Genomic DNA, 533991 nt, shown 5'->3' with positions numbered 1-533991 from the left:
AAGTTGATGGTGTAGGTCAGGAGAACAACCCTCTCTGATACATGGCGACAAGGCTTTCCCAGCTGTGTCTACTCAGGTGATGTCATTCAAAATGGATAATGGTGGAAGAGCAGAGTAGCTGGCCCTATGCAGCACCAGTAACTGCTGAATGATTTGAAATACACCGCATTGCCAAAAATATTTGCTCATCCATCTCACATGCACATGAACTAGGGTGACATTAGATTATTAATCTAGTATTTACCATGATGTAGGCCCACTCTTTGCTGTTACAATAGCTTTAACTCCTCTACGGTAGGAAGTCTTCCCACAGGGTTTAGGACTGTACAGGCCAACTAATTCTTTCACACTAAAACTGCCAGATTTCATATTCATAAACAGATTAATCCTGAAACAGCATTTCCTCTTAGAACAAAACTAAGAATTCACACCTAAATTAAACAAACAAAAAGCTAAACCTCAAAATCGGCTCCGTAGTAGAAATTACATTTCAAAAAGAAAAACAAGTTTCCTACAAGTTTTCCATTTTTTTGATTTAACTCCGATCTTCAAACAAACCAAGGACACAAACTTGGGCCTAATTAGTGTAAAAGACCTTTATTATTGAATAAAGTCATTTTTCATCTTAGAGGTTTCTCCTTTACTGTGATTGGTCCAACAGCCATTTCCTGTTCCCACTTTGTACCTTCAACAGATAAACAGTGTGACATCAACCTTAATATTTGTATAGATTTTCATATTTGAACTGAGAAAAATATTTATTCGTGTAAATTTTATGTGAGTGAGTGTGTTGCTGCTTACCCTTTACAGTCAGGCTGCTCTTTGTGCCTGCCCTGCAGTCTGTGTCACAGCAGGAGCAGGCATGATGGATACCACTGGCCTCCCTCCACCTGTCATTCAAAAAGGTTTCTCTTACTTACTCCTCGTACTTGTTAGTTAGCTGAGTGCACCAAATACAATGAGTATACTATTATTATTTATATCTTTCTAATCAAGAAATTGGTACTAGTCCTAAAATACTACAGAGTTAAAATTAAAATCCTTTTAAGCAACTGAAGATGAAATTTGAGGATGGGAGTTTTGTAGTAACACTGCTAGTGTCTTACCCACTGGAGAATGAACAGGCTTTGTTGGTGGCATTGACATTTGCAGCAGCTTCCGTGGCCCTCAGGCTGCAGGTAATGTATATCTAACGAGACACATACAAAGAAGCAAAATCTACATTTCTGAGCAATGATGTGAAACCAGCATCTGCCTGGCAGGAAAGCTGTTGCATATCTTACCACACCACTGTTTCCGTGCTGGAACCTGAAGGCCTCCAACTCAAATTGTAGTTTGTCTTTGTGAGACTGAGGCAGGAAGTGAGAGCTGGATCCTGCCAGCTGACTGTCAAACATACACCTGTACACAACACAGAACTCTCATATTAAACTCACATTTAGAAGAGCAAGGCTAAAACATACAAGTAACAACATAAACATATTTTTGGGTTACAGAGTACAGTAAACTGACCCATTATTTCCCAAGAATGCGTATCGAGGGACAGTGTCCACGTTTGGGACCACAGTTGCCACACAGCTGTCTACAGTTACTCTGAGAGGGATGTGGTGAAACTGTTCAACTGAAGCTTCAAACTTCATCATGTCTCCCAGAAAAAACTGAGTACTTGAACGAGGGAACTGCCAGTTATCTGAAAGATACAGCACAAAAAGAAGAGAACGTACGCAATCAGAGGACCTGAAAAGTTACTGTAATATGTGAACAACAAAGAGACCCACCAGTCATTAATCTGAGGGAGAAGTAGAGACTTTCCTCTGATGCTTTGGTCTCACTGAAAGGAGCCCAATTTGGCTTCAGCACATCACTGCTCACATCATTCTTCCTAAAACACAAAACAAAACCCAACTGCAAACACCTGAAAAAGAAAAACTTTGACAGAGTCTGACTTCAGGGTCCAGCTTTATCAAAAAGACATCCTTTTGGTTGAGTTAGAAAAATAAAAAAGCCTGACCTCCGGTAGTGACACTCGATGCTGACGGAGACATCTATAGTTCGGACGATGGGACTGCCCCCCAGAGGGCTGGGCGTGTAGAGCAGTGTGAACACATAAATGAATGACTCCTCAGACATCTGAAGTATAGTTGTAAGAACATTTCAAGTTCCATTAATGTGAACTTTCACACAAACACTAGTATGAACACATATTCCTACTGATTGGTCTGCAGTTTGTCTTGACTAGTTCCTAAGTCAAACACAATTAAAACCCAAACACCACTATTGATTTATGCCAACATAATTATTTTATTGACTGAATACCAGAGATGGTGAAGAATCTAACAAAGAAACAGGAAAAGGAAATGTCAGACCTTGGTGAAAGTGCATATTAATTTGAACATTTAAGCCTCACCAGTAACTGACTGCCACAGCCATGAAGCTCTGACTCAAAGATTAGAATCTGAGCCTTAGGATCTTCCTCTGTAGCAGCACATCCTCCCAGTGTGACATCTGTAGTCTGAACCAGAACACCAGACCCCAACAGGTCTCTCTTGGCTTCCACTCTGATCGAGTTTTCCCCACAGATGACTTTGATGCTTTCAGGTGCCATTGGAGTTCTCAACTCAAAGTTTGGAGGGAAACGAGGTTCATCTTTAGTTGGTTCCGCTGGAAATCTCCAAGACAATGGTTCAAGGAAAGGTGGTTCCTTCTGTTGGACAGCTTACAAAGAAATATGGCTTCTCTCAGTTTGTTTTGTTCTTTTAGTGCTGAACAGTTGTGCAGTTCAACAACAGCCAGCCCAGTCTCAAAAAGGTTTTTTGTCTGCAAAACCCAAAGATAGCTTTAATAAACAAAACTTGCAAATATTTTAGTAGAGACTGTCCAAGGATTGTTTCCTTACCAGTGTAGCACCAATGAAAGTCATTTGGTATTAAGCCACAGTGAGCAGTAGTGAGAAAATTACAGCTTCTCACTACTAAACTGAGAAATTGTGTACGACACCATACACCATAACACCTATACTGTACTATGCATACAACACAATGAAATTCATAAGATTCATCAGAATTAGAAATGATGCAGTAAGCATAAATGTTATTGCTCTGATGATTGATTTGACATCATTTTAGATAAAATTAAGATTATATTTATTTGTAATATACAAAAATACATATTTAACTTCTAGAGAAATGAAAAATCATCACTTCGTGTGTTGTGTACCTGCTGGTCTCTGGACTTGCTGGTTTGCTCTGTGGTTTCCAAACCTGTTGGCTGCAGGATGGAGGATCTGGTTGGACTCCCGAGCTGCTGCTAAAGCACCACAAACGAGACAAAAAAAGATTCGGATCATTTTGTCAGGCATGTGTTTGCTGTGTTTCATCTGTTTGAAACAGGTTCACCTGTGCAAAAGGTGGCTTTGTAGAGCTGACTCTTGGCCCTGCCCACTATGTGATTGACCTGATGATTCTGCAGCTGAGTCATGTTTACCTGTTTGGAGACCAGATAAATAAGATCCCCAACTACACTGACTGAAATGCAGCCCCATAGAGTCCACACTGTTGATCCTCCTGACCTTCTTTATTTGTTTTGTCATCAATTTTCTTTTTAAACACATCAGCTTTTCATCACCACTGCTCACAACTGTAACGAAATGCTCCCAGGCAGGAAGGAGGCAGATCAAAGCCATGGCACCGGCACCACCTCCAGACTTGGATTAGCTTGGCTCAGTGCAGATCAACACCCCCAAACCCAGAAAGTATTATTTCTGAGACCTGTACTTATTGCCAGTCCAAATCCAAGTCCAAATCTGATGTTGTTCCCCTTTTCCTTTGGGTTCTGTGTGTATGTTTACTCAGTCATGTATTATTGCTGCTGGTTGGTATTTGAGTGAAATTAAGGTTGTCTTTTACAACGTTTTGTTCACCTGTGGTTGAACCAGCTTTACAACAATGAAGTCAGTATCATATACCGCAAATTCTGTTTACCTCTCTCAAAGGTAACCCTGGTTGCGCGGGTTTCTCCGCCTTCCTGTCAAAGTTTCACCTACCATTTCTGGTCATCAAGATGGTTTCTTAAGACTGAAGCAGCCATTGCACTTTTGGAAATAACCTCTGTTTCTGTGCAGACCTCTAAGCATTTTGGATACCCTCAAGTATGTGTGATAGCGAGTGTCTGCCCACTCTGGGAACCAGCAGCATTACAGACAGTGTTTTTTTTTTCTTGCCTTTTTGCCACATCCTGTCAATAAACCTGTGCTAACCTCTTTCAGAGTCCATCATTCTGAATGTTCATGCATATCTATCTACCAACACAAAAATAACACATTTAAAATATTTAGCAGTAATTTAAAATCATTTAATGCAATATTTTATAAACAATAAGGCTTTTTGGAAGCCCACAGATATACAGAACATTATAAAAATCCTATTTGAATCTATATGAATCAATGCTTATGAATGAATACTGCTTACAAAAATGTGTATGTCACAGATATTGACATACACATAATTAAATATTATGTGTATTTAATTATACTGATCATCCATGCTAATGTTTAGGCTGGCTCATCTTAAAATAAAGTCTAACAAGACAGACAGTTTGGTCTTAATTTGAATAATTTGCTATAGGACTCCATTCTACTACATCTACAGGACATGCTGGCCACCTGGTCTTGTTGACAGGGCATCAAAAAAGAAAAAAGAGGAACAGAACAGTCTGATTAAACACTAAGTTGTCCAACTATTTGAATTATTAAAGAGTTTCCAGTTTAGGGAGCAAAAAAAATCTTTACAGGTAAAGAAACATTTTTGCATTGTCTTCATAGTGTATTATACAATCACTCAGCTTTTTTATATGCTAAATAAAACTGCTGCATCACAGAGGTTCAGTTGTTACTTTGAGAAAAGAGAGAAATCACAGAGAGAAAGCACACTCTCTTGCTCTACTTTTAGTAAAGGGCAAAAAAGACATGTTTCAGCAATAAGCTGTCATCAGTTGCTTCTCGTTACAGTTGTTATTTCATCATTGAGAAATAGAATAGAATAGAATAGAATTCAACTTTATTGTTATTGCACATGTCACAGGTACAAGGCAACGAAATGCAGTTTGCATCCATCCAGAAGTGCTTTAGCCATGATATAGATATATTACAAATGAGTTCAGACCCAGCTCTGTGCGCACGTAGTATAAATATATTTAACGTAAGAAACAACATCTGTTCTATTTTTGCCATATCAAAATGAATAATACACATTTTTATATATATATATATATATATATATATATAATTTATTTAATATATTAAAAATTAGACAGAAAATGTTCGATATGACTCTGTTTGTGTGTCAAAGACGAATTAATTGCTAGAGTCCATCCTCGTAAAACTGTTTATGAGTCGCTGCTGTACCTCTGTGTTCTGCATAGAAATAATTAGTCCAGCCAAGGTCACAGTAACACCCAGGCCAAAACAAATGCTGAAACACATTCATGCACAAGGACAAAAACACAATGAGCTCTGTTCTTTTTGTAACTGAGAACCTTGAGAGACAGAGGGGAGACTACAGTGAGAGGACCAGAAACCAGAACCAGATCTCAGCTATCGAGTATAAACCTGTGGCAGCTCGTCAGGGGTATCACAGCTGATCACACTCACATTCAGAATTATCCAAAGTCAAACCCAGGACCTCCAGGCTATGACGTGAAAGTGCTGCACATAGTGATGTAATGGAAATATCTCAGGAATGGAAAAAAGGAAATATTTGGAACTCTCTTCATACACGGTGGAGCAATGTCAATGCGGTGCCTATGTGCTAATAATGCATGTGTGTGTAAAAGAAGAGAAACTGACAGGCTTTGTGGTGCCGGCCTCGAATGACCATTCAAGGAGTGGCATTGTTGTTTTATTTTTTAGCTCTGGAGAACACCCTCACCACCCACCACCACCCCTCTCTCCCTCTCCCTCTCATGTATAAACAGTAGCAGTCTCCTGGGGCTGTTAGCAGCTCACCTTCACTGATATTAATGAGCTCTTTCTGCTCATTTCCCTTATTTATTAACTGCTGATAGCCAGAGGAAAGGTAGGTGTGTGTGTCTCTGTCTCTGTGTGTGTGTGTTTGTGTGTGTAGTGTTGTTTGAGTTTAATGTTAAATGTTATTTTTTTGCACATGTGGCTGTTTTTTTAATGTTTTTCAAAAAGGAGCAGTTTGTTAATGATGATGTCAGTGAGTGTTAGGAATGACCTTAATGGAGGAGAATGTTTTTTTTTTCTTTTTTTTTTCTTTTAGAAAATAAAAAAGCTTTAATGGGGCACAGTCACTCACAGCCAAAGGGACAAACAGGGACCACATCCTCATTTTAGTTTTGACACCACTTCTAGTAGATAATGGCTTGAGCATGAATCAAGGCTGCAGTTTGGGAACGGCTTCAGGCAGATCCCCAAAGAAGTCATGCACTGGAACCAGTGATGACTGTATGTTACAAAGGTCAAAGATTGTTGCAAATATGTAACTGGTAGGCAAGCTTGGGACTGGGAGTTAAGGGAAGGTGCCAGCAAAAAGGAATGCCAGGAGAAGAAATCAGAAGAAATTCTGGATAATGAGAGAGCTTGATAGAAGAGTGAGGGGAACCTGAATCAGGTAGCGACGTGGCTGGACACTGAACAGAGGCTCTGATAGTGAAGCTTGCTGGGATCTTTGAGGCCGGAATGGCCCAGCAGCTCATAAAGGCTTAAGGGTGAGTTGTTGTTTGGCTGGTTAGTTTACATTATTTGAGTAAAGTAGCGATGAATACTGTACAGATTTTGTAAATGAACAAAGGTGACGGTAAGCAGTTTTGGACACACAATGTGATTTTGGCCATGAAAGCCTGACGGTTCCGTCCATCCCGCAAACTCTCAGCTTTAGTTCTTTCCATATATTTTCAATTGGATTCAGGTCAGGTGATTGGCTGAGCCATCTTTTTTTTTTTCTTTTTCGAAAGCCAATTGAGAGTTTCCTTGTGTGTTTGCGATCATTGTCTTGGTGAAAACATCCACCTCCGTTTCATCTTCATCATCCTGGAAGATGGCAGGATGTCTCGGTACATGTTCACATTTATCCTTCCCTCAGTCATATGAAGCGTGTCAGCGCCATTGGTTGAAAAACAGCCCCACACCATGATGTTCCCACCTCCAAACTTCACTGTTGGTGTGGTGTTGTTGGGGTAATATGCATATGTTTAGCACCAATAAGGCTGTGACCATCTTGAAAGGGCCTACTGGTTTTTACCAATCATGAGCTGGTTCTTGTGTGACACGTTGGGAATTACACACCTTTTTACAGGCCTTCAGTTGGACTGAACCGGCTGATATTAATTTGCACTAAGTGGCAGGCTTGCTCTCTAATTACTGATAGATTTCAGCTGTTGTCATGACTTTTTGCACCTCTCTATCCCTGTGTCATTTCTCATTATTACACAATTTGTTGGTTTGATTTTGCTGGTTTGATTGCAAAGAAATGATTTGATTTCTTTGCATTTGTGGATTGGATGGGCTGTTAGGAATATCTGGGGTTAGTTAGATTTGGAGACGGGGTTATTTAAATAATGCTGTAGATAGATTTCATGCCAGTAGCACCTTTAGAAATATATTTACCTAGAAAGTTGATGACGTGTTCAACACTGTTTTTACACGGTGTGTGTGTGTGTGTGTGTGTGTGTGTGTGTGTGTGTGTGTGTGTGTGCGTACACACTTTCTGCTGTGTGTTTGTGCTTTGTCAGTGTATGTCCACCACGTTTTAGGGAGGTGGCGGACACACTTGCTTGGACAGATTGGGTTTGAGGTCATCAGAAGACAAGCGAGTGCTGTTGTAGAATCTGCTGAGCAGCACATTTCTTGTTTGACCTTTGACCTTGGGTGTCCGTTCCAGTCACCTTGCTGCACTCTGTCTTCTGTCTCTGTTGTGTGACTCCTGCAGTTACAAAGAATCAGAAATAAACCAGTCGCCACTTGTTTTATGGGGAGAAAAACAAAATTAAAACAGACCAACAGATGTTTCCACTATTAATCTGTATCATCCAAAATAAACTGCAGCACATTTTTGTATATGAAATCTAGAAAGGTCACAATATACAGAGAAGCTGATGAAAAGTAAACACTTGATTCTTTCTGAAATTTTAACTATCAATAAAATGATCTGCTTATTTCATGGAAATACTTGGCACAAAGAATTTGTCACATCCTCAGTTCAGTACAATTAGAATTATATTGACTGAGGTTGATTTGGTGCCAACAACTAAATCTTTGCTCAGGAACTCATCTTTCCTACACCTTTTACTATAACCTGGTTTCAGTTTGCCTCTGAAGTGTGTGTTTTATTTCCCGTCCTACCCTCATCCCACATGGCTTAGACAATGTCCCACACTTTGATTGGTTCTTGTTTGCAAAACTAAGGACAGTCTCACAAGAAACTTGGCTAAAAATGTGCTGGTCTGTGCATCCATATTGAAACCTAAAGATGATGCAGAGAGCATCTGAGATAACAGCTGGGTTTATTTATGGAATTAAAATTTTGCAATGTATCAAAGTGTGCTTTGAGGTAATTTGGGAAAATCTGACCGCAAGTTGTTGAACCAAAAGTGGACTTTTTAAAAAAATGACAAGATAATCACACTACCAACCAAGAACTGCTTAAGACAAATGAGTTTAATGAAAGTCTAGAATTTAATGCCAATGAAATGTTGTGCAGGAATTAGATCAAAGAAAACTTTTGAACATCATACAACTAAAGGAATTTTACATTGAAGACTGGCAAAACATTTAAGCAAATTGAGGTCAGATACTATTGAGCAGTAACAAACTGTACAGAACTTCTGAGTTCAGGGTTATACTGTAATAAAACAGTACATCTATTGACATGTTTAACAAATGATTGAAGAAGTGGTTTCAAGTGTATCACCTTTAACTGTAGGCACTGTGGGAAGATGATAAAACTAAAGCAATCAATATTTTTCTTACTTATTGAGATAACTGAATTTTAAAATGAAACTTAATTTGTTGTGTAAGAAAGAGGGCTTCCTTACTAGTATGATGGTAACTTGTACAGCACCTCAGGAACACCTTTAACCAGCTGCACACAAGAAGTTTACTATTTGAGTATTTTAATAATTAGCAGGTAGCTTTTTGTTCCAGGTCCTGCACATGGAATTGCTTTTGTTTTTGCTTTTGTGTTTCACTGTTCTTTGAAAACTTCAAGTAAACTTTGAACGTGATAGAGTTTGAGTGAGATCAGTGGGTAGATAAAAATGTATTCTAAAATCGGATCCTATGCTGGTCTGTAGGTGAATCTGTTAACTGCAATGAGATCATTTTACCAGCAGTGATGCATGCACCTACTGTTTGTCTATCCCGACAACACACACAGTGAGCTTCAGATCAGTGTGATGTTCAAAAGAAAGCCTTGTTACATGTTGCCTGGTGAGTCGTTCACTGAGCATCTACGGTATATAACTCCCTTCAAAGTGAAACCAGAAACCCCACGAGTTCCTTTGCCAAAACTTTTGCTGTCAGAGAGAAAGACGTACATGTAACTAAAAGCTTTCTAACATCATAATCTCGCTGTCAGATCCTTTCTCCACCAGCACTGCAGAGGGTGGAGCAGAGCGCATACAGGTCTAACATCAGTGGCACAAACTGGAGAGCAGCTCAGGGCAAGCAGATGGACATAGGAAGTCCAGGAGGTGCCCAAGAAGAATAAGAGTGTGATGTTTATCTTCTCATAGCCCTCAGCTCAGCATTATTATTTTCTAGAACAGATGATAACGTCGAGGGGAGAAAGTAAAGCAATTCAATGTTTAAAGGACAGAAAATGTTTAACCATAAAATAAATAATTGAATAAAATATAATTTTAGAGGTAATTTATGTTATAATATTAAATGTGTTAATTAACAAGACGATATTAATCCTGTTTATTATTGCAGAAACAACAGTATGAAAAAATGTAATAAAGGTATCTGTACTTATCTGTGCTTGAGTATTTATTTTTCTGACAACTTTTCCCTTTTTCCTCCCTACATTTTAACACAAATATCTATACTTTCTACTCCTTTTATACATTTTCAAAAGAGTCTTGTTGCTTTATGTTCAGCTGTATCATTTATAGCATTTATCCTCAGGGGTTAAAGTGGGTGAGTGCAGGTGTCCTTATGTTGTAGTCAGCATCTAGCTAGTGCTACAGAAGAAGAAGGTTTCAACATTTCTAGCTCAAAAACCATCAGCAAACACATAGACTGTCTGTGAGCAGTGTTATTGGCTAAAATAAGAGAGGTTAGGTTTAATGGTAAGGACTGCTTAGTGACACTAAGCTAAACTGCAGACTTAAAGATATATAATAATAAATAATGTCCTTTTTAATCACATAATGGACTTGTATATTATATATTGTGAATCTATACTAACTATATACTAACTTTGTGTTATTCAAATGTTCCATGAAAATACTGGGTAGTTTTGTGCAGGATAAAGAGGTTAGCTTGCATTAATGTGGTGAATTCACAGTAAAGCACTGTGCTGGACTGGAACACAGTGGCTGTGGTGGCCATTGTTGGGTTACATTGTGCAGTAGTGTAGCAGAGATTAATTTACATTTAAGATGATGGCGCTTAGATTCATTCACTGAACTCAGTTCACAATCCACAAAGTGCAACAGGTCAGCTGATCACAGCCTGTACACTAAGAAAACTTGGTGTGGAGGCTGTAGCTCATTAGAAATGATTGTGAACCGTTAGTATTTTCCCCATGCTAAGCCACAGCAGATCATACTGCTGTATCTCACTTTCACCCCTGACAGACAATATTTTTCTTTATTCTCTTACTGCTTGTGTCTGAAAAAACGGATTCTGGCTGAGTACATTCATTAGAATTAGATTTTAGTTTGGAATACCATTTATATTCTTGTGTACTAGGTTCAAGGTTCAAGGTTCTTTATTATTTGTCACATGCATAGTTATACAAGTATAACACACAGTGAAATGTAGCCTGACACGCTCCTCGACATATGCAAAAATTGGGGGGGGGGGTGTAGAGGAAGAACATTATATATAGTATATACACTGGGTGAATGTGCAGTAGTAGCAGCAAGCAGGTGAATTCTGTACATTAATATGAATAGACATCTGACTATTTTACAGGATAGACAATATAAACATATTTAAAATTAAAGGAATTGAAATGTACATTGTGCCTTGGTTTAGTGTCTGGAAGAGTCCTGTCTCAGTCAATTATAGATGATGTGAGAGGGCGGGTGTGTGTGTTTAGGGCACGGATGGCTTGGGGATAGAAGCTCCTCTTGAGTCTCTCTGTCCTTGCCCGGAAGATGCGGAACCTTCTACCAGATTGCAGAAGTTGGAACAGTTTGTTGCCTGGATGGGACGGGTCCTTCAGTATCTGCGCTGCTCTAGTCCGGCATCTCCTGGTGTAGGTGTCCTGAAGCGGGGGGAGAGCAATCCTGCAGCAGCGTTCTGCTGTACGGATCACTCTCTGGAGAGCTTTTTGGTCCTTCACACAGCTGTTCCCAAACCACGATGTCATGTTCTGTGTGAGGATGCTCTCCACAGCGCCTGTGTAGAAAATCCTGAGGATCTTTTAGGATGTTAGGATACTAATGTTAGGATACTAACATTATTTTTGTATTATATTAATATGGCAGAAATTCCAGTCACCTGTGCATAAAATAGATGGTAGAATTGTCCTTGAAGAAGCTACTTTTTAGTTCGAGTACATTGCAGCATGTACTTTTTCACTTTTACTTGAATAAAGAAGTTGAATCAGTACTCCAACTTTCAATTGAGTGTTTTTTAATACAAGTGTCTGTACTTCTACTTAAATACAGAATGTATGGAGTGGAGCGGACAGCAGACACGCTCGCTCTGCTCTATCATAAAACCAGCTTGAGACAAGGAAGAGCCTGCAGACAGAACGCAGCTCTTCCCCTGTCTCTGCCTTTTCTGTATAAAACAGGTTAGTAGCGTGCTAACTAATTGCAATGCACATAAAAGGCCTAAAACCTTTTCTTGTGTGTTAGTCTGATGGACTGAACAAGAACTTTCCTGCCAGTTGTAGTGAGAGTTGTTTTCCACTTGCAGTACTGCGTATGTTTTATTTTGTGGCAAATGTAGCTCCTGGACACACCTTTAATCCTGAAGTCACTAAAAGTTTTATAAGTGCGTGACTGCGTCCCGGTTAGCTCGCCGTGATCGTATAGTGGTTAGTACTCTGCGTTGTGGCCGCAGCAACCCCGGTTCGAATCCGGGTCACGGCAGAGAGGTGCACCGTCATTGGGACATTTCATTTTACTGAATTTCTCGGAGAAACAAACCCAAGGGATTAATATAGTTCTATTTATCTATCTATCTGATTAACATGAGTTCTACGTAACCTAGATCTCACTCAGTATGCTTCTACATGTAAACAGAGTCTCGTATATTTGGAATTTTGGGAGATTGTGGAATATATTTCTTTATTATTTCCTGTTGTGATGTATTGTTGCACGTGTTACGATATAAAGAAAGGTTACAACGGTAATGCTTAGCAGGTTAATCGCAGTGTTAACGCTACTGCACAGACACATTTTTGAAGCTAGACAGCAGCAGAATTTAGTTACAGATTTGTTATAAATAAGAGGACCTATAAGGGATTTTTATTTTGTAGACTTATACATAAAAAACACAAGGCAACCAAGGGGATTTAAAATGTGAACCTTACTGAATGTGATCCTTTTGTTAGAAGAGGAATGTGTGGAGAAAAGATGAACGCATGTGTAAATGAACAGAAACCAAAGATGTAAACTTCTGTGTAGTAAACAGGCGAGGGAGAGCCTGCAGTCGAGCGCAACTCACGTCCTCTGTCTCTGCTTTTTATTGGAGCAAAATAGTCATTAGAGCCACTACTGAATCCCAGCTGCAATATTTAATGCAGCCACAGATGTTAGGCAGTGTTCTGCTGACTAACATGCAGCAGAACACTGCAGTATGTGTTCTGCGCCCGTTCCACCTGTCGGTCTGCAGGCACATCGCTATATATTTAGTTAATTCATGTTTTTCATTTAATTTTGCTGTTTTTTTTTTTTGGGGGGGGGGGGGGGGGGGGGGGGTTAACAATCACTCTCCATTTATACCATTTTAATCATGATGCGTATCTTTGAATAGCACGGCAAAGTGTAAATAGGGGAAATTACACAAAATACACTCAAATGAAGCATTCGTTCACTTTTGAAAATTTTAATATACTGTATCATTAGTGACACAGTGCGCACGGTTTTTCCTATTTTTTTTTAAAAAAAGTAATTGACTGTACATACACCACATATTTTACTAGGTTTCAGTGATACACTCATGATTTTTGCATGGTCATATCAACATTAGATCTTTTATTGTGAGTCATCAGAACTTCTGAGTGAAACATGGAGTATCCCTCTGTAACCATGGTTATTCACTGTCAGGCTTGACATTACTCTGAGCAGCATACTTGATTTTATGAATCAACATTTGTGGGTTTGTGGTTATACTCACTCTCTCCCTTGTAGAATAACTTTGTTACAAGTAATACATTTGTTTTGCGATTAGGCTGACATGAGAAAACCGATGTGATGGAGTGTGAGAAGTGTGTCAGAGAAAGCAGCCCTAACTTCTAACAACTTAAAGTCAGTGTGGAAAAATAAAACAGTTACTTGTGTGGGACTGTAGCCTATAGGTTTATATTATTAACTGATAATTATAAGACAGGTAATGCAACAAGTATTATAGTGAATTAGTTTCTCCTGGGAGTAATTCATTAACATACTGCATTATTTTAAGAAAAGTATTCTGTGTAATATGTGCAATACATTATTTTTTGAGTAATGACCCAACACTGATCACAACAAAGAGGGGAAATACCTCCAACAGGCACAAACATTCCTAACACAGAGAGCTTGACCCTCTGCTCGGCCTCACCACCTCTAACAAGGTCTTTCTTTCACAAACACCACTCAAGATGGGTAGTTTTGTTTCCCCTGCGTCTAAATACCCAATGTTTTTTCTAAAAAGTTCACCAGGGCAACTTGAAAGTATGTGAAATTATGTGTACATGGCTGGTGTCTGCTCCTCTAAAGTGACAAAAAGAAAAAAAAAAGAAAAAAAAAAAAGAAGCTTTTTCTGAACCAAAGTCTTCATTTGAGGCTCTTAATAAATTTCAGTTTTGTTTTCTGTGAATCTTCTGGACCTGAACTCAGACCTGCATCTCTGATCTTCTTGGCGTCTTCACTATCAGCTACGACAATGTGGAAGAGCTGATCCTGTTCTGCTAAGTTTAGCCCAGGTGGAAATGCTGCTGTGGGTGGAGTAGGCCAGCTCGTCAGTGAAGAGCTATATGTTCACTGGAGCCTGTATCTCTTCCTGCATTTATAGTTAGCTCTGTCTGTACAAACGTTTGTATCTGAATAAATCTTGCTCCTTCTTCCTAAATCAGACTGCTATAACCTCTATTACTGTACAGAGTGTGCTACTTGACTGCAAACATTTAGTTCTGTTTTAAGCTGGCATTTTGATGAAGTGGTCCAAAGATAAAATTGTTAGTTATTCACATACAGAACTGTATATGAATGACCTAGAGTAACTAGAGTTTGAATTTCTGTGTTTGTATTGCCGTGAAACTTTGACTTATGCTAGTAATTCTTAAACTTCCAGTGATTTATCCCACAGGCTGAACTCTCCTCCCTGAGTCTCTGAATCCAATGAAATGAAAATGAACATTCAGTTATATAATGAAACATGCTGTAATTGAGGGGTTAGCTCATTATGCCACATTAGTCTGATATAAATAGTGAGCTATTAGGCTTAATTTATTAGCCAGCTTCATTTTATTAAAGAGCTTGGGGCCACGTATGCTGTGGCTCCTCATTTACAAAACTGCTGCTTAAAATCTGATGGGGACACCTGTGTGTTAGAAATTCTGACCATTGGTAATTTATCTTCACTGGTTGTGGACAATGGAAGCTACTGTGGTATCGGTTATATTTAAATTGCTTTTATCTTCAGTCTAGATTCAATTAAAATATATATAATTAAATGAAAACATGTTCATACAGTACTAAAGTTTGATACCACTCTAACACTTAAATCTCTTTAATGCAGAACTTTGTAGAAACCCATTTGGCAGCAGACATCTCTAATTTTTCTTTGTGAAGTCTGTGTACACCAGGTCATTGTTATATTGACAAGTTAACCATTGCTCCAGTTTCCTAATTAAAGCAAATAGGACTCACTGGGTATTAATCTGGAGCCACACAAACTTTTGTGAAATATAATAGGAGTCAGGTTTTCAAGACACTGTCTAATGCTTTATTTTGCTTTTTTTTTTAAAAAAAAGAGCAAATTAAGACATGCTGTACAGAATTTGTATAATCTTACCTTTTTATCTTATAATTTTTGTTTTCCCCCCTTTTCACTACAGACATTAAATAAGATAGAGAATCTGTATCATCAGTGAAGACGTTAATAAAATAATACTGTTATAAAACAGCTTATAATTTTTTCAAAATCCTTTAAAATTTTCTGTAGTTTCTCATCAGACATTACTTTTGGGCGTTGAAAAGTGCCTGACAGCAGGCAGACAGCATTTTATCTCTGATGTCCACACTTTCATTTCTCCAGAGCATTGCTTTCTTCTGTTTCCACTGGTCCTGTCTGATCGGGAAGGCTCATCAGTCATCAGAACGACTTGGCTTTACTTGGGTCAGAACAATAATATCCCTGCCAAGCGTGATGGACAGCTGAGGCGAGGTTGCGAACAGCGGCATGGTGTCAGGACACCGACTGAAGGTAGAGAGAAGACAAATGTTGACGTTTCCATCAGAAATCTGCTCAAGGTGATGTTTGGGGTGGCTGCACCCTCCACCTGCAATAAAACATCCTCCAAACATTTCTTCAAGGCCTCGGCTGTGATTGCACTGCAGTGTTGCTCACTGAAAAAGCAGTCTCAAGAAACACTTCAGGTTCATCCACACAGGGGTTTATTGGATCAGAGAGGCTTTTTTGTCCATTTAAAAATTTTTCTTCACACTCGAAGTGTGACAGCTGGAGTGGGTTGTTGGGAGTAAACTCATAGAAAGCATGTTGCTGCTTTCAATTCCCTCATGACATGACAGGATTTCATCATTGTAAGATGTGGTTGTGCCCTGCAGTGCTAAAAAGTCAAATTAATTTTGTTCCTAGAAAGGCGGCGACGACTATATTGGTTTTAGCCTGGACTTTTCCGCAAATACTTTTTGACTGCTTGATAGTTCCCAACTATATACCCAGATTTGAAATGAATCAATTGGTGCCACCCCCAACCTTTTTAAACAAATGTGCACAAAGCCAGATTGTGAACGACTGAGTTGATTTCCCAAGGTGATCCCTTGCTGTTCAGCCACTTAACATGACTCCAGTGGTTAGATCTACTGAAGCCCGGTATCGAAAACATGCTGGGAATTTGTGTCATAGTCCACTCGCGTAAAGCCCCACTGTATAAACCGGCATTTGTTTGAACAGTTAGATGAGGATCCTGGAGATGTTGCTGCATTTTACAGGCTGCAGTATCTCTAACCATCTGTCAGAGTTCATTATTTAAACCGACATTTGTCATGGTGCTCCTGTGTGATCGTTGATATGCATCGTGTGTTCAGAGACTTCAAACATGCACACTTACACAAAACCTGCAAATACCAATTGCTGAGATGAACAAATTAAGAAGACAGGAGGTGTGCGCCGTATTTGACAGTGATGTTTATACAGTTCAAACTTTAATAAACTCTGAATCAGAAATAGTTTGTGCGTAAACTCAGTCATCAGTGAAGTGATTATAATTCAGATCACTGGTTGATTTTTTTATTTTCTCAGTAAGGCGTGGTGTACTGTAGAGAGCCAAGAGAGTAGCTTCAGATGCTTTTCTATTGAACAGCACGCTGATCTGAAACTCACCGTGTGTGTTGTCGGGTTAGACAAACAGGGAGTGTGTGCATCACTGCTGGGGAAATGATCTCATTGCAGTTAACAGACTCACTTACAGACCATCATAGGATCAGATTTTAGAATAAATTTTCATCTACCCACTGATCTCACTCAAACTCTATCGTGTTCAAAGTTTACTTGAACTTTTTAAAAAACACTGAAACACAAAAGCAGAAAAAAAATGAATTAAGATTTTATATAACACCGACTTAATAGCAATAACTACAAAAGACAGCCTGGAGAGATTCTGTTAAAACTCTTGCCTAAACCCTGTCAAATGTGACTTGCGTTCTGATTTGATGTTTGGTTTTCATCATTGTTATCACTATTAGTCATTTAAGCTTCTTTCTTTATATTTCTAGTGCTCTAGTTCTTTGTTATGGGATTTCTAGTTCTTAGGTTTTCCATGTGTCCCTTTTAGTTCAGTGTCAAGTCTGCGTTTTTGTGAATTGTCTCTTGTTTTCTGTTTTATTTTGATAGTCCCAGTTCTACGTTAGTGTTTCTAGTCCCGTTATGTCCGATTAATCCCAGCCATGTCTCCCTCCTGTTTCCCATTCCCTGATTGCCCTGTGTGTATTTAAGCCCTGTGTTTTCTTGTGTGCTGGTTCATCTGTATTTTTCCTTGCGTCATTTCCCTGCCTCTCTTGTTCAGTTCTGTGTTTTGTTAGTTTTTCCCATTTAGGTTTTGCTTAGTTTCCTTCCACACCTTCCCTGTTTCTGTTTGTATCACCACCTTATGAGTAAACTCACTTGCATCTCAGGTGCCTGCACCTTGGGTCCTAAAACCTCCACCTCCACACGTCTGCTGTGGCAGACATGACACTAATATTGGCGAAATATTAACCCCGTTGAATATCCACTGTCTTCTTGTTTTATTTTGTTCAGCTTTCCTTTTTTCACTGCCTTAAGACATTGTAAAGCTAAGGCTTTCAGCACATTTGAGTAAAATAACAGCTGAGTGTTGTCCAAGATTTTGCTCCTTCTTTACATTCAGATTTTCTGGGAGAACTCATGAAACACATGGTGAGAAAATCTTGTGATTCTATAGTTATTCATATCAATCAGCTCCGTCCTTCACATTGTGACATTTTGATTGGATCCCGCAAGCATCTGTGGTAATAAATGATCTCCAGTAGCTGCGTCACATCGTCTTCACTAGTCAAACCATCAGCTCTCTCACTCTCTGTGAACAGGGCCGAATCACAACAGTAGCTGCCTCAAGGCTGATTCATAGATGGAGAGACGACCCAAAAATGCACATCTTAATCCACACACCAAAAGTCTCCCACATCAAGACTTACTTATATGAGGTCTCATATGTGAGGCTCTTCTTCAGATCTTTTCATGTCCGCTCTAGATCTGCTTTTCTTTTTTAACATCAGTTACAGGAATATCTTACAAACACAGAAAATTCAAACATCAGAAAAAAACTGCAACTGATCCTTATTACTGGAAAGAATAGGTACAAATATCACGTGTATTTTACTTTAGAAGAAAATGGATTTTAAGTGTGCATTGCCTGGATATACACCTGAAAACAACTGAAGCATATGCATTTTGTCAGACACTAACAGTGGATCAAAGACAACCAGTTTATAGTTTTATAGCTTGCTGTTGAACATCTTATATGGATTATTACATTGTGGTGAGTTTTACTACCTGCTGGGACAAACAGTTGCTGCAGGATGAATCCATAAATCCCTGAACAACAGTCGTATTAATTCAGCCCTCCATAAAAGTGACATGTTTGCTGCCGCTAACTTGATGATGTGCCATAAATATCTTCTGCCACCGAGGCTGATCGCTTCATCCGCCACTGATGGAGGTTGAGCAGCGCACACATCCTGCACACATTAACAAAATCCATTCATATGGAAAAACACAGTGTTGTTATTTGTTTCCCTGATTTACCAGTAATAAATGATTTTTTTTAACCGAGTGTCTTTTATTTTTGAAAAAAATAATTTTAATTATTAAAACTTGTTCTTAAGTAGAGCATGAAGCATTTTTAAATCCCAGCTGATTCAGTGTTGTATCACTCTGCCTCAGTTTTACCTGGAACTGTCATTAGTATCATTTTAATAAATGAACACATTAACGTCCAGAGATCATTTGGTTTGAACCCTTATCATGGATTATGGGCCTAAGTAGAAATGAACATATTCTGAATATGATGAGAAAAGATTTGCAGCTGGAAATTTGTTTGTTTCAGAAATCTGATGCATTGCACAATGAATCCCATATGTTACCCTGTTTTTTTTTTTTTTTTATTCAATTTATGGAGTTAACCAGTGTTGGTAAAAGAAGAATTATCAAGAGCAGACATTTTCTGGGTGTTATAGGGTGTGACCAGCTCCCAAGACGTACAATTGCATGGCTGTTGTCAACAGAGACGCTTCTAGTTTACCTGGCCAGCACTCGGTGGCAATTTATATCACAGAGAACAAACTAAGATATTTCTTGACAGTTTCAGGAACCACCTGGACAATTTTTCAGGGTGTTCTTTGTGGAAAACCTGCAACAGTATATATATATTTTGTTGTTGAAGACCGGTTCAGAGTGCCCTCCCCACAACCTGCTCTCAACAATGTAATGCATGCTTTTTTTTGGTGCCATATAGAATGCAGGATAGCTTTTACACAGCTGATTAATATGTGTGGTGGTAATCTTGTTTTTAATAGTCCATGCTTTTTTGTGTTGGTAGGTAAATACAACAAGTTCCATATGTTTCAGATATGCTTGTGACATGAATACTGGTGTTATGCAACATATCACATTTTACTATCTATTTATTAACATGTTTTAGTATAAAAACCATTCATATAAAACATTTCTAATTAACTTTAGCATTAAGAAAAGCATTCACTGTCTTTTTCAGGGATCTGTATGAAACCCATGAGTCAAGTAACCATCTAGTTTGGTCAAATGTAGGCACTTACAGCTGTTAATGTCTGAATACAGCAAAGTTGTATGCAGCGTGGGGTAGAGATGCTCAGACATGGCACCACTGACAGAGTGGGGAGGGAATATAAGTGAGAAGTGCAGGCTGTTGTTGTCATTGTTGGGGTTGTACAAACACTTTCACTCTTGGCGAGAGTGAGCCACACTTACACTACCAACACAAAGAGCAGAATTAGAGAGACCAGAAAAAGAAGACATATTTGGACCTGCAGCACAAGCAGTATCAGCAAATTAAACACACATATCACATAGAGCATCATCATCATCATCATCATCATCATCATCATCATCATCATCAAGACCAGTTACACACACACACACACACACACACACACACACACACACACACACACACACACACACACACACACCACCTGTGCAGAGCATCAAATTGCTCAGTTGTTACATCAGAGCAATGAATAAATGCATACAAAGTCAAAGCAGACATCAGACTTGGCCCTAATCTCTTCGGGATTATTATTGACACCAGGCTGATAGGACTCATCACCATGTTCTAAAGAAAGGTTTTAGTGTTACTATCTCATTGCTGATCATTTGGAACGACCAAGCTGAAGAAACCAAAGTGCTGCAGGGTTCGAAGTCTGAATGCCTGATTAACTCTTTGCATGAGTTTTTATTCTACTCCATATTGGTCTGTGAATGTGAATATAGCACAAAAAATGCAAAATGTAAAAAGCAAAACTGATATTTACTACTAATTAGAGATGGCAAGATACCACTTTTTTATGTCCGATACCGATACCGATATCATAAATTTGGATATCTGCCGATACCGATATGAATCCGATATAGTGTGTTTTTTAATCAATAAAACTGTTTTTTTAATATCTTGCTGCATTTTGTATAAGTTCATACTCAAGTTTAAATAAATAACAACACTAAAGCTATTCTGTTATACCTGTATGTAAAAAATACACTGCGTCCAAAATATGTCATAGTTCAGCAACAGTGATCAATCTAATAAACTTAAACCTGCACCATCCTCCCTATTCTGGTATTTTAAAGAGTACTTAGCAGAAATATTAAGCAACCTAACTAAAAGGGTTGCAAACTCCCAGCAAAAAAAAAAAAAAAAATAGGGAACCACCCCCCACCTCATGATGCTTAATCGATGTAATCAAATTTAATTTGATGAAGGTGGAAACATGCACAGAAATAAATTATTTTTCAAGAATAATTAAATAGATTCAACATCTTTCTTCAACAGAATTGCAGAATTCACAGATGGTACTTTCCCAAAGGAAAAAGTACTAGCTTACTAGGGTATATTAGAGTTTACAGTTACTATATACAGTAATGGACTTCTATATATTTTACATCAGATTAAAACTTTGGGTGTAAGAGTCAGATAATTATTTATTAAAAGCTAGACATTTAAAATGAGAATAAGAAAGAAAAGTATGTCTTTGTGCCCCCTTTTCCCTGTTAATGCCCTATCGGCCCCCTGGCTAAACTTTGCTAGATCCGCCCCTGAACTGTTACAGCCGTCAGCTACGTAGAAAAAGATCCTGGTGTAGAAAGTAATATTACAGTTTTTTCTGAATGCTTAAACCCCAACTGTGATTCCTGTAGCACAATCTCTAAAACTATTCAGACTTATAGCAAAACCACTCACTGAGTTTGCAAAACTAAAAGCACAAAAACTGCTTTGCACTCAGTTTGCAATTTTGTAACACACACTTTGCAAAACTGTAGGCACAATTCACTGCACAACACTCAATTACCAAATTTCCAACACACTCCTAGCAAAAGTATACACATGTATGGCTATCATTAACATTAATTTGCCAACTGTCTGGCACACTTTCACATGTGAAAACTTTTTTAGATAATTAGTTCACTTTGCAATCAGCCTAAGCACTATAATACAGGTAAGCTGTGTGTGCGGAGTACAATGGAGGGAGCAGAAAGAGTGAGAAGTAGAGGAGGCCGAGGAAGAGGACGTGGAGGTGAAGAAGTAGGATGAAGAGGACGACAAGGACAAGGAGGAGCAATCGCCATAATGACTATATGGGTTACTTGGTCTGCAGTGAACATGCTTCCTCTGCCCCCAGCATCTGGTCATCTAGCAATTCTGTAAAGTAACAATTTCAGTATTTTTACATCAATGGTATTGGTGTGTTTCTCATTGGCATATGGCAGTGCTACAAATCTTTGTGCGAAGTGACTATACTCACCGATTCTCATTTCAAGATGTCCTTATGGTACTTGCTACAGTGTAGCGGCTCGAGTTAGGCTGGACCCGTTGGCCAGCTACCCTCAGGGTCATTCCACAGTTGATTACATGGTCCACTATTGTAGCTCTGATGTCATCAGCAATTCTATTTCTTACTCTTCCTACCCTTCCTCTCCCCCCTCCTCATCTTCCTCTCCCTCCTCCTCGTCTTCCTCTTGCTCCTCCTTGTCCTTGTCGTCCTCTTCATCCTACTTCTTCACCTCCACGTCCTCTTCCTCGGCCTCCTCTACTTCTCACTCTTTCTGCTCCCTCCATTGTACTCCGCACACACAGCTTACCTGTATTATAGTGCTTAGGCTGATTGCAAAGTGAACTAATTATCTAAAAAAGTTTTCACATGTGAAAGTGTGCCAGACAGTTGGCAAATTAGTGTTAATGATAGCCATACATGTGTATACTTTTGCTAGGAGTGTGTTGGAAATTTGGTAATTGAGTGTTGTGCAGTGAATTGTGCCTACAGTTTTGCAAAGTGTGTGTTACAAAATTGCAAACTGAGTGCAAAGCAGTTTTTGTGCTTTTAGTTTTGCAAACTCAGTGAGTGGTTTTGCTATAAGTCTGAATAGTTTTAGAGATTGTGCTACAGGAATCACAGTTGGGGTTTAAGCATTCAGAAAAAACTGTAAGTCAAAATACAACAAGACGGACTCTTTAACCTCCGAGGAACTGCCGTCCAAATATGGAGACATCACATTTTGGGTTGTCTAGACAACAATACTAAATTTTGCTCTTACAAATGGCTATCAAATGAGCCGTACTGCTCAAAGGGGCACATTTGTTCTTTCTCATTTTGTTTTTTTACTCAGGAAAAATGCTTCTGTGTTCAGACACCAGATCAAGAGTTTTGCACATCATTACTCAATTGGTACTTTATTGTGTTCTATCGAACTCTATTAAGCCCAAATAGCAGAGAGATAGTAAAAGTGCATGCCATGAAAGAGTTTGGTCTCAGGAGGTTAAAGGAAGCCTGTACTCGGCATCATGTTATAAAATAAATATGGGTTATACTGGCATACTCATACATACTCAGTTGGCTGTCTAGTTTGTTGGCCTGCTTAATCTGTGCAAACTACAGGGTGGGCCATTTATATGGATACACCGTAATAAAATGGGAATGGTTGGTGATATTAAAGTCCTGTTTGTGGCACATTAGTATATGTGAGGGGGAAAACTCCTCAAGATGGGTGGTGACCATGGTGGCCATTTAGAAGTCGGCCATCTTGGATACAACTTTTGTTTTTTCAATAGGAAGAGGGCCATGTGACACATCAAACTTATTGGTAATGTCACAAGAAAAACAATGGTGTGCTTGGTTTCAACGTAACTTTATTCTTTCAAGAGTTATTTACAAGTTTCTGACCACTTATAAAATGTGTTCAGTGTGCTGCCCATTGTGTTGGATTGTCAATGCAACCCTCTTCTCCCACTCTTCACAGACTGATAGCAACACCGCAGGAGAAATGCCAACACAGGGATCCAGTATCCGTAGTTTCAGGTGCTCCACATCTCGTATCTTCACACCATAGACAATTGCCTTCAGATGACCCCAAAGATAAAAGTCTAAGGGGTCAGATCGGGAGACCTTGGGGGACATTCAACTGGTCCACGATGACCAATCCACTTTCCAGGAAACTGTTCATCTAGGAATGCTCGGACCTGGCACCCATAATGTGGTGGTGCACCATCTTGCTGGAAAAACTCAGGGAACGTGCCAGCTTCAGTGCATAAAGAGGGAAACACATCATCATGTAGCAATTTCAAATATCCAGTGGCCTTGAGGTTTCCATTGATGAAGAATGGACCCACTATCGTTGTACCCCATATACCACACCAAACCATCACTTTTGTTGTTCCAACAGTCTTGGAGGGATCCATCCAATGTGGGTTAGTGTCAGACCAATAGCGGTGGTTTTGTTTGTTAACTTCACCATTCACATAAAAGTTTGCCTCATCACTGAACAAAATCTTCTGCGTCAACTGAGGGTCCTGTTCCAATTTTTGTTTTGCCCATTCTGCAAATTTTGTGCGCCAATCTGGGTCATCCTCATTGAGATGCTGCAGTAGCTGGAGTTTGTGGAGTTTCCAAAACCTTGTGAACGATGTGCTTCGAGATTTTCTGAATCTCTTTGTTTTCGTGTACCTGGATGACATTCTTATTTTTTCCAGAACCCCTGAGGAACACCAGGTTCACGTGAGGAGTGTGTTACAGCGTTTGCTGGAGAATAGACTATTTGTCAAGGCGGAAAAATGTGAATTCCACATTTCATCTGTTTCTTTTCTGGGTTATGTATTGGCAGGAGGGCAGGTGAAGACGGACTCAGCGAAAGTCAAAGCAGTTCTGGATTGGCCCGTTCCGGAGTCCCGCAAGAAGCTTCTCCTGGGAGATCCCGACCCAGGTACCGGGCCTCCTGGGCGGCGTTTTGTCCCTGCTGCCGCCCGTGGAGCCGTCATTCACTGGGCTCACACCGCGCGATTTTCTTGCCACCCTGGCGTGAGTAGAACTATTAACCTTCTAAAACGACAGTTCTGGTGGAAATCTTTAATAAAAGATGTAAAAGACTATGTGTCGGCCTGCTCCACCTGTGCCCGTAATAAACTGTCCACCAAACACCCTGCTCCACGCACTCCCAATGCCACACCATCCCTGGTCCCACATTTCTTTGGATTTCATAACCGGCCTCCCCAGCTCCTCAAGGAAGAGTGTAATTCTTACAATCTCAGATGATCTTGACCTCGCTGTCCCCTCTGCACCACATCATCTCCGGCGCTGCCAACGGATTTGGCGCAGGGTCCGCCAGGCTCTCCTGCAGTCCAAGCAACGACAGGCGCCCCTGCATATCACCCTGGCCAAAAGGTGTGGCTGGCTGCTAAACACATCCCGCTGCGAGTGGCGTCCCGCAAGTTGGCTCCGCGCTTCATCGGCCTGTATGAAATCGAGGCTGTCATCAATCCGGCTGCTGTTCGTCTGAAGCTTCCTAACTCCTGGCGCATACATCCCACGTCCCACGTCTCCCAGGTCAAACCGGTTCGACATAGTCCTCTGTGCCCTCTGTCCGAGCCCCCGTCTTGTTGATGGTCATCCCGCTTATACGGTCAGTCGGATCATGGCGGCGCGTCGGCGCGGGCGGGGGTGGCAGTACCTGGTGGACTGGGAGGGGTATGGCCCCGAGGACCATCTGTGGGTTCCGCGGTCGTTTATTCTTGACTCCTCTCTCGTCACTGACTTCCATGCTTCCCTTCGCAGGCAGCGAAGGGAAGCATGTCACGGCCCGTGGCTCGGCATCCAGGGATCCGTGGGAGGCTGCGGTGGCCACACCCTTGGGCTGGGCCGCCTCCAAACCACCTGCATCTCATCTGAGGCAATCACCTGAGGACTACTTCAGCCAGCTCTGACGGCTTCTCCTCACCAGTCCGTAAGTCTCCTCCCAGTGTGACCAGCATTCGGCGTGGAAGCCTGTGGCCTGCCTGTCCTCCTGCCTGACTGCCTCCCTTCCTCCCTAGGATTCCCTTCACGGGCACCTCACCCCTCCAAGCTCCACGGTCCTACTCTACCTATAAGCCTCTGCAACTTATGAAGTCTAGCTGTTCATTTCTTGACAAATTGCATGCTGTTAACTGTGTCCCCCCCTTTCTGTTGCAGTTTCCCCACGGTCCCGATTACGGTGCTCCTGGGCTCCACGCTCCTCGTTTCCCCACGTGGCATGAGCCTTAGTTTTTCGTTTCCTTAGCGTTGTTAAAAGATTCTTCAGTTCAACTTGTACATAGTTCTGAGCTGCGGTGTGCTGAGTCTGCTTTGGGGTCCTGTTACCTGAACACTCCGTGTTCTGTGACAGTTTGTAAGGGTGCCATTTGTGAGTAGCTAATATCTGCCGAAGGGATGTTCGACTGATGCCACTCTCCAGTGACATGCGGCGAGTGCTACGCTGTGGGCTCTTGCTGAATGAAGCTAGGACAGCCACTGATGTTTCTTCATTAGTGACAGTTTTCTTACAGCCACATTTTGGCAAATCCAACACTGAACCAGTTTCACGAAACTTAGCAAGCAGTTTGCTAACTGTAGCATGGGAGATGGGTGGTCTCGTAAGGGGTCTTGCATTGAAATCTGCTGCAATGACCCAGTTACTGCGTTCACCAGATATCAACACAATTTCGATCCGCTCCTCATGTGTTAACCTCTTCGACATGTCAATGGCTGTGAACAAAGAGAAACTTGTAAATAACTCATGAAAGAATAAAGTTACGTTGAAACCAAGCACACCATTGTTTTTCTTGTGACATTACCAATAAGTTTGATGTGTCACATGGCCCTCTTCCTGTTGAAAAAACAAAAGTTATATCCAAGATGGCCGACTTCTAAATGGCCACCATGGTCACCACCCATCTTGAGGAGTTTGCCCCCTCACATATACTAATGTGCCACAAAAAGGACTTTAATATCACCAACCATTCCCATGTTATTACGGTGTATCCATATAAATGGCCCACCCTGTACTTTGCGACTCATCTCCCCGCGTGCAACACCATTTAAAAATTACATGCTATAACCTTCACTAGTGTAACCTAGACACAAAAGTAACTGAGTTTGAACATATTGGGTCTGAAACATATTGATCTAATATCAGAGGAAACCACAGCTGACAGGAGGAAACACTGGGTCCTTTTTAAAAATTCAGTGGTATGTTGGAGATTGTGCACCATGTTCAGAAGGTTGACTTCAGAATTCTGCAGATTACCAAGAAACAGCCTGAATTTATGCATCAGCCAGGAGCTGCTCCAACATCAGTATGTGATAAATGATGAATGACAGTGTGGTTTATTAAACACAGAAAACCTCAGAGCAAAGAAGCAAATCATATGAGCCACAGCGAGTAGAATATTGACTGCAGTGTTACTGCACAAAGTTGCTATTTTCTTATATAGGATCACTTTAAAAAAAAGAAAAAAGTCAGAGTTGTATGACAACTATTTTAAAACAAAACCTAAAAAGATGCACAAAACAACCACAAAGAGATATAAAAATGACTCAAAAGAGGAACAACAACAAGATTCCACAAAGACGTGAAATATTGCCACAGAAGCAGTTAACGGATAAATAAACTGTAGCACTTTCTAGTTACTAGGGAACCCAGCACTACACACACACACACACACACAGGGACTGACAGGTTTGTGATTAAGTGCAATTGTTTTATTTAAAGTGTTCTCTCAGACTGCAGTATCCACTGCGTGTACTTTCTGCCCAGCTTGCTCCATCACTTGCTCATTGCTGATTGACAGACGCTCCTTCTCGACGATATTGTAACACGTCTTGTGCGCTAGCAGTTTACGGATGGCGTAAATAACATATCCTAACTTTAACAAGTTACTAAAATCTGAAGCAAGAAGGATACTATTAAAGACAATCCATAAAGAAAAATAATGGATCAATTAGTAGAAGCTGACAGATATAAAAGCAGATGAAGAGAAGATGCTGCAGAGATGAACCTCAATGCCTCGCATGATATAAAAGGGAAAAAAAAGGATAAAAGGAAAAGCATAATAAAAGCTTGGAGACACATACAATGGATCTGATGAAGGGGGATTTTTTCCAAGCTTGTGTTTTGTTTTTTTCTCCAGTTGTGCGCAAAGAAGAACACAAGTGACACAGTGCATGTGCGTCTCACAAAAACATATGCCTCAAAATAATATCCTGATGTATTCTGTCTGAATAATATTAGCAGTTAAAAATATTAACTGTTACTGAGGTAAAAATCTAAACTGAAAAAATTATTTTAACAAGACAGTGTCAGGGCTCTGTGTGCGGGGAGGCGGAGATGTGGATCCAAGTGCAGGACTCTGAGACGGAAATATAACTGAAAACCACAGCTTTATTGCTGGCACCAACAAAACAGAAACCAAACATGAAACCACTAACTGGAACACACAGGCAGGGTCTGAGGATACGACGCGACACTGGGTTGAGGACAACACAGGGCTAGTATACACAGGGTGGTAATCAGGGAATGGGTAACAGAAGGGAGACACAGCTGGGGGAGATCAGGGCTAACGAGACGGGGGAGCTAAGCTGCACACACTAACATAAGACAAAGACTTTCACAATAAGACAGGAAACAAGAAACCACTAAACAAAGATGCAGACACGACACAGAGACAGACTAGACACTGAACAGAAACTGCAATACACATGAGAACCCAAAACCTAAGAACTGATACCTCACCAAGAATAACTGAAACAGATCTATAATGATAATAATAAACAAAGCACCAGAACATCAGAAAATAATCCATAATGCAAAAATAGACCAAAATATAAGAAACTCAAAATGCTGGGTCAACACTGACCCAGAACCGTGACAGACAGTACAAACAAGAAACAGACAAATGTTAATGTTTCAATACTTGTCATATTTAATTTACTTCTGCTTGGTTTTACTTGTAGGTGGACACCACTGCATGATTTCTAAGAGAAGAAATATCATGTCGTTGTTCATACAGGGTCCAAATGTTAAGGGGGATCTACAAAATAAGTCCACTGGTAACTGGCACAGTGATTGGATTTTTACCTGCCCTTTTTGATAAATCTGGCTCCCAACATTTCTTCTAGTCAAGTTTAAGGGTGGAAGGAAATCACAGACATTCACTCATGTGCAAGTACAAGTGGTTAAAATAGTAGTATGAAAGAACAAGAGCTCCGAAAGCTCTCTTATTATTAGGATCAGGATGACTGAGAACCTTCACAGACTCTTATTATTAGATTATTAGTAGTAGATTTGTTTTAAATTTCCTGATACAGCTCATGTCATTCTCACAGGTTTTCTCATTATTTTCAGCATCTTCCTGCCAGTGTAGTGTTGCCAGGGAAACCGACCTTGCCAAAAGAAATTTACTATGAAGCACTAATGAGGGTAAATCATGAGGGAAGAGAAGAAGGAACTCCATCTGAGATACAAATGTAACGATCAAATGTGAGTGTTACTGACAAGGTTCACTGAAATAACCTTATATCAACAGCAATATAACAGCTAAAATACTTTGGTTAAAATATATTGTCTGTAACTGTAAGATGGGGGTACAGAGTGGAGAGACTCAAAATCTCTGTTTCAGGATATCATTACATTTTTAGGGGGTTCCAGGTTCCAGTAATGGCATGGCAAAATGGCAATCTTGCAAAGATGAAGTACAGAGTCTTCTCTCATTTTAAAATCTAACTTTGACCTGGAATGCACAGATGTATGTTAAGTTGTATTACAGAAGGTAGGAATTAAAGTAGAAATATAACCCCTCCTTCCATTTTAGCCTCAGCAGACTTGTGATACCACTGCACAAATTTCTTTCTGGTACAAGGCTTCTTTGGATGGTTGGAATTACCACACAGGAAAATCAGCTTGGAAAAATCCAAAGGTTAAATCTGACCTGACAGCAATGACCAGGCGAACATGCTTTTGTACTGACAAATGTGTCAATAATGGAAGGCGAACAGCAAACTTAGAGTGACTGTAACATGGTAGACTAATGTGCCTGTGTTAATTCAGCTCCATATTATTGTGTGAAGTTGCACTGGGTTGGGAGTGGTTTTGTGTGTGTGTGTGTGTCACATTTTTGGTGAGCCAATGGCTGGAATGGGGTTGGACTAATTAGAGGCAGGTGTACTTGATTGCACTGATACACTGGTCTACTTATAGCCCACACTACAAACACTGCTGTGTCGTTTTGTCTCTCTGTGCAGGTATGTAATGTGATGAAATCAGATATGTTTGGGATGGATGGATGGATGGATTGATTTTGTGCTATGAATTCTATAGTGAAAGTGTCGTTTTGTCTCTCTGTGCAGGCCAGGGCCTATTATATGCCACAGCCTAAAGGTAGCAGAGTTGCAGAGGCTGGAGTGACCACTGGCTATATGCTTGCAGGGTGGTGGGTCTCCAAGGACAACTTCTAACCCTGTTACAGGCAACACGTGGAGTGCAACTGGCCGTGTGGCATAGCTGGCTCTGGCCTTGGGACTGTGTGTTTTTTTTATATAATTCATAAATGGGACACTGGACTGTTTTATCTTTTCTCTTGATATATTTTTTGTCAATAAATTATCTTTTAGAATTTTATTGACTCATCTTTTTGCCCACGACAGAGACGGTTGGTCAGACCTAGAATCTTTCTTTGGGTGTGTTACATGACCTCTTGCCCAGTGTTTGGCCTCCTGGCAGATAAATGAAGCAGAAACGAGGCTGTGTTCTTAAACAGAAAGATGTGATATATTATGAATGGACACTGCTGTTGTGTGTTCACCAGATCCATTGTCAGACATCCTCTGTGTTGTTCACTGTTAGAAATTTGTCATGTGAAGCAGAAAATGCACTCTGCGTGAGTAAACACGCTCCATATGTTAGAGACACACTATGTGTGTCGATGACAGGTCACATCTCAGAAATAACAAGCTGGGATAACAGACTCGATCACACACCATAGCACATCCACCTGCACTGGAATAGAGTTTAATGGTACTGCCACATTTTGTACATGATTAGTTTATTGGTTAGCCATGGGTAAATCTGCAGATTCAAAATCACATATGAATCAACAACAGAAAAAACCCCTCAAACTTCTAAACCTTCCAGGCCAGCCATACTTGTTTGATGTTTTTCTAAATTTATTGTCATTAACTTTAAGATTTAACATGCTAACTGAGGTCCATAGAGTCTGAGATGTAGTTCGTTTTTTTTTTTTTTTTTTTGGTTTTTTTTGCTCTTTCTCTGAGCATTGCATGATCTCACCATCGAGTGAATTTGCTATGAGGTACACTCCCGGGAAGATTGGGTTACAACACCTTGAAGCTCCAGGTCAGCAAAATACAAAATTACTACAATTATAGAAGTAGTCACACATACTGTTAATCACTTAATCAAGTCTCGCACAAATGTATTATGATCTGGGGTGGATTATCCATTGGGCTTTCTAGGCACATGCCCAGGGGCCCATATACATTTGGGGGCCCATCCAAGAGGCAAATGGAAAAGAAAAGACCAGAATTGTATTATCTTAAATATTATCAAAACACACATATATATATTTTTTATCATAATAAATAAATAATTGGTAGAATCCAGTAGTCTGTGTTTAAAAAACAAAAAACTTTATTGGTTTTCTAAATGGATACATCCTAAAAGTGCTTTTCCTGATAACAGCTCTCTGGGCTTCATTATTGTTTCAACACTCATTTGGGAGTGGGACTGTGGTACTGTCAGGAGCTGCAGGAGGTGCCAGAGGAGGAAAAAGAGGAGGTGATCTGCTGGAAAACAGAGATGTGTGTGTATGAATGTGCTTTAACAGCTTTAAATAATGTACTTCAGAGGTTTTAGTGAAATGTTACTGTTATGGCTACTTTTCTCTCTTTTTAGTTTTTCTCAGTTGCTTTGGTGCATTTCTCACAACAGAATTAAACTTTGCACAAGGCAAATGCCTTTGGACATGAAGCAGTTGAGTAAGTACAAATATCTAAAGAATGGTTACTTTTGACTTGCTATTCATCACTATCTCCTTGCTTTTATCATGAATGTCACAATTATTTATACTTGTACCGGCTTAATAGTCATTGTCCTTACAACTAATAGTCTTCATTTCATTGCTTGTGTCAGTGCACTCAAAATTGTTGAACATCTTGTCAAACAATTTGTACACCCATTTTGAAAACCCTATTTTTAATAGTTTCCATGAAAATCTCCATAAATTACTTTTCTCAGGTGAACCTTATCTCACACTAATGAAAATTGGTGTGTGTTACTCTTACTTGCAACCAATGAAAAGCCTCTTCTACCCAGTCACAGATGAATCGCGTTACAGTATCCCCTACTCTACAAGTATATATATAATGTAAACCAACAGACAGGATTGGCACGAGGTGCATACTGAAGCTACAAAACTGCAGAACATGGAATGTCAGCCTTGTGGAAGAGGGGTGAGAATCGGTGGAGGACGAGGACAAAACCGGGTAAGAAGAGGCCAACCACATGGACACGTTCCTGATGAAATCAGGGCAACACTTGTGGATCATGTGATAAACCATGGCCTCACAATGGCCGAGGCTGGTCGAAGGGTGCAGCCAAATGTTGGGAGAACTACTGTAAGTTCTATTATTCAGACATTTCGTCGGGGAAACAGGTGAGCATACTGTAATGTAATTATTCAGCACAAACTAATTTGCTCTGTACTTTCATAGTCATACAGGAGACTTGCATTAGGACATGACCTTATAGATCTTTACATATAGACGTACTGTAACTGAAGCGCAGACTTGGCCCAGGTGTGGCATAGTGTGCTGTGGTACAATACAGTAATGCTGTAAAGAAAGGAGTTTTGAATGATAGTCCTGTAACAATTACTGTAAGCATGTTTGCGCTTATTTATGTTTGTGTTGTCATCTGCATCTTAAAAAGGACTGCCAGACAACCTAGAAGAGGTGGAAGAGGTCCACTTTTGACTCCGCAGCAAGAGGAAAGAATTTGTGCAATGGTGGCTGCAAACAACGCTTTGAGACTGAGAGAAATGCAAAGAACTGTCGTAGAAGATGACACCATCTTCGGAAATATTCAGTCAATATCAATTTCCACCATAGACAGAGTCCTCAGACGGAATGAAATGTCCATGAAGCAATTGTACAAAGTACCATTTGAACGGAACCGTGATCGAGTGAAGGAGCTCCGTCACCAGTATGTACAGGTAAAACATGTTTGCATATGTACCTCTGTTTACTGTAAAAGTTTAGGCCATGTACTGCACTTACATTTATGCATGTTACTGAAATCCTATTAACAATTCAAACTGTACAATCTGTTGTGCCAAATGCACCATTACAGACTTTTTCATTCTCATCCTTTGTATAGCGTATCCTGGAATTGGAAGCCAGGGAACACCTGCACACGTTTGTATATCTTGATGAAGCGGGATTCAATCTCGCAAAAGGCAGACGGCGTGGACGAAATCACATTGGAGAAAGAGCCACCACTGATGTCCCAGGCCAACGAGGAGGAAATATTACAATGTGTGCAGCAATCTCAGAAAATGGCGTCCACACCCATATTCCTCGTATTGGTGCATACAATAAACAACACCTGTTGGCTTTTCTGGACGCTCTTTATAGGGACCTAATCCCACAAAATGAAAGGGATGATCCTGGTGACAATCGGACAATGTATGTAGCGGTTTGGGATAATGTTAGCTTCCATCACTCTGCTGTAGTCAGGCAGTGGTTTGCAGCACACGACAGGATACTTATGGAATTTCTTCCTCCTTACACTCCATTCCTAAATCCAATTGAGGAGTTTTTCTCTTCCTGGAGGTGGAAGGTATATGACAGGCATCCACATACCCAAATGACCCTGCTAGCAGCTATGGATGCAGCTTGTGATGACATCACAGCAGAGTCCTGCAGAGGGTGGATTCGACACTCCAGAAGATACTTTCCCCGATGCATCGATAGAGCTGTCATTCGCTGTGATGTTGATGCAAATATGTGGGCAGACAGACGGGAGCGTCTAGATATCAATGATTGATATGCAGCAGTGTCTGTTTTTCAGGGTTTTGTTTCATAACTACTGCAGTAAGGTTTACTGTCTAAGTGAGTTTATGTTTGCTGTAAAATGTTTGATTTGCTGTATTTCCCCAGTTGCACAATGCTGTGAACAGTTTCAATTAAATATTATCAAGAGTGCATATGAAGTGTCTTGATTTTCCTTTACAATTTATGGTTTTCAACATGCCATGGATGCTGTCCAGACTTGACATGTCATTGGGGAGCACCTACAAAGAAATCCGTCACAATGAGAACATGTTCAAACCATTTGATTTTGTGACCAAAGGTGCTGGTGTAATGACTTGTAATTGTGACAGCCCTGACACTTTGATATAAGTACTTGCTTTTGATGAATATATTATCTGTTTTGATTAAGGGACTTGCTTTTGAAGCATTGACTACTTATTTTGAACTAATGACTTTTCTTTTTGATGAAGTGACTCACTTTTGCAAGTTATCCACCATGTTTTGCAGTTTGCACTAATTGTTTTGAGAAGAGCCTTAGTAGTGGTGCAGAGATCAATTCTGTTGTGAGAAATGCACCAAAGCAACTGAGAAAAAATGTATTTATTAAGTTATGGTCTGTTCTGTGTAAGTGTATGGATGCATTCCTGTACAATATGTCTGATTACTGAAGAAAGTTTGATCCTTAAAATAAGTTGGCTAAGGTTCATTAAACATTTGTGCCAAGGGGTCTGTTACTTAATAATCCAAGCATGATTATGATCTACAGTCATAACCAACATTCCAAACAACACCAAATCTTCTAGGTTTATTTTCTGAACCCCCACCCCCAAAAAGGTTAACATCATTACATCAATTTAAATAATGATCGATGCAACCAGGAGAGATAATCTATTGAGCTTTTTTTTTTAAAGTTCAACAGAGTTTGCCACTATGTTGTCCCATCTGTGTTTTTACAGCTGATCTAATGTGTAGAGATCAATATTCCCACAGTTCATCTGGAAAAACCAATACTACTGATCAATTTCCACTTCCATTGTAATTTGAGTTAATGAAGATGTTTGACTCCATGAAGAGGTCGGAGGTCAAATGCTGCAAGTGATGAACGGTTAGAGGGGGAAGTACAATGGAGAAGTGTGGAGGATAAAACATATTCAGTAAGTGTCAATATATTTCTATTAGCTGGGGAAAGAAGAAAATAGGGAAAACACTAAAAATAACAGATGACTATATAAATTGTACACATGACCCTAAATCAAACCTTTAAGAATACCGATAAATGTTCAGTAAGTTAAATTAAACTCTACGAATAAAACACATTTTTTCAAACCAGAATTAAAACCACATTATCAGAGAAAACCAGGAGATTCTGGAAAGATCATTAGATTAAAAAATGTATGTGTAAGAAGAGAAAACTAGGAAAAAATTGAGAAATAATAAGGTTATAAGAAAATCAGTAGCAAAGACTGCAGTTTTTGATTTTATCAGTTAGTGAATAAAACGTATCACCTTAGTATAAGGAATAAAAAAAACATAGTGCGACACAAGGACTGATGCACACAATTAGATTCCAAAAACGTTAAAATGAATCTGAGGAAATATAGAAAGAAGTGGAAAAACCTGGGGAACAAATATGTTGCCTTGGAAAATAAAAATAAATTTATTTTTAAAAAGACCACAAGGAAGGTGGGCTCAGGAGAGACAAAAAAGTCCCCCTTCACCCACCAAATCACCCAAGCTTTTTTTCCCCCTATATGCTACATACTCTTTTAAATACCTTTCTCAAGCTGCTGAGATATAGTAAATACTGGAAAAAGAAAAAAAAAAACAAAAAAGCGTTCTCCTCTGTGCTCACTGAACTCTACTGAGTGCTTGTCTCCACACAGCAAACTGGCACAGCATGAATCTGAGGTGAAGGAGAGAAATTCACTGATGTCTTAAAGAGATGAAAACAGCAATTTGAGAGGAGAAGCTCAACGGGAGGCAGAGGAATATTCAGAGACAGAAAAATATCTTCACTTCAGAAAAAAAGAGAAGTAGTCAGCAAAACCCTGCTGTTTAACACAGTGCTGAGACGATGAATACAGATGTCACTTGATCCAGAGCAGGAGGGTCGACAGAGAAAACTGAGCCTCAAAAATATACACAGAGGAGCCAATTATGACCTTTTCTGGTAAGGTTTTGGTGTCTTGGCTTCCTCCTACTGTCAGGGCTCTGTGTGCGGGCAGGCGGAGATGAGGATCTAAATGCAGGACTTGGACACTGAATTGCAACTCAAAAAACCTCAGCATTATTGCTGGTGATGAAACAAAACATGAACTGACAATGAACCACTGGCAACATGCACACACAGGCAAATATGAGGGTACAATGCAACAGAGAGCAAAGGAAAACACAGGGCTTATATACACAGAGGAGTAATCAGGGAAAGGGAAACAGGAGGGAGACAGCTGGGAGAGATTAGGGCTAACGAGACAGGGGGAGTGAAGTTAGACACACTGACATAAGACATAACCCTTCAAAATAAAACAGGAAACAATACACAAAGACGCAGACTAAGAAAACACGGACTTTACACAGGCAGAACTAAAAGAAACTAAAAGATGCTCTAACTCAGTTGTCTGGTCATAATTATCTGATCATTGTCAGAGTTCTTTAACATCTGCTCATTTCTCATGAGTCCAACTTATTACAGCTAGAAATACCTGTTGTCAACATTTCTGTGGATGCATTAGATGCTAATAGTTTCATAGCTTTATTTGAATTTTGCTGATCTCTCATTCAAGTTAATCTTCTCTTGCATTTCACACTTGCACAGATACTGCAGAACCACTGGTAATTTTAGATAGAAAGAGACTTTGAGAGAACTAACCAGTTATGCTGTGCACTGTGCAATTTTAACCTTTTGTGAATGATCGTTGCAGGTGATAAAACCTGGGTCTCTGACTATGGGCAAACAGTTTTCAGTCCAGACTGAAAGGTACTGAGCCAGGTTTTTTGTTTTTTCCTGTTAAGAGGACGTTTGGATAGTTTGGTTCCTGTTATAATGCCATATGACCATGTCTGAGATGACAGTGATTTGCTGGGATAAACATGAAACACATCAGAATTTGAATTTAAATCCTTTGTTTCATAGTTGTCATAGAGCTGTAGCTAATTTTACCTCTCTTAACTTTGGAGATGGGATAGTTCTGTGGATATTAAATTAGGGGCATGGCTGCTCTGACAGATATGCCAGTATAGACGACTCTATCCATCACCTCTCTGTGAAGCTTCATATTCAATAACTGAAGGAAACGCCAACGATGGCATGTCTGCCATTACCTGCCCAAAACCGGAAGTGACATCATTTTCGCGGAAAATGTAGTTTTTTACTTTTAGGCCTTAAAAGCCTAAACTGGTGTCCCAGTCATGTTTGACTTTATGCTTTTCTGAATAGTTGCTGGGATGCTTAGAACTCAAATTGCACTGCTGGAAATAGTTTATTTTGATGCACATGCTGTTTTCTTTGCAAATTTGCATCATAGGATTGTTTTTCGTTTTTCTGCAGTATATAAAAATTGGTGTATCTCAAAAATAAAACTATGAAGACACTCAAAATAAATTTCCTGTGGTTGTAAACTATTTTTTGCAACTTTTTTGTATTTAAAGTTTTGAGGGATAAACCTCTTAAATTTCTCTAATTAGAAATATATGTAAAAAAAACAAAAACGATTTTCAATTTTTCTGTAGTTTATTGCACTTTTTTTGCAATTTATGTGGTTACTATGGATTTAATGCATAAATATTATTAAAATTCGGGCTATAACAGTTGTATTGATGTATAGCAACTTGAAATGCTCCCAAAAATGGCACTACAGCATGTAGAAATATAAAGTAAGCTCTGGCGGACTTGGTTCTATGGTAGGTCTTAAAGGGTTAACTTAACTGTCAAAATATAGAAGCAAATAGGTTGGTCTTAATGAAAGAAGAAGAAGAATCTATTGTGCCATAAGTCGGAGTAATTAAACTAAAGAACAGTCTATACAATGCAAATCTTATTGTGATAAATGTCACAGATTTGTAATGATTATTATTAGCTATTCATTTGAGGTAACCAATATATTTTATAGGTAAACATTCTCCTCACTGCCACCATTGCTAAGCTACTTAAATGGCTGATGACCAAAATTAGAATATGATTAATTTTGGGTTATATTTAGAAATGCAAGACAACAATGTAGCCATTCGGTCACCAGTTTTTAGTTTGTTTGAGTTTTTTTTCCTAAACAGTGGCCTAGTACAATCTTAGCATCACAATACTGATTTTTATAACTGTAAAATACTAGAATCCATAGACGAAGGAGTTTATACTAAAATCACATATCTTGTTATCTTTTCAATAAAATGTTCTACGTGTATTCTCAGTCTTTTGATCTACTGCCAAAGAAGGATTGCACATATGTATCCTGTAGCAGGGTGTTACTCTTGACCTCAAACAAAGATGAAAACTTTTCTTTTTTTAAATCTCTCTGACCTGGAAAATTCTCTCTGAGGTGTTCACCACTGCCTGTCTACCCTTGACGACATAACCTTCCACAACCACTGCTGCCTGGAGAAAAGGCCAGCACTCACCCGCAGAGAGTGCTTAGCACTGGTGGTAATTGGATCCCAGTTTTCCTTTGCCCCCCCATCCCTCCCTAACTTCTCTGTGTCCTCTCCCTGCTGGAGGTGTCATCATCAGTGCTGTAATAAGGCGAAGGCTGAAAATGCCTTCAGCAAGTCATTAGTCACAGTAATGACTTCCCACTCCGCTCTGAACACACTCTGCTCCTAATGTGCAGGACAAGTTGTATCTGCATGTACAGTACAGAGCTGGATGGAAGTTTAAAGACTGAAGCCAAAAGACAGGAAAATGCAAAGTGAAAAGTTGTTAAAATATTTTCCATCCAGCAATGAAACCCAGTGACAGTTTAACCGTTTTTTTAAATTTAGCAGATTTTTTCATATAGATTTTACCAGAGATTGGTCATCAAACATGACAAGTCTGTATGAAAAGCAAGCCAGAGGGTTATTGGCCTCTGTCTGGGACCACTTGTGGCTTTAAATAAATCCTTTCTTAAAGGCAAACTTCTCCCTTCTGCAAAAAAATAAAAAAAATTGCTGTTCTTAAATTCGCTTGGTTACTGCAATACTCATACTTCCTTCATTACTAATGTTACATGTTCAGCAAGCGTGACATCACCAGCTAAGAAATTCTATGTATGTTTATGCCTGCTACATTTATACACTGAAGAACTCGATGTGATTTCTGTTGATCTCATCTACATGTTAGGCAATAGGCAGTGCTTCACAATATGAGCTCAATGTGTCCTGATCCAGTATCAGTGTTTGAGGCTACCCTGTGTTTATACAGACAGACATACATGTTGGTTACAGTTATAATGATCTCTACACATTTATAAGAAAGATTTTTTTGTGTTACTTGTAGACAGGAGTTAGGATTTTTGTAAAGACTTGACTTTTGAATGAAGTCAAATTTTAATGCAAAGAAAAGAAGTAGAAGAAGAGGCCTCTGCTTTGTTGGATGAGTCATTGACCAGTAACCTGGGGTAACACAACTGCTTATGTGTGATTGCTTCATCCTTTGATAATTTATACTTCAGAGTCTCTTTTCTGCTCCATACACAACAAATGCCATAATAGGCAAACATCAGAATTTTGTAATAAAACCATCAAAGTTTTTACTTTACTTTAACCACCCCCTTGGGGGAGTTGTGCTCTCTGGGTGCTCTTGTTACTCCTGGTATTTCTTTTGCCTCTTATTCTTTTATTTTTGCTTTTAATTTTATCATGTAAAGCATCTTAAATGACTGTTATTTCTCTCCCCAACAGGTCGCGGCAGATGGCCGCCCCTCCCTGAGCCTGGTTCTGCCGGAGGTTTCTTCCTGTTAAAAGGGAGTTTTTCCTTCCCACAGTCGCCAAAGTGCTTGCTCATAGGGGGTCATATGATTGTTGGGTTTTTCTCTGTATGTATTATTGTATGGTCTACCTTACAATGTAAAGTGCCTTGATGTAACTGTTGTTGTGATTTGGTGCTGTATAAATAAAATTGATTTGAATTATTGTAATTTACCTCTTGAGCCCCAAGGGTCTTTCTGAGGTTTGATCAGAGGCTTGATCTCTCTGCCAACTGATGCAATTCCTCTTCTTTCCTTAGTATCTAACCTCACATACAACTCAATATAACCTATTCCTTTGCTACGTGTGTGCTGTATGCCTAACCTCCCAGTACTCCTGCCTTCTTTCTTCACCTCCCTGACTATCCCACATTTTCTTTGCTCATCCATTCCTTTGACTATTTCCCTGTACATCCTCACCAGGTCTCCTCATCCTCTTTTCTCTGTCCAGAGGATACACCGAATGCCTTGTGGTAGTTTCCCTCACCACTTCAGTTGTACCGTTGCAGTCATAAATCATCTGGAACTCTACCCTACAGAGCCTTTCTCAAGTCTTTCCTGAACTCTGAGCAGCATTCGTTCTCCTCGAACTTCCACCATTTTATATCTCTTTTCCAATTTCCGAAGTCATCCTACAGACTACTATCCAACGCCAAGCTACATTTTCCTCTTTCACTCATGTATTTCAATACCCACACACTCAACCGTACACACAGATACCAATCATGTACTAAGATAGGAGCACCACGTCCTGTGCTGTATAAATCAAATAAACAAATAAGAATATTGCACCTTATGTATCCAACAGACATGAGAGAATTCAATAATGAAATAAGATATATTATAATGCACATAGTGTTATGAGATTTTTTTTTACACATGAACGGTGTGATGCAAATATAATAGTCCTGAGATTAGGATGATGTAGATGGTGAATTTGAGTGTTTCTGGGAGTTTAGTACAGTAACGGTTCTTGGGAAGAAGCTGTTTTTCAGCTTGGAGGTGTCTGGGCTATGAATGGCCCTGGAGGTGGCAGTAAGAGGAACAAAAGGTGCTGATGAAAGGTCAGTTCCATCTTTCAAAGGCTTTACGGAGGCAGCAAGTCCTGTGTCATTCAGTGTGGGGAGTGGGAGTCAAATGATTTTCTCATCTCTGTGGATGGATTGACTTTCTTAAGTGTCAGGAAGTAATAAAGCTGCTGTTGAGGCTTGTTTTAATCAGAGCAGTGGAGTTGCCTGTCCACGCGAAGTCCTCCTAGACATCCATCACCAGAAATTTAAACGAGGAGACTCTCCCCATTGTTGCTTCTTTGATAATTAGTGGAGGGAGGTCTTCTTTGTGTTTTCCCCAAGTCCATAGTGATTTCTTTTGTCTTTGATACTTCATGTTAGGTTATTTTCTGTTCTGTCTATTGTGTTCTGTCCTTCACTTTACAGATTTTAGTTAGTGTACAAGCAAACACAGACAGACAGACAGAGAGAGGTGGGTCAGCCAGGAGCACATATACAGGTTAAGACAAGGCTTGCATAGCCTAACATTTGGGTAGGAAAGGCGACCTAAAATTCTGATCACTCACCATTTAGACATATGTCTGTGAAGGTTCTCAGTCATCCAGGTCATCGTAGTCTAAGGAGCTTGGAAAGAAAAGCGTCTGGACTTCTTTAAGTTGCTTGAAGACGTTTCACCTCTCATCCGAGACACTCATTAGAGTGTCTGTTTTCTGTGTCTTAATAGTATACTCTGAATTGGTTTGACTGTGTAAAGACTGTGGTATGATTACCAGTAGCCTAACTTTACAGGAAAAATGGTAGTCTTGATACAGGTGCTGTGTCTCTGAGTAGACTTTATCAGGTCAGTAAATCGCCCTACCTAGACTCTAATTACAGGCTACCAATGGCCCAGTTGCCATAGTCATTTAACTTCCTAAGCCCAAGGCTATTTTTTTTTAAAATTTCCACAAGAGAAATCTGGCGCAAAATAAACAACCTTGGGCTTTGTGGATAAGAGGCACAGGGGAGAAGAAGGAGACAATCTAGGAATGGTTCTGTCATTCGTGTTTATCCTGGTAAACACCTTTTAATATTTAGGAGCTTTTATTTTGACAATCTAGCTTGCAACCAAGCTAGCGTCCTAGAATTATGCAACTATTTGCTTTTTTTCTTATGCATGTTGAAATAATTATTTTTATGCCTGTGCCAGCTCTTCTAGGGATCTCTACACAGGATCTTCACAATTTTCTGGAGGAAAGAGAGGCCACCATTTCTATAGAGTAAAGCTAAGTCAGTACATGGTGTGGTATAATGGCTAAGGGTGAACTTAATTTGTGGCGATCTTGTTGTGGAATTTATATGGACAATCTATATATATGTGTGTGTGTGTGTGTGTGTGTGTGTGTGTGTGTGTGTGTGTGTGTGTGTGTGTGTGTGTGTGTGTGTGTGTGTGTGTGTGTGTGAGACCGGACAGTGTGCGCACTGCGGATGACGTCAGTGCGCACACTGTGTCTGAGGAGGATGTGCGGAAGTGCTTCAGGAAGGTGAACGCACGCAAAGCTACAGGTCCGGACGGGATTCCCGGCCGCGTCCTCAAGTCATGTGCGGCTCAGCTGGCTGGAGTGTTCACACACATCTTCAACCTTTCCCTCTCTCTGTCTGTAGTCCCAGCCTGCTTCAAAATGGCCACCATCGTCCCTGTACCCAAATCCTCCACCATCTCCTCATTGAACGACTGGCGACCTGTAGCCCTGACCCCCATCGTAAGCAAATGCTTCGAGAAGCTGGCCAGGGACTTCATCTGCTCTGCACTACCCGACTCACTGGACCCTCTACAGTTCGCATACCGCCACAACAGGTCCACTGATGATGCCATAGCCCTGACACTACATACTGCCCTGTCACACCTGGAGAAGAGAGACACGTATGTGAGAATGCTGTTTGTAGATTACAGCTCAGCATTCAATACCATCGTTCCCTCGAAGCTGGACAGGAAACTGCAGGATCTAGGACTGAGCAGCTCCCTCTGCAGCTGGATCCTTAGCTTCCTGTCTGACAGACGCCAAGTGGTCAGACTGGGCAGCATCACCTCATCCCCCATCACACTGAACACTGGTGCTCCACAGGGGTGTGTACTGAGCCCTCTCCTGTACTCACTCTACACCTACGACTGCACAGCCACTAACAGCTCCAACATCATTGTGAAGTTTGCGGACGACACTACAGTGGTGGGTCTTATCACCAATGGTGATGAGACGGCTTACAGGGAGGAGGTCAGCGCCCTGACCCACTGGTGTCAAGACAACCATCTCACCCTCAACGTCGCAAAGACAAAGGAGTTGATAGTGGACTTCCGGAGGTGCAGAGAAGTACACACCCCCATCACCATCAACGGCGCTGCTGTGGAGAGAGTGAGCAGCTTCCGGTTCCTTGGTGTACATCTGGCTGAGGATCTTACGTGGTCAGTACACACAAACAAAACAGTGAAGAAGGTGCAGCAGCGCCTCTTCTTTCTCAGGAGACTGAAAAGATTCGGCATGAGCCCCCGCATCCTCAGGACCTTCTATCACTGTGCCATTGAGAGCATCCTCACTGGATGCATCACCACCTGGTATGGCAACAGCACCGCCTACAACTGCAAAGCTCTCCAGCGAATAGTGCGGTGCTCTGAACGGATAATTGGAGGTGAGCTTCCCTCCCTCCAAGACATCTACAGGAAGCGCTGCCTGAGGAAAGCGGGGAGGATCATCAAGGACTCCAGTCACCCCAGCCATAAACTGTTCAGACTGCTTCCATCAGGAAGGAGGTTCTGCAGCATCCGGTCCCGTACCAGCAGACTGAGAGACAGCTTCTTCCACCAGGCCATCAGACTGCTGAACACGTCATAGACACCTCAGCTTCACTACTGGAACTTTAACATTATGCACTCCATACTGTACAGTAACGCCACTGTTTTGCACATGTCTCAACTCTCTATATTTTTATATATTTTATTTATTGTTTACTCTATTTAATTTGTAAAATATGTGTACACACACACACACACACACACACACATACACACACACGTAGAAAAATATTTAGTATACACATCCAGAAATGCATATACTATTATATATTGTACATATATTTATTAGTTTCAGATGTAGCCATTCTTGTATTTTGCTTGTTTATATTATTGTATTTTGCACAACTCTGTTGCTTGTGAAGCTCGCACACAAGAATTTCACTCACATGTGCTGTACCAATGTACCTGCACATGTGATGTGACAATAAAAGTGATTTGATTTGATTTGATTTGACAAGCTTGATAGCATTCGCTGATAACTTGCCACACCACCCTTTATCTATATACATGTAATTTTTTTGCTTCTATTAGAATTTCAAACTGATTGTCTGTGATAATTCTTTTCTTTTCTTCACAGTGTTCTGTTTTCACTAAAATCTTGGCCAGGAGGGAAAAGAGAAGGAGGAAGAGTGATGCTTTGGAAGCAAGCATGAAGAATCCGTTTGCTTCAGTGGTGGTGCTGGTGTGAGCAACAGACAGCGGCAGGGGGATATTAGGAGCTGATATCTTGCCTCCTCATTCATCCCTGATAAAACACAGCAGGATGACGGCTCTGCTATTTCTGCTGCTGCTGCTGAGATGATTGCTGTTATTATCTGGCTGCTGGAAGCTTCTGTTTAGAGCTCCTGGATTGTCACAGCAGACCAATCAGTCAATATCAGTGATAGATTTATGGAACTCCTGCTGGGTAACATTAGTGTTTGTTCAACTATAGTCAGCTGATCATACACAAGGACATTTATCATGTTTGCATCAAATGTTTTAAGTAGAAAATAGATAATATTATGGATAAGGCATTGTGTCTTTTATCCCAGCATAAATGGGATGATGGTTTAAAACAAGTTTAAATGTCAAACAGACTGATTTCAAAAGTGGCTAAACAATGTATGGAGTATTAGTTCCTTATAGTATGGTTTAACTTTATGTCAAATGGTTTTTAGGCTCAAGTTTTAGTTTTAGAAGCTATTATTTACCATAAAAGTATTTTGTTTCCCTGCTTTGGGTAGCAAAGCAGTGCATGAACAAACAACTCTGACTGGTTTTAGAGGTCACCAGTGTGGATCATCTACCTCCATCTCACCCTGTCTCTAGCATCCATTTCTTTCACACCATTTCCTCCTTCACTACATCCATAAATCATTTATGTTGTCTTTCACTATTCTCTTTTTTTTCTTTTTCTTTTTTTTCTTTTTGCCTGTCCCATTTGGTTCTTTAGCCATCAGAATTGTTGTCTGAAGACCAACAAGGATACCCAATGGATTTACTTTGCCAAATGGATCATCACGGCCTTGCCGTATTGGTCCATTTGATCAGCCAGGGATAGGAAAGGGAGAAAGAAATACTGTATGAAGGAAAAGAAAAACAGAAGGGAAGAGGGACAGTGAGAAAGGGCAGTTAAAAAGAGAAAGAAAAGGAAAAAAAATCTCCTGGATCACCTGTTGAGAGAAAAAGAAGAGAAAACAAGCAAAAACAACAGAGCAACATACTAACCACAACACCATCACGTTAATCTAGCTAAGTGTAAACAGCAGTAAATACTAAATATTGAATGTTGTTGTGCAGCACATAGGACCGATAGCGCACAATGTGCTTGGAAATAGCAGCCAATAGAGGTGTAGTTTATGTCTACGAACAGTGAACACCCATGTGCACACCTGTGTGGATCAGCGCTCTTGTATTCAAAAGGTTTCCCCCATGTAACGGTCTGCTAGAGGATGTAGAGAGCCATAGCCCTGTCCCCCAGGGCATGAAGCAGGCATGGAGGAGATCCAGGCCCCAGACATCCAGAGGCCCCAGAGTGCGACAGCCAAAGGAGGACCACCGGAGGGGCATCCGTGCCACCCTCCTGGGAAGAGCTGAGGAGAGCCCCAGATGAGGGGTCACCCAGTAGCCACGGAGCAGAAGCCAGAGGGGCTGCAGTGGCGTGCCCACCGGCTCCGCCGGCAGCCAGCTGTACCAGAGTGAACCGAGCCGCAAGCCCAGAGGCTGGAGGCCCGAGGGCCCCCTTTGCCCTGGAAGAGGCCTGACCGAGCAACAGGCACCAGGCCCCGCCAAGTAGTCACCGGGAGTGAGCTGGTACATACCTGGGCTGGGCGCCCGGACACCAAGAACCACCAACACACCGACCCCTGAGGGCATTTCACTTATTTTCTTGCCTGGGAGATTCATCATCCTTTGTGCAGTATATCCAATATCCCGCTTGTCCAAACTATGTCCAAACTATCGCAACCTTGCCTCACTGCCTTGGTCTCCAAATTGCTCAAGCTGTCTCTGTGATGCACTCATTTATAGTTTTTTTTCATCTTGGTCACTCCCATTGAAAATCACCACATCTTCGAATCTACCACCACCACCATCTCATCATAAAAACCAGCACAGAGAGACTTTAAAGTGATTGTTATAGTGATTTGACTTTAGAAACATGAACAGGTAGAAACAGAGGCTGCAGCCTGACTGCTTTTGTTATGTGTTGAAGTTCAGGGTCTGGCTGCTGGGCTGGTCACCATTCACTCAATCTTAACATCATCTGGATTCTTGGCTGTCCTGAATGCAGGACAGAAACAACTTTAACTTCCACTTTACTATTGCGCTTTCATCTATTTGTGCAATAAAAGAAATGTTTACATCCACGTTGTGGACTGAGCCACTATTTTCCTCCCCTGGCACACAAACTGAAATCAGCTGATTGTAGTGCATGTGAAACCAATAAGCAGGACCAATAGACAGGCAGACTAACGATCCCAAGGAACTGAACCAGTGGGACCATTCTCGATTCCCATCCCTAATCATAGTCCATGGAAACTCCCGCCTAACCTCATCTGTCAACCTGTCCATCAGCACTGCAAGCAAAAGGGCCTGGGCTGTCCCCCCACTCTTTCCATGATCTCTTTCACTCCTCATTCAAACCGTCTGTTAGAGTTACTTCTATCCTTTAAGAGTCTTGTCCGGTCGAGGTAGCCCCTCTGTATTGTGCCATTTTTTAATGGAGTGGCTGTTTGGTGTGTCCCAGGCTATTTTTTGCTTGACAAGATCATTGTAAAAATGATCTTTGAACCTGCCAATGTGCGATGTAGGACTACAGTTCTAAAGCCATGACTAAAGATATTACAGCAGATCTTTCAAGTTGGTCATTATTTGTTTGGGACTAGCCAAAAATCCATATTGTAAAGCCAGCTCTAAAAGATATGCTGCTGCACTCTCTATGGTGGAACTGATTTTGCATCAATGTGTAGTTATTGATGCAAATCAGTTCCACCCAAAGAGTCTTAAAAAATATGCAGAACAGATACAATAGACTCCATTTAACTACAAAAAAACCAGCTCATGTCCTTGATGGATGAATGCACAAAAGTAGCAGCTGCTCAACTTAAGAAAAAAACTGTACTATACATGTATCTGCCTTGCCATCTTTAAATGTTGCCTACAAATTTGCAAAACACCCAGAAAGATGCAATGCGATAGGCTTGATGAAACTGAGAAACATTCGGAATAAATTTGTGAATGGTTAATTGTATATTTTCATAAATGTAGGTATGTTTATAAATACAAAAAAATGTAATGTTTACAAATTTTAACATTTGCCCTACTGTCCATATTGCCCATCATATTATTCTAAAGTAATAAGCAATTATAATGTGCCTCATTATAACTAGAGGTTATTATAAATAACATAGAGGTTTGATCGTGTACAGCAGTTTTATGTATGAAGGTTTGTGATATAGTTATAAAATCCTGAGCTATTTAAGTCTTGTGCAGCAGATGTGGACCCATCCTAATATCTGCTCATTACTGTGCTTTCACTCTATTTTTGAAATGCAACATTTTTCACTTGTTTCATATTTTATCTGTAATCTGATTCAGTCAGACTATAATGGATAAATTTGCCTATTTAAGCATGCTGTCATCTTCCTTCAACATCTTTTAACTTCAATGATTTCTGTACATTTATCTTTCCACAAAAACCTTCTCCCTCCTCCAGCCTAAAAACTTTAGTCAAGACCTGCTTTTTAAAAATCATTTTCACTTAACAAAAACCTTCTTTTTTAATATCTCTGAATTTAGTTACTTTCTTGGGTTTTAGGCTTCAACCTCAAACTGTTGCATCTCACCTACACCTATGTAAACACTGAGAATTACTGTCTGTCCCACCCTGGAAAGCATCAAGATTCATCACAGAAAACAGCTCGATGATTTTTCTTTCACCTTTCCATGCTGGCATTTGATCAGTGAACCACCTGCTGCTCGAGGCAGTTCAACCCACACTTACTGAGGTTATATACTTCAACGGAGCAGAGAACACAGATAAGCTTAGCATTTTTTCACTTCCCAAACCAGTTAATCCATGCTGACATTTATCCTGATATCTTATTACAGCAGAAATTTGAACACTTTGACTTCAGAGTGAAACTTTTAAAGAAAGCTTTTTTTATACTGAGTTAAGTTAATCTGCCCTATACACGTTTAGGCAATGAGAAGTCTGTGAATATAAAACAAAGAAGACACCATGCTCCTGCTGTCATAAATAGAAGGACCACTATTGAGTTTTGTTTACTATCTGGGTTTACATAAAGATTATATTTAACCAGGATTGTTTCTAGCTGTAGAGGATTCCCAGTTAGATTCACCATGATATGATTGCTTTCTTCTCTATAAGGCTGTGGGTTGCATTGTGAAAATATTAAACAATATTTTGAAAGGTGTCAGTGCCTGTGTTTCACATTTTGGTTTCACAATATAGAATAACTTATTAAATATTTACAAAGCATGACTCCTCCTTAGTATTTATAAATACAGATATACATATCTTAATTAATAAGCTCATATATAACATGGTCATGGTATCATTTATAAACTTGAAATAAGTTATTAAGAAAGTATTTAGATGCATACACACGTGTGTGTTTGCGAATGTGCTAATAAAGGTTTTGTAAATGCTTATTCAGTAGTGTATTTCATGGTAAATTCATGCAGATATTAGTTGTTACTTAAGTGTTTTGTGTGTCCTCATCTAAACTGTGGGCAATGCTTGCTGATGAAAATTAAAGTACCTTGAGACTCAAACAAGTCTCAGCTCTCTTCACAACAGCACAAAGGACAAAAAACAGCAAATGGCAGAGAACCTTGCAAAGGATTATTATTGTTTAAAGCATATTTTTATTATTAAGAAAAAAAAATTTTCTGGCTCTATTCTGTTGCCCTAATGCACTTCTGATATTCTCTCAGTGTTTTGTTCATTGTTGTTCAGGCACATGTTCGAAGGTCTAAATTATTTTGTAAATTACAAATGCCTTGACACATATATGCAGCTCCGACTGACCCCTTTCCTGTTCATGCCCAACACCAATGCGTGAATTACTCCATAAAATGAAGGCAGGTGATTGAACGAGACTTTACTTAAGTCCAGTTGTCTAATTAAGGTGAATTATTCTTGAACATTTTTTGTTCCTGTTATTGTTTTGAACATTGCCAGATAACATGTGGGTCCATTTCTGTCATTATTATTGTTTCCTTATTGGTGTATCTAAGTTTCTACCCTCACCGCTGGCTACTCAGGTGCTACTGTTACTGTGATAAAAGCAGGATGTGTGTTCAGTGACATTTTAAAAATGAATACTTTTTTTTTATTATTTATTATTTTTGTTTTTATTTTTCTATAGAAGAAACTAGTAAAACACATGCTCAAATTGTGGCATGCAAATGAATGCAGAGGTGCTCCAAGTGTGGAAGTGTGCACAGAGATGAAGAATGTTGAGAGGGCAGAAAGGGTGAGAACAAAATCAGAGGAGGAACTTGGTGTATATTTTGAGTGAAATGTAATTTGGGTTGGGAACTTCAATGCACAAAGCACATTACTGGGTAATTGCAATGAAGGGTAAATATTATAGCAGGTGAAAAATCAACAATTCACACTAGTCTTACATTCATTGGTTCGTGTTTGTTATGAAGGGTACTTAAAAAAGACATCGGTAGGAAGTGACCACTGTCCTTTAAGGGCTGATAAACAGTTAAGTGTAGAGGAGAAGGTTGCACCGAGTGTACAGAAGTGAGCCTTTTGGAGTACCATTGAATCCTGGTACCTCATTCACCCCTTCGTAGTCCTATCTATGTTCCTAACGCACATACACCAACACACATGCACACGTCTTCCTTTACATGCTTAATATTCATTAAGCTATTTAAAGAGCACTTTTGCTCTGTTTCAGGTAAATTGTAAATCTGCACCACCGATTTGTGTGATGAAATTTTCTCTTCATCTTTTTTCTGCTGTAGCAACCAAAGTCAACCAAAGTAAAACAAGGTTCAAGGTTCAAGGTTCAAGGCTCTTTATTTGTCACATGCATAGTTATACAAGTATAACACACAGTGAAATGTAGCCTGACACGCTCCTCGACATGTGCAAAAATTGGGGGGGGGGGGGGGGGGGGTAGAGGAAGAACATTATATATATATATATAGTATATACACTGGGTGAATGTGCAGTAGTAGCAGCAAGCAGGTGAATTCTGTACATTAATATGAATAGACATCTGACTATTTTACAGGATAGACAATATAAACATATTTAAAATTAAAGGAATTGAAATGTACATTGTGCCTTGGTTTAGTGTCTGGAAGAGTCCTGTCTCAGTCAATTATAGATGATGTGAGAGGGCGGGTGTGTGTGTTTAGGGCACGGATGGCTTGGGGATAGAAGCTCCTCTTGAGTCTCTCTGTCCTTGCCCGGAAGATGCGGAACCTTCTACCAGATTGCAGAAGTTGGAACAGTTTGTTGCCTGGATGGGACGGGTCCTTCAGTATCTGCGCTGCTCTAGTCCGGCATCTCCTGGTGTAGGTGTCCTGAAGCGGGGGGAGAGCAATCCTGCAGCAGCGTTCTGCTGTACGGATCACTCTCTGGAGAGCTTTTTGGTCCTTCACACAGCTGTTCCCAAACCACGATGTCATGTTCTGTGTGAGGATGCTCTCCACAGCGCCTGTATAGAAAATCCTGAGGATCTTTGGAGAGACCCTGAACTTCCTCAGTTGTCGTAGGTGATACAGGCGCTGCCTAGCCTTTTTGGTCTGGACCTGAATGTGGGCAGCCCATGTCAGGTCTGAGGAGATGTGGACACCAAGATACTTGAAGGACTGCACCCTCTCCACTGGAGCTCCATTGATGATAATGGGCTTGTAGTCTCTGTGCTGACCCCTTCTGAAGTCCACCACCAGCTCCTTGGTCTTGCTGACGTTCAGCTGGAGGTGGTTGTCCTGGCACCACGATGCCAGATTCTTCACTTCATCCATGTAGGCCGCCTCATCGTTGTTGGAGATGGCACCCAACACCACTGTGTCGTCAGCAAACTTCACAATGGTGTTGGAGCCATGGGTGGCCACACAGTCTGAAGTGTAGAGGGAGTAGAGCAGTGGCGAGAGGACACATCCCTGAGGTGCTCCTGTGTTGATGGTGATGCTGTTGGAGAAGCACCTGCCCACCCTCACCACCTGAGTTCTGCCAGTGAGGAAGTCCAACACCCATGCACACAGACGGCTGTTAAGTCCCAGATCCCTCAGCTTTGTGAACAGTCTGCAGGGCACTATTGTGTTAAACGCTGAACTGTAATCAACAAACAGCATTCGCACATAGTTACCCTGTTTCTTGTCCACGTGGCTGAGAGTGGTGTGTAGGACGTGGGCGATGGCATCCTCTGTGGATCTGTTGGATCTGTAGGCGAACTGCAGCGGATCTGTGGTGTCTGGGATGGAGGAGGAGATGATGTTCTTCAGCAGCCTCTCAAACACCTTCATTACTACTGAGGTAGGTACAACTGGCCGGTAATCGTTCAGGGATGAGGATTTGCTGTTCTTGGGCACAGGGATGATGGTGGATCTTTTGAAGCATGTGGGGACCACAGACTTCGCCAGGGACTCGTTGAAGATGTAAGTGAACACACCTGCTAGCTGGTCAGCACAGCAGCGCAGCAGACGGCCGGTGATGCCGTCTGGCCCCGCCGCTTTCCTTGTGTTCACTCTCCTCAGTGCCGCTCGGACGTCATGCTCCGCGATGCTGGTCACCGGTCTCTCGCTGATGACGTCACTGTCCTCGGTAGTCAGGCGGTAGATAGCATTAGCCGCCTGGCTAACCTCGAAACGGGCGTAGAACCGATTCAGCTCGTTGGTGAATGCAGAGTCGGCGTTGATCGGCACAGTGTCCCTGGCAAAGGTATTGTCACAATTTGTTTGGTGCAGGACTCAATTGCAGGACTCCAAAACTAGTGAAAAAGTGAAGAGATGGGGATTGGGATAATCAACACTGTGGAAATTGTTTGGATTGTTGTTGCACATTACCTTGTATATAAATCCACTGAACTTTTGAGTGCGTCCTGCTTGCCTGGCTGCACCTTGACACTGATGAGTGTCATCCCCACTAACATTAACTATTAACAGGTAACCCCACATTTGCCTGTTAATAGTTTAAATTTTACCGCTATGGGGTTAGCATGCTTTGTTTATCATTTATATAGCACTGCCACCTCCTCAGGTGCTGCCTTAGTACATACTGACTTGTTTACTAAGACTTTTTACTTGAATCATTTGCAGAACATTTGGTTCACCTTGGATGGTCATTGTAAAGACACATGATATTAATTCTGCTATTTACTGTCCTATAGTACATGTAGTATGATTTCTTAATTACTTTGTGAGTGTGTATCCTTTATCCATGTACCTGAACTATACCCTTTTTAATCCTTTTTGTGAGGGGGCACAGGAAGAGGGTCTCCGGGAAGCACAGGCACGGGAAGAAGAGGGCTATGTACAAAATCCACTGAATCTCAGGTCGCTCGGACTCCGGCTTTAGCTCACCAACGGCGGTCCTCAGGCTGGCGAGAATCCTGGCACAGAGAGGAAAGGCAGGTAAGTAGTGGCACGACAGAAACTCAGAAAAAGGCTCAGATAGGTGATGACACTGACGAGTGTTACACAATAATCCAGCGAGGAAGCACTCTCAGCAGCCGCCTTAAGAAGTGAGTGAGATGATTGCTTGCAGGTGTCCGAGCCAGGGGCTGGAGCCGTCATGACTCCGCCCCGGTAGAGCGCAGTGCAGGGGAGAGAGAGAGATGCAGCGCAACAAAAACACTTGTAGCCATACAGAGTCAGCCGAGAAGGCACAGGGTCATGACAGAAACAAACACAATATTTCAGTTGTTCCTAGCCACTTTTTGACAAGAATTTATTTGTGGTCTCTGAGGTAGTTTTTTTTGAACAGTAAGTTTTTTGTTTGCACAATTGGACTTCCAATAAAACATTTTCTTTAAAACAATCCTTTTAAACAGATAAAACTGTGTATCACAAGTAAAGAACTTTGGTGCGACACTCTGGGTAACAAGTTGTAACAGTAAAACTTATTTTCACAAATATTTTAACTTGGAAAAATAAAAACTATGGAATAAGGAATGGCCCCAGCGAGACAATGAAATTAAAGGAATAGTTCACTGATTTTACATAATAAGATATGTTCTTACCTTAGCTTTGACGAGTTGATGTGTACCAGTCTTGTCTTTGTGCGTGCCCTCAGTCATGCAAATGGAGCAAAGCCTCTCCCATATATTCCAAATACCTCCACTTTTTGCTCCTTTTAGAAGCTACCGAGCTCCCCCATGTTTTCCCTATTTATGTAAAATTATATGAAAAGTGACACTCTCCAAGTTTAGTTTAACTAAATTTAACTTGTGGATTTTCTAAGCCGATAAGAAGGGGTACTATATTACAAGGTGTAATAACACTGTAGGAGCACTTCTTCATCCCCCCAGTAACTCAGTCTATGCTCCAGAGTGCACTAGGGTTACTGCGCGCTTGTAATATAGTGCCCCTTTTTATCGCCTTAAAAAATATATACATTAAATTTAGTGAATCTAAACTTAGATAGTGTAACCTTTCATGTAATTTTACATAAATAGGGAAAACGTGGAGGAGCTCGGTAGCTTCTAAAAGGAGCAAAAAGTGGAGGTAGTTGGAATATATGGGAGAGCCTTTCTCTCGCACAAAGACAAGACAGGTATGCATCAACTCTTCAAAGCTAAGGTAAGAACATATCTCAGTATGTAAAATCAGTGAACTACTCCTTTAAGCCCTGGTTTTGCCATCCACTAAAAACAAAAAAAGACAATTACAAACACAATAATGACTTCCTGAACTTGAGAAAAAGCTGCTCAATGAAGAATGAACATTCAATGTATCTATGCACACATTGAAAGCTCATTTTTTAGCCTTTGGAGTTTTGGAGGAGGATCGTTTCGTCCCAGATTCAGCATAATCTGCTGGATAAACAGGAATGTATTCTTCATGCACTTTGGGTACTCCAAGTGGAGTGCATAAGTCAGTCCAAACAGGAGACACATTGCCAAAGGAAGACTGCAGATGGAATCCATTACCACATTGCCCTCTAGAAGGATCCCCAGCTGGGAGGGGTTCAGTTCTTGCTCTGGACTTCCGTTTTCACCATTGAAGATGATTCCTATTGGGATTTCAAGGTCACCATCAGCAGCATTCTACAGAGGGGGGGAAAAACTGTGAGTTAACCTGTTGGTGGAGAGTAACACAAGTATAAAAGGTCAAAGTATTGTATTTCTATAAATGTTGTTTATTATTTAAGTACAAGTTAATTGTTCAAATAAAATAAAAAAAAACAGGAAAATTTGGGGAATCTGTAAGGCTTATTGTCATTATACAACTGTATAATGAAGTTTGTCCTCTGCATTTGACCCATTCTTCAATGTTGATAAGGCAGCAACCCGTAAAGAGAATGGCGCTGCAGCGGCGCACATGTTAATAAAGTAAACTTTATGAGAGGCCGTACAGGTGCAGAGGAGCGGTGTTCAGCCCCTCGAGCCTCAGCGAGGGGCTGAGTGTCAGGGCTCGGCTGTGCAGAGAATAATGACAGGTTTATTTGTCCGTGTGAACGGCTGGAGGTGCCCGGCCGTGCTCTGGTCCTCCTCCTCTGACCGGGGCCGGAGTCCGGACCCGGGCTAACCCTGAACACGGTTTGGATGTGCTCACATCACACAATGGAACCGCGCGGTTTGGATGGACGAGGAAGATGCTAGAACCATTACGCATGAGCAGGGGTTAAGGCTGTGAGGGTTACAGCCTTAAAACATTTATAATAAATACTTTTCACTACTTTGCGGATTTCACTTATTGCGGGTTGTTTTTGGGACGTAACCCCCGCGGTAAACGAGGGTTCACTGTAGATTGAATTAGCGTGCACATTTGCGTAATGTAACATGCAACTATTTTTGCTTAAAGTTGAAATAAAAAGATTTAACTCACCAGTGTGCGTGGAGGTTTGAGGAAAAGTACTCCCTATCGACTGTAGACTGAAACAAACATGTCCAATCCCAGGCAAAACCACCAAAAACGACTTGTCTTAATTTTTCCTGACAAACAAGTCCAGACGTCTCTTCGGTTCCAGTGCCGGGAAAAATATGGGAGGGGCAACAAAAACTTAAAAATAGTGAAAGTGCTTTCAACTAAACATGATCAGTAAACATCAAATTTACTTTTATTATTTGAGTGTTGAGTTTAAAACTTATTCTCTTATAAAAAATTGAACTTAAACTATTTATTAGAATAAACTTAAAATAGAAAGGACCATGTTAAATGTATTCATTTTAGTGCATCACATGCAAAACAATATAGGTTAAGTGCAAAAAGCTTCCACCAATGAGTTCTGTCTGACACAGTTATATGATTTTAGTTTTACAAAGAAAATTAATTACCATCAGTGATTATAGCTAAACCATTTGAATGCAAATAACTTTTGGGATTACAGTGTAGTGCTGTGTCTTGTCCATGTGAGATAATGTGTTGCATTGATACATACTTTCAGGATCAGTCAGTTCTCTACACAGCTGCAGTAATGACTTATTTTCTGAATATGAATCTGAGATGACAGTGAAAAAATGGTCTTTTTGGAAAAATCCATGCCAGATTTGTTTCCTTCATACAAATGAAAACTTAATTCTGCAGCATCTAGGTTCTCTGGTGAGTAGACAGAACCTTTGCGCACAGGTTGAATTTAGACCTCTGGTTGATTTGATTGACCTCATCTCCTCAGTTCCTTTTCTGTCAGACACTTTTCATTTCCTGTGCTGTTACACACACCAGATAGGTCCTGGCAGCATTCTTGTTGATGTCTCTCTCTCTGTAGATTCATCTCATACAACACCTCTGACTGACAGTTCTGTGGAAAGCTAACCGATGGCAGGAAAACATCAGCAATAATCACTGCCGGCAGAAATCCAGAGAGCGTGACCTGATGAAGACGGATCTCCATCAGAGCAGTAGGGCAGCTCTGATGGAGTTTGTCTGACAGGACGCTGAGAGCTTTGATAAGAGTCTTTGAAAGCAACCTGGAGCCTCTGAAGCTGAGCAATCAATCAGCTGGATGGATTCATTCAGAGAGGTTGAAAAACTGATGCACTGCTGTTACTGTCTTCAAATGTTTCCATCATCAACCAACAGTTTTATTAGTCCTCATTCATCTCTAAATACTGAACACAAAGGAGAAACGTTGCTGCGTGATATTTATCAGTTTGGAAGTTTGGAAAAAAAAAATATTGCTGCTTAATATAAGAAAAATTATTTGATAAAATATCTCCCCCAAGATAACTTCAGGCTTTACTCAGTGGAATAGAATCATTCATTCACAAACATTCATATTTGTTTGTTTTTCTTCTTTTCTCCCCAGTTATGAAGACACTTTTGTGATTCATGAGCTCAGCTAAATCAATGAAATTTGGTTGTCTGCACTGTTTCCCATTATAGCTTTCACTAATTATTTACTGTAATAGGTTTGCAGTGTAGCGTTCTTGTGTTGTCTATATAGGTATATGTATATGTGTTCATTACAGATGTTTGTTTTAATAATTTGCTGTTTGTTTTTTTCTGTTTCCTGTCATTTAACTGAAACTAATCACTTAATAAAACCATGATGTGGTACTGACCTCTCCTTAAAAAGAGAAAAAGGAACTTCCTTGGACCTTTTTAGCAAGTTTTAAAATGTAATTGATCAGTAGCGACATTATAGTAGCGACATTATTAGTTCATATGACACAACATGATCAGGGGTGCAACGATGCATCGAGTTAGTTGAAAAATTCAATTATAAAAAAGATTTTATGTATCTTTTAAAGCTATTTTTTGTCTTCTTTTAGGCTATACTTGTTATTTGTAGCTGTCCATCCTAACACAGCAGGCTAAAACAGGCTAAAACAGTGATTTTACGTTAATTTACATTTGAAATGTAAAATCACAGTCTATTTATGTGAATTTAATGATATTCTAGAAGACCAGTACAAAACTGTAAAATACACAGTAAAATACTTTTATATCAGGATTTTTTTACAGTGTACTTAACCCTATATATGCTACTTTTGTATTTATATTTAACTGATTACCTTTTAAATCTGTTTAAAAGTATTTTTCTTGTATACTGATTGCTGATGGATGCTAATATTTGTGAGGTGATTAATAATTAGCAGCAGTGGTATGGACAGTGATTCAGAGTTAGGAGCATGATTCCTCTTTACTGGAGCAGATCGGCGGGGAGGAGCTTGAAGTGTTGCCAGTGACAAGTTATTCACTTGTAAAAAAAAAAAGGGAATAAATAAGATGAAAAATACATTGACCAGCTGCTAAAAACGGCTTGTAAAATACCACGAGTTGTGTGACACTGCATACTTTTAACACAGCAGTGTAACAGCTCGAGCTTGTGGCAGCTACCGGTGCACACTACTAAACATCTCCGGAGCGGCGACAGCTCCGGCTGGAGACTCTGCCGAGGACCGTTAATTTGAGCGGTGGACCTGAAGGCTCGCCGAAACTTCGCAGAACATTCCAACTATAATGTTTACCAAAGCGATTCACACGAGAAGCCTTTCCTATCAGACAGTCCACAGTTGCTCATGTGGCCCCTGGGAAAACATCTCACCCCTGCTCTAAATGAATGTATAATGACTAAATAAATACACGAAAACATATTTCTGACATTTCTGCTATTTTTCATGTGTTTACTGTCGTATATATAACAAAATAAGGACGATACTGTAAACGTACTTTTGTTCTGCAATTTAAAAAATACCAACATGCCAATGTTAACTAAAGTAGGTTTGCAAATAGTTTTACTTGAAATGGAGATTCCTCTTAATTTCTCTGAACACGTGATATTTTTTTTTATTTCAATGAAAATCAAATAAAATAAAATAAATGATGAATAAAAAAATGTTCTGTTTATTATCAAAAAAATACATTATTAAAACAAGTTGAAGCCTTAAGAAGACGCTTTCAGTTTCCAGGTTGTGTTTGCGTCCTGTGGAAACTGAGATACCAAATACCAATAATGGAATAATAGCAGTAATTTAAAATAATCTTTTACAAGTGATGAGACTTTTTATTCATGAATCTGAATTTATTGACCGATAAATTCAATTTAATCCCACCCCACACAAACGTCAGAGTCCTCCCCGGAGGTCAGGGACGCCCTGATTCCGTTCCTGTCCATCATGAAGTAGCCTCACTCAGTCTGGTTGTCTTAAATACTGTGCACGCTTTATTTTCCTCCATAGTGGTCTTTGTAACTGGTAACTGGTGTGACGTCAGCTCGTATGTGACTGAGAGAGAGAGAGAGCGAGAGCGTGTGTGTGTGTGTGTGTGTGTGTGTGTGTGTGTGTGTGTGTGTGGTGGGGGGGGGGGGGGTGTACACAGACCTGCACACATTACCTGCTCTTCATCCTTCTCCGTGCTCATCACTTATCGCCAGGCAAGCACCGAGGCACCGACCAGGATCACAAACCCCGCGGAGAAGCGTAAAGTATGCCCCCCGAGGCGCTTCGGTTTGGACCCGGTGTCTGTTGTTTAATCTTTGGCGGATTTTACGTGGACGAGTTAGTGAATGGATCCAAAGGACACCGAGCCGTAAGTTGCAGGTTAAAGCTGGAAAACTTCTAGTTTGAAGCTTATTGGATTGTGATTCTGCAGCGGAGGACTTCCCACATCAAAAGCTGCTGCTGCCCGCAGAAACCGCCGGGGAGCTCTGTGAGGACCCTGTGATTTCTCGTGTAGTGGATCTCAGATCCCAGATCTCCTCCACTGAAGATCTGTCACTTCAGGCCCGTTTGTGAATACACATCTCGAAGATGAGAGATGTCTCCTCTCTCTGTCCTCCTCTTGGTCGAATGTGGATGGATGTGGCGTCGTGAGGAGGCACTAGCCTGAGGACAGTTTGGAGTTTTTTGCCCACACATTCTTCACCTCATGCAGTTCCTTCGGCCGGCCTGGGCTCTGACTGCCGCCGCGGTCTGCTTCCTGCTCCTATTGCTCCTCCACAGCCAAATCCTGAGGGAAGGTAGTGTTTCTGTTTTCTGGTTACATAGTTACATACATATGTGCTTGTGTATGTTTGTGGTCAAACTTAGGAGCCAGAGTGCTTCAACAGGTCAGATACAATATGGGAAAAAATGCACTGAAAGGTTTCTGTCTCTGTGGTTTCAGTACCCGGAGACACTAACAGGGAAGTGCATTTGTGCATGCAGTCCCGCGGTTTTAGTCGTCTGTGCAGCGCTTGTGCAGCAGTGATATGGTTACGGTATGATGATGATATGGTAAATTAAGGCCAGAGATGCAAAACAAATGAATCAACATCAGTAGAAACGGACCCTGGTCGGGACGTCCGGGCGGGATAAGGCGCTCAGGAAGCAGTCTGAGCTCCAGCAGAGCTTCGATGTTTTTCGCTGTAGGAAACCGAAGCAATCAGAAACAATCTCAGAGATGAAACACTCTACCTGTCTATCCATCGTGCCACACACAGAGCGACTGTACGGTTCTGTACACAGACCGTGCAAGGAAATCTAATGAATGTCATGGCAAGTTATTAAACTTCATTCTTAGCAATTGTGACATTTATTTTGTTGGTCTGGTCGCTCTACTATTGCAGTGTTTCATTTCTAGACTGATGTGCAGGTTTTATCAGTAACAGACACAATAATACAAAGTGTTTATTTTACTAATGTTCTGGACTATTTTTAATCCTTGTTAAAAAGTAGTTTTGATATTTGTATGCTGATCTCTGTTGTGTTAAGAAAATATATGACATAATGTGACCCTGCCGGTACACAGGGTTTAGGCTTGTGCTAAGCTCCACTCTCTCAATGCAGGGGCATTACACTTTTATTACAATTATGATTAGAAATTAAAACTTGACCAAAATTTGATTAGATTCAAGCAGGAACTAGAAAAGTCTCTTTGCAACTCTAAAAGACAACAATCGGGAAAACAAATGTTTTTCTGATGCTTTTTATTATTTGCAATGAAAAGAATGAAGTTATTGATCTTTTCTGAGGGGGGGTGGTACTCACACAATGAGGGTAGAGTTAATTTGCTCCTCTGGAGGACTCAGTAACCTTGTACCGTGTTTCACTGTGTGCTGTCATTCTTTCTCCTGTTAACTTCGTCTTGGATTCATCTGCTCTGTGACTGCATTTAACCTCTAACCATCATATTACCATCATCTATTTTTTTTAGTTTACTTTAAGCATTTGATCTTGTTTCCCCACCTAAGAAGTGGTTTAGATACTGCTACTCATCCTCTGAGACCCCTGCAACTTTCTTATAACAGGGTCATTGCTGGTGGATCCCTTATTTTCTTTACTTATCAAATTCTTCATCTTTGATAATGTTCCTTTTCTATTCTCCTATAGCCTCTGAGATCTTTCACTTTAAACGGATCTTCAGATATTGTAGTCTAGATAGTCGGAAGAATCTATCTCTTATTAGCAGTCACTATATCAGTATATGTCATATATCATATCAGATTATTCGTGATATTATTTGTGATAATATGAAGTATTTACGTGACATAAAAGCGTCATATTACAATGTTATAACAATGCCAAGTGTTTACTTGCATAATACACGTGACAGGAGACAAAGTCAGGAAAACAGGAGTTTCATCAGCAATTGCTAACAAAGCACAAAGCTTTGTAAAATATGCGAGAAAACTGTTCCTGCCAAAGGTGGAAACAGTACAACCAGGCTATGACGGCATGTGAAGAGATGATACAAGCAGCTGATGGTATGTGACCTAAAAGTATATAAATTACTCCATCAAACTCTCTCGTTAGGCTGAATATGACAGGAAGAACAAAATAGTGCATGGAAATTAGTAATGCAGTTACATAGTAGTAAAGGAGGACTTTAAGCAGCTGGTTCAAAAGCCGAACTCAACATACAATGTCTCGTGTAAAAAGAGACATTGAAGAGTTCTGAAGAGTTAAAAGGTTAAGTTACTTTAGTTATTATTACTCGAAATTACAGCGCTCTGTCTTTATTCCATATGTAGTGGCGACAAGAACAAAATTCTGTCACGGATACAGATGTTGGTGATCGTGACATTAAGTGCAGGCGATGTCTGTTGAACGTGACCTGTGGAAAAAAATACAAACAGAGAATAAAACGTTGCATTTGCAGGGGGATGATTTATACAAATATAATATTATAATAAATCTTTTATTTAAATTTTTTTTTATAGATTTGAATAATTGCTGTATGTGTGACAATATTCACGAACAGTTTTGTGGAGATTGGCCTGCACATTGAGGAAGAAATAGTGTACATATATGCAAACATACATAATGATCATTATAGTAAGAAGATAGATAGATAGATAGATAGATAGATAGATAGATAGATAGATAGATAGATAGATAGATAGATAGATAGATAGATAGATAGATAGATAGAGAGGGAGAGAAAGGACAGACAATGGTCTTAATTTTGTTTGCACTAACAAATAAATTGTACTGCTTACAAACTCCAGTCACCAGTAAAACATAATAAATATAATTGTCATTCTTGAAACATTGCATTATTTACATCTTTAGCTGAGTGATTCTTGCCAAAACAAGCAGCACTGCAGTAGTAGAGAAATTCTTTTTGTAACTTCCTTCCGGACTCATCTGGCTGAAATGTCGCCAACACTGTGAAAATTTCAGTGTTCAGGTTTGTTCTGTGGTGGATAGTAAAGAAAAGAAGGAAGTGCAGAGCATTTTTACGAAGCCTTGTCCCTGAAGCACCACACACACAATGCTCCAGCTTAGTGTTGGAGTCCCACTCGTACTTTGCATTCACTAAAAACACTGATATAAAATTGCTCAGTGATCCAAGTGGAAAAGCACCACAGCGTTTACTTTAAAGAGAACAAAAAAAAAAAAATCAACCTGTTCTGCTTCCATCTCTAGCAGCACTGATTTTTCTGTGGTTGTCAGTACTAGTTTGCAAAAAGCACCTCATCAGGGGGTTCTGCAGTGTTGAACATGCCCCTCCTTTGGGATACCAAGAGAGCAGTAACATTAATAAGCTCAAACGTTTCCAATGAAAAGTGAAAATGAGTTAATAAGTTGTGATCAGAAAGGGCCAGTAAAAATTAAACAATGTCTTTTGCCTCTATGGTGTAAGCTGGATCGTGTCCAGTAAGTTGAGCAATTTTAATTTTGGAAAAGTGGACAAAGTTGCAAGGAGCCAGATCTAGTGAACAGGTCAGCTGATGAGCAAACATTTTGTCGATGTAGCCTAAAAAATGCATCTTTAATACAGTTTGTGCCAGCACAGTGTCTTTGCTACAGCCTAGTGCAGCCTCCATGTTGTTGTAGGCTTTCCATAAATATGATTGCAAAAGTCTTCATCAGCAGCTTCTGCAGAGGAAAATCTGCAGGAGAAAGTTTATATTTTAACATACTAACAGTCATGCTGCATCATGTTCACCTGCAGAAAAACAGAGAGAAACATCTGGATGTATTATAATCAGTGTTTTGTTAAGCTGCATTAACACTCAACGACATCATCAGCTGTAATATCAAAAACTGGAACTGATATTATAACAATTTGCATCAGCCAAGAATACAGTGAGAACATATTCAGTTCTCTCATCTTTGGTTAATACTGCACATAAAATCTGCAGTTATTGAAGTGAACTTATTTTTTGTTTACTTGTGGAGTGAACTGAAAAAGATTCCAACGATAATAAAAGTACAGTGAGGGTAGCATTAGTTAGTGTCTTGGTAGGTCTAATGACTTTTCTCAGGGCCTCATCTTTAGCTACTGTAGGTCTTAACATCCATCAGGTCACTTTTCCAGCTAGCCAGTGTTGAAGAACCACTTGCCACTTTTGAGGCATGGAGTAAAAGCTAACAGTCTTTCCTTGGTTTTTGTAATTGTTATTGCCAGGACACAACAAAACTGAGCCCACTTTTTAGACCATACAGTGTGAAAACTGTAATACATTTATGTTTTAAATTATGGACAGTACAAGCATTTCATGCCCACTTTGAGCTCAAGCCCCTTATCCTGTGAAACCAGGCAGACACTCTTTCTACCTTTATGACTTTCTCTTCCAGAGAACTGTTTTGGAATATTTTGTCATTGGCGGTGATAGTGCTGGGATTAGGTTCACAGCTTAAGTTGTTATTATTGTAGGCTCAAGAGACTGGGTGATTTCCCATAATGCACTGGGCTTGACCACTTCCCCCTTTTGTGCTACTATTGCACACCATTAAATTTGATCTACTCTTGCTTGTAATTTGTGTTATGTCCTGTTTGTTATTGTGTTTACCCTATGCAATCCTCTGGTGTCCTCTTCCTCTTACAAGGCAGTTCTTTCTTACCACCATCACCAAGTGCCTTCATAGGAGATTGTTAATTTAGTCTTGTCTCTGTTTAATATTGTTTTTCTACCACAAAGTGTGTTGAGATAACTATTGTTGCTAACTGTTGTCTGCAAAATGATGCCCACCCCACGGACATGCCAGATTAAAACAGACTCGCCTCCAACCCTAAGCTACAAAAAACAGCAAAAACAAAACAAAACAAAAAACAAAGTTAATCATAAAGGCAGATTATAGTGGCAGGTTGTGGTTTTTGCTCAGGGAGTGGTCTGAGGGAGGGCTGATCGGCACAGGTGTTGTACATTCACTAATCCCACCTCTCTCTTGTTATGCGGTAGCCTGCTGGGACCTTGAGGCTCTCTTGCACACAGACTGAAAGGTTACAGCCAGCTTAATAAAGAAGAGCTCAGTTATGATTTGTGTGCAGTTTGGTGTGCTGAGCAGTTATAGCTGAGCACACAGTCTTTATGGTGTGACTGAGGAAATTAACACTGTAGTGTACATCTGAGTGTGTGCTGAGGAGACCTTATGGTTTGTGGGATGACTGTTAAACGGCAAATTTCCCAAGAGAGGTGGGAAACTGAGCACTGTTTTATTGAGTGTAACGAGAGGCCTGTGACTGTAAGAGATTTGGGTTTTGTTTTGAATTCACACACCAGTAAAGACAAAAACTTGAAGAGGGGAAAGAAATGCAAAGAGACTTTATTTTTGAGAAGGGGAAAAGTTTACCAAGGTTTTTATGTTTTCTTGGAACCAATTTCACACCAGAAGTCTAGTCTGTGTGGTATGTAAAAACCACATAAGATTTCAAAGGTTGAGGGTAAAATTTTAACAATTTGTTGTATTGCTTTTACACCCGGATGTATTTTATGTAATAAAATGCAAAGGCCTGAAAAATGTCCTTTTCATGATTTTGCACTAGCTGCATGGTAGTTAGCTTGTTTTGATTAAAGATTTTCTTTTAGTTGTGTGTGATTCAGGGATTTAGGCAGACCTGAGGACTGTACTATGAAGCAGGACTTTTCCTTATGAAGTTAAGTTCAAGCTTAACCCTGGGTTTTCAGTAGAGATGGCACGATACCACTTTTTTATGTCCGATACTGATACCGATATCATAAATTTGGATATCTGCCGATACCGATATGAATCCGATATAGTGTGTTTTTTAATCAATAAAACTGTTTTTTTAATATCGTGCTGCATTTTGTATAAGTTCATACTCAAGTTTAAATAAACAACAACACTAAAGCTATTCTGTTATACCTGTATGTAAAAAACACACTGCACCCAAAGTATTTCATAGTTGAGCAACACTGATCAATCTAATAAACTTAAACCCACTCCATCCTCCCTATTCTGGTATTTTAAAGAGTACTTAGAGAAATATTAAGCAACCTAACTAATAGGGTTGCAAACTCCCAGCAAAAAAAAAATAAAAAATAGGGAGCCACCCCCCACCCTCCACCTCATGATGCTTAATCTATGTAATCAACTTTAATTTGATGCAGGGTGAAAAAAAATGCAGAGAAATAAATTATTTTTCAAGAATAATTAAATAGATTCAACATCTTTCTTCAACAGAATTGCAGAATTTACCGATGGTACTTTCCCAAAGGAAAAAGTACTAACTTGCATAGCTGGACTGGCCATCGGGCATACCGGGCATTTGCCCGGTGGGCTGCTGGCAATTTTTTGTTTTTATGGGCCGATGGATTTTTTTATTTTTTTTTTAGGAAGGGTATAAAAGGTATGAAAGGTGTTGGATTGGCCAATTGGTCATGATTGACTCTGGGCTGGACCAATTACAGCAGAGGAGGCCGGATGCACCCGCCCCCTTGTTTAGCAATCACGTGATTTTCGCGCATTGCATGCCGGGAACTCGTGGCAAAACAATCCAAGTACCGCATCAAATGCAAGCGTTTGCAGCACCGCAAAACGTTCATTCTCCGGTTCCAATACCTTCTTGTTTTTTCTTTGGCGCACAAAAAAGGAATGTACAAAACAAAAGGAAAACAATGCCGGTCCGTACAAAGACAGACTCGACGAAAAGACAAAGAAAAGATACGAGGAAAAATCAAATGAGTGAAAGGGTCAGACCCTTACGAGCACACAGAGTGGACAAAAGACGTCAGCGTGCTGCCCAACTTTCACCACGCTCATATTTATAATTATACGGTTCTTGGAGTGAGTGCATACTGTTCTGAAGGCAGGACTGTGATGCAGTTTTCTGCCTCGCCACTAGAGGGCGCGGCCGTTTTGTGAGTAATGTTTGACTGGGATGGAAAATGGTGTTCATGAAGGCAGTGTGAATCACAAGTTATGCTCGAGAGCAGTTTATGTGGGTTCAATTAGAGTGTGCGTCCATAAGATTGGTGAGTTACAGGATATTTCTTGTGTAAGAAGGATAGCCTGTATGTTTTCTTGCTCTGGACGTCCTCTGTTTGTACATTTTCTATCAGCTAAGTTATCGCTAAGCTAAGCAGGCTAAGCTAAGCTAAGTTCGCCTAGGCCAAACTGAGTTCAGTTTAAGTTGGTGATTTGTTATGTGTATTGCCTTCTTTAGTTGGCATCATAAGTGAGTGGGGCACAAGAGTTAAGTGATGGGAAGATGTTTATTTTCTTTGTTGTCAAATATGGTTCAGACTATAAGTAAAAGCCGCCAGCTTAGTATTAGGGCCTATAAGACAAGTATGTGGCTGTAATATGTTATATGGTGATTATTGTTGTCTATAATTTGATTGTAATTTGTATTCTATTTTCCATTCTGTTTGTAGAACCACACACACACACATACCCACACCCACGCTAAATCTGCCATTAAAGAGCTGAACGATCATCCCCTGTCCTCGTTATTTTCTGGAGGGTCATAGTGGCACTTGACCTGTGCACACCCTGCGATCACCACTGTAGAACTGAACCTCATATCAGAAATCATCACAACACATACACTCATGAAGTTTAGTAACTTCAGGTCACTGCAACAAGCCCAGGTACAGTTTACCGACGGATGGGTACAGGACCTTGAAATGCACCGTGTAGAACGAAAGACCATCGTACGAACAAAGGTTAAGTTTACCAGTCTCACAAATCGTCGTCATAAATACACATTCGTTAACCGTTTATTAATATAACCTTTGAGCTCAACGGTAATTAATTAGTAGTGGAAATAATTTCTGGTAGCATTACAGAAATGTAGCAGTGACAATAATATTGTATGTTGTAATCGTACTGGGCAATTAGTGATACAAAACAACTGTTTTACCCTGTGAATAAAAGTATATGTTTTTGTCAATGTACCATAATAACAGAGGCGAAACGCAATATTGTGTCAGGACAATTCACTATTTATGCACAATAAACAAAGGAGCATAGAGCAACAATTTCTGTTCAGCGCCAGACTTGCTTGTAATCTATGTCACTAATTATGTTATGAAAATGACGTATTAACTACTACAAAACTCTGACCTTTGTGGGAATGCTTGGAGCAGACGAACATGTGAGCTGGAGTGTTCTGAGACGTTTATTATTATTATTAAACGTCTCAGAATTTGGTATATCCAGACCATCCGTCGGCTCTTACTTCGGAAACATGGCTTAAAAAATTTCTCTTCAACGACGTAATCTGATAAAAAAAACGATCTCTTTGCCCGTCGGCTTCCCGTGGCTGTCATGCGACCGGCTATTGCAGTTAATAATACAACAGCTTCTTGCCATTTTTTTGGGTTTCTTTTTATTGCTGTGTAACTGAGTTCAATTGAAAGCCTGCGTGCGCTACAGTACCTCTTGCCACAAGTTCCCAGAATCTTTTGCGGTTTTACCCCTGAATGACGTCACATTTTAAATCTTTATCCTGGTGGGCCGGTCTCTAGTCAAAATGCCCGGGCCGATTTTTTGTCCCAGTCCAGCCTTGTGTGTAGGGTATATTAGACTTAACAGTTACTATATAGAGTAATGGACTTCTATACATTTTACATCAGATTAAAACTTTGGGTGTAAGATTCAGATAATTATTTATTAAAAGCTAGACATTTTAAATGAGAATAAGAAAGAAAAGTATGTCTTTGTGCCCCCTTTTCCCTGTTAATGCCCTATCGGCATTAAATTCTAACAACAGCTTATCAAGCTTAAACGTGCTGCTGTTGTTCAGCAGCTGGTTTCCTCTTTCTGGTGCAAAGTGGGCCAAAAACAAAGAAGAGAGACGGACTCGCAACAGAAAAGCTGATCAGCTGATCATTAAGCAGTTTCCCGATTGAAGTAGCAGCAGGAAGGGGAGGGAGAGAGAGGCAGTCGCTCCATATATCGGTTGTTAAGCTTAACGTGGGAATGCTTTACAAACATTCAGAGATGAATTTACACACTTGCTTTACTTCTCTCTGGGATAACTTCCTCAGATGAAAGCCGCTCTATCACGTGAGGCATACTGCTCCGACGTGCTACGGTTATGAGCAGAGTTATGCCGTGTCACAAGTTTTGTGAGGTGCTTTTTTGATATTTAATGGATCGGATTACATTTTTTATTTCTCCGATCCAGTAATTTAGGTCAGTATCAGACCAATACCGATACGTAATATCGGATCGTCCATCTCTAAGTTTTCAGTATTTCTTTTTACAGGGGTCCATTGCCATGGTAACCTTAACTTGCAGCAAACTTGTTTCAGATTAGAAATCAGCTGATCAGTTCTCTAGAAAGTTGTACCTCCATTCCTGGAAGAACCGTGAGAGTTGGAAGGTTTACATTTTTTAATAGAGTCAAAAGTCTATTTCCCATTCTGTGTGATGTATTGAATATATATTTCTATATGCAACTTTATTCATTTAAAACAGTCTTATGGTTCTACTGCCCTGCGACAGACTGGTGACCTGTCCAGGGTGTACCCTGCCTCACGCCCTAAGACAGCTGGGATAGCCCCCCCCCCCCCCCAACTCCACTCCTCTCCACGACCATGAAAAGGAAAGGTGGAAGAGAATGAACTACTTGTTTATAATCCATTATAATTCTTTGTATATAAATGACAAAGCTGTGAGTAGTAACTCACAGAAGTCAGCATTTTTGCTAGTTTTCCTTTATGACTTAAAATAGGCTAATGTGTATTACTATACTATACTAAATACAGGCCATTTTACTATAGCATCTCATTTCCAGTTTTACTGATCCATGTGTTTAAAGCACACACATTTAATACTACAGTGCTTTTCTTCTCTCACACACTGTTGTGTTGTTTTCAGTTATTGTGCGTTTCATCTAGTTTTATTTTGTGTTGAAAAATCAGCCACTTTGTTGCCAGTACACTTATCAATAATTGTGGTTGGTCAGATACTACAACACCACCTCTTTAATGTGAATGCACAAAGGAAACCCAAGTTGAGCCAGAGTCATGTGATCGCTGCTGTTCACGTAACAGAAAGCTGGCCTCGGTATGTTGAGCTCGATTCATAGTACAAGCCTCGAAAAGAAACTGTCCTTGATGTGACAATTCCACTCTGGCTCTTTGTGAAAGTGATTTTTGACATTTCTGATCTGATACCAGACTTCTTTCACACTGTGGGTGATACCTGGAATTAGTCATGTTTCATAGATGTTACTGTTTTTATTTCAGGTAGAATATGCATTTCTGAGGCAGCCAGATGCAACATAACACTGGCACATTTAAAGTTCTCCTCAGTCTCTGATGTATGACAGGAAAACAATAAAATCCCCTCTGCTCTCCGTGAAGCAGAAACTTGCTTTTTTGTTTTTATTCAGCAGCTGCTTCCGAGTTTCTTCATCATATGCAGATGTTTCAGATAATCAGTGCTGCTGCAAAGAGAGGAAAATCATAAAGTCCAGCAGCTGCTCATTGAAATTCATCAGTCATAGCTCAAACAGAGTCAAGTGAGCAGCTGCACGTTTGCAATGATTCTGCAGAGTCGTTTTTGTAAAACGGTCTGCCAGTTTACATGACATCAAAACACAAGGTAAAAAAAGCACAGTATAAAAGATCAGTTGTAGAACGTTGTTTTGGTTGTCTCTTTTTCATTGATCATCACAGTGTGAAACACTTTAATGAAGACAAACCGCAGATCAAGTTTAATTTCCTTATGCTGTCTGTTTACTTTGTGTTTCCTTCCTTTTATCTGCCTGCTCATAAAGCTCGTTTAGATCCTGGAAACAAACCTGTTATGCAGCAGACACGCTGTTGTGCCTGCGGTGTTGAAAGCTTAACTAAGGAACCTTCAGAGCCCAAATTAATTTTCAATGCTCCATTAAGTTGAGCATATATTCATGGGAATTATGAACACAGCAACTGAATGAAAGAGGGAATCATCAGCTGAGGAAAAAAAACACACAACAAAAATTAAGAAAGCGAAAAGCTCCAGAGAGTGTAATTGGATTTGAATAAATGGGTCTGGAGGAGGCACATCAGCGAGTGATTCAGCGGTAAGCATGGAAGTGTGACAAAAAAAAGCCAAAACCCCCTTGGCTCAGCTAGACAAGATAGGATCTGTTGCCGTGTGTGCACAAAACACTGACAAGCTTTGATTTCCAAAATAAAAGTGTCTTCAGCAGAAACACGAGCTCAACTGAAAACATTCGTTTTAAAAAAGTTAAACTATATGTTCCTGTGCAAAATAGAGGAGTCGGACTCCAGGGTTTAAGAAAGGGTAATATACAATTCAAAACCTTAAAAAAAAATCCTATTTGGAAGCAACACTGAATGTGACTGACGATGGCAGCTTCTTTTGAAGGGTGGGTGGTTAAAGTCTCATCACTCAATCAAAACGAGAGGTTTATTTCTGAAATACCAATGTTCACGATGCCAACGCTATGTGGTACATCACTCTTTTGCACATGCAACACTCTGTCATGTTCTCGCAGGTCATGTAGCTTCTCTGCAGCTGGCTGGTTGTATGTCACATGTGTGCAGCATATGCTAACATGCTTTCTGTGATTGTTGTTACAGCAGACGCTGTCACTATCCATGGGCTTCTATATTTAAAAAAAGCAAATAATAATTTTTAATAATAATATATTGCTGAATATTATATAATAATAATATTATATAATAATATTGTAGTAATATTTTTTGTATTTCAATTATGTAATTATTTCAGTTATGCATTTCATTTTATCTTTTTACATTTCATATTTATAAATCAAAGTTTTCCCTGATATTTAACATTGCACTTTAATAATATACTTACATGGTCTACCTAATAGATGCAACAAAGGTATCAATTAAATGTGTCATTAATTAAAATTGGAAATAATAACAATAATAACAGACATTCCTTCTGTTACCTTGAACACATAAGCAGATTTCTGTGTCTGTGCATTGTTCTGCACAGTTTATGAATGCATTTTGCTAGAAATCTTTATTAGCTTGTGTGGATGGATTAGCTTAATGGATATTTGATGCCACAGTGGCAAATATCAAGCATCAAACATACAATCTACAGTAAAGGCCACAATAAATACACAGAGAGGTCATTGAGTGATAGAACACTGGTGAAACTAATATGGGCAGTGAAAGCAATCATAAATCCAGGAAATAAAAAAAAAACATACAAAATACCCACAATGAAAGTAATTGTAAATTTCCACAGTAATGCTAACCACGCATTACACTGAAGAAAGGGGAAAGAAAAGACAAAGAAAGACAGGAGGCAGGAAAAAGAAGTAAAAAACAAACAAACAAATAGTTAACAGTTTGGTGTCTCTGTAGATTTGTTTTAATACTTCCTCTCCAAAAGTTGCTCTACGTCATGTTAAACACAACCTCTGACTTCTTTGATAGTTTGCTAGTTTGCCGTCTGAGAACAAGCTGCTTTAGAGACTTCCATCTCACCCGTTGCGGGATTCTGAATTTGTTTCCTGGTGCACAATAATAGACTCATTAACTGTCATCAGAGGGCCAGCAGACAGCTGCTTTATCACGTCAAAATCAGTTTCACCCTCATCATTATTCTTCTTTCTTCCCTCTTACGGTAAACAATTCAATTTGCAGGGAAATTGAAAAAAAGACAATAGATAATAAAAGGTCATATCCACTGGGTGTCAGTTTATCTTTTGTCATCTCCATGAATAGATTGTGTGTCAGCTCCCACTGGTAAGGAAACAGCAATACAAGTGGAAAAAACAATGTCCTGTAACTGTTATTATTTTCCTGTAATCTGAGCTTTTCTGCTACAGCCGAGTTTAAAGCGATTCGTTTGGCCAAACAGTGGAGTAAAAATCATACAAGTGTTTCACTGCAGAGAGAAACAGCAGAGATCAGAGGAAGGACCCACTGGCAGGTAGTCTGCACAGAAAGTGTACTGCTGTAAAACAAAGGATGATGCTGAATGTCAGCTTTAGTCCTGTTAAGTTCAGCTACAACTGTGCCTCTTACAGTGAAATGTCTTGACAAAAAGGTTATTTTTCTTGTCCACTTTTAAAGTAAAACTTGAACAGAGTTTTTCCAGTGGAGAAATTAACAAACAGGAACTTAAATTCAAAATCACAATTCACAATCAAAATTCAACTAAAACTAATGATTGCAATGATAATTAAATGAGCAGGATTTTTTAAAAATCAGACCTGAAGTTTAACATGACTGGAATAATATCAAAATTAAAATATCAAATTCAAAAACCAGAGAAATCCCTGAGACCAAGAAAACATAATGAATTAGGTTGATGGAAAAAATTCCTGAGGTCAGAAAGAAAGTCCGGACAGACAGCAGTTTTTCTTACTTTCTAACTGTATTAGTGTCATTTGTTGGTATGAGAGCAAACAAAGCGATGGAGAAATGTCATCTCCCCAAGATTAACTTTGGCCTTTTGGAACCGGAAAGTAAATCAGTGATTTGACAAATCTTACAGACCTGATTTTATACAGAGAGGAGAAAGAGGGAGAAGTGTCATAACTACTATCATGGTAACTCTCAGGCAGTGATCAGTTTCCATGCTGCCTTGAGGTTAACAGAAGCGGGAGGTCACACCAGAGAGATAGCTGGAGTGCTATTAATGCAGGCTGTCATATGTAATTATGAACTTCATTTCCCCCCCCTGGCCTGTCCACCAGTGTAGCAATCAGAATTGTTGTCTGAAGGCCAAAAAACGCCAAACAGATTTACTTTCACAAGTGGAGCATAGTGGCATTGACTATAATGGTCCACTTGATGGTCATATTTTATTAGAACTTTATTAGGAGTTTTTGTTTTGGATTATTACAACCCAGGAAACAGAAAAGGAAATAAATGAAAGAAAGTGAAGTTGGGGGAGAAAGTTAAGAGAAAGACAGTGAGAGAAAAATAGAGGAGAAGAGGAAAAACACAGAGAAACTTTTTTTTTCTCAACACCTGTTGAGGGGAAAAAACAGCAGAGAAACCACGGCAACGACCAGCATAAATAACAATGACAATGTTACTGAGCAGCACAGAGTACTAATAATGCAAGATATTTTTAGAGGCAACAGCAGCCCAATTTAGTGTGTGTGTGTGTGTGAGCACCTGTGTGCACACCTGTGTGAACACTTGTGTGTACACCTGTGTGCACACCTGAACTTCATCAAAAGTGTAGTCTCAGCACAAAGTTGTGTGCAGTGTTAGTGTTAGGAAAGATCATGTTACTGTTAGACTCACTTTTATGAAACTGTTTTCTTTGTATGTGTTTCATCAGCACAGAGCTCAGTTTTAGCATTGCATCTTTTAATTAGTGTCTGTCCTCAAATAATAACCAGCCCCGTATGAACCTCATGTACAGAAAGTCACAACTCCATTTAAAGACAGGCTTGTATTAGAGACACACGGTGTGGGGTTTTTTTTTCTCGAATTTCCTGTTTTATTAGTATATACTGTTGTGTTTTAAGTGCAAGCCCTCAGCTTCACTCTTAATGTCAATATTATTGTATGTGGTGACTCACTCTTGAGTGTGACACTCTGAGTTTGCACTCTGGTAATGAACCATACATTTGGAATAAAAAAACCAAACAAAAAAAAAACAGAAACAAGTGGACTTGTGACTTATATGTAAACTGAGGGGTGAGCTCCTGCCATTAAAAGACTTTAGGAGAAAGCATGTTGTAGTTTTTTTTATCTAACAAAGTTGAAGTAATACAGCAAGCCTTCTCTACACTAGGGGGGTAATTTGTTTGCATACTGACACTTTTTGTTGCTCATTTGATGTTTTCATCTATTGTTTCGATAATGCCATTTTCCTGCACTTAAAGGATCCTGTGTGTTTTGAAGAGGAGAAAGTATGCCTTGTCACAAAGACATTAATCCTCCTGAGTGATTACTTCTGTGACGGACAGCAGCAATGACTCCGAGCTGATAGAAACAACAGCACTGCGCCTTTATTCATGTTTCATCGAGGCGTTGCTGACAGCAAACACTGCATGCTGCTTCAGAACCTCTGAGCTCCCAAGCACTTCTGACACTCTGCCATGTTTCAGTCTGACAGGCTTTTCACCCCAGCAGCCAGTATTTCAAACAGCCCCAACCACAGAATGACAGAATGAATACAAAAGCAGCTGAAGGACAGAGTGGCCTCTGAGAGAGGCTGTGAAGCTGTTCTCGAATTATTTAAACTCAATGAAAAATAGTATTAAAACTGCATAGACCGCTTACAGAAAAGTGATCACCAAAATCTTAAACTGATCCCTAAAATTTATAGAAGGCCAGTGTAAAGAAGCCTTGTGAGAAGGCTTGCAGGGGCATGTGGGATCATTTTTAGGTGATCCAGGGATTTGGTGGGGCAAAGGAATAGTCATTTATAACAACTGAACTGTGAAAGCTGTAAAATGGACACTCTTCAGCAGATGATAGAAACTGGATGGTACAAAACAACCAACATGTTTATAACAACTGAACATCTGATCAGAAGGAACACTAATTCCAGGTGGCTGAGATGTGATGGATCTAAGATTCTCAGTCACCATTCAGAGGAAATTATTAGGTACACACACAAAAAAAGCCCTTTTTGTTTTTTGCATATTTAATGCATGATAATTGGCTGCCATCAAGTTAATCAGATCTAAAGGACAGATCATGTAAATTTAAATATACAAAATGACATGTGCAACTGAATATTATCTCCATAACAACCAGTGTAGGGACTAACGCGTTATTAAGTAACGCGTTACAGTAACTACGTTATTATTGTGGTAACGAGCACGGTAACTAGTTATTATGCAAAAATCAGGAACACGTTAGTCGTTACTGGGATTTAGATAGGCTCGTTATTCGTTACTTCGTGTGGTGGCTATCGCGGAGCTTCCACAGATTCAGTAACATTAGCAAGTGGTGGAGAATGGCAGGTGGATGAGGGAAAGGAGAGGCAGGAGGAGAGACCCGAGGCGGCCGCTGGTCTGAGTGGTTTATCTGGTTTATATTATAAACAGGTTTATCTTTTAGCTGACATGAATGAGTTGAAGGGAAGTTATGAACTGTTTCTGAGAGACAAATAACACCAGGATCTTTTTTTACGTAGCTGACAGCTGGTAATTGTGCAGGGCGGGTCTAGCAAAGCTTTTGCCAGGGGGCCAAGTAGGGCATTAACAGGGAAAGGAGGGCACAAAAAAATACTTTTCTTTCTTATTCTCATTTAAAATGTCTTACTTTTAAAAAATAATTATCTGAATCTTACAACAAACGATTGATAGATTGTTACATATATACCATCAAAACAGGGAACATCACTGTCACAACAGTGTTTATTTTCATTCAAAGGCTTTATGATTTTTCCCATAATGGCGGGCCGGTCTCTAGTCAAAATGCCTGGAACGATTATAGTCCCAGTCCAGCCCTGTATGCAGCTCATCTGCAGTCTGGTGTTGCCTACATCTTCCTATTCGGAAGGCAGAATTTCCGAGTTCTGACTACAATCGAAAGCACCACGACTGCAGTTTTTGTGTTGGATGTAAAAAGCGCACATGACGCTGTGACGTAGGCTAGAATCATGGCAGCAGTCAATGACGGTCCAGGCGTGGGATTTCTCTCGTGGAAATATGCACTTTGTTTTTCTATTGGTAGGTGGCACAGTGCACTTGTGGCAAGTAAGCAAGCTAGAAGACTGGCAAAGTTATGGAAGCAACACATTAACAAGAGAATTCTGACTAAAACCAAAGTTACTTTCCCTAGTAACTAGTTACGTTGAAAGTAACGAGTAACTTGAAGTAACTGAGTTACTTTTGATAGAAGTAACTAGTAATGTAACTAAGTTACTAATTTAAAGTAACTTACTCAACACTGATAACAACTATATGAATGATCAAAGACAACAGAAACAGAAACAGACATTTGAAAGCACTTCATGTAACTAAATAAACAATTAGTACTTGTGATTTCTTAAATATGTTTGTGTTTCTTTTTGATAAAATGGGTATATGTGATGATTGTAATCCATCCATCTATTCTCTTCCACTTATCCTTATCAGGGTCCTTGGGGAGGGTTTGAGCCTATCCCCGATAGGTCGCCAACCTGATGCAGGGCTAACACAGAGAGACAGACAAACAACCATTTTACTCACATTCAAACCTATGGGCAATTTAGAATGACCAATTAACCAAACCCCACTAACTGCCTGTTAGTGGGGTTAGTTGGGAAGAAGCCAGAATACCCAGAGAGAACCCAGGCAAACACAGGGAGAACATGCAAACTTCACCGCTCAGAAAGGACCAGTCTCTATATTACTACAGTTCGTAGAATTCCTTAATGGACATTTTGCAGGCTTACATTTCATCCTCAATTACAGTACTGAAGAAATTAACTTTGTGGACATAAAAGTAACAAAAAAAGACAAATCTCTATCCACCTGTCTCTATTCTAAACCCACTGATTGGAATACATTACTTCAAGCCAATTGATTAGACTCAAACGTATCTGTGAAATTCCAGATGAATATAATGAGAGCAAAGAACAATGTTGAACAAATTTAAAGAAAGAAAATACAAAGAGGAGTGGTTAAGATCTGCAGAAGAGAAGGTGAATTAAGTAAGCAAGGATTTCTATTTAGCAACTAAGAAATCTCCAAAACTTAAATCTAACCTTGTCTTTTGCACAACTTTTACACCAAAAACCAGAACCATTAAAGAAATCATTTTAAAACACTGGCATATACTTCAAAATGACCCAAACCTATTAGGTACCTACAGGGAGTGCAGAATTATTAGGCAAGTTGTATTTTTGAGGAATAATTTTATTATTGAACAACAACAACCATGTTCTCAATGAACCCAAAAAACTCATTAATATCAAAGCTGAATGTTTTTGGAAGTAGTTTTTAGTTTGTTTTTAGTTTTAGCTATTTTAGGGGAATATCTGTGTGTGCAGGTGACTATTACTGTGCATAATTATTAGGCAACTTAACAAAAAACAAATATATACCCATTTCAATCATTTATTTTTACCAGTGAAACCAATATAACATCTCCACATTCACAAATATACATTTCTGACATTCAAAAACAAAACAAAAACAAATCAGCGACCAATATAGCCACCTTTCTTTGCAAGGACACTCAAAAGCCTGCCATCCATGGATTCTGTCAGTGTTTTGATCTGTTCACCATCAACATTGCGTGCAGCAGCAACCACAGCCTCCCAGACACTGTTCAGAGAGGTGTACTGTTTTCCCTCCTTGTAAATCTCACATTTGATGATGGACCACAGGTTCTCAATGGGGTTCAGATCAGGTGAACAAGGTGGCCATGTCATTAGTTTTTCTTCTTTTATACCCTTTCTTGCCAGCCACGCTGTGGAGTACTTGGACGCGTGTGATGGAGCATTGTCCTGCATGAAAATCATGTTTTTCTTGAAGGATGCAGACTTCTTCCTGTACCACTGCTTGAAGAAGGTGTCTTCCAGAAACTGGCAGTAGGACTGGGAGTTGAGCTTGACTCCATCCTCTTTTTTTTTTTTTTTTTTTTTAAATGACATCAGAAACAGCAGTATGCGACATTACGTGATGGCAGAGCTTCAGTTCATCCTTTGTCATTTTTTTTTTTTTTTTTTTTAATAAATAGGACAGGGGGAATGAATGAGAGAGAGAGGGGGAGAGAAAGAAAGAAAACCAAAGGGGAGAAGAGACGGTGAGAAGGGGGGGGAAGAGAGAGAAAAAAAAAACTCCTGGGTCACCTGTATGGAGAAAAAAAAAAAAAAAAACAAACAAAAACAAACAGAGGAGACAACAAACAACAAAGAGCAACATAATAATAGAGAAAACAAAGCACCATCACAATAAACTAGCTAGTCATAGATATCAGTATTTACTAAGTAATAAACGATATTGTGCAGCACGCAAGATAGACAGCGCACAGTGTGCTTTGAGGCAGCAGCCAAGAAAGCTTTAGTCCGTGTCTGTGAATACCCATGTGTGCATACCTGTGTGGATCAGCATGCTTGCATTCCAAAGGTTTCTCCATGTAATGATCTGCTAGGGAGTGTGGGGGGGGCCACAGCCCCGTCCTCCAGGGTGTGAAGCGGGTATGGAGGAGATCAAAACTCCAGACATCCAGAGGCCCCCAGAACACAAGAGACCATGGAAGACCAACAGAGGGGCAGCCGCGCCACTGTCCCAGCAAGAGCTGAGGAGAGTCCCAGATGAGGGCTCGCCCAGCAGCCGCGGAGCAGAAGTCAGGGGGAGTTGCAGTGACGCGCCCGTGAGCTCCGCCGGCCCCCAGCTGCGCCTGAGTGACCGAGCCCTAGGCCGAGAGGCCGGGGGCACCCCACCTCCAAAGGGGCCCGAGCGAGCCCCAGGCCCCAGGCCCCGACAAGCGGCCGCCAAGGAGTGAGCCGGTGTGTACCCGGACGCCCACCCCCAGACACAAAGAACCACCAACACACCGACACCTGAGGGAGTCCGCCACCGGCAGGGGAAGTGGTGGTGGGTGGAGATAGGCCTCCAAACCTTGGAGGGCCTGAGGTGTCCCCAGAGAGGTGGCGTCTGATACCCAACCTGACATATAGACACAGACATACAGGCACACACAGACACAAACATCCATTCCCACCCTCATGCTCTCATATGCACTCACTCCACACTCAACCAACGTGGAGACAGACATAAAGAGACGCTGTACACACAATCACACTCCCCAAGCGTACTCTACAAACCGGGTCTAGGTACCCTTGCCCCTGGAGGGGGGAATTGCACCCAGACCCAGGTGGTGTTACCCTTTTCCCTGCGGTGGGGAGAGGCAGACCACCCCGACTCCGCAGCAGCAGGGAGGCCCCACACCCCAGACCGCAGTCGGACGGCCAACTCCTCCTACTAGCCCTCCCGCTCCAGCAGGCCGCAGAGAATGGGGGTGGGAGAAGACTCCAAACCTCCCTCCACCCGCTCATTGTAGTGTTGATGCATATGTGTTCTAAGGTGCAATTAAAACCCAGGAGGGCATGGAGCTACCTGCCAAGGAGCAGCAGGTAAGCGCATGGTCCCTCCTGCTAACCCTCAATGTCTAAGTGTATTTAAAATTGAGAGGTGGGCAACGACGTCAGGGGTGAGGTATACACCCTGATGGTGATTTGGACTCCGTGATTGTGCCCACCCCCAAGATCCTATATGTATGTGTTATGAGAGTGTGAGTAATGTGAATGTCTAAGTTGTGGGATAAAATTGAGGCAGAGGCAGCCAGAAGGGGACGGGGGGGGGGGGACGGGGGGGGTAGCCTCCTCTGCACCCTGGTGACATACCCCCACTCCAAGGCCCTGCATGTGTGGGTGGTTGTGGAGGAGCGGGAAGAGGGAGGCAGCTGGAGATGGGGAGGGAAGGAAGGGAGGGGCAGGTAACCCCTCCCTGGGGCCAGCTCCCCCGCTGACCCCAGTAGGCACTCCCACCCTCCGCGACCCGCCAGGGAAGGGGGGCCCAGGCCCATCAGACCGGGGCCCAGTGCAGTAGCGCCCCCCGGCTCCACAGAGCCCTGGACAGTCCACCCAACCCCACCACAGAGAAAACTGCACCCACCCCACCAACCACACATCTTCCAGACTACATAAGACGGTAAACGCCCAGGCTGAGATCTTCCTCCACCTCTCCTGTATCTCCCCCTCCTGCAGAGAGTTCCTGAGAGAAGAAAGCTCCTGCAAGATGTGACCATCCCCCCCACCAGTTGAAGAGCCCCCCAGGCGGCTCGATGCACCGGCGGCACCCTGCTCCAGAGCCGGGCCCCCATGCACCCACCCGCCCACAACCCCGGCAACACACCAACCAGGACCCGAGCCCCCGAGGCCCGGCCCGGGCCCCAGCCCAGAGACGGAGCGCCCCCAGAACCTCACGCCCATCCCGGACCCACCCAGGGGCAGCCAGGTTGCCAGGTCAGTAACCCACGTCCGTCAGCACAGACCCTCCCCTAGCCCCGCTGCACGCAGCCGCGAGGAAACAGTCACCTGAGAGCCAACAGAGCCCTCAACCGGACGTGACCGCTACCCCGGGTTGAGCCCCCCAAGGAAGATGCCTCCGGGGAACCCCCCGACGCCCTAAGCCTGTCCCTACCCCCTCACCAATCACAACAGTGAAGGCGGGACCAAACTATGACCCCCCACCCCCACTAGGTGATGGAGCTGATAAAAGGGGCCCAGAGCAATTGATCTAATGTGGTGGCAGAGGCTGTGTCAAGACTAATGTAATCTAATAGATAATTTCTATATTGGTTAGAATTGACTCCATCCTCAACCCGAAAAGGCCCCACAAGCTCATCTTTGATGATGCCAGCCCAAACCAGTACACCACCTCCACCTTGCTGGCATCTGAGTCGGACTGGAGCTCTCTGCCCTTCACCAATCCAGCCACGGGCCCATCCATCTGGCCCATCAAGACTCACTCTCATTTCATCAGTCCATAAAACCTTAGAAAAATCAGTCTTGAGATATTTCTTGGCCCAGTCTTGACGTTTCAGCTTGTGTGTCTTGTTCAGTGGTGGTCGTCTTTCAGCCTTTCTTACCTTGGCCATGTCTCTGAGTATTGCACAGCTTGTGCTTTTGGGCACTCCAGTGATGTTGCAGCTCTGAAATATGGCCAAACTGGTGGCAAGTGGCATCTTGGCAGCTGCACGCTTGACTTTTCTCAGTTCATGGGCAGTTATTTTGCGCCTTGGTTTTTCCACACGCTTCTTGCGACCCTGTTGACTATTTTGAATGAAACGCTTGATTGTTGGATGATCACGCTTCAGAAGCTTTGCAATTTTGAGACTGCTGCATCCCTCTGCAAGATATCTCACTATTTTTGACTTTTCTGAGCCTGTCAAGTCCTTCTTTTGACCCATTTTGCCAAAGGAAAGGACGTTGCCTAATAATTATGCACACCTGATATAGGGTGTTGATGTCATTAGACCACACCCCTTCTCATTACAGAGATGCACATCACCTAATATGCTTAATTGGTAGTAGGCTTTCGAGCCTATACAGCTTGGAGTAAGACAACATGCATGAAGAGGATGATGTGGACAAAATACTCATTTGCCTAATAATTCTGCACTCCCTGTATAAGGAACCACCAATGATAACCTATAGGAGAGGAAGGAATATTAAAGATAGAGCTTGCCAGGACCCTAATACTTCAGATAAAATCCTAATAAGCCATAACGTACAAGGTAATTTCAAGTGTGGGTCATGCATTAATTGTCAATACACCAAAAATGTAAAATCATTCAAAGACCCTATAAGTAACAAAACCATTGCAATAAAGGGCTTTATCACATGCTGAACTAAAAATGTAATCTACATGATACAGTGCCCATGCATTAAAATATATATAAGAGAAACATCCTGCCCTCTAAAAGATCGAATTAATGAACACAGAAGTTCGATCAAGAGGAATGATCTAACCAACCCTGTTGCAAGACGCTTCAATGATAAACATCCAAGTTCACCTTTATTTTTTCTTGGCATTGAAGCAATTAAACTAAACCAAAGAGGTGGTAATACTAATTTTATCCGGAAAAAAAGAGAAGCATTTTGGATATTCCGTTTTAAAAGTCTGCACCTTAGAGGTGTGAATGAGGATTTTTCTATCAATGAGTTTTTGTGAGCTTAAACCTTTTTATATTTTTAATGTTTTTATTATTATTTTTTCCCAGTTACAATATTCTCGCATGGGTAATGTTTATTTATTTATTTATATTTATTTTATCAGCAAAAGAAGGTGTAGCATTCTAGACATCTCGTTTTAAGTCTACATTTGAGAGATTTTACATTGTAGAGACATAAATGAGGACCTTTCCACAAATGTGTTTTCATGTTATGACTTCCTCTTGTTTCTTAACTGCTGCACCAACCTCCTTATTTTTTTATGAAATGCTGTCATTTGTAACCATTTTATGTTTTTTTTTTTTGTTTGTATATTCATAATATTCTTTTTATGTATTTCACACGTGTTATTTTGAGACAGCTGGGGATTATGTCCCTTATTATTGATGATTATCTTCATCATTAATGATCTAGTCCAGTATGTTTACTTGGGTGTGACTTAACCAAATACCAACCTGTTATACATTATCTTATCTATCTATGAAGATGTGATTGGTTATTTTGAATTTTTTTTCTGTTCCCTGTCTTTTATTTAAGCAAACTTCTACAATGTTTTACTATGACCCTGATGAAGGCCACAAGCCGAAAAGCGTTGGTCACATAATAAAGTTGTTCCTCTTCCCTTAAGCGTTGCGGGAGTTCCTGCATTGTGAATTGTTTCATCCTCTCCATGCACCTTGGAAGTAGGTGAAGTTGTGCCAGAAACTTTTTCTGTGATTCACACAAAGGCCCTCGCCAGATGTTAGAATCAAACTCAAGAACATTCTGTGAAGCAACAGTGCTAACTACTGTGCCACCATTCTGCCCATGACGAATATAATGAGTGTATAAATTAAATAAATAGATCACAAAAGAACCATAAAGAACAGGTATAAATGAAGAAGAACATATTACAGATAGTATACAAGAATTAATTATTACGTTTCAGGAGGTCCCTCAAAGGTGCCGTGGATATCTGACCTCCCATTCTATGCCCAGCTGTTAAAAACCTCATAGGGCAGAACAAACATCTCCTTCTCTGTTTTTCTCTTTTGTTCTTTTGGAAAAATTTGTGTCCACAAAGGTGTTTTCCAGACATGCCTGTTGACAAAAATGACCAGCTGCCCAGGGAGTAATGCTGCTGAACCTTTTGAAAATGCCTCATCTTTAATGAACTTTTCCCCTTGTTTTTGTGGCTGTTGCTGTGGGCACTGCTGCTATTCTATTGTCGTTGCTGTTTTTCATATTGTGACCCTGCTGACCCCTCTCTGAACGGAGCCTCTTGTTTTCTCTTTTCTGAGCTCCTGGCTGTTGTGAGTCAGGACCTCTCTGGAAAGGCGATGGTCCATCCATAGCCCTATTGATGACAGTTCATCAGCATGCAGGGGGGACTGCTGCAGTCACCACAGAAACCACATACACCCAACCTCTTCAAATCCCAAGGCTTTAATCTTCTACTGTGATTCGATTCCACTGCTCTCTATTTTTTCCTTTTCATGAGAAATATTTATTTAAATAACAAATTGACAGAATGTGTTATTGTAATAAAGGCACTTTAATTTTGTTTCTGAGGATTAATTATACATCTGCATAGGTGAAGGGGTGAGGGGTTGTATGGGCAAATTGTATGGGTCCCTACAAATGTTTTTCAAAGCCTTCATGTTAAAGTAGGAGCTTGAAAGCTCATTTCTCACATGAAAATCATGACATGATATGATTATTCAATTCAATTCAATTTTATTTATATAGCGCCAAATCACAACAAAAGTCGGCTCAAGGCGCTTCATAGATACAGAGAAAAACCCAACAATCATATGACCCCCTATGAGCAAGCACTTTGGCGACAGTGGGAAGGAAAAACTCCCTTTTAACAGGAAGAAACCTCCGGCAGAACCAGGCTCAGGGAGGGGCGGCCATCTGCTGCGACCGGTTGGGGTAAGAGAAGGAAGACAGGATAAAGACATGCTGTGGAAGAGAGACAGAGGTTAATAACAGATATGATTCAATGCAGAGAGGTCTATTAACACATAGTGAGTGAGAAAGGTGACTGGAAAGGAAAAACTCAGTGCATCATGGGAATCCCCCGGCAGCCTACGTCTATTGCAGCATAACTAAGGGAGGATTCAGGGTCACCTGATCCAGCCCTAACTATATGCTTTGGCAAAAAGGAAAGTTTTAAGCCTAATCTTAAAAGTAGAGATAGTGTCTGTCTCCCGAATCCAAACTGGAAGCTGGTTCCACAGAAGAGGGGCCTGAAAACTGAAGGCTCTGCCTCCCATTCTACTTTTAAATACTCTAGGAACAACAAGTAGGCCTGCAGAGCGAGAGCGAAGTGCTCTAATAGGGTGATATGGTACTACAAGGTCATTAAGATAAGATGGGGCCTGATTATTATACAGCCACCGGTAACTTTCTTTAGGTACACTTGCTCGTACCAGATGGGACTCCTTTTACCTTCAGAACTACCTTAATTCTTTGCGGCATAGATGCAGCAAGGTTCACATTCATCAACTGTACAGCCAAATCTTCTATTCCATCGTATCCCAAAGATGCTTTCTTGGACTTAGAGCTTGTGACTGAGCTTGTGACTGTGCAGATCATTTAAGTACCCTGAAGTCACTGTCATGTTCAGGAAACAAGTTTAGAGATGTTCTTAGCTTTGAAACTTTAAGCTGGAAGCTGAGTGTATTCAGTGAAAATAAAGTGTTAAAGATGTACAATTATCGTTAAAATAAACAGAATGTAAAACATTGTCATCAAAGTTAAATTGACCGATGAAGTTTATGGGATTTTCCTGCTCGCTTCCCTCAGGCCAGCTGGTAGCAGGGACCTGTGAGATTGTGACTCTGGACCGTGACAGCAGCCAGCCCAGGAGGACCATCGCACGGCAGACAGCTCGCTGCGCCTGCAAGAAGGAACAGATTGCTGGTACGACGAGAGCCAGACCAGCCTGTGTGGATGGTAAGATCCTCACTGTCCTCAGACGACTGCTGCTGACTGGTGAATACGATGAATAATATATAAAAATATATTATGTTAAATAAGACAATCAGTGAATCAGGAAAAAAAGTTTACATTTTGAATATCAAACTGTAAAAAGAGGTAGAAAATGCCAGGTTTCATTTAACACCTTTTTGGCTACCACAAATGAACTAAGGAAATCCCAAAAAGTTGGTTATGTTCATCTGGACTCAGCGTTTTTAGTGTCTTCTTCAGTCTCAGCTGACTGCAGGTTTCCCCAACCCTATAATCAGCACAGTTACATGATGACCAAAACTTGCTCCATGACTAACAATGCGCTGTGAGGTCAGTTTTGTGAGTATGAATATGCAAATTTATATGCCCAGTGATCAATGGCAATGAGAACCATTCACAGAGAGTTGAGGAATGGGTCCAATCATAGCATTGTAAGTAAGTAAAAGATGTACCATTAAGTGTAATTTGTGTACACAAATGTGTCCATCTGTGTAGACATTTTTGTTCAGACAGGGGAGAGAGGTTTTTACCTACTCCAATCGACTAACTCCGTGTCACTGGAACTGGGTAACATATGCATTTTTCAGATTGTGGGAACAGAGCTCCGGCAGGAAGACAGCCTTTTCTTCGTCTGCCAGCAGACTCTGAACATGCTCTCCTTGCTGAACCATAAGGCCTCGGCCTCTGGTCCAAGATGGATGTTACCTTTTCACATAAATGGCTTCCATAACTCTTTGCTCAATCAAGCTTTGGAGTTTGAAAGCCACAGAGACTCATTGCTATTGATCAATGGTTACACATATGTCAATGATCGTGAAACCGACCTCATATTAGCAGTGGCATTTGTTTTGGTCATAATACAAATGAATCCAAAAAAAAAAAGCTTTGAGGCTGAATAGCAAACAGTAAAACAAACAGAAACGTTGGCCTGGTTTAATTTGACAACTTTTTAGCTGTTACAAATGAACTTAAAAAAAACTGGTTTCTTGTGTAGAAGTAACATTACATAACAGTGCGCTATACAAAAGTACTGCTTGCTGAAGGCACTTGGATGAGTGATGAAATATGTCTCCCACTGAGCACGCCACATCCAGATGAACAGAATCCGCTTTCTAGGATATAACTTAACTCATGGGAATAACATGTTTCTGTGTTTGGATACAAATTTCTGTACTTTACAGCTATAACATATGAAGGGTTAGCTGGATGACAAGATGAGCGTGCTTTTATAGCAAAGCTCTGACAGTATTGGTGATCTTACTTTTATTTGCTTATCTATAATCTTTGATTTGACTTTTCTATATTTTTTATTATGTTTACATTTGTTTATGTTTGTTTGAGCATTTGCTTTTGTCATTTCCTGTTTTTTGTTTGTTTTGTTTTTTATTGTATTTGTATAATTTATTTTTAGAGCATGCTATGGTAAATCTGTTTGCTATGGCTGGCTGCATCTGTCTAATAGAATACTAGATAATAAAAGTGCAGTTGTGGTCAGAAGTTTATGTAAACTCATTATAGTTATTTGAGACTTTTATTTCTTTGAACTGTTTTTTTTCCAGGATGGAATGATCTTACAGCACGCATCTTTATTTACTTTAAATTTGTATTGCTCATGTTTGGGTTTATTTTGGATTTTCTCCAATCTATACAGGGTCAAAAGTATACATACACGTTTAAAATCTGTATATATGCATTCAGTTAAGTCTTTTAATAAGTGGTGTTGAAGATTCCACAATGATTTTTAATTTGACGATGCCTATTAAATTCTCTTTAGTCATCGCGATTGACTACAACTGGTAGTTTGTCAACATAAAAAGGACTTGTTTGACAGTATTTACTAGCTTAAGAACTTCAGATACAGGGTATCATTTAATTTCAAATTTGTTGGAATAGGTCTCCAATAGATATTTACTAAAATAATATAACATACTGTGAATAATTGTTTTTCTAGGAATATACAAAAAAAAAGACACGTATCGAACTCCAGGCCTCGAGGGCCGATGTCCTGCAGGTTTTGTGTCTTTGATCCAACACAGCTGATTCAAATGGCTAATTTACCTCCTCAGCATGTCTTGAAGTTCTCCAGAGGCCTGCTAATGAACTAATCATTTGATTCAGGTGTGTTGACCAAGGGTGAAATCTAAAACCTGCAGGACACCGGCCCTCGAGGCCTTTAGTTCGACACCCCTGTTCTAAGACAACAGATCAGTCCAGTACTTCTATTTTATGAGAAAACATAAGTGAAGCTTTCACTCTTCCAATTGTCTTCTTGAATGTGGAGTTCAGAAAGTCACTGCCTAGATGGATAAAGCCCAAAGTTTCTTTGCATTTCATCAGTAGCTGTCTCCTCTTTTGTCACGGCGTTTTGTATCCGTTTTAATTTGTATTCCTTGATTATTGTTATTCATGGTTTTGAGTTTGGTAGATGGTTTTCTGTTCATATTAAATTTATTGTGTTTTTTAGCTTCTAGTTACGGTCTCTGTGTCCTCCCTTTGCTCCACATTTCATTTCTTGCCTCCATGTTCCCTCTGTCTCCCCAGTCAGTCATGTCTCTCTGGCTACGTTCACACTGCAGGCGAAAGCGCAAGTTTGTATTTTCTCTTGTAATCTTAGGTTAAAAAAAATATCTGCAGTTCTTGAGGGAAAAAAACTTTATTTAAAAATCAACTTTATTTAAAATTTAGATATTTATCTCATTATTTACTGGTTAACAGGAATAGAACTACAAGTTAAAAATGAAAAAGCATGACATCTTTGAGACCACAAACAAAGATTCTTTACAGTGTTCACACAAAACAACCTCTGAGCACTATATTTTTTAACACCAGACACTGCCCATCACCTGCTAATAGCATCCCTGTAGTGAATAGTGGAATACTTCAAGAAAACCTGCTCCAGAGCAGAGACTCAGGTGATGACATACCTTTCACCACCACAGTATCCTATTAAAACTGGTGTCTGTGTCCACGTAAAAGTTTAGCACAGATTTTTTAATTTCTAGCAAATTAAAAAACAAAACAAAACAAAAAAACCCTTTCTCAGTGTACTGTCGATGTGTCCACTTTAAAGTTTAGCACGGATTTTTTGTTTGCCTCATTTGCACTTCAGTCCTAACGTGTTCTTTCCTGTAGGATTGTCTCATTCTCTAGAGACAAAGGAGCAACCCTCCTTCAGGTCACCCTCTTTGATGAATGAAGTCATTACAAAATGGCCTCCTCACTTTCTGGATAAATGAACTGTGCTTGGCGGTGGTGGATGGATCTGCATTGCAGTCATTAATTTGTCAGAGTAGTGATGCAGCGCTCACAGGTGTTCGGGTACTTACCGATACATGCTATTAATCCACTGATTCTCCATTTCACACTATTGATTCAAAGTCTCTTTCCTGTTTTCTACACTCTGCAACGTAATTCACCTTGAAATGCATTCATCCATCCTGTGTTGTTATTGGTTAGACATTAAGAGACTTTCAGGGGAATGTGGTATACATGAGGAAATAAAAACTACAAATTTAAACAAAAATTTAGTAAGAAATTCAATCATTTTTTTGATCTAAAAATCTAAAGTTTTGAAACCCCCTTTTTTTAAAACAATGCAGACATAATAATAGTAAGCAGATATTTAGAAAGCAATTCATGTTTTAGATTTAAATAACTAGGCTCTAATACAGTGTCTGATTATTATCAAATTACTGAACTTACAAAAAGCAAACCTCTAAGTGAAGCATTCCTATTATGTTCAAATTTTGTGTTGATCACTTTCTGTAAGTCTAGTTGTGGAAATCTTCACGTACAATTTCATCTTGGACGTTAAACTTGTGAGGAGGTCAACTTTGATGTTGAACTGACCCAAATTTCATGTCAAAGACAGATGCTAGTGCTGACAGCTTGGTCTCTGCCCATGATCCTGAGACCAAAAAAGGTTTTTTCAAGAGTAAGAGTCAAAATCCAAAGATGCTGCATTAAGTCAGGAGCACGACTGAGCTCACACTTAGTTTTTCCAAATTCATGGAGCTATGGACCATGAAACTGTCCTCCATCCATCCTCTTCTGATTTTCTTCATTCATCAGCTCCTCAAGGTACTCCTTCCATCTTTTTAACACAGTCTTCTCACTGCTCATCTCAATAGCCACATCGTTAATCACCCTAATCTTCTGCACATCTTTTCCAGCTTGATACAAGTCCTTTACTCCTCAACATCACATACAACTCAATATAAGCCTTTTCCTTTGTCTTTGCTACCTCTCTGTTTCCCATACGCCTAAACTCCCAGTACTCTTGTCTACTTTTTTCATCTCTTTGGCTAATCGACTTTTTCTTTGCTTTTTCCTCTTCCTTCAGATCCTTTCCTTTGTTTGGTCATACCATACCAAGTCTGCTTGTCTTTGTTCCTTTTTCCAGAGGATACATCAAATACCGTGTTTCCCTCAGCACTTCAGGGGTACTTTCCCAGTCATCTGGTAAATGGCCTGTATTTGTATAGCGCTTTACTAGTCCCAAAGGACCCCAAAGTGCTTTACACATCCAGTCATCCACACATTCACACACTGGTGATGGCAAGCTACATTGTAGCCACAGCCACCCTGGGGCGCACTGACAGAGGCGAGGCTGCCGGACACTGGCGCCACCGGGCCCTCTAACCACCACCAGTAGGCAACGGGTGAAGTGTCTTGCCCAAGGACACAACGACCGAGACTGTCCAAGCCGAGGCTTGAACCAGCAACCTTCCAATTACAAGGCGAACTCCCAACTCTTGAGCCACGATCGTGGTAACCACTCAGAGCCCATCTCAACTCCTCAATGAACTCTGTGCAATATTTTTCCTTCCGCTTCCACCAATTTATCCTTAACTTTAGAAATCAAGAAGAAGGCGAAGTCATCCTACACACTACAGATGATATTGCTAGTATACATTCAATATGACAACAAATGATTTTTCATTTATTCCTATTAATGATACCAGGAACAAGAAAATATACTCCATTTCCAACAAAGGCCAGAAATCTTTATAGAGATTTATATTTTAAATTACAACCATACTAATCTTTGTAATTTTTCCTAAACCTAAATTCTAATAATAAGATTTTCAATAAAAATGAGCTGCTGAAGCTGAACTGTTTCCTCCTCCTGAAGGATCTCTCCATCTGGATAGAGGTGTGAGGGGATGTAAGAATGGCTGAGCAATGCTACTGTTGTTCAGTAGGAAATTGGTTTGATAATTGGGGACTCACAGGCTATCACAATCACACCACTGCTCCAATGGGCGAACTGATTACCAGGTTATGTATTACAGGCCTCTACAGTCTTTCATTTTCTTTGTGTTTCCCCAGACATGGCTCAAAGTGTGTGTAATTTAGTGCCAGGAATGAGAGCAAGAACTGAAAGACTGGGTCAGTAAAGAATCACTTCAAACAGCAGGAATATCCCTGCAAGTGAAGTGGTGTGTGTGTGTGTGTGTGTGTGTGTGTGTGTGTGTGTGTGTGTGTGTTTTCCACATAGTGCTGATAACTCAGGTCATTCTATTTTACATAATATATTAGAATATATTATATGGCATGTCATAAGCTTTGTTCATGCTATGTCATGCTACATTAATTATGCACACTGCATTAGATTACCTTTATGTTGCATTTATTGGCCACAACATTAAACCCACTTGCCTGGTAAGTAACCCTCATGCTCCCACAGCTGCTTTCACTTGTCCAGATATGCACTCTGCAAGACCTCTTAAAGATCTACTGTAATAGTATTAGCAGCACATCCTTTAAGACCTTTAGGATATTTAATAAGATTGTGATTGGGGGGATTTTTAGGTTAAACCTCTTATGTTCTTTGTTATGTTTTTGAAGGAGATTTTTATTGTTGTTGTTGTTGTTGTTGTTGTATGCCCAAGAGAGAAAAAAAAATAACCCTCACAATAAAATCTAGAAAAGAATGTCTACAAAAAAAAAAGAACCAAAGTGTTCAAATGGCCCAGGCGATGTGCAGACCTCAACCCAACTGAAATATTGTTGCATTTAAACAGATGATGCAAACCTCAATGAACTGAAACAATTTTGTAAAGAGGAGTGGACCAAAATCCCTCTATCACTCAATGATGACATTGTAAAGAAAATGGTTACTTTGAGTTATTGCTGCTAAAGATGGTTTTACGAGCTGTTGAATTATGAGCAAAGTTTTAAACTGGACTCCAGTTTCTTTGAAAACTTTTTCACATGTCATTAGCTGTAGAGTGTAGAGTGACTGCTTTTGCCTTTCATTCTGATCATCTGGTAAGGCCCAAATTACCATGATATTTATGCACATGATGAGTGCATGTAAATGTCTGACTAATGTTCATCTTTATTTATTTTTACCCTTGACACCTTTTCCTCACATTTCCTTTGCATAATGAGAAACATTAAATTATTTTGTGTTGTCCACTTATAGTGTTTAATTGAAAACACATACAGCTGTTAATAACAGATGTTTGATGGTCTTCTTTCGACATGATCCAGAGTCACACACATCTGACTGAAAATGCTGGACAGAGGTTAACTATCACAGAACCCTTGTTACTCTACATCTGCTGCAACATTGTTTTAAAGGGTTATTTCACCAATGTTTACCATAAAGCCCTTGGTATTTCTTGTTATATTTTGTATGTGTATCTTAATAAAATTGTCAATGTTCTGTAAAGACTGTGCATGAGTAGCTTGGTATGTTCAACAATTATTTACACTCTATGCAAACACTGCAAACTCGGAGTGCCATTGCAGAATATAGATTACAGATTATGTAGAATTTTCAAATACAGTTGTGTATCTGCACTTATTTCTTCATTATTAACAGTAGGAGTAAAAGGAGAAACATCAACAAGAATAAAATCATCATTTATGATAAAGGAGATGGGGGGGTTGTTCAGCCATAAGATGCTGATGAAAAAACACAAATAACGTAAAAACTTAAAATTGAAGCTCAAGCATACTTACCTCTTCTTCCTCTTGTCGTCCTCCTCAGTTCGTATCATCACGAGTCGACAGTGGTGTGAGATGACTCCATGCTTAGAGGATGAAGGCTGTAATCTCCTGGTCAATCAGTCAGGCTGGACCTGTACTCAACCAGGAGGCAGAGTGAAAACCACCACGGTGAGAAAACAAGCTTAGCTGACAAATACAAACACACTTACCACTGAAAAAATGGTGATTTGAACATATTTGCAAAACATACTGGAAATTGATTTCACCACTTTAGCTGCATGTAGTAACAGAAAGTATAGAAGCAAAACCTGTTGTATTGTTCAAGGAGTCATCCTATTTTTACAAAACTGTGAATCACAGAGTTTAAGTAAGCTCCAAACATGGGAACTTAAATTGTAAGAATGAAGAAAGCTGTACACCCTACCTCAGGTGTGCAGTCTTTATTGGTGCAAGTTTACTATGAAGGAGGAGCTATTTTTCCCCCCAGTTGTCAACAGCCTTCCAACAGATGTAATTTGGAGTAATCATTTTATAATTTTTTTCTCTTTTAAATACCTTATGAAAAACAAATTCCCATATTTCATACACAGTTCAGCTTTGTTGTCCATGAAAAATATAATGTCAGGTTCACCGTGAGTCTTGTCAAAAGTAATTTTGAGAATTATATTAACAATCCTTGAGCAGAAACTGGAAAAAAAAAAAACAACCCAACAATAATGAGTTAAAACAGGGAACATTTTTGAATTAATATAACTTCATTCTTCCCATCTGAATGTTCATTGGTCTAATGAAGATCTAAATTTGTGTTGTTCAGGTTTTTTTTGTTTAATTCATTACAATCTTCAGCTACTTTTACCCATGTTTTTGTAACAGAATGAAATTAACCTGGTTCAACAAATTAAGTTTCTGTTTATCGAGTTTTTAACAAGGCTGGTTAAGTAGCAGCACTCAAATGCATGATTCAGAAACACAAAGGGTAAATTAAAGGTAGTTTCATTAAACTAGAAAGTCCAAAACAAGGAAAATCCAAACTTCACAGCAGAGAGCACAAACTGCAAGGGAAGACACAACCACAAGGCACTACATTACAAACAATATATACACATCAGGGAAACACCAGGGAACATAGCTGAATGGAATCTGATTAACGAGACAAGGGGGACCCAAAACTAAACGCAATCCACTCGAGATGAGGGGCTATCAAAATAAAACAGGAAGTAACAAAGACTGAGACCAGTAATAAAACATATGAACGTGATACAGTGACAGGCAATAAATAAACATGAAGACATGATTGACTGACGAGACAGAAAGGGAAAGATGATGATAACAAAAGGCTACATAACCTTATAAAAATACAGACTGGAACCAAAGGGAGACAAACATAATCCATGAACCAGAAATATAGATAACAATCTCAGAGGCACAAGGAGGAACAAACCTCAAAAAAGTTCAAAGAGCTTGAACATAAATCCTCTCTTACTGTAAAAAAATAAATAAATAAAATAAAAGAAGAATGATGCGTCCACAATAAATTTCAAATCAATGGGTCAAAGACTCAGCACCATGATAGTTTTTCGTTGTATGATTGTTGGGTTCATTCAACTTTTCCTGAGGTAATGTCATTCAGTACCATGGAGACAAAATAATTTAAGACCAAAGCCTTCTAGTTTTTGATGCCCCGTAGCTCCTAATTATAGCTCTTGTAATTATTTCCATTTTTAACAGTAATTTCAACAAATGCTGTTCAGTCTTTTTTTCCTTTTCAGACAATTGCAGGCAAAATATTTCAGCTTTCAGTACTCACATGTAATGTTTGCCAGAAAATTCATTCAACACTGATTTTAATCTGTCTCTCTTCTTACTCTTGTCCCATTGCTTTCCACACCTTTGTTGTAGATACACTATTTACACCAATGCTGTCATTTTTTCCAGTAAACCTTTTATGCCTTTAAAAATAAAATAAAAAACCCGGAAAAACCATAAAAGATCCTTAAAATTCCTTCTCCATTCAAGTAAATGAGAAGGCTACAGTAAAGAAAAGTTGAAACAACCTCCTTTTTAATTTCCGCTCCCCTGACCACATTTTTAATGCTAAGCAAACAAAACAATTATTCAGATCTGCACACTTTAAAGCACCTCAATAGAATTTGTGGCAAATCTAGATGAGCATAAACATGTTTTACAGTTAAAGAATATGAAACTGTTAATGCTATGAACCTTTTAAAAAATTAAAGCCCCTTCTTAATTTTAGAAAAATAAAAGTATGCTCAGAATATCTCTGATTTTAAAAATGTTAAATGTTGCCAGTTAGCTATTGGAGTTCATGACCATGTTAAGATAAGCCTCAAATTAAATTTGCTTTTCAACCTTTTACAATAGAAATGTCAATTTCTGTTTCTCTCCAGATGTTTTAAACCAGTTTAAAGGAGAAACATCACAGTTTTAAATATTTAACACAAGAACCAAGACGGAGGTCATTTTGAGGCCATTTTAAAAATAGTGTAACTCTCTGCAATTAAACTCCATGATCTCATGTTTCATTACTTTTTCAAAAATTGAATTATTCATTATATAGTGAATTTGGGGGTAATAGGGATAGAAAGATGACAATGTCATTTTGACCATATAGAAATTGGTATAAAAAGGTAATTTTGCCTAGCCAGACTGCCTAGCCACACCTAGGTTGCTGGTTGCACAGAGCAGCAGGGGAGCCATAGATGAAGTGAGCAGAAGTCGGACAGGTTTCAGTCCCAAACAGGAGAAAAGCTGAGAGGCTCAAAGGCTGCCGACTGAGGTGCAGCACTGTGGATGCTTAATGAAAGAGAAAGGCTGCATATCCAATGAAGCACAGGCAGTTGTAGATGGTGTGAGAAACTTTTACTGTTGTACTTTTACAGTAAATAATGTATTAAAATGTGTCCTAATTTTGAGGTCAGTTTTAAAATGCAGACAATGACCTGTTCAATAAATTTAGCAGTGAGAGTTTTTCTTCATTTATTGTTGTAGTTTTTTTTTTTTTTTTTTTAGTGTAACTAATGCCACCTGTTATCCAAAATTCACTTTTGACTTTTCCATAATTATCTTCTTCTATATCAATTATTTAGATGTAAAATTTGCTTATTGGTGAATTTTACATACATACAATACATATTTACCTTTATGATGTGTAATGAAATAACCATTCGTGAAACCTACGACATTTTCAGAAACTTAATCTTTAATACTTATTTTGTCTAATCTTGCTTATGAATAGAAAAAATATGAAAATTAACAGCTTAACGTCTTCAAGAAATGACCTCTTTGGCATTACAGTTGTTGCTATGGGATGGGATCTCTACATCAAGCATCCCACATCAACCCTCTCCATGTTCTCCTTCACTCCTGCACATCCATAAACCTTCCTCCTCCTTACCAGCTGCATATTCAACATCCAGCCCTCTGCACATGCCCAGACCGTCTCAACCCTGCCTTTCTAAGTTTGAGTCCTAACTGCTCAACCTGAGCTGCCCCTCTAATATTCTCATTTCTAACCTTTTCCATTGAGGAACTTTTACTTTACAGCCATAATTTTACCCTCAGATCACAGAGGAAAAAGTTTTCTTTCTAACAAGGTTTTTTTTTTTTTTAAGCCAACAGATGTAGACTTTTTGAACTGGAGGAATGTGAGTGAGGGGAAAACTACCTAATATATCTTTATTATATCATATTATATTATATTATATTATATTATATTATATTATATTATATTATCATGGACTTTTGGAGAAAGACGGAAAGCTTTTTTTTATCTAATTTATCTCAAACATGCTTACAAAAAACAAACATACCTAGAGAAACTTCTTGGGATCTTCCAAATTTGTAAAACAGACGTCGGGCTAGCGATTTTGCAAGCCCTGTATCTGATTGAGGAATCACTCATCTTTGGAAAAGAGAGTTTATTACAGAGAAATGGCTCTTTCCAAAATAAAAGCTATACTATACGCTTCTTCTGGGCTATATTCTCAGCAGCATATTGTATGTAGCGGGTCAGGGCTGTTCGGGGTTCTGTTTGTACAGTTATGTTTTGTTTATGTTGCCATAGTGACGGGTGACACCCTCTCGCTGCGACGGTGTGTCCTTCCGGGGGCAGAGGGCGCCCTGTGTGTTGTTGTTGTTGCTGTGCGGTTGCTGCGCTGAGTAGTTAGCTAGCTGCAGTGTTCTTCTACAGATGTCAATAAACGGCTGTGCTCCCTGGCTAGCTCACGGGAAGCAATACCAAACGACACCTCCGTCTCCTCCTTGTCTGAGCTCGCCACATTGGTGTCAGAAGTGGGATGATGGTGGCACCCCATGTTCTGACCCTAGTGACTTTTCCCCGCCGGTCGTGACCGGCCGGTGCGCCAGAAGAAGGCACCTGGACATTTGCAGGACTTTGTGTGGGGTAATGGGGTCGTCGGGGACGACTAACCCCTTAGTTGGGGGCTATGTAGCGGGTCAGGGCTGTTCGGGGTTCTGTTTGCACAGTTATGTTTTGTTTATGTTGCCATAGTGACGGGTGATGCCCTCTCGCTGCGACGGTGTGTCCTTCTGGGGTCAGAGGGCGCCCTGTGTATTGTTGTTGCTGTGCGGTTGCCGTGCTGAGCAGTTAGCTAGCGGCAGTGTTCTTCTGCAGATGTCAATAAAGGGCTGTGCTCCCTGGCTAGCTCACGGGAAGCAAGACTAAACGACACCTCCGTCTCCACCTTGTCTGAGCTCGCCACAATATTAAACATATCAGGTCCCCATAAGGAGAATCATGTGCTAACGGCTGTCTAAATGACTCGGGTAAAGTTTGTAGCATGCATGCTTGTTGTTTTTGTCTTCTTCCACTTGTCTTTGCACTAGGATGATGTCGGTGTAAATGTGCAGTCATATTCGTTGTGTTCCCAGTAGCGCTGTCAGCGTTAATCTCGTTGAAATGACGTTAACGCCACAACACGGCAAATCTCAGTGCGTGGGGCTAAACGGCCAACACATTAACGAGCTAACTGCGCTAACACACTAGTGCGTGGCACATCCAACATATGCCATGGTCCTGGGCCATGTGGGCCCAGTATTCTTAGTTTTCATGTATTTTTGTATTTCGTTCCTTATTTAGGCCATGTTTCCTGAGTTGCCCTGTCGTGTTGTTCCCTAAGTGTTTTCCCTTCGTGACTCTTACCCCCTGTGTGCCCCTCTGTGTATTTATGAGCCCTCGTCTCTCTTTGTGTTTTATTCTATGTTTTCCCCAGCCCGGTGTTTTCCCCGTGCTCTCTCTCCTCCTGTCTGAACCTCTGTACTTCCTGTTTTACTTTGCCCGTCTCCCGTTAGTGTTGCGTTCACTCCTGCCGTGTCTTGTTATGATTATCAGTGTCACCTGTGTTCCCCGTGTGCTCCCACTTCCATCGTTAACCCTCTGTGTATTTATGTCTGCGTCTTCCTCAGTTCTGTGTCGCGTTCTCCCTCATGCTGTGTGTGATTCCCCCTGTGTTTCCTGGTGAGCTTTATGTTAGTTTTTCCCAGATTAGTTTTTCCTATTATCTTTTGTCAGCAATAAAGCTGCATTTTGAGTTTATCCCCTGAGTCCGTGAGTTTGCATTTTGGGTCCTCATCCTGCCTGCCACACAGCGACCATGACAACATACTGTTTTACTTTAGTCAATGACGCGCCTACCTTCAGGGTCATACGTCACATGAAAACCAAAATAATTCCAAACGCCAGATCTGAATGAGGGTGGGGGAGGTTCAATTTTCCATGTTGCAAGGAGAGCTTAACTTCTGTCTCGCTAGCTTGCCCTGCGCTCTTCCTTCTGACGATGCTGTCTGTGTTGAGCGCTCAGTGGATCTGCGCTTGACAGTGCAGCCTAGGCAGAGTAGTCGAACGCAGATTCACTGAGCGCTCAACACAGACAGCATCGTCAGAAGGAAAGTTGATAAAATAAATTACAAATTTTGTATTGTTCGATACATATGCGTGCCGAACCGAAAGCACTGTATCGAACGGTTCAATATCCATACGAGTATCGTTGCACCCCTAGTAGAAAAGGAGCCTGGTGTAGAAAGTAATATTAAATATATTCTAACAACAGCTTATCAAGCTTAAACGTGCTGCTGTTGTTCAGCCGCTGGTTTCCTCTTTCTGGTGCAAAGTGGGCCAAAAACAAAGAAGAGAGATGGACTCGCGACAGAAAAGCCGATCAGCTGATCATTAAGCAGTTTCATGATTGGAGAGGGAGAAAGAGAGAAGAGGCAGTAGCTCCATAAATCGGTTGTTAAGCTTAACGTGGGAATGCTGTACAAACATTCAGAGATGGACTTACACACTTGCTTTACTTCTCTCGGGGATAACTTTGTCGGAGATGAAATGCCGGGTTGCTAGCGAAGCTCCAAATGCTCAACCAGACCACTGACAGGTCTGGCAGGCCACAGCCGCTCTATCACGTGATGCATACTGCTCCGAAGTGCTAAGGTTATGAGGCGAGCTACAGCGTGTTGCAAGTTTTGTGAGGTGCTTTCCTGATATTTAATGGATCGGATTACATTTTTTATTTCTCTCTGATAGCCGATCCAGTAATTTAGGTCAGTATCGGACTAATACCGATATGTAATATCGGATCGGTCCATCTCTAGTTAATGCCAGATAAGGTTTTGAACTCTGCAACTATTGAGTCAACAGAATGTGGGTGACTTTTATGCACTTTGGGTCTCAGCACTCTTTGATCCTATTTTGTAAATTTTAATGGTCTGTCACTTCATGGCTGAGATGGTCCAACAGACTTCCACTTTGCAATAATACCACTAATAGGTGATTTCAGAGTATGTAGGAGGAAGGAAACTGACTTGTTGCAAGGGTGGCATTTTATGTGCCAATGGGTCTAAAAAGAGCAGAATTCAAAGATTCAGAGTTGTAGCCCAATACCTGTGTCCATATAGGGTAGCTGGACTGATGTACAGTGGGGCAAAAAAGTATTTAGTCAGCCACCGATTGTGCAAGTTCCCCCACCTAAAATGATGACAGAGGTCAGTAATTTGCACCAGAGGTACACTTCAACTGTGAGAGACAGAATGTGAAAAAAAATCCATGAATCCACATGGTAGGATTTGTAAAGAATTTATTCGTAAATCAGGGTGGAAAATAAGTATTTGGTCAATAATACAACTCAATACTTTGTAACATAACCTTTGTTGGCAATAACAGAGATCAAACGTTTACTATAGGTCTTTACCAGGTTTGCACACACAGTAGCTGGTATTTTGGCCCATTCCTCCATGCAGATCTTCTCGAGAGCAGTGATGTTTTGGGGCTGTCGCCGAGCAACACGGACTTTCAACTCCCGCCACAGATTTTCTATGGGGTTGAGGTCTGGAGACTGGCTAGGCCACTCCAGGACTTTCAAATGCTTCTTACGGAGCCACTCCTTTGTTGCCCGGGCGGTGTGTTTTGGATCATTGTCATGTTGGAAGACCCAGCCTCGTTTCATCTTCAAAGTTCTCACTGATGGAAGGAGGTTTTGGCTCAAAATCTCACGATACATGGCCCCATTCATTCTGTCCTTAACACGGATCAGTCGTCCTGTCCCCTTGGCAGAAAAACAGCCCCATAGCATGATGTTTCCACCCCCATGCTTCACAGTAGGTATGGTGTTCTTGGGATGCAACTCAGTATTCTTCTTCCTCCAAACACGACGAGTTGAGTTTATACCAAAAAGTTCTACTTTGGTTTCATCTGACCACATGACATTCTCCCAATCCTCTGCTGTATCATCCATGTGCTCTCTGGCAAACTTCAGACGGGCCTGGACATGCACTGGCTTCAGAAGCGGAACACGTCTGGCACTGCGGGATTTGATTCCCTGCCGTTGTAGTGTGTTACTGATGGTGACCTTTGTTACTTTGGTCCCAGCTCTCTGCAGGTCATTCACCAGGTCCCCCCGTGTGGTTCTGGGATCTTTGCTCACCGTTCTCATGATCATTTTGACCCCACGGGATGAGATCTTGCGTGGAGCCCCAGATCGAGGGACATTATCAGTGGTCTTGTATGTCTTCCATTTGCTGATGATTGCTCCCACAGTTGATTTTTTCACACCAAGCTGCTTGCCTATTGTAGATTCACTCTTCCCAGTCTGGTGCAGGTCTACAATACTTTTCCTGGTGTCCTTTGAAAGCTCTTTGGTCTTGGCCATGGCGGAGTTTGGAGTCTGACTGTTTGAGGCTGTGGACAGGTGTCTTTTATACAGATGATGAGTTCAAACAGGTGCCATTCATACAGGTAACGAGTGGGGGACAGAAAAGCTTCTTACAGAAGACGTTACAGGTCTGTGAGAGCCAGAGATTTTCCTTGTTTGAGGTGACCAAATACTTATTTTCCACCCTGATTTACGAATAAATTCTTTACAAATCCTACCATGTGAATTCATGGATTTTTTTTTCACATTCTGTCTCTCACAGTTGAAGTGTACCTCTGGTGCAAATTACTGACCTCTGTCATCATTTTAAGTGGGGGAACTTGCACAATCGGTGGCTGACTAAATACTTTTTTGCCCCACTGTATCTCAGCAGGATTTAAACATATGTTGGTTGGGTGAATTAAGATGCTATAAGTTATTCAATATTAATGGGATAAGTTGTGATTTGTGTTTGCTTTAGAGGTGAAATAAATAGAAACAGAGCTCATTATTTGTCATCACCAGCCACAATTCATCATAAAGCAATTATGTTGGGAAAAAAGCTGCCTGCTTTCCAGTTTACTCTCAGCTGTGGTGTTTATCATGGAAATGGCAGATAAAACACACAGACACTAATGACGGGAGCCGGTATATGACATTGTAGAGCAGTAATGTATTTTAAACTAGCGTGTAACACAGTTAAGCTCATATCTGTCATCTCTGTCACTTACAGGTGCAAGCTACAGATGACACTGTTATGTTATTAAGACATGAAGATTGTAGATTTAATCTTGTTTTATTGCATCTTGTAATAAAACAAGTTTAAATTGCAGGGGCACACACAAGAAACAATATACAGATTTCACATTATAGTCGGAGCATTTGAATGTAAGGATATGTGGTTACAGTTTGCTGAAGTAATGTATAAGATAAGATAAGATAAGATAAGATAACCTTTATTAGTCCCACACGTGGGAAATTTGTTTTGTCACAGCAGGAAGTGGACAGTGCAAAAGTTATGACGCAAAAATTAGAATACAATAAGAATAAATACAGTACACAGCTGTACAGAATAGAATAAAATAATATACTATATACAGTAGAATAAAATAGAATAAAAATATACAATAAGATAAAAATAGAATACGAATGCTATATACAACTGAGTAAAAATACAACGATGCCAGAAAAGATTATTGCACTTAGTGTTGTATGTTAGATGACCACTGTAAGTCAATAAGGAATGAAGTATAACTAACCTGCAAGTCTACTAAACAGTACAAGATTGTTTTAATGATTATTTTTAGAGGGTTTTTTTTAGAAAGTTTTATATTTCTGAGAACTCTGCTTTCTAAAATTTGTCTGTATTTGTTTCATTGGATCTAAGAAGCGTAGTAAAGGTCTCCATCTCAGCTTCTACTTATATTATGTCAACTGCCTGGATCACCGTGTTCTCAGTGAATGGCGGATTTTATTTCTTTTCTGTTAATTGTGTATATGTATATATGGTGTATATATATATATATGTATATATATATATGTACCACCGGCAGATAGAGGAGGTGGCTGATATCCAGAAATCCTACCAGTGGCTGGACAAAGCTGGACTGAAAGACAGCACAGAGGCACTAATCATGGCAGCACAAGAACAAGCTCTGAGTACAAGATCCATAGAGGCTGGGGTCTATCACACCAGGCAAGACCCCAGGTGTAGGCTGTGTAAAGATGCCCCAGAGACAATCCAGCACATAACAGCAGGGTGCAAGATGCTAGCAGGCAAGGCATACATGGAACGCCATAACCAAGTGGCCGGCATAGTGTACAGGAACATCTGTGCCGAGTATAACCTAGAAGCCCCGAGGTCAAAATGGGAGATGCCCCCAAGGGTGGTGAAGAATGACCGAGCTAAGATCCTGTGGGACTTCCAGATACAGACGGACAAAATGGTGGTGGCTAACCAACCGGACATAATGGTGGTAGACAAACAGAAGAAGACGGCCGTAGTGATCGATGTAGCGGTTCCGAATGACAGCAATATCAGGAAGAAGGAACACGAGAAGCTGGAGAAATACCAAGGGCTCAGAGAAGAGCTCGAGAGGATGTGGAGGGTGAAGGTAACGGTGGTCCCCGTGGTAATCGGAGCACTAGGTGCGGTGACTCCCAAGCTAGGGGAGTGGCTCCAGCAGATCCCGGGAACAACATCGGAGATCTCTGTCCAGAAGAGCGCAGTCCTGGGAACAGCTAAGATACTGCGCAGGACCCTCAAGCTCCCAGGCCTCTGGTAGAGGACCCGAGCTTGAAGGATAAACCGCCCGCAGGGGCGTGCTGGGTGTTTTTATATATATATATATATATATATATATATATATATATATATATATATATATACCTTTATGTTTCCTTAAGTGTTGTATTGAAGGCAGCCATGTGGTGGCAACCTGCAGGGGGATTTATCTATTTTCAGTCACACAGGGAGAAAATGACAGGAGTAAATCACAGTCTACTCACTCAGAGAAAAATCCAGTTCTCCTTGGAGAGAAGGGAATCCATTTACTTAGGATGTGAAAGTGACACAATGCAATTTAGAAACTGAATATTATGGGGTTTTTCTCCCCTTTTCTCTTTCAAACATAAAATAATACAGCTGCTTGTTTTTAGCTTATCAGCAGTAGACACTTACAGGGATTAACTTACAAAGGTAGATATAGAAAATTCTATATCTCAAGTGCACATTATCCAGTCTGTCCCAAACTTGACATGCTTGACGGAAGTCCAAGTCTGGAGATGTCTATGTGCCAATATTAGGTAACACTTATGGCACCATGTAGTGGTACAGGAAATCAGCAGAAGGCGATAATCATCCCATGTACATCAAATTTTCATTGGTGGTTCCACAGATGATATACTGTGGCATGGCATATAATTAGTAGATATTCTCCAGCAACACCTAGTGTTGGGCTTAAAACACTCACATGACAACATGAAACTCCTCGCCTACAACCCAACCGACCTGTAATATGGATAGAGTGCAGCATGAGTGGATGTGCACAGAGAAGCGAGGGCCTGATAAATGCTGTTTGCAACTTTAATTTGAAATTAATATTTTTATGAGAAGCATATTGAAGTTTATCATCATCATTATGCAAACAAAATGACTGAGATAAAATGATCATTTTGCCACATTCAATTTTGAATTGTGAATTATAACACCCTTTACATTTGATTATTACTTTTGCGATAATCCAGTAGCCCTGTTTGGTTTCAGACAGTGATAAAGAGACAGCATTTAAAGTTTTTACTGCAGCTTTTTTCTCATTGGCCATCAGAAATGATGAATTTCATGGAAAGAGTTGGTTGTAATAAGGGTATTGTGTCAGCAGTGTATTTTGGCCTAACGCAAGAAAATCCAGTTGCTGAGTGCACAAGGACGACTTTCTGAGCTCAGTTGCCTCCTCCACCTACAAGAAATCTGCCATGCTTACTCTGAGTGCAGGCAACAGATGCTCTAAATGCACCTTCACTTGATGGTAATCAACTGTGAGCAGAGCATTTTAAGAGCAGTTTGAATGTTGACGTCATTTCAAAGTTATACATCATTCTCAGTGTAATCTGATTCCTCCAGCTCTTTTAGAATTCCAGCGGCAGTCAAACAAGATGGACATGAATAATTCAGAGAAGAGCTGTTCAGAAGTAGTGCCGCTGCTACTTCATCGTCACTTCGTTGTGAGGCTTCAGCTAGAAGCAATTACAAAAGGGCTTCTTTTCCAAAGTAAATATCTATTTTCACTAAGTTTCATGTTCTCCTTTATTTGGGGGGGGGCATGCCTGCTGTATGAGATTTATTCTGGTAATGTTCAGCATTATAAGCAGTTCATAATTCTAGTGATGCTGCTTTTCTTACTGTCAGAAAATCTACTAAAAGGGCAAAAAGTATCAATGAAATGATCTAACAAAAGTATTGAATTGCATTAAATGTTTAGGAGTTACAGCGATTCTTATACAGGCAATAAGGAATTCAGTTGCTGATTTCATGCTGTATTTGGTTTTATTTTCATTGACTGTTTTGTTAGGTTTAAACACCATAACTGCTTGGTAATAATTAGGTAAGGGTAAGGAAAAGATTGTGATCTGGTTCTCAGTAGGCTCTTTCAATCCAGACATTGAAGAGTTATGATAAAAGGTACCCATGAAAGCTACGCCAAAATTTGGGATTATAGATTACAGAAATAACGTAATGTAATAACATAATATTGGAATCTTGGAATCTTGGAATTCCACCCTCACAGTTCAGTCTTGGGCTCATCAGATCAGATAATGTCTTCCTCATGCTCATAGTTCCTCGTAGTTTTTTAAAAAGCAATTTGACAAGCTGCCATATCGTTTTACTAACAAGTCCTCTCCCTGTGGTGGCAAGAATTGCTGTTGAGATCCTTTAATCAGGTTCTCTCATCTCTTCAGAGAACTTCTGAATGTCTGTTGACTTGGAGACTTGGAATTTCTTTCTTGATCAATGGCCCCTCTTTATGTCTCCTAAAAGAGAAATATTCCTAATGTTGCTTAAATCTGTCCTCTAGGTCTCCTGACACTGACAACTACAACAACTACAACTCACCAGAAAGACAGGTTCCCATCATCCATTACCCATCATCAGCTAGCGGACCATCCTCTCCAGCTTCAGTTGCTGAAGACCGATCACAGAACACCGCAGCCTTCAGAGTCGCAGGTCAAAGCACCAGCACTTCCTGTTTGATGCATCGGTGAACTCTGGAAACTGAAGCTTAAACTTCTTTTGGGGAAAAACAGTGACTGTGTTCATTTTCCAAGAGATTTGAAAAGCAATTTTAGTGCATTGGATGGATATCTTTTTTGTGGCACAAAACTCTGTTTCATTTTTACATACCAAAGATGAACAGAGCCCACGAAGACATGTTTTTGGAGGGGATGAGACATTCAGAATGCCACTATACCTACTATATCTTTGCATAGAAATGAAAATATTGTATAATTATCTACTACATGGCTTAACTAAGAAAAGTTTTTAAAAAAAGTTATAAAGAGTTATTTAAAAAAAAAATGTGTTTCTGGATGAAGAGAGATGAAGCTGTTGTTTCTGTTGAGACACTCTGGCTATGTGCTGGACATCAGTCTGGTAGAGAGGATAAAAAAATCATATCTGACATTTTTATGATAGAAACATCAAGACTTGCACTTTATGTAGACATTTGAAATGTTGTTTTACAGATAGAAATTTCCATCGACCAGGCAGGAACACTTTGAGTGTGGTAACAAGTAGAAAAATATACAGTAACTGTTCAAACTGATGCGCATACTTAAAACAATGGAACTAAGTGAACCTCAGACAGTTTTTATAGTACTTGATTTTGAACCTCTTTGGGTTCACTTTTATGTTATATCAGACATTACAATTGTCAAAGATTTCAGTTTTATTGTGCAGGTAACAACTGAGGCAGTGATGCTGATAAATGCATGGAACTTCAGCAATGTGAACTCACCTAATTTAATTTAGACATAAATTAAATTAGGACATAAATTAAATTAGGCAGCACGGTGGCATGGTGGTTAGCACTGTTGCCGCACAGCAAGAAGGTCCTGAGTTCAATTCCAACATCAGGCCGGGGTCTTTCTGTGTGGAGTTTGCATGTTCTCCCCGTGTTTGCGTGGGTTCCCTCCGGGTACTCCGGCTTCCTCCCACCGTCCAAAGACATGCAGCTTGTGGGGATAGGTTAATTGGATAACCCAAATTGTCACTAGGTGTGAATGTGCAAATGAATGTGAGTGCGAATGGTTGTTTGTCCCTGTGTGTTAGCCCTGCAACAGACTGGCGACCTGTCCAGAGTGTACCCCGCCTCTCGCCCTATGACAGCTGGGATAGGCTCCAGCGCCCCCCGCGACCCTGAAAAAGGATAAGCGGAAGTGAATGGATGGGATGGATAAGTAACATCAGATATTTCAGGAACATAATATTGTCTCTTCAGATAAAACAATGCAGTGTAGTAGCTCCCGATGGTTACAGGTCACTATCCCTCATTAAAAAACCCCATCAAACTACAGATTTATAGAGGATTCCTGGCCATTCCACCAGACTACATTGTATATTCTTCTACATTTTTCTATATTTGGCCAACATGCAATTTGCAATGACGATTTCAGTTAAGCAAGGAATTTCATACCACACACTATTTCTGTTTGAGAGCAGAACACATAAGAACACAATAGATTTTCAAGTTCCAAAGTTAACAGTTTTATACATTGTATGTTAGTAGAAAGCCATGCTTGACTCATGTTTGAAACCTGTTGTTATTCAAAGCTTGGTCTGACAGTTATATTGTTTTTAAGCTGGGACTGAGAAGGTGTTTTCATTTTGACCACTTTCTGATGGGTTACCTTTCAAATACTTACATATCATAAGTAATACTTAAAGTAATAACTGATCATTTGTTTACATCAGTTATGAAATATTACCTACATTTTTCCACGTACTGTCATTAAAAATCAAGTTGTGCATTAAGCCAATAAATCTACAGTAGTAAACAAAAACTGGTTGACACCAGCTCTTTACAGATAGCAGAAGACAAATATGAAGTGTTATGTGAAAGAGATGTTTCAAACCTGGGCAAGCTAATTTATAGGAATTAAAATCAGTTATTATACAACTATACACTAAGTAAAAAAAAGAAAAAAGCAAAAACAAAAAATAAACAAAAAAGTGACATTGATTTATTTTCCCCCTTCAACAGCTAAATGTATACCAACTCTAACAATTCCATGTTTCTGTAGGTCATCGCCTTATCTCACTCTTATTCAGCAATGGGAAATTAAGTTGTTGTTCCCTTGTTCTGTCCTTATGGAACCATTTTTTCACTAAATAGAAAATGCAGTTTAATTGCCTATCTTCCCAAATGTTTTCTTCTGGTGACAAATTAAATACTTTTATATGGAAAATAACAAGTGCAGGGAACAAATCCGCAACTATCTCAATATTCACTATTTTTAGGGTCTTGACCAATGTTCCCTCTAAGCTGCGCACGTGTGCAATTGCGCACTGTTTGCACGATCTCTGCGCAGAGAAAGTCTGTGTTACGCACACAAAAAGAATTCTAACCTGAATTGAAATTAAAGTAAATATGTGCTAGTGTTTTAGCTAGCAAAGCGGCGTGGCTGATGTGGAGTGAAGCCACGTTAATGACAATGTGTACAACCATTGGAGATGTGAGCAGGACAGACGGAACAATTGACGGAGTGTGTGGACTTTATACCAGCTTTTAAATTGTGTTGATAGGCCACGTAAAACCAGAGTTATGATAAAAAAAAAAAATGCAATGTTTGGTTTTCTTCCTGAATACTATCGTTCTTTATATTTATTGCGGGGAGAAACGGTAAAAACGGCGTTTTATAAGGAAAACGCTCGAAAGCGCTCTCCACCTGTGAGCAAAGACGAAACCAAAACACCCCACCCTTTCCCATTGGTCGAAAAATGTACCATGTCGACCAATCAAAACATGGCATTTAGTTGTTAAGAAACGGGAAGTTTTAGGAGTGACAGCGGTGTTTTGAGTTGTGAGAGATTTGCAACGTTTAGCGCAAATCTTGTGTAGTTAGCGTGTAGTGTAGTCAATAGTTTTGTTGTGTGTGTCAGAACAATGAGGCGACTGCTGAATGTTACAGGTGTTACAGGAGTGATACATCTCCTGCTGTCAGGCCTGCAGTGTTGGGAAGGTTACTTTTAAAATGTATTCCATTACAGAATACAGAATACATGCCCCAAAATGTATTCTGTAACGTATTCCGTTACGTTACTGAATGACAGTAACGTATTCTGAATACTTTGGATTACTTAATATATTATCATGCTTTTTACAACAACGTGAATGTACTATTGCTGTGTGATTTATTACTATTACTGAAGGTCCGCGACTCCGAACTGTAGTAAAGGGACCTCTGACTAATACGGCGGGGTCGCTGTCGGCTCGTAGCCGAAAAATAGCTTTACTTTGTTGTGTGGGTCAACTTTTCTTGCAAGAGACAGAGAGAGGCGTTGAAAGACTGCTCCAACGGAACTTATTGTTTTCGGATGAAAACACGAACACGGTGTACAGTCGAGTCTTAATAGCTTACTTACAACTGGGCTCGTCAGGCACTCTTCTTGGCTGAAGTGGTTATTATTATATTTACATGCTTCCAGCTCTCATTTCTGCTCGATGACAGCTTGTACTTTTCCTTTTTCTCCCTCCCTCGCTCACAGACACATAACGCGTATGGCAGTCCATTCTCCCTGCAGCACGGACTACACTGCCCATGATGCTACATTCTTTAGAGCTATGCTTGTAGCATTCTGCCTGTTAGCTTAGCACAACAACAACAACAACGAAAAGGCGCTCTCTCACCCAGGAAACACACAGTCGCAGAGAGAGAGCGAGCGTCGCCCTGTAACCATGGCAACCGTAACGCTGCCGCCTGGAACAACAGAACGTAGCTGTCAAACAAAACCCAAACAGTCCTGACCCACGACAAAATGAAACAGGAAAGTACCGCAGTGTAATCCATTTATTTCAACAAAGTAACTGTATTCTGAATACCACCTTTTTAAACGGTAACTGTAACGGAATACAGTTACTCATATTTTGTATTCTAAATACGTAATGGCGGTACATGTATTCCGTTACTCCCCAACACTGCAGGCCTGCAGGTATCATGTTGTTCTCCTTTATCTCATAGTGGACAGAAATTTTTTGGAGTGGCACAAAGAATTTGTGTGGCATCAAATTTGATGCAGAACAGCTGATTGTTCTGTAAATAGTTCGAAATGTTTATTTTAAAAAAAGAAAAAAAACACCTTGGCTGCATTTTTAGGTAAACAGCTGCAAAAAACTTTGTTTCCAAAACTCAGTAACTTTTTTGAAGAACTATATAATTAATTGCCCAACATTGGTCATTATATACTTTATTTGGCAGACAGGGTTACAGGACTCTCTCCCAGACCACAGACTCATAATACAAGTCAGAGCTCTATTTAAAAAAAAAAAAAAAAAAAAGTTGTGTTTTCAAAATTGGAGTTCAAGTTATTTTTACTTCTAATAATGTTAACATACTACACAGGTCATGAATGTGGCAGCACGAGGTGAGACTAAAGTAAATACTCTTCGCAACGGGAACAGACGGTAAAAGCAAAGCAAAGCAGCAGCACTTCAGTTAGCGTGGCATTGCGTAAAACTAAGGCCCACACTTCCTGCAAAGCATAATAAGTTATTACTATAAAAGAATAAAAGGCAGAGATTGTAACAAAATTGAATTACGTACCGAGTAAACCGCGTCATGAAACATGAGCAGAGTGGCTCATAGGAGGCTTCTACAGCTATGACCTAAAAACAATATCTGTTTACCACCAAGTAAGGTAATGTACACACTACAATGAGTGAACACCTACCAGCCACGATGGAGGCTTCAGAATGATCTCTACAACACCAAAGGGAAGTCAGGTGACCAAAAAGGAGATCACAGGTAAGCGATCCAGGAATGCTCAAATGGCCACTATTTATACTAGCGCCCCCTAATGTGCCAGGCTGAAAGTGGGTTGAACCAAGGAATAATGTTCATCCTGCCACATGAACAAGATTTTTTTTTAATTTTCATTGTAAGTGGGCTAAAGCAGTTAATTAAAAGTAGTCTAACAGAAATGTAAATGCTGTAATTTGATTATTTTAATAAACCATGTAACTTGGATGGATTCGATGCTGGCGTGACCACAGTGCACACGTCTAATGTTGCTCACAGTGGTCCACGGGATCGCTCAGGGAGTTTGTGTGTTCGCTCAGACAAATAAAAAATTAGAGGGAACATTGGTCTTGACATGAGGTGGGAATAATGTTAGCTTCAGGTTTCTCATTTTAAACTTTAATTGCAGATGAAAGAACAAGGGAATTCTGTCTTTGCCTTTCAGTGTTATCAAAATTTACATGGTAATAGGGATAATTGTCACAGGCTGTGGCTTCAGACAGTATTTGCAGAGAGGATCCAAAAGCAGACACTCAAGGCAGGGCAGAGCTTAACTAAAGGCAAGCAGTTTATTAAAGGCAGGACAAACACACACACACACACACACACACACACACACACACACACACACACGAAAAAGGAGGTTAAGACACTAAACTGAACAGAAAGCTAAACACTAAGAACATGGCACATAAGGCATACAACACCAAACAAGAGGCATGGAAAACCTGAAAGATGGTAGGAAGATGGACAGACAATCCAACAAGGTAAAAAAAGATACATGGCACAAACACACACAAGGGTGAATAGGGAAAGGCTGTTCATCTCAGCATGGGAACATAGCTGAGGTGAACGAACATAATGAGACGAGGTAAGCAAAACTGAACACATTGAACACAGGACAGGAGACCGTCAAAATAAAACAGGAAACACACTGAGACTGAGACAGACAGGCTTGACACTGGGGTCAGGGAAGAAACAGACATGGGAACAAGGCGTGCACAGGAGACAAATCACAGCAACACGACTAACACGCACAGAGGGCGAATACTCAGCAAAAGAATCATGATTGCAAAATAAACAAAAATGCTGGGTCAGTGACCCAGCACCCTGACAATAATACCTATGTGGGACAACAAACCAGTGTGCAAAGATGAATGTGGGAAGCTTATGACTATCCTCTGTTTTCTTTGGGTCAAAATAAAATAAAAATGTGTTTTTCTTTTCAGAGATGAGCTTCTGTTTTTCAGTATATACTGTCCAACTCATTTCTCCAAAGAGTAAAAAAAAAAAAAGGAAACTCCTGGCTGAAATAGAATTTATCCTTTAACAGGGTTTACTTGAATTCTCAGGATGATGGTATTGTTTCTAATTGTTTCCAGCATAAGCTCTTGCATTTTTATCTATGTATGTAAGTAGTTATTTATTTAATATACAGAATAACAACAACCAATAAGTTTGCTATTATGTTATTACTGTTTCCATTTTCAAACATATAAAACAGCTGATAAACATCCACTTATGTCCATTAATTAAGGCTTGTTAAATGATTGTATGTATATGAATGAGGTCAGCTGTTATTCAGTTCTCTGGTTTATGTTGTTTTCTCTTCATGCTGGAAATGGGATATAATCTCTCATGTGACTCTCTGTCTCCCTCCTCTCTCCTTCTGTATGAAGAGCTGCACATTACTAGCACTAATGTTCACAATCAGCAACTAGAATTGTAGTGGGTGTATAATGCTGCATGAATCAAATGCAATACTAAATCTGATATTCAAATCAAATTTCTACTGGGACTTGGAGGTGAGACAGGAGCTTCTTTCCAGGTCTTTATTCATTCGTTTACTCTGTGTCATGGCACTTTTATGTTACACTATCACAATATTTCCACGAGTGTCTGTCTGAAAATGGGAGTCATTATCACCATTTTAAACCTATAATTGCAACTGGCCTTCTACTTTGCATTCAAACATACTGTCTTCAGATGTGAAAATTACTTCTGAGAAAAATGAGATCCACATATAAGGGACATTCGTTTTAAATTTTGATAGAACACTGACAGTATAATGTCCTCATAAGTGGATATCAGGCCCTTGAAGAGCAAAAAAATTTAGTATTTTAGAAAAGAAAGAAAGTGTACTTTATTGATCCCCATGGGGAAATTCCTCTCTCCCATTTAACCCATTCACTCAGTGAAGCAGTGGGCAGCTATTGGGCGCCCAGGGAGCAGTGTGTAGGGACGGTACCTTGCTCAGGGGTACCTCAGGGTAGCTGTTCACCCATATTTTGGTCTAGACAACCCAAAATGTGATGTCCACATATGTGGACTCCAATTACATCAATTACAACAATTACAGTTACTGTTACGGTTACTGTAGAAATAGTAGAAGTGGAAGAAACAACCTGAACTTTGCTGCAGAGTGAAGCTGAAGGGAATATATCTCAGAGTTGGGAAGAGGAAAATGGATCGATGGAAGTAAGTTTTTCTCTCCAGATATTGTTCTACTGCATTTTCAGTGTGTTTGGGTCCGTGTCATGCTGAAAAATGAAGCGGTTCCCAATCAGGTGTTTTCCAGATTGATTAAAAATCCAACAGTACTTGTCTGTACCAAACTACTTCTGTTATGACATGACAATAACCACGATATAAGGGCTACAATCATCTCTAAGGATTTTTCTCAAGGACATGATTTTGCCTGCCACTTCTGACTTCTAGTTTCCTCATTTCAAGGAAACACTGTACACTAAGTTTTCAGCTGAAAGGTTTTTGGGTTGGTTTTTTTTTATTCCTATTAAAATCATCAGGTACAAGGGCTAAAAATGAGTGTAAAAGCCACCAATATTCAAAGAAAAACCTTGAAATACCTTCACAAAGCCAGTAACGTATTAGTTTGTATACAGATTTGTATCCACAGATCCCTCCTTCATCCCTCAGACTGACAGGCAAAACACAGCTAAGCTTGTTTTTTGACAGAAACAAGCTTAGCTGTGTTTCTGTCAAAAAGCAGCCTTACTGCTGAATACATGGAGTGAATGCAACTTTCAGAGTTCAGATGAACTAAAAATACTGAGCAGAATGTAGGGTGAGCTCTCCGAGGCCTCACTGCTCTTAGATTATCCTTTATTTATTAACTCTATATTCTGCCCTACTTCAACTCCTCAGCAGTAATAACCCACTTTTATACACAGAACAGAAAATAATCAGAAAGATGATTCTCTTTATTAACTGTTTGGTGAAATAAAGTAAAGGGAGGGCTGGTGGGAAGTTATCACTGGATGGTATTTATGTGGAGCAGCAGCTGGAGAAAACTGTAAACATTAAGCCAGTAAATCTTGGGTTTTATCTCATACAAGAGCTGAATACTGCTGTCTAGACTTTGCTGCCCTTGCAGACTTGTGACCTTCACAGGCACATTTCTAGCAAGTCTGAGTCTGCAAACAACCTCAATTTATTTTCTGAGGACTTTCGCAGGTGTGCAGACTTCAGAACAATGTCAATAGTGAATCCTTATTGCAAGTTTTCTTATAATAATCAGTCAACAAAAAATGAGGGAGAAAAATATTTTGCCATTTGTTATTAATTGAATTATGTGTCATTTAATATTAACTTGTAATAGCTGGTAACAGATTTCCATCCCAGTGTAACGCAAATTTGAAAAGCAAAAAAGCAAAGAAAATATAATTGGTATTAAGGTGCACTGCTTAAAAATTTTAATATGTATTATATACACACACACGTATAAAAGACAGATGTCCATAGAAGCAATCGGTCCATCCAGATTCCTAACTCTGCACCATGGCCAAGACCAAAGAGCTTTCCAAGGATGTCAGGGACAAGACTGTGGGCCTACACAAGGCTGAAATGGGCTACAAGAGCATCGCCAAGCAGCTGGGTGAGAAAGTGGCAACAGTTGGTGCAGTTATTCGCAAATGGAAGAACCATAAAATAACTGCCAGTCTCCTTCGGTCTGGTGTTCCATGCAAGATCTCACCTCGTGGAGTTTTAATGATAATGAGACCAATGTTTGTAGAACCAGCCCAAAACTACTCCAGAGGAACTTGTCAATGATCCCAAAGCAGCTGGAAACATAGTCACCGAGAAAACAGTTGGTAACACACTAAGCTGTGAAGGACCGAAGGTCATACACTCAAGAAAGCACATGTACAGGCCCGTTTGAGGTTTGCCACTGAACATCGCAACGATTCAGAGGAGGACTGGGTGAAAATGTTGTGGTGAGGTGAGACCAAAATCGAGCTATCTGGCATTAACTCAACTTGCTGTGCTTGGAGGAGGAGGAATGTGAACTATGGCTCCAAGAACACCGTCCCCACCGTCAAACATGGAGGTGGAGGCATTATTCTTTGGGGGGGGGGGGGTTTCTGCCAAGGGAACAGGACAGCTGTACTGCATCAAAGGGAAGATGGGAAAATCTTGGCTGAGAACCTTCTTCCCTCAGCAGGCCATTGAAAATGAGTTGTGGGTGGGTATATCCCCCAATGCGACCAACTACAAGACACACCAAGACAACAAGGTTTTTCCACCAAGTACTAAAGCACACTTTGCAAAGGGATCAAATACTTATTTCCTTCATGAAAATGAAAATTAATTTATAACTTTTTTGAAATGCATTTTTCTGGATTTTTTTTGTTATTGTTCTGTCTCTCACTGTTCAAATAAACCTACCACTGAAATTATATGAAATTACAGACTGATCATTTCTTTGTTAGTGTGCAAATTTACTAAATCAGCTGGGGTTCAAATATTTTTTTCCCTTACTATGTGTATGGCAGTGTAAATATATTTCCCATTTGTGGGACACACACCTTCAAAAATGTTAAACTTTTGTCTCATCAGTCCACAGAGTATTTTCCCAAAAGTCTTGAGGCTCATCAAGATGTTTAATGGTCTCTTTCTTATGGTGGAGTCGTGAACACTGACCTTAACTGAGCGACTAAGGCCTGCAGTTCTTCTGATCTTCTTCTGGGGCCTTTTGTGACCTCATCACTGCACTCTTGGTTTGCTGGAGTCCCAGAGCTTTAGAAATATCTTTATAGTCCTTTCCAGACTGAGAGATCTCAATTACTTTATTTCTCATTTGTTCCCGAATTTCCTTGGATTGCGGCATTATGGCCAGACATCATGCCACGATCCAATGAAACTGAGGAGCCATTTGAGGATGTTTTGGTCTCTTCCACTTTGTGAGGTGGGTCCTACTTAAGTGATTTCTTGATTGAGAACAGGTGTGGCAGTAATCAGGTCTGGGTGTGGCTGCAGAAATTGAACTCAGCTTTCCAAAGATGTGATACACCACAGTTAATTTATGTTATAACAGGAGGTGCAATCACTTTTTTACACAGGGCAGTGTAGGTTTGGATTTTTTCCCCGTTAATAATAAACACCCTCATTTATCTTTGTCTAATAGTTACATTTGTTTGATGATCAGAAACATTATAGGATATCAGGAATGGGGCAACCACTTTTTTACACCACTGTATATTGTCTGTGTCTCCCTCTGTTCTCATCCTCCTTCGTGGTGCATGTAGCCTCTGTCCATCTGTCAGTTTGCCTGTCTCGGACTTGCTTAGTTTATGTGTTTCCATCTTGCTTCTTTTTGTCACCGTTTTGCGAGCAATAAAGCTGTGATTTTAAATTATTCATCTGTCAGCTGCATTTTGGGTCCACTCCCTGCCTCCCACATGCTCTGTTTCACATGACATATCCTTTTAATGCCCAATGTCTTCATTTAACTCCCTTTCTCTATAAATGAGTCTGAATGTTTAATCTGGCAAGTTCAAAAGAGCTCTATTAAACTCAGGCAGCCTCACTGCCATGATGAAATTAAAATGTGACCTGTGTTGTGAGAGGCTTTATTTGTGTCACGGCCATCTTTTCCAGATCTTTGCTTTTCATATTCTAATCACAGTTTCTCAGAAACAGAGCCTTACACAGACATTTTGGGGAAAAGATAATTAAGCCCAAACAGAGGTATTAGTATTTATAACAGATAAATTAATTGCACACACTAGCACACCTTTTTCTTGCCTACATCCTTACTTTGCTTATTTGTTTCCACACCCATACACTTCAGAATCAGATCCAAAATCATTAGATTAATAATCATCATATTTCTACAAACTGATCAGCTCACACAATGGACTTTTCATTCACTGGTTCTATATGGGTCGTTTATCATATCATAATACATCTTCATCATACTACTTCCTGCTAGATGATCTGATCTAGGACAGAAGACAGTTGCTACAGTACCCCTTGTGTTTTCTTAATCTGACCTTTCATTGTATTGTACCACAACTGGGAAATGTAAACTCAATATTACATGATTTATGATGAATTATAATAATTAAGGGTTAGGTGTGGTTTATTAACTTCCTAAGTTAACCCACGTTTCACCTGCATGCTCGCATGAAAGACATGGTGTTGGCAATATCTAACAGATCATCATGCGAGATCTCGCAAAAGTCCGTCTTAATTTTTTTTTCTCCCATGTCCCCTGCGGGGCTCCGTAATTTAGCACACAAAGCAGTAAAATATATTTTTTTATTCAAGTAAAATATTTTATGGCAGAGTGAGTGCACAGTGAGGCTATTTATTTCTGAGGCAACAGCGATTGGACCTATTTAAAGAAAGCTCGCTGCTCCACAGCCTAATAAAGGAGAGGTGCTAATCGCTTTAATTTGTCACAGATCAAAGTGAAACTGGAAACAAAACAAATAAAGCCTTAATTTACAACAAACGTAATATGAGGTCAACAGGCAGTATAGGTGACCTGTTTAATTACTGTGCCTTGCGGTGCACATGGCCAAACATGCTCCTCATCCTTCAGCATCAGCAGAGGAATCTTAGCTGTGTCCCAATTCATAGGCTGCATCCTTTAAAGGACCCGGCCCTTTGAAGACGGCAAATACCACGCAGGCCAGGTCTAGCCTTCAGATTTGCGTCACCAGCTGTTCCCGCCCCTACCACTTTTCCCTTTGGTGACAGCGGGAAATGATGGATGCCGAAATTTTAATGGCTCTCTTTCTCATCTTTTTATTAATTGAAGAGCTACGACAAGTAAAGAGTCGCCTCAGTCGTCTGATTTATTTCCGACTGAGCGATAACCTTGTTCAGATGCAGTGAAAAATTCATGTCTTCATTGCTTTTCCCCTTCAGATCTTTGATGTCTGTATTTTCTTGAAATTGTTCAAAAGTTAAAAACCTTTTACTAGCTAATTAAAAATTTTAGATTAGTATTTCCAGTATTTACTGTGATTTTAATATAGGACTATCCGCTCTTTTATCTTTTACAGTGAACGAGTACATTTTACATTTTACTCAAGTGTTTTGTTGTTGTTTTTTTGTTGTTGTTTTTTTTTGTTTCCTGTTCTCATGCTGTCCTACCATGGAAGCACAGCATGAGTAGAGGTCTCTTTTTTTTACTCTTGTACTTTCCCATCGTAGTGTATATTTCAGTGTTTCTTCTGTAAAGCTACCGATCTCTGACTTGTATCCCCATGTAATGTCTGTGTTGTGTGTGTAAAGTCGGGGGGGTCCTATTTCACTGCAGGGCAACCTGCATGTGGCAAATAAAGCTTTGATTGATTGATTGATTAATAATCCAAAAAATATTTTGACATGTAAAATCATTTTTTAAGAACAAGCAAAAACAGTATAAAAAATAAAATTCCTGATTTATATTTTACTGCCAAAAGCTTAGTGGAAGGCCAAAGCCAGCGTCACCTTACTGGATTTGGCCTTTCACACACAGGGCAATATTATTCAGGATTCAGGTCAGGATTTCTACGCTTTATCTGTGGATGCTGTACAATACAACCACATACAGACAGAATGAAGGTAGCCATCACACTTTTGACAAAGAGTCAAGCCTTGTCCATCTTCTTTTAATGGGCATTTCTTTACTGGCATCGCTGGGTGATGGCAGAGAAAATCATTTGAATCTGCGGGAACTGTCAGTGGAGATCATGAAAGTCCTTCTGACACAAGTCTGATGCTCTTGATGTTGCCAAGGTCATCAAAGTGGATCAACAGGACACCTGGAAAAGCTCTTCTTCCAAGGCATTGAAGAAGAAAAGGGATCAGGTTTTTCCAAACCATCCCACCCCAGCCAAACCACTGGACCTGGGCATCCAGACCTAGGTTGGTCCCAATGGTCTCCCTTGCCTGTGCTTCTCCAAGGCGGATGTAGCTGTCCCCAATGATGTAGATTTTGGGTCCTGTCGATTGTGAAATTAATGAACAATTTTATATAAAATGGTGTGATTTTTTTGGTAAGTGTATTATTAGTTGTTTCAATGATGTTTCAATCTAGGTGCAGTTGACAACAGATACAGTCTAAGTTCACTGTAAAACAGTGCACGGGCAGTCTAGCTCTACCAGGACGCCACATCTGTATGTGTGGTTGCAAGAAGGTTTCCTTTATCTCCAAGCACAGTCAAAAGAGTGTGGTAGATATGCCAGAGGACAAGCTATTAAATGAGAAAAGTAGGACATGATGGGACCGTAGAAAGGCATCAACTGAGCCAAGGACCAATGGTCTCAGTGCAATGAGGTACAGAACAGACACTTCCAGTCCTTTAGTGGGACTTGTTCTCACAGAATCAAATCAAAATTCAAATTTTATTTGTCACGTACACAGTCATACACAGTACGATATGTAGTGAAATGCTTGGACAACTGCTCGTGACCTAAAGAAAACAAAAAAGGAAAAGGCTATGAATAAGATAGGAAATAAATATGAAAATTAAAAAGGGTAAATTTAACTAGGAAGGAATAAAATATAAATTAAGGTTAAAAATGAAATAACTGTACAACACAAATTAGAATGAAGGGTAAATTTAACTGGGAAGAATAAGATAAAATATATAAATTAAAGTTGAAAATAAAATAACTGTACAACAAAATACACAATATAGAACTATATAAGAATGTATGAAGAAATCTAAATAAATATATACACAATAACAGCAGCATATACACAATAACAGCAGCGTGATTTAAGTAATGAAGTGAAAACAATGTCCAGAATGTCCAGTGTGTGTAAGAACTGTATGTGTGGGTCAGTACTGTGTGGTGGTGTGATTGAGAGACCGTATCGCCTGCGGGAAGAAGCTCCTCCTCAGTCTCTCTGTGTTGGTCTTCAGGGAGCGGAATCGCTTTCCTGACCTCAACAGAGAGAACAGTCTGTTGTTGGGATGGCTGAGGTCCTTCACGATCTTCCTGGCCTTGGTCCAGCACCGCCTGCTGTAGATTGAGTGCAGGTCAGGGAGCTCGGAGCGGATGGTGCGCTCAGCTGACCGCACAACCCTCTGTAGAGCTCGTCTGTCCTGCATGGTGCTGTTCCCGAACCAGGTTAAGATGTTTCCCGTCAGGATGCTCTCTATGGTGCACGAGTAAAAGTTCCTGAGCACCTTGGAGGGCAGTTGGAAGTCTCTCAAGCGTCTGAGGTGGTAGAGACGCTGACGGGCCTTTTTCACCACGGTGTTGATGTGACAGGACCATGACAGGTCCTGCGTGATGTGAACTCCGAGGTATTTGAAGCTGTCCACTCTCTCCACTGGGCACTCGTTGATGACAGGGGTCTGGTAGTTCCTCTCCTGCTTAGTGTTGAAGTCCACTATCAGCTCCTTTGTCTTACTGACGTTTAGAAGGAGGTTGTTCCTCTGGCACCAGTTCTCCAGATTCCTAATCTCCTTCAGGTAGGCCGTCTCGTTGTTATCAGAGATCAGGCCCACCACGACGGTGTCGTCAGCAAACTTGATGATGTGGTGGAGCTGGTAGTGGCCACACAGTCATATGTGTACAAAGAGTACAGCAGGGGGCTCAGAACACACCCCTGGGGGGCTCCAGTGCTGAGAGTGGTGGAGGCTGAGACATGTCCGCCCATCCTTACTGCCTGTGGTCTGCCAGTTAGGAAGTTGGAGATCCACAGACACATAGATGAGCTGAGTCCCAGATGCTCCAGCTTGGTGGTGAGTGTGGAGGGAATTATGGTGTTAAATGCAGAGCTGTAGTCTATGAAGAGCATTTTAACATAATTCCCCCTTCTAGTGTCCAAGTGAGTGAGTGATGTGTGGAGGAGATGAGAGATGGCATCGTCTGTGGAACGATTTGGACGGTAAGCGAACTGTAGTGGGTCCAGTGTGTCTGGTAGTGAAGAAATGATGAAGTCTCTGACCAGGCGTTCAAAGCACTTCATCACTACTGAGGTGAGGGCTACAGGGCGATAGTCATTGAGAGAAGCAGGGTGGGGTTTCTTCGGGACAGGAACAATGATGGACTCTTTGAAGCATGTGGGGATCACCGACTGAGATAAAGAGATGTTGAATATCTCAGTGAACACAGGAGCTAGCTGGTATGCGCAGTCTCTTAGGATACGACCTGGGATGCCGTCTGGTCCTGCTGCTTTCCTGGTGTTCACTCTCTTGAAGGCTCTCCTTACTTCATGCTCGGAGATGACGAGCACGTTTCCGGTGCTGGCAGTATCTTCCTGTCTGCAGCCGTTAGCGCCGCTAACACTAGCATCGTTGGAGTCCTTAGCTGCAGCCTCGAAGCGAGCATAGAAAGTGTTCAGCTCGTCTGCCAGAGTCACGGCCGCGTTCGTCATACCGGTTGTTGGTGCTTTATAGTCCGTTATTGTCCTTAGTCCCCACCACAGGCTCCTAGAGTCACTCTGTTGGAGTTGTGACTCTAGTTTCCTCCCGTAGCGCTGCTTCGCCTCTTTCACCGCCCTCCGCACGTTATATGACGCGGCTTTGTACGGGTCCATGTCCCCCGTCTTGAGTCCCGTGTTGTAGGCAGCGTCGCGGATGGTTTTATCCACCCACGGCTTCTGGTTGGGAAACGTTGTGATAGTCTTTGTCTCCACGGTATCATCCGCTAGTTTCCCGATGAATCCCACAACCGCTTCCGTAAACACGTTGACATCATCATCGGAGCTGTTTCTGAACATGCCCCAGTCTGCGTCATCGAGTGCGTCCTGTAACGCGGCCACCGATTGATCCGTCCAGCGCGCGACCTTCCTCTGAACCGGAACTTCCTGTTTCAGCCTTTGTTTGTATTTTGGGATGAGGAAGATGGCGGCGTGATCAGATTTGCCAAAGGAGGGATTTTGTGGCTGTTCAACATGCAATGGTATTTTAATTATATGACACTCACAAACATGGACATGGCTGTGGCAGACATTATTGTTATCTAGCGATCACAAACCGATTAACTATGTGACGTTCTTCCTCAGGGCACATGAAAGCCATGTCCAGCTGGCTGTGACAAGAAAAGTCAAAGGAGAGCCAGGAGGTCTGCAGTCTAGAAGAATTAGAAAAAATGCAATTGTTGGGCATTACATCCTGTGAAAAAGTCCTGAGCCAGGTTTTAAATGAAAATATTAAACTCTAAAGTACAAATACATTTTTGAAATAAGCTTGTCAAGTAAGAGGCCAAAATAGATTGAACTTAAAGTATTGCAGAGTAGAGAACTCAAATCCAGATACTTGGAAACATTTTAGTTAATTAACATTTAAACTAGATTTTGGGGACAAAATCAAACTAAGGTAGGTAGGTATGGGTCTTGATTTCTGGTTTGTTTATATTTGTTCACCTTCATGTCCAATCTGTCTCTGTCTAGTCTCTGCATCCTGTTATCACATCCCTTTGTCTGTCTAGTCTCTCTGTGTTCAGTCTTTGTGAATACATTTGTAGTCCTGTACCTGTGTTTTGTCCCTTAGTCTCCCCAGTCTGTCATGTCTCCGTGTCTGTTCTATTACAACTTGTCTAGCTGGGCATTGATGAGCATTTTTATTGAGAACCTGGATGTCTCTTTGACTGAGTCAACTGTTTAAAAAAATCTACGTTTTTCCCGTACTGATTTTCCTAAATCTCCATACAAAACCTCCATACCATAAAGAGTAAAAGACTAAAACTAACAATGAAACTAATAAAACTACCCTAATACTACACATTTTCAAAGAAAAAACTAAACTGAAAGGAGAAACTTCACTCTGGAAACTAACTGAAACTAAACTGAATTAAAAACCAAAAAGAAAAAGTGGCATTAAAAAAATCTACCGGTAATTAGAAAATATAAAATTACAGTAACTCTGTTCAGCCACTCTACTAATATTGAATTAGATGACTGGATGGTATTAAGCAAATGTTGGCATGCTAGCATGAACAAGTTGGTGAGCAGACAGTGAGTTAAAACTCGTGTTCACCCTTTATTTAAGTAAGGCTGAGTTGGGAGTAGATCTCATCAGTTAGCTCGATCCTGCTGCAATGTGACATCACTATGATGCATTTCTCCCCTTTGCTTCTTTGTGATAGTGAACAGCTGCAGCCTCTGACTGTTCATCTGACACCTAAATGAGAAGATTCACCTCCTCTGCCAGGTCCTTCAAAAGCCTATTTCCATCCTGTCAGCTGTGATTAAAGCATAGAGTGCCGCTGCCACCCCTCATTGAATTTGACCCCATCAAAAAAAAAAAAAATCTCAGTGATTCTGTACTATCATCATCTTCAGGAATCTAGTGTTTGTAATCACTTTATTGGTTTAAACACCTCACACTGTGCTGTGTTTTGCCCTTTTTGAGACTTCAGTGGGGTGTTTGGATCTGCTGAAATCTCAGAAAGGACTTGTGCCCTAGTTTATTTTTGTCATAGACATGTAAAAATATACATCCACACACATATTTTTCGAGCACATTTTTACATACCTGCATGGTAGCCTTGTCAAAGATAAAGCTGCAGCAGATAAATGCATTCGATCTGTGTACAGCAAGTACAATGGCATAATTAAATATTGTTTTCCACATTCATTTTGTTTGCTTGAGGGTCCTTTAATTGCATTATATATGTAATACACTATTTTCAGACATATTTGTGGTTTTGCATTTTTCATCCTTTATAAAAATTTGATTTCATATACCCGGTATATATATTTTAAATTTCAGATCATTTTAAAGAATTAAAGAATGTACTTTTGCTTTTTTATATTATTAATGAATGAGTATATACTTTTAGGTTTATTTTCCGTATATCTTTAGTCAGATAAAACATGATTGCCAATGATGAGATCTCGGTCTCCAGTAAACATGTATGCAGAAGTGTGTAGTGGTTTTTGATCACAAATTCGATCAGTTTGGCAAAGACTAAATACATTGTATGCACATTATATTCCTAAGTTAGTTCCAAAGTTTTAAGTTATTTTGTATTTAGTTTCACTTTTCTTTCCTTGTGTGGTTTTTATTTTTTCCTTTTAGTTTAATTTTGGTTTACTAAAATGGTTATTCACATCTACTATTAATTTTTAGTTTAGTGGTCTTGGCGCCATGATTTTCTATGAGTTTTTAATTTTATTAATTAACAAATTAATTAATTAATTCTAACTCTTTTTTTCTTCCCATGCTTTTGACATTCTCCTATTTCTCATCATGTATAGTTTCCATGTCATGGATTTATTTCTTTGGGTTGTTTCATGTTTTGTTTTTTTTAAGGATTTGTTTCTTTCCTATGCTTTGTGATTATTCTTCATTAATTTCCCCTCTGTTTGATTCTTCACTTCTTACATTTTATGATCAGCCCCCTGTGTAAATACAGTCTTGTCTTTCTCTCCATTCTAGTTGTTTACCCTGTGGTCCTTCCAAATGGTTGTCTGAGTTCTTCTACTCCATGTTCCCTTTTTCTTTGTCCTTTTATTTGGACTTTTGCTTATCAACTTTTTGAATAAAGTACATCTTTTTATTTTGATATTTTGCTTCTCATATTTGTATTTGGGTCTCCCTTTACAGATCTCGACATTAAGTTTTATGTAAATATAATATGGTTAATGGATTGTCTCTCTTACAGTGTTTTTCCAATCTACTTGAGCACTCAAAGCATTTTATACAACATTCACACCCATTCATACAAGCACTTTTTTCTGTGCCTAAGTGCTTTCTAGCCATCATTCACACTTTCATAGTTTGATGGATGCATCAGAGAGAAAGTTGGGGCTCAGTATCTTGCCAAAGGATACTTTGGCATACAGACTGGAAGAGCCAGAGAATGAACTACCAACCTTGTAATTGGTGGATGACCTGCTGTATGTCTGCAGCCATACTTGTAACCATTACAAACGTCTGTGTTTATGCAAGAAATTTGAAATCAGATATTAAAATTATACTCATCTATGTATTGTTTTTTAACTTTTTTAACAATAAAAAATGCTTTTGACCGAACGATACCTTTTATGTTTATAACAAAAGCTTTGCACACTTCCTAACGTCTGACACTTGCTAAACTTAGTCATAACAATTATCACTGATTAGTCACACACTTGGGGTTTACTATAAGGTTTTAGTAAAATAATTATTTATATTAAATAATATTATTTCAGCTCTAGAGATGCTCCAAACTACCATAACCCAAAACACTTTAGTCTAACTTACATAAGTCAACTTATTTAAAAAAAAAAAAAAAAAACCTCAGCAGTGTGTGAGGAAGAGGAGGAGGAAGAGCCTGCAGCAGCTGACAGATGGAGAGAATAGACAGACTGTCTTATTAGGTAATGTTCAAATAATTTGATCATCCCAGTGTTTTCAGTGTGGGAGAAAGTACTCAGGGCCTTCAAGTTACACACTATGAAAGGCAGCAACAAGTGTAATGTTTAGAAACCTAAAGTATGTATCAGCAGCAGAATGGAGCTAAAAATAAATGTTTGTTTCAGTTCTATGAAGCTTTGAGTATTTTGGATTAGCAGTACTGCTGTGTTTGTTGCATCATATTGCTGTAATTGTTTATATGCTTTATATATTCTGAGGTAAGTTGATCTATAGTGTTACATCATATTCTATAAGGATGTTATGTGTTTGGATACTTTCTGCCCAGTTTGACCCATTTAGCAGACGTCAGCCTGTTTAATCCTCTGATATCTATTCTGTATGACTTAAAGCAGTTATGACATGGTCTGATTTTCTCACCCAATAAAGGAATATTTAATATATCAGTCTGCTCTTCATTCGATCAGAAACAGTTTTCACAGCTCGTACATTTGCTTTTTACACATATATGTAAGCATTGAGCCAAATTTAGTGCTGCCAACAAATTAAACAAACAATATGTCTCTTATATATGATACACCTATATATACACTGTCAAAGATACTTGTCTTTGAGTGAGGATTTAAGGTGATAGGAAATATAAATAACTGGAACTTGAATCTTCACTGAAGCTCAGTATTTGACACAGAAACGTCTTCAAGAAACTTAAAGATGTCCAGGTGCTTGTCTTTCCAAGCTCCAGAGGTTGGAATGAAGAAAGTGATTCTGTAGACTGCTGTATACATGTAATGAGTTGAGATCAGAAGTATCTTTAACTGACTGTTCCTATCTGTGAAAGTCAGAATTCTGGCTCAGTTGTAAGGGAACAAATTTTCCTTCCTTGAGAGTTCTAGCAATTTACATTTAGCCTAGTGATTACATTCAACTAGAAATTAAAACAAAAGCAGCTACAAATATTGTGGATATACCATATATTTGTTATAATCAGTTACTAAAAAAATATGTCTATCTAATAAATTATTGACCTGACTGAATCAGCAAATTAACTCTGTTTTTCAGCCTATCCTTATGCATTTGAAACTGGATCTGCTGGACACATTCAATCTGCAGATACTAGCCTTAGGTCCCGATTGCTAATAACAGATGGTTACTGTATAGGCCTTAAAGCTGAGGGCTATATGAATGCAAAAGGCATGAAAAATGCAACAGCTTCTCCCAAAACTCTCATCCTCCATGTAGCGCTAACATGATGAAATACATACCTACACACTTTATCAAACATAATGCAGGCTTCTCATTGGAGAATACATATTAACATGAATTGAATTATGCACTAAATTCATGTGGGTCTCTGTGAGGGAGTGTGACATGGTTTTGTAGATGGACTCAGGCGCAGACCAGGAGACCTTTGCAAAAGCTGGCAGTGCATTTATTTACAGTGATTTCACCAGTTGATAATACATACAAAGTGTTCGGGAGAGGGGTCCGGGGCTCCAGGGTCCGAGGGGAAGGGTCCGAAAACACACTCCACTCTCTCAGCAACAATCCCACTCCTTTTCCTCCAACGCTCCTCTAGCTCACTCAATCACTCAAAGATACAGGGACGGGTCCAGTGAAGATCTACACACACAGAAAATCTAATTAGTACAAGATCGCACGAAGACTTACAGGCTCAGACTTGCTGAATACAGAATGACGCTGGTGGCTCAACATTCCAGCGACGAGTAGCATAGGTCTGCCATCTTAAGAAGCTCCTTTGATTGTAGCAATCAGCGATAGGTGTGATGATGAGCACAGGTGCGTGGGCCAGGGGCGGGAGCCCACAATGAGAACCGCCACGGCAGGGGGGAGAGGGAGAGAACAAAAACAAAAACGTGGGGACCATGACAGAGTGTGTGTGAGTTTGTGTGTTTCAGAGGATTTTAATTTTAAATCATTAAGACTTGGGAGCTTCATGTTTGCAGGATATGATGCACAAACATCATATTTTCATATTCCATGCAGACATCGGGAGGACCAATTATAGAGGACCAAAAGAGCCACATGCATCAAAATAAAGAATTGTGCAATAAAACATGCATTACTAAATTCATTTATGGATTTAGTAATGCATTCAAAAATCAATTTTGAACTCCAAATTAAAAAACAGATCTTCAAAATCTTTTTCAAAATACAATTTAACAAAGAGAAATAAGTAAATGAGGGGAACAAATCAAATATTTATTTCCATCCATCCATTCGCTTCCGCTTATCCTTTTCAGGGTCGCGGGGGGTGCTGGAGCCTATCCCAGCTGTCATAGGGCGAGAGGCGGGGTACACCCTGGACAGGTGACCAGTCTGTTGCAGGGCTAACACACAGGGACAGACAACCATTCGCACTCACATTCATTCACACCTAGTGACAATTTGGATTATCCAATCAACCATCCCCACAAGCTGCATGTCTTTGGACAGTGGGAGGAAGCCGGAGTACCCGGAGGGAACCCACGCAAACATGGAGAGAACATGCAAACTCCACACAGAAAGACCCCGGCCTGATGTTGGAATTGAACTCAGGACCTTCTTGCTGTGCGGCAATGGTGCTAACCACCGTGCCGCTTGTTAGAAATATTTATTTCTAACATTTAAAACTGTGATTCCACAACTCATTTGGGGGTGATACAAAAAACCTAGCTATAGGCAAAATACAAATCCAACAGGAAATAAAAACTAACTAAACTAACTCTGCTCAAGGAACCACTAGGGAACAAAAACTGAGGAACTGCACTCTGATAAAGGACAAGGGGAGACTGAGACAATTAGGGGAAGTGGAGACACAAGGGAAACAAAGTGGGAACCATTCATTAATATACATAAAGGGGAAGTTAGACTCAACACAGTGCACACACAATAGACTATCACAATGAAACAGGAAACGTAACTAAACTAAGGCAGAAGATATATACAGAGAAAAAACACAGAACAGACAGACACTGTGGCTTGACTGAGGGAAACAAAGAGATTACAAAACTGTTACATTAAAATGTTACAAAACCCAGAGCCAGAATATAACCTTGGACTACAAAGATATAACAAATTCTAAGACACTCTAAGACCTTCTAAGATGGAAAAAGGTGTCCCTCAGTCTGCTGGTTCGAGACCGGATACTGCAGTAACTCCTGCCTAATGGAAGTAGTTTGAACAGTTTGTGACTGGGGTGACTGGAGTCTTTGATGATCCTCCCTGCTTTCCTCAGGCACCGCTTCCTGTAGATGTCCTGGAGGAAGGGAAGCTCACCTCCAATTATCCTCAGCAGGGCACAGAGACTTGGGTTCTGTTGGCTCTGAAACTCTGCAGGTTCAGGATCTTCCGGCTTATACTGGGCTGGCTCGAATGCACGAATACTGGTGGAGTGGATGGTTGCCGCTGCACATGTTGCCTGGGCATCCCAGGCCACTCAGGTTGCTCAGGATACTCAGGCTGGTGCAATGTAGACTGCATAGTCAACTCTGGAGGGTGGGGCTGCAGTGACGAGGCTTGGGTGTTGAGCTGCTGCAAACACTGACAATGTCAAAAGAGAGGAAGTGGGCTCTGGCAGGTGGCTAGCAGTCACTGCACCAGGTGGGTGGCTAGCTGGCTGTATGTTTAACAAACCCTTTTTGACCTCAGGTGAAAAAAGGGCATGCAATGTGTACACCTCCTGCATGCACTGGCATGCCCTGGGATCACAGCTTCCAGTGGGGGTCCTCATGCACCATGCAAGTCCTCCAAGGATCATGGCATGAGCCTTGTCTTAACTTCAATATTCTTCTGTGAAAGGGAAAGAACATCTTCAAAAACTTGATAGTCTGAGTAGTCTATTTTATTTGCCAGTGCATTATGTTATGAGTTGTGGATGAGAACCCCAAATGCAGACGTAAACATAGGCAGTGCCCTTTTCATATACTTCCATCAACTATCAGAAACAAGTGTTGTTGAATTTGCTCTGTACTGAGTACTGTTTATCCTCAGCTTCCCGAGAAATTTATCCATTTATTAATCTCCAGGATCCATCATGGTCTGCAAGGGGAGGTGGTGAGCTGTTTAGTCCAGAGAGGAAAAGTCCGGTACTGCAGGTTTCAGTTTTAAATCCACACAGAGTCGAAGGATTTGAGCTCCTTCCAATAAATAAACATTTTGTGTGAAATAAATCAGCTGAAAAAGCTTCATCATCCAGCTTCAGAACATGCAGGATCCAAACAGTAAACCTGCTCTTATTCTATCAGCTGGAAAAACACTAAAGCCAGGTTTAATTTAGTGTTATTGATCATTTCAGGGGACAAACAGATCACTTTATTTGCTTATATTTATTTTTACTTGCACTCATGTATATACATAAGAAGGTGCTTTCAGCCAGAACTTGGCCTCAGTGGTTGCAAAAGAAAAAAAATCTTGGTAATGATTGCACAAAGTGTGACTTGAACACAGAAGCATTTACACCTGCAACTGAGACATGGTGGATTTGTTTGAGTCTTTCCCAAAATGATGGGTGATGCAATTCAGAAAAAAAGGAAAAGAAACTGCAGAAGTGCTGGTGTAGGAACAGAAGAAGTTGAAACAGGAAACAAAGCTATCAGAGAGGATTATTTTTTATTAGCTGCAGACTCACTCATGTTTTCCAACCTTTGCATCTTCCTCACTGTCATCTGAGAATATAAAATGCTTCTGCATTCATGCATCTAATCCTGTTTTTTGTTTGTTTTTTGTTTTTGTTTTTCAGTTTTGGACTCTCGGTTTCTGTTTGATATTTTCTGTTTGACTTTGTAGTAGTTTTCAGTTTGAATATCACCTTTGCTCATGTTATGTTTTCATTCTGATTTAGTATTCCTAGTTTTCTTTGTAAGTTATTCTCAAGATTTTTTCCTTTTCTCCCATGTCCCCTGTACCTAGTCTGTGTTTCTATTAGATCTTCCATGTTTAGTCAGTTTTTCTCTTTGTGTTTACTTTGGTATTCCAGCCTATTAATCAACCAAAGACTAATACAGACTTTTCATTCATTTTAAACCCTGATGCTTAGCCTTGTCAACTCTAGCTTGAAAACTCAAAAACCAATGTATTTGTTATCATCTACATCGGTTAGTGTTTCTAAAGACAATTCCTTTGCATTCTTTCCTCACTTAGGAGAGGTTTTAAATAAAAAACTCTTGAACCCTTGATAGAAACAGAGTCAGTATTGCATCTCTGTGCCACTGAGCCAGTGATACTAAGCAGACCTGGCTCCCACAATGCATCAGCTGTCCTGAAATATCAATTTTGCACTTGACTTCACACGGCTCGCTCCCCATTGGCTCAGTCTATCCATTTGTCATTAGCAGACCATCAGCAGAGTCCAACACACACAAATGTACTGTAATAGCACTACAGGCAGCCCTCTCTGATGAGGGGGAGTACTCTCTCCCTTCATCCCAGGGGTCTTCAAAGTGTTTCTCAAAAATCAAAGAAAGAGTCAAAACAGTCTACTCGTATAAAATACCCTTTGTGTGTGTGTGTGTGTGTGTGTGTGTGTGTGTGTGTGCAGTATTATTGTAGGGTCCTTAATTTACAATATAAACCACCTTGAGGTGACTGCTGTTGTGAGATTTATATTTATTCCCGTCTCGTCCCTGCGGGTGGTCCTTCAAGCACAGGTCCTCTACCAGACACCTGGGATGTTGAGGGTCCTGTGCAGTGTCTTTGCTGTTCCTAGGACTGCGCTCTTCTGGACAGAGATCTCGGATGTTGTTGATCTGCTGGAGCCACTCACCTAGCTTGGGAGTCACTGCAATCAATCAATCAATCAATCAATCAATCAATCAATCAATATATCAATCAAGGCTTTATTCGCCACGTGCTGGTAGCCCTGCAGTGAAATGGGAACCCCCCCCGACCTTACACACACAACACAGACATCGCATGGGGATACAGGTCGGAGATCGGTAGTGTTACAGAAAAAACACTGAAATATACAATGGGAAAGTACAAGATGAAAAAAAGAGACCTCTACTCATGCTGGGCTCCTGGGATGCCAGCATCAGAACAGGAAACAAAAAAACTCCTCTGCACAAAAAAGCACATAAATGTCCACAGCACAACATTATGGAACATGTGACAAGCCACAGGGTTGGGTAGGGGGTGAGGAGTAATCCGTAGCAAACACAGCAGCCATCCTGCCCAGCGCTACCATTCCAGCGCGGGCTCAGACCTGCCGTGTTCCCAGGAGGGAACAAGCATCGAAGGCGTTTGGAAAGGGAGGGGGGATGAGGTGTGCATATCAGTGTATATGTATGTGTGTGCGTGTCCAGAGTTCAGCTGAGACAGTGTCCTTCGCCCTGCTAGGCTAAGTAAACAGTCTTCCAGCCAACCCAGGTGGCCTTGCATGGAATGGGAAGGAACAGACTAAACACAGTCGTTATCAGGGAGGTAACAATGGTCCCGATGACCGCTGGGACCATTGTTACCTTCATCATCCACATCTTCTTGAGCTCTACTCTGAGCCCTTGGTACTTTTTCAGCTTCTCGTGTTCCTTCTTCTGCTATTTGGTATCACTACATGCCAACCTTCCCGATTTTTCCGGGAGAATCCCAAATTTCAGTGCCCCTCCCAAAAATCTCCCGGAGCCACCATTCTCCTGAATTTCTCCCAAATTCCACCCGTTAGGGAAGAGTATCCTCAGTTCTCTGTTTATGTATACACTTGTATCTGTTGTTGTATAGCATGCTCCTATTGAACCATCACTACCATCTGTTGCACAGGTACTGGACAGCTAATTAATTTAACTTATTTTGTCTGATAAATAAACACTGTAAAATTCAAGTTTTTTGTCTGTATATGTATATGACGACCAGTGTTGGGTAAGTTACTTTAAAAACGTAATTAATTACTATTACTAATTACTTAATCAATATTGTATTTAAAATACTTATCTAATTACTGTGTCTGAAAAGTAACTTAATTACTCAATAAGTAATTTAACTAAATACTTATTAAAATCCCCATAAACCTTGAGTGGACAAACAATAGAAATTAAACTCTTTAAATAATAAATAAGTAAAAAAAAAAAAATACGAGTCAACATGAAATAGTTTAGCCTTTTTGCTTCCTGAATCATCTTTATTACATTCTATAAAAAAAACATTCTTTAATAATTACATTTTTTAGTAAGGAATGTAACTTTCTTTAGCTAAGAAACACAATTCCAGAATAACAAATATATTTTTCTGCAACATATCTGAATAACAAAAAAGCTTAACTTAAGAAATGTTAAACATGACATATTTCACGCAGTAAACATTAAAATGTTTACATTTTCAAAGCAATGAGTAACATATTCATACATAATGTATGTAATCATGTCATGTGATTCAACAAAGTGAAGTTAACTCTGAACTTTGGTTAACAAACAGAATTCCTCTGAAACTTCCTCAAACCAATGAGCACCATATTTCCTGCATGCTGTATGCACTCATGTTTTCCAAAACATTTTTTGTACTACTTAGCTGTGTTGTTTTTGAAAAAGTTGTTGTATCTCATTAATGTAAGTCTCTCAAAGCGTTCACTTGACAGTCTGTTCCTTCTGGGTGTAAGCACAAGATTGCCGAGGCTAAAAAGCCTTTCGACTGGTGCGCTTGATGGTGTGGCTGTGTTGTACCTCAGTGAAATGGCCTTAATCCTGGGAAACTGGCTAAGAACACCCAGCTCAGACCCCAGCAGATTTCAAATATTCCATCACCTCTGTTTCAGCAGAGTAGGTACAGTCGTCCTCCTCAAATGAAAAAAAGTCATCAGTGGAGTCAGCAGGGTTCTTGTGATCTTGAGCAGGTTGTTGGTCTTCAAGAGACAACCCACGGCACTCTGTAGTAAGCATTGCCCTAACCATGTCTTTTTTCTCTTCTTCTCTGATCCAGCGTAACTTAAATTTAGGCAAAGTGACTGCAGCCAGGAGAGCTTCTTTATTGTCCATCATTGAGGAAAAGCGCACCTTGATCGCCTATGAGAAAAAATACATCAGACACTTCACATAAGAGCATGATAAATAAAACAAAAATTTATTTTAGGGTAAGGCTATATATAGATTACCTTAACAATGATATCAGGGAGGGATGCTGTCAGCTTAAGCTCGTCCTGCAGTGTCAGCGTCCTGGACATTAGAATCTCCAGAGTTGGAAGAAGGATTCCAAAATAGCAGTTCTCTTCTCCTTGCAATATGTCTAGTGCAACAGTGAGTGGCTTCAACACGATACAATACTCCTTTAGGAACAGATACTCCCAATCAGTGAAGCATTTGATTCCAAACTGAGTGCAGACAGTATTTAATTCAGCAAGGGGAATGTCAGTGATCCTGGACAGAGCGTCGTGAAATGAATTCCATCCTGTTGAAACAGCTACTATGAGTTTTTTCTTGAAAAAATTATCTACCAACTCTGAAGCAACAGAAGAACGGTTTGCTTTTGTCCACATTGCAGAACACTTTGAAGTTGCACTTCTGTAGATGAATTTTGCCTCATTTGCTTGAAGCCATTTCTCAACATCATGAAAAAATAAGTTGAGTGTGTGTGATGCACACCTTAAGTGTGGAGGGAGAGAAAACTGTCCTTCAGATTCTGTGGAGAGGGTCTGCTCAACATCAGTAAATGTCACCTCTTCATCTTCTTCCGATTCCTCATCAGAGTCTGATTTTTGGAACATTCTAAAAGCTTTGATAAAATTGGACCCATTGTCTGTCACGGTGGCTGTCACTTTAGAGAGTCCATAAGCCGAATGTACTTGCTCGATTTCATTGCCAATGACATCATATGTGTGTCTCCCTCGAACTCTTTTACATGCTAGCGCTGCATGTCCTCGTACAAAAGTAGAAGGATCAATCCAGTGTGCCGTCATTCCGAGAAAACTTTTGTTATGGCTCGTCCACATGTCAGCAGTCGTGGAAATATATTCCAAACTCTCGAATGTCTCTTTAAGCTCCATTTCCATGTCAGCATAACACTTATCGAAGTAAGTAGAAAACGTTTTTCGATCATGCAGTGCTGCTTTTTTGCCACACATGTATTTTGTTTAATTTGCATCTAAAAGACAGAGACTCTACAGTACGCAGCGGTAGCATCTCTTCCACAACGTAACATTTTCTTCAGCTCACCTTCAGACACTTTCTGTGTTGCTGAAGTGAAATCAAGTTTCGTCTGCTTAGCAGGAGTTGCCGCGGTGTTATCCATGGATGATGAAGATGGCTCACTCAGAAGGCTTTGTCTGTGCTGCCGTGTCAGGTGCTTCAGCAGATTACTCGTGCTATTGACAGCGGCCGATAATTTTTTCTCCCCAGGACACAGCTTACATATTACCGTAATGTTCTTGTCTGCTTGTTTTAGAAAAGTGAAATGACGGGAATATTTCCATTTCATAAAACAGGCCCTCGCTTCAGCCGAGTCCGACATCTTCCGCTGTAGAATACGACTATGTGGCAAACTGGCACGAAATGACATACAGCTGCACTACAGCGATTTTAAAGCGGCAGAGTTTATTTTTACCTTTAGAAGATAAATTATTGAAATTAAATAATGATTTTCAGCGAGTTTAGTTATTTTACAATGTAACGCAAGTACATTGTAAGTAACTGTATTTAAAATACCTAAAAATGAACAGTAATCAGTTACTCTACTTCCTCAGTGGAAAAGTAATTTAAATACAGTAACGTAAAAAGTAAAATACAGTTACTTGGTAACGCGTTACACCCAACACTGATGACGACCCCCCCCCCCCAACAGCCCTTTTGAACGTCTCCCTAATTCTGAGGCATCAAGGTTGGCAAGTATGATCGCTACGACTATCACTATGGCCGGTTTCCTCTGCTTGTCCACCACTACTATGTCTGGTTAGTTAGCCATCACCATTTTGTCCATCTATCTGGATCTGTATCTGGAAGTCCCACGGGATCTTAGTCATTCTCGATCACCCCAGGGGGCGTCTCCCACTTCCAGGCCATACTCAGCACAGATATTTCTTTATACTATGCCGGACACTTGGTTATGGCGTTACATGTATACCCTGCCTGCTAGCATCTTGCACGCTGCTGTTATGTGCTGGATTGTCTCAGTGGCATCTTTACACAGCCTGCACCTGGGGTCTTGCCTGGTGTGATAGACCCCAGCCTCTCTGGATCTTGTGCTCAGAGCTTGTTCTTTGTTGTGATATTTTGATACCATGGTAGCATTTACAGGATATTGTTTTATAGTGATATTATACAGGAAAACTGTTACTCAATAAGGCCCATTTACTAGTTGTTTTTCTCTTTCTCTGTGACCCAAGAATTAATGTGTAAGAATCACAGGATGGTACCTCAAGGTCGAAAACACCACAGAGATCACTTCCTTACTCCCATCCTCCCTTCCTTATCTTTTAGAAAAGAGCTTGTTAAAGGCCAGGTGGTTTGTTTCAGAATTCACTAATGAAAGAACTCTGTATTCTATGTCTAGGAGTGTATTTTGCTGGAATGATCATAAATTGTAGCTGAACTGATAAACTACACAAAGGATACTTCTTTGCTCAGAAGGCAGGAAGACGTTTCCTTATTTGGTCTGTACCGGTTTGAACTGAGAATCTGCTGACACACGAACCTTTTTTTTCCTCTATATAAACTGTTGTATACTGAATAAACCTTTTGAGTTGATTTTGGAAGAGCAACCTGAAGCAGTTTCTGTGTCATTTTGTTCTCCCAAGCTACTCCCGGCGCTGTAACTAACCTGCTGAACGGCATACCTGAGCTTACTTTGAATAATTAATTTTATACAGAACTCTGCTTATCGGTGCTCACGCCTTGGAGGAAACCCAATCCATGGAGAAACCCGGGACGGAGATTTCTTTCATTCTTGTGCTGCCATGATTAGTGCCTCTGTGCTGTCTTTCAGTCCAGCTTTGTCCAGCCACTGGTAGGACTTCTGTTCCTACCAGTTTCCTAGCAGCCTCTTCATGGTTCCCATTTGCATGTGGAATTCCCAGGTACTTGTAGCTGTCCTCATTGCCAGGGACTGCAATGTTGCCTTCTGGAAGTTTGATCCCCTCAGTTCTGAGAACCTTTCCAGTCTTTGTTACCATCCGACTACACTTCTCTAATCCGAATGACATTCCGATATCCTTGTTGTATATCCTGGTGGTGTGGCTCGGTGAATCAATGTATCCATAGCTAGTCTTGTCATTGATCTCACTGAGGGGGTTCAGGCCTATGCAGAATAGCAGTGGGGAAAGCGCATTTCCTTGGTAGATCCCGCACTTGATGGCAGCCTGTGCTATGTCCTTGAAGTTAGCCTCTAGTAAAATACTTATGTGTTTTTTATTTTTATTAAACTTGCAAGAATTTCTAGCAAAATACCCTCATTTTATTACTTTATTACTACTGAGTGTAGAATTTTGATGTGGAAACATTTTATTTAATCTGTTTTGGAATAAGACTGTAATGTGACAACAAATGGAACAAGTGACGTGCTGGAAGCACTGCAGTTACTGTAGTTAAGTGTTGTTCAACATACTGGATTTTACCCTCCAAATCACTCCATGACTGGTGTTCAAAAAACACAACAGGTAAAACATTTCTCAAGAAAAGCAGACTATTTATTTTGGTTACAATAATCAAGACCAAACTGGCTGATTATAAGGTGTTAATACTATGACTTCTAGCTTCTGCATTCTTTCACTCTGCTACCCACACTAAAAAGTCTACTGCCAGTGTCACATAACAGCCAGGGGAGATCACCATACCAGACTCCTCTGCTAGCTAAGCTAACTAATAATGTCAAAGTAAACAAAAAGTAATGGTGTGAGTTATGTTACAGACTAGTAGAATGTAGGTATTTAAACTCTAAATATTTTCTTATTAGCATTTGCTCCACTCACCACTGCCAAGATTTCTCTCATTTTCCGCTTTTTATTTTCCTTTCATTCAAAGAACTCCTTTTCATTTTAATTGACACACTGACTTTCATTAGGTTTGTCATGATTTCCCAATAGTGTTATTGATACCTTTCCAGATGTTTCTACACATTGTAGCGTACCCTCCATTTCTACCTGTGCATGTTTCTACAACTGAATGACAATCGCTTTTTCAGTCCTTTTGGGCTGATGCTCAACTTTGCTCAGTGTTGTCATTTTGTAATCATACATAAATACTGAATGAAATATTGTATGCGTTATCATTAGGATAGGATTTTGTATTGTATTGGTGTGTGGAACTGTAGATTTAAGATTTAAATGCTTTGTGATAATGTCTTTAAGTTATTTTTTGGAGTAATCTAAACAACAGGTAATGAGTGGAGTAAGAAATTATAAGTAATTAAGTAATGCACAACATTGCTTCTAAGAAACAATTAACTAATTTAACTAACTTAATAAAGTAATCTGTAATTTTTGAGTAATGATCCCAACACTGTATATAATATTGCCTTTCACTTTGATGGCGATAATAGTTGGACATACCTATCAGTGAAACCTGACACCAACTGCTATTAATGCTTGTAGTTGTTTGGCTTTTCAATCCACTAAACTATACTTACAAATTAGCTCTGTTGTCAAAATAATCTTTTTTCATCATCTGACATTTAGCTAAGTCAAAGTCAGATTTATTTATATAGCACATTTAAGCAATAACTATTGACTAAGGTGCTATACATTTAAGATAATCAAAAGAGATTAAAAAACATGATAAAAATTAATGATAAAAATTGAGAAATACAAGCATAAAATGAAAAGATTTGAGTAAGAAATAAGACAAATAAAAGTAGTAGTAATCATTCTGATTTAAAAGCCAAAGAATAAAAGTGGCCAAACGCTTGCTTTCTTTCAAAGACTGATTGTAACTTCAAGGCTGGAATATTGCAAATCACTGTCAGAAAAGGTAAGGCCTTAATGCTGGTGGTGCAGAATGCTAGCGCAAGATCCCGAGTGACACATGTAATTTGCAATATTTCCTCTATACTGCCATCTCTGTATTTGCTATCTGTTGAACATATAATCCATTTGGAAATCAGATTGTTTCTTTATACATTTAAAGATTAACTTTCAGACCTGTTGCATTATTAGTTCACTCTGACTCTATGAATTGTTTTGAATCATCAGAATATTAACAGTTTTCTTGTCCCTTCAAAATACTTTCAGATTTGTATTTTGTTTCTTTACTGGATGCACAGGGGTGTAAATAATCTATATTTATCTATTTTTATATCCCTCTTGGAAAAATTGTGCTTGAATTAAAGTGAAAAGTAGAAGTATAACAAAAAATTTAGTGGGCCAACAGTTCTCCTGGAATATTGTGACAACGGTCTCTGTTGTCCTCCAAGATAAATTTAACATAGGAACTGTGTGGTCTTCTTTAAAAACATGGAGATTTTCATCATCAAAAAGTTTTGACAGACTTTCTGCCTTAACAGGCGGCATTTCCTGCGGCGACAAAAATGCGGCATGATATGCAGTACAAAAGAGAGAAACGTGGCGTTTGTTGGTGAAGCCAAAACTCCCGGTCGCTTTCATCGAGTCATCTAATTATTTCTCAGGAGGTCTAATTAGCAAAACGATGGCCGGACATGAAGCGAAACGATGGTCCTGTAAGGAGCAAATGGACTGGATATCTATGCATATGGTACAAAAGATGCTAAAAATACACAGCTTTAAACTGCTCATGAAAATTCCAAGTAAAAGTCAGTGTTTTCCCTGAACTTTAAAAACTTTTTAGCGGTGGCACACGGATGAGACAGTTCTTTTGATGGCTACAAATCTGGAACCTGTCAAAGACAACGCAAGTCTCATTTTAGCAAATGACCAAATGCGGTTCCATCACTGCACACAGAAGTCCAAGTAACAAAGTTGTGTTGATTCCAGAAGGTTTTCGAATATGATTTAGTATAGTTATGTAATACAAGAGTCAAACATCACACAGTGCTTGTTAGATAACTTTACGAAAATAAAATAAAAATACCTTAATAAAGATATCAATTATGTTATGTTGTACACTAAACAAGCTCAGTTATACAGTGTGTGTCCAGCTTTTTATAATATGTAATCAAGGGTAACAAATACTACTTGCTGGATATATTTTAAAAATATGGGTTTATTCTTTAAAACCTCAATAACAGTCTCTACACCTGCTTAATTTCAAGAGTCATGACAAGCTCACTACTTATATGAATGTCCACCTTTGGAAAATAAACAGAACAGCTCGGATTCTCTCCAGAATGCTAGCTTGATCCTCCAGTCCAAAGACATGCATGTTAGGTTGACTGGTGATTGTAAATTGACCACGTAGGCATGTTGAAAAAACACGTTTTTACAGGATGCTATGCTGTCCTGTGAAGAACAAGTATGCTCTTAGTGCTTCCATACAAATTAAAAGGTAGCAAACCAGTGCTGCTAATCAAATGCACTTGATTAATACATCAGCAGCAGTTGTGATTACCTCTAAATACAAATTATTTAGCAGTTGTTTTGTCTGGCCTTCAGGTATCACTATAACACAATTTTCCACAGGAGCGCACATCCCAGCAAATTCCTGCAGATCATACAATGCTCCGAAATTTCAAGACAACAACAACAACAACAACAACCACAACAACAAAAAGCAAGAGCTCCTCATGTTCTACAGGGTTCATTTGGCAACGTTAAACATTAAAATTCATGTAGTAAAATTAGAAAAAGCTTGAACGAGATGGGACAGTGTCTTTTGGACAAATGAGTCCAGGTTAAAGATGTCTAACAGTAATGCTGAGTGACAAAAACCAGATACAGGATATCAACACAAAAACCTTATTCCAACTGTCAAAACAGTAGTGGAGGGGTGATGATTTAGCTTCTTTTACAGCAAAAGGATGTGGCATCTTGTAATCACTGAGTAGACCATGAACTCCTCTGCATAGCAAAGTATCCTAAAGTCAGATGTGAGGCCGTCTGTTTAACAGCTAAACCTTGAAATTGGGTCACACAACCGGACAGTGATCCCAAGCACACTTGCACACTGACACAATGGCTGAAAAAAAAGAGAAAAGATCCAAGGTATTAAAATTACTTAATCAAAATCTAGACTAAAATCTGAAACTTCAATGAACTGAAGCAAATCTATAAAGAGCCAAAATTGCTCCACAGTGATAAAGAGTGATAAAAATATAGAAATGTATTCCTTAAAGTTCTTGCTGCTGAAGGTAGCTATTGAATCAAGGGGTGTACTTAGTTTTTTGCAGGACTGCATAGAGTCACATGAAAATGTATTTATCACAGGTGTGATTGTGAGCATGAATGATTGTATCTCTTTGTTGGCCTTGTGATAGACTGACACTTTCCCCACTGCCGTGCCTTACACCCCACTTCCTGAACCTAGTGAGCATCCATCTTATGTTCTTTCTTTTGTAGTCTCTTCTTCTTTGCTCTACTGTGGCCAGCCAACACTCAGGACTGCATGTTAATCAAAGTTTTCTTAACAATTGATATGGGCAAGCTTAAAGCACAGACAAATGGACTAGGATGTGCCCCATCCATCACACTCGCAGAAGACTCATTGTTTGCAGATTTTAACCTAGAGGAGCTCTTCCCATTCCTCTCCTGTGAGACCCACAAATCACAAACTGACAAGAAAAGCCAGACTGAGTTGGCCAAGGGACAGGAAGCTCTCTGGTTTAACAAGGAGAGACTCTTCTGCTCTGCCTTCTTGGAAGTTTGTTCAGAGGTATGTCCTTTAAACAACCTCAACAGCTTGTTAATAACAGTTAGGTAATAAAGTTTAGCTCAGTTAACAGCTTTGCATTTATTTTTGTTTGCCTGCTAGTTTAAATATGCAGCAATGGTAAGAACAAACACTTTAACATTGCAACAGCAACAATTACTGGAAAAAGGCCCTAAGAACATACTGACAGTAAGATTTACACAACAAGAGAGTCGCACTCAGCATGAAGTCAATGTAATGTGGACATTAATGAAGCAAAATTGTGATGATGTTTGAAATTTGAAAGTTTGACCTTTCTTTTTCTTGGGAGAGCTGGAGAACAGAGAGAGTGAGCCATATTCACTGGTTGTTCCAGGAGGTTCTGTAATCCAGGAATACCCATCTCTCATCTCCCCACACTGACTGACTTCTTTATCAGTTATCAATTTTTTATACGTTTTACTCGACCCAAGCTAACGAAGAGAAGAATGTTTAAATATTTATTAGGATAGCAGTAGAAATAAATGAATGAGGGGGAGAGAAAAAACAAAACAAAAATCAAATGTACAGTCATAACTAAGTTGCTTAACAACACAGCATAAGGGCCTCATGACATGCCATTATTTTGTATACACTATTTTATTACCAAAACAATCAAATATAGAGGTGTCAAACTCATTTTAGGTCAAGGGGCACAAACAGCCCAATTTGATCTCAAGTGGGTCAGACCAGAAGCCTGTGCTATGAAGCAGGATTTGGGATTATCGACATAACTTCAGGGTTAAACCTGGGTTTTCTGTTTTATAAATAAATTGCTTCTTACTGTTATCATAATGTGATATTAGCATCAATAAGTCCTCTGACCTACACATATCTTCTCCAAAAGAAGCAGATAAAAAAAGATTACATGAATCTAAGAATGTTATTGCACATCATTCAGTTATTGCCTCGAAACCTGGATGTGGTGAGAACAAATATTGGAATGTATGTTTCTGGAATGTCTCTTAATGCATAATAAAATATTTATTTCACAAAAAATAATAATTTATTGTTGTTTCATTGTTATTGAACTATATATTCACCACTGTGCATGAGAGAGAGGGAAAGAGGGAGAGAAAAAAAGAAGAGTAATGTTCCTGGGTGGAAACTCTGATCCAGATGGGAGCTACAAACCCAAAGAGAAGCTTTGATTACTGGAACATAAGCAGGTGCATCTATAGAATTTTCTACATGCCAAACACTTGTTGTAAACGTCAACAGTCTGTGAGATTCATGACCATATCTCCACCCTGTAAAACTCTAACCTGTTTAACCTAAACAAAAATGAATATGTAGTGTTTTAGTTACAGCCTTGCATTTTTATGATTGTTTTCTTATAAACAATTAATTTATTTTTTTGCTTAATAATAACACATTTAGGGGTGATACCTGGATGTGAGTCTCCCATGCCTTAATTGCAGAGTTGTGGTAAATGGACTGTTACTTGTGTAGTGCCTGTCTACACAACTCTTTCGATTTGCGAAACTGAAGTTTGTTCACTTCCACGATCAACATTTTTTCCAACTTCAAATGGGCTTAAGTTTATTGATATAGAAGATTTTTCTGACATTAGTTTTATCTTCCTTTGTAAAACCAGCTATTCTACTGACAGTATGCTTATCCATAATTATAACTGGTCAGTTTCTGCTAAATCCACCTTGGTCTTGTCATGTTGAAGGACATTGTAGAACCTTAAGCACCACTTCTCAGCCTATGTGCATTACAGAAAATCCAAAATACATTTCAACTTGTGCACCAAAGTTCTGCTTTTGAAAGACTAAATTTGTATGCTGTACAATCATTCCACCCTGAAAAGGGATATTTCAAAGAAATCAGCTTTTAAAAAGTGCCGTGACATTCATGTATATAATGAACTGTAAAGTGAAATTAATTTTGTAGGTGTTCTTGATGTATTCTGTGCTCTGTAACTGTGTTTGGCAGTGTTAAAGAGACTTTACACAATTTCTGTATCATAAGGTGAATACATGCACATTTTACTGACAATGCACTGTGTAGTTTGCACTGTAACATTTTTTCCTTTGTGTGATAGCAACAGTGCTGGGGACATCTTTTCCAGGGTCTCAGCTTCAAAGGCACTGTGAATTGTAATGTTACGGACAAGCTTGTTAAGACTTAACAAACAGTTGTAATTAGTGTTTGTTAAGATAAATAAAGGTGTGTCCTCATTGGCGTGGTAGTATTTAATAAGCTGCACCACAACAGAAGGCCAATTACTAGGGTAATGATGGGAATAAGAATTAATACCTGCTACCAGTTGGCTGATTGTAATGGTTTACAGACTGACAGATAAACAGGCAGGAGTGTTTACTTTCACTTCCACTTCCTGACATTTAAGAACCGAAGGTTCTGTTTAGGGATCACAGATATAGATAAAATACATTTGTAAAATAAGTCATTTCACTCAAAGATGCAAAAAATCATTTAGTATACAATTCTATTTAGAATGTATCATTTTAATTAAATTATTTAATTGACTGAATATATCCATTTGTACATTTGTTGAGTCTAATCTTCATGACATTTTTTTTAAATGTTCTATTCAGTTCCCTGACTTTCATTCATAGTTTTTATTTATTCACTGAACTTCTAACTCCTCTCTCAATCCTTGGTATTTTTCGAGCTTCTTATGTTTGTTTTTCCTGATGTTGCTGTCAGCCTTAGTGACATTTATCACTACTGTCGTCTTCCTCTGGTTGTTCACCACTACTATGTCCAGTTGGTTAGCCATCACCAGTTACTCCATTTGTATCTGGTTTAGTCTTTCTCAACCACCCTGGGGAGTGTATCTTATTTTGACTTCCGGGGCATAATCGGCACAGATGTTCCTGTATACTATGCCGGCCACTTGGTTATGGCATTCTATTTATGCCCTGCTAGCATCTTGCACCCTGCTGTTATGCTCTGGGTTGTCTACAAACAGTAGATATATTTGCCTCTGGAAAATAAAATGTAAATGTGGCAAAAGATACCAATCAATGAGATAGTCAGGGGCAAGGTTGTTTAGGCATTTGAAAGTAAGCAGCAGAACTTTAAAATCAATACGAAATTTAATAGGCAGCCAATGTAAGTCAGAGAGCACTGGAGTAATAGAGGCAAACTTTCTAGTTCCAGTTAGGAGACAAGCTGCAGCATTCTGAACGAGCTGTAATCAGTGGAGGTGAGCGAGTTGGAGTCCAGAGTAGAGAGAGTTACAGTAATCTAATCTGGAGGTCACAAAGGCACGTATCAGTTTTTCAAGATCTTTGTGCGGTATTGTTTGACCTTTGAAATTTGGTTCAATTGGAAGAAGCCAGATTTAACCACTGAGGAAACCTGTTTATCCAGCTTAAATGAACCATCCAGGCAAACACCTAGATTACTTACAGTATCTGTAAGAAAGCAAGCAAAGGGACCAAATCGGGCAGCTAGCTGGTCATGTGGAGTGTGACTATCAAACACCATAATCTCAGTTTTTTTCTCATTTAAAATGAGAGGATTGGCTGACAGCCACTCTGTAACCTCTTTCAAGCAGTCAGACAAACGATTCAGTGAAGCTGGCAGGTCATCAGACAACTGGAAATAGATTTGAATCAGCATAACAGTGGTAGGAGATCTGATATTTGTCAAAGCTAGAACCCAGGGGTAGCATGTACAAGGCAAACAGTAGAGGGCCCAGCACAGACCCCTGTGGTACTCCACAACAAAGAGGAGCAGTGGCAGACAGAGAAAGTCCTACCCGAGAGGTAGGATTTAAACCAATTAAGGGCATAATCCTTGATGCCTATAACATGTTCCAGTCTCCCTAAAATAATTTTATGGTCTACCATATTAAAAGCAGCAGACAGATCCAATAAAATTAAAATGGCAGGGCAACCTGAGTCGGTGATTAAAAGAAGATCATTAAAAACCCTCAGCAATGCCACTTCAGTGCTGTGGTGAGGTTTAAAACCAGACTGAAATTTGTCACTAATATTATTTGCATTTAAGTAGGCCAGTAGTTGGGAGAGGACGATTCTCTCTAATATTTTAGATAAAAACTGAAGTTTAGAGATTGGCCTATAATTCGCAAGGTCAGTGTGGTCGAGGCTAGTTTTCTTTAGGACAGGTTCCATCGCTGCATGTTTAAATGCAGATGGGACACGGCCCGTGAGTAATGATACGTTTATCCATGATAAGAAATGAGGCCCAATTACATCAACGCATCCTTTAAAATCCGGGATGGGAGGGAATCATGATCCGAGTTCGAACTTCTCGATTGATCAATTATGCTTTTAAAAGTAGAAAGTCAGATTGGTTCAAACTGGTAGAAGTTAAAGACTTCATAGTATCACATCTCCCCAGCACTTTCTGAATGCTGGTTTACTTGTGGTTCCTAGAGTATTAAAAAAGGAGAATGGGAGGCTGAGCCTTCAGCTTCCAGCGCCTTTTCTTTGGAACCAGCTCCCAGTTTGGATTGGGGAGCCAGATGGGTGTCATCACATCTTAAAGATCTCATGGTACATTATTATCCTAAAAGAGTTTAAGTCTGAAGTTTAAAAATGTTCTTAACTATTTGCATATCCACATATAGATAAACTCTGTTTTGGCACTGTGAATTACTTTAGCCATAAAAAGGCTGGATGTTAAATCTTTTTATTCCACTTTTGGATAAACATGAGCCGAGAGATCTCAATCTCTAACTTGGCAGCACAATGGAAACAGAACGTACTGGAAACATTTAAACTGTTGTAGATTAGCACACTAATTAGAATACCATCAAATCCCACAGCAGTCCCACTGCTCCCACTCAGTAACACTACTCTCTGTGGTCTCCTTTTGACCTCTGACCCCTCAGTGCTGTTATGAAGTCACCTATTTCATTAATCCTCAGTATCCTCAGATGTAATTAAAGAGCCAGTAGTGTGACTGGAGGTGAATATCAATCTCTGAAGTGGTAATGATGTTGGCGGCAACTTCTGTCCACCCACATGATCGCACCTGTCTGTCAAATTCAGCACAGCAGTGGAATAAGGAGTGATGTGTATGTGGGTGTGTTAAAGTTGCCATTGACTCAAATGAAAGATTCTTAGCTTATTTCAGTCATGCAAATTATTCATGAGTCATTTCATTAAAGTGCACTAAACTGCACTTTTCAATTTATGATAACAGAAAAGGTGAAAATAATTTTAATGAAGTGGTTTTAATAATTATACTTTTAGAAGGAACTAGTGCTTTCCTGAAATAAGCAGCGCAAATAAAAGTGTGCCTTATAAAAGCACTGTGTATTTCAGGGCAGAGAGCAAGCTATAATCAGTGATAAGGTCTCACATTAAGCATGCATAGAAAAGTGTGAATAATGTGTGAATGTGAGCTAAAAGACGCCTTTGGTAAAACAGAGGGTTTAATAAGTTGGGTGAACCATAGCATTCAAATAATGTTGGACTAAACTAACTAAAGCTGAACATTTTAAATAGTCTTCCTGCATGGTCACAATCATAACCCCTCTCCTAACACTGTGTGGATTCTTCGGTGAATAAAAATGCATCTTTACATTGAATAAAAGGAGAGAAAACAGAAATAAAAATGTTTTTCCTTGTCCAAACAGCTGTAATGAAGTTTAACAGGCAACACTCAAACTTTTTTAGTTAGAAATGCTATTTGAATACACACTAAAGATAAACAAAAACAAAAACATGGTTAGACAGCACAGTCTCACATAGCTTATAATATAGTCATTTAATTTATTCATTGTATTAACATAAATTTTATTTTTTTTACATTTTACATTTTTATATTTTGTGATTGTCATTCTATAAAAAGTGAAGATTCTTCTGTTTTAAAGGGTGAAAAAACGCCACATTTTGAGTTTGGAGGGGTTTGCATTAAAAACAATCATGCCACTGGTCACACCTTAGCTCACAGTTTGAGTGGGATAGATTTTAGGACTTTTTAATTGAGTTATTAATCATTGAAAACAGTTCCTTATAATCAGTTAAGTTAATGACATAAAAAGCAGCCGGTTAAGCCTCTAAAAAAGTCAGGTTTAAAATAAAATTATGGTGTTGGTTAGCAAAGAATAGTTTGCTATAAACTGACAATTTTTTCATGCACACAAATTGTCTTTTCATGACTATTTTACATTTTCCTATGAAATGTGTTGGTGTTATTTTTATACCACACTGCAATTATGAGTGGAACTGATTATTATATTTTTGTTGTGGATTAAAGTCCAGTGTTCGATCCTTTCATCCACCACAACCTGATCTTAATGTGGACTTTGTTGTTATGCACTTCTTTCACTACAAGATGAGCTGCACTTTAGTGTTGTCCAAACGTGTGAGCTATGACATCCCAACTGATTTGTCAGTTGCAATAAAGTTGGAGGAACAACATCAACATAGCAACTTGGTCTCAGCTAACATGCTTTCTATATAAGCTGAGACATGCACGCACTGAGAAGTGCAGGCAGATTCATGAAACTATATGTTTATTATTTCATAGTATAAGATTATGCCAAAGTAATAGGATTTGAGTTTAAAAATTAAAAGTGAATTCAGAGTTTCTGCTTCTGGTTATAGTCCATACATGCTGTCTCACCTTTAATCATCTCTGCGTGAACCTTCACCAACATGAAAGCAATATTTAAAGGTTTGTGGAGTCAGAACGAGTACAGCTTTTACTGATTCCATACATCTCTATGTGTTTAAAAGATGTCACCTTTATCTTTCACTCTGTATTTTCTTCTAATTACCTATTAGCATGTTACTGCTCTCTGTTTCTCTTTGGGCAAGGAGCAGTAGATCCGTTTTTTTTCTGACACCTTTTGGGAAATTAATTCATTTCTTGCTAAAATGTCTTAATAATTACAGCGACATTGAGGTTAATTGCTTAATCTCTATTGAATTGGAACCATCCCGTTGAAATCCCCACACAATTTGTTCTAGAAACAGCAGCCAGAAGATCCTTTGTTACCAGAGGGGACGTTCTGACCCAAATATTTTTTTTTATTCATTGAACATGGAGTAGGTAGCAGACAGGGAGCTCAGGTAAGCTGTCGACTGTTATTAATTCTCTACTTTGATTTCACGTCTGAAACTTGTTGTGTTGCAGAGGGAGAGAGTAGCTGACTGAGGTTTTTAAAGTATGGAGGTTCACTGGAGGAATGTCAGCCAAGGACTCATGCTAGTACCTTAAAAATAAAAGTGCCACAGTTTGTTCTAATCTTAAAGTTCTGAATTATGACCAGAAATCACTTAATGGCAGAGCTTTCACTGAATCATAAAACTTGTCCTTCACATTTTGAGCTTCTTAATAGCCGAATGCCTTTTGTGCACAATGACAAGTAAAGTTTTAAGCGTCTCCATCCCAAACTCATTCAAGAAAAAAGAAAAGTGCAATTTGTTTTGTTTAAGTGTGACTCTATTGTTAGTATTGATCCACAGGTCAGATCTCCATATCTGCACGATGGCTTGCTCTTGTTTCAACACAATAATTCTTGAATTATTGTAGCATAAAAGGCAGCATAAACCTGGACTGCCCCATTAACCCCTTCACTCTATAACACATCACTCATCTGCACAGTGAACTGAATGGTGTGATTGATATGAGTGGTCATTATGTTCAGGTTCAGGCAGTGTAGGACCCAATTCTGAAATCTCTGGTTCAGGCAAAGTGGGACCCACTGGCTCAAGTTCAGGTGGCTGGAGTGGTACTGGAGATAAAGAAGACTCAGAGTTCCCTGGAAGCTCAGGATTCTCAGAGGGTTTGGGCTGTGCAGGGTTCACATTCTCCTCTGATGATTGGGCCTGCTTTGCAGGGTATGCAGTCTTGTCAGAAGGTTGGGGCTGCACAGGACCCACTGCCAATTCTGGAAGCTGAAGGTGAGGCTGGGGACTGGCTGCACTCAACTTTGGAACAGGAATGGGCTGGGCCCTGGCCACACACACCCTAGATGCAATTATAGGTGCAGGGTGTTCAGTCTCTGGAGAGACACTGAAGACTATTGCTCCAGCTGTACAGGCAAAGCTGCACTGCTACAGGTGGAGCAACAGTCTCTCGTCAGGCCTGCACATTAAACTTTCTCTGGGAAGAACCAGTTCAGGAGCATAATATACAGTTCCTGAAGGTTACTAAAAACAGCTTCTGAATCAGCAGGCTGGGAAACAGAATATTCAATATCTGAGTGAAACATCTATGCTCAGCAGTATAAAACTCATGCTGGGCTCTAGAGGATTTACAAGCATGAAACACAGATTTTGAGTGAGGTTCATATGCTTTTGTTCGAAAAGCTTTTGTAAATGTCATTGGGAAGGCACTCAAGAGGTGCTGACTCTGAAGTTAAAAACACGTCGTCTACAGTTTTTACATTAGCTGTTTCAGTTACAGAAAACATAGTGTTCTCTTTTTGTACAATGGATATCTTGGAAAGGTTTGCATTACGTTTAAAAGAAAACTATAAACAAAGGAAAAGAACCAATGTGTTAATGAGCTCTCCATCTTACCTTAAATCAAAGTAAGGACAACATTTAGAAAACAACCATAGAAACCAGCATTTCTTTCTCCTCAGTCTTGTATTCTATGTACAAATATGGTGTGATATTGGCTAAATTTTCTTCAATAATGACATATTTTCCTTATTAAAGATTAGCTGATATAAATTTGAACAGTCCAAATATTGTCTTATTTTATTCATACTTCTAAAAAATGAGACTGTTGGAGCCTTGTTATCTGTTGTAGGACTCCTTCCAAATGAAGAAGCTGCTGAATGAAGTTGGGATGAGTCAAATACTTTGGTGATGGTACTTCATCACTAAATTCATTGATTCTTTGATTCATAAGAATCAAAGAATGTAAAGTGACAAAAACACTACCCTACAAAAATATTAATATTCGAAGCACTCATATCGTCACTCTGTCATGAGGTCACATAAAAATGGCCAGCGCCGACAGCCTCAGCATGATATCACCAGTCAAAGCTCAATTACAGTCAGTGGCATTCAATTTTTTTTTAAAACCAATGACCATGCCCTTCACACGTCAACACTGCGGCAGACTAAGCCGTCCGAGTCACACCGTTTACACCAGCACTGATAGCCCATTTATCACTGTTTCAAACAGCAGCAGCTGGTGGTGGCAGCCACGGCCCCTTCGGCACTCTGACGGCAGGAGAAGGTGAACAAAGATCTTTTCTGAGTGAAAACAGCAAGCAGTCAGTGAAAATGGCTGTTGTCCTCAGGGGCAAACAATGGTTTTCATTTAGCGTTTAATAAGTTGTCATAACATGACAGATGATTTGTGAGATGATTGAATAAACTATTAGCTCAGGGAAGGGGTGGGGGTCTGTTGTATGCTGGTGGACTTGAATGAATATGAAGTTTGTTTTTGAATATTACAGCTTAACATGCAGGACAATATATCAGCAGCCTGCATTAAACTTTATGTCTTTTTTGTTGCTTTTCAAAATAAAACATAAAAAAAGTTATATGCTCCAATGTTTAAGCATACCAAATAGTATCCCCAGTGCATGTTGCCTACTGCCATCTCCAGTGAAGAAACAGATGTTTTCGACACACCTTACAAGTAAATGCAATGACATTGTGTGTAAAATCATGGGATATCTTTTCCTACTTGAACTTACAGGCTTAAGTATTTTCAGATGTGACACAGTCAAAAAGCTACGTAAGACCACAGATGAGTAGTTATTCCTGTTAAGTGCAGCTGTTTCAAAAAAATTATTATTCATATGCATTAAATACACATGATTTTATCTGTAATAACATCCTTTCAATCAGTATGTACTTATTAAGATTTGTAATTACAACAACCATTTATGAACATCTTAAACATAAAAAGGTACATCCATTATTTTTTTATCAGAATACCATTTTAAAAGTAAATATGGACAAGAAAAACATTTTTATGTAGTATCATATAAAAACCCAATCTATAGTTGATATTTAGTACTTTAAAAAAAATATATTTTTAATCAATATGGGTGTCAAGTTCTGTAAGATGTGCAGACTGAGTCCTGAGGTAAAAGACCCAAATACAAAAAGACAGGATTAATCTTAATAAAAGTGAGACATTTATTCCAAAAACAAAAAAAATAATATTAAAATAAAATAAATAAATAAAAGAACTGAGAATTTCAAATTAGTAGAACTAAACTGGGAAAGTGATGAATGGCAAACTGGGAAAATGAGCTGGCAAAGCGAAAGTGATACAATGTATACACTGGAGGGTGATTAGGGGAGTGGAGACAGCGGGGAAACACAGTAGGGACAAATTAGACATAATGAGACGGGGGGAGTAAAACTGAAATAATGCACATGAGACAGGGGACTGTCAAAATAAAACACTAACATACTAAGACACATGAGTTGGACATAGACAAAAACAAACAAACATGGCAGACTTAACATGGAAGAAACTAAAAAATACAAAATACAGAGGTGAGTGTATAAGGACAAGAGGGAACACTAAAGGGTAAACTAATAAACCTGAGACATTTAAAATAGAGATGCATAATAAAGAGGAAAAACAATATTGAATAATAATAACTCATAAACACAAGGAAACCAAGGTATGAAAATAGAAGCAGGGAGCATAAACCATTTCACAAAACGTATAACAATGAAGAGCTATAAGCAGAATTTGTGGCCAATGCAAGTTGCAAGACTGTTATTTGCAGCATACACACAGTAAAAAGAAATCCGTAAAAATACTGTACAATCTACAGTTTTTCCATGAAGGAATTTTCTGTTTTGATATTTCACAGGTTTTTATCTGTATTTCTTTAACCCCCTTAAGACCTGAACTCTTCCATGGCATGCATTTTTAATTTCTCTTTAATATTTGGGCATATTGGGACCTGATGAATGTAAAAACAAAGAATTGCCAGATTTGTTTTCACCTTATTTTTGTTTCAGACAAAAATGAGATGCACATATGAGGATATTCGTTTAAAATTTCAATAGAGCAGTGGCAGCATGATGTCCTCGTACGTGGATATCAGGCCCTTGTAGAGATAAATTTAGTATTTTCATCTAGACAACCCAAAATGTGATGTCTACATATGTGGACACCAGGTCCAAGGAGGTTAATTACGCATTGCATTGTGGAGCAGGAATCCACAAGAAGCGTGAAAATTTATAAGCAAGGCAGCTATCTTCATGGGCAGGGATTTGGAGACAATTTTGCACCTTTCTGAAGTAAATATCAAAAATATATTTTACATTTTAAAATTTATATCTTAAAAGACTTAATTTTATGTGCTTTTGAAAAGGATGTGAAAATTATTGCCTATGCTTCTTGGAACAAAGAAAAAATATATATAATAAAATAATTACAATAATAATTAAATTATAATAAAAAAATAAATATTAATAATGGATTGGATTTATATAGCGCTTTTCAAGGCACCCAAAGCGCTTTACAATGCCACTATTCATTCACTCTCACATTCATACACTGGTGGAGGCAAACTACAGTTGTAGCCACAGCTGCCCTGGGGCAGACTGACAGAAGCGAGGCTGCCATATCGCGCCATCGGCCCCTCTGGCCAACACCAGTAGGCAAGTAGGGTAAAGTGTCCTGCCCAGGGACACAACAACCTGGACAGAGAGCCCAGGGATCGAACCGGCGACCTTCCGGTTACAGATGCCATTCCCAACCCCCTGAGCCACGGTCGCCCGTAGATTGAATGTTGCTATGGCTCAATGTTTCAGAAAGACATTCTGAAACATTTAATGCCTAGTTTAAAAAAATGTGTCAACTTAATTTTCTTCTGTGACTTCCTAATATAACAAAATACTATATTCCCTAAACTTTAGAATATCTTAAACTGTTCTCATATATTGGCACAGTAGTTGCTGATGGGCGAGTCCTGTTATTAACTATTAAGTAAAATGTATTGTGTTAAAAGTAAAAAAAGATTTTAAAAGTTAAAACCCCTAAAATAGGGGTTAGAAAACTGAAATAAAACACTTTGCCTACTTCAAATTTTTCTTTAGAAGGCCAGCCACTGTTTGATTTTTTATTCATTTAAAAAAATAAATCATTCAATGGCTGCAATTCTGTTAGCTCACTTATTAATGGAATCCTAAAACAACTCCAAATTTCCACATTTCCATCTTCTGCATTTGTAAATACGGTGCTTGTCTCCATACTGAACAATGCTAAAAGTGTTCTTTGCTTGCTTCTAGCTACTCCTTACCCAAATCCATCTTTTTTCTTTTTTTTTTTACCTTTGACTGCTGATCTACTCTATGTGCAGCCATTGGTTTGATTTGTTTTGCTGATCTATAACCAATAAATACTGCAGTAAGCAGGAGCAAAAAATCTTTTTTTTAGATGCCTACAGTTAGCTGATCTTAAGCTGCCACTCATTTACTCACTCATTCCAAGTCACCCCCAGTGACCTTGGGGGTGACTGGCAATGTCACCGGCAATGGATTGCTTCCATATTTACTTACATAACCTGATCATAAGCGCTGAAGACAAATTACTCCACAAACTGTTTCAGGCAAGACTATATATATTTATATGCAGTTTTATATTTATAACTCCAGTGAGTTATTACTCAGCAGCAGAAAACATGAGGAGAATTTGAAACTGGAGCAATGTCGGAGGAGGGCATCAGCAAAGAGCTGTTTTACTAGAGAGTTCAGTGTCATCTTCCTCTTTCTTTCTGTTCCTTAGTCAAAAACGTATGATCCTAAAAACTGCTAACAAAAAGTTATGAACTTAATTTTCCAATCCAATCAAGAATTTAGAAACTGAGTTCTTGATTGCAAGCTTTATTTGCAACAGACTTTTTGACTGTAAAAGGATTGCATTGTTTCACTGAGATAGTGTGTACAATGTTTTCTCCTTTTACTTGTTGGCAATTAGACAACAAGTAAAAGGGAAAAAGCAGCGTTTAAGGTTTAAGTAAATGTAAATGTGATTGAAACAAACATTCATGTTTGAAACATACATAAATTTGATAATTGCAGTTGCTTCGTTACACTAGTTATCTGATGATTTCCTTCAGATTTGTTGATGATTCTATCTTGAATTCTATAGCACATCTTCGGTTTGTTAATATCCTTTCAATAAAATATAACAGGGAAACACATTTAACATTATATCAAAATAAAACTCTTTTATGGAACGATCTTTTATTATTTTAAAGTGCTTGCTCTTGAAGCCTGAAGACTGATAAAAACAGCCAGGATCAGCTCTTTTGTTGTGATGGCTACCCCGACTTTAAGATGTGTAGAAGAAAATGGCTAACAGGTGGCATTTTCACCAAAATGTGTGATTTTAAATACATTAGTCATCAACTTTTTTTATATTCTGTTTCTAGCTTTGATTTCAATATGTTGTTTCATCTGTTGAGACTAAATATAGATAATTGCCAATTATAAGCAGAATTTGTGGCTACTGCAAGTTTCAAAACTGTGGCATTGCAAACAATTGAATTTTGCCCCACAAAAGAAAGTAAATGAAAGGGAGAGAGCTCAAACCCTTTAAAAATGGGGGGAAAAAATTAAGCATTCAGTAAAAAAGTCAATCAGGTCATCCCATGGTGCATCAGCGTCTGATGTGAAGTCCGAAGCTGATGCAACCATTTTATTTAAGTAGAAAGTAATTTCTCCAGTCTGACTGGACTTCTATTATGCAAAGAAACAAACCTAGATACACAGTCCATTAAGTTTTATCAGCAATTCAACAAGGACTCAAAACACTGTGAGGAAACACCTTCTGAAACACCTAAAGTGATTTCAAGTGATGTGAAAGACTAAACAAAGCAGTGCTGTCACAGACACACATCTGACGGGTCTACTATGAAGGAAGAGAGTAATGGCTTGAAGTTGGAATTTTTAGTGTCACATAAGTGGCTCTCTTTTTACCTGGCTATGTCACTTTGGTAACTTTTGCTGAATATGGGATTTAGTATGTTCTGAGTTTTTGTTCACAATCATCTGGAAATGCCAATTTTATTGATTCTTTCAATCAATGCTGGATTTGCTGCTGGGCAGTTGTGTTTTATAAGTTGTGTACTGTACTAACACCAGTAAATGAAACAAAAAGTATCTGTCACATTGTCACTGTGGTACAATATCGAGGCAATATGTGTAATAGACATTTTACTTTGTTCTAAACTGAACTAAAGAGATTTCCATGGCTTTGGGACAGCAATATTTTCATTTATTTGAATGAATCCAATGTAAAGTTTTGAAAGCTCTGTGTGCAGCTGTCAATTTAGAAATTAACATCAGCACAAAGAGTACTTATTTGACCATTCTCTGACATGCTTTCTTTGGCGCAAGTGCATCAGAACCATCTCCCCATCACCATTTTACCATATTTCTACTTTGGTTTTTATTGATTCTGGACACCCCCGAACCTACTTTGTAACTATGGAGTATTTTGAGTGCTGAAAGGAAACTGAAATTTATGAATCCTTTAATAAACCTTTAAAGGTTTAAAGAAGATACAAGAGATGTAGTGAAATCAAAGGGCTATCATGTGAATATTATTTCAGTGCCTAAAAAACAGATTTTCAAATTTTTTTTTGTAATTTTTTTCTTTTTTTTTTGCTTCCCCCGTTATTAGTACATAAATACTCCAATGAATGTGATCAGACAGTTATTTTCCCTTTATAGTGTTTATTTCTTGGATTGGAGCTATATTACATTGTAACTGTTACCATAAGAGTAGTAAAACATTTATACTGGTGCAGATTTGTACTGAATGATAGCAGTACTCAGCCATCCATCACCATCATGGTGGAGACATTGGAGTGGTCTCACATCACCTTTACAATCTGCCAGCATTCAGTAGTGATCTAGACACTGCAGTGCTACAGGGAACTAAACTTTAAAGAGCCAATATCAAGCTCCATTAACTCTCCTTCACAGCTTTTCATTACACTTTACTATTTGCTGGTCGACCACCACATAGCATGTTCTTACAATGTAGGGAAATGCATAGTTTAACTGCTCATTTGTCACTGTAGACATGACATGGGTCTGATTTAGTGGCCATGAGCAGGAGGAAATGTCATGTTCAAATTCATTTCCTGACTGCACTTCTATTTCCTGTTAGCTACAGGATTAACTTGTAAATTAGTTAATGTATTAGCTTTGGGATCAGATTAGCCATCCCATTTAGCATTTCTGTGATTCCTTTGGTCCTTGGAGAAAAATCGATGCAAATTAGCCATTCACTGTGATTTAAGGAGCTCTCTGCTTTTTTTTTTTTTTCTTTCCCGCATGTCCCGTTTGGTTTGCTATCAGAATTATTGTCTAAAGGCAAAGAAAGATGCCCAGCAGATTTACTTTACCAAATGGACCACCCCAGCTTTGCTGTATTGGTCTATTTGATTCACCTTTGCTTTTATTGTTTATTTTATTTTATTTTCACTTGCTACACGCGGGACAGACATGCCTGGGGGAAAGAAAAGGGAGAAAGAAAGAGGGAAAGAAAAACAGCGGAGAAGAGGGATGGGGATAAAGGGCAAAAAACAAAAACCAACAAAACAAACAGACAAAAAATGCATATATCAATCACCTGGATCACCTGTTGAGAAAGAAAAAGAGAAAACAAGCAAAAAAGAGAGCAGTATAATAAACAACATCATCACAATAATCTATGTGAATATAACAGTAAATACTAAATACTATTGTGCAGCATGTAAGACCGACAGCGCACAGTGTGCTTTGAGGTAGGAGCCAAAAAGGGTGTAGTTTGTGTCTGTGAGCACCCGTGTGTACACCTGTGAGCATGAGCGTATACCCCAGGTCTAGGTACCCTTGCCCCTAGAGGGGGAAACTGCACCGAGACCCAGGTAGTGTTACCCTCTTCCTGGGGTGGAGACAAGCAGACTGCCCCGACTCCGCAGCAGCAGGGAGGCCCCACATTCCAGACCCCAATCGGACGGTGAACTCCTCCCAGCCCCCCCTCCCCCCCCCCCCCCTATATAAAGACATTTACATCCATGTTTATAAATTACATACTAAAGGGGAATAATGTTTTATAAATTATGAATTAAATATATAAAACAAAAACATGTAAATATTGTTTCATAGTTCCATATGAAGTCTTTTTCCACAGTGGCAATAACTGTGCATGGATTCTGTAGCAATGATTTTCTCCAGAACAAGATGTAGTTCCCACGTCATGTCTCAGTGTTTGTTATATCCTGTTTTATTTTGATAGACGTTCGTCTCGTGTGCCTTGTATTTAGTTCTGCAACCCTTTGTCTCATGAGTCTGCCTCTGTTTGTTTTTTGTTGTGTCCTCCCATGTTTTTCCTGTTGAGTCATAGGTTTGATTTTCCTCGCCTTGTTTTTGCACTTTATTTTGTACAGCTGTTTGGATTTGCCTTTTCCAGAATACTATGCTTTGCTGAATGATGACCTGTTAATGTCCTCAGCTTTTTAGATTACAGACTTGGCATTTTACTCTCACTGCCTTTTTGGTTCCCTGAGTTTGGGTATTATGGTCTTCTGAACTGTCTCTCTTTTTCTTCCTGCTGTTAAGTTATTCTGTCTCTCTGTGCAGGAGTGTGGCTACTCACTTATTCTTTTGCGCCCCATAGCTAGCCAAAAAGCACTATTTTATTTATTTTTGTAATTTTATTATTATTTCATCTGTTTAAAATAATGGGAAAATTCTGTTATATTAAAAGAATAGCAAAAAGAACTTGCTTGATTACCCATCAGCAGATATATGATAAGATACAGTTTAGATCTGGTTAGGTTAATGTATTTTGTCTGTCTGTCTCCTAGACATAATCTGCCCTTGATCATCTCCATAACCATTTTAAAAAAAAGTCACAGTGTCTTCCTCCCCAGCATCACTTGACACCTAGGTCATTACCTCAGGACCTCCTTGGCAGGGTTGTGGCAATAGATGTGTGCCTGCAGCACTCTGCTTTGCAAACTAATATCAAGATTGTCATATTATATTATTGGACTGCAGAATGGGTGAGGTGAATGTCTTAAGAAGCTGTCTTGGCTTTGTTGATCACTCATTTGTTGCTGCTAGGATAAATGTTTTTCTTGTTTCACAACTTAAAAACATTTCAAATTGAAAAACACACTTTCACTATCTGTAATTAACTCTAGCTAGCTCTACTATGTATAACTATGTTTGTCATTTTCTCTTTGAATCAGCAGCTTTGCATATTAGCTGCTTGGACTGCAGTTTGTTACAATGCAGACACACACAGAAGCATTAACCTTGTACAAAGATTTAGTTTTTGCAAGCTCAGTAGCCAATCGTGTCAGAGCTAATTAACAGTCTGAAATATGCTAATAAGTCAGTGTGGAGACTGACAGATATTCAATCTCTATTCCATCACACAGATGTGGTGCAGCTGAATATTGCCCAGCTTTATTTATGAATCAGCAGATTGATCAGTCATTTGACTTGATGATGAATGTGCTTGTGTGTGACTGACATCTCTCTTAAAAGATGACTTTGGCCTCCCCACAGTACAGGAGGTGAACCCTGCCCACAAAACATAATGTTTGAATCATATGAATAACTCAAGAAATTTTAAGGTGTTCTTTAAGTGAAGTTTCAACTTCTGATGATGATTTAGTTATTGTCTGTGAACAAACACCTAGAACGAACCAACGTTCTCACAAAAAAAAAAAACACGAAAAGTCCAAAGACATGCAGATTTGGTTTACTGGTAAATGGTTTCCTGAAAGCACTCAAACCAGTGGACATGTTGTCAGGTTCCAAAACAAAAAAAGCTACAACTGACTCTGCAACCGTACACTTTAGAAATGTTCAGTCTACTCCATAAAGAAGTTGAAGGGAAACAAGTCAGTTTCTGGGAGAAAAGTACAAAATCCAAACAGGATGGGAACCAGTGTCCCCTGGCCAATAAAGCTGGAGGTTATACTATATACTACCACCAGTCTTCCAAGTTTCTCATGTAGACTTGTAGGCTTCTAAAGCAGTGAGGTTATTTCTCAATGGTCAGTATCACTCTGATTGATTAGGGACTATAGTGCAAGACCAGTATAATGGTAAGACATATGCAGCCTCTGACAAAAATGTCAATGTACTGATGATGAAGGCATTGTTTTGGCCATATCTGCTTGAGCTAATTGTAAATAATTACGGAAAAATATGTGTTAAATATTTTAAGATTGAGTAACTGGCATGCAATTTGCTAATTATTGGCCAGCCAATAATGGCCTCCCTGTATTGTGTTGTGGCGCTGCTGCATTGTTTCCGATTCTTTTCATCCTGTGAGGAGTAAAACTGTCTTCCTGCCAAATGTTACACGAATATCTCACGTATCTGAGACATTTCATTAAAAATTTGTAACCTCATCCTAACAGTGGTTCTAAAATAAAAGCAAAAGACCAATCTTTAAAGTCAAGATTAATCCTCTGGCAAGCATCAACACAGTTTTGTGCTACTAAGGATGCATTAGTGAAAAGGCTCTCTGCCCTCTGCAGAGATTTTTCTTTTTTGTCTGTTTTCTTGAATCAATATTTTTCTCTAAAATCTGAAATATGTTTTTAAATTTAGTATTTCCTCTTGAACTTATGTTTTAAAATTGTCTTAATTCTTTATCTGTATATTTTTTTATAATCTATTCTCTTGAAGACATTAAAAATATATCCCATACTTTGACACTTGATGGGCTATTGTACTTATTAAGTCTTTCTGTAGACTAAGCTGCTAGCCTGAAGATAGTAAGGTCATCAAGACTGTACATGCAAAACGCAGCTGAGCATGTAGCTCAGGCGGTAGCACAGGTCATCATCTAATTGGAAGGTTGGTGGTTTGATCCTTGTGTCCTCCAGTCTGCTGCAGACTGAACCAAGATGAAGTGGAATTAAATATGAGCCTACACGTCTTGATCTTTGGTCTTTTTGAAAGATTAAATATTAGATTAATAAGGGTAACAGATAAAAGTTTAAGGAATCATCGGCTATTGTAATGCACCCTTAAGGAAACATGAATGTCTGAATTAAGTGGCATCAACAAATACTTGACTGACAGTAGTGCGCTTTTGTAGGAATATTTCACTATATTAAAGCTTAAAAAACTAAAAAATTGCTTGCGGCCAAAAGGAAAAAAGTAAATAACAAAATTAGCCTCTAAAATTATAGACCTAAAACTATAAGCCTGTCTACTATGTGTGCACAGACATCCAGAGTATCTATGAGGATTGGTGGTACCTGCAAAATAACACTGAAGACCTGGGGTTAAACCTGAAGTTACCCGCTGGAGCCTTAAACCCTTGAAAGCCTTTGAGGATGCCTTGTGATCCAAACAAAACATCCTAATCCTAGGTTATAAGAATTACTTTTTCTTCTCAGGGGTTTTGCAAGTTTAAAGTGTTTCTTCTGTTTTCTAGTATTGTTTAGGGTTTTAGGATTTTTTTTTATAATTACCAATATTTGCAAAAATTGTGCTTTTAACCACTTCTCATGGGCTTTTTTGATTCTTTGGTTACAATCCTTTCTTGGTTGCTCACCATCTGAATCAAACTATTCCTTGAATTCGTGAAAGGAAACACAGAGTCAGTACGCCTTCAGCAAGGGCTAAATTGCCCTCCCCCCGGTTTGTCTCTTGGCTGGCCTGCCTCCTTCTGAAGTTTGTAACCTTACTCCAAGACAAAAATTCAATAAAAGAAAATGTTGAAAAACTATTTTCCAAAAGAAACAGTGGACATTTTGGGTTGAGAATATTTTTTATATAATGCAGACACTTGAAAAAAAATCTGTCCAATAAAAAATCTAATACAGACTAATTTAATTACACTGCTGTGTTTTGTCAGTCTAAATAAGCTGAGAGTTGATTGTTATAGGTACACCTGGTGTTTCTCCAGGAAATAGGTCCCACTGATGATGCAAATCTCCCCTCATAAATCATGGGTTTTGAGGTAATTCAGTTTAAAGATAAAAATATCTTTGCTGACTCTTGGCTTGTCTGGAAACACTTCAGAAAGTTTAAGATCCAAACATCCTGTGATTCAGACATTCAGAATCACCAAATCAAACGATTGAAACAACTAAGGGAATCCATACAAGCCATGAAGGTACTTCTTGGGACTGATATTCTATTTTTGCATCATAACTATGTATCATAAAATCTATCTTTTGGATTCTTGTGTTAGGAAAACACTTTTGATGAGTGGAGAACCTAAGGGGAGGCCAGGAGAAAAGTCAGTGTGAGAGGGGTTGATGTGAGCAGCTTTTCCTTCCCTCAGTAAAATTTATTGCCTCTTTACTTTTAATGTCTTGTCACAGTTAGTATTCACAGTCTGCTGTCATTTAGCAGTGGGTGGGTGTTATTGCTGGAGCATCCCCACTTGCCCAGAAATGACCACCATTTCTTCCTGTTTTGGATCAGTTAACCTATCTGTTCAGTGCATCACAGTGGGGTCCTGCTCCACAGTTTAGCCACTGATGCATTTATCAAGGGGTGACAAATGAGCTGTCCTTCCAGATGCCTGATTACTTGACCTTTATTCCCCAGGAGCTGAGCAGTTAGCAGGGAGCAGCGGGTGGGGTCGGTGCAATGTCCTGATGGAGCTCAGTGATGCCACTCTCATATTCTCCAAGCTGTTGTAAGAGGAAAATGCCTAGATGGAACACCCAAATGCAGACATGAACATGACTTAAGAAAGAAGTTAAGATTAACTGGTGTTGAGTTGGAGTAAGTGAAATTCTCACATTCCCTAGGAACAGCCAGAGACCGTGCACATCAGTTCCATTTGAGGCAGAGAAGCTGATGAGTATAACACATTAAAGCATGGGAGGAAAACTCTTTTTATTGGACTCTGATTCAAGATCATTACATGAATGGAATGGCATTAGCCTGTGAATGTGGCATTTCTTTTCTTTTTTTTTCTTCCATCTTATTTCTAGTTTTGGGCAGCAGATTGCCACTTACAGCCCTATTTATGTGTTTTCTATTGCTACTTCCCAGTTTCTGCACACAGTAAGCAGGCCTGCTGGTTATCATAAGTCCACACCACAGATAGCATTATCATATCATTAGATTAGATTATCATTAAACGCTGCATTAAACACGCAAACTCATACATGTAAACACACGCACGTACAGTACAGGCATTAACACAGTATGCTGCTGTTAATGCTCTCCTCCCGAAATTCCAACTAAATATTTTCATAGTACAACCTTCTGAAGAGGAACTGAATAGTATGTTTTCATCTTCTGCTCTTTAGATCAGAGAGATTTGGAAAACACACATGTAGTCTTACAGCAATGACTCACAATCTATAACAACTATGATTTGATGCTTCATGAATGACATACTTCAATGCTACATTCATTACTCATAGTAAGACACTGCACCTCTGCTCTTAAATAGTAAAACCTTATGCAATTCAGTTAATCGCCGCGTGCAGCTTTCAACAGAGTAGCTTATAATTTTAGATCAACCACTAGTAGTCCTGTTTTACAGGCTTTTGAGGTTTACAGTGAAATCAAAGAACAAATAGAAGTGCTACAAGGAATATTGTCATCATTTCTTTTATTTTTTGGCAGGAGTGTGCACCTTAAATTTGATCCTTAGCATCAGGCTGTCAACAGGGATGTGAGGACCTGGAAGAGCATTCAGTTCAATAAATATTGTGCATCAGATTGTACAAATTAAACACAATGTTTCACAAGATAGACAATCTCTGATCAACAACTGCCATACTCACCAAATGTGGCTCAATCCCTTTTCCCCAATACGAAATTTACATTAAAGATTCACAGGTCCAGCGCATACGGCCAGTGCTGATATGCAAATAGTTGGCAAAACATTTAAAGAGCAATCTAAAAATAGCATCAGCACTGAATGCAGTGCAGAGGTGCAGAGGGAGATGACCTCCAAATTTAATTAGAGTAAGGTTTTTCTGAGTCTGACTGTGCTGGTCTGCTGGGGCCCCCTATATGTTGGTAACATGCTCCAGCAAGAAGTCTGGAAGTACATAATCAAAAAGTTCAGTTCAATTAATTGAAATTCAACCATATTTATATAGCACAAAATTAAAAAAACAGTCACCTCAAGGCACTTTATATTGTATAATAAAGACACTACAACAATAAAGAGAAACCCCAACGTTCAAACAACCCCCTTTGAGGAAGTTCTTGGTGACAGTGGGAAGGAAAAACTCCCTTTTTTCCTGGAAGAAACTTCTAGCAGGACCAGGCTCAGGGGGGTGGCCATCTGCTGTGACCAGTTCAGGGTGATGAAAGTGTTAGTCAAACGAAAGTGTTAATGACTGTTTTTAATGAAGAGCTTAATAAAGCAAGAAATGGGTACTTCTCTATTTCAATTAACACAAATAAGCACAGCCTTGGAGCTCTTTTTAACACACTGGAGTGTTTAAATTCTGTAACCTTTAATCAGATTATGGTGTTGATTGAGAAAAGTCTTCACTTTCTACATTTTTTCAAGTCTAAAGTTAAATGACATAAAATTCTAAATAGCAGCTCCTCATTCTTTTATTGGTGTCCCTGGCTCCCAATCTTATTTAATGACAATCTCTATGGATGAGCTTTTAAATACTGGTACAACTGAGTTGCTCCTCAAGCTGTGTCCATGTGATTCCACAAAATTTCAGTTAACTGTCACTGCACCAAAATGCTCGGAATGAATAAAAAATATATGTAAGGGAAAACAAATAAAGGTGTAGGCTTTAACATCCATCCATCCATTTCTTCTGCTTATCTGGGGCCAGGTCACTGGAGCAGTAGCTGAATCAGAGAAGCCCAGAGCTCCTTCTCCCCAGTCACCTCCTCCAGCTTATCCGCTGAAACACTTATCCGTACACTTTGCTTTTAAGGTCCCGGTATACCCGCCCCAACTATTTTTTAAAAGATTTTTACTCCCGCAGAAACAATTTGGAAATCTGTGCCTTCCTACTTGGACCTTAGACACTGTTATCAGGTTTGCTACAGTAGACTTTTCTTGAATTGGTTGTGCAGGTTTCTCTCTTATCATTTTGTCACCACTTTCTCCACTTGTGAGTCTGTTAGCTGGAGCGGTTTGGAGCAGAGTATGAAGTGGTGAGTACTGGGACCTCCGAGTCTGAGGCCTTTGGTCTCAACCGGGAAAGAGTGGACTGCACACTTTAAGTCAGGGACGAGTTGCTGCTCCAAGGGGGAAAGTTCAGGTATCTTGGAATCTTGTTCATGAGTGAGGGAAGAGGGGAGTGGGAGATCAACAAATGGATTTGGGCTACCACTGCAGTGATACAGATACTGTACCGGTCTGTCGTGATGAAGAGAGAGCTGAGTGTGAAAGTGAAGCTGCTGGTCAATCTTCGTCCTTACCCTCAAATATGGCCACAAACTTTGTATAGTGACTGAATGAAATTGTGAGTACAATTGTCAGAACCCTTAGACATAGAGTTAGGATTTCATCCATTCTATGTGGAGGAGTAAAGCCGTTGCTCCAAAGATTTCCAAAACAAATTAATCTCTAGAACAAAACATAACAACAGCATCATAAAAGATGTACATCCAGTCATCCATCTGTAATACTCATACTCAATGTATCACCTTCAAACTCCCAAAGCTAGTGAAGATGTGCACTATTTGTCCTGTCAGACAATCAATGAGAGAGCCAAGTTCAGCCAAGTTCAGCTCTGGCAGTAAGCTAATTGATTGCACTGGTCTGCTTTTGAACTGCTGCTGGTAGTTCATTTGGGCCACTGTGCAGTAATCACTCACAATAGATTATATTTCATCATCACGTAGTGGCTCAGTTATACCCTTCAACTGAAAAATAAATCAAGTACCTGTAAACAATAAGGATTGGCTGTCTATTGTATTATGCTCACTAAAAACAACATGTGCTGAAGTTACATCATGTGCTAAAAACGTAGTTTTTCCTCTAACATCTTTTGCGGTGACTCAATCAGAAGTTTGTTAAAGTTGTGCTTTTTTAAAAAAATCTGACAAGTTATAAACTTCATAGGTAAACATTTACAATTTACCAAGTTCTTGTAGTCTTGGTACTCCGGAGGCACTTTTCTCATATCAATATAAAACTTTCAGTTGCTTAGCATAAGTGGCCATTTTAACTTTGAACAGGATGACAATTTTTCATTTATTAATTTTTTTTAATCCTGTGAGTTCTTGAGAGTGAGGACAAAACTTCATTTGGGGCCTCTGCACCTTCTACAACCCTCCCACCCCACCCCAATATCTGCTGCAGATGAGGAGATCAGCAGGGTGTGAAATGGCCATGGTGATTGCTCCGAGGCCATAGGGCCTCTAGCCCATTCACAGCCTGTCAACTCTCTAATAGAGCCAGAGGAGATTGGAGACAACCCCACAGTTACCAGTGCTACCCCACCATCATTATTGCCACCATGCTGTTAAAAGTATAATGCGTTTTAGATATGGAACGGATTTTCTACCAGTTTCCTACAGTATTTAAGAATTAAATAGATGTTCCTATTCTATTTTAAGTTTGATCTCAAGGGAGAAGGTGATTTAGTATGGTAGCCCTTCCTTTTAAAGTCGCCTTATTATTACGTACCAACTAAAATATGGTCATTTATAGTGTAGAATAGAACAGATAGAAGTAAAAAATATCAGAGCTATACCAAGACAAGGGATAAGAGAAACCAAATAAAAATTATATTGTTTTAATTTTGGATTGGATGTTGACACAAATTCTAGTGAAGTAGCTGCAATTGTGTGAAAGAAGGGATACGATAATTAAATTAATATGACATTTTTGCTCTGACAGCAGCCCTTAAGAAATTATTTTTATAGTGATGATGAAAACATACAAATTTGAATTGTATTATAAAACAAAAGGAAGTGTATGTGAACTATTCCATCAGATAATTTGGACTAAGTGAACGAAATCTTAAAATGATGACAGATCACTGACATTTTGTATCTACTGTGACTGTGCAAACTTGAGTCTTGAATTAAGAATGAACTGCCGTTAAAATATGTCATAACAGAAATGACTTGATCTAAGAATTAGATTTAGTTTCAGAGTGGCCTTCACAGAGTAAGCTGTGCATAGCGGACAAAAAAGTGGGCCAGGCTTCTTTTTGATGTGTGGAGTGTAAATACAGCCCTTCACCCCCCTTCCTCTAATTGTAACTGTGTTGTTTTCATATTGTTGAGTCTCAGAGATGTATAATTTATCACACAAATAATCTGGAACAAAACAAACTCTCCTCTCAGCTCCCGAGAGCCCGAGCATCTAATGAGTTCACTCCATAAAATATTCATACCTCTGCAAATTATACTATCACTTTCCCTGCAATATACACAAGTGCACACACACACACACACACACACACACACAAAGAGCTGTCCAACATTCCATTGGATATAATGGCAGGTTGTACAACCTTAAAAGCTCATTGATCACTGTCAAACAACAACAATGTATTCTTTATTGCTTTACGTCTGTGACTTGACTTAATAAAGACATCAGTTACTCATATTGATCCAGATCTCATTTAAAGTCTTCTCAAATGTTTGGACCCTCATCTTATTGACCAGGGTCATGCAGACCCCAGTGGTATTTTTGTGTGTTATATTTCATAGGTGTGGGTGTTTTTTTTTTAATAATTTCCTTTTTTTTAAACTTTGCAAATCAGTTTGTATCTCATAAAGCCACATCATTGTTTTCTATTTCTGCTTTGATTAGTGCTTGAAAAAATGTTCTGGCCAGATTAGCGAACCTGAAATTGATAGTTTCCAGGGAAAGGAAAAAACAGGGACTGTACTTTTTCTCAAAAGGTATTCAAACACTTACATTTCTGCAGGTGATTAATCCAAATTTGCACTGATGAGTTTTTAGATAGTGTACAATTAGAAAGATTTAATAGTAGTAATTAGGAATTAGTAGTAATGTTAATACCTCAGACATATTACCTTGAATTAAAACAAAATTTTTAAAAGAACTTAAAAATTCATCTCTCAACTAAGGTTTTATACTTTTTGGCTTTTGTCCTGTAAATCAAAATGTTACACCAATAAACAAATAAGATTTTACAAAAGTACTCTTTTTTTCTCCACCCCGTTCTTTTCACCTGGTTTTAGATTTTCTCATGTTAGAAATATGAGGAAATATTATTTCCAGGCAGCGGGAAGGTTGAAGGTGCCATTTTCATCCAGTCACAGCCAATTATGACCTGGCCATCAAGAGATGAGAAGTGGAAGAGCAGGGAAAGAAATCAGACGAGGTTTTCATGCTGAGAGCCTGCCACCCTCCACCAACACCTTTTTCTCTTCGAGGAGAGAATCCAAAAATCCAAATCAGGAAACCATCTCTCCTCTTTAAAAAAATTCAAATGCCAAGGGGCTACAAAAAGCCCATGTGACAGAAGATTGAGCACTTGCTTCAGCATGTGAGGGAATGACTGAATTTCATTAAGATAGACTCCAACACTTTTGTCTCATTAGCAGATCAGGAATCAGGGGACGAGGCAGAAGGAAACTGCACTCAGAGTGATCACACAGGTAACCACTTGCCCAAGCACTTTTTGATTGGTTAATTAGTGTGTTTTCAATCAGCCAGCTCTTGCAGCGCACTCCCCCATAATTAAAAGGTAAAAAGAAGGCTTCTAATAAAGCCTGCAGCTTCTTCTCTTTTACCCTGTAAAGCTATTATGGTAAAACCTGGACTGAATACAGTGAGGAGTAATGCACACACATAAGTTAAAGTATGTATAACACTATAAGGATATGTGAGAATACTTTATGAAGCTTATACTTGATAAGGTTTGAGCTGGCAAAAAAAAGTCCTATTTAGAGATTTAAAAAGGACAAGCCAAGAAAAAAGACAATTATAAAAGTGTTTGGTTACAGTTCATTTCAAAGTTTATTGCTGGATTTACAATCAGTCATACAGGTGTAGCAGTTGAACAGCCAATCATAAGGGGACTACAAAGGCTTAAATAGGTGATTGCAGCCAGGTGTGGGGACTGCTTCCTGCCATTGTCCTGGACTCTGGTTTGGCTCCCCTGTGGGTTGAACTGATTTACACTTTTGCTTGGTGAGCTGAAATAGTGGACTTTTTAATAGTTTTACCCACTCCAGTGTTTTGTTTTGTACTGGTATATTTCCATTTAGTAATTTGTAGGTGCCATAGCTAACTTATGTTTTGTTTTTTCAGGAGCACTGACTGCTGTTTATTCTGGGATTTATTTATTTATTTTTTAGCTTTCATTTGAAGTATTGTTTATTTAGCTATTTAATAACTGTGTTTTTCATATTTGTTGTTCTGTCCTCTTTGTTTTTAGTGCTGTGGCGGGTGGCTGCCTCCAGCTCTAGGCTTTGTTGATATATTGGGAGCAGTTTGTTCACTAATGGAATACTCCAGGTATCTCAGCAGTGGTTGGTTTTATTTATTTATTTTAACTACATATTTTAGCAAAATTCTTAATAGCCAGTTGGCAAATACAAATGAACTGAATTATATTAACCCAGTTTTCAGCATAATCCCTCACAGCTCAGACTTATGCAAAGTGCACACTAAATAGATTTTACCAGAGTTCTTGATTTAAAAACTTATTTTTTTCAACTAAAGGCATCACTTCAGACTAAAGTTCCTTTCTGTGTTTTAATTTCCTTTTTACCTCGAAGAGGAAGGAATTAAACTTGGCACACTTTGTGACACCATGATTATTTTGTTGTAGCTGCGCTTCTAGGCAATAAATCTTATGCTATTGGCGTTATTTCCCTTGAAATTGTGGCACATTTGTAAGGAAAATGCATTTTGGGGTTGAGCATAAGATGTGTGAGTGTATGCACTATGTCTATGAAAAACGTGCACAATCTTTCTTTACTCTGATATTGACTTATGTTCATCATTTATTGGACTGGATGATTAGTCATATTGGCAATATAACAATTTATTGAGTTAATGGTCCCTCTGCATGTAGAGGAACCACCTCCTGATGGTTACCCACTGTGGGATGGCATCTCATCAACCAGAATAAGATTGTGTTATGTGAACTTGTGGACTCAACATTAGCTGTATTGTCCCTGTAACAAGGAAAATATTGAAAGTGGGTTGTGTTTTTTAACCTTCCAATCCCCCAGAATTTTTAGACTTGAACAGTCCTCCAAATCCTCCTCCATACACATGAATGCACATTCACGTTTATCCTTGCCTCTTGGCTTAAGTGAAAGAAAACAAAACACAAACTTCAACTAAAAACTGTATTCTGACAACGATATTGGTTAGGGCTCGAGTGATGCTGCATCAAACACCATGATTTTTACATAATAAAACAGGAATCCAACTGGTGCTGACAGGAAGGAGATTTCAGCAGAATTTGTCAGAATTTTAGAGAGACTGTTTCAGCTTTTTAGATTTCACTCTGGAGAAAATAAGTTTCATGACCTTCAACACAAACAAACAGATGCAAGCTGGTTGATTCAGCCAGCATCGTATATGCAGCAGTGGCAGCTGCATTGTTGTCAACATGTGTTAGGTTTATTGATTAGCTAGAAATTGTTAATTATCCATCCAAATGGGTAATTAACAATTTCCAACTTCAAAGACATTTAAACCCCTGGACCCTGCTTCTAATTGAAGGATAACGAGTCATCAGAAAAACATTTGAGGGACGGCTGTCAAAACTGAACCAGCAATGATAATAAAAACAAACAGCAGCCGCAGTTTGAAGAATGGAGCAGAATGACTTTTCATTTGTGTAATCATAGTCTTTCAAAGTAGTTTTTTTTTTTTTTTTCTTCTTCTTCTAGTGAATGCATACTCGCAGTGCAAATGAGTGCAATTAAATATTGAATGAAAATATATTTTCTCACTTGAAAAATTAGTGCAGTAATTTGTGGAAATGGTTCTTCCTTCTTTTGTGACATTTCAGTGCTCAGTTAACACTTAAATTGGTCAGACTTCATATTGAAGGCATGTGGAAAATGTAGTGAACCTGACATTAAAATCAAAAACAACATCCACAGCAGAGTTGAGGTCAGGCAGACTTTGGAAGCTCCAGCTCTTAAAGAACAACTTCTATCCACATTATCAGAAGAAGCACGTGTCTCTATAAAGTAGTGCAACTTTGATTTGTGTTGTCAAACAGTGTCATGGTGATGTAGTATATGGAATGAATAGATGACTTATCCCTGTCCCCAAATGGCTACAATGCATTGAGTTCTGCATTTATTATTCTTGTTTGTGTTAATAAGACATATTTCCCTTAATCAGTTAAGGTGCAATGGCTCCATCTAATGGTCACTTGGTGATATACAGGGAAGTTGCTGAACTTGTTTACTCAAAAAAATTTTTTTCAATATAAAAACTTCTCAGTATAACAAGTACTATAAAACCAGGCAAACAGCCTTGATTTTTTTTTTCTTGTAAAGTCTGAATGAAAAATGTGTAAAAACAAAGCCAGAAGACATTCGGATTGATTTAATAACATATTTTAATTTCAGTGTTTTAGTATAAAAATCCCACCAGCCTGCTGTCAGCTGGGTTCTGTTCCCTGTTAACTGTGGTTTTTCCCAGAGAATCAGCTAAAGTACCAAATCTATTTACACACAACATCCACATTCAAAAGGACCAAAGAAAACAGGAAGTCTACCCACTGCTACCCTGCCAAAATAAAACACTGTCACCTCACCCTTCAGATTTAATGCTATCAATATGGGAAAACAAAGACTGACACAGGTAAAAGAGAAGGGGCTTCTATGTGACTCCTAGTGCACCTGTAGTATTTTCTTACTTTCTCTATAAAGTAATGCATATACATTTTTGAATTTACAATAAATTAGTACAGGCACATTCTCTTCTCGCCTACAGCTGACTGTCCACTCCAGGTTGAGAAGGTGATTCTATGACATTTTTACAGAAGACTTTAACTCATCACAGCAAACAAACAGGCCAAAAACCTGAAAAAATCTAATAAAAACCCCATAAAAGATAATTGGGGAACCTGTGGGCAGCTTTTTTTCTCCTTTGTTTTGGTGTGAATGATGCACTTTGGGCATTTTAAACTTTGAGAGTTTTATAGATGTTATATAAATATGTACAAACAGTAAAAAAAAAAAAAAAAAGTAGTCCAGTAAAAACATTCAGAATTTAAAAAAAAAAAAAAAGCACACACAAAAACACATTAATGCCAAAGATGAGAACTTGAAGCTTGAGAACTCAATAACTTACAAAAAAACGTACAAAAGGTGGTGAAATAAAAAGGTTCAATACAGTATGCATGTTTGATTTTTCTCTGTAGAGATAGCACCAGCAGAAATCCCAACACTGTCAGTGCTGTTGACAGCGCGGATCATCACCTCACTGTATAAATATCAGAATGCTGTGTACCAAAACTGACTGAGGGAATGAATAAATTAGTGTCAGGCCTTGTACAGGATATTTACAGGAGCTGCTGCTGTCACACACAATGATGGACAATTTCATGGCAGTGAGATTGCAGCAGTCTTGCAGCACATTTAAGGAGGTCAGAGGCCAAACTCTGCCACATTCAACAGGTTTAGACCTGCTACTTTTCAGTCCTCGCAGCCAAGATTTGATTTGTTTTTTTTTCCCCTGTCAACTTTTTGAATCCACTAACAAAGACGTTTTTCATTGCATAGCTCTTGACAAATAAGAACAACTGTTTCAAGCTACAGTATTTCATAGAGGTGGAACCTGTGTGTGAGGAAGGGTGGAAATGATTTGGTTCCAGTTTGAAGGACATAGTAAACAAGATGTGTTTGTGTTGTGCGTATACAGCAGACACCGTGTTCTCTGCAGTGACAAAAACATGATTAAGAGATGGGAGATGGGAGGATTCTTGAGGTGGCGGGGCTTCAAATCGTGACACCAAGGCCAGTGTTCGGCTTGAGCTCTCTAGCTCGGTCTAGATGGTTCATGGCTCGATCGAAGGCGAGTCGCACAGATTTTCGGACGGAGGACGACCGAGCCTCCATCAGCTTCATTCTGTCGAGCATCTTATTGACGCCAAAGGGAGCCATTTTGGATTTAGGAAGCCATTGCCTGATGAGAGAGAAGACCATTTTGGAAAATGTTTTCACATGTGACGAAGTGGAGTTCCTTTCAAGACCTTTTGTACAAGACACAGAATGCAGTTCAGCATCTCTTTCATAGTCTGATCAGTCTAAATTGGTTTTGTTTTACATATATAGTAATAATTTGACATAGGACAAAAAAAAGGTCTGTATTAAGTGGCTAACGTGTTTTGCTTTTTGTCTCAGAAGTCACTCTTAAACAACATCAGTACAAAAGTAAATTTTTGTTAAAGTGAAGCTTTCCTTTTTTCTTTTTCTTTTTTTTCCCCCTCTTCTCCCAAACTAGGTCTCTGGAAAAACTGTTTGGGGACCACATCACAATAGTTAAGTTTCCTATTATGAACACATTAAAAAGCTGTCATTAAGCAGGCTACAGTGACTCATACATTGGCTAGCCACAGATATGACTGGTGGAGCTCATCGACAACAGCAGGAGTAGATTAGAGTGGATCAAATGTTGCTTTCCAGGTTAAATAGGTTTCAAACGTACAATCTGTCTTGATCACTTGTTTTGTTTAAGCAAGATTAATTCAATCCCAGCTAACAGTGAAAGAAGTTGGCTGCTCACCAGCTGCGCCTGCTGTCGAAGAAGTGGACGAGGAAGAGTTTCTCTGCGGACCTGAACTGCATCCGCTCTCCGGCTCTGAGAACGTCCAACGGTGGCTGGGGAAGCTCCACCCCGCTGTGCCGACACATTGTCCTCCGTGACCTGGGGTCCATGATCTGTGAAGACCAAGAAAATGGAGCGGGACACTGAGGGAGGCAGACTTCTCGCAGGAAAACGTGTGGCCAAAAATTGGCACCTGGAGTTTGGGACTTTTTTGTTTTGTTTTTTTTATTTAAATGGCTGGCTGAAAACTTGCAAAAATACTAATTTGTCTTGATAAGTACATTACTTTTGGTTTGTTTGTGTTATTTGAACAGCCCACTAACATCACCAAGTCAGTGCCATTTCTGTGAAGAGTTAAATATCTGCTTCTGCCATCAACTCCACATCTAAGCTGTAAGTTGTCCACGTCTTGCTTGGGGGAAAATCTTTCTGTAAAAGGTACTGATAACTGAGAAGTCCAAAAAAACTATTAATTCCAAATGGCTCAATTCCTACTGAGCTAGATCAAATAATTCAAAATGCAAAATTAGCTTTGTCTCCACTCGGAAGTAAAGGAAATAGAGAAGATCTAAACAGTTCTATAATTACTATTTCTATTTCATTCTTACAGTAGATGTGATGTTTTAATGAATGTTATTTTTTTTGGATGGGCATATTTGAAAGTGTTTTCTGCATTAGAAAAATCTGACCCTGAGCTTTTTTTTTTTTCTCCTAATTCTCATTTCACTCGTTTCCATTCTAGCTGATCAAGTAAAGCTACTACTCGACTTACATTTTATGTCTAATTGCAGTGACTAAAAACACCCCAGTTTGTTAGACATTCAGACTAAGGAGTTAGCAAATATTATACCAATTAAATACAGAGTACTGTCTTTATTTTTAGACAGTACTGTGTGAGCAGTGTAAGTCTTACATGACACTGACATTGTGCCAGCCAAGTTATTTAGCTAAGGCTTTTGACAATGTAAGAAATAAATTACATGCTTAACTATAAGTGGACTTGATTTTCATGTTGCTAACTTTAAAGTTTGTAACTAAAACTGAAGGATGCTGTTCTATACAAACTAACAGTTCCTGTAAAGTGACTTTCTTTTTAAGTGACACTGATCGAAAGATCTTTGTTTCTGACTTGCAAACTGTATTTTAAAATCATATTAATGAACTTAAGCTCTTTAAAGAGACTATTCTGCCCAGATTTGCAAGGAGCAAATTGTTGTTATACATGATGATGTAATGTATTTGCATTAGACTGCCTCTGACCTTAAACCCTTCAGCGCAGTCTCTTTCCACCCTGTCATTGGTAACAGGGGATAGATTTTAGAATGCATTGTTTCTTTCCATATGTGAAAGTTGGGAGGTAGCTGTTGAAAAGAACTTTACTGGATTTTATTTGTTAATTCCGCCAAAAAGGGGGATTGGTTCAGTGTTTCTATTTGTTAGCAGATTTACACAAAATGTTATGGATGGGGTTAGCATGACGTTTTTTAGCAGAGGTGGGTTCTTGGCCCAACTTAAGTGATTAACTTGTGGTTCAATCAGGAGAAGGATCCAGGCTTTTTGGAACAATTCTTTACCATTGTGACACTTAGCCTTTTTCCTGGTTCTCAATGCATGTTATGGAGGGAAATTTCATCCTTTGCCCAAGTGGGCAAACTTTCAGGGACTATCCTTTAACTAGAGATCAATTTCACATTGCTCTGCAGCTCCATGACTCACTGGTCCTGAAATTCATTATCCTAATACTAAATTTAGGGAGCTGACTTTTATTATGCTGCACACAAGTGAAACAATCTGCAGAAGCCTGTAAAATTAGATAAACTAATCCAATGTAATCCCCCATCTTGAACTGACAGTTGTGTGAATGCGTGAGATTTCTTTCAACTGATGTATCTTAAATTATTGCCCTGTTTGTTGACATATTTAGTCACTTCCATGTCCTTTGTGTTTTCTGTATTCTAATTCAAAGCACTTGATTTCCAGTATTTTTAAGAAAAAAAAAAGAAAAAAAGCTGAAGTGCATAACCTGGTGAAAGAAGGCAGCATTCAGAGAGACAAGCATGCAAGGCCAAGTCAAGCCCAATACACCCAGAGCGAAGCGACCCACACTACACACGACGACAACAACAACCATTCCACTATCAGCCAGCTGGAAGCTCCTGCGTGGCCATGAGCACAAATTACGAGCTACAGGATGGACAATGGCAGAGGGGCAGATGGGTAATGAGATACAGAGGGGACTAACACTCACTCACCAGGGCAGGGAAGGAGGGATATCCACTACATTTAGCCCAAACTAGTTTAAGAGGCTCCAGAACAAATGGAGAAGCAGCAGTGGGTTTCCACACCTCTACAGGAACAACAACAAGCAAGTTATGAAGGATACACTGCAACAGAGAGCACAACCAATCTCAACGCACACACACCGCCAATAATACTTTCTATTAAGTAGACCATGTAAACCATTTTTAGGGTGTATATCGTATGTATGTGTGGGTACTGGCTCTTTTTTTTTTTTTAATATAAATATGTCCGTGTTAATTTATATATTAAGTTCACGTACTGCTGATACTTTTCATGAATGGCATAGGAAATAACTTTCTTTAGATTTGCTTTTACCATTGCAAACACTCACACTCAAAAACAAACTGCACACGCACTCTCACAAACACACACACACACAATCAATCCAACTTCCTAACTTCAAGACTGTCATAATGCAATGTTCATTAACGTCGGCAGTAATGATGAACAATGCAGTTTTAGTAGTTGCACCACATCAGTTCAAGTACAATGTAGCTGACGGGCACGAGTGTATAATTCGCTTTGAATCCACAAAGAAAATACCAGTCTTTAGTTCACTTCCACCTCGTCCATCCGCGGTTTCCCGTTTCTGTTGTTCTCCTGCGTTCACAACTTCCTTTGTAGCTTGAACTCAGTGTGAGCGCAGAATATGCTGACTTAAATCCAGTACCTGATGAACCACTTAACCTCAGTTTCAGAACCAGTGTGGAAGACTCCATTGATGAATCGGTGATTTCATGGTTCTGTAGTAACCCCTTTTCAAGGATTTCTATTTAAAGGATTTTTACATCAAAACCTATGACACTCAACATGACTCATTCAACTTCAATTGCTCTGTATTACACAGGTGTAAAAGTAGAAAAGTGAAGATGTAACATGAAAGCAAGAAATTAATTTAATAAAATGCTGCATGCTTGGACATAAGAAGTATTAGTATCCCAATAAAGAGCCACTCTTTAATTAGTTTAGTAAATGTCTTCAGAAGACAGAAGTAAGAAATGACAAATCAAAGCTTGCCAAGCTGTTTCATGCACACTCATTAGGTCACAATCCAGAGCTGATCGGCTCACCTGAAGAGATCTTTGCAGCTTTGATGAACTCGCCATTTTCAATGCAGGTCATTAGAGTGCTTTTGTCATCCACAGTGCTACGTCGAGCGGTGGCCGGTCGCCCTTTACCACTTTTAGACAGGATAACGGTCCTGAAAGATGCAGGAGCAAAGGTCAATGAGGAAAATGTTTTTTTGTTTTGTTTTGTTTTTTTAAAAAACCCTCATGTATGAGCTGCTGGAATGATTGACTAACAATTATTAATTTTGTCTTCACCAATTCATTTTCAAACTCCAAATCTAGTTAAGCAAGTGAAACCAAAAGAAACCTACTTCATATTATTAAAAATATATTTTTGTCTTATGACATTTTGTTCCAAATTATTAAATATCAAATTTTATACTTCAAAAGAACTTTTAGTTTTACAAAATATAAGCTAATAGATAATACATCAAACTAGGGGTGGGTGATATATCGAATATACTTGATCTATTGCAAGTTTTCCACGTACGATGGTTAAAACAATTATAAATTGCCATGGCAATACTAGGCTGTCTGCATGGGATTTACTAGGAGTTTTTTTTTCTCCCATGCATCCAATGAATCATTAATCCCCCGCTCCCTACCAGAAATGTTTCTACCTGGCACACTGCACTGAGCATGTGTGTTTATATACTACCAGATAAGGAAAAACATATCGCAGCAGGAGTTTCAGACGAGCGAGGGATGGAGACTATCATTTGGATTTCACAGGAAGGATGCCGTAAAACTATTGCCACTAAAGGTAGCAGCACCACAAATGTATTCCACCAGCTAAAGTCATCCACTACAAAATGAAGCTCGTTTTAAACTCCGCATGTCAGCGTCTCCCCACACACCAAAGAAAACGTTAAATAAACCAGCTGTGACACCTGTGACTGTTCTTGGTTAGTTCTTTTTATAGACACTATCAAGACTTTTGTTTCTGTAATTTAAAGTCATCACATTTTTTATTCTACTATTTTTATATGTTATAACCACAAACAAGCACCTTTTTAATTTCAGTCGTTTCATTTTGCCGCGTGAGTTTTTTGTTGCTATGATCTTTTGTTTGTTAAAGGTCTGGTGTTGACCACAGAAGCAGACTTACTGTGACAGTATTGTCATTTGTGGAAAACCTCTGTGTGCAACTGACGGTTAACTAATTTGGTTTGAAAACAGAAAGTGTCTTGGCACCTTTCGCCTTGGAGGCGCATATATTAATTGTTCTGATTATACTATAAACTTGGTCACCACAATGTTAACACTGGAAGAAGTTAAGGACAAAATTATGAAAATAAGCATAGCCACTCAGGATTTGGTTGGTTCTTTTCTCACTCACCTTGTGTCACAAAGGATACTTCCACTTGAAGAGATGCTCGACTCGGAGGCACAGCGTCGGCGTGGCTCAAGCAAACGGGGAGATTGTGAGACCACACCCTCCTCTTCCACCACAAAACCGTTTGCCATTCCTGAGAGGGATAATAATACAAGAATTGTTTTAAACTCACTGAATCTTTTTGTCACCAGCATTGTTTGCAATTGAAACAAAATAATTAATATCTGACTGGCACCTGTACCAAGGCGTTTGATCGGCGACTCCTCGTCGTCCTCACCATCAGCGCTGCTGCTGCGTTTTCTTTTCTTTGGCAGAAGGAGCGTCTCCAATCGAGGTATCACTACTGACAGGAAGGTTTTGGCGCCCAGGGGTGGGGGGGACCCAGAGGAGACCTCTTGGGTCCGGGGTAGTTTCTGTGGGCTAGCACTTTTTGACTTCCGAAAGAGCACATTGGTCCTCCGGTTATAGCGTTCCACGTAGAGGTCACTTTTGGGGAGCAACGACTCTGGGATGTGCCCATTAGGGGTGTCCGATGGCACTGAGGTAGATGTGTTGGTGACGTCCTCAAACTCTGTGGGTGACTGGTCCAAGGGCTTTGTGAGCTTCACGGGGGTCGGGTCCAAGTCCATAGGCAAAATTTGGGATGGTAAGGTTAATGTCTCTAATGGTGGTGGAGGTAAAGACTTGTCTTCCTGTGGTATACTGGGATCTGCCAGCAGTTCTCGTAGTGGTTGGTCTTCAGATTCAGCAGGAGATGGGCTGGGATCTGGAGTAGAGGGTTGTGGTGGCAGGGAATTCTTCAGGCTTATCTCACTGCGGACCTCCGTGATGGTTTTCTTGAGTAGCTTTAGCCTCTTGCTGCGGGACGGGCTGTGCTTCATGGCTATGCTCAGGTCCAGTTTCTCCAGGAGCTCCTTCAGCTGATCCTCCAGAGGAGTCTTTTGGCGGTACGTGGGAGTCAGTAAGCGGTCCACTACGGAGGACAGTGACATATAACCACGTCATTATCCTGATTACATGACTATTTTACTATTGAACTCACACTTTCACTGTTTAAATATTTATTATTATTCAATATACTTAAGAGATAACGATTAAAGATAAGTTACTTATCACTTTCAGATATTACTTCATGAAGCACTATAAGCCTACCATCTTCCCAGGTGAATGGCGGTGTTGGCTGCAGTTTCGGAACTTCAGGAAGATGCAACCCACTGGGGAAGTCGAAGCCAATCCTCTCTGCTTCTCTGCGGGCCCTGCGAAGGATGGCTCCGCCATGGTCTTGCATCCGCTGAGCCGCCTTGTAAAAGAAGGTGTCCTTGGAATTGTATGTCATGCAGTTGGATATTATGAGGTCAAAGTCTGCTTCAAACTCCTCCAGGCTCCTGTAGAAGTGAGCATCGATTCTTTTTCTCATGGTGGAGAAGTCAATAGGGTTCTTGATGATATCCAGGTAGTCAGGTACCTGCAGAGAACAGAGAACAGACATCAGGTGCAGCAGTCTAAGAGGAGGAAGAAATTCTGGTTCACGATATCCCTTTTTCAAAAGGCACGCTGGAAGGTACTGAGCCTTGACCCTCTAAAGCTTGATTTTTATGGATGATCGGTTTGGGCACTAGTTTCAGAACTTGGATGTCAATTTTTAAACCTCAAAATGGTCAACCTTTGCAACACAGGTTGTCCAAATTTAGAAAACAATGCATGCTTTCATTTATATCAAGAAGCTTTGCACTCACATAAACAAATTGCATTTCTTCGATCATTGGCACAAAAGGTGCCATTAGTTTCACTGTTTAGCTGTTCATACAACCCACTTGATACTGAGGTATGGAATCCGTGCTACATGTTTCACTGTCAGGGCAGCACGGTGTTGTGTGGTTAACACTGCTGCCTCACAGCAAGAAGGTCCTGAGTTTGACTTCACCACCTGGCTGGGACCTTTCTGTGTGGCGCTTGCATGGGTTCTCTCTTCCTCCCACACTCCAAAGACATGGAATGAGTGGGGTTAGGTTAACTGGTGATTAAAGTGTGAATGGCTCTGAGTGGTGACCTGTCCAGGGTGTACCCTGCCTCTTGCTCTATGGTATCTGGGATATGACCCTGATATGGATAAGTGGAAGAGGATGGATGGATGTTTCATTGTGGTAAATATCACTTTAAATAAAAAAAATAAATTAAAAAAAGGAAAAAAGAAAACAGAGAGAATACCACAGATGCACAGGAATCGCTGATTTGAATCGCAGGCCCCTATCATACACTCTCTATTTGCACATGGACAAATATTCTTCAATTAGGCTGAAGAGAGTGTGGAGCCAAATACACATTGTGGAAGTACAAGGGCCTGAAACCCTGTCTGTACCAGTTGAGCATGGTGGAACCAGACTTTATACCACACAATCTACTGCTAAACTTGCAAATATGGTGATATGGTGGTGATCCCTGATATCCCTGGTAGTATGTTATTTACACTTTTACCATTAGTCGAAACCAATACTCATTAACAAATTGGTGTCAGTGCATCTCATTATCCTGAAATTTTCATCACGTGAACATGGGACATCGTTCCTGAGTTTCAATGGAAAGTATGCTTTTAAGGAATGCAACTGTTGCTTAAAGCAACTGATAGAGCACTATAATGTAATGAAAAGCCAGTCATCTCAAATGCAATGCGTGAAATGTTTTCTGAAATGAGAATACTTTCACATTAAATTGGGTCTTCTTGAACTGGTGATTTCGGTTCAGTGAACTACTTTTAGTATAATGATGGAGACACACTTGATTTGTTTAATACAGTTATGTAGATGTTAAACAGACTTTATAAATAAACATCTTTGACTAAGACTATGGCAGGAAAAAGAGGTGTTGCTAAATGTCGTTATATATTAGCCATTTCATTTGAACTGGGGAAAAAGACTTGCTTTAAACTGTTTTAAAGTGAATAATGAACAACTGCTGACCTCTTTAATGCTGACAGGCTGAGCGAAGATGCTGTACTGGTCCTTCTCCTGCAGCTGACTGAGCACAGCTCTCAGCAGGATGTTGAAGGGAGTCAGCTGGACCTCCAGCACTGATTGCTGAAGCTTCATCTGTCGAAAGAAGGTAGCCAAACAATGTTAATCCACATGAATGGCATGAGGTGTTATCAAGAGTCCAAGGTCAATGTTTATTAAAACCGAATGTGTGTATACAGTAAATCCCATTTTGGGGTCGATGTTTATGTTTTAGCGCATTGGGTGTTTGAAGCACATAAAAGGTTTTAGACTAACAGTCAAGTAGTCAAATTTGTGAGGAGCTGTCCAACTAATCAGTGGAATTTGGGATGTTGTGGGTAGTAATGAGTTAACTAAACAAGAACAAATATAATTACAATAGTGAGTAGTAAATGAAAAGTAAAATATTTAGCTTTAACTTGAGAATAAACAATGTGTCCTGAAAAGAAATGATGAAAGGAATAAAGCTCTGCACTAGACAATCGTGAAGTAGTAAATGCTGAAAGGGTTTTACCTCCTCCCTCTTCAGTTTTTCTCTCTTCCTGATGAGCTCCAGCAACAGGCGGGCTCGCTCCAGGTCGTGACGGAGGCGGTGCCACTCTTTCAACTGCTCCTTCAGTGCCTGGTTAGACTCCATATGGTCCTGCAGGAAACAAGCATCAGCTCAATAACAAGAACTACATTAAAAAGGACAATACCCTACTGTGTGAGGTTGCTAGATGTCAACAGAACTGACCGTCTTCTTGGCTTTGGGCGGCTGTGGGTTGGCCTGTAACCGGCGGATTAGGGGCACATTGTTCCTTGACTGCCTCTTCAGCACCCAGTAGCTCAGCACCCCCTCAACAAATGAACGCTTCCTCTGAACTGATACCTGGTTGAGGATGGTATCAAAACTAACCCAACATAGAAGAAAAGGGGAATATTAATCAGTGAATAATAATAATAATATTTTTGATAATATTTTCTCCGTAGCTCTAAAATCCTGTCAGATCTCTGGCTTGTCATTTTTGACCAATCAGATATCTTTGTATTCATCTCTTATAAAAATCACTGCTGACACACCCGTGGAAAAAACCTTTAACTCCACTGTATTGGAATAATGCTGGCAAAGTTCTCTTGAAGTACTACTGATAAATATCACTTATCTCAAGTTAAACTTTCAATATTTACTTTTTCCAGATTCATACAGTTTTACTGTTTTCTGTATGTATTAAAAATCCCTACCTTAGATAGCACTCAACTAAAATTAGAAGCAGAAAAAAATTATCATTTCAAATGAAATAAAGGACAAAAGACCAAGGAGAGAGAGTGTTAATTTGGTAAGCTAAGGCTGACTGTTACCTTGAAGCAGTAATGCTAGGTCCAGAGCTGGTCGGAGTTTCAGGTTCCGTTTCTGGTTCAGGGTCTGCTCGTTTATTCTTTTTCTTCTGCCAGCCCTTGGCCTTCCCTTTCTTTTCAGCTCGCTTGTGAAAGGCTCCATTTTTAGGGTGGGGCTCCTCATAGATGTTGAGTGGCCGGCGGTCACAGCCTTCAGGTGTGTGGCTGCAACAGTAAGCAGTCTTTTTCACAGAGAAAGTGGTGGCACCAGATGCAGTCACCTCTTTGACGGGCTCCATCTTCATGCAGAGACCAGCTTTCTGGGCGCAGCTAACGTGGAAGGCGGTGTAACAGTTGATCTTGTCACACTGGATGCACGCGCCGACACCTTTCTCCTTACACAGATAGCAAGTAAGCTTCCAGCGAGCAGGTGGGATGTTGCGGACACCGTCAATGGGCTCGATGAAAACTGTGTCCGAGAAGCCAACTTCGGGCACCCACAGGGCACATGCTACATGGCCCCAGCGGTCATCATCTGTCTTCTTCAGAGCTCCTCCTCGATTCGGGCAGAAAACACACTCAGCCGGTCGTGTCGGACACTGGAGGCAGTGGCGACAAAGCCATTGGCCTTCGGGGATGTATGGCACACCGTAGCACTCCTGGTGCACGGCAATGTTGCAGGAGTCGCAGAAGAGGATGACGTTACTGTCAGCTCCATCTCCATCCATGCATATACAGCACACAGCATCCTCATCCACAAGTGACTGCAAGTCACTCTGACCCTGCGTGGCTAAGAATGACTCTTTCTCAAAGCGATCCATGAGAAACTCAAACAGGTTGTGCGACACTTGACTTATTCCCTCACTTTTTCTTTTCTCATTGATGATCTCCATCCAGGCATAGTCTTCCTCATCCATGTCATACTCCACCTCCTCATCCAGCTCCTCAGGTGTCCTCTCAGTGTATTTGTAGTAGGTTGCTGGCCTTTTCGGTACCACTGGCAGATTGTATTCAACTGTTCTAACCTTCGGCTCCAATAGGCCACTGGCACTGCTGTGGGTGGCACTACCACCATGTGAGGTGGTGAGAGCTGCATTCTTCTTCTGCTGGTTGTTTTTGAGGCGGACAGAGCGCACCAGAACCTGCTGGGGCTTCTCGTTATTCTCCTTGTTGCTGTTACACTCCATGATCTCTTGAGCTGTGGGGTCGTCGTCTGTGATAACATCCAGCTTGTCGTAGATGCTGAGCCGGTGTACACGGCCATCCACCTCCAACTCCACCATTCGCTGAGCTTGTGCATATGTCAGTGTCTCCCGGTTGGGCGATGGCTTGATGGGAGAAGTCTCTCTCTTAATCACTGCTGGTCGTTGGTTTCGACTTTTCTTCTTCATGTTTGAGCTATGAGGACCCTGAAAAAACCCAAGCAATGAAACAAATGTGTAAATATATGTTTTAAAATTTATACTCTTTTGTAAATCATCGTTGGGTTTCTTGAAAAGCGCTACACAAAAAGTTATTATTATTATTATTATTATTATTATTATTATTATTATAAATAACTCGCTGATCTAGCAGCTGCTGAGAAAGCTGTCATGTCATGGATTTCACTGTACATTTCTGCATGTACACAACTGGCTGCTGTCACATCTTCCAACCCTTGTTTACAGATAAGGGAAAAAATGTCCCGAAACAAAGTTTTCACCTCTGTATTTTGTGTCTTCTTCGTCAAGCCTAATTTAAAGTAGTAGTAAGCCTTCTACATTTAAATGACCGACTGCTGTCTTTTGATCCTGATGGTGCAATTGTTTTGACTATATTAAAGGAGTGCTATGTTAAAGTTGCTAAACAAAACCCTGTTCATTACATTAGTTAGGGAATCATATCAAAATACTCCAAAATGCTAATTAGTAAATATTAAATAAAAACCTTAATGTGAGATCCAGAATAAAGTTGTGACGTAAATTTTAATCCTACAGTAAATCTGATCCATTGACAGCTACAGAAAAACAGATCAGGACTGGGGCTACTTGGATTTTAATTTCTTGTGCTCTTTATGAATTTGTTGACACACCATTAAAAAGATCTATCTTTCTGTAACCAAAACGTGAAAGATATAGTTAAATGTCATAGACGAAGAAAACCACCAAAACCTACTTTCCAAGCGTATCTATTATTGGCCAGGTAAACCATTATCAAATGAATTATTCCAGCCATGTTTGCATATGTATATCGATTTCCCTGAAATCCAACTCCCCCCAAATAACGCTATTACTTAGATTTGTACCTTCGCGACACACACACTTTATTTTATTTTTTAAACCAGGGCAAGTGAAGTTAAGCTAGCAGCTTTGAACATAGTGCTCCAACGTGTGCTGGTGCACCTTTAACTCGTGAGATCAATGCGCTTTCAGCCGGCTGCGCTAACAGTACCTTCAACCTTCACTGGACAAATGAAAGAAATGCATCGAGAGCAGGAAGCAGCAATGCCGAAGACAAGGAGCCTCCGATCTGCGCAACCTGTGTGGTTTGTTTCCTGAATAACAGCGGCTCCACGTAGCTGCAGCTTGTTACTAGATCCATGTCCGGTACGGGTAGGTACGGTAAGTCCGTCTAGACAGTGATCCGTGCTATGTTTCGAACCTGCTTTAGAACGACCAATCAAACACTGGCGGGTTACAAGAAAAGACAACCATGTTGTTCCCCTTAATAAACAGGCGGTGGCCTCTCTAGTTGCTAGTCCGTCCAGAAACCGGGCTAACATTAGCCTGCTACTACAGGGACTTGAAGAGGAAGGAAATATGGCGACCAACACAAGAAACTACCTCAATTAAAAAAGTTGTCTTTTTCTATGAGTAGCACTGTTTCGTTTCTAACTTAAAGGTATCCAGGGTACAGGGAAAAACATTAAACGGGTAAAACGAGAGTGAGGTAAAACTTACCTCGCTATTTTCAAGAATTAAGCTTATAAAAACAGCAGCAATGGCGGTGCGGCCTGCGGAGCGAAGCAGCAGTTAAATCCACATTCAGTCTGGTCATCCAAAGGCGACCGCGGCTCGCGCTGAACCGAGTGAACCTTAGAAGTAACCGACAGGTATCCAGGGCGACGGGAGCGGTTTCAAGTGATATACTAGGATATGACGCTTAAAATCGATCGCTGGGACTGTGGAAAAGCAGTAAGAAGTGGCAGGGCTCAGCGGCTGCCTGAGCTTCTCTTCCCCCACAACAATGCGGTTGTGTGAGTCGCTATGCCGCGACGTCACCACGCAAACCAGGAAGTGTATATATATTTATTATTGTTATTATTTCATATTTAAATACGAGCATATGATCTCTAAATACGATACGCAAAGATTATTAAAAACATTAAAGTCGTTCTGGCATCCAACAGATGACCGATCGAAAGGGTATGGACTTTCCGACCGCATCGCTTCCATAGGTACACGCGCTAACCGCTTGTGGGGTCGTCTGAAAGACGTTTTGAACCTACCCACTGCACTTTAGTAAAAGGTAAATTACGATTCAAGGAATATAAAACTATGAGCCGTATGTATTTGTGATTGTAAATTTTCTTTTTCTTTTAAATGATTGCATTAAATATATACATTTAATGTACATTAATATATCTTTTATGACTGAATCTGAATTTATTTTGAATTTTCTCTAATCCATGTGGATTTATAAGTATACATACTGGCCCAAATATATACTCAGGTAGTGATGTTGAAAGTTCCACAATGCTAACCTGAGAAGGCGAAGGCATATTAACTTCTCATTAGTGATCGTGACCGACTACAACTGGTAGTTTCTCTTTGCATAAAATGATTTTTGACAGCCTTTATGTATACTTCTGGCACTGCCAATAATATCAGTCAACCATATATTGATCTATTTTTATGATCCTGAAAAAATGTCTCGTGTTTTTAAAAAATATATATAATAAGTAAAAACTGCACCAGTATAAATGCGGAGCAGTGAGTTAAAAATACCATCCGAGACTTACGGTTTATATTAGGTATATATTTTAAAACTATTACTGTTCCAAGTAGATAATCCTTGGGGTTATTGGCAAGAGTGGCATTATTAAATACTAAACATCACCATAGTGAGTGCTTTTATTTCACTTTTTTTTTTAAATACAATTTTATTATAGTGTGACAACTGAACAATTATTAGTCATGGAAAAAATAACATAACATTGACTGTGCCTGGTTTGGCTTAAAATAATATTTTTCTCAATTTAAAAGTAATGGATAAAAACATTTGTTTCAAAGAATTTTGCATCAAAATACAAACAAATAAAAACATACATCTCTGCTTAGAAAAAACATTCAAAACAGCCTCCTGTGTCTTTGTTGATAGACATGCCACTACAGGCCTCATAGAAATTAAACTGTTAGCCATCTTCTCATCTGTCAGGAAAGAGTTCTTTTAATAGTAACTATCCACCGTATCCGGGTGTTGGCCGATTTTGTTTTTTGTTTGTTTTTTTTCTTCAAACCACCAAGAGCATAACTGATTTGGATCAGGTTGATTCAGCGTTTGGCTCTGGCTCATCTTGGCTCTGGGTGGGACAGACTGATGGAGCATCCTCTCTGGACAGCAGGTTCTTTTTGCGGAGATGGCAGGCCTGCTGGTATGGGGGACGTATGGGTGGCTGAGCAGGGGGCGTATACTGGTACTCTTTACCAGCATCAAGCTGAGGAAAGGCAAGAAACAGCCAGGACACAAAGACAGCAAAGAGAAAAATACATTAATTTCTTTGGACAATTTGTTCAACAGCATTTATGTATGTAGGTAAATAAGGATTATTTTTGAACGGTGAGTCAAGCAAAACTGCACCCCCTATTATATTTCACTCATTTATTACTAAACCATTAAAATTCAGTATTAAGATATTGGAATAATTATGCATTCCATATTAGAGTGAAAAAAATATAAAGCAAGGGATAACCAAGACATCACAAGAAAAACAAAAGTTTAATTAAAAATTACACTCAAACAGAAAATTTTTTCAAAATACATTAATTAAAGTGGACATGAAACACTACACATATAAAGACTAATTTACACCATGGAGCTCTGCTAAAAAAAGTAAGTTTTTAAAACATGTTTAATGTCATCTTCTGTCAGTATACACATTGACCTACTTTCCCTGCAGACGTGCTGATGGGATTCCCGATCGTGCTTCGGTAAGAAACATAGTTACGTTTGTGGTGTGATGTGCATGTAGCGTGCTGCTATGTTGTAAACTGTCTGGGCGTGCTTGAGAAAAGAGATTTTATTGCATAAAATAGAGCTTATTGCATCTGCTGATTTCCCCACTCAGTACACTCGGCCAGAGGAGGAAATATCAACTTCTGACTCCAGCTTGTTGGGCTGGTGAACCACCTGTCACCTGGCTCAAGCACACTCTCTTCCACACAGTTCTCATTTATAAAGTGCTTTACAAACCTGAACATTACAGCTAACAGCTGGATTTCCCCGTGTCACAATTAGCTAGCAAAACAATAACAAACCACTGATTGCTTAAGAAACAGAGTGAAAGTGGACAGTATATCCTCAGTTTTAACATAAAACTCATTGTTGCAGCCAGAGACAGCACAAAAGTGACCCCCCTCCCCCTTTAGACTGATTTTTAGTTTTAGTGTAGTTTAGTGCTTTCCACAGATTTATCAGTTCTGTCACTAGTTAGCTAACACAAACTAATGTGTCTATTAGCCCCAACCAACCAGTGATGACACGTTCCGTACTGGCACAAGATGGCGCTAAACATGTTATAAAATCTGTAAGCACTTCTATCTTAAATACAGCTTCACAGACGGAGTTATATCTGTCAGTTTTTGAGAGCAGGGCTCCATGGTGTAAATTAACCTTTATACACATACGGTTTCATGTCTACTTTAAGTTTGGTTGGCAAGTTTGACTCTGTATCAGGATCAAGAGGATAAAGCAGCTCACCTGCAAAGGGTAGGTTCTGTCAGAGTCAAAGGCACTGAGGTCACCACACGCCAGGAATGGGACAATGACACGGTTTGGACCTTCTAACTGGTTAAAATCCACATCTTAAGCACAGAGACCAGAAGAGAAACTTATAGGTGTGAATTTATGCTGCAGAAAGAGACTATGCAAAAGTTAATTCAACATTCAAAGGAAGAAGCAAAAGATGTGTAATGCAGTGCTGCACAGTCTGAGGTTCTGTTCATGCAATACACCATGGTTTGGTATCTAGCTTGTGTTGGCTTAATGTGCAAGCAAGGAAAAAAGGAAAAAGCAAGGAAAAAGAAACACGTGGCAGGACCTACAGATGCAAAAAATGTAGTATTTAAACTTTAGCTTTGAATAAAACTTACTAAATATAACTTTTGCTTATGTGCAAGAAAACTCCACAGGGTATTTTTTAAAAGAATTACCAAATGTGGCCACAAAATTATTGTTAGCATACACTATTTTGCCAAAAGCATTCACTCACTCATCCAAATAATTTAATTCAAGTGTTCCAACCAACTCCATGGTCACAAGTGTATAAAATCAAGCTCCTAGGCATGCAGACTGCTTCTACAAACATGTTTGAAGGAACGTCTCGCTCTGAGGAGCTCAGTGAATTCCAGCGTGTTACATGATAGGATGGAAGTCCAGTGGTGAAATTTCCTCACTACTAAATATTCCACAGTCAACTGTTAGTGGTGTTATACCAACTAGTGGAAACGATTGGGAAGGACAGCCATGAAGTAGTGGCCATGTAAAATGACAGAGCAGGGTCAGCTGATACTGAGGTGCATAGTACGCAATGGTCGCCAACTTTTGCTACAGACCTCTAAACGTCATGTAGCCTTCAGATTAGTTCATAAACAGTGAATAGTGTTTCATGGAATGGGTTTGCATGTCTGAGCAGCTGCACCCAAGCTTTACATCACCAAGCACAATGCATGTCATCACTGGACTCACTGGATCAGTGCAGAGGTGTCTCTTGAAGTGACAAATCACACTTCTCCATCTGATGGAGAAGTCTGGGTTTGGCGGTTGCCATGGGAACGGTACTTTTCTTACTGCAGAGTGCCAAGTATAAAGTAGAGGGGGGATTATGGTGTGGGGTTGTTTTTCAAGACTTGGGCTCAGCCCATTTGTTTCAATGAGAGAAACTCTTAATGCTTCAGCATACCAAGACATTTTGGACAATTTCATACTCCCAACTTTGTGGAAACAGTTTGGGAATGGTATTTTCCTGTTGCACCATGACTGTACACAAGTGCACAAAACAAGGTCCATAAAGGGATGGATGAAAGAGTTTGGTGTAGAACAATTTGACTGAGTTCTGGCCTCAACCTAATAGAACATCTTTAGGATGAATTAGAGTGGACACTGTGAGCCAGGCCTTTTTCATCCAACATCAGTGTCTGACCTCACAAATGTGCTTCTAAAAATATAAATACACTCCTAAACATTGTAGAAAACTTTCCAAGAAGAGTCAAAAGCTGTGATAGCTGCAAAGGGTTGCCCACCAATATATTAAACACTATGGATTAAGAATAGGATGTCAGTCTAGTTCATATGTGTGTAAAGGCAAATGAACTAATACTTTTGGCAATACAATGTATGTTACACACTTAGTAATTTACGTCTGTAAATTTTAAGACAACTTATTGTCTTGCAACTAAAACTACATGGTTGAAAACATGAGAAAACTATTATTTAGACTTGGTTTACATTTTTTCAATGACTAGTTTGAACACATAGAACAGGGTGATAATTCTGACCCAAGTACAGTTTCCTGATCCAGTTCAGATAGCAAAGTAAAGACTTATGTGGTTAAATGATTGATAATTACCATAGGAGTGATCCAGCAGAGGATTAGACATGTTGGGGATGTAGCCTTTGGGAGGAGAGTAATTCTGACAGACCACGAAGGCCTCTGTACACAGAAAGACAGATCATTCACGCAGTATGTCAACAGAGGTCATTCAAATGTTTGAGATGGGAATGGGTGTGTAAAATCAAACAATGGATACTGGATTAGAAAGTTCCTCAGAGAGAATCTCCAAACGATTTTATAAGACCAGGCAGCCATTCATTATTAGTATAAGATTTTGTGTAGCCCACCGCCTGTGTGTGAGTGCTGCTGAAACATGTAATAAAATCCACAGCAAATATAAATTTCTTTGCTTTGGATTTCATAATAAAATAAATAAATGAAATGGAGATGAGATTTTCCTTCTATTAGATCCATGCGAGTGGGTTATGACTGTGGTGGCTCACCGATGCTGGAGTTCCTGCTGCTGCGAGGCTTGGTGCAGGTCACACCATCGAAGAAGAGCTTCAGCTGGGAGTACAGCAGTGTCACATCTTTACCTCTGAAAATCTGTCAGAGAGAGTAAAAGCCCGGCTGTCATTACAGGCCAATCTGACAAGAGACATGAAACCCAGGACCCACAACAGGGCTAATTCAAATGGTGGAAAAGGAAGGTTTTACGCAGCTGTGTAAGAAAGCCAACCAAACCCAGGTAGAAAATATTTTTCAAATTCAGTTTTAGCGTGCAACATTATTGTGCCGCCTCCTGAAGAGTTCCAAGGTTTGGTTAGTTTAGCTAAGTTTTACTTCTTGTTAAGTAAACCAAAAAGTTATGCACTTATGTTATACTTAAAATTTCATGGGACCTTGGATGCTTTAGTGCTCACATTTGATGTACAATACTTTTGATATATACATTTGACATATAATACTCTGTCACTATTGTTGCATTACAGCACTACTACTGCTGTGGCAATAGCTTGACAGTTCGTCTGTCATAAATGACAGCAGGAAAAGAAGGACGGGAAGTGTCCATGAGACTTTAAGAGAATGGGTGGATGGATTTTAAATGACTGTCACCTCTCTGGCAGACAGGACTCATTTATTTAACATCAAATGTTATAAGTGTACATTTATGAATTACCACAAATCCTGAGCTCACCTTAGCCACAAACGTTCCTCCAGGCTTCAGGACATGTGTGGTAATGTTCAAAGCCTAAGAAACAAACAGCTGTTAGCGTGACATCACAAGAAATCTGACAGTGCAATCAAACACATCTCTGTACTCACAGCTAACAGGAGCTGAGCCTGGATGTATTCATCCACATCGTGGAGTCCAGTTACTAAGAAAAGAACATAAGAAATAGAATAAGAACAACAAGAGGGGGACAGAGGAGACTTAAGAACCAACGACGTCAGACAGAAAGCAAGCCTCTCACCATCTGGAGCTCCGTCACACACTACAAGGTCGGCCGGGTGACCCTCAAAGTGGCGAATTATTTCCTGAGCTGTTGACACCTAGGAGAAAGACATTGACATAGGTCTTCACTCCTCCACGCCTACGAGTTGAGTTACTGTGATTACTGACATCATTGTGCTTATGTCCCTACCTTGGTGATGTCTCCCTGGATTTGAGTAACTCCGGGCAGAGGAGCCATGGCCTGAAGGTCCACTGCCACAATCTTCACTTCCTCACCGCTCTCACCCTTTTCAGCTTTCTCCGCACACCCTCTTTTAATAAAAACAATCAAACAAACAAAATGCACAGAATAGTTTTTTAGTAAGTAGACACATTTTATGAATATATCACATATCATAATCCAAATACTTTATAATAGAAATAAAGCAGCTCCAAAAAATTCATTTAAACACATATTCACACAATTTACATAAAATATCACAGCAACAAACTGTCCTCCATCCACAGTCCCAGAGATTAGGCGTTGAAAGCTTAATAAATGTGTTCAGATTAGATTTAAAGACAACCACAGCTGATGCCAGTCTAGGGGTCACTTGGTGCAGAAACAACAAGAGCAGCATAAGGATGGTGTGTTATTCTTAGCATGATATTCTGGTATTTCCAACACCTTTTTTAATCCTATAGGTGTTTTCATACCTATAGTTTGTTAATTTGATCCAAATCAGTTGATGAGTTTGTAAACTTGTAGCTTTTTCCTGTGGGTTAGTTTGTTTTCATACTGAGGAAGATCTAAAATGCGTCACTATAAACCACATGAGAATGTTCAGTCAGCTCATTAGCCAGATGTGTCTGGGGCAAGTGCAACAAAAGTAAATACAGGAAGAAGGTGCTGTGTTCTGGTTTATTGGAGAACACAGAATTTACTTTCATTTCAGAGCTTGTTGCTAGCCCGTACAGACCTTTGCACATCTATAGTACCTTTCTGCACTGAGAAAACAAGCATACATGGATGGCTATGGGGTGGGGTTTTTTATAGCTCAAACTCGTGACGTAGTTGGATCAGGTTGACACATAAACAAACTGCTCTGGAGTTTATTTGTAATGGTACTGAGACCACCTCCTCCAAATTGTCTTGGTGGGGTTGTTTTGGTTCACATCTCATTACGAATACTGTGTTCACACTTGCACAAATGAACTGCACCAGGTAGGAAAATGAACCGGGAGTTCAATTGAAATGGATTAAACACCGCAGTTGTGAAAACACCATATAAATATGAGAATACACCCCTGCAGCAGTTGCATATGCTATAAAAAGAGGAATAGGATAAGAGTTCAACTCTAAGGCCCATGTTATTTCTTTAATGGTATATTTCTAAAAAAAAAGATTTGTTGTATAAAAGTGTAATATACTGCAGCCATGCAAATCATTTTTGCTCAGCTAGGATATGTTCACTATATGTTGGCATATTAAAATAAGTAACATGTTACCTGAGTTTCCGGCTGAGAACCTGACTCCAACTTCCAGGGGCTGCACAGAGATCCACTGCTCTGTTTACACCTAAAAAAGAAGAAAACAGACATTTATCAACAGACACAATAGTACAAGGGCTGGCAGTGAGTTTTTCATGTCACTGTGGAGAAATTTTGGCCCACTATTCTTTACAGAATTATTTTAATTTAGCCACATTAGAAGGTTTGTAAGAATGTATGCCCTATAAGCTCATGACAAAACATCTCAATACTAAATCATTTTATATCATGAAAAAGTCACATCAGGGTTTTCTAAAGAACCCCTTTTCTACATATTATACATATACTAAACTATTGATAAAAGTCTTTCTCAGGTGACCTATGGGTCTCACCTGTGAACAAGTTGAACTCTTGATCGAGCTGCAGCAGCTTGAAGGCGCTCCTCGCTCTCCAGCCCTCCTCTTTGGCCAGTCGATAGTAAATGTCTCGTTTGTCTTTGGAGGACCGACCCATATTGACCTATGACCCCTCTGAAGGAAAACACACAGTCACAATGGCCCCTATTCTTTTAGAGTTATTATCTCTATAATGGAAGCTGTCTGTATAACACAGGCTGTATTTCTTGAGTATTGTTGCATTTGGATTTCGGTTACTACAGGAGAAGACCCGCTGCATGGCTGTCCGTCCTTGTTGTTTGAAGGTAGGTAAGCGTCTTTGTGTGAATTAAATTCAAGTTCATACTACACAAAACACGTAAAAACACAAAGACTGGTTCATGACATCCAGACTCACTTACTTTCACGTGGGCTTTGCTGTTGTCGACTGTGAAAAGGCTCTTCTTCTTTTCGTCCTTCCGCCTCTTCTTCTTCTTTGGTGTTTAACGGCAATTCGCATCCAGGATAGTGCATTACTGCCTCCTGTAGGATTGTCGAATCATTTAAGGTCACTAGCCAATCATTTTGCTTCTTGATCCTCTTATGTCGCCAGAGGTGGGAAGTAACGAAGTACAAATATTTCGTTAATGTACTTAAGTAAAGTATAGATACCTGAAAATTGTACTTGAGTATTTATTTTTCTGAAAACGTTACTTTTCCTCCTACATTTTCACATAAATATCTGTACTTCCCACTCCTTTCATTTTCAAAATAGACTACTTTCGGTTTAACATATTTGAAGTGATTTTTAATTTCATGCCACAGCGGGCCTTCAAACATTAAACCGATTTGAGCCAACACAGTAAAACATGAAAGATAGTCCTAATGGTGTGTCAATCACCAGGGGTTAGCGTACTTCAGCATCTACCTAGCTCTACAGAAGAGAAGCATGTACAAAGGGGGTAACATTTTGTAAGTGTAAGTATTTTCAAATGTAAGGTTTATGTCAGCTCAACAAAGACACAGACTGTTTGTTTCTCACACAGTGTGTCTGCTAGCTAAAGGTGTATCTGCTGCTACACTTAACTTTACTCAGAGGTGGAAAAAGATAAGAAAGTCAGGACAGGATAGGAAGAAGAGAAGTTGTATTTAAAATTAAGGCCTAGCCAGTGGGATTTGATGAGGGGGAAATTTAAAGCTAACATGTAAATCCTCATTTTTAAAAATAAGATATTTGCTCTGTATATGACATTGTTTTGCAGGATGTTTCATATTGTGAAACATCCTGCAAAACAAACTGAGGTATAGCTTAGTAACTTTGTATTATTGAAAGGTTGCATGAAAATACTGTGCAGTTTAATGCAGGATAAACAGGTTGGTTTGCTGTACTGTGTCGGACTGGTGCACAGAAGCTGTGATGTTCTTGGTCATGGGTAGGTTAAATGAAGGGAATTGGAAATTATTTTACATTTTTGGTGACGACACGTAGATTCATTCACTGAATTCCACCTTCATACCAGTTTTATACTGTTTAGCATAAAGCATATTAGGACTGAAAGTTTATATTCCTTTGTACTAATATAATTTTATCATATTAATACAGGATTCAGTTGGCTTTGCACAGTAATAACTCGTAGCCTGCAAATGGCCTTAAAAGACTACTTTTTACTTTCTTACTTTGAGTACATTTCAGAGGCTGCACTTTTTCACTTTTCATTGAGTAAAGAAGTAAAATCAGTACTTTAACTTTTACAGTATTTATAACATAAGTATCTGTACTTCTACTTAAGTACAGAATGTCTGCACTTTTGCTACCTCTGAGGAAAACTGAATAGTGCTGCCCTTACTAAATCACTGTACGCCACTTCTACGTTGTACATTATGTCCTTGACTCAGTTTCCATCATTTCTTTCCTTATTCTCATGGATTGTCTGCATGACAGAAGAACACACTTAACTGCCTCAGTCTTGTGACCGGAGTTGTTATAGGTTTGTAGTTTCATAACATTTTTCAGACTGAAAGTGAAATATTATAAAATACTGACTCGATTAAATTGCGTTAATATTTAAAAATATTTTTTCTAAAAAAAATTAAAAATCCCAAGCCAATAAAAATGTACATGGGCCAGTAAAACTGAGCCACTGACCTGAGGGATTTGAACTTGGACACTGAATTATTGTTAATATTGATTAACATGTACACCAACATACCCTCAACACAAGAACTTTGCATCAAAGCACAGGGCAAACTTCAGAATGCTAATATACTTGCTTCTCAACATTGCAGCCACCACATTTCACTTTAAAGGCTTGCAGAAACAAACTCACTCATTTACTTGCACACTTAAACACACAGACGCACATGTACAAAAACTCATAAAGCCTTCAAGGAAGAAAACGTAAAGATGAATTTTTACGCTTTACTTTAGATCTTTTTTTAACAAATGAAACAGATGTTCCACAGCCCTCAGCCTCCAAATTACAGCATGTACATCATTTGATGCAGTCCAGTGGCAATCCTAGACTTGCTGGGTCTCTTGTCAGATGGGGGACTGGCCCTTTGCCTTAGCTAGGTAGGTGCATGATGTTGTGGCCAGGTGGCTGCAGCCTGACCCTTCCCCGCGAGAAGTTTTCGTGCTGAACATGGTGGTTCTGGAGCAATCCATGGAGGGGCTCCTGGCTGGGACAGCAAAGTGAATCCGCTGTCACCGGTCCTCGAGCCTTGAGATTGCCGTGACCCTGGCTGAGGACCATCCAGCAGTGCGGCTAGCTCCATCGCGGGAGCAGCCGAGGCCAGCGGCAGGAAGTCAGGCAGACCTGGCCTTAACAAGGTTTCTCAAGGTTCTGCTGAGCAGCAGCCATTTCCTTTGATTAAATGCATTGTCTCTCCACAATTCCCGGCAGCCACAGAAACTGTGCCCAGCTGTTCAGAAGCCGTGCAATTGTCAGGGCAGAAGTGCTGGAGATGCGGGCAGCATGGACACATCCTCATGATGTTCCACGGCACCAGCCCTCCGACAACTTCCCCTGGTTCAGGAGAGACATACTGCAGTCCAGTAACATACTAAGAGGGTATATACCAGGCAATGGTAAACTCCGGCTACATGCAAATCCTGGTTTGCACAGAGTAGGACTGTGTAGGATTTCTTTAAGTTAAAAAAGTGTTTTTAACCTTTACCTATTTGTTATTCAGTCACATAAAAATTAACCATGTGAAGGAGAGATTGGCACCTGTCTGGCAGTTGTCAACTTTTAGCTTTCCAGCACGCAAAGTAAAACAGTTGCCATATTTTTACATGACTACATGTTTCTGCAGAGCCGTACAACATAACCTACATGAGTGGCCAACATTACTGCTGGCCGTCACGCTTGTGTGTAGAGTATTAAACAAACTTATTATATTTGGCTTGCCATAAATGTTCCTGTAGACAGTTCTGCTCTTCAAAGCTGATCATACCTACATTATGAGGGCCTTGACCCTGATTGACAGCTATTAATAGAGAAAGACTGAGTCAGAGTACTGGTGGTGGCAGCTGTGACAGGGAAAAGCTGTGTAGTATAGTGAAAAGAATTGAGACCAATATTATCTGCTTCTATATAAAAATATATATATAAAAAAAAGTTTAATTGGAATAATGTCCATGAAGAAACCTTTCCTGCCAGGATTCTACATTTCAAAATGTCAACAAATAAAATATTTTAAAAAACAATAAAGAAGATAACAAAATACAATAAATGCATACAAAAGTATATACATATAACAAAAATGCATGTTTTCAAAATAAAAAACACAATATTTGCATTGACTGTGCATCTTATACCCTGACAAACAGATGAGGTTGACTGCAGGTATTCCCTGTCAAGCACACTGGATGTGGACACATTTTAAGTAAAATCAGCCCTGCGAGAAAAAAAACCCAATCAACTAAAAAACCGACTGTCCAGATGATTGTTTAACCATAGAAACAAGAAACAAAAAACAAACAAACAAAAAAGTGTTACATTGCAGACTAACTAAATATATCTGGAAGACTTAAAATCCCCTGCAGCCTTACAGACGATTAGATGTTCCATTGCCCTGATGTGGCTGCACACAGCAGAATTTAACCAGATGTTCAAAAATGTTTTCATTTTCAACGTCTAGAGCAGGGGTGCCCAATCCCGGTCCTCGAGAGCTACCGTCCTGCAGCTTTTAGATGCATCCTTGTTCCCACACACCCGAATCAAATGAATGGCTTGTTATAAGGCCTTTACCAAACATGATGGCATGCTGAAGAGGTAATCAAACCATTTGATTCAGCTGTGTTGGAGTAGGGATGCATCTAAAAGCTGCAGGATAGTAGCTCTTGAGGACTGGGATTGGGCAGCCCTGGTCTAGAGATTCTCTCCCTTTGCAGTCTGGTTTTTGCCAATGAATGACACTTTCCCCATAGCAGCTTTAAATAAACAAATTCAAGGCACTTTTAACGCAGCACAAAGCTGCGCCACAGCAGCAAACTTCATCCACAACTGTGAACAACTCCCACCGACATGTCATAGACACTGAAGAACAGCTGTCAGTCAAGTCCAAACCATGCCCACCATGAGATTCTACTGGTTGGGAGGGGAGTAGGAGGAAGATGGATTCAAGAAGGAGCAGGAGGTGTTATCTTTGACAGCATGAAGTGTGATGGCTGCCTCGTCTGTTCGCTGAGCCCTGCTGCCCATCAACCAAGGGTGGAGGAAGATCTGCTCCAGGGTTGGCCGGTCGGACGGCTGCTGGCACAAACACCAGCCAATCAGCTGCTGGCACTCTGCAACAGAAAGATAAACTACTAGTACAAAAGCTTGAGGCACAACACACTGACCAATGACCAATCATTTATATCAGGGGTCTCAAACTCCAGTCCTTGAGAGCCGCTGTCCTGAAACTTTTCCATGTGTCCCTATTGCAGCACACCTGAAGACAATTAGTAGGTCATTAGCAAGACTGTAGAACTTGAGTGCATGCTGAGGTGGCAATTCAGCCATTTGATTCATCTTACAGCAGCTCATGAGTGAATGAACATGGTGCAAAAGTATTTTTAGAAGTACATTTTTCCAAACACTTACATTAACTTAAATTTACTTGAGTAGGGTTAGGGGTTGACACTTCAGCATGCAGTTCTATGCTCTTGCTAATGACCTAATTTTATTCAGGTGTGTTGCAACAGGGTGACCGGCCCTCAAGAACTGAGACCCCTGCAATAGGGTGAGTCACAACAATCTGAGTTTCCAGCTCTTATACACAATCTTGTCATTGCACTGTCTTTGTAAATACTGGCACTTCTTTTTCTGCCATAATCCAGCTTGCACTGGCACAGTGTGTTAGTAAATAGAGTCAATCAACTCAGAGTGGATGAAGTTGTTTCATGAAACAGAGCCCAGGATAGCCTCTTTCATGCTTCATGCTTGTGAGCATTTGTGTGTATGATGTCAGTTCATTGGTCAGTTTTCCCACCCCCTTTGCCACTAAAAATGCCAATGCTGCAAAACAGGAACGGAGACAATAGACAATTTCTATCACTGGGTAGACTGACCCGAGGAGACTTTCCGCCTGAACTAGATCTGTCCCGTTAGGATCTCCTCGTCATGTTCAAAGGGGATGTCGCCACACACCATGTCATACAGCAGCACACCGAGTGACCAGACGGTGGCTGGTCGCCCATAGTATCGATGGAATCGGATCCACTCTGGAGGACTGTATACTCGTGTCCCTGCAGGGAGGACAAATACAGAAAAGCATCAGGCATTTTAAAGCCAAGCAATGGCTCCAGCTGCAACTCCTGGCTGCCTATAGAGTCAGGAACATGTCCTCCTCATCAATGAAGGCAACTTTCTGAGCATAATGATCCATCTCTAAATAGTAATTTTGTGTGTGTGAGTGGGGGATGTGTGGGTGGGAGCACAAAATAGTGACAGACACAAAAACAGTGACAGATAATGGGACATTTGGACTCACCATCAAACTCTGTGTAGACAGTGTCTTTAAGAACAGCCCCTGAGCCAAAGTCAATGAGTTTGACCTGCTCGGTCCTCAGGTCCACCAGCAGGTTCTCGTCCTTAATATCACGGTGGACAACGCCACAGGCATAGCAGTGACGTATGGCCTCCAGTACCTGCAGGAAGAAGCCACGTGCTGCCTCCTCATCAAGAGCGCCACGCTCTGTGATGTAATCAAACAGGTCCTGACATGGCTTGGGATGCTCCATCGCTATAAACCAGCCATCCGCCTGCTCCCACCAATCCAAGAGCTGCACCACGCCAGCAAAGGTCCCACTCACTTTCTTCAGCAGCACAATCTCTAAAGGAATTAAAGCTCCGGACTGAGAGAGCAATTTAAATAATCAGGATGTCGTCCTTTAAATTACATCAAGTTAAATACAGATAAAAGTATGCAAAGAAGAGGAAGACGATCATGTGGGTTTTTATGAAGAATGGCACATGAGGACCAACAGGTTGCTGGAAATCCAAACAAATCCAAAAACAAGGAACTAAGGTGTTTGGGGTGTTTTGCTTGGTAAAAAATTTATGATTATAAAGACAAGATATACTTTATTTGTCCCAACAGTTGTGATGTTCCTTTGTTACAGCAGTTTATAAAGTTAAGGTAAACAAAACCTATATCCTGATTTTTAAATCATTTAATGCATTCATGCAACAAGCACCTCATCCTACAGAAGCACACGCACTCTGACAGTGGCTTTTTTGTCTAATGATAACCAGTCATGCAACTATACCAAAGCATGCAAAGAACACAAGGAAACTGGGGGCACAGTAAGAAGCTTCATGGGCCATACATAGCAGCAGTAGAAAGTTAGACTTAGTTATTGACCAGACATATTCATTAGAGGTGGGAATCACCATACATCTCACGATACGATATTATCGCAATACTTAACGCACGATACGATATTATTGCAATTTTTTAAAATATTTTGCGATATTCAGATTCTGTACATAAAGGTAAACTATCAATATTCATTTTATCTAATATCAAAGTCTCACACTCAGTCTCTCTCTCATTTCAGTCAGTTTTATTGTTGACAAACTGATCGGTTTGTTTTACAGTCTAGTCCAACTTAACTGAATGCAACCATCTGGCACAATTATAGCTATTCTGAACTATGCAATTTGTGAAACCTATGCAGCCTCTTCAGCAACTGAAGAATTTGAAAGTAAATTAAAACAAAATATAATTTTACATTAAATAAAAAAGTTTTAAACTTAATTAAAATAAAACATGTCTTAAATTAAAATAAGTAAACTGTCATGTTTATTGCTGCCAAAAAAAAAGTTAAACACATTTGGACAGTGAAGGAATGTCAGGATTCTTGCTCAGAAAAAGGATCAACATGCTCTGAAGTCGGAGCATGTTCCAGTCCACAAAAACTTTTTTTGTAACAAAATATCGATTTCTGCTGTCCCTGTATCGATACATTATTAGCAAACAAAATATCACGATACTACACAGTATCGATTTTTTCCCCCCACCCCTAATATTCATTTTATTCATCTATTTGTGAACACGAAAGATAATTTCACATAGTAATAGAAGCTGAAGTGGTAAGAAAACAGGTAGTAAGGCAATTAAAACTGTTAAACTGCAAGTAGAAATGCAGGCAGCCCTTACCAGAGAACCCCACTCAGTCACCCGATCCTTGCTCACATGTTTCACTGCCACCTACATGTAAATAAACACCATCAAAATATTATAAACATATCCTCAGAATAAAACTGAATAAATTCTCTTTCTATACTAAAATACAAACCATCATACAGCAGCTTTAGGGTAGATCTGTGCATGCTGATAATATGAATCTTTTGGTCTAACAATGTTGTTCCTGATTTATGAAATAACTTTATTTTCCCACCGTAATTAAAATAACTATTATTGTCAAATTCCTACTTCCAATAAGTAAAGATTTAGCAGAAGGAACAGAGAGTAAAGCACTTTTGTTTAATAACCAGCTTTCTTTGTGACAACAAAGACATGAGCCAGGCATGCCAGCACTGAGTCAAGCTGCACAGCTGATAGCAGTAAAAGAGGAAGTAAGAGTGACAGATGTGGGTTTTAAATAAAAGCAGCATCTGAAAAAGTTTTTTTTTTTTTATTCCGAACTGACAAAAAGAAACGGAATTTTCAATTTTTTGTTAATTACATAATAAAATGATGATAGATAAAATTACAGCTATGGAAAATTGTAATGATAATGTAGGCGAGAAGCCAATACTTTTAACAGACTAAGGAGATGCTGTAATTGAAAACAACAATTAAAAAAACAAAAACAAAGCCTAGATTAATTGAATTCATATGAATGTGACACATTTACTGGAGAAAACAACAAGATTTAAGTTCAGAGCAGACTACAAGTCATGTAGACACTGGTCTTAAATAAAACAATGCCTCTTCATTCTGGCTGTTGAAAGACTGGACCAAATTAACAAAGACTGAAAAATTAATGACTGTCAATTCATTATTTCAATTCAATTAATTCGTATTTGAGATAATTGTTTTCATTTAGTCTCAAATTCAGTCTTCCTTTTTAATGCAAGAACCTTGAGGCCTAATACAAAATATTTAAGTAGGATTGTCAGTTATTGTTTTTAAACTCGAACATTCAAGTACGGCTTGATTTTGAAGGGTCAAACAGGAAACTCAGCTGTCTGCTACAAGGCATCTTGACAATGAGAGTTGGCCATGTGCTGCGACCAAAACAAAGCCGCCCCTCGGTTCTTACCGGCAAACCATCAGCGAGGCGAACAGCTGAGTAAACGGTACCGAATCCCCCACTGCCGAGAACCGGACCCAGCCGGTACAGCTTCTCAAGCGACTGCTTCTCTGCGTTGGCTGCAGAGCACAGGGAAGAAAAGTCAGGGCTAATCAAAGTCATGTCAACTTTGCAAATAAACCCCAACATAGTACGTCCCGCGATTAGAACTGCGTGTAATCGTCGACACAAACGTACACATCACCGAATACACTTGCAACGTTTAAAGCAAAGACAAAAACTCACTTTACGTTATACAAGACACCTAGATGTCAAAATGGTCCCGTCCTTGGCCTGAAAATGTCCTAATTTAAACAATGATCGCCATGTATTCGGCAGATATATGAAACTTTAAGTGGTTTAAGTCCCTCCGATTGGGGTAAAGGTGTCCTAGCTCCATTCAGGCTGAGTTGATTTCAATACTTAAAATAATAATAATAATAATAAATTCATTTTAGTTTAGTCACATGTTAGCTAAATGAATAACTAAGTCCAGAAAAATCTGTATTTTGTATCAGATGACCCAGATTTTCCAACCCGATTCGAAATCCCGGCTTCGAATAATCCATTTCTGATTAAGACTTGAAGCGTGGCGGGTAAAATAAAGTGACGTGAAATGGACACAGCTGCGAAGTCGAGGCTGTTACCTTGCAGGAGCTTCACCGGCAGGTCCATGCTGAACGACATGTGTGAGAGGGTGTCCAGTTTAGAGAGCAGCATGCTGCTCCTGACTTCTCCCGAATAATTCAACCGCACCGAGAAATTATTGGCGCTATACATCCTCAGGAAAAAAAAAAAAAACAGTCCTCGGCTCCTCTCACGGGAGAGATAAACATAACCTAAAATCCATTCCGGATGTGGTCCACAGAGCGCAAACCCCGAAGTCTGAGGTTGCTCCGCTATAACGCTGCTGCCAGTATATACAAGAAAATCCTTCCGCCTGACCCCCGCTGACACACCAAATTGTACCACAAAGCTTGCTGCATTAAAACTACACGAACACACTTAAATGGAATAAAAAACAAAGGGGCCCCATGTTTTAGGTAAATGTGAAGTCATTTTCTTGAAAATGTAGTCGTAATTCAATGAGAAACCCACGGCCTAGTTTATTCTTTACGCGACTAGTGCAGGGATTCGGAGACGGTCACTCGGCAATGCTGCAGCACACCAAAAACGAAAAAGCGCTTCCCCCAACAATAAACGAATAAATAAATAAATAATGTTAAAATGCAATGATTTTAATATTTGAATTAAAATGATATTATTGTTTATGGTAATAAGGTTGGTTGGACAATGTGAGAGAAAGTTAATATGATGTCGTTTTTGTTTTGTTTTTTTCCAAACCATTCGCTAAAGACTGGTAATGGAGATGATTTGCTATTGGAAGCTCCAGTTACTCATATGTTACTTTTTGGGTCAATGTGAAGATTTAATTTTGTTGTACCATTGATTGTCCATGTTATGTGTAGACCATCAAGACCACTGTTGTTAAATACCATAAAGTAGCAATTTTAAGTTATAAAAGTATTGTACTAAAAAAAGATTTCTTAAGGCATATTTGTTTTATATCAAAAAGCAAATGTAAATTTGGGGCAAACTGATTTTTTGATTTTGTATCAGCAACAACCACTAACCCTGTATTCACCCCTTTCAGTCCTGTCCACTACATGAATGTGACCCCGATCATTTGTTCTCTGCTATATTTAGCTGCTTCTATTTTAAAGCCTGTGCAATAACTGATCCACTCTAAAGAGTGAGTCACTGCTCTTGTGCTCTACTCCAAGAGCTTTAACCTGTTGTGTAATTTTTACAGAGGATATTTGTTACTGCCAGCAAGTTATAATGTCAGTGTACAATGGAGAATCAGAGGACAGTGACCGCTTCAATGGTGCAGACTGTGAAAGGTATCTACCATGTGCTGGCTCTGGTCTCGTCTCGGCTAAACTAACTATTGTGGTTGGAGACAGACAGTTCTCTGAGGAGAAAATGTTACTGGTGCAGAGCTGCGACTATTTTCAAGCTCTGTATCGCTCCGGTATGAAGGAATGTCAGCAGGAAGAAATCCACCTCAAGTCTCTGCGAGCTCAAGGATTCCTTTTAGCTTTAGCAGTTTTACATGGAGAGAAGCCAATTCTGGATGAGGACGACATTGTGGAAGCCATTGAATGTGCAGCTTTCTTGCAGGTGCCCCCACTTACTAGGCATCTTATTGACCTTCTTGATGCAGAAAACTGTCTGCTGATGTATCACACCTCTGCAGTCTTTGGACTTATGGATCTGTACCATGCAGCAGCACTGTTCATTCGAGACATGTACACTGACCTTGAAGTAGAGGTCAAGAAAACCTTACCATTAGAGCTTATCTCTTATGTGGAGTCTTTGACCCCCCATGTTTTCATGGCTGTAGGAGCCCATGTGACCTGTGGTTTGGATGAAACTGTACATGCTGCCTCAAGGACCATCTGCTACCTCAATGAAACTGGCAATACTTGGAAAGTGTTAACAGATCTTCCACTAGAGGCCAGCACCTCAATGGCTGGAGTGACTGTTTTAGACAACAAACTGTTCATAATTGGTGGCATTCATGGCATCCATAAACAAGTTGTGGAATCTTGTTTTTGCTACAGTGTTGAAAGCAACAGCTGGAGCAGGATTCCCAGCCCAGCACAGCTGCGTTACAATCTTAGCCTTATGGGTCTCCATGGTCATTTATATGCCATCGGAGGGGAGTATGAGCGAACAGTAATGTCGTCTGTGGAAATATACAATGTAAAAAACAGAACGTGGACATTTGCTGCTAACCTACCTCGGCCGGCAGCAGGAGCAGCTTGCACCAAAACCATGAGCAGGATATTTGTGTGTTTATGGAGGCCAATGGAGACCACTGAGATCTACGAGTATGCATCTGGGGAAAATGAGTGGCATCTAGTTACCACACTGATCAGGCACCAAAGCTATGGTCACTGCATGGTGGGCCACAGGGACAACCTCTTCATCATAAGAAATGGCCCATCTGATGACTTCCTAAGATGCCTCATAGACTGTTATAATCTGAGCTTGGGCCAGTGGTCAACCCTGCCTGGACACTTCGCCAACAGTAAAGGTTCACTATTCACTGCTGTTGTAAGAGGGGACTGTGTGTTTACACTGAACAGAAGCATGACTCTAGAATACGTAGTGGAAGGTAAAACCTGGAAGCCTAGGCGGCAGATGAAGGGTTTCCCAAGAAGTGGATCTGTGTGGACATTTCTGCTTCAGCTGCCAAAAGCTCTCAGCCTGCAGTAGTGACACTGTCTGCTTTTTGGATTATCAGTATTATTTAAATTAAACTCAGATGGGGTTTTGTTAGTTTTTTGTTTATTACAGCAATATTACTATTTTTAATCCTGATGCATGCTCAATCATCCAGGTAAGTGAATAAAAAAGTTGACTGAACCAATAAAATGAACTCAGGTTTGCTCGGTAGTGATTTTATCTCTTTATAAAGTGCTACTGGTAAGAGTACATGTTTAGAAAATGGACATGTGAAACAAGCATAGTAAAAATGATAACATTTTATTATCAGCATTACCCACAACAACTGAACAAAATGTGTATGTTTTTGCAAAATTTCAAACACTTTGAATTTTATACAAGGTGCTCTTGCTACTCTGATTGCAGTTTAATTACTTCAGGTGCAGCTTTTCATTTTTTTTCTTGTTCAGTGAGACAAATCTCTTCTATTTTGGCTCACTGAACAAATGCATTAAATTTAGGTTCAGTTTCTAAAGTTAAAATGTGGAGGGCGCATGACAGAAGATCTGCATTTGCTGTGGATTTCACAGTCCTTGCTCTCTGACTCAGCATTTTGTGTGTGTGTATGTGGGGGGTCCTTTTTAGTTCTTATTATTATTTTTGTTTAATTTAATTCTTAGTTTGTCTGCTGTTTAGGTCTTCTCTATCATGTTTTCCTTTCTGGCTCTTTCTTGTTACTGTTGTATGGTATTTTGAGCTTTGCATCATTTCTCTTGTAACATATTGCTTGGTTATACTCTCAGTTTAGTATTTAGGGTTCTGGTTATAATTTCCATGTGGCTTTTGTTAGTAAGAAAAAAAATGTGGTGCTTGAATGTGAAATATATAGTTTTTAATCCATAGCTAAGATTATTGATTCTATTTTTTTTATTCTTTCTAAATCCAGCCACACATTTTTCTCCTATTCATGTTAATGGGATAATGGTACATGTAAACTCTTATTTCCAAGTGAATGAAGCATCCCCAGGCAGCTCAGCAGACAGCAGCAGACTGTATAAAAGTATAACAAACTGGAAAAAGGACACAAAATACCTGACATGCTATTCATTTTCATAGTTTATTATTTATTATCAATGTATATGTTTAGAAAAACAGAATATAAATATGGAGTAAACCCAGTCACTTATCCAGGCCTGACACTGAACTAGGATGGACACCTGTCCAATAGACTGGCACTGGTAGAAGGCAATGTGCCTTCTACCAGTGCACAAGAGTCTTGGAACAAATGCAATGATTTAACAGAGAAAGTCCCATCAAATATATATGAGGCAATCCAGTCTAATGAAAAATGAGATAAATGATTCAGGCTATCTTCATAAGGGGGGAGACTGAAGGAAAACCTTGACCCTTGTTTTGATCCAGGCGGTCAATGTGGACATTGTGGAGGACTATAAATACCTTGTAGTACACATTGACAATAAACTGGACTGGGTTAAAAACACCACTGCACTCCACAGAAGGGCCAGAGTCGACTCTATTTTCTGATGCGGCTGAGGTCCTTCAACATCTTTTTGACAATGCTCAGGATTTTCTATGAGTCTGTTGTGGCCAATGCCATCCTCTATACTGCAGCGTGCTGGGGGAGCAGGTTGAGGATTGCAGATGCCAACAGACTAAATAAACTGATCCGCAAGGCCAGTAATGTTGTGGAGATGGAGCGAGACTCCCTTAGGATAGTGTCTGAGGGGCAGATGTTGTCAAAGATAAATGGAATGCTGGATAACACCTCCCACCCACTCCATGACATGCTGGCTAGTCACAGGAGCACGTTCAGTGAGAGACTGAGATTTCCAAAAAGCACCACTGAACCACACAGGAAATCATTCCTGCCCATGGCCATCTCCCTGTACAACTCCTCCACCTAATGCGATGTAGACTGAAATAGTTACACCTTTTGCACAGTACCTTTGTACAGTAAAATAGCAAATGACAATGTTCACAGGTTAGAGGTACATGTCAATCATATATATTTCACCTCTGTGATATTCCCACCCGTCTAATATTCTTGATATTTATAATTGAGCGCTTTGTATATATTAGTGCTATTTCTTAAATGTGTTAACTCTGTAACATATTGTATTAATTAAGTAGTTTAGTCTATTACTGTTACTGTCTTGGAGCAACTGTAACCCACATAATTTCCTTAGGGATTAATAAAGTATTCTGATTTTGGATCTCAGGTACACAGCCTTATTTTGAGAAAGACTGAGAACAATAATGTGAGAGAGTAACAGAGCTGAGGTGGGAGAGAAACGACAATGTTAATTGTGTCAAATACAACCCTGGGACTGTTCCTAATACTATCTTCTTATAGATCTTCTGTAATGGTAAATGTGACCAAGAATAAGGGGAAGGCCAATGTCTGGTCTGCACACATGGGAGGACGCTCTATGTGACCCCCGTCAGCTTTAGTCTGGGACAGAAGCCAGGACCCAGCCTAGGTGATGGATGAACGTCTGTCTATAGACATTAATCTTGTCATGAGTGTTGGGGGCATGCTCTGTCTGCTCTGCGTCTCTGCAAACACACATGAACCAATCCTACTACACACTTTAAACAAACAAACAAGAAAAACAAAACCCAAACTACCAAAATAAAAAATATTGATTGTCTTCTTTACTTTAGTATTTCTATTTTATACTCCAGCTGATCTTTGAGGTCAAATACAACAGCTTATTTACTTTTTTATGCAGGTAACAGCAGTTTTTAACCAACTTATGAATTGATTCATTTGATGGAAAGAGAACCATAGTGCTCAGAGAATATTAACTAAACCTAAGCTTAAGAATGTACCTACCATGTTAAAACTACAATGTCCAGAAGATGGACGACAAAAGGAGCATGTTCTTTCATGCCAATTTGTTGTTGATTTGTTTCATGCAAGTTATAATATATTTTAAAATATTAAGTAAAATGTAACATATAGTCAAAAAAAGAAGATAAATCTTAGTATTTATCGTGGTGGATGAGTGGAAGCCAAGAATAAAATAAATAATGATCGATCACACTAGATCTGACCTAATACGCCTACCTATATCTTCACTTAGAGGTGGAAATAGCTGGGGAAACCCCTTAATATACAAGCTGCAGATCTCAAGTTTTTGGACACACACACTTAAGTGAAGGACAACGTCAACAAACCTAAACAAACAAAATGAAGTGTTTTGTTTTGGTAATAAAAGGCTACTGAAAACAAGTCACGTTTCCCAGCTAACACAGGGAAAGAGGCAGGGTAAATCCTGGACAGGTTGCTGTTGCAGGACTAACACAGAAAGACCAACAACCATTTATGCCTATGGTACTTGGTGGTAGAACATGCAAACTGCACACCACAGAAAAGCCATGGCCAGATGGTGGAGTTGAACTCAGGACCACACCATCATGCTGCCCACGATTCCTTCTATGGATTGATTCAGTGCAATGGATTGAGAGTGCCTGGTCGAGATCCAACATTTGGTGCTGAAAACCAGGACAAGTTTTGACATGAGGAACCCATGACATGGGCACGTACTCTCTGGACTCTGTTCCTTTAAGATTCCACTATTCCAGTAAAACCCAAAGATGCTCCATTCCATTAAGATCTGTTGTCTGGGGAAGCATCTAAAATCCATTGACACTAATCGTCATGTTTTGGAAGCCAGACTGAGAAGATTTCACCTTGTTAAAATGATGCATTGTCATGCTAAAAGTAGCTATAAGATCAAACACTATACCCATATCAGGATACACATTAGCATTATGACTCAGACATAGTTTAGAGTTCAGATCATCATGAACTGGCCATAAAGGGCCTGTGGAACACCAAGAAAACACTGTCCACAATCATTACACAACTAGCCTGTACTTTTGATATACGGCAGTTCTAGCCAGTCATTTAGTAACATGTTAAAAAATAATGGCAGTTAAAGCTTATGTAAGCTGGTAGAAATGAAATTAAATCAGTTGTTGTGATCAAAAATAAATGGTATGTTTTCCCAAAGCACTTCACTTACATTTCAGTCTTGTCTCACTTTTCAGAGAAAACAATCAGTCCCCATGATCACAGATGTTCCCTCCTTTGTGTCTTTTGGTTTTCAGACTCCCCACCCATCCCACCCATGTCAGCAGAATAACCTGTGACTCTGGTGAATATAAAATGTATGAGTTGCTGAGCTTTTCTGTCTGTCTGTCTTTAATTAGTCTGTGTTGTCAGGCATTGTGTGCATGTTTCTTTGGACAGAAAAGAGGCGTGGCTGAAGACATTTTTCACCATGTCAGTCTCTGCTGACCTTTGACCTCTTAACTCATCTCAATATGCTTGTTTTTCCTTACGTAGTTGTTACTATGATTAGCTCGATAGCATCCAAGAGAGTGTAGGTTGATAAACAGCTAAAAATAAAGGAAGATAAGACTAAGACAAACTCCTAATGAGATGATGGATGGTGTCCTATGAAAAGCAGAGGGCACCAGTTGTGGACCTGCCAATTCTTGTGTTCTGTGGTAAATCATGATTTACACTGTCCTGGGCAATGAGCACAGGGCCCACAAGAGGACGCCATGCCCTCAGGCCACACTCATGAAGTCCGTTTATAATTGGTCAGAGACATTCACACCAGTGGCCTCCTGGAGGTCCTTGCATAAAGGAACTGATATTGGTCTTGCTGTTGGGTTAAGGACCGTCAGGCACATTGAGATAGCTTTTGGGCAGGTAGTTAGACCATGTATACACACATATGTATATACATATACATATATACATATAAATGTTTGCATGTGTACCCTATCTCCTCTTTAAAAGGTGATCAATGTGAGCGAAAAAACTTTCCCCCCCTTTTTTTTTTTTTTTTTTTTTTTTTGTTTCAAAATTAAAAATGCCAAAGATAACATGGTTCTACAGGCAAACTAGTATTTTTGGACCAACAAGGTGATTTCCAGAGAGCAAGTGGCTGAAAAATTGGAATATCTTGGAATGGTGTGTAGTGTGTTCTTTGAAAAAAAATAAAATAAGAAAAGCCTAACAAAATCTCAACAAGGAGAGGACAAATGATAGACTTGTAGTCAAGACCGCCTAAACTGAGACCAAGACAATACCAACACCAGAGGGTATCGAGACCAAGACCAAGACAGAGACAAAAAAAGTCTTTAATCTGCAGCCAGATGCTGCTTCGTCTACGGGTGTCAGGCATATTTATGTGTTTTTGCGATGCACTCGCACAGCCCTCCTCATCGCTGTCTACTGTCTCACTCACTTACTGAGAGGACAGACACACGCTCCACTTGACTGTCGCGTCTCTCACGCTCTGTTTTTCACATAATGATATTATCCTATATCCTCGCATGTGATTGGCCACAATACGGAAGGATTGGAGCATAGCTGAACCACTGTGTGAGAGCTGAGCAGCGAAAGGAAATTAAGTGAGGAGCTGGCTCTCGCTCAATGGGAGTCCACTATGATTCACTATAAAGCACTCTCTAAGCACGGCTCTTAGAGCTGATGCTTTTGTGCATGACACATTATCGAACGTGATGATGTGTGTCATGGATACTGTTGACTGACTCCAAATCTCCCGACCACTATGTCGATCTGAGAAAGCAAGACCTAGACAGCGAGACCAAGACCAACACCAAAGTCCGTCGAGACCAAGACAAGACCACATAAAAGTGGTCTCGAGACTAAGACCAGTCTCGAGACATCCAACTCTAACAAGTGAAGAAATGGCAGGCCTCCAAATGAGCATCAATATGTAGACTGGAAGTTAGGGGAGAGGTACAACAGTATATCTACAGCCAACTACATTAAAGGAAGTGGTTTGGGGATCTTTCAAAGCAGTCAGCTTCTTGAATGTACATCATTGGCTTCATTTTTCAGCATGACAATGGCTTCACTGTTTTTAAAGCAGCATGGGATCATCATGGCAGTAAAATAGCAAAAACACCTAAAGAAAAAGTTTGCAAATCCCTTCAAGAAGCCTTGAGAACAATTGATGAAAAACTTAAATTTCAAGCAAGCCTGCTCAAGATAATTTTGTGTGTGCGTGACTTTTAAGACAATTAGATTTGTACATGTTCTGTATTTGCCCCACACTGCATTAACCTTTATGTTTTTAGATGTTTCAGTAAATGACTACAGCAGTGTTTCCACTTTATAAAGGTTGACTATTAATATTTTAGTATAATTCTCTATTGATCACATGAAGCCCTGAATGATGACTATTTTTAAGTTTTCCCTTGGGTGCCCTAGATTATGAACGCTTACCACTGTCTGATAACGCCATCTTGTGTCCAGCGGCGTATACATGGTAGTGAGCACTAGTGATGATAAATTTGATTATTTTTACTGAATCGAGTTTTAATGAGTCACTCACCAAAGTGAATCGATATTTGAGTCATTTGATTCACTGAGTCAGTCGCCCAGAGAGTGCAAAAAATGTACATTTTCACTCAAACTCAATTTGTTTCTCTTTTCATGTAAATCCTACTGCTAAGATGAATGATTCTAAAAGAAAACCACTATTTTATAGAAACAAAAAAGAGCAAAAACATTTCTAAAATTAAGCAATTTCCTATCAAAATTGCTTAATAAACATTTTATTTTATTTTAATATATTTTTTATTTTTTATTTTATTAGTATTTTCGTTAAATGTGTTAAATATATATTTTCTCATCTAAATGTCCACTGAGCTGTGAGCCAGGGGGCGGTAATGCGCCTTAACATTGGTTGACAACCAAGAAAAAGAAGAAGCTGTGAGCCAGGAGGGAGGGGGTGAGTGAGTGAGTGATTCGTTCGCTTTATGATTCAGCACAGGAGGGAGAGGGTGAGCGAGTCCTGAGTGATTCGCTTACGCTTACGATTCAGCACAGGAGGGAGGGCGTTAGTGAGTCCTGAGTGATTCGTTCGCTCTATGATTCAGCACAGGAGGGAGGGAGGGAGTAGCTCAAAGTGCTGTTAGCATCTTAGCAGAGCGATGCTACTGTGAACCGAGGAGCTATTTTCTTGATGTGAGCTTCTACTCAGGGTTTTTTCTTCCAGTTCAGAGCAGAAATTTTTTTGTTACGATACTGGATGTTGTCTTTTTCTCCACAATTTTAATTATAAGCTAGATACATTTCTGCTAACAGCAACAGGGATAAGTCAGTGAGTCAGTTGGGCTTGTGAATCATGATTCATGAATCATGATTCGTGAATCATGATTCATGAATCATGATTCATGAATCATGATTCATGAATCATGATTCATGAGTCAGTAAAGTCATTCTCGAGTATTGAACGATTCGTTCATGATTCGCGCATCACTAGTGAGCACGTCTCTGTAGGAGGAGACTGTAGCTCCCTTTCACGCAGCTTGTGTGGAAGCTTTGAGTTCGCAGTTTTGTTGACTCAACTTTTAAAGCTAGATTCTTCGGTAAGTTTAAGACCCTTATAGGGAACTTGCAGACCAAAAATCGACGGAGAAGCAACAAACCCGAAGACACCAGCTCAAAGGTCTGCTGCTAACAGGAAGTTGTTCACGTTATTTAACAAATAAAGGTAAGAAATGTTCCACATTCGCTACAATGTTTATGCAGCTGTCATTGAGACTTAAATGTGTTTTTCCACTGATGTGCTAGACTACTATCAGGGTCTGTTATATCACTTACATTCAGGTCACTATATTTCATTTAGTATTATATTTTTTCCAATACATGTGTAATAAAATTAATATAGGTTCCAGACAGGTCGCCAGCAAAAACTAGTATTTTAATGACTTGCCCAAAAATTTCAAATGTTTTGGCATTTTAAGGTATACAGTGTAGATCAGTGGAGCACAGTAATGACACTGAATAATTGCAAAAAGGAAAAACAAAATGTAACAGTTGTTCTTGTTATTGACCACATTCTACAGTAGAGGTGTCAGTCATGTTAAAGGTCCAGTCCGTTTTTTGGAGGTGTGGTCTTAAACTTTTGATCAGCTGTAAAATAGCTGTTTTAGTTTAAATGTTGTTTTCAATAAATTGCATGCCCCAAAAATGTTTTCTTTCACTCCCATTTCTTCTTGTTTTCATGTTGAAACTTGTTCAGATCCAACCATGCAAAATGTGATTTTTTTTTTTGCCATTTTTCAAGTAGTCTTAAACTTTTGATCGGAACTGTATTTAATACAAATGCATATAATGCTTGAGTGATTCAATTCCAAATCCAAGTCAAGTAATATGTTTGTGTATTTAGTTCAGGATGGACAGGAAGCAGTATTGTGTGAAGCTGTCGGTTCAGCCATCCAGAGGCCTCATGGATGAGAAATTCATTGTCCTCGTCCAGAATGCCCTGCCTGGTTCCCAACTGACCATCCGTGCCCTGCACCAGTGTGAAGATGGACACAGCTGGGAAGCGTTTGGTCACTACACTGCTGATACCACAGGGACCATCAATGGTACATTGTTCAGTACTGAGACCTAGAAAACTAAGAGAAGAAAATGTAGAAAGATGTAGAAAGACATTATATATAATATATACAATAGGTGAATGTGCAGTAGTAGCATGTATGCAGCAAGCAGGTGAATTCTGTACATTAAGTGAATTAAATAAGAATAGACAATCTGACTATTTTACAAAATAGACAATATGAACATATTTAAAATTAAAGGAATTTGAAATGTACATTGTGCCGGTGGGTTTAGAGTATCTAGAAGAGAGTCCTGTCTCAGTCACTTATGGATGATGTGAGAGGGCAGGTGTGTGTGTGTGTGTGTGTGTGTTGGGGGGGAGAGGAAGCAAGAAGAATGAGTTGAGTAAAATTTGACTTATCTGACTGTTATGTTTCACATAATGTGCCTTACAATCCGGTGCGCCTTATTATCAGAAAAAAATGGTAGCCATGAAAGCTACCCCCAAATTTGGGATTATAGATGACAGAAATAACATAATGTAATGAGGTAATTAAAAAGTTAATTACATAACTGTCGTCAACAAAAGGTGCTTTATCTCTTGGCTATTACTGTCGCCCGGCAAAAGTTGCAGATGATATTGCTTGCAGCCGCTGCAATGCTTTCGACCAAGACAGGCGCAGATTGATGATACCATCAACATGCGCTATCGCGGTAGAGCGGTATAAAATGGTAAATGGTCTGTATTTGTATAGCGCTTTTACTAGTCCCCCCTAGGGACCCCAAAGCGCTTTACACACCCAGTCATCCATCCATTCACACACACATTCACACACTGGTGGAGGCAAGCTACAGTTGTAGCCACTGCTGCCCTGGGGCAGACTGACAGAAGAGGCTGCCATATCGCGCCATCGGCCCTTCTGGCCAACACCAGTAGGCGGTAGGTGAGGTGTCTTGCCCAAGGACACAACGACCGAGGTATAGTCAAAATCTCTACCGTTGGCCAAATTCATATCGCTTCTACCATATACCGTTTATACCGCCCACCCCTATGTGCACGTATCTAAAAGATTGTGTTTTATTTGACTTTTTTTAGTTTCAGAGGATCCCAGTATAGGTGGGACATATTCCGGAGTCGAACAGATGGGTCTACTGTGGAGCTTCAGACCAATTCCAGGCAGCAAATCTGGACTGAGGTAGTCTTTTTGTGGAGATGACACCAACGCAGAATCCAGTATTGGCACCATAGATAATTCTCCCATCTCTCCTCAGGATGCGAAAGAAGAACATCCAGACTCCCATGGAGGTCACAATTTCTGTTTACCAGGGTCACCAGACAGAGGGCTTCGCAGATCTGGTGCCACTCTCTGGTGTGGCGGTGGAGCGCTGGTATATGGCACCTGGTGTGCGTAGGATTCCAGTTACAGAAGGTGGACTCACCGCAGCCCTTTTTCTGCCCTCGGGTAAGTCCTGAAGAAGGTCCACAGTGAGATATCCTGTGGGTGTAAATTAAATCAGCACATGTTTGTTAACTTGTCTTAAGGTCCTGGACCTTTTCCTGGCCTGCTGGATCTATGGGGGGGTGGAGGGCAGTTGGTGGAGTACCGTGCAGCGCTCTTGGCCTCTCATGGATTCGCTAGTATGGCCATCGACTACCTGACCGCTAAAATCACCATGGAAACTGGAAAGATGGTGGACAACCAGTATTTTGAGGTACATCTAACAAAGTTAATGTTTTGGTTACAAGGAAACAACGTTTAAAAAAAAAAAAAGGAGATGGGTTCAGCTAGTCTCTTTCACCTCTGGGCTTCCACCTGAGTTATCCTTCTTTTTGACTCCAATGAAGACTGTAGTTTACAAAATCATATTGTCTTCAAAAAGACTTGAAACAAGCAATTAAGCCAAAAGCCAAACAAGAATGTTTACTGATGTCATAGACTGAAGGATTTCAGGTCCATTCCACAGACTTCCATACATGTCTTTTTGCAACCAGATGAATCACCATATGGATCATGGAAAACAAGGTATGTTTTAATACACTTAGACTTCTTGATACTGTTGCGTACATCAGTGAATAAAATCGGTTTTCATAGAGTCTGTGGTAAAAATGAAGTAGTCATGCATTTTGGATCTGATATTAAATGATCTTTAATGCCACTTTCCTCAAACAAAGTCTCTGCAATGTCTGATTACATGCATGCAACAGCATCCTGCCTCCAGCATTTCCTACCCAAGCACTATCTTTGTCCTTGGTTAAATTCTCTTAACCTTTCTGATGTATGAAAACAGCTCAGAAATCTCTGTATAATGTAAACCAGATGAAGTTAGAATGACAGCGAGACAGTTTACAGCCTGAAATACTTTGAATGCTACAAAGCTCTGGGCTTTTAGATGCACCATGATTCATGTCAGGTTGATTAAGACTGAATAAAACATTTGGGTGATGTCACGAGATGCCACAAAGAAATGGGACATCTGATCATCTCAAATCATGTATGCCTTAAAAGATCTTCAGTTTCTTTAATTTCAAATACTGAAATGCAAACTGCCCTTGAAGCTGCTGTCACTATGCTGTGTGTGTGTTTATAGGTAACTAGCCCCATGAAAAACTGTCTCAAAGTGTCATTCTCTTTCACACACGTCTTTAATCAGACCACAGAAACGAGAATGAAAAGTGTTGAAGTTGTTTTAGTTTAAAACGTTTAAAATCAATTAAAATTTGTTGTTCAGGTGTTATGGCATGCATGGTCCCTGCATGATTTTTAAAATATAGATGATATACCATGGACTATGGTTTCTGTCATTCTCAGTTTTAGTTTATATCTTTTGACTTTTGTACAAGATTTTGTGTTTTGCCTAGTAATTATGTTGGTACCTTTATGTTTTGAGGAATTGGGTTTGACACTTCCTGGCCCTAAAAATCCTCTTGAAGAATTTGTTTATCTAACCTCAAAGATCAAAATGAAAGTCCTGGTTTTGGTGTTACCTGTTGTCTGATATATTTTTCCACCTACAGACAGCCTACAGAGTCCTGCAGCAACATCCTCAGGTCTGCGGCAGCAAGATCGCCATGATAGGTCTTTCCTTTGGCACCAGTATCACCCTCAAGATGGCTGTTTACTCTGAAGTTATAAAAGTAAGACATATTTTTATAGTGACACTGGAGCTGGAAAATCAACATCAGTCTATTTTCAGCAACAATGCATGGTCAGGATGAAGAAATAGGTTGACCACTGGCTGTGTTTTTAAAGTCACTGATTTTGGCAAATTGCAACTTCATCATTTCTTAGAATATTCTTGTCTACCCATCTTATTCCTAATCAGGTCTTTTTGTCAGTTGATAACATCTGTGTATTTTATGTGTTTTTTTTTCCAGCTCAGTGCTGCAGTCTGTATCAGTGGGAGTCATGTGCAGCCAGTTGATGGATCTGTGGAAGAAATATTGAGATTCTTTCAGAAGTAAGTTTACGTGTTGTCAGTTACTTTTTAGTTAAAGCCAAATTGGAAATCTAATATATTGAAAGATGTTAGAATAATCCTTTTTAACTTTCCCTTTTAATTTTTTGTCCCATCAGAAATGGTGAAAAGACTCGCTTCAGTGAAAAGAACGAGGTGATCTGGCGAGATCTGCTGTTGCCCATCCCCACCGACCCTTCACTCAAAGTCAATGTGGGTACCACCAGCTAAAGCATATTTCTGTCTTAAAGCCCTTACACACGAGAGACAATAAATCCATGCTTATATTTTGTGCATTAAAAGTCACCTTTGGATTCATCTAATGTAGCCATTCACACCAACCCCGTAATTATTCCTGCTGCTGAGGTAGGATGCAGTAAGATAAACTCATCATCGCTTCACTTTATTTCTTTCACAACTAGGGCTGGGCCATATTATACCGTTCACGGTAATACCGGTACAATGTTAGGCAACGGTAAGAAAATGAAATACCGCGATAGAATATGGATAAAACGCGCATGCGCAGTGCCTTTGTTTTCATACGCACATGGCCGATTGTTGAGTGAAACGGATGAACCAGAATTGGTTTCTCTCTCAGCTCTCAGCGAAGGCGGTCGCACTTTCTCCTCTCCTCCTCACCCTTATCTTCCCTGCTTAGCCTCTATGTCCTTGTCCTGTCTTGCGTGCATTACTTTCCCTGGAACAGCCTCTCACTGTCGTTCTCTAAACCTAAAAGAGAATTATGGATTTGATCAACTGGTCCCTGAGTGCTATTGACACCCTTTTCTCAACGAGAAGTCGGGGCTCGGGAGAGCCTGAGTGCCCTGGAGGGACTTTCCCTGCCGGTTACACGATGGACGGGTGGCAGAACTGGAGGACCGTGTGCCTGGCGGGACTGTCGATCGAGGACGCTGAAGATATCTACCTATTCGGAACCATGATAACAGGGTTCATGCTGATCGGCGTTGGCCTAGCCCTGCTTTATCGGAGAAATAAGAGAGCGGAACCGGCTGTTCAAACCCCCACATGGCTGCCCGCTGGATTCGAAGCGCGGGGACGAGGTGCGACCTCTCACAACGAACGTAATATGGTCAACACCTTGGAGACGCTTACTGCTGCTGTGAAGGCTCAAAACAACACCATTGAGCGTATGAGGGGAAACATCAGAGAAAGGCCTGCTCAAAATGACACCCTTGAGCGACAGTTGGAAAACATCGCGGAACGGATCACTGCAGTTGTGAAGTCTCAGAATCAAAAGACTGACAACACCTTGGAACTGAAGTTTGATACCATCATGGGGAGGCTCGCAGCTCTTCAACGCGAAGTTGAGGGACCTGTCTCAGAGTGCTAAAATTCGAGCTGCTCACAAAACAGAAATTAACAATATTCAACATTCGGACACCACGGCGCCAGCTGCAGGCCCAAGGCTGGAGCCCACCAAAACAACTCCCTGATAACGACTGTGTGATGACTATTCTTCCTGTCCCATGAAGGCCACCTGGGTTGGCTGGCAGACTGTTTACTTAGCCTGATAGAGCGAAGGACACTGTCTCCGCTGAACTCTGGACACGCACACACATACACTTACACTGATAAGCACACACTCATCCCCCCTCCCTTCCAAACGCCTTCGATGCTTGTTTCCTGAAGGGGCAGCACGGCGGGTCTGTGTGCCGCGCTGGAATGGTAGCGCTGTGCAGGGTGGCTGCTGTGTTCGCTTCGGATTACTCCTCAACCCCCACCCACCCCTGTGGCTTGTCATGTCTTCACAATGTTGTGCTGTGGACATTTATGTGCTTCTTGTGCAGAGGAGTTTTTTTGTTTCCTGTTCTCATGCTGTCCTACCATGGAAGCATAGCATGAGTAGGGGTCTCTTTTTTTCCTCTTGTACTTTCCCCAGTGTAGTGTACATTTCAATGTTTTTTTCTGATTCTACCAATCTCTGACCTGTATCCCCATGTAATGTTTGTGCTATATGTGTAAGGTCGGGGGGGGGGTCCTATTTCACTGCAGGGCAACCTGCATGTGACGAATAAAGCTTTGATTGATTGATTGATTGATTGATTGGTTTGTAAAAATGGTGCAAGTTCAGTGATGTGGAACTGGTTTGGTGTTTGTCCATCAGATACACAACAAAGCACATTTTTTTGTAGAACATGCAAGCGGGCCGTCGTTATTGCCGTATTTGTCGGACTAAGGTGCTCGTAAATCTGGGAGTAATCTGGATCCGAAACTCCGTCCCCTTCAGGTCCCAAAGTCAAACGAACACACAGCATCACTGAGAGTTAAAAACTGTCTAAATTCTTTCATCTTTAATAAAACGATCAGCATTGCTGCTTTACCAGGTGTAACTATGAAGTTGAACATCCAGGCATCCATGAAAACAGAATTTATTACATTTAACGGAGTTAGAAGTTAGCAGGAAGCTAGCGGAAGTTAGCTCGCTAGTTTCGCTAGTTACCTAAGCATGATATAGCATGTTCTGACTGAGAGATTTCTGAGAAAATTCAAACGTACTGCTTTGCTATCACTTCCAACATAAATAAAGACGGGAAACTAAACAGCAGTGACGTTTGTAGGGTTACTGAAGTTGGGCTAGCTGGTATATAATGATGTGCTACGTGATCGCTAGCGATACAGCTATGTTAGTGTGAGGGCGCATACATATAACTTGTGGAAAACTGTCAAGTAGGGCCTTTAGCGGCCTATCTGAATAAGCCAAGAGGAAGTGACATATTGAAGAGAGCCTGTGGGCGCGCGAAAAAAAAAAAACAGGGAGGTGCGCTGTTGGGAGCGAGCGGGGTGTGCGGTACTGATCCCGCGCGTGCCATTACAGCGGAAGACACCAGGAAAGCCCCGCGGTCAGAACAAACCTGAACGAAAAGTAACCGGGAGGTTAGTGGGGCAACGGACGGGATCGCAGCGAGTTTATGTGGAGTTTCCCTCCGTGTGTGGAATCCGACTCAGGTTACAGCAGTTTTTTGTTTTTTTGTTTTTTTGTGAACCCGAGTCTGGATATCCTGCTCCGGCTGTGGAATTTCTGGGCAGCCTAACAGACGGGAACTCTGGTTCACGACAGCTACACCTAGAACTGTTTATTGGTTTCACATACCAGGGACAATTCACTGGATCGGACTTTACTGTAAAGACTGGAACTATTTTTTTTTTTTTTTTTTTTTGCTGTTTGGACATTGCAAGTAATGTGATGAAGCTGTGTTAACCATTCTAGATAAGAGAATTTCTGTGTTAACCTGAATTGTTCTGCTGTATTGTGATCTTGGCGCCCTTTTCCGGTGGCTAGTGTGGTGGGAGGGGTCGAGAACTCGAAACATTGGGTTACAACAGCCTGTTTGATTTATTTTATTTTACTCTTGGGGAGTTTCCTTACTGTCGCCTTTTGTCTCCAGGGCACTGTTAACATCTATAATCAATCTTGGTTCACGAGGGCCATCCGAAAAAATAAAAGGGGCCACGTTGTTTAAAAAGTCATTGTATGCTTCTGTCTAACTTAGGTTGCCTTGGAGTAGGGGCACCCGAGTTGTCTGGTTAGGTACAGAAAAACGGAGGTAAGCGAGGCTGTGTTAATATTCAACAGTACAGTGCGCGCCAGGCAGTCGTTGTTTCACAGGTTTGGGCCCCGGAGCCTTCTTCTGTGCCTGTAGCAGCCAGACAGCTAAAACCATTCTTACAGAAGTAAGTATCAGGGTCAACTGTACTGGGGGGGGGGGTCACTGACTCAGATCCGACCACCCTTTAGTCGTTCAGGGCAGCCTGTGCGCCTCTTCACCCCTACATAAAGGGGCTAGTAGCCCCTTACACATTAGCATAACATAAACAGTGAAGCTGGAGGATGAACGCTAACACTTTTCCCCTCGATAAAAGTTAACGTGAGGGTTCCTGGTGGTTAGGGACAAATGCAATCGCATGGCAGGATGCTGTAAACGGACCAAACTTCAGTCAGGAGAACAACTGAGATAATCCTTCCACAATACGAGGTTAGTCATTAATATATTGCAACAACACGGGAATAGAGCAGCTGTGATAGAGTACAGCATTAATGAATCAATGGTACAGAAGTGGAGGAAGCAAGAACAATGAGTTGAATAAAGTTTGATTTCTCTGACTGCTTTGTTTTGCTTAATGTGCCTTATAATCCCGTGCACCTTATGGTCCGAAAAATACGTATTTGACTTTTTTATTTGGCACACTGTAGTTTAATGTTGCAAAGCACCACTTTTTAACTTCAGTGGATATTATACATGGTTATGCTCAGGATATGTCAGCCCATTTCTACTGGAAATGCCTTTTGGTTAAACTTTGAGCAAGGAATTTGCATTTGCACTGTTACATTTTTATAAAGCTTTAATGCATGTAAAAAAACAGCTGCTTGTTTAAGTGAAAATAAATGGATTTGGGGGGGGGTTTGCGCTTGTAAAGTTGTGGAGTTGTATTTTGTCTCGCATCAATTATATCGTCAGTTATATCGTTATCGCAAATTTTCAAATATATATCGTGATAAATATTTTTGGCCATATCGCCCTGCTCTATTCACAACACCCAATTTTCCACAAAAAAGCAGTGCATTCAGTAGGCATACATATATGTGTATATATATATGTATATGTGTATATATATATATGTGTGTATATATATACATATGTATATGTGTATATATATATATATATGTGTGTATATATATACATACACACACACACACACACACACACACACACACACACACACACACACACACACACACACACGTATGTATGTGTATATATGTGTGTGTATATATGTGTGTGTGTGTGTATATGTGTGTGTGTGTGTGTGTGTGTATATATATGTGTGTATATATGTATGTATATGTAGGTAGGTACCTATTTAAAATAGGACAGAGCTGTAGACGCACAGTTAGTTAAAAAGGGTTTAATTTTTAATACAAAATACAAGTAACAGTGTAACAGCGGCACCCAAAAACAATTAAAAACTGTACTTTATTAAAAACAATAAAACTGTATGATTGCCTGTGAGATAGGATAAGCACTGTGGGGAACCGTTTAAGAACAAATCAACATAGCACACACGTTAAAAAGGGACTGCAACTCACACATAACCCCAAATGTGAAAGACACTATAGAAAAAGAGAGCAAACCTTCAGTGCAGTCTTCACTCGGGCCCACCGCGGTGCTTGCAAAACGCGGCAAGAAAAAAAAAAAGGATTCCATGCAGTGCCTCTACCGTCTGCAGCGAGATATATATATATATATATATATATATATATATATAATAAAGATAAAACGCTAAAAACCATCAATATCTGCGGTGCCTCCTGATACAGAAAAATAAAACAGGAAACAAACAAAATCGACAGCCGCACCTGTCACAGTCTGTCGAATTACCATCTTCATCCGCTTTATCCGGGGCCGGGTCGCGGGGGCAGCAGCCTAAGCAGAGAAGCCCAGACCTCCCTCTCCCCAGCCACCTCTTCCAGCTTATCCATTCCCAGGCCAGCCGAGAGATATAATCTCTCCAGTGTGTCCTGGGTCTGCCCCGGGGCCTCTTCCCGGTGGGACATGCCCAGAACACCAACCCCAGAAGGCGCCCAGGAGATGCTCGATGCTCGAACCACCTCAGCTGGCTCCTTTTGATGTGGAGGAGCAGCGGCTCTACTCTGAGCCCCTCCCGGATGGCCGAACTTCTCACCCTATCTCTAAGGGAGAGGCTATCCACCCTTCGGAGGAAGCTCATTTCCGCCGCTTGTATGCACGATCTCGTTCTTTCGGTCACTACCCACAGCTCGTGGCCATAGCTGAGGGTAGGGACGTAGATCGACCGGTAAATTGAGAGCTTTGCTTTTACACTCAGCTCCCTCTTCACCATGACGGACAGGTGCAGCGTCCGCATCACTGCAGCCGCTGCACCAATCCGTCTGTCGATCTCCGGCTTCCTTCTCCGATAACTCGCGAACAAGACCCCGAGGTACTTGAACTCCTCCACTTGGGGCAGGAACTCATCCCCGACCCAGAGTGGGCACTCCACCCTTTTCCGGCTGAGAATCATGGCCTCAGATTTGGAGGTGCTGATCCTCATTCCCACTGCTTCACACTCGGCTGCGAACCGTTCCAGTGTGAGCTGGAGGCCTTCACCCGATGAAGCCAACAGAACCACATCATCCGCGAAAAGCAGAGATGAGATTCTGAGGCCACCGAAGTGAAAGCCCTCCGCCACTTGGCTGCGCCTAGAAATCCTGTCCATAAAAATTATGAACAGAATCGGAACAGAACCAAGCTCTTGCAACGGTTGTATAGTGATCGAATGGCCCGTAGCAATGGGCCAGACACCCCATACTCCCGCAGCACCTCCCACAGGACACCCCGAGGGACACGGTCGAATGCCTTCTCCAAGTCCACAAAACACATGTAGCCTGGTTGGGCAAACTCCCATTCACCCTCAAGTATCCTTGAGAGGATAAAGAGCTGGTCCAGTGTTCCGTGACCAGGACGAAAACCGCATTGTCCCTCCTGTATCTGAGGTTCGACTAGCGGGTGAACTCTCCTTTCCAGCACCCTGGCATAGACTTTCCCAGGGAGGCTGAAGAGTGTGATCCCCTGTAGTTGGAACACACCCTCCGGTCCCCCTTCTTAAAGATGGGGACCATCACCCCGGTCTGCCAGTCCAGGGGTACTCCCCCTGATTTCCACGCAACATTGTAGAGGCGTGTCAACCAGGACAGCCCGACAACGTCCAGAGCCTTCAGGAACTCATGGTGGACCTCATCAACACCAGGGGCTCTGCCACCAAGGAATTGTTTAACTGCTTCAGTGACCTCGCCTCCGGAAATTGACGGGTCATTCCCCTCATCCCCAGACTCTGCTCCCTCCTCGGAAGATGTGTCAGTGGGATTAAGGAGGTCATCAAAGTATTCCTTCCACTGCCTGACAATTTTCTCAGTCGAAGTCAGCAGCGCTCCGCCAGCACGATACACAGTGCAGGTAGAGCACCACTTTCCCCTCCTGAGACGCCTGACGGTTTGCCAGAATCTCTTCGAGGCAGTCTGAAAGTCTTTTTCCATGGCCTCTCCGAACTCCTCCCACACCCGAGTTTTTGCTTCAGCCACTGCCCGAGCTGCATTCCGCTTGGCCTGTCGATACCCTTCGGCTGCCTCCGGAGTCCCACAGGCTAACCAAGCCCGGTTGGTGCCACAGCAGGCACCAACCACCTTGCGGCCACAGCTCAATGCAGCAGCTTCGGCAATGGAGACGCTGAACATGGTCCATTCGGACTCATGGTCCATTCGGACTCAATGTCCCCAGTCTCCCTCGGAATGCTGTTGAAGCTCTGCTGGAGGTGTGCGTTGAAGATATTGTGGACTGGGGCCTCTTAGGTGTACCAGGTCTGTCCAGCGTCCTCCCCCGCCACCTGATCCAACTCACTACCAGGTGGTGATCAGTTGACAGCTCAGCCCCTCTCTTTACCCGAGTGTCCAGAACACATGGTCGCAGGTCTGGTGATACGATTACAAAATCGATCATCGACCTGCAGCCTAGAGCGTCCTGGTGCCACGTGCCCTTATGGACACTCTTATGTTCAAACAGGGTGTTCGTTATGGCCAAACTGTGATTTGCACAGAAGTCCAATAACAAAACACCACTCTGGTTCAGATCAGGGAGGCTGTTCCTCCCAATCACGCCCCTCCAGGTCTCGCTGTCATTACCCACGTGAGCATTGAAGTCTCCCAGCAGGACAACAGAGTCTCCAGGTGGAGCACCTTCCAGCACCCCACCCAGGGACTCTAAGAAAGCTGGGTACTCTGAAATGCCACTCGGCGCATAAGCGCAGATGACAGTCAGGACCCGTTCCCCGACCCTAAGGCGCAGGGAACAAACCCTCTCATCCACCGGGAAAAACCCCAAGCCGAGGGGATATTAGTATACCCACCCCAGCCCGCCGCCTCTCACCAGGGGCAACTCCAGACTGAGACAGAGTCCAGCCCCTCTCCAGGAGACCAGTTCCAGAGCCCAAGCCATGCGTAGAGGTGAGCCCGACTATATCTAGCCGGTACCTCTCAACCTCACGCACTAACTCAGGCTCCTTCCCCACCAGAGAGGTGACATTCCATGTCCCAATTGCCAGTCTTGGCAGCCGGGGATTAGTCCGCCAGGGGCCTCCGCGCCTCCTGCGGGTGGTGGGCCTGTGGGAGGATGGGCCCATGTCCCCTTTTCGGGCTGTGCCCGGCTGGGCCCCATGTCGAATTACACCAGTTTAAAACAAATTAAAACACACTGATGTGGCGGGTCCTCTACCCGCAACCAGAAATCCACTTGGCAAAGCAGCAGCTCGGTACTCTGTCCACAAGTTTGCGTCACACTCTAATAAATGTGGGTCAGTGGCGGTGAAGTTCACTACTCTCACAGGAACGCAATGTTTCCCACCATTCTAACAGAAGTTTAGTGGGACCCGCATCAAGCTTTCATAGAAAGGAATTAAAAACACCAACTTGCCCAGCTTGGACCAAGCACTCACACCTTCAGGTTTGCTAGAGAATAGTTAATTGCCCACACCTGAGCTTATGAAAGGGGCAAAGACCAGGGTTCCCAGACTCAGGTCTCACCTGTCACAAACAGCATTTAGAAAAGTTGATGCTTTGTTTTCATGTAATTAATGCCTTTGAAAGGAGTTGGTGTTCAGATTTATCATGTTCCTTTTTGGTTGTGGTTGTGATAGGATGTGTTGTGACCTCCTAGACTATGAGTGACTTTCATGTTGTGTAGTTGTGCTTGCTTCATTCTACTTTTGTAATTTACATTTCCTACATAGCAACACCCTCTGCACGAGCAAGACTTGCTATATGCATAATTCAGCTCAGCTTTTAGTATTAAAAGATTAAAAGCATCCACTGTCCTGAGTTAACAAGTGGTATGCATTATATTATCTATTGATACAAATCACATTTGTTCAATTCAATTGGCAGCAAATCACAACAACAGTTGCATCCGGGTATTTTATATTGTATTTTAAAGACCTTATAATGCAGAGAATGTTGGGAAAAGAAAACTCCCCTTTTAACAGGAAAAAAAACTCCATAAGAACCAGGCTCAGGGAGGGGTAGCCAACGCAACGGGTTGTGGGTGAGGAGACAGGAAAAAAGACATACTGTGGAAGAGAGCCAGTGATTAATAATAACTAATGGTTAAATGGAGAGCAGTGTATAAACACAGAGTGTGAAAAGATGTGAGTGAAGAAGAATACTCATTGAGTCATGCGAAGGCCCTTGCAGGTCTAGGTCTATTGCAGGGTAACTAAGCGAGGATTCAAGGTCATCAGATTCAACCCTAACTATAATATTTGTCAAAAAAGAATGTTTTACACCTAACCTTAAAAGTAGAGGGAGCGGTCTGTCTCCTGCATCCAAATTGGAAGTGGTTCCAAGCTGATTAAACTAACTCAAGCAGTGAAACACTAGGAAACTAAGACCAGGGACCAGGACAAAAGCATGAACATAACAATACACTCTGACAAAGCACAGTGGAAGACTAGCACAGTATAAACAAAGAGGATGATTAGGAGAATTGGAGACACATGGGAACACAGCTGGAGCAAACTAGTAATAACGAGACAAAAAAACCTGAACACAATGCACACGAGACGATGGCTGTCAAAATAAGACACGAAATAAGTCAAATACAGAGACAAAGACCTAGACTCAAGACACACAAACATGACGCCAGAAGAGAATAACAAACACATGACAAGGCCAAGAGAAAGAGGGGAGAGACAGATACATAGGGAGACAGCGAGAGAGAGAGAGAAACAGAGAGTGGGAGCACCAGATATACAAAGGGCAACATTACGGGCTGGGGAGACTAAAGGTAACTGTGAAATGCACTTCACACATGTACACACACGCACAGTTGTTTGTCGCCAGATGCCACGTTTATTTATCGTTTTCATTTGTTATGACCGACCACAGTCTGACAGCTCCGGTCTCAGCTGATTTCCAGTCTCCCCTCCGCTCCTCTCCCGTCTCACTATAAAAGGGAAGGAAACCATGATCAGTCCAAACGCCATCAGCTGTTCTCACCTGCGTCTCCAGCACCGCCCCGTTGAGCTCACTGCACCACTCCTCCCCTGCAGCTGCGCCCGGGACCACACCTCCGCCACAGTAACCAAGCACAGGCATGCTGAAGACAGAACACAGAGATAAAGACTAGGAACCACAAGTAAGCCAAGACAACAAGACTGAATTAGAAAAGGAGATCCTAAAAAAAGAGAGACTGAAGAACAGGAGGGGAACGCTAAAGAAAGCTAAACAACCTAAAGTCATATGAATTACACAAGAGATAAATAATACTAACAGAGAATTCATAAGAACAAGGAAACTAAACAATACCAATAGAGACTAGGAAAAATAAATCACTCCTTGAGATCAAAATAATAACGAGTAACAAGAATCAACACTCCATAAATACACAACACTGGGTCAGTGACCCATGACAATCTGACTTTAAAAGCAGAAAATTAGAGGTAATCCCAGTTTTTATGTATTTAAGACATTTCTGCAGTTTACTTAATTAACAGTGCTGAGCGCCTCAGACCCAGGCCTACACACGCACACTGCACAAAGATACATCTTTCCATATCCACCCTAACCTCTGAAGCAGATGAACACATTTCCTTTAGAGCCAGCAGTGACCTTAGTGTGTCAGGAAGAATCCCCATTTACATGAACAAATTGAAGTCTGTTAGACATAGGGTTGCCAACTCCCTGAAAAATAAATAAGGGACACCTCGTGGCCAGGGCCGGGCAACCCAGTTGTCTTCACCCTTCCCAGTGTGGTAGCTCTTTTTTTTGTGTGTGAAATAATTTTTTAACCATTTGACTTGAATTTGATTTAAGCAGATGCATATTCTTTGTGATATGACCATATGGGAAACAAATGATCATTCAGCCATTTATTTTTTAGCTCAAAATGACAACATTAACACAGTAAAACAGGTCTCTTTCTTAAACAGAAGCCTGTCATGCTTAACTTTTGAGAATATAAGTAAAACTTTCTTTAAAATAACTCTGTCCTGCTTAACTTAAAATTATATAAATTAATAGAAAACAATAGAACAAAATCATTCTTGTAACAGTGCACATATAGTGCATTTAGTACAATTGGCTTCAGTTGAGGTATTATTTCAGCTTTTCTAATGCTAATCAGCTGCTCCTGTTTGTAAACCCGCTTGTTCCCATGATTACGTATCTTAACTCATCATCATTATTCATCTATGTATTACTTTTATGTATTAGTCATCTATTTGTTGTAATCATCTATCCTTGCAGTTGTTTATTACACAAAATAAATTATCACACTTCTGGCCACATAGCGCTGATATTCACCGCACATGCCCATATTAACCTTAACCAGAGGGTTTTAAAAAAACAAACCAATGTTTACATGCCATATCTGCTTCTGCCGTGGCCTGGTGGACAAGAAATTGGTTAAAGGTTCCCCGAGCTTTCACGCCCCTCATGTTCTTCATGTGCCCACCATTAGAAGCATGCCTATGGAAAAAGTGCGCTGGCACACAGTGCAGTGCGCTTTATAGGTGTTATCGTGCACTTTTCCAGCCAGGTGTTTTCCTTTTCCCATTCCTCCCTGTACTTTTGCAGCCTATTTTTCTTTCTCTGAGGGGAACAAACATTGCTGCTCTAATGCTGCTCTAATGCTGCGCTTACACTGTGCGATTTTTGGCCCATTTTGAGCCGATTTTTGAGTCATGCGACCGATTTGGTGATCTGCCCAATTTTGGCCTTCATTGTGCATCGTTTAGTATACGTGGGGTAACGAGAAGCGATTAACACCTCGAGCAGCTCCCGATCATCAATCGCTCGTGAGGGTGTCACCGCAGCTGCTCACACTGCTCACGCGCAAACATGTAAACGTCGGTGAAAAAGATGGAGCAGCACGGCTGTGCAGCGTGTGATCTGGACACAAGCGATGGAGGCACAACTTGTAGAACTTTGGAAAGCTCATCCGAGCCTTTTCGATGTGGCATCACAAAATTATCACGACCACAACAACCGTGAAAATAGTTGGATCTACATTGCTGCTCAATCACAGCTGCCTGATCAGTGTTTTTCATTAGCAATTTAGCAAAGTTGATGGTGGTGGTGTGCGTGTCTGTGTGAGTGAAAGAGAGGGGGAGCGAGCGACAGATTTTCTGTTATAACCTTCATTTTATGGAGGCACAGTGTGAGCACTCAGGTCGCATCAGAGCATCGGGCCGTATAGTGTGAGACCCTGCATCGTGACCTACCAACTTCTAACCCCTGCGAGTCAATCGTGCAGTTTGAAAATCGCACAGTGTCTGCCCAGCTTTAGGTGTACTGTCATCCGAGACTTGCACCGCAGTGTCGGCGTTTGTTTCCCTGTTGGCCATGCTTCTTGTTGTGGTCATCTGTTGTCTTCCGGTATTTTCTCCGTAAGCGACCTTTCCTCGACCAATGAGATGAGCGGTAATCTGAATTGTCATACTCGAATTGTCATAAGTGTGCTGTCAGCTCATTGGTCACAAAGCAGGAGAGGGGCTGGGAATTATGTTTTCCAACAAAGCGTTAATTCCATTAAAAGTTATAGACTACTTTTGATTATCACTGTATTACGGGACAAAGTGCGTCCCTTATTAGCTCAATACGGGACGTGTACTTTTGTTTCGAAATACGGGACTATTCCGTTTTTTTAAGGGACGGTTGGCAACCCTAGTTAGACAGATGTGATTCAACCCAGTGCTGCATACTAGTTTTAATACCTACAGCATGCAGTGATCTGTGTAATATAATGTTATGGTTAACAGTGACAAATGCTGCAGAGATGAGTCCACTGTTAGAGGCCATAAAAAATTATTTATAACCTTCACTACTACTATTTCTGTACTTTGATAAATTCTGAACCCTGACTCAAATTCTGCAGTAAACCATTCCTTTGCAGATAATCATGTAGCTGTTTTACAATTATTGTTTCAAGATTTTTTTTTTAGATAAAAGAGGGGTTGGAAGATAAAAGGAAGGTTGGATTTGTGTAAATAAATAACCAACAGAGAGCCAAAAGTCCAAAGTCGACATTAGTCAAAAGCACAAGAGGTGAGGGTGACACAAAGCTAAGGTGCTATGAAATAGTATTTGTCCATTTCCCAATTTCTTTTATTTTTGTATTTATTTATTTATTTTTTGCAAATTTGTCAGACTTAATGTTTCAGATGATAAAATTAATTTTTATATAGCAAGGATAACCTGGGAAAATATGAAATTGAGTTTTTAAAAGGTTATTTCATTTATTAAGGCTATCCAAACCTACCTGGCCCTATGTGAAAAGGTAATTGCACACCTTGGTAAATCATGAATTAACTAACCATACCCAGGCCTGATGACTGCCAGACTTAATGAATGAATGTTACGGCCCTGGGCCTTGGAGGGAGTGAGACTGCCTTTTTGGTGTTCATGCAAATCCATGTGTGCCATGACTTGTGTGTGATTGGTTACTGGGAGACCCGTGCCAACCCTCTCTTATGCAGAATGAAGTGTGCCAGACCACACGGACGATCGGCTGCCCGGGGATCCCGTGATGCTCCAAGAGGCAATCAGTGGCTGATCGTGCCCACCTGTGGCTACAAAAGGCTGGAGGTCCTTCACTCAGTGGCTGCTGCTTAGGACTGAACATGCAGTTTGCCCTTCGTGCCTCCCGCGTCGATCTTTGTTGAACTTGTTCATATTGCTGAACTTTGTCAAACCTTGGTGCATGCTTTGAACTCAGCCTGATTAGAGTTTTGAGCTGCTAGCTGGCTGTGAGTAGAATTTTGTGATGCTGGCTTGCCTTAGTTAACCCCTAGCTTTTATTTTGTGTGCTGCCAGCTTGCCTTAGTTAACCTTTAACTTTTACTCTTGACTGTTCTTTCTTTATGTAATAATTGTTTGCCCAGTGGTCTGTTGAACAGCCCTGTCGGTTTTCTGTTTAAAGTTTGTAATTAAAACCTTTTTCTTGTGTTGCGGGCTCATGTATGTTACTCCTTCCCTGACGCCTAGCAGAGGGGGTTGTAACATAAGTGGCGGCTCGTCTGGGATCCTCCTTTTCCCCATAAGGAGAATTCCCTTTTGTGAAAGAGAGAACGTGTGTTTTGCTCAATTTTGGGATTTTTTTCTTCTTCTGCCCTTTTCCCTGTTTTGAGCGCCATGTCGGCTCCATTTTGTTTAGAGGATTTTTTGAAAGCTCCATCTGTTGTGCTCCTTGAGAGCTGCCGCAAATGCGAATTGCTGAAAATTGCAGAACACCTTAAGCTACAGGTCTCTAAAACACTCCGTAAGAGTGACTTGAAAAAGCGGGTAGTAGACGAGTTGGTGGAGGCTGGTTTAATGCAAGTCCCTGATCTGCCTGAAGTGCCTATGGTCTCTGGTGAGCCTAGTCAAACTTCCTCATTTGAGGGGGACCATAAAGATGGTACGGGTCATGACAGTGTGGGAGATGAGCGGGGGAAGACGCCGCGCACGCTCCCTCGCTATGATCCCCTTTCCTCTGGAAGCTCAGAAGCACGGGACGGGGCCCGGCTAAAGATGCGCTTGGCACGGCTCCAGTTGGAGGCCGAGGAGAGGGCTCAAGCCAGGCGAGCTCAATTACAGCTTGAGATCAGAAAGCTGGAAATAGAGGCAGATAAGACAATGAGGCTGCGTAAGCTGGAGCTGGAGTCTCAGCCACGAGCCTCATCTGTCTCCGCTGATGGTCCAGGTTCTGCCCCCGTGTCTACTACTCCTTATGACATTAGTAAGTGCATTTCTTTAGTGCCTGCATTTAAAGAGGCTGAGGTGGATTCTTATTTTGCGGCATTTCAGCGCATTGCTGGTGCTTTGCGGTGGCCTAGTGAGATCTGGCCCCTTTTATTACAGTGTAAACTGACTGGAAAAGCCCAAGAGGTGGTAGTTGCGCTTCCCTTAAAAGACAGTTTGGAGTATTCTTGTGTTAAATCAGCTGTGTTGCAAGCATATGAATTGGTTCCAGAAGCATACAGGCAGAAATTTCGGCTACAGAGGAAACTTCCCTCCCAAACGTATGTGGAGTTTGCCAGGGAAAAAGGTATCCTCTTTGACAAGTGGTGCTCTGCGTCAAAAGCCAGTGATTATGATTCATTGCATGAATTGATGTTGCTGGAAGACTTTAAAAAGTGTCTTCCAGAGAGTATAGTGTTATACCTGAATGAGCAGAAAGTAACCACTTTAGCAACTGCAGGAGTTCTCGCAGACGAGTATGTGCTCACCCATAAGTCCTATTTTCTGGTTGGAATAGAGATGGGTTATGCTCCTAAACCAGTTCACAAAGTCTATATCAAATCAGAACTCGTTACGGGATTTTTCCCCGTCGCAGTATGCCCAACCTTACCCATAGAGGGGGTTGCCATGTTGCTAGGAAATGATATTGTGGGCGGATTAGTGCGTCCTAGTCTAGAGGTGCTGGATAAGCCCCTCAGTTCTGATGCCCCAGAGATTTCTGTGACCCCAAAGCTGTACCCAGCCTGTGTGGTTACTCATGCCCAAGCCCGTAAAGACGGTTACGTTACCCTCGCTGATTCTGTGTTGAGGACCTCATTTTCTGAGGAGGGTGTCGCGTTATCTGAACAAAACAATGTTTTGTCTCCACCAGACTTTGTGAACCCTGAGGAGCCTGGTCCATCTGAAAAAGATATTCCACTGCCTTTGACCCGAGAAAACCTGTCGACAGCTCAGATAGCTGGCAAATCATTAAAGCCATGTTTTAAGCGTGTGGTAAGTGCTGAGCAAGCCAGCCATGAGCAACAAGCCTGTTCCATAGAACAAAATGTGCTAATGCCCTTCGTGCCTCCCGCTTCGATCTTTGTTGAACTTGTTCATATTGCTGAACTTTGTCAAACCTTGGTGCATGTGTAACCACGGTAACTTCTGTCCCTACTAACTGCCAGTCCCTTTATTGTGGCGGGAATGAACCCTGTAGAAGTTCCGGGTCAATCAGCTGCATGTCCCTGCTCCTCTGGCTGCTGTTGTCCCTGTGGTTGGCGTACTTGTGAGATATCGACAAATTTTACACTACAGACCAGTTGACAGCGTGCAATAACCCGGCCGATTCATTCATCTTTACACCACCTCACAATCGACTCAACGGTGAGTTATTTGTTTGTTTTGTTTTGTCACAATCAATGAAAATGCGGAGCCGCGATCGCACATCCTAAAACGCCGGTAAGCTAATGCTAGGCTACCGACAGTAAGTGCAATTATTAGTTTTATTTATTGAATATTGTTTTTGTTTATTCCATTATGACCGAATGTTGACTTAACGTATCTAGAGTTGAACGAGTGATTTGATTTTTGTAGTTTTGTCCGTTTTGGATGTTTTTTGTTACTTCTGATGAAATGCCAAAACGGCCTATGAGATTATTGAATCTGTTGCGCAACACCTGTGGTTAAATGAGTTTTGTAAATATATTTGAGTAACTTTGGATAATGTTTATTAGCTTTATTGCTGATATACTTTGATGGGACCCATGAGAATGTTTTTCTATAATAGTATTTTGAATGAAATTCATTATAAGAGATGATGGTTTATAGAGATTGACAGACCACGTGACTTTCGCGCATTGCATGCCGGGAACTCGTGGCAAAACAATCCAAGCATTTGCAGCACCGCAAAACGTTCATTCTTCGATTCCAATAAATTCTTGCTTTTTCTTTGCCCCCCAAAAAGGAATGTACAAAACGAAGGAGAACAATGCCGGTCCGTACAAAGACAGACTTGATGAAAAGTCAAAGAAAAGATACTAGGAAAAAAATCAAACCAGTGAAAGGGTCAGACCCTTACGAGCACACAGAGGGACAAAATACGTTGGTGTGCTGCCCAACTTTCACCACGCTCATATTTATAATTATACGCTTCTTGGAGTGAGTGCATACACTCGTGAAGTTTAGTAACTTCAGGTCACTGCAACAAGCCCAGGTACAGTCAAAGGAGCTTGCAAAGAAAAGCGTCTGGACTTCTTTAAGTTGCTTGAAGACGTTTCACCTCTCATCCGAGAAGCTTCTTCAGTTCTAAGGTCAAATGGTGGAGAGTCCCAGATATAAACCTAGTGGGAGTGACCCCCCACAGAGGGACAAAAGGACCCCCTGATGATCCTCTAATCGCCTGAGCCAAGGTGGGAAACTGGGCGTGGGTCCCAATCAGCCAGAGTTTCGGGTGTGTTCATTGTGAAACCTGGCCCCACCTTATCATGCGAATTCCTGAGGTCAGATGGCCCAGGATGTGAGTGGGCGTTAAGGCGTCTGGGAAGGGATCTCAAAACTGGATTATAGATGGCAGAGAGTTGGTGTCGTAAACCCCCGCCTCTGTTCAAAGATGGTCGCTCACAGTGGACATAGATTGCTTCTTTCACTCCTCTTTCAAACCATCTGTCCTCTCTGTCCAAAATGTGAACATTGGCATCCTCGAAAGAGTGTCCTTTATCCTTAAGATGCAGATGGACTGCTGAGTCTTGTCCTGTGGAGGTGGCTCTTCTGTGTTGTGCCATGCGCTTGTGAAGTGGCTGTTTGGTCTCTCCAATGTAGAGGTCTGAGCATTCCTCGCTGCCCTGTACAGCATACACCACATTGTTAAGTTTGTGTTTTGGAGTTTTGTCTTTCGGGTGAACCAGTTTCTGTCTGAGCGTGTTGCTGGGTCTGAAATACACTGGGATGTCATGCTTGGAGAAAACTCTCCTGAGTTTCTCTGATACGCCGGCTACATAGGGGATGACAATGTTGTTGCGTCTGTCCTTCTTATCCTCCCTCGCTGGTGTCTGGTCTTCTTTTCTGTGCCTCTTTGCTGACTTTAAGAACGCCCATTTAGGATAGCCGCACATTTTGAGTGCTTACTTTACATGTGTGTGTTCCTTCTTTTTCCCTTCAGGCTTAGAGGGAACATGTTCTGCCCGGTAGTGTAGGGTCCGGATTACTCCAAGTTTGTGTTCCAAAAGGTGATGGGAGTCAAAGAGGAGGTACTGGTCCGTGTGTGTGGGCTTCCGGTAAACTTCGATGTTGAGTTTGCCGTTCTCTTCAATGTGCACGGCGCAGTCCAGGAAAGGCAGACAGTTGTCCTTTGTGTCTTCCCTGGTGAACTTGATATTCTTATCCACAGCGTTAATGTGCGCAGTGAAGGATTCCACTTCTTGTGTCTTGATTTTGACCCAGGTGTCGTCCACATATCTGTACCAGTGGCTGGGTACTCTTCCTTTGAAAGAGCCAAGAGCCTTCCTTTCCACTTCCTCCATGTAAAGGTTGGCTACAATAGGTGAGGTCAGTAATTTGCACCAGAGGTACACTTCAACTGTGAGAGACAGAATGTGAAAAAAAAAATCCATGAATTCACATGGTAGGATTTGTAAAGAATTTATTCGTAAATTAGGGGGGAAAATAAGTATTTGGTCACCTCGAACAAGGAAAATCTCTGGCTCTCACAGACCTGTAACGTCTTCTTTAAGAAGCTTTTCTGTCCCCCACTCGTTACCTGTATGAATGGCACCTGTTTGAACTCATCATCTGTATAAAAGACACCTGTCCACAGCCTCAAACAGTCAGACTCCAAACTCCGCCATGGCCAAGACCAAAGAGCTTTCGAAGGACACCAGGAAAAGTATTGTAGACCTGCACCAGACTGGGAAGAGTGAATCTACAATAGGCAAGCAGCTTGGTGTGAAAAAATCAACTGTGGGAGCAATCATCAGAAAATGGAAGACATACAAGACCACTGATAATCTCCCTCGATCTGGGGCTCCACGCAAGATCTCATCCCGTGGGGTCAAAATGATCATGAGAACGGTGAGCAAAGATCCCAGAACCACACGGGGGGACCTGGTGAATGACCTGCAGAGAGCTGGGACCAAAGTAACAAAGGTCACCATCAGTAACACACTACAACGGCAGGGAATCAAATCCCGCAGTGCCAGACGTGTTCCGCTGCTGAAGCCAGTGCATGTCCAGGCCCGTCTGAAGTTTGCCAGAGAGCACATGGATGATACAGCAGAGGATTGGGAGAATGTCATGTGGTCAGATGAAACCAAAGTAGAACTTTTTGGTATAAACTCAACTCGTCGTGTTTGGAGGAAGAAGAATACTGAGTTGCATCCCAAGAACACCATACCTACTGTGAAGCATGGGGGTGGAAACATCATGCCATGGGGCTATTTTTCTGCCAAGGGGACAGGACGACTGATCCGTGTTAAGGACAGAATGAATGGGGCCATGTATCGTGAGATTTTGAGCCAAAACCTCCTTCCATCAGTGAGAACTTTGAAGATGAAACGAGGCTGGGTCTTCCAACATGACAATGATCCAAAACACACCGCCCGGGCAACAAAGGAGTGGCTCCGTAAGAAGCATTTGAAAGTCCTGGAGTGGCCTAGCCAGTCTCCAGACCTCAACCCCATAGAAAATCTGTGGCGGGAGTTGAAAGTCCGTGTTGCTCGGCAACAGCCCCAAAACATCACTGCTCTTGAGAAGATCTGCATGGAGGAATGGGCCAAAATACCAGCTACTGTGTGTGCAAACCTGGTAAAGACATATAGTAAACGTTTGACCTCTGTTATTGCCAACAAAGGTTATGTTACAAAGTATTGAGTTGTATTTTTGTTATTGACCAAATACTTATTTTCCACCCTAATTTACGAATAAATTCTTTACAAATCCTACCATGTGGATTCATGGACTTTTCTTTCACATTCTGTCTCTCACAGTTGAAGTGTACCTCTGGTGCAAATTACTGACCTCTGTCATCATTTTAGGTGGGGGAACTTGCACAATCGGTGGCTGACTAAATACTTTTTTGCCCCACTGTATATGTGTATATATGTATGTGTGTGTGTATGTATGTATGTATGTATGTATGTATGTGTGTATATATATATAATATATATATATATACACACACACACACACACACACACACACACACATATATATATATATATATATATATATATATATACACACACACACACACACACACACACACACACACACACACACACACATATATACTAGGGGTGCAACGATATTCGTATCGATATTGAACCGTTCGATACAGTGCTTTCGGTTCGGTACGCATATGTATCGAACAATACAAAATTTTTAATTTATTTTATCAACTTTCCTTCTGACGATGCTGTCTGTGTTGAGCGCTCAGTGAATCTGCGTTCGACTACTCCGCCTAGGCTGCACTGTCGAGCCTAGGCGGAGTAGTCGAACGCAGATTCACTGAGCGCTCAACACAGACAGCATCGTCAGAAGGAAGAGCGCAGGGCAAGCTAGCGAGACAGAAGTTAAGCTCTCCTTGCAACATGGACCTCCCCCACCCTCATTCAGATCTGGCGTTTGGAATTATTTTGGTTTTCATGTGACGTATGACCCTGAAGGTAAGCGAGTCATGGACTAAAGTAAAACAGTATGTTGGATGTGCCATGCAATGCTCAATTACATGGGTGGGAACTAGTGTGTTAGCGCAGTTAGCTCGTTAACGTGTTGGCCGTCTAGCCCCATGCACGGGGCGATCGGCGGTAGCTCGTTAACGGAGATTTGCCGTGTTGTGGCGTTAAGGTCATTTCAACGAGATTAACCTGAAAGCACTAGTGGGAACACAACGAATATGACTGCACATTTACACCGACATCATCCTAGTGCAAAGACAAGTGGAAGCAGAAAAAAAACAAGCAAGCATGCCACTAACTTTAGCCGAGTCATTTAGACAGCTGTTAGCACATGATTCTCCTTATATGTTTAATATGCTGCTGAGAATATAGCCCAGAAGAAGCGGATAGTATAGCTTTTATTTTGGAAAGAGACATTTCTCTGTAATAAACTCTCTTTTCCAAACTATAAGGCAAAAAGAAAGTGCAGCTTTATGGTTTCATGGACAAAATAATTTCTGTGGCTGCAATATGACGAGCTAAATAACCAGGGCTGCACATAAGTGGTCCGCAGGTGCGCATTCGCTGTCAAAATAAAAAACACGCACAAGGGCTAGGGTTAAATTTAAAAACTGTACTTTTGAGTTAAAATATATATTTATAATTTTAATAAATGACAAATTAAAAAGGCATGAACATTTTTTTTGTATCGAAAAAATATCGAACCGTGACACCAAAGTATCGAACCGAACCGAACCGTGAATTTTGTGTATCGTTGCACCCCTAGTATGTATGTATATGTATATAAAAGACAGTACACCCGTTTGTTTATTTTCGATTACTTGTATATTTTGGGGGAAAAAAAAAAAAAGATCATATTGTTCAATATACCTTATATATCTAATACCTAGGCAACAATGTGTATGAGAGAGAGAGAGAGAGAGAGGATTATAAGATCATCTGAGTGTTGGAAGCTACATCATGATATACAAAGCCTGCATTCTATATATAACCATAAATAAAACTTCAACCATCAAAAAAAAAAACAACTCCTCGCAGGTGAGATATTTCAGGCATGTCCTGAGGGGAGGAGGCCCTCGGGCAGACCCAGAATATCCCATCTCTTTAGCTGGCTTAGGCATGACTCAATGTGTGCCAACAAATTAATCAAGGAAACCAATGGATCAACTTGATTTTTTACCCAATAAGTTAGACGCAATGTGTCCTCCGAATGAGCTGGAAGAGGTAGCTGGGTTGAGTTCAGGCCTGACCGACTCATCTCAGACTGTTGCCCCCGTTACTCAAATTCAGACAAGCAGTACAACATAGATGGATGAAAATTGCTTTCTGATGGCTTATGCTGCAAGCTCATCAGCCCTACTTTCAAATCCCAAGGAGGGACAGGCAGTCCCCAATCTCACTACTTTAACTTCAAACACTAAACAGTAAAACCATCCATTCTCCTCCACTTATCCAATTCAGTGTTGCAAGGGTGCTGGGGCCTACCCCAGCAGCTGTAGGATGAGAGACAGGGTACACTATGGATAGATCGCCAGTCTGTCTCAGGGCTAACACAGACAGACAACCATTTCCATTTACCTTCAGGCCTATGGCCAATTTTGAACCAATTAACCTAATTCAACTATTTCCATGTCTTTGGACCATGGGAGGAAGCTGAAGTACCCAGAAAAACTTCTCATAGAAAGGCCCAGGCTAGATGGTGGAATCAAACTAAGGACCTTCTTGATGTGAGGCAACAGTGCTAACAACAACGCCACTGGTGGTTACAACTGTCCAACAATGAAAAAGCAAAACTTAAAAATATTCACTAAAAATCCAAAGCTGAAATCTATAACTAAGAATTCAAAACTCAGAACAGAAACGAACAACAGAAACCCTTAGAACCATGCCAGCAAGAGGTGATAGAAAGCCATGCATAATTTCATGAAACTTCCATAGTTGAAAACGGTGAAAAAAACAAAACTTCTGCTGTTTTTGTCTGTTCAGGTGGGACGGCTACAGTGTCCTCTGCTGCTGGTTGTAGGTGAGGATGATCAGAACTGGCCATCCCAAGAGTCTGCATTGGATGTAAGTTTCCTGTCACAACTTCCTATGTAAAGAAGGTGGTTGAAATAAGGTTAGAAATGGGATTAACCCTCTCAAGGCAGGCGTTGCAGATTTGCAACAGTTAAAAACTAACAACCTGATTACCCCACATACATATTTTATGAGGTTTTTTTTACTCAGAAGTACCACTGCAGGACTTGGTTGTGCATTAGCAATAAAAAGTTTAAGTTTAATTTGAGCCTGAGAGGGTTAAAAGAATCTGCATGCATTGCTTTGAACATTCCTCAGCAAACTGCCCTGGTTGATGTAGCACGGACTCCCAACAGAGTAGTAACCACAGACTGGGGCAACCTGTCAACCTCCAGTTGAGGTTCAGGCTTAGGTGTTCTAGGCAATGCCCCAGATCTCCAAGCGATGCTGCAGACATGTGTAAGCCAAAATAGCCTCATGATTGTCATCTCCCTGATAGCCCTTCCTTGTCAGAAAAGTGGAGCTTTCCATTGCTTGAACCCCCCCTTGCTGAGGATGTGTCACCATTGGGGAAAAAAAGTGGTTAATGCCATCACTGATGGCCAACACAGGAACTATAAATGATAACCCTGCATCATTTTATAAACCATCGAAGGGTTTGCCCCCAAGAGTCTCCCAGGACAGCTGATGCCCCAGGGGACACTGGGGCAGCTCCAAGAGTCCCCCAGGACACTGGCCACCCAGGGAGGTAGCAGGAAGAGGCTTGGTCCTGAAATCTTTCAGAAACAGGGAGGAGGCTTTTGTAGCCCCTGGCTCCAACCCTTGTTTTTCTGTGGGCTTTGTTCAGCTTTACCACACGGAGTGCTGCTTCCTATAGCATCGAGCTTGTGTCTGGCTCAGATATAGCAGATGGAACCACAAGTAGTTTAAGTAGACAGCCATGGTTTTCTACCTAAGATAGCCAGAGGGCAGTGCTTTGCTATCCAGAAGGAGGTCATAGCCCTGCTGGTTGCCACTCCCTGCTCCTTCATTACCTTTACCAAAAGTAGAGAGGTTAGGACGTGCTGCATTTCTATGGCATTTCAGATCCATCCCCCAGCAGTTTAGTCACTCGGTACTGGTACATCACTTGCGTTATCCTCCCGTTCCTGGATTGTCAGTTAAATATATAATTGCCTGCAACATCCAATTGGAACAATATTTCACTTCACAAAAATCTCAAAAATATATTTGAAAAAATTCTACTAAATAAAACAGAAAATAAAGCATATAGGGGGTAAAGGGGATCAAAACTATAAAATTCAAATCGAAATTTCTCAGGTTTTTGGTGCATTACATTTGGGATGGGTAATAACTTATTGAAGATCATTAGACATAATTTTGTGAGTTCTCTGGCTAGTAAGTATCAACATGATTTTTTTAGATAAAATGTTTTCAAGTTTGTGTCTGTAAAGAATAAATTATGTGACAACTAAAGGGCTTCACATAAAAAAGACACAACAAAACTATTTCAAAAATATAAGAACGTTTTACTTTCATGTTTTCCAGATTAAGGAAATGATGGCACGAGCGGGGAACAGTCATCTGCTCACTGTCCTGTCATACCCAAATGCAGGTCACTTGATCGAACCGCCCTACACACCACATGCCAGATCTAGCACCTTCAAGACCATTGAAATAGAAGAGAAGAGTAGGTTCACTTTCACACTGCAAGGTTGTAGACTGTCTCAGTTGTTCTTTGAGGACCAGAGGGGTCCACATTTTGGCAGGTTTGAGAAATGAATGTTATTTAAAGTTGATGTTCAGGTAATTTTGTGGCAAGAAAATGATTGTGAAAAAAACTCTGGACTACACATGCAAATTATCAGTAAATTTCTTGCGGTACCAGTTTTGGTAACAGCAGTTTTTTGGGGAGTCCTGATGTCTGTTTTGTTTTTGCAGTGATGTGTCTGTGGGGTGGACAAACGGTGGAACATTCTCGAGCTCAGGAGGATGCCTGGAAAAAGATGGTGGTTTTTCTCAGAGAGAATCTGTATGGTGGCAGAAACCCTACCTCATTTTCTCACCTGTAGTCAAGATGATGACATGAGTTCCAAAGTCAATCCAAGATGAAAATATTTGGCTAAAGACATAGTTAGGTGAGACGACAATGGAAGCTCTTCTGTGGCAATCAGTATATAATGCATTGCTATGAAGATATTGATTATGACCTTTGGATTCAGTTTCAATATTACTTATTAAAAATGTCTTCTTAATAGAAATAGTTAACGGGTGTAATGGCTTTTGTAGTAGGAAGCTGCCACTTCATATGATCATTAAATCATAAACTACTTTTACAGAAAGACAAGCAGAGACAATTGTTCCCCCACCAAATACTCACACAAACCAAAATATCTTCCTGCACTATACCGATTTAACAGGATAAACTGGATAAGGTGCACTGCTTTTTGACTGATGAATTCTAAAATGTTTTTACTACTATAATTAAATATCTAATATATTACAAAAAATTATTAGTGAAAATGACAAGTGGTGAAGAAATTTTTCAAACCATTCCTTTAGGAAAAGAAGCAATAAAATACTGAAAGCACATCAGTACACATAAAAATGTGCTACTGAAAACTGTGCATTCAGACTGACTATAAGTTTAATTTCCAGCATCAAATTCTATACATCATGTCTGCAGTAGTTGTCCTTTGGGGATCTCTGGAAAAAAGTTGTTTGTGAAAAATAAATATGTTGGCCTGTGTTTGTAAAGTGTATTAAAATGTTAATAACAAATAAAGGCTAAATTAAAAGGTTTGATCATTACATGACATGGTTAACTGTCAATATCTATAGGGACAATTAAAATATGAATGAATGTAGAGTGTAACAAAGTACAAATACACCGTTACTATATTTAAGTAGTTCATAGTTCATCAAGTTCAAGTTCATCAAGTTCATCAAATTTTATTCACCACATGCAGTGGCAGGTTGCCCTGCAGTGAAATGAACCCGCCCCCCGACCTTACACACACAACACAGACATCACATGGGGACACAAGTCAGAGAACGGTTGCATTACAGAAAAACCACTGAAATGTACACTACAATGGGAAAAGTACAAGAGGAAAAAAAGAGACCTCTACTCATGCTGGGCTATATGAGAACAGGAAACAAAAAAACTCCTCTGCACAGAAAGCACATAAATGTCCACAGTACAACATTATAGAGCACGTGACCAGCAACGGGGTTGGGTAGGGGATAAGGAGTAATCCCAGGCAACACAGCAGGCATCCTGCCACTGCGCCGACTCTCCAGCAAACTCTCCCCTCCTCGATTCAGAGATGGTCTTTCCCTTTTCACGTAAATGGCCTCCTTGACTGCGCGCTCAAACCAGCGTTCCTCCCTGTCCAAGATGTGTACATCCTCATCATTGAAAGAGTGTCCACGGGCCTGTAGGTGTGAATAGACTGCAGAGTCCTGGCCTGACGAGGTGGCTCTTCTGTGTTGTGCCATCCGCTTTGCCAGAGGTTGTTTTGTTTCCCCGATGTATAAATCCTGACAATCCTCCTGGCATTTAACAGCGTAAACTATGTTACTCTGTTTGTGTCGGGGGACCCGATCCTTGGGGTGGACCAATTTTTGGCGCAGTGTGTTTTGGGGTTTAAAAGCCACAGAGACCTGGTGTTTAGAAAAAATGTGTCTCAACTGCTCCGATACTCCTGACACACATGGGATCACTACAGGTTTTTGCTTAGGCAGCGGTTGTCCTTTTCTCCTGGATCGGCTGGAACTTTCTTTTGGTGCCTTCCCAGCTTTGACAAAAGTCCAGCTGGAATAACCACATTTACTCTTCTTGAGGTGCTGTTCTTCTGCTTGCCTGGCCGCTGTGTCTGTGGGGATGGTGTTCACTCGCACGATTTGATATCCTCGTGTCGGTGTTGTTCCCACATCATCATAATAAATGTTGGTTCAAGGTTCAACATTGCAAGTGACCAATCAAATTGTTGTGACGTCATACTTTTGCGACTTTGGAAAAAACCGCCTTAAAAAAAATCTACTTAACTTGCGAGAAACCGCCTCTGTCTGCCAATCCAGCACCGACACGAGGATATCAAATCATTCCTTTTGCACACAGGGCCATGTAGGTTTGGATTTTTTCCCCAATTAATAATACACACCTTCATTTAGAAACTGCATTTTGTGTTTACTTGTGTTAGCTTTGTCTAATATTTAAATTTGTTTCATGATTGGAAACACTGTAGGAGCAAAACAAGAGCAAAAACTATTGGTCTTGTTTTCAGCAAATGATTGGCATCATCATGTATTGCTTTTTGTCCTGGCAGGCAAAATGAATTGTGGCACACAGAGTTATATTTTATGTCCAGCTAGTTTTGTTGCAGGTAGATTACAACCAAATTCTATACACCATTATGATCATAAAAAACAAGATGCAGGTGATCATAACAAAAACCTTCCTAAGAGGCTTTTTAGTTATAGTGTTACTTTTTACTCACTGCATTTCATTTCATTAAGAAATCCAGAGATCTGTGTGTTTGTTTGCAAACAGCTGACATTATGTATGTGTTCTTGTAGCAAATAAACACCTCTCCCCCACAACAAACAGCAAAAAAAACAAACAAACTGAAGAGAAAACATAAACAAATGTTGTCCTGCATGGAATAATTAAAAATTGGATTTTGTATGTTTTTGTCTGCATGCATTTTGCATTTCGATGCCTGCAGACACACATTTTTAAAACCAGGTTTTAGGTGCCAAGTTTATAACTGTTTCTGGTGGATGAAATGTTTTTTGTTTTTTTTTAAAATAGCAATACTTAAAAAACAAAAGACAAAACTCCTTTCCTATTTTGAAGTTGTATATATACTTTATCTTCATTTCCATATTTTGTGTTTTGTTCTCTATGAACTCATTTTCTCTTCTCTTTCCACTCAGTCCCAGCCAGTCGGGGCAAATGGCTCCCTCTCTGAGCCTGGTTCTGTTACTTTCTGTTAAGAGGTTCCTTCACACCATCGCCTTCCCACAGTAATAGGATCTAATTGTCTCTTTATCTTCTAGTGTAACGTACCTTAAAGTGACTATTGTGATTTTATTTATTATAGACATAATGAATTGACATCGGAGAACCGGCATCTAGTTGTAACTACGACTTGTGTCCGCTAGGTGGCGTCTTTTCTCCATCTCTGCTGCTTTAACTTCGGAAACCCCTCTACCTGTGCAGTATTCTCTTAGCTTATTAACCTTATGTGTGACAGCACCAGTCGGGCTTCTTTTCTTCTCTTCTATGATGTGACTGACATCATTTCAGTTTGGTCCAGGATCGTGCAGTCCCTGCACAAGTCTGTCACTGGTTCTGTTAGGGGGAGCTTGACATGAAACTCATCAGCTTCGTGTGACGAGCACGAGAGCCGCCAGTGTTTTCTGTGACGTAGGCCAGCCGCACACTGCACTTTGGAGAGCTGCGAGAGGCGAAGAAAAGCATGCGCTTCTCTCTTGTGGACGCAACCGGCTGCTCTTATAAGGTCCATTCTCTGAATTGTCGGACACTTTGATATGAGACCAATCAGGACTGGAGAGGGAGGGTCCTGGGATTTTCCCGTGTGAGTCGAACCTACACTTGCAGGCGATCAGGGTTGATATTAACCTGAAGACATGACAATTTCTCTGACAGAACTATGATCAGCGCTGATCTCTAACTAAAGACACGGAGGAAAAGGTGAATTTTCACATCACTTTTTTGTTTGCGGATGCTGGATCGAAACTCAGTGGAGGAATTTGACTGAACAGGTTTAATGTGATGTTACTAACTGCTGGAGACACAAGACAACTGGCTGACTTGCGAAGCTGACGAAAAAACCTCTTCTTACTAGGATAAAAAAGATTCCTGAAGATTTACCGGTGATATTTGGCAGGTAAATTTTAATTACATTACATTTAAATTTTCTGTAAATGTAGCTACACATGTCGCATGTAATTGATAACGTTTTTGTGATCTATGGGAACATGTTGGAGCTTCGGATTCTGCAGTCAATAATCAGTTAATCATTTAGTAGCAGTTTACAAAGCTGCCAGTTTGCTTCTCAAGCTGTTTGTATGTTTCAATTAAAAATAGATTTTGGGACTGTAGCTAGTTCTGAATGCATTTGACTCAATCGTGCACATGAGCCCACAGTGTACAGTGCTGGCACGCTTTTACGCCCCCCCGCCACCACCCCTCCTTTTTTATGGATGCGTCTTGGTGACTTCGTGCGCATACCTGAAAAATGCTTGCGTGTTCTCCATGTTCCCACTGGGAAAATGTTCAGGCACGTGTGAGTACGCTCAGCTTAAGAATCTACACTGTACTTAGGATGAAAGGTGTTTGCTCCCTATTATGATGAGTTTGCGTGTGCAAGGCTCACTAAGTGTGTGTCTTAATGGCAAAGAGGCGTAGAAAAAGGGGCAAATAAATAAAAAAATAAAAAAATAAAGCAGAATTAACTGAAGGAAAGGATAAAAAGAAGTCGGTGAGCTGCACAGAAACAAAGTGCAGCTCACAGAGACAATGCGTGTGTGTGTGTATATATATATATATATATATATATATATATTTCTTTTTTTTTCCACTGTGCAGCATCCAATAAGAAGTTGCTGGCTTTATCTATTTACCTGGAATCTACTGCCATCATCATCATCATCACCCATCATCTAGTTCTGATGGATACAGCAAAGTTCATAAGGCAGGTAGAAACTCGCAGTTCAACCATTGTTTAGATACACTTATAGCCAGGTGTATGTATGAACTTGAACAGACTTTGGTATATGAGGAAGGAAGGGTTGTTGCAATACTGGGATCTCCAGCTCAATTTTGATCCCTGGGGAAAACGGTAAAGAGGCATTTTTTTTTTTTTTAAAGAAGAAGCTGAAAGCAATACAAAAATAATAATGAGGATGATGATGATGATAATAATAATAAATCTGTCACAACACTATTTTAAAGGTGACTGGTGTAGACCAGAAATATGTTAAGAAACTAGTAAAGTGTGTATATTATATATATATAATTTTTAATTCAGTTATTATAGTGCCAATAAACAAACCAAAAAACAAACCAAAACAAACAAAATAAAAACCACTCTCGGACTAATAAAGGCTTTCTTATTTTATTATTATTATTATTATTTTTGTTTTTCAGTGGTTGCCACAGCAGATGAGCGCTTGATTTATCAAAGATTTTATGCTGGATAGGCTTCCTGACACAGTCCCCCCAATTATTCGGGCTTGGCACTGGCATTAAGAGTACATTAGTTTGTGTTCCCTGAGTTTGTGGCTACATGGTAACCTCTAATAGTTAAGCGGCTAACATTAATTTGTATCCTGGCCAGGTAAACATTTATAACAACTGTTAAGAACTTCTTGTTCAAACAGGAGCTTTACTGACTTCTCAAAATTCCTTCTAAAGTGTTGTTCATAATTGTGAATGCCAACTACTGTTAGTGAGAGGAGGTGCTGTGTGCCTGACTGTCTACACAGTGTTGTATTTGTCTCACCTGGAGGAAGCAAAGACAGCACTATTGGTATTGATTGTGTTATGAAAAAGTATCTAATCTGATATCTGTTAAATTTTAATACTGGTTAGTATCTGAGAATAATATTTTGACAATATTACGATTGTCTGTTGTTCTCCAAATACAAATTTGTCAGATTTTCCAAACTGGTGTTGTTCTTTTCTCTATAGTCTAAATGTGGTGTACTTTATTGTCTTTAGAACAACAACAGTGTCCGTCACTGTCACAAGGGCTCCCAAATGGAATACTAGTTGTTTCATCTGGAGAAGGTGAAGACTACTCAGTGTTGCTTATCTTTGTATACGCACTTGTCTTATTTGTAGGTTTATCCCCCAGAAAGAAATCTGCTGGCCTCTCAGCTTGCCTAGGTCCAGTTATTGTTAACCAGAGACAGATGGATAAAACGGAGTTAGCTACAAGCAGAGGTGGGTAGTAAGAGCTACGTTTACTCCGTTACATTTACTTGAGTAAGTTTTTTAAAAAATATATACTTTTTAAGTACCTTTTTTGCACGATACTTTTTACTTTTACTTGAGTACAATTATGAAGAAGAAACGGTACTTTTACTCTGCTACATTTGCAAAATTCGACTCGTTACTTTAAAAAAAAAAATTAGTTTAACACATTAGATAACATGCCGTCAGTGGAATTTCCGGTAATTTTTTCACCAATAAGATGTGGCCATGTCGGTGTCTTCAGTGAGAGCCAAAACAACAACTTTTCAGCATGAAACAACTCAATTCGTGTAACCTGAGGAAATGGTAAGTTTTCTCTAAATATCTTTTTAGCTGTGGTTAGCTGGATGTCAGTCTTATGTTACAGCAGCTGTGTCGAGCTTGAGCTGGCAGTAGTGATGTTCGATTCGTGAACGAATCGTTCAATACGCGAGAATCACTTTACTGACTCGTGAATCATGATTCACAAGCCCAACTGACTCACTGACTCATCCCTGTTTCTGTTAGCAAACTAATTTGCTTAGTAGAAATATATCTAGCTTATAATTAAAATTGTGTGTGGGGGGGACAACAGCCAGTTTCTTAACAAAAGTATTTCTGCTCTGAACTGGAAGAAAAAACCCTGAGTAGAAGCTCACATCAAGAAAATAGCTCCTCGGTTCACAGTAGCATCGCTCTGCTAACATGCTAACAGCACATTTGAGCTACTCACCCCCTCCCTCCTGTGCTGAATCATAGAGCGAACGAATCACTCACTCACTCACTCACTCACTAACCCCCTCCCTCCTGTGCTGAATCGTAAGCGTAAGCGAATCACTCACTCACTCACTCACCCACCCCCTCCCTCCTGGCTCACAGCTTCTTCTTCTTGGTTGGCAACCAATGTTAAGGTGCATTACCGCCCCCTGGCTCACAGCTCAGTGGACATTTGGATGAGAAAATATATATTTAACACATTTAAGGAAAATACTAATAAAATAAAAATAAACAAAATAAATGTTTATTAAGCAATTTTGATAGGAAATTGCTTAATTTTAGAAATGTTTTTGGTCTTTTTTGCTCTATAAAATAGTTGGGGGTTTTTTTTTTTTGAATCATTCATCTTAGCAGTGGGATTTACATGAAAAGAGAAACAAATTAAGTTTGAGTGAAAATGTACATTTTTTTGCACTCTCTGGTTGACTGACTCAGTGAATCAAATGACTCCAAAATTCGATTCACTTTGGTGAGTGACTCATTAAAACTCGATTCAGTAAAAAGAATCAAATTTACCATCACTAGCTGGCAGTCATATTTTCGGCGCTAAGTTGTAGTGAGATAAGTTTGTGGGTGTTTTGTGCAGCCTCGGCTGTCCTTTTAACTGCTCGCTTGTTAGTTAGCGTGAGCTATAAGGTAACAGGTAGCCTGGTTAATGACCCTGGAGTTCAACGCACATGCAAACAGCTCGTGTCTACTGCTTTAACTGTTAAAACAGAAGGCAATACTGCGGCTGACAGGGTTTATTATGTCAAATAGCAGCTTGTTTAGTTTAAACAGTCTGCAGCTGGGTGGCAGCTCTCCGCTTACGTACTCGGATGAGCTTGCCTTATCCTACAAGTTGTGCCTCCATCTCTTGTGTCCAGATCACACGCTGCACTGCGTGCTGCTCCACCTTTTCTTTCATTTCTGTGTTTGTGCGTGCACAGTGTGATAGGCGACAGGATTTCAAACTGGTTTGATTATCATGCGACCATACGATTGATGATAGGGAGCTGGTCGTGAGGTGTTAACTGCTCGTTACCCCAAGTATACTACATGATGCACACACGATTAAGGCAAGACACAGGCCGATCCCCAAAACGGTTGCACAACTGAAAAATCGGCTCAAAATCGGCCAAAAATCGCACAGTGTATGGCCAGCTTTTGGAGGCTAGCTCCAAGCAAACATCTGCAGCTTGGCAGTGTATACAGCACTATAATGACCAGACCTAATTATTTTGAAAACCATACATCTTTCCACAGGTCTCCACTTCATCAGACATCACCTAGACACAGAGCTGGATGAGGCCAGCACAAACAGCAGCCTAACTGACTAAGATGATGGATCCATGGGGTCAGGAAAGCCAGAAGCAGAGGAACTGGAGAGGTACCTTTCATATCCATTCACTGGAGGTATGGATGTATTGTATGGCTTTCCTCAGATCAAGAAGCTGTCGATCAAAGTCAATACAGCTCTTCCTGCATCTGCAGCCTGTGAGAGATTTTTTAGTCATACAGGACTCCTGTTCACTGCCAAACGGTCACAGCTTCACAGCAAGAACCTTGAGAGCCAACTGCTGCTGAAGCTGAACCACCATTTCACTGACTGAAGAAACAATTTACAGTAAAGTGAGCCATACACATATGTACATCCACATAGTGGAAATTTGTATTTGTCTTTTATAATGAGTTTTTCTCTGATTTCAGTATTTGTGAGTGTAGTTTTTACATTTTTACATATTACATTGTGTTAATCCACTGTCTATACTTCAGGGTATTTTAGTATACAAAGAACATTTTATAGTTTTGTTAGAATGTCTATTCCTGTGGAATTTTAGCACAGGTGTGTGTGTGTGTGTGTGTTTAATTCCTGCTGTCCGCCTTGGGAATAAACTTTTACTGATTATATCTGTTGCATCTCTGTGTCATTTGTTTCTGATTTACTTAATCCATCCTTGTATTTAAAAGAACCACCCCTAGTATGACATTTTGGCGCATCAGCTGTAGCCTGTTATGTTGAAGTTGCCTCGTTCTAATGTTTTCGCTGAGGCTGCTGTAAATGCGAATATATTTACTGTGTGTTTTGCTTGAAAAAGATTTACGTTGTGAAAAACTGAAATCTTGAAATTAGAATTGTTGTGCCTTATTTTGTGGATCTTTTTACATATATTCCTTTTGAAAATACTAAAATTTGTATATTTATTTATTTTTGTTTGTCTGATAGCATTTATTTATAAAATAAATCGGACATTTCAAACAGTTACTCGCTACTTACTCAGTACTTGAGTAGCCTTTTCACCAAGTACTTTTTTACTCTTACTCGAGTAGCTTTTTTGACGACTACTTTTCACTTTTACTTGAGTAATAATATTTTAAAGTAATGATACTCTTACTTGAGTACAATTTTTGGATACTCGACCCACCTCTGGCTACAAGTAAGTAAGAAACAAGCAAATTTTAGTGGCAATTGCAACCTTGGCCAAAAGATGGCAGTAATGTACAGGATGGATACAAACAGAAGTAGCTTTATGCCAGCGTTGTCTGTGATGAAAGAAGAGAGACTGCTTTACTTTGGTAAATTTTAATTCATGTATATTTTTAGATATGACAGGGAAAGCACTGCTGGCCTTGCTTGTCCTGACGGAATGCCACTAGTTTTAATATTTTCTAATGTATGATGACAATCTGGAGACCAGGTGAACTTTTTGGGGGCACTTAACCATTGAGTGGAGCAACAGGGGAAAGGTTTTTGCAGAAATGTCTATAATAACCCACCATCCCCCAGAAGTGCTGCAACTCAAACCTGGATGAAGGCGACGGGAAAATAAGAATAGCTTAATGGGTATTTTTGTCCACTACCCACTACCCACTATTTTACACATGTACACCACCGTAGCTCCCCAAAACTCACACTGCACAAATTTATGGTCAGATTTGCATCTGCCACCCTCTCAAACACTACTCGGCTGTTCAACATGCTCAAACCCACAAAATCACCATATCATCTATATATGTTTCACAGCCTGGCACCCTAGTCTGTCATGGTTCTGGGTCGGTGACCCCGTGTTTTTGATTTTTGTACTCTTATTTTTGATATTATGAATTATGACAGTTTGTGTTTTGGTTTCCCAGTGTTTATTCGGTGCTCCCTCTGTTTTCCATCGTCTCTGCCTGTGTATGCCTGTGTATCCCCTGTAATGTAGTCAGGTCTCTGTGTTAAGCCCGTGTCTCTTAGTCTGTCTTTGTGTTTGTGTTTCCTGTTTTATTTTGATAGTCCACGTCTGATCTCAGTGTGTGCAGTTATGCTTCCTTGTCTCGTCAGTCCTGATTTCCCCCAGCTGTGCTCTCCTTCTGTGTCTCATTCCCCTCGTTACTTCCCAGGTCGTGTCCAAATTCATGGGCTGCATCCTCCTGAGGACCCAGCCTTCGCGGTCTACGTGGGCCGGGTCCTCAGAAGGTCAGGTAGGCCGGAAGTAAACGGCCGTGAAATTGGATGGTCTAGCCTTCTGATTAGCGTCACCGCTGTCTCGGTGGAGTTTAATAAACTCAGCCGTCTGCTTCTTGCTATCTAAAATATAACAGGACACTGGCGTAAATTCTCGACTGTCTCATACTTCTGTTTAATCAGTTTTCTGTTTGACGTTTAGTCAGCTGTGTAAAAACCAAGGCGGAACCCAGTCGGGGGATTAATAAAGTTTTATTTTATCTAATCTAATAACTTTAATCTCAGCCAAACCGATTTACTCACGAACAAACAAAACACTGAAAAAAGCCCAACAATAACATTTTTAGGTTGTCTAAGTGACGTATATATTACGTTTAACCCGAGCAGCGAAAGTCCGCGGGGATCTGAAAATGATGTGCCAGGAGTTGTGCCGTTCTCAGCCGCATCAGTAACCCTCGAGCTCCCGGCTAGCTATCGAGCTGGTGGGTAGCAGAAGCCTCCGAAAACGTCGATGCACTTTTGCAGATATGCGATATCTTGATAAACCGAGCAGATATTTGATGTTTACACAACTACTTTCTCGCCTGAAAATATGTTAAAAGTTTATTTTGTGACCCAGAAAGATTAGTATGAGTAATTTTAAAACTTAGTAGCGGCCGCCATTGTTGGAAACTGGAGTTTGGCTGGGCCGCGCTATGAATTCTGGGATATGGTAGGCCACGAAGGACACACCCGACCCATCCTTCAAATTCGGGGAAAAGGAGGACGCATTTGTCGGCTGCATTCGGAGGAGTCTACGAATTTGGACAGCCTTCGGCGCGTCGCTGTGACGTAATCGGTCTACAAATGCGGCCTCAGGAGGATGCAGCCCATGAATTTGGACACGACCCCAGTGTATTTAAACCCTGTGTTTCTTTGAGTCAGTGTTGCGTCGTCCCTCATGCTGTGTGGATCTCTCTGTGACTCACTGTGAGTTTAGTTTGTGAGTTTCCAGTTTAGTTTAGTTTAGTTTAGTTTGCTCTTGTATGACTTTCCCCTGCCAGCAAATAAAGCTGAGTTCTTTGTGTTTAAACCTCGTGCCTGAGTGCCTGCACTTTGAGTCCAACTCCTGCCTGCCACACAGCGATTCATGACATAGTCAAAACCAGGATGTGGCAGGTGCTTTGCGGACTCCAAAGGGTATAACTGTGTATTGTAGAGAACCATCTGGCATCACAGTGCCACCTGCCAAGAGCCTTTTAAGAGGTTCAGCTTAATCACAAAAGCTGCTAAACCAACACTGTTCCCACAATCTTCCAATTGTGGAAGAGGGTGACTTTGAGACACTGTTCCTGTTCCTATAGTCTGTATAAAAATGGCCAAAGCTATAAGACTTATTGGCTATTCGGAAGGAGGAACTCCATGAGCTACAGCTAAATTCTGCAATACCATGTGCCAACATATAGTTGTCCTCCTTTTGTAAATGTTGCCACTTCTCTTAGTTCACTGTATATGGATGTTGTTTTATGGAGTAAGAAACCGCCAAATCTACATCATATGTTAACATATGCATTTGGGATTGCATGTCAGAGAACAGAGACTAGAGACCCTTGTGAATAAATAAGACTAATCATGTCAGTTTGCTGTGACCCACTCAAATGTTTAAAACATGAGTTAAGCTTTGCCAGAATCTAAGAATTATTTCAGTTGCCCTGTACCAATGCCATAGATGGTCCATCAGCATCACCGATTTAGTTATCTGCTGCTACAGGCATGCCGGTGGAAATGCCAGCACATCACATGCAGGTTGGCGGTGAGAAAAAGACGTCAAAGCAGTTTTTACTTTGACGACTAAGTTTGAACCAGACAAATCATTGGTCAAAATATGGTTTCAGCATCTTTATGTGACACAGTCTGCTTCGTCATTTGCAGTAGAACATGGCAATGAAGTCATAAGTGTCGCAAATTATTTTTTCCTCCACTACAAAAATGCTGCTGTAATGTGCCAACAGACTAGTACTGGAAATGGGCACGGAAACTAACACCCTGTCACCTGGCTTTGGCTTTTTTTTTTTTTTTTTTTGTTAAACCAACTTTTCATCCTTTTTGGGACTGCAGCCAGATTTTGTTTTGCAATCTTGCAGGCCCAGCGGTGTTTAAAATGGAAAGCACTGACACAACCCAGGATATTTTGTTTTTTATCATTGTTAAGCCATTTTTCTTGCAGGAGTTTCAGAGGCCAATGCACAATGCACACGAGCAAACACAAGCTCAGCTGGGCTAAAGCCAAATGACTTGAACTACCTCCCGTTCAGCAATAACATGAACCTCCTGTTTCCGGTCTTTATCAAACTCAAAACTGTATCCTTGGAACGTGTTTGAGTGTTTGATCAAACCTACTGAGCGTGTGCTGGCTTTCAGGGTGGTATGCACTGCAATAATGCTGAGAGATGCTGAGCTGATTAATCACCTGTGCAGAGAGTGTAAGTTGGTGCCTTGATCTTTTTGTACAACTGTTAGAAGGCCAAAAATATCTAAAAACTTTACTAAAGCCTTTAACACTACAGAAACAGTAATTATTCCCGTGAGAACTGCCTCTGCAAACATAATTTGATGCACACATCATCATCAGTAAAAACTTGTGACCAGCTTTGGTGCACAGAAATGGACTGACACGATCCTCAAAAAAAAAATTAAATGGGGTATCTAGAATTCAGAGCAAAAGTTTTGCGGAATTACACTTTATATCATAACGCTCGGCTCATCTTTGCAGCTTAGAGGTTTTCAATGCCGCAGTGGCAACTTTTTCAACTTTTATGAGTTGAAGCAGGGTTGTCTGAAGGAAGATGTGTCACAAATCAGATAGTAGGAATGGCATTTTGCTCTCATAAGACCCTTTAATTGGCCAGTGTTTCCCATATGTATTTTCTAAATGCTGAAATTAGAGCCATGGGGATGTAATCACATCTTTGCTTTTTAAACACCGAGACAGAAACTCTGCTCCTGTAGGAATCTTTGTTGTTATTATTGAACAGAAAAGTTATTCTGGTATTTGGCAGCACAAATATTTAAAGGTTGTAAAGCAGAATAACAAAGAAACACCGTGGCATGCCTTTGCTCAGAAAAACTTGTGCAATCTCTTGTTTAAAGGTTCTTTTATTTTTATTTATCTGGATTTATTTTTCTCTCAAGCAGGTCTCTGAAAGAATGTGAAGCTGGAGCTGTAGAGACGAGAAAGGTGTTCTTGCCACAGGAACCTGTACTACAGGAAATCTTCAAGGTCACTGCTCCAAAGTGGACCTGCCTGCAATGGTCAACCCTGCCCCAAGTGAAGGGATATTCCATGTTCTGGCCCAGCCTTCCGTTATCACACAGCCTGCACTGTCATTTGACTGTTGATTGTGTGATAATATCAACACTTACTTTTTCCACACCTCTTGTCACTGCAAAAATGGTGAGTGAGTCAAAGCCCCTGACTCTTTACAGTCACTGCTTTCTCTGTGTGCTGATGCTAAAGAGCTGCTGGATGCAAGGTTCCACCTCCCAGAAGCCTGCTGTGTTAGCAGAATCCCAGCAGGGCTCACAGGAGTATACCCATTCAATCCGCCTGGATGGTGACATCATTCTGGGTGGGTTGTTCCCTGTGCATTCCCGTGGTGAGAGGGGGATGCCATGTGGTGAATTGAAGAAGGAGAAAGGCATCCATCGACTGGAGGCCATGCTATTTGCCATCGACCTCATCAACAAAGACCCAGACGTGCTGCCCAATGTGACACTTGGGGCACGAATCTTGGACACATGTTCACGTGACACCTATGCCCTGGAGCAGTCCCTTACTTTTGTCCAGGCACTAATTGAGAGGGATGGCTCTGATGTTCGCTGCACTAATGGTGATCCTCCCATCTTTGCGAAGCCAGATAAAGTTGTGGGAGTCATCGGCGCATCGGCCAGCTCTGTATCGATCATGGTGGCGAACATCCTGCGACTGTTCAAGGTACAAGAATGCTGTGTGATTCCTTGAAGTTTTTTGTTTGTTTGTTTTTAAGAATAATGCTTGGTTATAGCAGTGATTCGAGGAGTGGTTAGGTTAGGTTTGTGTGTTTGTGTGTCGGTTTTTGGTGTTAGGTTGGGTCAGTCAACAGACGTTTGTGGTTGTTGGAGTACGGTGGGGTACATTGTACCTCACCATATGCTTGGTAGTCCTAGTACTTGTAAGGACCAGTCTCTAAAGCCATAAGTTCTGAATATATATGTCGATAAATACTTGTATGAACAATCAAATGTTATTTAATTAATATTTAACAGCTTCATACACTGTCACTAACTCCATGACAACTCCAAGAGTTAGAAAGCTAATATTGTTATCTCAAAATAATGTTTAGAATCATTATTTTTACTAATGATTTTTTAACTGAAAGAACATTTATACCCATTAAGTTGATAAAGTAAATCATGTGTATATACAAGCAAGATACAGAATCTTCTGTATGTCAGTTTAATGCTAAATGTACTTGTTGAAAGCATGTAAAATATTTACATGTAGAGAGATTTATTGTGTCAATCAATCTGAAGTGTATTTTAAGATGTAAACATTGCAAAACACAAAAGTGAGGATGTACACACTGTACACCTCAGTACCAACCTCAGTAAATACTTTGATAAGTTTATGGCCTCCATCACTAGCTTCAGGACTTATCTAATAAATAATTACATTTATTTTCATAAATTGTGAATCCATCTAAAATTAAATCCACAGTTAATCAGGGTATGCTACCGGGGATGGCTGCCCTGTGACTGATGAGTTGCTACCATTTGCTATGCAGTCTCATGGTTCCTAAGATAATAAGATTCAGCCCTTGCTTGTCATGTCCACTATGAAAAAACAAGATACTTCTCATGGGATCTTTTATGTACAGCCTTTGGTCTTACAGTGTATATAAATTATCTGTCAGACACCTTTTTTAAAACCAGATATTATAATATCATAACATCTTCATCTTTGGGAAAACTTCTGGGAGTATCCTGCAAAAAATTAGAATATGCTGACAAAAGCATCTTTAACCCAAAACAGAGGGACAGGTGTATATTTGGTGCGAGAAGCAGATTACTGGGTGTTTTCACAGCCTGGCTAAATCTTCTGTTGACCTCCGCAGTGTGAAAAGATTCACAGTGTGAAGAAAAAATCGACTTGTCAGCAGCTGTGGATTCAAAAAATCTTCAAGCTGCTTGAGTCAAGTAAGGTGAACATATTTTCATTTGAGACGATGCGCTGATTATATGAATAAATATTAGTGATGTGCCTGTACTTTATGTTTAATCATGTTTAAAAAGCACAAGAAAATCTGACTCCAAACAAAGCAAAGAAAGGAGTCAAAACATTTGCACACTTCTGTATCTGCTAAAGATTTCTCTTTGCAAAAATCACAATTTAAGACATTAAAGTACAATTTAATTCTGTGATATTGCAATCATCTTCTATTCAGTCATGATCCATTGTGTAACATGTATGAAGTGGAAAGTTAAGCATTTACCTTTGTAAATTAACTTGACAATGAAGTAGGAGAGATTTTCCTCTACTGTTTGGTAATTTACGAAGATAAATTTTATTTGACATGCCTGTCAAATGCTTTCACCATCTTCCATCATCATCCAACAATACTGTGATTGCGGCCATTCCCCAACTCTCTGTGAATGGTACTCATGGCCATTGATCACTGAGCTTTGATCAATGGTTGTTGATCAGTGGTCATGAGAATTTGCATATTAATGATCAAGGGACCAACCTCCCAGCCCATTGTTCATTCAGTGGGGCCAGTTTCAGTCATTGTGCAAATGTATTGTTTATAAGATTTGGGGAAACCTGCAGTCAGCTGAGACTGAAGAAGTCACTTGGATGAGTGACGAAACATTTCTCCTACTGAAAACGCTACGTCTAGATGAACAGAACTTTTGGGATTTCCTTTCCTGGATTATTGAGCATGCATAACGAGATAAAAAAAAAAAAGAACCTGATTAAACATACACCTGTATTATTGGAAAATTGTACATAAAGTATCAAATAATAATTATTTTACAGAAAAATGTTTCCAAGCACTGTTAAATGGATTAATAATACTGTTGCATATGTTTACGTTTGAGCTTGTTTTAAATACCTAACATTCTGTTGAATGTCCAGCAACATATTCTGGACCACATGTCTCTATAAAAAACACCCGCAAAAAAAGGTTAATGAGACACAGGCCTACATCTTGATTTTTGTTTGTTTGTTTGTTTTAAAGTGTAATATATTAAATATATTAATGACAAAAGAATAACCAGTTTAATCAAAAACACAGAGCAGTGTGTGATACGGTATGATATGTTTAGAATAGAATAGAATAGAATAGAATAGAATAATCCTTTAATTGTCCCACAAGGGGAAATTATGGTTGTAACAGCAGTCAAAAAGACACATATACAAACAAACAGTACACAGGACACAGAACAGAAACATACACAATTTTTCTTACATATTTACATTAAGGACAATGGTTACTATATACAGAGAGTACTGTACAGTTATTAAATTAAATAAAAATAACTACAGATAAGAGGCAAACTAGGTTGTAGTGCAAATCTGTTAATTAACTTATTGCAGTTACAGCGCAGATGTAAACATCTATGTTTGTTGGGAGCAGTTCTGCAGGCAACTGTCAATATCTACAGGGGGATTCAAATCATTAATCTTAAGTCATTGCTAATTGCACTAATTAACAAAGTTTTTACACTCCATCTTCTCTAAATTACACATGTTAGCTAAGGTGGTTAGCAAGTTGAAACTCATCTGTTCCCATGATAAATCACAATTGTTTACTTGCTAATGCAAATTGGGTTTCCATACATCATGTGGAAGGGAGTCGGAAACAGCTTGACTTGTATGCTAGTCTTGCATTGGTTTACCAAGAAAGATCAGAGGTTTATCAACAGTGTGCATGCATAAACCACCAGAAAAAAACTCTGGGTTTGTCAGATTGCCCTGTTTCCGCCATTGTTAAAACCCTTAAAATGGAGACTAATCTAAGCTAGCCTGCTTTCCTATGACTATGAAACAAACAGCACTTTCAGCAGCAATAGCTGACTGCGCCCCCCAGATGTCAGTAATGTGCAGGATTGATTCCAAAAGGCGTGGAGCTTATAACAGCATGTTCTGATATGAAGGAACACATTTTAATTTGTTTGTTTTTAGATTTGACACTGCAAGCACTTATTGCCTTGCTCTAAAGCTGACAGCTGCTTGCTCGTGGATATTCTAGTTAAATTGGTAACCTTACAACCATAACCATATGCCAGTCAATAATATCCTACTCTCTCTTTGGCAGCTACTGGAGTTGCTGGTCTGAAATTTCAAAAACCTTTACTTCAAATACCACCCACTTCATGTCACCACTGGTTGTTTTTCCCGTAATCACTCAAATTTGCTGAATGTTATTAACTTTCTATGACCTCTGGTCAACATGCCAATGCTAATGGCTTCCAATTGAGGATGTAGCTTCAGTTTTATTCTTCTCTTAGCTGGATACAGAATAGATAACGTGTTTCTCACTGACAAAACGTTGATCTCAGCTGTTGCCTCATTCTCTGCACAGACAAATTGTGTCTGAAGGCAGCGAGTTGCTGTGCACAGCAGCAGACATACTCCACTGCGTTAAATTAGTCATGAAGTGTATGATTTTAATGTGTGTGTGTATGTGTGTGTGTGTGTGTGTGTGTTAGAACCCTAACAGCTTAATGAGGACGGAAAGGCCCAACAACATCGCTTATCTAAAATTAGCCAGAGATGCCTCTGGGGGCGGTGGGGGAGGGGGTGGTGGTGGTGATGGGAATAGCCAGATAATGCTGACGCAGAGGTTTCCTCACCAGTGCTGTCACAGCCTTCAGCTATAGTCACAACACTGACAGATAACAAGGCTTATTGAAAAGGCTCTTTTTAGTTGAGGATATTCTGAGTAAAGACACTACGATAGGCATCCCACTTATACCCCATTTGGTAATAACTAAATAAAAATAGTGTAACCACATATCCAGATTCTGCATCCAGATAGAGTTGTATTGTTTTTAAGCACTTGACTCATATTTTTAATGAGTGTGCTATTTCACAAAATGAACATTCTCAATACAATCATGGACTGTATATACATTAATTTCAATGACATTACCCATTTGTTAGTTATGTGCTGTTGTGAAACCCTGTGTTTAGTGGGTTTCCTTTCCCCATCAACCACGTGATGTTTTGAAACCAGGCTTGATAAAATGCACTGCACAAAGTGGCAACTTTATAAAAGGGATACAACTTATTGAAATTGTATTCAATATGGCTTCAGAACGACCAGCTTAAACTCATGGAAATTGTTTACTGAAGTCAAACATCACGTGACCCTGTACAAGCCATCATCCTTTTCAAACCTCAACTTTCTGGCAATTAGAAAAAAAAATGCAGGTGTAAGAAAGGTCTTGTTATCAATAATATCATTTTACAGATTACTTGGGGACAAACAGAAACACAACTATGAAACATTTTATTGTGACTTTATTTTTTAGTGGTCCTTTTTATACAGGTAATGGCCATAATGTGTTTATATGGTAAAGAATTTTGGGCTTAATTTTAGATAGGATATTACTAACACACAGCAGTAAGTGATAATCGGTCATTTCAATAATAAGTCATCCATAGATTGTGCTGATCTCGTTCCTTCTCTCCAGAGGATGAACCTTTTGATGACTTTACAGCCTTTCTTCTTTTTCAACCTTTTACTCCTGAGGTTAAATATGACACTTTTATTTCCTCCATCAGTAAAAAATATTAATATTTCCAGTCTCGATTGCAAAGAGATTTGCTTTTAATAAAAGCATTTTTCTTCCTCTTCAGACACTTCACTGAGGATATAAGGGGTGAGATATTCCATCTAAAACTGTGAAATCCTCTAAGTCCATTTGCATAATATTTGCGCATCCTTTTCACACTGTAACACACAGCGTGAGCACAGTCTTGTGTTCAGGACACTCTGCTGCTACATTCCTTCATGCTGCTGCGTTATATTTCCATCTCTGCTGTCTGCATGGGAGGAACTCAACCATGGTGTCTGTGTTTTGAATCTGCTGCAGGTTTAGCCAAAAACACAAAATAAAAAAGGAATCAGGTGGGAAAATACCAGAAAGAGCAATGAAAACAGAAGGAACCTTCTATTTGGCGCGATATGGCAGCCTCGCCTCTGTCAGTCTGCCCCAGGGCAGCTGTGGCTACAATCGTAGCTGCCTCCACCAGTGTGTGAATGTGAGAGTGAATGAATAGTGGCATTGTAAAGCGCTTTGGGTGCCTTGAAAAGCGCTATATAAATCCAATCCATTATTATTATTATTATTATTATTTGAACAGTCAGACGAAGAAGAAGATCTGAGCCTCCAGTGTCATGACTGGATATCCAGTTCACAGAAAATGCTCATCAGTCTCCCAGCACTACGACAGCATTGTAATATCAAATGTAAACAAACCACCAAATCCATTCCAGTGCTGATAAAAGTAATTATCAGGAGATTCATCGCATCTGGATCCAGTGGTGTTCAGAAGCTGACTACTATAGATTGTTGGGTTGTAACAGTATTGATATTTATCCTGAGCTACAAGATTTTTGTCATGGTTCCTGTTATGTTAAATTTGATGTTTTCACTGATGACATATTTTTTGTACATATTCTAAATGCATTTACGAACAACCTTCAGTTTACTTGTGAGTTTAGCAAGGATAAAATACATTTACTCAATATGTGGGTCGTTTTAAATAATGGGGCACTTTCTACTGCTACTTTCTAATATACTGTTGTTGGTCAATAGCATGCATACTAAAACATTTAAGAAGGGTACACCTAAAAGCCAGTTGAGGACATTGTATCAACCAAGAGAAGAATTTATAGCAAAAGCAGTAGATTTCTTTTAGTAGATTAGAGAAGTCACTTAGTGACTTGGTGACCTTGCCCTTGTAACTTTACAGATTGACACTAGGGGTGGGTTTTGATAATCGATTTATCGATTAAAATCTATTCTGGCTTGGATAACGTGATATCGATTCATTAAAATCCTGAATCGATTTTTTAATATAAATTTTTTTTACCCAAAATGCCAAAATCACAGGTTAAACCTCACAAAATTTTGAAAACCACCAAACAGCTAAAACAGCTTTAAATGAGAGCAGGTACACGGATTCTGCACAAAGATGTAAACACAAAGCGCGACCCACCGACTGAACAAATTTAAACTTTTTAAAATTATGCAAAACGCTTAGCTGTGTCTCTAATAAAACCGCTGTAACTTCAGAGGTAATGTTCATATGTTGATTAATGGTTTTCTTTCATTTTTGATGTACTGCAGAATATTTTTATAAAATCCCAGGCCAGGAAAATCACCTTCATGTTTTTCTGTGTTTTATCCTCAGCTACTTTGACACAAAGGCATCTGCTGTGATGCTCACACCTTTGATAAAGTCTTGCGAGTGTCAGCTTCCTTTTTATAGATACAAAAATATGTAAATGTACCGATCTGAATTACAATATTTCTGACTGTCTGAGGCAAAATTTCCCAGATTCGAATTGAATTGAATTGAATTGAATTGAAGCGAATCATGGATCAAATCGATTCGGGACCTTGTGAATCGGAATCGAATCGATTCTAGAAATCAGTGACGATGCCCAGCCCTATTTGACACCTGTCAATCAGGAGGAAATAATAATCATACAGGACTGTGATTGGGACAGAATCTTTGGATTGGTGTGTTTACATGAAGCATTTTCATTCCAATCAGATTTTTAAACTGGTTACTTGTCATACACCTCTCCAACGTAAGCAGCAGTTCTGTGGCTAGAGACCTCTAGCTTTGTCTTATCTGACCAAAGGGCACACTTTCAACATGCATAGTCTTTCTCCAGGTTTTCCCTAGTATACTTCAATCTGGCTAGAAGACTCCTGCATAAGTGAAGTTTTTCTTGCTCTTCAACCACAGTCCATTCCTGTGCAGGGTTTAAGTGATTGTCTTCTTTGAGACTGCAATTCCAGACTTGGCTAAGTCATTCATTAGTTTGTTGACAGTTATCTTGGGTCTTTACACACAACTCGCACTAGTTTTTGGTTCAGTGTTTCTAATATTAACAAGGGTGACACAGCTAATTATTAGGTTTGGGTGGGGGTGGGGTGGGGGTCATTGCTTTTTCACATAAGGTGACGTCGGAAGCTTAAACTACCTAATTTGTTTGATGAGCTGAAATATGAAAGTGTGACAGATGCGCAAAAAATGGTATTATCCTATCCTTACCTAACGACCATTTCTGGGTTCATTTCACACTCTGCCTCTTCAAAATGTGAAATGGACATGTTGGACTGGCACGTCTCCTACATGTTTTGCTGTGATATTGGGCTGGTATGTCCCTTTATCTTCTGTTGGTTGCTTTGATGACTTGTCAAGGCGTTTGAAACATCTCAAAATGTTTTTTTGAATATGACTATGAGTTTACTGTACTCACACGGCCTCTGCATAGAGCCAATTGTGATATGGTGGAATGGGAGGTTTGCATCATTGATGCATGTGCAAATGCACGATGCTATCATGTCAATATGGGCTGAAATCTAGGAGGATTTTTTTCAGGACTTTATTGGAAATATGTAAAATGAAGAATTAAAGCACCTTTGAAGGCAAAGGGGATCCAAACCTTTTCGGCAAGTTGTACCAAATACAGTACCAGTGAGAGTATTTCTATGGTAAACATTCTTATGAAGTGACACAACCATCTTGACCTGAACTGAATACTGGCTAAAAACCAAGAGTAGGTGGCACTGGAGGTTTAACAATTTGTTAATGACATCGTTGAATATCTAACAGTGTGACCTCTTAGTGGCACCATCACACAAGATCATCTCTTAATAATGTCCTAAAACTGTGAATGTGAGGGTGAAATCACTCCTGCCTCTATAAAAATGAATGCACACTGAAGGTGTCCTGTGGCTATTCTGTCGTGATTACCTAATCACTCTATTGTTTGAAAACAAATGAAACTGTGAGAGGAAAGAAATATAGGAGAGGGTGGACAGAAGTGAATTGCAGGGAGAATTTGCTCATTGTAGTAGCAATTTATTAGTGTTTAGTTGATAATCACAACCTCATTATGCTGTCTGAAGCTGCCATTCTCTCTTTTTGTCTTTGTGTTAATAAAGCTTTTCATAACTTATTTTTATGGTTTCAATTTGTAATTCATCCAGTTTTAATGAAACAATTTTTAAACTGTCGGACTTTAACCAGACAGATATACTGTGTATCATGCAAGGTAATACATGGAGATATTCTCATCCCAGTTATATTGGTCAAAACAAAAGCTGCACAATGTGAACACTAAAAAAAGAGGTAAAAGTACCAGAAAATGTTGCAATTAATATCAATAATCAATCAATCAATCAATCAATAAAAGCCTTCACAATAACAAAAGGTTTGTAAAAGTCTCCACTTAAAATTTAATTTGTCAGTAAATTTAAATGAGTTTTTATCTTATTATTGAACTCAAGTTTGCTAATAAAGACAATGTCAATTTTTCACTTTCTGTGGAAGTCTGCAAAGTGATTATTTTTAGTTTTGCACGATCGCCCCGTGGCGATCGTGGCTCAAGAGTTGGGTGTTCGTCTTGTAATCGGAAGGTTGCCGGTTCGAGCCCTGGCTTGGACAGTCTCGGTCGTTGTGTCCTTGGGCAAGACACTTCACCCGTTGCCTACTGGTGGTGGTCAGAGGGCCCGGTGGCGCCAGTGTCCGGCAGCCTCGCCTCTGTCAGTGCACCCCAGGGTGGCTGTGGCTACAATGTAGCTTGCCATCACCAGTGTGTGAATGTGTGTGTGAATGGGTGGATGACTGGATATGTAAAGCGCTTTGGGGTCCTTAGGGACTAGTAAGGCGCTATATAAATACAGGCCATTTATATCAACATTGTGTTCCTCAGACCTTTACCATCTCTGTGTAAACGTATTGCACTTTCTCTTGTTTTTCTCAGCCTTTCTCAAATGTATAAAAAGGCCATTATTCTTCCACTGGGTACCAATCTTAGCCATTTAGGAATAAAACAGCCCCGAGTAGGGTGGGGTTAATGCTCGAAAATCTCAAGCTGCTGTTGGTGGTCAGTATGACCTGCAGAGATCATCTATGATCAGCTGAACCGGAATAATGGTCAGAGGTCTGCTGGTTTTAAGAAAAGACTCATATTCAAGCACACAGACTACAGACTTCATCTTTGATTCAGAGCCACATCATTTCAGAATGATAGTTGAGCAAAGTGGTGTGATGGTGTTTGGGGAAATTAAATTAGTAAGTCATGTTGACTTCACACAATTACAACCTGCAGGTGTGAAACTCCAATTTAGAGGGCTGTTCGGTAAATTGACATAACTTCAACACAGATGCAGAATAAGATGAACTATTGTTTGTAGTTGGATAATACATCACGTAAGCCACTTCTTTCTTATAGTCATTTCTTCCTGTTCAGTGAAATTATGGTTAAGCTTTTTAATTTTAATAAAATGGTGAAATTGTCTTTATTGAAAAGTGCAATGCTTTCTGCCAATACACTTGAATTGGCTCATTTGTGACTTTGAATGAAACTAACTGATGTAGAAAATACTAAAATTTACAGTATACACACCCAACGTGCACCCTCTGTTTTTTTTTCTTAAGTTGTACTCAGCAGGACAAAATAAAAACAAAAATCCCCTGTCCAAAGATAATACAACAGAATGGCTGAATAAGAAAATAGCCAAGATGTTTCAGTGAAACTGAAATGAAACAACATTGTAATTTCCACAATGGTGTGAGAGGCTGCACAAGTCATACAGAAGACGACTGAAGTTACTTGGTTATTGTCGATAAAAGTGGTTCTACAAGCCAGTGTATTACATCATGTTATACTGTACATATGCGGTTTTATTTAAATAGAACCTAGTAAAGACCAGATATTTTTATGACTTCAAACATAAAATCTTAGAATTTAAAGAGGGTGAGCTGTTTTTTTCACAACAGAGGTTTTTAATTTAGCCAATTAATAATAATAATAATAATAATAATAATAATGATGATGATAATAATAATAATGATGATAGTAATAATGATGATAATAATAATAATAATAATAATATTGATAATAATAATAATAATAATATTGATGATAATAATAATAATAATGATGATAATAATAATATTGATAATAATAATAATAATGATCAGCTAGTCCCAGATAGCTGAGTCACATTTCATTTTATTTTATTTTTTTCTTGATGGGGAAAAATAATAATGGAGAAAAATCAGCATAATAAAATAGTCATTCTATGCAGACCTGTTTCCTACCAACAGTCTATGCTGTAGATAGAAACCAATTTTGGTAAAAGGCAGAACGTGACAGGATGCTTCAGGAAGGACTGGGAAAAACTGGGAACCTATCATGTGATAATATTGCATCACTGCCTAGCTGGCTGTGTGAACTGAAGCATTACTAAAAGATAGAGGGAAAGTTCGCAGCTCTTGAATGGTGGATGGGAGCCCTACAGGCAACTGCTTACGCAACAGGAATAAGTGTGACTCCTCTTCTGTCTCCTCAAATTGTTATTTTAGATTTGGATCAAGACATGCTCAAGGAAGTGAAACCCCCTACAGTGAGTCACAACTGCAACTGGTTTGTTGACCACTGACCCACTCTTTATCATTCTCTCAACACTTTATTACTGCTTAGAGACAATCTAACCCAGTGTAAGTGAAGTGTGATGTCATTTGAAGTTTTGACTTATTGGTCATTTGATCTTAAATGAAATGACCCATAAGCTTGACCATCTGATTTGAATAAAAAAAATTGTGGTCCAGATTTTGAACATATAAAATGAGTGTTTCAATGAGAGCTTCATATATCAAAGAAATGAAAACTTTTCAAGATATAATTTTTTGAAAAATGGTCTGTCAACCCACACATCTTTTGCATATTGAAATGGTTTGCTGTGTCTCCCACTGTCAAGAGGACATTCCAGGATTCAGACAGAGTTACTCTAGGAGGCCTGGAAACCTCTAGAAAGTCTTTAATTCTTCAGCAGAACTAGTATCTGCAGCTTTATGTGACAAAGTAACCTACAAAATAACCTCCAGCAGGTGGTCTGAATGTGTTTGACCAAACAATCAGAAACAAACTTCATGAGGGTGGCCTCTGAAGGTTGTAAAACAGCTAACTGATCATTTGCAGAGCAATGTCCTTTTTAAGTAGTATCAGTTGAGTATTAAAGGTACAGCATAGCACAAGTTTCAGTCATGCAGGGATTAAAATAAGTATTGAACATGTCACCAGTTTTCCAAGTAAATATATTTCTAAAGGTGCTATTACAGTCAAATTCTCACCAGATGACAACAACCACACTCATTCATCTTCATCAACCTGGTAGATGTTAGCAGATTTTTTGTCAAGAATATCTCTTTTCTATTTATCTATTTTCCATTCATCCTTCCTTCAATTATATGAAGCGTGCCAGTATCATATGCTGAAAAAATGAAAAATTACTGATAGATTTCAGCTTGTGTCATGCCTTCTCGTGCCTTTTTGCACTTCCTTTTCTTTATGTCTTCAATTACTTTTTCCCTATGTCATTTTTCATTATGACACATACCATATCAGAAAAAGTTGATTCTGTTCATATGGACATAGCATTTTTAGTGGGAGAAACATTTCGTCACTCATCCAAGTGACTGAAAACTGAAGAAGTCAGGATTGAGTGATGAAACATCTCTCCCATTGAAAAGGCTTCATCAAGATGAACAGAATCAACCTTTTGGAATTTCCTTACCTGGATGATTGTGCATGCGTCAAGACACATAACATAATTTATGGATATGGTTTGATTGAAAGGGTTGTTACAAACATTGAGAATTTCATGTAAGCAGCAGTTGTAGACATATCTGCTTACGAAATCGCTGACTTGTTCAATACTTATTTTACCCGCTGTATCCGTCTAATAAAATCCAGTTTGTTCATGTAAATGGGGAGTCTGCTTCACACACAAAGATTAATAATGGAGTTCGACAGGTTTCTGTGCTAGGACCAGTTCACTTTACATTATAGATGCTTCACCTAGGCAGTATCATTCGAATGCATAGCCTACATTTTCCTTGCTAGAAAGAAAGCCAGATAACAAACACCATTTAGTTAAAGTGCAGGAATGTCTTAACCTGCTAGGACCTGGCGTCCACATATGTGGACATCACATTTTGGGTTATTTAGACCAAAATACTCAATTTTGCTCTACATGGGCCTGATATCCTCTTACACTATACTGCTACTGTTCTATCAAAGTTTTAAACAAATATCCTCATATGTGGCTCTTATTTTTCTTAAAAACAAAAATAAGGTAAAAAAAAAAAAAAATCTGGTAATTCATTACATTCATCGGGCCCCAACCAGCCCAAATATCAAAGAGAAATTAAAAATCCATGCCTTGGAAGAGTTCAGGTCTTAGGAGGTTAAAGACATAAAAACCTGGATGATCTCTAATCTCTAATCTTGAATTTAGTTTTATCTGAATTCAAATTAAACTAAATGTACTTGGCTCTATAAATCTTGGAAACAGTGTCTAACCAGATACTTGATCTGGACGGCATTAACTTGGCCTTTAGTAACACTGTTAGGAATCTTGGATTGTATTATTTTAGGGTCCTTACACTACAATAGAAAAAATGCCTTGAGGCAACTGTTGTTGTGATTTGGCAGTATATAAATAAAACTGAATTGAGTTGAATTTGCCTGAGGGCCCGACATCTTTTACTAGGCTCTGTGTTCACTGCCTGGGACAGTGAAGCTCGATTTGCATTTGCCATAGACTAACAGAACAACACTGGCGCACTGTGCTTTTCACAGATGGGAACAAATTTTCCCTGAGCACATGTGACAGGTGTGAATTCATCTGGAGATGCCACAAAAAATGATATCCTGCCTGTAACACAATTCAGCATGAACAGCCTGGGTTCCTGAGAGTATGCAGGCATATCTTGTCCAGATCATATCTGTCCAGATCTGGAAGGAGCCATCATCTGTCGTCTCGTTAGGAGCATGCCAAAAAAAACTATTGAGTTTTTTCCATTTTTAATTGCTATAATAAAATTTTAGCTAAATGGACTAGCATGGTATATCATTTATTCATTTAGATTTTTAGAGTTTATTTGAATACAACCGCCTGTAGGCTGATAATTTTCCTTTCCATCAAATAACATGGCATCCTTTCTAACACATTACTCAGTTCAGCATAAGTATCCAGGATGTGTTTTTTCTTGCCATTGAGATGCGTGTTTTCAAAGTGTTCCTTTAATTCTTTTAGCAGTGTAAGTTGAGTCAAAAAAAGGAACATGCAACTATTTCAAGTCTTAGCCTGGGCATTTACGTGTAGTTTGACTTTGAAATTGCTAAAATGCCTTCCAGTTAATTATTTCTTACTCTGGAGGTTTTCATTCAGCCTTATTTCCCCACTCCAGCACTTATTTGCCTTTCTCACTCCCCTCCTGTCCATCTCAGAGAATTTCAATTAACATGACTCTTTTACCTCTCCTGTTGGAATTGAACATGCATTGTCTATAGACCTTCTGAATGTCAATGCAGCTGCAACTCATTCATAACCACCAACCAATCTATCGCCAATCTTTTCACTTCACCTTATAGATCTGCGCTGCAGGAGTGTATATGTTTCCAGTCTGTTGAGATATTGCTACACTGGATTCTATCACTGACATGTTTCTGTGTTGCCGGAAGTAATAAAACAAAGCAGCTCTGTCAATGTTGTATTTCCAAGGTTTTCCTAGGTTCCTAGGCACTTATCATTTTCCAGCTCGGCTGCAGGGGTTGCAAAGTGAATGTGGTGAATTTTCTACCTACTGAATGAACTGCAGTCACTCCTGGAAAATACAGTTGTCCCTTTCAATAGTGATACTACCTCCACTACGCTGTACCCTGTAATTATATACTTTAAAAATAAAGTTTAGTAATTTTAGTCATGTTGTAGATCAATCAGAGAAAGTTATATTTTCTGACATTTATTGACTGAAGATAGTGTATTTTCATCTGTATAGATTCTATCTTAAAGTTTTATGTTTTTCTCAATCAAACTTCTTTAAACTATGTCCTTCAGGCGTCCACCCACTCAGCAGATGTTTTTTTTTTGGGAAGAGTCCGTGTGTTTTTCCATTGGATTTCTATAACTAAGTGATGATGAATACATTATTTGCTTAAAAACTATTATTTGCCTTGAAAAACCCTTGGCTTTGATGCTCTCCTTTAAGTGCTCTGAGTCACACAGAAGATGTGAATGTGTGTTTGACTTAAACACACATTCACATGCTACTAATCTTTTTTTCCCTCAATATCTGAAGTGCTCAGATGCTCCTGTGCAGCTGTTTTTTGTGGCGATTGGTAATTTGTCATTCACTTTGCTACCTGATTTATCAGATAAGCTCAAGGGTTTGGTTCCACCCTCCCCATCACCACGGACACGTTTTAAAATGCATTGGTGATGCATGGCAAGTGTTGAGTCAGGGTTGGAAGTGACACTGATGAGATCAAACAGTAACAAGACATTTATTGGAACGCCGAGGGTTTTTATGCTTGAATAAGTCGGTCAAACGGGGAGGGATGGGCTGTCATCTTGGGAGACTCTGTCATAAATGGAGGAGCCATCTTCTTATTCTGTCTTTGTACACACTTCATGCTTCATTTGTGTTTCTGACACACTCCCATGCTCGTCTCTTCCTCTCTGCTGTTCGGCCGTCATGTCTGAATGTGTTAGTAGCTCTAACTGCTGTGGGAGAGGCTTTCCCTAGTCCGCTCAGTGTTGCCAGTTGTACCTCAGCTATGGAACAGGAATGAGATTTTTTTTGATTAACTGAGTAATTAATATGTCTAGAACATATCATAATTTATAGAAACATCCTAATTCAAGTTTCTAAAAGGCCTAGTTGATGTCTTAAAATGTCTCTCTGGCTAAATATAATTTGTTTACGATGATATGAAACCAAGAGAAGAAGCAAATCTTCTCCCAGCTATTAAGTTACATCACGTTACATACATTAATTTTGATCAGCAACTTTTGTAGTTGGTTTTTAGCTCTTTTGGGTACTTTTTAAAAATATGTTTTATTTTACAGGACACTATACCGTATAGAGGCACTTTGTGTAGTCCCCTTATTTCCAAGGGGTTGCCACAGTAAAGGGATCTTCATGTTTGCATTAGCACAACTTTCAAGTTTAACTCTTTGTAGTCATTGCACAGTTTTATTTTATACAATAGTACAAAAAATGTTAGTATTGTCCCACATCGGTGATGACGACAGACAAAGCACAATAAATCAATGCCACTTATACAAAATAAAATACATACAATATGTGCAGAAGATAAAATATCCAGTATGTTCAGAGATGAAATGCACAGTACGTGCAGGTAAGAAAATGTTTGTGCAAAAATAACATCAGGTATCAGCATTGACTAAGGCTATAGCCCTGCTGTAAAAGCTTTTCTGGGCCATGTTAATAACCTTTTGTAATGCGTTTGTGTGTGCCGTGGTGCAGCTCGAGAACCACGTAGAAATGCAATACGTCAGCACACTCTCAATTTAGCAGCGGAAGAAGATGGTCAGCAGCTCCCTCTTCAGGTTGATCCCCCTAAGGCTCCTCAGAAAGTGGAGACACTGCTAGGCCTTCACAACCTCAAGAGGTGTTTTGTTAGATACTCCTCCTTGGAAAAAACATCCCTCTTATCCAAGCTTTGGACCAGTGCTTGAGAAGTACACTAGCTCATTACCCCTTGAGGCTGAGTTTTTGCCTCCTTCTAGAATCAAGCCAAAGAATGGATTTTTCATAAAAGAGGCAAATGTGGCACCACACAGGCACTAAGGAGGGCCACTAAGATAAGAAGCCACTAAGGTATAATGTCCTAATTACATTCAATTTAAATATAGAGTAAGATAAAACATGACTATAATTCTGTAAATCAGGTAAGGAGACATTGTTAAAGAAGTACCCTACATCCCTTTATAATGTATTTAAAGCATCAGAAGGGGATGTGTCCTCTGCAAGAATATGAACGAACATCGATTAGCTGACCACATAAAGGTAGACGACAAAATAAACTGTGGTAGGGTGGTTTTTGGCTTTTGGGGCAGTGTCAGGAGAGGCTGACTAGCACAGCCATCATCTAGTAAAACTAAATGATCGGATCATGATCATCAATGATCATCAGAAGGCCTAGCATACATTTTCCCTGCTATGCAGATGACACACAGCTTTAACTGTCCATGAAGCCAGACAACACACACCAGAAGTCTTACTATGGATGGCATTACTTTGGTCTCTAGTAACACTGTGAGGAACCTTGGAGTCATTTTTGACCAGGACATGTCCTTCAATGCACATATTAAACAAATATGCAGGACTGCTTTCTTCATTCTGTCTCAGAATGATGCTGAATGTAATTCATGCATTTATTACTTCTAGGCTTCTAAGATATTATTATCAGGATGTCCTAAAAACTCTCTGAAAAGCCTTCAGTTGAGCCAAATTGTTGCAGCAAGAGTCCTGACAGGGACTAGAAAGAGAGAGCATATTTCTCCTATATCGGCTTCTCTTCATTCGCTCCCTGTTAAATCCAGAATTGAATTTAAAATCCTGCTCCTGACACATACAAGGTCTTGAATAATCAGGCCCCATCTTATCTTAATGATGGATATCGTACCATATCACCCATTAGAGAACTTCGTTTGCAGATTGCGGGTTTACTTGTGGTTCATTTAAAATATTTAATATTTAAAAGTAGAATGGGAGACAGAGCCTTCAGCTTTCTGGTTTCTGTGGAAACAGCTTCCAGTGTGGATTCAGGAGACAGACACCCTCTCTATTTTTACGATTAGAAACTTTCCTTTTTGCTAAAGCATATAGTTAGGGCTGGATTGCGTGACCTTGAATCCTCCCTTAGCTTCGTGGCAGATTCTCCCGTATTCATCCCCTATCTAGACATTTAGTTGTATTAATTTGCTCATTTTTTTAGCACCACAGATAGCAGATCACTTCAGTCTGTTTTTATGACAAAATGCTGACTACATAAATACAGTTTATGGTCATTCATTCTGACCTTCTTCGTCATTCCATCATATCTTGATGTTAGCTGGTGGCAGGTTTGAGGCACAAGTCCCTGCTGTTTTCTTTCAGATGAAATGGGCCTCTTCCTGTGTGGGAGCTTCAAGAAATAGTGAGCATGTGTTAACACCTAAATCTGAAGTGAACAGCTGCAAGTTTGAATGCGCTACAGGACGTCAGGACTTATGTGCCTTTACTAAATATTCCACTTTTGTTAAATTCCAAACCTGAACTGATACCCCCTCCTCCTCCACCCAATCCCCCCCAACCCGCCACTTCACTGTCTGAGTTTCTGACTTATTTCAAATGCTTGTGGAGAGGAAACACAATGTGCTTTGACGACAGAGACAAAACCTTTAACCTCCTAGGACCTGGCGTCCACATATGTGGACATCACATTTTGGGTTATTTAGACCAAAATACTTAACCTTTCTCTACAGGGGCCTAATATCCACTTACGAGGACACTATACTGCTACTGTTCTATCGAAATTTTAAATGAATATCCTCATATGTGGCTCTCATTTTTCTTAGAAACAAAATTTAGGTAAAAAAAAAAAATCTGGTAATTCTTTGTTTTTACATTCATCAGGTCCCAATCAGACCAAATATGTCATGGTCCTGAGTCTGCCGACTGAGTGTTTTGTGTTTCTTTATGCTTTTGTTTATTCTGAGTATGTATTCTGTTATGATTTGCCATTTGTTAGGTTTCTGTTCTGTGCCTGCCCTGGTCCCACTGTGTTCTGTCTGTCTATGGTGTCACACTGTCTGCTTGTGAATCTGTCTGTTTAGTTCAGTGTCTTGTCTGGTTGTGTCTGAGTTTCCTGTTTTATTCTGAAGGTCCCCGTCTCATGTGAGTGTGTTCAGGTTACGTTTCCCCTGTCCCGTCAGCTCTGATTTCTCCCAGGTGTGTTGCCCTCCTGTCTCTCATCCCCTGATTACTGGTGTGTGTATTTAAGCCCTGTGTGTTCTCCTGTCTGTTGCTGGTTTGTCTGTGTTCCATGGTGTTCAGTTCCTCTGTCTGCGGCAACGCGCCCCGTTTCTTATGCTCTCAGGTTTGTTGTTTAGTTTTCCCAGTTTAGGTTTCTCCAGTCATTTGTCATTCCTCACTGCCTGTTCTGTCACTGCCACTTCTGTAAATAAACGTCACTCTCATCACCAGTCAACTGCCTGCATTTTGGGTCCTTTTCCTCCTTCACCACATGGCTCGCCCGGCAGCCGTGACAAAATATCAAAGAGAAATTAATAATGCATGTCATAGAAGAGTTCGGGTCTTAGGAGGTTAACTGTATTTTTTTCAAGCAACCAAACAATTCACTACACACCCCACTGTGCTTCTAGCTTTCAGCTAAAGCTCTCTCTCTCTCACTCCCTCTTGCTCCGTGTGTGTAGAAAAGGCTATTACCAAGCCAGTTCCATCTGTGATGGTTTAATCACTATGTTTATTCACCCTTTTTGCCCCAGATTCCATTTTCACATTCCTCATGTTAATATTGCTCTCTCTATATCTCTGCCAGTTTTTTATGTCAGAAGTCACAATTCGCACCGAGAGGATTAACTGGACAATGTCTCAGTGTTTACACTGATGTGAAACATTAATCTTCATTTTTGCGGGAATACTTGGAGCATAAAGATAATATGCTATAATAATAAAGATAGTTCTTGAAGAACATGCAGTCTTTACGGGGTTATCTGGAATTTTCAAGGTTATGAAATTATTTGATATCTATTTTAAAAAACCTAAGGAGTCATGAAAGACGTAGTTTTTGAACGGTTCTGCATTCAGGAAAAGAACCGTGAAAAATCATGCCATAATACAATTTATGTTGTGTTGTTCAACTTAGATCTGTATGTTTGTGTTGACCATTTATAGTAAGCGAAATCTTTTATCATTGATCCGTTCTGTCTCACCAGCAAAGACTATGCTACTTTTGCTTCATGCTTTATGTGGGATAAAATCCTGTGTCTCTCCCCCTCTTTTTATCAGTAACAGTGACTGTGCAGAAGGACTAATGAGATCTGCACCTACCAGCTCTGCTGTTCCATCAGTATTATAAAAGAGAGCACATTAGTTAAAAACAAAACAAGATAGCGAAACAGTAATAATAATATTTGGTCTTTTATCGACGTTTTATTAAGTGTGCCTATGCCAAAAGGCACACTTATTACTATTGCTCGGATTTATTATTATTATTTGAAATTTTGGACCGTAATTCGCCCCACAGTTTTGAGACAAGGTTCACATATGTTATATCATTTTGTGCGGCTGGAGCTGGAATGAGTTGCTATGACTTTTGGTGTTTATTACTTCTATAGTTTTTTAAATATGAATATTTTAATGCAAGTTTTTGCCCATTGAAATGAATGGGAAGCAAAGTGAAACTTAGCGTCAAATGTAAGTGAAACTTAATTTGTGGTGTGTTGGCTCACTCTAGTGCAGTGGTTCTTAACCTGGGTTCGATCGAACCCTAGGGGTTCGGTGAGTCGGTCTCAGGGGTTCGGCAGAGCCTTCGCCATGACATGCATGGCTCATTTTGTGCACCAGTAAAAAAAATCACATTTTATTTTTCACTAAAGAGGGGTTCAGTGAATGCGCATATGAAGCTGGTGGGGTTCGGTACCTCCAACAAGGTTAAGAACCACTGCTCTAGTGGTATGTCCCCGTATTTGGATTACCATAATGATGACAATATCAACAGCGCGCACAGCGTCGGTGCTTTCAGGAACCATTGGAATTCTTAAGGTTGCGCGAAGCATTGAATAGTTACGGTAATGGCAAGGGTGTATGCTTGGTGGGAAACTGCATATCCTACAAATTCATAGCACGCCTCTACCCAGTCAAACAATGGCGGCTGCCACTTGGTTTAATATATTCCTCTTATTCGTGTTTCTAGGTCACAAAGTAAACTTTTAAGATATTTTCAGGCGAGAATGTAGGTGTGTAAACGTCAAATATCTGCTCGTTTTGTCAAGACATCCCATTTTGGCAACAGATTTTTCACGATGTTGGCTAGCTAGCCGGCTAGCGCCGCTTCACTCAAAAGCACCCAGGCTTGGCGTCTCTAACTCCTTTCATCCCCGATCGCTCTGCAAACAGTCTTTGTCTTAGCTGGACTTTTTTTTCATTTATATGGGCCGATGATGCTGGTCGATGAGAAAAAACTGAGTTGTTTGGTGGTGGCTAATGCGGAGCTAGCTAGCCACCGGTATGTGTCTCTTTCCCCTCGTATGTGGGGAATGAAACATGCGAGGCGGCCGCTGATCGACCGGTTTTCAGGCGAGAATGTAGGTGTGTAAACTTCAAATATCTGCTCGTTTTATCAAGGAGTCCCATATTTTATCAAGAAGTCCCATATCTCTCACGATGTTACTGCTAGCGCCGCATGGCAGCTAGCCGGCTAGCTGGCTAGCGCGGCTTGTGTGACACCCAGGCCGGGCTGGCTCACACATAGGCCGGCTCGCGCTCTCGTTCCACCCCCTAGTCTTTCTTAATGACTCTTGGTTGGCTGCTGGATTTATTTTTCATTTATATGGGCTGGTGATTCATGTATTCATTTTAGTAACGGTAAGAACAGTGAAAGGTGGTGGATTGTCCAGATGCTGTTCGATGTGGAAAAAATAACTCGGTTGTTTGGTGGTGGCTAACGCGGAGCTACAACGGAGGGCAGCGGTTCTCTGTCTGGTTTCACCCCCCTCACCCTCACCCTCACGCCGCCGGTACGAGTGTCCGGTGAACTGAATGTCAGGTAAGATGTTATGTATATTTTCGTTGTGCTGACTTTTTACAATCAGTTACACTGGTCGTGTCCAAATTCATGGGCTGCATCCTCCTGAGGAGGTCGGGTAGGCCGGAAGTAAACTGCCGTGAAATTGGACGGTCTAGCCTTCAGATTAGCGTCGCCGCTGTCTCGGTGGAGTTTTATAAACTCAGCCGTCTGCTCCTTGATATCTAAAATATAACAGGACACTGGCGTAAATTCTCGACTGTCTCATACTTCTGTTTAATCAGGTTTCTGTTTGACGTTTAGTCAGCTGTGTAAAAACCAAGGAGGAGGGGGATTAATAAAGTTTTATTTTATCTAATCTAATCTAATAGCTTTAATCTCAGCCAAACCGATTTACTCACGAACAAACAAAACACTGAAAAAAGCCCAACAATAACATTTGTAGGTTGTCTAAGTGAATTATATATTACATTTAACCCGAGTAGCGAAAGTCCGCGATGATCTGAAAATGATGTGCCGGGAGTTGTGCCGTTCTCGGCCGCATCAGTAACCCTCGAGCTCCCGGCTAGCTGTCGAGCTGGTGGGTAGCAGACGTCTCCGAAAACATCGAAGCACTTTGGCAAATATGCGATATCTTGATAAACCGAGCAGATATTTGATGTTTACACAGCTACTTTCTCGCCTGAAAATATGTTAAAAGTTTATTTTGTGACCCAGAAAGATTAGTAAGAGTAATTTTAAAACTTAGTAGCAGCCGCCATTGCTGGAAACTGGAGTTTGAAACTGGAGGCAGGGGGCTCCGGTCCATTCGCACCAGAACCTCTCGCCATAAGAACAGTTTCTTCCCCTCTGCTGTTGGACACATGAACAATAACCTTATGACTGTTCCCACCCCTAACACATGACCCTACGCTGTGTTGACTGCATCATTCCATGTTTGGCACTGATCACCACCTGCACTCATGTGTATATATCATGTATATACCTATCTATTTAGCACTTTTAATTTTTAACTTTTAATTTTTATTCTTATTTTCATGTCTATTTAAGCATAATTTATGACAGTATGTCTGCACTGAAGCACCGCAGCAATTTCCTAATGTTGTAAACCTGCCCAACATTTGGCAATAAAACCCTTTCTGATTCTGATTTGGCTGGGCCGCGCTATGAGTTCTGGGATATGGTGGGCCACGAAGGACACACCCGACCCATCCTTCAAATTCGGGGAAAAGGAGGACGCATTTGTCGGCTGCATTCAGGTGCAGTCTACGAATTTGAACAGCCTTCGGCGCGTTGCTGTGACGTAATCGGTCTACAAATGTGGCCTCAGGAGGATGCAGCCCATGAATTTGGACATGACCAATAAGTCGTACAGCTGGGTGGGTGCTGTGTTACTGATGGTGAACTTTATTGTATTCATAAGGTTAGTTATTGGGTTGCCAACCGCCCCGTGCAAACGGAATCGTCCCGCATTCAGAGAAAATATTACATGTTTCGTATTGAGCTGAAAAGGAACACAGTTTGTCCCGTACTTCAGGTAGAATGGAAGAAGACACAAAGCTGGATTTATTCAGAACACTGTGTAAAAATAACAAAAAACAAAAAGTGAATGCAAAAGTGCATAAATATTTATTTTACGTGTTTGATGTGTGTGGCAGGGCGTGGTCTGCAGTGCCGCTGCAGGGGAGGTGGACCCACCTCAGTGGCATCTGCAATCACGCCTCTCAGGCGTAAAGTCTGTGCTCTCTCTTCTGTTTTTTTTTTTTGTTTGTTTTGTTTTTGTTTTTTTGGGTATGTGTCGGGCTGTAAGATGAAAGCTACAGCCGGCTGTGTGGGTACAGCAACTATGTGTGAAAAGTGGTCCATAACGTAATGCTTCAAAGCATGTTCATGCAAACATTGTCGGGTCTGCTTATGAACCTCTGCGCACAGCGTCTGCAAATCGGGGCTGTACGAAGTCACCCCATCTTTACACAAAACTGTAAGCTGTCATCTGTGAGGTGTGAGCGGTGTTTGGTTTTACCATAGTTCATGGTGGAGAATGGCTGCTCTGCTGAGTTTTGCTCTCTGTAGCCGTTTGAATGGCAAACTACACTGATTAGCGGCGGCATAGGCACACTTAAAATTTCTTCAGAAATTTTCGCTTTCTAGTTTTTATTTTATTCTTGTGCTTTTGTTGAGCTTACAGGTCAGAGGGTAGAGAGATTTGTCTAAAGCATTGAAGTTGAAGGTGCTGTAAGAAAACCGCTATAATATATAACAATAGATTTCCTCAAGCTAGTTGTCAAGCTCAGTTTTGTTGTGTTCCTGTTGTGTTGTTGTGTAACACAAAGACATTTTCAATCAATTCTTCTATTTTTCTAGACCTCCTTTTATAGAAGTAGAATTAAAAAGCTGGCTTACTTTTAATGCTGAATGTGTCACTGGTCACACAGCTATGTGTGTAATGGACTAAGTTACTCCACACATGCATCCTGATGTTCCCAGCTGCAGGCTTCAGATGGGATGCTGGGTCAACACAAAGATGTGTTGCATTAGTTCTCTCAAAGCCTTAGGATAATGATGTCACAGCATGCCGTTGCTAACATTGTTGATTCAGATTATCATCAAATGTTTCTTCAGATTCATCTCCTCACCTCTCGCCACAGCAGCCCAGTGTAGCCATGACGTTTTTGGGTTAAGCTGTGGGAGGGCGGTGCTCACTGCCTGCCATAGGATGTGATCCCTACTGACACGTGTGTGGTGACACACAGCCAATGTTCAACCATCAAACTGAGCTACAGTATATGACTGGACAAAACTGCTTACTGCTTTCACTTGACAACAGTTTGCAGCTTTTTTGTATCTGAAAACATCAAATTTCAGGAGTCAGACAGACATATTTGAAATGAAACCAATAGTCAGCAGTAAAGTAAACAAAAACTGCAAAGTCCTTTATCCAAACCAAATACACAGAAAATCTTCAAGTTTATTTTTTTGTTCTCTTGGATAGAAAACTCAGTAGTTTTGTGTTTGGAAGTGAAAACAAACAATTTGAAGATGTCATGTTGGCCAAGAAAAATCACTGACCATACTTTAAATAGTCTAGAAATCCTTTGAGAAACTGGTCCCCACAAGTGATAAAAATCTTATGTCCTGTATAACTAATAATAACGGGTTTCTGTACTAATCAGACCCAGTTTTCCTGACACGCTTTTCTTTTCTTACTTGTCAATTTGTCTTTACAAAAAGAACTTTTGTCAAGTTTCTTTCGAGAATGTGAAGAGTGAGGAGTGAGAACTTGTAGCAATCAAGCTAGCTGTTATCTCTTCTTTTTATGAAAATATTGGTGATGAGAATTAACTCCTGATATGTTTTTTGTCACATCATCTTCTGCAGCCTTTTCCTTAGCACTGATACAGTACTTGTTGGTCCTGACAGCTTCTTAGTACTGATTAGTATACCAACCCTGACTCCCCAGCTCACCCTGTCCGTTTCCATCCTCAGGGCAAATCCTCCTGCATCACTCCAGATCAGCGGAAAACCTGCTTCCTGTCATCACACTGTTATTGTCAGGGAGAAATAAACTGAAAGTACAAACAGCTCATATTCATGGTGTTGTTGTTTGTTTGTTTTTTAAATCATGCTGATATGATAAAAAGAAAACAATGCTCCTGTCAAATGGAGCAGTAAATATTGCTGTAGCTGGCTTAAATCTTGATATTTACTTATTCATTTTAAAGGGACAGTGCATATTAATGAGCATATGCAAATGTCCATGGCAGGTCAGAAAAAAACTATGAATAAGAAAATACACATCATGAGACAATGTAGAACAATTTAATCCAGACAGCAAATAAATCTAATTACAACATCAACTCCCTCAAGTAAAACAGTAGTGTATATAAGATATCATAGAGTAGAGAAACACTCTAAAATTGAGTCAGTTGAAATGAATGATTTTAGATATGTTAATAACATGATTCTTAAGTACATGGAAATATGTCAAAAGACACGATTTCTATAAATTTATGGAAAGGTTTGCTGAATAAATGACTAAAACAGAAATGCCTTGTTTCAGAGCCAACAGCAATAGAATATGATAGAATAGAATAGCCCTTTATTGTCATTGTACATTTACAACAAAATCATGGGTTCTCCACGCTAACTCTGCAGGAATAAAATATAAATAGTAAGACAGCAGGAATAAATAACAAACAGAAGAAATATATACAGTTAGGAGGAATATATACAAAACAAGAGAAAGGCGCACATTGGAGCGCAAAGTGCTTGGAAGCAGTGCAAAAGGATTTGGTCTCAGTCCATGTGTCTGAGTGATGAGAGTTACTTAGACCATGGCCCAGATTGGTGAGGTGAGTGGGCAGGGGTGAGGTGTGGGGGAATAATGATTGTTAAGAGTCCGAATGGTCTAGGGGAAGAAGCTGTTTGTGAGTCTGGAGGTGTGGGACCTGATTGACCTGAGGCGTTGACCACAGGGCAGTAGATCAAACAGGTGGTAGGCGGGGTGCAAGGTGTCACCTGTGATGGCCCTGGTTTCCCTGAGACAGGAGGAGCTGGTAATAGTGTCCAGGGGTGACAGATTGCAGCCAATAATTTTTTGGTCTGTGTTAATTACCCTCTGCGCAGCCTTCCTCAGTAGTGGCCCTTGTGATCAACTTACATGGGGCTGAAATGAAAAACACCTCAAAAATCAAAGTTAAAAAATGAGGGCAGAATAGTCTATTTTCCCAAAATTTCATAGCAGTAACTCAAAATGGTTTTCAGTAGTTTGTATTATCTACAAGGAGTCTCCTCCCAGATTGGAACTTCTGGACAATCGGGCGTGTTACCTGGCGGTGTTGGATGTTCCAAAACAATATGCTAGTGGTGCTCTGTTGGATTTAGGTCAGGAAAGCATGTGGGCCAGTCAGTGGTAACAGTTTCCTTATCCTTCAAAAACTGCTTACTGGATGAGGTTGGGCATTGTTGTACACCAGGAGCAACTGAAGATCCACTGCACAAGCTTAGAGTCTGATGATGGGTCCAGGATTTCATTCTGACCCCTCATGGCATTCAGGGTGCTGTTGCCTTGCCTGTAGAGGTATGTGCATCCTTCCAGGGATATGCATCCCTAGCCCATGACTGGCCCACAACCAAACTGGTCATGTTAAACAATATTTTAAGCAGCTTAACATCTTCCGTGGCTTTTCCAGTTTCCACTTCACTTCCCTCCCATATATTCAGGTTAAACCTACTTGCCTGCCTGACCCTGCTCTTAAAACCACAGGATGCCAGTTATGGTATTCAATAGCACTAGAGGGCACTGGCCCCTGATTCCACCCTCTTGAAGCCCTGACCAGCTCTCCTAGAGTAACTGCCTGTCTCCCATGCATTTCAGATCATGCTGAGATACAAAGCAAACCTTTTGGCAATGACATGTGTTGATGTGCCATTCTGTACAGTCTAGGTATGCCTCAAGCTACCAGCAAGGACTCTGACCTGTAGTCAAATGCAAAAGAGAAAAGATGAGGAGGGAAAAATGTCCCTGGTCCCTGACGTTTGAAACTATTCCTGTTTTGTTGTTTGTGTCATTGTTGCTCGTCAAGTGTACCTGTTGTTAATTTCATTAACAACAAAGCAGCTGAAACTGATTAACACCCCACTTGGCTTAATTAACCTGAATAATAATTCAGAAGTTTAATTGATTTGATGCCATACTCTGATTTAAAAAGTGCTCCTTTGATTCTTTCTCCCTGTCTAAAGTGAAATCATCAGTTTAACAAAAACCTGACAGCCTCTGAAGGTAGATTATCTTTAACTGCTTTGCAGCTTCTGATCGTAAGATTTGTGACATTTGTCATGAATTCTATTTTCTCTACTTCACATTCTATTCACATTCTATTTTCACTGCTTCATAGTGGTAAAAGAAGCAGTAGCTACTTAGTTTCCATTTTATAGTTCATATCATTTTGGGTTTCTGTCACACATTTCACGGTTTCATTGCTGTCTAGCCAGCAGTTGCCAAGTGTTTGCTGACAAGTTGACGTCTTCCATTTGACCCTGACAATGTTAGGGGGTTATTGACAGACTTCTAGCCCTGTCTTCCTGGGGTCTAAGATAAACTCACAACTGACAGGGAAGAAACAAAACAACAAACAGGGCTGATTGTACAGCACTAATAAGTATGGAAGCCCGTTTCCACCACAAAAAAAAAAGTATCCATAACTCGAAATTTCGACTTACTTTTTGCAAATATTCTTTAGTTAATAACTCGAAATTTCGAGTTAGTGCTGAATGATGTCATTTTCTTGTTACCTGGAAGCTGAAGCCCTCAGCTACAAATGCTACAGCTAAGCTACCAGTATTACAGCCAGTCATGAACGCACAAATTGCTGATTATTTTCAGCGTGGCTTCACAAATGATGAAATCCTTGTGTTATTAGCTGAATCACGTGGCGTTACTATCAGCAAACGTACTCTTGCGATCCGGTTTTGAGTGCGCATTCCATGTACAGTGGGGCAAAAAAGTATTTAGTCAGCCACCGATTGTGCAAGTTCCCCCACCTAAAATGATGACAGAGGTCAGTAATTTGCACCAGAGGTACACTTCAACTGTGAGAGACAGAATGTGAAAAAAAAATCCATGAATCCACATGGTAGGATTTGTAAAGAATTTATTCGTAAATCAGGGTGGAAAATAAGTATTTGGTCAATAACAAAAATACAACTCAATACTTTGTAACATAACCTTTGTTGGCAATAACAGAGGTCAAACGTTTACTATAGGTCTTTACCAGGTTTGCACACACAGTAGCTGGTATTTTGGCCCATTCCTCCATGCAGATCTTCTCGAGAGCAGTGATGTTTTGGGGCTGTCGCCGAGCAACACGGACTTTCAACTCCCGCCACAGATTTTCTATGGGGTTGAGGTCTGGAGACTGGCTAGGCCACTCCAGGACTTTCAAATGCTTCTTACGGAGCCACTCCTTTGTTGCCCGGGCGGTGTGTTTTGGATCATTGTCATGTTGGAAGACCCAGCCTCGTTTCATCTTCAAAGTTCTCACTGATGGAAGGAGGTTTTGGCTCAAAATCTCACGATACATGGCCCCATTCATTCTGTCCTTAACACGGATCAGTCGTCCTGTCCCCTTGGCAGAAAAACAGCCCCATAGCATGATGTTTCCACCCCCATGCTTCACAGTAGGTATGGTGTTCTTGGGATGCAACTCAGTATTCTTCTTCCTCCAAACACGACGAGTTGAGTTTATACCAAAAAGTTCTACTTTGGTTTCATCTGACCACATGACATTCTCCCAATCCTCTGCTGTATCATCCATGTGCTCTCTGGCAAACTTCAGACGGGCCTGGACATGCACTGGCTTCAGCAGCGGAACATGTCTGGCACTGCGGGATTTGATTCCCTGCCGTTGTAATGTGTTACTGATGGTGACCTTTGTTACTTTGGTCCCAGCTCTCTGCAGGTCATTCACCAGGTCCCCCCGTGTGGTTCTGGGATCTTTGCTCACCGTTCTCACGATCATTTTGACCCCACGGGATGAGATCTTGCGTGGAGCCCCAGATCGTGGGAGATTATCAGTGGTCTTGTATGTCTTCCATTTTCTGATGATTGCTCCCACAGTTGATTTTTTCACACCAAGCTGCTTGCCTATTGTAGATTCACTCTTCCCAGTCTGGTGCAGGTCTACAATACTTTTCCTAGTGTCCTTCGAGAGCTCTTTGGTCTTGGCCATGGCGGAGTTTGGAGTCTGACTGTTTGAGGCTGTGGACAGGTGTCTTTTATACAGATGATGAGTTCAAACAGGTGCCATTCATACAGGTAACGAGTGGGGGACAGAAAAGCTTCTTACAGAAGACGTTACAGGTCTGTGAGAGCCAGAGATTTTCCTTGTTTGAGGTGACCAAATACTTATTTTCCACCCTAATTTACGAATAAATTCTTTACAAATCCTACCATGTGGATTCATGGAATTTTTTTTTCACATTCTGTCTCTCACAGTTGAAGTGTACCTCTGGTGCAAATTACTGACCTCTGTCATCATTTTGAGTGGGGGAACTTGCACAATCGGTGGCTGACTAAATACTTTTTTGCCCCACTGTAGATTACTGATTGGCAGAGCTAACTCGAACTCAAAATTTTGAGAATAGTAACTCGAAATTTCCAATTAATAAGTCGAAATTTCAAGTTAATAAATCAGAATTTTGAGTTAATAAGTCAAAATTTTGAGAACGATGACTCGAAATTTTGAGTAACGGATACTTTTTTTTTTTAAGTGGTGGAAACGGGCTTCCATAAATACAGATAAACACACAAAGACAAAAACCAAATACAAAAAACAACAGTGTGCGCTTTGTGATGATTTGCAATTTTTTTTTTTCAATTAAACACAGCCAGTGCTTTAAAAAAAGCAGAAAAACAATGCAAATATTGAATTCAGTTGATGAAGATGAAAAGCAAATTGGTACACTAGTTTAAAACCCACCCTGTGCTTTTCACATGCCAGTTTAGCTCACAGGGTTAAGCAGATGAATCTTATGCTGCAAGGCTTATACAGAGGCCTGTGTTTAAATCGGCCCTGAGGCCATTCACTGTGTGTTTCCCCCCAGCTTTCATGTCTTCTCTCCACTGTCCTAACAAAAACAAACCCAAAAGACTAAAAAACCCCATAATATATTTTAAAAATTGTGCTGTTGAATGTTTTGTTGACGTGCTCTTTGCTGGTATTTAAATATAACCTCTGAACTTTGATAAGAATTACCTTTTATGACTCACTGTATTTGTAGCGATTTGTCAGCTTCATTCTGTAAATTATTCTACTTCAGTAGTGTGAAGCACTGTGTCGTGTTCAATTCAAACCTTTTTTTATAGCTACAACAGTGTGCAGTTGGTCAGATCAGCTTAGTGGGTATGTGAAACATTATTACTAAAGTAATAAAGTCATTCGACATAAAATAGGGTTTGAGAAGAAAGTGCCATGTAGATTTAATATCTATGTATGTACCTCTTCTCTTCTTCCTCTGCATAAGTTTACCGACACACCACAGTACTAGTTTGTGTTTTGACTGGTGTTAGCATGCCTCTCACTTTTATTCACACTTTCAATTCATTAATTATTCCTCAGAATTTAAAATATGGTCCGAGAGTCACATACACCAGCATTTAAATCATTTTGTTGTCATTACATTGTTGTGTTGTATTTATTAGCTTGTCTGTACATTACAGACGTTAATGCCATTGTGGAGATTAAAAAAAAGTGTGTATGTTTTTTAGCATTTATCAGAGTTGCTGAAGTTAACTCTACCAACAGGTATTTCATTGCAGTGACAGAGAGAGCCCTTAAATTCATGCCTCTTACATAACAATAATGATGATTGAGTGTGTGCATTGTGCAGACAAAGGTGTGCAGAAACACTTTGAACCAGGCCACAGTTTTACTGCAGCCAAGAGAAGATATATTCTGAAGGTCTCAAATTTGGTTTTGCAAACTAGTTGTATGTATAAATTCAATTTCTAGGACACAGGAATTGGCCACGAGTATTCATGAATGTGTAATACTATAGTGGCAGCAAATAATAATTAAACACACAGAAACTGTAATTCTAGTCTTGGTAAAGTTTCTTCACCTGATCATCTAGTTGGATATACTGTAGGACAGCATCAGTTGATTTTTTGTCCCATTGAATCCCCCCTGATTTTTATAAAGTAATGGGAGATAGAGAACCAACCTCAAAGGGCCCCTGTGGAGCAGAAACTCCAGTTTCAGAAAGATATCAAGTTGGCCAAAAACAATTGGCAGGACAGAAGGTATGTCAGAAATCCTGTTAAACTGGGGTGTTTTAGATCAGATGGAGACTGGCTGCAGAAACATGGAGACTTTGTAAAGTGTGAAACTGGTCAGACTGGAAGCTAACTTGGAATTTAAATCTGTTGTGTGAGAACATAATGTCCCTCTCATAGTTTATCGCTTGGTGGAAGTATCATCAGAGGATTTAGAAATGTAGGAAAAATAGTACAACAATATATTTTTGTGTGTTGGGAGAAAAAAAAAAGCAAATTCTGATTTAAATGGGAAAAAAGTAAATGGGTGTTTTAGTAAAAGTTTCTTAGTATATCCTCTTCACTTTAAGAAATAAAAAGCCTAACAGCTACACTAAACATTTCCTTGCTTCATTCTAAAAGGTGGTAATTTTCTTCTTCACCCCCATCAAATCCTCCAAACCTGCTGAAATTCTGCACTTACCCATACGTAATGAGCTGCAGCTCTCGCCTCCACAGTCACCCCTAAAAACCCAGCAATTAAATCTGTCTGCCTATTGTTATTTCAAGAATGGTTAGTAATTAGCTGTGTTGAGCCAAGCTCTCAGAGGAACTGCATGTTTCCTCTGCCGAAAGAACCTTACCTCATTGCTAAAGATATAACGCTGAACACAGTAGAAACCAAAATCCTGTCTGTGTCCAGCTGTGTGTGGGGTGGTTCAAAAAGTAGCCTTATGATTGTTTGGGAATAACAGTTGTACCCCACCTTGATATTTAAAACAAACAAAAGTTTTAAAATGGTTTTAACACACACGCACACACACGCGTACACACACTCACACACACAGTGCCTTGTCTTTGTAACCAAGGGGGGTTTTATGAGGGGAGGTGCTTGTGCTGTGATGTGTACTGTAACTGTCATGTCAATAAAAAGGCTACGAGGACAGCTACTCTTTGAAGGATTTGGGCTAGAGACAGGTGATGAGTATTATGCTCCACCGCCTGGTTCTGACCAAGGCTTCCCTCGTTAGCGAGTTAAAAGACCGGTTGAAGATGTTCTGTTATGTCTTGTGTTCTTCATGAGGAATAAGTCTCTAAACTAGCGGGGCATGTGGAAACACAGACCCAACAAGTTCTTCTGTGCTGTCTTTCATACAGCCACTTCTTCTCTCTGCCGGTGGTACATACAGTGCATATTCCATGATGGTTCTTCTCCTTGCTCCTCTTCTTTCTTGGGTTTCTGCTGCCTGAGGTATTCACTAAGAACGCGATTGGCTGTAGCCATCTTCCTCCATGCATGATTTTGGACTAAAACAGTTACCCTGCAAATTGAAATCTGGATTGACAGTTTCATCTCACTGTTTTTATAACTGGATATTTACCACATGGCCCCCAATGTTGTCCATAAATGTGACAAAGTGATGGTAAATAGTAAATGGACTGGTTCTTATACAGCGCTTTTCTATGCTAAGCACTCAAAGTGCTTTACACAACTTGCCTCATTCACCCATTCACACCAGAACTTTTTTACTATGCTGTTTCTAAGTACTTTCTGTCGAACAATCACATGCATTCATGTGATTGCATGAATAATGTTAAACGTATGAATCGATTCACATTTATTTTGGTTGTTTTAAGTTATTTAAGTTAAAAACAGGCGATTCACGAAAATTGCGGAAAAATCTTCACCTGTAAACTGTAAATTGCGAATTCTAGAGCATTCGCAATTTACAGTTTTGATATGCAAGTAAAATGGATTACTTGCATATCAATAATCCATTTTAATAGCAGAAGTCTGTATGCCAACTTCAACAATATAAAGGAATATCTAAATGAGTCCATTTGGAATTATTGCCATTTCTGAAACATGGATCAATGCGGAGAAAGGAATGGACTTTGGACTGGAGGGATATGAAGTGAATTTTGTAAATAGAAGGAACAAGAGTGGAGGGGGAGTAGCTGTGTATGTGGATAAAAACCTAAACTACAAGGTGGTAGAAAGTATGACAACTGTAATTGATAATTTACTAGAATGTATAACAATTGAAATTTATAAGGAAAAAGAAAAAAATGTAATAATTAGCTGTATATATAGAACACCTGGCTCTAGTATTCAAGTATTTAATGACTTCATAGAGGAAATATTCTCTAAAACAAATCAAAAAGTTATGTTTATCTGTGGTGATTTTAATATTGACCTGTTGAATCCAAAAAAGCATAAAATGACCGACGAATTCCTAAACACTATGTACAGTTTGAGTTTACATCCTAAAATAACCAGGCCTAGCAGAATTACACCACATTGTGCCACCTTACTTGACAATATTTTCACTAACAATATGGAAAACAACATTGTGAGCGGAATATTAATTAATGACATCAGTGATCACCTACCAGTTTTTGCAGTTTATGACACTAATTATAAGAAAAATCAGCATGAAGAACAACTGAGATACAGACGTGTAAGGACAGAAGAAACTATGACTGCATTTAAGAACGATCTATTAAATCAGGACTGGGACAATGTGTACAAAGAAGCTGATATTGATATTGCATATGGCATATTTTTAAGAATATTCATGGAGTTGTACGATAAAAACTGTCCAACAATAAAATACAACAGAAAGCACAAATATTCAGATAGACCATGGCTCACTAAGGGTTTACAAAATGCATGTAAAAAGAAAAATACACTCTATAGGGAATACCTAAAACAAAGAACAAAAGATGCTGAAAATAAATATAAAAAATACAAAAATAAGTTGACCAATATTATACGTGTATGTAGAAAGGAGTATTATAGTAAAATATTGAACAACAATAAACATAATATGAAAGGAATATGGGATGTTTTAAACGGTATCATTAAAAATAATTCTGGACAACAAAGTTATCCACAATACTTTATCGATAATGGCAATATTATGGAAAACACTGCTGATAAGGTCAACAGCTTTAATCATTATTTTGTAAATATTGGACCAAAACTGGCAGAACAAATTCCTGAGTCACTGCCATCAGTAGACTGTAGTGAAAACCTGATTGATAGGAACCCTAACTCAATGTTCCTCACATCAGTGGAGGAAAAAGAAATAATTGACATTGTACACATGTGTAAATATAAAACATCTACTGATTGTAATGATATTGACATGAAAATCGTCAAGAAGGTCATTGAAGGAATTGTAGGACCTCTAACATATATTTGCAACTTATCATTTCAGACGGGAAAAGTGCCAAACAAAATGAAAATAGCTAAAGTTGTGCCGCTGTATAAAACCGGGGATAGACGCCACTTCACAAATTACAGGCCTGTTTCTTTACTACCACAATTCTCCAAAATCCTAGAAAACCTGTTTAATAAACGATTAGACAAATTCTTAGATAAATATAAATTACTCTCTGACAGTCAATATGGATTCAGATCAAAAAGATCAACATCTCTGGCATTAATCGAATCAATTGAGGAGATTACGAATGCTATAGATCAGAAACAGTATGCAGCTGGAGTATTTCTGGATCTCAAGAAAGCATTCGACACAATCAATCATGACATATTAATTAATAAACTGGAAGGGTATGGGATTAGGGGGGTTGTACTGCAATGGGTGAAAAATTATTTAAGTGACCGGAAACAATTTGTGAAGCTGGGTGTCCATTCCTCATCATGCTTGGACATTGCTTGTGGTGTTCCACAAGGCTCTGTACTGGGTCCAAAATTATTTATTATTTATATAAATGATATTTGTAAGGCATCTGATATATTAAAATTAGTATTATTTGCAGATGACACAAATATTTTTTGTTCTGGGGGGAATCTAAAGGAGCTGCTGGATACAATTACTTCAGAAATGTGCAAAATTAAAAAATGGTTTAACAGGAACAAACTATCGCTAAATCTAAGTAAAACTAAAATTATCTTATTTGGGAATTCCCTTAGAAATGCACAAGTGCAGATTCATGTAGATGGTGTGGAAATTGAAAGAGTACTTGAACATAAGTTTCTTGGTGTGATTATAGATGATAAATTAAACTGGAAGTCTCATATAAATCATATACATAACAAAATTTCAAGAAGTGTCTCAATCTTGAGTAAAGTAAAACACATTCTGGACCACAAATCACTCCACATTCTCTATTGTTCCCTGATTGCACCGTATTTGAATTACTGTGCAGAGGTTTGGGGCAATACTTACAAATGTTCGCTATCATCAATCTTTATATTACAAAAAAGGGCCATAAGGATAATCCATAAAACTGGTTACAGAGATCATACAAATCCACTGTTCTTAAAATCAAAAATTCTAAAATTCACAGAACTGGTTCATTTTCTCACAGCACAAATTATATATAAAGCTATAAATAACCTGCTTCCTGACAATATTCTAAAAATGTTTTCTAAAAGGGAACGGGGATACAATTTGAGGGGGGAATTAAATTTAAAACATCCTCGTATCCGTACAACATTAAAAAGTTTTTGCATCTCTGTGTGTGGAGTGAAGCTGTGGAACAGACTAAGTAAAGATATGAAGCAATGTCCAAGCATGGCGCAGTTTAAAAAGCGGTTTAAGGATATGGTTTTTACAGGGTACAGGGAAAAGGTAGAGATTTGATAGGGTGTTCTTGTCTAATATTTTCATGTGTGTGCGCATGCACGGGTTTGTTGGTATGGGTATATATATATATATATATATATATATATATATATATATATATATATAATTGTAGGTTGTGTATCCTTGAGGTGTTAATGGGGTTATTGAAAATGTGTATATGTGCGTATGTGTGTATATACGTATGTATGGATAGATAGAAACATATATGTGTATATATAAAAAAAAAAAAATTACACATAACATAATGTAATTGCAAGGAGGTATTTCTGTAGTCTATTGATACTAGATAGTGGAAAAGGGGTGGGATTAAATAAGCTTATGCTTCTTCCTGCTCCTTTTTGAACATGGACGTTATTTGGAGTTGTGGTTGCTCGTTTTCCTTTTGTTTGCTTTGTTCATTTGTCTCTTTTAATTCTATTTTTTTTATACTTTTTCAACATGTTCAAAATAAAGATTCAATCAATCAATCAATTCATACTCTGGTGGATGTATCCGAGAGCAACATTTTTCTTACCTTATTTTTGCTTTTAAGAAAAATAAGAGCCATATGAGGATAGTCATTTAAAATTTTGATAGAACAGTAGCAGTATAATGTCCTCGTAAGTGGATATCAGGCCCTTGTCGAGCAAAATTGAGTATTTTGGTCTAAATAACCCAACATGTGATGTCCACATATGTGGACGCCAGGTCCTAGGAGAATAAACCATGCAATATGGATATTCTCACTGCCAGCATCAAAGCCAACATGATACAGGAGTCCAAAGAGAATGGATATGGATATGGAATAGTTGCATAGCAATTGATGCTCTGTTGTATGTGCAACACCTGAGGTACGAAAAATACAGTAACTATAGCCATCGACTGTTCCATGTGTTACGATTCGGTGTTGTCAGTGTTTTGTTTTAGGCGTGACGGTTGTGTTTCCTGCTTTACTTTGAAAGTCTGTCTTATCTCAGTGTGTTCAGTTTACGCTTCCTTGTCTCGTCAGTTCTGATTTGCCCCAGCTGTGTTTCCCTCCTGTTGTCCATTCCCTGATTGCTCCCTCTATGTATTTAAGCCCTGTGTTTCAGTTTGTCATGGTCGAGATCTTCCCCCCCCGGTTGTAAATAGTTTGGTGTTTTGATGTAAATAAATGTCTTATTTTGCTTTGATGTAAATAGTTGTCGATACTTTTGTTTTGGGATTTTTTTTGTGGAGACCCGTAGTAGTTTGTTTTGTTTTGTTTTTTTTCCCTTATTTTTATTTTTTCTGTGTTGCACGCCGGTTGCCTAGGCCAGGGTGTAACACATGAAACACAAGCGACGAAGAGGCTGCCACACACCGAGCATTAGCATTGGAAGGAGATGCACTGCAGGTACTCCTTGACCTAGCCCCGGCAGAGCAGCATGAGCTCCAGGCCCTCACCATGGCACTCGAGAGGCGATTTGGGCAGCGGCACTCCACTGATCAAAGCAGGGAGCAGCTGACCAACCGGAGCCTGGGCGCCTTTACAGCGGATGTGTTGCTGTATGCTCGTCGTGGCTACCCGGAGTTCCCAGCAGCAGCCCGTGAGGAGCTTAGCTTGCATGCTTTTCTGCGAGGACTTTTTCCAGAGCGACTATGCCAACACGTCCGCCTGGCCATGCCTCAAACTCTCCGTGAGGCGCTCCTTGAGGCTGAAAGGACCGAGCTGGTGCTCACCTCGCGACCTGACCAGCAGGTGCCCCCCCCCCCCCCCCCAAACTACTCCCAAATCAGAGCCGCATACTGCGACGGGGAGGGGGAGGTCGCGGAGATATGCCAGCTGCAACCCTCGGTGCCCCAGAGGCGTCCTCGTCAACCGACCAACCGCTGCTACCGGTAAGATGAGCCTGGCCACGTGGCGCGTGACTGCCCAGCACCTGCCCCGAAGACCAGAACTACGCAGCCTCAGGGAAACGGGGAGGGAGCGGTGTAGCGAGGGGACCACCGCTCCAGCTTCCTGCCCCCCTCCAAGGACGATGCACGGTGGTGGGCCGAGTCGGGCACCTCAAGAGAGAACTGACATGCGGGGGAAGAAACCGTTGCGGATCCGAGTGAAGGATCTGGAGCTGGTGCACGACTTCTGGCTTGCTAACATTCAGGACCAGTGCATCATCGGCCTTGATCTGCTGACCCTTTGGGGGGCCTGCGTTGACACCGCAAAGCTGGCTATCACTCTTGGCGCAAAGACTTTTGCCCTCCAGCGCGGCCAAAAGCAGGGAGCGGAGGGGACCAGACGAGACAGGCATCGGGCAGCTGCCGCTCAGCAGATTTCGGATGCCGGTGGCTCCGGGTCATCACCACTCGCCTCAGCCTCTCAGCCTCTCAGCCCGACAAACCTCCATCGACCGAGACCATCGAGGCTGTTGATGACCTTTGGCAGCGCAGCAGCGTAGGCCTCAATGTCGACCAGCGCCAGCGCTTGAGGTGCCTCCTGGACGGGAATGTGGACATCTTTGCCGCCAGTGACAAAGACTGCAGGCAGACGAGTCTGGTCCAGCACACCATCGACACCGGCTCTGCTCAACCCATCCGTCTGCGCCCACACCGGCTGCCCCTCTCAAAATGGCAGGTAGCGGAAGAGAAGATCCGTGAGATGGCTGCGGCTGGGGTGATCGAGCCGTCCAATAGCCCATGGGCGGCACCCGTGGTTCTGGTGGGGAAGAAGGATGGCAGCCCGAGGTTCTGCGTGGACTTTCGCCGTCTCAATGCAGTCACCAAGAAGGACTCGTACCCGCTTCCGCGGATCGACGAGGCCCTTTATTACGTTACTGGCTCCAGCTGGTTCAGCTCCCTCGACCTACGCAGCGGTTACTGACAGGTGGAGCTAGCCCCCGAAGCAAGGCCTAAGACTTCATTCACCATTGGACAGGGGCTGTGGCAGTTCAGGGTCATGCCATTTGGGCTCTGCAATGCGCCAGCGACGTTTGAGAGGCTGATGGAGAGGGTGCTCGTGAACATCCCTCGTAGCCGCTGTGTTGTGTACCTGGATGACCTGTTGGTGCACGGTGGTGACTTCGACAGTGCACTGTCTCACCTGAGCGAGGTCTTCAGTGCCATCCGACGAGCTGGGCTGCGGCTCAACCCTGCGAAGTGCCGGCTGTTGGCGAGAGAGACCACATTCTTGGGCCATGTGATCAGCACTCAAGGTATCACCACCGACCCCGCAAAGGTGGCTGCGGTCCAGGACTGGCCGACTCCCTCGAATGTCAAAGAACTGCGGAGCTTCCTGGGCCTAGCCTCCTACTACCGTCGGTTCATCAAGGGGTTCGCGACGATGGCCAGCCCCCTCCACCGCCTGACTGACAAGTGACAGCTGTTTGGCTGGGGGGATGCCTGTGCTGCGGCTTTTGCACAGCTGAAGGAGGCCCTCACCAGAGCCCCAGTCCTGGCCTACCCCGATGCCCGGCAACCTTTCATTGTGGACACTGATGCTAGCAATGTAGGAGTCGGGGCGGTCCTTTCCCAGCAGGACGAGGCTGGAGAACGGGTGGTGGTGTACTTCAGTCGTGCTCTGGGACGAGCCGAGAGGAACTACTGCGTGACTCGCCGGGAGCTGCTGGCCGTAGTGCTAGCGGTGTGGCACTTCCGGCCATACCTGCACAGCTGCCGGTTTCTCCTGCGCACTGACCATGCATCTCTTGGCTCCTGAACTTCAAACACCCAGAAGGTCAGGTGGCCCGCTGGTTGGAGGTCCTTCAAGGCTACGACTTTGAGATCCAGCATCGGGCAGGTCGACAGCATGGCAACGCTGATGCCCTCTCCAGACGGCCCTGCATGGCCGTCGAGTGCCGCTACTGTCTGCGACAGGAGGAGCGGGCCCAGGAGGCGCTGGGGGTGGCTACTGCTCAGGCCGCGGTCAGCGGAGGGGGATGGCTCCCATTGACCATGCAGCAGCTGAAGCGGGAGCAGGAGGCCGACGCGACGTTGGTTCAGGTGGGGGCCTGGCTGGAGGCGGCGCAACGTCCAGACTGGACGGGGGTGTCGGGACAGGAGCCCGAAGTGAAGGCCTACTACACAGAGAGAGAGTCTGTGTATTAGCATTTATCATGAAACATACTTGAAAAACAAGGGTGAGAGACAATACCCCCAGGCCTCAGAACCACCTGACACCTGGCATCTCCATCATACAACAAAGACGCCCAAGCCACCCTGGACCACAACCCTCAAGGAAGCAGGCCAGCACCCATGCCAAAACCCCCAGTCAAGTACTCCAGAGCCCCTAAGAACCTAAGTTCCAAGGCAGGGGGAAGGCGACCACCAGTGGGCAACAAGCCAAGGAGGGCAATCCCCCACCCTTAAAAACCAGGGACTAAGGCTCAGCGACCCACAGACCCAGGTCTAACCACACAGACACAGGTTCCGCCATAGCACGCAGCATTGACAGCTGGAATAGATGGATGGAATCCTGGGAAAACTCTGCACGCCTAAGCTATATCTTATTTTATTAATCAACTGAAATATGATTTAAAAGCAATTTGGAAAAAGAGAAGGGAACTCTTCTTCTCTAAATTTTTTGCCCAATTCTTTACAGATTTGTTTTAATTCATTGAGGGTTGGTGGGGTTTTTTTTGTTTTGTTTTAAACTCCTCCTGTCCGGCAGTTGTAGCAAGCATAATCATGGTCTGAAAGCTTTGTTCTGACAAACACATTTGCTTTCCAAAGAGGAGCACCGAGTGCAACTATAGGCTCATCTTGTTAATGTGTTTGTTTTATTTATTTATTTATTTTATTTTATTATTCATTTTATTAGCTATGTGTATATTGTGCTGGAGTAGGCATGGCATGAAGGCCAGATTGGCAAAAGATAGGAGAAGAAAGCAAAAGAATAGATAAAGAAAAGGGACAGACATAAAGAGAGAAAGGGGGAGGGAGGGGGGTGTTAAGGATGAGGCAAACAGACATGCTGGGTCTCCAACTGCTGCATCTGTAACAAACCACACTCAAACAATACAAAGCACCACAAAGACAAAACAGAGGGAAGTGCACAAACAAATATACAGTTTAGCTGTGTGTGTTTGTGTGCGTGTGTGTGAAAGAGAGAGTCTGTGTATTAGCATTTATCATGAAACATACTTGAAAAATGAGGGTGAGAGACAATACCCCCAGAACCCAGACCCCCAGCATGATAATATATTAAGTAATCCAAAGTATTCAGAATACGTTACTCACACAGCACCTCCAGCAAAGTCATATGAATGGCCCTAGCAACTGTGGCCTATGTACCTCATGTTCCCCCCAAGACCCTCCATGTGTGAGTGATGTGTTGTCGGAGGATGTGGAGGGAGAAAAAGGCTAGAGATGATCAAGAATGGGAGATAGAGGACCACCCCCAGAAGCAGAGTCCCAGCAAAGCTTGTTTAGTAAGCACCCATATTTCCTACATCCCACTGTAGGGTGAGGAAAAGTGGAACTGGGAACCGTGTCATCCGCAACCCAGGGAAACGCTGCACCAAAGCCCAGCACCCATCATCCCCACTGCAAAGGGTAGTCCGGCTGGTCCACTCAGAGCCCCAGCACCAGCACCTCACCCAACAATATAGATGAAAAAGAACAAGACAGAGTATGAGACAAGGCAGAGCTCTAGGCGACCCAAACAATCTCAGCTGCTCCCTCTCCTCAAGGTCCCGCTCTCACCGCCCACAATGGGCTAGCGGGCACTGTAGACTCCCAGTTCCTTTGGCTTACTGCTGTACTGAGCCTGTCAATTTCTGGATTAATATGGCGATGCTTTTTTGTTTTGAGTTGTAGCAGGATGAGTGCGTGTGAGAGAAGTAAGTGTGTGTGCAGATGTTTTGGGCATATGAGTTTCCTGTAGAAAGATTATACAGTGGGGCAAAAAGTATTTAGTCAGCCACCGATTGTGCAAGTTCCCCCACTCAAAATGATGACAGAGGTCAGTAATTTGCACCAGAGGTACACTTCAACTGTGAGAGACAGAATGTGAAAAAAAAAATCCATGAATTCACATGGTAGGATTTGTAAAGAATTTATTCGTAAATTAGGGTGGAAAATAAGTATTTGGTCACCTCAAACAAGGAAAATCTCTGGCTCTCACAGACCTGTAACGTCTTCTGTAAGAAGCTTTTCTGTCCCCCACTCGTTACCTGTATGAATGGCACCTGTTCGAACTCATCATCTGTATAAAAGACACCTGTCCACAGCCTCAAACAGTCAGACTCCAAACTCCGCCATGGCCAAGACCAAAGAGCTTTCGAAGGACACCAGGAAAAGTATTGTAGACCTGCACCAGACTGGGAAGAGTGAATCTACAATAGGCAAGCAGCTTGGTGTGAAAAAATCAACTGTGGGAGCAATCATCAGAAAATGGAAGACATACAAGACCACTGATAATCTCCCTCGATCTGGGGCTCCACGCAAGATCTCATCCCGTGGGGTCAAAATGATCATGAGAACGGTGAGCAAAGATCCCAGAACCACACGGGGGGACCTGGTGAATGACCTGCAGAGAGCTGGGACCAAAGTAACAAAAGTCACCATCAGTAACACACTACAACGGCAGGGAATCAAATCCCGCAGTGCCAGACGTGTTCCGCTGCTGAAGCCAGTGCATGTCCAGGCCCGTCTGAAGTTTGCCAGAGAGCACATGGATGATACAGCAGAGGATTGGGAGAATGTCATGTGGTCAGATGAAACCAAAGTAGAACTTTTTGGTATAAACTCAACTCGTCGTGTTTGGAGGAAGGAGAATACTGAGTTGCATCCCAAGAACACCATACCTACTGTGAAGCATGGGGGTGGAAACATCATGCTATGGGGCTGTTTTTCTGCCAAGGGGACAGGACGACTGATCCGTGTTAAGGACAGAATGAATGGGGCCATGTATCGTGAGATTTTGAGCCAAAACCTCCTTCCATCAGTGAGAACTTTGAAGATGAAACGAGGCTGGGTCTTCCAACATGACAATGACCCAAAACACACCGCCCGGGCAACAAAGGAGTGGCTCCGTAAGAAGCATTTGAAAGTCCTGGAGTGGCCTAGCCAGTCTCCAGACCTCAACCCCATAGAAAATCTGTGGCGGGAGTTGAAAGTCCGTGTTGCTCGGCGACAGCCCCAAAACATCACTGCTCTCGAGAAGATCTACATGGAGGAATGGGCCAAAATACCAGATACTGTGCAAACCTGGTAAAGACCTATAGTAAACGTTTGACTTCTGTTATTGCCAACAAAGGTTATGTTACAAAGTATTGAGTTGTATTTTTGTTATTGACCAAATACTTATTTTCCACCCTAATTTACGAATAAATTCTTTACAAATCCTACCATGTGGATTCATGGATTTTTTTTTTCACATTCTGTCTCTCACAGTTGAAGTGTACCTCTGGTGCAAATTACTGACCTCTGTCATCATTTTGAGTGGGGGAACTTGCACAATCGGTGGCTGACTAAATACTTTTTTGCCCCACTGTATGTCTGTACGTCATTTAACCAATTAGTCATTTTAAATCTCTTTTCCCTGGAACCAACTCCACATACATTCCATGTGACAAACTTCGGTGTGATCATGTTTAAACTAACTATCCGAGTGTTAAATGTTTACTTGCCCACTGGGACACCTTGGTTCTTTTCATTTTCTGTTTTTAGCCCTACTGTTGTAGATGTACTGCTCTGCTTTAGTATTGTTGTATGACACAATAACAGACAAGCTTTAGCTGTTGGACAAATTGCCTCACATTTGACCCTAGAATAGTCTGATATGCAGAGGTGTTAATGGCTGACTCAGTGACTCAATGCAAGGTGTGCGGGTCTTGGGGTTGCAAAACATGCCGAAATCATCACCCCTCCTCCAATATGTTTAATACGTGGTATGAGGTGTTTGATATGTGTTTGGTTTTCACCAAACATGGCATCATGTCCAAAAATCTCCATTTTCATCTCATCTCTCCAAAGGAGATTGTTCCAGTCTAGTCATTTTTGTTAAGATGAAAATTTTTTTGCTCTAAAGTTCTGAACATCACTAGAGTGTATTCTGAAGGAAGCATGGAAGTCAGGGGTTGAGAGAGACAAAGCATTTATCCTGCAGAGTGTAATGACTAGAGAGTCAGCATGTAGGAAAAAGCAGCATTCACATCAATGTGTTGAATTAAAGTTCTAGGAACACAGAACTTCTTAGACTGTAAGACAGTTCATCAGAACATAGACTATTGACAGATGAGGACAAAGAAGGCCTCTGACTTTTTGTTTCTTTGTCAGATAGATGTGCCAACTTTCCAAGATCTAATTGAAAAACCAGTACAGAACATAAAACCAGATGAAAGGATTAGCTGTCAGTGCTGAGGTAAAACATCAAAACAGTTTAACTGTTTGCAGCACTGTTCAAGGTTTCCATTCACAGCAAACAGATGTGATTATGGCACAGCCTAAATGAGATGTTCACTTTTCTATCAGTTCATTTTGACATAAGCCAGAATGTTTACAACATTTATCTTTATTGTTGCGATTCATTAGCTCCTATGTTAGTATCCATTAGTATCCACCTTTAATGTATGACTCTGTGAAGCAATCATTAAGCTTGTCATTCTCTCACTGTTTTTCTTGGAAACCATCCATCATTCCCACTGTGTGAAATCTCACTCTTTCGTGTTCGATCATCACTCTATTTTAATGATAACATAATACTGCTTCAGCTCCTATAAGCATGACAGCAGTGGGCAATTTTTAAATCCTTCTTCTTTTGATAAATGTGAACTGTGCAGAAAAAGTCCTTCACGATGAGTCTTGCTATTAAAAGGATCATTACAGGCTATGATTCTGCATATGTAATAAAGATCATGCAGACTACCATTACAGCTAAATACTGGTGCTGCTGCTAGGTCTACCAGTGATTATCATGAATGAATATTTACACCTCAGGACTCAAACATTTCAAAAAGTAATGCAATCAGATTACTTGCGTACCGCGATGAATGACACACCCTAATTTTGCATCATCAGTGTTAGTTGTTGAGCCTATGTTTTTCCTTCCATTGCTGAATTATTAAAGATACTCTCAAGTGTGTGCATTTAGAAGATGTGAAAGAGAGTTTCTAGTATTTGGTCATTTTTTATTGAGTCTCCCAATCAACACTAAAATCTGATCCAGAATCATTTCATCTCATTTCTAAAATAAGTAGCCTAGCTACTTGTCAAATACACTTCAGGGCGAATAACCACTCACATTCAGTGCTAATTTAAATGTCTTCATTTCAGTCAGTCAGTTTATGATCGTGTGTGATCAAAGCTATCAATAACAGCCCACATTAGCTCAATAGCAATAGCTCAGCAACTTCTTAACAAGGAAGCACTTCAAGTTCAAAACAGTTTAAACAAACTCTCAACAACTTTTAAAATGAATTTGATGCAAAATTGCAAAATCTGAATAAAATAGACAATTATCTTGTCTATCACATAGCTCTACGATAAAGCAGCTGGTATTCTTGACTGTTCTACATGTTATTGCACACAATAATGCTTCAACCTCCTCCGATTTACCTTCACATTCATACCTGTGTGTGTGTGTGTGTGTGTGTGTGTGTGTGTGTCATGGGGGTGCGTTTGTGTAACCTCCTGATCACAACTGTTTCTAACAACATCCTTGGTCATAAAAAGGTAATCTCCCCCACACCCAATACATGGCTCAATTCCTGTATTGGTTCACCATACACAACACAGTGAAACCATAAAAAGGGCAGGAAGCTTACCAAACATCAAACAAACCTTCACAAGGGATGTGCTTGTGATAAAACACTACAGCCTCCCCCCAGAACCTCGAGAGGCGGACAAAGGAATGCCTTGATCACAGAATTTGAAACAATGTACACTGTAAACCCGAATCAGTTGACTGAACTTAAAACATTTGTGGAAACTGATTACCTCAAAAGTTTTAAGTACACAAACTCATCTTTTCTAAGTATGGGGTACTCAAAATTTGTATTTATTGTTAACTTAAAATTTTTAAATTATATTTTTATTTTATTAATTGAGCTTTACTTAAAAACTATATACTTTAATTTTAATATTTTTGTGTTTTTTGTAGTTTACTATTTTGATCCAACACAATGCAATTATATTACAAACTAAACGCAAATTATATGATTATTAATTAAAAGATATTTATTATTAAATGTTTGAGTGTAGACTAGTAAAAAAAATTAGAGAAATTCATTTACTTTACATTTTGTTTATTTAACATTTTTTATGGAAATGTAAAAACATCACTTAGTGTTTTTATAAAACCACTAACATGGACATTGGCACCATAAAGTGAGCATTATAAATTCAATGTAGAACATGTATCTTTTTATAAAATCACAAAGGACAACATCAGTCCTAATTGCATCTTTCTCAAAATACATAAATTCAAAATAAAAAGTCAAATACTAATCACTTTTGTTTGAAAAAGAAATGAAAAACAATTTTATAAAATGGGTACAAATAAAGATGATCATCTTCCAAATAACCAGAGCAAAATTAGGTAAACTGATGGAGTTAAATCCACCCAAAGTCCGTAGTAAACTTAAAGTGCTTTAAACAAAGTGCTCAGTAACAGAGTGCATGTCCTAACAAACATTGCCTTATATTCCTTCCAGAACTACTCTTTCAGCAACAAATCATTTTTAAGAGCATGTAGGCAGGGTTTCAGAGGTTTGCCGTCAACAAGCCCCATGAAGATTTTTTGGACAAAGGTAAATGTGTGAACGTGCTTCCTGGGGTAGTCTAAATGCAGAGCATAGATCAAGCCAAACAATAAGGCAAATGCATCTGCAAATCTGGGAATATCACGCATCACCAAGTCGCCTTCCACCACAATGGCCATGCTTGAGGAAGTAAAATGGACTGGACTGGTCTGGGAAGCGCCGTCGGTAACCACTGTGAGAAGGGCAACTGGAGTGTCAATGAGGGTCGACTCGTCCAATGTGTCCGCCTGGAATAGACACAGTATCAATAAGTAAGGTTGGTTTGAGAGAATGTGACAAGCAAGACCTGTAATCTAGCAAAAAATTCAGCAGTGTAGTGGGTTACTTTGTAACGGGTTAGGGTACTCTACTTTTTTGAAAAATGTACATTAACGCGTTAGCTTCTTGCATTACATAATTAGTATGTTTGTTATTTTTCTAAAAAAAAAAAAAAGAAGTCATTTTTTATTTTATGACTTTATCTCAAAAAGAAACTAAATCTTGACTTCAGCCTTGTTTTTGGGGCCACCTGCAGCGTAGCCGAAGTGCTGTGATACGCCTGTGCCCTGCTCCTGACCCTGTGTGTGTGTGTGAGGGTTTTCTAAAGAGAGGGTATTTTGCTTGTACAATTTGGTAGCTGCTAGGGTATTAAATTGTATTTAAAAAAATCCATGGTGTTTTATCTCACTGGCAGAATTTAAGTGATGCAAAAATACACTTACATTACATGTCTTAAAGAATTCTGGGTCCTCCTCCCGCAGGTATACAGGAAGGGCACGAAGCACTGCAGTGCGTTTCACGTTGATATCAGGCGCCTCCTAAAAAGGGAAAAGAAAAGTTCATTGAACACAAAGTTTTCAGGTGTCATTCTTTGGGGAGAATACATGTTTATGAAACTGCATGACATGTGACTCTACATAATTTTGGAGACATTTCTTTTAAGACACAACCTTTCTGTCTCTTATGACAAAGAGTCTGTATCTTACTCATTTGACAAAAATCCTACACAGTATTTTAAAGTAACATACCAGATCAGAGCTGTAATCTGTATAAAACACAGATGTTCAAAGCAAGGAAAAATTGAGTTTTTATCAGTGAAACTTTTAATTTGTGTTAATTTTATCATTATCAATATTCACCTGAAGATCATAATGATTCAGGATGGTTCGCAGAGCCTCTGATATCTTGCCAGTCCGTGCAGCCTTCTGTCTGTATAGAGCCATAAGTCGTGGTGTGTGTCTGTCAAGTTCAGCGTAGAACTGGTTCCGCAGGTTAATGTTTGTGACTCGGTGGAACTCCGCACAAATCTAAAATAAAACAGGACAAAAACATCCAACATGAAGCCAAATTACTGACCAAATTTACATCTTATCATTAAAGAGGAATTGCCCAACTTCTGTCTAACCTTGCTTTATAGATGTCCTATGAATTTTTTTTTTCTTTAAATTGGACCCGAACCACAAGCACAAATGTATCACAAAGCTGAAATATATTTTTGTTTGTTATCTATTATTTATTTATGTGTTATGTATTTATTATCTGAATCTGAAGAGATCTGCTGAACTTGCATTGTTTCATGTTAAACTGAAGAAGAAGAAAAAAATCAAAGCACAGATACCTGAGAGTCAAATCGCAGAGCAGGCCATTTCTCTAAGAAGTTCTTTACCATTGGGTTGTCTTGAACAATTTCATGGCGACGAAGTGCGAAGGTAGTCTGCATCAGTTTTTCAATCATTACTTTGTTGGGCTCAGTCTTCTCAACCTCATTTTTTATCTGGACTCTCATATCCTCCAAACTGACCTGATCTTCTCCTCTTGGAAAGTTTGGGAGGTAGTTCACCTCAGCTCTTCTGGCTCTTTTTATGTTTGAGTGGGGATGCTCTCCTTCAGGGTTGTTAACACTCCTCCTGCCAGCGTTGACAGACACCTCCACACATCCAGATCTGGCTAGCTTGGTGCGATAATTTCCCATCTTGAATTTTAAACTGGTCTTCCAACCATAACTTCCATTCCTACTTCCAGGCTCTTTAAGACATGGATGAGTGGTAACAAGAGCTTCTGCTGCCAAACCGACATCTCCATCACTCGGATAGGCTTTGAAGGTGTGCATCACTGAAGCCATGGTCTCCAAGATGTTGTGCTTTTGGGCTCGAGTCAACTTCAGATGTTTTCCAAACATCTCAAAGGCTCTATTTCCCTCCTCAAGGAGATGTTCAACTTCGTAAGAAAAGGTAGGTACTGGGAAAGTGTCAGGCCAACACTTCAGACGCTGAGCTAAAGGCACATGAGGAAGGATGTCTGTATCAGAACTTGCACAAGAACTGACATCACTTTCAGATCTCAGTACTTTTAGTGTGCCCTTCTCCGGCAACTCTTGAATATCCAGTAGGCAGGTAAGTTGCCCATTAAAGTCGGGGTCTTCGTATTGTAAGGTAAACTCAAAGTCCAGCCTTGGGTTGAGCTTCTCACGGAGTATGGTGATTAGTTCTTCCACCGACTCAGGCCGCTTAGTTAGAGAAACCTTCACAACAACATCTGTGGTGAGGTGAACTCTCAGCAGGAACTTTTGGGATACTGCCATCATCCTATGAATAAAACAAGGAATGGAGATGATTTTTAAAAAATGAATCGTCTCATATATAAAAACACTGTACATCATACCATTAACCTTATTATGGTCAGTGATAATTATATACTCAGCCATCATTACAGCTTTCAAAAATTTCAAAAGTACACTGTACATTTCATGACAAAATAAACACTTAGCATGGTAAAAAAAACAACCTTACAATTACTGCTGTTTACTTTGAGTGCAGTCTTGAATTCTATGGCCGATCATCCAACAGTCCAAAACATAGGTAAGAATTTCAGATGTTACAAAGTCACAGGCCATCATTCCATTTAGTCATGGTAAACAGTAACCCTCTTTTAGTTTTAAGTTTTTACCATATAATCAACATTGTCTCACCATGTATAAATTCTGTTAAGTTGGAAAAAAAAAAAAAGCAAAAAAAAAAAAAAGCACAGAATACATATGAATTTACACTGCAGTTATTTTAAAAAACCAAGCCAAACTGCGGGATAAATCTTTGCAAAGACACATTGTTATGCAATAGTACATAATACATCAGTGAGATACTTGTAATATTGCACAGAACTTCTACTTACAAACTACTTCTTTTACAGGCTGCTGCTTAAGATAGAAGTTGCCACTGCTAGCTAAGTCACTTTTGAATGATGCTAATGAGAAGAAGAAAAAAACCCGGCCGAACAATGAGGCTGCTGTTGTAAAAACGCCAACTTTCTTGCGTTGGCAATGGGTCGTTAAAATATCACTAAGACACTTTCTTTATGTGCAATTCTTATTAAAACTGTGTTTTAATCGGTTAAAACTGTAAAACTGACGATATCATCGGTTTGAAAAAGAGCGCGAACAACAGCGAACAACAATTCACTACCTGGGTCTGTGCTGTTTAACACAACGGCGCATTCAAAAACAAGTTAATGGCTGCAACATATTAATATACTTGCTTTTTTACGGAAAAAATAAACATAACGAAGGTTCCGTTTTACTTACAAGTTTCTCCAAATGTGCTCTCCGGTCACTCGAGAAGGGCAGCCATATTGAACAGAATTTTCTGTCAACGTCGTTCAGGTTAGAGAGAAAACGTCATGACGTCATGACGTACAAATGCGGAGCTCGGAAAAAAAAACATTTACTCAAAAATCATAATTAAAAAAGCAGTATTTACTCTTAACTTCTAAGCCATGTACAATTATAACTGTTTGAATCGTTAAGAGAACAGAAAAGTTTTAAGTTGTTTCAACTTTGTGACGCATTTTAATTGTTGTATCCACAAACTTTATAAGTCAGGTGGACTGTTGGGGTTTACAGTGTAGAGGTGGTAAGCATAAAAATGACAACATTTAAGAATTCACTTTAACAAACTAATCATGGCACCACAGGAACAAGCTCTAGGTACAAGCTCCACACCAGGCAAGACCCCAGTTGCCCCTAAGACAATCCAACACATAACAGCAGGGTTCAAGATAGGACATACATGGAACGCCATAAGCTAAGTGTCTTGGATTTCAAACCAAAATTACCATAATGGCACACACAATTCTTCTTGTATGCATATACGTACAATAGTAATATGGACTACCAGTCAAAAGATGATAAATGGTAAATGGTCTGTATTTGTATCTCTCAATGAGCTTCATGAGGTAGTCACCTAAAATGGTTTACCAACAGACTTGAAGGAGTTCGCAGAGATGCTGAGGACTTGTTGGCCCTTTTGCCTTCACTCTGCGGTCCATCTCATCCCAAACCATCTTGATTGGGTTTAGGTCAGGTGACTGTGGAGGCCAGGCCATCTGGCGCAGCACTCCATCACTCTCTTTCTTGGTCAGTTAGCCCTTACACGGCCTGGAGGTTTGTTTGGGATCAATGTCCTGTTGAAAAATCAATGATGGACCAACTAAATGCTGCTATGAACGATTTGGTCTTTATACAACCAATGGAAGAGCTTGGTGCGCATTGCCAGCAATAGGTTGGACTCGTTCTCGGTGGGTGTTGAACTCTGCCATGGCTGCCCTTTGTCACCAATTCTGTTCATAATTTTTATGGTAAGAATTTCTAGGCATAGCCAAATGGTGAAAGTAGTTAAGGAGTTTAAGAATCTCAGGGTCTTCCTCAAGAGTTAGGGTAGAGGGAAGCGGGAGCTCAACAGACGGATTGGAGCTTAATGTAAAAGTTAATCTCTCAATTTACTGGTCGATCTTCGTCCCTACCCTCACCTATGCTCACTAGCTCTGGGTAGTGACCGAAAGAATGAGATCACCGATACAAGTGGCAGAAATTAGCTTTCTTTGAAGGGTGTCTGTTCTCTCCCTTAGAGATAGGGTGAGGAGTTCATCCATCTGGGAGCAGCTCTGAGTAGAGTCACTACTTCTCCACAGTGAAAGCAGTCAGTTGAGGTGGTTCGGGCATCTGACAAGTATGCTTCTTGGGCGCCTCCTGAGTGAGGTCTTCCAGACATGTCAAACTGGGAGAAGGCCCTGAGGAGGCCTCGGGCAGATCCAGACACGCTGGAGAGATTATATCTCTCAGCTGGCCTGGTAACTCCTTGGTGTTTCCTTGGAAGAGCTAGAAGAGATGGATAGGGAGGTCTGGGCTTCTCTGATTAGACTGCTGCCCTCATGACCCAGGCCCAGAAAAGCATGGAAAAAGAATGGATGGGTGGAAAGATCTGTGACAATACTACTGAAATGATCGTCTTCGGACTGGGTGAATTTTCCTCATAGTTTTTATATGAACAGCTATTCAGTCATGAAATGCAAACAGTTTCTTGTGTATTGTGTATTTCGCTGTCTGTTTTACTTAAACACTGTTTGTTCAGACAGTGTCCTCTCTCTACTGTCTGAGTAGAAACAGCTACATACATGCTTGAAATATCTGAATATATGTCCATAATGTAACAGCTTCTCATCACACTCCACTGAACTGGTGTGTTGAATACAAATATGTTGCTGAGCTGAAGGACCATCCTTAAAGTTGAAAATGTTACAAAATACTCTCAGGGTGGAGATGAGATAAACACAAGCATCTTCAATAGAGCCATTGAGAGAATGTAACTGATAGCTAAAGCCCTCAAGTTAAGAGGACTTCTCAGCATCAACCTTTTGTTTTTGTTTGTTTACCTTGTTGGTAAAATTGATTGGCTGGCTGAGATATTAGTTACCACATTTTTTTGTGATGGTTCCAAATCTCCTCTTCAATGACATCAAGTAAGGCCGTAAAGTGAGGTCATCATCAGTGGAGATCTTGAAGTTTGTCTGCTTGCCTGCCCACCTTTAACAGCTGGCGTTCACAATGAGAAAGTGTAGGACTGGATAGAGCTTACAGTCAGATCAATAGACTGACAATAATAGAAAATTAATCTGGTGTAAGTGTCAGACAAATAAGGAAGATGGGGAATAAAGGGATTTTTATAATTTGGAGAATAATCAATGAAAACAAATATGTGACAATTTTTACAAACTTATGTTGTTCATTCAAACTGAAAGAAACGCCACAGAAATACTAGTGGAAATTTCAGCATTTCGAAGATGCCAAAACTGTCAGGCTCAATTCTGGAAAGATGTGTCTGAAACAGTACATTTACATTTAAAAGTCTTAGAATATGAATATTTCATTCAGTGGAAGAAAAATGTTTATTCTTATTACTGTGATTAAAATTCTGATCAGCTTGTGGTCTTGCTTCTCCCGTACAAATTGTATTCATATCGTACTAATTAGGGATCAACCAACTTGCGTTTTTTAGGGCTTATGAAAGCTACTTTTGGCTGCTCACTCGTTAGAAGGGTCACCGCAGCAGGTAGCTTTATATTTATCTTTTGCAGAATTTTTTTGCTAGATGTCCTTGCTGACCCCTGAGAGTGTTTGTATCTCCAGCTTGAAACAAACCAGTAATCTTTGGCTGAATGTATAAACAACGACACTTTGGACCCACGAAAAATTATTAATCAAAGGGAACAAATTATAGAATATATATGACATCGTTTTGTGTACAGTAGTGTAAATCCAGCAAAGAAGTTATCCTTGAATCTTTTCTTCCACTATTTAGTTCACCTTTATCACCACCTGCTGATATAAGTAAAGCTGCTAATGCTCTCATCAGTGATGAGAGCATTAGCAGATGAGAGCATTAGCTCTGAGCTGGGAGAATAACGCAGGTCTAAATCCACCAGTTGTGAGATGAATATGAAACATAGATACTTTAAAAAGTTGCAAATTAGTTATACTGCAAAACCTAGGAAAAAGACTTTTGTGCAAGAATTGTGTAGATTTTTGAAAGGATTAAAAATGCAAAATGTTTTCATGTGATTGGGAATCTCTCTCATGTCACTTCTGTTTGGCAGAAAGATTGTCACAATATCCCAAATACTATTAGGTCAGGCACTTAAATATAAAAAATAACGAATGAGTAAATTAGCACACCTTTTTAATAATTTCATATTTTATGAGGTGGTGTACTGCAGCATTGTTAGAGCAAAGTTTAGTATTGTTAGCAATTGCATGCCAAAATAGTATCATCTACTAACTAAGAGCAAGGGTCACCTTCCAACGTGACATGAGGGACTGCAACATTCTGTGCTTCACGGAGACATGGCTGACCCCCACAGTGCCGGACCAGGCCGTAACTCCGTCGGATTCATTCTTTGTGCTCCGCGCGGACAGAACGGCAGAGTCGAACAAAACCAAAGGTGGAGGAGTGTGTTTCATGGTAAACAGAAAGTGGTGTGATGCCAGGAGCATTTCTACTCTCTCCAGCGGCTGCTCGCCACATCTGGAGTTCCTGAGCATTAAGTGCCGCCCTTTCTATCTGCCCCGTGAGTTCACCTCAGTCATCGCCACGGCGGTCTACATCCCACCCCAAGCGGACACAGGTATGGCTTTGTCCGAATTACATGATGTGCTGAGCTCGCTTCAAAACAAGGACCCGGGCGCAGCCCTCATTGTAGCAGGAGACTTTAACAAAGCGAACCTCAGACAAGTCATGCCAAACTTTTACCAGCATGTCTCGTGTCCAACGAGAGGGGATCGGATTTTGGATCACTGCTACACGCCATACAAGCAGGGCTACAAAGCTGTCTCACACCCGGCTTTTGGGAAGTCTGACCACAACGCCATCTTCCTCATTCCCCAGTATAAACAAAGCATACGGAGGGAAGACGTGACCACGAAGGAAGTAAAACGGTGGACTGCCCAATCAGAAGCTACGCTACAGGACGCACTCAACGACGTAGACTGGGACATGTTCAGAGCATGCGCAGTCGACATCAACGAGTTTACGGAAGTAGCAGTATGCTTCGTCAATATGCTAGCGGAGGAGATTATCCCCACTGCGAGAGTCACCACATTCCCAAACCAGAAACCATGGATGGACAGATCGATCCGCACTGCAGTAAACGCCAGGACCGCCTCCTACAACGTGGGTCTCGCCACTGGCGATATGAGCGCCTACAAAGCGGCCTCATACGGCGTGCGGCGCGCGGTGAGAGATGCCAAACGCAGGTACCGGGAACGTGTGGAGTCCCGCTTCCACCAGGGCGACACACGGAGTATGTGGCACGGACTACACACCATTACGGACTACAAAGCCAGGGACACTGCGCCGATCAACGCCGACTCTGCATTCACCAATGAGCTGAATCGGTTCTACGCCCGTTTCGAGGTTAGCCAGGCGGCTAATGCTATCTACCGCCTGACTACCGAGGACAGTGACGTCATCAGCGAGAGACCGGTGACCAGCATCGCGGAGCATGACGTCCGAGCGGCACTGAGGAGAGTGAACACAAGGAAAGCGGCGGGGCCAGACGGCATCACCGGCCGTCTGCTGTGCTGCTGTGCTGACCAGCTAGCAGGTGTGTTCACTTACATCTTCAACGAGTCCCTGGCGAAGTCTGTGGTCCCCACATGCTTCAAAAGATCCACCTTCATCCCTGTGCCCAAGAACAGCAAACCCTCATCCCTGAACGATTACCGGCCAGTTGTACCTACCTCAGTAGTAATGAAGGTGTTTGAGAGGCTGCTGAAGAACATCATCTCCTCCTCCATCCCAGACACCACAGATCCGCTCCAGTTCGCCTACAGATCCAACAGATCCACAGAGGATGCCATCGCCCACGTCCTACACACCACTCTCAGCCACGTGGACAAGAAACAGGGTAACTATGTGCGAATGCTGTTTGTTGATTACAGTTCAGCGTTTAACACAATAGTGCCCTGCAGACTGTTCACAAAGCTGAGGGATCTGGGACTTAACAGCCGTCTGTGTGCATGGGTGTTGGACTCAGGTGGTGAGGGTGGGCAGGTGCTTCTCCAACAGCATCACCATCAACACAGGAGCACCTCAGGGATGTGTCCTCTCGCCACTGCTCTACTCCCTCTACACTTCAGACTGTGTGGCCACCCATGGCTCCAACACCATTGTGAAGTTTGCTGACGACACAGTGGTGTTGGGTGCCATCTCCAACAACGATGAGGCGGCCTACATGGATGAAGTGAAGAATCTGGCATCGTGGTGCCAGGACAACCACCTCCAGCTGAACGTCAGCAAGACCAAGGAGCTGGTGGTGGACTTCAGAAGGGGTCAGCACAGAGACTACAAGCCCATTATCATCAATGGCGCTCCAGTGGAGAGGGTGCAGTCCTTCAAGTATCTTGGTGTCCACATCTCCTCAGACCTGACATGTCTGCCCACATTCAGGTCCAGACCAAAAAGGCTAGGCAGCGCCTGTATCACCTACGACAACTGAGGAAGTTCAGGGTCTCTCCAAAGATCCTCAGGATTTTCTATACAGGCGCTGTGGAGAGCATCCTCACACAGAACATGACATCGTGGTTCGGGAACAGCTGTGTGAAGGACCAAAAAGCTCTCCAGAGAGTGATCCGTACAGCAGAACGCTGCTGCAGGATTGCTCTCCCCCCGCTTCAGGACACCTACACCAGGAGATGCCGGACTAGAGCAGCGCAGATACTGAAGGACCCGTCCCATCCAGGCAACAAACTGTTCCAACTTCTGCAATCTGGTAGAAGGTTCCGCATCTTCCGGGCAAGGACAGAGAGACTCAAGAGGAGCTTCTATCCCCAAGCCATCCGTGCCCTAAACACACACACCCGCCCTCTCACATCATCTATAATTGACTGAGACAGGACTCTTCCAGACACTAAACCAAGGCACAATGTACATTTCAATTCCTTTAATTTTAAATGTGTTTATATTGTCTATCCTGTAAAATAGTCAGATATCTATTCATATTAATGTACAGAATTCACCTGCTTGCTGCTACTACTGCACATTCACCCAGTGTATATATATATATATATATATATATATATATATATATATATATATATATATATATATATATATATATATATATAAATAATGTTCTTCCTCTACACCCCCCCCCCCCAATTTTTGCACATGTCGAGGAGCGTGTCAGGCTACATTTCACTGTGTGTTATACTTGTATAACTATGCATGTGACAAATAATAAAGAACCTTGAACCTTGAACTATGTTTCACTTCCTCCAACTTCAAACTGTTCTTTTGATTGTTTGATTGTAGATTTAAGCTCACTTTTAAATAGCAGAATGCCAAATGTCATGTGGAGATGGGCTGACTTAGTGTCAAAGCCTACAAACTGGTTGATCTGGCTACATTTAGACAGTAAGCTCTGAGAATTCTTTGGAAATGAAAGGACCCAGTAGTTAATATTGGTATAAACATTTCATTAAATAAGAAAACTCAATTTCTAGTTATTGACTTTTTTGTGCCTTTCCAGAAGGGAGAATTTTCTGAGATAGTCAGTCATTTTGAATCTACCCTGAATTTATTTTGATCACTGCTAGAAGAAAACATTAAACATGAAAAACATGCAACAGCAGGAACCATGCAGAATTTCACCTCTAGGGGAAAGCTGTTTCTTGTCCAGGGCAGAGGCAGTTGATACTAAACAGCTTAAATCATAAAAAACAGAGCACAGAATACAAGATGATGGATGAGAGCTGTCACCAATGATGGATCCCTTCTTTTATTGTTCAGTCAAGTGGAACGCTTTAGCTGTCACAGAATGACAAGCATCAGTCTCTGTGACAGAAAGCAGCCTGAGATGGCGGAAAACAGCAAACATGTCCACATATGGCTAAAATGTGTAGAGATATCCTAAAAAGAACATATGAGCTCAGTGTCAGATGGATCTGTTCCTGTTCCAGCATAGCAATATTCTAGTGTGGAGGGTAATGATTGTTGCCATCGATCAAACTAGTGGGAGAATTCACCATGATTCCAAAATATTATATAAAACCAAAGTCATGAACTTAAAATAAGATCATATAGATAGATGGAGCGATATGATATTTGGATTGGATATCAGTAAGGTCAGAAACTTGTATCAGATATCAATGACTTTGGGTCAATTCAGAGCCAATGCAATAAAGTTAGCTGTAGTATTGTGATGTTTTGTTAAAACTGATGATCACACGTCTGTGTTGAGGGAGAAGTGAGTGCTTGGAACTGACCAGCAGGGTTTCCAAATAAGCTACTAACTAAAATTACAGCCCTTCAGCATAGCAAAGAGTCCTCCAAAAGCCACCAAAAGGGCAAGAGAGTTTTTTGTCTGTGAGTCACTGCAATTTATTTAACACACATTTGGAAGGGGCCTCTTATTTCACAAACTGTAACACAGTAATCATTATTACTATTATTGTTATTATCATTGTAATTATTCTTATAAGTCAGTTTTATCCCCCACAAAGCTTGATCTATTTTTTCACCCTGTAGAGACCTTGTTATTATGTTTTTGTAAAAGCAAAAAGGCTTTGCTTACATGTATGATGCCAGTTGAATTTCTTCATGCTTTCATTAAACATTCAAGAAAGAACACTCTCATGGACCACCTGTTTTCCTTTCAAACTGCTCCACTCACCCTGCACCTAACAAGGTAAATTTGAGTAATTGGGGTACACAGGTGCAGAGGGAATGTAGCAGGAAGAGCTGCTGCTAGAGAGCAATTTGTATATTCATTAATATTCTGTATTCATCAGTCTGCACAAAACCCCCAATGCTAAGACACACACACACACACATATATATATTAGGGGGGCAACGATACACAAAATTCACGGTTTGGTTTGGTTCAATACTTTGGTGTCACGGTTCGATATTTTTTTGATACAAAAAAATGTTCATGCCTTTTTAATTTGTCATTTATTAAAATTATAAAATATATTTTAACTCAAAAGTACAGTTTTTTGTCTGCTTCCACTTGTCTTTGCACTAGGATGATGTCGGAGTAAATGTGCAGTCATATTCGTTGTGCTCCCACTAGTGCTGTCAGCGTTAATCTAGTTAAAATGACATTAACGCCATAACGCGGCAAATCTCCGTTAACAAGTTACCGCGGATCGCCCCGTGCGTGGGGCTGGACGGCGTCCACACGTTAACAAGCTAACTGTGCTAACGCACTAGTTCCCACCAATTGAGCATTGCGTGGCACATCCAACATACTGTTTTACTTTTGGGGAGGTTCAATTTCGGGTAGCAATTTTGGGCCGTTCTAAAACTTTTGACTGATTCTGTATATGCAGTCCTGATCAAAATTTAAGACCACTTGAAAAATAGGAAAAAAATCATATATTACATGATTGGATCTTAACAAGGTTCCAAGTAGAGCTTCAACATGCAACAAGAAGAAATGGGAGTGAGAGTTTTGTCTCACTCTCATTTCTTCTTGTTGCATGTTTTCTACCAAGCTGCAAGCTTCTACAGTTCCTTTGGTATAGCTACATCTATCACTGCGGCTGTCTTCTTCTGCTTGTCCACCACTACTATGTCTGGTTGACCAATTTTTCCGTATGTATCTGAAAGTCCCACAGGACCTTAGCAGGGTCATTCTCAACCACCCACTTATAGGGGGCGTATCCCGTTTTGATATAGGGACTTCCAAACTATACTGGGATGTTACTGGGTATACTATGCCATCCTCCTGGTTATGGTTTTCAATGTATGCCCTGCCTGCTAACATCTTGAACCCTGCAGTTATGTGCTGGATTGTCTCAGGGGCACAGCCTGGTGTGGTAGAGCCAAGTCTTTATGGATTTTGTGCTTAGAGCTCATTGATATGGTGCCATGATTAGTGCCTCTGTGCTGTGTCATTTTAATAAAAACAAGAAAGTTTAAGCAATGCAATACCAGGAGAGAAACTTTAAATCAGCTAATCACCAAAAAAGTGAAAAGGCCCTTTAAAGCAGGTATTAGTGTAACTGGTGCTGATGTTAATAACAGTATAATCATACAGAAAAGACATACTAGGGGCTCCTATGCAGCTTTGTTTCTTGGTCCCCAATTACAAGATGTTTTACTTCTCTCTGGAGCGTGTTATTGTTTTTTAGCCAATAATGGTTTCTTTCTTTGACATCTATTTACTTGAATCTTTTAAATCCTGCATTGTTTGAGCCTTAAAATGAAAACTTGGTTAAGAATTTTGCAACATACTGTAGGCCCTGTGAAAGGTTTATGCATATTAGTTTTATTTTATGCATTGGTATTTGTCAGTCTTGATTTAAAACGTATGATTTTTGTGCAGTACCTACATAGAAAATATTTCATTTCCCAAAGTCTGAAGGAAAACATGATGCAGAACGATTTATGTTTTAAATAAGGTCTTGGAGTCGCTGCATCCTTAACGTGACAGGTTGTTTTTCTGAGTCTCTGAATTGCTGACATTTCTCCCCGAAATTAATTAATTCCTTGTTGAATGGAAAATGTGGATCTCCACTATTAACTCCAGAAGAGAAAATGTAAATCCAGCTGTAGGATCACTGATATGGAAAATACAAAAAAGTTTTTTTTATTTTTTATGTTTTTTATTTTGTGTTGTACTTTTTATGATTCATATCAGCAATTAAAACAAGCCTATTATAATTTCTGATAAACTATATTGGATGACTTCTATCAGAGTTGTAACTTAAATAAAAGTAACTGCATTTATTTTTTATATTCTCCCTTCCCTTTTTTTTTTAGTTTCTTTTCAATATGAGCAGAACCTCAGGGATGTTCTTCATTTCTGCAGGAAATGTAGGCTCTGTAGTTCTGTAGGAAATAAACTTCAGCTTCTCTCTGATGTGTTAAACCTGCAGTGCTCTGATAGTGTCAGCTCTCAGACAGGGTTGCATTTACAGTACAGTGTTTAATTTGTAGACTGTCACTGAGCAAGTCAGGCTGAGTGACATTTGTGTTGCTGTTAGGCCCCCAGCTGTCTATCTTCCTCCCTCTTCCTTTCCCTCTGTGAATCCTGATGAGGTGTCCAGTGGTGCTCTGTTCAACACACTGAAGTTGAAATCAATCAGCTCTTCAATCTTTTTCTAAAGGACCATTATCCAGCCCCGGCAGGCCTGTTGGCCTGCCTACAGCAGGATCTATGACTTCTCTTTTTCACACCGTAAAGCTCACTAATTTGAATCTGACAGGAGTTGGAAGTTTGTTTAAATCTTAACAAATCAACTGTTAGATGTTTGAAAATGAATGTGGACAATATTTAACAGTCTGAGTAAAATCACTACTTTATTCCTCCATATCTTTTAAGTTCATAGTTTGGTTTGTATGACTTCTGATGTCTTCAATAAAAAAAAAAAAAAAAAAAATTATATATATATATATATATATATATATATATATATATATATATATACTCTTTTGATAACTTCGATGGGTTAATTTTTGCATGTTTTTGTGAGCTACAGTATTTCTGTTTTTGAGATTGTCTGTCAGTTTGCATCTTCTATTCCTGAAATCTTCTCTTAGCCTGTTGCGCTGAAAGTTTTTCCATATATATTGATTATTATTCTTTATTTGTTGTACAGCCAAGTTTTGTTTTTTTATATGCAAATGAATGAACAATTAAGAACATGTTGCAACTATTTTTCTAACAGATCTGTTATATTTTCAGCTGGGAGAAGCACATTAGAAAAATGGTTAAAAATGTACAAACAAACAACACTGATACATATCATTTGATCAAGATGCTTAAGCATGACATATTATGGTTAAAAGTTTTCTATATCATCCCAAAATTATAGGACATGTTATTGTCTGTTTTATTAGTTTGCTTTTTGCAGTGTAATTTTGAGTTTTTCATGATGTAATGGAAAGTTGCAATAAACTAAAACCGGCTTATACAGTAGCCTGCATTATCTGCACTTCTATGGGTCTAGTGGTTTTAACCTTGCTGTTTCTCCACAGATTCCTCAGATCAGCTATGCGTCGACAGCTCCAGAGCTCAGTGACAACACACGCTATGACTTCTTCTCCCGTGTGGTTCCTCCCGACTCCTATCAGGCTCAGGCCATGCTAGACATTGTGACAGCGATGGGCTGGAACTACGTGTCCACCCTTGCCTCAGAGGGAAACTACGGCGAGAGCGGCGTTGATGCTTTTGTCCAGATCTCCAGAGAGTTGGGTAGGAAACTGTAAACAGATATACAGTTAATTCAAGTCAAAGTGAGATTTAAAAGTTTTTTATACTTTGGTACTCGAGAGAGCTTAATTAAATATTGAACTTTTAAAACTAATTGAGTTAAATGGGACCAAAAGCTATTGATCTGATAAATTTGCTGCACTCTGTTGATGAATGAACAGAAGATGTCTTCTAACTGATTATTGATCTTATTATGCCAGAAGTTGACACATTTCTCCTTGACTGGTCACTGTGAGGTAATCAGGTTTGGCGCTTACTGAATAAAATGTTATCACATGGAGTTAAGCCCTTACATTAATTAATATAAACTTTTGAAATTAACCAGTGACCACATGTTTGATAGAGATTAGCATTTTGTTTGTATGTAGTTGTTCAATTCAATTTAACTGATTCTGTTCTGTTTTGTTACTTAAATTAATCAGAGGCTGGGACTGGCTCTATCACACTTTGAATGATGACGGCTTATGATATGATTTAAACAGATGAGCTTGCAATGCAGGGCAGCCAGCTCTAGGAGGAGTCTTGGTGTTTCCAAACTTCTTCCATTTATGGATAATAAATGATGAGGCCACTGCGCTCATTGGAAAATGACGATATTTTTCGGTATTCTTTCCCAGATCTGTACCTTGATAAAATCCTGTCTCAAAAATATAGAGACCTCATGGCTTGGTTTCTGCTCTGACATTCAAATTGTATCTGTATTTACTGAAAAACATAATTTACCACAGGTAGATTCCGATCAAGTTCTAGAAACATATGACAGATGATTAGTTGAAATAGGATGCACTTTCATCTTCCTAGCCACCTCTTCCTGCTTGTCTGGGGAAACACAGAGTTGTTCCTAGGCCAGCCGAGAGATATAATCTCTCCAGCAAGTCCTGGGTCTGCAAGGGGGCCTCCTTCTGGTGGGACATTGCTATAACCTCTCACCCAGGAGGCACCCAGGAGGTATCCTTTCAGATGCCCCAACCAACTCAACCTGCTCCTTTCAATGTGGGGGAGTTGCTGCTTTGCTTTGAACCCCTCCGGATGGATAAACTTCTCACCCTGTCTCTATGGGTGGATGGCCCTTGCCACTTTGTATCCACAGTCTGATTCTATTAGTAACTACCCAGACCTTGTGATCATAGGGGAGAGCAGAGAGATACATCAACCAGTAAACTGAGAGCTTTGCTTTCATGCTCTTTTTATCACAACGGAATAATGCAACATCCACTTTTCTGCAGCCATAACCTGAATCCATCTGTCGATCTCCCACTCTCTTCTCCAGTTACTCATGAACAAAACCATGAGTTACTTAAACTCCTCCACTGTTGGCAGCAACTCATCCTTGACTTGGATTAGGCACTCAACCCCTTCATGGTTGAGGACTCAGACTTGGAGGTACTGATTCTCATTTCCACCGCTTCACATTCAGCTGTGCACCACTCAAATCTGAGCTGGATACAATCTGATGAAGCATATAGAACCATATCATCTTCAAAAAGCGGAAAGATTCTAAGGCCACCAAAGTGGAAGCCTTCCACCACATGGCAAGACATTCTGTACATAAAAAGCATTAAAAATTCAAATTCAAATTCAAATTTTTATTTGTCACGTACACAGTCATACACAGTACGATATGTAGTGAAATGCTTGGACAACTGCTCGTGACCTAAAGAAAACAAAAAAGGAAAAGGCTATGAATAAGAAAGGAAATAAATATGAAAAATTAAAAAGGGTAAATTTAACTAGGAAGGAATAAAATATAAATTAAGGTTAAAAATGAAATAACTGTACAACACAAATTAGAATGAAGGGTAAATTTAACTGGTTAGAATAAGATAAAGATAAATATATAAATTAAAGTTGAAAATAAAATAACTGTACAACAAAATACACAATACACAATATAGAACTATATAAGAATGTATGAAGAAATCTAAATCTAAATAAATATATACACAATAACAGCAGCTGTACAAGTATTAACCGGAAATGAAGAATATAGTGACCAGTGTTGTGCAAAACCAAAGTCCAGAAAGTCCAGTGTGTGTGTAAGAACCATATGTGTGGGTCAGTACTGTGTGGTGGTGTGATTGAGAGACCGTATCGCCTGCGGGAAGAAGCTCCTCCTCAGTCTCTCTGTGTTGGTCTTCAGGGAGCGGAATCGCTTTCCTGACCTCAACAGAGAGAACAGTCTGTTGTTGGGATGGCTGAGGTCCTTCACGATCTTCCTGGCCTTGGTCCAGCACCGCCTGCTGTAGATTGAGTGCAGGTCAGGGAGCTCGGAGCGGATGGTGCGCTCAGCTGACCGCACAACCCTCTGTAGAGCTCGTCTGTCCTGCATGGTGCTGTTCCCGAACCAGGTTAAGATGTTTCCCGCCAGGATGCTCTCTATGGTGCAGGAGTAAAAGTTCCTGAGCACCTTGGAGGGCAGTTGGAAGTCTCTCAAGCGTCTGAGGTGGTAGAGACGCTGTCGGGCCTTTTTCACCACGGTGTTGATGTGACAGGACCATGACAGGTCCTGCGTGATGTGAACTCCGAGGTATTTGAAGCTGTCCACTCTCTCCACTGGGCACTCGTTGATGACGGGGGTCTGGTAGTTCCTCTCCTGCTTAGTGCTGAAGTCCACTATCAGCTCCTTTGTCTTACTGACGTTTAGAAGGAGGTTGTTCCTCTGGCACCAGTTCTCCAGATTCCTAATCTCCTTCAGGTAGGCCGTCTCGTTGTTATCAGAGATCAGGCCCACCACGACGGTGTCGTCAGCAAACTTGATGATGTGGTGGAGCTGGTAGTGGCCACACAGTCATATGTGTACAAAGAGTACAGCAGGGGGCTCAGAACACACCCCTGGGGGGCTCCAGTGCTGAGAGTGGTGGAGGCTGAGACATGTCCGCCCATCCTTACTGCCTGTGGTCTGCCAGTTAGGAAGTTGGAGATCCACTGACACATAGATGAGCTGAGTCCCAGATGCTCCAGCTTGGTGGTGAGTGTGGAGGGAATTATGGTGTTAAATGCAGAGCTGTAGTCTATGAGGAGCATTTTAACATAATTCCCCCTTCTAGTGTCCAAGTGAGTGAGTGATGTGTGGAGGAGATGAGAGATGGCATCGTCTGTGGAACGATTTGGACGGTAAGCGAACTGTAGTGGGTCCAGTGTGTCTGGTAGTGAAGAAATGATGAAGTCTCTGACCAGGCGTTCAAAGCACTTCATCACTACTGAGGTGAGGGCTACAGGGCGATAGTCATTGAGAGAAGCAGGGTGGGGTTTCTTCGGGACAGGAACAATGATGGACTCTTTGAAGCATGTGGGGATCACCGACTGAGATAAAGAGATGTTGAATATCTCAGTGAACACAGGAGCTAGCTGGTATGCGCAGTCTCTTAGGATACGACCTGGGATGCCGTCTGGTCCTGCTGCTTTCCTGGTGTTCACTCTCTTGAAGGCTCTCCTTACTTCATGCTCGGAGATGACGAGCACGTTTCCGGTGCTGGCAGTATCTTCCTGTCTGCAGCCGTTAGCGCCGCTAACACTAGCATTGTTGGAGACCTTAGCTGCAGCCTCGAAGCGAGCATAGAAAGTGTTCAGCTCGTCTGCCAGAGTCACGGCCGTGTTCGTCATACCGGTTGTTGGTGCTTTATAAAAGAATCAGTGCCGGAGTTCAGCATGTACTGGGAACAACTTAATGTTCCCGACTTATTGCCGGCAATGCAGAACGAGCTCCCACAATGTTTATATATAGGAACTGAACGGCTAATAGCAATGGACTAGACACCCCATACTCCCGAAACACCTCCCACAGAATACCCCACCCACACTATACATTTGTTCATATATACACACCATAGTGTATTGTTCTTCTTTGTTCTATTTGTATCTTATTTTGAGAAGGAAGGGGATTCATAGTTTATGTAGAATTTGGACCCAAAATACAGACTCCAAGGCAGGTTTGAACAAACGAAAAAATTCACCTTTATTCAGGTCAGGCAGCAGATCCTGGTGGCTGAAGCAAACAGGATTCAAAAGTAATCTGAAGCAGGTAAAACGTGGGGAAAACCGCAGGCAGACAAACAGTACAACATGACAAAGAACTAAGGAAAACTAAGGGTTAAATATACACACAAGGTAATCAGGGAAAGAGACACAGCTGGGGAAAACAAGGCGTAGGTGAATAGAATCAATTAACAAGCAAGAGGGGAAGCAAAATTGAACATAATGCACTTGAGATGAGAGGCCATTAAAATAACACAGGAAGCATAAACACTGCGATGGAGACTAAACAGATAAACTTGACAGACCAAAGTAAACAAAGACAAAAGTGACTATGGACATGGAAGACCTAACAGAAACAACGACTGGGCATGGGGAATATTGACATTTTCTGTTTGACAGAAACAGAGCGTCCAAAACTGAAAACACTGGGTGAAAAACCTGGATTCGTGACAAAGGGCACTCTATTTATTATATGTCCAAAATGTCACGAACATACTTTGCTGATATTTATGATATGATATTCAAGCAAGTGCTGAATTATTATATATAGTTCAGATTATAAGAGAAAAAGCTATTTCTCTGTGCATGACTTACAGTAAAAAGAAGAACTATGACTAGAAAAAGTTAATTTAAATGTAATTACATTTTTCATTTTCCATCTGTCATGTATTCTGCTTTATCACCTTGTTGCTTTATTGCTGACACATTTATCTGGCTTTGCAACACTGCTGTAATCTCTGCGCAAATGATGGCAGCTGTACTAATGATGAAAAATGGCTGCGATGGAGGCTTTTAAAAGCATCTGATTAATAACTGTGCAGAGAGCAGCTGTGGCTCCTGTGTGGGCTCAGTGAGGTGTCATCTATGCTGCTGTTGTCACTGTGCAAACACACGATGCTGCACATGCAAATGGCTTCATTAACAGAGTGAATATGTATTTACAATACTGTGCAAAAGTCTCTTGCTTCCCCTGATTTCTTTATTTTTTGCTTGGAAAAAGGAAAATGGATGGAGCTATTTATTGAAATGTGCAGACATGAGTAGAAATATAAAGGTAAAGAACAGTTTGTAACAAGCCTGAATCTCAGTAACGGTATGACCACCTTTATGTTTTAAGTTCAACCTGAAATTTCAAGAAAGCTTGCTCGTAATTTCTTTGATCAGTCTTAGTTCTAGAATAGTTCTCCAGGCTTTCTCAACATGCAGTTCTTTGCATGTTTGCAACATCGTATTGCATAATTATTATAATAGGGACGGTATTATGTACTGACAAGTACAGTGGTAAAACAATTCTTGTCATGAGGTTTGCACACACCTCAGGAGTAGATTGAACCCACTCCTCTTAGCTGAAACTCTCTAAATCCTTTAAGTGTTTTGGCGGGAACTTGGCACCCTGAAGCTTCACTTCCTTCAACAGACTTTCAATAAGGCTGAGGTCTGGAGACTTGGTAGGACACTGCATGACCTTAACGTGGTTCCACTCCTTTGTTGGCATGGTTGTCTGTTTTGGGTTGTTGTCATGCTGGAAGACCCACACAAACCTGTCTTTAGTGTTCTGGTTGAAGGAGGGAGGTTCTGTTCCAAATTGTTACAGTACATGGTCACATCCCTTGGCCTGTCAATGTGGTGAAGTTGTTCTGTACCTTTAGCAGAGAAACTTTAGCTGTTTCTCTGCTAAACATTTTCAACTCTGTGCTTGACTGTGTGTGTTCTTTGGGTAACACTAAGCATTTCTCTTCCTCCAATCATGGGGGATCAAGCTGGTGCCAAAGAGCACGATTTTGATTTTATCTCAATTTTGAACACAGGAGTTTCTCCCAAGCTTTCTCTGAATTATTTAGGGGTTCACTCACAAACCTAAGATTGGTCTGTACGTGTGTTTTCATGAGAAAGGAGATGGGCAGCGCAAAATTTAAATCCATTCAGTGTATTGTGTTAATAATGGTGTTCTTGGTGACTGTGGTCTTGTTATTGAGATATGAATGGGAGCAATGTTAATCTTAATCAAAATAGCTTGTTATTGTACTCATTTTACTCAATAACTTGCAAATCAATTTATAACTTTTATGAAAATGTTTGGTTTTTGGATTTTTAATTGATGTTTTTTTCTCTGTCCATTAAAATTAAACTACCATAGAAATGTTCATTTCTCTAATGAAGGCTCTTATCCTGTTGATCTTGTATAGTTATAGGTTTTCCAAGATCCATGTGTGAGGCATTATTTCATAGCCTTTCTGGTAGTCAATCCAAGTAATGCTAACTTGGACCAGTCTGGTCCTACAGTGTTGACTGACTCCTCTATCTACCAGTAGCTGGTGTTTTGCCCCCCTGGTTTCTATGCCAATTCCTTTCTTGGCCCTGCTCATGTATTGAGCGACATGACTTTTCACCTTAGCCCCATGAAAGAGAAGAGGAAAGAAGTGTCTGTCCAAAGGAAAAAGAGAAAAGACAATGAAGGTGGTAAAAGTGGAAATAGGTTTATCTCTGAGGTAACTCCCTGCACCCTGTAATGTGGTTTTCTTTGTGATTTGATGATCCAACTTCTGAGATATTGCCAGATGTTACTAATGTGGGTAACTTGAGGGCCATAGAGACCTGCTCAACTACAACATAACACAGGATTGCTGCCACAACCACCTTATGTAGTTTGTCTCCATGACAACAACTGCAGCTCTGACTGTAGCGTGGTGAGCAGTTCAGGGTCAGATTGATGAAACCCCCATATCCCCCTTGAGTTGATGCCTTTACCAAACACTCATCAAGTGAGGATATTTGAATAATTGTTATTTAACAAAAGCAGAAACTGAAAAATCATCTGGCTTTAGGCTATCTCAGTGTCTTTTGTCTTTTCTACAGTACCTATAAAAGATTAATCTAGCCAAAATGAACTATTTTCAAGCCTTGATTATTTAATTTCTTTTCTAAGCAGAAAACTCGCAAATTCTTTATTGAAAGAGAAAATCTGCACAGCCTTGGGAAAACCATGCAACCTCCAAACAGAAGGGTCTTGCCACAATTAAAAACTTGGACCTTCTTGCTATGACACAACAGTAGTGACTATATTTAGATCAGAGTTTGAAGTGCTAAGTTATATGGACTCATAGGCTCCGTAGTAGTGACTCACGTTTGTAGTGAAACCTAGCAGACAGTTAGCAGTTACAGCTGCCAGTGTCAACATCCAGCCAGCCAGTATAAAACGATCTTAAAATGTAAACTTTAAGCTTGGGGAACGTTAGAGAGAAAAATACTTTTTGTAGGAGCTGTAAACGTGCTCTTCTGCTGTAAAGTTGGGCATTTAAAGTGGCAGTCTATTTGGATTGACTCACTTTTGGGACCAGCCCAAAGTGATCATTAGAAGAGCTGCAGTTTTTGGCACTCGATGCTGAGATCAGGCCTCTGTGAGGTTACTCAGTTGCTGTTATTTAACACTAGTTCAACATGCTAAATTGAATATATGAATGTTGGACAATGCAACAGAAATCACAAGTGTCTGGTTTGAATTTTATCATGAAGTAATTAACAAAAAAGCAAGCTGATGATAATATTGCAAATTATACACAGAGAATGAATGAATGCATATTTCATTGTGTGGTTAGAAAATGAAAACCTTTAAAATCCAGAAAAACTTTAAAATAAAAAAATTCCTTCCATCTTCTTAATCTTTGTAAAAGTGTGACAGCTGGCCGATGGAGAGAGACTTTCCATCTGTAAGGCCACCAGCTGCTCTCCTGTGCTGCTGAGAGGTGCTTCCACTTCAGTGAATGATATTACATGACTCTAGGACAGAGGTAAGCAGGTAATTTTCCCAAGGGGCCACATGAGAAACTGGAACGGTTATAGAAGACCAGAGCAATAAGATGAACTCAGTTTTAATTGTATCTCTTCACAAACTGCTCTACTGGTAACAGTAAGCTAATACTCACAATTAGACAATGAAAAATATGAAACAAGAATAGTAAAAACAACATTTTATCACTATTCAGTCAACATTCCCCAACATTCCTGTTGTATTTCCTTTCATTCAGTATATTGCAAAAATGTGAAAAAATGTCCGCTTTGTTTTTCCAGTGAAATTCCTGATGTCCCACAATATCCGTGATCTGTGGAGTTGGGCAAATTCTCAAATGTTTCCTCTTTCTCAGAGCATGTTAGCGTAAACAGGTCAACCCAACACAACTCCCCACCAAATAATGGCTTACTCTTTTTTTAGAGTTTGGTTGGGAATCACAAAACTAGTCTTGAATGCTCCATCCCTGGATAAAGCTCGGTAAAACGTCATTGTTGCTTTGGAGCTTTGCTAGGAAAGGTTCAGATGTTTAAAGCCGACCCTTGTCCTTTGTCATGTGTCTGTAATGGAATCCTGTAATTCATATAAGAGGCTGAAGCAACTAGTTTTTTATAGATGATTACATTTTAACCAAGGCCTTGGCTTCTGGCTCTACGTCTCACAGCTTCAATGATAAACTCTCAGCAAAGGAAAAATTTGCAATATGAACTAACCCTAACAGGCAGCTTAGATGTGTGCTTCTTCCTTTGTCCTGCAACCCAATGCTGAATTTTCAACTCTGCATCCCGACAGCTGTCTGTTGCTGCTGCAGCCTGACTGCTCATTGTTACCACCAGAGCAAGCTACCCACAAATGTCACATGATGTGTTGAATGCGGACCCAAATAGAGACTCTAAGATAGAGTAGCATAAAGAAGCAACACAAAATCAAGGCAACAGGGGGAAACAAAGTCCAAAAATCCAAATGGGAAGTGGCAGAAAATGAAGTTCATAAATCAAAGCATGGGAAAACACACTGGTAATGCACAGAGAATAAACAGTATGACATGACAAGGAACTAGGGAAAAGGTTTAAATACACAGAGATAACGCAGATATTGGAAACAAGTGGGGAACACTGAACCTAAAACGAATCATGGCAGACAAAGCAAGGGGAGCACACGAAATAAAGAGCACACAAGATGAGAGACTAACAAAAATAAGACATGAAGTTGCTAAACATCGGACATGAAAACTAAAAGAAACAGAATACAAATAACCTATGACTAAGACTAGAGGTGGTCACTAAATTAGTGAGATTTCCTCTGCAGCTTACTAGTTATCTTTGCTTCCATCTTCGCTATCTGTGCTTTAAGATGCACATTTGAGAATTATACCAGGGAGTCAAATACTTTCTTTGTCAGAGGAGCCACAATAGTAGTAAACATGCTAAACTATTTACAAGATAATCGACCTCTGTGGGAGTAGCATTCAGGTAGCTGTTCTGCTCTGTGTTGGCACATAGCATGGAAGAAGATAACAGTGGAGCAATTCTTAGACTTATTTAAAGCACATTCAAAAAGGCATCTACTGTGATAAAATGTATTCCCCATTACTGTGAATTTAAATGTTATTAGAAAATGATCTGACAAAAAAGGGTTTTTAAGGAATACTGTTAAATGTACAGTTTCTATGCCATATGTCAGAACAAGATCTAGAGAGTGATGAAAGTGGTCGGTGGGTTCTTTTGCATTTGAGTCTAATGGTAGAATAAATGCTCTGCTAAGGCTGTAGTTTTCAGTATTTTGCTGAGGATATTACCACATCATTTAGAAAAGATATTGAGAGAATAACAGAACTGTTTTGATCTCTGACAGTGAAAAGCTGTTGTGCTTTCTTCAGTCTGTCACTGTCTCACCACCGTTCAGTTAATCCTGGAGCCTCCCCACCAGGAGAAGTGTGATCTTCCTGCTTTCTTTCAGTGGGAAATCGTAGCTGTCAGCAGACTGAGTCCTATTTGAACTTATATCAGACTGAGATGACACCAACTGTCTCCAAAATGACATCCAGCTCAGAAGCTGTTAATTATGTGTTCATGTTCGAAACCTGCAAACAAGTGTTGTCTTAAAATGATTCTGCTTAAAAAAAAAAAAAAAAAAGAGAGTACACTATATATAATGAATCGCTATAAAATGAGTAAACTTTAACAAGAGTTTTGTAATGTATTCTAAAATTTTCACAAGGTGTAATGATGTAAATTTGTTGTAATGAATAAATATCCAGCAGCTTCGGTCATCTTTCGAGGAAGCAAAGATGCAGAGTTATCTGCTGTTTTTTCCTTGACTCAGGGTGAAAGTTTAGCATTTTAATAATGAAAAACTGTCACAAGAAAATATTATTTTTTGAATAGCAGCAGATATTCCCCCTCCTTCAGTTTTTAGTCAGATATAGTATAGTCCTCTGTGTATTTGTGTGTTTGCAGCAGATTAACCCTTTACAGCCGATCGGAGCGGGCACGCTCTGTTTTGCGTAACTATTTTTAAATCCCGGTAGCGCTGCAACCAAGTAAGCTAGCGCACTAATTTTTTTTGCATATGAAACTGGAGGAGTTTTACTTACATCTTATGCCATCAGCTTGTCCTAGGTCACAGTTTCCTTCCACATATAGCTTTGCAAAAACTGCATAAAAATCACTTGCAGCAACAAAAACATGATATTCCAGAAACACGCTTCGCCGATCCATCAGCTGTTTGTAACACTTCCTAGTCCATCAGCGCGAACTATCACATGACCGCATGACCTGCCCGAAACCGGAAGTGACGTCATTTTGCGGAAATGTAGTTTTTTACGATCGGGGCCTTATGAGCTTGTGTTTTACTTGTTATGTGTTTTAAAAAGTTATGTTTGACTTTATGACTTTCTGTGTCGTTTCTGGGATGCTTAAGACTCATATTGCACTGCTGGAAATAGTTTATTTTGATGCATATGCTGTTATTTTGCAAATTTGCACTATAATATTTATTTTCGTTTTTCCTGCAGTATATAAAAATTGGTGTATTTCAAAAATAAAACTATGAAGACACTCAAAATAAATTTCCTGTGGTGGGAAACTAGTTTGTGTAACTTTTTTGTATTTACAGTTTTGAGGGATAAGCCTCTTAAATTTCTCTAACTAGAAATATATGTTAAAAAAACAAAAACGATTTTCAATTTTTTTGTAGTTTATTGCACTTTTTTGCAATTTATGTAATTACTATGCACCTAATGCAGACATATTATTAAAGTTTGGGCTATAATGGTTGTATTGATGTATAGCAACTTGAAATGCTCCCAAAAATGGCTCCACAGCATGTAAAAATATAATATAAGCTCTGGCGAACTTGGTTCTATGGTAGGTCTTAAAGGGTTAACTAGAGAAACTGTTTGTATTTCCACTGGCTTTCTGTTGGATCAGCTGTGGAAAAACTCTGCTGTCGTTTTTCTTCTTCTGAAGTGTAAAATCCTGTACAAGATAATCTGCTTTTGTTTCTCTCAGTTCCCCATTTTCTTCTATCTTCTCATCTGTATTTCTTTAGCCCTTAAACTTTTTTCTTTTTTTCCCATTCTACCGTATGGCATACATGCTTTCTGTTAACTGTCCCCCTGTTAAATATATGCTTTTCACATTTGCTGTTGTCCAGTCATGGATGAAATGTATTTTCTGACTTTTACCCTATTTTCTTGTTATCACTCATTTATTTATTTTCACTTTTTCCTGAAGAGGAGTTTTTTTCATCCTTATGCTCTGCATGCAGTCAAAGGAGTGGATGAATATTTCATGGGAAGGGATTCCTCCACCTTTCCTCCCTTGAGAGGAGAGCATCTGCAGTTAGTAACTAACCTTTTCTCCAACACATAAAACAGTCCATTAGTGGCAGCCAGTCGGACACAGTGAGGTGAGGGGGAGGTGAAAGTCATTTGCACTAAGAAGGAAGGGTGTGTCATTTGGGAGCTTAGTCCCAGGATTTCAGTAAGAGGCTGCTGAAGTAACAGGACTGTTTACAGCAGAATTTTTAAGGACGCGAAAGAAGAAAAAAAATATTAAGAACAAAAACAGGAACAGCAAATTTCTAGATACTTTGGGGCTTTTACAGGTCTGGTGGAAGCTAAATTAGCTTTGATAGCTGTAGCTTACTGGTAGGAATTAGCAGCTGGATACCATTTGCTCTCAAGAAATCAAATGTTAGAAGATTAATAGACAAAGCTGAATTATAGAATATCATCACAGACCAAGTTGGCACAATAGCCCTTGGAGAATGTTGCATAGCTCAGATGATCTACAGAAAGATGCAGAAAAAGAAAATGCAAATGCAAAAAAAAGGGGAAAGACTCATAGTAACTAAAGATATAAAAACAGTCCTCCAAATTCCTAAATCAGCTGCAAAGGGACATAAAACAATCTCAAGGAAAAACAAAATCAGTGGGGCTGGCTGCAGCTCAAGAGGTAGAGCAGGTCATTTGCTAATCAGAAGTTTGATGGTTCAGTCCCTCGGTACTGCAGTCTGCATGCCAAGTACCGTTTGGCAAGATAATAACCCTAAGTTGCACTCTGATGCATCCATCGGAGTGTGAATGTTAGACAGAGCACAGACACAGACAAGCAGTTAAAAAATATATATAGAAAAAAATGTGCTTATGCGAATGAGGCAAGTTGTGTAAAGTGCTTTGCATGCTCAGAAAGTGTAGAAAGGTACTATGTAAGAACCAGCCCATTTACCATATTGAGGTATAATGTCAGACATAGATGCAGCTTGAATAAATATCCCAGAATGTGCTTCTTAAAAAAGTACATTAGGCCCATTTAGAAGAAACTTGTAGCATCCTCACATTTCAATAAAGCAGCGTATTTTCTTCTTTTCCAGACACATAGAGCAACCATGAGAGGTATCACACAGGTCCTGACTGAGTCACAGTGATGAACTGTTGCTGTAGATTTCATCACAGCTTATGCTTGCACTGAAAGGACACACCAAACCCATGTCATCATGATGCTTGAGTCAGCAGCTGCAGTGTTTGAAAGGAAAAAGGAAGACACTAGAAGTAAAATGAGAGCTCAGCTATGTAGGAATTAAACATGACTGTCACCTGACTCTAGTTCTACCATCAAAGGATCATACCAACAGAAACGTACTGCAGGTTTCTGGAATGCCAGATACACCAAAGTTGTGTGCACAAAATTATTTCCAAGTTTGTAACCACTGTTCCTATAATGTTAAGTTTGCCTACATTGGTTGAATATAACTGACTTCACAATCAGATGTTAGAGTAATCTTATGAATAGTTTATCTGTCCTTAGCAGAGATGGGCAGTAACGCGTTACTTACTGTAATCCGATTACTTTTTCAAGTAACGAGTAAAGTAAGGGATTACTATTGCAAAAACGGTAATTAGATTACCGTTACTTTCCCGTAGGAACGCTGCATTACTGCGTTACTAAAACCGTGATTTTTTTTTGCGAGAATGTGTCATGACAGTGACGTAAGCAAGTGCGACGTTCATGACAACCGCTGTGTGCAGATCAACAGTGGATAATATATCGAGTGTGGGAGAGAGTATGAGCGTGCAGCGTTTAAAGCGTGAAAGTACTGACCTTACTTTAAGTTTGATTCCATAAAAAGTGACAAAAACATTAGTGTCCGTTGTGCGTGGGAAGAAAACTTATTTTTACAGCGAAAAAAACCCCTAAACTTCCAAGCAAGCACCGAGTGTGCAACGACGTAATGGAAAACTCACAGAGAAACTCGCGGATTCTTCAACTGACCGCCGCGGCACACCTGCACCAGGGTAAACCTCCGCCTACCCTACTCCTGCTTTACAGGTGAAAATAGAGCAAAAGGACCGCTAGTCTTTGACTTAATTTATTTTCTGCTGTGTTTTTCTTGCATCTATTTGAAAGAGTGAGTGTAAACACAAAAAAAGAAAATTATGTGCTGGAATGTGCAGAAAATAGGTTTAAATATTAAACAAATTTCTTCCAGTCAGAGAATGTTGCATATAATTAAATTTTTGCTTGATGCATAAAGTTAAAAGATTAAAACTGATAAAACAAGATTTAAAAAAGAGACTTTTCCATTTGATTACATTTTGTATGATGGATTATGTAGAAAAAGTAGAATTGGGCTGAAAGATCTATCGCTTTATCACCTCTTCAGGTTGTAAATCGTGTTTTTAAAAAGTAACTAAGTAACTAAGTAATTAATTACTTTTGAAAATAAGTAATCAGTAAAGTAACGGGATTACTTTTTTGGGGAAGTAATCAGTAATCAGTTACTGATTACTTTTTTCAAGTAACTTGACCAACACTGGTCCTTAGCGATGGAATAAATGAATATAAATGTAGTAGTATGCCTTGCTATGTTTTGGTCTTCTGTCTTGTTCACGTGCTGCCTTTTGACTGTCTTTGGATAACATCTGAAAACCTCCAGCCCATTGATAATCTCCAGGAGAGCTAGGTTAGAAATAACAAGTTGCTTTTTTTTCTGGAAGTACAAAACGCTTTTGTTGGTAGAAGTAAAAATGGTAGTTTTATTGTTATATGCACATGCAGAGTTTGAGTTTATACTGTATAATGAAATTCTTATTTTACTGGAGTTCCTTCACACAGCACACATAAAAACAATCTAATATGATAAATAACATGAAATAAAACTTCTAACAATATTAAAATAAATGAGATAAAAAAAATACAGCTAAAGTAAAAGTAACAAATGCAAACAGTGAAAAGTGTTAGAAAGGACACAATAGTGGTGGGATTGAAGTGGGCACAGTGGCCTGGGAAAGGGACAGCTTGAAAATGTCTCCAAATATGTTAGCTAGCACCAATGAGCAGACTGAGCACATGTCTAGAAGGCCTTAAGATAAGGGCTTTGCTAATGCTGGGTTTAGGCTTTAAACTAGAGTTGCTTATTAGTTTCTCTTGTTTGTCAATCTTTGTACAAACCTTGTGTAAAGATTTTTCTTTCAGGCTTTGACTCTGTTTCAGTCAACCCCTTAAAGCCTTAAAGCCTTGTGCATCGAATTTGATGCATGAGTATTTGTATTGAGACTTCTACATAATCAGTGTAATTTTTTCCCTTGAAAAAGCCAAATAAATTGCACGAGCAATAAATTAATATGTTTTCCAACAGACACGTCCCAACTCTGTATATTCATGTCTCAACTCTGTATATTTTTATATATTTTATCATGTCTCAACTCTGTATATTTTTCTGTATATTTTTATATATTTTTTTTATTGTTTACTCTATTTAATTTGTAAAATATGTGTACACACACACACACACACACACACACACACACACACACACACACACACACACACACGTAGAAAAATATTTAGTATACACATCCAGAAATGCATATACTATTATATATTGTACATATATTTATTAGTTTCAGATGTAGCCATTCTTGTATTTTGCTTGTTTATATTATTGTATTTTGCACAACTCTGTTGCTTGTGAAGCTCGCACACAAGAATTTCACTCACATGTGCTGTACCAATGTACTTGCACATGTGATGTGACAATAAAAGTGATTTGATTTGATTTGATTTGACACTGGTGCAGGCTTTACAGGGTTAAGACCATCAAAGCATTTTTAAAGTCACAACAAACAGCAGGTCACCAGTGACTTGTTTGAGATAAAGACTAGAGTTTTGCTTATCTCTTGTTAGGATGTCGATGAACAATAGCAAATGGATTAAAGTAGATGACAGGAGACAGAGGTGAGGTGTAGACCAGCCGATTTATTCACCAATACTGAAGAATACACAAACATGACAAAATAAAATAAAATGATATGATGAACGAAGCATAGGTTAGCTCTAGCAGCAATCTGTAACATTAACTGGCAGCATTTTATAGACTACTGCTAACTAATCCTCAAGCCTACCACTGTATAAGGTTAGATATTGAACTAAAGTAATATACTAAATGCACACCTTGCCAGCTTTTCTGGTTTTTAGTCTTGTCCTTGTCCACAGTCATTTTCAAAGGAAAACATTTTCTTTTTGTTTGTTGTTTATCTTAAGCCACTTACCACTGACCTATGAATTATTCAAGCATAAAAATTTACTGAACTCAAGGGCTGAAGTGGTGTCACATCTATACATGTCAGACAATTTAGCAAAGAGCCAATTTTAAACGGTAACTTTTGCCACTTTATTATTACTAGCCTTCTGGCAGTGGCCGACCTAGAAAATCCAGCTTGAACCAAGATACATCTGCTGTTTACCAAAATCTAATCAGAAAAGGCCTCAGTGGAAGCCATTCTTCAGGAAGGGACACAGTGAGATAAGGCATAGTTATGTCAAATGACATTTTTCTGGAGTGAAAAGTAGCGGCAGTAGGTCTTCTGGAGTGACAAATGCAAACTTGAGGTTTTTGGTTCAAATTGTTTTCAGTATGTACAAAAGAGACTGATGAGAGCAGCAGTAGGTGTCTACAGCTATCTGTAACATAACAAAGGCTCTGTTGTGGTTCGGGGCTGCATTTCAGCCAGTGGTGTTGATAACTGCCCAAACTGATGGTACTTTTCTGCGTTTGTGATTCCAATAGATTTTGATCCACCATGAAATACCATCTGGAAAACACCTAACAGACAAAAGGCAGCTTCGTTTTGAGCATGACAGTGATGCCAACCACAATTGCAGAAAAAGCATACCTGGATAGAAAAACACACACAGTGGAACAACTGAATAGACTAAAGTAAAGAAATTACCAGAAAGCCTGCACAAGAAAATTCAGGCTGACGATGATGAAGAATAACGGTGGTCAGCGAATACTGACTTTCGAACTTAGTTAGAACTGTACAAATCCTGTTTTTGCCCTGTTGTATTTACTGTTTTTCCATGTATTGTTGTTTTAATTCAGTTCAGTTTTATTTATATTGAAACAAGATTTTCCTCAAGGAACTTAATATTGTAAGGTAAAGACCCTACAATACCACATAGTAACCCCAACCATCAGACCATACAGTTATATAAGGTCTTTAAGATAAGATGGGACCTGATTGAAGACCTTGTATGTGGTGAGAAGTATTTTAAATTAGATTCTTGATTAATCAGAGAGCCAGTAAAGGGAAGCTGATATAGGAGAAATATGTTGAATCTGTCTCTTTATAGTCTAGTTTCAAGAAACTACTGCATCTTTGTGGTAGCAGAATATAAATAACTAATGGGTGGCTCAAAACTTTTGCACAGTATTGAAGCATAATTAAATAGAAATCAGAAGGATGTGAAGGCCACAATGCAAATAAGAAACTTGATAGGTAACAGTTCCTAATGTCTGAAACCACAGTTGTTTAGCATGTAGTTATAATGCAACCTAACCATACCCAGGTTCACTGGTGATCTGATGGATGTAAAGAGTTTTAAACTGGGCAAAAGATCTCATACAGTATTCTTTATGGACTTTATTTTTGTCCTCTTACTGAGCACTCATAGTGTTATTCTATCCCTGTAATGTCATCAGGACTATGTTACTCACCTTACCTCCACAGGAGCCTAGGTACAAGGTATTTTGTTATTATTATTACCACGGCCTTTATTTTCTATGTCTGTTTCCATTTGATTCAGTAACTGCTGCTTCTTGTCTTAATCATCAGAGCTGGTTGAAGCAGACAGAAACCTAAGTGAACATATTTTGAACACATTTCCCTCACAAGAAAGGATCTCGCCATCTCTGCAAGCCACCTCAAATCAAATCAAATCAAATCACTTTTATTGTCACATCACATGTGCAGGCACACTGGCACAGCACATGCGAGTGAAATTCTTGTGTGCGAGCCCCACAAGCAACAGAGATGTGCAAACACAACAACACAAACGAGCAAAATACAAGAATGGCCAACCTGAAACTAATAAATATATGTACAATATATAATAGTGTATGCATTTCTGGATGTGTATACTAAATATTTTCCTACGTGTGTGTGTGTGTGTGTGTGTGTGTGTGTGTGTATACACATTTTTACAAATTAAATAGTAAAAAAAATAAAAATAAAATAATAATAATAATAATAATAATAATAATAATAATAATAATAAAATATATAAAATATACAGAGTGAGACATGTGCAAAACAAGTGGCATTTATATACAGTGTGGAGTGCATAATGTTGAAGTTCCAGTAGTGAAGCTGAGGTGTCTATGACGTGTTCAGCAGTCTGATGGCCTGGTGGAAGAAGCTGTCTCTCAGTCTGCTGGTACGGGACCGGATGCTGCAGAACCTCCTTCCTGATGGAAGCAGTCTGAACAGTTTATGGCTGGGGTGACTGGAGTCCTTGATGATCCTCCCCGCTTTCCTCAGGCACCGCTTCCTGTAGATGTCTTGGAGGGAGGGAAGCTCACCTGCAATTATCCGTTCAGAGCACCGCACTATTCGCTGGAGAGCTTTGCAGTTGTAGGCGGTGCTGTTGCCATACCAGGTGGTGATGCATCCAGTGAGGATGCTCTCAATGGCACAGTGATAGAAGGTCCTGAGGATGCGGGGGCTCATGCTGAATCTTTTCAGTCTCCTGAGAAAGAAGAGGCGCTGCTGCGCCTTCTTCACTGTTTTGTTTGTGTGTACTGACCACGTAAGATCCTCAGCCAGATGTACTCCAAGGAACCGGAAGCTGCTCACTCTCTCCACAGCAGCGCCGTTGATGGTGATGGGGGTGTGTACTTCTCTGCACCTCCGGAAGTCCACTATCAACTCCTTTGTCTTTGCGACGTTGAGGGTGAGATGGTTGTCTTGACACCAGTGGGTCAGGGCGCTGACCTCCTCCCTGTAAGCCGTCTCATCACCGTTGGTGATAAGACCCACCACTGTAGTGTCGTCCGCAAACTTCACAATGATGTTGGAGTTGTTAGTGGCTGTGCAGTCGTAGGTGTAGAGTGAGTACAGGAGAGGGCTCAGTACACACCCCTGTGGAGCACCAGTGTTCAGTGTGATGGGGGATGAGGTGATGCTGCCCAGTCTGACCACCTGGCGTCTGTCAGACAGGAAGCTAAGGATCCAGCTGCAGAGGGAGCTGCTCAGTCCTAGATCCTGCAGTTTCCTGTCCAGCTTCGAGGGAACGATGGTATTGAATGCTGAGCTGTAATCTACAAACAGCATTCTCACATACGTGTCTCTCTTCTCCAGGTGTGACAGGGCAGTGTGTAGTGTCAGGGCTATGGCATCATCAGTGGACCTGTTGTGGCGGTATGCAAACTGTAGAGGGTCCAGTGAGTCGGGTAGTGCAGAGCAGATGAAGTCCCTGACCAGCTTCTCGAAGCATTTGCTTACGATGGGGGTCAGGGCTACAGGTCGCCAGTCGTTCAATGAGGAGATGGTGGAGGATTTGGGTACAGGGACGATGGTGGCCATTTTGAAGCAGGCTGGGACTACAGACAGAGAGAGGGAAAGGTTGAAGATGTGTGTGAACACTCCAGCCAGCTGAGCCGCGCATGACTTGAGGACGCGGCCGGGAATCCCGTCCGGACAAGTAGCTTTGCGCGCGTTCACCTTCCTGAAGCACTTCCGCACATCCTCCTCAGACACAGTGTGCGCACTGACGTCATCCGCGGTGCGCACACTGTCCGGTCTCATGGTGTTCGCTGCGTCGAATCTAGCGTAGAATACATTTAGATCCTCACACAGAGAGGCCGTGGTCTGCGGTGTGCTGGTTTTCCCTCTAAAGTCTGTGATCGTGTTTAGTCCCTGCCACATACTCCGAGGGTTGTCAAACTGTTGCTCCACCCTGTCCCTGTACTCACGTTTGGCTGCTTTGATCGTCTTCCGGAGTTGGTAATGTGCGTGTTTGTAGTCCGATGTGTTCGCGGAGGCAAAGGCGGTGTTCCGTGCCGCGCGAACATCTCCGTTAATCCAGGGTTTTTGATTTGGGAAGGATTTAACTGTTCTGGATGGGACGACATCTTCCACGCATTTCCTGATAAATCCACAGACTGAGTCTGTGTACTCATCAATGTCTCTGGCGGCCACGTGAAACATTTCCCAGTCCGCGTGATCAAAACAGTCCCGCAGCGCAGACTCCGATTGGTCCGTCCAACAGTGCACCGCCCTCCGGGTTGGAGCTTCCTGTTTCAGCTTCTGCCTGTAGGCGGGCAGGAGCAGGATGGAGCAGTGATCTGATTGGCCGAATGGGGCGCGGGGGAGGGCTTTGTACGCATCCCGGAAAGAGGTGTAACAGTGGTCGAGTAGCCGGTTTCCACGTGTGTTAAAAGGATGTGTTGATGGAGTTTTGGTGAGACTTTCTTCAGGTTTCCCTTATTAAAGTCTCCGGCTGTGATAAACACTGCCTCTGGGTGTGCGGTTTCCTCGCTGCTGATCGCGCTGTACAGTTCCCTGAGTGCACGGTCAGTGTCGGCTTGTGGGGGAATGTAAACAGCCGTAATAATCACTGCTGTAAATTCCCTCGGTAGCCAGAATGGCCGGCACTTAATCATCAGGTACTCCAGGTCCGGTGAGCAGAAGGATTTGACCGGGTGCACGTTCGCATAATCACACCAGCTGTTGTTGATCATGAAACACACACCACCGCCTCTGCTTTTCCCAGTAAGATCCTGTGACCTGTCCGCGCGGTGCACGGAGAACCCCAGTAGTTGTATTGCGGAGTCCGGTACTTTGTCCGATAGCCAGGTTTCTGTGAGGCAGATCACGCAGCAGTCTCGCATCTCTCGCTGGAATGAGATCCGTGCCCGAAGCTCGCACAGCTTGTTCTCCAGAGACTGCACATTAGCCAGTAATAAACTGGGTAACGGTGGTCTGTAAGTGCGCCGTCTCAGTCGAACCAGAACGCCAGATCTTCTCCCTCTGCGTCGGCGTTTGCGGCCTCCAGGGCCAGAGAACAAAGGCGTCTCAGGTGAGATGAATGGGGCAGAGGTGTGGACTCGAGTCACATGACTTGGACTCGAGTCAGACTCGAGTCATTAATTTTATGACTTTAGACTTGACTTGAAAAAATGTTCTAAGACTTGTGACTTGACTTGGACTTTTACACCAATGACTTGGGACTTGAATTGGACTTGAACCGGTTTACTTGAAAAGACTTGATATTTCACCCCAAATATAAAATTTAACATGCATATTATATAGAGATTGAAAATGTGACGTCATTCACGGGTAGAACCGCAAAGGATTCTGGGAACTCGTGGCAAGCGGTACTAGCGCACGCAGGCTTTCAATTGAAATCAGTTACACAGCGATAAAAAGAAACACAAAAATGTCAAGAAGCCGTTGTATTATTAACTGCAATAGCCGGTCGCATGACAGCCACGGGAAGCCGACGGGTAAAGAGATCGGTTGTTATCGGATTACGTCGTTGAAGAGAAATTGTTCGAGCCATGTTTCCGAAGTAACAAAGAGGCGACTGGATTGCAGCCATTCAAAGATCAAATATAACGTCCCAGAACACTCCAGCTCACATGTTAGTCTGCTCCAAGCATTTACACGAAGGTCAGTGTTTTTTAGTAGTTAATACGTCATTTTTCTTAACATAATTAGTGATATAGGTTACAAGCAAGTCTGGCGCTGAACAGAAATTGTCACGCTATGCTCCTTTATTTATTGTGCATAAATAGTGAATTGTCCTGACACAATATTGCGTTTCGCCTCTGTTATTATGGTACATTGACAAAAACATATACTTTTATTCACAGGATAAAACAGTTGTTTTGTATCACTAATTGCCCAGTGCGATTACAGTATTATTGTCACTGCTACATTTCTGTGATGCTACCAGAAATTATTTCCACTACTAATTAATTACCGTTGAGCTCAAAGGTCCTATTAATAAACGGTTAACGAATGTGTATTTATGACGACGATTTGTGAGACTGGTAAACTTATGATACGTACGATGGTCTTTACTTTCTACACGGTGCATTTCAAGGTCCTGCACCCATCCGTCGGTAAACTGTACCTGGGCTTGTTGCAGTGACCTGAAGTTACTAAACTTCATGAGTGTATGCACTCACTCCAAGAACCGTATAATTATAAATATGCATATAAATATGCTACAATGAGATAGCTGACTTCATCTAACTAGCAAATGTTGTCCAGGCTACGTTGGTGATGCAGTTTTTTTTTAATGTGTATGATATTTTTGTCATGCGATTTTAAAGCTGGTCCTACAACCGCATCCAAGAATAACATGCAGCTTATCTCAGAACTGTCGGTGAAAATTATTCTTGGAGCTAAGTTTAATTGAGCTGCATTTTAAAGAGGTGCAATTTCACAATTTGTGTATATTTTCTAAGTTCACTATTTTGTCATGTGTTGAGAAAAACACAGATTTTAAAATTACATGGTCTAATATTTACATTTAGCATAAAACTGCAACATGCTTTTTTTCATTTTTTTTTTAAAGACTCGAAAGGACTTGAAATTCAAAGTTTCAGACTTGTGACTTGACTCGGACTTTTACACCAGTGACTTGAGACTCGACTCTGACTTGCCTGACATTACTTGAGACTTACTTGAGACTTGCAAAACAATGACTTGGTCCCACCTCTGGAATGGGGGGTCTGCAAACGGAGCGTCCGTGTTGCAAAACTTGAACTCCAGAAAGTTATAAGAAAGACCGTCTTTTATGTCCAGTAAGGTTTGTCGGTCGTACACAAGGAGACAAGTGCTGCTCGTGAAAAAATAAAGGAAAAGTAAAATTAAACACAGAAGAAAGCCGTTGCTTGGGGGAGCTCGCGACGAGGCTGCCATACTCGGCGCCATCTTGTCTAAATACTCACTCACTGTGGGTTTGTTAGTTATTTTCCACTGAATTTCTTTAGTATCCTGGTACACATACTACTCCTTTTAGGAAAAGGCTGAGAGTCTAATGGTTTTTTCCCATTAATTCATTTCCTTCATTTTGTTTGGAGACAGATGTGGAGGCAAACTGCAAAGCGCAACCAGAGTTGGCAGCCATATGGTCTATCAGCATACTCGTCATTTGCTAAACTAGTTATAGTATGATGAAGTTTTTCGGTGAAACTGAAACCTATAGAAAAGTTAAACTGAGGGATGAACAGTGTTTGACAAATCCAAAATTTGCAAGATGTCATGTGAGAGCTTTTCCTAGATTTGTCTTGGTATAATAATGATTGCAGATTAATTCCAAAGCACGTTTTGTCTATATCTGTACAAAAAAACCCATTTTGTGTGAAAAGGTTAACTTAATTTCAGTCAGTAACCATCTGCAGATTCTATCTTCAGTTATTTTCATTTATTTGGTACTATGGCTCTGTTCTGGGACCCCCAAGAGACCCAAGACAGAACAGAGCAGGCATCACTGACAACTGTTATTATTTTATTTCACTGAATAAGTGTGATATAGAATGAAGCTGCTTGCTGATATTTGCCAACTGAATGCAAAGAATGCTGAAAGCCACCTAGTTATGCTCTATTTTCACCAACCAATGTACTTAGAACAGATTTCTCTGTTATATTTCTGACATGTCAAAACATTTTGATCACATCAGCGAAATATGCCGTTGGTCTTTTGAGCACCTAACAGTAGCATCAAAAGCTAAACATATAGTGTCTAAAAGACTTCTGATGATGCCCTGTCTGTCTCCTACACATCCTGCAGTGACTGCAAACACCCCACAAGCTTAACCATTGCAAGACAAGCTCTGTTTAAATGATTCCTGCAACTGAGACACTCTTCTTTTATCCTCATTTGCATTTTAAAGACATGGTGCCCACTTTATGAAATTTTGGCAAATGAGGCCACTTTAGACTTTATTCAAAGGCTATAAATAGCACTGTAAGCTGGGTTTTTTTTAATGCGGATACATGAGACAGAGCCAAGCTTGTGCCAAAATTTCTGTTTCTGTGAACAACAAACCCAAAGTGAGGCTAAAAAACCTTTCATACTGCAAATGAAAGTGTCCCATTTTTGACCAATTCATTTTTGTCTTCTCTTTTATAAATATGTGAAGTTCTGGTCCAAACCTTCTGGGTTTGACTGCATCTGATCCATGCTGAGTAATAAACTGGGATGCCTCATTGTGAAATCCCATCTCCAATATGTTTTTTAACATCTGAGTCTGTTGCCAAACATGTACCAATGAAATTTTAGATGGTTGAAGAAACATTTTTAGCTCTGGCAGTCCACCTGCCAACCCTGAAAGTTAAGAACTGGGGATGATTGGCTCCTTAGTGTATTAGTTTAGTTTCATTGGCCTGGGTCTTTGTCCCAGGTTTTTGAGTTTGCCTAGTCTGTTGTTCAGTTCTTGAGGGTTAATGAGATGCTAATGTTCACTTTGGAGAGCCGCTGAGTTTTGTTATGATTGTAGTTCTTAGTTCTGGTTTATTCTCTTTCCTTATGTGTCCAGTCTGTCTCACTCTGTCCTTGCTGTGTCCTCCCCTGTGTCCCCAGTATGTAGTCTATTGTGTCTGTTAATGAATGTCAAATTTGGTGTCACTCTCTGTCTCTGTCTCTCACCCATTCGCTCTCTCTCTGCCTCTGTCTCCCTCTCTGTCCCTCGATCTCTTCCAACTCTTGTCTCTGTCTCCTTCCTCCCTTCCCTGTATTTAGTCAGTCTGAGTCTCAGTATGTGTTTCCCTTGTTTCCTGTGGCTGGTCTCAGTCTGTTTCCTGTTTTATTGTGATAGTCTTTTGTCCCGTGTGCATTATGTTTAGTTTTGCTTCCCCCGTCTCGTTTTGTCTTGTTTGCTCCAGCTGTGTTTCCACTTCACCCTCTCATCTGTATCATGAGGATTCGTCACTTTCCCTCCGTGTCATTTGGCTCTGGTGTTACTGTTTTCTAGCATCTCTAGTTTCACATTTTTCCAGTTTAGTTTTCTTAGTAGTTTCCTGGTTCCCTTTTATGTGCTTTTATGTGATTGGCTTAGTTTTGTTCATGTTTTAACTTGAACTTAAAACACTTTGACAAATATAAACCGTACTTATTTTTATTGAAAACAGGATGTGAATTTCTGAATGGTGAAATGTGTAATATACACATTGTAAAGTAAATATCAAAAAAGCAAATTGGTATTTTTCTATAGACAGAAATATATTTTATGTTACTTGCTTGTGATGTATGTATGTGATTATGTACTGTTTCTTGACTTTTCTTGATTATGTTCTCTTTATTAGCAGTAATTCAGTTTCTACTACAGAAGTATACTGTTTGGATTTTACAGTCTGTTGGTGTTGCCGTTTAATACTCTTTTTAAAAACTTTTTTTTACAGTTTGTTTTTTAAAAACAGCAAAATACTTTTTCCATCTAAGACACTTCAGTTTAGTCGTAACTTGTTGTTGTTGTTGTTGCTATTATTATCATTAATATTACTGCCTTTAAACGTATGCTTTCCTCAGACACAATTAAAAATTGTATTAATCCCACTGGGAAAGGGTTGGTACTTGGATGGGAGACTGCCTGAGAATAACAGGTGTTGTAAGCTTATAATTGCAGGGTCTTTACCTTCAAGTACAAAGCACCTTAAGGTTACTGCTGTTGTAAATTGGCTCTATATAAATCAAATCGAATTGAATATTAACAAATGGCTTAAATGAATTTCTAATTAGTTCTGTTATGTATACTTTATTGATCCCCATGGGGAAATTCCTCTCTGCATTTAACCCATTTACTCAGTCATGCATGTTACATGAAAACCTTATAACTTATGAGCTGATTATCGTGAACATGAGATAAGCAAAGTACCAAAACCAGAGAATAACTGAGAGCGAAGCTGCTGAATATAGAGAGAACACTAGAAACATAATACTGGGAAAACAGAGCTAAGTCTTCCCTTGACAACATGACAGAGGAAGACTGAGACAATATATACAAGTGGTAATGAGGGAAGAAGTGCAGGGAGATTAATTCACAGCTGAGGAGAATCAGGGAATCAATAATGGGAGGGACATGAACATAAGCTAGAGAAGATACAGAATAACAAACCACTAATAGAATAAATTGGAAATTAAACATCTAAATGGGGGAACAAGATTAACTTGACACGAGCGATCACTGAAAGCCAAAGCAGATGTGACACGAGAACCGAATGGAAACTAAGCAAAACTAGCCAAATACAACCTGAAAGACAGAGCAACTAAAACTAAGACCAGAGGATTCATATAAAAAGGTTAGAAAATAAACCCTTAAGAATGAACAACAATGTAAAAAAAAACACGTAAGAATAGTTTAATAATAGAACCCAGACTTATATATGACTCCGTCCAGAATACTCAGACAATGGGCTCAGCATATACTGTACAACAGTCACTGGGGAAACAGTAAGCAATATATATAAATATGATACAACCTATATTACCTTTATTACAAAAGAAATAAGGAACAAAACTCCATTTGAAATGACTTTTGAACCCGAAAGGAATCATAAATTCATTAAATTTCAAAAGCCTGGCATATGAGACTTGAGGACTAAACATAAGTGTCACAGTCTCTGACATACAGGGTGGGCCATTTATATAGATACACCGTAATAACATGGGAATGGTTGGTGATATTAAAGTCCTGTTTGTGGCACATTAGTATATGCGAGGGGGCAAACTCCTCAAGATGGGTGGTGACCATGGTGGCCATTTAGAAGTCGGCCATCTTGGATACAACTTTTGTTTTTTCAATAGGAAGAGGGCCATGTGACACATCAAACTTATTGGTAATGTCACAAGAAAAACAATGGTGTGCTTGGTTTCAACGTAACTTTATTCTTTCATGAGTTATTTACAAGTTTCTGACCACTTATAAAATGTGTTCAATGTGCTGCCCATTGTGTTGGATTGTCAATGCAACCCTCTTCTCCCACTCTTCACACACTGATAGCAACACCGCAGGAGAAATGCCAGCACAGGGATCCAGTATCCGTAGTTTCAGGTGCTCCACATCTCGTATCTTCACACCATAAACAATTGCCTTCAGATGACCCCAAAGATAAAAGTCTAAGGGGGTCAGATCGGGAGACGTTGGGGGCCATTCAACTGGCCCACGACGACCAATCCACTTTCCAGGAAACTGTTCATCTAGGAATGCTCGGACCGGGCACCCATAATGTGGTGGTGCACCATCTTGCTGGGAAAACTCAGGGAACGTGCCAGCTTCAGTGCATAAAGAGGGAAACACATCATCATGTAGCAATATCAAATATCCAGTGGCCTTGAGGTTTCCATTGATGAAGAATGGACCCACTATCATTGTACCCCATATACCACACCAAACCATCACTTTTGTTGTTCCAACAGTCTTGGAGGGATCCATCCAATGTGGGTTAGTGTCAGACCAATAGCGGTGGTTTTGTTTGTTAACTTCATCATTCACATAAAAGTTTGCCTCATCGCTGAACAAAATCTTCTGCGTGAACTGAGGGTCCTGTTCCAATTTTTGTTTTGCCCATTCTGCAGATTCTGTGCGCCGATCTGGGTCATCCTCGTTGGGATGCTGCAGTAGCTGGAGTTTGTAAGGGTGCCATTTGTGAGTAGCTAATATCTGCTGAAGGGATGTTGGACTAATGCCCCTCTCCAGTGACATGCGGCGAGTGCTACGCTGTGGGCTCTTGCTGAATGAAGCTAGGACAGCCACTGATGTTTCTTCATTAGTGACAGTTTTCTTGCATCCACATTTTGGCAAATCCAACACTGAACCAGTTTCACGAAACTTAGCAAGCAGTTTGCTAACTGTAGCGTGGGAGATGGGTGGTCTCGTAGGGTGTCTTGCATTGAAATCTGCTGCAATGACCCAGTTACTGCGTTCACCAGATATCAACACAATTTCGCTCCTCACGTGTTAACCTCTTCGACATGTCAATGGCTGTGAACAAAGAGAAACAGTGTGTGAAGAGTGGGAGAAGAGGGTTGCATTGACAATCGAACACAATGGGCAGCACATTGAATACATTTTATAAGTGGTCAGAAACTTGTAAATAACTCATGAAAGAATAAAGTTACGTTGAAACCAAGAACACCATTGTTTTTCTTGTGACATTACCAATAAGTTTGATGTGTCACATGGCCCTCTTCCTATTGAAAAAACAAAAGTTGTATCCAAGATGGCCGACTTCTAAATGGCCACCATGGTCACCACCCATCTTGAGGAGTTTGCCCCCTCGCATATACTAATGTGCCACAAACAGGACTTTAATATCACCAACCATTCTCATGTTATTATGGTGTACGGCATTAAGAAAAACCTTTATGAGGAATATATTTATTTTTGGTGCACTTCACTTGAAAAAAGTAAAAGAATCCTAATGACACCAGAAATGAAACCTTCCAGTACTAAATCAGTTTTCAGTGCTGATTAAATAACGGAATAACTGCATCCATGCATCCATCCACACTATGGCCACAGGTCTGTATTTTAACAGGTCTGGATATAAATAGTGTGGTGAGGTCAACAAATGCAAATCAGGATTCTTCTGCTCCCGAAGTTGGCAACTTAAACAGTACAAGAACTTACTACAAGGTTTGATTTAGTCAGTCTGCAGTACCCACAACCCTAAACAAGAAATCTGTTTCAGCTCTCTGATAGAAAAGAAAAGTCCTAATCTGTTACACTATAAGTCTTAGATGGTAAATTGACTGATTCTTATATAGTGCCTTACACATTGCTCATTCACACAAGCCCTTTTTCTTCTATTCTCTTTCTACCTAACGTTCACAATGTGATGAATCAGAGCATCTTGCCCATGCAGACTGGAGCAGACGGGACTCTGCTCTACCACCTGAGCTACAGCCACCCCCTCTCAGGTAATGCAGAGCCAATGTGGGTGAAGGGACTCGCCCAGCCTGACTGCCTTGATGTCCAGGTGTCTTCCCTGCCTGCCCTGATATGAGAAAACCTGTGTAGCCTTGCAGGTCACATTGCATCAGTCACAGCTGTTATGGCAGCCCCCCTCTCAGTCGTGGCACTTGTTAATCTGGACTGGTTATAGAGGTCCATACCGTAGGCCCCAAGGGACTGTTACCTTTAGTGGTCCTCAAAGAGTGAAAAAGTGAATGTCAGCAATGTAGACTTTAAGGAACAGGAAATTTTATCATAGCAATTTTGCAGGACTAATTCAAAAGGAAAATAAAATAGTAAAAAATCACTAAACAATAATTAAATCACTTAAACTATACTTATGTAGCTAACGCTGAGCATTTTCTTATCTTTGATGAGGAGAGGTAGGAGCACAACTGGATCCAAAGATGCACTCATCCTCTTGTTCTAAGTCCATGATAATCACCCAACAGGAAAGCAGCATCCCATGGGCATTCAGTGGAAGTAAATCAAACTCCTTCTGAATTGACCATCTAACAAAGTAAAAATGAGCGTTGAGGATAGCTGTCAGAAAAATGTTCTTAAAAAGTGAGACACGCAGAGCAGAAATTTTAATGAGCAGCAAGTTTAATGTGTTTATATACTTGCAGGGGAGCAACAGCATACACAGTGAAAGTCTATGCACGTGCTCATCTAGGCGATCCTGTTGATCCTTTTTATACATTTTTCTAGTCACACACTAAATCTGAGATAAGATATGTGAGACTTTCTCATACATTCCTTTCGAAGCAAACAGTTTATTCTTCTTAAAAAGATATACAACCAGTTTGCAGGTTCACAGGTTGGCCTGGGTCGATCCCCTGTTCACCTCCCTTTCCCACTGGTTGTCACATCTTTTTAACCTTACCCATGGGGACATCCAATCACATTATCAACATCCAATCATCTGATGTCCACTCACACTTTCTGCTCTCGTATGCTCTCTCTGTCAATCTGACTTACATGATTTAAGACAAAATGTCAACTTTGAACTACTTTAATCCATAAAAGTTAATTTTTTCATTCTTAACACAGAAATTCTATCACATTTAAGCACTGAATCACATATAGATATAATTCCCTTAATGTTTCATTCAGTTTATGTGATTCCACTTTAATTTATCTATTTATCTTTAGCACATAACATTCACTTTTTAATTCAGATCCAGGGGAATACTTTCTTTTATCCTTTTAAACTCTGTGTTTGTCAACCACCATTTATGCATTCACCACACACACACACACACACACACACACACACACACACACACACACAGGGCCATTAGAATAGTCATTTTACCTACTCAAACTACATTTCTCATTTTGATCAAAAATAATGTTATTATAACATGATAATATATCGTATCTTTGATTAAGAATAAAAATGCTTTATTATTAGGAAATAGAGAAAAGCTCTTTTTTAGCAGTCGCATAAAGCTGGATGCTAAGACCTTTGACCCCCTGAGAGGGAAGTCAACAATATTGTAGGTAGAAGACTGTCTTCTACAGTCTTTTCACACACAGTAAGTGAAAAGAGGACTGAGTACACTGTAGTTGATGAGACAATGACATTAATTCTCTACAGAAGCTCATTTGATAAGACTGCAACATGCTTCTTCAGGCATGTAAACCCATCAGATATTACTCAGACATTGTCATGGCAGATCATAATGTGAAAGTGTGTTTCTATCATTTGGCTTGTTTCTTGAGATTAGGATCTTGTTTGTATGTCAGCCCCTCAGCAAGCTGCTACAGTTGCCTAACAGTCTGTTCTTCTTATTCAGTAATACACTCAACAAAAATATAAACGCAACACCTTTGTTACTGCTCCCATTCCCCATGGGATGGACGTAGAGACCTAAAATTCATTCCAGATACACAATATAACCATCCCTCCCAAACAGTGGTCACAAATCTGTCCAAATGTGTGGTAGTGGGCACATCTGCTATATTGAGATAATCCATCCCACCTCACAGGTGTGCCACATCAGGATGCTGATCTGACATCATGAGTAGTGCACAGGTGTACGTCAGACTGCCCACAACAAAAGGCCACCCTGGAATGTGCAGTTTTGTCTCACAGCAAAATGCCACAGATGCCACAAGCAATGAGGGAGCGTGCAACTGGCATGCTGACAGCAGGAATGTCAACCAGATCTGTCGCCCGTGCATTGAATGTTCATTTCTCAACCATAAGCTGTCTCCACAGGCGTTTCAGAGAATATGGCAGCACATCCAACCGGCCTCACAACCGCAGACCTCGTGTAACCACACCAGCCCAGGACCTCCACATCCAGCAGGTTCACCTCCAAGATCGTCTGAGACCAGCCACCCAGACAGCTGCTGGAACAATTGGTTTGCACAACCAAACAATTTCTGCAAAAACTGTCAGAAACCGTCTCAGGGACGCTCAACTGCATGCCCATCGTCCTCATCGGGGTCTTGACCTGACTCCAGCTCGTCGCCGTAACAGACTTGTGTGGGCAAATGCTCACATTCGATGGCGTCTGGCACGTTGGAGAGGTGTGCGCTTCACGGATGAATCATGGTTCACATTGTTCAGGGCAGATGGCAGCTGAGAATGTCCCAGTTCTTTCATGGCCAGCATACTCACCGGACATGTCACCCATTGAGCATGTTCGGGATGTGCTTGACCGGCGTATACGACAGCGTGTACCAGTTCCCACGAATATCCAACAACCTCGCACAGCCATTGAAGTGGAGTGGACCAACATTCCACAGGCCACAATTGACAATCTGATAGACTCCATGCGACGATGTGTTGCACTGCATGAGGCAAATGGTGGTCACACCAGATACTGACCGGTTCTGGGTCCCCAGACCCCCAATAGCGCAAAAAACTGCACATTCCAGGGTGGCCTTTTGTTGTGGGCAGTCTGAGGTACACCTGTGCACTACTCATGATGTCAGATCAGCATCCTGATGTGGCACACCTGTGAGGTGGGATGGATTATCTCAATATGGCAGATGTGCCCACTACCACACATTTGGACTGATTTGTGACCACTGTTTGGGAGGGATGGTTATATTGTGTATCTGGAATGAATTTTAGGTCTCTACGTCCATCCCATGGGGAATGGGAGCAGTAACAAAGGTGTTGCGTTTATATTTTTGTTGAGTGTATTTAGAGTTTACTTTAGATCGAGTAGTTCATTTTAAAGTCTCATGTGTTAAATAATATGCAACATTAGGGTCCTTAAATTTGTTCCTATAGCTCGCCTGCAACAGTGTAGCATCTGGTGTATCATTCAGTACAGCTTCCAGCGAGCAGACCATCTTGTCTGCTCGCTGAGACAATAACGGGAAAAAAGAAGAAAAAAATACACACAAGTGTTCAGGCGAACTAACCGAAGCTTATTTAGAACTTCCAGTGTCACTGGCGCAATAACTCATCGGGCGCATAACAAACATCACAAAGTAAAAGGCTTGTTTATATTTTCATATGTAAAGAGGCATAACCACATTCACTCTGTAACTGCCTTTGAATCTGATACCACATTAGGGCAATTGCCAGGGTTAGGGTTAAACATCACAACAGCTAATTTAACATCTCAGTGCAGCATGACAGGGCACAGAGCTTTTAATGTACCATGCTCATTTTGAAAGCTAACTCCCCAGTGGAGTTCATGTAACGGTGAATGCCTGTTGGACTCAGCACAGCTTCAAAGTGTGTACAGTGTTGAAAACACGCAGTTCTTTGAATCTTTGGGCTGAAGGAAGGACAATACTCGGTGTATAAATGCTCAATCAACAATCATTTATTTCGGTACAATTCACAATAAGAGCATTACAACGTCCGGACGGGAGAGATGCCTGCAGAGGTTCGACAGCATGTCTCAAAATGGTGGCAACTTTCACAGACTTTTATAGCTAATCCCAGCCCCCCTCTTTGTCATAAAAGCTGCATCTTCACATGTTTTTCTAATTCTTAGTGAGCCTAGCTCCTGACCTTGCCTCCCTGTCTTTCTGTGTGAAACTGAAAGGGGGGTAAAGAATGTGGTTTTATCTCTTCTGCCCAGACACCTAGTCTCCCTCTTATGGCCTTCTTCACATGATTCAGCAGTAAAACATTCTCAAGAAGACAGTGTCAGACATTCACAGCTGATCAAGGATACAGAGTAATGCACATTTTGTCTAATGAACTACAAATGATTATGTTTCTTTTATTCAAGAGTATAATAGAGACTAAACTACATACATAGCACACCATTAGAACTAAAGGATAATATATGGCCTGCAGCTGTTAAGCTAATTGACTACCTTGACTACTGGTCATAAAATGGCATATGTTTAACTACTTGTCATTAACAACAGCCACATGAAATTTCACTCTCAACACATTAAAACTGATCAGTTTGCACTAGACAGCTGCTACTTACATAGCAACTCTACATCACTGTAATGTATTCAATACAGTTCAGTTCAATTCTATCCTATTCAGTGCAGTTCATTTTGATTTAATTACAATTTATTTAGATTGTATCTAAATAAATTGTATATATTGTATATTGTATATTGTATAAAAAAAACCCTTTTAACAGAAAAATTAACACCAGTAGAACCAGGCTCAGGGACGGGCCGCCATCTGCTATGACCAGTTGGGGCTGACGGGAGTAAGACACAACAAAAGACACACTGTGGAAGAAAACCAGAGTTTAACTAATGATTAATGACTGTGAAATAATCTGAAATGTCATACTCCCTCAAATAACCTGAATTATATATTGGAAAAAGGTTAAAAGTTCACAAATCTCACATCAGACAATTCACATATACACTTCTAAAAATGACTGGGTTGAGGAAAACGTTTTGCATTTAAGTAAACTACGAAGAGCTCAATAATGCTGTAACTATACAATACTAAAAAAAAATATAGTGCTAATTAACATATTTCTGGTGCTCTTATCAGTACTGATAAGATCCTAAGTAATAGAATTAGATAGTGTGACTATAACTAATAAATCCAAAACATGCGTTTTGCATAAGTGTTGACAGTCAGTTACATTTCATCTTTGTTTTTGCTGCTATTGTAAACTGTTGTTATTATTAAACTGTTCAGAGCTGCATCACATTCTATGAAAGGTACTGAACCCAAAACTTGCTCCTAATTCACCATCATGACCTTAAAGAAAAAGCAATTGCGCGCATAAATGGGTGAATTGTCTTTGTAGTATAAAGAACTTAAAGCAAATAATTAGACTAGAAGTGTTACATGAATGCAGCTTGTTCACCATTTCATACAGAAAAGAGGTGAATAAAAAACACTGGAAGCAATGAAAGGCCCAGGCCACATATATTCTGTTCATGTTAGAGTTTGGGTTTCTCTTTTGTTGAGAGATAAAATCAGCTCAGAGGTTTATTGAAAGATTCAGGAGAGTGAAGGTCACCTCTTTTCATTACTGATGTCTGTAAAGAATAATGTGAAACGCCTCCACATTCTTATGAATCCAACACTGATGAGCATCTTACAACATCATATTATATTACACACAGTAGCTGTAATGTAAAGACGTATTATGGCAATAGCAATTAGTATATTTCTTCCATACAATTACTGTTTACAGTGACTACTGATATTAGATACAATTCGTAGGTTGTTTTTCACATATCACAATTCATATTTCAGTACACAGAATGCAAGGAGCAGCAAAAAATGAAAAAGATTTAAGTGATGTCTGAAGTTATAATTTTCAAAACTCAGACATTAATAAAATAATTCTCTTTTTCTCATCATGAACACACATGCTGTTGTTTATTTTTTACTTACTATTTTTTCACAGCGTCAACTGTAGGTTAATGAAAGTAGTCCCAATTAATGTACTAGTTCTTCCTGTTATGCAGGAAATGGAAATTAATATTCTTGCAAATAATACAATTTAATAAAAATTAAAAATATAACATGTAGGTAAGTAAACACAGCTTTTGCTCATTGCTTTGTTGAAGCACCTTTTGCAGCAATTATAGCCTCGACGCTCCTATTTTCTTTGTAGAAGTTCAAAAGCTCCATCAGGCTGATGTTCCAGAGTGGTCCTGGAGCCACTCGTTTATTATCTTAGCTGTGTCTTAGGGTCATGTCCTGCTGGAAGATGAATCGTCACCCCAGTCCAAGGTCCAGAGTACTCTGGAGCAGGTTATCATCAAGGATGTCTCTGTACATTACTGCTTCATTATTCCCTTGACACTGACCAGTTCTTGCTGCCAAAAACATCCCCACAGCATGATGCTGTCACCACCATTATGCTTCACTGTAGGGATGGCATTGGCCAGATGATGAGCGGTGCCTGGTTTCCTCCAGACATGACACTTGGTTTTCAGGCCAAAAAGTTCAGCCTTTGTTTCATCACACCAGAGAATTTTGTTTTTCATTGCCTTAGAGTGGTTCGGTTGCCTTTTGACAAACTCCAGGTGGGCTGTCATGTCCCCTTTACAAGTGGCATCTATTTGGCAACTCTACCATACAAACCTGATTGATAGAAAGGCTTGTCCATCTAGAAGGTTCTCTTCTCTTCACAAAGCAACAGTGTAGCTCTGTCAGAGTGACCACCAGGTTCTTAGCCATCTCCCTGGCTAATGCCCCAATCTACCCCAATTGCTCAGATTGGTTAGAAAGAGTCCTGGTTGTTCCACATTTCTTCCAGATTCACAGGCGATAGTGGCCACTGTGCTCAGTCAGACTTTCAGTGCTGCAGAAATGTTTCTGTATGGTTCCCCTGATCTGTGTCTTGATGAAATTCTGTCTCAGAGGTGTAGAGACAATTTCTTGGACTTCATGGCTTGTTTTATGGTCTGACATATCATGTCTGACTTCATGACTTGTAGCGTGACTTTCCAAATCATATCCAGTCAACTGAATTTACCACACAAATTATGCTCTAAAATGGCAAAATGTGGAACAAGTGAAGCATTGTGAATACTTTCTGGATGCACTGTATAGTGTTAAAGCCTTATGTGCAGCTCAGTAGAAATATCTAAACTATGTAAAGACATCAAGTCCATGTTATTATAAACATTTTAAAGGGGATCATTATTGTTTTACAGACAGATGATTGATGGGTTTTAACGGGAGCTCAGTTGCGTTTAACACCCCAAGTTAAAGTTATGTACAACACTACATGATGCAATGATCTCAGTGTTGTGTTATCTAAAGAGCCCCCTTTTATTCTGTCATAAAGTAGAATATTAATACTTAAGTGTAAAGAAGAGATAATGAAAACTGAGTTTTTGAGAGACTTCAAGTAGACATGAAACATGTGTAAAGGTAAATTTACACCATGGAGCCCTACTTCAACTTTAAAGACTTATTTCTTAAATCTAGCTTCACAGACAGTGTTAACGTTTTTAAGAGCATGTTTCTATGGTCCTAGTTCCTAGTGATGTGCTCAGTTTAGTTTCTGTTAGGAAAGTCTTTTTTAATTTGTTCTTTATTTTTTTGGTATGGTTGACCGTCAACCTCAATAAATGGCTTGTGCTCAGTGAGTTCATTCTTACATCCATGTATACGCTGCATTTGGCTGGCCGATTAATAACACTAGAAAAAGGTTTTGGGAAGCTAAAGCCTGGCATTAAAAATAGCATCTCTGCAGTTACCTCTATATTCTGCAGCTTGAGTCTTGCTGAGGTTTTATTAGGGCTTGTAATGAATAACCGATGTTGTCACATGTTAGACGCTTTGTCCATCCATCCATCCATCTTCTTCCACTTATCCGGGGTCGGCTTGCTCAGCCACCTCCTACAGCTTGTCCGGGGGAACACCAAGGCGTTCCTAGGCCAGCCGAGAGATATAATTTCTCCAGCGTGTTCTGGATCTGCCCAAGGCCTCCTCCCGGTGGGGTGTGGCATGCCGGAACACTTCACCCAGGGGGCGCATAGCAGGCAACCTTGTCAGATGCCCGAACTACCTCAACTGGCTCGTTTCAATGTGAAGGAGCAGCAGCGGCTCTACTCTGAGCCTGTCCCGGATGGTCGAACATCTCACCCTATCTCTAAGGGAGAGGCCAGCCACCTTTCAGAGGAAGCTCATTTCTGCCGCTTGTATCCGAAATCTCGTTCTTTTGGCCACTACTCAAAGCTCGTGACCATAGGTGGGGGTAGAGATGTAGATCGACTGGTAAATTGAGAGCTTCGCTTTTACGCTCAGCTCTCTCTTCATCACAACAGACCGGGACAGCATCCACATCGCTACGGCCGCAGCAACAATCCGTCTGTCGATCTCCCGCTCCTTTCTCCCGTCACTCATGAACAAGATCCCAAGATACTTAAACTCCTCCACTTGGGGCAGGAACTCGTCCCCAACGCGGAGTGGGCACTCCACCCTTTTCCGGCTGAGGACCATGGCCTCAGATTTGGAGGTGCTGATTCTCATTCCCACTGCTTCACAATCGGCTGCGAACTGTTCCAAGGCGAGCTGGAGGCCATCACCCGATGAAACCAACAGAACCACATCATCTGCGAAAAGCATAGATGATATTCTGAGACCACCCAAGTGAAAGCCTTCCGCCACTTGGTTACGCCTAGATATCCTGTCCATAAAAATTATGAACAGGATCGGTGTCTTATCTAAATTTTCACATTGAAATATTAGTAGCTTACAACGTAGAGAACATTATTACATGCTCATACCAGCTCTTGTTTTTTGTATTCAAATGAGCACTAGTTAACTTTACTGAACAGCACGCTGAATAGTTCTTTTAACTTAAAATGACATTTCTGTAGTTGTTATCATTGCAGAAGAATACAAATTACATGTAAAGAACAAATTGGAAACAAAAACAACTGTTGTTAACAAATCCTCAATTTTATTCAAGTGTGAAGAAAAGCAGATTTTAGTTGAATGACAAGATGTGCTCTCACTAAAATGTGAGATGGAGCATCTGCAGTCACACTGTCAGTACCATGACCTTTAAACCCTCGAAAACATAATTCCTTAAATTACAGACAGCATCTCCAATCTGATGTGCTGATGGGTCTGTGTAGTGCAGAACTGAGTTAAGAATGGAGGTTTTAGTCTGATTGAAGCAGTCTGGGGAGAAAGAGTAAATGCCCTTTCAACTTGTTGTTAATGATAAATGGCAGCAGGGTCTTAAATGTTTTATCTCCACCTTTCTCTCTGCAGCTCTGAGCTTAGCTTTAACAGGTGACACTGTTCCTCTCTCTTCAAATTGTTTAACAAGTCTTTGTTTAAGAAGATATGGGAAACAACTATTTATTTAATATAAAGTACAGATAATATTGATTTGAAAGAACTGATACATTCAAGTAAATTAATTATTTATTCTCCATATTTGTTTGCTTGGCTGTAGATAAATCTCACAGTATCACACATGCAGCTGATCATTGCACCCCTACTGAGCTGGAATTAATCACTGAGCAATCTATCAAAAATATTGTTCTGTTTTCTTGGCTGCCACTAAGTAACTCCAAGCTTCAGTTCCCTCCACAGATTATTATAGGACTGAGGCCTGGAGACTGACTACGCCACTCAGTGCCCTTAATGTGCTTCTTCTATTGCAGTTCTCTTGTTGCCTTAGCAGTGGGTTTTGGGTCACTGTCATGCCGGGAAGACTTATTCATGACCCAGGTCTTCCCGGCAGCAGTATCCAGACTGAAAGAGTAAAAAAACAAATTAAAAATCATACATGAAAAACTAAATGTAAGAAATCTTTAAACAAATTTTAAGGATGATTCAAGGGATGTTAAATGATTCACAAATAATCTAAGATGTATTAATACAAGGAAATGCAGAATCACATTGGTGCATATGTTTCACTGACAGCAGATAAAAGTGTGATGATTCATGTGCTGTCATATGTGAGTATCAGAGTAAAAATTTGACCAAGATAAAATAAATTTGGGTTGTATAGGTGCAATAGTTGGCGAATCATCATTCTTTTCTGTTTGTGCTCCTTTATTTTATTACATTTTCCAATATTTTCTCTCCTCTTCCTATTATTATTCTTTTCTCTTTCATTTTGTTCACATTGTCATACAACACATATAAAGTAATAAATGAAATAACACTGAAAAGAAATGATTAACTAAAAAGATAAAAGTAGCACACGAACAACAGTGTATTCAGATCATAATTCTAATTGTGAAAGCTGCCAGACAGGACAGAGTTAAAAAGAAATCACATCATGTCCTTATATGAATATACATGAGTAGACTTTAAGACTGTAATAGAATTGTTTTGTAATAATTACCACCTCAGAAGGTTAAAATGAGGCTAGCCCTAGCAGTCTCAGTCTTGTTTATTAAATATTTGTTTTTTCTCCCTCTGTCACTCTCAGGAGGGGTGTGCATTGCTCAATCTCTGAAAATTCCTCGTGAGCCGAGACCTGGAGAGTTTGATAAGATAATCCTCCGTTTAGTGGAGACACCCAATGCCCGCGCTGTCATCATGTTCGCCAATGAAGACGACATTCGGTAAAGAAAAAGGTTATTTCTTGTGCATCTAACATGTATTCCAAGGTCCTATTTAATTTGTACTTTATTATGATTATATGATTTTATGGTACTACTAGTACAAAAAAGGGGAAAAACTATACTGTAAATGTTGAAAGAATTTCTTTACTTAAACATGATGAAAGACTTGAGTATGACTGTAGGAATGTGTTCACATAACTGGGCCAGCCATTAGTATAAAATAAAATATTTTTACATGTGCATTAACATGAGTAGGACATGAAAATGTCTTACCCATTCACTAATTGCAGATCTAAATCTTAATAAAAGCCTGAAGCTCATCTTTTTGATAAGCAGGGATAACAAACAAAAAGTCAGGTTTAATTTTAAGCTGATTCAGGACAAACATGAAAAACAAAAGTATTGGAAGAGTCTAAAACTTAGAAAAAGAGACAAAAGCTTAATGGAAGAGCTATCACTGAGGATGCACGTGTGTATCCTCTATCGAAATGATGCATGAAAGTGTCACGGTCATGGGTCAGTGACCCAGTGTTTCGAGTTTGCGTTGTTATTGAACTTTGATTTTGTCAGTATTTATTATTTCTAGTATTTTGGTTTCTATGTTAGCATTCTTAGTATTCTGGTTTTTCTCTCTGTGTTCCATGGATGCTCTGTGTCCCCCTGTCAGCTGTCTCTCCTTGTCAAATCCGCGTCTATGTGTTGTGTTTCCTGTTTTACTTTGTTGTCTAGTTTGGCTTCCTCTGGTCTTATTGTGTTTGATTACTCCCAGGTGTGCTCTCCTCCTGTGTCCCATTCCCCCGTTATCCCTCAGTGTATTTTAGCCCTGTGTTTCTCTCAGTCAGTGTCGTGTCGTCCCCTCATGCTGTTTGGTTTTCCCTCTGTGTGCCTCGTCTCCAGGTTTCTTACTGTTTAGTATTAGTTTCTAGTTTAGTTTCGGTTTTTGGAAGTTTATCGTTTATGGAGTTTTTTTTGTTACTGGAATAAAAGCAGCCTCTTTGAGTTTACGCTTCTGTCTGAGTGGCCTTCATTCTGGGCCCTACACCCTGCCTGCCACAGCCGATTCATGACAGAAAGAGGCATACCGCCAAAAACTGACACCTTTCCTTTTATGGGCTGCTGTCACTCCCCCCTCCCAAGTGATGGTCAGCTCAATGAGCAGAACCCTCTTCTCCACTATGTACCTGCAGCTGGATAGTGTAGTGGTATGACTACACACATTTGGAGCGGGAGTCACAAGTTTGATTCCCACCCTTTATCCAGTAAGAGTCCTGGCTAGACCCCCATGCTAAAAAACCAAGCCCTGCAATGGGCGCGGCTAGGTCTGCAGCCTGTTTGCAGCTCGGACTTCACTACATGTTGTACTCTGTATAATTGTGTATGTGACAAATAAAGGCTGTTGGTTTTACCACATGGCGAAATCAGATCAGAGAGTGGTTGTCAAGACCTTTCTCATAAAGACCAGGTCTTTCCTGAGGTCTACCAGCATTTGCCACCTTTTTACCTGGCTGCCAGTCATGCTGCCAGGCTTCACAAATCCTTGTAGGGCATAATTGGCTGCTGGTTTGCAGTTTGCACAGTAGACAACTGTGCTTTTCTACTTTGTGATAGTGTGGAAGGCAAAGTACACCATGGACCAGTTACCAGTCTAAGAAAGATGGGAAACCAGATGGTGTGGGGGCTGCAGGAGACTCCAGCACAAATCTGAACTAAATAAGCAGTTATAGGATGTATGGAGGATGTATGCTATCTAGTATGTTAAAAGGGTTTGGAGTGAGAAAATACTTGTTAATTACCAGCTGCCATACATTAAATTATTCATAAAGCAATTTTTTTTTACACAAAAAATTAAAATAAACTTAAATTATTCCGTTAATAATTAACTACAAACATTATTTCCTCATTTCTTTCTTTGTAAAATAACAATTTAAATAACCAGTAAATTACATTAATAACAATGGTTGTTTAACAAACAGCTTCATCTGGGAAATTCTTTTATTTCCGAGTAGAGGGAATAGTTTTATTTTATTTATTTATTTATTTTTTTAGTAGTTTTAGTTTAGATGAAGACAGTTTTTAGGCATCAAGCATGAAAGATCTGCAGCGTCTTGTTTTGTGGTGCTTTGGTTGTGTATGTCTTGTGCGTATACTTTCTTGATGTCTTTTTACGCTGCATGTTCATGCTACATACGAATAAAATATTGAATGAGAATTGGCTCCCTCTTCTCCCCTTTGACTGTCTCATCCGTCACCTGTGATGCTAAAAGGAGAATCCTGGATGCAGCAAAAAGCAACAATCTGACAGGTCACTTCCTGTGGGTGGGATCCGACAGCTGGGGGTCCAAGATCTCTCCGGTAGTCCAGCAGGAGCGGGTAGCCGAAGGCGCCATCACCATCCTTCCTAAGAGGGCATCTGTGGATGGTGAGGCCAGAAACAACCTTGACTTGACCAGATTTTCAGGATGTTTTGAAAGAAATCCTGATTTTAATTATGTTTTCCTTCTTTTGGTAGCATTTGACCGTTACTTCAAGAGTCGCTCTTTGTCCAATAACCGCAGGAACATATGGTTTGCTGAGTTCTGGGAGGAAAACTTTAGCTGTAAACTGGGCATGCATGGCAAGAGACCTGGCAGTCCCAAGAAATGTACAGGTATCTTTGTCTTTGTCATTATCAATGTACAATGACATTTATTCACACAATGCACCATTGCACCAATAGCCCATAACACTATTGCATGAGAACACCATCACACATGTGACGTTAATAGATAGGATACACAAATCATTTCTCTTCTTCTTCCTTTCCTTTTCTTCTTAATCATATATTTTCATTTACCTCTGTGACCCAGCTATGGGTTGAAGACATATATTTTCCTTTTTTTTTTAATACTTTAGTAGTTTGAAGCTGATGTATGATTTTAGCCAAAGCAGATTTGACTGGGAAAAACTAATAATTTACTTCCTTGATGATGTTCTCAATACACAAATTAAAGAAAACACGTTTTTGCCTTATAAACACTTGTTTCTTCATACCAGAACACATGCAGTAATCTTCTCCCTAAAGTGGCAGCCTAAAGTCACATCATGGAAATCTAATGTTTTCCTGCACTCACTCTGATTTCAGAGGCCTAAAACAGGAAATAAAAAACAGGTACTTTCCATTTGTTACATTCCCTGATTTTAGGAAATGTGTTCAGAAATTTGCAGCCGTGCAAGGTCCAATATTTGAGTACACACTAATAAAATCTTAATCTTGCAGAACACAGCTGCAAGTGGCAATTTATGAAAAGTATATTTTTATATTTCATGCTTTAATGACATTTTTTCAATTTATATAAAAAAAATTATGAAAAAATTTGAAAAAGTTTGATATATGAAGCTAAAATGTCATAGCAATAAAAAAAATGCTTTTCTAGATTCTTTTTTGTTGGTGGTGGTGTTGTTGTTTTTTTTTTTTCTTTTTAAGGCCCAGACCAGCTGACTTGTTTTGAATACAGATAAAACCATGATAATCCTGCAAAGGCCCAGATTTGGAAAACACTAGTTAAAAAAAACAACCTTACATTGGAAAAGACAACAGTTTGCTTTTTATCCCAAAAGACAAACAGAAGAAATCTGCTTGGGACTGCCATTAGCACTCAGCACTCCTAACCAGGAGTGCAGAGAGGAAAGAGGAGGAGAGAGCAGGGGAATACACAAAACAAAAGGCCCCAGACTCAACCTTCTTCCCGCAGGCGATACGGTCTCTCAATCACACCACCACACAGTACTGACCCACACATATGGTTCTTACACACACACTGGACTTTCTGGACATTGTTTTTGCACAACACTGGTCACTATATTCTTCATTTCCAGTTAATACTTGTACAGCTGCTGTTATTGTGTATATATTTATTTATATTTAGATTTCTTCATACATTCTTATATAGTTCTATATTGTGTATTTTGTTGTACAGTTATTTTATTTTCAACTTTAATTTATATATTTTATCTTATTCTTCCCAGTTAAATTTACCCTTCATTCTAATTTGTGTTGTACAGTTATTTCATTTTTAACCTTAATTTATATTTTATTCCTTCCTAGTTAAATTTACCCTTTTTAATTTTTCATATTTATTTCCTATCTTATTCATAGCCTTTCCTTTTTTGTTTTCTTTAGGTCACGAGCAGTTGTCCAAGCATTTCACTACATATCGTACTGTGTATGACTGTGTACGTGACAAATAAAATTTGAATTTGAATTTGAATTTGAACCTGGGCCACTTCTACTTTGGCCTTAAGGCATATTGTACCTGCTCACCCAGTGAACTAAACTCTCACCAAAAAATTACGAATAAGGATTTATTTAGTTTTTAGGTTCTGAAGACAAACAAAATGATTGCATAAAATTTGGACTCATTAACTGATAGTGAATCTGATCTGAAATGAGTTTTTGTTCTCGTTCCATGTCTCATGCAGCTGTTTGTTACATGAGAAGCCCTGAATCAGGACTGCAGGGAGACACTCAGCAGAGGTGCACTATCGGCTAAATCCCTTAAAAACTTGTCTGACACACAAAACAGCATTTGTGGAGGTGTTTGGCTAAGTACAAACAAACAGAGTACCTCCAGCTGGAGATAGAAGTAAAACAGCAGAAGGCAATGTCAGCACTCTAGAAAAAGCTGCAGTGTTCCAACTGCTTCCCTGATAATGTTACCTGAGCTTTGATCAGGCTGCTGCTGTCGGGCAGATCTCAAAAGATTTTATTAGAAGTTCCAGATTGAGTTTTGGAGCTGCATCATCACACAGACAAAACAGCTGAGTTGGCAGGTCAGCAGTCTTAATTGTGTGTGTGCGTGCGTGCGTGCGTGCGTGCGTGCGTGTGTGTGTGTGTGTGTGCGTAGTATCTTTGTCAGTGCTGTAAAGTGCTGAAAGACTAAATTGTACCAACATGAGTGTTGAGTGGTATGTGAGTATCAAACCTTCTTATTCTGAAGACTGATGGAACTGTATTGTGTGCAAAGAGCCTTGCTACCTAACAGTGGTAAAGCCCAAGGGGATGGGTGTCATCTTTGCACTTCATTAATTTGGCACTATCCATCCACTAAAACACATGCTGTGTGGCACAGATGAATGAGCAGAACTGCGTAGGTGCAGTTCTCACTTGTACAGACTGATGAGCGAGACACCAGGGACTTTATTTCCGACTTTGAGGATGAGGAAAAAGTAACTTTAGCTTTACCAGAGGGACAACACTGAATCATGCAGTGATGAGTGACTTAATGATTTAGCCTCATGTAATTAGTGATTATAGATAGGTATTAAGCTATTTCGGTATAAGCCATCACTCTCCTGAATTCTCGTTTATAATCCTGATCATTGCAGTCACAGCATTTTTCTTCTGAACCACCTCCGGCAATGGTTTTAGTAGCACAGCAATGAGTTTGAGTTGTTGACTTGGCCTCCAATTTCCCCTGAACTGTGATCTCTTCTGTAACAGGACTGCTTGCACTGAAAATGAAATTAGTTTATGATTGGATTTCATGTGCAAACTCAAGGCTGTTTCCAGATGCGTTGCTAAAAGTCAGAAGATAAAAACTAGTTAACAGAGTCTGGAACATGAATACAGGGTAAAGCTGTATTTCTGCTCCAAACCAAGAAACACTCCTTTTTGGGGGGGTTTTGTCACTCACTGGACATTGAGCTCCTCAGTCCTGCGGATGCAAATCAGCTGAAATCAGGAGCTTTATGGTCTTTGTGGTTGCATCCGTTTGTGTCAGGAGACTGAAATAATTTCCCCCAGGGATCAATAAAGTATTCTGATTCTGATTCTGAAAGATAAAAACGACTTCACCATCAACTGTTTTCAATACATTGATTCTTCTCTGTTAACAGCTACTAATTGGTTTCTGTCACAACCAGACTAACTGCAAACTACGTTCACCCTGCAGGTGCTCAATTTCGATTTTCTGATCAAATCCGATTTTTTTGTCTGCTTGTTCACACTACAAATAAAATGCGACAGCAAACGCGCTCTAGTGTGACCGCTCAAAGCGGCCCGCATGCACAAAATAAGACGTCACACACAACGCACTCTGTTTAGACCCAGAGCAAACAATATTGTTTGACTGATGGCCTTAATATAAAGACTTCGGACTTTACGTTTCCCAATTTTTGCTTTAAGTTATTTTGTTATTTACATAATGTAGATAACCTAATAATGATCCTTATTGCTGTTTTTGAGAGGAGCGGTGCTTCAAATGATAGTTACAGATTTCTGTCAGAATCTGCAGATTATACAGTACAAATAAAATGTTCACGTTTAATATGACATGACCATTCAAACAGCAGTCGCTTTCTAAAACATCAGATATGTATCAGATTCAGTACCACATACGAAAGTGACCCAGATCAGATTTGAAAATATTGGATTTGTGCCGTTCACTCTGTCATACGCAGGAGGTTGGGAAGCACATCTGTAACCGGAAGGTCGCCGGTTCGATCCCCGGGCTCTCTGTCCTGGTCGTTGTGTCCTTGGGCAAGACACTTTGCCTACTGGTGTCGGCCAGAGGGGCAGATCGCGCGATATGGCAGCCTCGCTTCTGTCAGTCTGCCCCAGGGCAGCTGTGGCTACAACTGTAGCTGCCTCCACCAGTGTGTGAATGTGAGAGTGAATGAATAATGGAATTGTAAAGCACTTTGGGTGCCTTGAAAAGTGCTATATAAATCCAATCCAATCCATTATACCATGATTGGATATGGGTCGCATAGGGTCAAAAAAATCAGATTTGATGCGCTTTCGCCTGCAGTGTGAACGTAGCCAAACTGCACAAACTAAAGGAGACTCAACTTCTATTCCTTTTTCAAATATGTAGTGAAGTTTACTCACAGCTTTGCTCTTTGTTTTGATATAACAAGTTTTAAATGTAAGCTTCTGTATAATCTTTAGCCAGGTCTTAATTTTTGTAAAATCCTGAATGAGATCACTTGAGGGGAAATGTGTTCAGTGTGTTCAAAACTTCAGTGTCCGTGTGATATGTTCTATGAGAGGATTTGCTTATTAACTGTAATTAACTGGGTTAATTAGGAATAATCTGTTATGTCTGTCACCACCTCCTCTGAGCTCAACTCATGTGGTCAAGTGTGTCGCTCTTAAAAAGAAATTCATTCAAAAGCAAAGCATTTTTCCCCAGCCTGCTTGGATGGGAGTATTTTCTTTCTATCCCATCTTTTACTTGAGTTTACACATTGGATAAAAAAATTTTCCTTGAAATACCTTTAATAAACCTAATTTATGACACTTTCTTATTTTTTTACCATTCAGTAATTAGCTAAAATAAGTTTGCTGACTGGATTTTCTCAATGGTTTAATGTTGAGACTAATGCTTTCAAAGGTACAAAAACACTTTAAATTATACAAATTATACTTAAATTGTAAATGTAATTCTTAGAAGATATCAATCGTGTTTAAAATGCCATAAAACAATTCTTTGAAATCGTGCTGATTGCTGTTTTGCTCTGACTTAAAAAGAAGAAATACTTTCTTTATGGTATTTTAATTACAGCTGAAGGAAAAATAACAATGGGGTCATTGTAAGGTAGGAATTTAATAGGAGAACATGTTTTTCAGTTTTTTAATCATATTTGTATAAATACGTGGATTCTAAATGTGTCTTAAAATATGAAATATTTCTGTTCTTTGAAAAAAATTGCCAGTCAGTGATTTAGCAGAGGTGCTGTTTTTGTTTGTTTGTTTTCAAATACTAATACTAATATTAATGAATCTGTTAATATTTCTAATTCCATAGGAATATGAAGGGTGTTTTTAAAGTCCAAATAAAGAAAAGACATTTCATTAATTCCATTTTGTTACAAAAGTCTAAACAGCCCTTAAACTGTGCAAGCTATCCAATAAAAATGTGCATATATTGAAATCATTTAATCTTTCCACTCCACTATAATATGATTAAAACACATCAATAATGTTTTGTTAATGGATAAATTAGGGGGGTTAATGAAAATGAAAGTATTCTGTTTGAAGTGTAGCACTGCAACAGAAACACATCACACTCACATGCTCAGATAAAAGCAGCTTTCAGCCAAATTACCTGACAGATGCTTTCCACAGGTGAGCTTGTCGTCTTCCCTGACATCCTCCCCTGCATGCATGGATTCTCTATCTGTCTGTCGTTGATTGCAATCTAGAATTACCATTCTGTTTGTTTTTGTGTGCGAGCTGAAGCAGCTTACAGAGAAGCTTGTTTAGATAATGGGAATGACCATGTTGTTTTCTAATTCAGGTTGTGAGATGCATGTTAGAGTAAGAGAGTGAAGCCTAATGTTATCCTAATACACATTTAAAGGACAAACTCAACACTTTGGCCATTTGTAGGGTAACATAAAAAAGCTGCTGCTGTGTTTTTACTTAGTGTACACAGATTATATTGAAGTTGCAAATATTAAATTAAATGCTGTTCATCAACTTTGATAGACTTAAATGATAACTTAGGGCACTAAAAACATCAGTGTTGTTGTTTTTATTCTCCATTTTACACTTGAATGCACCAGCTTTTCCTGTTTTAAATTTACTCTTATTGCTATGATTAGAATTTCAATCATTAGTCTGGCTATGTGCATCTTAAATTTTGATAATTATAGCTTCCCATATGGAAAAGATATATATAAATCTTATAAAGTTTGTATCTGTTGTGTATGAAAAGCATACAAGAGTGAAAACAGATATAAGATCCCTTGAAAAATTATATAAATGAAACATGTATGTTTTGGATACTTACTAAAATAATATATGAAAGTAATGAGAAAGTGGCCACTTTCATGAGTAAATCATATATGCCTTATATGATTTACTATATGAAGTAGGCCACATCTTATGCAAGTCTTTTATAAGTTTTTACTATTTTTTTTCCATATGGGTTTACAGACTGTTCCTAGTTAATCAGATAGGTTAAAAAAAGAAAAAAGTGTTGAATTTTAAAGTAACACGTTTTTTCGAACTCCTAGTGGACAAACTGTCAAACTTTTCTGTGTGGCAGGCAGGCAGGACCTGGAGGACAAGGCATAAAACTAAAAAATAGTTTTATTGCAAAGGCCTTATAAAAACACAATGAAAAACAAAACAGGTCAGAAGCAAAAGTATATAACCAAAAACTCTTCTAACCCTAACACACGAGAAGGAAGGACACAGCTAGAAGGGAGAACATGACCAAGAGCAAAAGGAAGACTGAGACAATGTATACACCCAGTGTAACAAGGGGAAAGGGAACCGAAGCTAATTACAGATGAGAGATTGCATTTGAATGCCTTGTGTTTTCTTGTGTACATGTTCCTGTTTGTGCTGCAGTTTGCTCAGTTGGGGACATAACCAGATGAACTGATGTACCTAGACACAGGCTCAGCATCTTTCCCTCTTTCCTTCTCTGTTTGAAAGCAGCAACAATGTCTGAAGGGTTTAAGCAGCTGTTTAGTATTTAGCGCCACTCAAAAATGCGTTTCAAAATGTGTGTGTGTTTGTCTTAGTGTGTGATGGTGTCTCAGCTTCTCTATGTCGTTGTGAGAAGCTACATTCAAATTTTACTTTGATGATGTTGCACCGACTCTTCAAGTAAAGCGCTATACAAATACAGGCCATTTACCATTTACATTCTGTCAGTCTCGGTTGTTTGACATCCTGTGCTGTCTGCTCACCATTCATGGGTCAGCCATATAGATATGTAATCACTCTTTATCTGTAATTAGTCAGAGCAAATGTCTCCATTTGGACAGATCCTTCCTCTCTTGTCTGCCATCAAAATTAAATTGGATTTTTGAAGCTCCTGTTAATCCAACAAGGCCTTGTCTCTTGTCTATGGAGGGTCCAGTCCAATAGTTAGTCTTCCCCTCCTGTCTTTCTCTTTTCCTTTTTGGCGTGCACCAACATCATGGTGCAGCGTGCCTCTAGTAACACCAATAATTCTCTAGAAAATCTGGAAAAAACTTTGCATAATGTCTTCTTTGATTTATTTTTAAATCAACAAATGAGATCAGGTATCTTTTTATGTTAATGGGTTTATTAGAGGAAATGTTGCTCTTTTCATACTCCCATGTTAGTAACTTCTTGCCTAACGGAAAGGATGAGTGCCGTAACCTTTGGGTTAAAAAAAAGAGATCAAATAAAGAGGTGGGATGAGATTGACTCAGATATATATTAGTAAAGGTAGTTGAACAGTATTGTGCTTATTTCTTTGCTCTCTGAATGTGTGGTGTTTTTTTTTCTTTTCTTTTTTCCCCGTGGAGCCTAAAGATGAATATGTCAGTGCTTTAGTTTCTTAGTCATTTTAATGTTGCTGCCTGAATGAAACCCACAGTGATATTTGTGGTCCTCAGTAAACAACTCCTTTTAAGGCATTTTCCATGGCAGTTTTGACTTGCTTGATTTTTTTCAATGGAGTGGTACCAAAAAGACCAAGAACTTTGCCAAGGAAACCATTTAATCACAAATATGTACAGTTGGCACACAATAGAAAAATACTGGAAAAAGTGACACTATACATTTTTTAACATAATAACTATTTTGCAAGTGGTGAATTTATTTTTTTACTCCTTACTTAAGAAAATCATAATTCTGCTTAATCATATTTATGGTTTTATATAAAAAAAAAACTTAAGTATCCTAAAGTCAAAGTATTAATTATGCAGAATGTTCTCTTTTTTATATATGATATTATTGGATGATAATTATTAAGTCATTTGTAAGTCAGTCATTCAAGTCATTACTTTAAGCAACCATTAGAAGGTCCAAAATAGACCCCAGCTGAGTTCCCCATTTAACCATAGTGAGTTCACTGAACTTTCAGCCTGCAATATATTTTATATGTTTGGTAATTTAAGTCGATCAACTTTGTTTCAGGGTTGGAGAAAGTTGGCCGTGACTCCATCTATGAACAAGAGGGGAAGGTGCAGTTTGTGATGGACGCCGTCTACGCGATGGCCCATGCTCTGCACCACATGCACCGTGAGCTCTGCCCAGGGTACCTTGGCCTGTGCCCTCGTATGACCAACATTGATGGAAGAGAGCTGCTGACCCATATCCACGCCGTCAACTTCAATGGTGAGACTTTGGAGTGATTCAAAATTCCATAGCCAAAGGTGAACACAATTCATTCTTGAGACCTGAAGATCTCAAATTTTTTCTTCTTTGTAACGGTATAAAGAATGAAAGGTGGTGGATTGGCCAGATGCTAGTCGTTGTATAAAAAATAACTCTGTTGTTTGGTGGTGGCTATGGCGGAGCTTCCTCAGATTCAGTAAAATTAGCAAGTGGTGGAGGCCAACAGGTGGATGAGAGAAAGGGGAGGCAGGAGGAGAGACCCAAGGCAGCCGCCGGTCCGAGTGTCAGGTGAACTGAACTTCAGGTAAGAAGTTATGACCTGCAGTCTATCTGTGTCAGATATAATGCAAGTTTAGGTGGAGTTTATTTTCGTTGTGCTGACTTTTTACAGTCAGTTACAATAACTCGTACTGCCTGAGCTAGCATGAGGAGTTTCTATACAGCTGGGGGGGTGCTTTGATTTTACTGATATCGTAGTGAACTTTATTTTATTCATAAGGTTAGTTAGTAGAGTTGCCAACCATCCCGAAAAAAAACGAAATCTCCCGTATTCAGAGAAAATATTACGCGTTTCGTGTTGAGGTGAAAAGGAACAGTTTGTCCCGTACTTCAGCTAGAATGGAAAAAGACACAAAGCTGGAGTTATTCTGTCGTTACGCTGCACAGCTGCCTCTTCTCCTCTCATTCTCTCCCCTCTCTCTCCTGTTTCTACTTCAATCATGAAACTGATCAATGATCAGCTGATCGGCTTTTCTCTCTTGTTTGTTTATCGCCCAATTTGCGCCAGAAAGAAGAAACCGGCAAATGTCGCGCTAAACAACAGCAGCGCATTTAAGCTTGATAAGCTTTTGTTAGAATTTATTTAATATTAATTTCTAGTATCAGCTGATGTTTGCTGGAGCCACAGCTGTAAAAGCTGCTGGTCACGATATCGGTTTGGATATGTGGTGAGAGGGAAACATGAGGATGAAACCAGGAGATGTCCTTACTGAATCATCAGAGCTGAACAGGTGATGGAGAAACAGGTTTACCTTTTAGGTGACATGAATGAGTTGAAGGGAAGTTATGAACGGTTTCTGAGAGACAAATAACACCAGGATCCTTTTTTTTACGTAGCTGACAGCTGACACTGTGCAGGGGCGGATCTAGCAAAGTTTTGCCAGGGGGCCAGGTAGGGCATTAACAGGGAAAGGGGGGCACAAAGAAATACTTTCTTATTCTCATTTAAAATGTCTCGCTTTTATTGAATACTTATCTTACTTATCTTACAACCAAAGTTTTTATCTGACGTAAAATGTATAGAAATCATACATATAACATCGAAGCAGTTGGAATACATAGATGTGCGTGTTCATGGAGCTGCATTTTCACCTGCTGGACATCACTACCTGACAAGTTTAACTGGCTTCAGTACATTGCAGAGGCATTATTGACAGTATTTGGCTCTACATATCTGTGTGAGCAGATTTTCTCTCACATGAGTGTCCTCAGGTAACCGTCTGAATGCTGGACACTTGGAGACCTGTGTCTCTGAGTGGGAGACCAGAGATCAGAGTGTATTAACAACATGCCATATGGACCCAGTTTATTTTTCTTATCATTGTTGTGAGGAGACCATAAATAGCATTTGTATTTTCTGTTGTATAGTCCATTTGCTGTTATGGAGTTCTTGTTATGTCTGTTGTGTCTTTTTTTGTTGCAAAATAGCTGATAACTATTCGCTGATAGCTGCCAACATCTGCGAACAAATACAATTCTATAAAGTGGTCCTATATAGTGTGTAACTGTTAACATAGAGCGTTATTAAATGTATTGCTAATGCAATCATATGGCACACTGACTTCTGAGGAAATTTTAGGGCGGAGGCTGTATTATGGGGTGACTTAATCTTTCCTAAATCTAGGCATTTTACAGGGAAGAACACACAAATTGTATTGCAAGTAATTTTAAGCGCGGCATACAATTTTTAAGTATGACTTAAGTAATTTTACATACACCTTAGGTTATTTTAAGTACTATGTAATTTCATGGTAAAGTAATTTATGTCCATTAGGTGAACAGAGGTTCTCTTAAAGCAAAAAAAAAAGAGTTTTTCTTCAAACGGAAAGTGATATTTAAATTGCTTACTGTCTTTCTATCTTGTGTTTTTCAAGCAAACATCTCCTTGTGTGTGCTAGGACCTACAAAAAACTAGTGTGAAATATCAAATTGAGTGGTAAAAATAATGACAAAAAATCCATCCACTTGTTTAGCTGACCTATTGTCAGCTGTCTGGAGACAGCAGGGTCTAATCTGCTGATAATAAGTAACTGCGACAATACTACTACATATTACATATTTGGCTGCTCTCTAGCCATGTGCATAAAGTCTGATTAGCCCTATAATATACTAATACCTCATTCACCTATTCACACCCACAAGCACTTTTGTCTCTTCTTTTTCTACCTAAATGCTGTCTGTCTAACAATCACACATTCATATGAGCAACTTCCGGAACTTCTCTTGCCAAAGGATATTTGGCTTGCCGGCAAACCACCAACCTTCCAATTTGTAGATGACCTGCTCTACCTCCTGAGCTAAAGCCACCTCATGATTCGAATGAACTTACAAATCATGGACAAAAATGGAACATTTACTAAAGGTTGAGTGCAAAGGCGCAATGGCTGCTGGCTTACCAGCTGACATTTTGGGCAGGATGTGCACTATCAGTGAGCCCGCCCTGGATGCCCACCCTTAAAATGTTGCCGTTATTTCCTCCAGAGTATTTCCAGCTGTAAGGATTTTTATGAATCACCTGGAATATCAGTTCCCAACAGCTTTTAAGAACTGCCCCCAACATCCCCATGCACACAAAGAATTTCCACATGCTATACCTGTCTCGGGTTCAACATTGTATGTCCCTCCCAGACTGGGGGAACATGCTGGGATGCTGAAGATGTAAAACATCTGCCCCACCTCTATCAGTGCACACTCCCTGCAGAGATATCCCAGACACCCCCACCTCCAGCACTCCTGCCCCAGCATCTGTGTGACTCCCCATGAAATGGGTGAAGCGCCTGTAGCCACCAGCACCTGAGGAGGGGAAACAGATAAAAATGAGTTAGTAAGGCTCCATGGTAGTCTGTGACACCGGAGGTGGACTGAAGAGCCTTTTCCGGCCAGCGCTGGTTCATTTCCACTGGCAACTGTATCTACATGCTGAGCTGTTCCAAGACAATAAGCTCCAACAGCCACCTTTCCTCCTCCCCAGGGCCTGGCTGCATCTGCCTGGCAGCTGCATGGCCTGACTCTCTGAGCATTGGCGACGGGGTGATTCTTTGCCTCGATTCAGCACCCCTTGAACTGGCGCCAGTGATCTTCCAGGGTTGTGCCCCAGACAATCGAGAACACGTCTTCTCCATGGCTTGACGGTGATTGAGGAGGGGACCCAGAAAACTTGTAGATGTCATTTCAGGCAGGTTTACGTGGGTAATATCAGTTTAACTAAACCTGTTAAACATAAACCAGTCAGTTCACTGATGAAGCAAATTAACTGAATCGGTTAACTGTGAATTAATCTACAGCCTCTAAAAACATCAACTCAGCTTAGCTTTGCAGCATCTATTATGCACCACCAATTAATCCTGGCTCACCAGTATATGGCCCATGTGCGATTTGTGCCTCAATTAGCTTCTTTTTATTGCAGTATAGACACACACAAACACTCATGTCACACATGTTTGAGGCTTTCTAATGGCTAATGGCCAATTCAGCCGTCTGCTCATTGTGCTTATTTTTAGAGGAGCGTCAGAAGGTTAATCGGAAAACTTGTCCTAATGTTAGTGCTCAGTGCAAAGTAGCCATCTGTATGAGGCCTTTGTACCAACGTTCTGTTTGAACACATTTAGCTAAGCAAAGTAGAGAAGTGGGTGAGGGAGAAAGAGGGAGAGGTCAGGGAGATTCCCTCAGATTTAGTTGGACATTGGATGCGTATTAAAAATCAATAAGACCATTCTGATGTTTTAAAGCAGTGTGATTGACCCTGTGGAGCAGCAATCAGATTGGAATTGTGAGGGATGAGGAGAGATGTTTTAAGTGAGTGAACTGATGAATATGTGACAAGTGCATCTCCTGCTGCGACTTCACAAAAAAAGTGCAAAGCAAGGCATAAGGAGGAAACAAATAATTCAGCTGTTTTAGTGGACTTTTAATCTCAACAACAGACATTGTTGAAACAGACGTCAGCTTCTCTTCCGTTTTATTAAGCTAAAATACAATTCTTTATACTCTACTTTGAACAAGACATCTTGAAAGATGTCTTGAGATCAAGACATCTGAAAGGAAAGCAGGAGGAAGCAGGAAAAAAAAAGGTTATGGTCATGCTTTACCACCTGAGCCATGGCCATCCTTGAAGTGGATGTGGCTCAGGATGTTGTGTGAAGGTAGCAGAACAAATGTGAAAGCTGCAGACGAGTACACATTAAAGTCAGAGCAAGGATGTAGAAATACGAGCAGAGTGAATATATAGGTTCAGACTCATTATCACGCAGATGAATGGACGACCTGGCAAGCTTCAGCTGTAGCGGTTCCATAAAATCCAGATACCTTGCTGCACTGTGCTTCCTGGCAGTGTACTAAAAAAGATGCGGTCCTGTTGGATCCAGGTTGAACAGGAGAATTAATAAAGTATGAATATTTATGGTCAAATTCTCCAGAGATTATTTTCTTAAAAATAAATCTCGTTACATGTGTCAATGCCCATCAACACTTTGGTGTTGATATGATGGACTGATTTTTATTGAATGTATAATAGAGCTGATGCATCAAAACTTTTTAACTTTCCACCGTAATAGCTAAGTGCTGAGATTTAAAACCTTAGTTAGTTGTCACGTGATAAAAACTTACCAAAACTCATAGAAAACCAATCTGGACTCAACATTCTAGTATTGAAACTATCTTATTTTATGTGTAACCAATAGTACAAGTTGTTTTTGTTTGTTCACAGAATGTTTATTTGTAGTCTGTTTCTTATTGTGTTAAATGACAGAGATCACCAGTGAGTTATTGTGATTATCATGTTTTGAAGTGATGTGAAGTCAGGATGTTAATTCTGTATCAAAGCAGAGTCTGTGAAGTGAAGTGAAGTGAAGTGAAGGGAAGTGGGGGAGGAGATAGGAGGTGGTGGAGGGGCGTTTGTACATCTTGAGGCAAGCTGTGCTGATTCATCTCCGTAGTGATGTGTTATGGACTACTTTTATTCATGCTGAAGAAAGAAATCAGGACAGCATCGAATCAAACTGCCACCCACTCACTTTATTATGAATGTGAATTCTTTTGTTGTTGATGTTCTGCAAATTAACTTCTATCTTCTGCTCTTCCTCTTTCCACATCTAAACTAATGTGCCTCGAGTCCCCAGTATTATTTACCCCACAGCAAGTAATCCAGCTCAACTGTATACTAACACCACAATACAGTAAATATAGCGGCTGCAAGAAAAATAGAGTGAATCCATTTAGTGAATCCAAGACTCTGAATGCTCTTCCTTAATGTATAAGCATTGGGATCTAGCATTTGGGTTTACAAATAGTGCTTTAATATGCCAGTCAAAACTGTTTTTTTCTTTATACTTGTATATTCATATTACAAGCAACTATGAATGGCAACAACTCAGCTATGAAGTGCCCTACAAAATCACAGAATAGGGTCAGTGGATGCCAAGGTACAATCTCCAAAGTCAGTCACTATAAACCTCCAAACTTGACGTTGCCTTCAGATTAGCTCCAAAACAGTGCATACAGAGCTTGAGGTTTTCATGGCCCATCAGCTGCATCCAAACCTTACATGACCAAGCACAATGCAAAGTGGTGCAGTGTTGTAAAGCACAATGCCAATAGACTCTAAACCACTGGGGACTTACTCTGTCTAGTAATCCGGTGGACTATGTGCAATGTAAGTCTGATTTTGATGTTCCCCCGGAGAACATCATTTGTCTGAAGGACTGATGGCATTTGCAACAATGCATCAGTGATGCATTGTTGCAAGTATATTTAACTTTGTTAAATTAAAATTTATGCATGCTGTATGCATTTTGTTCTTTCCTACACCAGCCAAAATACTGTCTTTGGTTATTAACATTTGAAATGATGAAGGCACTTGAAAAGTAACACAAAATTAGCTGCCTTTCCAGAAAAACAAAAAAGCTTTTCAGAAGCACTTAAGGTTTGCATAAAACTCTGTTTACTCTTTCCCTCCCAGGCTTCTAGACTTTTGATTGGCCAACATTTCTACACAGCTAGGATTTGGTGTGTTCTTGACAAACATTTGACTGCATTTTTGGCTTTTACGTGTGGGATTTGATTAAACAAAATTTTTTGACATAAAAATAGGGTACTAAGATTTTAGTTTAATTTTTGCTAATAATTAGTGGTATTTGAATTCCTGTTACAATGGATTACTTTGTGAGCATCAGCAAATCATCAATCAGGACATCTGGAGAACATTAAACTCCAAATTGCTTAAAACGTGAATATAAGTTATAAAATAAATATACAGTTAAAGATTTTAATTTTAAACTTGAGTATTTTCTGGCACTTTTTTATCAATACCCATTTTTTAATTTAATCTGATATCTCTCTCTTTCCAAATTTACGTCTCTTTCCGCGTATTAGGATAACTCTTTATCTTGTGTTTCCCTTTTCCATCAATTTCTGAAAACAGAATGTTCTGCTCTTTTTTGTTGCTTTGTTGCTTTGTTCAGGAAGTGCAGGGACTCCAGTCATCTTTAATGAGAATGGGGATGCTCCCGGACGCTATGACATCTTCCAATATCAGATCAACAACAGGTCGGTGGCAGAGTACAAGGTCATCGGGCACTGGACCAATCAGTTGCATCTAAATGTAAGGGCCGCTAACTTGCAAGGGGTATAAAACATGAAAATAACAAATATGCTCCCCAGTCAAGCGCAAAGAAAAAGTTTATGTGTTTCTCAATTTGATTCTTCGCACTGCATCAAGAAGAATCAGTATCTTATTTGATTGTGTTCTGTTTAGCTCTATCTAAAAACTGTTGCTGTGTGCAGTTCTACAATATATTTGAACTTTGATTTAGACCCAACTATGATGGTACAGATTGCTTAGTTTCCTATTCCCTCTCCTTAGATGGAGGCCTTACAGTGGACAACTGGGGACTTGTCCCTTCCGGGTTCAGTATGCAGCCTGCCCTGCCTCACTGGTGAAAGGAAGAAAGTAGTAAAGGGTGTGCCGTGTTGCTGGCATTGTGAGCGCTGCGAGGGATACCACTTCCAGGCCAGTGAGTTCACCTGTGAGCTCTGTTCCTACGAGAAGAGACCCAACCAAAACCGTACTGGCTGCCAACCAATCCCCATCATCAAGCTAGAGTGGCACTCGCCCTGGGCAGTGGTGCCTGTCTTCATCTCTGTTCTAGGCATTATCGCTACAACCTTTATCATCGTAACCTTTTTTCGCTACAATGACACACCCATTGTGCGTGCCTCAGGTCGGGAAGTGAGCTATGTCCTGCTGACAGGTATTTTCCTATGTTATATCATCACCTTCCCCATGATTGCTGCTCCTGATATTGTCGTCTGCTCCTTCCGCCGCATTTTCCTGGGCCTTGGAATGTGTTTCAGTTATGCTGCGCTGCTCACCAAGACTAACCGTATCCATCGCATCTTCGAACAGGGAAAGAAGGCAGTGACAGCACCACGCTTCATTTCGCCAGCCTCGCAGCTAGTTATCACTTTCTCACTCATCTCAGTTCAACTGTTGGGTGTCCTCCTGTGGTTTGCTGCTGACCCACCACATACCTTTGTGGACTACGGGGAGCAGCGCACACAGGATCCTGAGAATGCACGGGGTGTCCTGAAGTGTGACATTTCTGACCTATCACTTATCTGCTCCTTGGGATATAGCATTCTCTTGATGGTCACATGCACTGTTTATGCTATCAAGACCCGAAGTGTGCCAGAGACCTTCAATGAAGCCAAACCCATTGGATTTACAATGTACACCACCTGTATTATCTGGCTTGCCTTCATCCCTATCTTCTTTGGCACAGCACAGTCAGCAGAGAGGGTGGGTGCACATCAGCATAATTCACCTTCATATTTATGTAATATTTACCCATCTAACAGCGTCTCCAAATAGAAACTAGACAAATCAGCAATGTCTAAATATGCTCTCACACATGCTGTGTGTACACAAATGATAAATGACACAAGATCAGTTCATAGAAAATCATAATGTATCTTATATTGGGCTTAGATAAAACCTGTTAATTCATTCACTGCATGTAACAAGCTCTTTTTCCACCTGCCTTTATATCAACCAAAAAATTACAATGCCAGAATACCAGGTAAGTGTGACTTCTGTGTTCTGTGCCTGAGATGACCATAGTAAGGAGGATATCTCCTCTCCACCAGAAAAAAACTGTTTGAAACAGAGTGGTTAGAGCTTTTGCTGTTGATGTACAGGATCTGCTGGAATATCTACTGACATCATCATCTGTAATTATAGGCCAGTCTACTATTAATCACCATTAATTAATCATTAATCATTTAATTATATTTGGATTGAAAAATGGGAAATATAGTGAGATATGCCAAGGTTCGACTAATAGTTCTTTGTTGGCGCAAGAATGCTATTTTATGTCTTTCAAGATAAATGTGTTATCTTTGCTATTTTCTTAGATTCAACAGGCTGTAACTAAAGATAGAATTCAAAAGTTTTCTGATTTTTCTGCTATGTGTAACTACAATTTTTCCTTTCATGCTTTAATGATTCATTGAAGCATGGGAAGACAGTGAGTTAACTGGCCTAAGAAAAAAGACATTCCTCTGAAAAGCACTAGATTTAAAATGAGTGAAAAAGGAGCCAATGTCCAAAGAAAAACTACACAGTGCTTTATACTGCTAAAAAAACAAACAAAAAACATAGAACACTTTCAAGATGTATAATATCTTAACAAGAAAGAATTCATGTTGGATATCTAATATGATATGAACTGGATAACTTTAAAATGAAAAGACCCACACTTTTTTGATGAAAATGAAAATCAACTTACAGGGGGCTGAATTCAAATATACCCCCAAAATCAAGGTGAAAAAATTATGTAACGGCCTAGTCCATTTCCAAACTTTTCTTCACAACTCAAACTCAGAATGGTACTCAGTAGTTTGTATGCCCCCCATGTGCTTGTATGTATGCCTGATAATCTTGGGGCATGCCCCTAATAAGACAGTAGATGGTAGCCTCGGAGATCTCCCCCCAGATCTAGACCAGGTCATCGTTGAGTTCCTGGACAGTCTCAAAAGAAACTTGATGAAATTCCTGATACTAACCAGTCCTCTGTAGTTGGTGGAGAGGAATGTGGCTTAGCCACCAACTAGATATCAATAAGATACTGTACACAAGAGAATAGAATAAAATAAAAAACTATATACAATCGAATAAAATAGAATAAAATAGAACACAAATGCTATATACAATTTAGTATAATACAAGGATGCCAGAAAAGAGTAATGCACTTAATGTTATTGCTATCCCAATGCAATTTCTCCAGGAACTGAAAATTCTAATTATTATTATTGTCATTCATGATTTTTCAAATTTACATCCATCCATCCTTCTTCCTCCACTTATCCTGGCCACCTGGCCTCCTTCTCCCTGGCCACCCCCTCCAGCTTGTCCGGGGGAACAGCAAGGTGTTCCCAGGCCAGCCGAGAGATATAATCTCTCCAGCATGTCGTGAGTCTGCCCCGGGGCCTCCTCCCGGTGAGACATGCCCAGAACACCTCCCTCAGGAGGCATCCTTGTCAGATACCCAAACCACCTCAACTGGCTCCTTTTGATGTGGAGGAGCAATGGCTCTACTCTGAGCCCGTCCTGGATGGCCATCCTTCTCACCCTATCTGTAAGGGAGAGGCCAGCCAGCACTTTTGGCCATGGCCTCAGATTTGGAGGTGCTGATTCTCATTCCCACCGCTTCAAACTCAGCTGCAAACCGATCCAGTGCGAGCTGGAGGCCATCACCCAATGAAGCCAACAGAACCAAATTATCTGCAAAAAGCAGAGATGAAATTCTGAAACCATCCAAGTGAAAGCCTTCCACCACTTGGCTATGCCTAGAAATTCTGTCCGTAAAAATTACGAACAGAATTGTGACAAAGGGCAGCATCCGTTAGGGCTCCGGCAGTACCCTGGCACCCTCAAGTATCCTTGAGAGGGTAAAGAGTTGGTCCGGTGTTCTGGGACCAGGATGAAAACCGTTTTGTTCTTCCTATATCTGAGGTTTGACTAACTGATAGACTCTCCTTACCAGCACTCTTGCATAGACTTTCCCAGGGAGGCTGACAAGCGTGATCCCCCTATAGCTGAAGCACACCGGTACCCCTTCTTACAGATAGGACACACCATCCTGATCTGCCAGTCCATAGGTACCGCCACAGATCTCTACAACATTGTAGAGGCGTGTCAACTAAGACAGACCTACAGGCCTTCAGGAACCCAAAGAAAACCTCATCCACCCCCAGGGGTCCTGCCACCAAGGTTTTGGTTAACTTCCTCACTGACCTCACTCCTCATGATGGATGGGTTGTCCCCCTCATCCTCAGACTCTGCTTTCTCTAGAGAAGACATGTCAGTGGCATTAAGGAGTAGGGCTGCCCCGATTAGTCGACTTCTCATGATTACATCGACGATCAAAATCGTCGGCGACTAATTTAATAGTCGACGCGTCGTTTGAAGCTGTGTAAAATCCTGAAAGACGCAGGAATAAGTAGTAGGATTTAAGAGTGTAATAACAGACTGAAACAGAAGATGGCAGCACTGCATGTACAAGGATGCCACCTGCCCTTAAACCCAGAAGAGAAAGAAGCAGTCTCCAAGATCGTAGCTGTCCAAATTCAGGGGCTGCATCCTCCGGAGGCTGCATTTGTTGGGCGATTGCGTTACAGCGATGCGAAAGCTGTCCAAATTCGAAGACACTTCCAAATGCAGCCGACAAATGCGTCCTTCATTTCCCCAGATTTGAAGGTGTCACTACCTGATCCGTACGAAAGGAAATCAGGTCAGGTGTATCCTTCAAGGCCCAGCATATCTCAGAATTTATAGTGCAGCCCAGCCAATTCCAGTTTCAAACAATGGCGGCAGCTACTTAGTTTAAATATTATTCTTATTACCCTTTCTGAGTCACAAAATAAACTTATAAGATATTTTCAGGCAATAATGTAGCTGTGCAAACTTCAAATATCTGCTCAGTTTATCAAGACATCACATATTTGAAAAAGTGTTTCAACGTTTTCTGAGACGTCTGTTACCCACCAGCTCGATAGCAAGCCGGGGTTCAAGGCGCACTAGAGCCGGCGAGAACAGCAAACTCTCGGCACATCATTTTCAGACCCCCGCAGTCTTTCGCTACTCAGGTTTGGCTTTTTTCAGTGTTTTATTTGTTCCTGAGTAAATTGGTTTGGCTGAGATTAAAGTTATAGTTTTCACACAGCTGAATAATCGTCAAACAGAAAACTGATTAAACAGAAGTGTGAGATGGTCGAGAGCTTACTCCAATGTCTTGTTACATTTTAGATAGAAAGGAGCAGACGGCTGAGTTTATTAAACTCCACCGAGACAATCTGCAAATTTCATTAAAAGTTTAATAAACTTTCGTCTTGTCTTTATTTTTAGTTAGCACGTACCTTAAACACTTAAAGCTGTAAGCTAATGATAGTTATATAAGACCACATGCATGCTGGTGCAATAAGCTGTATGTTTCACGTCCAGTGGATACGTGATCTGATTAGTCAACTAATCGCAAAAATAATCAGTGACTAGTTGACTATAAAAATAATCGTTTGTGGCAGCCCTATTAAGGAGCTCCTTGAGGTATTCCTTTCACTGATTTTATTGGCTGCCTCCAAAGTCCCCCAGGCTAACCAAGCCCGATAAGACGCCTTCTTCCGCCTGATCACTCCCTTCACCTCTAGTGTACACCAGCTGGTTCAGGGTTTACCACCACGACAGGCACCAGCCACCTTTATCGACAACTCAGTGTAGCAGCCTCACCAATGGAGGTGTTGAACATGGTCCATTCAGACTCAGTGTCCCCAGTCTCATGTGGAGTTCCACAGGGCTCAATATTAGGTCCATTTACATTTTAATGAAAAGAAGACTGAAGTTCAAGTTCAAATTTTATTCGCCACATGCAGGTTGCCCTGCAGTGGAATGAACCCACCCCCCGACCTTACAGTAGAGAAGTGTTGGTGTTTAGACCTATTAGTTCCTGTGAGTTTCCCCATGTGAATTTTGAGCCCATGGGTTATGCATGTCATGTCCACAGTTGCAAATCTGGGCTTTATAACAGATGGTGAGTTTAAACTGGAGCAGTAGTGAAGTCTAGCTTCTTTCATTTAAGGCCTTCTTTCATTTCATGGCCAAGGTGAAATCTATCCTCTATAGGCAACATTGGAGACAGTAATACATGCCTTTATTTGTCATGTTTAGCTGTAGTAGGCAGGATGAAGGACACAAATGCAGGACTCTGCACAAACACTCCATAAAATAAGCTTGCAAAAAACAAACCTGAACTTGAAACTGAAAACTAATAACTAAACACTGGGAAACTAGAAAACTAGGAACCCAGGAAACTAGAGACTAGGGACGAAGATAATAGGGAAGCACACAGCACATGGGGTAATGATGTGACAATGGGAAGAGGAAAACAGGGCTTAATGAAACGAGGGAATGAGACACAGGAGAAGAGCAGAGAAGAGAGGGACACGAGACTGTCAAAGTAAAACAGGAACCAAGAGACATTCACAAAGATGCAGACTTGACACTGAGACATGGAGACAAGAGGGAAGGGTGACTAGACATGAAACATGGAACACGGGGAAGGCAAAGTAACAGAAACCAAACAGAAATAGAAAATAAGACTATAACACACAGAGAACAATAAGGAGAACCAAAACCATGAATAACACTAAAACAAAGAATATCAGTTAATCAAGAAACACAAAACACTGTGTCCCAGACCCAGTACTGTGACATTATTATGTCTCTGTGGGATTACTGTAGTGCGCTATATGAACCAAGAAAAAAAAGAAGATTCCCATTTAATGTTATTTGTGATTTGCTGCCTCTTTGGAGCTAAAAGAGGCTACTCAAACACATGAGATATCAGTGGAAAGCCCAAGATGTCCTCTATTTAATACATCAGGACTTAGTAAGATAGCTCAAATAAGTCACAAGATATTGACCAAAAACAAATGTCCATACAGAGGACATAATAGAATAGGCTGGGCCTCAGGAGGTTATGCAGGAGTTAGACAGTTTTCCCTCTCACATCTCCAGTTGGTTCAAAATGCCACTTTTGACTGCAGTGTGTAGAGAAGTGAACCTTAAGCCTATTATGGCCACACTCCATTGGCTGCATGTGCACTTTAGTTCTTTTGTTTTTAAATCCTTAAATTATTTAAATCCTTAAATAGTTTGGGCCTGTGGTACCTCTCTGAGCTGCTTTACTCATACACATACACACATACATGTCCGAAGTCAAGTAATCTGACCAGCTGCTTATACATGCACAAAAAGCGGAAGTTTGGAGGGTATTTTCTTTTGTTGACCCCAGATTATAGAATATATTGTCTTTGCACATTAGACAATCACCTACATTGTCCATTTTGAAACTCATCTTAAAACTCTCTGGCTTTTCAGCCCATCATGAGACATTGATCTTACTTGTTTTGATTTTGTTTTGTTGTTTTATAGTTGCTTGTTTTTGTTTTTATTATAGTTTTTTAATTGGTGTTATTTTTACTTTTTGCTAAAGTGCTTTGTTTTTTTTTTGCCTGTCCTGTCTGGCACTGTAAAAATCAGAATTATTGTCTGAAGGCCAAAGAAAATGCCCAAAGTGCTTTAAAAATGAAGTTGTATGGCATGTATGGTATAGTACATTACAATGCTGCCCAGGTAGCTGGAGCCAGACTGTCCGTACGTGACCGGCCTTCAGCTTCAAAGCAATGTGCACAAGCAAATTACTTCCAGTTTGGAAATAGCTTAAGAATGTATCTGTAGTTTGCCATGGAGTGGCAGATCGTGTGAACTAGCATAATTTCACAGATACTCCAAAATCCAAAGTAATAGCAGTGGTGAATGGACTGGTTCTTATATAGAGTTTTTCTACTCTACAATACAAAATCTTTAATTTATTTTATCAACTTTTCTTCTGACGATGCTGTCTGTTTTGAGAGCTCAGTGTATCTGCGTTCGACTACTCCACCTAGGCTGCACTGTCGAGTGCAGATCCACTGAGCGCAGCGCAAGCTAGTGAGACAGAAGCTAAGCTCGTTGCAACATGGCAGCCGCCTCAACGCTACCCGAAATTGAACCTCCCCCACCCTCATTCAGATCTGGCGTTTGGAACTATTTTGGTTTTCATGTGAAGCATGACCCTGATGGACTAAAGTAAAAAAGTATGTCGGATGTGCCACGCAATGCTCAATTACATTGGTGGGAACTAGTGCGTTAGCGCAGTTAGCTCGTTAACGTGTTGACGCTGTCCAGCCCCACGCACGGGGCGATCCGCGATAACTCGTTAACGGAGATTTGCCGCGTTATGGCGTTAACGTCATTTTAATGAGATTAACGCTGACAGCACTAGTGGGAACACAATGAATATGACTGCACATTTACACCGACATCACCCTAGTGCAAAGACAAGTGGAAGCAGACAAAAACAACAAGCACGCATGCTACAAACTTTACCCGAGTCATTTAGACAGCCGTTAGCACATGATTCTCCTTATGGGGACCTGATATGTTTAATATGCTGCTGAGAATATAGCCCAGAAGAAGCGGATAGTATAGCTTTTATTTTGGAAAGAGCCATTTCTCTGTAATAAACTCTCTTTTCCAAAGATGAGTGATTTCTCGATCAGACAGATTTTTTTTTTTAATCATTTTGTTGTTTCAGCAACATTAAATATAAAAACTGTACTTTTGAGTTAAAATATATATTTATAATTTTAATAAATGACAAATTAAAAAGGCATGAACATTTTTTTTATCGAAAAAATATCGAACCGTGACACCAAAATATCGAACCGAACCGTGAATTTTGTGTACTGTTGCACCCCTACTTTTTACCCTTCAACACCTCAAGTTCAGTTTGATTTGAAGAATTCAGGGAGCATTTGATCCTGAAAATTGGCTATTTCTGTTAGGCTTAATAACAGGATAACCTATATCCTTTTTGCACAAATCTGAAGTTTGGTAGACTAAGACTATATTTGAGAGTATAATTGTAATGCCATTTCATGTTAAAATGTTCCTTTAAAAACCAGTGTGTAACTATGAGTACGCTGCTGGCTTACCTTTCTTCTCTATGTTTTCTAACACTTATTATTAGACTACTGTGACCTTCAAACACTGGTTTTATAGTAACAGATTATATCTAAGAGGCCACATAAATTACTTAAGAACTTGTTTTTCCCTATATTTTAATTGTGTCGTGCATTTTCATAACGATTCCTTAATGCATCACTGGAATCACTGCCACCTACTTGTTTTGGGCTTTTACAGTTTTTTACAGACGCTAGGACACATTTCTCAATACTTAGGTCACTTTTGCAAAACTCTTCACACAATTCTCCTAACTGACCATCAGCTTGGCAAAGCAGTTCATTCCACATTCAAAATGCACTACAACTACCAAAACACTTCATTCAGGTCTCAAATAAAAACATTCCTCCAGAACACTAGCAAAGGTTGACAGCCGACAAACACACTTTGTCACCCACAAAACAATGACCTAAAAAACACTAACAACATGTAGCATTACACAGTGTTTTCTTGTGTAAAACAAGGACACATCTCTGTTTATAATTTCAATATATGTTACTGGAATGAATCAGACATCCTGTATTTATGTTTATGTATTTTTATTTTTTTGCACTAAGTAATCCCAAAATACAAGAATTTGTATACACACCATCCACTGATACACATACAATAGTAATGCTAATCTACTCGGTCTTCCCTATTTGGCCACAGATTCTCATCCACATCACATCTTATGTCATCTAGGGTGATACACCTAGGAAATAATCTTCTGGCATGCCAGAATTGAAGGAGTTGAAAAATTGAAGGAGTAACACCTGTGTAGATGTTCATCTACAATGAGAATCAGCTGTGGCTGGTTAAACTGCATTTTTAGATTTAAAATATGTTTCAATAAAATATTGCCATTGGATTTTGCTGTCTTTTCAAGTTTTGCATTGTGTTATTGTTTTGACCATGAGTTTAACAGTTTTGAAAACAGTATGTAAGCACATGCAAAATGTCCTGTCCGTACAAAGGTTTTTGGCAGTTGTTGTGTCTGAGTGAGAAGATGATTCATGTAATTTGAGAGATGTAGTCATTGAATGCATTTTGTGCCAAAACAATGATAACTGGTCCTCAGTTTAGCCCACATAGACTTCTGTTGTGCTCACTGTGTGAGGAGTTTTGCAAACGTGACCTAAGTATTGAGAAATGTGTCCTAGCGTCTGTAAAAAACTGTAAATACGGAACTCACCATCTGTCGCCAATGTTCCTTCCTCCCCTTTACTTCCTCTCTTTCCTGGTGGCTGAGCAGAGCACCACTGAGGAATTCAGCTGTCAGTTTGACAATCGGTTAAAAGGGCCATTAACCCGGCTGTGCTTCCTTGAGGTGGTTGTCATAGTAATGAAGTTGGTGTCAAAACAGTCAGTAACAGCAGGTGGCGTTCTGTTTTGGGAGCATAAGCGAAGGTGTGCTGTGACAGATGTTGTAAGGCAGGTATGAGCTTTTTGGTGCCTGGTTGAGCTCCCCACACGTGTGTGTGTGTGTGTGTGTGTGTGTGTGTGTGTGTGTGTGTGTGTGTGTGTGTGTGTGTGTGTGTGTGTGTGTGTGTGCGTGCTTGAGTCAGGTTGAAAACTGTTCTCTCTCTCTTTCACTCTGTTAACTGAGTCAACAATTTCCTTGCTGCATCAGACAGTTGGTTTTCATCCCAACACAGACTGCAGCACATCTGTCAGCTGACGGAGAAGACAAACACTTTAATACTTCCTGTTTCAATTGAGACCACAAAGATGCTTTCCATTTAAATCCAAGAATCTGCTCAATGCTGCAATGTTTCATTTTGGTTCAGTTAAAGCAGTTGGAGAAAATTTGCTGCAGTGATGGCCACCTGATCTGTGACTTCATTGTTTAACTTGCACTGGTTTTCCTGCTCAGCTATCCCTATTTTATTCATGCAGCAGCTCATGTCTCTGCTGCATAAAATCCACCTGAATGTACAGGAGTTACTGTTTTTCTCAATAGCTAACTCAAAATCAGTACTCTCTGGTGCAAAATAATTCATTATTTGGTTTTTGTACATTTTTCCAATAAAGCCAAATAGTTTTTTGTTTCTTTCACCCCTTCTGGCCAAAGTTTTAGAAGGACAAATCTTGTTTAAGTTAGTATTGTGTATGTTTAACTTTGCATGCTACTTACGTCACTCATAGTTTTCATTTTCAGCTCCATGTTTTTATTGTCGCTAGTAGAGAAGCTTCTTAGCAGTTCAAAATAATTTTAATTTATCTTATGTATTTCAACCAGTTTATCCACTGTCAGGTTGTTTGCTGTTGGGTGAAACTGGTTGCAAAAAACGTACTATTGACTTGGTCATTGTCATTTGTTTGCAAGGAAATGACAGCATGTCTGCAACTACTCAACAACTAATTATTAAGCAGCTGTGAAACTGAAGAGTTCCCATTCAAAGTAAAATTTATGCCTTACCACTTCAACAAATAAGGCTTTTAGTTTGAAGCTGAACAGCCTCTGGTTTCTTCCAGTTGGTGGTTAGTTAGCAGAAAAGTTGACTGCTTCAGTGCAGCTAATGCTAGAATACAGGTAAATGCAACAACCTGACGAGCAACCAAGTAAACACAAAGAGTACCCTCGTTCCAACTGATTTCACAGAGCAATAGCCAGCACCCTCTAACATCTTCACCTCGTTTTTCAACTAGCCAAGGATCGCACATTTTTTCTCTGGCAGCAATCTCTAGGCCTGTGTGACTGAGGTCTTATATTAAAGATATCACCTTTCACTGACATCATACAGTTCAGCAAGTAGAAAAACTGTTTACACCACTGTGAAGCAGGAGTTTCTAGATCATCACCATTCAGCAATACTTCTACATACACTGACATCATCATTGGACGCTTTGGTTATTTTTTGCATGTGAGCATGAAACATACATTATGTGAAAAAGAACATTTTAGTACTGTCGAGAGAAGTGGGGCAGAGAGAGATTGAAGTCCCCCTGACTTTCCCCTGTCATCACATCTGAGAGGTGGCAAAAGGTTTCAACATCCAGCCTTATCTTTTAAAAATGATCAGAGTGCTAAAATATTATTATTCTCAATCAAAGATAAATCAAAATCAAAATGTAGAAAAGATAACAAATATTGTTTAGTACTGATCAGAATAGAATCAGGTATGTTAAAATTAAGTACGTTTAAGTTTAACCCATATAGTAAATAAAAAAATATGGTTTATGAAATTACACTCATAGCAGGCTGCACTGTGAGGCTCTACAGAAAAGGCCTGCAGAAAACTATCTATTATAACAGCCAGAATAATTAGCTCTTCTAAAAAAATTCTTCCTAGGGTCTCTTTTATTCTTCGGATGGACCTTGAGGGCATGGTAGCGCACTTAACACTTTTTCCTCCTATCCTGACTCTACAGCCAAAACTGTGAGGATCAGAAGAATTTGATTTGTCACTGAACAGAGTGAGACAGGGGACATTAATGACAGTTACTACAGTAATCATAATACTTACTCATAATGCATAATACAAACACTTTAATTTAGTGTTGAATTAGATTAATGCGAGCCTTCTTGGCTTCTCATTGGTTTGTGCAGTACAGCCAATAAATGACAAAATATCAAATCACATTCTTTCTGTATTTAACACATTACATTAATCTCTGAATTGGGAATGATTGTGAGCTGGATGAGCTACTAGATCACTGAAATTAAACGTCCATTCTTAATATAAACTTTGTTTAAATGTAATCCTTGGAATTATTATAGGTCACTAAAAGCACCAACTGTTTCATAGTTTCTTTGCACCGCAGTTGAGCATTATTAGGAGGTTGATGTCTTGGTCATTGTACTGCCTCTTTGAGTCTCATTCTCAGCCAGTTCTTCCTCCTGTTTTATCCACAGATGTACATCCAGACGGCGACACTGACGGTGTCTCTGAGCCTCAGTGCTTCTGTCTCTCTGGGCATGCTCTATATGCCAAAGGTGTACATCATCATCTTCCACCCCGAGCGGAACGTCCCCAAACGTAAACGCAGCTTCAAGGCCATCGTCACCGCTGCCACTATGACCAGCAAGCTGTCACACCTGGCAGCTGAGCGGCCCAACGGCGAAGTGAAGACTGAGCTTTGTGAGGGTATGGAAGCTAGTGGTAAGTGTGACCAGGAGATGTTTGATAGCTGGCATTAAAAGACCAGGAGGAGACAGGGAACAAGATGATCTAGTTAAACATTATCCTTTAAATTATGGTAAAAGTATTATTGTTAGAATCAGTTAGAACGGACAGATGTGCAAGAAAATATATATTTTGTTGATGAGGTGATGTCAGAGGCAGAACGAGTTTCTTTCTTCTTTTCAGTAATAAGCATTTAACATGAAGTAGCTGGAGTTTATTTAGACGTCACCTGAGACTGGATTTGAAGCCAAAACTGCTTATAGCTCAGAGTTACACTTCAAAGCTACTTCTTAGTCCATCAGCAGAAAATCATGAGACGTCAGATTGTTTACTCATTCGAGATGTGCTGACTGAATTGCTCTTCTTTCTTTAACAAGCAGGAGCTTCCACATCACTTTTAATTTCTCTACCTTCTGATGTTCTTATCCTGTAAGAACATCAGAAGGCTGATGTTCTTACAGGATAAAAGCGGTCTTCTTTTATGCTGCAGAAGTAATAAACATTCAATTTTCCAAGAGAAATAAGAATTAAGGTGGTATACAGAATATAATAATCAGTCATTTTTTGGTCTCAGTAGAATCCAAGAATTATGTTAGAATTATTCAAATCATAATCTTACCATATAGGTATATACAGCGGAACTGTGGCTAAAGAAGATTGATGAAACCATAAGAGACAAAAAAAATACCAATAGAGAAGAGTTGTCTGTTGCTGTTCTAATATCTCAACTCATAAACCTGCTGTTTTCTATCCTCTTGTTAGTGCCACCTCCAAAAACGACCTATGTGAGCTACACCAACCATGCGATGTGAAGATATAACAACTTTGGCACAAAGACCTTTTGGGACATTTAATATGCACATTTTTGTCAGATTTTGAGGAAAGGACACCACCACAGGCTATGACAGAAACGAGGTACTCTGAACAATTTCAAGATCAGAGGGAGTCTGTGGAGTTTTTTTGTTTGTTTGTTTTTTTCTGTTTACAGACAGCAGGGAACAGACTTCAGCGGAGCAAAAAGCCTAAAAATAAAGTAAAATCCATCTGAAAAATATTAAGGAAACAAGAAGATGGTAACTGGAGACTCAAGCAAAATTTTTGTTTAAATACATTTTTTAAAAATCTTCTGAAAGAAATTGTGGGGACTAACTGTATTTGTTGCTATTCTAATTGTATGTTGACAACAAAAACAACTTAATAGTGGTTGTGAAAATTCTGATTTTGTCTGATGTTGTGTGTCCATTGACGTGCATTTTGAGATGATACTGTCACTGTTTTTGACTAACTGGTTGGCAGGTTTTGGTTGTGATATGATTAAATGCCATGGTTTAACTAACGCATGCACTTTTTATACAAAGGCTCTATTTATAATAAAAAAATGTTTCTCATGTCGTAGCCATTCTTTGTTCTATTTGAAGGGGGAAGTCTGAAAAAGAATAAATGGACAAAATTAAAACTTTTCTTTTCATAATGACTGTGGCAACGTTTTGATTTCCCATTTATTTCAAACTGGCATTGTCATCTCAATGACAAAAAGTTCATGTTATGGAAACACTGCTGATCCCTAAGTGCAAGGCTTCAGGAGTGCATTTTCTTAATGTTCTTGATAGAGGGTGGGTTGATTTCTTATGTCAACATGCAACCTGGTGTTAGGGAAATGCTATTGAATAAAATAAGTGTATATTAAGGTGGTCGTAGATTCAAAAGTGAATCCAATTAATGTCCTAAACATCTCTTTCTAAAGACCAATAGGGCCAATTTGTTAGCAAAAGAAAGAGTCTTTAAAGTGGACATGCAAGGTTAATTTGAAACATGGAACCCTACTCTACAGTCTTCTTCATTTACATTTGAGCTTCAATTCTCCTCCCTTTTAATATGAAGTAATCCACTCAGTAAGAAGTAGTGATATAAGAAATTCTTAACCAAAGCATGTGAATAAGGTCTCCAAAAAGTATGGCATCTCTTCTCTGGAGGCTTCTTTTCGGTCTGTCACACACACGTCAACCTATTTGACGTGTGCTGCTGAACTTGGGGAGCCGCTACAACGAGTCTTCAACCTCAGTCTGCGACTGGGGAGAGTGCCCGCCCTATGGAAGACATCCTGCATCGTCCCGGTCCCCAAAAAGAACCGGCCCAATGAGCTGAATGACTTCCGACCGGTGGCACTGACGTCACATCTTATGAAGACTCTAGAGCGGCTCTTCCTCAACTTCCTCCGACCACAGGTACAACATGCCCAGGACCCACTACAGTTTGCATACAAGGCGGGTGTCGGAGTGGAGGATGCCATCCTGTACCTCCTACACAGAGCCCACTCACACCTGGATGGGGGAAAAGGCACGGTCAGGATACTGTTTCTTGACTTTTCCAGTGCCTTTAATACCATCCGGCCCTGTATGCTTCAGGAAAAACTGAACAGGATGGAGGTGGACCCCTGCCTGGTGGCTTGGATCTCCGACTACCTCACCGACAGACCACAGTACGTCAGGCTGAAGGACATCACGTCTGACACTGTGGTCAGCAGCACAGGAGCACCACAGGGAACTGTGCTGTCCCCTCTTCTCTTCACCCTGTACACCTCTGACTTCTGCTACAACTCTGAATTATGCCATATTCAGAAGTTTGCAGATGACACGGCCATCGTGGGGTGTATCTGGGATGATCAGGAAGAGGAGTACAGAAGTCTGGTGAGGAACTTTGTCGCATGGAGTCACACAAACCACCTGCAACTCAACACCTCAAAGACTAAGGAACTGGTTGTGGACTTCGGGAGGTCCAGAGAAGGTCCACTGCCGGTTCAGATAGAGGGGGAGGAGGTGGAGGTGGTCAACAAGTACAAGTACCTCGGGCTGTGGGTGGACAATAAACTGGACTGGTCATGCAACACAGAGCACCTGTATAAAAAAGCCCAAAGCCGACTGTACTTCCTCAGGAGGCTGAGGTCTTTTAACATCTGCAGGAAGCTCCTGAGGATGTTTTACCAGTCGGTGGTTGCTGGAGTACTTTTCTATGCTGTGGTGTGCTGGGGGAGCAGCACAGCAAAGAAGGACTCATCCAGGCTGGAGAAACTGATCAGGAAGGCTAGCTCTGTGGTCGGCATGAAGCTGGACACTCTGGTGACAGTGGCAGAGAAAAGGACATTAAAGAAACTGATGGACATTATGGACAATGCTGGGCATCCTCTGCACACGGCCATAAACAACCAGAAGAGTCTGTTCAGTGACAGGTTGCTTCTCCCCAAGACAAGAACTAACAGACTTAAAAACTCCTTTGTCCCACACGCCATCAAACTGTTTAACTCCTCTCTGGAGGGGAGAGGGAGGGGAAACAGGAGGACAAAGGAGGGGGGAACAACTAAGCTGTAGTGCCTCTTCACCTCACTGTACAATACCTTGTGCAATACTTTTTGTAAATAGTCAACAGTGCAATAGACTCAATACTTGAAATGTGCAATTCACTTGTATTTTATTTTTTATTCCTATTTATTCTATTTATCCCCTTTGTATATTTTATTTATATTTGTCTCTGTATTTATATATGTGTGTGTGTGTGTGTGTGTGTGTGTGTGTGTGTGTGTGTGTGTGTGTGTGTGTGTATATATATATATATATATATATATATATATATATATATATATATATATATAACAATTCTGTAACTGTAACTTCGGTCGTTGCTGTGCTTTTTGGAAGTCGAATTTCCCAGAGGAACCCACCCGAGGGATTAATAAAGTTCTATCTTATCTTATCTTATCTTATCTTATTTTCCCTAAAGACCTGCTGATGGATGTTAGGATTCCTAACATGGTTCAGTAAGAAATTTTGTTATGTTTGTGTTGTGACATATATGGTAATCTGAATGTATAAAGTGTTTGTATGTGCTTGGGAAAAATACTTTTATTGCATAAAATAGTGCTCACCATATCTTATGGACATCTGCTCTGCCAGCTGATTGTGCCACTGAGTCTGTTGACCTGACCCAACAAGGAAAAATCAACACTCTCAACTTAAACAGACTCTTCTCAACACAAACCTCATTTATAAAGTGCTCTAAAAACCTGGGCATTACAGCAAACAGGTGGATTCTCTTTTTTCAGTGTGGCTAGCCAGTAAAAGTTTTTATTTACGAAATTACATACAATCACACCTCTCCAGGTCTCACTGCCCCATTGCCCACCTGACCATTAAAGCCAGGGACTCCAAGAAGGCTGGATACAGTGTAAACCACGGTCACAACCTGTTTGCGGCCCAAAGGAGCAAGTGAACAACCCTGTTGATGAAAACTTTAACGTGCAGGCAGCAAGCCTCCTGCAAGTAGTGGGCCTACATGCGCTGATTATTTGTCAAAATTGTTACAGATATTTTTCTATTGTTTATAACAGATAAAAAAAATTCCACCAGTTAGCAAGCTCAATTGCTAAGGTTTAGCGTAATCTTTCATACTGGAAATGCTGCATCTCGTTAGTTAAATTTATATTTATTTCCAGCAATGCAGTGCTCTATTAATAGTAGTAATAGTATAGTGGATATTCTGTCAGGGTTAAAAAAAAACTGCATTGATTTACCTTTTCTGACATTAAAGTTGGGTTCATATTTATACCATACTGATACTGGGGCCTCTCACAGAAGCCTTGTTGTTGTTTCAGTGTTGTGCTCCCAAAGATAAAAAGAGTTGTGCTTCCACAAGACATTAGAAAAAAGTTGACTAATCTCAGTTTAATCAATTTATGCTGTCTTCTAGTAACAAAGACCAGCTGGTAGTCCTCAGTATTTACACGGAGAACGTATGAAATCATTCATTCTAGTGAACATGAGTTAAGTAAAGTTGCTCATGCAGATCACTGAAATGGTTCCTGTCTGCAACACCTGCTGGGCATTTGTCCAGAGACTCACTAGAAGAAGGTCATGTAAAGGAGAGTCCTCCATTAGCAAGAGAGAATAACTTTCATGTGATATACAATAGAGGAAATGTGAGAAATCAGCCAACACCACAAGATCCACAAAAGATTTAAAAAACTACTATATTATATTTCTACACTGGATTTGACCTTCAACATCTTAACAACCTGGCAGGAAATTCAGCACAGTGTGCATCTCAATACAAAAAAGACAGTCAGTGGGATCAATACATTCTGTGGAATCAGAGAGGGGGGAATCAATACAAGCTGCTGGAGAGAACTCCTCGTGCATGTAATGAATATTTCTGCATGTACTGGCAGGAAAAAGGAACAAGTAGAGTCTGAGTGATGAAGCATCCAGACTACTTTCCCCGGACGTCTCTCATTTCTTGTATTTGCAGCCAACTGAAAGAACAGAACTACAATGAATATAATACTGAAGATGAAACAGCTCAGCTAAATTTCTATACAGGTTCTGTTTTAATATTTCCTGTTTGACCAGGTTCGGCTGCTCACACGTACTTTAGAGATTGTATTTCCTGCTTTGAGATATTCATATTCAGTTCATTTAACAAAGAACTACAGTTTGTCTTTAACCTACCACATACTTAACATAACAAGATGCAGTAATGGTTAAGTTGCAGCTGGTTTGGAACCGGTAACTGCAACTTACTGCTCTCACCATCTTTTCTATTTGGAACTATTTGAGGTGGCTGTAGCTCAGGAGGGTTAGCAGGCCATCTACTAACCGAAGGGTTGGTGGTGAGTGCTCAGGCAGTGTGAGGAAGGTTACTTTTAAAATGTATTCCACTACAGATTACAGAATACATTCCCCAAAATTTAGTTGTAACGTATTCCGTTAAGTTACTCAATGTGAGTAACGTATTCTGAATGCTTTGGATTACTTAATATATTGTCATGCTTTTTACAACAATATCAATGTACTGTTGCCCTGTGATTTATTCCTATTACTGAAGGCTACTGGCCACCGAGCTAACATTGTTAGCTGGTGTTCGCTGAGGTTAGCTCATAGACCGCTTTCAGAACTGCACATGATTATTTGCAGCTAGCGGGTTGTTAATGCTATCCATCATGTCTAACAGTCTGCAGTCTATGAACTAACCTCAGGTAGAATAGAAGAGGATTATATAAGAATCATTGCACTACATTTGCCATTGCACTAGGTCATTCCAAATATAATCTGAGGCAAACTCTAGCTTGCCTCAGGCAAACTATCCACTCTGGGGTCAATTGTAATTTCAAGCTACATTATGCCAGTGGACTGTTAATAATTAAGTGCCAAACAAATCTAGGGTTACCAACACCTGTGAGTGTCTTTTTCATGTCAACAATATTATACAATATTCACAATATTCATTCACTGTCTTTAGGGTTCGCTAGCTTAGCTTAATTCATAGCCAACTCGCTAGCAGCATGGCCTCTTCACCTGTCCCTTCTGTTATCTTCCTGCTCAGTGTCTAAGATGTTTAGTTACTTCTTGGCTTCCTTTAGTAATAATGGTGCTTGTAATACATATAGCCTGTGAGGCTAGTAGTAGTCATTTTATTTTGAGCTTGCAATCAGACATCGTCGTCTTAAAGCTGTATTGCAGAGAATAAAACACCTACCATCAACCTATTCATTTGTTGACTCTTTGAACACTCTCTAACATAGGCTATTGTTTACAAAGATAAACAGTCCATTGTAAGAGTGTGAGGTGGGGACATAAGTTTTAGAAAACTCTCCATTGGCAGGCAGTGCAGGAAACTTTACACACAGTGAGAGGGAGAGCAAAGCAATATCAGTAGGCAGCAGCTTTTGTGGGAATTTTATATCAACAGTCAAATAAAAAGAAAAAGAAGAAAAGCAAAAAGCAAAAGGGCTACACAAACAAAAACCACATTGAGTCTCACTGCTGTGAGCTAAGACCAGGAAATTGAAGCTACAGTTTCCACAGGGTCACAAAAATTGGACAATAGAAGACTGGAAATAAAACATTGCCTGGTCTGTTGAGTTTTGGCAATGGTTGCAACATTTAGATGGTCAGGTCTGAACTTGGGATAAACAACATGGATGCCTGTGCATTGTATTTACAGTTCAGTCTGTTGCAGATAGTGTATAGATGTGTGGGGTACTTTCTTGGTATAATTTGGACCCCTTGGAAATACTACATTGAAATGGTCCCTTTTAACAGAAGAAACCTCTGGCAGAACCAAGTGCAGGCAGGGGAAGCCATCTACTGTGACCACTTGGGGATAATGGGAGGATGACAGGACAAATCACACTGTGGAAGAGAGCCAGACGTTAACAATAACCTCTGACTACATGCAGAGTTGTGGGCTAACACCATATAATAAGTTAAAAAGGTGACTAAAGAAGAAACACTCAATAAACCTATTGCAGTGTAACTAAGAGAGCTTTCAGGGTCACCTGATCCACCCCTAACTATAAGCATTGTCAAAAAGGAAAGGTTTAAACCTAATTTAACACTAATGGGAAAAAAAGTATAGGAGAAATATGCTCTCTCTTTATAGTCACTCAGTACACTTGCTGCCGCATTTTGGACCAACGCAGCCTTTTCGGGAAGTTTTTAGGACATCCTGAAATCTTGCCTTATTGGTTTTATGCAAAATTGTCTACCAGTCTCACCATCAGCTGGGTAAATGCTCTCAATGTACTAAATCATATTATCAAACTGGTCGTGCATGTAAGTGAAAGTGTACATCACAATAAATAATTTAAAATGTCTTCTTTGACTTGGTATTTTTTATTTTTGAATAAATGAGTCTGAACAGAGAACTTTTAAGATGTGGATTTGTCAAAGTGGAACACAGAAACCCAAAACTTCTCAGTTTTGCATTTCACATTCTTGATTTATGACTTGAGCCTGTATGGAATAAAATATGTTTTTAATTGAATCCAAAATGCCATCTTTAGTGAAGCAGCAGAACAGAAATAATCTTTTTAAGTCTCACCATCAGCAACTTTTTTTAATAGAAATGGCTTTGAAAATTAGTCTTGGAACAGAATAGAACTGAACATAATACCAGTGCAAACATGAACTGACGTATTCATACTCAGATAAGGCTGGTCACAGATCATTCACTGGTATTCTCGTCATATCAGCATGTAAATCATATTCACGATTAGCATGAGAAATCTGCCACTGGCATCACACTGGCATCTGACTTGCCTATTTATAAACCATGGAAGACTACTTCAAGAAATTTTTTTAATGCATATATATGAGTGTGAAGAAAGCGGAAACACAACTACTCATTTCTTTACATACAGACAGCAGAAAAAGACCATTCTGATCCCTCAAGTGTGTGCTGGATAAAATGGATCAGCTTAGAATCATATGTACAACTACATATGACTCCGGAGGCAATTAGCTCCATAATACTACATGTTAATAGACCTCTCTGCATTCAATCGTACCTGTTATTAATCTCTGTCTCTCTTCCACAGCATGTCTTTATCCTGTTTTCCTTCTCTCACCCCAACTGGTTGCAGCAGATGGCCGCCCCTCCCTGATCCTGTTTCTGCCGAAGGTTTCTTCCTGTTAAAAGGGAGTTTTTCCTTTCCACTGTTGCCAAAGTGCTTGCTCACAGGGTTTTTTTTTCTCTCTGTATCTATTATTGTATGATCTATAAAGCGCCTTGAGGCGACTGCTGTTGTGATTTGGCGCTATATAAATATAATATAATTGAATTGAATAATTTGTATTAGACACAATTTTTGCAGTTTTGCCTCTGCACGCCACATTAAATGAATATATCATTGAAGTATAGACATTCAACTTTAATTCAAGTGGTTTACCAAACTTTGTGCATGCTTTGGCATTTCTGAAAAATAAACATTTTGGACAGAAGAAACCAAGGGAAATTGAACCAGACTGATTGGAAAAGAAAGTATGAAGAAGGAGAGGAATATTCCATAATTGGAAGCACATCACATCATTTGTCAAACATGGCAGAAGCAATGTTATGGTATGGGCACAGATATTGCTGCCAATGGAACTGAGCCAGTAAGTGTTTCTTGAAGTGTCTACATGTAGTCTTATACTCACTGCTCAGATTCAGCCAAATGCTGGGAAACCACACAGCACTTGACAGTGCAAATTGATAACGTTATTAATAAAAACAACCCTTATTTATTTAAAACTATGTTAGTTTGCCCACTTATTTTTGAGCCACTGAAAATGACAAACTACAAACATGGATGAGCCATGCTGTTGGCTCACCTTTATCCCTGGGACTAAATTTGAAATATTTTTAGTTTACTGACCTTTGTCTACTACTTAATATTATCTAGCTCAGTGATGTCAGCTAACTGTGATCTCCATTTCAGTTTTGTTTTGTTTTTGGTGGTTTTGATCTCACTGTCTGATTTTCTAATTACCCTAGTATACAGTAATACTATAACATCCCAGCCTAATCATTGTTCATGATCACACAGTCACACACTATCTCGTCCTTTGCCTGCTTTTTGGTTGTTTGTTTTGGGTTTTTTGTAGTCTTTTAGCCTGTCTTTGTTATTTTAGGATAAGAATATTTCCACACACATATTAGTAAATTAGAGACAATGTGAGAATATATGTACTAAAATGCTGTTTAAATGAAAGCTGACCTTTTAACATGATAATAATCACACAAGCATATCACAACAAATTACATGCGTTATGTAATGGCTGAGTCAAAGACTAAATTTGAAACAACGCAGAACACATTCACCATCTTGCAAACGAATACATTTTTATGAAATGGTGATACAAAATTACATCAACTTCTAAGCTATTTTTGTTAAACAGCACAATATTTCTGACACCAAGAGTGTGGCAACTAAATCCGAAAAAAAGTTGTTGTTGTTGTTATTTCGTGTGTGTGTGTGTGTGTGTGTGTGTGTTCTTATTTATATACAAGATTTATCTTATTTGGTAGGTCAAAGAGTCATCCATTTCAAGCCAATTAAATTACTGTATTGTTAAGATACCCAGCATATTATTCACAGTAAGACAAACTAAACTAAAAATGTATTTATTTGCTGAATGTGCACGACACATGCAATCACACTCACTGAGGCACACCTGCACATTCAGGAATAATAAAGCCAATACATGATGGAAACACTCTCTTGCTTTAACAGCCTCCTCTTCATCTCCCTCCCGGGCAGTGGCTATAATTAGCTCTGGCCCCCTGGGCTCCCTACAGGCATAGATGACCCATCGTTGAAGCTTGAAATTAATGAGCCACATGCTGTCCTGTTATTATTTACCATTAGCTCTGGCTGTGGAGGAAATGCTGTATTTTTCTTCATTACGGCATAGCTCCCAGGCAGCGTGCTTATTCAGAAATACACCCCGAGGACTGTGGGAGACAGAAACCTGCTCAGGAACCAAGGACACGTCAGTGCTGATAGCTGTAGGTCCTTTTCATTTTCTTTCTTTCCATCCTACCACCTGTCTGCAGACGTCATTATAGGGAGTTCAGTGCTACAAATACTGCAAATAGGTCAGGGCTCAAACTTTTCACAAACTTGAGCCCATGCTGCTCCACATGTCATCCAACAAGATGAGTTGATGAAGCAACTCGAGAAAGCCACACAACAGAGAACAAATTGCAAAGTGCTTGGAAGTAGTTCAAAGTTCAAAGAAAAAAGATTTGGTCTGAATAGAGTCTGTGTGTGAGTGGCCTGAGAAATTGAGGTTACTCAAATTGGTGAGGTGAGTGGGCAAGGGTGAGTTGTGGAGGAATAGTGTTTGGGAGGGGGTGTGGTTTAGAACAAGTTAGAACATTGTTCCTCCCTCCCCAGATTGATACCCAGCAGTCCTGCAAACTGCCATATTTGAGCACACATAAATATGAACGTTCAAGTTGGAAAAGACAACTAGTCACAATCTCTGAATGCTATTACATTTATTTTTTTTTACTATGAGATCTGTGAGATCACAATATGTATGAAAATGTGAGCATGTGTTGTCTTCCTCCAGCTGAGATCTGCATCCCACTTAGCATCTTAATCTTGGGCCTACATTCAAGCTGCCAAGTGTTCTACTATGACTCCCTTAGTCCCTAAGTTAAAGTCAGTATTCCTATACCACAGATGTTTATTCAGTACACAAGTACTGATTGAAAACACAAAAGAAAAAGAAAAATATGAATGAACCAAAGATATTAATATAATATATGTGCTGTTTCATTTGTTATAAAAAGATGCAAAAATACTTTCAAGTGACCTTCAACTGTGATAGAAATTTTCATTTAGTTTTCATTTGCAGTCCTTCCCATTCCCACAAAAGTACTTCTACAATGGTGAATTTAAATATTATCATATTATGTGTTACATTACAATAATATTCTCTTAATGAAAATCAGGACAGAAAGGAGTTTTTCCTTCCCACTGTCGACAAAGTTTCTGAGTATTATTGTTTGGTCTTTACCTTTCAATAATAAGCACCTTGAGAAGACTATTATTGTTACGGCTAATGGGGTAAGCCGTATTGAGGAATAAATGAGGAAACAAGAGCAGACACTCGCTGGGATGATAAGGAGGTTTGTTGCAAAATAAAACACAAGGTGAATGTGACAAAATGGAACTAAAGATAATCTAAACTGGAAGAAACTAAACTACTAAACAGCAAACATGAACATGAACATGAACATGAACATGAAGGAGGGTGGGCAGAGGCACGTGAAGGTGGACAGCAGGGAGAACACACGGTAGAGACACAGACGGACCAGCGACCAGCACACGAGTTGACACGACTTAAATACACACTGAAGAACACAGGTAGATTACACACAGGTGGGGGACACAGCTGGACCTGATGAGCCTGACGAGACGGGGGGACGCAAAACTGAATACACTGACATAGGACCTGGACCTTCAAAGTAAAACAGGAAACAAGAAACAATTCACAAAGACACAGACTTGACACTGAACTAAACCTACACTAAACACAAGGGCACAAAAGCAAAACCTAAGAACTAAACTCTTAACCAGAAAATCTGAAACATAGAATTATAATATTCAAAATAGGATAACTAAAGAATCAGAACATAAACCATAATACAGAAATATACCAAAATACAAGAAACTGAAAATGCTGACCCAGATCCGTGACAATTATTTTAACTTGGCACTATATAAATAAAATTGAACTGAACTGCAAATATATGAAATGCCAGGACTGCCATAATGAATTAATTAAATACACCATTAAATAATTAATTAAATGTGGCAATAATTAATTAAAATTGGAATTAATTAATTAAATAAATAGTTATGACACATGTAATTAATTATTTAATGATATATTTATTTATTTCATTTTGGCAGTCCTGGCGCCTGGCTCTCATCTTGAATTAATTTTATCTGTCAGCCCCACCCATCAAACTCAGGGGGCGGGGTTAACACTGCCCATGCAGCTTCTCTAACATTTGATTGGTTGCCGTGCAAAATAAGTCAAAACAGGTCGATCCTAGATAATCGATTGCTTGTGTAGACTGGCTTGTGTAGTCAGGTGTCCCAGAATGCATTTCAAATCACAGGCAACAATGGTGGTGGTGTAGTTTTAAAATACCCCCTTTTCCTTCACCAACTACACTTTTAACAGTGTTTTAGCCGCGAATGTCGCGCCGTAATCTTCACATGTCTGGTCAGGTTGTCAACATAGAACATGTTTGCAAAAGTGCTCAGATGTTTTCAGAGATTTCCACATGTTGCATTCGCAGATTCTCATTTTCACAGAACGATCGTCTCTTTCCGCCTGGTCTTGTGTCTCTGTGCTTCTGCAACATAAAGAACGAACTGACATTTTTCTCACGAAACCAGCGATCAGCTCAACAGACCCTCAGTTTACCTGCATGCATCCTCCTCCTCACCTGTCAGTTGTTTAACACCTGCTGCTAATTCAAGAAACACGCCTAGTTACCTGGTGATAGTCACAGTTTAACTGTGCAGCCGGTGCTCGATATAAAGAGATGTCAGCGCATTTCTCAAGGTTCAAGGTTCAAGGTTCTTTATTTGTCACATGCATAGTTATACAACTATAACACACAGTGAAATGTAGCCTGACACGCTCCTCGACATGTGCAAAAAAATTGGGGGGGGGTGTAGTGTAGAGGAAGAACATTATATATATATATATATATATATATATATATATATATATAGTATATACATTGGGTGAATGTGCAGTAGTAGCAGCAAGCAGGTGAATTCTGTACATTAATATGAATAGACATCTGACTATTTTACAGGATAGACAATATAAACATATTTAAAATTAAAGGAATTGAAATGTACATTTTTCTGCACAAGATAAGTAAATATAGTATTTTTCCCGAGCGCAGAGCTGCTGGAGCTTGTTTCCTTACAGAGCACTTTATAGGCGAACAGCTTCATCAGCGGCTGATGTCCAATCACCGGCACACAGCTTTGAAACCTCAGCTGAGTTTTAGCTCTCAGTGGTTAAACGCTGGACTTCATTCACTCAGGTTCTGTCTGTCGGGTCACGTTTACTTCGCTGTTTTATTTACAACTGAGCAAATCAGTTTGGCTGAGGTTAAAGTTACGTTTCAGAACTGCATAGTTTTACAGACCTTTAATGGTTCACTGGCACATGTGTTAGACTGAACTATTCGCTTTTCTTTATCTGGTGTGTTTTGGATTTAACAGTGAATCTTGAGAGTAAACTGACTTTTAAAATGTTTTAAAGAAAGAGAAGAGAAGGCGCATTTCCACCGAGAGGAGCAGAGTTTGCAACAGCGTGTTCATCATGAAGACTGCAACCTGGATAGAAATATTATATCATCTGTTTTTTAATAGTTATTCAACTGTATTCTAAGCACCAGCTGTCTGTTAGAATATTTAGAGTTTACTTAAATAAAAATAAATGAAGTTAACATATAATTTGTGATTTTTTTTTCTCTTTTTTTCTCTTTTTCGGTCATGTTATGTTTACCTGTCAAAGGCTTGTTACAAACTATGAAACACATCGTGCAGACTTCTGGATGTTTTGTTCTTTATGCTGTAGATTTTCACGTCTCTGGAATAGTTGGCAGTAATAATCAAGTAATGATTTTCTGTAAAATCATATTGATATGACCCGTGACATATTCGTAGATGACCGTTAGATTAGTCAGCTGGGAAACTCTGTGTTAACTCATAGAGCTGAAGATATCGTGGATATGCTGACCTCGCTCCGTGGTGTACAGGTCCGTTTACCCCCAGGATTAATATTCACAATAAAAAGATTAGGAATATTACATCATGAAGTCTGTATGTGTTTCATAGTGTCAAACAACCTTTGTACAGTTAAAGCCAGCAGTTACTACATGACGGAAACACCAACGTTATCTCTTTTATGCGTTTATACGCAGGTCACACTGATGACTGAACAAAAACCCAAAGATCAGATGTTAAACAGATTTATTTGCTCTCTCTCCTCCTTAAACATGTTTTTAATGTTAGTTGTAATTCAGAATTGGCGACTGAAACACGTAGGACACATACGAACATCAGGAAATAAAACCTCGATAAAAATAATCTTAGTAAAAGAAGTCAGTGTCAACGGGGGTTATTACAGCTGTGTACCGGGGCCTGCGCTTTGTCGGTGGTAATAACAGCTCGATTGCTTGCGAGGCGAACGGGTCTATCCACGCTTTGCCGTGAGACTGGGCAGACATCTCCGAAATCATCGAAGCACTTTTGCAAAGAGGCTGTATCTTGACAAACAGACCAGACACATGAAGATTAAACCACTACATTCTCGGCTAAAAAAATATTAAAACGGTATTTGGTGACACACAAACAGGGTTTTTCAAAGTTCAGTTCTGTTAGCTTCCACATGCCGGTTGTTGTGTGCTAGAAACAATGGCCACCAGGCCAAAGCAATGGTTTTGACTCGATCAGCGTTAGCCCCGACCCCTGAGTTTGATGGGTGAGGCTGACAGATAAAATTATTTCATGGTGAGACCTGAAGGAGTCAACTGTGCAATAATTAATTAAAATGTGAAATAAAGAAATAATTAATTAAATGTGTCATTAATTAATTAAATATGTCAATAATTAATTAATTAATGACATGTGTCATAAATATTTATTTCCGGTTTTAATTAATTATTGCCACATTTAATTATTTTTTTAATGGTGTATTTAATTAATTCATTATGGCAGTCCTGGCGTTCCATACAAATACCACTATTAGTGGTTTCCACTTAATAAGAACATCTCACAAACCTTCAGTCACAGAATAACAGGCATCTCACTTCACAGCACAAACCTGTCATATCAGTCTAAATTGTTTTTCAAGTAATTCTACATACTAAACAGACCAACGTTTAGTCACATTTTAAACAGATTTTTTTTGTTTGTTCCTGTTTTACCACTTGCATCTGTGGACAGTCTCAGAATGAAGACATAGCTATTTGTGAGTAAATTTATTGCTTTTGTGTTCGAAGTGGAATCAACAAGATTTATGAATCATTTGAAAGTTTCTGGCTCAAATAGTTGCAGCTAAGAAACGATGACCTGGATGACTGAGAACCTTCACAGACATGTAGAAGGCTTGTTAGACATTATGAACATTACAGATCTCTGGATTTTAGAAGAGAACCAACAAGGTACATGAATAAGACTGGAAAAGAAGGAAAGTGTCCTTTAGATCTAGTTTATCATCATAGTTTATATAGCACTTGTATGTTATTTATATGTTAAGTCTGTTGATTATATTTCAGTAATAGCCTGTTTATTTCAATATAGTGGAGCACAGTTTTTTTTTTAACAGTTTATACTGCATCCTTTTTTCTTCCTACTTGGAAAGCCCACAAGTGTCCACGGCTTAAGCACTGGAGCCAGTTTCTTGGAGAGGGGCGAGACTGTCCCAGTCTGCAGTTGCCTTTGGTGAGAGGCGTTGGGCTGGGTATCCCCTTAGGTTTATGTCTGTATGTTGGAGTTATTCCCAGTGGATTAGTGGGTTTGTTCCCCGCGCCTTCGGGTCAGGGAACAGGTCCTGACTGTCGTCTGCACTTTTGCACTGAACGACCGTTCAGAGTATCCATCCTTGCTGTAGACCCTGGATGGGGTGCTTAAGGGTGCTCCACCTGGAGACTCTGATGTTGTACTGAGATTTCAATGGTCACATGGGCAACAACAGTTGGAGGGGCGTGAATGAGAGGCACAGCCTGCCTGAGTTGTTCTGTTATTGGACTTCTGTGCAGACCACAGTTTGTCCATAATGAAAAACATGTTTGTGTCCATAAGTGCACATGGCACCAAAACACCCTAGGCCATAGGTCGATAATCAGTTGTGTAATTGTATCATCAGATGTGCTGCCATATGTTCTAGACACTTAAGCAGAATGTGGCTTGGGCAGTGGCGGAAGCAAAAATGGTGAGGCCATGATAAAAGACTTTCGAACTGCCTCGAAACAATTCTGGCAAACCATCAAGTGACTCAGGAGGGGAAAGCGGGGCTTTATTGAGTTTTATCGAGTTTTCCCTCTTGATGTGTTTTCTGTGTTTCTGCCAAAATGATTAGTTAATAAGTTCCTGCTTTCTGCTTAGTATGAGTTGTTTTTCAGGGGGGTAAATATTTTGTTACCTTAATACTCCTGTTGCAGCTGGTGGGTCCACTCATTAGAGCAGGCAATAAACTTGAGTTTACAACTTATACTGATGCTTTACCTTTAAACATCTTTTTTTAATGATATTTCTATGTTAAGGAATGTTTAGCAGCACAGACTAAGTCTTTCTTGGCTGAAGGCCTTCCTCATCAGACAAGCAGTGTGGGCCGTGTAAATAGAGCAGGGATAGAAAGGAAACAGTGAAGTGTATCTGGGCATACAGGTATACTGGTTGACATGGGATGAATGCTTTTTGGGTAATGAATTCAGAAAGAGGCAGAAGCCAAGAATAACATATGCTGCAGACAGATAAGTGTGATGAGTAACACCTAAACAGGTTCAGCAAATAATTTGTTAATTGTTCAGAAATTTACCAACGGATCACAGGTAGGATGGTGGGATGACACCAACTTGCTTGTGTTACACCTTCAAATAAAAGACACATTCAGTACCTTGTTGTGTTCATATGCATAAACAAGGATTTGAGTTACTAAATATAGTCCCATGTTTTGTTTTGTTTTTTGTCTTTTTCAGAAAAGTCAGTGGAACTAAAAATTAGATATGTTCATGCCAATAAATGGAGGAGAAGAGAGGAAAAGAAAAAGGAAAAAAAGGCTGAACTATATTTAGGCGTTGGCTGCTAGAGATTCCCATGATGCACTGACTATTTTTTCTTCAATCTTGGTCTTGTCTTCCTCCCATCCCCCCAACCAGTTATGGCAGATGGCCACCCCTTCCTGAGCCCAAGTTTCTGCCTGTTAAAAGGGAGTGTTTCTTTTCCACTGTCGCTTGCTTATAGGGGGTCGTATTATTGTTGGGGTTTTCTCTGTAGTATTATTATAGGGTCTTCCTCGGGCAACTGTTGTTGTGATTTGATGGTGGATAAATAAAATAAAATTGAACTGAATACTCTCCAAAAAAAAAAACCTTTGGGACAAGTTGAACAAGACTTACGGAAGCCAGCACACCTTAATATTAAGTTTAAGATAACTATAAAATAGAGGTAACTCATTCAGTTCAGGAATTTTTAAAAACATGTTTAGTCTTGTAAACAGTGCTGTGAAAAAGCCTTGAACCACCAGTGGCCCTGATGTTCATGAGCCCATATCTGGTCCAAGACGTTCTCGTTGTATGGCAAAGCCCAAAGTTAACTAGCAAACAAATAAAAAAAAGAGCACATAAAAAAACACAGAGGCAGCCGTCACAGGTGACACCTTGTAAAATTTTTTTATGTTTAAAAATTCCCACCATGCCTTGAGGGAAGTGTTTATAAGGTTTTTAAAACAGTTATGAATCTTAATGGTCAGAAAGATCCCCGGCAGGCAGATCAAACATTTTGACTTAGAGTGCTTGGTTTAGGCCTAGCCAAGGACTGTCTAACAAACTTGATTTGATCCATTTTAAAACATACAGTAATCTTTTAGCTAAGAAGTAGTGATACAAAATTTGGCATTCCAGACCACCAATATTTTTGGAGTTTTTAAACTTTTTTGGTAAATGGTCTGTATTTGTATAGCGCTTTTAGTAGTCCTCCCTAGGTACCCCAAAGCGCTTTACACACCCAGTCATCCACATAATTCACACACTGGTGGAGGCAGCTACAGTTGTAGCCACAGCTGCCCTGGGGAAGACTAACAGAAGCGAGGCTGCCATATCATGCCATCGGCCCTTCTGGCCAACACCAGTAAGCGGTAGGTGAAGTGTCTTGCCCAAGGACACAACGACCAAGACTGTCCGAGCCGGGGCTCAAACCGGCAACCTTCCGATTACAAGGCGAACTCCCAACTCTTGAGCCACGATCGCCCCTTTTTGTGGTGGTTTGTCTTTCTATAAGAATTTTGAGATGTTTGGGTCAAGTGACTTTGTGATAACACATGCATTTGGAGAGCTGTATAGTATTTTTATCCAGTCAATGAAGAATGAGCCAAACCTAATTTCTGTAGAACTTCTTATATAAATTTCCAGTTAACCCGTTAAATGCTTTTATCTCCATCTAAATAAACAGCTATTCCTTATTTACCATTAATAAGTTGACATGGAATTATTGCCATGTTCAAAGTTTTCCAAAGGCAGCCTTTCAACTAGAAATTGCACCATCTTATCAATTATTTCATTAAATTATCATTTTTGTTTTCTTATGTTCCTAATTATATGTTCTCGTGGTGAGGCAGCATAGGCATCTTCTGATTATGTTTTTGCTGTAATTTTAATATTAAAGAGTTTTTTTCTTAATTCAACAATAAGATACTATTTTACTCTGCATTCCCAAAGAACACATATGTCATTCTTGGCAGGTCACTGTTTTCAAAGTATGTTACTCACTTGTTTTTGAAATAGTTAAGAAAATCTTGCTCTTTAAATAATGATGTATTAAATCTCCACTTCCTTTTATTTGTCAAAGAGAGACACTGGTGCATAATCACATTATAGTAATGGGATGAATCTGAGCATTTTGGATGTCCGTTATAATGAAGCTGCTAAAAAGTAGTATAAGCAAAAATGTAAAAGGTGTACTGATGAAAAGAAGTTGCAATCCTTGAAAATGTTGCATTGTAAAAACCAAAATGCTTCATGTACTGTTTAAGAATGGTTATAGACTACCAGTACCTCTGACTCAGTGCTTTACTGGACCTATCAATGGATTAAATGCTAAGCTGATACTTCCTCCTATTATAAGTGTGGTACCAGAGCAATCAAAAAGTGAAGTGAAGAAGGTATGAAAAAGGAGGGGTTATCAACATTTCATCCATGGCAAGAAATAAATTCATATTTTGAATATATAAATATTATATATTAGTATAAGTATTATAAATCAACCTTCTGAATATATGATAGTGTTGCTAATGGTGAAGTTTATAACGGAAGCTGATGGTTTTCATTGTGTCCTCTAATAGTTTCAGGTGAGTCTGAATAACATCTCTTACTATTGTTTCTGGGCCTTCTTCTCCCTTTGCAAGCGACCATAACCATGACTTTAACCGTAACTTTAACCATAAACTTATAACCTTAACCCTATCACATAGAATTTTCCAAAGTGATTCAGGATCAGAATGTAAAACACATTTACATGTATAGATTCATTCCAACTGGCACTCTTGCCTCCGAACATACCGACGGTTTGTCACATTCGTCGGTATGTTTCACGTTGGGATGAGAACGTGTTGACAACTAACACTGTCACCCTGACAACTATCAATACGAAGCTGCAAACTGTCACTATATATGGCTACTGTAAATCCACCAAACTGTCTATAAAAGTACTTAATATATTAAAATATGAAGACATTATCTCTTTGCTAAGATACCTGTTTGATAATAATCAGGGCAAATATGATGTTTTCATAGCATTACCTTTACCTTTTTATACCTGACAAAACAGATTATGAAATGTGAATATTCACAACCTGAACCCTTCGATACCAAAGATAAAACATGCAGTTCCTGTTGTTGTTATTTTTTCCTGAGTATTACTAATGAAGATTACGATATGCTGCGAAGTTGCCGTCCTGAATCTGTCAGTGCAGATGAAGCCTGGAGCTGCACTGGAGCCTTTAGTTCAGTTATTAGTCATCAGTCCTCTCCTGCTGTCATCTAACATGTTGTCTTCACTTCATGCTAAGATGGAAGAGCTGAACTCCATCATGTTGTCTAGATATATTCAAATCAAGCCTTTTGTTAAAACGGTTGTCACAAGCAACAGTAAGTCAGAAAAATACCCTTTTCCAAGTCGTAGGCATGGGTTGCTATTAATGCCGGAAAACCATTACTGAGTGTGACAGAACAATTTCACTACACTGACTATTCAGTGGAGGTAATAATACTGCAAACTGTTGCTAGTTTACTCTCTACCACACCTAAACTTTGAAAGTTTTTGGATGCAACACCAGAAATTCCATAAGTTGCAGTTGCCATACTTCAGTATCTAGCTAGCGCTGCAAAAGCGGAGAAAGCATAAAGCGAATAATGTTTTTTAAGTAGCAGGTAATTCCTAAGTAGCATAATTCTAAATGCAACATTTCTATCAGCTCAACAAACACCAGCAAACACAAACTGTGTGTGCTGTTTGTCACACACCTAAAGGTGCAGCTGCTGTTTTTCACAGGGAGAGAATGAGACTGCACTCAGAGATGAAGAAAGGCAGGAAAGACAGCACAGGAGAGGAAGAAGACAGGTTAGTTTCAAAGGTAAAGACTGTTCAGTGCGATATAAAAAAAACCTTGAAATTTAAAGTTTACATTTAAGTCCTCATATTTTAAATCAGATATTGGGTGTGTGCGTGTGACAATATGCTTTTTCATATTGTAAAACATGCTGCAAAACAAACTAAGGTAAAGTATGTTATTTAAAATTTGCATGAAAATACTCTGCAGTCTAGTGCATGATAAACTGGTTAGGTGCATTAATGTTAAGAATTTAAAATAAAGCACTGTGTTGGACTGGTGCACAGAGACTGTGGTGCTCATGGTCAGAGTTGGATCACATTAAATATAGTAGAGATGAATTTGAAGTTAAGCTGATGGTGCTTAGATTCATTCACTGAATTCCACTTCATACTATTTGGTATAAAGGCAGCGTGAACAGTGTACTGACAGTGTAGCGGATGGAACAGGACAACTCATAAAACACCTGCTTACATCTTGTTAAATTCACAAAGAGCAGTAGGGCAGCAGTAGTCCAGATCAGCTGATCACAGCATGTACACAAAGAAAATCTGCCGGAGCCCATAATAGAAATTGATTCTTTTGCACATGCTGAGCCACTACAACCTGTTTCAGGGTTCTGCCAACTGCTGACTTCCATATTAACCTCTAACTGTACTAATTTTCTGTTTAGAATCAAATTCACTCTCTACAATGTAGGCAACAGAAATAAGAGCTATTTTGTTTTCCTTTTTTGTCTGCCTTTTTTCTACTTAGGTGATTCAAGCTAAGTAGACCGATTAGAATAAAAATGTAAACTCAATTAAAATTTATATATTATTACATTAATATAGTGCATAGTTCATTTAGTTTTGTACAAAAACAGCTCAAAGAAATGAAAATCAAAGACTTACTTTTTGCTTACTTATTCTGAGTACATTTCAGAGCCTGTACTTTTTCACTTTTACTTGAGTAAAAAGGTTGAATAGGTGCTTTTACTGGAGTATTTTTTCAACTCTAGTGTCTGTACTTGCATACAGAATGCCTGTACATTTGCCACCTCTGACCATTACACAACAGCGCTTGTAACAACATGCCCTGTATTAAAAGATAAAGTCCCTACAATGTGATAAAGAGAACAGTCAACCCCCAGCAATGGAGGAAGCAATAGTGACAGTGGGGAGAAAGAACTCACTTTTGGTTGGGCAGCACAGTTCCTGGCAGTGCACATTTTTCAGAACTTCTCCTGGTCCAACGACACAACATCACTGGCCAAGAAGGCTCAGTCTGCAAGATTATCGGTGTCCCTCTGCCCTCCTTAATAGACATTTATGAAACCAGCCTCATCAGCAGAGCCATCAGCAATGCTGGCAACCACCTCACCCTGAGCCTACTGCCCTCAGGGAGGAGATATCGGAGGCTCAGTGCTTGCTCCATGACACTGTTGAACAGCTTTATTCACCATGCTATAAGGAGGCTGAACTTTGTTTACCCCATCCACTGTCACTGTGAAGTTGTCTTACTGATGTCTTCACTTTATTCAACTTACTATACTTATTCAACTATTGTGTCATTGTTTTATTATGTGTTTTATCTTATTGTACAGTGTCCTTTGGTGTCTTGAAAGGCGCTTTATAAATAAAATGTATTATTATTATTATTATTATTATTATTATTATTATTATTATTATTATTATTATTATTATTATTATTATTAATAATAACCTCCTAAGGACAGAATAAAACCTTCATCAAACTAGGTTGAATGTGTTTTATTCACCCTAAAGGAGAATGAACTAAGAATGATGTGAGCATACACACTGCCAGCATGGCTGTGGACAAATGCAGCATTTTACTGTTCTTCTAATCCTGTTGTCTGCATAAGCTGAGAATACCACCTGCAGCAGACTTTAATATTTCCAGTTGATTTGTTTGTTTGTTTTTAATGAGGACCCTTCATAAGGGTTTAATCTCCAGTTGGAGACTACACAGTAAACTACAATGTATAAACAATGGTACAATGTACCATGTTTACTGAGGCCTAAGTTAACATCCTCCAAGCCAATAGCCATCATCATCTTGAGCATCATAATAAAAAAAACATTGAATGTATTTAAGTGTAATTTATTGACAGTCCAGATAACCTTTTGCTAACCCCAACATGGAATATCTGCCACTGCTGATGGAGGAGTTTATTTTAGGATACAGTTATGTACAAAACTGCTCTGCAGTATATTAGGTCCATATAAGTTGTGCCTTCATTTGAGAATGCTATTTGTGCAAAGAGAGTCTTATATAAGAAGCATGTTATGAGTGGTTTAAAGTAGACTGGAATGCAGAACAAGACAGAGACTGACAAGTTGAGCAAACAAAAGATTTAATGTAACAAAAGATAATGCATCAGAAGTTAAAACAACAAGATTAATTCAAAAGGCGAAAGAACCAACACAAACACAATCAGGGAGAAATGGCAGGAAACCCAGGCAGAGCCAGGGGCATCAGAGGTTGATTCAGGCCATGGTGCAGATAGGAAGCGTAATCTTTAATGAAGAGTTTTTTGGAAGTGAAAAGATTGTTATGTGAGGGAGCTACAATTGCGGGTACCACCAGAAGACACATGTTAAGTGTGTTCTATGTCTTCTGCAGAATAAACCGTGAAAAGCCAAGCTCTATGAGCGTCTGTGATTTATGAAGAGCTGGAATTGTTACAGTTAGACAGATTGAAACTGGATGGATTGATGTTGAATTATTTTGGAGTATATACCCCACAAGTTGGATGCCAAGAGGAATTCTGGAATAACTTGATTTAAGCAATATTATTGAGTAAGCAGGTGAAGACTTGCCAAATGGCTGAAATGCAGCAACCCTGGTTTGAGTCCAATCCCTTTCCTGCATCTGCTTTCCATTCTATTGTTATATACTGTATGAACCACGAGTATGCCTGTGGTCCAAGAACAAAGTACTCTATTAGGATGATATAGTCCTAACTGGTGTTCTGGATTTAACAGGGAGTCAATAAAGAAATGGCATAAGAATATGGGAGAAATATGCTCTCTCTTTCTTGTCCCTGTCATTACTCCCACTGCAGAATTCTGGATCAACTGAAAGCCTCTCAGTCAGCCTAAATTACAACCTGGTAATAATGAACAGCAGTCAAGCCTAGGACTAGTAAATGCATGAGCTACTTTTTCCAGCATCATTCCAGTTTCTAATTTAGAGATATTGCATAAATGTAAGAAAGCAGTCCTACACATTTATTGAAGGGCATATTCTAGTTAAAAAATTACTCCAAGATTGCTCGCAAATCCAAGAAGAATTCACAGGAGCAAGGAATACTAAATACTGTTGTAAGTAAAACTGGGCACTAAACATATAGGAAACGTATTACCAAAATAAAACATGAAAAAACAAATAGAGACAAGGTCTCAAACATATGAACTTGACACAGAAAGACAACCATGGACTCTGGAAGGCAGACAAGAATAAGGGCACAGAAAGAAAGCACCAAGAGGACTCATAAGCCAAGGAACTAAGATTAGTGCCACAAATAATTAAACCACAGAAAACCAATAATAAAGATGAGAGTGATATCAGAAACCTTATGAACATAAGGAAACACAAAATTGACTGATTTATCACTTTTTGAGAGGTAGATATCCTCTGTTTCTCTGATATAGAGTCCCTTTTGTTCCTATGGGACCACAACGTCAGACATGGAGCACATGGTGACTGTAGCCACCAACATTTTTTGGTATGATTTCTTAGGTGTTGGAGAACTAAATCAATGGAAGAGGGGCAGACACGGAGTGAGACAGAGACTTCAGTTGCAAGGCCATTGGAGGATCCCTCCTGTCACAATCATCCATGCCAATGCACAATCTTTACGCAATAAAACTGACTGTCTTCAGTCAAATGTCAGTTTTTTAACAAAGCACAAGAATGTCAGCCTTATTACCCTGATGGAGGGACTTAAAATAAGGGCTTAATCAATGGTTTTAAGTCCACTTGGTGTGTGGTCAGAGGAGATACTTGTGTTTTTCTTGTATTGACTGAGCCTTATTCTAAAATGTTTGCTATGACTTGAATGAAATAACAGACTGTCACAGAATAAGTGTGAGGACCTGTCAATCCCAAAGGAGGAAATGGACATATTTTCAAATATCAAACCTTGGATGTGTAAAGCTTTGAAAAAATATTATAAATCAGAGGACTGTTGCATTTAACAGTCGGTGATGGTTGTGTTCAGGGCAGAGAGTTTTCTGGAATTTTTTCTATTTCTCTTCTCAGTGTCTCTTGAGCTTCCGGGGGTTCTTCACATTTTAAAAGGACTGCATTACTGATGTATAATGCATTCTTGTGAAAACTTCACTTTTGTGTACCACTCAGGAAAAATTACCCCCCCTTCAATTTGCCAGTAGATCGGTTTGAACCTTAACCAGCAATGAGTTCATGAATTTCTTTACAAATAAAATTTTAACTATTTGAGAAAAAATGATTTATAACCATCTGACAGACATATCATTATGTACAGCTACTTTGAGTACTGCTATTACATAGACCCTTTCTAACTGATTTGATTTACTCAGTTAACTTCAATAATTACTTCCTCCAAATCTCAACATGTTTATTAGACGTCATTCCTACAAGACTGCTCAAAGAAGTCCTACCATGAATTAATGGTAGGATTGATCATATTAATTTACAAATATGATGAGTCTGTTCTCATTACTGGGCCACAGGCCTTTAAAGTGTCATGCTTAAACCATTACTGCCATGGTGCTGGGTCTGGAGGCCCAGTCTATGTGTTTTGATTATTGGAATTCTGGGATTTAGTGGTTTTTCATGGTTTCGTTTTTTATTTCTTGCTCATTTAGTCATCCTTTTCTAGTTGTTAGGTTTTGTTTCTGTGTCTGTAAGATGTTTGAGAGGTGATCAGGGAATCGCAGGCTTCTAAGGGCTCACAGGTTTGGGAATCACAGAGAGAACTGGCTGATGCAAGGAACTGGCAATGATTAAATCTTTGTTCAAGCCTTGAGTAGCCAGCCGAATAGACAATGAACAGCGGGTGAGTCAGGACAGCTGATTACTGACAGGTGAGCTGCTGACAGGGAGACAGAGAGACAGAGAGACCCAAAACGAAGTACAATGTGCACAAACACCAACACAGAGAAGCAGGGAAGTGAGACTCAGGGATCATGACACAGAAAAACGTATTCACACTAAATGTAGGTGCTGTGGACCAAACTGTTCCAGAAACTGCCTCTTAGTGTTGAACTGACAGTAATAAAACTGTTATAGAGCTTTACTTACCGTTACCCTGTGGTGGACTGCTGAGCTGAGATGCATACACAAGGCTTTGTTTGTGTTTCAATATCACAGTTATTTAAATTTACCTAACATCATTATTTATCGAGTGCCTGTAGCGCATCAGGAGGTCATCTACTAGTTGGAATGTTGGTGGTTCTATCCCTGGCTGCTCCAGTCTGCATGCCAAGTATTCTTGATAGAAAGCATCTCAGTGGAGAGAGAAAATAAGGCATAGTGTTTGTATGAATGTGTTTGAATGGGTGAATGAAACAAGTTTTGCGTAGGAAAACTACATAGGAAACAGTCTATTTACTATTTAATTAATGTTGTTCCACAAGCAACACTTAAACTGTCCAAACACTTTGCTGTGAACACATAGCTTTGCAAAATAAAGTTTCTGCAAAGCCGGGAGACATTTTCTGGCAAAAACAAAGAAGCTCAAAGATACTGTTGCTTTTAAAAAAATTTCAGTTGCAGTTCGTTCAGATTTAGCGAGCAGAACTACTCACTTAGATTTAGGTTAGCTTAATAACATTTTTGGCTAACACAGAAACCTGAAAAACAGCACACATTATTGACCTTTTAGTGCATGTAGTAGGAGGGTTTTTCAGTACCATCTAATATTTTTCTGTTTCCCTTATCAGAAAGAAATATAGTCATTTGCTTCAGTATCAGATTTTTCAGAAGACAAATCTTCTATTCCACATCTTATTGCAGTTCTCATACCTCCTTCTCCATCTTTTGAGCTTTACTTCTATCCTACTTCTTGCACCAATAACCCATAGAGCTCACTTTGCATTTCCTTTCATGTACACATGCAGGAGAAACCTGGATGTTAACTTTGGGATGTATCGGAAAGATACCCTAGATATGTCGAACTTACATCATACTACAGGACCAAGCCAAAATACAAAACAGTTGAAGTAAGGAAACTGCAGAATGGATGTGTGGAGAAGGTGACTTGAGTGTGATGATGGAAAATCAAATGCTCAACTTACTTTTATAACTTCCACTTCACTTATTCCTGCCTTTTCTTATTTGTATCCCTTAAATTTCACATAACGTGAAAATATTTGATTGTGATATGTTTAAATTGGAATAAAGTGTCATTTGAATTGTTAATTTTAAATTTGAGTGTTGAAAGCAGCTTGTATTTTAATTGTAAGAGAGTGTGGCTGGAGTGTTCACACACATCTTCAACCTTTCCCTCTCTCTGTCTGTAGTCCCAGCCTGCTTCAAAATGGCCACCATCGTCCCTGTACCCAAATCCTCCACCATCTCCTCATTGAACGACTGGCGACCTGTAGCCCTGACCCCCATCGTAAGCAAATGCTTCGAGAAGCTGGTCAGGGACTTCATCTGCTCTGCACTACCCGACTCACTGGACCCTCTACAGTTCGCATACCGCCACAACAGGTCCACTGATGATGCCATAGCCCTGACACTACACACTGCCCTGTCACACCTGGAGAAGAGAGACACGTATGTGAGAATGCTGTTTGTAGATTACAGCTCAGCATTCAATACCATCGTTCCCTCGAAGCTGGACAGGAAACTGCAGGATCTAGGACTGAGCAGCTCCCTCTGCAGCTGGATCCTTAGCTTCCTGTCTGACAGACGCCAGGTGGTCAGACTGGGCAGCATCACCTCATCCCCCATCACACTGAACACTGGTGCTCCACAGGGGTGTGTACTGAGCCCTCTCCTGTACTCACTCTACACCTACGACTGCACAGCCACTAACAGCTCCAACATCATTGTGAAGTTTGCGGACGACACTACAGTGGTGGGTCTTATCACCAACGGTGATGAGACGGCTTACAGGGAGGAGGTCAGCGCCCTGACCCACTGGTGTCAAGACAACCATCTCACCCTCAACGTCGCAAAGACAAAGGAGTTGATAGTGGACTTCCGGAGGTGCAGAGAAGTACACACCCCCATCACCATCAACGGCGCTGCTGTGGAGAGAGTGAGCAGCTTCCGGTTCCTTGGAGTACATCTGGCTGAGGATCTTACGTGGTCAGTACACACAAACAAAACAGTGAAGAAGGCGCAGCAGCGCCTCTTCTTTCTCAGGAGACTGAAAAGATTCGGCATGAGCCCCCGCATCCTCAGGACCTTCTATCACTGTGCCATTGAGAGCATCCTCACTGGATGCATCACCACCTGGTATGGCAACAGCACCGCCTACAACTGCAAAGCTCTCCAGCGAGTAGTGCGGTGCTCTGAACGGATAATTGCAGGTGAGCTTCCCTCTCTCCAAGACATCTACAGGAAGCGCTGCCTGAGGAAAGCGGGGAGGATCATCAAGGACTCCAGTCACCCCAGCCATAAACTGTTCAGACTGCTTCCATCAGGAAGGAGGTTCTGCAGCATCCGGTCCCGTACCAGCAGACTGAGAGACAGCTTCTTCCATCAGGCCATCAGACTGCTGAACACGTCATAGACACCTCAGCTTCACTACTGGAACTTTAACATTATGCACTCCATACTGTATATAAATGCCACTTGTTTTGCACATTTTCAACTCTGTATATTTTATATATTTTATTATTATTATTATTATTATTATTATTATTATTATTTTATTTTTTTTACTATTTAATTTGTAAAAATGTGTATACACACACACACACACACACACACACGTAGGAAAATATTTAGTATACACATCCAGAAATGCATACACTATTATATATTGTACATATATTTATTAGTTTCAGGTTGGCCATTCTTGTATTTTGCTCGTTTGTGTTGTTGTGTTTGCACATCTCTGTTGCTTGTGGGGCTCGCACACAAGAATTTCACTCGCATGTGCTGTGCCAGTGTGCCTGCACATGTGATGTGACAATAAAAGTGATTTGATTTGATGTTTAAACACAATTTGATTTTTGATTTTCTTTTTTTTCAAGACTGACTTTGATTTTGACTTTTCTTATTTTTTCAAGCATTACGTCTTTGATCATGTTTATGCAGTGCCCTGGGTTATTTTCTACGCATGCGCGTAGCAGAATCAGCCTGTCAATTCGAAAGCAAGCGAGGGAAAACTGCTGTGGTAGGTTTTTCACGTTTATTGACAGCGTGTATTATGCTCTTTCATTATAATGACTACTTCAGATTCGTTTTCGGATTTTCTTTTATTAACTTTAATTAGTTTGCAGATAGTTTGTTCGATGGGCGTTTGACGTCGTTGTACTTATGAAAAAGCGTGTGTTGCGTTTTCATAGCGTTTTAGTTTCTTACTCACTTGTAAATACGTACATCATACACAGCACATGCCCAGATGTTTTAATAACAAGCAGACTGCATTCTGGAGTTCGACCGACATCTAAATTAGTAGTATTATTTACGTAAAGAAAAGCAAGTTTATTTAGATCCTCTTTGTCTTCCGCGTGTCCACAACTTCTCAAAGTTTAAGCCATAAACGTGCAGCATTATGTGTCTAATATTATCCGAAATTCCCAGTACGAGGTATATATTTATAAAAAATATATGTATAGTATCTTCTGTTTCATTGCGTTGTTGTCCAGATCAGCAAAATTTAAATTGAAGCATTTCTGAGTGGAGTTTGGTTTGGGGTTATTTGAAAAACAGAACTTATTTCTCGCTTTTCCTTGTTTTCTACCTTAATCCATCAGGTTGCAGGGTCAATAAGAAGTCTTTAATTTTCCTTAAATAAGTGCTAAATGGGTTATGAGTTCGTGTTAAACTGGTTATGGGTTCACGTTAAACTGGATGCTAGCAAAGCTGCTAGTCTTTGTGGTAGTGTTTGCTAGCTAACGACCTCGTTAACAACTTAATTCCCTGTGACATTAGTTGAACGGAAGATAATATTACAGTACAACAGCCCGTTGTCAATACCCAAGTAGGCAAGTTTGTACTTGGTAAGTTCACTTGGAAGTCCAGACTTCCGAGGACTCTACACAAACTTTACAACTGGAAGCGGGGAGTACTTGATGACGTCACAGCTCTGCTCAGCTCACAGTGTGTTTTTACTGCCACACTCTTAATTTTATTGTGATCAATACTTACAGAAATTCCTCTGATACGCCTAATCACTAGATTTCTTTAAAAACAGTTTATTTAGGAAAGTGTTTTTAATCTCTTTGGCAAAATGCTTGGCTATAAAACAGCCATCCATGTGAAATTATTGGGAAAGAGTTCAGTAAAGACTCATTATTTACATTGGTGTGATCTTAGAAGATGGTAATGAACTTTATGCCACTATACTGAAATAAATATTGAATAATCAATATTCATTTTCAAGTAACATACGTATTTGTGTAACATACATGTAATTATAATCTTATACACCTCCACCTATTCTTAGTCTTATTCATAACCATTATTTTATTATTATAATTTGCCTTCTAACATCCATAGAATTATATGCTCTTTTATATCATCTATGATCTGCTTCATAGTGTCTAACAAACTTCATACAGTTAAGCATTAAGAGTCCCTACAGGACTGAAGGATAAACTTCATCTCTCTCAATAACACATTTGACCTGTATACATAGCTCACACTATGTATTGAACAGAAAAGAAACAGATCAAATGTTACAATTACTTTATATCTTATACTATTATTCCTAGACTCTCAAAACTTACATTAAACAGTAGGTATTAACAATAAAGTTGACTAAATATTAAAAAGATGTAATTTGGTCTTTTCCAAAGAATAAATTTGCAAATATACTGACAGTTCTCCACGGAGACATAAAAATTAAATAAAATACTCAGTTATGAATCTTAACTTTAAGCTCAGGCAAACAGATTTCGCTCAGGGAAAAATGAAACACTGACATAAACCAAACATTGATTATTAGCCATAATTTAAGTGAATTATATATTTTTGCAAATGTTGTGCTCCTCTCATCATGCATATTGAAAAATAGCCTATGCGTACTGGCATTCTTGAAGTAAAGGTGCAAAAATTGCATTTGTTTCTTGTAGAGAGGAAAGCTATGCTCCTTTGCTCCTTGTTTGTCATGAAAACGTGACAGAATTTGAATGTTTGGGAGGAAGAGAAGAGTAAACATATGTACACAATTCGAATGTGGTGTGTTTAAAAAAAAACCCAAAAAGAAAATATGACACTTTTTAAACCTTTTGGAGCAACTCTCACTGGTAAAGACACAACAGACTTTAAACTGTTATATTTTACTGTAGCTACTACTGTAGCTTTATGATATTTAGTTAAGAAATACTAAAATAATTTAGATGGTTAAATTATGACTAAAACCAAATGACACTTTAGTCAAAAGACTATCATTAAAACTAAATTAACATTAGCTGTCAAAATTAATACTACTAACTTGTACAAGAACTGATGACTCAGTGGAAACAAAGAAGCTCTAACTAAGAAGCTCTCTTTAGAGGTTACCTTTTCTGCTGCTCCTGGCAGCAGCGATGACTGTTAAATTAAAAACCAAGAATATACTGTCTGCTTATTCTGTCTCTTTAGCAGTAAGTGGTTCTTCATTGTTGGCTAGCTGCATTGAAAGGGGAGAATCTACCTGTTAACCACAATATTTGGGTTTGTTTATATTGTATATATTTGTTTATAGACATTTTAAATGAGGACTGTGGACAAGAGCTGTTTGAGCGAGTTGTGCGCTAGTGGTTCACAGGACCCACAAGCTGAAGTTCAACACTGTCCCCCTTTTTTGGGGGGTTAATTTTTGGGGTTTGTTTCTGTCTTTTTCACTGAGTTGATTGTTCTGTCACAAGTTAGTTAAGATAAACTAAGTATATTAGCAGCAAACAACCAACCGAGTGATGTCACATTCAATACTGGCACAAACTGGTGCTACAGATGCTCTAAAAATGTTACATTTAACCCTTTTTTAAATCCTAGCTTCATGGACAGTGTTAAATTGATGAGAGTATTTTTAGAGTAGGGGTTCATAGTGTAAATTAGCCTTAATACATGTAGTGTTTCATGGACACTTTAAGATGCACTTGATTTACTGTGTTTTGAGTGGTTGTTACTGTTGTATTGACTTATGACATATGACTGTTCAGTTGGAAGACATTTCTCTTCTCCAGGATACGGACTGTTTCTGTTATTAGCATTTTATTAACTAATGCACTATTGCTTACAAAACATTCCACCAGGTGTGTGGCAGGCAGCATCTTCCTAACTTCAGCCATCTATCGGATTTGACTCCCTTTGGCAGAAGTTTCACATTGGGGAAAATTTGAAGTTGATTACTTTTACAGAAGCATGGGTTGGCTATTAACAGACAATGCTTACATTGTAAGTGCCTTATGATGCACATTTATTGTATTGGTTATTTACTTTTGAGATGGGTAATTATTCTCTGATTTTATTTCTGATTTGAACAACTGTTGATGGAATTACAAATGTAAACACAGCCTATAAGAAATTCTATACTTATTTAATTACAATTGAGTACTTACCTTGTATTTTGTTAATTTTACATTGTCCCTACATTTTAAGAAAAAGAACTGATGACTTATGAGAGAGTGGTCCAAACTGTTTAAAATTACATGGACTATAAAACTCTGAGTCACTGACCTAGGCCTTTAGGTTAGATATGGAATTTTCATTAACATCTACAGCATTATAATGTCTTGTTTTCAGCAGAATAATATTTTTCATAAAGCACAGGGCAAGCTTCAGAATAATAACATGCTCGCTTTTCTTCATTGCAGCCACCAGAGAGTAAAGTGAATAGTCACTAGGCAGTTTAGTAGTTAGTGGTAGTCCCTAATAATAAAACATTCTCAAAGAAGAAACTTTGATAATTTGATAATGTATTTACAAAAGCAGGAGTGCGCCTATATGAACTTGCACATATATGTGACTGTCCCTTTCCCCTCTTTACCACAATGAATCTAAATTTTGTAGCAAACAATGAATAACTGTTCCCATTTTACCTGGTCTTATCACTAAATATTTGTGAAAGAGCAAAAGAGCTCACTCATCCTTTTTTACCCACCTGATGGGAGGAAAAGTCAAGTTCCCCAAGGCTTTTTAAGTGGTGACCACTCGCTGTGCCATAATTTGCATGGTGTGTGTGTCTTGTGACCTGCTGCTGGACATGCTTATGAGACAGTGAGGACATTTTACTATCATGTGGCTGCAGCTTGATGAAAGTGAAGAAATTAACAATTTTAAGTATTAAAACCAACAAAACTAAAAATTATGTGTATATAAAATTTTAGGGACTTTGTCAAGTGTATGTATAGTTCAGGGCATTTTGGCTTTGGCTTCCTCTGTATAATTAGCTTGTCTCCCCCACAGACATAAGGAGCAGGCCCAAAAAGATATCAGAAAAGTCAAATGAAGATAACATTAATGGAATCATTGTTATCTTTCTAAAAAGACAACATAGTGTGACTGTGTGTCTGTGTTTTTCTTTAAAAAAGAGGAAAGGAAAACTGCTTCTACTGCTGTATTGTCTATATGCTCCCAGCACATAGCTTTCCAACATTATTTTGCTTTAATATACAGTATCACTGTATATGTTTAATATGAAATGAATTAAAAGGGCTTCTCTATATTGTAAATCATATTGTTGAGATTTTTAGATACCCTGGTATAGCCACCTAAGCGTAGGTTGGTCTGCTGCTTTTGAACCTGCTAGCCTCCATCCAGAAATACTTCTGTCTATTGACCTTGATGTCCTTGACCTGTCTCATGCCAGGTTATTTACCAGCTCAATAACCTGTGCATGCAGTGAGTGTGTCTGTTTCAAAATGGTTTGGATGAGCTACACTGCTGTTTAAATAGTGATTTGAAGCTACATAAATTAAAGCTGAGGCTTGGCACTTTTAATATAGTATTCATTTCTATACACAGATGCTCAAATTTGTTTTTTATAAAGCACATTTAAACGCAACTCACTGACCGAAGTGCTATACAAAAGACAGAATGGATAAAAATAAATGAGCGAAATGATAAGACAGAAATCAAATGCATTGTAGTAGGTGCTAAACTGATAAAGGCAAATCAGACAGACTCAAATGCCAATGAATAAAAATATGTTTTAAGTCTTAAAATACTGAACGGAGCTGCTAGATGGTTCACTTTAATCATCAGATTGCTGTTTGTTCTTGAATAGATCATTTTAGTTCAATTGCAGCTTTTTTGAGACAGATATCACTTTATACCAAAATTGGGCTAAAAGGGACTTAAAAAGCTTCATAAAGCTCGGAGAACTAAAGAATCTAAAAATTATTTTACTTTTTTGTGACGAATGGCCATTTGATTCATTGTTAATTTAAAAATAATAACTAGAGCAAGTCAGCAATTCAGTGTCTGGTATCAGGTTATACAATGTGTAGTGAAAAATGATTGTTACTGTTATTTTTTATTTAATTTAGATTTTGGTTGTGGAAAAGAATCTTTATGTGAGTTGGCAGGAGTGGATGCGTCCAGTCTTTCCCTGCATGTCCACAGAGAGCCCATGACTCACTACTGGAGTGTAGTTTTAAGTGATTTTTATAAACTGTGTTCTTTCATTGCGATTGTTGTCAACACACTTCATGTGCTCAGCACTCAAAAACGGCTCCTAACTTGATAAAAGCCCCTATAGGATACAGTGTTTGGCTCAGTCATACTTCAGTAAATCACAATGGCTTATGAGGGGGGCCAGTCAGTACCTATATTATACTGTGTGAATACTGAGCATCCTCCCACCCCAGCAGTCATGTCTCCAATGCACTTCTGCCACACTCTGTTTATGGTTCAGCGGTGAGCTGGTATTAGGTGGTTCATGTTTGGGGTTTTCAGTGATGCTCTGAGCAATAGGAAGGCTGTTGTCTAGATGGGATGGCAATTCCTACATTTGGCAGGGATCAGCTGTTGTCCCGGTGCAGCTGACTGTTGGCAGCCGGCTGGTGGCCTCTGTGTTGCTTCTTTGTCGGTGAATCCTCCTCCTGTCAGAGCAGACTGAGGATGACTAACAAGAGTAGCTGTATGCAGCTGTCATTATGAACTCATCACAAAGCTGCAGGCCTGTTCTTTCATTTGTAGGAAATAAAAACAACCAACTATTTAAATGCATTTAGTTTATGTAGAAAAGTAAAGGCAGTAATCACTTTTAGGAACATCTCCTCTTGACTTTTATTGTTCTTTTTAGAGGTGATGCTGCATTTGTTGATAGGCTTTATTTTGTTTTAAAATATTATTTTCAATCCAGTTTGGGTTCACTTAGTTTCCAGAGTAATTTTACTCATTTGTTTAGTGTTATGGTTTGAAAAATGGTTGGCTTTGTGGACATTATTTGTTTTTAAGTCTGTTGTATGAAGGTTATTTGTCAGGCTAAGATTTAGGAAAATCAGATTTTTTTTCTAGTTGAAAGTGCTAAATAAGTAACTCAAATAACATCAACCCCCTCATAAATTTTACCATTCAAAAGTAGCTGAAAATCTGCCAGCACAGCTGCCACTCCTTGTCTCGCGAGACTGGACGGGTCCTGGCTTAAAGTTTGCTCAGCTTTGTGGCAAAGGATAAAATAACTGCCAATGGGAGTATATGATGCCTGACGTTGCTGGTAAATGGGTGTGAAACGGAACAAGTAAATGCATTTATGAACTCAACCCATTTTGACTTCTAAAATCCGCTATTTGCATACCAGAGTTTGCTTGTAAACCTTGCGTACACCATAAAGAAGAGCGCGCAGTTTACTCTTTGATATTTTTACATGATTTGTAGTGGTGTGCAGCATTAACCAGTTAAATAAAAATTATGGACTATTTTTTGGTGTTTGAACTAGAGGTGGGAATCACCATACATCCCACGATACGATATTATCACAATACTTAACGCACAATACGATATTATTGCAATTTTTTAAAATATTTTGTGATATATATTCATTTTCTCTAATATCAAAGTCTCACACTCAGTCTTTCTCTCATTTCAGTCAGTTTTATTGTTGACAAACTGAACGGTTTGTATTACAGTCTAGTCCAACTTAACTGAATGCAACCATCTGGTATAGCTATTCTGAACTATGCAATTTATGAAAACTATGCAGCCCATTCAGCAACTGAAGAATTTGAAAGTAAATTAAAACAAAATATAATTTTACATTAAATAAAAAAGTTTTAAACTTAATTAAAATAAAACATGTCTTAAATTAAAATAAGTAAACTGTCATGTTTATTGCTGCCAAAAAACAAGTTAAACACATTTGGACAGTGTCAGGATTCTTGCTCAGAAAAAGGATCAACATGCTCTGAAGTCAGAGCATGTTCCAGTCCACAAAAACTTTTTTGTAACAAAATATCGATTTCTGCTGTCCCTGTATCGATACATGATTAGCAAACAAAATATCATGATACTACACAGTATCGATTTTTTCCCCCACCCCTAGTTTGAACTGAGTTGCCAGATGAGTAGCCCTGCCACAGGCCAGGCTGATGAACCTACAGGTGTAGGTGAGCCTGTGAACACAGAGCAGCTCTGAACTCATGAATAAATCACTCATCCTACACTAATTCAGGCCTCAAGCTCCACCCCTTGGGTTTAAATCAGAGAGTTTTATTTGATGGTGTTTTTTTACCCTTGTTGAGTTTCCACCTGACTGAGCAGTTGAGCACACGCTCTGCTGAACAGCTCGTCTGCCTCGCAGGCTGTTCCTGCTTTGCTGTCTTCTCTTGGTTAGGGTACCACCAAGGGACTCGCCAGTCAAATGTGCTTGAGATAAAACTAACCAGCTCTGACATGAAGCAGCATGTTACCTGCTATGAACAGGGCCAATACTTTTCCTGGGTTTTTCTCTGAAATGCCTAAAAGATTTGAATCCTTCTGCTGTACTGTTGACATGGATCTGGTGGTACCTGTCACAGGTATGTTCAGGTAATGAGTTGTCTGTGGTAGAGGAAGGTTCAACCAGACTTTAAACAAACTGATCACACAGTGGATCAGTGTCTGTCAGCTGCTGCAGGTTCTATATTCTTGGGCGGATGACACATTCAGGTCTGAAGCTGCTGACATTCACTTTTGTCAACTGGATTGGTGGCAGACTGGAATTATACTAAACTTGTCCTTTTTTATTTTATTTAATTTTTTCTATCTCAGCCTCTCAGGTCTCACCTTGATGTCATGCCTGTCCATGTGCTGTTGGAGGGTACGGGGCCTCAGATACCAGCACATCTGACCAGGATTCCCATCTCTCTCATCACCACCAGCACAGATGTCACGGACAAAATAGTCAAGGTCTGTTACAGCAAGCCTAAAAGCAAAATATATAAAGTGCCCATGAACGTGTGTGTGTGTGTGTATGTACACAAATAAGATCTGTGTGTCCCAAGCAATAATGGCTTTGTACTGCTCTAGCAGAATGAACATTGTGTGATGATGGTAAATGGCCTGGTTCTTATATAGCACTTTTCTACTCTACCTGAGCATCTCTCATTGTCACAAGCACTTTTTTTCTACATCACATTGCATTCTGTCTAACATTCATACTCCGATGAATGCATCCGGTTAGTATCTTGCCTAAGGCATGCAGACTGGAGCAGGGATTGAACCGCCAGCCTTCCAAGTAGCTGCTTTAACTCCATAAATACAACCACCCAGACTCACCCAGTATAAAAACCTGCAATCTTAAAGATTACATAAAGGAGTTGACATCGTTTGTGCGCAAAGCATGTATAGTCCTAACTCTGGAAAGTGTATTAATGTAACTAATAGACTTGACCTGGAAGTTGCATCTGAATTTATTCATATGTGCATATATCAGTGTTTTATATCTATTTAAATTTTTATGATTGTGGCTCATGAAAATCAAAAATCAAGTATCTCAGATTATTAGAATATTTCCTTATATAAACCAGAAATGGATTACAATATAGAAATGTCAAATTTCTACAAAGGAGTATCAGGGCCACTTTAAGAAAAGAATATTATTGATCATTTTGAGAATAAATTCAGTTTAGTTGTTAAAGTTGAGTTGTAAAGTTGTAATTCTATTTCAAGAAAAAATGCTATATTAAAAAAAGTCGAAATGCATAGATTACTGTTGTTGTTGTTTCAAGCCAAACTGCCAGGGGCGCTATAGCCTCTACAAAATGCCTTGTGTAGAGAGTTAGTGAAACAAATTGATCAGTCGTCTTGTGATACAACATAAATATTCTTTATTGCACAAGGTGTAACCATTGATAGCCTTGCATCTGTCCACTGCCAGCCATTTCATTTTGGACAAATTCTCTCTTCTAATTTTGCGTGTGTGTGTTCCCCCCCCAATCTGACCAGGCGCAGCTTTTTAAACCATCTTTTCAACGTCCATATATTGATCACTACAATATGTTTGTGTGCTAAAAGAGAAATCATTTCCTTTCTTGTTACTAAAACTGGTTCTGAAGTAAGATTAACTCAGAGAATGTAACCGTGGCGGCTTATGTTGGAAGAACAGCTGTAATCTCTACATTTTCTCTTTTTTCTCAATAGCATTTCAACTTTAATCTCAAAATGATCAATGACACTTCCCCGCTGTTTTTCTTTCCCTTTTTCTTTCTCCCTTTTCTTTTCCCCAGTGAAATCTGTCCCGTGTTTAGCAAGTGAAAATAAAATAAAAAAAATCAATAAAAGCAAAGGTGAATCAAATAGACCATTACGGCAAGGCTGGGATGGTCCATTTGGTAAAGTAAATCCATTGGGCATCTTTCTTTGCCTTTAGACAATAATTCTGATGGCAAAAGAGCCAAATGCGACAGGCGAAAAAAAACAAAAAAAAAACAAAAACATCAATGACAATGTTTTTGTTTTTTTTGTTCTTTTTTAAATTGTGACCCTAAAGCTGTCTGTATGTTCATCTATATACTTGCTACTTGGTTGGGACTCCTTTTCCACAAATATCTACCTCAGTGTGGTGTGCCATTACCTTGTGGCACAGCTGAGATGTTACTAAAGGCCACGTTGCTTTGATAACGGCCTTTAGCTCTTCTTTATTTTGAAGTTGACATTTACTCATCTTCCTCTTGACAGTACTCCATAGAGGCCCTGTGGGGTTTAGGTCATGCAAGCTGGCTGACCAGTCAGGGTAACAACATGGTAGATATGGTAGAAGTTTTGGCACTGTGGGCAGGCACCAAGTCTTGCTGGAAAATGAAGTTGGCATTTCTATAAAGCTCAAATCATCACAGACTGTGGAATTTTGACACTGAATTTCAAACACCTTGGACTCTAAGATGAGAAAATAGACTGTTGCTCAGTGGTTCAAAGGCTTTTCAGATAAAAGTAAATTGTACCTCTTCAATCTTCACCCAGACTCCAGGACCTTGATTTAGAAACAAAATCTACAAAGATACTTGATATTAGGAATACAACAGTGGTAGCTCCTTTCCTGAAGAAGCCCCTTTCTGTACGTGGTGGTTCATGATGCACTGACACCAGCCTCGGTCCACTACTTATGAAGCTTCCTAGTTTCTTGAATTGACTTTTCTTGACAACCCTGTCAAGACTGAAATCATCTCTGTTGCCTTTTGACCTTTTCCTAGCACACACTTCTCTTCCAGGCATGTTTCAATCAAAATGCTTTGATATAGCACTCTGCCAACAGTCAACTATAATGAGAAATAATTTGGAATTATTAGAATTAAAGAAAATAAGACCTGAAATGTATATAGATAAGGTGACAAGTTCAGAGTGCATTTTTCTCACTTTCTAGCTTCCAGTCCCCATCTTTTCATGATTTAGAGCACAGCAGTGATATAAGCACAATCACCTTTTGTCCTCTGGCCCATTTCTCAAGGTCTTATTAACATTGCTTGGTTTTCAGATTTGGCTTTGATATATTGACAGGAAATTTTGCAGAACGTCAGTCACAGCAAAATGCTTTTGAGTTCATTTTCACATCAGGATTTTTTTTTTCAATTTACAGGGGAAAGTGGTTCACAAGGGGCCGCTAGTGCCATTGAACAATGACAGTTTTATCCTGAAGATGGTCATCCAAGGTAATGTTTAAACAAGTATTAGCTGTCCGTCAATAAATTCAAATATGTGTGTGTTTTGTCATGCCTTTACTTACGGTTCCCATTACCTTCCATGTGTTTATGATAATGTGGTGGTTGGTTATCATGTCAAAATTTAGTTTCGTTTAGAGAGACTTTTGCACTCGACATTGTGTATATAAGTGTTTGCGTTTTATTTTATTTTTTTCATTTTATAATTTGTTTTTAAGTAAGACACTGTTTAATTACATCTGACTAAACAGATTTCTTGTGTTGTCCAGCAGTCGATTCAGAATACGAAGAAATTTAGTTTATTATCGCACACACCAAAGAGAACTAGTATACCCTCTTTAGGCATCTATTACAATAGTTTCCCAGTGTTAGTTATAACTAGTAATTCAAGTAGCCTAATAGTGTAGCTCTAGCTATAGTTGCTGTACATAATATAAACTATCAACTGAATTTTACCATGAGACCCATGTTCTTCATCTTTCACTGGGCCTGAGTTCAGTGTTCTCATTTGGAAAAGAGTGGATTTGCTCACTTAGGGTTTTGAAGTTTCTGCCTCAGGCGGAGGAGTCCACATACATTATCTCAGCTTCCTATTCATGTGTAGAGGAAGAGTGGAACAGAAGATTGAAAAATGGTTTGATGCAACTATATGAATTTGGTAAAGAGCAGAAAGCAAAGCTGTGAATTTACAGGTTGATCAGTGTTACTACTGTCACCTTTGCCCACAAGCTGTGGGCATTGACCAAAAGAAAAACAATGCAGATGGAAGCAGTAGAAATAAGTTTCTTTCAAAGTGTGTCTGGACTAACCTAAGCGTTGGGGTGAGAAGCTTGCCCATTTGTAAGCGGCTCAGAGTAGAGCTACTGCTCCTCCACATCACAAGTTGAGGTGGCTTGATCATGAGATTAGGACACCTCCAGAATGCCTCATAAATGTGGTGTTTCAGGCATAGCCAAGGACTATTGGCTTTTGTACTTAGACTGCAGCCCCTGCAACTCGACCCCTTGAATTTACCTTTGCCCTTATCCTTTCCAGTTTTAACACATTCGTATGATGTTTTCCAGAAGAAGATTCCATGCTGAACAGCTCATCTCAGAACTCATCTGTCAATGTTGTTTTGTTTGGATCACTGGCCAAGAACTTCAGTCAGTCTGCCAACCAAGGGGTAGGTCTCTGAATTAGGGCTGTGCAATATGACCAAAATCTCATATCCCGATATAAGAATTCTATCGTCCCGATAACGATATAAATCACAAAAATGTAACATTTTCTGTAAATTCTGTGAATCTCGGGCAGCTCGACTTGCGGGAAGTGTTTCCAGCTGCGCGTCATGTAGCTGGAGTCGAGTGTTTTAACCGATGCATGAAACGATACATTTTTAGACATAAGTTGTAACAGCTGCCGTTTTCTTTGTGAGTATTTATTACACGGCGTGCTGCGGGGAAAAGCCTGTTCTAACGTTTGAGTCTAAGGTTTATTTTTTACCACCTGCCGGCTCTTTTTTACTTCTCATCCGTAAATAATCTGCTCTTTCACGTGATTCAGTTTATTTTGAAAAGTCTCAACAGGATCTTGAGCTTTATTATGAAAGGTTTATGTGGAACACAAACAAGCGGAAACGCGATGTTGTTACCGTCATTGTTGCTAACAACAACACATAAAAACAGGCGCTTGTCTGTCAGTAGTGTGGTTATATAAAATATAAGAGAAAGAGAGAACTTTAAGAAATTAATATAGCCACTACAGTGATCATCAAAACGATGAGAAAATATTGCCGTAAACATTTTATTTTGCGACACCACGAAACAAACGATAGCGTAAAATGAAACGATAGATGTTTTTTTTATCGTCATCCGATATATATCGAACAGCCCTACTCTGAATCTTCAAAACTAAGTCATTTTAGACTTTTGTCTTCACAAAGCATCAAGGCTGAATGAGATGGAGTAATAAATGTTGCATTTTAAACTTTGTATTATTTACTAGGGGTGGGGGAAAAAATCGATACTGTGTAGTATCGTGATATTTTGTTTGCTAATCATGTATCGATACAGGGACAGCAGAAATCGATATTTTGTTACAAAAAAAGTTTTTGTGGACTGGAACATGCTCTGACTTCAGAGCATGTTGATCCTTTTTCTGAGCAAGAATCCTGACACTGTCCAAATGTGTTTAACTTGTTTTTTGGCAGCAATAAATAATAATAATGGATTGGATTTATATAGCGCTTTTCAAGGCACCCAAAGCGCTTTACAATACCACTATTCATTCACTCTCACATTCATACACTGATGTAGGCAAGCTACAGTTGTAGCCACAGCTGCCCTGGGGCAGACTGACAGAAGCGAGGCTGCCATATCGCGCCATCGGCCCCTCTGGCCAACACCAGTAGGCAAGTAGGGTAAAGTGTCTTGCCCAGGGACACAACAACCAGGACAGAGAGCCCAGGGATCGAACCGGCGACCTTCCGGTTACAGATGCGATTCCCTAACCCCCTGAGCCACGGTAAACATGACAGTTTACTTATTTTAATTTAAGACATGTTTTATTTTAATTAAGTTTAAAACTTTTTTATTTAATGTAAAAAGTATATTTTGTTTTAATTTACTTTCAAGTTCTTCAGTTGCTGAATACCGTACAGTTGCATACCGTATTATCACGACCATAAGACGCACTGTACTAAAAGGCGCAGTCTCAGTTATGTGTGCCATTACTGTATTTAACACACACATAAGGCGCACTGAATCATAGGGCGCATACAAGTACCGTATGCGTATTTAAAAATAAAGCGGGAGCAAACCTGAATTCAGTACCTTACTCACATTTCTATTGCCGGTAATCGTCATCATCAACAACACACAAGCATACAAGTGTGCATATTTAAAAATAAAGCAGGAGCAAAACAAAGTTTGGTACTCACATTTTTATCATCAATCAAACCCATCAAAGTCCTCATCCTCTGTGTCTGAATTGAACAGCTGCGCTAAATCTCCATCAAATATGCCAGGTTCACTTTCTTCACTGTCAGAGTCACTTTCCGTGCCGTGCGGCTCCTCGGAAACGATGCCGGCTTTTGCGAAAGCTCGAACAACAGTGCCAGCAGACATGTTAGCCCAAGCATCTACAATCCATTGGCTGCCTTCCACTCTTGGTGAAACTGTGGTCTCCATCGGTCATCCATCGCTCCCAGGCCGCTCGCAGCCTTACTTTGAACGGGCGGTTCACACCGATGTCCAGCGGTTGGAATTCCTTTGTCAGGCCTCCCGGAATGACAGCAAGCTCACAGTTCCTTTGTTTCACTAGTTTTTTCACATCGGCTGTGAGATGGGCACGCATAGAGTCACAGATTAAGAGCGATGGTGATGCGTGGAAAAAACCACCTGGTCTCCTTACATACACCTCCCTCAGCCACTCTTTCATCATTTCCTCATCCATCCAGCCCTTTTCATTTGCCTTAATGATGATTTCTGCTGGAAACTTCTCTTTAGGCAAAGTCTTTCTCTTAAAAATCACCATAGGCGGCAGTTTCTGTCCATTAGCATGGCAGCCAAGCACAACAGTAAAAGAAGACTTTTCGTGCCCCGTTGTGCGTATCGCTAGCGTGCTGGTCCCCTTCTTCTCCACAGTGTGACTCACCGGGATGTCAAAAGTGAGCGGGACCTCGTCCATGTTTGTGATGTGGCTGGGCTGGATGTTTTTGTCGCCGATGTGTTTGCGGCAGTAGGAGCAGAAGATGGCCAGCTTTTCCTTATAATCCGCTGGAAGTTGCTGCGCTACCGTAGTCCTGGTCCGGATGGAAAAATGGCACCGTTTCATAAAAAGTGAAAGTGAAACTGCTTTTAGCCGAATGGTGACCGTCGAAACGCTTCTCCCGCTCGTTCTTTGCTCGATGATCCACCGCTCGAGTCTTTCCTCCAACTCGGGCCACCTCGCCTTATGTCCGCGGAAACTCAGCTGCGTTTTCTTGACCTGCCGGAGCTTGTTTTCTAGCTTCCTCCATTTGCGAACCATCGATTCGTTAATCTTAAATTCTCTCGCCGCTGCTCGATTTCCATGTTCCTCCGCGTAGCTGATGGCCTTCAGTTTAAACTGTGCTTCATAAGCCTGTCTCTTTGCCATTTTCAGGGTTGCGCCCACACTTCACCCTTTAGCGTTCTCATGGTGTTCTCTACTACGTCCTCCTTACAACACACAGGGCGCACTGCGCTATAGGGCGCGCCGTACTTTTTGAAGAAAATCTAAGACTTTTAAGTGCGCCTTATGGTCGTGAAAATACGGTAGTTTTCATAAATTGCATAGTTCAGAATAGCTATACCAGATGGTTGCATTCAGTTAAGTTGGACTAGACTGTAATACAAACCGTTCAAGTTTGTCAACAATACTGACTGAAATGAGAGAAAGACTGAGTGTGAGACTTTGATATTAGATAAAATGAATATTGATAAAGTTTACCTTTATGTACAGAATCTGAATATCGCAAAATATTTAAAAAAATTGCAATAATATCGTATCGTGCGTTGAGTATTGTGATAATATCGTATCGTGGGATGTATGGTGATTCCCACCTCTATTATTTACATTGAAAAACTAAGGAGTGGTTTTGTTAGAAACATCTAAAAAAGCCAGCACAGTTCTGGAAAAACATTCTTTGTACAGATGAAATCAAGATCAACCTCTACTAGAATGATGGCAAGAAAAAAGTTTGGAAAAGGTGTAGAACAGCTCACGATCCAAAGCATACCACATCATAAACACAGCGAAGGCAGTGCGATGGTTTGGGCATGTATGGCTGCCATCGACACTAGTGTTTATTAACCCTTTCATGCATAGTGGTCACTACAGTGGACAGCTATTCAAAGACTGTTTTTATTGTACTTGTGTCAGTGTTGATGGTATACTTGTACATAAACCACTACATTGGACACTGATGTGTCACTCAATACCCTGCCATCCACTGGTCGTTTAATGTTACTATAGATATATGACATGTTTCATTGTAATTATTGTTATTTAATCCCTAATTATTCATCTTTTCATGGCTAAAGATGAGGTTATCAGAAATCATGCATGAAAGAGTTGATGATGTGACACAGGACAGAAGCAGCTGAATGAATTCTGAGGTGTCTGTCTGACATACTGTCTGCTCAAATTGAGCTAAATGCAGTCAAATTGATAAAGGAGTTTCATTATACAGATGAACAATGTCCCAAAACATACAGCCAAAGCAACCCATGAGTTTATTAAAGCAAAGTAGTGGAATATTCTTAAATGGCCAAGTCAGTCACCTGATCCCAACTGAGCATTTCACTTGTTGAAGGTTAAACTTTCGATAGAAAGGCCCAGAAACAAACAGCAACTGAAAGCCGCTGCAGTAAAGGCTGGCAGAGCATTAGAAAGGAGGAAACCCAACATCTGGTGATGTCACTGAAATGAAGGGATTGTGTTTAAAAAATTGCTTTAGTTCCCCACATTTTTGGTGCAATCTTTTTGTCCAGCCCACTGAATTAAAGCCAAACCGCAACTGCATCTGAGTTGTTTACCTAAAATTTACTGTGTTAATGTACAGAATCAAAATTAGAAAAAAGGGATCTGTGTCCAAATATTTAACTGTATATTTGCTATTTCCAGTCAGTACTGTTTGCCAGTGTTACAAGTGGCTCTACTTTGCAACAAAATTGGGAGGCCACACAACTAAGTTACGCATTAACTATTTTATTTGCAAAAGGTAGAAACGGGTCATAAATCAGTAAACAGTGGTGAGGTGTTTGCTTGAGGGTCTATCAGACTGGGAGGCTGTTTACCATGTGAGGAGCAGCAAGAGAAAAACATGTCAGTGCTTTATAATGGCCTTTATTATTAGCTCCTGATGACAACCAGTTGGCTAGAAATTCCTCGTTCCTTCCATGAGTGACATAACCTAACAAAATAGATTAGGAGGCTCATCACACCATTTAGAAAAAAATGTTAAAATATATGTTCACATCAAATGTCTTCACGAAGTCTAAGGAACACAAGCCATATCGCATTTTTGACCAAAAAGATTTGGCTTTGGTTTTATTTGAGCTGTTCTAGCTGTTATTAGTGAGTTGTTATTAGTCTTTAGTGAACACTTAAATGCAGGGTTTGGGATTTGCCAATGATTGCCACAACTGTGAGAGACCAAATGAAACTATCCATAATAATATTTTTTTTGTTATTTCTGAAGTTATTCAATTTATCTATGATGTTACTTTATAAAAAAAAAATACTTTTATTCATTAAAGACTAACCCCTACAGTAAATACATTTAAGGAATACTGGCAGATGATTGGTTTAGAAACTGCCGACCCTCACCCATCTTTTATCTTGGTCTAATTATTATGATTAATCACTGGCTCTCCCATACAATGTCTTTTGTCCTGTCTTCCTCTTCTCACCGCCAACCGGTCGTGGCAGATGGCCGCCCCTCTCTGAGCCTGATTCTGCCAGAGGTTTTTTCCTGTTAAAAGGGAGTTTTTCATTCCCACCAAAGAGAGGGTGTTCAATACCCTGCTCATTTGAAACTAAGAACTGACACAGAGTGTTGAATGAGGAACAATTTTTGTAATGAGTTGTATTATGTTATTTCCAAATGGAAATTAGGGCTGGGCGATATGGTCTAAAATCCATATTGCGATATAATTTGAAGCACGTGCGGTTACGATATATACCGCGATATATTCTTTTCTTCTGTATAACGTATTTTCCACACTATAATCCTTTAATTTTCTCAAAAATCGAGTGTGCCTTATGTGTGAATTCTGGTTGTGCTTACTGACCTCGAACCGATTTTTGACGTGCAGAAATCTGTTTAAAAATGTTTTGATGGATTGTCAGAGCATTACGGCTGCCGTAGTGAGGAGCTTCGCGGAGTAATTTGGGTCCAAAACTCCGTCCTCTTCAGGTCCCAAAGTCAAACGAACACTGAGAGTTAAAAAGTCTAAATTCTTCCATCTTTAATAAAATCATCAGCATTGCTGCTTTACCAGGTGTAACAATTAAGTTTAACATCCATGCATCCATGAAAACAGAATTTATTAAATTTAACGGAGTTACAAGTTAACGGGAAGTTAGCTCGCTAGTTTCCACCTAAACATGACATACCATGTTCTGACTGAGAGATTTTTGAAACTAATTAAAACGTTCAGCTCTGATACCACTTCCAAAATAATGAAGACAGAAAACTAAACAGCAGTGGCGTTTCCAGGGTTACTGAAGTTGGACTACCTGGTATATAATGTTGTGCTACGTGATTGCTAGCGACACAGCTACGTTAGCATAACATTAGCACAGTGAAGCTGGAGGATGAACACCAACTTTTTTTTTTCCACTCATTAAAAGTTAACGTGAGGGATTCTGGTGGTCAGGGACAAATGCAATTGCATAGTGCTGTACACGGGCCAAACTTCAGTCAGGAGAACAACTGAGATTATTCATCCACAATACGAGGTTAGTTATTAATATACTGCAACAACATGGGAATAGAGCAGCTGCGAGAGAATTCAACATTAATGAATCAATGTTACGGAAGTGGAGGAAGCGCAGTTTTTGCCTTTCCCCGTATTTCAAAAGTGCTTCATCTCTTTGCTATGACTGTCGATCGGCATAATTTGCAGATGATAATGGTTTTACCTGCTGCGATGCTTCCGATCAAAACAGGCACAGCGTGATGGCATCATCAACATGCCCTATCACGGTATAGTCAAAATCTCTATCATTGGCCAAATTTATATCGTTTCTATCGTACATCGTTTCTATCGCCCACCCCTAATGGAAATTATAATTTTCTTTCATAAAACCTGTTACTTAAATGTGTAATGAGCTGAGGGGCATTCGTGTGATTTGTGGATGAATATAAAATTATTTCTTTTTTGTTTTGATTAGCTGAATCACTTTGCACATAGAGTATTTGAAGAAATCAGTGGTGAGTTGTGTTTGTGTCTTTGATTGGTTGAAGTAATGGAATCTTATGCTCTAAAAAATACAATAGTATAAAGTATACGTTATCAATGTTATCTTATGAATTTTATTTTATTGTAATAACAAATATTTGCAAAGAGCAAAGACTTGTCATGTCTCCAGGACATGTCTCCATTTGGTAATATTAAAGACTGGATTTTAACACTTTAAATAGCTTTAAAGAGTAGACTTTAATGGTGAGTTCTGTTCTGTTCACCTGATTAGTTCCTCACGTTTCAAGTGTAACACTAAAATATCTCGGTTAGCTCCTGTCAGTTTTGCTCCAGCTCACTGTGACAGTCTGCTATGATACTGTACTGTATAACATCTGTGACATTTTTGCAGAGTTGAATTTGTTTGTGTCCAGGGCAGAGACATTGAGTACATCAACGATAATCCTCCCCAGCTGCATATCACTATGTTTTTGGTTTCCTCACAGTAGCATTTTCATGGAACTCAAAGCTCCCATAAAGCTTGTTAAAGGCTGGAAGTCATCACAGCTTGAGCTGTTGCACTCAGCCATATATCCCAAAGATTTTGTCAGGCTGTGTCTCTGTAACATGATTATTCAGAGTATCTGCTGTCCCCTTGTCAGCCCTGAGGGGAGGCTTTGAAGCCATATTGGGGTAGCTGACATGCCAAACAAAAGACAATCTACACTTTTCTCACCAGCTTATCATCTGTGGGATGTGTTGACGTCTTGCTCCCAACACAAAAGTCTCTCAGGGCGCAATATTTGCTGCTCCAATTCTCCCTCTGGAAGAAAAGTTGCATGATTTGTCTCTCAGCTCTCTGGGTTTAAATTTCTGATTTCTCCTGTTATTGTTTTTTTAATCTTGTGTTTTCTTACAGGATGTAGTGGTGGCCTCTGGCTTCACTGTGGGCAAATCTCCCACAGTTCATAAGGACAATCTGCACCCCTGTAACCTGCTGCTAACAGAAGATGGAGCCTGCATTTATGTAAGGACCAGTAACTAATATAATGTATACATTAGCATTAGGCATTAATGCAAAAATTCTGTTTCATATTCACAATTTGACAGTTCTTTGATGCTCCCTGTCTTTAATTTATTCTTCAGAACTTTTTATATATGTTGAATCATATATTTTCGTGTTTAAAAAGCAACACTAATCATCCCTACATCAATTTTCTTAACTACTTGTCCAATATATGGTTTTCGAGGGCTGAAGCCTATGTCAGCTGACATTGGGTGACAAAAGTAAAAGGGACTAATGTAACAAAAAATTAAAAACAAAATATATATATATATATATATATATATATATATATATATATATATATATATATATATATTATAAAATTATTTTTAAGTTCAATAACTCCATGATGTTTCATCATAAATAATCAAGATTATAATATTAACTGAAACAGGGGTCGGCAACCTTTCTGATGATGAGTGCCATTTAAAATTTCCTCTGAAGTCAATGTGCCATATGATTGCATTAGCAATACATTTAATAACGCTCTGTCTTAACAGTTACACACTATATAGAACCACTTTATAGAATTATATTTGTTCGCAGATGTTGGCAGCTATCAGCGAATAGTTATCAGCTATTTTGAAACAAAAAAAAGACACTTTTTATCCATAACAAAGACTCCATAACAGCAAATGAACTGTACAACAGAAAATACAAATGCTGTTTATGGTCTCCTCACAACAATGATAAGAAAAATAAACTGGGCCAATATGGCATGTTTGTTAATACACTCTGATCTCTGGTCTCCCACTCAGAGACTCAGGTCTCCAAGTGTCCAGCATTCAGACGGCTACCTGAGGACACTCATGTGAGAGAAAATCTGCTCACACAGATATGTAGAGCCAAATACTGTCAATAAGGCCTCTGCAATGTTCTGAAGACAGTTAAACTTGTTAGGTAGTGATGCACAGCAGATGAAAATGCAGCTCCATGAACACGCACAGCTGTGGATTCCAGCTGCTTCGATGTTGCATTAACTGGCATTAACTCAGCCAGTTAATGCGAGACAAATCTAACTGCTCATTAAAGATTTCTGGTTTGATCAGAAAATAAAACATTGGTCCATACACCTGAAAGTTCCAAAAACATCTTGTGAATTCTGTCTACGGATGTATCTCTGTATTTCCGTGGTGCTGATGCTGTGCTGAGCGGAAAGCTCCTGAAGCATTTGAAGTGTCGAAATGTGGAAAGCTAACAACGTCCCTCTCACCAGTAGGCTAAGTGATTTTTAGCCAATTACAAGTTGAATCTGGTACTTGGGGTTGTTAGTTAAGATACCGTCATTAAGAAGAGGCACAACTAATGTGTCTATGCGAGCTAATTTGCGATGTGCACCGCTGGCGCGGCCAATTATTTTTTAATGCACCTTCTCAGATTAATTCACTGTGTGTGAAAAATCAGCCCGGGCATTTTGACTAAAGACTGGCCCACCAGGTATTAAAACCATAAAGCCTTTGTAACTACTTGTTTAAACCAGGTAAAATGGATAGGGTGTTTTTAGAATGGGGGGAAAAGGGATTGAAATACATTGAGGACTTATATACAGATGACAAATTTATGTCCTTCCTTCAACTTCAAGAAAAGTTTCAATTACCTCAATCACATTTTTTTCGTTATCTTCAAATAAGGAATTTTGTTCAACAAAACTTTTCAGACTTTCCACTGAAGTCACGAAGTTATACTTACTTTGATATAATTCGGAAAGCAGATTTTAAACATTTGATATCTCAGTTTGTTAAGTGCTTTACAATCCCAGTTGATTCCGACCGAATTAAGAAAACATGGGCTGAAGACCTCGGGGTCCCTCTGTCGGAAGACCAATGGTCAAATTGTTTGTCCAATATTCAGAAATAAATGCCAGATATAAACTAATCCAGTTTAAAGTCATTCATAGACTACACTTTTCTAAACTTAAACTTAACCGGATCTATAATTCTGTATCCCCCTTATGTGACAGATGTAAAGTCGGTGAAGGTTCCCTTGCACATTTATTTTGGCACTGCCCGGTTTTGAATGCTTTTTGGAGCCGGATTTTTATGTGGTTTTCAAACCAATTTAGGAAAAAAGTACCACGTGATGGTACATTGGCTATACTTGGATCATTTGCATCAGTCGGATCTTTTTCCTTTTCACAAAAACAGATAATTACAATGGGTATGCTGGCTGCAAAGAAACTTATTCTTTTACAGTGGCGGTCTTCTTCGGCCCTGTGTTTTAACAGGTGGCTTAATGAGATGGTGTCTGTGGCCAGGGTGGAGCAGATAAGATTTGATAGAGAGGGGAAACTGGCGAGTTTTTGTATGATTTGGCAACCATTTCTAGAATTCTTAAAAAAATAACTGATCATAATTCATGCCTCACACTCCGCGTGAATTATTTTGTTTTGTTTTTTTTGTTTTTTTCTTCCTCTTCTTTTTCTTCTTTTTTCCTTTCTTTTTTTTTCCTTTCATGCTTATAAGTTCACAAATGTTAAAAACAGTAATTGTTCTTGGTTGATTTTGTATAAGCATGTTATGTTTAATTTAAATGCAAAAATAAAATTTAAGAAAAAAAACCCATAAAGCCTTTGAATGAAAACAAACACTGTTGTGACAGGGATGTACAGTCTTGTTGGTATATGTATGATTTCTCTACATTTTACATCAGATAAAAACTTTGGTTGTAAGCTTCAGATAATTATTTAATAACATTTTAAATGAGAATAAGAAAGAAAAGTATTTCTTTGTGCCCCCCTTTCCCCGTTAATGCCCTACCTGGCCCCCTGGCAAAACTTTGCTAGACCCGCCCCTGCACAGTTACCAGCTGTCAGCTACTTAGAAAAGGATCCTGGTGTTATTTGTCTCTCAGAAACAGTTCATAACTTCCCTTCAACTCATTCATGTCACCTAAAAGGTAAACCTGTTTCTCCATCACCTGTTCAGCTCTGATGATCCAGTAAGGACATCTCCTGGTTTCATCCTCATGTTTCCCTCTCACCACATATCCAAACCAACATCATGACCAGCAGCTTTACAGCTGTGGCTCCAGCAAACATCAGCTGATACTAGAAATTAATATTAAATAAATTCTAACAACAGCTGATCAAGCTTAAACGTGCTGCTGTTGTTTAGCGCGACATCTGGCGGTATCTTCTTTCTGGCGCAAAGTGGGCGATAAACAAACAAGAGAGAAAAGCTGATCAGCTGATCATTGATCAGTTTCAGTAGCAACAGGAGAGAGAGGGGAGAGAATGAGAGGGGAAGAGGCAGCTGTGCAGCAAAGACAAAGAATAATTCCAGCTTTGTGTCTTTTTCATTGTAGCTGAAGTCCAGGACAAACTGCGTCCCCTCTCAGCTCAACACGAAACGCGTAATAATTTCTCTGAATGCGGGACGATTCCGTCTTTTTACGGGACGGTTGGCAACTCAACTAACTAACCTTATGAATAAAATAAAGTTCACTATCAGTAACAACATAGCACCCACCCAGCTGTATAGAAACTCCGTCATGCTAGCTAGTACGCAGTACGAGTTATTGTAACTGACTGTAAAATGTCAGCACAACGAAAATAAACTCCACCTAAACTTGGTTTATATCTGACACAGATAGACTGCAGGTCATAACTTCTTACCTGAAGTTCAGTTCACCTGATACGTGGACCGGCAGCTGCCTCGGGGCTCTCCTCCTCCTGCCTCCGATCTCCCTCATCCACCTGCTGGCCTCCACCATTTGTTAATTTTACTGAATCTGTGGAAGGTCTGCGATGCCACCACCAAACAACACACCGGCCAGCATCTGGCCAATCCACCACCTTTTATTGTTTATACCGTTACAAAAAAAAAAGAAATCGGGCCACCCAGCAAATGCCCGGTATGCTCGATGGCCAGTCCAGCCATGGTCGTGCCATCAGTTAAGCCTTCACGTGCCAACTGTGGCACGCATGCCTAGGGTTGCCGACCCCTTAACTAAAACATTACATTTGCTGTTATTAATAAGTAACATTTAATCACACATGCTTTACTAATGTGACTACTACTGTTCTGCATGTCCTCCTACAATCCAAAGATATGCACTTGAGGTTACCTGGTGACTCTAAATTTGCCGTATATCTTAATGCTGTTGCATTGCAAATCACATGGCATTATGTCTGCCAAGGAGATGTACAGGAAACTTTATAGAGGTCATATAAAGTCATGTTAACAGTTCATTAAAATCCATTTTGATGACGTCCAACAAGGCCTTCAAAATCATCTTAAACATTTATTAGTCTTAAATTGACAAAAGGCCTTATAACGTAGGGGGGGGAATCACTAAAGCACCTCACCTCACCTCTTTCTCCTGTCTCCTTTTAGGTGTTGTGTCCAGTGCTTCCTAACCCCAGATCCCCACCAGCCAACAAAAGGAGATCCCCAGTCTCTGCTGAGGTCAGAATGAGTATCCTGTTTAGTTATAGAGATTGCTGGAGTGTGTCTTGGAGGTCTGGTAGCTGTCAGAATGCTTTATGTCATTTAAGGGCTGTCCTAACATACCCTTCCGTGAATTGGGATGTCCCCAGACTTTTGTGTCTGTCTATTTGTCATTGTTTAACAGCTTCTTTAAGCCTTTAAAAATCGAGCTTTGAATAACTGCTTGCTAGGGATTGGAAGTGAACCGGGTCTTGCAGAAAACCGGTTCTCAGTATTCGAATTCCTTGAAATTCTTGGTCAGTTAATGAGAACACAATGACAATCGATAAGTGAATCAATAAGGAATCGAATCGATCAGTGATATCTGTAATGGAATTGAAATTGCTAAACTTGTGTCAGTTCCAATCCTTAAAGCTTGCTATTGCTGTTTTCACAAATGGCTTAAAACATGTACAAATCAGCAGATGATGATAATAAGTATATTTTTAGCTAAAGCCAAAATGCTTAAAAAAAACCCTCAAATTACACAGTTAATTGTTTAATTGTCTAAATGACAATATTCAGAAGCCTTAAAACCTAAAGCTGATTTTGTACAGAAAGTCTGGATTTTTGGCATCTTAAGCCATCCCCTCTGTTCAACGATGGCTGTTCACAGTGGCTGCTTCTGGGACTTGCTCAGTTGTCTTCAGTCATAATACAAAATATTAAAGGAGCACAAGGAAGATGTCAGAAATGAACAGATACTTGTTTTTGTATAATTGTAGGTAGTAGCATTTAACACCTCAAATACAGGACATGTATTAAGTTGCAGAATTTATCAGTGCAGAATTGACATGATCTGTCGGCGTGTCTGTGGCTGAATGTTAACATGCTCATATTGGTGTTTTAACACAGTTTTGCTTCTCCTCAGCTTTCTTCAGCCAAGGCTCCAAAGTACACATATGCCAAACTGGACAGCTTGAAAGCTGGATCTGTTGTCAATGTGTATGGTGTAGTGGTGTTCTTCAAACAGCCTTTTAAGAGCCGTGGTACAGGTCAGTAAGGAACCCATATCAGAGTTTAGTTGGACTTTTAACCAGAAGATAAGGTGGATAAAGCTGTGCTAGTTGCTACTTAAGTAGCTTCACTCAGCAGGCTATTTGTTTCCGTAGTAGCCTTCGTCAAAAAATGCATTCATCTTCTATCGATGTTTGTGGCAATGTCTGGCATTAAAAACAGAAGCTCTTCATCTCCCCGACCACGTGATCTGCAGCTCAGAAACAGGTTTGCTGTCCTGTATGAACTTATTCACTCTAACCTGTCTATGAAGCCCTCTGAGCATCCACTTTTGGGTCTCTCTCAAAGAATTATTTAAACATAAAAAGAACCCCCTCAGATCTTGAGCCCCTGGCATTGTAAACTTCAGGTAAAGAATTTTGGCGTCATGGTTTTTCTTTATTAATTCACCGTAACTTTAAGATGGATCAAACTATGTTAAACTCAACTTTCTGTAAGACTTTTAACTAAAGTTAAACCACTTTTATTCTATCAATTCATCTTCATTCATGCCTTTATTATATCCAAACTATACTTTTGCAGTCAGTTATAGACTAAATATAACACTGATGGAGGACATTTTTCTGCAAAATAATTATTTTTACTTTTGATACTATATGCAAAACTTTCAAATAATACAATTTTATGTGCACTAAAGTGTTTTCATAGTTCTTTATTACTTCCATTTCTAAAGAAAGTCTCTTATGTAGCATGTATAGAGGCTTGCTTATTTACAGGTGAGTGAAATCAATACTCGTGGTTTGAGTATTGGCATGATTTATGAACACAAAGCACAAAGGAATTCACAAAAAGATTGAGTGAATAAATGAACCACAAAAAATCAAATTAAGTTATTTTTTATTGCTATTCTTGGCAGTGATTATTCCCATGCTGACACTGTTGCAAGACAGCCAAGAGGCCATCGAATATAGTTAAAAATGACAACAAAGGTTTTCACGTGCAACAAAATTAACATAAAAATAAACATTTTATTTTTAACCAATTGGATGGAAAGCAGGGGCTGAAGCCTCCTCTCCAAAAGAGAGTTGGGGAATGGCTGCAATCACAGCATTGTAAGATGGTGAAAAATGTACCCTTAGACCCCCTCCTCGATTCAGAGATGGTCTTTCCCTTTACTTTACCCTCTGTGAATGGTACTCATGACCATTGATCAATGGTTCTTGATCAGTGATCATTAGAATTTGCGTATTAATGATCAGGGAACTGACCTCCCAGCCCATTGTTCATCAGTGGGCTGGTTTCAGTCATTGTTAAAATGTACTGTTTATAAGATTGGGGAAACCTGCAGTCAGCTGACACTGAAAAAGTCACTTGGATGAGTGACGAAACATTTCTCCTACTGAAAACACTACGTCCAGATGAACAGAATCAACCTTTTCGGGCTTCTGTTTAATAGTTTCCCTTCCTACTCACAGTCATTCAGCCAGTCTGATTTCCCAGTTATTTGGGACAATCTGTTGGGGACAGTAGCTAAACTGTAGCTAAACTGCTTTCGCTTGCACCTACTACAGGTACCTGGCTAGCTACAGGATTTTCACAGGTGTCGAGCTGTGTCTTCAGTTCACTGAGCTTGGCCTCCAAAGCTAAAGCCAGGTTGCATTAGAAGTATCATTACCAAAAAAGCCCAAGGAATAGCTTAACATTTGACACACTGAGGAGGAAGGTTCAGGAGGGACAGGTGAAGAAGACAAGTGTTGGTGCTTACTGTCCTAGTCTCTGAAACAGTTGAATTGTTTTTATGGTAGACTAGACACTTTTTTCTGATATCATAAAGTTCTCTTTTCACAGATTTCTGCTCTAGCCTGAAGATTACTGACCACTCTAATGAAAAGATTGGCTGCACCATCTTCTGTGAGAAACTGGAGGACCATCCCAAAATCTTTCGGAATGGAGACATTGTTCGCATGCACAGAGTTAAGGTGCAAGACTGCAGAGTGCATTTAGTGTGTTTAGTATCTATATTTTGCCCTACTGATTTGTACATTTTCAGGTGAGAATTAAATATTGCAAAATCACCTCTATTAATAAATAGTAATATTAATGTATTGATGAATAATCTTTATTCATGTGAAATGTAATAAATAATTCTACATCTGTCTACACAGGCTCAAGTTTTCAACAAGTCCATCACGCTGGTCAACACCTTTGGTTTTTCTGTGGTGACATTTGATGGGGTGAAAGGTGCACCGGTCGAACCGCGGACATCCAGCCGTTCATTCCACTTTGACCCAGACGACCAGCGGACGGTGGAGGAGCTACGATCCTGGGCTGCCAGTCAGGCTCTCTTCGCCTCAGTTACCAGCACAGTCCCACTGTCTGCTGTTCAGCCCAAAGCTTACTTTGACCTGACCTGCCAGCTGCTGGCCAAGGCCCCTGTTGATACCACCTGCACCTTGTTGAGGGTAAGAAACCTGAAGAAAAGCACTTTTCAATGCCATGTGAATGTTTTTGAAAGAATTTGTTAACCTTTGTTTTCCACGTGAATTAACATCCGTAATCTTGTGGCTTCAACTGGGAAGAGATCTCATGTGTTTTGTTTTGCTACTGATGTGTTTTACTTTACACCTCAGGTTTGAGAACAGAAGCTACGCTGTAAGTGGTGACTGGTTTCCTGCCAGTGATGGGGGAGATAAATTTGAATAGGATTTGGCAGTAAACGCCAGGCTCTTGCCAATCAGCTCTCACCCACTTCTAGAGTCTTTTGTTATGCAACAACACATACAATCAGGAAAATATGTTTTTCAAATTATAGCAGGCTATTTGATAAAGAAAAGAAAACCTCATCAAAAAGAAGATCAAAACTGTCAGTGGAATGTGGTGATTCACTCAGACACCAAAAGTGACAATTGGTGGAAGAATACTTGCATCCTTGTAGTCTTGGGATCATGTGTTGGTGCCACCTGACCAGAACCTTCAAATCCAGAACCTTAATGTTGTAAGAGGCCAGTGACAACTCACCATGCATAATCTTTCTCTGTTCCATTTAGTAATGCCTGTTTTCAAATAGCTGTTCAGGCTTTGTGATTCTTTCATGATTCTATTCCAATACAGCGTGATATTGCTTCTGCTTTTTAGGCACCATGTTTGTATTCAGGCATAGAGCTTTTTGAGACTGTACGGGCTGCAAAATGCTGCAAAATTAGAGTGACAGATGACTAGATGAGCATCACCTGCATGTTTCTGTGCTTTTATCAGGTCAAAAATGTGTGTCGTGCTCATTACCTATATCATGTTTTTTTATTTTCCCAGGTGTGGGATGGGACCAGGTGTCCTCACACTCTGCTGAAGGTAATTGTTGAGCCACATGTCACAGAGGGACAGTTGTCCTTCTCCAAGGAGAGGGAGAACCTCATTGCCGATGTCCTCGTCTATGACAACCATGTGGAAGTGGCTAGAAAACTGAAGGTCAGAGATTATAGATAATCTTAGAGCTAAATCTTGTGATTACCCTCAGAAATCACATTCATCTTCATCTTTACCTTTACTAATTTACTCTTTGCGTATATGGTACGGAAGCCTGTGTGAATAAAAACAAACAAACATATTTTGCAAAGTACACTTGGGTACTGTTATAACTGCAGGTAGCTGATTATTAAATATTTCATTGGCATTACGCTTTCTTTGGTGTCACACGAGGCAATCATTTGACTGCCCCATAAACAGCCCTTATTCTTCTCAAAGAAGCAATTAAAGTAATTGAAAGTAGAAAAAACTGAACGTGTAAATTTATACAATGAAGCCAGAAGGAGGAGCTGCTGAGAGAAACCAAGGGACACAGGTGGTATTAGATGTGTCAGAAGGCCACAATGGCTGCAGGACTACTTACTTCATACAAACTGGGACAGTAGCTTCTCAAAACAAAGCTGACAATGGTTGGTACATGTAATAATGTTAATAAAGACACAGTCTCAATTCATTTTTCCTATCATAAGCCAGATAAGCGTAATATTTCCTCTGAATACGGGACGATTCCGTCTTTTTACGGGACGATTGGCAACTCTACTAACTAATCTTATGAATAAAATAAAATTCACTATCAGTAACATCAAAGCACCCACCCAGCAGTATATAAACTCTGTCATGCTAGCTAGTACGCAGTACGAGTTATTGTAACAGACTGTAAAAAGTCAGCACAACGAAAATAAACTCCACCTAAACTTGGTTCATATCTGACTCAGATAGACTGCAGGTCATAACTTCTTACCTGAAGTTCAGTTCACCTGACACTCGGACTGGCGGTCGCCTCGGGTCTCTCCTCCTCCTGCCTCCCCTTTCTCTCATCCACCTGCTGGCCTCCACCACTTGTTGTTACTGAATCTGTGGAAGCTGCCATAGCTACCACCAAACAACTGAGTTATTTTTACACCCCGGCCAACATCTGGCCAATCCACCACCTTTCATTGTTTATACCGTTACAAAAAGAAAAAAAATCATCGACCCACCGAGCAAATGCCCGGTATGCTCGATGGCCAGTCCAGCTATGGCCGTGCCATCAGTTAAGACTTCGAGTGCCAACTGTAGCACGCGTGCCTAGGGTTGCCGACCCCTGCTCTATAGCAACCAGGCTCACACCTGCCTGCTTAATGAGCTCTGTCTGTCACTGCCAAGATTAATATTAAATCTTGGCAGAGTCTTCTGTTTCAACTGTTGCTGTGTCCACAGTGTTTGCTCTACATCCATCATTTTACCCTCAAAACGTAGCCACTGTTGTTCTCTTTCCAACAGTGTGTCTTTTAAAGTTCAGCGATATAAAATTTTTAAACTGTATTGCTCAAAGTACAGGGATAACCTTCTAACTGACCCATAGAAAAACATTGTATTTTTTTTTAAAGTGAATTTGCTCTTTTCTTTTTTTTAATTATTCTTTTTTATATTAACCATCACATCTCTATATCTATACATACATATTTATATACCTAAATGAGTATATACAAAGGAGGAAAGAAAAAAAGAAGAAAAAAAAGGGGAAAGAGAGAAGAAAAAACAAACAAACAAACAACAAAACAAAACAAACCCCCCCCCAAAAGAACAATACACCTGCCCAGACCAATATATATAAACTTGGAGCAGATATGGGAGGAGGCCTTCCCTCCCAGTTTACTTATTGAAGTAATCTATAAAAGGTTGCCAAATTAGGTAAAAGTGTTTAACATTATCTCTCAGTGAAAACTTAATTTTCTCCAGCTGTAAATGATACATTGTGTCTACACAATGCATCATTTCAAGCAGAGTGAGTTGGGGAGGGGTTATTTTTCCAATTTAGAAGTATAAGGCGTCTTGCAAGCAGTGCTATAAAACTCAAAACATGAATTTGTTTGTTATTTAAGTATTTAACTGTAGCTGCACCAACAAGTGCCATTACTGGGTCTGGGAGGAGACGTATGTGACAATGAGGCAGAATTCTGGTCACATCGATCACATCTTGAGTTCACCCCTGGAAACATCCTTGAAACCTTCAGTTTAGACAAATGGAGCCTATGCAGGACCTTAAATTGTAGTAGTCCGTGCCTGCAGCAGACAGAAGTGGAGTGAATGAGTTCTTGTGCTTTAGTTCATTGATCTTCAGTGATGTTAGTATCCAGTTCCTCACTCCAAGCGTTTCTCAAGTGGTCCAATGTAGTTGTACTATTTGCAAAAGTTGGTTGTAGATCCTGGAAATAGCTCCTTTCTTTAGCGGGTTCATCAGGAACAGATCATCTGAAACTAGTTTTTGTGGTTCATTCGGAAAGGATGGAAGCGTTTCTTTAATAAAATGACGTATTTGTAAATACTTGAAAAAGTCTGTTTTCTATGGAAAATTTTTGCTGAAGTCGTTGAAACGAAGGAAAAAGATTATCAATAAACAGATCCTTGATTGTGTGTATCCCTTTGGAAGTCCATAGCTGGAATGTGGATCCTGAGAACAATGTGTATGCTTGATTATGAGTTAATGGTGTAAAGATTGAACATTGACGCCAATGAAAATGCCTTCTAATCTGAGACCAAATTTTTAGTGAGTTGGATACTACCGAATTTTTACATTTATACTTACCCGGATCTGAATTTGAAAAAACCAAAGATTTAAGAGTATTAGGGAAAAAAGTCATACTTTCCATCCGTTCCCAATCAGGTCTATGTTCCCCACCCCAGAATGACATACAACGTATGTTACAGGCCCAATAATAGAGCTGAAAGCAAGGCAACCCCATTCCTCCTGTAATCTTGGGTCTTTGGTCTTTATTCTGGGTGTCTTTTTGTTCCAGATAAACTGAGAAATTAACTGGTCTATTTTCTTGAAAGAAGTTTTTGTGATCAATATTGGGATACATTGAAACAAAAATAAGAATTTGGGTAAAGTGCTCATCCTAATGATATTTATTCGGCCAGCAAGCGAGATGGGCAGTTTAGACAGTCTTTCCAAGTTCTTTTCAGTTTGATGGTATAAATTAATAAAATTATGTTTGAAAAGGCCAGAGAATTCACGGGTTACATTTATTCCAAGGTATTTGAGATGGTAAAAGGAAACGAAGTCAATGTAGTGCTATCTAACTTTTCTAAAGAACTAATAGGAAACAATATGCTTTTTCTTAGGTTGATTTTGTATCCAGAAATTTTCCCAACTTCAGTTAAAACTCATAATTTTTGGCAATGGTTTAATAGGGTCAGTGATATATAGCAACAAATCATCTGCGTAGAGAGACACCTTATGTTCTACACCAAATCTCCTTATTCCTTTATAATTCTTTGTAGAGCGTAATTGCATGGCGAGAGGTTCTATGACAAGTGCAAATAGCAATGGGGTCAGAGGACACCCTTGTCTTGTAGAGCGGTGGAGGAGGAAAGGACTAGAAATTATCGTATTTGTGTTAACCGAGGCCTGAGGTTTTGTGTAAAGCAGCTTAACAAAGGAAATATGATTTGGGCCTATGCCAAACTTTGACAGGGTCGGGAAGAGGAAATCCCACTCGACACTGTCAAAGGCCTTCTTCGCATCTAGTGAGAGTAGTATTTCAGATTGATCATAAATATTATGTGTATATATAACATTTAATAGCCTTCTAATATTAAAAAATAACTGTCTATTTTTTACAAATCCCATTTGATCCTCCGACACAACTGTTGGGAGAACTATCTCTAATCGCATAGCCTGAATTTTTGCCAATATTTTATTATCTACGTTCAATAGACTTATTGGTCGGTACGAACCTGGCTCCAAAGGATCTTTACCAGGCTTGTGGATTAAAGTGATAGTGGTATCATACATGGTTGAGGGTAAGCATCCTTTAGATAAAGCTTCGTTATATACCTAAAAAAAAAAAACATTGTATTTTTAGTGAGAAGTTTATCTCAACATCAGGAATGACCCCACTTTTTAAATCGCTTCTGTGACCACATTTTTGACAGCAGGAACATAAAGAACACACTGTTGTGTAGAACAAGTCCTCGGGATCCTCGTGGTTTGAAACTGATTTTGACAGGAGTTAGAGTCTTGGATTAAGAAGCAGTTTTTCAACAGGTGCACCGAGGTAGATTTGACAGGGTTTTGCCACAGAATAATAGTATGTCAGTAGTTAGTGCAGGCCTACTGGATAGAGCATTTTGCTTGGCCTGCTAAATTCAAGCTTATTGTTCATTGGTGGATTTCTCTTCTGCACACAGGTGGTTCAGATCTAGGCAGTTGGAATCAGATGATGACTCTTGTGACTGGATGATTAAACTTACAGCATTTAGCTGTCTAGAGTGAATTCTCCCACATTTCAGTCATTCAGTGATTTAAAGAATATGAACTTTTAATATTCATTAAGATGTTTTTGATTCTAAATTTTCTTTTGTCATTACTCAGCTTTCTCAAATGTACATTTTAAACCTGTTCAGCTACTTTCCAACTTCTTCTGTGTAAATGTCAGCTTTCATCAGTTCTACACTTTTCTATTTAGGTGAAAAGCAATGTGAAAGCTATCAGCATTCACATTGCAGTTTCTTCCGAATATACATTTTCTAGTTAAACATATGTTTTCTCTACTGTTGGAAAATGAGATAAAGAAAATATATGTTAATGGTTTACGAAGTAAAATTTTATTTTAGACTAAAACACCAAACAATGCCCTGAGTCACTTCAACCCAAGGGATACCAGCATGTACTAAAAATGAAGACCATACAAGGGTTAAACAGACCGTCCAAGTCTGAAAACCCTCCAATGTGAATTAAAACAATCCTGATAAGAAGAGTGAGGCAATTAGGGTAATTAATTGATGAATTTACTCAGGTCATCTTTGTCTAATATTAAAATTAGTTTGATTATCTGAAACATATAAGTGCAACAACATTGCAAAAACTAAGAAATCAGGAAGGATGCAAATACTTTTTCATGGTAATGTATAAGTCTGTGAAAGACGGTGACAATAGTGGGCGAGCATATCCATCATTATTCAGAGCACCAAGATATAAATCATATTGTGTCAGTTAAGTATGGAACAAGACCACACAGTTTTGTAGTTGGAGGTTGTCAGGTACATCCTGCTTTTTACAGACTGGTTCATTATAAAACTCTGAATACATTGAATGAGTTTGCTGTTTATTCACTTCTAACTGACACCAGTTTATGAAGCATTTCTCATGCTTTCGATTCAAGTGTTGCATCAAACAGATGAACTTAATTAACAACCAAGCTTTTGAATACAAGTCAGCTTTCTTTTTTTGCTTGTTAACCTGAAAGACCTGACCAGATGATCAGATCTGCCATACCAATGAACTATACCTACATTTTTTAAATTAGGATATTTTAGGTTGTTGCAGATCATTCTCCAGGCATTCCTTTATTTCATTTTATTTTTAAAATTTTCCTTTCCTTTCCTGCAGCCACTAATTTCATTTACTGCTATAAAAATTAACTTGATAGTTCCTGCAGAGAGCATAATGGATGCGTAATCTGTTTTCTTGTTCATAGGTTTTGTTGTGTTGCATTACATAAGGGTCTTTGTGTTGTGAGTTGAGGAGTAGCAGATGGATGCCACTCATATTCATTAGGAGAAATGTAGTCTTTTGAGAAATATAGCACTTTGAGAGTCGTGAATTTTTACCAGCCAAATAACACTACAATTTGTATTTTACTTGCACTATGTATTGTTGGTTTAGTGCAGTGGTTCTCAAAGTGTGTGGCGTGCCCCACTGGTGGGGTGCAGAGTTCTGACAGGTGGGGCACAAGTTACCTGGCAAAAAAGTCATGCAGAACTAATGTTTAACGTCAGAATCACTTTTACTGCCACAAAGACGTTTGTGGCAGTTACGTTAATATTATGCACATCCGCTGCAGTAATTACTCCCAGGAGAAAGTAATTTGTTTTCCTACGGGTTACATTATTTTAACATTTCTCTGTAAAATGACGTGAAACGCGTCATCTCATAATTACCAATTTAATTAATACAAACTCATAGGCTACAGTTTCACACACCAGCACAAACACTTATTCTAATGAGGACACACATGAACTTTCTCTTAGTTTTTAGTTGTGAACAAAAAGCTGACAACACAAAGCAAAGATATAACCAGTATAAAGAGATTTTAAAGAAACCGTCACAGTGATTCTACTTGAACATGAACAGGTAGAAATGGAGACTATAGCCTGATTGCTTATCACTACTTCTGTTACTTGTTAAAGTTAATGGTCTGGCTGCTGGGCTGGCGTCAATATTCACTCAACTTTAACATCACTCTGGGTTCTTGGCTAGCTTGGCGTTAGCATGCTGTCTGTGCAGAGGCTTGCAATGAGCCGATGCGTTAGCAGCATAATGCAGTTTGCATTTCACCATTGTACTTTTGTCCTTTTATGCAGTAAAAATAAAAGTAATGTCCATATCCACTATGCAGACTGGGCCACTATTTTTCTGCTCCCGCACATGAAATGAAATCAGCTGATTCTAGCACAAGTGCAAGTGGAACCGATAAGCAGGATCAATAGGCAGGCAAACTAACAGTTCAGAGAAATTGAACTACAGGATGATGCTATTCCTATGGAGCATTAATGGCAAGCAACAAGAAACAGGGTTTTTTTTTTTTTTTATCATTATTGCATATGGAACAGAAAAATCCTTTCTTTTTTTTTTTTTTCAAGGGAGTTGGTTTTGGGGTCTGCTTCAAATGGCAGTTCTCCTGGACTGCATTTTCAAGCCACATTGTTAGTGTTTTGGCCCATGTTATTTTTCTGACCCCCAAGGGACTGTACCTGGTTGAAGCTGAGTTGAGAAGTCATTAACCAAGTTTGGTAAAAATGGATAACAAAGACAAACATCAGCAACATGATGGGGAGATACACTTCAATTACTCCTATAACTGGAGGTGGGGCCTAGCAGACAACTACTAGCTACAGCTAACCAATGTTAGCACATGTCATAGAGACTGCACTGCTAACTGAAAGCTTTACCGAATGGATAAGTTATGAAAAAACACACTCATCCACCATACATCCATTAGGGGAAAATTAGGGAATAATATAGCTATATAGACGCTTCTTTCGTTGGCTGGTCCTTTTTAGAGGTACAAACTAGTATCTCGAACCAACAACCTTCTGACTAGGAAATGACCTGTTCCATCTCCTGAAAGCCACCCCGTGTTTTTATTTAGACATTTCATCTAGATCCTTCATGGTGGTTTCTTAATGAGGGCTGAAAGCCATGATTTGAGATCTCGATTTCTCCACGAGAAATACTTAATGAAACTGGGATTTGTGTTTTCTGTGTGTATCTGCATTCACCTTCTTGGAATCTCAGTATTTTTTTTATTTTTCATGCATGTTGTTTTGGAAGCAGGTTGCTCATATTCATTATGAGAAATATATTTCTATTTGAACAAAAGCTTACAGACATGCATAATAATAGAATTTTAAATCTTCATTTCTTCATTAGTCCATCTAAAAGCAATACTGCAGTAATTTTCATTTTTTATTTTTTTTATATTTTGTAACTCAGTATAATGTTTATGAGCAGACAATGGGAGCTGTTTCTTTCTGTGGAGAACTCAGTGAATTGCCACTTTTAATGTGACTGGAAATGATTGAAATTGCTCTGATGTTCTTTAATATTTAATTTACCCAATTTACCAACGGTTTGCCCCAGTGAAGCCAATTTCCTTTCAGTAAATTTCTCTCTAAGAAATGATTGTCTGTCAGTTGTTATAATCAGTAAAATTTTAAGTCTGTCAGGCTGAGTTAATCAAGGCTATTCTACTATTACACATACCAGCACATGTAAATGTTTTAAAACACCTAATCAAAGCAGTTAAAGAAATATTGAAATTATGTTGAATGAGATCATCTCCACACCAGTCTTGTTGATTGCAATATCCATTGCTTGTTATAAATGTTGTGGAGTGGAACAATTACCGTATTTCCCGGACTACAAAGCGCACCTGAATATTAGCCGCACAAGCTAAAATCAGGGGAAAATCCTGTTTTGTATATACATTAGCCGCACCTGACCAAAAGCCGCAGGTGTTTCAATGTTGACTTATCATATGTAAGAGAATGTGCACAAAGGGAATTGTCAGGAAAGAGATGGCTGTTTGGAGACACACCCCTTTTATTAATATTTTGAAAAACAAGTTATGGGTACATATTTGCATAACTTTTTAGGTATATGTACAAGTAGCGGTAATTACAAGTACGAAACATGTACTGTGCTTCATAAATGAGTAACAAATGTAGTACATAACAATAACCTACAGCACACCAGAAAAATAGATCCGGACTACCTTTTAGGCTCAGGTGCAGTGACACGGCTTTAACAAGAAGAAAAGTCAGTCATTCACCACCATCTTCCTGCGCACTAAAACCACCAAAGTCCTCTTCTCCAGTGTCGGAAACGAACAGGCTCAGGCTCAGGCTTCGTCATCCACTCTCCGCTTCTTTCCTTTGTTGTCACTTTAAAAACCAAACAAATCCTCGTTGTCAGTGTCAGAGTCGAACACCCTCAGAAGGGCCGTGGCGGTGTCCTCCTCTCCATCATGCAGCAGTCCAGCCCTTCGCAATCCGTTGGTGATCATGGATGTTTTCACACTTTTCCACGCTGTTAGATTCCACCGGTGGAGTTGAGCATAACTTGCTTTTCGCAAGTTTATCGCCGCTCGTCATCCACGCCTCCCGCTGAATGCGTAGCGCTACTTTGAAGTTTGTCTTTCACGCTACTTGTACGGCACTATGTTGCCTGGCGGATGGACACGTGACCAACATACCACTCTTGAACCCCGATACTGTGTGTCTGATTACACGCCCTTCCGCCAGGCAACGTAGTGCCGTACAACAGCGGAACAAACAAAACAAATCGTCTTACGATATCACAAAAATCATGGACAATCCATAGAAAAGCTGCACCTGACTAAAAGCCGCAGGGTCAAAGCTTGTGCAAAAAGTAGCGGCTTATAGCCCGACAATTACGGTAATTTAAAATTAATAGTATGCATTTATTTATTTATTTGTTTGTTTGTTTTTATGATGTGATAACTGTGGAAACACAAACACTGCAAAATCCTTTCACTGACAGCATTGACATTTGGTAATTAAAGAGTGAAAACCTTTTTTTTTTTTCCTTTTAGGTCATTAAAATGAAGTAAAAGATACCCATTTCAATACGAATTTAGCAGAAAATAAATTTTTACTGAAATATTTATCCCTACATCTTTGTTTCTGTGAATCAGTGTTGTTTACTGCTGTAACACTAAGCTGGTCAAAAATGTGGGAGGTCATAAGCTCATTTAGCATATTACATTTAATTATGTCAATTTCCTGTATCTGTCATAGATCAAAACATTACCCAGAATTCAAATGTCGAACGTCATATTTACATGCAAGTTGGGTCATGGTCTAAATTGTGGACCTAGTTTGGACATCGTATCGATGTCCAGAATTGGTTATGGATTGTTTGATTGATTATTTGATATGGCGATTCTAATTAGTGCAAATGTAGGTTATTCAAGGACAAATATAAATTATTGGAAATCCACATTCCTAAACCCCTCACTAAGAACATACATTAAATAAAAAAAACTTAAGCTGATTCCTATGTTATGCAATAAGTGAGCCCACGCTTGATCCAGGACTTGAGTTTTGTCTGCTTTCTTCATTTCATTGAATTAAAGCCAAACTTCAGAATAGTGTGCATCCAACTGTGTTTACTTTTGAAACCCAGAGTCTATCAAAGACTTGATGTGTCCGTAAAATTTCATTTGTTTTTAAACATGTTTAAACCCTCAAAAAGGTTCATTTGACAAAGTAATGATAAATAGAGCAGATAAAATAAAATGAACTGTTTCTTTACTCTGTGGTTTTATATCATTGCCAGCTTGATATAATGATTGAACTCATAGTAGCTTAAACTATGTAGAAATGGAGGGGAAACTGGGATGCAGCCATTTGATTTCTTTAATGGTCAATTCTTGAAACGCTGTGAGGGGAAAAAAACTTTGCTTGCTTGAAGAAATAACTATGACAATGTGAACAAAACAATCAGTGTGTGCTCAACTCCTGCAGCTTCAACTCATTATATAATTTTTAGCGCTCATGCTTGACGAACTAAACATTTCCATGTCATTGAATCTTTTTGGGAATTGCGAGGTAGGGGGAGGGGTGTGTGTACTGATGCAGACACCCTTCACTCCACTCCACTTCAATGTTTCCTGTTTAGAGATGACACCATTGCGAAAATTATGCATTTATGTCGGCTTGGGGAGCGATTAGTTCTTTTCAGCACTGTAGCTAGGCCAACAAAGAGTCCGAGCTCACTTGAGCCAAACGTTGCTTTAACTTTAATCAGTAATGACTTCATGAATTTCTTCACAAATAAAATTTTAACCATTAGAGAAAAAGTGACTCATAACCCTTTTCTAGACATGTCATACAGCTGCTTTCAGTACTATTGAAACTAGCTAATTACTATTATTTTCACCCTTTTAATCTAAGATTTTTCTAAGGTATAACAATAATCTTAAGGGGATTTCACAAACCAATAGGTGATATGGAGCCTGTTTCATCTTGTAAATTTAATATGGGTAAGATTGGCATTTTAAAGAAGCCAGATGCATTAAAGACAATTAAATAATAATAGGATTTATAGGATTTATTTTTCCACCGTGGTAGTTTACTGGACAAGTGACAACATAACTTACTACTATATAAACTAGCTGATTTTGAAGGAGCTCTTTGAATTTAAAAAAAATAATCACTAGATGATTCAGAAACAAAAAAAATGCTTCTATTTCTTGTGGTCTTGTTTTAACTTAGGTCTCAGAGTACATTTGATGTATTTGAATTGTGGTGTACTTCCTTTGGTCACAGCCCCCGTCTCCCATTGAGTTGACGTTCCAGCACAAAGAGCTCCACTGTCGAGTCATGCTGTATCTCTCTGGCTTTTAAAATCCATTTCCTGCAGCTCCATAAATAAGCCATTTTAAAATGAACAGTTTCTTCTTCTCAGTGAAGGCAAAAGTTGCTTTTTTTGGCTGCTTTCACAGGCTTCTGATGCTCAATAAAGCCCAAAGCAATCTTTTGAACTTTACATAGTCTTTTATGGAGCGACCAAGCAGCATTAATACCAAAAGACGGCGGCAGTGGCGTCTTGGCTGTCGGGTGGTGAGCAGACAGTGGAGTGTTTAGTTTTCGTACAGACTCAAAGAGGATGCCAGAGGCTTCTCCACTCTGTTTCTTTGGCCTCTTTTAAAGGAAAATGATTTGTTTGCAGGGGAAGCAGCAGGGTACTATTTTTCTGTCAGAGGCCGATCACTCTCTGAGCTCTGGACCAGTGCATTGAGTTCTATATCCCATGAAAGCCCCATTTGGCCCCACATACATAAATGTTACCCCTTCTTTGAAGAATTGTTTTAATTCAATCACATTGGAGATGTTTTGAGTATGAATGGCCTGTTTAAGGTCAGGCCAAAGCATCTTAATCAGATTTAAGTCTTGATTTTAACTAGGCCACTCCAGAACCTTAATTTTCTTTAGCTTCTTTTTTTTTTTTTTACCGGTATTTCAGTTTGCTGTCTTTCTGAATATCCCAAGTGCATTTTAGATTTGATGCACAAACAATGGCTGGAGGTTTTGTTTTTTGCAGCATTTTGTATGGTAAAAAGCAGAAGTTATGTTTCCATCAATTACAGCAAGTCATCCAGGTCTTGAATCAGCAAAGCAGCCACAGACTATCACACTACAACCACCATCATGTTTTACTTTTTGCATGATTTTCTTTTTATGAAATTCTGTGTTAGTTTTATGCCTTGATAAAAGTTTGTCTCATCAGTCAACACAGTATTTTTTTCAAGTCTTGAGGATGATCAAGTTATTTTTTTTGGTAAGTGTGAAATGGGTCTTTGTGTTCTGTTTAGTCAGCAATGCTTTTTTGCCTTGAAACTCACCAAAAGTATGGGAAATCTTTTACAGACAGATACATTATTTCTCAGTTTTTTTTCTTTAGATGTGACATTATTTACTACTTTTTGAAGGTTTTTTTTTTTTTTAACACACTTCAGTTAATCAGTTTCTGTACTGGAATATCATTAAAGTGGTGGTAAAAACCAACATGATCTTACACTTTTGTCTTCAGCACAATGCACCAGGTTACAAAATTGAGAGGTGCGCAATCAGCCAAAGCCACATGATTTGACGTAAAACTCAGGACGTTCAGTGACCACAAAGGACTAGGCTACAACAAAAACAATAAGGATGAAGGGAAAAGGTAATGGTCTGGTCAGATGGCAGATCAAAGGTTCAATCGTATGAAACAAAGGCAAATGCTCACATCCAGGAGGTGAGGAGCTTCCTTTCCCGTCCGGTGACCCCTTGTGTATAAAGGAATAGCTAAAAGAAGCTTTTCTTATATCATGTCTACATGCCAAATTATCCTTCTGAGATTAGTTATCCTCCAAAGAATGCAAAAAATGGTTTACTGAAAAATGATAAATGTAAATGAAAGCATGCATTTGTTGACGTGAGAGAATAGCTTCAGCACCTTTTGTACGCACTGCGACCTTAGTCTTCTGACCAGATGAGTTAGGTTCTTGTCTAAACATAGTGCTGTTTTTCTCAGCTGCTCATTATAATCATACCTGGGGTCTCTGGGCTGCTGCACAGGATTTAATGTGTGCATACAAACAACAAGCTCGAGTGGGCCACATCTGAGTCGACACTGCATGACACTGCCGTTATTTGTCCTTCCTTCTGTCCTCTGGTGATTTCCCTCACTCTTCCAGCTTTAGTCACCCTCTCGTTTCTCGCTACACCTTTTTCCAAACACTAACTGTGGTAAATTCTTTTAAACTGTCATGTAGCAATAAGAAAACACTGCCATCTTCAGAGTACTTAGAGTTGTTTCTTCTATCTCACGCTGCTAAATATTCAGGTCTTTGGAGACCAAACAAAACTGAGACTCTGCAATCAAAAATACTCTGTATGTGGTCTCACTGGCTGCCTTCTCCCCCAGTGGCAGTTATATGATCTTAATAGTAGTTTTTATTTAAACATAGTGTTTTTCTATGCTCTTAGGAAGTGCTCCTGACCTTGTAGAGTGGTTGAAGTAAATTTAGGTAATAATGGTTACTGCAAAGGTTAGGATATATTTTTTGACATCTTTTAATTAGTAGGTGAAATTAAAATGGCACGTAAGCATTGTACGTGGTCATGTGATAAAAGGAGATTGATATATGGTAAAGGGAGAGTTATCGAAAAAAGGTTTATTTACATCTATCTGACTTCTTTGCTCAAGGCTGCTGGCACATGGTGTGCTGTGGTATTATTTTTGTTTGTTGTGCATGAATGCAGGAGCTTAGAGATTCCCACATGACACAGAGGAAGACAGCAGTGACAGTTGGTAAAGACATCTATTGGTTAAATAAGCTAACTGCACTTGATGAATGCCTGGCAGCACATATGAACCAGCTAATGGATGAAATGCAACTGGAATGACTAACTGAAAGCCAGACAGTTATGATCCCCAGAAGAAACCATCCCATCCAGCCAGTCCTGGCGTCATAGTGGCTGAAATGAACAGGCACATGATTCATTACATGAGGGGCCCAGAAAGGAATTGTTAGACACACCAGATACTGGTAGACAGAGCAGTCAATCGAGACTCTAAGACCATACTGACCAATCTGTGCACTGCCTGGATTGATTGCAAAAAGGCTTATGACTCAATGCCTCACATGTGGATCCTGGAATGCATAGGGCTATACAAGAAATTAATTGGGGATGTGAAGAACAACACTAGAGGCCAACTTCAAGGTAACTGCACAAGTCACCATCAAGTGGAGGATTTATCAAGGAGCCTGATGCTCACTTTGTTCTGCATAGCCCTGAATTGCTCATTAACAAATATTAGGAAATATTAGCCATGCAGCACTCCAGCCAGGAGTGATCACTAGGATCTACAGCAGGGGTCGGCAACCCTAGGGTTAACTGTTGGCACGACCATAGCTGGACTGGCCATTTGCTCGGAGGGCCGATGATTTTTATTCTTCTTTGTAACGGTATAGGCAATGAAAGGTGGTTGATTGGCCAGATGCTGGCCGGTGTGTAAAAATAACTCAGTTGTTTGGTGGTAGCTATGGCGGAGCTTCCACAGATTCAGTAACAACAAGTGGTGGAGGCCAGCAGGTGGATGAAGGAAAGGGGAGGCAGGAGGAGGAGAGCCCCGATTCAGCCGCCAGTCCGAGTGTCAGGTGAACTGAATTTCAGGTAAGAAGTTATGACCTGCAGTTAGGGCTGCACGATTAATCGTTAGAAAATCGCGATCTCGATTCATACTTATGTGCGATCTCATTTCCAAATGACAATGATTTAAAAAACAAAACAAAAAAAAAACAAAAACGACCACGACGATTGTACCGCATTTTGATCCGGGACGTAATCTGCATGAAAACAAGCGCTCACTCTTCCTGCTCAACAAATGACAAGGGCGGAGCCTTATACCACGTGATACAGAAGCTGTGCCGTGTGATGCTAAAATTAGCAGGGAAAAAACAACGTTGAGCACGTCAGGGATGACGAGAAAGTGACAGGAGAAAATCCGTCCCGGTCAACCACCCAAACATCAATAACGGGAACCTTATACAGCGCTTCCCTATACACGTCGAACTCCCGCAGGCACAAAGAAATTACGGAGGCTATCACTTATCACCTGACCAAAGATATGGCTCCCATCGACACTGTGCAAAACGAGGGATTTAGGAAAATGATCAACACCCTAGACACACGCTACACAGTGCCGTCCCGCAACTATTTTTCTATTGTTGCACTACCTGCTCTATACACGCAGTGTCGAGCAACGGTGGAGACGAAATTTCAAGCAGTACATTTTGCGGCAACAACAAAATGTGAGACATTTGTTGTTTTTATGTTTATTTATTGTTTTTATGTTCAGTCTCAACTGTTACGAAGTTGATGTGCAGTTAATAAGTGCAATAAATATTTATACTGGAAAAGAAAATCGTGAGAGAATCGTGATCTCAATTCTAAGCCAAAAAATCGTGATTCTCATTTTATGCAAAATCGTGCAGCCCTACCTGCAGTCTATCTGGGTCAGATATGAACCAAGTTTAGGTGGAGTTTATTTTCGTTGTGCTGACTTTTTACAGTCAGTTACAATAACTCGTACTGCGTACTAGCTAGCATGACAGAGTTTATATACAGCTGGCTGGGTGCTATGATGTTACTGATAGTGAACTTTATTTTATTCATAAGGTTAGTCAGTAGAGTTGCCAACCGTCCCGTAAAAAGACTGAATCGTCCCGCATTCAGAGAAAATATTACGCGTTTCGTGTTGAGCTGAAAAGGAACACAGTTTGTCCCGTACTTCAGCTACAATGAAAAAGACACAAAGCTGGAGTTATTCTAACGTTACGCTGCACAGCTGCCTCTTCTTCTCCTCTCATTCTCTCCCCTCTCTCTCCTGTTGCTACTTCAATCATGAAACTGATCAATGATCAGCTGATCAGCTTTTCTCTCTTGTTTATTAGCAAAGTTTTGCCAGGGGGCCAGGTAGGGCATTAACGGGGAAAGGGGGGCAAAAAGAAATACTTTTCTTTCTTATTCTCATTTAAAATGTCTGGCTGTTATTAAATAATTATCTGAAGCTTACAACCAAAGTTTTTATCTGATGTAAAATGTGTAGAAATCATACATATACCAACAAGACTGTACATCACTGTCACAACAGTGTTTGTTTTCATTTAAAGGCTTTATGGTTTTTCCTATAATACCTGGTGGGCCGATCTCAAGTCAAATTCCCGGGACAATTTTTTTAGTCCCAGTCCAGCCCTGGGCACGACACGCAGTGAATTAATCTGAGAAGGTGCATTAAAAAATAATTGGCCGCGCCAGCAGCGCACATCGCAAATTATTTCGCATAGACACATTAGTTATGCCTCTTCTTAATGACGGTATCTTAACTAACAACCCCAAGTACCAGATTCAACTTGTAATTGGCTAAAAATAACTTGGCCTACTGGTGAGAGGGAAGTTGTTAGCTTTCCACTTTCCGACACTTCAAATGCTTCAGGAGCTTTCCGCTCAGCACAGCATCAGCACCACGGAAATACAGAGATACATCCGTAGACAGAATTCACAAGATGTTTTTGGGACTTTCAGGTGTATGGACCAATATTTTATTTTCTGATCAAACCAGAAATCTTTAATGAGCAGTTAGATTTGTCTCGCATTAACTGGCTGAGTTAATGCCAGTTAATGCCAGTTAATGCAACATCGACGGAAAAAGTGTGGACTTTATACCAGTTTTTGAATTGTGTTGATAGGCCACGTAAAACCAGAGTTATGATAAAAAGTATTGCAATGTTTGTTTTTTTCTGAATACTATTATTGTTTATATTTACTGCAGAAAGAAACGTTTAAAACGGCATTTTATAAGGAAACTGCTCGAAAGCACTCTCGGCCTGTGAGCAAAAACAAAACCAAAAAAACCCCCACCTTTTCCTATTGGTGGAAATATTTACCATGTCGACCAATCAAAAAGTGATATGGCAACATGGCATTTAGTTGTTTAGGAAGTTTTAGGAGTGTTTTGAGATGTGAGAGATTTGCGACGTTTAACGTGTTTGGAGTCTAAAGTTAGTGTGTTGTCTTGTGTACACTGAAAAAAAGGGATTGGCCAGCTCTTGGATTTACGCAAGCATCTTGTGTGTATTTAACACAATTGCCTCATGCTTTAAAGTTAAGTTTAACTATATAGTGTAGAAACTACATGATATGCAAAGAGGCTAGATTAAATTGTTCATATCATGTTCAAGTGAAGTAAGTCAATAATATATCAATGTTAAATCCTGCGACACTGCACGGGTTTCAGACTCGCGCTCTTTGGATCGGGGTTTCAGGAAGGCATCCATCTCAGTCAAGTCAAGCAGCCACCTCTACTTTTTTTGGTATACTGAAAAAGTAAATTGGGTGGTTGTTACATTAAAAAAGTCTAACTTGTAATTTGAACACAATAATTTCATGTTTCTATGAACGTAATTAAGTCATGAAGGATCTGTACGAAATTCAACAACTTAATTTGTTCTTGTTGAGATGACCTGATACAATCTAGTGAGAGTGGTTAGTTGCTGAACTCATGAAATTCACAAGATCGCACAAGATTTCAAACTGCAGGAAAATCACTGGAGTTATAAGAGGCAGACAACTACACACACACACACACTACGTGCATGCTATTGCTTTTTGTTGTGGATTATAATAATAATGGATTGGATTTATATAGCGCTTTTCAAGGCACCCAAAGCGCTTTACAATACCACTATTCATTCACTCTCACATTCATACACTGGTGGAGGCAGCTACGGTTGTAGCCACAGCTGCCCTGGGGCAGACTGACAGAAGCGAGGCTGCCATATCGCGCCATCGGCCCCTCTGGCCAACACCAGTAGGCGGTAGGGTAAAGTGTCTTGCCCAAGGACACAACGACCAGGACAGAGAGCCCGGGGATCGAACCGGCGACCTTCCGGTTGCAGATGCGATTTCCAACCCCCTGAGCCACGGTCGCCCTTAACCTGTCAAGGACAAAAACAAAAAAATTCTGCATCAAATACAGGAAATCATAGCTTTCCTGAATTTCCTACATTGTTGGCATGGTGGTTAGTGCTGTTGCTTCACAGTAAGAAGGTCCTGGGTTCAAATCCACATTCTGGCTAGTTTGCAGTGGTATCTCTCTGGGTATTCTGGTTTCCTCCCACAGTTAAAAGTCATGCAGTTAACTGGTGATTCTAAATGACCCGTGAATGTAAGTGTAAATGGTTGTTTGTTTCTATGTGATAGACTGGTGAGCTGTTCAGGGTGTACCCTGCCTCGTAACCTATCACTTCAGGGTTATTTCCCAGCCCCCCTGCAACCAGGATAAAGATAGGAGGATGGTAGTTGTTGTAGACCCATTCAATTTTTATGGTAACCAGGATCTAGACTTTGTTGAACATTATGTAAAATGAAGACAACATGTAGTATTTAAGTGACCAAGTAGTATTGGTGTAAAAGTTATTGAATAGTGTTGAAATAAAATGACAAAATTGTGAAGGATTAAAACATTCCAAGAGCTCAACTTACTTCATCTGAACATGTTTCAATCGCGTTTTATGAACACAAAATGTACAGGTTTACTGAATATGAAAAGGTTGTGCTGATTTAACTCAGTTGTTTAAGTTTCTGCCAAAGCAAACAATTTGTGTGCAGCCAATGTCCACTACTGAATCAGGTTAGGGCTGTTCAATTAATCGAATTTTAATCACGATTACGATCTGGGCTTTCAACGATCATTAAAAATGACTGAGCCGATTATTAGCCCCTCCCTCGTGCTTTACTCTCGCGCTGCTCCGTGTGGCAAATTGAGCGCACCTCTCTGCATTTCGAACACGCGTCACAACAAATTAAGAGGACCCGAGGGAAGCTCGGAAAGCTAAGCAGAAGTTGTTTGGAGAGGAGAGTGACTGCCGCTGGTTGAAAAGAGAGGTAAAAAAAACTTCAGTGGTGTGGAAACATTATGGGTTCGCAGAGTCAGACATCAAGTAGACATAGTGTGTAAACTTTGCTATGGTGTCGTAGCTGCACCACAGAGCAACACTGCAAAGTTCACTAAACATAGATGTTTACATTTTTCATTTACTTCTTATATTGCAAACATTTGCACTGTTATCAGTATTTGCACACTATTTTATATTATTTTTTAAAGTCATTATTCAATACATTGTTATTGTTAACCCTTTAAAGCCGGTCAGAGCAGCACGCTCCGTTTTGCGTAACTATTTTTAAATCCCTGTAGAACCAGAACCGCGTAAGCTAGCGCAATAATTTTTTTTGCATATGAAACAACACGAACTATCGCATGTCCGCCATTTCCTGCCCGAAACCGGAAGTGACGTCATTTTCGCGGAAAATGTAGTTTTTTACTTGTACTCCTTAAAAGCCTATACTGGTGTTTTTATAAGTCATGTTTGACTCTATACTTTTCTGAATAGTTTCTGTGATGCTTAGAACTTGAATTGTGCTGCTTAAAATAGTTTATTTTGATGCACCTGTTGTTTTCTTTGCAAATTTGCATCATAGGATTGTTTTTTGTTTTTCCTGCAGTATATAAAAATTGGTGTATCTCCAAAATAAAACTATGAAGACACTCAAAATAAGTTTCCTGTTATTGTAAACTATTTTTTGCAACTTTTTTGTATTTAAAGTTTTGAGGGATAAACCTCTTAAATTTCTCCAAATAGAAATATATGTAAAAAAAACCAAAAACGATTTTCAATTTTTTTTGTAGTTTATTGCACTTTTTTGCAATTAATGTAGTTACTATGGACTTAATGCATACATATTATTAAAATATGGGCTATAACAGCACGGGCAGCACGGTGGTTAGCACTGTTGCCTCACAGCAAGAAGGTCCTGAGTTCAATTCCAACATCAGGCCGGGGTCTTTCTGTGTGGAGTTTGCATGTTCTCCCCGTGTTTGTGTGGGTTCTCTCCGGGTACTCCGGCTTCCTCCCACCGTCCAAAGACATGCAGCTTGTGGGGATAGGTTAATTGGATAATCCAAATTGCCACTAGGTGTGAATGTGCGAGTGAATGTGAGTGTGAATGGTTGTCTGTCCCTGTGTGTTAGCCCTGCGACAGACTGGCGACCTGTCCAGGGTGTACCCCGCCTTTCGCCCTATGACAGCTGGGATAGGCTCCAGCGCCCCCCGCGACCCTGAAAAGGATAAGCGGAAGTGAATGGATGGATGGATGGGCTATAACAGTTGTATAGCAACTTGAAATGCTCCCACAAATGGCACTACAGCATGTAAAAAAAATAATATAAGCTCTGGCGGACTTGGTTCTATGGTAGGTCTTAAAGGGTTAAATAAATATCGTCAAATAATCGAGATCTCAATTTCAGTGAAAATAATCGTGATTATCATTTTTGCCATAATCGAGCAGCCCTAAATCAAGTAAATCCAACATGGCCTTTTTTTCAGTGTAGTTGGTGTGTAGTGTAGTCAATAGATTTGTTGTGTGTGTCAGAACAACGAGGCGACTGCTGGGTGTTACAGATGTTACAGGAGTGACATCTGTTGTTTATTTTAAAAAATGCATTGGCTGCATTTTTTAAAGATGATCTTAAGTACAAGTTTCCTACTCCCACCCATTGTCATAATTGTCTGTTTAGCCATTCATTTTCGTAGTCTGTGGCTTTCATATCTTTCATATTTGTATCATCTTGTTTTTTGTTGTTCTATACTTTCCTACACATTTTCCTAAATGTAAATGGTAAATGGCCTGTATTTGTATAGCGCTTTTCTAGTCCCTAAGGACCCCAAAGCGCTTTACACAACCTGTCATCCACCCATTCACACACACATTCACACACTGGTGATGGCAAGCTACAATGTAGCCACAGCCACCCTGGGGCGCACTGACAGAGGGGAGGCTGCCGGACACTGGCGCCACCGGGCCCTCTGACCACCACCAGTAGGCAACGGGTGAAGTGTCTTGCCCAAGGACACAACGACCGAGACTGTCCAAGCCGGGCATGTTTCTTGCTTTTACTTCCTGTTTGTTTACATCATAGGTCTTCGGGGAATTTTTGCTTATTCGTCATTAGTATTGATTAATTGTTACTAAATTTTTATTTACAGTGTAATGAATTAGGTTTACATTATCTTCATAGCTTTGTGGCTACAGTGCCTGCGGTAGCTGGTGCATTATCCTGCACATTGCAATGCTTTGCATTGTCAAGTCAACTCAAGTCATCTTTATTTATATAACACATTTAAAAGACATCAAGTGTCGGCCAAAGTGCTGAACAGAGGGATAATATAATAAGGAGAATTAAAATAGAATGAAAACATTAAAGAAAGATTGTAAGACATCCATATATGTTGTCATCCCAGAAGAAGCCGTTCTCATTGCAATTCTTAAATTCTTAATCAAAGCTTAGAACAACTTCGTAGTGATTAGTTGTCACACTCACATGTCTAAGAACAACTGGGTCCAAGCCATAACCAGATCTTTGTGTTGGTGTCAAGGATTCAGGACTTTAATTAGCCTTTGGCCATATGTATGTGTCTAGCTCTCAAAGCGTCAGTGAGTCGCTCGGACACTTGATTACTGAAGTGTTTTTTGATTGCTTTTGGCTACAGGATCATCACAGCTGAGAGAGGAGAAAAAACAAAATGACAAACCCCCCAAATCCAATGACCAGTCTCTGAATCACTGTCACCACCACTGACTGTAGGTTTGGTGCAACATTGCCATCTGCTGATAAGTAACTGGTATTAAAAAAAATATAGCTGGAGGAACATTTTGCAGCTAAGTAGCTTAATTGACAACGGGTCAATAAACACGTTTGGATATAAACAACAGTGTCTTAGAAAGACAGAAAAGTGCTTTTTCAGAAGTAAAATGGCCACAGATTCACCAATCTGGAAAAAAAATGTGGAAGAATTTCAGGATAGGGCATTATGGTCGTGCTGTGGTTAGCACTGATGCCTCAAGGCAATAAGGTCCTCAGTTTGAATCTATTATCTGACCCAGATTATTACATTTGGGATGTATGCAGGATTCGACTATATGAACACTGACATGTGTGCACTTTGTATTCATATTATTAACATTCCTTGTGTACACGGTATTAAAGTTTTGAAGGACGTTGAAGTTTTTCAAAAACAACACAAAGCATCCAGGTGTTGTTACGCTGCTGGGACGACAGCTCTCAGAGTTAGACGAGGCTCTATAACTATTTTCTTCCTGTGATTAATGTTCCACATGTCGGCGTCACTGAAGTCGCACCGAACCCCGAGTTGTTACAGATGGTGACTTGCATGGCACCAGTGAGAGAGTGGGAGAATGTTTGTTGTTGCTCAGACTGAAAATAGTTACATCATCTGTTGTTTGTCTTTTGTCTTGCCAAATGTTTTTGTGAAACACTGAAGCCACAATACATTTACAACAAACTTCACAATTGACTTGGCATTTTTGTGCTGATGTCTTCATCTCTCTTGCAGGTTACTAGTTGAAAACATGTTTTGTTTGGTGTTTGTTTGTTTTTTTGTTTTTATAGCATTTCAATACTAAAAAGTTTTGTCTTTTCTGACTATTTTTTTTTGGGGGGGGGTCCCATCAGCCTGGAGTCTTCCTGAGGATCTACAACCTGCGAGCAATTGCAGGATCCAGTACAGTGCCTGGTCTTACCAGAAGCCAATTACAGGTAGATCACCTGGCTTTTCATCTGCACGGAGGGACGTCATATGGCAGAGGGATCGGGATTCTTCCTGATAACAGCCCTGACGTGCAGGAGCTGAAGAGGTACGGTGAGAGATGAGAGAAAAATGTGGTTTGTTCCTCGGCTGCAGCAGAGGGGTGGAGCAGTGGGTTCAGGGTGTGGTGTCAGGGGATGACTGACTAAAACTGACCTCCATCATCTTATTGTGACTGTTTGGGTAGTTTGCCGGGACATGGCGTGAGAGCATTGTGGGGAGCGAAGCAGGAAGAGACAGCTTGCAAGCTGTATGAACTGAAATTGTAAAGCTTTTGTAAACAAACATTTACGTGCATTACAAGTCTGTGTGAGTGGGGTCCTTTTGTCACAGCAGCACTGGACAATATAAAGAAAAATGCATTTATCAGTAACACACAACTGTGCTCCCACACTGTTTTACTAGTAACTATACCAGTTGAGTAAGTAAGATCTACTTTAGACACTTTTTTTGAGAAAAAGTGTCTTGAAAAAAACGTTTTAGGGAAGCCTACTCCATGGTGTACACAGCTGTCCATAACGGAGTATTATCGCCACCAAGACTTGATCTTGGTTAAGAATCAACCCTGTATTATGGATGCTCTTGTTTTTGTCTGTAAACTATAATTTTATTGTAGTATTTGATTCATGTTCCTGGTTTTATTTGCTAAGTGTGTAGTATTTTTTTGTCATCTTTGTTTTTGATTGCATCACTAAATACATTTCTTTTCTTTTTATTTCTGTCTATAGAGTTATTGAAGCTTTCCAAGAAAATGATGAAGAAGCACTCTCTGAACTCAATGACTCAGATCTCTTGGAGGTCTGGAAAACTCCACCAGAGTCTCTTGGTACGAATGAGCTCTAGATGTCGCACTTCCGTACTAACTATGGTCACTGCTGCTCCTACTGATTAAACTTAAATAGATTTCAAACAAGTCTGATTTTACAGGACACTTATATAATCGCTCATGCAGTAATATTATGTGTATAACATTCCAAAAACTGTAAATTCCAAATCCACAATTTTGTTTATACCTTTGTTAAAAAAGATGGAAGATATCATAGTTTTGTTTTTATTGTGATTGCGAAAAACAAATATGCTGTATTTGAACTTCATGTTTTACCTTAACAGACTTCGAAACATTACAGGAAAATAGGAATAATAATTGAATTCATGACATAGTAACAGTGGTATAGTTTTTTTTTATAAAGTACAGTTAGTTTAGTTTTAAAACCCAAATTAATTTACTTTTGTCCTTTGAAAGCTTGTTTGTGTAATGCTTGTATAGTGTTTACCTTTTATCTGTACTGAACAGCTAAAGAAATTTATAACTAAAACTGTAGTGTTGAATTTACTTCTATGTAGTTCTTCAGATATTGCTTTACAAACTGTTGTACAGTACCAAGGAGATGTTTAATTCAGGATAGCGAGCTTGCTGTTGTGTGCTAAATTTAAGCCTGTCCAACTTAATGCTTATTTATTTGCCTTCTTGTGTTTCGTTCCGTCTTTGATGCTTCGATTTGTTCTGTGTTGTAGATGGTGAAACACTGGATTGCAGTACAGGTATGAAATTCGGCACTGCATTGGTAATTGCTAATTGGTTTGATTTGGAAGTGCAGGTAATGTATTATAATGAATATAAAGCAGTAAATTAGGACCAATCCTGTCTAAATAAAAACGACTTTTTTTAAAGTAAATCCTTAATTTATTTTAAAAATGACATCTGTGTATAATTTCTAATGTGGTTTTATATTTATTTACCATTTTAATAATTGTTATCCATTCTATTTACTATTTACTACCAAGTGTTTAATGATGAACATTTTTCCTCTGTGGGTTGGTGTTTGTGTTCAGAGAGAAGCTGTGGCCATGACATGCACAAGGTGACACTATCTGAAGTTAAGCGGAGTGGCCTGGGTCGAGTTCACCATGTCAGGGCCCAGCTGAAGGCCTATGAACCCCACAGACTGCATGAGGCACTCAAGCTTTACTGCAGCAAGTGTAAATCAATGTAGGCACATACGCTGTGTTGTTGCTTCATGTGGTAATGTGTAGATTTTAGTGCTGTCAGTGTTAATCTCATTAAAATGACATTAATGCCATAACTGCAAATCTCCGTTAACGAGTTACTGCAGATCGCCCCGCTGGATGGCGCTAACGCATTAATGAGCTAACCGCGCTAACGCTTTGACGCCGTCCAGCCCCACGCAAGGGCGATCCGCGGTAACTCGTTATCAGAGATTTTCCGCGTTAATGCAGTTATGGCGTTCATTCATCATTTTAACAAGATTATCGCTGACAGCACTAGTAGATTTTGATTTGATCTCAGATGGTGTTGATATATAAGTTTAAAATGATGATGATCTCAGGCAGGATGTCCCAGATGATGAGCTGTTGGAAAGTATCTTCTCTGAGGCATCAAAGGACTGTGGACCCTGCAGTCCCCCACCATGGGTGCTCTCTGGACAGGTCAGCCTCCCAAGACACGCCCCAGGTCCCTCAAACCGAGCTCTAACTGTTTACCTGCTCACTCAGCTTATGTTTGAGGGCAAAACCAAGGATGTCATCTTGCTCATGGGTAACAATCCGCAATTATTAGAAAGCATAAAAGCTAAAAACATATCAAAAGAAATATCAAGACTGGTCTAGGAATCCTTCCATCATCAAATCCACAAAAACTCTGATATCTTGGTATCTTACAGGTTCAACACTGGAGGAAATGTGCCAGCTCATGGCCAGCTACCAGAACATCATCCCCGTAAGGGCATCAGGAGGTCACCTGTCTCTGTTCGACCTATCTGCACCTTTTCTGTTCAGAGGCAGGAAAAGATATTACGGGTCAGAGATAAATCTCACACACTGATAGAGCGCTGGTAGAGCTAAGCAGGAGCTTGATCAGTCATAACGATTCCATCAATATTGACAGCCACTGATTATTATTTATACTTTAAATGTTTTTCAAATTTATATATTAAATGGTTATACGCACATGCAATTTAAAGATTGTAACGAAGACAAATAACAAATAAATAAAACACACCCTTTATAATGACTCAAATACAAGCGAGCGTAGTCATTTTAAAGAGTGTGTTTGAATTTTCTTGACCCCGCCCACTTAAATAATGGATATTGAGAGGCTGTCACAGGCTGTTATTTTCTGTCATTTTTATCTCTTTATTTTTATATAATTAAATATTTTAAGAGAATTCTTAGGAGTAACTCATTCATAACAAAAATACAGAACAGATGATGCTTTTATTAATCCATTATGTCACCACAAGATGAATTTCCACAGTGAGACAGTATGTTTGGTTTTGTGTGTCTGCTGTTGTTGCCTTGTCATTTTTCTTATTCATAAGTTACTGTCCTTAAACAGATTGGCAGTTCAGAAGCTTTTATATAAAAATGTTTTTTGACCTTCAAATTCTGATTCAAACAGTCGTGTTAGTTCTTGAACATGTCGTCATTGTAGTGTGTGTGTGTGTGTGTGTGTGTGTGTGTGTGTGTGTGTGTGTGTTCCAGCTGTAAGCGGTGTTCCAAGGCTGCAGTGAGGGAGCAGAGTTGGGAAGGAGTTGAGATGATAGATGAGAAAATTATCGCTGAAGGTGAGACAGAGATTTGTTTGAATCATCAGACTGTTGGAGTAAATACTGGTGGTGGAGAAGAGCTGAAAGCAATTAAAACAAACAGATAACACAAAATTGCCAATGCTTCATGTTCGTAGGGACCTGTGGGTTTGGTTTTTGTGGGGAGGGCTTTATTTTAAAACGTGAGATGAAAGCGGGCTTTGTAGTAAAAATGAATATGAAAAAGTAATCATTTTTTCTCCCGACTATCTTGTGTTTTTTTTACAACTTTTTCATAACTGAAGCCAAAATCATATTTCAACTTCCAAGTTCCAAGCAGCGCAACAAAGAACGAAGTGAATAATGTGGAGACATTAATGTGACTATTGTGGCAAAACAAACTCGTCGATTGTCAAATGTCAGCTAAGACTTCTCAGGCTGCACTTTTTCCTCTGTGGACATTGGCACATTTGAGTATCTTTGTGTTTAGAGTGTTGGTTAGACAAAACAAGACATTTAAAAATGGCATCTTTGGGAAATTTCTTATGCATTTTTTGGTCTCAATAAAAAAAATTTTAAAATTGACATTAGGGTGCAGCCCTGTTTTTTAGGATATCATAACTTTAATTAGCTGTTGACCTTGAATGCATCAAGAACAGATTCAAAAGTTATTATATTAGAAACCGCACTATTCCTGTGTTTGTGTCTTTTTCTCACTTAAGTTTCCTCACTGAGTTGTAGAATTTCCTGGCTGATCTCTATCCAGGTCAATTTGAACTTCTGAAATAAATCAGACGATGTTTCTGCTTATTTGGCCTGCAGCTCTCGGCATTCAGCCGCTGCAGTTCATCCTGCTAATGAAACTGGAGCTGCAGGATGCCACCGACACGCTGGATGTCTTCCTGTGGAGACACGCTGTGAGTTTCACATTCCTGTTGTTTGGTGTCAGATGGGATTAGACAAAGGGAGAACATCTGGATTTATTATATATTTCACTGTTGTCTTGTAAAATTTTGCGCTGATTGAGTTTTTTGCCCTAAAGAAGTCAGGTCCAAAATTCATATATTTTGGTGTTTTGGATGTCAACAAATCAAATTCTGAATTTTTAAAAGCTCTTGTCTAACCAAGAATGTGGGTAAAGTAGAAACATTAATTTGCTTCTTACAGCAAGATATAAATAAGAGGATAACTGAAAGTAACTTTTGTTTATAATGTCTGTGAGCTTTGTAGATGTAAATGCTAGTTGTGAGTTTTACTCTCTTTTTTCACCAGGAATCATTCCTTGGTGTGTCTGCAGAGGATGCTTCAGCCAATCAGGAAGCTCAGAACAGCATCTGCCAAATCATGGACTCTCTCTGTCCACCAGGTGGCAACGTGGGTATGTCTGTCAAACCCATACACAGTACATAAAAAATTTACATAGCTTCTTGGTCAGAAAAGTTGAGGATGTGTGCCTTAAACCTGCATGTTTTTTTTTTAAAAAGGCCAATAGGTCCCAGCTCCTCTGGTCATATTAAAAAAAAGGTCTGGCTGTATAGAAATCTCCAGTGCCTCTCAGCTACCTGGATCTCTGACGTCAGAAAAAAAAGCTTCTGTGTTTTTCATTGCAGTTGCTTCTTTCATGCTTTTTGGAAGTCCAGTTTGAAAACAGAAAGATGGAAATTGGAAAACACTCATAAAAATGTGACATGACTTATGTCCATCTTTCATACAGTGTGCATGGTCAAATCATTAGAATAATTCTTCAGTTTTAGTTACGGAAACATAATAACTTTAGATCTAAATTGTGTAATGAACTGGACCAAAACATAGAATCAGACATGACATACTGAAAGCTTCAAAGGCATTAATTTGGCTTTTTAATATGTCTAACTTTACAGCTCTGTGGTAGAGATTTGGGGAAACAAAACATTGCACAAAACAGTATGTGAACAATATATATATCTATATATAACAATATACAAAAAAAACTTCCTGCAGCTTTGCAAAACCAGAAGCAGCAGCAGGCTTAATGTCAGCCGCAGGTTTGTGTTGCTGGATGCTTTGTCATGTCTGCCTGTTCGTCCTCAGGTCAGCACCCATGGCTTGATTTATGTTTGATGGCATATCAAGCAGAGGACGACGATGGACAGACTAAGACCTGCTATCAGGTCTGTCACACGACTGTTGTGAAACCCTCATCTGAATGATCTGACACCATCTGCACCACCTGTGGGAAAGATTCAGATAAAATTCTGATCAGAGGATTCTGATTCTGTCTGTTGTTGCTTTATTTCTTTACATTTCTATTTATTGTGTAAATAAAGTTAAAAACTGAATAAAATACCAACTGCATTTTCTTGCCATTTCCTGTGCTGCCTGGGTAAACTTTTGATGACTTTTCAAAATAAAAGGTGATTTTTTTTTTTAATTACAGTGTATCCAGTAAGTATTCACAGCATTTCACTTGTTCCACATTTTGTGACTTTTACACCCTTATTTCAAAAATGGAGTAAATTCATTTTTCAGTTCAACATTTTATACACAATGATGACAGCATGAAAAAGGTTTGCTTGTAATTCTTGCACATTTATTACGTGAGTATTCACAGCCTTTGCTCAATAGTTTAAGTACTTTTGGCAGCAATTACAAGGTTCAAGTCTTTTTGACTATGGCCAGTTTCTCCCATAAGGTTGGATAGATTTTCAGATCTCTCCAGAGATTTTAAATCGGGTTCTGAGTCTGTCCAAATCTGTGCCATCCTGAAGCTATTCCTTTGTTATCTTGGGTATGTGCTTAGAGTTGCCCGATTTGAATATGAACCTTTGCCCCACACTGAGGTCCAGAGTACTCTTACACATTTTAACTGAATGAAGGGGCTTAGATTTTTCATGCAGGGCTAAAGACTGTTCAAATTTGGCCTCAGTCTTTCCTGAAGATTCTTATCCTGAATTCCATGACACCACTCCATGACCTGAACTCAGTGTGTTTCCCACTTTTACCAAATGCTTGAAGCTAGGATGTCTAATGTTATGAGATCATGGTTACCACATTAATATTCCTCCCTCCATACTTATTATATCTTGTGGCAACTTTAACTCCACGATTGCTCTGAACGCATCCTTCCAAATCTGAGAATTCTGTCTGGAGCTGGATTGTCAAAATCGTTTTTTACAAAATCTTTTTTCAGGAGATATTTTTCTTTTGCTAATTGCTCTGCACAGGACAAAGACAACACTTTGCTCCTGGTTTTTATATCATACAAACAGGAAAGAAATGACATACCTAGTATCAATGTATTAGGATGGTTTACTGTATATTTCTTAAATCTATCTGTTATTCGCCAAAAAAAAAAAGTCATTTGTCAGTCAAAATGCTATAATTCTCTACATACGTACGTACATACATTCAGAGAGAGGGAGAACCATAGCACATAAATCTGAAGTAAATGTGCCATGAAAAGGTTTCCAAGCAGCAACTGACTGTTAAGTCTATATTTATTGTTGCCATTTTAACAAATGCTAACATGAAATGTATTTGCAGGTTAAGCTTTTAATTTATCTTTGGAATAATGTATGGCATCACATTCTAGTGTCCTAAAACGCTGAGCAGCAATATTTGCTCTTTATGGATGCAGTCTCACTCTCCATTCCTCCAAACACCTTTCAGCATTTATCTGTGGGTTTGCAGCACCGTCTGCTGGTCTACTGAGTATATTCGTGATGTGATCTCGTCCCCCAATTAAGCATTAAGTGTGAATGCCCTTAACACTTGCAATCGTGGTTTTAAAAAAAGAAAGTACACTCTTTCATTTGCAAGGTTTAAACTATCAAGACATAATCAAAAATAATATGGTCCTTTGCAGGTCTTAAAATGAGGTAAATACCACTTTAAATGAACAACAAAACATGCCATGCCACTGTGGCATTGTTTATTTAACAAAAACTCTAAGGATACCCTATTATTGTAGGATAGACGCCCTTTCAGCAGTAATGACGTAAAGTTATACAGAAAACAGTTCCTCTATCAGTCTCTTACACTGTTGTGGAGGTTTTAGGGGGGTTTTGGGGTTTTTTGTGTTTTGTTGTTGTTGTTTATTGCCTCTCCTGTCTGCATGTAGCAATCCGAATTATTGTTTAAAGCCCAAGAAAAATGCCAAACAGATTTACTTTTCCAAGTGGACCTATTGCTATACTGGCCCACTTGATTGTCATAGTTTTTTTTTATCTTTATTTTTTATTTTAAGTTATTACAATCAGAACGGGGGTGGGAAAGAGAAATAAGAAGAAAAGAGAAGTTGGGAAGAGAGTTAACAGAAAGAGAGGGAAAGAAAAATGGAGAAGAGGGATAGAGAGAGAAAAGACACTGAAAATCTGCTCCACCACCTGCTAAAAAAACAAACAAGCAAAACGAAAACACAGCAGGGAAACCACAGTAACAACCAACATAAGCATAAATAACAGTAAATAATAAATACTGAATCTTACTGAGCAGCACATTAGCACGATATGTTTAGAGGCAGCAGCCAACCAAGACGTGTCTGTGAGTACCTGTTTGTACACCTGTGTGTGTGTGTGCGTGTGTGTGCGTGTGGTATTTATAAGGTTTCTCCACCTAAGTGTCTAATAGTAGGTGTGTGGAGCCATAGCCCTGCCCCCAGGACATGAAGCAGGCATGGAGGAGATCCGGGCCCCAGACATCCCGAGGCCCCTCAGAGCACGAGAGCCCAAGGAGGACCACACACTCTCCTTTACACTAGGCTCAATTCATGTCTGCATCATGTGCACCTTTAAATCCTGTTTAAGTTTGAATAGTACAGGTCAGTACTAGTGCACTATTTAATACCCAAATTTTCTATCTGATGGCACACAAGAGTAAAACAACAACAACACATTTCTTTTAAAGGAAGTTTCAACTTATATGTGTTGTTGTTGTTGTTGTTTTTCGTATGCTCCCCTTTAGTGCCTGAAAACCTTTCACATGAACTCTTAAGTACAAAAATATAAATGAAATAAACATGTTTCCAAATTCTGGAGCAACCATAAACATCATTTTTCTGACGATACACATCGGTACCAAAGCACGTTTAGAATATTGGACGGTTTAATGTAGTATCCGGTGGGATTCAATAGCAGGTTAAAGAGACGATAACAACCACCACCCCCGGCCCTAGTCCCCCTCCCTCCTCCTCTTCTTAGACGCTCTGTCACATCGAGCTTGGTCGTGTCTCGCATTCGTCGGTGCTCCACTCCGGTCCCCGGGCGCTCCGGACCTGCCACGCGTGCAGAAACGTACTGTGGACCTACTCAGGAATTCTCCATCCCAACACCCAATTCCTGACGCTGAGGATTTACTTATTTAGTTCACAGTTTTCAGCCCAGTTTAAAAACTTTTCCGATTAGATTTTTTTTTCTCACCGGTGATGCCTCCGGACTGGAGACGCACTGGGACGCACCCGAACGTGAAAGGTGCAGCACTCTTAAACGGCCAAAGACTTCGAGGAAGCTCTGTGTACACAAAAATGAAAGAAAGTTGACGGTTTGGCGGCAGATTTGAGTTTAAAAACTATCAAAACCCAGAGATGGATCAATCGATCACACGGTTTCATTTTGCGGTTTAGCCAGAGCCATGAGGATGTGTGCAGCCCTGAGTCTCCTGTGTTTGTGGCTGTGCAGCGAGGCCGTCGTTTGTCAACTTCACTGGGACAAAACAAAGACGACGTTTAGTCCTTATAATAAATCCGCCACCGTTGAAAGGAATGTGCACAGCCGGAGATGGCGCACAGTCAGCCAGGAGGACCGTGGGGGGACACGCAGTACGAGTGCAGAAGCCTCATGGCTGGTTCCTCTAAACTCCTCGTCGTCTGAGCTGCCAGAGAAAAAGATCACCAGGCGCTCTCTGCGTGAAGGTGATGCCCAAAGTGGAACTCGGTCATTTTTACCAGAAGTTTTAGTTTTAGGCACGAAAGAAAATGATAAAGATGAGCCGAGCAATGAAGTGTCTAAACAAACCCAGCATGGACACAACTGCACGCGCAGGATGAGTGGACGCACACGAAGGCAAAGGCGGGTTGCCGTATCCGGCAGGGCGACGCACAGCGAACCGCTACCTGTGGCCATGGCGCAGGAGCTAGAAGCCGACCCCCCCTTCAGACTCAATACAAGTGACTATGAGGACGAGTACTCTCTCCCGGACTTTCCCGACACCACGCGGCTCGTTCCGGTGAACACGCGAACCAGACGCAAGCAGGTAAAGAATCCATTCTACCCGGTAACCGCGGAGTCGTACGGAGCCTACGCTGTACTGATAACCGCCGCCCTCATCTTTACAGTGGGCATCATTGGGAACGTGTCGATCATGTGTATTGTATGTCACAACTACTACATGAGGAGCATCTCCAACTCGTTGCTAGCCAGCCTCGCGCTCTGGGATTTCGTCATCATCTTCTTCTGCTTGCCGCTTGTGGTGTTTCATGAGCTCACCAAGAAATGGCTGCTGGGAGAGTTCTCATGCAGGATTATCCCCTATCTGGAGGTGAGAGGCAGGGTGGTGGGGTAGTGATGGTTTGGTAGTCCCTCATGGTGCAGCAGATATAATTGTAGCCGAGTTCATCTTACAGGTGAGACCATCGCGGTCAAGTGAACCTCTAAATTGTTTTGCGCATCTACACAAAGCGCTCTCCTTCGTTCTCCTCCTCAATACACAATAAATCCTCCAATGACTACCTGAGACTGGCTTCAAAAGTGAGTCAGTCCATATATCAGTTTTTATTCCAGGACCAGGTCCAGGACCTTTTCCCCCTAATCCCCAAGTTTCATTTTATCTTCTTTTCAATTTTGCTGGTAATGAGCTTTTTCATTCATGATTTCTTGAAATGTGACCTGCATCCACAATATATCTGTACAGAGTTCCTTCTCTGCCAGGTGCACAATTCCTGACATGTTAAAAGAACATTATTCTCAACTTCAACACGTGTTCAAAACATTAATCAAAAGTGGCTCTTCATAGTTGACATGAAACTTTCAATACATTTCTCCACAGGCTCATCTACTCTACATCTGTGCTAAATTTTATTTCAAAATTAAAGGTCAACTCTGCTCAAATTGAAAAACTTAAAGGGATGTAATAATGTCATGTTAAAAATGTACTAAACATCGTATATATGATAGTTGACATGAAATGTTCCTCTTGGAAACCCACACTGTGTGTGTAGAGTTTCATCTTAACCCACTGCATAATTTCAGGAGAAATAAAATTACATTTCTGGTCAAACCCAACATGCTCAATCGAATATAATATCACATTAAAAAATTACTCTACATATGTGCCACTGCATGTTATGGAGGCCACACGTGAACTCAAGAACAGCTTTAGTGCTGGAGTTTCATCCAAAGACAAAATACTAAATCAAGTGGAGCCAGGAATATACATTCTAGGGAAAACTACAGGTACATAATAGTGAAAACATGTAGCAAGGAGCACACAACTATGGTAGGACAATGACAAAGGACAGCAGAAGACAGAGATAATAAGTACACACTGGATATCAAGAGGAGAGGCAACAGGCTGGACACACGGGTGGAAGCTATAGACATAACAAGGCAGAGGAAGCAAACAACATGAGCCACAGAGAGCAATGGTTACCATAGTAAAATAGGAAAACACAACTACATGGGCAACAAGGCTTAACTTACATGGAGGAGAACAGGAGAACTACACAGATGAAGATGAGAAGTCACAAGAATAAATGCAGATGAGACTGGGACAGCAAGGAACACAGAACGGAACAAATTAATATCAACGAGACAGGAGAAGTAAAACTCAATACCAAGTACACAAGACTGTCATTTCCTGCCTGGAAACTGGTTGTAGTTTTGCTGACCCAAATGCTGTAAGCAAGAGATGAAGGTTACTAAAGTGAGCCTTTTTAATGAATGTGCGATAGACGGTTCAAAGCAAAAGCCAACACCCAGGAGTCAGAAGGAATAATTACTAAATTGGGAAATGCTATGGAAAACACAACAAGTGGAACAAAGGACAAAGAGAGACTGAGACAATAAATATAAGAGACAATGATTGAGGCAAGTAGGGGGCAGGTGGAGAACCACTGCTAAAACTAGACGACGAAGCACAGATGACAAAAGACTGCTAAAGTAAAAATAGAAAGTGACTAAACAGATGGCAGCCTCAAACACAAAGACTTGACATAGCGGTTCATGATGGAGGAGTCTATACTTTCTGTGATCCTGTGACGTAAATTTTGTGATCAGACAGTTAGTGTGGGGGTCTGCATGCCTGCCTCTTTTTGTGACCTCATGAGTTGTCCAATGCATTAACTATGTGAACATCAGGTCTCCAATAAATGAGTATAATCCAGGCTTAAAACCTGCTTAACAGTAATATCTACTCGGTTGTTGGGGTGTGAGGTCCCTGTGTCCGCAACAGAGTATAATCCAGGCTTAAAAAAGATATAAACTGTACAAAACAATAAATAGGAAGGGGTACACATGGAAATAACCAGAAACTGACACAAAGAACTAAACGGTAAATAGGCTGCACTTTGCTACTCCACCTGAGTACTCAAAGCGCTACAATATGCTTTATCCATCCATTCAAAGGAGCACTTTTTGCTACATATTCTACAAGGATAGTTTAACATGAGGACTGAAAGAACTACGGATCGAACCACGACCCGTGGTCTACGATGCTTCATATTGTGGCAAACAAAAAAAAACAACATGGATCAAATTGAGAGCCAACAGAACGTTAAATAATGACAAAAATTCAAAGACTATAACAGAAAACCCCAGGTCCAAAACCCTGGGGCAATCAGAACGTTTTCATAACTTCTTCTGTTTCCCTACATATTAATGAATTCATAAGAAAGGTTAGGGACAATAGGCTGTACATAAAAGAGATGAGGTTTAGCTGACACTCATCAGCTACAGCTGCCTGTTTCTGGATACCCCTAAAACCAGTATCCAGATGGGTAATAAATGAAATGTACCCATGATACAGAGGGAAAAAATTCCTTTCAGTCAAACTGTTTTTTATAAAAAAATATTTCTGCTTTAAAGTTGGACCTTTATACCATGACTCTTCAGGGACTGACTCACTTTTAAAAGCATTTATTCTCACAAATGTATTCATTTAATTTTAATTTTATTTTATTTAAAAAAACATTTTTTTATCTGAATATCATTTCTTCTACTGACTCTATTACAAAAGACATCATACCTTTGCCTTTGAGACACTGACAGTTGTTGTTCAATTGGTGCTTACCTAAATTCCCATAGCAAGTTATCATGTCTGCAGCTTGTGACAACTGAAAGGGTTTTAATGTGACATCTGGAGACAAAAGGTCTTATTTATTGTGTTTAAGCTTCTTAGCAGTGGAAGCTTTTTGTCTGAGGCAGTGACCTACATGAGTTTATTGACGTCATCACCTCGCCTTATTGTCACCTAAAGTAGCGAGGTGTGGTATGCGGCTCCACTGCAGAGGAGGGATGGCGCCAGAGAGGCTGGCAGGGCAGCTGGAGCTGATCAGCCAATCAGCCAATCCTTTATCAGGAGGTCCTGCCAAAAGCTAGATAACTGAAAAGCTGAAAAGTGAACAGCCTGATCAAAGTGAACACTGTAAATAAAAACATTGCAACAGTGGGTGTGACACACCTAAAAACTCTGCCGAGTCTGATTTTAGATCTTTAATTGATTTATCCAGTTTGGAACAGGCCAACATAAAATTAGTTTTTTTATGAAGACCTTTTTTAAAGTCTAAATTGATTATATCTAATTTTTTTTCAATATGACAGTTTTGACCCTGATTTTGCATTGTGGGTGTATATCATGGGGGAGAGGCGGAGACTAATGATTGACTGCTCTTGTGTCACGTTTGTTACAAGTTAAGAATGAGCAATTTGGGATACCACTCGCACCAGCCAACAGGTAAGACACACAGTTTCTGATTATCCATCCTGCCTCTTGCCCTTGACACACGCCCACAATACAAAGTGGTCAAATAAATGTATAAATTGCTTTTTCCCAAAACTCTGCTGACAGTTCTGTGTTCAGGTTCTGTAGCCAGGCTTCCTGTATAAAAGCTGAAAACATTGGAGTATAAAAACAAGTGTTTGGAGGCTTCATTAGCACCAAGAACTCATAAATAGTCTGGTTAGCTGAAACTGTTTCAAAACTAATTATCTAATTTGAGTGTAACTAAAAAATGTGACTATGGAATATTGTATTTAGTACAAATGTGAAAATGATGCAAACTGTCCATCTATACATAAAAAATACACACAATTTATGCATACAAAAAATATATATACAATTTTTTAAGACACATTTCTGATATATTATCATGGTTAATTTTTTTTTAGATTTATTTGAATTTAATGCTAACATTGTTAGAGACAAATTCTGGTCTAAAGTACTTTTTATTTTTACTTTACTTCACATAATTGTTACAGTTATGAAATTGTACTTTTAACTTTTAACCTGATTCTAGCCTTTCTCCCAGGTGGTTTCTCTTGGGATCACAACCTTCACACTGTGTGCTCTGTGCATTGATCGTTTCCGGGCAGCCACCAACGTGCAGATCTATTATGAGATGATCGAGAACTGGGCATCTACCACTGCAAAGCTGGCGGTCATCTGGGTGGGCGCTTTGCTGCTGGCGTTGCCTGAGCTGCTGATCAGACAGCTGGTCACTGAGGACGACGAGCCACCTGATGTGACACCATGTGAACGTTGTGTAGTTCGCATCTCAACAGACCTCCCGGACACACTCTATGTCTTGGGGCTCACCTACAACAGTGCACGCCTCTGGTGGTACTTTGGCTGCTTTTTCTGCCTGCCAACGCTGTTCACCATCTGCAGCTCACTAGCGACTGCCCGCAAGATCCGCAACGCCGAGTGGGCCTGTGTCCGTGGGGGCAAGAAGCAGCTTCAGCTGGAAAGCCAGATGAACTGTGCCGTGGTAGCTTTGGCCATCCTCTATGGGTTCTGCATCATTCCAGAGAACATCTGCAACATCATTAATGTGTATATGGCGGCCACCATTCCCAGGAGAGCCCTGGACATTCTGCACCTTGTCAGTCAGATGATGCTCTTTTGCAAATCGGCTGTGACGCCCGTTTTGCTGTTTTGTCTATGCCAGCCATTTGCCAGAGCCTTCTTGGACTGCTGTTGCTGCTGCTGCGACGAATGTGGCCCGCCCCACTCCCCCACCACTGCCACTAGCAACATTGACAATGAGTGCACCACCACCGAGCTTGAGCTGTCGCCATTCAATACCACCCGCAGGGAAGCATCCACCTCTGCCACCTACTCTGCTGTGGGGACAAACTACTGAGGTCAATAATCAACATTGCCATTGTACCAATCCATAGCTATGATTTTGCACGCAAGGGTTGACCCTGCTTTCCAGCACTCGACGCTTGAGAGGGGAAGTACGATGCGATGATATGATAGATTATTGACAAGCGCTCTCTCCTACAGTGTCTAAGAGTGGAGCTACACCTGAGTGAGACACCTTGTCTCCCCAATTTTAAACCCAAACAAACATTCAATTCAAAAGCTTAGCAAAAACTTGTTTCTAAAATATCTGAGATAATTCAAAGGACATACAACTATATATAAAATGAACATTCTATATATTAAGTAGTTAGTTACAGTTTGTTCCATTATGAGAGGTGTTACACCAAACGCCCTGAATTGTCTAAAACAACCCGATGTACGGCAGGGCTGGAATGGCTGCAGTGAAAGGAATGTTTGGCTCCTGTGGACACAGACCCTGAGACTGAGCTTCATCTGATGGGATCAGCAGATAGTTTTTTGTTTGTTTGTTTTTAAAACACCCCAAACTCTTGAACACGCTTATGTTTACTGACTCACCGAATGAACCTGCTCTCTATCTATTAACTGTTAAAAGATTTTCTATATTTGAATGAACAGTATTAGCCACTGGCAAAAACCTCAGCATTTTTAATGAACTCACTGGTATTTTTACTGAATCTGAGATCAGTTGTAAACTACTTTTTGTCACTGTTTACAAAATCTGAAACAAGACATGGTTGGTACATTTCTGATGTCACGAGAGTTTGTACCGTAATTCAATTTGTTTACAGATACTTTTGTAATTCTCCTCCGCACAGTTTAACTTTCAAAGCCAGAGGAGCGAATTTTACCCGTGGTTGTGCAGAAATGTTTTCACGTAAATATGCAGTTGTTTTAGCTCCACCAGCATTTCCTTCTGTGGTACAGACATTAGTAACAGTTAGTGCAGTACCTAGATGTTTTAAATATAGTCAGTCACAACTGTTTTTTTTCTCTTTTTTTGTCAAAAATTGTAGTTAATTATAGAAAAGTATATAATTATTTTTTTTTAAAGAAATTTACATTGAAATAGACTTCATGTCTGTTGGCCCTTTGACACACTGGTGACCTGTCCACAGTATACCCCACTTCTTATCCTCTAGCAGCTGGGATAGGCTGGAGCCCCTCTGCAACCCCTAATTGGCCACTAACCTTTCAAAGAAAGATTTTAAGATTGTATTTATATTATTGTAGGTTTCTACCTTACAATATACAGTGCCTTGAGGCAACCACTGTTGTAATTTGATGCCACACAAATAAAACTCAATTGAATTTGAAGTAAATTTATATAGTAGTCAGTTCCCTTTCTCCAAACGGTCCTTTTAAGAAACTGTAACCAAATTATAATTTAGTATAAATAAAGATTTCATTAAAAAGCATTTTCCATGAAATTCATGCAACATTCAATTTTTAGTTTTTATTGTTTTGTTTTGTTTTGGGGTTGTTGTTTTTTACAAAATGAAATATCACATTAATAAAAGAAAAAAATACATATCTTTGGAGTATGGTTTGAATATGATATTGTCTTTTTTGTGCAGCAAATTTCCACATAGTCACTTCAGTGTGGTCCCAAGTAGGGTAGGTTTTGATTATCGATTTATCAATTAAAATCGATTCTGGCTTGGATAACGTGATATCGATTCATTAAAATCCTGAATCGATTTTTTAATATAAATTTATTTTGGCCGAAATAAATTTCACCTGAGAAATGCCAGAATCTCAGGTGAAACCTCACAAGATTTCAACAACCACCAAACAGCTAAAACAGTAAATGAGAGCAGGAACACGGATTCTGCACAAAGACGTAAAAACAAAGCGCTGACGGATCAGAATCAGTGAGATGTCGCCTTTCTCACCCGACGGCACGGACAGTCGGGGCTGAAAGCCGACAGCTCGCTGATTCTGATGTTTCGGCGGGTCCATGCTTTGTGTTTACGCCCTTTTTGCGCTGATTGTAAAGCTGTTAGTTTGATCTCTCTCCAAACAATATTGACCGAACCAGCAGCAAAAGAAGCTCCAAACTGCGCTTCACATAAACATCGTCATGAATTCCCTCTGACTTTTGCTGTTTTGCTTCCACCACGATAAAAAAAATAAAAATAAAATCCCACTTCATGCACAGCTCTCTCTCTCTCTCTCTCTCTCTCTCTCTCTCTCTCTCTCAGTGTACTTCAAGAACAGTTTCCCGTCTAAAAATCTGTTTTCTGCATTATTCGCTTGCCTATTATACACAAGTCTACCGTTGTTTACAGCGCTGTCAGACACTGTTATTTTTCCTTTTACTTACTTCCAAAAACAAAGCCTCATTTCTGCTGTTCAACAGGCTTCTGAACAAATTTAAACTTTTTAAAATTATGCAAAATTGCAAAACGCTTAGCTGTGTCTCTAATCAAACCTCTGTAACTTTGCTCTGCTTCACTTCAGCAGCATCAGGTAATGTTCATATGTTGATTAATGGTTTTCTTTCGTTTGTGATGTACTGCAGAATATTTTTATAAAATCCCAGGCCAAGAAAGTCGCCTTCATGTTTTTCTGTGTTTTATCTTCAGCTACTTTGACACAAAGGCATCTGCTGTGATGCTCACACCTTTGATAAAGTCTCAGCTTTCTTTTTATAGATATAAAAATATGGAAATGTACTGATGTATGATCTGAATTATAATATTTCTGACTCTCTGAGGCAAAATTTCCCCAATTCAAATCGAATCGAATTGAACTGGATCGAATCGTGGATCGAATCGATTCGGGACCTTGTGAATCGGAATTGAATCGATTCTAGAAATCAGTGACGATACCCAGCCCTAGTCCTGAGCTGTGATCAAACACAAAGCCCTTTAAAAAAACAGGTAATGTTTCTGTAAGAGTACATATAAGAGTACAGTGTTTCTATAAGCCCTCACTTATTACTGAACTGCTCCATTTAAATTTCTGCAGTCTTCAGAAATAATGTTACTGAATAAATGCTTTCTCCACATGGTAACATTTTTCAAACATGATTTTTGTTTCACAAAGTTGAGGTTGGCTGTAGCATACTCCTTTGGATTTGATGTTTCTTTTGATGAGTTAAAAAAATTTGTACCAAAATTCACTACTGAGAAATTAATCTCATCTTGCAGATTTCCAGAGACTAGTTCCTAGAATGGTACTTAGCTGCTATGAGCCTGAGTTCAGTCAAGTTATTGGCACATTTAAATGTAGTGATGCCAGGTAGTGATGTGGCTTGGTCAACCGGGCTGCGCAACAAAGATCGAGAGGTGCCAAAATGCAACCAAAGTGTAGTCTGGCTTAATGTGCACCTAACTGACTTAAGATATGACTGTATGAGCACGTTGCTCTTTACAGGCATTTTAATAATATATCACTGCAGGAGCTCAGGGATTCGCTGATAGTGCGATGCTGCAAAAGATTGACAAGATTAGACTTTTGTCAAAGTTTAGCTGTTCGTAGAGCTTTAACACTTGGAGGACAAGAAAACATTTCTAAGTGAAGGATAGAAGTAGAGTGTGAGACGTCATTGCCATACATCCAGAGCACACAGCTACTATTGTTGCTGCAGTTCAAATTGAACTCGTTTACTCAGAATTGCAATCAGTCGAGTTAACAGTTGAACCTCCTTAAAACATGAACAGAAAGCAGACAGAACTGAAAAGTCAAATCAGAAATATAATTTATTATGAAAGTTTTTTTTCCCTCAAAAAACTGCTCTGATAGTTTATTTGCTGCATCACATTCAGCACAACCCTCAGCTGTTTTTTCTCTCACCATAATTTAGTCATCATCGTCACCATGCAACTAACGTGGACAGAGCACGCCATTGTCCATGCTTCGTGTTAGGGAGTTTGTCTCTCAGCTGGGCCGGCACAGTGAATAGTGTTACAGTGCTACAAACTGCACATCTAGCCTCATTTATGCTAAGACAATAAGTTGTTGCTGATGGTCTTTTTGTCCTGAAACAGTGCAGTCAGTAAACAAAAGACTGTAGGCAGTTTCTTCTTCTAGTGAAGTTCTTACTCTTAATTTAATTTTGTTAATACATGTTTCTAATTAATATTTTAATTAAATTAAAGTGCACCCCAAGACTTTTTTTTTACTTTGCTTTTGTCCTTTAAGCAGTTCCCCTTACCAGGCAGTGTAAGTACTGTTGTAAAACTGCACAATGCTTTGAAGGCACTGATTTCAAAGTCACTTTCCTTGTTCGTGCCTATGAAAACAAATCTAAACACATCAGTAAAACTTCAAAAAAGAAAATATGTTCCAACACGTACACTGCTGATTGCAGCACTGAAGATGATGATGAGCTTATACAGAGGTGTTTCTTGACATGGGCTGAAAGATGTTTTCACATTTAGGCCGTATTTACACCAATCAAAATGCTCCTTATTGTTAACATAAATGACTTCTTCATTTCAGGAAAAATACCACTCTCTGTGTTGCACTGAAGTAGCAGGTTAAATGTATTAACATGGAGGCAGTGGCACTCCTGTTACTCATTTTATTTAGGCTGTTTTAGGCTATAAAACAAAAGTTTTTATGTTTACATAAATATTTTAGCGTAAGTGCTGTTTCAAGTGTAAATACTGTGTAATGCAGGTTACCTGTAAGTTACAGTAGGCCTCACTACAATCATTAATACTTGTGAGTAATGCTGGACTCACAAAGAAGTCCTACCATTAATTAATATTTCAATCTTAAATATGAACAACCTATCTCTATTAATCAGCTATGTACCACAGGCCTTCAAGCTTACAGTTATTAAACCGTTACTTTAAAAGCCATGACTTGATCCAGATGTCTTAGTTAATTATAGGCTAATCTCCAACTTTGCTTTTATCTCAAAAATTCTTAAAAGAGTGATCAGAAAAACAATTAACAGATCATCTGTAGAGGAATGGCTTATTGGAAGAGTTTCAGTCAGGTTTCAGAGCTCATCACAGCACAGAAACAGCTTTAGTGAAGGTTACAAATGATCTTCTTATGGCCTCTGACAGTGGACTCATCTCTGTGCTTGTCCTGCTAGACCTCAGTGCAGCATTTGATACTGTTCTCAATAACATTTTATTACAACAATTAGAGCATGCTCTAGGTTAATTATGGTGTTCCACAGGGTTCGGTGCTATAGGACCAGTTCTGTTTACATTATACATACTTTGGATGGCATTACCTTGGCCTCCGGTAACACTGTGAGGAACCTTGGAGTCATTTGTGAATAGGATATATCCTTCAGTGCACATATTAAACAAATATGTAGGACTGCTTTCTTCACTTTGTGCAGTATCTCTAAAATTAGAAATATCCTGTCTCAGAGTGACGCTGAAAAACTAGTCCATGCATTTATTACTTCCAGGCTGGACTACTGGAATTCATTATTATCAGGATGTCCCAAAAACTCCCTGAAAAGCCTTCAGTTAAACCAAAATCCCGCAGCAAGAGGACTGACAGGGACTAGAAAGAGAGAGCAGATTTCTCCTGTATTGGTTTCTCTTCATTGACTCTGCGTTAAATCCAGCATGAATTCAAAATCCTGCTCCTCACATACAAGGTCTTAAATAATCAGGCCCCATCTTATCTTAATGACCTCGTGGTACCATATCACCCCATTAGAGCACTAAGTTTTCAGACTGCGGGCTGACTTGTTGTTCCAAGAGTATTTAAAAGTAGAATGGGAGGCAGGGCCTACAGATTTTAGGTCCCTCTTATTTTTTTCAGTTGTTGCCTGTCCCGTTCGGCACAGTAGAAATTAGAATTATTGTCTGAAGGCCAATAAAAATGCCAGATTTTATTTTCCCAAGTGGATCATTACGGTTTTGTCATAGTAGTTCACTTGATTGATCTTTACTATTTATTTATTTAAATAAATAAATATTTAGCTTTTAAGGAATTTCAAGCGGAACAGACAGGACCAGGGTACAGGAAAGCGAAAGTTCAAGAAAAGGAGAGGGAAAGATCAACAGAAGAGAAGAGGGAAAGAGAGAAAAGACACTAAAAATCTGCTTTTTTTCCTGCTGGGAAAAAAAAAGAAAACAAGCAAAAAGGAACAACACACTAGGAAAACCACAGCAACAACCGAGATAAGGATGAATAACCTTAAGTAACAAATACTGAACAGTACTGAGTGGCACACAAGACCAACAATGCGGTAACAACAACATGCTTAGAGGCAGCAGCCAAGGAAGATAGTGTGTCATTGAACACCTGTGTGGATGAGCGCGCTTGTGCTCATTCACAGTTAAACAGTTACAGTTTCACCATGTAACTATCTCTCTAGGGGCCTCTGACGAGCTCATGGGCCGCAATTGGTTGATTACTGTCAGATGTGTGGAGCCAAGAGTGGGAATCTGAAAAAGCAGAGAACAGATATAAAAACAGAGGCAGAGGAAAACAAACTTTGGCAGAAATACAGGGAGAACAGAGGGATCATGACAGAAACATTGTTAAAACAAAAATCACACAAATTTCCTTACTTTTTATGCAAACTTTATTTCATAAGGCTTGAAAAAAGCATTTGAGACTTTGTACTCATTAGTTTACTTTGATAGAATCTGATGGCCATTGGAAAGAAGGTTTAGAGCACTTGCACATTGGCTTCATTTTTCAGACCAAAAATGTATGTCAATCTTATATAAAGTCTGTTGATTAGCTGTATTCCAACATGGGATCATTTTAGATCTATTCTCATATGAACTCAAGCATTGGGAAGTATGGATATTAACCTGATGGTGAAACTAAAAGGAAAATGTGGGGCTCACCAAACTTAGTAAATGTGAACTATTTCATTATGATTCAGTGGTTCATTGTTGGCCCAAAAGTTGTTGTTTTTTCTTAAAAATCTTTACTTTCATCTCATCATTTCAATTAACAGTGAATTTGTATTTATAGCATTTGTGTCCTCTGCTAATGGCATAACATTCTTGTTTAATTGTGTTCATAGCAGAATGATCCTGATGAGGCTCTTTTCATGTAAACCAAATTCTTCTCTAATCATCAGTTTGCCTTTGATTTGTTCTCTGGCACAAAATGTGCATGTTTAAGGCTTTTGTAAATGAAGCTGGCAGCCCCTGTTGCTGCTTCAGTAACTAGACAGCACCATTCATTCAGAAACAAAGGGGTGATGGGTACACAGGCTTCAGTATTGAACAAGCTGCTCACTGACCTTCTCCCAATTGCTCCCAGGGCTGTTTTCTGGGATAAGAAAGATATCCCCGGAGGGCTGGAACTGCTGCCTCTGACTGGTGGAGGGGAGCCAGGCTTCCAAAGTAACCAAACTACTTATCCAGGATTTTGCAAAGCACAAGAAGTTTGGTGGTCTTAAGCAAAACAGCCATAAAGCTAACTATCATAAAAAACTATGAAAAAACATGAAGTTCCTTAATGCAAATTGCCAGTTCCATGTTTCTGTTTTTTTTTTTTTTTGTCTTGGTTATAGAGCAAACACAATGCAGTTAAAATCTCCCTAATCTATTTGAGATAGCAATGTTCAAATGTATCTAATGACTGGCTCTGCTCTTTACTTCATTTACACAGGTGATTTTATGTGTACCCATCACCCTGGCTTCATGCATACAAGCAACTGAATTTGCTCTAACAGACCTGAATAAATATCAATGGTATTGAAAGTAGCTGTACATAATGTTATATCTGGAGATGGCCATGAGTATTTTTTTTCTCTAGTGGTTAAAATTTTATTTGTGAAGAAATTCATGAAGTTGTTAATAGTTAATGTTAAAGGAATGCTTGGCTCAACAGAGCTTTGACTTTTTAAAGGTGTGCATTTGAGAATTATACCAGGGAGTCAAGTACTTCCATTGCTTTCTTTTTCACAGGAGCTACAGTATTCAGAGTCGTAGGTAGTGAAGAAGTAAAATTATTAACAAAATGGGCATAAAATAAACTTAATAATAATAAAATAAACTTAATTGCAGCACTTTCAGAAAGACATCCACTGTGATGAAGTCTTTTCCCCACTGCTGTTGCCATTATTGTAAATTTAAATGTATTAAGAAATGATCAGATAAAAGAGAGTTTTCAGGAAATACTGTTAAATGTTAAAATGCCATATGTTAGAACAAGATCTAGAGTGTGATTAAAGTGGTGGGTGGCATCTACCATGGGAGAGTTAACGGGGGCTATGCTGCCTCTAGCTGAGCTGGCTACAGGGGTCTGGCTAGCTATGGGATTTTCAAGGGTGTGAAGCTGGGTCTCCAATTCAGTGATCCTGGCCTCCAGAGCTGCAAACAGGCTACATTTGTTACAAGTATTGTTATTACTAAAGGAGTCTAAGAGTAACTAAACAAACAAACCAACACAATGATCAGAAGGAGCGGCAGGTGAAGAGGCCATGCTGCTAGCAAGTTGTTATGAGCTAAGCTAAGCTAACAAACTCCTAAAGACAAAAAACTATAAGTCTGCTGACTGATGTGAAACTTATTGGCACAGTCTGCTGCTGGCTTCCACATCCAGAGAACAAAGAGACAAAGAAGAGAAACTTCAAGATGTGAAAATTTTGAATTTCCAGGGATGCTATAAAAGACATGTTTCAGGATTTCGCCTCAAACTGATGTTTGTGGAACCAGAGAGTTCATGAATTGCAGATGTTTTTCACTTGTCAAGAGAAATAGGAAAACACAATACAAAAGGCCCTTTTAAATTAAAGTCCAGTTAAAAGTTCCTTTAGCCAAAGTTAATGTGATAACTGGGAAACATCAACAGTGATTGTGAATATGAACATAACAAGCACCTCTGTTAGACAGTGGAAAACATAGTAGTGCTAAATGCTAAAAATGAACCACCCAATGCTAGCATGCATCTAAGGCAGTGGTTCCCAAACTTTCTTTGCTGGGCCCCCCTTTGTTTTACAAGAAAAGTGTTGCCCCCCCCCCCCCCCCCACGCACGCACGCGCGCACACATCCTCCAACCACACACACCCATATTTTGCTCCATTGCGGTTTATTTCACACCTCAAACATTTAGTAAACAATTAAGCAAATACAAGTAATCAGCAATAAATTACATGTCGTAATAAAATAAACTACTAACTCTTTTACGCTAACGTCTGCACCTACACTGGTATTTTTGAAAACGCAGCTGTTTTGTCCACACGTAAACGACGTTTCGAATCACCGAAAACTGAGATTTTTTAAAACTCCTTTTTTGCGTTTACGTGTGGACGAGGAATACAGAGTTCGTCACGCAACGTCAAAGGTATGTGCCTTTTTTCACGTCACGCTGTGCGCCACGTTACTGTTTACATGAGATGAATTGCAGAATGGCAGATAGAGACAAAATACTGTTAATCTGACTATCTGCAGGTTTTACACGCTTACATATACACAAGCAATTACTGTCCCTCCATTTACAAAGGCAGAGGCGTCACGGTCAAATTATTTTACGTGTAGTTGTTTTTTTTCCTGTGTAATAATATTCAACATTGCTATCAATACATTTTTCAAAAAAATGCCTCTCTGTGCAAAATGGGTTTAAAAACATAAACAACCGTGGGATACTGTTTGTCTGTGATTTGAACCGGAGGAACAAATCGTGGCAGGATCAGCCTGATATTATTTGTATCCAGCTGTAACTTTACTGTATAAAGTATAGTATACTATGTATATCTCCAAAATGTCAGGAGTAGTTTAGTCATTACAACAAGTATTTGTGAACTAAAAATCAAGAATGTGGGATACTGTTTGTCCGTGATTTGAAGAGCCCAGCGCTGCTCCCGACGAAGGGAAAACCAATTCTGCAGGGGAGACCTACCTTGGCACTTGTGCAGGTGAAGCCAAAGGGAAGATATGCTTCACCATATTTTCTAGTCTTTGGCTTAGAATGAAGTTGGTTTGGAAACATATTCAGCGATGCTTCATCTCCTGCTTTGTGTTTCTGTAGGCACCCGTGCTAGCAGTGTCCAAGCGTTTTGTTTTTTTCTCCCCCCCTTTTCATCCCGCGCCCCCCCTGCCATGGCTCTGTGCCCCCCCTAGGGGGCGGGCCCCACACTTTGGGAAGGTCTGATCTAAGGATTACAGTATGTTAATTCTAAATTGCTCTTAGGTGTGAATGTATGTATCAATGCCTTTCGCTCTCTCTCTGTTGGCCCTGCAACTGCCTAACAACTTGCCCAGGGTGTACCCTACCTCATTCCCTATGGCATGGCTCTTGCCCCACCACGACCCTGAATTGGATAAGTAGAAGAGAATGAATGGATGGATCGATGAATGTTTAACTGTATTTGTTTTGTACATTAACACTAATAGCCCAGGTTCCACCATGCTCTTATCATAAGAACCTGTTGGTTACACTAATCGTGCTAAAAGGAATATTTTCTGGACACTGAAATATGTATGCAGACGGTGTTTTGTTCAACAATCTGAATTCTTGTTTTAGGCTGTGTTAAATCTAGTTGTTTCATTATTTCCTCAGGACCACTTGCTGCTTTGAATGACAATACACAAAGAGAGACCATGTTATGCTTTCCGGGGCTTCCTCTTTCCTTTGGAGTATTAAAGCTTTTGCTTCATATGTAAAACATTTGCAAAGTTGCAAAGGCCAAAGAGACTTTCTCCCACTGCCTGATATGCCTTATTGGCAGGCTTTCTTTTGGTATGTTTTTTCCCATGGAACACATTTGCATAATTCCTTCCTAGCAGCATGTTTGGTACATGCTTCAACAAAGCTGGTTATAGCAGACGCCTGGGAAGAGTTTAGCTAGAGGTGTCACAATAGTGAGATTATGTGCACTAATCAAGGCAGAATGGGCTTCTGGGATTGCGAAAGAAAGAAAAAAATGGAGACTTTCAGACCGAGAGTGAAAAAAATACCACATAAGACCACAAACGTAGTAAAGATGACATTTTGACATCCAAGTCTATGGAGAATGACTCATTTTGGGAGCCTGCAGGTTGTTGCTTGCTTTAACAAATCAAAAGAGCATTAATCTTGACAGCTAGACTGATCTGTGAAATCAAATAATATCACACAGTCTGTACCACACAAACTGCATAAAAACTGCATCAGTTTTTATCACAGCCTCCTATAGGACCTCATACCTTGTGAAAGACAGGTAACTTTTTGTGTCTCAGTCAGGAACAGCCAAAATTTTATGACTTGATAATTGCCTAATCTGACTTAGTGACCACTGCAACACAATTTGTCATCTTTTAGCTGAACTTTGGCTCCAGTTTTTAACAAAAACATTTCATTTAGCTACAGTTTCAGTGTTATATATTAGGTTCACATTTTTACATGCAAGATACTGCTAAATAGCTTACGATCATCAGGAATAATTGATACCTCTGGTTGTAGCATCCAAATCTAACGTGGGAACATTAATGTGTGCTTAACCTATCTGAAAGAGAACAGGGTGAAAGAAGATAATTACGAGGAGAAAAGTGGGGGAAATGATCATGGGGCCTTTCTGCCCAATTATCACAATGAAAGAGCCTATTAATTGTGCGTCAGTATCCATAATATATCTGCTCTGACAGAAAACAGAAGCTGTGATCCTTTGGTAAATTGCAATCTGGCTGCAGAACCTGGATTTCTAATTGTGTTCCCCCAAAAGTGCTGGGTGAAAGGGTGGGGTAGGATCAGCATGGGAAGCGAGTGCGTTTCCTCAGTGAAGCATCAGTATGGTCAGCAGAACATTCAGTCACAGCCAGTGACCTAGAAATGCTCTGCAATCCCCAACAAAGCAGAAGAATCAGGACAATAAAGCTCTTATTACCCCCGGACGACAGTTTCCATCTGACAGAACAGATTATACAGGCAGCTGAGCTGAGCCAAGCTGGGCCAGGCTGGGACCAGACTGCCAAAGCACAAAGGGTGACGGCTCTACCAGGAAGAGACTGTGGATCAGTTCTTTTTTGACAGTTTATACATGTACAGTGAGGCCTCACGGTGGAAATAGTATCACCAAAGAGTGACGAAATTATGTTCATCTGTCTTGTTCAACTTTCCCCTCTACACCTAACCCTATGCTGAGGTTTAGTTAACAGTGTTGGATGTATTTGTTTACTTTTTAAAATGACTAAAATAGTCGCAGAATTTGTCTGACTGTGTAAATCACTGCACAAAGCTGCAAAGTAGTTATGTACCCAATCCTTTGATTATGTCTGTGCATGTAATTGTAAGGTCACTTAGCTAGATTTCAGAGGACAGCTGTTACACTGTGATTCAGTATTATGTTTTTGATCATTAATGTCTGTCAGCTGTTAAGGAGCTCTAGTTCAAATGTTAAAGACGCACCTGTAAGATAAGTACACCAGTGCTGAGATACCAGTGAAGAGGAGAACAGGACCCCTGGTTTAGTTGTTCCTTTTTCTTTTTTCTTTTTTTTTTACAGTCTTTAAATCCAAATTTAGTAAAACTATGAGATGTATTTTTATATATAAAGCTAACCAGCAGTGTATAATCTAGCTGCAACATTAAGGTGATATGCAAATCACCGATAAGTATGATGACTGATGACAGTATTGTTTTATGTAATTTCATCTGAATCTAAGTAATAAAAAAGTAGTGCCTATTGTTTTTCTACAGCAGTTTACTTCTGATCACATTCTAATTAACTGTGTAAGAATCAAAGAAAAAAACAAAGCAAAACAAAGAAGGAAAAAGCTCGGAATTTCAAATGGTTGCTAAACTTTTAAATCACAGCAGAAACCAGGAAGAGAACCCAGACATAAAATATTCATGCAGCCCACAACAGGCAGGCAGATACTGAATTCTTCTGAATGCTGACCACTCCTGAATATAGATGAGAGGACGTGAACAGAAGCCAAACATGTGTTCTAACATAAAATGTCACTGTGCCCTGGAATTCAGTTATTCACACAACTAAACAATGAGTGAATGTCTCAGTACTGCACTCTGCACATACCACAATACAGCACATTTTTACAGCGGACAATGCATCCTGTTGTCACTTTAACGTTTTGAATCATTGTATTGAGGCAGGTTAGTCTCCACTTATTTCCAGTCTTTATGGTAAGCTAATCTAACCAGCTGTAGCCCTGTGTTTAACATGTGGATGTGAGTGTGGTAATAGTCTTCCACTCTGCATCCCAGTTAAACTTTTCCTGTAAAATATGAGCACTTTTAACTCAAATCTCCCACTATTATAAGTGATCATCTTTTCTAACACTTAGGGTTGAAATACCACAGTAGTAATTCTTTCTGTTTTTTATGGCAGAAACATTTATGGAATTGTAGAATTTTTAGCATGCGTATTTTTGCATGCAACTTTATTTTTCAGTGCAAGAAAAATGCCCTTTCTGGACCTCATTAAAATTCAGTTGAATGTCTTGCTTATTCCAGTTGTTTGTAATGCATATCTTTTTAAGAGGTGCAAAAAATTTTGATTTGGAAATAAAATGATGTTCTTTTTTCAGATAGAAAAGGGGGTTGCTTAAGTTGGTGTCATAGAAAGAGCACCACCTGTGTCTGTTATTAAAACACACCTGCCACTAAATTGTTCAAAAATCCTAATGCTAAGCATGTTATATTCACTACTCACTAGTACAGTGACAAAGAAATTATGTTAGTTGCAGCTGATAATTGTTATCATAGTTATTTTATTAACCAGCTGGCTTTAAGTACCACAGCAGATAAGAGCCAATGCGAGGGCCAGTAGCAGGGCCTGAGGTTGTTAATTTTAGCATCACAATGTTGCATTTTTTATTGATTAAATTTTGGGAGGCTTTTATTGTGTAAATGCCTAATAATAATAGCATAAGGCAGTATTTGGTTGTGAATTTTGTGCTGGTAAAAACTCCTACTGTGGTGACCTCTTGTGGTACGATAAGAGCCATTATGGAACATGGCACAGGATATACCCAGTTCTTTCTGATCTTTGGTGTCAATTATCGGTTTATAATTGACAGGTAATCACAAAAACACAGGTTAAGTCCATTTTAACCCTTTTTTAGTTTAGACATATTTTATGAAAGAAGGCTGTTGAAATGAAATAAAAAGTTCCTTTAAACAAACTTATGATCGTCTATCCACCGGAGGCAAAGGCAAACACACTCACTTACTCACTCACAAACACCCACACCAAGACACACAAATATAAATGTACATGGAGGATGGAGTGTGTCCTATCAGCAGTGCGGTTCCTTGTGTTGATGACTGCGTCGTGAATGACATTGAGCGTAATGACCGACCGGCATGGCTTTTCAGTATAGCACATGCAGTCAAAGTTTTTGTCGAACAAGTTGATGTCATCTTGTGAGAGACCACCGCTCACAGTCAAAGGTCCACCCCGGTGTTGCTGCTTGATCTGGTAGTGACATGAGTGCAGATGAAGGAACACGTCATCATCCCAGTGCTTCCTTATACAGCGACCTTGGCCCTGGCAAAGTGCATCACCACAGAGGCGTGTTGCAGTGGAAACATTCACAATGTACCTGTTTATAACCTGCTCCAAGTGATGTTGTGCATCAAAGCAAGAGTCCTGCAGGGTTGTGGGATATTGGAACATTTGATTAAAATGTTATGATTGAAGTCTTGCATGAAAGATACCTAAAAGCAACCAATTTCCTATCAAAAGTACAATCTACCTCTGTGTCTGTGACATTCATGTCTCCCCAAGATATGACGCCAGCAGCACCCAGAGCAGCAGCTTCTCCAGTGGTGTTAACCAGATCAAACTGCACAATTCAATTTTCAATTCAATTCAATTCAATTTTATTTATATAGCGCCAAATCACAACAAAAGTCGCCTCAAGGCGCTTCATAGATACAGAGAAAAACCCAACAATCATATGACCCCCTATGAGCAAGCACTTTGGCGACAGTGGGAAGGAAAAACTCCCTTTTAACAGGAAGAAACCTCCGGCAGAACCAGGCTCAGGGAGGGGCGGCCATCTGCTGCGACCGGTTGGGGTGAGAGAAGGAAGACAGGATAAAAGACATGCTGTGGAAGAGAGACAGAGGTTAATAACAGATATGATTCAGTGCAGAGAGGTCTATTAACACATAGTGAGTGAGACACAAGAAAGCCCAACAGCGTCTCTTCTTTCTGAGAAGACTGAGAAAGGCCCGGCTTCCACCACCGATCCTGACCACCTTCTATAGAGGAACTATTGAGAGCATCCTGAGCGGCTGCATCACTGTCTGGTTTGGGAGCTGTGCCATATCAGACCGCAAGACCCTACAGCGGATAGTGGGAACAGCAGAGAAGATCATCGGGGTCTCTCTACCCTCTATTGAGGACATCTACACCACACGCTGCATTCGCAAAGCCACCAGCATTGTGGCTGATCGGACACACCCCTCTCACACACTCTTTACACTCCTGCCATCTGGAAAAAGGTACCGAAGCATTCCGGCACGCACATCCAGACTGTGCAACAGCTTTTTTCCACAAGCCATCCGTCTCCTCAGCAAAAAGGGACTGACTGATAAACACGCACACACACACATACACTAACATTATCACTCAGCTTAACTCAAATACCTCAAAACATTGAGACTGGACTGACTAACCAACACAAAGCGCAAACACACTGACCTACACCACCAAACCATCGCACACACCAACCTGTAAATGCTCTTTTGCACAATATTATTACTAGATATATTATATATTTTTTTTTTTTTTGCACTAACTTGTCTTGTAGCACCTTGGTTTCTGGAGGAACGTTGTTTCGCCTCACTGTGTATTTTTAAACTGTATATGGTTGAAGTGACAATAAAGTTGAACTTGAACTTGAACTTGAACTTGAGAAAGGTGACTGGAAAGGAAAAACTCAATGCATCATGGGAATCCCCCGGCAGCCTAAGTCTATTGCGGCATAACTAAGGGAGGATTCAGGATCACCTGGTCCAGCCCTAACTATATGCTTTAGCAAAAAGGAAAGTTTTAAGCCTAATCTTGAAAGTAGAGATAGTGTCTGTCTCCCGAATCCAAACTGGAAGCTGGTTCCACAGAAGAGGGGCCTGAAAACTGAAGGCTCTCCCTCCCATTCTACTTTTAAATACTCTAGGAACAACAAGTAGGCCTGCAGTGCGAGAGCGAAGTGCTCTAATAGGGTGATATGGTACTACAAGGTCATTAAGATAAGATGGGGCCTGATTATTTAAGACCTTGTATGTGAGGAGCAGGATTTTGAATTCAATTCTGGATTTAACAGGAAGCCAATGAAGGTAAGCCAAAACAGGAGAAATATGCTCTCTCTTTCTAGTCCCTGTCAGTACTCTTGCTGCAGCATTTTGGATTAGCTGAAGGCTTTTCAGCGAGTTTTTTGGACATCCTGATAATAATGAATTACAGTCGTCCAGCCTGGAAGTAATAAATGCATGAACTAGTTTTTCAGCGTCACTCTGAGACAGGATATTTCTAATTTTAGAGATGTTGCGCAAATGGAAGAAAGCAGTCTTACATATTTGTTTAATATGTGCGTTGAAGGACATGTCCTGGTCAAAAATGACTCCAAGGTTCCTCACAGTGTTACTGGAGGCCAAGGTAATACCATCCAGAGTAAGAATCTGGTTAGATACCATATTTCTAAGATTTTCAGGGCCGAGTACAATAACCTCAGTTTTATCTGAATTAAGAAGCAGAAAGTTAGCGGCCATCCAGGTCTTTATGTCTTTAAGACATTCCTGCAGTCTAACTAATTGGTGTGTGCTATCTGGCTTCATGGACAGATAGAGCTGGGTGTCATCGGCATAACAGTGAAAATGTATGCTATGTCTTCTAATGATGCTGCCTAAGGGAAGCATGTATAATGTAAACAGAATTGGTCCTAGCACTGAACCCTGTGGAACTCCATAATTAGCCTCAGTGTGTGAAGAGGACTCACAAACAGAACAGAAAGAGTCAGAGTAATGTTGACTGATAGTTGAAACTCATTATTCATGTATAAGACTAAAACAAGCCTATTCCCTAAATACTTTGTAGCAATTACCTAATTCCCTGATAACATGTGTTTGTGTGTGTGTTTTTAAATGTCATGTATTGTTACAGGTTTTTATGAAATCATTGTTTAAGACTGAGTGCAGGAACGTGGGTGTAATCCTGAGTATAATGGAAGATTTGATAGGAAATTAAGTAAACAAACCATGTTTATTGTTGTTCCCTTAAAGCTTTAGCTTAATCCAGTGAGTAAATAATACACTATAAAAGTTTTAACTCTAATAAAAGATAAGGATAACAAAGAATGTAGCTTCAGGACAATTAATACTGGTTTCACTTTTGAAGGCTTTTAAAAATTGAAACATAAGAACAAAAAACAAAAGCAAACAAACAAAAAACATAATTGTTTGTTTCCATGTACTCTGTGCTCTGCTAAAGTAGCTTTCCATGATTCACTGTCTACTTTGACATTAGAATGAATAAAGATGAGGAAAACATCTGCCTGAAAAAAAAAGTTTTTTGAATAGCCTGAAGCCTAAGCTATAGTGCTGGAAGATGTTAGTGAACAAAGTTTACTGTGAATGAGAGCCTTGTACTTAGAAAGTAGTTCATCCCTAAATTCTATGTTGGATGGCAGATACCTTTCATTCCATCAAGGATTGGTGAGGCACACAGAGCACAAATTGTTTCTCAAGGTAATACAATACTGTGTGTTGAGCAGTGATGTCTTACTTCTGACACATAGTCATCAACGCTGTCCTTGTACACAGGTCTTATGTAGGCATAGATAGGGATTGAATAGGTGCTTTGGGGGAGGGTTGATACCCTCATGGCTTCCTGGATGCGATGGCGAACAAACAAACGAGCTTTCCAGGAGTCTTTGAGGACCAACTCCAGGTAGATGGAAGGAAAGAGTGCCGTGGACTCTTTTCAGAGCCACAAAAGATTTTCATTCCTCTGCTTCTCAATATCAGGACACTCTCCAGTGAAGCCCACCATGTCCTGGTTGTAGTCATAGTTATAGCAGTCAGGATACAAGTAGTAACCCCAAAGTCTTTTTGGCCTCAGTTTCTTCCCAATTTGGATGGACAAAATACCTCTTGGTTGCTCTTTCAAACACAATCTTTGCCCTTTCCTCTGCTTCATCTTCAGAAAGTGAAGTGTTCTTCTTTTTGACCTTTTCGATTGAAACCTCTCTGTAGATATATTTGCTTCCCCGGTTTCGAATCCACTGCGGTCTCCACTCTTCAAAGTCAAGCACAGCCAGGCCAGGTCCATCGGTGGGAATATAGTGCTTGATGTCATCTGCAGCATCGTCATGGTGGTCCTGCATGTCTGTTATTTGCGGCAAATCTTCATCATGCATTTCTCCAGTGTCTTCGTCAATATAGGGAAAGATGCCAAAGCGGTCAATGTAAAATATGGAGATGCTTTGGTTGGTCACCGTTTTCAGGGTGCTGCTGACAACGCTGAAGTAGGAGAGGTCAAGGGGCATACCAAAGTGGATGTTACACAGTTCAGTTGGAGCATTCCACGTGAACATGAAGTGATGGCCAGGAAGGATAGGGTAGTCTGTCCTTGGTAAGGACCTACAGGAGGATATCAGGGCCATTGCGCTGACAAACAGGAAAAAAAAATGCTGTGTTTCATGGATCAGTTTCACTCCATACATTTTGTAACAAGAATGAGATCTGTCATAAAAGGAAACAAACACCAGTTAGGTTTGAGGCCCTGATATTGATATTCATCTTGCTTGGACAGATTTGTGCTGATGCCAGACTTATTGCTCTTTTTCTGTCTTCAAAAGGGGCAAAGTATAAAAGATGGAATTTCATTAATGAAATCATTTCTTAATTTTCCCAACATTTTCTTGTTCTTACCACATTCCAACATTTCTTTTGTATGCATGACAACAAGACGGGCTTGCCCCTGCATGTTCACGAAGTGACGACTTCAGTATTTAGCCTCACATGCAAAGACACTAAATTCCTTTTGCAGGAGCAAAAGTTTTTATAAAGCTACATTAATAAGAGCACTTATTAATAACACCATATATCCAAACAAAATTCCATCTTATAAAATCTTCCAAAACAATAACTTTTGGAAGATTTACAAATGTTGCAAATACAGTTACAAACACAATAAAATTGCTAAATCTTCATCAACAAAGTTTTTTTTTTCTTCAAATTTTCAATTTTAGTTTTATTAAACTTGATGAACTAATGATACATATTCTTGTTAGTAAATGTAAGAGAAGTTGGGTTAAGTAATGGCAGGGTGCAAGTCTTTAGAGCATCTTATTGATTCAATGCTCAAGATTATTTTTCACACAAAGCGATTTCTCCAGGATTTAGTTTTTTCCCCATGCTTTGCAGACAGCAGTGAAACCTTATGACTTGCTCTTTTTTTAGCAGAAGATGTGTTGTGTTCTCAATATACTGAAGAAAAAGAGCTGACTAAGCAATTGCTTGGCTTTCCCTTTGGTCTTCCCTTGTTGTATAACAGAAATGTAGCTACTCAGTAGGTACAGTTAATGTCTCTGATGTTCTCAATTCACTTGGAACAGTTACAAAGTTACAAGAAATATTGATAATAACAAAATGTTTCCACTCTGAATTGCCAAAGGCTGTAGGGGGATATCTTTTTATCCTTAAGAAATGAAATCATCACTTGAAAGTATTTTGTATTTACTTTGGTTACCTTTGTTTAATATAATTAAAATGTTTGTGTTGATCTGAAATATTTAAATGAGTTGATTGCAACAACTAAATAAATGTTAAATGGACTGCTGTTTATATAAAGGTTTCGTATTCTACTTCTACTTTATTATACTAGCAGTCACCTATGGTGATAAAATGCCCATCCCTACGAGTTTGAAGGCAATGTTTGGGCTCAAAAGGTGGTTTTAGTGTCAGGCTTCCAATTAGGTTATGGTTAGGTTTAGGCTGAGGTTTAGGATTAGGCATTCATTTTTGATGGTTAGCGTTAGGATAAGCGGCTAATGTGTGTGTGTGTGTGTGTGTGTGTGTGTGTGTGTGTGTGTGTGTGTGTGTGTGTGTGTGTGTGTACTTGCGTTAGGAACCACTAGTAAGACTGCAGTGTCAGAGCGAAGTGCTCTACTTTGGTGAAATGGTATTATGAGGTCTTTAAGGTAAGATGAGGCCTGATTATTTAAACACTTTGTATGTGAGGGGAGGGATTTAAAATTTGATTCTGGATTTAACAGGGAGCCAATAAAGAGAAGCCAGTATGAGAGAAATATGCTCTCTCTTGCTAGTACCTGTCAGTGCTCTTTAACCATCTATTCCTCAAATCTACATCTCTCCTAAGAAGAAATTAAGCCTTTGGATCAAATGCAGCATTTTGGATCAAATGCAGGCTTTTCATGGAGTTTTTAGGACATCCTGATGATAATGAATTTCAATAGTCTGTTGCCGGTTAACCTGATTAGTTTTCAAATGTTCATCCAATTGTTTTTTATAGTACAATTTACAAAAAATCTAATTTAAAATGAGTTAATATTTTTTTAACATTGTGTTTCTTCTCAATTCAAACATTTAATATGTTTGTTGTTTTATTGTGAATAAAATATGGGTTCATGAGATTTGCAAATCATTAAATTCTGTGTTTATTTACATTTCAAACAGTGTTAAAGCATTTTGTGAACTGGGTGTAGTTTTGCAAGGACCATCCCTGGGATTAACATAGTTTTAACAGTTATTAAAAAAACCCTTGACCTTAGAAAATGTTTCCTAACCCACATAATGACAGTTTTATTTGAGTTCTATTTATTCAACACTACACTCTTGCCAAGTTATATTTAAAGTAGAAAGCATTTCAGAGCTGCTGGCAAACTTGACCCTATAATAAATCCCTACTAAACTCTCAATCAAACTTTAAATATAAACATGTTAATCAGGTAAATGAAGTCTCATTAATTATGTACTTACTTGTTCTGCGGGTCCAATTTGTTTTGGTCCAAAGTAAGCCCTCAGTGAGTAATTAATACCCGTTAGTCTCCTCGTTAAATAAGCTCTTGCAAGTGCTTGAATTATAGGTGGAACAATTGTGGTAGCTTGTCAGAGCTGAATGATCTGCTTCCTTGAGGTGTTCCCTCCTTTTTGGGCTGTCTTGATGTGTTCCAGGTTCCCTCCTTACTGCCTGGAGGAAGATAGCTGAGGAACCTCTGGGTTGAGAACAATCTGTCCTACCGCTACCACTCGCAGACAAAGTCTCTGTCCAGACACGCAAAGAATGTGAGTGTTTGAACTTGGTCATTTGTTTGTGGAAATGTAATAAGAAGGAAATCCACCTTTAGGTTAGTTATCAAAGTGATAAAATGTATGGACCAGATGGCTGGTTTCACCAAAGATCTTTACTCATAACAACAGATTTTGCAAAGAAAAGCGTCTGGACTTCTTTAAGTTGCTTGAAGACGTTTCACCTTTCATCCGAGAAGCTTCTTCAGTTCTAAGGTCAAATGGTGGAGAGTCCCAGATATAAACCTAGTGGGAGTAACCCCCCACAGAGGGACAAAAGGACCCCCTGATGATCCTCTAATCACCTGAGCCAAGGTGTGAAACTGGGTGTGGGTCCCAATCAGCCAGAGTTTCGGGTGTGTTCATTGTGAAACCAGGCCCCACCTTATCATGCGATTTCCTGAGGTCAGATGGCCCAGGATGTGAGTGGGCGTTAAGGCGTCTGGGAAGGGATCTCAAAACTGGATTATAGATGGTAGAGAGTTGGTGTCGTAAACCCCCGCCTCTGTTCAAAGATGGTCGCTCACAGTGGACATAGATGGCTTCTTTCACTCCTCTTTCAAACCATCTGTCCTCTCTGTCCAAAATGTGAACATTGGCATCCTCGAAAGAGTGTCCTTTATCCTTAAGATGCAGATGGACTGCTGAGTCTTGTCCTGTGGAGGTGGCTCTTCTATGTTGTGCCATGCGCTTGTGAAGTGGCTGTTTGGTCTCTCCAATGTAGAGGTCTGAGCATTCCTCGCTGCACTGTACAGCATACACCACATTGTTAAGTTTGTGTTATGGCGTTTTGTCTTTCGGGTGAACCAGTTTCTGTCTGAGCGTGTTGCTGGGTCTGAAATGCACTGGGATGTCATGCTTGGAGAAAACTCTCCTGAGTTTCTCTGATACGCCGGCTACATAGGGGATGACAATGTTGTTGCGTCTGTCCTTCTTATCCTCCCTCGCTGGTGTCTGGTCTTCTTTTCTGTGCCTCTTTGCTGACTTTAAGAACGCCCATTTAGGATAGCCGCACGTTTTGAGTGCTTACTTTACATGTGTGTGTTCCTTCTTTTTTCCTTCAGGCTTAGAGGGAACATGTTCTGCCCGGTGGTGTAGGGTCCTAATTACTCCAAGTTTGTGTTCCAGAGGGTGATGGGAGTCAAAGTGGAGGTACTGGTCCGTGTGTGTGGGCTTCTGGTAAACTTCGATGTTGAGTTTGCCGTTCTCTTCAATGTGCACGGCGCAGTCCAGGAAAGGCAAACAGTTGTCCTTTGTGTCTTCCCTGGTGAACTTGATGTTTTTATCCACAGCGTTAATGTGCGCAGTGAAGGATTCCACTTCTTGTGTCTTGATTTTGACCCAGGTGTCGTCCACATATCTGTACCAGTGGCTGGGTACTGTTCCTTTGAAAGAGCCAAGAGCCTTCCTTTCCACTTCTTCCGTGTAAAGGTTGGCTACAATAGAAAGACAAAACGCCAAAACACAAACTTAACAATGTGGTGTATGCTGTACAGTGCAGCGAGGAATGCTCAGACCTCTACATTGGAGAGACCAAACAGCCACTTCACAAGCGCATGGCACAACACAGAAGAGCCACCTCCACAGGACAAGACTCAGCAGTCCATCTGCATCTTAAGGACAAAGGACACTCTTTCGAGGATGCCAATGTTCACATTTTGGACAGAGAGGACAGATGGTTTGAAAGAGGAGTGAAAGAAGCCATCTATGTCCACTGTGAGCGACCATCTTTGAACAGAGGCGGGGGTTTACGACACCAACTCTCTGCCATCTATAATCCAGTTTTGAGATCCCTTCCCAGACGCCTTAACGCCCACTCACATCCTGGGCCATCTGACCTCAGGAATTCGCATGATAAGGTGGGGCCAGGTTTCACAATGAACACACCCGAAACTCTGGCTGATTGGGACCCACACCCAGTTTCACACCTTGGCTCAGGCGATTAGAGGATCATCAGGGGGTCCTTTTGTCCCTCTGTGGGGGGTTACTCCCACTAGGTTTATATCTGGGACTCTCCACCAGTTGACCTTAGAACTGAAGAAGCTTTTCGGATGAGAGGTGAAACGTCTTCAAGCAACTTAAAAAAGTCCAGACGCTTTTCTTTGCAAGCTCCTTTGACTACGATGACCTGGATGACTGAGAACCTTCACAGACAACAACAGATTTTAAATGTTGTTTTTACATAACAAAAGAAAGGGTATATTTTAAATTGTGCCAAGTAATTAAATTCTGTAAACTGTTTCTACAAATTACTAACTTTGATTAACACTAGTCATTTTATACAGACCCATAATGTTTCTGTTTCAATGTTTCTTACGCATACTCCATGTAGTTTCACTCACATATATGTATACTTGTATGCTTTTTATTTTATTTTGTTTATTTATTTGTTTTCCCCTTGTTGTGTATTGTTTTCTCTTCTTACCTTTGCACCTTTGTGGTCCACCTACCCAATTTCATTGTGCAAGAAACTGCACAATGACAATACAAAACTCTAAGTCCAAGTCTGATTTTAAGGAAATCTCTTGTTTGGTTAAGATTTGAAACCCAATAAGTCTACAGTACAAATAGTCTAACCTTTGTGGAACTATACACGGATGGGAAACCAGTGCCCAGTAGTTCAGAGAGCACGATGCCATAGTGCAAACTGGATCCAGGACAGAAAGCAGCACACAGACAGCATGCTAACATTAAGCTAGCAAAGAATCCAGAGTAAAGTTAGATCTGAGCAAATGCTGATCTCACCCCAGCAGCCAGACCCTGAACTTCAACAGCTAAAAAAAATGATGATCCTCTGTTTCTACCTGTTCAGGTTTCTACAATATAAGCACTGTGTTACAAAGACTGGTTTTCCTCTGCTTTGTGACCATACTTAGCTAATGAGAGGAAGATAATATGTATGTCCTCATTAGGATAGGGATTTGTGCTGGTGTGTGGGACTGTAACTGATAGGTTTATATTCTTAAATTATAATTGTGAGACAACATATTTAAGTTCATTTTACATAGAAACAGTGATGTAATGTACTGCATTACTGTAATAAAAATATTCTGTATAGTATGTGTAATACGTTACTCTTTTGAAAACCAAAAAAATGACCCCAAAAGTGATCTCAACAAAGAGGGGAAATACCTCCAACATGCAAAAGCATTTGACCACATAGCAGGCAGTCAGTCTGCAAAATAGTAATATTGTAATTCTGTTTAGCAATCATGAATACAACAGTGAGAACTGATAAGAGAATTGAATCGATAATGGAATCAGAATGGCTAAACTCTTATCGATTCCCAGCCCTAGTTCTTTAGTTGTGGAAAAAATCTTAAATTTTTGAAACAATGTAATGTTTATTTTTATAATGTTGAGTTTCAGGTTCTTGGGAGGCCGATAGTGTTCTGTTGTGTATTCTTCTATCTGTGTATGCTTTTACTGCATTACATGTTTGGGATCATTGCCATGCTGTAAAAGGAAACTTTTGTCAGGCGGGACGGACTCAGGCGTAGACTGAGGAATACAGTTACACAGTTCTTTATTAAGCAACACCAGGTGCTCTAGATACAGGTGGGGGGAAGGTGGGGGTTTCCAGGGATCCACTGGGTTAGTGGAAACGGGATCGCCACACTCACTAAGCTCCTCTCGCTGCTCGCGGGGAATTCCTTCCTCACACTCAGGGGATCCAAGGTTCATGATTCGGGACAGGTCCAGGAAATCTATTTACAAAGCTAGCACTAGGAGAACCAGAAGTTTGCAGAGCCGAGCTTTTACTAACATGAGTTACTCAATATTCCAGCGACGAGTAGCTCAGCGCTCCTGCCTTATGAAGAGGCCAGCAAACAAAGTGATGAATCACAGGTGGGTTATTAACTGCAGGTGTGTAGGTGAAGGCGAGAGCCCAACATGAGCTCCGCCCAGGCAGGGCGATAGTACCGCGCGCGAGAAAGCAAAAGCCAAACCAAAATATTTGTAGCCGCGGGGCTGACCGGGCAGGCGCAGGGACTGTGGCAGCTGTTTCAAATCACAGTCTTTCCAAAATCTGACTTTACTTTTCTGGATTAAGTAAAGTCCAACATCATTAATCCAACATCACTAGCTGAAATGCAGCGTCAAAGCACAACAGAGCCTCCTGTGTGTTTTACAGATGGCTGTAGACAATCACTGTTTAACCTCTCTTTTGACCTCCTACTTACTTATTGACAATAATGTTTAGCAAACATTACAAATTTGGTTGTTGTCTAATTTGGCATTCTTCTGCCTTTTATTCCCATTTCCCTTTGTTAAGAATGGCCTCCTGATAACCACCCATGAACTGTGACCATTTCTGATGAAGCTTTAACTATGAATGGATCAGCTGAAGAGCCAGAAACATCTCCCAAATTCTGTATTAGGCCCTTGCTGGATTTTCCTTTTTTCTTAAGGACATGACTTTTAGATCCTGTCCTTCTGTTGTACATTTTTCATACATTAAAATGGGAATAAATTAAAATAAATTAAAATAAAATGTTTTTACAACATATAATGTGGCTACATATACATTTTAAAAGGAGTTCTTAGCTAAGTTATATTTCTCATATTTCTTTATTTCTTATATTTTGTTTTGTTTTTTCTTTTTCTTGTATTTTGTACACTACAATTGCTTCCTTTAAAAATGTCCAGGCACAAGGACTAGACTGAAAATCACTGAATAAGGAGTCAGTGTCCAAGGAAAATCTTTAAAGACCTTCAGAAAGCCTGGAGAACTTTAAACATTTTTTTAAGGAGTATGGAAAAAATAACATATTTGGTCAGTCATGGGAAAGTTAGGATTAAGGTGCAAATTTATGTGTTGCAAATCATTTTTGTAGGTTGTCACCATTAGTTGTTTTTTTCATAATGTGGCTTAGAAAAATTTACTTTTAATCCCGTTAATAAACCTGGTAAAGTAGCCATATACTTAAAAACATCTATCAAACACAAAACACACTCATTCTCTTTGTGACACTCGTGTTTATTTCATTCATCAAATCATTCTGATTTACAAGCACATGAATAAGATGCTATAGAAGAATGATGTCACTGTTCTGAGGACATGAATATTTGCATGTATTTGTATTGTTGTTGCTCTGCTCATGTCATTTATTAAGGAAACGTCTCCATTTTTTTTGTATTATTTATTATTATTTGTTGATTCATACACTCAGCGGCCACTTCATTAGGTACATCTGTTAAACCACCCCATACTGTTAATGTGTCATCAGCCAATTAGGCCAGCAACTGAATTTAGGTGTGTAGCATGGTCAAGATGACCTGCTGAAGTTCAAACAAAGCATCAGAAGGGGCACTTTTTCTATTCTAACTGATCACTCAAAGCAATTTTAACTACAGACCCCAATTATACACTGATGGATGAATCTGGGCCAGATTCAAAGTTCAAACCTATATGACTGGCCTATTTAAATTCATAAAAAAAAATATGACTGACAGTCCTGCTCAGATGTTTACAACACAGGTAATGTTTAAAAAATGTCTTTCCAAATAGAGTCTTTGTAATGTAACAGACAGACGCTTCATCTACTCAACTTTAGATTAAGGTATATTTTTCAAAATTCAGTTTAGTTGAGCTGAGTTTAGTTTAATTAAGGCCCATTTACTTTTAAATAGTTAAAACTGAAGTTTAAAGTATAGCTTGTCTTAACAATTATTATTATTGTTGTTGATGTTGTTGTTATTAGTATTAATAGCACTATGTTTTGAGGGAATCATTTACTTACATTCCTTTCTGTTTTTGGAAAATAGATGAATGATAGATAATCACATGAACGAATTCTACTTTCCTCACACATTAAATCCAAATGAGTTTCATGGTGGTTGGGTGTACTAGTTTGGGAGAACAGTTCCGCCCTGCGTAGCACTGACAGGTAAAGTTTTCAGCCCAGGCACTGAGGTCAGCAGCAGAAGGGAGGCCAATAGCCACATACTTCCTATCAGCTCGTATGATGTGGAAATGGGTGGGGTTTAGGTGCAGGTAGTGGCGAGAGTTGTTGCTCTTCCGGACACAGCGGCCCTTCCCCTGACACAAGACTTCGCTGCAGAGCTTGGCGGCTGCAGTCACATTAGCAATGTAAGGGTTCAATGTGGATCTCAGGTACTTGGACAGAGCATCACAGGACTCCTGCAAAGACAGGAGTTTATATGAGAGGTTCAGGTGTTCAAAAAGTATGTACAAAAAAAATCTTAGAACTTCAAGATGAATGTCAGCTAAAATATTTTATTGGGGTAATTAAAGTCCAAATAAAACATATTGCTTAATGGATGTTTGTGTCCAAAGGAGGAACGTCAACTGGACTGAGAACACGGATAGTGGCAGTAAGACCATCTAAATGGTCTGTTTTATTCTTAATTAGAATTTGCATTCAGTTGTGCCACTTTAAATTGGTTGTAAGACAATAAGATATTGTGATTGTGTGAACATCAAATGACAAGAAAAAGATATACCAAATCAAAAAGCGGCTGCAGCAAATGAAGCTGCAATACCTCTTTCACATGTCTGGTAAACACAGATAAACAGTCACAACTGTTAGTTCCTCTTAAGAGAGGAAACAAAGGCATGTTAATTATTTGTTGATGCAAGGCTGGCCAGTTGTGTTCCTGTTTTCAGACCTGTGAAGAGTTACTAATATAGAGTTTTTATGGCTAAAGACAAATGCAGAAACTTCGGGTGGCTCGTGTGATACTTGAAGTCTTTTCTCTTCTCATGAAACAAACAAACACTGGATTTGCAATGTTGAGAAGGAATCACATTGCTCAGCTGGTAGATTTTTAATGCTGACGTGTCAATATTGTGTTGAGTTAGAATATCCCTTAATGATAGGAGATCTGATCAAAACATCCAGTAAATATCAGTAAGCTGTGAATTACCTTGTTGTTGTAGTCTCTGGCACCTCCCCATATTATGACCCCAGAAGCTCCAAGTGCTGCAGACTCTCCGATCGTGCTGATTAGATCTCTCTGAAAGAGCAGGAACGAAACTTTTTTTTTTAAATAAAAAGGCTCAAAGTAATTTAATGCCCTATCCTCGAGGCCCCCAAAACACCCCCCAGCTTCTCTCTCATTCACATCTTTTAGAATCCAGTATAGAAAACCTATAGATAAACCTTGGTAGAGTTGATATAAGGTACTACAAACTGTTCAAAGTGAATGAACTCCAAACCTTTATCACATTAGAGTTCTAAATTGAGGCCTTCATTCTCCTTTCAGAGCAGTATTAATTGATGTTTTTATGTCATTTTCAAAAGTTTTTAAAACATAAATCTTCATTTGTTGAGTTGTTTTTCTGTTGTGTTCTTGTGAATGCTTTTTGCTCTTACGTGAGAAATTTAATAACTATTTAGGTTCAAATGACAAAACCCTCATGTGATGGGCTGTTTATTGTAATCATAAAGATGAAGTGAATGATGTGCATAAATGTGATTTTAACACAAACACTCACCCTGGTCTGAAACTTTTTGGTCTGATCCCGGTACAGTGGCCTGCAATAGACATAGACTGGCATAACGTAAGGACGTTTAGGCAATGCTGCCACCCTCAGAGCCTCAAGAACACGGTTACGAACAAAGAGCGCAGCCCGGGGAGAGTTCCTCAGATTCTGGTGAAGGTAGACTGATGGGAAGAGAGCTGTGCTGCGTTCCCACAACCAAAGCATCTGGTTGTTCTGCTTGTGGGTCTTGTGGGAGCACTCTCCCGTGTAGCCAAGCTTGTTCCATCCATAGTTGTAGCAATCAGGAAACAGGTAGAAGCCCCATCGGCGGTTTGGACGCTCACCAGTACCAAGGCTAATGGTTTTTTCCATGAAGTGACGTCCAGCCCGCTGGAACTGTTTCTTTGCCAGTTTAAGAATTTGCTCTAATGATAAAAACGGGAGCATCTGCAGGGTACGACTGATGGACAATTTCTGATAAATGCGTTTTGAACCCCAGTTCTGGTCCCACAGGGGGCGCCAGGATTCCCAGTCAATGACAGCCAGCCCAGGAGAAGAATCCTGGGAGATGTAGTGATTTATTTGTTTTTGGGCTCTGGCCAGGTGCTCTGTCAGGTTGCCATTTTGGGGGACCCCACCGCTGTAGAGCTTATGCTTGACAGAATCAGCTCTAGGGTAATGACCAAGGCGGTCCTCATAGAAGATGGTGAGAAACTGGCCTGGCACAGCTGCGGGTGTCGTCACTGACTGGAAGGCTGCAGTGTCCAACGGGATGTGAAGACGTTTACAGTGCTCGACTGGCGCGTTCCATATAGCCTCAAAGGAATGGTTATTGATGAGCGGTGGCTCAGTTGGAGGTAGGGCAAGGGCTAAGGTGATAGATCCAATTACACAGAAGCCAACAGAGGAGAAGAAGGATGGGGCCATGGTAATAGGTCTGGACAAGCAGGGCAGACAGTGGATAAAAGTCAGCAAACATCAACATAAATCACAGCTATTTTTGACAAACTCTGTTTTCTCTTTAAAATAACCAAACTCCGTCTTCTTAAGATGGGCTAAAAGTGGGAACTTTTGATCACATTTGAAGTTATTTGAAATATGACTCTCGGTGAAAGATGACTTCATAATTTTTACATCTCAAACAATTAATGGAGAAAACAGTTATTAGATGCTCTATTAGATCATCAGTGGATACAAAATAGTTCTGAAAGAGCTCCACTTGAAGCTGCAAATGTTAAATACTACTTTTATAATATGAATATAACAGGACACAAAGCTGTTTCTGCAGTTAGAATGTAAGATACTTCCTCCATTATTATTTTATGTGTGTGTGAAAGAGAAATACGACATAGCTCTGCTACATGCATGCTCTGTGCTCAGAGCTTAAAATGTCAGCAGTGGCCCCAATTTATGTAAATGATCATTATCAGCAAAACAGGGAAAATTAGAAAATTTTAGGTGCTAGAACGTACACATAAGTGCTTGGAATGATGAACCAAATCTCGGAGTTCACCCAGTGGCTGAACAATCTGCTCTATTCACCTACAGTAGTGTAAGGACACTCCCTGCGTGTTCAGAGTTCAAGTTCACTTGCCTAATCATCATCTGTAGGGGAAAATTTATGAAAACAGACTAATTGTAGTCCCTAACAATTTCATATGTTCATGCCATAAACTTTTATTTCATTATATATTTAAAAAATATTCATATTTATGACTAATTCTAAACAGCATATCATTTTAAAAATGATATTGTGTAGGAGAACTGAACATGTTATCAAGTCATGACTCGAAATGCCATTAATACACATTCTAAAAAATATTTTAAAAAATATGATTTATTTAATTTTAGTGTGACTTACTGATCTCTAACCAGGAACAACAACAAAATAGATTTGGCCTTTTGGACTGAGTCCTTTGCAGTTCTTCTTTTTCCTCTTGATCAATAACCATTTATACTGACAAAATTAACTTTTTGTTTGTGGATGATACTATTTGTAAGCAGCAAAATAGTCATTTACAGTGGATTTGGAATGATAAAAGTGCTAAATAATGATATAAAATAAAGATATTTGTAAAACCTTCCTTCATATTTGGTGTTCAGATAGAGCCCTTGTGAATGTGAATACATATGTTAACTACATTCTGTTTTTGATGTCCTTTTTGCTCATCCTGGTAAATCAATATAAAATTAAAAATGACTCAAGGATTTCGCAGTATATCTGTAAACAAATTGTCCACATTTTAAAAAGATCAAATCTTTTTAATAATATCCTTTATCTTACAAGGTTATCTCACTATTCTTTTCAAATCAGTCAACATTTTTTGGATATAATAGTGTTTTAGCTCCTACCTGTTGCTGTCTTCAGTGGCTTGTCATAATACTTCAGTGTTTCTCAAGTAATTTTTTTGCTGTTTCATATGTCAGAGGAAACAGTTTCTTCTCTCTGGTAGATCCTTATCTAATTAAAATACTAACTGGTGAGTGGTTTTAGGGTGTCAGGTTAGAATAAATGATGCAAAGAATTTGGAAACAGTTTTGGACAAATACAATCAACACTAAGATAATTTAGTGAAAAAGGTTTTTAAAAAGTTGCATATTTGCAAGATGAAAGTAAAACTCAGAGTGCATGAAAAACAGAATGGTAACGAAAGTTAAAAAATAAACAACACAAGTTAAAACAACAACAACAGCCTGGTTCATGTATAATATTTCTGGTTTGTACTGATTTATCACAAAAATGACACGATGATGGCAACATGTTTTTCATACTTTAGCTTTGTGTCAATTTCATTTGTAAATCAGGAGATTGTAGTGCATATAGTATTTTAGTTACTTAAGGTCTTCAGAGTTTTGACAACATAAATTAATCTTATTTTAACAGAAAAAGTTATTTAAAGTCAAAACTTTTCTGTATAAAAACATATTTGCATACTTATTATTACTTATTACTAAATATTCCGAAACATTTTCTTCGTTCTTTAGAGTTTGTCTCTTAAAAAAAAAAAAAAAAAAAAGATTGGATCCAAAGATTGGATCTAGCTGGGACTTGATGTTTGAGTTAAAAGGGCCTCTGAGCAGAAAATATTCTTGCCAGGGCAGTCATCTCACACCAGTGACTCATCATTATCATTAGTTCAGCCTTCTGTTCCTTTTTCTCACTAACTGGGTCTGAGGTTTAATGACTGACTGTAGAAAAGGTAGTCAACGTTTTTCAAGACACAGTTTTTTCATTGTTTGAAAACCTAATATAAAGACAAAGATAAATAATGTCAACGGAACGTGAATCTGCCCCATCAGATTCATATCCAATCTGATCTGGATCAGTAGATGATCCAGTTGGCTGCAACTCAACTCACTAAGCGGAAGATGTTTCTTTGTTACTTCCCCTGAACTCATCACTTTATGTAATAATGGCAGGAAAAGGAAGAAACACACTGTAGCTTTGGAAAGTGTTTATTAGCAGTGCATTTACAGTCAGGTAACATTTTTCATGTGTTGCATACTCCTTGTTACATATGTAGTTTACAATCTTAAGATTTAATAAAGAATACAGTGACTACAGGAAATTTACAATTGCTACACAAAGTCTGAAGTAAAAGCCTAAAAACACTAACCTAAAGGCAGGCTTGAGCCGTCCATGTGACGTGCTTCATTGTTGCTTAATGTTAAATACTAAAATTTATTGGAGTACCCCTTCTACCCCTGTTTTCTTCTGTCTCTTTGACTACATAAGCAACATAGGCTGCCTTTTCATCAGCTATTTAAACTGCAACAAACTGCCAACTTCTCCAAAGGTAATGTTTCAGGTTAGTGTCATTACTCAATACTGTTTGTTCACTCTGAATGTAAAGCAAACTTTAGGGGATTGATTTCATTTAGAAAAAGTAACAACATTAAATTTTATTATCTAATGACTTTGAGCCAATGACTTGAGAGCCACCATCTACCGGAACCAAATTCCTTGTATGTGTCTGCACATATACTTGGCCAATAAACATGATTCTGATTCTGATTCTTTAAACTGTTTTTGTTAGGAACAAGGATACCGAATTAGAAGATTTTCTTACATTGTGTTATGATTGGTAAAATCAATAAATTCCTAATACATTAATGAAAGTTAGACCATCTACAGTTTTATTACTGAACAAACAGTATTTGCTGATGGAGGCTGGTTCTAAAATGATAAATGGTGAATAGATATGACAACTTTGTTTTGTCAACTTTGGCATCGTAGTTATAAGTATGCTTTATACTTGGAATTATCCAAAGAAAAGCACTTTGGGACACAGAGAGAGAGAGAGACTGAATAAAGAGTTTCACGAGAACCTGAGGTATCAAAAAACTGGTAAACTTTGGTAAAAAGGTGAAATTAAAGGACCTCAGTTTCCAGAGGCTGTGTCTGTCAGATATAGTTTGTGCCATCTCCTGCATCCAGTTGAGTGCTTCCTTGCACTTGCAGTTGTACATTCAGAGACAGTAGCCATTTACCAGTCACACTGAGATGAAGTAGAATCAAATACAAAATCCAGAGATCAATAATATAAAAAGTCTTTCTGTTCTTCAGGGTAACAAACCCAACAGAATGTATTCTGAAGTTAAAAGCAGCTATATGCTGCATCCTAACAGGCTCCAAAACGGTTTGTGACATCTCCTGGAAAGACTACAAGTAATAAGTAACAATACAAAAATATAAATTTGTACATATACCGCAAAGTATAGTAACAGTTCATTCAAGGTATTGGAAATAAAGGATGTCTTTAAAAATGCATCAAGTCTTTGTAATTGTGCTCCTATATATGTATGTGCAGTATTGTATTTTGAGCAGCCTTTGGTTTTTGTGGACAAAGCAAAACGGAGGATCATCATGCGACAAGCCAGCTCTGCCTTTTTTCATGAACTATAAGGCATTTCACATGATTTCTCTGCAATATGAGTTACAGTGAATAAATTCAAGCATGTATATTGGCTGTGCAATTCCATTTTTCCTTCTGTTTCAATGGGTACACTGCTGATTTAGGCCACAAATAATGTTTAGTCCGAATAAATGAATAATTGACTGACAGGCAATCATTTTCTGATTGGGTAAAATGTTTTCATGAGACATGTTTTCTGCATGTATTGTATTTCAGGTGGTATTTTGCAATTGTTTATAGCACATTTATCAAACAGCATCAGCAAGACGTTCCTATTACTGCAATTAGCTTTATGGTGCATAAAGTCAAGTTTATGTCAGTATCCTTGGATAAAATAAAAAATACATTTTGAATTAGAACATTATATTTACTGCAGTGTTGACATGTCACATCTACCCGCAGCTAAATTGAAACTAACTTTCTCTTTTGAAGCCATCTTCAAACATATATCTTTACTAATAATAAATTCAACAGGAGCAACAAAGTTAAGTGATGGCTGACGCAAGTTGGCGCTGCTGCACTCTCTCCTGCCTCCTGCTGTTCATCCTGTTCATCCTCCCACTCTGTCCTCTTCTTGTCGTGATCTTCGTACTCTTCCTCTTCCTCCCATGGCCCTTTATCTTCTCTCACTTTGTTGATGCTGTCGCAGTTCTCACCATTGTGGCCCTCATAGCAGTGGCAGCGGAACCTCTCCATTAGTAGCTGCTGTTCATGCGGTGAATGCCAGCCATTCACAGTAAAGTCCCCATCCTCAGAGGGATGGATGCGGTAACTGTCAGCACTTAGGTGGAGGTAATGCCGGGCGTGGGGGTCCCGGCGGATGCAGCGGCCATTACTCTGGCACAGGAATTCACTGCAGATTTCTGCGGCCCGTGTCACATTGGTGATGTACAGACCCAAGCGGTGGCTTAGGAAGGACTTGACGTGGGTGCAGCTGTGCTGTGGAAACAAGGTGAAATTCGTAATAGCTTATATGATACTACAGCCAAAATTTTGAGTTTAGTGGCTTCACATCAAGTTCTGCTTTAAACCCAATGATGAACCAGACTCACTATGACAAAGATTCGCCAGTGCCTAAATATAACCTTAAAATGAAAATGTATAGGTTGGAATGGAGTGGCATCCTCACAGATTCTGATTCCTCATGGATGATGAAAGAAACTTTCAATTTCAGCAGAGGTTGAAATAATTATTTCCCCCCACTGTAAAGCAACTTGAAGAGACTCTTATTGTCAACTGGCTGGAACAATATAAATAAAACTGAACTAAAATGAACTGAATTCCTAAAGATGTGTTAGGAGTTCAGCTTTATGTATAACATCGCTGCACATTAAAAATATTAATCACAAACGTCAGAAGAGCATATGCATGCACAGTCACCTCTTGTGATTTTGTTAGATGTTCATAAATAAATCTCCATATGCACCAGCATATATGATGAAAACATACTATAAATAATTTTACTTTGTTAATGTAGGGCAAAGACCACCTACCCTGGATGAGGTCAAATTTAAATCTCCCCAGATGACAAATCCTGCAGTTCCCAGTGCAGCACTCTCCCCTATGGTGTGGATCAAATCGTCCTACAGGAAAAATACAGGTAAACCATCACATCACATCACACATGTCTGTCACCATCACTACCACGCCACCATTTAAGGCAGGGATCTCAAATTATTGATGGCGAAGTGATGATGAAGTAGCTGAAGAAAATAAAAATAAATAAAAGAACAATAAAATAATACAAAGGTCAACATATTTGAACATTGAATTTTTTTTTTTTTTTTTAAATTTATTTTGGCCTGTCCCGTTTGGCTCTTTTGCCATCAGAATTGTTGTCTAAAGGCAAAGAAAGATGCCCAACGGATTTACTTTACCAAATTGACCATCCCAGCCTTGCCGTAATGGTCCATTTGATTCACCTTTTATTGTTTATTTTATTTTCACTTACTGAATACGGGACAGACTTGACTGGGGGAAAGAAGGGGAGAAAGAAAGAGGGAAAGAGAAACAGCTGAGAAGAGGGACGGGGGAGAAGGGCAAAAGACAAAAACCAACAGAACGGGCAGAGAAAAAAAAATGCATATATCAATCACCTGGATCACCTGCTGAGAAAGAAAAAAGAAAACAAGCAGAAGAGAACAAGAGTAATAGAATAAACAACATCACAATGATATATGGGAATATGACAGTAAATACTAAATATTAAACATTATTGTGCAGCACATAAGATCAACAGAACACAGTGTGCTTTGAGGTAGGAGCCAAAAAGGGTGTAGTTTGTGGGTGTGATCACCCGTGTGTACACCTGTGAGCATGGACGCGCTTGTTTTTAAAAGGTTCCTTCATGTAATGATCTGCTAGAGGGTGTGGGGGGGCCACAGCCCCGTCCTCCAGGGCGTGAAGCAGGTGTGGAGGAGATCAAAACTCCAGACATCCAGAGGCCCCCAGAACACAAGAGACCAAGGAAGACCAACAGAGGGGCAGCCGCGCCACTGTCCCAGAAAGAGCTGAGGAGAGTCCCAGATGAGGGCTCACTCAGCAGCCGCGGAGCAGAAGCCAGGGGGAGTTGCAGTGACGCGCCCGTGAGCTCCGCCGGCAGCCAGCTGCGCCTGAGTGACCGAGCCCCAGGCCGAGAGGCCCGGGGCACCCCACCTCCGAAGTGGCCCGAGCGAGCCCCAGGCTCCAGGCCCCGATAAGCGGCCGCCAAGGAGTGAGCCGGTGTGTACCTGGACGCCCATCCCCGGACACAAAGAACCACCAACGCACCGATGTCTGAGGGGGTCCGCCACTGGCAGGGGAAGTGGTGGTAGGGGGAGATAGGCCTCCAAACCTTGGAGGGCCTGAGATGTCCCCAGAGAGGTGGCGCCTGACACCCAACCTGACATATAGACACAGACATACAGGCACACACAGATACAAACATCCATTCCCACCCTCATGCTCTCATATGCACTTACTCCACACTCAACCAACGTGGAGACAGACATAAAGAGACGTTGTACACACGATCACACTCCCCAAGCGTACTCTACGAACCGGGTCTAGGTGCCCCCGCCCCTGGAGGGGGGAACTGCACCCAGACCCAGGTGGTGTTTCCCTTTTCCCTGCGGTGGGGAGAGGCAGACCGCCCCGACTCCACAGCAGCAGGAAGGCCCCACACTCCAGACCGCAGTCGGACGGCCAACTCCTCCTCCTAGCCCCCCTGCTCCAGCAGGTCGCAGAGAATGGGGGTGAGAGAAGACTCCAAACCTCCCTCCACCCGCTCATTGTAATGTTGATGCATGTGTGTTCTAAGGTGCAATTAAAACCCAGGAGGGCTTGGAGCTACCTGCCAGAGAGCAGCAGGTAAGCGCATGGTCCCTCCTGCTAGCCCTCAATGTCTACGTGTATTTAAAATTGAGAGGTGGGCAACGATGCCAGGGGTGGGGTGTACACCCTGATGGTACTTTGGACTCCGTGTATCGTGCCCACCCCCAAGATCCTATATGTATGTGTAATGAGAGTGTGAGTAATGTGAATGTCTAAGTTGTGGGATAAAATTGAGGCAGAGGCAGCCAGAAGGGGACAGGGGGGGGGGGGGGGGGGGTAGCCTCCTCTGCACCCTGGTGACATACCCCCACTCCAAGGCCCTGCATGTGTGGGTGGTTGTGGTGGAGCGGGAAGAGGGAGGCAGCTGGAGATGGGGAGGGAAGGAAGGGAGGGGCAAGTGACCCCTCCCTGGGGCCAGCTCCCCCGCTGACCCCAGTAGGCACCCCCATACTCCGCGACCCGCCAGGGAAAGGGGGCCCAGGCCCATCCAGACCGGGCCCAGTGCAGCAGCGCCGCCCGGCCCCACAGAGCCCGGGACAGTCCACCCAACCCCACCACAGAGAAAACTGCACCCACCCCACCATCCACTCATCTTCCAGACTACATAAGACAATAAACACCCAGGCTGAGATCTTCCTCCACCTCTCCTGTATCTCCCCCTCCTGCAGAGAGTTCCTGAGGAGAGGAAAGCTCCTGCAAGATGTGACAATCTCCCCCACCAGTTGAAGAGCCCCCCAGGTGGCTCGACGCACCGGCGGCACCCTGCTCCAGGGCTGGGCCCCCATGCACCCACCCGCCCACAACCCCGGCAACACACCAACCAGGACCCAAGCCCCCGAGGCCCGGTCCGGGTCCCAGCCCAGAGACGGAGCGCCCCCAGAACCTCACGCCCATCCCGGACCCACCCAGGGGCAGCCAGGCTACCAGGTCAGTAACCCACGTCCGTCAGCACAGACCCTCCCCTAGCCCCGCTGCACGCAGCCGCGAGGAAACAGTCACCTGAGAGCCAACAGAGCCCCTAACCGGACATGACCGCTACCCCGGGTTGAGCCCCCCAAGGAAGATGCCTCCGGGGAACCCCCCGACGCCCTGAGCCTGTCCCTACCCCCACACCAATCACAACAGTGAAGGCGGGACCAAACTATGACCCCCCACCCCCACTAGGTGATGGAGCTGATCAAAGGAGCCCAGAGCAATTGATCTGATGTGGTGGCAGAGGCTGTATCAAGACTAATGTAATCTAATAGATAATTTCTATATTGGTTAGAATTAAGATTATTTTTATTTTTCCAGTTCATGAGGACTGTTTTCTTGGCTATGCATAGGGCAGTGAAAACCATATGGGTGATATTCTTTTCTGAAGTGACATTATCTAAGCTGCCCAACAAACACACTAAGGGGGAAGTTGGAATGTTACATTTCAGACACTTCGATAAGTCTTCACATATCTCGCGCCAAAACTTCTGAACTGGTGGACAGAACATTGAATTTTTAATACTGCTTGGACCACACTGCAGTGTGGTCCAAGTGTTACAGTGTTAGTAACAGTGTTTGTCAGTGTTACAGTGAGAAACTGGTTATGTTGTGCAAAGCTCCACAAGATCATACTTCAAAGAAATTCTTTAAATAGCCTTCTTCTTTTCAAAGACATCAGCAGTTAACCTGCCGAATCAACAGATCATCCTCAAACATTTGGTTTTCCCTGAACCTCCAGTAGATGGCAGTAGGGAGCAGACTCAGAGTATAGCCTGACTGTTTAAGCACATTGTTACCGAAAATGATGTTTACTGCATACAAAAATTAATAATTATATGACAATTAATTTGAAGGGGTGGGTTGCAAGTTTAACTATTACTAATATGCAATCATATTAAGAATTACAGAAAACAATATTTGCTTTTTGACTTTTTCTTTGGAACATCAGGATTGGTGATTTAAATCTTTAAATTGAGGCCAAATGATGATTGTTTGCCAGTCATTTGAACACACAAAATTACAACATTTTCCACTATAAAATGCAGAACTGATCCCTTTGTCACATTGTCCCACATTGTGTTTGTGTGTCTGTTAGTACTCTGATGATTCCTTGTACTTTGATTCCTTGTTCCTATCCCGTTAGGGTTTTATTTATATATTTTTTATTAAAGCTGCTTTTGTAAGTTGACCTCATTTCCAGAGTCTTGCATTTGGGTCTATATTTGAAGCTTGGTAATGCACTAAAATTGACTGAGAAGATTAAAGTTTCTCCAGGATCTTTAATCCTGTCTTCTGTGAAGTATATCACAAAGGCTGCCATTCATATTTTAACACAAGTTTAACATATTTTATTCCAGCCCTACTGATTTTGATGAATGTGTTGTCTCTATTGATGCTGAAAAAGCCTTTGATCGAGTTGAGTTTGAGTGTCTCTTCTTCCACAGATTTTGTTCTGGAGCAAATTTTATGGTTTGTTTTTTTGAGTGGCACAGAAGTGTAATAACTTGCTTCAAGGACCTTGTCATAGCCTGGAAACTGGCATCATTTAAACAACTTGCTAATACAATCTACCACCATCACACTTTTTAAGATGCTTGCAAGCCAGGCACTTTATTTGTTTCCAGATTTCAGGCTCAAGTCCTCTACCGAGGCCAACCATACAACTTTATCCAACCAACAGAGGGCTGATCTCCCTGCTTTACAGTAAAATGTTAAACTTGACACATACCTCAAAATGTTATGGGAAGAAGATTTAGACTTAGGCCTCTGTACTCACAACTTGACATCATTATGTGCCCGCCACTGTTAATCCAGTTCAAAGTGGTGCATGGAGCCCACTTCTCAATATCCAGATTATCTTCTATCTATCCTGAAATCACTGCATATTGTGATAGATGACAAACTGCTGAAGCTTCACTGATCCATGTCTGTGGCTCTATATTTTTCTACCACTAGTAAAATCCTGCTTTTTTTCTAGTCAAACGTTTTAGAGACCAGTATGGAACAGGACTGCACAGGTGCCAGTACTGTTACATATACAGTATAAGGAGCCTTAAGTCAATGTGGAGGCTGAAACATATTTTCCTTTGCGGCTACCGCTGCTGTACTTTTTATCCCTTCCAACCTTTATCCTCTTACTCATTCTGACTTAACTAAGGTTTTGCTTATGTGTGCCAACCACCTTTTGCATGCATCCTAAAATGCAGTTCAAATAGGAAAGAATATGTTCTGCTTAGAGGTTTCGATTCACATTTATTCATAAGACTGAAAATCAGAAAATTCAGACATTGCCTAAAGTTCTTGTTGTATGGTTTTGGAATTTTAAAAACCAAAAAGGCTATTACATTTTAAATTATCTTTTGAAAATGCATGTTGTATTTAATTAATCCACAATTTTTTAATGGATTTTTGATCAGAAGGAAGGAAACAGCACAATTGTCTTTTATTGTCTAAGGAATGCAATGGTTTTGATGTCATACATTTAAGACATATAGTGAAAGTGGCCAAGAAAAGGAAGGTACTAATTTAAATTCTGATGTTATGTCATACTCCGCTGAGCTTATTGAATTTGAGCATGAACCTCCTTTAATTTCTCAGGAATTTTGCAGAGGTTTGTGATGAAACTTAGCACACGTATTGTGTGGGTATCCAAAAAGAGGAACTCATTGAGTATTTCATGTCAACTATCAAAGAAGATTTTTTAAATGCATTTTTGATATATCATCATGTTTAACTGACTTTGTTCAGAATTGAACCAGCAGTTAAACATGGTTCGGGCATCTGACAAGGATGCCCCCTGGGCGCCTCCTGGGTGAGGTGTTCTGGGCATGTCCCACTGGGAGGAGGCCCCGGGGCAGACCCAGGACACGCTGGAGAGATCATATCTCTCGGCTGGCCTGGGAACGCCTTGGTGTTCCCCCGGATAAGCTGGAGGAGGTGGCTGGGGAGAGGGAGGTCTGGGCTTCTCTGCTTGGGCTGCTGCCCCCGCAACCCGGCCCCGGATAAGTGGAAGAAAATGGATGGATGGATGGATGGATGGATGGATGGATGGATGGATGGATGGAAGTTCAGAATTGTCATTTATGTTTAAAATAATTTTACAGTCCAATAAATCTGGCAAGATTTGAATGACTTTCCCATAGAAGTTAATCATGAATGAGGAATTGCATTACCAGTCAAATTCAGAAGACAAATGAAAGAACAACAAAAAAATATTCTATTGGTTCTATTTTGTCTTAGTTTGCCCAAGATAACATGCAACAAGGCCGACCTACCACCCCTAAGCTGCCACAGGGTGAGATGGGATTCATCCTGGACAGGTCGCCAGTTTGCAACAAGACTAATGTAGAGACGCAGACGACAATTAATTAAGCTATTAACCTAACCCCACTAACTGCATGTCTTTAAACTGTGGCAGGAAGCTGGAGTACCCAGAGAGAGCCCACACAAGTATGGGTAGAACATGCAAGCTCACACAGAAAGGCTCTAGCCAGAAGGACTAAAACCCAGAACCTTCTTCCTGTGAAACAACAGTGCTAACCACTGTGTGTTATGGTATGTCATAGTGCTTTAAATAATAATTTAAAAATCAATAAAAAAAATGTAAATGAAATATTGGGGAAAAAAATAAATTGTAGGTTGGATTTTTTTGTTTTTGTTTTGTTTTTAGGTCTGCTTCAAAATTCAGATAAAACTGAGGCTATTGTACTCAGCCCTGAAAATCTTTGTGTCTATGGCATGGTACGGCTGGCATTACCTTCTCCGCGGTAATGGAGTGGTTTCTGACCATGATATCTCCTTCAATGCACATAAAACACAAATTTAAAACTACTCTATAATTAGAAACATGTCTCATTGTGATGCTGAAAAACTAATTCTTGCATTTATTACTTATAGGCTGGACTACCGCAGTTGATTATTATCATATTTTCCTAAATGCTCTCTGAAAAGCCTTCAGTTGATCCAGAAAACTGCAATAAGAGTAGTGGCAGCGACTATTTGAAAGAGCATATTTCACCACATACTACTATATCTGTCCAATGGAGCATGTTGCTCTAGCCATACTTGTGGTTCTTAGGGTAGATCCTTCAGCTTTCAGGCCTTTCTTCTGTGGAACCAGATCCCAGTTTGGAATCAAGGATTATTGTAGGGTCTATCTTACAGTACAACGTATTTTGAGTTGACTGTTGTTATGATTTGGTGCTTTGTAAATAAAACTGAACTGAATTGACTTGAATTGGAGCAGGTAACCCTGAACCCTCCCTTAGTTATGCTGCAACAGGCATAGGCTGCGGGTGATCTCTTTATTTAATTATTAGTTACTATAATCTCTGTATCTCTTCCACAGTGTGTCTTTTGTCTCACTTCCCCTCACCTCAACTGAAGGTTTCGTTTTGACAAAAGGGATTTTTCCTTCCCACTGTCGGCAAGAGCTTGCTCATGGGGGTCATCTGATTATTGGGGTATTATCTTACACTGTTAAGGAACCGTTGTTGTGATTTTGTGCCATAAAAATAAAATTGAATTAAAAGTATCCCTGTGAAAGGAAAACGAACTACTTTGTTGCATAATGGAAATTTTATCCAGAACACACAGTAGAAAAAAATATATAATATTTTGGTAAACTTTGCTCTTACTGTAGTGAGAAAGTTGAGGGCCTCATCTCGGTAGCCCAGCCTCAGGTACACATAGGTGGGAAGGTCATACTCCTTTGAGGTCAGTGAGGCGACTCGGAGCGACTCTCTGATCCTGTGCTGGGTGAAGTGCAGGTTGCTGATGCTGTTGCTGTGATGCTTCCTGATTGTGACAGAGGGATAGAGGGCCATGCTGCTGTTCCATAGCCACACCAGCTCGTCATTCCTCAGCCTCTCCAGCAGGGGGCAGAAGCCTGTATAGTTCTGATCATGCAGGTTGTAATTGTGGCAATCAGGGTAGAGGTAAAAACCCCAGAGGGCACTGGGCCGGAGCTGTCTCCCCAGCTGAATGGTTTTTAGCATGAACATCTTGGCACTTTTCTCAAACCTCCGCCGTGCCAGTTCTTCCACTTGTGCTGCAGTCACGTTGATGTATGCTTTCTTGGTTAGCTCCTTTGATTTGCGTCTATAGATGTCCTTTTTGTGCCAATTACGACTCCACTGAGGTCGCCAGAACTCCCAGTCAATAACAGCCAGGCCACGAAAGTCCTCTGCAGGTATGAAGTAGTTGATGTCCTGGTGGGCTTTGAACAGATGTCGGTCCAGGCTGCAGTTTTGAGGTAGGCCACCAAAGACGGCTTTGCCATGTGGGGTGTAGTGAGGGTAGTAGCCCAGCCGGTTGGCATAGAAAATTGTGACGTTCTGGCCTGTCCAATCAGCACGTGGGCTTCCCTGGATGTGGAATAGGTGGTTAACGTTGGTGGTTATGTTGTACCTGAAGGTGCACAAGTCCAGTGGAGCATTCCAGGCAGCAATGAAAGGTTTTCGGCCAATCAGAGGCAGTTTGGCAGGTTTCTGACCAAAAGCTGAATGAAATAGCAAAATCAGCCAGGAGCAGGTGAGCGCAACAGGTACAGCATGGTGGGAGGAGGATTCCCCAAGTACTGGCACAACAGGCATTCTGGGATTCAGAAGGTGCAGCTGTCAGTCATCCTGACAAAGGGAAAAGTGACAGGGAAAAAGAAAAACAAATGAAAAACAAAACTCAGACATTTTTTTCATCTGTAAGACTTTTTTTTAAAATTATTATTTATCTATTGTTTCACCTTTGTAACCTGCATGAAATTTGTTGTATCATCTGTCTAATGAAAGTTACAATAACAAAATAGTAAAGGTAAGGATGGCTACAAAACAAAGCAACGCAGAGCAGGATAGTAAGATTTTCTCTGGGGATTTTTCATATATTTCACGTGGCACCACTTTGGGTCCTGACCTCAGAGTTAAGAGACTGTTTTCACATATAATGCAGCATTTCACAAAACTGACAGAGACTTTTTTATGTATAAAATGTTGCAGTACATCTGGTAAGCTCTCCTAAATTTCATTTGCCCTGACTGTTTTTATATTGTTTGGCAATTTTATTGAAGTCACATTTGATGAGCTCAACAGTTCTTCTGAATTAACAATGGTCTGGTTTAACTGTTTATTTCATCTTTCAACACAATAGAGGATCGTCAAAGCTTCAACATCTGACTTTATGAGTGTGCGTGTACATGGAAATTTGCCGTGTTCAAGTCTTGATAATATGTTGCATTCACTCAGTTTTGACATTCTACATTATTTACTCTTGGCCTTTTACTCTTTCCAAAATACATAAATGATTAAAAGGATTTGCATGGTATGAGTCAGAGGTCACATAGACTAAGTCAGTTGACACCAAGGTACATGGACTTCTGCTAGACAGAGCACGGCTTTTCTGTGCACATGTATTCTCCCCTTACCATAACTGAAGCCTCAAGCTGTAATGACAGGTCTTCCTTCCAAATGTCTCAGCAAGTTTCAGTGTTTGCTGCATCCCAACTTTTTCAAGCAAACATCCAGTCACAGAGCAGAGACAACAATCAGATGTCTGAAACCTGGATGTTCAAAAAAATTTCATTTGAATTTCTTTATTAACGAAAATGCAATTTATTTATATGCTATTTATTTATTGATTACCCTTTTAGTCATCTAGTGTGTGAGCAGCTTACTGGCTGAATGTTTAGTAAAGTACTAATGGCAGACAAGAGGTGATCTTATTTGCTGAATATGGTTTGAATTTTGAACTAGTTATAATTGTAAAATATTTTATGCTAAAAAATATTTGAAAAGCATTCTGGCTAGAACAGGCCAACATCAGCCTGGCAAAGGCTCCAATCTGGCCCTTTGGATAGCTTTTGAAAATGTGGAGGAGGGCATATCTTTTGGACTTTTAACTGTTTTTAAAAAAATAAATTTTACTGTTTGTCCTGCTGATAAAGACCCTCCCCACAGCCATTCATACTGCAGCAATAAAGTCAAATCAAAGTGGGTTGTATGTGGCCCCCCAATATATGATAACCTTGATAGCCCCAGTCTAGAAGTTTGGATGTTAAATTGTTTACTTTTTCACATAACATTTTCTTTTACAGAATGATATGTGATAAAGTAATGGTGTACATATGACATACGTTTGTTACAGAGACCGTTTTGTGACCATTTTGTGAATTCCTGTTATTAAAGCTCAAGGTGAGCATTTCGCATCACCAGCTTATTTACACCATGGTAGCAGTGGTAACTGAGAAGCTTGGCTACAAGGTTAACAGTGCAAAGGAGCAGTACCCTTCATGGAGGAGGCTAGAAACCAGGCTGAAGGTAGCAAGGCGTGAAGTTATCTAACTAAGTTATCTAAAGGGATGGCTAAAATGTTCAAGCAAGGTGCCCATAGCTGAGGTCTTAAAAACCGCCAAGGAAAGACTCACAGCCTTGGCCAGCCACCTGAAGAGGTATACCAGAGAGACAAACGCCAGGAAAATAAACAAACTGAGCCATCCAAGGTGTACTCTCAGTGGCAGAGGAACAGTATAACAACCAAGGCTGGAGAAGGAACAGTACTGGATGGGCATTTGGGAGAAGGAGTAACAGAGAGTTTGCATCCTTTCCAAAGTTTCATGTGTTCCTTCCTATGCTGAAAATACAACCTGAGGCTGTAACGAGTCCTGTGTAATTAATATAAATCTTCTATTTTATCTTCTCACTGGTGTTCTTGAGATATAATGATACAGCTTTTTATATTTTGTTCTCTTATATGGAAAGGTTTTTTTTCTCCCTCACTTTCAGTTTTGCTCAACACACAATATGAGAATCAAATTACTTTCCTTTATTTTTGCAGTCAGTTTCTCTCTGTATTCATTTGACTGCACTTACTGTTAGCAATTTAGTTTTTAAAGTTCACTATACTGTAGAATTACAGTAAATGCATGGATGATTTGATCAGAGGAATGTTAGTGATTATTCTCTTTGTTAGTTTTTGTTTTGAGCAAAAAGGTTGAGCTGATTCAACTCGGTTTTATTTGACTTATATAGCACCAAATCACAACAATTAGCTTCAGGTGCTTTATATTGTAAGGTAAAGACACTACCATATTAAGAACAAACAGAGACAACTCTGACATCATGTGATCCCTTATGAGCAGTGGAAATGAAAAAACTCCCTTTTAACAGGGGTTTCTTTTGTTTGTGTTGTTTCAATGAATGGGACGAGAACAAATTCATCAACTAACACAAGCAAGCTTGATTGACAGTCTAAGTTCACCATTGATGGTGAGCTGAACTAAGCTTTCATATTCTCCACTAAGTGGTCCTTATCACGATAAATGATGAAGGAGAAGCCACCGATTAAACATGCTGGAATTTATATTCAAAGTCTGGCTTTATGTCAAAATAAATTATTTATCCAGAGTAGCTCCGAACCACAACCCGGTCTGGCATTGATTAAGATAAGAGTTTGTTGGTGTCTGTGGTCCTTGTGGACTGGCTCCACTCATTCAACAAATATTGTACAAGAAGGTATAAGAATGTCTAATTTTCAGTGATTGTAGGAAAATTTGGGTGAATATGACCTACAGTTGCCAGTGTCTGAAATTTTGGGTTTATGGGAGGAATGTTGACATAAAGTGGTATAATTTGCAGTAACTTTTTGTAAGTTCATATACAGTTTTGGAAGAATGGCAATTATTATTTTTGGTGAGTCATCTAGGTTTTGCTGTACAGCCTCCACAACCCTTGTGACCTCAAAGAAGCTAATTTCACACCTCTGTAGTGGACCTCAGAAGTAAATGCTACTCCCTGTGCGAGGTGTTTCTAAAAGAGGACAATGTTCTGAAAACAGAAATGTGAGGAGAGGGAGACTCATTTCCTGCTTTTGATGCTTGGGAACTGAGCCAAGTTCCCTGTGGGCAGGGCAGAGCAAAGAGTCGAAATAAAAGATATTCTGACATACACGTCTGTCACATAAATATGTCTCGGCGCCAACTAAACATCGCCAAGTCACATTACTGTTCTTCAGTCAGATTCAGAAAGCTTTTAACATTGCAGGCTTTCTATTCGTTGGTTATGTCTGATTAAGAAGCAGACCTGATTTTAAATCCAACTTCCGAACTAATAAAATGGCCTCAATAAAACAGTTGAATAAAGAAAAAAATAAACATCCTTACTAAATTAACCTACATGTGTATGTAGAAGTAGAATGGGAGACAGATCCTTCAGCTTTCAGGCCCCTCTGCTGTGGGAGCAGTTCCCAGTTGGACTTGAGAGACAGACACCCTCTCTACTTTTAGGATTATGCTTTAAACTTTCCTTTTTTGACAATGCATATAGTTAGGACTGGATTAGCTGCCTCTGAATTCTCCATTAGTTATGTTGCAATAACCCATAGGCCATTTGGGTTAGGATTGGGCACAGGGTTTCCCATGATGGACCAAGTGATTCTTCTTCAGTCACCTCTTTTCACTCACCATGTGCTTATACACCACTTTTTATTCAGTCATTAGTGTTTCATCTGGCTGTCTCCCACAGCAGGTTTTTTGCCTTGTTTTCCTCCCCTCGCTGCTTACCACTGGCAGCAGATGGCCACCTTTCCCTGAACCCGGTTCTGCCAGAAAACTGAGAGAGCTTTTCTTTTGCACTGTCACCAAGTGCTTTTTCATAGGGGGTCATCTGATTGCTGGGGTTAACCTTACAATATATAAAACCTTGAAGCAACTGTTGTTGTGATTTGGCACTATTTGAACGAATTGAATTTAGTTCACTTAATGGATAAAAGGTCTAGGATGTCAACTGGTTTTAGGTGTAATCAAACAAACCTTTAGGACAAAAGGGTTCAAAGAAATGAAATGACAGTGAAATGAACGGCATTAACAATTCTGATCAACCATTTATAGAATCTGACAGAAAAGACACGTCATTCCAACCCAGAACAAGCCTGATGCGCAAGACTCAGGCTCATGACGGGAATCGTCTTCTTAAAAGCTATTGAAATATTTGCTACAGTATAGCGTCTTGCAGTTTATCATCTTTATACAGTGTACTGTGTACAAACGTGAGAGTTGTGTAACAGGTAACAAAGAGCTTTGTTTTAAGTCTACCCAACTGATTTTGTATTGTATTTTCTCTGGAACTACCAAAGTTGAAATTTGTACCCCCAGAGTCTATGGCTCATTGTAAAGAATTCTGGTTTAGGCCATTTCTGCTTTTGCTTCATTTTCCAGACCTGGAAGCTACTTTCATCTTTTATAAACAGTCTAATGGTAGCTACCATCCCATCAGGTGTCACCTGGGCCCTGTACTATTAAACCAGCTCAGCATGCCCAGGGTTTCTTTCTGTTATCTGGATTCACTTACTATGACAACAGCAATCAGGCAAGTGTTCACACAAATGTGATTATCAACTTAGGTGAAACCAGTTTCCCCTGTGTGGTAACATGAAATGTATGGCAAATGCGCGACCAGTCATATTAATGGTTAAGCGCTGCAGAGTGGAAATATTTGAAGAGGTTAACATAATACTAACTCAAAGCAAGCGCAGCAGTGTAAATGTATTTGACAGGAAAATCACTGCACAACAATTTCTGTTAAAAGCTGCAAGAACGTATCAAATCAAAGCACTTTAGGTGCTTTGATCAATAAGACTGGAAAAGAACTGCTGTGTTAAAAACATTTAGCCTGTTTGAGACCAGGAAAGGAAGCCGACACAAATGCCAACTGTGTAAGCTTCCAGACCTATCAATATCACAATTATATGATTATATTATGAGAGAATTTGAATGGATTATAATCAAATATTCAGTAAATTAATGTTTAAAAGAAATTTTTAGTTTTCATTCTTTCAGTTGCATGTCAGAAAGAATAACTATAAAAACAGGAGTCGATAGTAGGTTTAATCTATGCTCAAATTTGAAATAAGGTCAGCAATTACAGTATAGGTGTATGGTATAGGTGAGTATCCAGCTGCTTTTAGTAACAACACTTGAAAACTGTGCTCTCTCTTGTTGTCAGGTATTCTTGCTGTGACACTTTATGAGTCAAAGCATCCTTAAAATGGGATTTTGTTACTGCCTCTGTTACAGCTGATGCACAGCTTGTGCCTGTTGGGTAAAATCTCCACTCAGATGCTTAAGAAATTTGCTGCCGTGCATCTGATTTCTCAATGGGGAAAAACTCCTCACTTTGAGGGTTATTTTTTAACATTGAGCCAACATTCCTTGGATGATTGGGCACTCCTATCCTCCTCCTCCCCTTCCTGCATCACCCAGAGCATTCACCAAGGGTGGCTGCTTCCCTCAGGGTTTAAAAATACTTTTATCTTCCTCTTTGTGCAGCAAAACAAAAGGTCCCAGAAAGGCATGATCTTTCAGCCTGATAAAATAAAAGTTTTTAACAGTTATCTGGTGAAAACATGCTAAGGGTGTAAGAGCTCACCTATAGATGCTCGGGTCTCTTCTTCAGGGTTCAAAGCAGGAGTCATGGTGGCTGTCTGTGCTGCATGCTTGCATTCATTCCTTCTTGCAGTCTGAAATACAAGCCAGCCATCTGCACTTATATACAGCACAGAGAGGAGACGAGAGGGAGGAGAAAGTGTGACTACCACAACACAGTGATTAGAGAGCAGAGAGGGAAGGAGGGAGGAGGGAAGAGAGGCACAGAAACAAAGGAGAGAGAGTGAGGGTTTAAATTCGTTAGCTTGTAGAGCTCATCAGATGTCTGATCCTCCCTGGAAAAAAAAAGTCAATTCATCCACATCAGTCAGTCTAGAACACACATGTAAACAAAAATGTCATCAACTGTCTGTGAGAAAGTCTGACCAGATCTAATCTCACTTTTTTGCATATGAACTTTACATTCAATTAAAATAAATAAAATAAGTTGTCCCTTGCATTTTTTACTCGAATATATTAGTCTATACGTAGTATTAACATCATATAAAGATGGATACAGCTTCTGGGTGTGAAAAATGAAACCACGTTTGCACTGTCTTAAACCTACATTATTTTTAATGGCATTTGTGTTATATTGTACAACAGTGTGCCGCCTACTTCATGTCTCAGCGTAACGGCCTTTGTTGAACTAAAGGCTCCTTCTTGCCCTGCTGGAGCTAGAACACCAGAATCATGTTTCTCCTAAATGGGTTCACCAAAAAACAGATGCCTTGTTATAAATGAGCTGAGACTAATTTGGTTCAGTTACCAGAAGGTTGCTGAATCAATCCAAGCTCCTGCTGTACATGTGTATGTATCCTCAGGCTGAGTGTGTGTGTGTACCAAAAACAAATAATCAGTTACAAATAACAGCACTGTATGAATGCCTGTTTGACTGGATCAGTGAAAACTGTAGAAAACTGTTTCAGAGACCAGTGCAGCATAACAGATGTTTGTATATTAGCAATTACAAATTTGAAGGAGATATCTTCTGACATATTTTTTTATCACCTAGGAACAATTTGTATTAGAGCCTTGATTTTTTTTTTCTTGACTTGCTCACCAAAGTAAAAGAAAATGTAGGCCCGTGTTTAGAAACAGTACCTATGTTTTAAAATTAAGTGACTTCTAGCACTTGTGCACGAAAGGGTGTAAGAATAATGTGTTCATTTTTCTCTGGCAAATTCTGAAGAAATATGTAAATATGGACTTTTTTTTAGAGCTCTGCTTTAGTAAATCTGAGACAGTGTAAAGTAAGTTTTGGTTTATTTTAGGAAACAAATACCACCAAATTACCAATCAACAGTAATTCATTTGTGTACTTTTTCCTTTATAACCCTGGCTGTACTAATAACAGTCAGTGTCTTTCTTTGATACAGAGGAAATCTTATAGGCCTCTGCCTGTCACTGTATATTGAGGGAGCAATCGTTATGCAATAGAACTTGCTAGAGACTCTACTCATTTTGAAGGTGTCTTTATTATTAACTTATGTAGTGGCAGTTCAGTTCAATTTCAATTTAGTTTTAATTGTTTACCACCAATCCACAACAGTAATACAGAATAAAAACAATATTAGAGAGAAATTCAAAGAATCGGAAAATCTCAAGCAAGCATGAGGCAACAGTGCTAAGGGAACAACTCGCTTTTAATAGGACGAAGCCTTCAGCAGAGTAAGGGAGGGGCAGCCATCTGCCACAACCGGTTGGAAGTAAGAGGAAAGAGAGGAGAGCCAAAAAGAGACAGGATAAAAGAAAAGCTATAGGTGAGAGTGCCAGAGTTTAGAGAGGCAGAGTTTATTAATTACTAATGATTAAATACAGTGGTGGTGTATACACAGAAAGAAAGAGGACAGAGATGAGTGAAAATAAAATAAAATAATTTCATCTTGTGAAGTCCCCCAGAAGCCTAAGCCTATTGCAACATAACAAAGGGAGGATTCAGGGTCACCTGATCCAGCTCTCACTATAAGCTTTATCAGAATATAAAGTTTTAAGCCTAATCTTGAAAGTGGAGAATGTCTACCTCCAAATCTAAACTGGGAGAGAGGCCTGATAGCTGAAGGCGCTGCCGCTCATTGTACCGATAAAAGTGCTAGGAACCAAAACTAAGCCTGTGGGTTAACAGCAAAGGACTCTTGTAGGATAATAATGTACTATGAGATAATTAAGATGTGATGGGGCCTGATTGTTCAAGATTTTGTTCATTTTAATTCTGAATTTAACAGAGAGCCAGTGAAGAGAAGCCAGGATAAGAGAAATATGGTCTCTCGCTTTCTATTCTCAATTAGTGCATTCTGAAACAACTGAAGGCTTTTCAGGGAGCTTTTGGAGCAACCTGATAACAATGAATAAGTCGTGTGTAAACTAGCTTTTGAGCATCACTAACACAGGATTTGTACAATTTATTGTACAAATTATGCTACTAGTACGCCCAATTACATGCAGAACAGGAAGCATTACAGCAAAGCATTATGTGAAACAAAGACTACAAAATGAGGCTTGAGTGGTCTATCTCACCGTATCCATGGGAAAATTATACTTTCTGTTTAAACCACCACAGACCAGTCAGAGGGCCAGTGCTGGCCCCTGTCTACTGGCGAAAGTGTCAACAATGGGCATGCAAGCATGGCGCAATGGAAGAAGGTGGCCTGGTCTGAATCACATTTCCACTGCATGTGGATGACAATGCTGAGAAACTTCAGATCCAACCATCCATGTTGATTTTTCTTTGACATTTACCACCTACCTAAGCACTGCTCCAGACCATGTACACCCTTTTATGAAAATGGTATTGCCCAAGGGCTGCGGCCTCTTTCTGTAGGATAATGCGCCACAAAGTAAAGTTCAGGAAGGTTCAGGAATTGTTTGAGAAGCACAACAAGTTTGAGGCATTGGCTTGGCATCCAAATTCCCCTCATCTGAATGCAATTGAGTATCTGTGGGATGTGCTGGACAAACAAGATTGATCCATTGAGGCTCCACCTTGCAATGTATAGGACTTAAAGGATCTGTTACTATCATCTTAGTGCCAGAAACAACGGCACACCTTCATATTTTTCATTATATATTTATTCTATACTAAAACATTAGTAATAGGCGGTATAGCACAAAAAGCTTCAAAGGATACATCCTCAATAATAAATGGGATCTATGGTTTATTACTGTATGTGAGTGCATTAGTTTTAGTTAATACTAATTACCTAGTAGCAGTTAATACTTCAGTCATAAATCCTTACTAGATGTCAGTGTTACTTAACTATTGCTAACATCGCTCCAATGCAAAGTTACACTTCTAGACCAGTGTTTTAAAAAGATCCAGGGAACTTTCTATAACACTTACATCCTGGTGTAAAACCAATCCTATAACCTCCTTTTAAAATTCTTCAACTAAAAGCTCAGAGTTTACAGTACATCTCAAAATAAATGTACAAGCATTTCAGCTTCTAATGTACACTGTGGTGCACCATTAGTTTTTTTCCCTGTGTAGAACATTCAAATGGGTCATCTCATACAGGACATGCCAGTCTGCTAGTTTAATAAGTATAACCACATAAACTTGACAGCCCTGAAGAAAATCAGCTCAGTCAAACAGAGAACATGAAATCTCAGAGGGCTCAAAAGTCATTATTTTCTTCTTTCCCCAAAGTAAAATGCAGCTGTTAAAAGCAGTATCACCTTGTCTCCACATTTGTTAATTTGTATTCTCCATCCTCTGCACAGCAGAGTGTCACTGTGCTAATTAAATGATATTATATATATGGACCTGGCACTTTAGCCAGGGCTGAAATTCCAGTGGTTAACCACACATATTTACAACAAGGAGACAAAAGTCACAGGGAGCCCAATTCTTGCAAGCCCCTATATTTAATATGGACATGGCTTTTCCCTTTTAATGTTCTTTTCAGACTACAGAGTAAACCATCCAACTAAACAGTATTTACACGAAAAAATACAGCTACTTTGTATTCGTGGAGAGACATGTCATTATGGAGGAAACCGTTCTTTTACTGAAAACTGAAACATTTGTTTTGTTTATTCACTATCAGCTTCAGAGCATGTTTCTGATGAAGCTTCTTTTTTCTTTTATACAAACTTAGCAAAAACTTAGCCTGGTTTTCACTTAAATTTCAAGTAACTGTGAGTACGATACTCCACTTGTTATCTTTGATAGAGTGATGTGAAAAACAGGTCTCACTGGCCTGAAAATATGTATGGGCTCTTATTGTTTTTAGGCAGGCTGCTGATTTACAGTATATGACATGAACTGGTGGTATGTGAAAATTGGACCCAAAAGCAGACTTATTGCACAAATAGAAACATTTACAAGATTTATTTACAACAAACCTGTCAGAGCTTCGCCGTGTGGAGGTGAGGAAGAGCACACCCAAACGCGAGACTCACAGGTTGGTGAAGTCTGGAGTTAATTGTGAAGAATGGATGAACAGAACATAAGGTGGCTGAACTGACTGAACGAATGAACGACTGACTGACTGACTGAATGGATAGACACACATGTGGGAGAGACAACAGCAATGACAAGACCATGAGCTGGAGAGAACTGATGACTTAAATACACAGACTAATAAGGATGATAATGAGAGACCGGTGAGTACACAGCTGAACATAATCTGACTAATGGCACATGGAAGTAACTGGAACAGCAAAACAGGAAATGAGAACGAGTGACAAAATAAATTGAAGTTGAACAAACTGAAAATGATGGGTCAACAACGCAGGAACCCTGACAAAACCAAAACTAAGTGGTCAAACATGACTCGGGCTGCAACGTTCAAAGAGGACCTAGAGTCAAAAAAAAAGGCAGTGGCCGGAGAAGGTTTGCATAAGAGTGGAACACACGTAATGGGGAGCTCTGATCACACGATGGTGTGATGAACTCTGACTGAAACGAAGTAGGCTATGACTGTGCAGGGCTTGCACGAGGCTCTGGTAGTTGCTGCCCCTTGAGCTCATGTAGAGGGGAACCCACTGCCTTGGTCCCTGTAGCAGGTGGTGGTGTGGAGACCACAGATGGATGGGCAGGCTTGGCTGAGGCAGGAGGCGGGACTCGCTGAGGCCAGTCTTGTGTCTAACAGACCGATGCCTTCCGCCCTCCAGCTCGGCTTGACTGGGCCAGAGTCTATATATGTATATTTGCAAAAATACATATACACATATAGAACATGCAACAGAATGGAAGATCGTCTCTCACTCAGAGAACTAAGGTTACAAAGTAACCATGCATTCTGTAGAGACCCTGCTTGAGCACAACCACCTCATCCACACTGCCCCTATAAATGAAAAATCTTGTGTTTCTTGATATCAGAACTTGTGCATTTATGAGTGTTCAGATGTGAGTCACCAACTATTGGTGGTTCAGATGTTTTTTACTCTTACAGTAATCTCTGATTCTTGCCTCCTTTGGATCGTTTCTCTTGGCTTGTCCTATACATTTTTCTGTATTTGCTTCTGAACACATCTTTCTTCTCTGTCTTTTTAAATCCAACATACAGTATACATTTCAAAGGTTAACACTGACGCCTGCAAGAGATTTTAAAAGACAATGGGAACGTGCCATCAGTTTAGACTGGGTCTTAATTATATGCTTCGCATTGTTGTGTTGGAGCACTTTGGGGGGTGTGAACAGAAATTCAAGCAACACTGTTTAGTGAAGTTTTTTCACTGTTTGTGTATTTTTCGATGCTCTATAGCAACATCTTTACAACAGTTCCTTCAAACAAAACTGTGTTTACTTAAGCAAAATAAACAGTTTTCAGTGTAAGCTAGCTTCAAACTAAGCATCCCTAAA

The 533991-nt window shown here is 39.9% G+C and overlaps 15 protein-coding genes, 1 long non-coding RNA gene and 1 pseudogene across 27 annotated transcripts; 8 read left to right on the top strand and 9 right to left on the bottom strand.

The window, feature by feature from the left end:
* Window positions 1-595: 595 nt before the first annotated feature.
* On the bottom strand, window positions 596-3682 carry LOC309711782 (zona pellucida sperm-binding protein 3-like; the record flags this gene model as incomplete). The annotated part of the gene is made up of 11 exons (XM_082542238.1): window positions 596-685; window positions 802-890; window positions 1107-1189; window positions 1284-1401; window positions 1513-1690; window positions 1779-1882; window positions 2012-2130; window positions 2408-2715; window positions 3217-3306; window positions 3396-3483; window positions 3569-3682. The coding sequence occupies 11 exons, from the start codon at window positions 3680-3682 to the stop codon at window positions 621-623; spliced, it is 1356 nt and encodes a 451-aa protein (XP_082398364.1). The 3' UTR covers window positions 596-620.
* Window positions 3683-58476: 54794 nt separating this feature from the next.
* LOC309710369 (chemokine-like protein TAFA-5) lies at window positions 58477-107685 on the top strand. 2 transcript variants are annotated; one of them, XM_082539757.1, is made up of 4 exons: window positions 58477-59115; window positions 84203-84352; window positions 91368-91495; window positions 104067-107685. In XM_082539757.1, the coding sequence occupies exons 1-4, from the start codon at window positions 59025-59027 to the stop codon at window positions 104073-104075; spliced, it is 378 nt and encodes a 125-aa protein (XP_082395883.1). In that variant the 5' UTR covers window positions 58477-59024; the 3' UTR covers window positions 104076-107685. The 2 variants fall into 2 exon arrangements, with proteins under 2 accessions (XP_082395883.1, XP_082395882.1); XM_082539756.1 differs by lacking the exon at window positions 58477-59115 and adding an exon at window positions 65316-65799.
* LOC309709460 (uncharacterized protein) lies at window positions 99836-131700 on the bottom strand (the record flags this gene model as incomplete). Its single annotated transcript, XM_082538077.1, has 5 exons — window positions 99836-99878; window positions 118004-118662; window positions 126976-127097; window positions 131285-131542; window positions 131632-131700. The coding sequence occupies 4 exons, from the start codon at window positions 131698-131700 to the stop codon at window positions 118086-118088; spliced, it is 1026 nt and encodes a 341-aa protein (XP_082394203.1). The 3' UTR covers window positions 99836-99878; window positions 118004-118085.
* A 34480-nt stretch (window positions 131701-166180) lies between these two features.
* LOC309711057 lies at window positions 166181-170889 on the top strand. The gene is made up of 4 exons (XR_014277877.1): window positions 166181-166255; window positions 166503-166582; window positions 170546-170582; window positions 170800-170889. It is a non-coding gene; the product is annotated as an uncharacterized lncRNA (long non-coding RNA).
* LOC309711055 (bromodomain-containing protein 1-like) lies at window positions 168639-183387 on the bottom strand. Of its 3 annotated transcripts, none has more exons than XM_082541057.1 (12): window positions 182823-183387; window positions 179908-181292; window positions 179303-179459; window positions 179081-179209; window positions 178534-178662; window positions 176729-177041; window positions 175818-176549; window positions 175580-175709; window positions 174241-174371; window positions 173122-173216; window positions 170828-170982; window positions 168639-170227 (listed from the first exon to the last, which is right to left on the bottom strand). In XM_082541057.1, the coding sequence occupies exons 2-12, from the start codon at window positions 181272-181274 to the stop codon at window positions 170041-170043; spliced, it is 3525 nt and encodes a 1174-aa protein (XP_082397183.1). In that variant the 5' UTR covers window positions 181275-181292; window positions 182823-183387; the 3' UTR covers window positions 168639-170040. The 3 variants fall into 3 exon arrangements, with proteins under 3 accessions (XP_082397183.1, XP_082397182.1, XP_082397184.1); XM_082541056.1 differs by having other exon boundaries at window positions 175812-176549; window positions 182823-183384; XM_082541058.1 differs by lacking the exon at window positions 173122-173216 and having other exon boundaries at window positions 170087-170227; window positions 175812-176549; window positions 182823-183377.
* A 592-nt stretch (window positions 183388-183979) lies between these two features.
* ftsj1 (FtsJ RNA 2'-O-methyltransferase 1) lies at window positions 183980-191466 on the bottom strand. The gene is made up of 11 exons (XM_082541059.1): window positions 191356-191466; window positions 190952-191089; window positions 190578-190647; window positions 189280-189400; window positions 189109-189187; window positions 188960-189012; window positions 188832-188885; window positions 188137-188239; window positions 187709-187792; window positions 185842-185945; window positions 183980-184579 (listed from the first exon to the last, which is right to left on the bottom strand). The coding sequence occupies exons 2-11, from the start codon at window positions 191070-191072 to the stop codon at window positions 184406-184408; spliced, it is 963 nt and encodes a 320-aa protein (XP_082397185.1). The 5' UTR covers window positions 191073-191089; window positions 191356-191466; the 3' UTR covers window positions 183980-184405.
* Window positions 191467-194540: 3074 nt separating this feature from the next.
* On the bottom strand, window positions 194541-201115 carry LOC309709644 (serine/threonine-protein kinase pim-3-like; annotated as a pseudogene). The gene is made up of 6 exons (XR_014280664.1): window positions 200369-201115; window positions 199692-199801; window positions 198584-198634; window positions 196913-197276; window positions 196491-196667; window positions 194541-195725 (listed from the first exon to the last, which is right to left on the bottom strand). The product of XR_014280664.1 is annotated as a serine/threonine-protein kinase pim-3-like (transcript).
* Window positions 201116-201563: 448 nt separating this feature from the next.
* On the top strand, window positions 201564-203129 carry kbtbd13b (kelch repeat and BTB domain containing 13b; the record flags this gene model as incomplete). Its single annotated transcript, XM_082540683.1, has 1 exon — window positions 201564-203129. The coding sequence occupies one exon, from the start codon at window positions 201564-201566 to the stop codon at window positions 203004-203006; it is 1443 nt and encodes a 480-aa protein (XP_082396809.1). The 3' UTR covers window positions 203007-203129.
* A 6619-nt stretch (window positions 203130-209748) lies between these two features.
* On the top strand, window positions 209749-240093 carry LOC309710368 (peroxisomal succinyl-coenzyme A thioesterase-like). 2 transcript variants are annotated; one of them, XM_082539755.1, is made up of 11 exons: window positions 209749-210523; window positions 211207-211403; window positions 212453-212552; window positions 212629-212819; window positions 212900-213069; window positions 214373-214492; window positions 214733-214815; window positions 214932-215025; window positions 237253-237333; window positions 238831-238972; window positions 239224-240093. In XM_082539755.1, exons 2-11 carry the CDS (start codon window positions 211208-211210, stop codon window positions 239352-239354), a joined length of 1308 nt encoding a protein of 435 aa, XP_082395881.1. In that variant the 5' UTR covers window positions 209749-210523; window position 211207; the 3' UTR covers window positions 239355-240093. The 2 variants fall into 2 exon arrangements, with proteins under 2 accessions (XP_082395881.1, XP_082395880.1); XM_082539754.1 differs by having other exon boundaries at window positions 209750-210523; window positions 211202-211403.
* LOC309710366 (uncharacterized protein) lies at window positions 224875-233209 on the top strand. The gene is made up of 2 exons (XM_082539752.1): window positions 224875-225032; window positions 228373-233209. Exon 2 carries the CDS (start codon window positions 229028-229030, stop codon window positions 230747-230749), a length of 1722 nt encoding a protein of 573 aa, XP_082395878.1. The 5' UTR covers window positions 224875-225032; window positions 228373-229027; the 3' UTR covers window positions 230750-233209.
* A 2181-nt stretch (window positions 240094-242274) lies between the features above and the next one.
* Window positions 242275-385480, top strand: LOC309710365 (metabotropic glutamate receptor 8-like). 2 transcript variants are annotated; one of them, XM_082539751.1, is made up of 11 exons: window positions 242275-243200; window positions 252648-253446; window positions 314232-314448; window positions 353305-353440; window positions 355705-355859; window positions 355950-356087; window positions 364326-364526; window positions 371264-371403; window positions 371665-372600; window positions 383759-384005; window positions 384792-385480. In XM_082539751.1, the coding sequence occupies exons 2-11, from the start codon at window positions 252796-252798 to the stop codon at window positions 384839-384841; spliced, it is 2871 nt and encodes a 956-aa protein (XP_082395877.1). In that variant the 5' UTR covers window positions 242275-243200; window positions 252648-252795; the 3' UTR covers window positions 384842-385480. The 2 variants fall into 2 exon arrangements, with proteins under 2 accessions (XP_082395877.1, XP_082395876.1); XM_082539750.1 differs by having other exon boundaries at window positions 252645-253446.
* LOC309710367 (uncharacterized protein) lies at window positions 281042-295808 on the bottom strand. The gene is made up of 2 exons (XM_082539753.1): window positions 295194-295808; window positions 281042-281860 (listed from the first exon to the last, which is right to left on the bottom strand). Exons 1-2 carry the CDS (start codon window positions 295766-295768, stop codon window positions 281080-281082), a joined length of 1356 nt encoding a protein of 451 aa, XP_082395879.1. The 5' UTR covers window positions 295769-295808; the 3' UTR covers window positions 281042-281079.
* LOC309711530 (uncharacterized protein) lies at window positions 299334-303015 on the bottom strand (the record flags this gene model as incomplete). The annotated part of the gene is made up of 5 exons (XM_082541913.1): window positions 302996-303015; window positions 301037-302003; window positions 300558-300725; window positions 300141-300236; window positions 299334-299666 (listed from the first exon to the last, which is right to left on the bottom strand). The coding sequence occupies exons 2-5, from the start codon at window positions 302000-302002 to the stop codon at window positions 299334-299336; spliced, it is 1563 nt and encodes a 520-aa protein (XP_082398039.1). The 5' UTR covers window position 302003; window positions 302996-303015.
* A 27158-nt stretch (window positions 385481-412638) lies between the features above and the next one.
* pot1 (protection of telomeres 1 homolog) lies at window positions 412639-470006 on the top strand. Of its 5 annotated transcripts, none has more exons than XM_082541672.1 (20): window positions 412639-413057; window positions 421064-421201; window positions 423867-423939; window positions 425016-425113; window positions 432778-432885; window positions 437259-437330; window positions 438223-438346; window positions 440157-440287; window positions 440474-440770; window positions 441618-441773; window positions 463984-464165; window positions 464845-464942; window positions 465632-465658; window positions 465950-466106; window positions 466465-466673; window positions 466798-466933; window positions 467618-467700; window positions 468484-468578; window positions 468934-469039; window positions 469732-470006. In XM_082541672.1, exons 1-20 carry the CDS (start codon window positions 413001-413003, stop codon window positions 469848-469850), a joined length of 2466 nt encoding a protein of 821 aa, XP_082397798.1. In that variant the 5' UTR covers window positions 412639-413000; the 3' UTR covers window positions 469851-470006. The 5 variants fall into 5 exon arrangements, 4 of the variants coding, with proteins under 4 accessions (XP_082397798.1, XP_082397800.1, XP_082397797.1 ...); XM_082541674.1 differs by having other exon boundaries at window positions 412906-413057; window positions 425013-425113; window positions 466465-466564; window positions 466798-466853; XM_082541671.1 differs by having other exon boundaries at window positions 412907-413057; window positions 425013-425113.
* A 1911-nt stretch (window positions 470007-471917) lies between these two features.
* Window positions 471918-480508, top strand: LOC309711398 (prosaposin receptor GPR37-like). 2 transcript variants are annotated; one of them, XM_082541676.1, is made up of 2 exons: window positions 471918-473889; window positions 478160-480508. In XM_082541676.1, exons 1-2 carry the CDS (start codon window positions 473269-473271, stop codon window positions 478991-478993), a joined length of 1455 nt encoding a protein of 484 aa, XP_082397802.1. In that variant the 5' UTR covers window positions 471918-473268; the 3' UTR covers window positions 478994-480508. The 2 variants fall into 2 exon arrangements, with proteins under 2 accessions (XP_082397802.1, XP_082397801.1); XM_082541675.1 differs by having other exon boundaries at window positions 471920-474174.
* Window positions 480509-492653: 12145 nt separating this feature from the next.
* On the bottom strand, window positions 492654-500106 carry LOC309711916 (hyaluronidase PH-20-like). Its single transcript, XM_082542465.1, is given in 6 exon segments — window positions 492654-493460; window positions 493567-493656; window positions 496599-496796; window positions 496800-496956; window positions 496958-497557; window positions 499817-500106. Coding segments are annotated over 5 exon segments (1449 nt in total). The 5' UTR covers window positions 497539-497557; window positions 499817-500106; the 3' UTR covers window positions 492654-493037.
* A 4990-nt stretch (window positions 500107-505096) lies between these two features.
* On the bottom strand, window positions 505097-528269 carry hyal4 (hyaluronidase 4). Its single transcript, XM_082538076.1, has 8 exons — window positions 528190-528269; window positions 521416-522405; window positions 513985-514074; window positions 512936-513430; window positions 509170-509180; window positions 507588-508512; window positions 507017-507106; window positions 505097-506270 (listed from the first exon to the last, which is right to left on the bottom strand). Exons 2-8 carry the CDS (start codon window positions 522370-522372, stop codon window positions 505941-505943), a joined length of 2898 nt encoding a protein of 965 aa, XP_082394202.1. The 5' UTR covers window positions 522373-522405; window positions 528190-528269; the 3' UTR covers window positions 505097-505940.
* Between the last annotated feature and the right edge of the window lie 5722 nt (window positions 528270-533991).

The sequence above is a fragment of the Aulonocara stuartgranti genome, assembly GCF_965226115.1.
Source record: "Aulonocara stuartgranti genome assembly, chromosome: 7".
NCBI classification, from domain to species: Eukaryota; Metazoa; Chordata; class Actinopteri; order Cichliformes; family Cichlidae; genus Aulonocara; species Aulonocara stuartgranti.
This window is presented reverse-complemented; position numbering and strand designations above follow the sequence as displayed.

What these genes read in the sequence shown, in the direction of transcription:
- LOC309710368 (XM_082539755.1), top strand. Translation starts at nt 211,208, where the DNA reads ATGGACAGGAAGCAGTATTGTGTGAAGCTGTCGGTTCAGCCATCCAGA. An exon ending in ATATTGAGATTCTTTCAGAA is followed by an intron (nt 214,816 to 214,931) that starts GTAAGTTTACGT and finishes TTGTCCCATCAG; the next exon opens with AAATGGTGAAAAGACTCGCT. An exon ending in ACCCTTCACTCAAAGTCAAT is followed by an intron (nt 215,026 to 237,252) that starts GTGGGTACCACC and finishes TTGTCTGTTCAG; the next exon opens with GTGGGACGGCTACAGTGTCC.
- LOC309711398 (XM_082541675.1), top strand. Translation starts at nt 473,269, where the DNA reads ATGAGGATGTGTGCAGCCCTGAGTCTCCTGTGTTTGTGGCTGTGCAGC. An exon ending in GGATTATCCCCTATCTGGAG is followed by an intron (nt 474,175 to 478,159) that starts GTGAGAGGCAGG and finishes CCTTTCTCCCAG; the next exon opens with GTGGTTTCTCTTGGGATCAC.
- pot1 (XM_082541671.1), top strand. Translation starts at nt 413,001, where the DNA reads ATGCGCGTAGCAGAATCAGCCTGTCAATTCGAAAGCAAGCGAGGGAAA. An exon ending in GATCCCCAGTCTCTGCTGAG is followed by an intron (nt 437,331 to 438,222) that starts GTCAGAATGAGT and finishes GCTTCTCCTCAG; the next exon opens with CTTTCTTCAGCCAAGGCTCC. An exon ending in AAGTGGCTAGAAAACTGAAG is followed by an intron (nt 441,774 to 463,983) that starts GTCAGAGATTAT and finishes GGGTCCCATCAG; the next exon opens with CCTGGAGTCTTCCTGAGGAT.
- LOC309710366 (XM_082539752.1), top strand. Translation starts at nt 229,028, where the DNA reads ATGTCGGCTCCATTTTGTTTAGAGGATTTTTTGAAAGCTCCATCTGTT.
- LOC309710369 (XM_082539756.1), top strand. Translation starts at nt 65,706, where the DNA reads ATGGAAAATGGTGTTCATGAAGGCAGTGTGAATCACAAGTTATGCTCG. An exon ending in AGTGTGCGTCCATAAGATTG is followed by an intron (nt 65,800 to 84,202) that starts GTGAGTTACAGG and finishes CGCTTCCCTCAG; the next exon opens with GCCAGCTGGTAGCAGGGACC. An exon ending in CAGACCAGCCTGTGTGGATG is followed by an intron (nt 84,353 to 91,367) that starts GTAAGATCCTCA and finishes CGTCCTCCTCAG; the next exon opens with TTCGTATCATCACGAGTCGA.
- LOC309710367 (XM_082539753.1), bottom strand. Translation starts at nt 295,768, where the DNA reads ATGGGGTTGAGGTCTGGAGACTGGCTAGGCCACTCCAGGACTTTCAAA. An exon ending in CTCTGCAGGTCATTCACCAG is followed by an intron (nt 281,861 to 295,193) that starts GTCCCCCCGTGT and finishes CAAAGATCCCAG; the next exon opens with AACCACACGGGGGGACCTGG.
- LOC309710365 (XM_082539751.1), top strand. Translation starts at nt 252,796, where the DNA reads ATGTTCTGGCCCAGCCTTCCGTTATCACACAGCCTGCACTGTCATTTG. An exon ending in ACATCCTGCGACTGTTCAAG is followed by an intron (nt 253,447 to 314,231) that starts GTACAAGAATGC and finishes GTTTCTCCACAG; the next exon opens with ATTCCTCAGATCAGCTATGC. An exon ending in TGAGGGTATGGAAGCTAGTG is followed by an intron (nt 384,006 to 384,791) that starts GTAAGTGTGACC and finishes TCCTCTTGTTAG; the next exon opens with TGCCACCTCCAAAAACGACC.
- hyal4 (XM_082538076.1), bottom strand. Translation starts at nt 522,372, where the DNA reads ATGCCTGTTGTGCCAGTACTTGGGGAATCCTCCTCCCACCATGCTGTA. An exon ending in CCAAAAAGTTTCAGACCAGG is followed by an intron (nt 507,107 to 507,587) that starts GTGAGTGTTTGT and finishes CTGCTCTTTCAG; the next exon opens with AGAGATCTAATCAGCACGAT. An exon ending in CCAGAGACTACAACAACAAG is followed by an intron (nt 506,271 to 507,016) that starts GTAATTCACAGC and finishes CTGTCTTTGCAG; the next exon opens with GAGTCCTGTGATGCTCTGTC.
- ftsj1 (XM_082541059.1), bottom strand. Translation starts at nt 191,072, where the DNA reads ATGGGTCGGTCCTCCAAAGACAAACGAGACATTTACTATCGACTGGCC. An exon ending in GTTCTCAGCCGGAAACTCAG is followed by an intron (nt 189,401 to 190,577) that starts GTAACATGTTAC and finishes TTTTATTAAAAG; the next exon opens with AGGGTGTGCGGAGAAAGCTG. An exon ending in TCCAGGGAGACATCACCAAG is followed by an intron (nt 189,188 to 189,279) that starts GTAGGGACATAA and finishes TCTTTCTCCTAG; the next exon opens with GTGTCAACAGCTCAGGAAAT.
- LOC309711055 (XM_082541056.1), bottom strand. Translation starts at nt 181,274, where the DNA reads ATGAAGAAGAAAAGTCGAAACCAACGACCAGCAGTGATTAAGAGAGAG. An exon ending in GCCATTCACCTGGGAAGATG is followed by an intron (nt 176,550 to 176,728) that starts GTAGGCTTATAG and finishes TGTCCTCCGTAG; the next exon opens with TGGACCGCTTACTGACTCCC. An exon ending in AGTATCCTTTGTGACACAAG is followed by an intron (nt 174,372 to 175,579) that starts GTGAGTGAGAAA and finishes TGCATCTTTCAG; the next exon opens with GACCGTTATCCTGTCTAAAA.